The sequence below is a fragment of the Pelobates fuscus genome, chromosome 4, assembly GCF_036172605.1.
Source record: "Pelobates fuscus isolate aPelFus1 chromosome 4, aPelFus1.pri, whole genome shotgun sequence".
NCBI classification, from domain to species: Eukaryota; Metazoa; Chordata; class Amphibia; order Anura; family Pelobatidae; genus Pelobates; species Pelobates fuscus.
In genome coordinates, this window is record NC_086320.1 from 18108 (window position 1) to 503220 (window position 485113).

At 46.3% G+C, this 485113-nt stretch overlaps 1 protein-coding gene across 1 annotated transcript; it reads right to left on the reverse strand.

The window, feature by feature from the left end:
• Nucleotides 1-20485: 20485 nt before the first annotated feature.
• On the reverse strand, nt 20486-298644 carry LOC134608229 (deleted in malignant brain tumors 1 protein-like). The gene is made up of 7 exons (XM_063450892.1): nt 298538-298644; nt 294057-294602; nt 185786-186106; nt 106618-106935; nt 25645-25959; nt 21930-22244; nt 20486-20737 (listed from the first exon to the last, which is right to left on the reverse strand). Exons 1-7 carry the CDS (start codon nt 298620-298622, stop codon nt 20715-20717), a joined length of 1923 nt encoding a protein of 640 aa, XP_063306962.1. The 5' UTR covers nt 298623-298644; the 3' UTR covers nt 20486-20714.
• Between the last annotated feature and the right edge of the window lie 186469 nt (nt 298645-485113).

The following is a 485113-nucleotide window of genomic DNA, read 5'->3' on the forward strand; positions in this document are numbered from 1 at the left end:
GAAAGTGCCTGAAATGTTACTTAATTACGGCAAGTCGGAAAGGATGCAGCAGTTCCAAAATCAATTAAAAAGTATGCTTTACACAGCGTATAAGGGTGATGTCACAGCACAACGGGAATCTAACAGGGGAAGAGGTGAAAGTAATCCTCCTCCTCCCACGACCACGCCGGCAAGGACAGGATGCTTTACAGACGTGTTGTTGATGGAGGACATGCGGAGCTTTTTAAGTCCTACGTATTGCCACAGCCCTTCGGGGTCCACCCTCAGAGAACGACTCGACCGACAGGTAGCAGACTACCTCGCCTTAACTGCAGATATCGACACTCTGAGGAGTGATGAACCCCTTGACTACTGGGTGTGCAGGCTTGACCTGTGGCCTGAGCTATCCCAATTTCCAATAGTGTCCTGTCAGAAAGGACCTTCAGTGCAGCAGGAGGTATTGTCACTGAGAAGAGAAGTCGCCTAGGTCAAAAAAAGTCTAGATTACCTCACCTTTATTAAGATGAATGAGGGATGGATCCCGAAGGGACTGACAGTGGGCAATACATTCGACTAAAAAAGGCCTGATGAGGGGGACTACTTAACACACCACTACTATCTGGTGGCACATTAGATTGCACGTGCAGTGCCCCAAATTTGAAGTAGGAGGACCGACCAAGCATCTTTTTCCATCTCCCGCTTCCTAAAATCGATGCCTTATATACATGTCCCCTGATAGAGGACGTAACAGGGATTAAACTGATAGGAATAGTACTACTTAACACACCACTACTATCTGGTGGCACATTAGATTGCACGCGCAGTGCCCCAAATTTGAAGTAGGAGGACCGACCAAGCATCTTTTTCCATCTCCCGCTTCCTAAAATCGATGCCTTATATACACGTCCCCTGATAGGGAAGGTAACAGGGATTAAACTGATTGGAATAGTACTACTTAGCACACCACTCCTATCTGGTGGCACACTAGATTGCACGCGCAGTGCCCCAAATTTGAAGTAGGAGGACCGACCAAGCATCTTTTTCCATCTCCCGCTTTCTGGGTGGAGGAAGAGAGACCTTCAATGACATCAGTGAGGACAAGGAACGGGACATGGCTAGCTTGGTATCCAACCTTGTGCAAATGGGGAGTTTGCGGTTGTGAAAATGGACTGTTTGCGGTTGTTTGCGGTGCGTTAAACGGGGAGTTTGGTCTGTCACTGTGAAGCGGGCTTAACCCTTACACTACCTGATCGATACAACATCATACCTGATGTTTTAAAGCACGTTATTCCAAACAATTTAGGAATGTTAGGTGATTTATGCCCTTAATGGATTAAAACCAGACTCTGCATCAACTATGTAATTTTCCATGGGAGTTTTGCCATGGATCCCCCTCCGGCATGCCACAGTCCAGGTGTTAGTCCCCTTGAAACAACCTTTCCATCACTATTGTGGCCAGAAAGAGTCCCTGTGGGTTTTAAAATTCGCCTGCCCATTGAAGTCTATAGCGGTTCGCCCGGTTTGCCCGTTCGCGAACATTTGCGGAAGTTCGCGTTCGCCGTTCGCGAACCGAAAAGTTTATGTTCGCGACATCACTGGTGTTTATTTTAGATAGGGTAAAAAGAGCACGGATAGTGAGTGTTTAGGTTAGAGATTGGTAAAATACAGCGTTGATAATGAGTGTTTAGGGTAAATTGATTAACCCCTGCAGGACCGGACTGTTTTGGCCATGTTGTATGTTAAGGACCAGAGCTGTTTTAACACTTTTGTGGTGTTTGTGTTTAGCTGTAATTTTCCTTGCTCCCATTTACGGATACCATACAAATTATATATTGTTTTTTTCAGGACAAAAGGGGCTTTCTTTATATACCATTATTTGTATATAAAAAAAATATAAATTATGGTGAAAAATGTTAAAAAATACATGTTTTTTGACTTGAAAAATCTTTTACTTACCTACGAAAGCTAATGAAAAAAACTGCTAAATAGCTTCAAAATATTGTCCTGAGTTTAAAAACACCCAGTGTTTACGTGCTTTTTTGCTTTTTTTTTTGCACGTTATAGGTCTATAAGTACAAGTAGGAAATTGCTGTTTCAAAATATTTATTTTTAAAATGTATCAATAGTGACATTGTAACACTGTTATATGTCATAAATCTCTGAATCACACCTCACATGTACATATTTTTTTAACGTAGACAACCCAGGGTATTCAATATGGAGTATTTCAAATCTTTTTTAGTAGCCACTTAGTCCCAAACACTGGCCAAAGTTAGCATTTATATTTGTTAGTGTGTGAAAATTGCAAAAAACTAAATCGAACGCTAACTCTGGCTAGTGTTTGTGACTAAGTGGCTACTAAAAAAGACTGAACATACCCCATTTGCAATACCTTGGGTTGTCTTCTTTTGCAAATGGTATGCCATCATGGGTGTAATTCTCATTCCTGGGCTACCATACGCTCTCAAAGGCAACGTAACCAACCTGGCAATTTTTCAATGTAAAAATATTTGACCCTCATATTTGACCCTGTAACTTTCAAAAACACTATACAACATGTACATGGGGGTACTGTTATACTCAGGAGACTTAGCTGAACACAAAGATAACAGTAAAATGTATCACAACAATTATATCATCAGTGAAAGTGCCGTTTATGTGAGAAAAATGCAAAATAAAATCACTTTCACTGTCAATATCATCGCTGTGATATGTGTTACTGTGTTGAAACACTAATATTTGTGTTCAGCGAAGTCTCCCGAGTAAAACAGTACCCCCCATGTACAGGGTTCAGGGTGCCATACACAGGTACAGGGTTAAATAAAGTCCTAGCAAATTAAATTCTCTGGACTTTCGGCCTAGGTTGTCAGGCAGGTCCCTCAAATTGCAATCAATAAAATTACTTAATTATGTAAAAATATTACATATTATATACGATAGACGGACCCCCCAGTTCTTGGCGTGTGCCGCCACTTAACCCCGGCAACCTCTGGAAGTACCGAATGGCCGACCACCCGGCTGGGGAAGTGTGCCGCCAATTGATCACCCAGGGAGTTGCGGTTTGCGGTTAACCGCAAGCTAATTGACGACTCTCGACAAGGCCCGTTCGTGTCGGATCTCCCGATATGGAAACTACCAAGCAGGACACGAACGGGGACCACCTACGACCAGGCGTGTGGCCTCAATCAGTAGGTGGAATGCTGTGGTTAACCGCAGACTAAGTGCCCCTTCATGGCGGTCCCCATTCGTTTACCGAACAGTGATAACACCCAGACAGAGAGCGGGGATTCGCATATCACCTTAGCCGGGGAGAGTTCCATAAGATCACGCCGAGGTACCGCTGCCTATTGTCACCGCTAAAAACATGGCCGCCACCTCGTGTTCGGGACAAAGAACACACAAAAGACTTTGACTATGTTATTCGTGAGGTCTGAGCGCTATTCACCCGGATGATGCACTCAGACCTGAGCTATATAATGATGGGTAGCATGTGAAGGACTCCTGGTAAAATGTTATAATTATATATTTTCTACTGTTTTCCCGTATGGATATTCCACGTGGGATTTTGGGCCCTTCGGGGATAATCGAGACACACTAGCCGTTGGATTCATTATCCCCAAGGAGGGAGGGGACTTATTTCAAAAGATACAGTCTATTGTAATTGGTTGATTGTATGTTTTGTCCCGACATGCCACCCGGTCCAGAGGGGGCTGTCCCTGGACCGGGAACGTTTGCATAAATAACGCTGTCCTGTGTCAGTAAAGCCAGTTCTTATTTTGACCCTCAAATCGCAGCCTCGACTCGTTTTGTGGGGAAAGGGTATCCTAGCTGAGCTATAGCTAGTGGGAGATTCTACATTTGCAGGTCTCTACCGATTACAGCTCCGTTCGACACTTCGTGTTCGGGAACCAGGACATCCAAACGATCCAACCTCCTGCTAGACCGGAGGCAATCGTAACAGTCCCAAAAGTACCCCAAAACACATGATATCCCCACAAATGTTACATTCCCTGATAGCACTGATCTGGGTGACCAACATATCCAAAATACATCTGTATATATCTGTTTTGGTCCTATGCCCAAAACAATTCCATGAAATCAGTGCTAGCGGTCGGTCAAGTTTGGTAGTCTTTTACAGGTTTCCCTGCAGGGCCCATAGTCTGTGGGCAGGAGGCTGGCAAGCAGGCTACTCCAGGAGCTCGTAGCAACTTCACTTGGAGAGGGGAGTTTGTCACATACCTCTTCACATGTCATATGATTGTTCCATAAATCTGCTACCCAGCGCTATGCCACCCAAGGGAGCAGTGTATGCCTTATGGCCACAGAAGAGTAGAATAATGGTAGAATACATCAAAGACTCCCTAAGTAAGGACCACATACGTTAATCATCCTTGCCTGCTAGTGCAGGCTTCTTTTTTGTAGAAAAAAAAGCTGGAGAGTTATGTTCATGCATTGTCTACAGGGCATTAAATAAGATCACCGTTTAAAATGCCTATTCCATTCCCCTAATTTCTGAATTGTTTGACAGACTCCAGGGTGCTAAAATCTTTACTAAACTTGACCTCAGGAGTGCATACAATTTGGTAAGGATTAAAGAAAATCATGAGTGGAAAACGGCATTTAACACTCGAAGTGGGCACTATGAGTACCTTGTTATGCCCTTCGGGTTATGCAATTCGCCAGCCGTATTCCAGGACTTTATTAATGATGTACTCAGGGACTATATTTATTCATTTGTCCTAGTTTATCTGGATGATATCCTTATTTATTCACCTGGCCTTCAGACTCACCACAAACAGGTCAAACAAGTATTGCAAACTTTACTTAATAATCAACTTTATTGCAAACTGGAAAAATTTATCTTTGACCAGACTAAAGTACAGTTTTGGGGGTATAACATTTCTGCCTCTGGTTTTCAGATGGACCATCATAAACTAGAGGCTGTTCTACATTGGCCATTGCCCAATGGATTAAAAGCCATCCAACGGTTTATTGGGTTTGCTAAATTTTACAGAAGATTTATCAAGGGATTCTCTTCTGTGATAGCCCCCATCACCAATATGACACACAAGGGGGCTAGCAGTACGATATGGTCTAAGGAAGCTAGAGAAGCTTTTAAACTTCTCAAACAAAGGTTTGCTTCTGCTGACATATTGATACATCCCGACACCAGCAAACCTTTCATACTGGAGGTTGATGCCTCCGAAACTGGGGCTGGGGCTGTTCTCTCTCAGAGAGAGAGTGAGGATACCCCTTTGCATCCATGTGGGTACTTTTCTACAAAGTTGTCTCCTGCTGAGCCTAATTATGATATTGGTAATAGAGAATTGTTGGCCATTATACTTGCACTTAAAGAGTAGCAACATCTTTTGGAGTGTTCCAAGGACCCCCTTTTTTTTTTTCAGTTTGACATTTGCAATAGCGTAGCAATTGACATTCGCATGTACGTTGGTCAAGTTGTGATATGGATAGATTATGCATATTTCATATATTAACAGACTTGTTGTTTACATTCGTTCATTTGTTCAGCCGAGCAATGTCAATTTTTCACATATCATAACATCAAAAAATCATAAACATAACATTAACGCAAGATTAACAAGGGTACTAATACCTAGATTAATGTCCCTTTGTCTGTTGGTGCTTATGGATTGGGCAACTATGCGGTTATAGCCTGCCTCGACAGGGTAGGCTTACATAGGAGTGTTCATATGATGTATACTCTTTAGCTTCCCGTCAGTGTTGAGTATCTGTAGCTGATTGGTTTGGGTACTACCTCCTTTGCGGTGGCATGGTGTGTTTTATCCCTGTTATCGAGGGAGGGGTCATATTCTGCGCCGCCGGGCGCATGGACATGGTTGCCTTGCTTACCAACGTGTTGGGTTTGGTGGGGGCAGTGGGGGTGGGGCGGGGTGGGGTGGCAGGAGGGGAGAGCAGAGTAAACCGCTGGGATGGGGGAAAGGGCGGGGGGCGCGCTGCGGGATCAGTCCCTGTCAGTTCTTTTGGTCTCGGCCTTGTGTGTTTGTGTACGTTTCAGCCATTCAGGTAGTCTTCCCAGGGTTGCCAGATTTTTTAAAATGATTTTTCGGTGTTCCTGATTTGGGCCGTGAGTTTATCCATTAAGTATGTGTCTTTAATCTTTATTATAATGTCATTGTCGGTGGGGACTGTAGGTGCCAGCCATACTTGGGCTAGCGCCCTTCTGGCGGCCAGTGTGAGTTTGTTGAGGAGTTGTTGGTTTTTCCTTGGGAGGCCGTCAGTGGGTCTCGACAACAGGACGGACCACGGGTCCAGGTCTATGTGTCTCCCCAAGACGTTTGTCAGTAAGGTCTGTACTTGTTTCTAGTATCCTTCTACAACCGGACAGTCCCACCACATGTGTACGAATGTCCCATCACCACAGCCCTTCCAGCACGTGTCTGTCGTGGTTTTTCCCATCTTGTGTAGTTGGACTGGTGTGGTGTACCACCTCAGCAGCATTTTATAGGATTGCTCCTGGTGTAGCACACATATCGAAGTCTTGTCCGTCGCCTCCCATATGTCTACCCAGTCCTCTCCCTCAAGCTCACCTCCCAGGTCCCTCTCCCATCGGCTAATGTATTTGGGGTCTTTGGTGTTTTTGTCTGGTGCACTCAGTTGTGCATATATGGTTGTGATCAGTCCTTTCTGGTCAGATTCTGCGTTACACATTCGTTCAAAAAATGTCATTGGGGCCTGTGCTGCTCTCTTGACCTCTGGTCGGTTTGCAAAATCTTTAAGTTGTATGTATCTGAATACGTCTTTTGTGGTTAATGGAGCTAGGGTTTTGAGGTGTTCGAACGTTTTGAAGGTCCCCTTGTCGTATAGGTGGGCATATCTCTGTATCCCAGTGCTCTCTATACCCTGAAAGTCTCTTTCGCTCAGCCCCGGCTCGAATGCTCCATTGTGTAGGTATGGGGTCATTGGCGATGGTGTGTGTTTTAGAACGTGTTTGTCAGCTACTAGGTCCCATATCCGTATCGAGTTGAGAATTGCTGGGCATGAGGTGCGAAGGGGTGGCCTGTCCTGTCTGGGCACCCAGATCCAGAACTGCGGCAGATCAGTGCTCATCAGTCGTGTTTCGAGCTCCACCCAGTAGTGCCAGGCCACTACTTGGGCAAGCTGGGCCGCTAGGTAGTAATGGTATAGATTCCCCCTTTAGTCTTAGGCCGGTACAGTACCTGCCTGGCCACGCGGTGGCGCTTTTGTGCCCATATGAAGTTGTCGATGGTTCATTGTAGGGGCGTGAGGTCTTGTTTGGTTACTCTTACAGGTAGTGCCTGAAAGAGAAACAGCAGCCGTGGGAGCAGTGTAATTTTTATGGCGTGTAGTCTGCCTATCCAGGAAATTTCTTGCCACTTATCTATGTCTCTGCACAGTGATTGTATGCTTGGCGTGTAGTTGTTGGTGAATAATTTGTCTGGGTCTGCGGTGAGCCTGACGCCCAAGTATTTAATGTTAGATTTTACTATTGTGAATGTGTGGTCCGATCTTATTCGCTCTATTTCTCGTGTGTCCATTCCTACGGGCATGGCTACCGATTTGCCCATGTTAATTTTGTATCCGGAGACATATGCGTATTCCTCTAACAGGGACAGGAGCCTGGGGAGCGAGTGCTGTGGATTGGTTATCGTGATCATAACGTCATCTGCATAAGCGAAGACTTTGTACTCTTCATCCCCGGCCCTTATTCCCTCAATGCCCTCCCGTATTCTGTGCAGTAGTGGCTCCAAGGCCAGGACAAACAGTAGGGGGAACAGGGGGCATCCCTGCCTGGTTCCGTTGTGGGGCTTAAAGGGCGTCGGGGTTGCCCCCGGTACCATTGTCTGTGCTCTAGGGTCGGCATACAAGGCCCCTATCCCCTTCACAAAGGGCTCTGGCATGTGTAGGTGCTTTAATAGTGTGAACAGGTAGTGCCAGAGTACCCTGTCGAACGCCTTCTCCGCATCCAGCGATAGGACCAGAGAAGGCGTCCGGGCCCTTGTCGCCCACCAGATGAGATCCACGCCACGCCTCGTATTTTCATACAGCTGCCTCGTCGGGACAAAGCCCACTTGATCCGCATGGATCATGGTCGTCAAGAGGGGGTTGAGCCGCGTCGCCATTAGTTTTGCAAACACCTTCACATCAAAGTTGATCAGGGAGATGGGTCTTTCCCTGGCTTGGGGATGAGCGTTATGTCCGCAGTGAGTGTCTCTGAGTTTGGGTGCCTGCCTTCCATCCACTCCCTGTATACATGCACTAGCCGGGGTGTAAGTGTTTCTCTTAGTATTTTGTAATAGGTGCCTCTGAAGCCGTCCGGCCCCGGGGCCTTGTTGCCTTTTAGGGCTGATATTGCCTTGTCTACCTCTTCTTCCTCAATGGGCATGCCCAGTGTCAGCATGACCTCTGGGCTAGGTGTGGGCAAGTTGGTCTTAGGAAGTCCCTGATCGCCTGGTCGTACATCTTATTGTCTCCGTTGAGCTCTGGGGAGTGATTATAAATCTTGGAAAAGAGCTCCGTGAATATCTGATTAATCTCTAATGGGTTATGTGTTATATGTCCTCTAGTGTCTTTGAGCGCGGCTATATTGTGGTGTTTCGGTTTCGGATTCAGTGCTCTAGCTAGCAGGGTGTCCATTTTGTTGGAGCGTTCATAGTAGAGGCGTTTTTTACTGACCAGTTCCCTTCCCAGTTCATCTATTGCTGTGGCTCTTATTTTGGGCCGCAGGTCCCTAAGTACCTGGAGGCCCAGGGCCGATGGTGCCTGTTTATGTTTGGTTTCCGCCCGCCTCAGTTCCTTCTGGAGCCCAAACAGGATCTCCGCCCTCTGTTTTTTACGACTAGTCGCAATTTTAATAAGCCTTATGGGCAGCCCATATTGTCGTATGTGACATTTCTGGTGTGTCGTTAGTGGCGAAGTAGGCCGCTAATTCGTCCTGTATTTGTTTTGTGACCTCAGGGTTTTTAATAAGTGTGTCCCTTTGTCTCCATTTCCAGGGGGGTTTAGGTCCTGGGAGTCTCAGTGTGAGTTCCACGTCCGCGTGGTCGGACCATGTGATGAGGTTGATTCGCGTGGATTGGATCCATGGGATCCCTCTTTGGTTTACTAGGAACAAGTCGATTCGGGAGTATGTCGAGTGGGCCGCCGAGTAAAATGTGTAGTCCCTGTGGCCAGGGTGTTGCAGTCTCCATGGGTCGAGTAGTTTTGTTTGTTGTATAAATGTGGCCAATAACTTGTCTTGGCTCCCTCCCCCCTGTGTTCTGCGCTCCCCTAGTGATGCACTGCGATCTATTGCTGGGCATGGAGTGGATTTATCGCCCCCCCGCTATTAAAACCCCGAACGGTAGTGTTTGTATTAGCCTGCTTAACTGTTCCCAGAAGTCTGGGTCGGGTTGGTTGGGAGCGTATATGTTTACCAGGTGGTATGTGGTGTTGTATAGAGTCCCCGTAAGGATAATGTATCTGCCTGCATCATCTGTCTGCGAGTTTTGTGTTACAAATGGGCATCGTTTATGTATTAGTATGTCTACCCCGTTCTTCTTCGACGTTCCCCTTGAGGAGTATGATCTGGTGTATAGGTGGTCTGTGAGCTGTATTCGGGCCGAGCGCAAGAGATGTGTCTCCTGTATAAAGGCTATGTCCGGTTTTTGGTGTTTTAATTCCCTCATTAATAGTCTCCTTTTGGTTGGGGTATTCAACCCGTTTACATTGAGGGAGGTGAGCTTGAGTAAGGCCATGAAGTCCGTCCGGGCCCTATAGGGTGTTCCCCTGTTTGTGGTCAGTAGGTGTTCCGGTCTGGTCCGTCCCGCAGCGCGCTCCCAGAGGGAGTATAAGATCTGGCAGGGTGGGTAGAATATCCGCAGGTTCCGGGATATAATCTCCCTTACACTTCTGCGTGCAAAGGGCGATTGGGTGGGTGACAGGTGGGGAGGGGGTGAGGGCTCGCCGGGCCGCCTCAGTTGGTTGCCCGGGGGGAGGGGGAGGAGGGGTCATGTCTCCTGCCTGGGGGGTGAGGTGGTATGGGGGTGGGTGTGTACCTGGTCTTATATGTGCCTGGTCTGTCTGGGGGTGGCGGTTCCCTCCGCTAGTGGGATGTAGTACGCGGGGTGGGAGTACGGTCGCCTGTTTGCCTAGCCCCCCGTGTCCGATCTCTGTCGTTAGGGTGTGTCGATATATCGCTGGTGTGTAAGCAGTGGTGGATCAGTGGACCACCTGCGTGTGCTCTCAATTATCTTGTTTCCGCTACATATCTTTTGGCATAAGCAACGTCAACTACATAACATTTCCATGTAACATAAAAGAAAAAACATGTGTAAAGACAATTATATATACATTCCGTTGCCCCCCACAGCAACATTTGGATCTCATGAGCAGGGTGGAGTGTCTAGTCTCTCAATAGTCGGCCCTATCAGTCAGGAGGGGGGTCCATGGAGAGTCTCCCCTTCGTCCTTGAAAGGTCCAGCGTTTTTTCCTTTTCTCCCCTTTTCATTCCCCCCCACCCCCCCCCCACCCCAGAGTCCAGTGTTCATGTTTATAGTTCCCTGGGAATAGGGGGAAAGGGTATACACTTGCGTGGTCGGTCGTGCAGGCCGTTGTTGGTAGTACTCGTGTCGCAGTCCCGCAGTTGTCGGAGTTGTATCTGGTAGGTGTTTTCCTCCATGTTCAAGCGTTCTGCCTTTGGTGGTGAGTGCTTCATGGCTCTGTCTGGTCCCTTTCTTTTTGGTGCCATGCCTGTTCGTTGCTGGTAGTCTGTGAGACCGACAGGTGTGCAGCTACGTAGCCTCCGTTAAGTCTTTGTGTGGTGTTGTATGTCTCCGTGGCTTGTAGGTTTTCGTATGCGGTTGTGACTGTTGTATCTGTTGGAAGGCTTGGGGTGTGCTTCCCCGCAAGGGAACTCATGGGCGGTTTTGGGTTCTCGTATGCTGAAGATCTCCCCAATGGGGACGTCCCCTTGAGTAGTTTTGTTAGGGTTTTATTTATTTTTTTGTATTTTTTGTATTTTTTGTATTTTTTTGTATTTTTTTTTTTTTTCCCTCTCCCGTTCCCTCTCCCTGTTTATGGGTATGGTTTATGGGTTTTTTGTTGAAAATATTATTGATTGTTTTTTTTTTTTCCCCATTCCCCTCCCCCTTTGTTTCTTTCTGTTTCCTCTCCTCCCTTTTCTCTGCGTGGGTCTGTTTAGAATTTGATATGTCGTATCTGTGGCGTTCTTTCTTTACCGGGTGTTGTACTTCCTCTTCTTCTTTGTTGTCTGTGTGGCCTCCCCCCTCTTCCCCCTTCGGTTGTCCCTCCCCCCTTCCGTTTTTCTACTTCTTTTTGGTTTTATGGTTGTTTTTTGCTTCTTTTCTCCCCCTTTGTCATTTGTGTCGTTTTTACTTCCATTCTGTTGTTTTTGTCCTTTTTATAGTTCGTCTTTCTTGTTTTTCGTCGTCCTTGGAGCCATACATTTGTTTTTTCTGGGTTTTTTTTTGGTCTTTTTTTGGTCTTTTTTTCTTTGTTATGTGTGTTGTTTCTATCGTGTTTGTCTATATGTCGTCGCTTCATGGTGATCTAACCTGCATTTCACTGCTTTGTGTTACGTGGGGGTCAGTTCTTTGTGGCGTATTAGGAAGCGTTACTGTTGCGTGCCTCCCCTTCCATCAGTATTTGCCCCAGTGCCCGGGCCCCCCTGTCAGGTATGCGGAAGTCGGCCGGTACCTCTATACCGATGTCTCGGAGGAATCTTCTGGGGTCCATTGCCGGTAGTAGGACCGCTGGCCGTGGGCCGTTGAAGACCATCATTTTGAACGGGTGAATTTCAGACCCTTGGCCCTTATCAGGTCGGCTATTGGCTTCCAGTCTCGTCTTCTCGCCAGCGTGGCGGGTGAGATATCTTGGTAGAGGTGTATAGGGGAGCCATCATAGTTGTAGTTGTGGTTTCTGGTGCTCTTGATAATGGCTTCCTTTGTGGCAAAATAATGCCATCTCATTATCACGTCTCTCGGGGCTATCAGGGGGGCCCCTTGCTCTGAGCGCCCTGTGGACCCTATCTACTGCCCACAGGTGCTCAGGGATGTCAGGGAGGCGGGCACGGAACAACCTCATGAGTACCTTGTGCAGTTCAGTGTCTTTAACTTTTTCAGTGAGGCCTTTTATTCGAAGGTTGCTTCACCTTGATCTGTTATATGCATGCTCCACCTCAGTCTCCAATTCGGTCACCCTGGCTAGCAGGTTGTTGGTTACTGTGGCAGCTTCGTTGTGGGCCTCTGTGCGCTGGCCCACAGCTTGTATTTCAGCTTTGACTGTTTTGGTGGAATTTTCAATTTCTGCTGCTAGAAAGTGCCTGACCTCCGCCAGGGATTGAAGTATTTCACTATTTGTTGCTTGGTTTGGTGCCTGGTGTGGATGGTTGTCTGTGTTTTCTGCCTCCTGTGTACTCAGGGGATCCGTGTCCGTAGGGCCGGCGCCATCTTTGGTAGTGTGCAGCCTGTGCGTGTGTAGCAGGTCCGCCACTGACGGGGTGCCGTCCCGCGGCTTCTTACCGCTTGTTTTGTACACGGTCGCGGCCATTGTCCTCCTCTCTCGTCTGGGGTCGGTTGTAGCTTTTTTGCGATATGTGGCTGATTACTACGTGGTGGAGATCGATCGGGGAGCAGAGCTCGGAGCTTAAGCAGCCATCTCCGTCGGCGTCAAGCCACGCCCCCCAGCCAAGGACCCCTTTTTGATCATTACTGACCACAAGAATTTGGCTTATATAGGGGATGCTAATGACTGTCTTCTAGACAGGCTAGATGGTCTTTGTTTCAATCTCGCTTTAACTTTCTTATAACTTACAGACCTAGTCAAAAAAATTTGAAGGTTGGACGCCTAATCTAGACAGTTTGATACTGAATCAGTACAGGAACAAGATACATCCCTGTAACGGAACCGTCCGTTAATGGACACTTCCTAGCTTGCGCCGAGGACCACAAGCACCGCACTAGACACCACAACCACTGCAGACTCCACAACCTCCGTAGCTTAACTGGAACCTCGCCGTCTTCCATCCACCCCGGATCAGCTTCTGTCCTCCAGGACCGTGTGAGGAAGACCTTTCCTCCAGGAGAGCGTATCAGGAACAAGCTCTTAAAAGAGCTAAGTGATTCAAGCTCAGGGGAGTATGCAGAGCATAGCAATCCCCAGTGTGATAGAGCAGCTCCCTCCAATAACGAGACAAGGCTACGTATTGAGGGTCAAACAGGATCTCCTTTACTTGTCACCAAAGGGCCTTCTTTTATGCAGGTTTTCCCTACATAGGACCACCCACAGGGTTTTACAGAACAACCAATAACATACATTACATAAAACACTCCCAGCAATTATACACAAAATCCTCCCCCTCTGCCTGTGGGTTAACATAATTATCACAAGCAGGAAAAATACAGTTTTCATACATGTACTATAACTTTAAAACCACACATCCAATCTTCATACCACATATTATTAATCAGCATACTTGAAATATGAACATACCGTATATACTCGAGTATAAGCCGAGTTTTTCAGCCCATTTTTTGGGCTGAAAAACCCCAACTCGGCTTATACTCGAGTCAAGGTCTGTATTATGGCAATTTGCATTGCCATAATACAGACTGGGGGAGAGGGGGGCTGGCAGAGCTGTACTTACCTGTTCTGCAGCTCCTGTCAGCTCTCTCCTCCTCTGCGCCGTCCGGTCAGTACCTTGGTCAGCTCCCAGTGTAAATCTCGCGAGAGCCGCGGCTCTCGCGAGACTTACAGTGTAAGCTGACAGAAGAGCAGAACGGACGGCGCAGAGGAGGAAAGAGCTGACAGGAGCTGCAGAACAGGTAAGTACAGCTCTGCCAGCCCCCCTCTCCCCCCCACTGCCACTGCCACTGGACCACCAGGGAAGGAGAGCCCCCCTCCCTGCCATATATCAAGCAGGGAGGGGGGACGAAAAAAATATATATAAATAAAATAAGAAATAATAATAAAAAAATAATAATAATAAAAAAAAATTAATAATAACAAAAAAAGGGGTATAAGGACCACTATGGGAGGGGGGGGTATAAGGACCACTATGGGAGGGAGGGGGTGGGTTAAGGACCACTATGGGAGGGAGGGGGGTATAAGGACCGCTATGGGAGGGAGGGGGGTATAAGGACCACTATGGGAGGGAGGGGGGTATAAGGACCACTAAGGGAGGGGGGTATAAGGACCACTATGGGAGGGAGGGGGGGGGGGATAAGGACCACTATGGGAGGGAGGGGGGGATAAGGACCACTATGGGAGGGAGGGGGGGGATAAGGACCACTATTGGAGGGAGGGGGGTATAAGGACCACTATGGAAGGGAGGGGGGGTATAAGGACCACTATGGGAGGGAGGGGGGGTATAAGGACCACTATGGGAGGGGGGGGTATATGGACCACTATGGGAGGGATGGGGGGGATAAGGAACACTATGGGAGGGAGAAGGGGGATAAGGACCACTATGAGAGGGAGGGGGTGGGATAAGGACCACTAGGGGAGGGGAGGGTAAGGACCACTAGGGGAGGGGTGAAGGAACACGGGAGTGGGGAGGTAAGGACCACTGAGGGAGGAGGAGGGGAAGTCAGGACATATGGGGGGGGAGGGGGCGGCAAAATGTTTTTTGCCTACGGCGGCAAATATCCTTGCACCGGCCCTGCACACACTGCATTCACACACTGCATTCATACACACACACACTGCACTCATACACACGCTGCACTCATACACACACGCTGCACTCATACACACACACATACGCACACACTGCATTCATTATACACACACTGTAAATAAATATTCAATTAATATATTTTTTTTAGGATCTAATTTTATTTAGAAATTTACCAGTAGCTGCTGCATTTCCCACCCTAGTCTTATACTCGAGTCAATAAGTTTTCCCAGTTTTTTGGGATAAAATTAGGGGCCTCGGCTTATATTCGGGTCGGCTTATACTCGAGTATATCCGGTACTCAAAAATCATGCAAATCCTTCCATTAGTTCAAATGTTAGTCGGAAGTCCTTTGTGACCGACCGCAGGCACATTTCCTGCCCAAAACAGTTCCATAGATTTGGGCTGTGCGGTCAGTCAATTTCACACTGAAAAAATTACCAAGTCCCATTCGAACATGCGTTCGAAGTACTTTGTGACCGACGGTTCTTAAAGGGCCATACACAGTCCAATAAAAAGTCCATAAGCCCAAATGCTGATTTAAGAGGGTACAATCTCCCCGGGGCCATAGTCGCAGGGGAGGAGGCAGGCAAGAAGGCCTCTCCAGGACAAAGTGGCGAAGGGCACTTCGTCACACATCTCCCCTTTGGGGGAAGACAAACCAGGCACCTGACATTCTGTCGGTCAGTGCCTAAGTTGCTCGATCCGCCCACCCACAATAAACAAATGCCAGAGCAATCCACCAACAATAAACAGTTACTGCACCTGGGTATCCCTCTGGGGTGATGGGGCAATACTCTGTGGGGACTTGAGGGGCAGAGGCCAGCAGCGCTCTGCCCTGATGCCAGCGCTTCTGCTGGGATGAGGGGGGTGCAGGCCAGTCCTGTAACAAGGGGGTCAGTAGGGCATCAGGGTTTCCCCTCTGCTTGGGAGATAATTGAGTTTCTTACTTGATCTACTCAATTATCTCCAAGCTGAAAAATCATACTTTTTATACATTTTTATAACTCCCTGATTTTACATCAAATACGAATAAAACGTATATTTCTGTGATCAGCATAACATGGGGAGCAACCAGGGACATTTAAGCCACGAGGCAAACAAGGCATTTGCCTTGGGCGGCATTTTCTAGGGGGCGGCACAAAACCAGGATACACCACTGGGAGCAACAAAACCAGGATACACCACTGGGAGCAACATATGTAAAAATCACATGAATCCGCCCAGGGGTTAAAAAGTTAGGTTGAGGTCCCTTTCTTATCACTTGCAAGCATGGCTTTTCCTGCCCAAACCAGCTCCCACTAGTCTGGCAGTGTCCCTGGGGAGGGGAAGATCCTCACTTTCCCAGGGATTCAAAGGGGAAGAAAAAGTGTCCAAAAAGTTTCCATGTGTCCATACACTGTTTTCCAAAGGGCCAGCACTGTACAATAAAAGTCCATAAGCCCAAATCAGTTCTTAAAGGGCAATACATCCAAGGGCCATAGTTGCAGGGCAGGAGGCTGTCACATCGTGCCATGTTCTGCGGAGATGTCTGGCTTTGGCTTCTGGTATCCAGTACTCTGTTTAGTATTTCTTGGTTTTTGGCTTTCTATTCTGTGTCTGGTTTTCTTTATGCTGGGATTTCTGGGTTCATTCCTATAGTTCGTCCCTGGATTTCCCAGTCTCCAGGTTTCCTTTAAATGTTTGTTTTATTTGCCACACCCTTATGTTTCCAGCTTTCATTATGTGTTGGAGTTCCTGCAGGCAGAGGCTCAAAGCTTCTGCCCTTTCTTGCAGGTAAGTGCTATATATGTGTTCTTAATCTCTGGTTGTTTTAGCATACATTAGGCAGTGTAGGACCTGCCAGATATGGGGTACATTGGCGTTGTTGGCAGGCTTATGCAATGTATGATCATATAGTGTGACTAAACCCCCATGATTTCCATATGTAGTACTTAGTTATTTCTCATCTTGTTTTGCCTATGTTGTCTTGTTTTAGTTTGTATCCCCAGTCCATGTATAGTCCTGTCTAGTCATGCCCATGTTATGTTCATGTTTTCCTCATGTCTTGTGTATATGTTCTGGGTTTAGCTTACTATCCTTCTCTGGTTCTGGGTTCTACTAGTTCTGTCTTGTTTTCATGTTTGGTGCCTATCTCTAGTCTTGCCTTGTTTCAAGTACTGGATACAATCTTGCTGCAGAGCCTCCCTATTAAGCTCCAGGGAGGTCTGCTTAATTGTCATATTACCTAGTTCCTGGGATCCGCTGTAGCTGCTTCAGGGTCTTGGTATGTGGCTGCACAAACGCTGGTGCTCAACACCAGGGGGCGTGCGGTTACCCTGCACCAGGCCCTGATAGTCCATTTCCACGCTGAAGACACCCAATTATAATCAGGCATTCAGGGGTCCCGGTCCTCGCACCGCCACCCGTGACAGAGGCTAGCAATCAGTTCTCTCCAATGCCTAGTGGCAAATGGCAGTTTGTCACATGGGACAAGAAGGAGAAGCAATTATTTGGAATGTTATATCTTCTTTGTGTAAGGCACCAATGGAAATGTTAATGGGAAAAAGGTTTTGTGGGTAATTAACTGTTGAGAGAGCGAGGTCTCCCATCAATAGCCTCAACGGCCAGAAGTTATAATCTCTCCTTGATAGGTATGGAATGTTTTTTGACAAAATGTATATCAATGAAAGTTCATCAGGGCTTTGAATGAAAAGTTATTCTTGTCACATATCAAGGAGGAATCTATTTTTGTTATTCCCAGAGCATGTATCCATCACACCTAAGACCAGTCCCCTTAGGGTTCTTGGGTGCGGAAGTTTTCCGGACGTATGGGACAAGCACTCCTCATATGTCCTTTTTTTTTTTTTTACCAAAGTATAGGCATAGACCCTCTTTTCTCCTATATTGTCTTTCTGCCTCTGACAGTCTAATGACCCCCAACTTCGTAAGTTAGGGCTCGGACTGTACAGGGAGGCCAGGAACAATAGGTCTAGAGAAACAAGGTGCTACTGACATAGCCATAAGTCTGATCCTATTTCTGGTAGTTTCTCTGGTTCTAAGTCTATTATCAATTTGCATGACAAATGTGATAAACTCATTTAATTTTTTAGGTAGTTCTTTGGCAGCAATCTCATCCAGAATTGCCTCGGATAATCCTTTTTTAAATGCAGAGATTAACCCACTATTAGTTCAGTCTACCTCAAAAGCCAAGGAGCGAAATTCTAAGGCATAATCTGAGATAGACCAGTTCCCTAAGCTTGTTTGATATGCATTAGGGCAGTGGAGGCATCATCCTCCCTACCCAATGTTTCAAATATTACTCTCCCATAACGGATTGGCCCAAGCTAAGGCTTTACCTTTTAGTTGGTTCATTAGGTAACCAATCTTAGCTCTATCCGAGGGAAAAGATCCCAGTGAGGCCTCAAAGTGGTACTTAATTTGATTCAGAAATCCCCGGCATTCTTGAATATTACCATGAAAATGCAGGGGAGGAGATAGGGAGATATTAGGTGCCTTATGTACTATAGGTGGAGGTACATTAAGCAGAGGTGACATAGTCAAAGAAACCTCAGGCTGAAGATGCGTTGTTCGAGTAAGAAGTGTACTGAAAGCCTTGGAAATTGATCCATACGGTGATCATTCTCCTCTAGCTTTCCTTCGCAAGCTGCTATGTGCTGACACAATTCTACAGGATATGTGGCCATGTCGTAATGCCAGGATACTAGTTTGAACCAGCATGTAGAATTATGTCACACCAGGGACTAAAGGTAACGTCGTACCAGGCCTTAGAGTGGCCGGACCTAACGTACCAAAGAATAGTCAGAATACTTGCCAAGGTCGGGGATACAGAAGGAGACACAACGATGAGGGAAAGCCAAAAGTCAAGGATACCAGAATACAGGGAAGTGAAATGAAGCCAAAGTCAAGAACCAGAAATAAACGCTCAGGAACACACTCTCGGACAACCACTAAGGGAAACCATGACAGGGCAATGAGGAAAAGGCAAAAAGAGTTTAAATAAGCCTTTCTCAGATCCAATTGGTCGTGCGTGCGTGTCCTTTATGTGACGTCACACGCATGCTGATGTCGTCCATTCCATGGGCAGATGTGGGATTACAAATTGGTGTGGATCCACAGCTGCCGGCCACCAACATGCTGCAGGAGTTAGACACATTGACGCATGGCCGCTGTATGGCACTACCGCACTTGTTAGCAAAACAATTACTGCAGATGTCGCAAGGTGAGGATGAATATGTTACACTCACGTCATCAAGCCATCACTCTATTTAACTATTACTTTTGTTCTAAGTCTCTACAAATATATCTCAGGGAAGAAACCGTAGAATAAGAATTTCTCCTGTTTACTTCTTAGGATTGCTAAACACAAGGCTAGTTTGACCTTTGTTTAGTGAAGCTAAAATAGTGTTACGTAATGTTTTTGCAAGTCTACCAGCATCCTTACTGTTCTCTGAATATTAAGAATTATTCTAAAAATCTATTTAGGCAGTAATTTAAGTTTTAAATTTTCTCAACCAGTGGCTAAAAAAACTTTGAAAGAGCAGGAATTAATATTTCCATACATGGAGACATGAATTCCAAAGGTTCATTTTGGGTGTTAACTAGAAGGCATCATGAGATCTTAAGTTTGGTCAATGGAATCCATCTTTAAATAATATGATTTTAAACTGATATACCATTTATCTTTCTGGTTATAACAAGCTTTAAACTTGCATAATATGAGCATTTGAATGACGAAATGTCATGATTTTATCATTGATACATAGATGAGTAATATCTCTCTCCTTTTTTCTAGTTTTTAATTCCTGCCTGTATTAATTTTATTCTGATTTACATGAAATTTGTAATGCTTGACTGTTTTATTCATAATTTTCACGACAAGTATAAGATTTTTGGGAAGACAATTATTTTAATTGTGTTTAGCCTTCCCAACAATGAGATCTCGAACTTCATCCATTTGGTTAGGGTGGTTCTGGCCTCGTTCAATAATTTTATATGGTTCTCACTGATTAACAAGCATCAGATTTAGTCAACCTGATATCCAAATCAGTTATGAAATCCTCTCTGCAGTCAAACGCGAACCTACTCCTAAGAGCTGACTACTGGAATTTTGCAATCCCTGATGGTAGCACCTTGATTTTACACACATTATTTTTTATAGTATGAAACGATACAGCATTTTTCCAGGGTAGAAAGTACCACTGGTAGGGATGCCATTGGGTAGCTAAGGAATAATAAGGGTGGCCCTGACAGCATGGGCCGGTTTGCCGCCTGGGCCGGGGTCGCAAGTGGTGATGGCGGTACCCGGTCGCAGGGGTACCGCCGGCTCGCACCCGCCCGCCCGCTCACCCAATCTGTCAAAAAATGTGAAAATCCCTACCGCCCCCCTTGGAATCCTGAAACGCCCACTAGTGGGCGGTAGGGACCAGGTTGACGACCCATGCTGTAGACTCTTGATTAGCTATAGTAAGGGCTCTAGAGTTAGAATAGATATCAAAGGGGACATGAGGCAACCCTGGCAGGTAGAATACTTTAAGGTATATTGATTTACATATTTTCCCTTCTTTTTTTGTATTTGTCTCCGGCAGACCTTTAGTGCATTACCTGACTCCTAATGCAATTTTTTTTCTCTTAATAATCAAATGTCTTGAGCCAGTCACATCGTTTTATTCATTTTTTGCTCTCTTACATTTATCTACTTCTACTTTGTTCTGGAATCAAGGCTATCATTCATTACAAAACCGTAATCCACTGCTGGAAATTGGTATTCCGTGACCTTGTTAATAACAAGTTCTGATCATCACAGACCATAATGACAAATCACACAGTAAATAAAGGCAAATCACATTTAATAATGAAGAAGACCAGACTGTGCTCATTCAGTTATATATTGACCCTCACTCTGTGCAGGAAATTAAGTTTCACTTAGATTTTATGAAAATGTTATGCGCAGTAACCAAAGATGTGATCTCAATCTGATAAAAAGGACACAAATAAATGATAGCCCAGCCGTCACCCAATTAGAGGTCTTTCCATTGGTCAGATTGATTTCTTTGCAATGTCAGGGTTGAAGCTCTTTTTTTCCTGTTAATTAGAAAAGTAAGAGAGAGCAGAATGAGAAGGGGCAGGACAATAAAATATTCCACTCTGTTTGCGGGAATGTAACGCTAGCAATTACGATCACTATTACATCTTCCTTATCTATCTAAGTAAAAAGGAAAACAATTTCATAATAAGAATATACCAAATTATACAAAATCAAAGATAAATTAAAAATACCATAACTGAAGACAGTTTCTGAAAATAATTCTTCTGTTAACATCAATTATATTAAAACAGTAAAATAGGTGAGAGCAAACACACAGGGAAAGTACAATACTAGCACTTTTAAATGAATGCTGGTAAATGGCAGTAGTTACTTTTCTGTAAAACAAAAAGTGCAATACATAGTGTACTTTGTATAAAACTATAACATTATTTAATATAAGTTTGATAAACTCACATATTGCTGAGCCTCTAAATAGCAGGCTCAGACTTTCAGGCTCCTCATAAAGTAACCTCCAGATTGCTGGAACTCAGATGTGCTTTTTCCCAAGGAGTAACTCTCCAAACTCGTTGTAGTGGGAAAAAGAAATGCTATTTATTAGGCATATATTGCAGAAAAAAAATCGGCAAGTAAAAATCAAAACGTTATAAAGCACCCTAACTTTATGCTTTATAACGTTTTGATTTTTACTTGCGGACTTTTTTTCTGCCATATATACCTAATAATAAATAGCATTTCTTTTTCCCACTACGAGTTTGGAGAGTTACTCCTTGGGGAAAAAGCAGATCTGAGTTCCAGCAATCTGGAGGTTACTTTATGATGAGCCTGAAAGTCTGAGCCTGCTATTTAGAGGCTCAGCAATATGTGAGTTTATCAAACTTATATTAAATATTGTTATAGTTTTATACAAAGTACACTATGTATTGCACTTTTTGTTTTACAGAAAAGTGACTACTGCCATTTACCAGCATCCATTTAAAAGTGCTAGTATTGTACTTTCCCTGTGTGTTTGCTCTCACCTATCTATTTTACTGTTTTACTATTGTTTTGTGTTGGGTAACCAACACTGGTGATTGTAGCTACACTATTTTATTCTTCATTTTAGTCACTATATTTTATTTGTGTGTATATCAATTATACTAAATTTGTTAAAAAGCATATTATTAGATTATTATTATTTTAACAGAACTCCCATTTCTTTAATTACAGGCAGCATTAAACCCTACTTACCTGTACATTTAACACCGGCATCCCGCGTATGGGCACACTGAGTCCTTCTAGTTGTCAGAAGTCCGCACTGTGACAAGACAGACTCAGAACCATTGCAAAAGACCTTGTCTAACCAAACAGGTCCAGATCCTGCTCCAAAATATGCTCCTCCAGGTGCCTCCAGAACAGTTCCACAACCAACCTGCTTGCATACCACACTGGCATCATGGAGGTCCCAATGTTGGTCGCAGACTGTACCCCACATTTCTTTGAAATAAACTTCCACTCTTCCAGAGCATGAGCTAGACCCATTCACCAACCTCACATTGGATATTACTAAAATTAGAGAAAACAGAGCGATAACTTTCAAATGATAATAAATTATACAAATGTGGGATATGCCTTTATCTGATTAAAGATTCTGACAACTTATCTGTTTATAATGTAAATCATATTATTCACAGTCATATTATTTTCTGATTAAAGGGTTACTCCAAGCACCATAGCCACTTCAGTCTGTATGAGCAGTGTAACACCATCTCCAGGGGAGCATCATTAGGGCATCATACCTCAACCCAGAACAAGATTCCCAGACTGCTAATGTCAGCCCTGGGAATATTTCCATGCACAGATTCTCGTTCATCGACATCCTGTTTCTGCAGTTCTGTAGTTAGCCTGCCTTCGTAGGAGACATGGCACTCAGCAGGAAAGAGATAAGAGGACAAACCATTGCCAAATAATTTGCTCTGTTATTGGGGACCCGGGTCAGTGTACTCCTACCATTACAACCAATACAACGGGATGTGCAGTGGGCTGTAGTGGTTATGATCCTTGGAGTAAGCCTTTAAATAATCCAACCAATATAAATATACATATATATGGATCATATCATTATCTGATTAAATAATTCGCCAATTTTTAGCTGTATACATGCATGGGTTATACCATCATTATGGGCCATGCCATCGTCTGACTAATATCACATTTTAAGCTAGATACTGTGTGTGTGTGTGTGTATATATATATATATATATACGGGCCATACCCTTATCTCAATTAGTAATTTGACAATTTTAGCTTTAAACATATATGGGCCAAGGCCATAAAAACCTTATTGGTGAAACATCCTTACTGGTGAATTACATTGTTGGATTATTTTATTATTAGTTTTTTATTGTTATTATCAATAAAGCACTGAGGTTTCTCTATTTTTGACCCTGCTAGCCATTATTGTTATTTTTATTTATTTGTATGTCTCATTGTTCTTGGCACTACCTGGAGCACATCTTCCTGGACTACTACCTTCAAATCCTTTTTACTTTATTTTATATATTCTGTAGTATCTACTTTTTGTTCACTTTCTCATCCAGTAATTTGTTTTATTAGTCTTGATTATATTGGTGCAAACGTTTGTTTGTACTGTTTAAAGAATTAGCTGAGCTGTCCCCTCTGATGGTGTGTGGCACAGAGTGGGAATATAATGCACTGCATGTCTCCAACCCCTTACACACAGCCACTTCAATGCACCAACATGATGCAGGCAGTAAGGTACAGGAAACGTGTGCAGATTGCTACCTGGCAACAGTAGTTCTGCAAGATATTGAGCCCCTTATTACAGACATTCGTTGGTGGTACAAGGAATACCAAGGAGTCCATTGAAGCTCAGCAGCAAGGAGGGCCATGGCGTCTAGACAATGCTATTGCCAGGCGGAAGTGCAATCAGTGAATTGGCATAAGCGCATACACTACAGTAAGTCAGGCAGTTATGAGTGATGTTGCTAGATGTTGCAATTGTGCATGCGTGGCAGAAACGCACATGTGCATTTCTATGCTCCACAATTTCTAGGAATAGGAAACTGATTACTGTCCTCTCTAATATAAGCATGCAACGTGCAAGCAGGTAAAGAAAGTTACATGTGAAAAAAAAAAGCATGCTACCTGTTTTTTATGCCAATATGGAATCAAGAAGAATTTTCTCACTTTTTTTGTGGCATAATTGGAAAAGGCTATTGTTACGGATATCTTACACTCCAGCTGAGTATATCCGTGCAGCATCTCCCGAAATTCAAGTAAAGCAGATGGTGTTGTGAATTATAGCTCCTAATCCCCCAAAAATGAGCTAAGACTTTGTGAAGGGGTAAAACTATCTGTTTATTGATGGCCACAGCTCGGCCTTTTATGCAGGTCCTCCAGCAAGGGTTACTCCCACAGGGATCTTGTGGAGGACTAGAACACAAAATACAGTAACCAATCATTTTACAACACAGTATCAAACAAAACCCACACAAACAGTGAAATCCATCCTCTCTATCCTGGAGATAATTGGGTTAAGTGGTCTAAGCCAATTTAATTATCTCCAGGTAGATAAAATATTTTCATTTTACACTGTAACAAAAATTACATTAAAATCAATAACTTTTATTTTACCGAACAGAACCCCCATGTCCGATAGCCTGGGTCTGAGCGCTCAATATAGCCGAACAGCGCACAGATATCACGAATACAGTCAAATCGCCATGGATTTAAAGAGTCTGTTCACCGAGTGTTCGTTAGAAATGTGTCTGAAATTAGCTCCACATATTGAGCGACCTGGGGTCGGTCTCATTCGTGCGTTGAATGTGCCGAATGGCACGGCGTTCGTGTAAATAGAAACGAACGAGGTCAAAGTTAGATAGTCCCAGCGGTATTCGTGTGGAATTGAGGCAGAAAATCGTTCCACACGGTCAACGACCAAACACCGCTGGGCGTTCGTCAGTTTAAAATGGCCTCTGCCACGTGTTTGTTCAAACGAACGGCGACCACCCATCTGTTTGTCAAATAGCTGTGGTTAACCGCAGCTTCTGGGCGGTTAATGAGCTGCACACTCCCATTGCAGGTGGTCTGGCTGTTTGGTAGTTTGTTCGGTTTTTAAGAAAAGAACGATATAGGGGAACTACACGAACAGCAGACGAAATACAAAAGTCTTGGCTTTCACAAAACCGTTTTTTTTTTACAGCTATACGTATTGTTTTTGTTTGCCTTCTTTTGGATCAACAGCCGAAAACAATGGGTTTCAGGGTAGAACTTGATGGAAGTTAGTCTTTTTTATGCGAATATGTAACTCCTGGTTAAAGACACGGTTCACAGTTAAACTCATTCATCAGCTTTAAGAACTCGATGAACTTCTGATTTAAGTCCCTGCTTTATCTCTGTCGTGTATTGAACTGAACTCTCGGTTAAAGACTAGGTTCACGGTAAACGACCCTCGTTACTTGAAAAGTCAACTCTCAGACAATCCTTCTTCATTTTAAGTATCTGCAGTGCTCACTATTAAAAGGACTACAAAAATTCTTACTGCATTGACAAATAAAGCAGAGTCTGTGAAAACTATCCTGATTCCTGTAGACTATTCTTGCTGAAAACTACACTGCATAGCCCCCCAGATGACTAAGGGAAGGCACCCAGAGGCGACAATATAATCAGGCATCTTGTGAGTGCACCTCATTTTGTGCAGTATATTGGTAAATTGTACTGTCTTACACTATGCTATTGTTTCTTTTCTTTTAGATCTACAGCTGTAGCCCCTACATTTTTTGTATTTTGGCTCATTTATAAGGGAGATATATTCTTGGAAATCTCCCGGGAAAGCAGAATTTGAAATATATCTATCAGATACGTGTATTTTATCAACATCCAGCACTCAGGGTGAGGTTGTGGGTTGTTTTGTATATGCAAACACATTTTCATGGGATATTACCTGACTGCGAGCATAGGACATTGGCTGCATCGGTGTAACACTTATAGTCATTGGATAAAACAGCCGCACATTGTGACAGATTTTGCTCATTTCCACTGCAATACAATCTCTGGATGTTAACTTTGGGCTGCTTTATGACTCTCCTGTGCTCAATGCTTTCTATAGCCGGACCACATCCGACATCCCGGCATACAACAACATCATTCAGCATGCTCCAGTCATCAGCACAGACTGCGCTAGACGTGCCATTGTGTTGAACCATCACTTTACCAGAACATGTGCTGTGGCCACCAACCAGTGTCACCTTGGAGAGACCTGAAAGAGATAACAAAATGGTTAATACAAGCAGACCAGGGCTAAAGGGTCTCCAAACCACCAAAAAAATCTAACCTGGGCCGTCCCAGTCAATCCAACCTTCCCTCCAACCTTATAATTCAGTTCCAGTAATGTGTTATCACACCAGATACCAATGAAGAAAGTAATACAGTCCTCTATGTGCTGGATTGTCTCTGCGGCCTCTTTGCACAGTGTACACCTTGGCTCCTGTCTAATGTGGTAGACAAATGCGTTTCTTAATCTAGTGCTTAGTGCCTGTTCCTGTGCTGCAAGGATTCGTGCCTTAGTGCTGTCTGTCAATCCTCCTTTTTCCAACTACCGGTGAGCCACATCTACCAACTTGTTCATCCCATGAATAGGTTTATCATACCATGGAACCTCCTCCTTTTCGGCGTCCTCTACCTATTGCTGTTTCAGGTATTCCCTTAGCAGTTTGTCTTTAGGAGCCATCTTCACAATGTACTTGTGGATGCTCTGTGTTTCATCCAGGACTGTAGCCTTGATACTCGTCAGGCCATGGCCTCCTTCCTTTGAACTAGTGTAGTCTCTGAGTGCTGGACTTATATATGCAATCTCTAGACACTGTTTTATTTCTAAAAAGTACAGAAGGTTTGGAGATGAGAGGTACTTTGGAGAGGGGTGTAGGCATCAACACAACTTTGGCAGGAATCTCTCTTATCTGGCTGACAATTGAAGTTTAAAGGGGAGATGGAAGTCATGACTTCACAGTTTGGTATTTAAATAAAACAGAAAAACAGAGACAATTCATGGTGTAGTATATGTTACAGGTGTTAGCAAGGAAAAGAAACAATGCATTTACATTCTTTTGAGCTAAATCGAGCTCTGATTTGAAGGACTGAGTGCTATAATCCCCAGTTCAGGATATTAAAAGAGGGAATAATCCTTTTTATAGGCACTCTATATTAAATAGAGTATGTAAGGCAAAAGGAGAATGGAACAATATAGTGTAGGGCATGGTATCCTCAATGTGATATGTGGCAACACAAGATATACAAAATTGTGCACACTGTGTTGAGTAGTGAATACTAATAATAAGAGATCTACTCAAATAAATCTAAACAGAGTTGCTCAATCCATAAGCACTTGGGTGGTATATTTCTCCATCAAGAACAAGAGACCTGGATACTGATGAATTAAGGTCCAGGAGGTAAAAAGAGGTATTATGTATTCTAAGGCTTTATTTAATATGTAAACCAACTAAATAATATACTAATGTGGCCACCATCTCCCCATATAGTAATAATGGGTTTTGATGTGTACATATATATATATAGTTGTCGATAGATCGGGTTTCACAATTTAAGGTCATTCAAAAACTTCAAACAGTTTTGATCATCAAAAGGCTCCAGGGGCTTAGCCCGAAAAAATGTGAAATAGAACTGGCACACCTACACAGCACCTGGGAGGAGGGGTTGTAGATTCTCCAGAAAATATGTAACATGGTTGATTTTCTAGGAGGGATAAGCCAAATGGCAAATGATTTAGATAAACTAGGAAAATGGTCAGAGTTGTGGCAACTGACATTTAATGTGGATAAGTGCAAGATAATGCATCTTGGATGTAAAAACCAAAGGGCAAAGTACAGAATATTTGATAGAGTCCTAACCTTAACATCTGAGGAAAGGGATTTAGGGGTGATTATTTCTGATGCCTTAAAGGTAGGCAGACAATGTAATAGAGCAGCAGGAAATGCTAGCAGAATGATTGGTTGTATAGGGAGAGGTATTAGCAGTAGAAAGAGGGAAGTGCTCATGCCATTGTACAGAACACTGGTAAGGCCTCATTTGGAGTATTGTGCGCAGTACTGGAGACCCTATCTTCAGAAGGATATTGATACCTTAGAGAGAGTTCAAAGAAGGGCTACTAAACTGGTTCATGGATTGCAGGATAAAACTTACCAGGAAAGGTTAAAGGATCTTAACATGTATAGCTTGGAGGAAAGACGAGACAGGGGGGATATGATATGAAACATTTAAATACATAAAGGGAATCAACACAGTAAAGGAGGAGACTATATTTAAAAGAAGAAAAACTACCACAACAAGAGAACATAGTCTTAAATTAGAGGGGCTGTGACGAAGTGCCCTTCGCCAGTTGGTCCTGGAGAGGCCTGCTTGCCCGCCTCCTGTCCTGTGACTATGGCCCCTGGGAGATTTTACCCTTTAAAACCAGCACCCTTTAAGAACTGTATTTGGGCTTATGAGACTTATTGGAACAATACCTCTTTAAGACTGTGTCCCCAGAGTCCCCAGACCTTCAAATTAACTTGTACATGGCTTTTTCCCATATGGTTCGGTAATTGGGGCTTACCCAACCCTTTATTACACAGGCGGACAACACAGAAGTGGAAGCGTGCAGCTAATTTACCTCCCAGGCTGGGAGGCTGCTGTAGGTAAATTGCCAACCGCTGGGTAGCCGCCGTTCGTACAAACAAACACGTGGTGGTGAACATCTTTGTTAGTCGAACGCGGTCAGCGGTGTGTGCAGCCAAATCCATGGAACTGAAATCGGCTACACATTTGCACGAACAATGCTGACCCTTACCTTCTCCTCCACTCCGTTTTCAGCCGCAGCGTCTAAGTCCTGTTCGGCGATTTGAACATACATATTTGCACGAATGGAGCCCGTTCGTGCATGCGAATAGGACTTAGTCATTTTTTCAGTGTAAAATTGACCGACCACACAGCCCAAATCTATGGAGCTGTTTTGGGTAGGAAAATGTGCTTGCGGTTGGTCACAAACGACTTCTGACTAACTTTTTATCTACTGGAGGGATTTCTATGATTTTTGAGAGTGTTCATATTTGAAGTATGCTGAGTAAGAATGTGTGATTTTTATGGAGATTGGATGTATAGTTTTAAAGTTACAGTACATGTGTAAAAAGTACATTTTTCCTGATAATTACATTAACCCATTGTGTACAGTAATTATATCACAGGCAGAGGGGAGGATTTTGTGGGAATGAATGGGGGTGTTTGACTGTATATTACGTGTTTTATTGGTTGTTTTACAAAACCCTGTGGGCGGTACTCTATGTGGAAACTTGCATAAAAGAAGGCCCTTTGTGGCTGATTAAAACAGATCTTCTTGACCCTCAACACGTAGTCTTGTCTTGTGAATGGAGGGGACAGCTATATTCACACTGGGGATTGCTATACTTGTATACTCCCCTGAGCTTTGATCACTTAGCTCTTTTAAGAGATGTTCCTGATATGCTCTCCTGGAGAAGAGGTCTTCACCACACAGTCCTGGAGGACAGAGGCTGGTCCAGGGTGGAAGGAAGACGGCGAGACTGTAGTTAAGCTACAGCGGTTGTGGAGTCTGCGGTGGTTGTGGTGTCCGGAGCGGTGCTTGTGGTCCTTGGCGCAAGCTAGGAAGCGTCCATCAATGGAAGGTACTCAGTCGGAGTACGGGGAGTTCCGTTACAGGGGCAAAGGTTTAAAAATAATATCAGAAAGTATAACTTTACTGAGAGGGTAGTGGATTCATGGAATAGCCTTCCAGCTGAAGTAGTAGAGGTTAACACAGTGAAGGACTTTAAGCATGCATGTGGCGGAACCAGCCTCGCCACTGGGCATTGGAGAAGACTGATTGCCAGCCTCCTGCCATGTGACTATGGCCCCTGGGATGTATTGCCTGCTCTCCTGTACTGCTGAGGTTTGCTACCAACTAGATGGATTTGGCTATGGAGCTTGTCTAGTGCCCTCTGTTGGTAGCAACAGCAATATGCACTACCTGAATAGCAAGACTGGTTAATTTGCATATTCGGGTAGAATTGCATATTGCTAATTCTGCAGGCATGTGAGATATTTTCTGTTAAATATTTTCTCCACCACCTCTTTAAAAATATGCCATTGTGTTATAATAAGTCACTGTATGTTGCCTGCTATGATTTGACTGTTTGTAATTTTATTGAGTTTTCACAGCAATGTTAATGTCATGACCATATGGGCTAGTCCCAAGGAAAATAAAGTTTTAGACAGTTCTACTTCATTCTCAATTTGGAGTCTTGTCTCTTATTTTGGGATCTTCTACAAGGGATTGCTATTCCCTGCATATTTCCTTGCTATAATCACTCCTAAGCTCTTGTAAGAGCTTGTTCCTGCTTTGTTCTAATTGAAAAGCGGTTCGGCCTGCGGTGTTTGTGGTGTCTGCTGCAGTGCTTGGAGTCCTCAGGAAGCGCTAGGAGCATTCTTCAATGGAGGTACCCAGTCGAAGTGCCAGGTGATCCGTTACAGGAACAATTTTGTAAGTGAATTCTAAGCGCTTTGGAATATATATTTCATGCACTCTTGTATTAAAGGAACACTATAGTCCCCTTAATTACTTTAGCTAAATAAAGCAGTTTTAGTGTATAGATCATTCCCCTGCAATTTCACTGCTCAATTCACTGTCATTTAGGAGTTAAATCACTTTGTTTCTGTTTATGCAGCCCTAGCCACACCTCCCCTGGCTATGATTGACAGAGCCTGCATGAAAAAAAAACTGGTTTCACTTTCAAACAGATGTAATTTACCTTAAATAATTGTATCTCAATCTCTAAATTGAACTTTAATCACATACAGGAGGCTCTTGCAGGGTCTAGGAAGCTATTAACATAGCAGGGGATAAGAAAATATTAATTAAACAGAACTTGCAATAAAGAAAGCCTAAATAGGGCTCTCTTTACAGGAAGTGTTTATGGAAGGATGTGCAAGTCACATGCAGGGAGGTGTGACTAGGGTTCATAAACAAAGGGATTTAACTCCTAAATGACAGAGGATTGAGCAGTGAGGCTGTAGGGGCATGTTCTATACACCAAAACTGCTTCATTAAGCTAAAGTTGTTCAGGTGACTATAGTGTCCCTTTAAGTTTCTTACACTTGACGCTTTATTATATATTTGTATGCACTTTACAAGGAAGTGTGGGTACACTAATGTTTTGCACTTTGATGAACTTTATTGTAACAATAGTGCACAGTGTTTTTTGCACTACCCTTTTTTCACCTTAAAGGCATACAGGGCCGGACTGGAAACTAAAAGCAGCCCTAGAAAAAAAACTCTTTACCAGCCCAATAATGTGTGGCACCAGCATAGTGTGCTGATACAGAGTTAGAAAAGAGAACTTAAAATGATAAATTATTATTCCAATTATTACTCCTGCATGTAATTAATGTTTCAGTCCAACTACCTTGACATATTAAGGAAAGCTTGGTAATGGGACTGAAATGGTGAATGTATGTAGGGCACAACTGTAAAAAATGACGTTATCTTGTTTATTTTAAAGTCCTGTGGGTGCACTCTTCACTTTAAATATGTTATTGTGCTGGAGTATGCACCTAGCAACAAGACTGGGCCAATATCTGCTCATTACATATTGTACATATTAATAAAATTTCTCTGTGTATTATGCTTATATAAATATACATTAATATATGTGTAAATATTATAGGCATAATTATATATATATAACTAATACACACATTAATATACATGTATACATGTCATATATATAAATAGATTAAATGGAAATGATTGGGGCATTCATCTTACTAGTGAACATTATATTACAAAAAATATTTTATTAGGGGAAATAAAACCAAATTTAAACAAAAAAAGTTGATGCCAACAACTATGTACTGTATAACAGTGGCCACTATACCCATGGCTTAATAACATCCCAAAATACCAATTACAAAGGATAAGAAGGAAATTCTGATGTTTATAAGGAACAGGCTCAGGTTTTATGAAGAGATTTGGAGAGAAAAATAGCCCACCAAACTTGTAACGGAGCATATTGTGACAAACGCTCTGTGACTGCACCCCGGGTATGAGTAGGGGTTAACGCCGTCAAAAGATGTTCTTCCCCCAAAGTACGAAGTCTGCTACCGAATAATCCCAAGGATTAAACAGGAACCTTGAAGAAATATCCCCCCAAGCACGAAACAAGGCTCTGTGTTAAGGGTCAAAACATGGACTGCTTTAATGAGTGCCACAGGCGGGCTTTTATGCAGGTCCTCCAGCAAGGGACATCCCACAGGGACCTTGTGGAGGACTGGAATACAGTTACAGTAGCCAATCACAAATACAGTACAATGTGAAACACTCCCACACAAACAGTAAAATCCCTCCTCTCTACGCTGTAGATAATTGGGTTAAGGGGCTGTAGTAAAGCTAATTATCTCCAGGTAGAGAGAATATTCCCAAGTTAAAATAAAAACACATTAAAATACATAACTAATATTCTTCGTAATTAAACCCCCATGTTCAACCTATCCACAGATAGCTTGGATCTGAGCGCTCAATATGTCTGAAAAGCGCTCAGATCCCACGAACACAGTCAGATCGCCATGGGGTTTAAGTATATTCACGAACCGTTTGGCATAATCTGTTCAGAATCAGTTCAATGGGTTTTAGTCCTCAGGGTCGGTCTGATTCGTGTTTTTAGAAGTAACGAACGCCGCTGCGTTCGTATGAATCCAAATGAAATTATGGAAGTCTGGAAGTCCCAGCGGTGTTCGTGTGAAACTGTGCTGAAAATAGTTCCATGCAGTCAACGACAAAACACCGCTGGGCGTGCAATGGTTTAAAATGGTTGCCGCCATGTGTTCGATCATACGAACGACGACCACCCAGCCGACCGTTCGGGAAATGGAAGTGGCTGCGGTTAACCACAGTGTTAAAGAGGTCAAGAAGGTTAACAAGCAGCACACTTCACTGCTGGGTGGCCCGCCATTTGGTAGTTAGTTCGCTTTGACAAATGAAACCAGGGAAATAGACGAACACCCTGGATCTGACGAACAAACAGACTAAACCAGTTTTTAAGTTATAATCCACGTATATTTGCCACGGACTCCTGGAGTAGTGTAGAAGCCGACTTCCTGGCCACCGACTATGAAACATAGAAACATAGAATGTGACGGCAGATAAGAACCATTCGGCCCATCTAGTCTGCCCAATTTTAAAAATATTTTCATTAGTCCCTGGCCTTATCTTATAGTTAGGATAGCCTTATGCATATCCCACGCATGCTTAAACTCCTTTACTGTGTTAACCTCGACCACTTCAGCTGGAAGGCTATTCCATGCATCCACTACCCTCTCAGTAAAGTAATACTTCCGGATATTATTTTTAAACCTTTGCCCCTCTAATTTAAGACTATGTCCTCTTGTTTTGGTAGTTTTTCTTCTTTTAAATATAGTCTCCTCCTTTACTGTGTTTATTCCCTTTATGTATTTAAATGTTTCTATCATATCCCCCCTGCCTCGTCTTTCCTCCAAGCTATACATGTTAAGTTCCTTTAACCTTTCCTTGTAAGTTTTATCCTGCAATCCATGAACCAGTTTAGTAGCCCTTCTCTGAACTCGCTCTAAAGTATCAATATCGTTCTGGAGATATGGTCTCCAGTACTGCGTACAATACTCCAAGTGAGGTCTCACCAGTGTTCTGTATGGTCCAGGTCTGGGACACCGTTTTGGAGTTACCCTGCTCAGCCGCTATTAGTAGCTTTCCCTGGGTGCCCCTGGTTCGGCACTTTCCCTTCATGCTAATAGAACTGAACATTGACTCTCTGGCGGGCGTTCACATGAACCATACCCACAAATAGTTCCAACGGTAGTTTGCCGCGACCGCTATGGAAGTAAATTCAGCATGAGCAGGAGCTCCCGAAAGTCGACCGGCAAAAGCACCAAAGGCCTGGAACTATATTGGAAATAGGACCATGTGTGCGGCCGGTCAAAACCACACAGTGGCATTTAGGGCTATTTGGGGATGTATTATTTGTGGGGTTATTTTATATTTTTTATGATGATGTGGGGTATTTTTTATGTTTTTATATTTTTGTGTTTGCCTTGTGGTGAAGACAATGGAGACCCCTACTGGGGTCTGTGTATAAAAAGGCTGCGTTGGATGCATTAAACCAATTGTACTCCCAGAACTGGGCCATGTGTCGTCTAGTTACTGGGAGGGGAAGGGCTATTTACTACTCAGCACCTTGATCGAGCTCGTGGAGGATTCAGCGGGGAAAGTCCTTGTAAGGACTAGAGCTCCCAGAACTGCGTGTCGTCCAGTCCCTGGGAGGAAAAAGAGCTAGTCCCCTATCCTGTTCCAGGACGGAGAGGCTCCAGGGGCAGAAGCGCTGAGGTTTTCCCCTGTTCCAGCTAGGAAGTGGTCCTTGGTGGAGGTACCCAGCCGGGGTACAGGGAGTCTCGCTACACATATAATGTGTTCCTTCAGCACAATCAAAGTGAACTCATTATGGTGCAAGATACTGGTGATAATGGAAAGGAAGACAGTGGACTTAAACTCTTGGTGTTTGATTTCAATAACATATCTAGAGAAGAAAGAGAGATTGTAAACAAACATTGGCACTTCTTAAAAAAAAATGAAGATTTAAAAGAAATTATATCAAATAAACCCTTTTGTTACCTTTAACCCCTTAAGGACCAAACTTCTGGAATAAAAGGGAATCATGTCCTTAAGGGTTTAAGGGTGCGCCTCATTTTACAATGATTTTTAATGCATAATCACCCCAAAATAGGAAGTAAAGAAGATTTTTTTTAATTACAGAAAAAGTTATTATTCCTGTAACAAGTGTATAGGATGCAGATACAGCAAGAATAAAACGCTAACAGGGATGAATACAAAACTAAAATAATTAGAGGGGATTTTATAGCATGACAGGAGGCTTCATATTTGCTTAAGTCTCTCTTTACTAGAACTCCACAGCAGCACATTAACATAGAGAGAAAAAAAAACAATCACAAAAAAGAAGGAAACTACATAAGGCTCCTCCCAACCAACTTGTAACAAACCCCTACCATGTTGCTTGGAAACCTCTACCTTTTGTTTGCTTTTACCATTATCCACATTGCCTGTACCTAAAAGACTATGTCTGGCCCTTTAACTATTTTTGGACAAAGGATTGGTTCATTTGATATGGCACTTCGGATACAGCCGAAGTGCCGAAGTAGTCGAAGTGGCCGCCATTAAACAGTCGAACACGTGGCAGCGGCCATTTTAATCCAGTTGAACGCGGTCAGCGGTGTGTGCCGTCAAATCCCTGGAACGGAAATCGGCCACACAATTGCACGAACACCGCTGACCTGTTCGTTCCCCTGCCCTTCGACGCTGCGGCTGGAGACTAAGTCCTGTTCGAAGATTCGAACACCCGTTCAAACGGGACTTTGTCATTTTGGCGTAAAATAGACCTACATTAGACTATCGAACACTGCTACAACGCGCCCCGGTTCCACTTCGACACTTCGACAGAAGTCTGGAACCACTGGACAGATTTTCACGAATTTTGAATATGTTGTTCCACAAGTTATGTTGTTCATAAAAAATGTAAGTTTTATTCCTGTACAATGTAAAATGGGAAAGTTATAAAAATGCATAAAAAATAGTTTTAGCTTGGAGATAATTGAGTAGATATAGTAAGAAACTCAATTATCTCCCAAGCAGAGGGGAGGGAATCTGTGGGTTGTAACCATTGTTTGATTGGTTAACGTCTAATTGGTTGTGGGCGTCTCCCTTGCATGGGAGCACTGCATAAAAGGAGAATCCCTGTCATTAAACCTCAGTTCTACTTTACCCTTCAAAACGTAGCTTTGTCTCGTTATTGAAAGGGAACCTGCTCAGCTAAATCAGTAGCTCTTTTAAGAGCTCTACCTCTCTCTCTCTACTTGGATCCAGCTGATAGAAAGAAGGCTACTCCATTACTGCACCACGCTCCCGGAAGGGTAAGGCCCCGGCAAAGCGTCACGGTTCGAGGCCGTCAGCCTCTCTGGCCAGGCGCTGCTGACTATCAGGCGCAGGGGAGGAGGTCTCCTTATCCCCCCTCCTATGGCCGTGCTGGATGACTGGCGGGTGGACCAGTTCCCCTCGGAGGAGGAAGATGCATGGGGCGACGACTGTGAGCGCCATATGGCGCTGGGAGACTGAGGAAGCATTTTTTTTTCTCTGCTGGAGGACGACACCATCCTGGATGCTACGGGCGAACCTCTGTTTGACCCTTGATCCATTCGGCACCCCAGGTCCTCTGAATGGTCTCTGCCGGACCTCTTAGCACAATTCGTGCATTACTGGATCCGCAGACCTCTTGAATGGGAGGTGCACAAGAAACTTAGAGCGGAATGCCCCAAGCCTGTGCTGCCTGATAAAGTGGCCACGACACCAGAATTTGAATCCCTGGTCAAAACATACATGACACGTATGGGCCAGGACCCCAAGAAAGGGGTTGAGCACAGTCTCCGCCTGGCACGGGATAAACTGCTGGATATGCTGGGCCCCCCGTGCAGGATGCTGAGGCTGACAGAGGAAGTATTTTCGGAGGGAGCGACCCTAAACCCAGTCACCGTGCGGGACTGAGCTTTGCACTCTATTTACCTGCTGGGCAATGCTAAAGGGCTCTCTTCACGGAACGCAGGAAGGCGGTCCTTCTACGGATGGACAACAAACTATGGGCCTTCTGTTTGGGGAACCGTTCATCAAGGAACTACATAAGCATGCAAACTTATTCACCTCCCTGGACAAGGCTCAGATCTCCATAAAGAGGGTATTTCAACCGCACGCTTCACAAGTTTTGGCAGGGCTGGGCGACTGCGAGGTCGTGTCTCCAGACGTTTCTGGTCTTTGGGCTGCAAAGATCCCGTGGATCATCCTTCTTTCTCTCCTACCAATCCCGGCCCTTCTACTCTCAGAGGTCGGATAGATGTCAAGGAAATCGTGCTAGAGGACGCACAAGATTCTCTTCAGGTGAGAGCAACTCCTGCCATTTCTCCTTTCCCCCAGTTGCATGCGGGCAGATTGTTTCACTGCAGGGGAAAGTGGCGGGAGGTCCTCCGATGCATGGGTCCTTTGGACCGTCCGGGGATATGTCATGTCATAGATTTTCATTCCCCTCCAACTCAGGTTGGTCCTCCAAGGGTCCCCATGTCCTCAAAGGAGCATAAAGTTCTAGTAGATGCAGAGATTTGGGCGCTGTTCAACAAGGACGCGGCCCAATGGGCTCCGGACACACAAGGTTTTTTCAGCTCAATCTTCTAGTAAGGAAAAAGTCCGGAGACTTCCGCCCAGTGATCAATTTGCAGAACCTGAACGCCTTCGTTGTCTATCACCACTTCAAGATGGAGGGCATCCATTTTCTACGTGATCTCCTCCTACCGGCAGACGGGTTCACGAGGTTGGACCTGGAGGACGCCTACCTCTCGGTCCTGGTGGACATCGGATGTCGCAAATTCCACCGTTTCCTCTGGAAAGGCAAACCATCTCAATTAGCTTGTGTTCCCTTCGGCCTCAGCTCAGCTCCGTGGTACTTCACCAAGCTCCTGAAGCTGGTGATCGCTCGTCTTTGATCAGAGGGCGTCCGTTGCATCGTATACCTGGACAACTTGCGGACCTTCTTCAAGGAACTCTCCAGACTGAGGTGTCAGAAACGCTCTGCGGTCTCCTTATTCGAACGCCTGGGGTTCGTGGTCAACTTGGAAAAGTCCCCCCCAATTAGTATTTAGGGCCACCACCCACCGCTCAGGGGTGGGGGCCAAGGGGGAGGACATTAGGTGGGGGTGGGGGCCAGTGGGGAGGACATTAGGTCCCCCCTTCATTCTAATTTAGGGCCCCCACCCACCACTCAGGGGTGGGGGCCAGGGGGAGGACATTATTCTGATTTAGGGCCCCCACTCGCCGTTCAGGGGTGGGGGCCAAGAGAGGACTAAAGGTCCCCCCTTTAGGTTAGGAGGGGGAGGGGGACGTGTTTTTTGTTTTATTTTGTTTTTTACAGTGAGCAGCCACAGGCTGCTCACTGTTTAATAGACATAACTCGTGGTATAGCGAGTAGGGGCATAATTTACTAATACTAAGTAATCTTTACTTAGTATTAGTAAATTTGGCTGAAAGACCAATTTAGGTCTTTCAGCCTTTTAGTAGATTGCTCCCTAATACCGTGGGAATTAGGGATTTATCTATTTATTCATCCCTGTCATTACATTGACTGGCCAAGTAACTTACATTTTATATGAATGTGTGTTACTTGATTGTTGTAAGTGTTGCAAACGCTTACAGCTGAATCCTGGCTATGTTTGTATATGTTTTATTTAAAATAGTATACAGTGTAACTTTCTTCTTCTTCCACTGGGTAAGTATATTAGTACTTAATGAAAAAACAAAGAACTGAACTGTGCAGTGACCTTAGATAAAATAAAACATAACTTTTAATGAATTCTCAATGTAATAATAAAATAAACTTTTAATGAGTTAATTTAATAAGAGCTGAACAGATATCAAGCTCTAAACGGACATAACATAAAAGGAAGAAAGAAAGAAAACGTTAATAAACGTATATGTCCCTACTAGGATGATAAGTTTCTCAGACTGCAAGTGCAGACTTATACTGAATGATTACGCTGAGAGATAATTGATCTAAATGTATCAGTGACACAGAGTCGTCAGAGCAAAGTGTCTGAGTTTAATATGTGAGACGTACAGAGTACTGGCAGTGCCTCGGGCAGGGAAGCTCCCTGGAGAGTGTCAGAATAACGTGCAACAGCCAGTACTAAGATAGTAGTAGGGGCAAAAAGAAAGAAATATATATACAGATAGATAGTCAGACAGGTAAAGCCAGAGATATAATGAGGTGAGTATTCTGTCTAAGTCCCAAAAGGGGGGTTTTAGGATATTCTGATAAATATCAAGTCTGGACCTCATGAATTGTCCAGAACAGGCAGATCATACCAATACTCTGGACTGGCCTGTACTGACTTTTTATGGTGTAACTTAGTCGGCTAGAGGTCCCTGCCTCTGCCTAACAACATCTGGTAATGTGGACAAGTAGTATAAGAGCATAGATGTCCCCAAAAAAAAAAAAAAAATACAGATAGGGAGAGCTGAGCGAAGTGTCTGTCTATGAGACTCAGTTAGTATAATACTATAATACTGACTCCTGCTAAATAGCAGGTCTGCAATAAATGAGGGTCTAAAGACTCACTAATACATGCTGAAAAGATTTCTAAGGGTTTCAACAGATATACTGAAGTTAAAATCAGATAGTCCGGCTGGCACCCCGGCAGGTCACTAAGATTCTGATCAGCTAGTTTGACTCAGTCACTATACACCGCTTGTCAGCATCTAACTGTGAAAGACCGCTAGTAAAGTGCTTAGCACGGACTAAATAACTTCAATAGATAGGAGTCAGAGGACCCGCTAGTATATACTGCAGAGATGGCTGAAAATGACTTTGGATTCATAGAGCTTTCTAAAGATCAGCTCAATTAATCTGGATCAATAGAATTAGTACGGTTAGTCAAATGTAGCTACATGAAACAAAGCTCCGCAATAAATGAGGGTCTAAAGACTCACTAGTACACACTGTAGAGATATCTATGGATTACAACAGATACCGAAATCAAGATCAAATTTGTCTGGCCAGTACTCCAACAGATAACTAAAGTTCTTGTCAGCATCTGACTGAGAGAGACCGCTAGTAAAGTTACTTGCACGGGCTAGATAACCTCACTTCAATAGATCGGAGTCCGAAGACCCGCTAGTATATACTGCAGAGATTGCTAAAAGTAACTCCAGGTTTCTAAAGATTTCCAAAGTTCAGTTCAATTAGTCTGGTTTTATAGAGTTAATACCCGCTAACCGGACCCGCTAGTATACACTGCAGAGATTGCTAGAGGTAACTCTAGACTTCCAAAAATTTCTAAAGTTCAGCTCAATTTGTCTAGCTCTATAGAATTTAAACGGCTTGTCCAAAACAGCTACACGAAACAGAACAAAAGCCCCGACGCGCGTTTCGCCTGTAAGCGGCTTTTCAAGGGGTAAGTAAAAATCTCGTGTGTCCGATTTTAAATAGGGCGCCATGCGTCCTGATTGGTTGGTGGGAGGAGCAACGAAAGTTGGGTCCGGTTAACTCCTACCATGCTGGATAGGATATAGTTGGAACCCAAACAGCTAGTATGTAGGATTCATACATTGGAGGAACCTGGATAGTGACCATATATTAATAAGGAAGTATGGTGATGTGTAGTTATACCCTATGAGACAGGGTGCAAGTTCGATGGATTACTGACCAATCACTACTTACAGGGTATGGCGGGTTGCCAAGCTGTGAACTGGACAGTAAAAGGATCATAGTAGCAAAGTTATAATTGCAACGTTGTATCAGTTGCAGAGTGGTGCGTGCTGGGGTACAGTGCTGTAAAATCACGGAGAGCCTGCTGAGTAATACCAGGCTGTATCAATGTCTGTGTACGGGGTGGAGTAGCACATACTTTTCTGCAATGTCCAGATTCATAATAAATGCTGACCATAAGGATGATAATCCGGCATGGTACAGACTGGCATAAAAGTTGGTCTTTCCAGGAATACAAGTAATTGCCCAAGCCATGTTTTATCAATCGTTAAGGTGTTCTGTACAATATATCGTTCCAGAACCCCGTATGGCAAATAAGGGAAGGTGTGAGGGTTCCACCAAGGATTGCTGAGACGTGATAGGAGTTAAAGAGAAATGGGGGGTAAAATACCCAATTGCTACAGGGTCAAATAGAATTATAGATGATAAAGGGAAATCCCTGTATAAAGAAGTGCCATCGGTGAATGAACTGACATTATTTATGAATGAAGGGGGTATAATTGTATTCTTCATTCAAGCCACAAGGGGTCAGTGTTTTGAATTTGAAGATCCATTGTGACTCCTTTTGTAATAAAAGTCGATTTAGATTCCCTTTTCTCGGGTGAGGAAGAAGCTTTTCGATTGATTGAAATTTCAAGCAATCTGCGTTGCCATGATGAAAATTCTGGATGTGTCTGGCAATTGGGGTAGGGGTAATGTTGTTTTTGATGGAACCGATGTGTTGCAGTATTCTGCGTTTAAACTGCTGGTAGGTTTTACCAATATATTGTAGCCCACAGTCACAAGTTATCAAATAGATGATATTGGTGGTGCTACAGTTTACAAGGGCATTGGTATGAACTGTGATTTTGGAGCAGTTGGACTGGGTTAATTTAGATGGTAAAATGTATTTGCACGCTTTGCAGTGACCGCACCTGTATGTCCCTTTGGTTTGAGTGAGCCAGTTTGGAGTGGCCTGAGGGGATGCCAGGTGACTGTGGACAAGCATGTCCTGTAAATTAACCGCTCTCCGGGCAGTCAGTTCTGGATGATCTGGTAGTAGTTTGTTGAGTATAGGGTTGTGGCGTAAAATTGGCCAGTTCTTGGATAGTATATTGGACATGGTAGCCCATCCGCTGTCAAACGTCGCGATGCATCTTGGAGTAGAGTCAGAGATCTTAGAGCGAGTTGACCTAAGGCTAGTCAGTCTATCAGTTTGGCTTGCACGTTGGAATGCCTTCTTCAGGACCCTATTGGGGTAACCCAATGTCTTGAAGCGTGTTCTTAATATTTGGCCTTCTTGATAGAAAGAGTTATCCTCAGAGCAGTTCCTTCTAGCACGAAGGTACTGACTATAAGGGATAGAGGCCCTCAGACTATATGGGTGATGGCTGTCCCAGTGTAGGAGGCTATTAGTTGCGGTTGATTTCCTATATAGCTCCGTTTGTATGGTTCCATCGTCAAGTAATATAATTCTCAAATCCAAAAAGATTAGTTCATGTACGTCAATGACTGAGGTAAGTTTAAGGTTGATGTCATTCGTATTGAGTGCATTAACAAAATCTTCAAAAGCCCCACAGGGGCCGGTCCAAAGGAGCAGCATGTCATCAATATATCTGTACCACTTCAAGATATATCCATGGTATGAGTGATATAGTGAGGAAAAATCACAGTTCATACCAATGCCCTTGTAAACTGTAGCACCACCAATATCATCTATTTGATAACTTGTGACTGTGGGCTACAATATATTGGTAAAACCTACCAGCAGTTTAAACGCAGAATACTGCAACACATCGGTTCCATCAAAAACAACATTACCCCTACCCCAATTGCCAGACACATCCAGAATTTTCATCATGGCAACGCAGATTGCTTGAAATTTCAATCAATCGAAAAGCTTCTTCCTCACCCGAGAAAAGGGAATCTAAATCGACTTTTATTACAAAAGGAGTCACAACGGATCTTCAAATTCAAAACACTGACCCCTTGTGGCTTGAATGAAGAATACAATTATACCCCCTTCATTCATAAATAATGTCAGTTCATTCACCGATGGCACTTCTTTATACAGGGATTTCCCTTTATCATCTATAATTCTATTTGACCCTGTAGCAATTGGGTATTTTACCCCCCATTTCTCTTTAACTCCTATCACGTCTCAGCAATCCTTGGTGGAACCCTCACACCTTCCCTTATTTGCCATACGGGGTTCTGGAACGATATATTGTACAGAACACCTTAACGATTGATAAAACATGGCTTGGGCAATTACTTGTATTCCTGGAAAGACCAACTTTGATACAACGTTGCAATTATAACTTTGCTACTATGATCCTTTTACTGTCCAGTTCACAGCTTGGCAACCCGCCATACCCTGTAAGTAGTGATTGGTCAGTAATCCATCGAACTTGCACCCTGTCTCATAGGGTATAACTACACATCACCATACTTCCTTATTAATATATGGTCACTATCCAGGTTCCTCCAATGTATGAATCCTACATACTAGCTGTTTGGGTTCCAACTATATCCTATCCAGCATGGTAGGAGTTAACCGGACCCAACTTTCGTTGCTCCTCCCACCAACCAATCAGGACGCATGGCGCCCTATTTAAAATCGGACACACGAGATTTTTACTTACCCCTTGAAAAGCCGCTTACAGGCGAAACGCGCGTCGGGGCTTTTGTTCTGTTTCGTGTAGCTGTTTTGGACAAGCCGTTTAAATTCTATAGAGCTAGACAAATTGAGCTGAACTTTAGAAATTTTTGGAAGTCTAGAGTTACCTCTAGCAATCTCTGCAGTGTATACTAGCGGGTCCGGTTAGCGGGTATTAACTCTATAAAACCAGACTAATTGAACTGAACTTTGGAAATCTTTAGAAACCTGGAGTTACTTTTAGCAATCTCTGCAGTATATACTAGCGGGTCTTCGGACTCCGATCTATTGAAGTGAGGTTATCTAGCCCGTGCAAGTAACTTTACTAGCGGTCTCTCTCAGTCAGATGCTGACAAGAACTTTAGTTATCTGTTGGAGTACTGGCCAGACAAATTTGATCTTGATTTCGGTATCTGTTTTAATCCATAGATATCTCTACAGTGTGTACTAGTGAGTCTTTAGACCCTCATTTATTGCGGAGCTTTGTTTCATGTAGCTACATTTGACTAACCGTACTAATTCTATTGATCCAGATTAATTGAGCTGATCTTTAGAAAGCTCTATGAATCCAAAGTCATTTTCAGCCATCTCTGCAGTATATACTAGCGGGTCCTCTGACTCCTATCTATTGAAGTTATTTAGTCCGTGCTAAGCACTTTACTAGCGGTCTTTCACAGTTAGATGCTGACAAGCTGTGTATAGTGACTGAGTCAAACTAGCTGATCAGAATCTTAGTGACCTGCCGGGGTGCCAGCCGGACTATCTGATTTTAACTTCAGTATATCTGTTGAAACCCTTAGAAATTTTTTCAGCATGTATTAGTGAGTCTTTAGACCCTCATTTATTGCAGACCTGCTATTTAGCAGGAGTCAGTATTATAGTATTATACTAACTGAGTCTCATAGACAGACACTTCGCTCAGCTCTCCCTATCTGTATTTTTTTTTTTTTTTGGGGACATCTATGCTCTTATACTACTTGTCCACATTACCAGATGTTGTTAGGCAGAGGCAGGGACCTCTAGCCGACTAAGTTACACCATAAAAAGTCAGTACAGGCCAGTCCAGAGTATTGGTATGATCTGCCTGTTCTGGACAATTCATGAGGTCCAGACTTGATATTTATCAGAATATCCTAAAACCCCCCTTTTGGGACTTAGACAGAATACTCACCTCATTATATCTCTGGCTTTACCTGTCTGACTATCTATCTGTATATATATTTCTTTCTTTTTGCCCCTACTACTATCTTAGTACTGGCTGTTGCACGTTATTCTGACACTCTCCAGGGAGCTTCCCTGCCCGAGGCACTGCCAGTACTCTGTACGTCTCACATATTAAACTCAGACACTTTGCTCTGACGACTCTGTGTCACTGATACATTTAGATCAGTTATTATCTCTCAGCGTAATCATTCAGTATAAGTCTGCACTTGCAGTCTGAGAAACTTATCATCCTAGTAGGGACATATACGTTTATTAACGTTTTCTTTCTTTCTTCCTTTTATGTTATGTCCGTTTAGAGCTTGATATCTGTTCAGCTCTTATTAAATTAACTCATTAAAAGTTTATTTTATTTTATTATTACATTGAGAATTCATTAAAAGTTATGTTTTATTTTATCTAAGGTCACTGGACAGTTCAGTTCTTTGTTTTTTCATTCAGTTCCATGGGTTAACCCCTTCATTCACTGTCCAGCTACTCTATTTAGCAGCTTCATCCTATCCTCTACGTATATTAGTACTTAGGCAATACTGTGCTTCGGAACTTCGGCACTTTGGAACTTCGGCAATTCGGCACTTTGGAACTTCGGCAATTCGGCACTTTGGAACTTCGGAACTTCGGCAATTCGGCACTTTGGAACTTCGGCAATTCGGCACTTTGGAACTTCGGCAATTCGGCACTTTGGAACTTCAGCACTTCAGCACTTCGGAACTTCGACACTTCGGAAATTCAGTAATTTCGGAACTTCGGGTCCTCGTAATTCGGCACTTCGGCTATTCGGACATTCGAAAGTACCCTGTGACGAGGTGCCCTTCGCCAATTGGTTATGTTCGGTCGGAGTACGGGGAGGTCCGTTACATGTCCGAATTGCCCGAAATTCGTCCAAATTCATATTCGGCCTGAAACGAATTGCACATGTTGTTACGGTTGCCTCCAGGCTGGCTGGAAATTGGACCGTAGAAAAGGATGCTCCTAGCGCTCACCAAAGGACCATCTCCCCTTTGGCAAAACAGCCCTGTCATGGGGGGCAGGACCGACCGTCCCTACCCACTGGGCTGGAAGTGCAGAGACCACGGTCCCATCTGCACAGGTGTGGGGCTTACTGTCTCCCCCTGGTATGTTAAGCTGCCGCTGGGGAGAGGGGATAACAAGCTCCTCTTCCATATATACTTCCAGCCACGGGGAGGGAGACCGACTGTCTCTGCTCCCAATACAGAGTCCTGCTGCTGGAGAAAGGAGACTGGGCTCTCTATTCCCTGCAGGATACTCTGCCGCTGGGGAATGGAGACTGGGCTCTCAATTCCCTGCTGTATCTCCCGCTGGGAAATGGAGACTGGGCTCCCAATTCCCCAAAAATGATGCTGCTGCTGGAGGGCAGGATCAACTACCTCTGCCCCCTTTAACTCAGCCTGCTGCTGGGAAGGGAGGACGCTGCTCTCCTCTCCCTGCACTTCACACTGCCTTCCCGGCATATCACTCTGCTGCTGGAGGGCAGGAACAACTACCTCTGCCCCCTGTAACTCAGCCTGCCACTGGGGTGGGAGGACGCTGCTCTCCTCTCCCTGCACTTTACACTGCTGCTGGGGATCTGGGCCGGGTACCCAGCATCCCTGGGTCCCATCTCCACCTGCCATCTGTGTGTGTCTCCAGGACAAATCTATGAGCTCCACTACCTCAGGTACTTCTGGCTGGTGGAGGAGAGGGAGGCCGGTTGCCTCCCCTCCCAGGACGCTGGTTGCTGTACGGTGGAGGGATCTACCATCACCTCCTCCCGGAACTCAGGCCGCTGCTGGGAAGGGAGGTCGCTGCTCTCCTCTCCTTGTAACTCACTCTGTCGCTGGAGACGGGGTGTCAATACCCCCAAACTCCACAGTTGGTACTCGAAGTTCCGTGCTTCTTGGTTCTCAGCACTCAACAGGCGCATCACGTGATGGACCACCTCATCTGAAGGGTTTGGGTCAAACCAGACCAGCCGCGCCTTTACTTCCTTCATGAAATCAGCACCCTCATAGTATTGTGACAGGCAGATTTGCAATTCACTGGCTGCTGTCCAGGGTCTTGCTAGCTCCATGTTGCTGCGGATAGGGACGCTGCCCGTAGCTAGCTCTATCCCTTGAGTTCCTCCGAAGCCAGGGTCGCTGCACGAGTGCTAGCGTTGCCCTCCATGCACTATATACCAGTGCTTTCCTTGAATCCTCTGTGCAGGGAAAAAGAAGGGAAAATCCCACCCCTGCCACCAGTTGTGACGGTACAATCCGTTACTCCGTAAAGCATTCCCTTCTTCCCATAAAATAACATCACCAAGTAATCCACAGAGTAATAACTTGCTGGTCTCGCCAAATAATCCACACATGAGCCAAAGCTTAATGCTGGAACAAGACTGATTTACTGGCACACAGAACTCACAATTTATGCAACACAAAACTCCTCCTCTGGGCCAGGCTAGATAATTGAGTTTTAGCAATATACATAGCTCAATTATCTGCTGGCCAGAACATTTACAGTTTAACATACTTTTTACCTAACACTCATAACTCTAAAACCATACATCACATTCACATAAAAATACATATCCACAATCAATCCATTCAGGGGAACAACATATTAAAAATTGGCATGAATCAGACCAGGGGTTCAAAAGTTAGTAAAAGTATATTTTGGGCCCTGGCTGGCAGCATGGCAAAATCTGGCTCACACAGGTTTTACAGAGGCCTCTATCCTGGAGACAATGGGGGGAAGTAATCCAATTATCCAGGGATAGAGGCAGACTCCATTGAGCACATGGTTACACAAAGACAGTAAAACACTTTAAAATACAAAAAGTTACTTTTTATACATTAAACACAGACATGTAACATATCCCCAGATAGCTCAGGTCTGAGTGCACATTATTAGGTGAATGGCACGCAGACCACACAAATACAGTTTAATTGCCATGGAGCCAAAGTCTTTCCCATAGTCTTTCATTATATGAATAGGCTCCATGGCATAGCTATCTGGGGGTATCACTGCTCACACAGGGCAAGTACCGAATGGCCCCACTGTATTTAAAGGGTCAGAATGAGTGACATGCACTCTGTTAGGGCCGAATACTGTTTTTAAAGGGCCCAATCTCCCAGGGCCATAGTCCAAAGGCAGGAGGCGGGCAGCCAGGCTTCTCCAATGCAATGTGGCGAGATTGCTCTCGTCACACATGTCTACTTGTAACCTAAGCATGCTAATCTCGAACCGTAAATCATACAGAAGTGTCAGGAGTTACCTGTCAATCCCTCTTCGGCTCCGTTCTGACACTTCTGGGTAAGCGGAACAGTCCCCGCCCCCTTCTCTGACGCAGCTTTCTCATGCCTTTATAGAGAAACCGCGCCAGTTTTAAAATTGCTTAGTGATAGTGTTAGGTTATCTCCGTGTTCCTTGTGCCGGCTAAGCTCCTCTTTGTTGATAATTGTGTACCGAACTCCTGGATTGGTAAACGGATTCCCTGCCTTCTCCACTCCTTTGATCTCGGACTGAATTTCGTTCATCCCGCTCTCTCCAACCCTCAAGAACTGGACTGCTTGAAAGTTTATGTTCCTTCCTGACTACAGTGACCCAGCCTGTGGAAGACTACTCCCATCATACTCTAAGTATAAAATACTTATAAAGGTGGAGCGCAAAGTCAGATCCACATCCCCTTAGGGTCCTTTAAGTGGCTTCAGCTCAGATGAGTATATGGAAAAAATAAAGTGCATATAATAGTGAAGCACAGTTACATTCAATTACACATATTTATTAATAGTTCACTAGACATCAAACACTCCTAGCATTGAAGAGAAATAGATCAAAGTAAATTTCAAGTAAAATACATAAATCAGACAATACACATAAGTATGAAAAACAATAAACAAACTGAATCTTAAGCCTCTTACAAGATAAAATTAAGTGAGTTTATGCAGTCCCAGCTGCTACTCACAAACTCTTTGTAATTGCCTGAGCCCAGGTACGGTGTTAAATGGCAGCCGGCTTCTCCTTTTTCCTCCACGGATGTTTTGGGGAAAGCAGACCGCTGAAAAATGCTGGGCATCAGTTAGGGTTCTCCGAGCTTCCCGGGTGCTCCGCCCCCTTTGCGTCAATACGTAACAAGCGTGCGTGGCGTGCGTCACTGCGTCGTCTACGCGTTTCGCCGAAGCTTCCTCAGGACGTAAAGCAGTGATGCCGTCTTGTCTGAATTGTCCATTATTTAAAGCAGTCCGCTCATTTCTTAATGGACTACTTCTATTAGTCTCTCATGAACATGTGTACAACAAGTTCACAATCTCTGTTTAACCCTATGGTTTGCCTGCATCTAGTACACCGCCTATTATACACATTACACATAACAATTAAATACAATTTGATACATTACTAGCAAACAATTCAGTACTCTTAGTTTTGCAACTTGATCCCTAATTTTCAAGGGAAAAAAATAAAGTGAATTAATTAATATTAGCACACAATCTCAACGTATTTTTAAACCAGACTTTAACTCTATTTGAATAAAGTGCCCCTTTTCCAAAAAACGTGCGCATATTTAAGGTGACCATTCCCCATTTTAAGGTGCTATGATCTAAGTATTCTAAAAATATTAAAAAACTATATTAAAAATATACGAAATCAGAAATAAAAAATAGTCTCTCATAAAATCCCTTAAAATATATTAATAAAAGTTACATTAATAAAAATGATAAGAAGTGGCACAACTCAAAATCATTATTTAGGCCAGATCCATCTCATTTCCATTTGGCCTAGTTTTTTAGTGCGGTCTTCACCTCTCCAATTAAAAAGTGCTTTTTGAATTCCAACAAATGATAGGCCAGAAGGGTCACTATTATGATGTTCTTTGAAATGTAAAGACACCTGGTGCAGTGCAAAACCCCTATGTATATTGTAAACATGTTCTCCTACTCTAGTATGCAGCTTGTGTGTCGTGCGCCCTATATATCTTAATCCACAAGGGCAGACAAGCATATAGATTACATTACTAGTATGACGGGTTATACAGTCCTTAATCTTATAAGTTTTAGTGGATGATATAAAATGGTCCTTAAAGGTTCTATAGGAACTTGTGACTTTACATGCATTGCATGTCCCACAGTTATAAAAACCCTTCTTTAATCCTGCAAATTTTTCTAATTTTTCTAATGACCCTGAAGTCTTGTTAGCGCCTTTATCATTTTTAAACGTCAAAATGTTCTTAACGTTTGGAACTCCTCTATGTACAATTTTCGGTTGAGCGGGTAAAAGACTATGCAGTATCGGGTCTTTCAACAAAAGATGCCAGTTATTTTTAATAATGCTTCTCAATCTGCCATTGTGTTTCCCTGCGAATTGGCAGATGAAAGGAACATAATCTAGTGTCATATTTAGATCTCTTACCTCGTAACCTCTAGCTTTGAAATCTTCTATTATCCTCTGGCCCTGATCCAAATAAGTCTCACTATCTGTACAGTTTCTTCTAATACGGATCAATTTACTTTTTGGTACGTTCTTTAGCCAGGGACTGTAATGACAACTAGACAACTCTATATAGCTGTTCACATCTACAGCTTTGAAAAACGTTCTAGTTTTGATCATTTCATCTTCCATAAAAATCGAAAGGTCAAGGAAGTCTACTTTGGATCTGCTGTAATTAAAAACTAGGGATACTCCCCAGTCATTTGAATTGACTTCTTCAATAAATAATTCTAAAAGTTCTACATCACCTTTCCATATAAAAAACAGGTTGTCTATATAGCGCTTATACAGCACCAGGTTCTTCCCCCAGCCGCCACTCATATCCACAAATTCTTTTTCCCACGCTGCCATGAACAGATTGGCGTAGCTGGGGGCAAACCTGGTGCCCATAGCCGTACCACACAGCTGCAGATAAAAGTTATCCAGATACCAAAAATAGTTGTTGTGCAAAATTAGCTCAATCGCTTCCAGGACAAAGTCTATTTGTTCTTTTGGGTATTTGGAATGGTGCTGCATAAAAATTCCACCGCCCTCAAACCCAAATCGTGTCTAATAATGGTATATAGGGAAGAGACATCAGCCGTACCCAGAACATAGTCTCTTTCCCATTTAACATTTTCCAAGATTTTTAATAGATTAGTCATATCTTTCAGATATGAAGGGCGTTCCTGTACTAGCGGCTGTAGAATTTTGTCCACATATTGGGATACCTTACTTGATATCGAGTCAATACCCGATATTATGGGTCTGCCTGGAGGTTTATCTGGATTTTTATGTACCTTCGGTAGAAAGTAGAAAATGGGTGTTCTTGGATTTAAAATCTCTAAATATTTTTTCTCATTTTTATTTAAGACTCCTGTAAGTACACCATTTCTTTTAGGGAGTTAGACGGCAGTATTTTATAAGTATTGCTGTCACCCAATAATCTTTGGGCTTCCTCTTTATAATATGTGCTACCAGGGGCGTATTAGCCGCGAGGCAAACAAGGCATTTGCCTTGGGCGGCATTTTCCAGGGGGCGGCAAAAAACGCCGCCCCCAAATGCCCGAGGCAAATGTCTTGTTAGCCTTGCGGCTAACAGACATGCTGGGCTGGTTGCTGGGCGGCCGGCGAGGGAGCTCTTCCCCTGAGCTCTCTGCTCAGCTCCTTCACGCACCGCCCGCAGAGTGAGACTGGGAGCCGGAATATGATGTCATATTCCGGCTCCGCCTCCCAGCCTCACTCTGCGGGCGGCGCGCGAGGGAGCTGAGCAGAGAGCTCAGGGGAAGAGCTCCCTCGCCGGCCGCCCAGCCTGCCCGCCAGTGCCGTCCTGCAGCCACTGGACCACCAGGGAATGGGAGAACCCCCCCACCCCCAGCATTCCCAAAGGTGGGGGGGGGGGAGGGGGGAGTAAAAAAAAAAATGTGTTAATGTGAGTGTGTGTGTCTCTGACTGTGTGTGTCTGATAGTGTGTGTGTGTCTGTTAGTGTGTGTTAGTGTGTTTGTGTGTCTGTTAGTGTGTGTGTCTGTTAGTGTGTGTGTCTGTGACTGTGTGTGTGTGTCTGTGACTGTGTGTGTGTCTGTGACTGTGTCTGTGTCTGTGTCTGTGACTGTGTGTGTTAGTGTGTGTGTCTGACTGTGTGTGTCTGACTGTGTGTGTCTGACTGTGTGTCCGACAGTGTGTCTGTTAGTGTGTGTGTCTGTTAGTGTGTGTCCGACTGTGTGTGTTTGTTAGTGTGTGTGTCTCACTGTGTGTGTCTGTTAGTGTGTGTGTCTCACTGTGTGTGTCTGTTAGTGTGTGTGTGTGTGTCCGACTGTGTGTGTTTGTTAGTGTGTGTCAGACTATGTGTGTTTGTTAGTGTGTGTGTGGCCGACTGTGTGTGTTTGTTAGTGTGTGTGTCTGACTGTGTGTGTTTGTTAGTGTGTGTGTGTCCGACTGTGTGTGTGTCCGACTGTGTGTGTTTGTTAGTGTGTGTGTGTCCGACTGTGTGTGTTTGTTAGTGTGTGTGTCTGACTGTGTGTGTTTGTTAGTGTGTGTCCGACTGTGTGTGTTTGTTAGTGTGTGTGTCCGACTGTGTGTGTTTGTTAGTGTGTGTGTCCGACTGTGTGTGTTTGTTAGTGTGTGTGTCCGACTGTGTGTGTTTGTTAGTGTGTGTGTCTCACTGTGTGTGTCTGTTAGTGTGTGTGTCCGACTGTGTGTGTTTGTTAGTGTGTGTCCGACTGTGTGTGTTTGTTAGTGTGTGTGTGTGTCCGACTGTGTGTGTCTGACTGTGTGTGTCTGTTAGCTAGTGTATGCGTATCTGTCAGTGAATGTGTGTGTATAGAAGGCGTGGCAGGGGGGAAGGGGTGGCGCGCACGCGGGGGGGTGTCTGAGTTTTGTCCTGCCTAGGGCAGCACAAAACCAAGATACACCACTGTGTGCTACTCATAATAACAATACCCCCCCCCCCCTTTATCCGCAGGTTTCACTACGATATCAGGGTCCTCTCTTAAATCTTTCAGGGCTTTCACTTCCACTATTGTCAAGTTCTGTTCAAATTTTCTCAAGGGTTTAATTTTATTAACCTCATGTTGTACCATCTGTTCGGAGGTTATCATTTCCCCTGACATCTGCCATTTAGGAAAGAATGTGGATTTATCTTTAAGATCTGTGTGAATAATATCATTTCTTATACCTGTTATATGGTCAATGGGATTCTGTACATTATCTTTCTCTTTAAAAAAAAAAAAATGTTAAGCATAATTTTCTATTAAATTTCTTTAAATCAATAAAAAATTCAAAAGCATTAAAATCCTTTGTGGGTGCATATTTAAGACCTTTATTCAGTAAGGTAATATGATCAGTGGTCAAAACCTTACTGGATAAATTAAAAATACCTATGGGTTCAATGTTCTCGTGCATTTTTCTCTTTCTCTGTATTCTCCACCCTCCCCTGTTCCCTCTGCTGGTCGTCTTCTCTTTGATTGAATTGAAAAAGGGGAGTGGTTTCGAAATCTGTCTCTCTCTAAAAAAGGGACCTCCTTATTTCTTACATTAAGAGGTTCAAAACGGTTCTGTGAATTAAAATTCCTATGTTGAGTGTCTGATTGAGATTGTCTTCTAAATGTCTTTTTAAAAGTTTTTTTGGGGAAATGCCATTAATTATTCCCATATTTATCTCCATTGTCATACTGTAGATTCTCTCGAAAATTTCTATCCTGTTCTCTCCAGTTGCTTCCAAAGTCTCTATTCTTTCTTGGACCATAATGACGTCCTTGCTGATTTCTCTTGAATCTCTGACTCTTTTGATTATCTTTCCTCACATATGCCATTTTATTCGCATAGTCGTTTAAATCTCTATGGTATTTTCTCTGTTTTGTATTAACAACATCCTATTCCAATTTTTCTAGTTTCAAACTGATTTTCTCTGAGCTCTCCAAAAACTATTTTTCTAGTTTAAACTTTTCACATTCCTCACAAATCTGTGAGATTTGTCTATCCATATACACTTGTATACACTTATAATTCTGGGAATTGCATTATTAGTGAACTTTATCCTGCTTGCTAATTATCTCCTGCTACAACTTTATTGCCACTGTATCTGCTACAATTGCTATTGCTTTTGCTTTCATCTAATTGCTTCCAACATCCAGGGATCCTTAAAGCTACAGTAATTGTTCTTACTTACAGGACGTTTTCCCTACCATTAGTTCCAAGCTATTAAAATAAAAAAAATTCTAATCTGCAGTTGTGTTCCACATCTATTCAACTTGTGACATAACAAGAAGTCATGATTTCCCTGACAGCAGTGACTAGTCTCAATCCACAACCAAGTTCTAATCTTGTTTTTTCCTCACTTCCCGACCATCCAGGAGAGCGCTCTTTGAAGGGGAGGTACAAGAGACTACCTGAGAGTCAGGGGGTGCACCCCCTGTTCAGTCCGCAGGGGCTCCCGATATTTGACCGGCAATAGCTCCATTCATTATGGAATTCTACAAAGCATGGATATTGCTAGTGGCTGGTCAAATCTTTACCCCTGTGGCAATTCTCCAATTCTGCGTAGATCAAAGCACTATTTTGCTAACTTGGGCTCTCAGATCAGAGCTATCAGGGATATATTCTATATTGGTCTTTACTGTGGTTTTGGGGATATTTTATTTTTTTTTATTTTTAATTCTTTATTTTGTTGTGCATGAAGGTATAACAGTGCATATGTGGTACCCCGACGGCATTCCACACACGTTTAAATGACAAAAATAACATTGGGGTACAGAGGCAAGTTTGCACATTTTTTTATATTATTATGAGAGGTCAGCTGTATGAGCTGTAGCTTAAGGGAGTATTCAACGCTTGAGACAAGATATAAGTAGATAAGAGTTATGTTTCAGGATTAACAGACATTAGCAAACAGTGGGTCCCTGAGACCTGTTAAGATTCTATGTACATTATTACGAACATGAACATCGTATAACGTGTTAACGATGTTGGTTACAAGGCTCAGTAGTTGGTCGGGCCATAAGTTAGAGGTGGATGGCTATGACGGCAACGTATCGTCCTGCAACCAACATAGCTAAAAAAAAAAAAAAAAAAAAGAAAAATTAGAGTCTGCCTTACTATATGCATACAAGCTGCTCACATTAAATAATGTTACTGCTACGGACGGCTAAATACAAACGGCTAGAGACAAATGCCTGTTCTGTTTTACTCTCATAGTGGGAGTGATTTATAACATTAGTATAGTAGCTCAGGCATGTTAAGCTAGGCAATCGTAGGATTCGTTTGGTCTCGTTTAAGGGGAATTATCCGCTGGGCAATAACAAAACAGTAGGTCAGATACTCTCGCTGTACACCCACTCATCATATAAGAGCACACTAGGCTATGCAAATATAACTGTCCGCTATATCAACTAAGGATAGTTCTCATTGCAGGTTGGATGGTCTAGTGAAGTAGGTTCGGTAAACAAATAGTAATTTAAAAAAAAAAAAAGTAAAACTCAGGTAAAGACATACTACTCATATTTGTGATCTATGATCCACTATGCTGAACAATCTGAACTTAAAACACATAACGCGCTCTAGGAAAGACAGGTATTATATGGGCTAGTAGATTAACGATATAAGAGGCAAAGATGAAAAGTCAAATATTACTGACAACTGGACAGCGTCCAGGTGAGTTCGGCAGGGGTTGGTCGGTGTCCTCCGGTGATAGAGGGCTTGCAGCGTGAATGACAGAGCTGCGGTAAGGTGTGTTGCCGCTGTCAGCCGATGCCTTTGTCATGGGTTGGCCTCGGGCGTGGATGTGAGGCGAGACTTAGGGAGTCCATGCAGCCCCATGATCCCCGCTGGTTGTCATCTTGTAGGGGCCTCCGTGTGAGTAGGTGGGTCCATCGCTGCGGTTGGTGCCAAATGGCTGTACCTGGCTTTGCTATGTGGGGTTCTGCTCCTTCCCAGCTCCTGCGTGGGTCTGAGTGGGGCCCGCGGCTCAGTTCATGGGCCGGGGCTAGGTTAGTAGGCCTTATTCGTGCCTGCGGGCGGCGCCATAATACGTGTCGCTTCTGCCCGGATGGTTTGGGCATCTGGGTTGAGCCTCTGCCTGACCGCCGTGTGTTGTGGTAGCGGCGGGTCTGTTTGCGAGAGCGCCCTGCTTGGGTCGTTTTAGATGCTGGGTGATGCCGCAGCCGCCTGGCTTTTTGCGATGGGTCGATGGATTGCGGTCGCTTCGGGGAAGCAGGAGGCCAGGTAGGGTTAGATTGGCCCAGTTTGTGCATCAGCTTCCTCCAGAATGTTTCGAAGTGGAGGTTAAGTCGTGTGAGGATATCAGGTTCGTCGATTGGATCGTCTGCACGTGTCAGATCCGCCATTTTAGGTGGGCCTCCGTTTGTGAACGACGTTCCCTTTCTCGGCATTTCTGGGAAGGCCCTCCCAGGGTGGACCGGGATAACCCCCGCCGGTCCGGGGGGGGGTAACAGGGTTGTTTTGTGCGGTAAGCAGCTCCAGGACGCCTCCGGGTCAGGGGAGCGGCCGCCTCTCCCGCCCAGCGCACACTAGGCCGCGATGTCGCTTTCGGATCCATCAGGCTCCCAGTTTGTAGCAGAGTGTCCCACTGTGTGCCCTTTGTCGGAGGCGACCGTAGGGCTTTCATTACTGCCGGTTGTGTCGCTTGTGTGAGTTGTTTTCGCCTTTTTTGATGGAGATTATGTCGGAGCTCATGTAAAGCACGACTCTCCGCCATGATGGTCAGGCCCCGCCCCCACTTGGGGATATTTTATGATGTACCATTTGTGTCCATGAGATAAATAGTTTAGCGAGAGATATCACTATTATCTCCCAGACACAGAAGCACCAGGGAGGGATCATTTGTTGTTGTATAGGGACCCCAAGCTTGGGGTCCGTGTTTAAATGACAGTGTTGGTGACAATAAAATTAATTCTTCTCTTAGAATTAAGTCTTAACTAATGTATGGGGGGGGAAGGCTATAACACTGCTATACACTACAGCTACAGCTGAGCTATAATCACTGGTTACTGCGCTGAATAGTATACTTTGGAGAGGAATGGAGAGCCTTGGTGGTTACACTGGGATACCCTAATGAGTGGTCTGCCACAGTAGACTCATAATACCTATTGGTCCATCAACCTATTGGTCCTGTCAAAGTTTTTAATAGTTAACCTCATTTGCTGAGATCCCCTTAAAGGGACACTATAGTCACCAGAACAACTACAACTTAATGTAGTGGTTATGGTGTCTATAGCCTGTCCTTGCAGGCTTTTTGTGGTAAGTTTCAGAGAAAAGGCAGAATTTATGTTGCTTCCTAGGAAGAACTCTAGTGGCCACTCCTCAGATGGCCACTAGAGGTGCTTCCTGGGTCAGAGCTACACAATGCGGTGCTGATCAGGGTGAAGCACTGGATTGGCTGAGATCATCAATCCAGATGATGTCTGTGACGAAAGCAACTTTGCCACTGGTTTTTGGAGAGGACTACTTGCCAGCCTTTTACCCTATGACTATGGCCCCTTTAATTTATTTTGGCTGAGAGACCCTAATTGTGCCTATTGGGACTTAGCACAATGCTCTTCAGACTTTGAAGTGGCACTTTGGATACAGTTGAAGCGGCCGCCATTTGGCATTTAAACACGTGGTGGTGGCCATCTTGTCCGCATGGACCCAAAACCGTGCATAGACTTTAGGGGGACTTAGCCGCGAATGTCCTGGAACTATTTTCAGCTAGTGATGTCGCGAACATAAAATTTTCCGTCCGCGAACGGCGAACGCGAACTTCCGCAAATGTTCGCGAACCGGGCGAACCGCCATAGACTTCAATAGGCAGGCGAATTTTAAAACCCACAGGGACTCTTTCTGGCCACAATAGTGATGGAAAGGTTGTTTCAAGGGGACTAACACCTGGACTGTGGCATGCCGGAGGGGGATCCATGGCAAAACTCCCATGGAAAATTACATAGTTGATGCAGAGTCTGGTTTTAATCCATAAAGGTCATAAATCACCTAACATTCTTAAATTGTTTGGAATAACGTGCTTTAAAACATCAGGTATGATGTTGTATCGATCAGGTAGTGTAAGGGTTACACCCGCTTCACAGTGACAGACCAAACTCCCCCGTTTAACGCACCGCAAACAACCGCAAACAGTCCATTTGCACAACCGCAAACTCCCCATTTGCACAAGGTTGGATGCCAAGCTAGCCATGTCCCGTTCCTTTTCCTCACTGATGTCATTGAAGTTCTCTTCCTCCACCCAGCCACGTACAACACCAAGGGTCCCCGAAAGGCGACAACAAGCCCCCTGTATTTTTTTTTAAATGTACACTACTGTTACACCAGATATGAGTTGCACTGGTGTGACACTGTGCCCTGGCAGGCCCTGAAACGCACACGTGTGAAGGAAACTGACTGCTATTATATTACAGTCAAAAAAGTCTTTTTTTTTTTTTTTTTAAATGCAAGCTATTGTGACACCAGATATGAGTGGTGGCACTGGGCAAGTGGGCACAGTACACGCTGTGAGCCTGACACACATGCTGGCAGGCAGGCAACTGCAATTAGATTACACAGAAAAAAAAAAAAGCAGACTGATGTTCTAGCCCTAAAAAGGGATTTTTGGGGTGCTGTCCTTATAGCAGAGATCAGATGAGTCCTTCAGGACTGTAGTGGACACTGAATACACTAGCCTAGCTATCGATTTCCCTATTAAATCAGCAGCAGCTACACTGTCGCTCCTCTCACTAAGAATGCAGATTCCGGGGGGCGGGGCCTAGCTGTCATGGAGGAAAGACGCACTTCGTGTGAGCTTCCTCAATATCTCACTTTAAGCAGCTATCAACAAGCGAATTTCACCGCAGAAGGGGATGACCCAGCAATGTTGCTCCTACCTGACCGACCCGACATGCTTAATAGCGGTCAGCAACTCGACAGAGTCTTACTTACCTCCGCGTGGCAAGTGTGGCCTGGTGCTCACCGGGCGGGAGAGGCGGCCGATCTCCCGATCCTGGGATGCCCAGGAGCAGCTACTTCCCGGCAGGAGCTCCGTTACCCCCCCTCGGACCGGTGGGGGTTATCCCAGTCCACCTCTGAGAGGCTGTCTGGAGCTAATGGACGCACAGAGCACAGAGCACAGCCGCCCAGGCTGACATACTCATCTGCGACTCTCCCAATATGGCGGCAGCCGCGTGTCCTTCTGGTACCAGCAAAGCATATGGCAGGATATTGAGTCTAAGCTGGACAGACTCTTTAATCAATTTTGGAAGCAAATAATAAGCAGGAAGCCCCAACAAGTTCCACCACAGCCCCAACAAGCTCCACCACAGCTAAGCGAAGCAGTTCCCATTAAAATCCACCAACGCAAAAGGCGTCGAAGACGGGACCAGAGGCACAAACAGAAATGCAGAGCCTGCCCCACGTCAAGCACTCGCCTCCACCTTAAGCCACTACAGTCCCGCACCGGACGTGAAGCACCACCGGGACAGATCCGACTACCCGACAAAACAAGCTTCCACCACCTCAAGCCGCGAACCCGGCACTCAGCCAGAGACTTGCCTTTGTTGTTCCAGGTTCCACCTGGCGCCCAAAAGGGATTGGATGAGCACAAGCAGTAAACAGCAGCCTGCCAAGCATGTCCCACTATAGCCGATCCTCCACACCATTAGTGATGTCCCGAACGGTTCGCAGGCGAATAGTTTCTGGCGAACATAGCATGTTCGCGTTCGCCACCGTGGGCGAACACATGCGATGTTCGGTCCGCCCCCTATTCTTTATCATTGAGTAAACTTTGACACTGTACCTCACAGTCAGCAGACACATTCCAGCCAATCAGCAGCACACCCTCCCTAGCAGACCCTCCCACCTACTGGACAACATCTATTTTAGATTCATTCGGAAGCTGCAACCATTTTTTTTTTCAATTTTATAATTTTTTTAAAGATTTTTTTTAGTGCATATAAATGTTACAAGCAGATACTCCCCCCAGACACTCTGTATTACTGCAGATACTCCCCCCAGACACTCTGTGTTACTGCAGATACTCCCCCCAGACACTCTGTGTTACTGCAGATACTCCCCCCAGACACTCTGTGTTACTGCAGATACTCCCTCCAGACACTCTGTGTTACTGCAGATACTCCCTCCAGACACTCTGTGTTACTGCAGATACTCCCTCCAGACACTCTGTGTTACTGCAGATGCTCCCTCCAGACACTCTGTGTTACTGCAGATGCTCCCTCCAGACACCCTGTGTTACTGCAGATGCTCCCTCCAGACACCCTGTGTTACTGCAGATGCTCCCTCCAGACACCCTGTGTTACTGCAGATGCTCCCTCCAGACACCCTGTGTTACTGCAGATGCTCCCTCCAGACACCCTGTGTTACTGCAGATGCTCCCTCCAGACACCCTGTGTTACTGCAGATGCTCCCTCCAGACACCCTGTGTTACTGCAGATGCTCCCTCCAGACACTCTGTGTTACTGCAGATGCTCCCTCCAGACACCCTGTGTTACTGCAGATGCTCCCTCCAGACACCCTGTGTTACTGCAGATGCTCCCTCCAGACACTCTGTGTTACTGCAGATACTCCCTCCAGACACTCTGTGTTACTGCAGATACTCCCTCCAGACACTCTGTGTTACTGCAGATACTCCCTCCAGACACTCTGTGTTACTGCAAATACTCCCTCCACACACCCTGAGAACTTTCCCACGCGGTGTAAAATGACACACAACACTCTGTTTAGATTCCAAGCCCACCAATCAGAGTGCTCTTTGTCATTTTACACAGCGTGGGAAAATTCCAAAGAACTTTCCCACGCTGTGTAAAATGACACAGAGCACTGTGATTGGTGGGCTTGGAATCTAACCAGAGTGCTCTGTGTCATTTTACACAGCGTGGGAAAGTTCTTTGGAATTTTCCCACGCTGTGTAAAATGACAAAGAGCACTCTGATTGGCTTAAACCAGCCAATCAGAGTGTTCTTAGCCTAATTGCAGGGCGTGGCAAGGCTTTAAAAGCCTTCCCCCGCCCTGCAGAGCTCAGTCTGCGCGGAGCCCTCCATGGGTGAAGATGGATTATTTTTTTTTGCGCTAGTTTTTTTCTTTTTCTTTTTTTTAAATTGCGTCGGTTCTTATGGCTTTTTATTTCGCCTTTTTGGGTCTGAAAAAAGAAGATTTTAGAAAAAAGAAGACGTAAAATGGTAAGTTGAATTTTTCTTTACAGGTTAGTATTTCCCCGTCACTATTTTTTAGGGTGAGGGGAGTAGGTAGAGGGTAACTTTTTTGGGGGTGGGGGGGTGGGTGACTAGGGACTTGGGGACCCCTAGTCACCTTTGATTGAGGGGGGGGATTTTTTTTAGGGCCCCCACCCACCACTCAGGGGTGGGGGCTGGGGGGGGGACAGTAGGTCCCCCCCTCATTATTTGTATGGCCCCCACCCACCGTGCAGGGGTGGGGGGGACAGTAGGTCCTCCCCCATTGTGATTTATGGCCCCCACCCACCGCACAGAGGTGGGGGCCGGGGGGAGGACAGTAGGTCCCCCCCTCATTATTTTTATGGCCCCCACACACCGCGCAGGGGTGGGGGCGGGGGGAGGACAGTAGGTCCTCCCCCCATTGTGATTTATGTCCCCCACCCACCGCACAGGGGTGGGGGCCGGGGGGGAGGACAGTAGATCCCCTTCATTATTTTTATGGCTCCCACCCACCACGCAGGGGTGGGGGCGGGGGGAGGACAGTAGGTCCCCCCCAGTGTGTATCAGGGTCCCTGAGGACAGGTGTCAATCCATATCTGCCAAGTGACCCTATGTAGGGGGAACAGTCCCTATTCTGCTCTGTGTCAGTGTGTATCAGGGATCCTTAGGATAGGTGTCAATCCATATCTGCCAAGTGACCCTATGTAGGGGGAACAGTCCCTATTCTGCTCTGTGTCAGTGTGTATCAGGGTCTCTGAGGACAGGTGTCAATCCATATGTCAAGGTGTCAATATGTCATATGTCAGGTGTCAATCCATATCCATTGTGATTTAGGAATGTTAGGTGACTTATGCCCTTTATGGATTAAAACCAGACTCTGCATCAACTGTGTAATTTTCCATGGGAGTTTTGCCATGGATCCCCCTCCAGCATGACACAGTCCAGGTGTTAGTCCCCTTGAAACAACTTTTCCATCACTATTGTGGCCAGAAAGAGTCCCTGTGGGTTTTAAATTTCGCCTGCCCATTGAAGTCTATGGCGGTTCGCACGGTTCGCCCGTTCGCGAACATTTGCGGAAGTACGCGTTCGCCATTCGCGAACCGAAAATTTTGTGTTCGCGACATCACTACACACCATGCCTTTGATCACATGAACTGCTCTCTGCACATTAACTAATCGTAAAGTAGCAAGCGTTTAAACATGTCATTTATTTCACCTCCTAAAGAGTTTATTGTCGCAGTTCATTACATGCCTTTACCTTAACCGTTCATGTATTATGTTATTCACTAGTCTCATCTCATGGGGCGACTCACACTTGATTTATAACTAGTGGTGGAGCTGCTGATATAAATACACAGTTCATAACGTGCAAGCTACACCCTAAACATGACAGCCATCTTTCACAACAATGTACTGCTATATACTCATACCCTCAGTGCAACTAGCCATGATATATGCACGTTCAGCCTAGCATGCTCAAATATAACACACTTCTGTCTAAAAAAAAATAAAAGAATGCAGCTTCCGAATGAATCTAAAATGGATGCTGTCCAGGAGGTGTGAGGGTCTGGGAAGGAGGGTCTGCTGCTGATTGGCTGGAATGTGTCTGCTGACTGTGAGGTACAGGGTCAAAGTTTACTCAATGATGACGAATAGGGGGCGGACCGAACATCGCATATGTCCACCATCCGTGGCGAACGCGAACAAGTTATGTTCGCCAGGAACTATTCGCCAGCGAACTATTCAGGACATCTCTAGTCAGGATAGATGCCTCTGGAATGGGAGGTACGGGTTGAGATTATACCAGTGTCTCAGGGGCCAAATAAGCATTTCTGGACAAAAGTGTCTGATGGGCCTGGGCAATCTGCTCCAGACGGTGATCCTGTGTCATGTCCTGCTCTTGTTCCTGTTATTCGGCATGCAAGAGTTCCTGTATCTGGACCAGCCTGCTGGAGATGGCTTCCTTATTTTTGTCGTGGAGGAGGTCGATCTGCTAAGCTGTACGGTGGTCGCTTCAGATGTTCTCTTGTGATGCTTGGTTCCTGTTTCGTGGCAGTGCTCCTATTCTGGAGTGGATCTCGGTCCTGGCTGGTGGTTCCTTTGCAGGAGACCTTTCCAAAGGAAGTAAAGTAGTTCGGAATGGCATTGTGAGCCGCAAACTACTTTTCTGCTTTGTCAGGGAATCCTTGCCTCCGGTAAGTCTTGAGGACTTAGTTGCTGGATCCTCGCTTCTTTCCTGGTCTCTGCCTGAGAGCTGCTTGTCGCGCCCAGAGGTCGCTCCTTAAGAGGGGAGTTATGTCACATTGTGCCATGTTCTGCGGAGATGTCTGGCTTTGGCTTCTGGTATCCAGTACTCTTTTTACAATTCTTGTTTAGTTTTCTTGGTTTTTTGGTTTTCTATTCTATGTCTGGTTTTCTTTATGCTGGGATTTCTGGGTTCATTCCTATAATCAATCCCTGGGATTCCCAGTCTCCAGGTTTCATTTAAATGTTTGTTTTATGTTGCCACACCCATTTGTTTTCCATCATTCCCTCTGTTTCAGAGTTCCTGCAGGCAGCTCCTCAAGGCTTATGCCCTTTCTTGCAGGTAAGTGCTATATATGTATTTTGGTTGTATTAGCATACATTAGGCAGTGTAGGACCTGCCAGATATGGGGTACATTGGTGTTGTTGGCAGGCTTATGCAATGTATGATCATATAGTGTGACTAAATCCCCATGATTTCCATATATAGTGCTTAATTATTTCTCCTCTTGTTTTGCCTATGTTATCTTCTCTTGTTTTAGTTGTATACCCAGTCCATGTACAGTTCTGTCCAGTCATGCCTATGTTATGTTCATGTTTTCCTCATGTCTTGTGTATATGTTCTGGGTTTAGCTTACTATCTTTCTCTGGTTCTGGGTTCTACTAGTTTGTGTCTTGTTTTCATGTTTGGTGCCTGTTCTAGTCTTGCCTTGTTTCTAGTACTGGATTCATGTCTGCTGCAGAGCCTCCCTATTCAGCTCCTGGGAGGTCTGCTTATTTCCAAGCTCCTGGTTACTGCTGCAGAGCCTCCCTATCCAGGGAGGTCTGCATATTTCCTAGTTCCTGGGATCCGCTGTAGCTGCATCAGGGTTCTGGTATGTGGCCACGCAAACGCTGGTGCTCAACACCAGAGGGCGTGTGGTTACCCTCCACCAGGCCCTGATAGTCCACTTCCACGCTGAAGACTTCCACTTATAATCAGGCACTCAGGGGTCCCGGTTTCCATACCGCAATCCTGTTCTTAAATCTTGCCTCATAGGAGGCCATTTGCTGTCCTAAACCTGCAGGGCCCATGGTCCTATCATAATGTCATGATGTAATACCCCAACACGCAGAGTTTAGGATAGCAAGGGACAAGACTAGGATATAACTTATTACCTGGACTTAGAATGGCCAGACTAAACGTCAGACAGAGATAAAGCGTAATCAGAAACGAGACGAGGTCATGGTAACAGAGAGACTACGAAAACGAGAACAAGCCAGAGTCAGGTAGATGGTAATCAGTCACACGGGCAAACAAGACAGGAAAGGGTTAAAGATAAATTCAGAGTCAAGAACAAAGCCATGGTCAATACCAAAATAAACAAAATAGATCAAGGAACGCACTAAAGGGTACTGACACAGAAACCACGATAGGACAAAGTGGATAGGGCTAGGGAAGTTTAAATATCCTTTAATATTTGATTGGCCCACGTCATGCCTACGCCCCCAAAACGTTTGTGTGTGGGGGTGCTGGAATGACGTGGGCCAATGGGAGCCTGAATCAACTTTTGGCTCCCACTGCCCCTTTAAGAGCGAGCTCGTGACTCGAGCCGTGCTCCTAGTGCCAGGCGGGCCACGTGACCGATCACTGCGGTCAGTGCACGCGGCTAAGTCAGAAGAGGAGATCAATCCGCATGCGGCTCGTGTGGAGGCAGGAGTGATCCAGCCACGCGTGGCTCAAGCTTAGGAGCCAGGTTGGTCCCAGGATAAGGTAAATACAGCCACAACCACTTATCCCAATCACACACCTTTCCTAACGTCCTATCCCATTAAAAACATATTACCGAGTATTTAATCATCCAGGTTACCGATCGATGGTTCGATATTCTGAGCCCTCTCTGATTTACTGTACACGACTATTCGATATTCCCACAAATTTGATATAGCATTTTATGTTTGTTTGAGACCACCTTAAAAATATTGGATATCGCTAAAAATCACTATGTACTTTCTCTACAAACCTCTAAAACGAACCAAACTACTCATCCATCCGCTATACCACTTTATCCCACCTAGAACTACAGGGAGTGCAGAATTATTAGGCAAATGAGTATTTTGACCACATCATCCTCTTTATGCATGTTGTCTTACTCCAAGCTGTATAGGCTCGAAAGCCTACTACCAATTAAGCATATTAGGTGATGTGCATCTCTGTAATGAGAAGGGGTGTGGTCTAATGACATCAACACCCTATATCAGGTGTGCATAATTATTAGGCAACTTCCTTTCCTTTGGCAAAATGGGTCAAAAGAAGGACTTGACAGGCTCAGAAAAGTCAAAAATAGTGAGATATCTTGCAGAGGGATGCAGCACTCTTAAAATTGCAAAGCTTCTGAAGCGTGATCATCGAACAATCAAGCATTTCATTCAAAATAGTCAACAGGGTCGCAAGAAGCGTGTGGAGAAACCAAGGCGCAAAATAACTGCCCATGAACTGAGAAAAGTCAAGCGTGCAGCTGCCAAGATGCCACTTGCCACCAGTTTGGCCATATTTCAGATCTGCAACATCACTGGAGTGCCCAAAAGCACAAGGTGTGCAATACTCAGAGACATGGCCAAGGTAAGAAAGGCTGAAAGACGACCACCACTGAACAAGACACACAAGCTGAAACGTCAAGACTGGGCCAAGAAATATCTCAAGACTGATTTTTCTAAGGTTTTATGGACTGATGAAATGAGAGTGAGCCTTGATGGGCCAGATGGATGGATTGGTAAAGGGCAGAGAGCTCCAGTCCGACTCAGACGCCAGCAAGGTGGAGGTGGAGTACTGGTTTGGGCTGGTATCATCAAAGATGAGCTTGTGGGGCTTTTTCGGGTTGAGGATGGAGTCAAGCTCAACTCCCAGTCCTACTGCCAGTTTCTGGAAGACACCTTCTTCAAGCAGTGGTACAGGAAGAAGTCTGCATCCTTCAAGAAAAACATGATTTTCATGCAGGACAATGCTCCATCACACGCGTCCAAGTACTCCACAGCGTGGCTGGCAAGAAAGGGTATAAAAGAAGAAAATCTAATGACATGGCCTCCTTGTTCACCTGATCTGAACCCCATTGAGAACCTGTGGTCCATCATCAAATGTGAGATTTACAAGGAGGGAAAACAGTACACCTCTCTGAACAGTGTCTGGGAGGCTGTGGTTGCTGCTGCACGCAATGTTGATGGTGAACAGATCAAAACACTGACAGAATCCATGGATGCCAGGCTTTTGAGTGTCCTTGCAAAGAAAGGTGGCTATATTGGTCACTGATTTGTTTTTGAATGTCAGAAATGTATATTTGTGAATGTTGAGATGTTATATTGGTTTCACTGGTAAAAATAAATAATTGAAATGGGTATATATTTGTTTTTTGTTAAGTTGCCTAATAATTATGCACAGTAATAGTCACCTGCACACACAGATATCCCCCTAAAATAGCTATAACTAAAAACAAACTAAAAACTACTTCCAAAAATATTCAGCTTTGATATTAATGAGTTTTTTGGGTTCATTGAGAGCATTGTTGTTGTTCAATAATACAATTAATCCTCAAAAATACAACTTGCCTAATAATTCTGCACTCCCTGTAGTGCCCAGTTAAAATACTTGACTCTTACTTACCCACACTCATGCCACACACATTTCACCACTACTCTCACTGAATCCCTCTGACTACGGCTAAATTCATCTTCTACATCAGAACACTACTCTTAAGATTGGGTTGTATCCATGTCTCGGGTCTTTCATTTAGAATAGGGGCAGCTTTGGTCTCCTTCAACACTGACACTCCAGTGCATATTATTAAAAGATTGGGCAGATGGAAATCCTCAGTCTACAACCGATATATTCCTCATCCCGAGAAAGAAATGAGGAAAGCTTTTAAAAGTTTGGCTTTGTAAATTTGATGCAATAAGTGTGTTTTTCTTTAATACCTTTTCACCCTCTTTGCATGAACCCGATTTACATATATTACTAATATGTTTCTGAACATATATATTATATTATTCACTCACTCACTCTCTGGGCCGGCCTAAGACATCATGCTGCCTAGGTCCAACGATAAATGACTATGGGGGATAATGTATAATAAACACAGGTTACTGGCTATGGGGGGGATAATGTATAATAAACACAGGTTACTGGCTATGGGGGGGATAATGGATAATGTATAATAAGCACAGGTTACTGGCTATGGGGGGATAATGTATAATAAACACAGGTTACTGGTTGTGGGGGGTGTAACGGACCGTTTCGCACACAAGAGGATAAAAACCATTTAGACGATAATCCCCTTTTCCATAGACCAGCAGCTACTGTAATCACCAATCTCCCGAATTCCAAACTCCTGGCAGTCAGCATACAATCCAATTCCCCCAAAGCACAAGACGACACATCGCTTTGAGGGTTAAGCAGGAAAACTCTGATTTATTCACACAACTGTCTTATAAAGGATTCTCCCATGCAAGGGAGGGATTTACAACAATTACACAATACACCAATCACACATGAGTTACCTCCCACAATGCCTCACAATCCCTCCCCTCTGGCCTGGAGATAATTGGGGAAGGAATCTAATTATCTCCAAGGACAGAGGCAAAACTCCATTACCCACATGGCAGACAAAAAGACCGTAAAACACATAAAATTACATACTGATACATTTAACACATAAAACACACATTTCTACATATCCCCAGATAGCTTAGAACTGAGCGCACATTATTAGGTGAATGGCACTCAGATCATTCAAATACAGTTTAATTGCCATGGAGCCAAAGTCTTTAATTACACGAATAGGCTCCATGGCATAGCTATCTGGGTTAAAACATATCCACATATCCCAAAGTACCGACTGAACTGGTGTTCGACACCAAGGGCACGAATAGGAACCAGGGGGCGGACGGCTCAGCTGTGTTCGCGCAAGTAAGTGTCCGTTTTCAGTTCCACAGTGTTAGTGCTGATCACCGCTGGCCTTTCGGGACTTAAAATGGTCGCTGCCACGTTTTCGGCAAACGAACAAAGGCCACCCAGCGTTCATCAATTAAGCTGCGCTTAACTGCAGTTTCTGGGCGGTCAATTGGCGGCACACTCCAGCTCCCCGGTGGTCCCCCGTTCGGTAGTTGGAATCTACCGAACACCCCGGCAGAAAGGCACGAATAAGCCTTTCTGCAGGGAAAATAAACGGCCAAAGGGAGCAGGCGAGCAACCAGGCTTCTCCAGTTCACAGTGGCGAGGTTGGTTTCGCCACACTTCTCCCCTTTACCAACTAGACTAACAGGGTATCTGACCTCCTGCCGGTCAGTGCCCTGGTTAGTCCAGCAACCCACCCACGAAACACAAACAGCAGTAGAGCCCACCCACAATAACTGGTTACTACACCTGGATAACGTAGCAACTTGTCCATGTCCAGGTGCCTCACCACAGCTGTGCGGGGGACTGGTAGACTGTCTTGGTGGGTTGCTGAGGGGGCAGAGACCAGCGGTACTCTGCCCTGGGGCCAGCGCTACCACGGAAGTAGCCTGGTTGGAGCCTGGTTGTGGGCGGGGGAGACCGACTGTCTCCCCTCTGGCTACATCGCTCTGTGGCTGAGGGACAGGACCGACTGTCCCTACCCCTTGTACTGCAAGTACAGAGACTATGGTCCCATCTGCACAGTTGTGGGGTTTAACATATCCCCTTGGTGGGTTAGGCTGCCGCTGGAGAGAGGGTGTAACAAGCTCCTCTCTCTGAACTGTAAACTGACGCTGGGGAGAGGGGGTAGCAGGCTCCTCTCCCTGACACTCTCTCTGCTGGTGGAGAGGGGGACCAACTGTCTCCCCTTTCAATATTTGGTCCTGCGGCTGGGGTGCGAGACTGGCCGTCTCTGCTTCTTGCAGGACACACTGCCGCTGGGGAGGAAGAACGGCACCTTCAGCTCCCTGGGGTACACACTGCCGTTGGGGAGGAAGGACGGCACCTTCAGCTCCCTGGGATACACACTGTCACTGGGGAGGAAGGATGGCACCTTCAGCTCCCTGGGGTGCACACTGCCGTTGGGGAGGAAGGACGGCACCTTCTGCTCCCTGGGACCTACACTGCCACTGGGGAGGAAGGACAACATCTTCAGCTCCCTGGGGTACACACTGCCGCTTTGGAGGAAGGACAACGCCTTCAGCTCCCTGGGATACACACTGTCGCTGGGGAGGAAGGACGGCACCTTCTGCTCCCTGGGACACACACTGCCGCTGGGGAGGAAGGACAACACCTTCAGCTCCCTGGGATACACACTGCCGCTGGGGAGGAAGGACGGCACCTTCTGCTCCCTGGGACACACACTGCCGCTGGGGAGGAAGGACAACACCTTCAGCTCTATGGGGTACACCCTGCCCCTGGGGAGGAAGGACGGCACCTTCAGCTCCCTGGGACACACACTGCCGCTGGGGCAGAAGGCCGGCACCTCCGGCTCTCCGGAACGCACTCTGCAGCTGGGGAGGGCGGACGATACCCCTGGCTCGGTCTGCCAGGAACTGTAGGTATTCCGCTGCCAACTTTCTCACGAACTGTACGTATTTCTCCTCTGGGTTGGGGCCAAAGTAAGCCAGCCGCATGGCAACCTCTCTGTCAAACTCATCCTGAGTGTAGTCAGACGCCATGCTTGCTCTGCCGACGTTGGCTCCTTTGTAGATAGGGGTGCTGTACGGGTACTGGCGTTGCCCTCACTTTGTAATCCAAGGAATGGTGTTGCCCTGTAGCTGTCCTTCTGGGCTGTGGAAATTATCCCGCCGCTTGCCATCAATTGTAACGGACCGTTTCGCTCACAAGAGGATGAAACCCGTTTAGGCGATAATCCCCTTTCAGATAGACCAGCAGCTACAGCAATCACCAACCTCCCTAACTCCAAACTGCACAAATCCCCCAACTCCCGAACAGGAAATACACGAACCCTGGAAGCAGCCGAACAGGAAAAGCCCTACGAACAGCTTACACTCCTGGCAATCGGCATACAGTCAAATTCCCCCCCAAGAATGAGACAACACTTCACTTTGAGGGTTAAAACAGGAACTCATTTACTCAGGGCTACCTGCCCAGTATTTATGCAGGTCTCCCACCTGGTGGACACTCCCCTAGGGGACCAAATGGAAGACTGTAACAAAGGACAGACATAAACCAATTAAAGACACACAGCAGTAAAACATTCCCACAATGCATCTTGATCTCCTCCCTCTATCCTGGAGATAATTAGAGAAGTAATTCAATTATCTCCCAGGACAGAGGCAAAACTCCATTACCCACATGGCAGACAAAAAGACAGTAAAACACATAAAATTACATACTGATACATTTAACACATAAAACACACATTTCTACATATCCCCAGATAGCTTAGAACTGAGCGCACATTATTAGGTGAATGGCACTCAGATCACACAAATACAGTTTAATTGCCATGGAGCCAAAGTCTTTAATTACACGAATAGGCTCCATGGCATAGCTATCTGGGTTAAAACATATCCACATATCCCAAAGTACCGACTGAACAGGTGTTCGACACCAAGGGCACGAATAGGAACCAGGGGGCGGACGGCTAAGCTGTGTTCGCGCAAGTAAGTGTCCGTTTTCAGTTCCACAGTGTTAGTGCTGAACACCGCTGGCCTTTCGGGACTTAAAATGGCCGCTGCCACGTGTTCGGCAAACGAACAAAGGCCACCCAGCGTTCATCAATTAAGCTGCGGTTAACCGCAGTTTCTGGGTGGTCAATTGGCGGCACACTCCAGCTCCCCGGTGGTCCCCCGTTCGGTATTTGGAATCTACCGAACACCCCGGCAGAAAGGCACGAATAAGCCTTTCTGCAGGGAAAATAAACGGCCAAAGGGAGCAGGCGAGCAACCAGGCTTCTCCAGTTCACAGTGGCGAGGTTGGTTTCGCCACAGGGGGATAATGTATAATAAGCACAGGTTACTGGCTATGGGGGGGATCATGTATAATAAGCACAGGTTACTGGCTATGGGAGGATAATGTATAATAAACACAGGTTACTGGCTATGGGAGGATAATGTATAATAAACACAGGTTACTGGCTATGGGGGATAATGTATAATAAACACAGGTTACTGGCTATGGAGGATAATGTATAATAAACACAAAAAAAAAGAAAAAAAAAAAGAATGCAGCTTCAGAATTAATCTAAACTGTATGCTGTCTAGGAGGTGGGAGGGTCTGGGAGGGAGGGTCTGCTGCTGATTGGCTGGAATGTGCCTGCTGACTGTGAGGTACAGGGTCAAAGTTTACTCAATGATGACGAATAGGGGGCGGACCGAACATCGCATATGTTCGCCATTTGTGGCGAACGCGAACAAGATATGTTCGCCAGGAACTACTCGCCAGCGAACCGTTCGGGACATCACTATTTTCAGCATGAAAACCTTGTGGTTCCGGGTCGGTCCTCCAGTGGTACTTAGTCGCGATTCTATGGAATTGTTTTGGGCATGGGACCATGCCTGCGCCTGGGCAAAAATATAACTTCCATAACATTTTTGAACCCCTTATCTGATCTGGGTAATTTTTGGATATGTTGTTCACCCAGATCAAAGCTATCAGCTGATGTAACATGGGGATATATTGTATATTGGGGTACTTATGGTACTTTATATAAATGTGTTTTTTCTGTCTGTGGATAATTAAGTTAATGCATTAACTACCTTAATTATATCACAGGCAGAGGGGAGGGATTGTTTACTGTATGTGGGAGTGTCGTACTGTTAATTACTGTTTTAACTGGTTTACGTCCATTGTGTCCCTGTCCTCCATCATGTCCAGTGGGTGTGCCATTAAACCTTCTGTTCCTGTTTGACCCTCAACACGTAGTCTTGTCTCGTGATTGGAGGGGAACTGCTATAATCACTTATCTCTTTTAAGAGCTGTTCCTGCTACCCTCTCCTGGAGGAGAGGTCTCCCCCACACGGTCTTGGATGTTGTGACAAACTGCCATTTGCCACTGGACCAAACTGTATGATTTTTGAGTATGTTTGTATTTGGAGTATGCTGATTTAGAATATGTAACTTTTATTAATATTGCATGTATACTTTTAAAGTTATAAGAATTGTGTAAAAACTGTATTTTCCTGCCTGTGATAATTACATTAGCCCATTGTGTACAGTTATTATATCACAGGCAGAGGGGAGGATTTTGCTGGAATGAATGGGAGTGTTTAACTGTATTGTACGTTGTTGATTGGCTGTTCCACAAGACCACGTGGGTGGTAACCTGGTGGAAAAAATGTTTTTTTAAACAATATAGGGTCAGGAATACACGTTTATGTTCCTGGCCTCATATCTTCCTTTAATCATATTGTAAATTACTGTGTAATCTGTTGGCACTATCTAAATGCCAATAAAAATAATAATGTGGTTTAGGAGATCTAAGCCCACGCATCACTTTGGTATATGTCACATTTGAAGTTAAATTCTGTAATTGTCCTGGAATTGGCTTCTAGAATTGTTCCCCCTTCCCATTGAGTTCTTGATTAAGGCTATTAAAGGAACACTACAGCATTATGAATCCAAAACAGTAGTACATCCCTGTCCAGAGGCGTAACCTGAAATCACTGGACCCCGGAGCGAAAATTGCCCTGGCTCCCCCCCCAGGCCCTCCATGCATCTCATACTCCCCCAGGCTCTCCATGCGGCTCATACCCCACCTCCATGTGTCTCATCCCCCCAGCCCCTCCATGCATCTCATCTCTGCAGTACCTCCATGCATCTCATCCCCCAGGCTCTCCAAGTGTGTTATTGCCTCCGTCCCAGCCTGTCCATGTGTGTCATTCTCCCCTCACTACTGAAAAGTAAGTAGTGTCTGTTTCTGTGTGTGTAAGGGATGCATTGTGTGTGTGTGTGTGTTTAGCACTGCATATTGTGTGTGTGTGTGTGTGTGTGTGTAGAGAAGCATTGTGTGTGCGTGTAGGGATGCAGTGTGTGTGTCTAGAGATGCATTGTGTGTGTGTGTGTGTGTAGGGATGCACTGTGTGTTTGTGTGTAGGGATGCATTTTCTGTGTGAGAGTGTTTGCTGGGTAGGATAGAGGCTGTGGGGGCTGAAAAAGGAGCACTTTTTTATTATTTATTTTGTTAATCTAAATAAAAAAAATGATATAGTATATCTCCCCTTCCCTGTGTCCTACCAGCATTCAGGGAGGGGGCAGCATATTCCCTGGTGGTCTGGTGGTGCTGCAGTGACTCTCTGCCTTTACCTCTGCCGGGTGAAGGCTCTTTTTGCGAGTCCCGGCACCATGTGTAATCGCGGCAATGCTTGGAAAGCCGTCACTCAGCACGGATTTGAAGGCAGATAGCCTCCTCCCCTTCCTGGTGTGCAAACTCTTGGTAGACCCGGGAGGGAGATCAAAAGATCTCTCTGACCGGGTCTGTGTGCTTGTAAGGGACCTAGGCTCACAGGGCCCTCAGGTGGCCTGGGCCCCAACTGGCCCACAGTCACAGGGATCGCACCTGCGGCTGGGCACCCTGGAGTGATGGGCCTAGTTGCAGCTGCGACCCCTGCGACCATGGTAGGTATGCCACTGTCCATAGTGTTAGGCCTGCCACCCCCACGCACACACTTGAAAGTGTTAAAAACACACTTAACATTGACCTTAATTGAGATTCCTCAGACCTGGATTGATCTCCTCCTCCAGTGGCACCACGCCAATGGAGAACCTAATCTGCATGCTCAGCGAGCGTCGTGGGCACCTTAGTGTGGTGACATTCTGTCATCAAACTAGCATGGTGACCAGGGGTCATGTGATCAAGTTCATGTAGATCTTTCTTACAGGGGGATAAGCTTTACTTTGATATGGTAATTGATATGGTAATTTACAAGTCAGGAAAGAGATAACCACTCCCCCCACTATCCTCATTCCTCTCTGTTCCTTCTTGGCTGTGCTGCAGAGCAGATGTGCAGACGCCATGTGCTAGCATGGGGAACCATGTTACACTCTGTTGCTTCCTTTTCTTCCTTGGTGGATGTGATGTTGGACTTGCAGCAGCGAGCCATTACTAGATGTGAAGGCCTAACCGTGGGTGAGATCAAACGTGTGGGGAAGGGGATTACTATATAGATAGATAGATTTAAAAAGGTTGTTGCTCCGTCGGTCTGGGCTGTGTGTTTGTGATACATTTATAGTATTGTGTTGTTGTCTTCTAAATAAATACCTTTTAATGTAGACGAACCTTGTGTAATATTTATATTAATTTGGTGATACACTACATCTGGCGACCGCAAATTTTAGACTTCTACAAAGGTTATTTATGAGGTAATAACACATTAATAGATAGTCAGATTTATTTTTGGGGGAGAAAAAAAAAAGTACTTTGTTTAATTATCCTCTGCATGGGAAATCAAGGGCTAATTGTGTTTGGAGTCTAGTTCAGGCCTCCATTTTAATGTACCAGATTAGGCATTAGGCCTCAATTTTGAATATATTAGTTTTTTTTTGTGTGTTTCAAATATTTGAGTTTGTTGTGTTTAGACTACCATAGTTCAGGCCTAGTAGTTTTTAAGGCCTTCATTATCAGAGTACATGCCTAGCCCTAAATTTTAATACACTATAGTAGGCTTCCATGCGGCTTCTTTTTGCATTTGAATGCTGATTTAATTCTTTATACAAGCTAGGGCATCAGGCCTCAATTTTCAAATATCTGAGTTGAGTTATCAGAGTACAGGCCTAGCCCTGCATTTTAACACACTATAGTAGGCTTCCATGCGGCTTCTTTTTGTATTCGAATGCTGATTTGATTATTTTGTATTCTAGTGCAGACCTCCATTTTAATATACAAGCTTGGGCATCAGGACTCAATTTTGAATATATTATTAGTTTTTTGTGTGTTTCAAATACCTGAGTTTGTTGTGTTTTGACTACCATAGTTCAGGCCTAGTAGTTTCTCAGGCCTTAATTTTTATTTTATTTAACCCCTTAAGGACGGAGGACGGTTCAGGACCGTCATCTGCATTTTTGCGTTGCCGACCGGTGACGGTCCTGAACCGTCCTAACCGTCCAATGTACTTATGTGGTGGAATCTCGGTAAAAATAAATTTAGTAGGCCGAGATTACCACGTGGCATGTGTACGTGCATATGCTGACGTATCGATCAGTTGGTTGCACGAGGCAAGATACGATCAGTAGTGTACGGAGCATGTGCAAGAATACAGGATATAGTATTCCCCTCCTCCATTGTGCTGGACAGGCCATGCGGTCAAGCAGGAAGTTAATTCTTATTTGTATTGATTGGTCAAGAGAATGTGCGGGTGGAGCTTAATATGGGAGGAGTTATGTGCCTATATAAGGAGCCTGCACTATTGTCCGGGGCTCAGAACTTGCTGTATTTTGGTGACATTAGTCCCTCTGAGTCCCGATCGGTGATCCAATAAAGAATCTCTTCCTTCCTGAAGAAACCTGTGTCCATCTCTCTGTGCTTGGCTTCCGTCAGTTTCTCCGGTATCATTTGGTGCATTGGCCGGGAAGCTCATCGTTCAACGGTAGCTGAGAGGCAGAGGCGTGAGACGGTCTATCTTTGCCCACGTTCTCTACGGCTGCACCCCTGAACTTCTGCGTGGACCTCCCTTCGTCTCGATGCCACTAGTCTGTTGTCCAGGAGATCATCGGCCTCTACGTAAGAAGTGCTGGGGTGTCCCCGTCGATGAGTGTGAACTCAGGTTCAGGAACGAGGAGGTAAGACAACTGCTGTTTTAGACGGCAGACCCACTAGGGGTATACCGATTGTGCGGTAGGCCCAAAAGGGGTTTAAATCTGTGTATGGAATCTACCCCCTCTGTCGGAGGGAAGGAGCGAAGGCGCACCGCTCAATCGAACGCTCTTTAGTAAGACCGTTTGATTTGGTTTGGAGTCAGGCGGGGTCCTGTGTAAATAGCCCTAGCCGGACACCGGTGTCTTGTCTAGACTAGCGTTCTAGGGTGTATATTACATTCGCTAGGTCGGAGGGACCGGGAGACTAAGCAGCGCCTGTGTAAATTCGGTTCGCTAGATCTCAACCTATCTTGGCTAAGTGGGAAGGCGTGTAAATTTGGAACCCACTAGATTTTTGATAGAGTAAATAGACTAAGAGGGTTCTGTTGTAAATTCCGCCCTCTAGTTCGCTATATGTGGTGCTTGGGCAGTGTGGCTAACCAAAACGGGTGTACATAGTTTTAGGTAGTCCATTCAAGGTACTGGCCAATAGTTTAGTTGGGATTGTATATGTGTTAAAGATTGTTAGTAAAGTGTATATCTTGTTAGATAGCGCAAGCTCAGCCGTCTAGCGAGAGTGTTAATAGTGTGTTGCTGTATCATAGTGCACGGTACCATAACCCTGTATATTTACTGACACTGTATATAAGTACTAATCATTGTCGTCTATTGCATGTTTAACACCATAACCACTAATAATTGTATTGTGACCTTAAATTGTGCTTTGACCTATGCTAACCGTACTGTAACCGCTGTTTGTAAAAGACGATGTTACTGGGGTGTGTTAGAGACGGGTAATTCATATATAGAGAATTATAGCGTGGGTGACAGTATAGTTTCGCCAAAGGGCATAATATTGATTATTTAGTGACTGGTGTAACAGCTGTGTGTGTACGGGAATTCCCTGAGTGTTTATTGTGTTATTGTGTACATTTCACTTGGTAACCGTACCACGTGGTGCTGTTGCCGAAGGAAACGGGTGTGACTGTTGAATAGAACGCGTGCATAGTATTCGTTGTCAACGACGTTCCATTGATAAATAAGTATGGGCACGTCGGAATCAACGATTTTGGATCCCTTAGGTTGTATGGTAAAGCATTTTAAAAAGGGATTTAAAACATGTGATTTTGGGGTTAAAATGTCTCCTGTACGTTTGATCACTTTGTGCACTAGGGAGTGGCCTATTTTGGTTGCGGCATGGCCACCACGTGGTAGTTTGGATCCAACCCTGATACAGCGTGTACACGTGGCTGTGTCAGGTAGGCCTGAACTTTACGGACAGTTTCCATATATTGATTGTTGGAGACAGGCCGTAAACGACTCACCAAAATGGATTCAGATATGCCACGAGGAGCAATGTCGCCTCATGGTGGCCAGGACTTGTTTGTCCACTAGGACTGTGGTTAGGCCCATTTTGGACACGCCCCCTGAGTCCGAGATCCCTTTGCCGCCCCCTTACTTCCCTACAGGAAGAGGTGACGCGAGTGCAGGAAGTTCTATACCCCTCCCCTCATTGCCCTCATCCACTTCCGCTTCCTCCTCCAGTACAGAATCCACCCCCCCTCGTATTAAACCTCCCCTTCCGGAACCAGAACCAACCCCCGTTAGATCTGAATATCCTGATTTGGCGCCACTTCAAACTTCCGGTCAAGCTTCTTCTAGCTCGGCTGGGAGTATTCTATTTACTAGCTTTTCCCAAAATCAAGCTCCCACATCCTCATGCCTTATTTCCCCCCGACTGGAACCCATAACTGACGCCCCTTCACGTAGCCCTATACTAACCAGACAACTGACCGGTACCCAACAACTTAAGCATTATCAGATGCCTCTTCGTCTGAATCCTGGGTCAGCCTATCTCGATGCCGCAGGTCAAATGGCACATGCTGACCCAGTCTTCGTATATGTCCCGTTCACGACTACCGATCTCTTGAATTGGAAGACCCACAATTCCTCGTACACTGAGAAACCACAAGCTATGACCGATCTGTTCACCTCGATAGCTCAGACACATAATCCGACATTGGCTGATTGCCAGCAGTTATTAATGACATTGTTTAATAATGAGGAAAGGACAAGGATTAACCAAGCGGCCATTAAAGCGCTAGAGGATAGAGCCCGTGCTTTAAATCAAGCCAATCCGGCAGCATGGGCCGCAACACATTACCCTAATACCGATCCCGATTGGAATGTTAATGGCGCAGATATGGTTCAACTCAAAGCCTATAGAGACGCTATAATTGCTGGCATGAAAGCCGGAGGAAAGAAAGCTATTAATATGTCGAAGACAGTTGAGGTGATTCAGAAAAGTGATGAAGCGCCCAGTGTCTTTTATGACCGATTATTGGAGGCATACCGCTTGTATACCCCCTTTAATCCGGAAGACGCTGATAATTCCTGAATGGTAAACTCCGCCTTTGTCAGCCAAGCTTATGGAGATATTAAGCGCAAGCTACAAAAGTTAGAAGGGTTTGCAGGAATGTCTATCACCCAACTAATGGAGGTAGCAAATAAAGTATATATGAACAGGGAAACAGAGACAAAGAAAGAGGAAGAGCGCAAGATGCGTAAAAAGGCTGATATGCTAGCGGTAGCGATCGCAGGCGTAGATAGACGGGGCCCAGATAGAGGCGATAGTAGATGGAATAGGGAGCCTTTGAGTAGGAATCAGTGCGCGTATTGCAAGGAAGAAGGGCATTGGAGAAACGAGTGTCCGCAAAGAGAGCAGTACGAGAGAGACCTACCCAGGGTAGGTTACGGAAACTTTAGAGGCAGAGCGAGAGGTAGAGGAGGCCCCGGAGGGAGCAATGGTAATAGAGGGAGTAATGGGAACAGAGGAAGTGTAAGGGAAGATAGGTACTATCCAGCAGCGCAAACGTCCCGCGATAGAGAAGGTAGGGACTTTGTAGGATTGGCTGACACGGTCATGGAGGACTATTGATACCGACCGGGTTCCATCCCCCTTGGTCGAGCGGAGCCTATGGTCGATGTATCAATAGGGGGAAAAAGGAGTGCGTTCATGATCGACACTGGTGCTGAACATTCGGTGGTGACTGACCTAGTTGCTCCTCCATCTGGAAGAACTATTACTGTAATAGGAGCAACTGGAAGAAGTGCTGCAAAACCGGTTCTTAAAAGTCGACTCTGTACATTGGGAGGCCACGTAGTAAAACATCAATTCCTTTATATGCCTGAATGTCCAGTCCAATTGCTGGGACGTGATATGCTATCTAAGTTACAAGCGCAGATTACGTTCCTACCAAATGGAACAACATCCTTAAAGTTTAATGGACCTTCAGGTATTATGACATTATCCGGACCAAAGGAAGAAGAGTGGCGACTTTATACAGCGTTGACTAGCCAAAACCCTAGGAGTGATGAGTCCTTATTCAACATACCAGGAGTTTGGGCAGAGAACAACCCACCAGGACTGGCCCGCAATATTCCACCTATTAAAATCGAACTAAAACTTGGGGTTTATCCAGTGAGCCTAAGACAATATCACATCCCGCAGAAGGCTAAGAAGAACATCCAATCTTATCTGGATAAGTTCATACGGTATGGTATCCTAAAATTCTGTACTTCCCCCTGGAACACCCCATTGCTGCCTGTTCAAAAGCCCGGTACAGATGAGTATCGACCTGTACAGGACTTGAGAGCAGTCAATGATGCGGTTGTTAGCATACATCCAGTTGTGCCCAATCCATATAACCTGCTTGCTTTAATTCCGGGCGGGGCTACTTACTTTACAGTCCTAGACCTCAAAGATGCCTTCTTTTGCCTCCGAATTGCCGCAGAAAGTCAATGTATCTTCGCTTTCCAATGGGAAAACGCTGTAACGGGCTCAAAACGCCAAATGACCTGGACAAGACTGCCCCAAGGGTTTAAAAATTCACCTACACTATTTGGTTCAGCTCTAAGTCAAGATTTATTGGATTTCGAGTCCATCCCAGGAGAGTGTGTATTGTTACAATATGTAGATGACTTGTTGATAGCAGCAGTTACAAAGGAAATATGTCAGCAAGCAACGCACGATCTACTACACATTCTCTGGAAGGCAGGATACAAGGTGTCTAGAAAGAAGGCTCAGTTGTGTTTGCCAACTGTCAAATATCTGTGATTCCATATCTCTGAAGGTCAAAGAATTATGGGGCCAGAGAGAAAAGAAGCTGTGTGCCAAATACCGATACCCAAGAATAGAAGACAAGTGCGAGAATTCTTGGGGGCAGCAGGCTTCTGTAGGATATGGATTCCCAGCTACGCGATACTGGCAAAACCTCTGTATGCAGCTATCAAAGGTACAGAGCACGACCCCTTCTTATGGACTCAAGAACAGCAAACGGCATTTGAAGATGTGAAGAAGGCTTTGATGAGTGCCCCAGCATTAGGTCTACCTGATCACACACGACCATTCTACCTGTATGTACATGAGCAAAGAAGAATGGCTGTGGGAGTATTGACACAGTACTTGGGATCATGGCAAAGACCTGTTGCCTACATGTCTAAACAACTGGATGCAGTGGCCAGCGGACTTCCACCTTGTCTAAGAGCCGTAGCTGCAGCCGCCCTGCTAGTAGCTGAAGCCGATAAACTCACTCTGGGTCAAGAACTTTATGTACGAGTCCCACATGCAGTACAGACGTTGTTGGATTACAAAGGAAATCATTGGTTTAGTAACAGCCGTATGACCAAGTATCAAGCAATGTTGTGTGAAAACCCAAGAGTGCATTTAGAGACTGTAAACACCTTAAATCCAGCTACCCTTTTGCCACAACCTACTGAAAGTCAACATGATTGTTTGGAAGTAATGGATGAAGTATTTTCAAGTAGACCAGATCTTCGTGATTTTCCCATCCAGAACCCCGATGTTCAATATTACACCAACGGCAGTAGTTATGTGAAAGAAGGGATCCGCTATGCAGGATATGCAGTAACAACGATAGACAAGGTGATAGAAGCTCGGCCACTGGCAAAAGGAACATCAGCACAAAAGGCAGAATTGATAGCACTGACACGAGCGTTACAATTGGCTGAAGGTTTAAGAGTGAACATCTACACGGACTCCAAGTATGCATTTTTAACCACTCATGCCCACGGAGCTTTGTATAAAGAAAGAGGACTATTGAATTCAGAAGGCAAGGAAATCAAGTACGCAGCTGAAATCCTACAACTATTGGAAGCAGTGTGGGAGCCGAAAGAAGTCGGTATTATACATTGTCGAGCGCATCTGAGAGGAGATGGTGATGTAACCAAAGGAAATCGGATGGCAGATAGTGCAGCTAAGCGTGCCGCTGAATCGGGAAGACAGGAGTATGTGGGGCATATAGCTGCTCTTATACCAACTCCACTGTCTCAATGGACTCCAGTTTATACAGCTCAAGAAGAGGAGTGGTTAAAGACTGAACCTGGAAAGTATTTGGAGAACAAATGGTATCAGTTAGAAGATGGAAGAATAGTCATTCCAGCATCACTAGCGGTAGAAATTGTCCAAAACTGGGACACATCACAACGGGACACATTCTGGGAGAGAGAGTACAGAAGAATCCCTCAGAAAACATTTCTACATACCAAGATTGTCCAACTTGACTCAGGCCATTGTACGAAGATGTGTAACGTGTGCTAAAAATAATGCAAGGCAAGGACCAGTAAAGCCACCAGGAGTCCAGTTTATGGGGGGACTCCCCATGTCCGATTTACAAATTGACTATACAGTAATGCCTAAATCTGGTGGACATCGCTACCTGCTGGTAGTTGTGTGTACCTATTCAGGCTGGGTAGAAGCATGTCCTACTCGTACGGAAAAAGCAGGAGAAGTTGTGAGATTCCTGCTACGAGAAATAATACCCCGATATGGACTACCCTTCTCTATAGGATCGGACAATGGTCCAGCTTTTGTTCATCAGTGCCTACAACAACTGACTCATATGCTTGGTATAAAGTGGAGGCTTCATACGGCATATAGACCCCAGAGTTCTGGTAAGGTAGAGAGAATGAATAGAACTATTAAGAATCAGTTGGCTAAAATGTGTCAGGAAACCCAACTTAAGTGGAACGTTCTCTTGCCCATAGCTCTATTGCGAATCCGCAGTACACCTACCAGAAGGATGGGCCTCTCTCCTTTTGAAATCATGTATGGGCGACCACCTCCCGTACTTGGTAACTTAAGGGGGAATTTGAGTCAGTTGGGAGAAGGAATTACCCGGCAGCAGGTTGTAGAGTTGGGTAAGACTATGGAGGAGGTACAGAAATGGGTACAAGATAGATTACCTGTGAATATTTATCCCCCAGTTCATAGTTACCACCCAGGAGACCAAGTGTGGATTAAAGAGTGGAATAATGTACCGTTAGGGCCCAAGTGGAGAGGTCCTTATGTTGTTCTTTTGTCTACCCCTACAGCGATAAAAGTAGCCGAAGTGACTCCGTGGATACATCACTCCAGGGTTAAATCAGCAGCAGTCGATTCTTGGCAAGCTACAGCAGATCCAGAGAATCCCTGCAAGATCCGGTTAAAGCGCACGACTCAGTCGGAGTGACGAGGAACCTTGTGGATTACAAATTTTATTGTTTCAGAGATTTGGTAAGTGAGTGAGAAGGCCATAATAAAGCCTGTCCGCTCACCAACGAGTGTATAAGCCAGGAAAAGTCCCGAAGGGACCCCTGTGAAGACGAGCAGAACTCCATTCCCTGCAGCCCTTACAACCTGGAAGCTGAGGTGCCTTCGCACGGACGAAGACTGAGGATGACGACGAAAGATGTATTCTTAATAATGTTTTTATATGTGTATTTTTATATTCAGGAAGGTAGAGGTACCGACACTCCTAGCTGTGAGGTATGCATTAAGACTACAAGAACAGGTAACCATATTTCCCAAACCCTAATTTGGCATTCGCAATACGAGTGTAAAGGAGATGTATCAAGATGTAGATACCTAAATATAGAATATAGTGTGTGCCATTTAGGAGTAGGAGAACCTAGGTGCTTCAGTCCAGAGTATCAACCTCGTACAATTTGGTTGACTCTCAGGAATGGAGATCCTCAGGGGACCCTAATTAATAAGACGGTATTAGAATCCGTACATTCTTCGGGTGTTCTGCTATTTGATGCGTGTAAGGCAATATCAAGTGGTAGAAAGCCGTGGAATGTATGTGGGGATCTTAGATGGGAGAGGACGTATGGGTCTAACGATAAATATATTTGTCCCAGTAGTAAAAATAAGTATGTGAGTCCTAGATGCCCAAATAGAGATTATAACTTTTGCCCATATTGGTCTTGTGTGGGGTGGGCAACTTGGGGACAGACAGTAGACAAGGACATTGTAGCGAAAGCCACTTCGCCACTGTGTTTTGGAGGGGGCTGCTTGCCCGCCTCTTACCGTGTGACTACGGTCCCTGGGCGATTTGGCCCTTTATGCACGGTATTTGGGCATACTGTGTTTTATCGTGCGGCTACTGGCCCTTTAAGCACAGTGAATGGACTTTTATTGTACTGTGCTGGCCTTTTAAAAACAGTGTATGGACATACTGAAACTTTTTGGACACTTCCTCTTCCCCTCCCCCGGATCCATTGTTCTCCAGCAGGGTGTTGTCCCAGGGACAAGGAAAAGCCATGCTTGCAAGTGAAAACAAAGGACTTCGACCTAACCGTTAAACCCCTGAACCTATTCAAGTGAATTTTGGATATGTTTGTCCCCAAGTTATACTGGTTAAAATAATATAAGTTTTATGTATGTACGGTGTTAACTCACAAAGTTATAAAAATGTATAAAAAGTGTAACTTTTCAGCTTGGAGATAATTGAGTAGATACAGTAATTGACTCAATTATCTCCTAAGCAGAGGGGAGGAATATGCTGGGTGTGTTTCTATTGTCCCATTGTGTCTGATTGGCTGCTGTACTTGCATTGTATGTGTTGTAATGTGTTTATTGGTTGTTCTGCAAAACCCTGTGAGCAGTACTAGGTTTTGTGGATTGTGAATAAAAAGGGCTGCAAGCTAGCAGCCAGAGAGTTCTATTTTTACCCTCAACTTGAGTCCTGTCTCTTATTGGGGGAATCTGCTACAAGGGATTGCTATGCTAGGCATATTCCCTTGCTATAATCACTGAGCTCTTGTAAGAGCTTGTTCCTGCTTCGTTCTGAAGGGAGATAGCTGCAGCCTGCGGTGCTTATGGTGTCTGGTGGAGTGCTTGGAGTCCTCTGGAAGCGCTAGGAGCATCTTTCAACGGAGGTACCCAGTCGGGGTGCCAGTGGATCCGTTACATTGGTGGCAGCGGTGGGATGGCGTCCTAGTGCGAGGAGAAGCAGCTCAGAGACACCGGTAACTTGTGGAGTTGTGCAGCGTCCCTATCTTCAACAACATAATGGAACCAGCAGTGGCTACAGCAAGCATGGCGTATAGCTACTCCGTACTAGAGTTTGGCACGATGGTAGGGTTGCGCCTGAAGTTTTACGGACCCAATCCAGAGGAGAAATACGTGCGGTTTGTGTGGGACATGGTGACCCGGAACCTACAACACAGGGCGTTGAGGGAAGGCCAGTGGGCACGTTGGGAGAAACTCCAGCCACAGGTAGAGTGGGACGAGGAAGAAACCGAGGTGGCCGGTGGAGATGGGACCGAGGTCTCTCTACCGGCCCTACAGGGATGCTGGGCACCCGGCCCAGATCCCCAGCGGCAGTATGTTTTACAGGGAGGGGAGACAGTCGGTCTCACTCCCCAGCGGCAGAATGTGTTATTGGAGGAAGAGACAACCGGTCTCCCTCCCCAACAGCAACCAGAGGTACCCGAGGTAGAGGACCTCATAGACTGGTCCTGGGAGGACCCCCTGCAGGCAGGTGGAGATGGGACCGAGATCTCTCCACCGGCCCTACAGGGATGCTGGGCAACCGGCCCAGATCCCCAACTAGAGCTGGAGTTACAGAAAGTGGAGAGCATCGACCTCCCCCCCCAGCAGCAGCCGGAGTACCAGGGGGAGGTAAGTGATATTTCTCCTCCCCAGTCAACTCCTTTGTTCCCTGACCCCCCAGCAGAAGAGCTGGCAACTGGGCAGAGCGCCGCTGGCCTCTGTCCTCCCTTGTTTCCTTCCCCTGAGCCTGACTTTCTACAGGCTGCCTCAGCGGAAGAGCTGGCAACTGGGCAGAGCGCCGCTGGCCTCTGTCCTTCCTTTTTTCCTTACCCTGAGACTACCCCAGCTCTGACCCCGGAGCAGAGCACATCGGGCATCTGGCCCCCAAGTACTCACAGCCATTTGCCCAGCAAGGCCGAGGGTGCCACAGTTTCACCCCACAACTTGGGACCTACAGGCCAGTATGACTTATTGTTGGGGGGCTATTCTGTGAATTCTTTATTGTGGGGGGGCTACACTGCTAAATTTGTTTTGTGGGTTAGACCCTCTGTGAACTATGTACCGTGGGTGGGCCATTCTGTGAATTCTTTATTGTGGGGGGGCTACACTGCTAAATTTGTTTTGTGGGTGGGCTACTCTGCTAATTTTGTTTTATGGGTGGGCTGCCCGACTAATCTAGGTACTGACCGGCAGAAGGTCAGGTACCTGGTTAGTCTACCCCCGAATGGGAAGATATGTAGCGAAAGCCACTTCGCCACTGTGTTTTGGAGGGGGCTGCTTGCCCGCCTCTTACCGTGTGACTACGGTCCCTGGGCGATTTGGCCCTTTATGCACGGTATTTGGGCATACTGTGTTTTATCGTGCGGCTACTGGCCCTTTAAGCACAGTGAATGGACTTTTATTGTACTGTGCTGGCCTTTTAAAAACAGTGTATGGACATACTGAAACTTTTTGGACACTTCCTCTTCCCCTCCCCCGGATCCATTGTTCTCCAGCAGGGTGTTGTCCCAGGGACAAGGAAAAGCCATGCTTGCAAGTGAAAACAAAGGACTTCGACCTAACCGTTAAACCCCTGAACCTATTCAAGTGAATTTTGGATATGTTTGTCCCCAAGTTATACTGGTTAAAATAATATAAGTTTTATGTATGTACGGTGTTAACTCACAAAGTTATAAAAATGTATAAAAAGTGTAACTTTTCAGCTTGGAGATAATTGAGTAGATACAGTAATTGACTCAATTATCTCCTAAGCAGAGGGGAGGAATATGCTGGGTGTGTTTCTATTGTCCCATTGTGTCTGATTGGCTGCTGTACTTGCATTGTATGTGTTGTAATGTGTTTATTGGTTGTTCTGCAAAACCCTGTGAGCAGTACTAGGTTTTGTGGATTGTGAATAAAAAGGGCTGCAAGCTAGCAGCCAGAGAGTTCTATTTTTACCCTCAACTTGAGTCCTGTCTCTTATTGGGGGAATCTGCTACAAGGGATTGCTATGCTAGGCATATTCCCTTGCTATAATCACTGAGCTCTTGTAAGAGCTTGTTCCTGCTTCGTTCTGAAGGGAGATAGCTGCAGCCTGCGGTGCTTATGGTGTCTGGTGGAGTGCTTGGAGTCCTCTGGAAGCGCTAGGAGCATCTTTCAACGGAGGTACCCAGTCGGGGTGCCAGTGGATCCGTTACAGACATGATTGTGACTAAGTTGCCTACCAGTCCATATTGTAAGTCTATGGAATGCAATCCAGTCCATATACTTATAAATAACCCCGACAAGTTCTTAGATAAATATGGTAATTTATTTGGGTTTCAAATATATGGGACGGGTTTAGATCCTGGGACAGTATTGTTTATAGGGATAGAGACTGATACGGTATCCTCCCAGACTCATCAAGTATACCATTCCTTTTATGAAGAGATGAGCATAGATAATAAGATCCCCCATAATGCTAAAAACCTGTTTATTGATTTAGCTGAAAGTATTGCCGGTAGTCTTAATGTTACCAACTGCTATGTGTGTGGAGGTACTAACATGGGAGACCAATGGCCTTGGGAAGCAAAGGAGGTAATGTCCGGTTCTGAGGCAGTTGACCAATTGATATCTACACAAGCCGATTATCATATGAGTGTTAGAGGTAAATCTGAGTGGAGATTAAAGACCTCCATCATAGGTTATGTTTGCATAGCAAGGAAAGGAATGATGTATAATACTTCTGTAGGAGAATTAACTTGTCTAGGGCAAAAAGCTTATGATGATGATACAAAGAATACAACTTGGTGGTCGGCTTCAAATGTCTCAGAACCATCTAACCCGTTTGCTAGATACGCCAATTTAAAGGATGTATGGTTTGATTTATCCATCACATCTAACTGGAGAGCCCCAGCAAATTTGTACTGGATCTGTGGTAAGAAAGCCTATTCAGAGTTGCCACAGGACTGGGAAGGGGCATGTGTGTTGGGTATGCTCAAACCATCCTTCTTCTTGTTACCTATCGAAACAGGTGAGACTTTAGGTGTTAAAGTGTATGATGTGAATCATAGGAAGAAAAGAGGACCCATAGAGATAGGCACCTGGGAAGATAATGAATGGCCTCCCCAGCGTATTATAGATTACTATGGGCCAGCCACGTGGGCAGAGGATGGTACCTTTGGTTATAGAACCCCAATTTACATGCTCAACCGTATTATAAGATTACAGGCAGTGGTTGAGATCATTACTAACGAGACATCACAAGCGCTCAATCTTCTAGCGAAGCACAATACCAGGATGAGGACAGCAGTATACCAAAATAGATTAGCCTTGGATTACCTTTTGGCAGTAGAGGGAGGTGTATGTGGGAAGTTTAACCTGAGCAATTGCTGTCTTCAAATAGATGACGAAGGGCAAGCAATAGCTGAGCTTACTAGCCATATGGTTAAACTAGCGCATGTGCCTACTCAGGTATGGAAAGGGTACAATCCAAGTAGTTGGTTTGGTAGCTGGTATGAGTGGTTTGGAGGGCTTAAGGCAGTGGTAGGTGGAGTCCTACTAATTTTAATGTTGTGTCTACTCCTGCCGTGTCTTATACCCTTAGTTAGGTCTGTGCAAAGCCTGATAGAAAATATAGCAGAGAGGAAGGCTGCTGCACAGATAATGGCAATTTATAAATATAAGGCTCTAGATCAGGGAGAACCAATGCAGGAAGATGAGTGTTGAAGATTCACATCATAGATAAGTCTGGTCTGGTTCATGGTAACTTGCGGTGTATGCAAACTAAGGTTAAGTGATGCCTCAAGTAATTGTGAAATATCAAGAGGCATCAAAGGGGGGAATGTGGTGGAATCTCGGTAAAAATAAATTTAGTAGGCCGAGATTACCACGTGGCATGTGTACGTGCATATGCTGACGTATCGATCAGTTGGTTGCACGAGGCAAGATACGATCAGTAGTGTACGGAGCATGTGCAAGAATACAGGATATAGTATTCCCCTCCTCCATTGTGCTGGACAGGCCATGCGGTCAAGCAGGAAGTTAATTCTTATTTGTATTGATTGGTCAAGAGAATGTGCGGGTGGAGCTTAATATGGGAGGAGTTATGTGCCTATATAAGGAGCCTGCACTATTGTCCGGGGCTCAGAACTTGCTGTATTTTGGTGACATTAGTCCCTCTGAGTCCCGATCGGTGATCCAATAAAGAATCTCTTCCTTCCTGAAGAAACCTGTGTCCATCTCTCTGTGCTTGGCTTCCGTCAGTTTCTCCGGTATCACTTACCCGATCGCCGTCGTTCTCCCGGCGGCGATCGGCGGTGCTCCCGGTGTGGGGAGACTGCCTGCAGCCCAGACAGTCTCCCCATGGCGGTGTAGGACCCCTGTGGCCATGTGATCGCCCAACAGGGCGATCACATGGTCACAATAGGTGTCCTAGTCTCTGCCTGCAGGGGGACTGTCTGTGCTGACAGGCAGTCTCCCTGCAACTGTAAAATCAAAAAAAAAATTAAAGTGAAAGTTAATAAAAAAAAAATTATTATATATGTGTATATATATGATATATAGACATATAGTATACCTATATAATATATGTCTATATATCATATATATGTCATGCTAAGTGTACTTTTATATTAATATGTACATATATTAATATAAAAATACACTTATAATTAATTTACACACGTGTATATATATATATATAATATATATAATAACTATATATAATGTGTAACGGATCGCCTGGCACCCCGACTGGGTACCTCCGTTAAAGGATGCTCCTAGCGCTTCCTGAGGACTCCAAGCACTCTGGCAGACACCACAATCACCGAATCAGAGAAGCATATGAATCCTCTCAAGCCTCTGAATGCTGTAGACAGTTGAATAGGAACCATACGACTAGGTTTGCACTCCTAGCAGTCAAACTGGAACAGCAGGCAATAAATCCTCCCCCAATAATGAGACGACACTTCACTTTGAGGGTTATACAGGAACTCTGGACTGGCACATCCAGCCTGGCTTTTATTACAAGTGTTGAGAATACAGGACCGCCCACAGGGAGGGACAAAACAACCAATAGCATAATGGTTACAACCCCCAGGTTCCCTCCCCTCAGATAACCAGTTAACATAATTATTACAGCCAGGGAAAATATAGTTTTTATACATGTGCTATAACTTTTTATACATGCGCTATAACATCCAATCTTCATAACAATTACATATTTGGAACAATTACATATTTGGAATCAGCACACTTTAAACATAAACACTTCCAAAAATCAGACAAATCCCTCCAGTGGATCAAAAGTTAGCTGGAGGTCCCTTTATGACCGACCGCAAGCACATTTTCCTGCCCAAAACAGTTCCATAGATTTGGGCTGTGCGGTCGGTCAATTTCATGCCGAAAAACGGGACTTAGTCTCTGGAGCTGAAAAACGAAGTGTAGGAGAAGGTAAGGGTCAGCGGTGTTCGGTAAAATGTGTAGCCGATTTCAGTTCCACAGAATCTTTAGCATACACCGCTGACCGCGTTCGACTGAACAAAGATGGCCGCCGCCACGTGCAATTAACCTGCAGTAACCTCACAGCCTGGGAGGTAAATTGCCTGCACACTTTAACTTCTGGGTGGTCCGCCTGTGTAATACTTGGTTCAGTAAGCCCTATTTACTGAACCAAGTGGGAGAGAGCCAGGGGCAAGTTATTTTACAGGTCTGGGGACATAGTCTTAAAGGGACATTGTTCACCAAAGTTACAAGATGTCCCCAGACGGTTCTTAAAGGGCCATACACACCGAATAAAAGTCCATTCCTTTTCAGGGGCCATAGTCTTAAAGGTTATTGTTACCCAAAGTCTCAATATGTCCCCAGACAGTTCTTAAAGGGCCAGCAGCAGTACAATAAAATACCATTCACTGTGCTTAAAGGGCCAGCAGTCGCACAATAAAATACAATATGCCCCAAATAACCCAGGGGCCATAGTCAGCAGGTAGGAGGCGGGCAAACAGGCTTCTCCAGGACCCAGTGGTGAGGTTGGTTTCGCCACATATTGTATATATATATTATTATAAAATACGAATAATAAATAATTTCAATTAAATTAAAAAAATTAAAAATAATAATAAAAATTAAAAAAAATTATATATCTATACGAAATTTTATTCTAACTGTATTTTGATATTAATATATATATATTTATATCAAAATACACTTAGAATGAAATTGTATATATATCTATGTATATATAAATAAATAAAAAGAATGCGAACTATTCATATGTCCATATACAAAATTACATAAATAATTATATAAATATACACGCAGACTTCAAATATATAAATATGCATATATATTTAAATTCTACGTGCGTATTTATGTAATATTTTTACATAATTAAGTTATTTTATTGATTGCAATTTAAGGGACCTGCCTGCCAACCCAGGCCAAAAGTCCAGAGAATTTAATTTGCTATCACTGTATTTTACCCTGTAACGTTCTACGACACCCTAAAACCTGTACATGGGGGGTACTGTTTTACTCGGGAGACTTCGCTGAACACAAATATTAGTGATTCAAAACAGTAAAACATATCACAGCGATGATATTGTCAGTGAAAGTGACTTTTGTTGCATTTTTCACACACAAACAGCACTTTTACTGATGATATAATTGTTGTGATACATTTTCCAGTTTTGAAACACTAATATTTGTGTTCAGCAAAGTCTCCTGAGTAGAACAGGACCCCCCATGTACAGGTTTTATAGCGTTTTTGAAAGTTACAGGGTCAAATATATAAGTCAAATATTTTTACATTGAAAATGGCCAGGTTGGTTACATTGCCTTTGAGAGCGTATGGTAGCCCAGGAATGAGAATTACCCCCATGATGGCATACCATTTGCAAAAGAAGACAACCCAAGGTATTGCAAATGGGTTATGTCCAGTCTTTTTTAGTAACCACTTAGTCACAAACACTGGCCAAAATTAGCGTTCAATTTAGTTTTTTACTTTTTTCACACACAAACAAATATGAACGCTAACTTTGGCCAGTGTTTGCGACTAAGTGGCTACTAAAAAGTCTGGACATACCCCATATTGAATACCCTGGGTTGTCTACTTTTAAAAAAATATGTACATGTGGGGTGTTATTTAGCAATTTATGACAGATGATAGTGTTACAATGTCACTATTGATACATTTTAAAAATGTATGTTTTGAAACCGCAATATCCTACTTGTACTTATAGCCCTATAACATGCAAAAAAATAGCAAAAAGCATGTAAACACTGGGTATTTTTGAACTCAGGACAACATTTTGAATCTATTTAGCAGTTTTTTTAATTTGCTTTTGTAGATGAGTAAAAGATTTTTCACATAAAAGTAAAAAAACGTGTATTTTTGTTCAATTTTTCATCATATTTTTTTCATTTTTTTAAAATTAAATTACATGAGATTATATAAATAATGGTATGTAAAGAAAGCCCCTTTTGTCCTGAAAAAAACAATATATAATTTGTATGGGAACAGTAAATGAGAGAGCGGAAAATTACAGCTAAATACAAACACCACAAAAGTGTCAAAAAGATGCCTGGGGGGGGCGTGGCCTGGCAGCGGAACGGAATGGCCGCATAAACCTCGAGCTCCTCCGACCAAGCCCGAAAACAGCCTAATATCTGCCGCCTCACCCCGTTATGGGAAAACACTCTAAACCAGGGAGTACCCCCAGACCCTCGGGGACCCGCCAAGCTCAGATGCATGCCTCCATGCGGCAGTTCCTGACCGCGACACCGGACCCGACCTCCCAGGCGGACTCGGAGGCCTATTCTCAGTCTGAAGCCTCTACTCCCACCTCGCACTCCCCAGAGAGAGGAGACCACATGGCAGCCCCACCACCGGACTGGCTAAGCCTCCTGAAAGAACTACCCACCCGGGCAGACCTGGCGACCGCCAACACGGCCCTTCAGGCATCCATCAGGGCAGACCTTCAACTAATGAGGGAAGACATACAAGGTATGGCGGACCGCATGGCCCGAATAGAGGCAGACCACGATAAACTGGCAGAAGCACAAACCTCCCAGATAAAGACCCAAGCTATACAATTGACCCAAATGCAGGCCATGGCACGACATATAGAGGACCTAGACAATAGGGGCCGCAGAAATAATATACGGATAAGGGGTCTACAGGAAGGGGAAGAGACCCCCGCGCAGCTAACGGGCCTGCTCACGACTATATTTAATGGCCTCCTGAACCGCCCTGAAGGGACCTCCATAACATTTGTTAGGGCACATAGGGCGCTTAGACCCAGAGGCCCACCAGAGGCCCCGCCAAGAGATGTGATCTGCTGCCTGGAAGTCTACGCCCTGAAAGAAGAGATCCTACACGAGGCCCGCAACCGAAAGGAAGTCACACACAACGGACAACAGCTTCAATTGTTTCCAGACCTCTGCCCTGCCACCTTGGGATATCGCAGAGCTCTGAAACCGCTGACCAGAGCTCTGGCCAACCAGAACGTCAGGTACAGATGGACATTCCCGACAGGCCTTATTGCCAGCACTACCGGCGGCCCTCGACAGATCCGTACTGCACAAGATCTGGAAGATCTCACAGACGAACTCCACCTGCCCCCGCTCCAGATGAACTGGCCGGACCCACTCGACTACTATAACGGCCCTCCGCCACCATCACGGGGGCAGCCACAATCACAGCGCCGACAGAGGACCCGGACGGAAACTGCGAGACCGGCCGGAGCAATCCACTAGCCGCGCCAAGAGACCACGAAGACAAAGAGGGGCCGGCGGAACACGTAACTATAACTGCATCCATCTAGGCCCTTGGCCACACAAACACACAGACAATACATAGGGACACTGTTCTTTGTATTTTTTGCTGCATTGCTGGGGTGGGGGGGTGGGGGGGGAACGGGCTGGGGACTTGATATGCACCAGGGACTCTTCTTGAAGTGGGACTACCGGGGCCTGGACTGACCAATGGGACACCTTGGCTGTTTGGGGAGGGGGATTTGGAGGGTGGACATGGAAGGGAATGTTGGTTCCCCCCCCCCCCCCCCCCCCTGAATTCGTAACCCAGAGAGGCCACCTCCATTACCTGAGCTACTGGGCCCCATTCCCCTACTCCTGCTTTTGCCCTCTTCCCCCCTTCCCCCCCCCCCCCAGGGCCTCCACTACCCGGACCCATGCCACGGTATACCTAGGGGCTCCCCACCCGAACCCCTAGACCAAAACTGCACAATTTCCAGACCCCCGGGCCAGAGTGGGGACATGCGATGAGGGACATTCGAAACTCACAGACTATCCGAGACCGCCATGGCTACGCAGAATAGGCCGGTCACCCTAGTAGTAACGGGACTCCCGAGGGAGGGGTCTCCCACACGATAATGACCGCTGAGGCTGGCAAGACAATCTCCTAGAGGGGCAAGGAAGGAGGACACAGGACAGACAGAGGTCTCCCACACATAGTCCTCTGGAAGGACACACTCAAATACCACCTAGACTTCCGACCCCCAGACAGAGACCGACCAGTGGGGAAAGGGAAGAGATAGGCCACGCTCCCATCGGACAGGGGTGTACAGTTCACGGCGGGGGGACCCGACTGGACCGACTGGTTCGGCCGAGTCGGCTCCCACCTAGCCCACACCTTTACCTTAGTAGGTTGTATAGTTAGTTAAACTGTTAATTGTTCACGGTTTTATTTTGTTGCTTTTGTGAGCGCGCAGCTCTCGTCCCGGGGACCCGAGAGAGAGAGAGGCAGCTACAGGCTAACGCTGATAGCGTACCCTTCCCGTCACCCACCCCCCCCTCATCCCCAACCACACCTACCCACCCCTTCCCACGTACAGACAATCCGGAGACGACATGACCTCGCACTCATATACCACCCACAAGAGAGCGGAGATTAACCTCCTTTCCATAAATGCAAAAGGCCTGAATGTGCCGGAAAAGCGCTCCACAGCGCTCCGACACTTTCACAGCCAAAGGGCACAGGTTGTCCTAATCCAGGAAACACATTTTAAGGAGGGACAAGCCCCTAAACTCACAGACCATAGATACACACAATGTTTCCTCAGCAACAACCCGGAAGGGAAAACTAAAGGCACGGCGATTCTAATACACAAATCCCTACATTTCGACCCCACCGACGTCCTCAGTGACACACAGGGGCGCTACGTCTGTGTCAAGGGAATGGTAGCAGACCGACCCTACACGTTCGCATGCCTCTACGCCCCCAACAGACGCCAACACCGTTTCCTAGGCTCCGTGACCAGAACTATAACAAACTTCGCCACGGGTTGTCTGGTTATAGGGGGTGACTTAAACGTAGCCCTGAATCCACACCTCGACACATCCACAGGCACCTCCTCAATACCCCGACACATACTGAAGGACATTGACAAAACCCTTCACGTACACCGACTAGTAGACTGCTGGAGAGCGACTCATCCGGGCGACCGTGACTACAGTTTCTACTCGACCCCCAATGGCACGTACTCAAGAATAGATTACTTTTTAATACCACACTACTATCTGACAGAAATCCGACGATCCACAATAGGCACGGCTACCTGGTCGGACCATGCCCCAATCCAACTGACACTGACATCCCCGCTATTCAGACCCACGTGCAATAACTGGAGACTAAACGACTACCTCCTAAACGACCCAGTAGCCCAGACAGAAGCAAAAACACGACTGACACAATACTTCGCAGAGAACGACACCCCTGACACCACTCCCTTCTGCCTGTGGGAAGCCCACAAATGCGTGATGAGGGGACATTTTATAGCTAAAGGTGCTGCCCTCAAACGAGCAAAAACCGCCAGACTCACCACCCTCCTGAATGACATTCGCAAATTAGAGGACACCCACAAGCAATCCCACCTTCCATCAGACGGGGCACAACTGACAGCCCTACGCAGGGAACTTTCCTCCCTCCTCAACACCAATTACCATAGAGCATACACTCACTCCAAGGCGTTCTTCCATACTAACGCCAACAAATGTGGAGCCCTCCTTGCCCGCATGATTGCCAAAAAGAGATCGACAGCATACATCCCCAAAATCAGGGACAAACAGGGTCACCTCCAGAACATGCCACGAGACATGGCCGACACCATACGGACCTATTACGCGGACTTATACTCACTAGAATCACACCTGACAGAGAGGGAACTAACAGACAAGAAAGCCCGCATAACACACTACCTACAATCACGTATAGGCACCAGTTTGACACAAGAGGCGAGCACGGAACTAGACGAACCCATCACACTTCAAGAACTAACAGGGGCCCTTAAACAAACCAAACAGGGCAAGAGCCCAGGCCCGGATGGACTCCCGATTAGGTACTATAAATCTTTCCCTGAACTCCTTCTCCCACGCCTTCTGGTAGCCCTCAACGCGATTCGCGACGGGACCCACATTCCGCCGCAGTCCCTGGCGGCGAACATTAGTTTAATCCCTAAGGAGGGGAAAGACCCTGAATTATGTGCCAGCTACCGACCTATATCTCTGCTCAATTGCGATATCAAACTCTTCACCAAGGTACTATCACAGAGACTGCAGGCCTACCTCCCGGACCTGATCCACGATGATCAAGTAGGTTTCACCCCACATCGGGAAGCGAGAGACAATACGACCAGGACACTGGCCCTGATCCACGCTGCTACAATCAGTGACACGGGCCTTCTTCTGCTCTCAACAGATGCAGAGAAGGCCTTCGACAGAATATCATGGGACTTTATGTTCCAAGTGCTAGAGCGGCTGGGGATGGGCCCATCCATGATGTCCTGGATTAGAGCCATCTACTCCACACCAACGGCGCGAGTATGCGTCAACGGAGCCTTCACCGACCCCTTCTCGATAATGAACGGGACTAGACAGGGCTGCCCCCTCTCACCCCTCCTATTTATACTAGCCCTGGAACCATTCTTGACCTCAATCCGCAACAACCCTCTAATACCAGGTCTAGTGGTAGGGAGGAAACGACACTCAGTAGCAGCATACGCTGATGACTTGCTATTCTTTGTCACCGAACCAGAAACCACAATGCCAGCAATACTACAGGAATTCGACACGTACGGGGTACTGTCGAATTTCAAGATCAATTACTCTAAATCTACCATACTCAATATTTCAATACCATCACACACAGCCACAACCCTGAAGCGGGAACTCCCGTTCCAGTGGTCAGGCACATCCCTGCGATACTTAGGGACGAACATCACAAGAGATCTCACCCAGCTCTACACAGCTAATTTCCAACCGCTACTCGATATCTTCCGAAAGGACTTTCGGGACTGGGAGCAGGTGCGGCTCTCATGGTTCGGGAGAATAGGGGTACTCAAGATGAACATCCTGCCACGGGTGCTGTACCTGTTCCAGGCGGTCCCATGCGCCATCCCGGAAGCCTTTTTTAATTCCCTCAGGTCCATGGCCCTTAAATTCGCCTGGCACAAACTAAAGGCAAGGATAAAACATGACACACTTACGCTACCGAAAGAGAAGGGGGGGCTAGCCTTCCCTGACTTTAAAAGATACTTTTATGCCTCGCATATTCAACGAGTAGTGGAATGGACCAAAACAGGTGTACCCAAACCCTGGAAAGACATAGAATCGGCACAGATAGGCAAACCCATCTCGATCCTCCCCTGGCTAGACCACCCACAGGGCAGACGACTGGCGGCTCCACACCCCCTAATTAAGGCCACAATGCAAGTCTGGCACAGAATAGCCATACCACTAACACTCACCACCACTCCATCCCCACTACTTCCACTGACCCACAATGAGAACTTCCCTCCGGGGATGGAACCAAAGACGCTAACTAGACTCTTGACACAGGAGACTCCGAGACTCCACCACGCGACCACCAGTGGACAACTAAAAACCCTCGAAGCAATGACAGGGAACGCACATAACTCATTTATGCTACAGTTTAGGTACCGCCAACTACACATGTTCACGCACACACTATTCCATACACATAACGCCACCAGATCATTGACGGAATTCGAAGACATCTGCATGGACCCCGATCCCCTAGCGAAGGGCATCTCCGTTCTCTATGGTATGCTTATGCAACTGAGGAGAAGGCCACCCCCAAGTTTCATGGGAAAATGGGAAGCAGCACTTAACACCACATTCACAACAGCCCAATGGGATAAGATGTGCACACTCACACTCCACTGCTCTCCGTCGAGCGGGACACAGGAGACAGCCTACAAAACATTGAGCCTATGGTACCGCACCCCGCTCCAAACACACACTTACGACCCCACAACGGACGATACATGCTGGAGGTGCACAAGCCACACAGGAACCTACATCCACATCTGGTGGGAATGTCCAATTATCCAACCCTATTGGGAACACATACACAAAATCATTCAGAGATTTACAGACACCCCACCACCGAAGGACCCTGCAGCACTCCTCCTACACCACACCAAAACCAAAGCATCCGTATACAAGAAATCCCTTACGGTCAGAATCCTCAATGTGGCTAAAAGCCTGATTCCAGTATTCTGGAAAAAACAACACGCTCCCCCGATGGCAACCTGGTTCCAACGTATGGAGGAACTCAGAACGCTTGAGGAGCTCACCCTACAGGCAGAAGGGAAATCACAGACATACCAGACCATCTGGACCCATTGGATCCTAACGACCGGTAAACCAGACTTCCAAGACTTGATACGCTAACAGTCATAGACACGGACGACATTACTGACACACACCTGGAGACACTACCCCCCCCCTCCCTCCTCCTACATACCTGACCCCCTGCCCCCCTCCTCCCCCCCCCCCCCCTCCCCCTCCCGGGAACCGGGGAGCGAAGATGCGTGCACTAACTAAGTAAAAGAAATATGCTAGGTTGCAAGGCCAGACAGGGACAAGCATAAGAAATCAGGCTCTGCAGGCAGTGGTTGACTACCAAGTGGGGAAAAGTGCTATGTACCAAATCGGTATAGGGGGAGGCGGATACACCGAAGAGATACACTAAGCCCACATAGCAGAGAGATAATGGGGAAGGGGGACTGACTGAAGTAGTGAGTCAGGGACGACATCCCGAGATACCTTTAGTCATCAGCCGAGCCCGACAAACAGAACCCCCTCGACCCCCTCTCCCTCATACCACGAAGAGAAGGGCTCCCACACATGAACCGGGAGACCCCGGCTACACACCCCTGAAACCCCCGAGTCGGCCAAAACCATAATCACGGCACATGCAAGGGGAAGCCGGAGACATGCTCAGCCCTGTACCCATGCAAACTAAAGGGACCTGAGAGTCCACTAATGTAGAGATAAGTATAGTTGATAGGGGAAATGTGTACCCCCAGCATATATATACGTTGCATATTTTTTTTTGTTTTCTTTACGGACTGGACCTGCGAGTCCAACATTGTTGAATCTTGATATCCTGATACCGGGACCTGCGTGTCCACACTGTTATTTACGTTTCATGAAACTACATGCAACCTCAATATACGAATAAAAAGATATTTACAAAAAAAAAAAAGATGCCTGGTCGCAAATGTACAACATCGCAAAAAAAGTCCGGTCCTTAAGGGGTTAAATACACTATTGTTTTTTGTGTGTTTCATATATTTGAGTTGAGTTTTGTTGTGTTTTGGCTATCATAGTACAGGCCTAAAAAAAAAAAAAAGTTTAATTTTTTTTTTTCAGGCCTGCATTTTAACCCCTTAAGGACACATGACATGTGTGACATGTCATAATTCCCTTTTATTCCAGAAGCTTGGTCCTTAAGGGGTTAATACACTATAGCCTTCCATACTTTATACTGATACCGGAGAAACTGACGGAAGCCAAGCACAGAGAGATGGACACAGGTTTCTTCAGGAAGGAAGAGATTCTTTATTCGGTTCACCGATCGGGACTCAGAGGGACTAATGTCACCAAAAACAGCAAAGATCTGAGCACTGAATACATAGAGTACATTCCTTATATAGCACTGTAGCTCCTCCCATAATTAACTACGCCCATACATACCCTTAACCTATTCAATGAATAGAGTCTAAACTCATCCATCCGGTCTAACCACGTGGCTCATCTGAAACAAAGGAGAGGGACGCGTAATTCCAGTTTCTACATTCCTGCACATGCTCAGTACAGTGATGACAGTATCTTAGCTACGTGTAACTAACTAACTGATACTACAAACACATGTACATACATATGCCTTGTGGCAATCTTAGCCTGTTAAACTTGTATTTTACTGGAATTACATCACAATACTTTTTTTGTGTGTCTTGAATCCTAGTTTAGGTATAACTCCTACCCTCCAGGCCTTGCTATTATATTTTAATATGCTAATTTAGGCTAATTTACTGGTTTTGAAGTTAATTAGCAAGTATTACCTTCACCATACTAAGGTAAATATAATTTGCATTGTGTTTACATGATAAAGGTATTGGGGCTCATACAGTGTGGTGGCTATTGTTTAGCCAGGTTAACATTTCCATTTTTACACTGGAGTGTGTTTAACCCCTTAACGCCGTTATGGCGTACCATGCCGTCACGCATTAAATGGGCTTTAAAGCCGTTGCGACGGCATGGTACGCCGTAACGGCTTAAGCCCCCAAGAAGAGAGGTGTACTTACCTCCGCCGCGATCCTCTTCTGGGGGGCTGCCTGAGAGCCCAGGCAGTCCCCTTCCGGCAAATGAGGCCCCCGGGGGCCATGTGATCGCTCTCAAAGAGCGATCACATGGCCTCCTATAGCTGGCTGTGGATCTGCCAGCAGGGGGACTGTCTGAAATATCAGACAGTCCCCCTGCTGGTAGGAGGTGTAAAAAAAATAAATTAGACATGTGTAAAAATAAAATAAATATATTTATATATATATATAATATGTATATATATTATATATATATAATATATATACAAATTATATATATGTAACGTCATACAAAGTGTATTTTAATATTAATATAAGTACATATATTAATATTAAAAAACACTTAGAATGATGTTACATATATATATATATATATTATATATGTATATATATTATATATATAATAGATGTACATATATATATTATATATAAATACGTATAATTAAAATAATAAATAAATAAAATAATAAAATAAATAAATAAAATATTGAAACAAAATTTAATATAAATTATATATGCATATGTAATTTCATTCTAACTGTATTTTGTTATTAATATATATATATCGGTAACAAAATACACTTAGAATGACATTCTATATATGTCTATCTATATATAAAATACAAAAAAACGCAAATATATATATATAGATAAATACATATAATTACATAAAAGATTACATTAGTATACGCGTAGAATTTAAATACCTATAAATGCATATATATTAAAATTCTACGTGTATATTTAAATAATCTTTTAACGTAATTATGTGATTTGATTAATTAAAATTTGATTGACATGCCTGACAACACAGGGAGAAAGTGCAGAGAATTTAATTCGCAAGCACTATATTTGACCCTGTAACTCTCCAAGACACCATAAAACCTGTACATAGGGGGTACTGTTTTACTCGGGAGACTTCGCTGAACTCAAATATTAGTGTTTCAAACTGGTAAATTGTATTACAACGATGATATTTTAAGTAAAAGTGACGTTTTTCGCATTTTTTACAAGCGAACGACACTTTTATGGTCTATATTATTGTTGTAATATGTTTTACTGTTTTAAAACACTAATATTTGTGTTTAGTGAAGTCTCCCGAGAATGACAGTACCCCCCATGTACAGGTTTTATGGTGTTTTGGAAAGCTAGAGAGTCACATATAAGGCTTGCATTTCATTTTTTTCACATTGAAATTTGCCAGATTGGTTACGTTGCCTTTGAGAGCGTATGGTAGCCCAGGAATGAGAATTACCCCCATGATGGCATACCATTTGCAAAAGTAGACAACCCGAGGTATTGCAAGTGGGGTATGTCCAGTCTTTCTTAGTAGCCACTTAGTCACAAACACTGGCCAAATATTCGTTTTTTGCTTTTTTCACACAAAAACAAATATGAACGCTAACTTTGGCCAGTGTTTGTGACTAAGTGGCTACTAAAAAAGACTAAACATACCCCACTTTCAATACCTTGGCTTGCCTACTTTTTCAAATGGTATGCCGTTATGGCGGTAATGCTCATTCCTGGCTACCACACCGTCTCAAAGGTAACATTACTAATCTGGAAAATTTCAATTTGAAAATGGAACGTTCTATATTTGACCCTGTAACTTTCCAAAACACCATAAAACCTGTTAATGGGGGGTACTGTTGTACTCGTGAGACATTGCTGATTACAAATCTGTGCATTTTTTTGCAGTAAAACCTAACAGTGTTATGACATTCACAGTTAAAATGTCAGACGGAAATGCAAATTTAAAAAAAAATCTTATTTTCTCACATTTTTTTTAATTTTATTCATAATAAATTATGTTCCATATATGAATAGTTAATGATAGATTAAAGCCCTGTTTCTCCTGAACAAAATGATATATAATAAGTGTGGGTGCATATAATTTGAAAGAGGGGAACTACGGGTGAACAGACATATAGCGCAAATTCCAGTTTTTGTTTACGTTTTGTTTTGATCAGAACGTGTACTATTGACTCCGTCCTGAAGGGGTTAATAGAAAATGAACAGTTTGTATTTGAGGTAAATATTATGAAGTAAAGGTGCTTATGTTAGATTGTTATATGGTTGGGAATTATCATTGTGAAGTTACAGTCAGGTATTTTCCAGTTCCCATATCTTCCTTTAAATCATTCTGTTTATTTGTAAATCCCTCCTCCCCCCTACTGCACTTAAACAAAGGCAAAAGGGTGGTTTTGTGTTTTGCTTTCTGTGGGCATTTGTTGTATAGGCCCTGGGGAGATAGCGCAGCTAAGCGGACAAGGGCACATGTAGGAGTGTGGGGATAGATGCATGGGATTGGTTGGGAAGAATCTGTGGGTGTGATTATGTTCTGTGTAAGACAGTGTGGGGGAGGTCTTACCTCAGTGCCACTTGGGATTCGGGCCAGCAAACAGCTTCCCTCCCGCCCACCCTATACTATATTTTGTCGCAGCTAGCCGGGGGTATGTCCTTGCCAATTGAGTTTGAGGTTACGTTTAAGTAGATGGAATGAGATGAACAAGTTTTTAAGATCTCAAACCTCCCCTGCTCTAAAGGCTTAACTTTAGGTTGCCTGAGGTCTCGTGCCCATCGAGCGTGGATAAGGTCGGCTGATGGCAGGCATTGGAAGGATTTTTATGACGAGGGGGGAGGTGAGAGGGAGTGGTGATTAGGAACCACTGTATGTTTTTATTGGCAAGGACGGTTGGGTCACTGTATAACACTATGGGTGGAGTTATATATGTATATATGTTAATTTATGCTTATTTATGTCTAATGTTTTGGTTACAGAAAAGAAGAGATTTAATAAATAAAGTTATGGATGTGTTATGCAGTAATTTAGTTGTGATAATAAATGCTGTGGCCTGTTTCATCCATACTAAGTGGTCTGTCGTTATTGGGGGGTTTAATGGGGTAGATTTTGTTCTAGGCTGCATCGCGATTCCCCACTACGTACATACATGAAACTGTGAAGTTTTTTTCTTAAAAGACAAGAGTTTGTTTGAATAGGTTAATGTAATTAATCTCTTTGGAGCCAGTTTCAGTTTTTTTTAAATAAATCCCATTGTTAAAGACTCAGGGAGAGCTCAGTTTTAAAATGTCATTTCTGGGTACTAAGTATTTTTCTGTAGAAGTACTAGAGTACTTCAAGAATGACATTGACAAACATGATGGACCATATGAGCTTCCAGAACCAGCAGGCCCCAATTGTGGAAAATATAAAGGTTTTATGGATGTTTTGACACAGATTGTTACTAATAAAAAGTGCAATATTAAGAAAAGGAAAAGCTTGGTGGCACAAGCAGTTGTTGCTGCAATAGGGGGTTTGGCAAGCATGGTACTCGAATTGCAGCAAGCTAATTTAGTAACCACTAATAAAATGGAAGATGCTCGTGATGAAAGAAATTGTTTTAAAATAGCTGCCCTAAGAACAAACAAAATGATTGAGGGGTTGGAAAATGAGTTAAGAGAAATAGAACAACAGAGAGATGCATATAGTGCTAAGATCACTGAACTCCAAGACCTAGTCATGGAATATAAAATTAAAATTAAAGAAAACACAAATAAATGGGATAAGGAGATTCCTAGAGTATGCCCAGGCCAGTCTTATTTTATTAAAGAACCAGTAGTGGGAACAAAACACAATGGAAATGTGCCAATTGTGAATTGTGTCCCACAAGCCCCTATAATAATAACTGAACATTTTAATGTAAGAGAAATGCCTGCTAGCTTCTCTAGACAGACAAGGACTATGTCAATCACAGACAAAGATAATTTCCAGAAATGGTGGGGAAGTATGCCAACTGACGACTTTAACACCTTTACACATTGGTTTATGAGGGGAGCAAATAGAGCGAAAAAAGGAGGTCTTAACTTAGAAGAATGGACAGAACTGTTAGAATATGCTATGGGTCCTTTGGCTAGCAGACTATTTGGATTTAATAACAGTGTGTCTGATCAGGCAGGAAGAATTGCTGCAACAAATTTCTATTTACTCAGCATTGAGAAAGAAATAGCTAATATTACGATGAGGCCAGCAGATGGTCCTAGAGAGGTAGCTCAAAGGATATTGTTCTGGTATACGCTACGCCAACCTCAACAGCCTCTGGTCTTGGGCTCACCAGAACACATTGCTAAAGTAATGGAAGCCCTTCCCTGGGAGTGTCAAGAATTTGTGAGGCTTTTTGATCCAACACCAGCAGACTTAGAAATGGTACTAACTAGAGCTGACAATTGGTGGATCAAGCATCCTTCCTCAGAACAGGTCTTCTCTGTTTCAGCCATAAGAACATTCAAGGTTGACTTTGGTAGAGATATAGATGGTAAATGGAGAAGCCAGAGGTGGGATGTACCCCAGAACAAGAGGGATAATGAGAACTGGAGACCAAAACAGGACTTTGACAAAAGATGGAGAGATCCACAGAGGGACCATAGGAATGGGGACAGTGCTAAAGGAAGTAATGTAATGGGAGAGAATTGGAGAAATAGATGGGAGGGGCCTAAGGTAATCAATAATAATTGGAATAATAAAAATACCTGGGAGAGGCTAAAAAGGACAGATAATCACAATTGGGGAGAAAAACGGAGAAACAACAGGAACAGTTATTGGGAGAATAATTGGAGAAGGAACCATAGATGGGATGAGCATCAGACCAATAGACGGGACTGGGATAATTGGAGGAATAAAGAAGTGAATAGAGACTACTGGGACCTAAAGAGACAGACTGAAAGATTGGAGGCAGATGTGAAAGCACTGAGGGAACAGATGAGAGAGGAGGAAAAGATTGATCAATTGGGGGGTCCCAGCAATCAATAACTCTCATAATTTTTGTATCTCTCCACATCTGTATGTATGTTTGTTTTTCTTTTGTTTTGATTCTTTCTCTGAGTTTTCCAGTCTCCCATATAGCTATACATTTCTAATGATGAGATCTAGTGTTCCCACAGAGCAAGGCAAAGCTGCATTAGGATGATGATGTGTGTCAACAGAAGATTGTGGTGGATCCTTGTTACAGGATGGATAAGTATAAGCTGTATCACAGTAGGGATGGGAGACAGGCAATGCGGGCAGAAGATACTCCAAATAAGGGAGCCAGTTTAAAAAGATTAGTCTACATTTTAATAATCCTTCTATTCTTCCAAGGTGTCCGGAACAACGGCGGCAGTGGTTTAGGCAAAGCAGGGAGTCAGGAAAAACTGGACATATTTGCAGCCCTTCTGGGAGGAGTCGGAACTGGATTAAGAATATGGAATTCCGCAAATATCACATCCAGTCCTGTACACTCTACAAACTCTGCCACTAGTACATTGCACATACATACATATTTAACACACACACACACATTCACCTAAATTTCTGTTGTTTTTTTTGTGTGACAAACTTGTATAAAATGTGAATTGACAGCCATAGGAAAGTACAGGAGAACTTATGTCGCTGAGGGAACTATTCCGGAGGGACGGTGGGTTGAATTTCTCCTGTATATCAGGTTTTTGCTCCCACTAGGTTCTCTTGTACTAGAGGGATAACTAGATAACGGAGCAACATAGATGAAGAAAAAGTGGGGGAATGTGGGGTGATGCAACCCCTATTTGACTGTTTTCTTTTACCTTACTCATCTCACTCACACTAATTCCTGTGCTCCCCTTTCCTACTTCAGATCTCATAGTTTACATAGATAAGAGGGATATATTATTATTTTTAAATGTTCTCAACATAAGAGAAGAAAAAGTGAGGGAATGTGGTGACATTCTGTTATCAAACTAGCATGGTGACCAGGGGTCATGTGATCAAGTTCATGTAGATCTTTCTTACAGGGGGATAAGCTTTACTTTGATATGGTAATTGATATGGTAATTTACAAGTCAGGAAAGAGATTACCACTCCCCCCACTATCCTCATTCCTCTCTGTTCCTTCTTGGCTGTGCTGCAGAGCAGATGTGCAGACGCCATGTGCTAGCATGGGGAACCATGTTACACTCTATTGCTTCCTTTTCTTCCTTGGTGGATGTGATGTTGGACTTGCAGCAGTGAGCCATTACTAGATGTGAAGGCCTAACCGTGGGTGAGATCAAACGTGTGGGGAAGGGGATTACTATATAGATAGATAGATTTAAAAGGGTTGTTGCTCCGTGGGTCTGGGCTGTGTGTTTGTGATACATTTATAGTATTGTGTTGTTGTCTTCTAAATAAATACCTTTTAATGTAGACGAACCTTGTGTAATATTTATATTAATTTGGTGATACACTACACTTAGAACTTAGCGTCGTGGGCACCTAGGAAAGCATGAAATCAATGCTTGAAGATGCTGGATGTGCTCATGCAAAGTGTGAGAATGTCCAACATCGTTTCATGAAGTTAAACTCTATGAGAAGCTAGGAAGCGCCTCTAGTGGTTCTTTCTCTGAAACTACAATATTTTACATTGCAGGGTTAAGAGGATAGGGACACTACACCATGACCATTCAATGAGATAAAATGGTCTAAGTGTGTCAGATCACCCTGTCCCTAAATTGTTGTGTTATATTGAATGGTACGGTGTACGTACATCACCGAACGAATTGCCCCACCTGGTTCGTATACCGAGCGGTGGGAATAAACTCCTGAATGAGGGCCACATGACTAATGTACGCACAAACTATTCCATTCATGATTTTTGTGTATTTGGAACTCCCGAAAGAGACCGTCAGCTCAGCCTGTACTTCTGGAACTCTTTTGGGCAGAACCCTCGTGTTCGGTCAGTCTAAACTGTACCCCAGTGGCGTTTAGGCTGTGTTCATGGGCTCTGAGATATGTTGGGTGCTCAGATTCAGGCTATCCAGGGATATAGAACTTGAGGGGATACTACATTGTTGAGTATGTATTTTGGGGTGTTTGTGTTATGAATGTCCTGGACCTGAGAGTTAATGTAATTATGTATGTGCTTTTTCTGCAGTCTACTCTCAGGACCAGTGGGGAATACCCCTGGAGTATGTAAGAAGAGAACCCTTGCATGGGGATTTGTATATAAGGTCAGTTGTGGCTCCCATCAAAACAGTTCAGCTTCACCCTCAACACAGAGCCTTGTCTCGTGACTGTAGGGAACCGCTATACCTGCTTTATTACCGCTTGGATTACTGCTTGGGAATACTTCAGCATTACTCACACTGGGGAGTGGCCGCAACAGAGTGCCTTTAATGTCTTGTTTATCTTGTAAAGAGCCAAGAATTCCAGTGTGGCATTGTGTCATAGGCTTTTTTGTATATATCTTTACAGCAGTCTCCATTCTTTCGACTTCCGTTCTGATAAACTGCCCACATCGGTGTTGTTGATTCCTGTTACTGTGAAGTCACAGTCACGTCTGAAGATAGCTTATTTACCAAACGTTTATATATGTATGAGAGATTCATCTTATTTCACTACTTCATCTGAACACACTAAATATGGCAATTATTAACATAGTAATATAATTACATATTTCTATGTTAATAATCAGTAACACATTATGCATGGCACTGATGCAAACTGTTATTTCTTACATTTATGTTTAATGTACCCTAACTGTGGGTAATTTCCATTCAAAGTTTTACCCTTACCCAATTCCATTTCTATTACTGACCACTGAATGCTTCAGTAAGCCATGTGTCTCCTTACCCTTTGTGGAACACACCACTCCTGCATGGACATTCAGATAACAGGTCTCTGGTCTCTGCATCTTGACATTACACTCTGAGACCTTGGACTCGACACCAGAGCACATCATCCTCTCCACCATCTGGACACTGGAGTCTACTTCCTCCTGCGTGTGCTGAGCTTGCTTCAGGGGCCCACACCCCAAATGTCGGCAGATCACTGAGGCTTCTGCCACGTCAAAGTCCCACGCACAAAGTCTTCCAGGCTGGTTAGTTACAGAAAACTCCACTATCCCATCACATTGTCCCGAGCCGTCAACCAACCTGACATTCTCAATCCCTGCAAAATATGGAAACATGGAGACCCAAGAGGTGCATTATTTCATAGTATTAGTTAAACATAATGATAGGAATTCAGAAAACCTTAACGAGGTATTTTCACATCCAAGATATTTATGCACAACCAAATAAACGCTAAATATATGTTAACAATTGTTTGTGCAAATCTATGTCTTTAAATTTGACAACATTCCTTTTAATTTTAATTTCCAAGCTGTGTTAGGTACATTGAACAAAGTATGTAAATTAGTTATCTTTCCAAGCACCATAACAGCTATTTCCTATAGTAGTTATAGTGCACCCCATTGTAAGGAGTCAAACCGATTTTAGAATGGTTTAAATTCTTACTTGGAGACTGCTAGACACAAATTCCCGCCTCCACTACTGCTAAATAAAACCCGGAATAATATTTATAGTACTTCCAATACCTAAGGGTATGCTTAATATTATTCATCTCACGATTATGAAATATCTAAATTAATTAACCCAATACTTTATCAACTGCCACACAAAACCTTATATCTTACCTGAGTTCTTTGAATTCTATGAAGAGATTTTTATAAACTATAAAATTATTCTCAATAATAAAAGACTCTGTAATAGTCATACAAATCTAGGAATCAATTATTCACAAAATCAGGTCAATTACAATCAGGCATGATTATTTTATCAAGTGACATTGGATTATGGTGAGGGCAATTAGTTGTACAATGCAGCCAAAGCAAATATCACCGTTTATATACCAGATCCAGTGCCTTAATACAACCCATGCTTCCAATAACAAGATTTCCTGTTACAGGACGCTCCCTAACTGATCACTACGCGCATGCAACCAGGAAACATAAGGTTGGTGTAACGGAGCTCCCTGTATGCTGACTGGGTACCTCCACCAAGGACCGCTTCCTAGCTGGAACAGGGGACAAATAGCAACACGTCTGCCCACAGTTGCTGTGGCTTGACTGGGGCCCTGGAACCTCTCCTTCCTGGAGCCAAATGGGGAATTAGCTCTAGTCCTTACAAGGACTTTCCCCGTTGAATCCCCTGCAAACTGGAACAGCAGACACAGGAGTAAATCTTCTTTTCCTCCAATAACAGGACGACACACAGTTTTGGAGTGTAAGCAGGAATAAGATTTTAATGGAGGTACACTGGCCTTTTATGCAAGTTTCCCAACAAGGGCGACACCCAGGTGGACCTTGTTGGGCACAGGGACACAAAGTGAACAAACCAAGAAAAACAGAGTCATACAGTGACAAACAATAGAATCCCTCCACTGTGCTTGGGAGATAATTTAATCAACTGTACTAATCTGATTCAATTATCTCCAAGCATAGAAAAAACATACAATTTTATGAAACCCCAAAAAGTACCTTAAAACACACATCTCCTGATAGCCCCGATCTGGGTGAACAACATATCCAAAAATCACCCAGATCGGTTCAGGGGTACAGGAATTTCCTGGAAGTCATAGTTTTGACCGACCGCAAGCACATGGCCCCATGCCCAAAACAGTTCCAGGGAAATCAGTGCTAACAGTCGGTCAAGTTCAGTAGCCTTTTACAGGTTTCCCTGTACGGCCCATAGTCTGTGGGCAGGAGGCTGGCAATCAGGCTCCTCCAGGAGCTCGTGGCAAACTCAGGCAAAAGGCAATACCATCAAATCTAATCTGTGATTCACTGAGGACTGATTGACTAAATGGTAGGTGGAAGACAATATATAGGTATATACTATATTTCCCTCAGTAAATAACAGTCCCAAACTGTGATTAATCTATTGGATTTGATAAGTATCAATAACCAATATATTTTTTTTTTTGTCTGTTTTTATTGAAGATTTTGTTTTAACACAGAAAATAATTGTCAGGGGTACAGAAGGCAAGAGGGAAGGGGGGGGGGGGGGGGTAAACAAACTATTGCACAGATACATATACATATTGTACATATGAAACAATTGATGCTGTGATGTTACCCAGTGGACCAGTAAGACATACAAGGCAATCCATTGCATATACATATACATTATAGGTTGTAGGTAGTGGACCTGCTACATGTTAGTGACATAATGGAAGGCTTAAAGGAAGGCTTATAGGGTTAAAGGAGGGCTTGTCGCCCACAACGTTTCCAATATATGTAGTATAGCACAATGTGTGTAACATAATATAATTTACTTCAAGTCGGTTATGGATTTAAAATTAATAAATAAAATAATAAAATAAAATAGCTTTGGTGAGATGTGTGTGAGCGTGGAAACATAGTGATCAGTACCATGTCAATTGAGCAAACACTTCTCTTCACCATAAGGATTTCACCCAATAACCGCTGAAGGCTCCCATTGACACCAATGGAGCAGGAATTTCTGTATGTTTCTATTTTTTGCCCACTCTTTTTCATAGATATATGTGGTGTTGACTCTAGTGACCACTTCAGAGATGCTGGGAATAGTATCACTTTTCCAATGGGCGGCTATGGTAGCTTTAGCAGCTAGCAATACATTAATTATTGCTGCTTTGGAAGGTATATCTCCTATGTTAGGGAGTAAATGTAAGAGATATGTAGCTGGTGACATTGGAATGTTTAGGCCTCCTATTTTGTGAATTAACAATTGTATAGCCAACCAATAAGGCTGAAGTTTCGTACATTCCCAAAATATATGTATAAGGGTACCTTTCGCTACATTACATCTCCAGCATCTTGGCGTTACATCTGGATAAATGTTGTTTAATCTATCAGGGTGTCAGGGTACCTGAAGTCTCTACCTCGGAGGAGGTTAGACTTTCCAGCAGCCGTCCTCTCAGGGGGGCTGATTCACCCAATCCTCACAGCTCTCATAGCCGTTCACACGCCGGCCGCGATAGCCCCGCTTCCTTTTATGACGCGGCGCTCAGGAGCCGACGTCATGACGGCAATCACATCCTGACCTGTCAATCTAGTTCTGAACAACGAATCAGGGTTCGGCAAGGGCGGAGTCATCAATTAAAGAACCAAGGTATAAAAGAGGGATGTGTGTAATGGTTCATTGCCCTGTCGTGGTTCTAGCTTGTCTGGTCCCTCAGTGCTCGTATTACTATTGTCTATTTGGTTTTGACTCGGCTTGTACTTTCGTTCCTGTTTATCTCTCGTGTCCTTTGACCTCGGCTCGTCTCTCGCTTACCTGTTCTCTCGTTCCCTCGACCTCGGCTTGTCTCTGACCATTCTTTGCTTTCTCCTTACGTTAGTCCGGCCATTCTAAGGTCCGGTATACGTACCTATCTCCTGTTTGTATTCTGCATGTTGGATCCCTGTCCCGATCCTGACATTACGACAGGGCCATGGATCCTGCAGGTACAAACGCTCAGATTGGTCCTCCTGACTCGAGGTTTGAAGCCATGGACCATAGAATGGACCAAATGGCTCTAGCGCTGCAAGCATTGCTATCCCATCCGAGCAATCAAGCAGAGGAGATGCGTACACCACCCATCTCTCTTGCTAACACAAGCCTAGAGGTAGCCACAGTGGGAGCCTCTTCCCGTGTTACTTCTCCTTTACGGTATGGCGGTTCTCCGGATACCTGTCGAGGTTTTCTAAACCAGATAGGGATTCATTTTGAATTACAACCCCGCGCCTACCCTACAGACAGGGCGAAGGTTGGATTCATAATCTCGCTACTCATTGACAAAGCTCTTAGATGGGCTAACCCTCTGTGGGAAAATGATAATCCAGTAGTCTATAATTATAATGCATTTGTTACTACTTTTAGGAGGACTTTTGATCCTCCAGGAAGAAAGGCCAGTGCAGCTAGATTACTATTACGTCTTAGACAGCATAGTCTAACATTTGTGGATTATGCGTTAGAGTTCAGATCCTTGGCAGCAGAGGTCAAGTGGAATGAACAAGCCTATATGGACGTATTTCTGAACGGATTATCAGATGTGATCTTAGACGAGGTTGCCACAAGAGATCTTCCTGAAAATTTGGAAGAATTAATTTCATTTATCTCTCGAATAGATGAACGCATGAGACAGAGGCAGAACACTCGTGATAGAAGTTATAGACCTTCCTTAAGACTAGCTCCCGCATTTCAGAATTCTGAATCTACTACTCTAGCTCTCCCAGAACCTATGCAGATTGGTAACACTCGTCTCTCAGAAAATGAAAGACAATATAGGAGAAGGGAGGGTCTGTGTATGTATTGTGGAATAGGAGGTCACCTACGCCTAAATTGCCCTAACCGTCCGGGAAACGCTCGCACCTAAGTTCCTCAAGAGGACAGGTCTTGGGTGTTTCTATTTTGTCCTCTACATATGATTACAAGGATCATAGGCTACTGATACCTGTTTCTTTAACTTGGGAAAAGGGAGTACTTAATGCTATGGCATTAATAGATTCCGGAGCAGCTGAAAGCTTTATTGACCAAGCCTTTGTCAAGAACCACTCTATCCCATCTCAGCTAAGGGAGACACCCTTGGCCGTTGAGGCCATAGATGGTAGACCATTATCAGATCCTGTTATTTCTCGTGAGACTATACCAGTTAAGTTGACCATTGGTATTTTTCTCTCATGCTTATCTCATCTCCTTCAGTTCCTATAGTCTTGGGGTACCCCTGGCTTAAAAAGCATAACCCTATTATTGATTGGGAACAAGGTGAGATAGTCTCCTGGGGTCAGGGTTGCCAGAAGGGTTGTGTACAGAAAATCTCACCAGTTTGCGTAGTGGACACACCTAGTAACTCTAACCAGCCCACAGATTTACGGATACCATCTCAGTACCTGGATTTAAAGGCAGTCTTTGATAAAAGGAGGGCTGATACTTTACCCCCACACAGGTCCTTTGACTGTAAGATTAAACTCCTACCTGGTACTATGCCTCTGAAGGGTAATGTATATCCTCTATCCACTAAGGAGAACTTAGTCTTAGAGGAATACATACAGGAGAATCTAGACAAAGGATTTATTAGGAGATCCTCTTCTCCAGCCGGGGCCGGTTTCTTTTTTGTAGATAAGAAGGACGGCACACTACGGCCTTGCATTGATTATCGGGGCTTGAATAAGATAACGATCAGAAATGCTTATCCTATTCCCCTGATTACTGAGCTATTTGATCGCCTGAAAGACTCCAAGATTTTTACAAAGTTAGATCTGAGGGGAGCTTATAACTTGGTGAGAATTCAGCAGGGTGATGAATGGAAAACGGCTTTCAATACCCGGTATGGCCACTATGAGTATACGGTAATGCCCTTCGGACTTTGCAATGCTCCTGCTGTATTCCAGGACTTAATTAATGAGATTCTTAGGGAATTTCAACATGAATGTGTTTATATAGTTTATTTGGATGATATACTAATACACTCTAGAGAACCTGAGATTCACCACAAACAAGTCAGAAGGGTATTGCATAAGCTTCTACAACATGGTTTGTACTGCAAATTGGAGAAGTGTAGCTTTGACCAATCTCAGATAAATTTTCTTGGTTACGTTATTTCTGGAGAGGGCTTTAAGATGGACCCGGTTAAACTCCAATCAATCTTAGATTGGCCATTGCCCAAGGGACTCAAGGCCATTCAGAGGTTTATCGGATTCTCAAATTACTATAGGCGCTTCATTAAGGGGTACTCGTCTATTATTGCTCCTATTACCAACATGACTAGACAGGGTGCTGATACTAAGACCTGGTCTCCGGAGGTGCTTGTTGCTTTCAGTACTCTCAAGGAACAGTTTGCCTCAGCACCGATATTAGTTCATCCTGACACATCTTTGCCGTTTTTACTCGAGGTAGACGCCTCAGAGACAGGTGTAGGCGCTATCCTGTCCCAAAGGCTAGGTTTGAATAAACCGCTGCACCCATGTGGTTTCTTTTCCAGGAAATTGTCTGGGCCTGAGAGCAGATATGATATTGGTGACAGGGAACTATTAGCGGTCATTATGGCTTTAAAGGAGTGGAGACATTTGTTGGAAGGGACTTTACACCCGGTTACTATTTTGACGGATCACAAGAATTTGTCATATATAGGCGAAGCCAAACGCTTATCCGCCAGGCAGGCTCGTTGGTCTTTGTTCCTTACTCATTTCAACTACGTGCTCACTTATAGACCTGGTTCTAAGAACTCTAAGGCCGATGCATTGTCCCGCCAACATGAACCTTCTACTATGTCTGATATGGTTTTTTCTTCTATAGTTCCTAAGTGTAATATTATTGCCAGCACTAGCATCAAGATTCACTCTCCATTGCTGGATGAGATCAAGAAGTTACAGCATCTGGCACCCGGACTTATTCCTGGGGATCGGTACTTCGTTCCTCCTAAACTCCAACTGGAACTAATGCAGTGTTTTCATAACAGTAAATTTGCCGGACACCCTGGCATACGCAAGTCATGTTCTCTGATTTCTAAAGATTTCTGGTGGCCTTCGTTACGTAAGGATGTAAAGGACTTCGTCGGGGCATGTGATGTCTGTATGAGGACTAAACAACCTCATACGCTTCCATGTGGGCTTTTGCACCCCCTAGAAATTCCCGAGAAACCATGGTCTTGTTTGGCTATGGACTTCATTGTTGATTTGCCTGTTTCTAAGAAACATACTGTTATCCTCACAGTGATTGACAGGTTTACTAAAATGGCTCATTTTGTACCTCTGCCTAAATTGCCCTCTTCTCCCGAATTGGCTGAGATTTTCGCGAGGGAGATTTTTCGTTTACATGGTATTCCTTCTGAAATTGTTTCTGATAGAGGGTCCCAATTTGTTTCCCGGTTTTGGAGGTCCTTCTGTTCTCAACTTGGCATCAAATTAAATTTTTCCTCTGCCTATCATCCTCAGTCCAACGGAGCTGCCGAACGCACCAACCAAAAGGTTGAACAGTTTTTGCGTTGTTTTGTTTCTGAACACCAGGACGATTGGGTCGGTCTGATTCCTTGGGCGGAGTTTGCGCACAACAACCTTGTTTGCGATTCTACTCGTTCTAGCCCCTTTTTCATGAATTATGGCTTCCATCCTTCCGTTCTTCCGTCGGTCTCCCCCTCCCAAGGGATACCGTCGGTTGATGTTCATGTTGCCAATCTGAGAAAGTTGTGGGATCAGACTCGACGAATTCTTCTTCATAATTCCACGGTGTCCAAACGACACGCTGACAAACGCAGATGGGTGGCTCCAGTGTTCTCCCCGGGTGATAAGGTATGGTTGAGTACCAGAAACATCCGCTTGAAGGTTCCTTCCATGAAATTTGCTCCTCGTTACATAGGCCCTTACAGGGTTCTGTCTCGTATAAACCCGGTTGCGTATCGTCTGGCTCTTCCACCTGCCCTGCGCATCCCGAACTCCTTTCATGTTTCCTTATTGAAACCTTTGGTGTGTAACAGATTTTCCTCCGCTGTGTCCTCCCCTCGTTCAGTCCAGGTTGAGGGTCAGGAGGAGTATGAGATCAAGTCCATTCTCGATTCTCGAATTTCTCGGGGGAGGGTGCAATATCTTGTTGACTGGAAAGGTTATGGTCCTGAGGAAAGGTCTTGGGTGGTCCAGGAAGATGTGCATGCTCCTCGCCTCCTCAGGGCTTTTCATGCTCGTTTTCCGTCTCGCCCCGGTCCCTTCCGCCCGGTGGGCGTTTCTGAGAGGGGGGGTACTGTCAGGGTACCTGAAGTCTCTACCTCGGAGGAGGTTAGACTTTCCAGCGGCCGTCCTCTCAGGGGGGCTGATTCACCCAATCCTCACAGCTCTCATAGCCGTTCACACGCCGGCCGCGATAGCCCCACTTCCTTTTATGACGCGGCGCTCAGGAGCCGACGTCATGACGGCAATCACATCCCGACCTGTCAATCTAGTTCTGAACAACGAATCAGGGTTCGGCAAGGGCGGAGTCATCAATTAAAGAACCAAGGTATAAAAGAGGGATGTGTGTAATGGTTCATTGCCCTGTCGTGGTTCTAGCTTGTCTGGTCCCTCAGTGCTCTTATTACTATTGTCTATTTGGTTTTGACTCGGCTTGTACTTTCGTTCCTGTTTATCTCTCGTGTCCTTTGACCTCGGCTCGTCTCTCGCTTACCTGTTCTCTCGTTCCCTCGACCTCGGCTTGTCTCTGACCATTCTTTGCTTTCTCCTTACGTTAGTCCGGCCATTCTAAGGTCTGGTATACGTACCTATCTCCTGTTTGTATTCTGCGTGTTGGATCCCTGTCCCGATCCTGACACAGGGGTCATATACCATCTCATCGTAATCTTAAAATATGCTTCCCAATGCGTCACACAATTGGAAGATTGTTTAGTGTGGCGAATGGCCTGTTCCCATACCAGGTCTGGAAACTTTGTGCCCAAGTCTTCCTCCCATTTTAGCATGTAAGACATCCTGGCGAGCTTATTGGGTTCTAATTGTGCTAAGTAGCAATATGTAAGGAATTTTGTAGTGGAGAGCGCTTTGGGAGGAGAGTAGCGCAAACACCCTAATTGACACAAGTTTTCTGGACATATATAATGGACATCTTTGGACTGCAATATATGTTTCACCCTTAGATAGAGGAACATATCATGTGGAGGAAGATTATATATTGTTTGGAGTTCTGGAAAGGGTAATAGTCCTGTGTCATCGTATAATAAGTAGACGTGGGTGATACCATGGGCTGTCCAGCGTTGGACTGGAAGGTTCGGAGATATGTATGAAAGAGCCGTCAAAGGTGCTATAAATAATTGTTCATTATAGGGGCATATTGATGAGCTCCAGGCCTCCCATGATTTGATGAGAAATCTCGTGTTCGGTAAGCTAATAGACATTGGGCATGAGGGAGAGGTCCAGAGCATATCTGGTAGGGAGAGAATGTTACCACAATTGGACTCAAGTTGGAGCCATACCGGTTTGGATTTGTACGTCATAATGTTTAAGCATTGTGCTAATAATGATGCCCTATAGTAGTTTTTAACATTTCGAACGCCAAGTCCTCGTTTGCTAATGGGACGCCATGCAGACAGGAATGATACCCTCTGAGGTTTTTTCTTCAAGATGTGGGCGTTAATGGCAGATTGGAATCTTTGAATGAAGGAGTTGGGAAGTGCTATGGGCAGAGTTCTAAATAAATATAAGACATTGGGCAGGATCAACATTTTAATGGAATTGATCCAGCCCAACCAGGATATGTGTGTATTAAGCCATGAGTCTGTTTTTTGAATGATCTTGGATAGAACCACTTCATGATTTTCCTTAATAATTTGCGTTCGTGAGTGTGTTATTTTGACACCCAAGAAGGAAGTAGAGGTTTTACGCCAGTCAAATGGGTGAGTGGCTTGTAGGGTTGCTAAGGTTTCTGGATTTATCTTTATCAGGAGGATTTGAGTTTTTGTTATATTGTTCCGGTAGTAAGATACTTTGCCGTAGTCCGCCAAAGTGGCTAACAGATGAGGAATACTTTCCAATGGATTTGTAAGAAAGAGCATCACATCGTCCGCGAAAAGAGAACGTTTTTTCTCTCCTGCAGGAGTATGTATTCCAGGAAGAGAGGTGTCTTGTTTTATTGTTCTAACCAGCGGCTCTAGGCATAATATGAAGACCAAGGGTGACAAAGTGTAGCATTGTCTAGTGCCGTTGGTTATTTGAAAGCTGCGTGAAAGGAAGCCTGTGTTGAAAACTTTTGCAGATGATGATGCATATAAGGCTTTTATGCTTGTGATAAATGGTTGGGAAAAGTTAAACGCTGCTAGAGTGCTGGTCATATATAGCCAATTCAAACGATCGAAGGCTTTTTCTGCGTCTAAAGCCATTAATACCCCTTTGTATCCTTTTTGATGTGCCCAGTCTATTAGGTCTAGGCAGTAACGTGTATTATTCCCAACTTGTCTACCAGGCACGAAACCTGCTTGTTCTGTGGATACTAGGTCCGGTAGTAGAGATTTTAACTTGTTGGCTAAAAGTTTTGAGTATAGTTTCACGTCAGCATTCAGTAACGATATAGGTCGCAAATTACTGCAGACTGTGGGGGGTTTGTTCGGTTTGGGCAGTGTTATGATATACGCTTCCAGCATTTCGTGAGGGAATTTACCTGTAGTCTTAATTTTGTTGAATAATTCGGTTATGTGAGGCGTGAGGTGAGGTTCTAGTTTAATATAATAATAATTTGATAGTCCATCGGGGCCTGGGGCTTTGTGTTTAGGGAGAGACATAATGGTTTGCTTTACTTCCTCTTCTGAAAATGGCTTCGTTAGCAGGACGTTTTGTTGGGGCGTGATTTGCGGGAGATCTATGTGTGATAGATAACGCAACACCTCAACTTGTGTAGGAGTATTGGTGGTATTGTTGTTTGTTAGGTTATAAAGCTCTTCATAGTAATTTGCAAGTTCATTCACTATATCGGTAGGACTATACAGTTTTGCGTTGGATTTGGAGGTAATGTATGGGATTTTAGTTTGGAGATAGTTAGATTTCAATCTATTGGCAAGCAATTTACCCGCCTTATTGCCCATTGTGTAATGATTCAGTTTTAATTTATGTGCGTATTTAGTAAATTCTTGTGTTTGCAAATGGTGGATTTGTTCACGTGTTGATGCAATCTTTTTTGATAAAGATTTGGATGGGGAAGATTTGTTTGTGTTTTCTAATTTCACAAGTTCCTGGGATAATGATGCGTAAGAAGCTTGGAATTGTTTTTTAACAGAGGAACCCAATTTAATGAAAACCCACCTAATCACTGCCTTGTGTGTCAGCCATTGGGTTTCCAATGAAGTATCTGTAGATAAATTAGTAGCAAAATAGTTGTCCACTTCTAATATTGCTGCCTTTAGGTGTGTGGGACAGTCAAGTATAGATTCATTTAACCTCCACTTGCCTCTTCCTCTTGGTGGGAAAGGTACCGCTATTATGGTTGCTACAGGAGCATGGTCAGACCATGTACCTTGTCCTATTGTTTGGCTAATTAAGTGGGGGAGTAAGGATTTGTCAATCAGGCATAAATCTATCCTCGTATAAGTTAAATGCACGGGTGAGAAAAACGTATAGTCTTTCACAAGTGGATAGAGAATTCTCCAGGAGTCATAGAGATCCTGTGAGTGGAGTAGACCGGAAAGTAGTGTTCCATTCAGAAGGGATGTTTTGCTAGGAGATTTATTGTGTATGCGTTGTGTATTTACAGAGTGTAGCGTAACCCCCGCTAAACTGTGAATTGCCCCAGTTACCCTGCAATGTATGTTACTGTAATGACATCCCTTTATTGATTTCCCCTATTCCCCTATTTCCTCTAGCTTGACCCTGTGTTTCGTTCCTTGTGTTTTGTAGGACTATAGAACTGCCTGCTCCCCGAGAGTACCGCCACAAACGGGACTCCATTCACCTCCCGAATGGGGACCACTACAAAATCTCATTTAGAATGTGGTTTTAGAACGTTCGCACCTCGTAATAAGGTGTCAAAACAATAAACCTCTGCGCGTGCCGGCTCGTTCGACGAACACCATCCAGGGGAGCATTTGCGGAATGCTTCCCACCTCGTTCAGTTCCCGAACGAGGACCTCCCTGGCACCCATTAGAATGTTCACACCAATCAATTGGAACATTGGCAACACGCAACATAGTGTGAAACCGCAAGGGAAGTAATTATTAAGTGCTGCTCTGGGTGGCCAGAAAGCATTCCCATCCCGAAAGAAACACTTCCCTTGCCGGGCTTCACACAAGGACCCTGCGAACGAAGACTGTTCATGGCAGTTACCCTTCTGGGTGTCCCTGAGATTGGTGGGGACATCCTGTAGGGACAATGGCTCTCTGTCGCTGGGAGGTAAAGAGGCGGGAAGTTATTATTATTATTATGTTATCATTTATATAACGCCAACAAATTCCGCAGCGCTTTATAGTGGGTGGATGAACAAACATGTAGTTTTAGCCAGACAAGTTGGATACACAGGAACAGAGGGGTTGAGGGCCCTGCACAATGAGCTTACATGCTAAAGGGAGTGGGGTAAAGTATCACAAAAAGTAAGGATAGTATTATACTATCAACAAGAGGACATAGTCTTAAATTAGAGGGGCAAAGGTTTAGAAATAATATCCGGAAGTTTTACTTTACTGAGAGGGTAGTGGATGCATGGAATAGCCTTCCAGCTGAAGTGGTAGAGGTTAACACAGTAAAGGAGTTTAAGCATGCATGGGATAGGCATAAGGCTATCCTAACTATAAGATAAGGCTAAGACTAATGAAAGTATTTAGAAAATTGGGCAGACTAGATGGGCCGAATGGTTCTTATCTGCCGTCACATTCTATGTTTCTATGTTTTTATGTTTTATACCAATGACAGTTTCAAGATGAATCAGTCGGGAGCTATTAACAGTTTAATTGATATTCTTTTATTAAGTTTTTTTTTTAATGATTTTTTGAAGGAATGGAGACTGGGTGAGCATCTAACGGAGGAGGGAAATGAGTTCCACAGGAACGGTGCAGCCCTTGAAGAGTCTTGAAGGCGAGCATCAGAGGTGGGAGTACGGACAGAAGATAGACGTAAGTCTTCAGCAGAGCATAAGGGCCTAGACGGGGCATACTTGTGTATTAGGGGGGATAGATAGGTGGGAGCAGCATTATGTAGAGATTTGAAAGCATGAACCAGAATTTTTAATTGCCCAATATCTTACAGGAAGCCAATGTAGGGACTGACAGAAGGGTGAGGCGTGGGAGGTGCGGGCAGACAGGAAGATGAGCCTCGCTGCCTTATTCATTATGGACTGTAACGTTGCAAGTTGGGAGCACGTAAGACCACTGAGAAGCAGATTACAGTTGTCAAGGCGAATGTGACAGACCTCTCTGTCCCTGGATTTTATATTTCTCATTATATGCCTGGATTTTATATTTCTCATTATATGTTCGTTGGTTTGTTCGGGGATGTGACAAACTGCCATTTGCCACTGGGCATTGGAGAGGACTGATTGCTAGCCCTACGACTATGGCCCTGGGATGTATTGCCCTTTAAGAACTGATTTGGGCTTATGGACTTTTATTGTACAGTGCTGGCCCTTTTAAAAACAGTGTATGGACACATGGAAACTTTTTGGACACTTTTTCTTCCCCTTTGAATCCCTGGGAAGGTGAGGCTCTTCCCCTCCCCCAGCTCCATTGTTCTCCAGCAGGACGTTGTCCCAGGGACACTGCCAGACCAGTGAGAACTGGTTTGGGCAGGAAAAGCCATGCTTGCAAGTGATAATAAAGGGACCTCAACCTAACTTTTTAACCCCTGGACGGATTCATGGGATTTTTACATATGTTGCTCCCCAAGTTATGCTGATCACAGAAATATAAGTTTTAAATCAGGGAGTTATAAAAATGTATAAAAAGTATGATTTTTCAGCTTGGAGATAATTAAGTAGATACAGTAAGAAACTCAATTATCTCCCAAGCAGAGGGGAGGAAATGTATGGGAGTGCTTGTACTGTATACTACGTGTTTATTGGTTGTTCTGTAAACCCCTGTTGGTGGTCCTGTATGTGTTAAACCTGCATAAAAGAAGGCCCTTTGGTGCCAAATAAACAGAGTTCTTCTGATCCCTCAAAACGTAGCCTTGTCTCGTTATTGGAGGGAGCAGTTAAAATCACACCTTGGATTGCTATGCTCTGCATATTCCCCTGAGCTTTAATCACTTAGCTCTTTTTAGAGCTTGCTCCTGTTACGCTCTCCTTGGAGGAGAGGTCTTCCCCCACACGGTCCTGGATGCTGGAGGTTCATACAGGTGGGAAGGAAGACGGCGCGGCTCCAGTTAAGCTACGGCGGTTGTGGAGTCTGCGGTGGTTGTGGTGTCGTCTGCAGTGCTTGGAGTCCTCAGTAAGCGCTAGGAGCATCCTTCAATGGAGGTACCCAGTCGGGGTGCCCGTCAATCCGTTACAGGGGAATTTAAAGGGACTCTCCAGTGCCAGGTAAACAAACCATTTTCCTGGCAATGCAGGTCCATTTTAGCATGTAAGACATCCTGGCGAGCATATTGGGTTCTAATTGTGCTAAGTAGAAATATGTAAGGAATTTTGTAGTGGAGAGCGCTTTGGGAGGAGAGTAGCGCAAACACCCTAATTGACACAAGTTTTCTGGACATATATAATGGACATCTTTGGACTGCAATATATGTTTCACCCTTAGATAGAGGAACATATCATGTGGAGGAAGATTATATATTGTTTGGAGTTCTGGAAAGGGTAATAGTCCTGTGTCATCGTATAATAAGTAGACGTGGGTGATACCATGGGCTGTCCAGCGTTGGACTGGAAGGTTCGGAGATATGTATGAAAGAGCCGTCAAAGGTGCTATAAATAATTGTTCATTATAGGGGCATATTGATGAGCTCCAGGCCTCCCATGATTTGATGAGAAATCTCGTGTTCGGTAAGCTAATAGACATTGGGCATGAGGGAGAGGTCCAGAGCATATCTGGTAGGGAGAGAATGTTACCACAATTGGACTCAAGTTGGAGCCATACCGGTTTGGATTTGTACGTCATAATGTTTAAGCATTGTGCTAATAATGATGCCCTATAGTAGTTTTTAACATTTCGAACGCCAAGTCCTCGTTTGCTAATGGGACGCCATGCGGACTGGAATGATACCCTCTGAGGTTTTTTCTTCCAGATGTGGGCGTTAATGGCGGATTGGAATCTTTTAATGAGGGAGTTGGGAAGTGCTATGGGCAGAGTTCTAAATAAATATAAGACATTGGGCAGGATCAACATTTTAATGGAATTGATCCTGCCCAACCAGGATATGTGTGTATTAAGCCATGAGTCTGTTTTTTGAATGATCTTGGATAGAACCACTTCATGATTTTCCTTAATAATTTGCGTTCGTGAGTGTGTTATTTTGACACCCAAGAAGGAAGTAGAGGTTTTACGCCAGTCAAATGGGTGAGTGGCTTGTAGGGTTGCTAAGGTTTCTGGATTTATCTTTATCAGGAGGATTTGAGTTTTTGTTATATTGTTCCGGTAGTAAGATACTTTGCCGTAGTCCGCCAAAGTGGCTAACAGATGAGGAATACTTTCCAATGGATTTGTAAGAAAGAGCATCACATCGTCCGCGAAAAGAGAACGTTTTTTCTCTCCTGCAGGAGTATGTATTCCAGGAAGAGAGGTGTCTTGTTTTATTGTTCTAACCAGCGGCTCTAGGCATAATATGAAGACCAAGGGTGACAAAGGGCAGCCTTGTCTAGTGCCGTTGGTTATTTGAAAGCTGCGTGAAAGGAAGCCTGTGTTGAAAACTTTTGCAGATGATAATGCATATAAGGCTTTTATGCTTGTGATAAATGGTTGGGAAAAGTTAAACGCTGCTAGAGTGCTGGTCATATATAGCCAATTCAAACGATCGAAGGCTTTTTCTGCGTCTAAAGCCATTAATACCCCTTTGTATCCTTTTTGATGTGCCCAGTCTATAAGGTCTAGGCAGTAACGTGTATTATTCCCAACTTGTCTACCAGGCACGAAACCTGCTTGTTCTGTGGATACTAGGTCCGGTAGTAGAGATTTTAACCTGTTGGCTAAAAGTTTTGAGTATAGTTTCACTTCAGCATTCAGTAACGATATAGGTCGCAAATTACTGCAGACTGTGGGGGGTTTGTTCGGTTTGGGCAGTGTTATGATATACGCTTCCAGCATTTCGTGAGGGAATTTACCTGTAGTCTTAATTTTGTTGAATAATTCGGTTATGAGGCGTGAGGTGAGGTTCTAGTTTAATATAATAATAATTTGATAGTCCATCAAGGCCAGGGGCTTTGTGTTTAGGGAGAGACATAATGGTTTGCTTTACTTCCTCTTCTGAAAATGGCTTCGTTAGCAGGACGTTTTGTTGGGGCGTGATTTGCGGGAGATCTATGTGTGATAGATAACACAACACCTCAACTTGTGTAGGAGTATTGGTGGTATTGTTGTTTGTTAGGTTATAAAGCTCTTCATAGTAATTTGCAAGTTCATTCACTATATCGGTAGGACTATACAGTTTTGCGTTGGATTTGGAGGTAATGTATGGGATTTTAGTTTGGAGATAGTTAGATTTCAATCTATTGGCAAGCAATTTACCCGCCTTATTGCCCATTGTGTAATGATTCAGTTTTAATTTATGTGCGTATTTAGTTACATAGTTACATAGTTAGATAGCTGAAAAGAGACTTGCGTCCATCAAGTTCAGCCTTCCTCACACCTGTTTTTTGCTGTTGATCCAAAAGGCAAAAAAAAAAAAAAACCCAGTTTGAAGCACAATTTTGCAACAAGCTAGGACAAAAAATTCCTTCTTGACCCCAGAATGGCAGTCAGATTTATCCTTGAATCAAGCAGTTATTACCCTACATTGAAAGATTATATCCTTGAATATTCTGTCTTTGCAAGTATGCATCTAGTAGCTGTTTGAACATCTGTATGGACTCTGATAAAACCACTTCTTCAGGCAGAGAATTCCACATCCTGATTGTTCTTACAGTAAAAAAACCTTTCCTTTGCCTTAGACGAAATCTTCTTTCTTCTAGTCTAAACGCATGACCTCGTGTCCTAAGTAAAGTCCGGTTTGTGAATAGATTTCCACACAATGGTTTGTATTGGCCTCGAATATATTTGTATAATGTTATCATATCCCCTCTCAGGCGACGTTTTTCTAAACTAAATAGGTTTAAATTTGTTAACCTTTCTTCATAGCTGATATGTTCCATTCCTTTTATTAATTTTGTAGCCCGCCTCTGCACTTTTTCTAGTGCCATGATATCCTTCTTTAGAACAGGTGCCCAAAATTGCACAGCATATTCAATATGTGGTCTTACCAGTGATTTATAGAGAGGCAAAATGATATTCTCGTCCCGAGAATGAATGCCCTTTTTCATGCATGACAATACCTTACTGGCCTTGGCCACTGCTGATTGACATTGCACATTGTTGCATAGTTTGTTGTCTATAACAATTCCCAAGTCCTTTTCGTGTGTTGTTATCCCTAATTCACTTCCATTAAGGGTATACGTTGCTTGTGTATTCTTTACGCCGAAGTGCATAACTTTGCATTTTTCAACATTACATTTCATCTGCCATTTGAGTGCCCAGTCCTCCAGTCTATCTAAATCCTTCTGCAGCAAAGTAATATCTTGCTCACATTGTATTATTTTACAAAGTTTTGTGTCATCTGCAAACACTGAAACATGACTTTCAATGCTGTCTTCAATGCTAGTAAATTCTTGTGTTTGCAAATGGTGGATTTGTTCACGTGTTGATGCAATCTTTTTTGATAAAGATTTGGATGGGGAAGATTTGTTTGTGTTTTCTAATTTCGCAAGTTCCTGGGATAATGATGCGTAAGAAGCTTGGAATTGTTTTTTAACAGAGGAACCCAATTTAATGAAAACCCCCCTAATCACTGCCTTGTGTGCCAGCCATTGGGTTTCCAATGAAGTATCTGTAGATAAATTAGTAGCAAAATAGTTGTCCACTTCTAATATTGCTGCCTTTAGGTGTGTGGGACAGTCAAGTATAGATTCATTTAACCTCCACTTGCCTCTTCCTCTTGGTGGGAAAGGTACCGCTATTATGGTTGCTACAGGAGCATGGTCAGACCATGTACCTTGTCCTATTGTTTGGCTAATTAAGTGGGGGAGTAAGGATTTGTCAATCAGGCATAAATCTATCCTCGTATAAGTTAAATGCACAGGTGAGAAAAACGTATAGTCTTTCACAAGTGGATAGAGAATTCTCCAGGAGTCATAGAGATCCTGTGAGTGGAGTAGACCGGAAAGTAGTGTTCCATTCAGAAGGGATGTTTTGCTAGGAGATTTATTGTGTATGCGTTGTGTATTTACAGAGTGTAGCGTAACCCCTGCTAAACTGTGAATTGCCCCAGTTACCCTGCAATGTATGTTACTGTAATGACATCCCTTTATTGATTTCCCCTATTCCCCTATTTCCTCTAGCTTGACCCTGTGTTTCGTTCCTTGTGTTTTGTAGGACTATAGAACTGCCTGCTCCCCGAGAGTACCGCCACAAACGGGACTCCATTCATCTCCCGAATGGGGACCACTACAAAATCTCATTTAGAATGTGGTTTTAGAACGTTCGCACCTCGTAATAAGGTGTCAAAACAATAAACCTCTGCGCGTGCCGGCTCGTTCGACGAACACCATCCAGGGGGAGCATTTGCGGAATGCTTCCCACCTCGTTCAGTTCCCGAACGAGGACCTCCCTGGCACCCATTAGAATGTTCACACCAATCAATTGGAACATTGGCAACTCGCAACATAGTCTGAAACCGCTTTTGTGTCAACATAGTGTGAAACCGCTATGTTGCAACTCGCAACATAGTGTGAAAAGCATTTTAATGAACGTGCCGGCTCGTTCGACGAACACCATCCAGGGGGAGCATTTGCGGAATGCTTCCCACCTCGTTCAGTTCCCGAACGAGGACCTCCCTGGCACCCATTAGAATGTTCACACCAATCAATTGGAACATTGGCAACTCGCAACATAGTGTGAAACCGCAAGGGAAGTAATTATTAAGTGCTGCTCTGGGTGGCCAGAAAGCATTCCCATCCCGAAAGAAACACTTCCCTTGCCGGGCTTCACACAAGGACCCTGCGAACGAAGACTGTTCATGGCAGTTACCCTTCTGGGTGTCCCTGAGATTGGTGGGGACATCCTGTAGGGACAATGGCTCTCTGTCGCTGGGAGGTAAAGAGGCGGGAAGTTATTATTATTATTATGTTATCATTTATATAACGCCAACAAATTCCGCAGCGCTTTATAGTGGGTGGATGAACAAACATGTAGTTTTAGCCAGACAAGTTGGATACACAGGAACAGAGGGGTTGAGGGCCCTGCACAATGAGCTTACATGCTAAAGGGAGTGGGGTAAAGTATCACAAAAAGTAAGGATAGTATTATACTATCAACAAGAGGACATAGTCTTAAATTAGAGGGGCAAAGGTTTAGAAATAATATCCGGAAGTTTTACTTTACTGAGAGGGTAGTGGATGCATGGAATAGCCTTCCAGCTGAAGTGGTAGAGGTTAACACAGTAAAGGAGTTTAAGCATGCATGGGATAGGCATAAGGCTATCCTAACTATAAGATAAGGCTAAGACTAATGAAAGTATTTAGAAAATTGGGCAGACTAGATGGGCCGAATGGTTCTTATCTGCCGTCACATTCTATGTTTCTATGTTTTTATGTTTTATACCAATGACAGTTTCAAGATGAATCAGTCGGGAGCTATTAACAGTTTAATTGATATTCTTTTATTAAGTTTTTTTTTTAATGATTTTTTGAAGGAATGGAGACTGGGTGAGCATCTAACGGAGGAGGGAAATGAGTTCCACAGGAACGGTGCAGCCCTTGAAGAGTCTTGAAGGCGAGCATCAGAGGTGGGAGTACGGACAGAAGATAGACGTAAGTCTTCAGCAGAGCATAAGGGCCTAGACGGGGCATACTTGTGTATTAGGGGGGATAGATAGGTGGGAGCAGCATTATGTAGAGATTTGAAAGCATGAACCAGAATTTTTAATTGCCCAATATCTTACAGGAAGCCAATGTAGGGACTGACAGAAGGGTGAGGCGTGGGAGGTGCGGGCAGACAGGAAGATGAGCCTCGCTGCCTTATTCATTATGGACTGTAACGTTGCAAGTTGGGAGCACGTAAGACCACTGAGAAGCAGATTACAGTTGTCAAGGCGAATGTGACAGACCTCTCTGTCCCTGGATTTTATATTTCTCATTATATGCCTGGATTTTATATTTCTCATTATATGTTCGTTGGTTTGTTCGGGGATGTGACAAACTGCCATTTGCCACTGGGCATTGGAGAGGACTGATTGCTAGCCCTACGACTATGGCCCTGGGATGTATTGCCCTTTAAGAACTGATTTGGGCTTATGGACTTTTATTGTACAGTGCTGGCCCTTTTAAAAACAGTGTATGGACACATGGAAACTTTTTGGACACTTTTTCTTCCCCTTTGAATCCCTGGGAAGGTGAGGCTCTTCCCCTCCCCCAGCTCCATTGTTCGCCAGCAGGACGTTGTCCCAGGGACACTGCCAGACCAGTGAGAACTGGTTTGGGCAGGAAAAGCCATACTTGCAAGTGATAATAAAGGGACCTCAACCTAACTTTTTAACCCCTGGACGGATTCATGGGATTTTTACATATGTTGCTCCCCAAGTTATGCTGATCACAGAAATATAAGTTTTAAATCAGGGAGTTATAAAAATGTATAAAAAGTATGATTTTTCAGCTTGGAGATAATTAAGTAGATACAGTAAGAAACTCAATTATCTCCCAAGCAGAGGGGAGGAAATGTATGGGAGTGCTTGTACTGTATACTACGTGTTTATTGGTTGTTCTGTAAACCCCTGTTGGTGGTCCTGTATGTGTTAAACCTGCATAAAAGAAGGCCCTTTGGTGCCAAATAAACAGAGTTCTTCTGATCCCTCAAAACGTAGCCTTGTCTCGTTATTGGAGGGAGCAGTTAAAATCACACTGGGGATTGCTATGCTCTGCATATTCCCCTGAGCTTTAATCACTTAGCTCTTTTTAGAGCTTGCTCCTGTTACGCTCTCCTTGGAGGAGAGGTCTTCCCCCACACGGTCCTGGATGCTGGAGGTTCATACAGGTGGGAAGGAAGACGGCGCGGCTCCAGTTAAGCTACGGCGGTTGTGGAGTCTGCGGTGGTTGTGGTGTCGTTTGCAGTGCTTGGAGTCCTCAGTAAGCGCTAGCAGCATCCTTCAATGGAGGTACACAGTCGGGGTGCCCGTCAATCCGTTACAGGGGAATTTAAAGGGACTCTCCAGTGCCAGGTAAACAAACCATTTTCCTGGCAATGCAGGTCCCCTCTCCCTCCCAACCCCCATCCCAAGTTGATGAAGGGGTTAAAACCCCTTCAGTGACTTACCTGTATCCAGCGCCGATGTCCCTCGGTGCTGGTTCAGGGTCCACCCACGCTCCTCTCCTGCCGACATGATGCCGCGCACGCGCATTAGAACTCCAGCATTGAAAATGCTTTCCTATGGGGATTTCAGTGACGCTGGAGGACCTCACATAGTGTGAGGACGTCCAGGAACGCTATAGCACAGAAAATCTGTGCTATAAACCAGGAAGTGCCCTCTAGTGGCTGTCTAGTAGACAACCACTAGAGGATGAGTTAACCCTTCAAGGTAAATATTGCAGTTTATGGAAACTGCAATATTTACAGTTGCAGGGTTAAGGGTAGTGGGAGATGGCACCCATACCACTCCAATGGGCAGAAGTAGTCTGGGTTCCTGGAGTGTTTTTTTTTAACATCTCCTATACCCACAGTATGATTTTGTTGAAATAACCAAATTAATTACTGAACGACCGACCACCCTACAAGTGGAGTATGCTGCTCGTTAACCTCCGATAAGCTGTGGTTAACTGCAGCTTAATTTTTTTTTTTATTTGACAATTTTTATTTTGTCGTGCTCGAAAGGGTAGGGATACAGAAAAGAAAGGGTAGTGGGTATCGAAGTTGTAACGGATCGACGGGCACCCCGACTGGGTACCTCCATGAAGGATGCTCCTAGCGCTTCCTGAGGACTCCAAGCACTGCAGCAGACACCACAACCACCGAACCGGAGAAGCATACGAATGCTCTCAAGCATATGAATGCTGTAAACAGCGGAACAGGAAAAGCATACAATCAGCTTACACTCCTGGCAATCAGCATACAATCCAATTCCCCCAATAACCTTCGTTTTAAGGTCAAGCAGAACTGGCTGTACTGGCACACACAGCCTCTTTTATTCACAATCCACAAACATAATACTGCCCACAGGGTTTTACAGAACAACCAATCAATACGTACAATACACACAGACACTCCCACACAAAATCCCCCCTCTGCCTGTGATATGATTACTGAACACAATGGGAAATATAATTATCACAGACAGAGAAATACAGTTTTATAAGACATATCACAGGGACCCCAAAACATGCAATAACCCCATATAAATGTGCCTCTGATACATGAAATGGTGGCCACCCAGTAACTCCACAGTATGTCCCCAGATGGTTCTTAAAGGGCCAGTAGCAGCATAATACAATACAACATGATCAAACCCTGTATTTAAAGGGTCAAATCTCCCAGGGGCCATAGTCAGCAGGCAGGAGGCAGGCAAACAGGCTTCTCCAATGCCCAGTGGTGAGGTTGGTTCCGCCACATTTCTCCCCTTTCCCAAAAAGACTAACAAGGTATCTGGCCTCCTGTCGGTCAGTGCAACCCACCCACAAAACATAGTCAGTAGTGCAGCCCACCCACAATGAAAAGTTACTGTACCTGGGGTAGTGGGTAGCTTGTCCATGTCCAGGGGCTCCACCACAGGTCTGGGGAGTACTAGCCCTCTGGATCGGTGGGTTGCTGTGTGGGCAGAGACCAGCGGTACTCTGCCCTGGTGCCAGCGCTACCAAGGGAGTAGCCTGGTTGGGGCTCAGCTGAGGAGAAGGGTTAGTAGGCTCCTTCCTCTGGACCTGGTGTTGCTGCTGGAGGGGAAGACAGGCTGTCTCCCCTTTGGATAAACAGCCCTGCTTCAGGGGGACAGGACCGACCGTCCCTACCCCCTGTGGTTTGGGCACAGAGACCATGGTCCCATCTGCACCGGTGTGGGGCTTATCTCCCCTTGGTGGGCTAGACTGCCGCTGGGGAGGGGGGACAAGGTTCTCCCCTCCCAGTAGACGACTCTGCCACTTGGGAGCAGGACCGACTGTCCATACTCCCTGTAGCTTGGGCGCAGAGACCATGGTCCCATCTGCGCCGGTGGGGAACTTAGTGTCTCCCCTTGGTGGGCTAAGCTGTCGCTGGGGAGAGGGGGTAACAAGCTCCTCTCCCTTACACACTTTCAGCCGCTGGGGAGGGGAGACACTGCTCTCCACTCCCTGCATTTCACACTGCCGCTGCTCTCTATTCCCTGCAAATCACACTGCCGCTGGGGATCTGAGATGACCACCCAGCATCCCTGTAGCTCACCCTGCCGCTGGGGAGGGAGGACGCTGCTCTCCTCTCCCTGCAAGGTACACTGCTGCTGGGGAGGGGAGACGATGCTCTCCACTCCCTGCACTTCACACTGCTGCTGGGGGTCTGGGCCGACTGCCCAGCATCCCTGTAGGGCCGGTAGAGAGACCGCCGTCCCATCTCCACCTGCCATCTGTAGGTCTTCCCAGGACCAGTCTGTGAGGCTGCTGCTGGGGATCTGGGCCGGCTGCCCAGCATCCCGGTGGGCCCGGTGGAGAGACCTCGGTCCCATCTCCACCTGCCTGTTGTGGACCAGTCTATGAGGACCCCTACTTCGGGTTCCTCCGGCCGACTCAGGGGAAGACGGCTAACCTCCTCGGATGCAGCCTCTACTCGGCTGCTGTGACACTCCTTCCGCTGAGCATACTCTCTGTCAGGGCCCTCTTACCGGTCGGCGAGCGGCGTCCTCTCCCCTTGACACGCCGCTCGCGTCCTCTTCTCCTCCTCCCAGCGGCAGCATGTCTAACGCTGCACGCTGGGAGCCAGCACTGATATCAGTACGCCGGGGTCGCTCACGTGACCCGGCGTTAAAGCGACAGTGCAACAATCACAGTGGGGGGGGGGTATAGATATCCCCCACGTGTGCTTGTTAATTCTGATTGGAGGTTATCCAATCAGAATTAAGGCAAGGATATATATACTTACCTTTCCTGTCTCTCAGTGCCCTGTTGTGGTCTTTGCTTTAACCCCTTCAGGTCAATAGTACACGTTCTGATCAAAACAAAACGTAAACAAAAACTGGAATTTGCGCTATATGTCTGTTCACCCGTAGTTCCCCTCTTTCATATTAAATGCACCCACACTTATTATATATCATTTTGTTCAGGAGAAACAGGGCTTAACAGGTTTTATGGTGTTTTGGAAAGTTACAGGGTCAAATATAGAACGTTCCATTTTCAAATTGAAATTTGCCAGATTAGTAATGTTACCTTTGAGACGGTGTGGTAGCCCAGGAATGAGAATTACCCCCATAATGGCATACCATTTGAAAAAGTAGACAACCCAAGGTATTGAACGTGGGGTATGTTTAGTTTTTTTTAGTAGCCACTTAGTCACAAACACTGCCCAAAGTTAGCGTTCATATTTGTTTTTGTGTGAAAAAAGCAAAAAAATAATATTTGGCCAGTGTTTGTGACTTAGTGGCTACTAAAAATGACTGGACATACCCCATTTGCAATACCTTGGGTTGTCTACTTTTGCAAATGGTATGCCATCATGGGGGTAATTCTTATTCCTGGGCTACCATACGGTCTCAAAGGCAACATAACTAATCTGGCAAATTTCAATGTCAAAAAAATGAAATGCAAGCCTTATATGTGACTCTCTAACTTTCCAAAACACCATAAAACCTGTACATGTGGGGTACTGTTATTCTCGGGAGATTTCACTAAACACAAATATTAGTGTTTTAAAACAGTAAAACATATTACAACAATAATATAGTCCATAAAAGTGCCGTTTGTTTGTAAAAAATGCAAAAAACGTCACTTTTACTTAAAATATCATCGTTGTAATACAATTTACCAGTTTTAAACACTAATATTTGAGTTCAGCGAAGTCTCCCGAGTAAAACAGTACCCCCTATGTACAGGTTTTATGGTGTCTTGGAGAGTTACAGGGTCTAATATAGTGCTTGCGAATTAAATTCTCTGCACTTTCTCCCTGTGTTGTCAAGCATGTCAATCAAATTTTAATTAATCAAATGACATAATTATGTTAAAAAATTACTTAAATATACACGTAGAATTTTAATATATATATGCATTTATAGGTATATAAATTCTACGTGTATACTAATGTAATCTTTTATGTAATTATATGTATTTATCTCTCTATATATATTTGCGGTTATTTGTATTTTATATATAGATAGATATATATAGAATGTCATTCTAAGTGTATTCTGTTTCCAATATATATATATTAATAACAAAATACAGTTAGAATGAAATTACATATGAATATATAATTTTTTTTATATTTTGTTTCAATATTTTATTTATTTATTTAATTATTTTATTTATTTATTATTGTAATTGTGCGTATATATATATAATATATATATGTAGATCTATTATATATATATAATATATATACATATTATATATATGTAACGTCATTCTAAGTGTATTTTAATATTAATATATATACTAATATTAATATTTAAATACATTAGGTATGACGTTACATATATATAATATGTATATATATTATATATATAATATATATACATATTATATATATATGAAAAGGCGTTTAATTTATTTTATAACATTTTAATATTTTTTTTTTTACACTACCTACCAGCAGGAGGACTGTCTAATATTTTAGACAGTCCCCCTGCTGGCAGATCCATAGCCAGCTATAGGGGGCCATGTGATCGCTCTTTGAGAGCGATCACATGGCCCCCGGGGGCCTCATTTGGCGGAGGGGGGCTGCCTGGGCTCTCAGACAGCCCCCCAGAAGAGGATCGCGGCGGAGGTGAGTACACCTCTGCTCCTGGGGCTGCAAGCCGTTACGGCGTTCTATGCCGCCGCAACGGCTTTAAAGCCCTTTAAAGCCGCGACGGCATAGAACGCCGTAACGGCGTTAAGGGGTTAAAGTATTGATACTGAACGTGTGCTTTCTGGTTACGTACTCTCTGGCTTGTTATACTGACTTTGTGACTTTCTCCTACCCTTTGACCTCGGCTTGTTTCTCGTTATTCTGTTTTCTGGTTCCCCTTACTCGGCTTGTCTCCTGACTATTCTGTGTGTGCTTAGCCCGGCCACTCTAAGGTCTGGTACTGCACACTTTCTGTGTGTGTGTCTGTGTGTGTGTTAGCGTGTTGGGTTCCCCGAATCGTGGCATTACAACAGGGCCATAATGGAACCTGCTGACATACCACAGCTCCTAGTTAATCAGGAGGCTAGAATGGATGGCTTGGACCACCGTATGGATCAGTTTGCTCAAGCTTTGCAGACCATACTGGCTCGTACTGCACACTTGCAGCCTGCCGTCCAGGAGGTGGCTGCTGCTGTGCCCGAACCCATTGCCACTCCAGTACCCGTTCCTGCTCATGTAGTCCATATGACACCGCCACAGCGCTATAGTGGTGACCCAGCATTGTGTTGTGGTTTCCTCAATCAAATCGACATCCATTTGGTGATGAATCCACATTCCTATCCCACCGACAGATCCAAAATTGCCTTTTTGATAAACCACCTGTCCGGGAGAGCTTTAGCATGGGCAAACCCCATGTGGGAGAATATGTCTCCTATGTCCTTTGCAGATTTTTTGTCAGCATTCAAACGCATGTTTGATCAACCCGGTAGGGTTGCCTCTGCTGGCAAAGCTCTGCTTAGGGTTCGACAGGGTAACAGATCTGTAGCGGATTATACTATCGAATTCCGCACTCTAGCAGCTGAAGTGGTTTGGAATAACGACGCCCTCGTAACAGCCTTTCAGGAGGGTTTGGCCGCTTACATACTGGATGAAATAGCATCCAGGGAACTGCCTGTCCTTGTAGATGATGTTATCGACTATGTAATCCTGATTGATTACCGCATTAGAGAGAGACATAGTCAAAGATGGCTGGATACACAGGTGTTACCTGCTCTACCCAGTACTGCATTACTAGCGTTACCCGCTCCTAGGCAACCATCCCCCGAACCCATGCAATTGGGTGCTACGGGGTTAACTGAGGCTGAAAGAACGTATCGTAGAAGGGAGGGGTTATGTCTTTATTGTGGAAAGAGGGAGCACCACTGTAATACCTGCCCTAAATTACAAGGAAACTAGAGAGGGGTCGGCCACGGGTGTTATGACTTTGTCCCCTCATGTGTCCATCTCCAGACCATTTATTACGGTTTCTCTTTTGGTCAATAAAACCACTATGAGAACCAAAGCCTTGATCGATTCAGGTGCGGCAGACAACCTTATGGATGAGAACTTTGCCAAAACCGCAGCCTTGACTTTGATCCAAAAGGCCACACCCTTGGCCGTTGAGGCCATAGATGGTAGACCACTTGAGAAACCTCTGGTGACCCATGAAACCCAAGATATAGTTATGTCTGTGGGTGCTTTACACAAGGAAAGGTTAACCTTTCAAATAATTGACTCCCCTACTGCTTCCATCGTTCTGGGTTTTCCCTGGTTAGTTAAACACAACCTGTTACAAATCGCTATTTGTAACTGGCCCTTTAAATGAAAAATTGCCCTGCTTCCCTGGATTGTGGAGAAGCCTATTTGCCAGCCTCCTTCCTTATGACTATGGCCCTGTGTGAGCGGTGATACCCCAGATAGCTATGCCATGGAGCCTATTCATATAATGAAAGACTATGGGAAAGACTTTAGCTCCATGGCAATTGAACTGTGTGAATAGGATCTGCGCGCTATTCGGTAGTTTTGTGCGCTCAGATCTCAGCTATCTGGGGATATGTGAAATGTCTGTGTGTTATGTGTAAAATGTGACTTTATGTATTTTAAAGTGTTTTATGTCGTTTTGCAACCATGTGGTTAATGGATTCTGCCTCTAGTCCTGGATAATTGAATTACTTCCCCCCATTGTCTCCAGGATAGAGGGCCCTGTAAAACCATGCTTCCAGAAGGTCAAATGCACATTTGTACTAACTTCTGAACCCCTGGTCCAATTCGTATGATTTTTGAGTATGTTGTTCCCCTGAATGGATTGATTGTGAATATGTATTTTTATGCGAATGTGATGTATATTTTGGGAGTTATGAATGGTGTGTAAAAACTGTATTTTTACTGTCTGTGATAATTATGTTAATCCCTTGTGTAGCATAATTATATCACAGACATAGGGGAGGATTTTGTGTGTAATTACTGGGAGTGGTTTTAATGATGTACGTGTATGATTGGTTGTTTTGTCCCGCCCTGTGGGTGGTCCTGTATTTACAAAATGGTAATAAAAACCAGGCTGGGTGTTCCAGCAACTCAGACCTCTGCTGACCCTCTAACTTGCAGCCTTGACTCATGTTTGTAGGGGACAGCTATAATCACTACAGGGATTGCTATGCTCTTCATACTCCCTTAGCTACTGAGCTCTTGTAAGAGCTCTTGTTCCTAATCCTGCTTCGCTCTACAGAAGGAAGAGGTACGCCTATTGGAACCTGGAGCCTGGTCGTAGGTCCAGGGCGCAGAGCAGACGGCGAGATACCAGCCCACCAGCGGTGGTTCCTGGAGTCTGCAGTGCTTATGGTGGCTGCGGTGCTGATGGTCCTTTGGTGAGCGCTAGGAGCATCCATTTCTACGGTCCAACTTCCAGCCAGCCTGGAGGCAACCGTAACACAACCCAGTGCTTGATTGGGGTTGTTTAGACATACTCTCCTGGGGGGAATCCTGTCAACGAGACTGTATGGTCCATGTACGTCCCGTTTGTTTACTCAACGTGCCCACGGCTAAACCACTTTCTGTTTCTGTCCCTTCTGTGCATGCAGACCTTGCATTGGTTTTCGAAAAAAGGGAGGCAGATAAGCTACCCCCACACCGTGAGTATGACTGTGCCTCCTAGGGGACTTTGCCTCCTAGGGGTAAGGTCTACCCTCTTTCTGAGAAAGAAAACCAGGTCATGGAGGAGTACATATGGGAAGCCTTAAGTAAAGGTTTTATTAGAAGGTCCTCCTCTCCTGCTGGTGCTGGTTTCTTTTTTGTGGCAAAGAAGGAGGGCGATTTGAGACCGTGTATAGACTACAGAGCTCTAAACAATATAACGATTAAAAATGCCTATCCGATCCCTCTCATTACTTATTTGTTTGATCGTGTCAAAGGTTCTAAATATTTTACAAAACTAGACCTCAGGGGGGCTTATAACCTTGTTCGTATCAAGGAGAACGATGAATGGAAAACGGCGTTCAATACACGTAGTGGGCATTACGAGTATCTGGTCATGCCTTTTGGATTGTGTAATGCTCCTGCCGTATTTCAGGATCTCATAAACGATGTCCTTAGAGATCTACTGCATGTCTGTGCCGTAGTCTACCTTGATGACATACTTGTATATTCTCCGGATTTGAAGACACATCATACTCATGTTAGGATGGTGCTTAAGAGGCTGTTGCAGAACGGTCTTTTGTGAATTAGAAAAATGCTTATTCGACCAAACTTCTGTACAATTCCTGGGTTATGTTATTTCTGAACAAGGATTCAGCATGGATCCTTCTAAATTGGAAGCTATACTGTCCTGGCCCCTTCCCCAAGGACTTAAGGCAATACAGCGATTTATAGGGTTTGACAATTATTATAGAAAGTTTGTTAAAAACTTCTCATCCATTATTTCCCCTATCACTAAACTGACTAAAAAAGGTTTACACCCCAGGGTTTGGAATCTTAATGCTATTGTGGCCTTCGAGACACTTAAAAAGGCATTTGCCACTGCCCCTTTGTTACACCATCCTGATCCTTCCCTTCCCTTTGTACTGGAAGTAGACGCCTCTGAATCAGGTATAGGAGCAGTGTTGTCACAAAGACAATCGTATGACGAACCCCTCCTTCCCTGTGGGTTATTTTCTAAACGCCTGTCAGAGTCTGAAAAGAATGACGACGTCGGGAACAGGGAATTATTAGCTATAGTGATGGCATTTAAAGAATGGAGGTACTTGTTAGAAGGAGCTAGACATAAGATTCTGGTTATAACCGATCATAAAAATGTATCCTATATCGCAGACGCTAAAAGGTTATCCTCTCGACAAGCTAGATGGCCTTTATTTCTCTCACGTTTTCAGTACATAATCACATATAGGCCTGGATATCTAAATGTCAAGGCTGATGCTATCTCCCGCCAGTAGGAACCTGTAGATTCTATTACCTCCACTTCTGAGCCCATTGTACCCACAACTAATATAATAGCTACTACCCGTTTGGTTATTTCGTCTCTTTTTCTTGATGGTATCAAGTCATACCAATCCCTAGCACCCCCTGAGACTCCTATTGGTAAGCTATACGTGAAAGTAAAAGACAGAAAGAAGTTGTTAACTTTATTTCACACAGCCAAAACGGCTGGTCATCCAGGGGTTACCAAGACTTACAAGGGTCTCCTCCAACAGTTTTGATGGCCCTCGCTCAAAAAAGACGTGGTAGATTATGTGCAGGAATGCCGTGTCTGCACACAGTGTAAGTCCCCTAATGTTAAACCCCTGGGACTTCTTATGCCCCTATCTGTACCCAAGAAACAGTGGACACACTTATCCATGGACTTTATTGTGGATCTTCCTTCATCTGATGGGCAGACAGTAATTTTGACTGTAACGGATAGGTTCTCCAAAATGGCGCACTTCATTCCGCTTAAGAAGCTACCTTCTGCGGTTCAGTTGGCTCAGGTGTTTGCCAAAGAGGTGTTCCGCTTGCATGGTATACCACAAGATATCGTATCTGACAGGGGCCCTCAGTTTGTCTCTTGGTTTTGGAGGGGCTTTTGTGCTGAGATGGGGGTCTCCTTATCGTTTACTTCCTCCTATCATCCGCAATCTAATGGAGCTGCCGAACGAGCAAATCAGTCTGTGGAGTTGTATTTACGCTGTTTCACGAATGCACACCAGGACAACTGGTCCCATCTCCTTCCCTGGTGTAACGAGTATATACCCCTACACGCAGGATCCAGCCTAACAGAAGACAGTACAGAGGAGAGATACGTCTACCGGACCTTAGAGTGGCCGGACTCGACGTAATAGGATAAGACAGAGTCAGGAACGATCCGAGGTCAAGGGCACAAAGAGACAGCGTAAACGAAAACTAGCCGGGGTCTGGTACACAGGAATCAGCAAGCCAGCAAACAGTACAGAATAGGATAAAGCGAAAACGAAGTCAGAATACAAAGCCAAGGTCAAATACGGAGAAACACAACTGAACACAACAAGCACTAAAGGGAACTGTAGCAGAAACCACGATAGGGCAAGGAACTAAGGGAAAAGGGTAAGTATAAGTAGCCTTCAAACTAATGTGATTGGCTCCTGTCACTTCCACTCCCCCAACAGGTAAGTGTATGGGGTGATTGGCATGACAGGAGCCAATGGGAGCCTTTTTGCAATTTAGGCTCCCACTGTCTCTTTAAGAGCGCGCCCGAGATTCGCGGCGCGCTCTTAGCTGCAGGCGGGACACGTGACCGCTTCTCGCGGTCACTGCCCGCCTTCCTGTCTGAACAGTCGGACGAGCTGCGCGCGGCTCGTGCAGCCGCGGGACCGCGCGCGGCTTGAAGAGAGGACCGCGGCCGGCCCCCGGATAAGGTAAGTACCGCTACAGTACCCCCCCCTGAGGACACGCCCTCCGGGCGGGCAGGACCAGGCCTGGCAGGAAAACGCGAATGGAAAGAACGTACAAGGCGGGGGGCATGAACAGCATCCGCAGAAATCCAACTGCGCTCCTCAGGCCCATAACCCTTCCAATGTACCAAGTACTGAAGCCGACCCCTAAGAAAACGAGAGTCAATAACAGCAGATACTTCGAACTCCTCATGACCCTCCACAGAGACAGGAGGGGGAGGGGGAGTATGCCGGGTATAGCGGTTGTGTACGTAAGGCTTCAACAAAGAGGTGTGAAATACATTGGGTATACGCAGATTCTTAGGCAGACCCAAGGCATAAGAAACGGGATTAACCTTATGTATAACGCGATAAGGACCAATGAAGCGGGGAGCCTGTAACGGACCGTTTCAGCATAAAAGGGGAAAAATGCGTTTAGGCGATAATCCCCTTTTCCATAGACCAGCAGCTACCATAAGCACCAACTTCCCGAACTCCCAAACTGCACGAATTCACCAACTCTCGAACAGCAGACACACGAACCCTGGAAGCAGCCGAACAGGAAAAGCAATATGGACAGCTTACACTCCTGGCAGTCGGCATACAGTCCCCTTCCCCCCAAGAAAGAGACACACTCCAGCTTCAGGGTTAAACAGCAACTCATTTACTCAGGGCTACCTGCCCAGTATTTATGCAGGTCTCCCACCTGGTGGACACTCCCCTAGGGGACCAAATGGAAGACTGTAACAAAGGACAGACATAAACCAATTACAGACACACAGCAGTAAACATTCCCACAATGCATCCTGGTTTCCTCCCTTCTGCCCTGGAGATAATTGTAGAGGTAATCCAATTATCTCCCAGGACAAAGACAAGACTCCATTACACATGTGGGGATCTAAATACAGTATTATGCTTTAAAATATATAAAGTCACTTTTATTCCACCCAACACAGACATGTTACATATCCCCAGATAGCTCAGGTCTGGGTGCACATTATTAGGTGAATGGCACCCAGACTACACGAATACAGTTTAATCGCCATGGAGCCAAAGTCTTTAATCACACAAATAGGCTCCATGGTATAGCTATCTGGGTTACTACAATTCCCATAGAAATACCGAATTCCAGTGTTCGGTTAACCTTGTACGATTAGGACCCAGGCGACAGACGGCTCAGCGGTGTTCGTGCAATTAAGTGTCCGTTTATAGTTCCATAGGATCCTCGCCGAACACCGCTGGTATTTCGCACGATTAAAATGGCCGCTACCTCGTGGTCGGCAAACGAACAAAGGCCACCCAGCGTTCATCAATTAAGCTGCGGTTAACCGCAGCTTCTGGGCGGTTAATTGACGGCACACTCCATCTCCTAGGTGGTCCCTCATACGGTAGTTTGTTCGGTAGCTGGAATCTACCGAACACCCCGGCTGAAAGGCACGAATATGCCTTTCTGCAGGTAAAATAAAGCTTTTTAAAGTCTGGTCCATAGTCCAAAGGAAGCAGGCGAGCAACCAGGCTTCTCCAGCTCATAGTGGCGAGGTTGGTTTCGCCACAGAGCCAATTTCATAGAAGGCACCCGGAGGCAACATAGGAAGGGGCCGCTCTGCGATGCTTGTCAGCCTGAGCCTTCTGGCGGGCAGCAGAGTCCACCAAAGAACGCTGAACCTGCTCCCAAGTATTACGCAAACCAGCCAAATGCTCATCCAGAACTGGCATGCCCTGAGAGGAGAATGCAGCCGGAAGAACAACGGGATGCTGGCCATAGACAACGTAAAAAGGGCTTTTGCCGGAAGAATCATGAGTGCCATTATTCCGAGCAAATTCAGCCCAAGGAAGCAGGTCAGACCAATTGTCCTGATGGTGAGACACAAAACAACGGAGGTACTGCTCTAGAGACTGGTTGGCACGTTCAGCAGCCCCATTAGACTGGGGATGGTAAGCGGAAGAAAACGAGAGGGAAATACCCATCTCCGAACAAAAGGCTTTCCAGAACCTGGAAATAAATTGGCTACCCCTATCGGATACAATAGATAAGGGAATACCATGTAATCGAAACACTTCTCTAGCGAAGATAAGAGCCAATTCCTTGGAAGTGGGCAACTTGCGAAGAGACACAAAGTGAGCCATTTTGGAAAACCGATCTACTATCATTAGGATGACTGTGTTACCATTCGAAGGGGGTAATTCAACAATAAAATCCATTGATAGATTAGACCAAGGTCTCTCGGGAACGGGTAACGGATGCAACAGCCCACAAGGAACTCTACGAGAGGTTTTCATACATGCACAAGTAGTACAAGCACTTATATAGTCAGTAACATCCTTACGTAAGGTATCCCACCAGAAATACCGAGAAACGGCTGACACTGTTTTGGAAATACCAGGATGTCCAGCAGTCTTAGTATCGTGATAAAGTGACAGAATATCCCTGTAACGGTATGCGGTATAACCGTCCACGACATCCGTTGGTATCTTCAGGAAATCCACAGTCAGAGTAGGAAGCAAGGCAATATTCCCAATCCTCCCAATAACCGGACGAAACACAGTTTGGGAGTCAACTAACTCGGTTTATTCACAAGCAGCGTATTTATACAGTTCCCCATGCAAGGGGTTTCCACACAGATCATCCAGGGGATTTCTCCCAACATGCATTGTGACTTTCCCAACAGGCATTGCGACACGAGAGGGATACTCCCACTAAAATGGACGATTAAGTGGATTATCCCCTCGTGTAGCAAAACCGACAATTGACTCTAAAATCCATAATTCACATAATATTCGGTACTTTGGAATAATCGAACGTTCGGTAGATAGCTGGGGTCGGAGCGCACACTTTGTGAGAATACCGCTCTGATCCCAGCTGAATTGACCGAACGCCGCACATAATACATTTAAACATGAAAGTTGGTTTAAAAGTACCGAATAAGTACGGGACATATAATGTACCGAACGCGGAACTCCCGAACGCTCTGGAAACCCAGCGGGACTCGGATCATCGAGTAGCCGTTTTCAAGTCCAGGCTCTCGACGACCGAACACCGCTGCAGAGACAAAGGATCCAAGATGGCCGACCGCCGCATGGTCGGTAGTGGATCGACGGCCACCTAAGAGAGCCCTTAATTACCGATTGCAACAATGTTGCAATCGGTTACTTGGTACCACACGACTTGGGAGTGTGTGGTCGACCTGGGGAGCCCGTATTCGTACGGCGAATGGCCAGGATAGCCGTGTTTTCGTCGTATGAATGCTGGTACGCTGGCAGCGTACGGCTGCCAGCGTGCGAACGGCCATAGCACAATACATACACATTTAACGGAACACATCATACAGTCAGCCTACGGACAACCTATACTGCATATAGTCCAGAAGTGGCTAGATTTGCCACAATGCTCCCCCAGAACCAAGCCGGCATACACAGTCTGATCCCAACGGATCGGCTTGGGGATGTCCGGGAGAGTACTCACAGATCACTTTTCGAGTTCAGTCTGTCTGGATAACCCGTCAGCGTTACCGTTTTGTTTTCCGGGCCGATAGTGAATGGTAAAGTCAAAGGGCTGCAGCGCCAAACTCCAGCGCAGCAGCCGGGCATTGTCCCCAGATACACGGTTCAGCCACACTAACGGGTTGTGATCTGTGAGTAAGGAAAAAGGTTGTCCGTACAAATATGGCTGTAACTTTTTGAGGGCCCACACCACGGCCAGGCATTCTTTCTCGATGGCAGCATAGCTCACTTCACGCGGTAGTAACTTGCGGCTTAGGTAAGCTACGGGGTGTTCTCCGCCATCGGCTCCCACTTGGCTCAGTACTGCTCCCAATCCAAACATTGAAGCGTCTGTGTGAACAAGAAATCTTTTAGTTGGATCAGGAGCAGTCAACACAGGGGCATTAGTTAGAGCCGTTTTGAGTTGCTGGAATGCCTGCTCACACTCTGGGGCCCAGACAACCTGTCGGGGAAGGTTCTTTTTAGTCAAGTCCGTCAGGGGTTTGGCCAGGGTGCTATAGTCTGGAACAAACTTCCGGTAGTAGCCGGCCGTCCCTAAAAACGCCAGCACCTGAGTCTTAGTCCTGGGGGTAGGCCACTTTGCTACGGCCTCAATCTTGGCTGGCTCGGGTCTCTGCTGCCCACACCCTACTCGGTGTCCCAGATACTGCACCTCGGCCATACCTATGTGGCACTTGCTAGGCTTTAACGTTAACCCAGCCTCCCCAATACGATCTAGGATCGCCCCTATGTGGTGTAGGTGGTCCTCCCAGGTCTGGCTAAAGATGGCTATGTCATCTAGATAGGCACAGGCATACTCTTGGAACCCGTCCAGTAACCGATCTACCATCCGCTGAAAGGTAGCCGGAGCGTTTTTCATTCCGAAGGGCATGACCTTGAAATGGTACAGGCCAAACGGAGTGACAAACGCCGACTTGGGGACGGCGTCATCGGCTAGTGGAATTTGCCAGTATCCCTTACACAAATCAATGGTAGTGAGATACTGGCCCCGTGCCATCTTATCTAACAGCTCGTCTATCCGGGGCATCGGGTAGGCATCAGACACCGTTTTGTCATTTAGCCTCCGGTAGTCGACACAGAACCGAGTGGTGCCATCCTTTTTCGGTACTAGGACTACCGGCGATGCCCAGGGGCTATCGGAGGGTTCGATAACCCCTAGCTGTAACATCTCATCTAGCTCGGCTTTCATATGGGTACGGACGGATTCCGGAACCCTATATGGAGCCTGTCTCATAGGTAGCTGTCCCAGGGTGTCTACTCGGTGAGTGGCTAGCGGAGTGTAACCAGGTAAATTGGAGAAGGTAGCCCCTTTGGCTTCGATCAGCGCTTGTACCTGGGCACGCTCATGGGCGCTTAGCCGCTCCCCCAGCTGAACTCCCTGGGAGGGCTCTATCGGTGCCTCGGGTTCTAGTAGGTCAGGTAAGGGTAGGTTCTCCTGATCCTCTAAGGAGGAGGCGCAGATGGCCGTCACATCCTCGATCCTCTCGTGGTAGGGTTTGAGCAGGTTCACGTGGAGCATGCGTCTCATCCCTACCCCTGAGCAGGGGCCGATCACATAGGTAGTGTCGCATCGCTGCTCCACTACCTGGTATGGGCCTTGCCAGATGGCCTGCAGCTTGTCTGTGCGGACAGGTTTTAAAATTAAAACCTTCTGTCCCACCTGAAAGCTGCGGTCTCGGGCTCCTCTATCGTACCAGCGTCGCTGTCGTTGCTGGGCCGCCTGGAGGTTGGTGTGTACAGCCTGAGTGAGCGCCTCCAGACGGTCCCTGAATTCCAGGACGTATGATATGATAGGGGTCTCGTTGGTAGTACTCTCTCCCTCCCAATGTTCCCTAATTAAGTTCAAGGGTCCCCGCACTCTCCTCCCAAATAGTAATTCAAACGGGGAGAATCCGGTCGACTCCTGGGGAACCTCTCTATAAGCAAAGAGTAGGTGAGGTAGAAACCTCTCCCAGTCTTTGTGGGTCTCCCCGAACGTCCGAAGCATCTGCTTCAGTGTCCCGTTGAACCTCTCACATAACCCATTGGACTGGGGGTGGTAGGCGGAATTAACTATTGGCTTAATGCCACATACCTTCCACATATGTTGAGTAACTTCGGCCGTAAACTGGGTACCTCGGTCCGAGATTATCTCTTGGGGGAACCCTACCCGGGAAAACACTTTCATTAATGCCTCCGCTACGGTCTCGGCATGTATATTAGTGAGGGCCACAGCTTCGGGGTACCTGGTGGCGTAATCCACTACAGTCAGAATGTACCTTTTGCCAGAGGGACTGGGTTTTGGCAGGGGCCCTACGATATCTACCGCTACGCGGCTGAAGGGCTCTGCGATAATGGGTAGGGGACATAGCTTGGCCTTGTGGCGATCCCCTCGTTTACCTACTCTCTGACATACGTCGCAAGAGGTGCAATACTGGCGCACATCCTGCGAGATGCCGGGCCAGAAGAAGGCATGCGTTAAGCGGTACCGGGTACGGGTCATCCCTAGGTGTCCTGACAAGGGAATGTCATGAGCAATTCTAAGCAGCTCCTGTCTATACTTTTGCGGTACCACTAGCTGCTTGTTAGTCAGGGTGACAGACCCCCCCACATCTTTAGTCGTGACACGGTATAACAACTCCTTCTCCCAGATGTACCGCTCCCCCTCTAGCCCGGTTTGGTCTGTTTGTGCCCGGTCCCTATATACTTGGAGGGTGGGATCGGTCTGGACTTCGGTCGCAAAGGTAGTCGGGGTATCCCAGGACATGGGGGTCGGTTGGGGAGCATGGTCTCTTACCTGAGCCTCAGAGTGTATCGGTGTAGCCGTGGTGCGAGCCTGTTGCCGGGTGGTTACGGGGTGTGCCTCCTGATAGGGAGTCTGGGGAATAAAAGCGGAAGTCATTTGGCCTAAGTCATTCCCCAGCACAACATCTGCAGGTAAATTTTGCATAAGTCCTACTTCCACAGTCCCCTCTCCCACACCCCAATCCAAGTGTACTTTGGCAGTCGGTAGCCGGTATACTGCTCCCCCGGCCACCCGTACTGCCACTGACCCGCCAGTGTGGGTTGCGCCCGGGACCAAATGTGGTGCAACCAAAGTCAAAGTGGCTCCCGAATCTCTGAGCCCTTGTACCTCCTTGCCCTCTAGGGTTACTAGCTGCCGATGATGTTGTCGGTTGTCGGTGGCTCGGACCGACATTACTTCGTGGAGCACCCCTAGCGGCTCCTCAACTTGAGCGCTCAGCAATTCTTGGGTGACGGGGGCTACCTGGTAATGGTGTGCAGCAGCCCTGGGTGCCAAATTTTGTCGCACCTGATTCCAAGCCTGCCGGCTCCGGTTTTGGGTGCACTCCCGAGAAATGTGTCCCCACTGCTTGCAGGTGTGACACTGAATGTTAGCCCGGCCGTTGTATCGGGAGGGGGGCGGTGGAGTATTCAGTGCTGGCCTGTGCAGGGGTACGGTGGGGCCGGCAGGAGTAAAATTATGGGGTGGCCCGGTAATCCGAGGAAGGGCCTTATTCTGTGATCCGTGATGCCTCCGGGCATCAAAATGCTGATCCGCCAATCTAGCGGCTTCGGGTAGGGTGAGGGGTTTACGGTCTCTCACCCATTCTTGTGCGTCTGGGGACAAGCCATTAAAAAACTGCTCCAGTAGCATAAGCTGTCGTAACTCCTCCATATTAGTGGCGTTGCTGGCCTGTATCCATCCTTGCGATGCTTGATCCAGCTTGTGCGCCCACTCTGCGTGAGAATCTTTCTCCGGTTTGCGCAAGCCCCTGAACTTGCGCCGGTATGCTTCTGGGGTAATAGCATACCTCTCCAAGATCGCCCTCTTTACTTTAGGGTAATCTTTGCTGTCCTCTCGAGGTACAGCACGGTAGGCTTCAGCTGCCCTACCCGATAATTTACCGGCCAGCAGCGGTACCCATACTGCGGGTTCCAGATCGTGCAAATCGCACAGCCGCTCAAAATCCTGTAAGTACCCATCGATTTCGTCCTTTTCTTCACAAAACGCTTTAAAGGCGTGATGTGGGACTTTGGGCTTTATTTGTCCATAGGTGGAGGCAGTAACAGACTCTGCCCTAGGTGGGGTTGCTGGTGGGTTGGTTGCCAGCAGATAGTCCTGTACATCCGATATCATCACGGTCAGCATTTCCAACGATACTGGTTGCGGCAGAAACTCCAACCTGGTTCGTAGCTCTTTTTGGAATGGGGTCTCTTCCTTGGCTGGTGGAGGTGTAGCGCTGCGGGCTCTGTCTCCCTCCATTAGTTCAGCGATCAGCACAGCCTTAGATTTGTTGCTGGCTATCTTGCCCCTGGCTTCCAGTAGCTCTTTTAAAGTCTGTCGTTTCAGTATGGTGTAGTCAATCTCCATACGAATTGCCCTTGCTTTCCTTGTTCGGTAGTTCCAGTTTACACGAACGCTGCTTTTTCGGCTGTAAGGTTCGGATCCCGTCGCTTGCCACCAATTGTAACGGTATGCGGTATAACCGTCCACGACATCCGTTGGTATCTTCAGGAAATCCACAGTCAGAGTAGGAAGCAAGGCAATATTCCCAATCCTCCCAATAACCGGACGAAACACAGTTTGGGAGTCAACTAACTCGGTTTATTCACAAGCAGCGTATTTATACAGTTCCCCATGCAAGGGGTTTCCACACAGATCATCCAGGGGATTTCTCCCAACATGCATTGTGACTTTCCCAACAGGCATTGCGACACGAGAGGGATACTCCCACTAAAATGGACGATTAAGTGGATTATCCCCTCGTGTAGCAAAACCGACAATTGACTCTAAAATCCATAATTCACATAATATTCGGTACTTTGGAATAATCGAACGTTCGGTAGATAGCTGGGGTCGGAGCGCACACTTTGTGAGAATACCGCTCTGATCCCAGCTGAATTGACCGAACGCCGCACATAATACATTTAAACATGAAAGTTGGTTTAAAAGTACCGAATAAGTACGGGACATATAATGTACCGAACGCGGAACTCCCGAACGCTCTGGAAACCCAGCGGGACTCGGATCATCGAGTAGCCGTTTTCAAGTCCAGGCTCTCGACGACCGAACACCGCTGCAGAGACAAAGGATCCAAGATGGCCGACCGCCGCATGGTCGGTAGTGGATCGACGGCCACCTAAGAGAGCCCTTAATTACCGATTGCAACAATGTTGCAATCGGTTACTTGGTACCACACGACTTGGGAGTGTGTGGTCGACCTGGGGAGCCCGTATTCGTACGGCGAATGGCCAGGATAGCCGTGTTTTCGTCGTATGAATGCTGGTACGCTGGCAGCGTACGGCTGCCAGCGTGCGAACGGCCATAGCACAATACATACACATTTAACGGAACACATCATACAGTCAGCCTACGGACAACCTATACTGCATATAGTCCAGAAGTGGCTAGATTTGCCACAATCCCGTCTCTCGGGAACGTCAACGAACAATTTATCATTAGGCCTCTCGCTGGGCGCCATGCTTTGTTTCGCTTGTATGGCCTGCAAGAGGGACGAGGAAATAGACAATATAGTAGTTGCTATTATCCTGTCTGGGGGAATGACAGGAGTGACATCAATCTCCTGTTTGTCAATAGTCTCGAATTGTCTGGACAGAGCGTCCGCTTTAGTGTTCCGGTCACCTGGCCTATAGGTGATTATATAATTAAAATGAGACAAGAACAGTGACCACCTAGCCTGCCTTGAAGACAATCTTTTAGCTTCGCTAAGGTAGGATAGGTTCTTATGATCTGTAAATATGAGAATAGGATCCTTAGTTCCTTCTAGCAAATGTCTCCATTCTTTGAGTGCTAAAATGATAGCAAGGAGTTCGCGATTACCCACATCATAATTCCTCTCTGCCTTGGACATTTGTTTAGAAAAGAAGCCACAAGGATGCAATGGCTTGTCAGGAGACTCTCTTTGGGATAAGACAGCACCTACCCCTATATCGGAAGCATCAACCTCAAGTATATATGGCAATGAGGGGACAGGATGCTGTAAAATAGGGGCAGAGGCGAACGTAGTTTTAAGAAAGTCAAAAGCCTGAAGTGAATCAGTAGACCAGACACGTGTATTGCCATCCTTTTTAGTCATACGAGTAATAGGTGCTACGATAGACGAAAAACCTTTGATAAAACGTCTATAATAATTAGAGAAACCCAGAAAACGCTGGATGGCTTTCAGACCTTGCGGCAGAGGCCATTCTATGACTGCAGCGAGCTTCTGGGGATCCATCCGAAAACCCTCAGCGGAAATCAAATACCCTAAAAACTGGACCTCGGACTGGTCGAATAGACATTTTTCGAATTTGCAATAAAGACCATTAGCAAGAAGGGTCTTCAGAACTGTTGTAACATGTCTGTGATGAGTGTGAATGTCTGTAGAATATATTAAAATGTCATCCAAGTACACAATAACAAATGAGTGAATAAAGTCCCTTAAGACATCATTAATAAATTCTTGAAACACTGCTGGGGCATTGCAAAGCCCAAATGGCATGACGGTATACTCATAATGACCTGACCGAGTGTTAAAGGCTGTCTTCCATTCGTGGTCCTTTTTAATACGTATCAAATTGTATGCTCCTCTAAGATCTAATTTGGTGAATACCGTAGCATGTTTGAGCCTGTCAAACAATTCTGTTATTAAAGGTATAGGGTAAGCATTTTTGATGGTGATCTTGTTAAGACCTCTATAATCAATGCAAGGTCTTAAATCACCTTCTTTCTTTGATACAAAGAAGAACCCCACTCCAGCCGGAGAAGAGGATCTTCTAATAAATCCCTTGTCTAATGACTCTTTAATGTACTCCTCCATGACACGGTTTTCTTGAACCGATAGGGGGTACACCCTGCCCTTAGGAGGTATAGTACCAGGCAACAAATCAATAGCACAATCGTAGGGTCTGTGAGGCGGTAATTTGTCAGCCTCTCTTTTATCAAAGACAGTCTTTAAAGTTAAATACTGAGAGGGTATAGCCGTAGATAAAGGAGGAACAGTAGGAACGTTAATAGAATTCACAGGCGTGACTTCAATAGTACATGACTCATGGCAGGCTTCACTCCATGATTTTATCTGCCCTGTCTCCCAGTCAAAAATGGGATTGTGGGCACGTAACCATGGATACCCTAACACCAACTGTGAAGAGGGAGAGGTGATGACCTGGAACCGAATGGTTTCATAGTGTAGAACCCCTGTGTACATGTGTAGCGGTGCAGTCTCGTGAGTAACAACAGGAGATATCAATGGTCTGCCATCTATGGCCTCAACGGCCAAGGGTATCTCCTTCTCTCTGATGGGAATATTGTTTCTCTTTACAAAACCAGAGTCTATAAAGTTCTCGGCTGCCCCAGAATCAACCAGGGCGTCTATGTTTTCAACTATACAACTCTCTCCCATATGTAAAGAAACAGGGAGAAGCAGTCGGTTAGGAGGCAATGTAGGAGACTTAGAAATCACACCCAAGGCCAGTCCCCTATAAGGTCTTAGGTGCGAGAGTTTTCCGGGAGCAGAGGACACTCCTTTACCATATGGTCTCTCTTACCACAATATAGGCAGAGTCCCTCCCTTCTCCTATGTAATTTCTCAGTATCTGAGAGTTTGGCAACCCCTAATTGCATAGGTTCCTCTTCAGATACTTTAACACTCTCCGGTATATTAACTCTGGGTTGAATAGGTGTAACAAAACGTCTATTCCTGTTCTTAGTATAGAGCCTGTCACGAATCCTATTATCTATATCGATGAGGTAGTCAATAAGGTCCTCTAAGGCAATAGGAAGCTCCTTAGCTGCTACCTCATCCAATATAGAGTCTGATAAACCTTCCATGAAGGCCGTAGTTAACCCATTATTGGTCCAATCGACCTGTGAGGCAAGGGTACGAAACTGTATAGCGTAATCAGCCACAGACCTAGAACCCTGTTTAACCCTCATTAATGCTCTAGCGGCATTCTTAGACCTTTTCATAGTATCAAAAGTTCTGCGAAAAGCTGTTAGGAAACTGTGAAAGTTATGCACCATAGGTCCATTAGCCTCCCAAATAGGGTTGGCCCATTCAAGTGCTTTGTCGGTAAGTTGGTGCATAAAGAACCCAACTTTAGACCTCTCTGTGGGAAATGAACGTGGATACATTTCAAAATGAAACTCTATTTGGTTAATGAACCCTCTGCATGTCTTAGAATCCCCTCCATACCTAGGAGGAGGCGTTAAATGTGCTGTAGCGTTAGGCATAGTCGATACTTCTGGAAGCAGGGGTGTAGGAGGATTAGGTGCGGTTGCTGGAATGGTTCTAGCTAAGAGCGTCTGGAGAGCCTGAGCTATTTGATCCATACGGTGATCCTGCTCTACAAATCTAGCCTCATGGGTCGCCATCTGTTGAGCTAAATCTGCGGGGTCCATGGCCCTATCGTAATGTAACAAGTATATACCCCTACACGCAGGATCCAGCCTAACAGAAGACAGTACAGAGGAGAGATACGTCTACCGGACCTTAGAGTGGCCGGACTCGACGTAATAGGATAAGACAGAGTCAGGAACGATCCGAGGTCAAGGGCACAAAGAGACAGCGTAAACGAAAACTAGCCGGGGTCTGGTACACAGGAATCAGCAAGCCGGCAAACAGTACAGAATAGGATAAAGCGAAAACGAAGTCAGAATACAAAGCCAAGGTCAAATACGGAGAAACACAACTGAACACAACAAGCACTAAAGGGAACTGTAGCAGAAACCACGATAGGGCAAGGAACTAAGGGAAAAGGGTAAGTATAAGTAGCCTTCAAACTAATGTGATTGGCTCCTGTCACTTCCACTCCCCCAACAGGTAAGTGTATGGGGTGATTGGCATGACAGGAGCCAATGGGAGCCTTTTAGCAATTTAGGCTCCCACTGTCTCTTTAAGAGCGCGCCCGAGATTCGCGGCGCGCTCTTAGCTGCAGGCGGGACACGTGACCGCTTCTCGTGGTCACTGCCCGCCTTCCTGTCTGAACAGTCGGACGAGCCGCGCGCGGCTCGTGCAGCCGCGGGACCGCGCGCGGCTTGAAGAGAGGACCGCGGCCGGCCCCCGGATAAGGTAAGTACCGCTACACCTGGGCTGAATTTGCCAGGAACACTGTGTCTCATTCTTCTACTGGCGTAAGTCCTTTTATGGTGGCTTATGGATTCCAACCCGCTGTCCTTCCTGGTGTGTTCTCCGACAAGGGAATGCCCGCTTTGGACGAGCACCTCGCCTCCTTACGGAAGATGTGGGATCAGGTCCATGCTGCTCTTTGTCGTGCTGCTGCTACTCAAAAGAGATTTGCTGATCGTCGTAGGTGTGCGGCTCCTTCTTATGCTCCGGGTGATAGGGTTTGGTTGTCCTCTAGGAATCTCCGCCTTAGGGTTCCCTCGATGAAGTTTGCGCCCAAGTTCCTTGGTCCCTATAAGGTGTTAAGTAGGGTGAATCCTGTGTCCTACTCCCTGGCCTTGCCTCCTTCCATGCGGATCCCTAACACCTTTCACACCTCCCTTTTGAAGCCCTTGCTCTGTAATCGGTTCTCTGGGTCTCTCAGGCGTTCCGATGCCCTCCGCACGGTCTCTAGTGACGAATATGAGGTGGCTGCTCTCCTTGATTCTCGTTTCTCTTGAGGTCGGTTGCAGTATCTGGTTGATTGGAAGGGTTACGGCCCTGAGGAGCGGTCGTGGGTTTCTGTCTCTGACTTGGATGCACCCTCTTTGATCCGCTCCTTTCATGCGCGGTTTCCTTTGAAGCCTTCGGCTTCCCGCCCTCCGGGCGGTCCTCGAGGGGGGGTTATGTCAGGGCTCCGCCCTCCTCTTACCGGTCGGCGAGCGGCGTCCTCTCCCCTTGACACGCCGCTCGCGTCCTCTTCTCCTCCTCCCAGCGGCAGCATGTCTAACGCTGCACGCTGGTAGCCGGCTCTGATATCAATACGCCGGGGTCGCTCACGTGACCCGGCGTTAAAGCGACAGTGCAACAATCACAGTGGGGGGTATAGATATCCCCCACGTGTGTTTGTTAATTCTGACTGGAGGTTATCCAATCAGAATTAAGGCAAGGATATATATACACTTACCTTTCCTGTCTCTCAGTGCCCTGTTGTGGTCTTTGCTTTATAGTATTGATACTGAACGTGTGCTTTCTGGTTACGTACTCTCTGGCTTGTTATACTGACTTTGTGACTTTCTCCTACCCTTTGACCTCGGCTTGTTTCTCGTTATTCTGTTTTCTGGTTCCCCTTACTCGGCTTGTCTCCTGTCTATTCTGTGTGTGCTTAGCCCGGCCACTCTAAGGTCCGGTACTGCACACTTTCTGTGTGTGTGTCTGTGTGTGTGTTAGCGTGTTGGGTTCCCGAATCGTGACACTCTCTCTCTTTCCCCAGCCGGAATTCTCGGTCCAGCCGTGTTTCGCTCGGCCGTGAATTGGTTCCAGATCACCCGGCGTATCTCCATTGGTACATCCCCATACTGGGCCACTTGCCTCGGCCAGCCAATCATCTTCAGAGCCAGAGCCTTCCATACCTGTCTGCTCCAAGTCGCTGGATACCTCTGCTCCCAGGGGCGCTGCACGAGTGCTAGCCTTGCCCTCAATTTGTGACTCCAAACATTACCAGTGTCTCTGAGCGGCTTCTCCTCGCACTAGGACGCCATCCAACCACTTGCCATCAATGTAACGGATCGACGGGCACCCCGACTGGGTACCTCCGTTGAAGGATGCTCCTAGCGCTTCCTGAGGACTCCAAGCAGACACCACAACCACCGAACCGGAGAAGCATATGAATGCTCTCAAGCATATGAATGCTGTAAACAGCAGAACAGGAAAAGCATACAATCAGCTTACACTCCTGGCAATCAGCATACAATCCAATTCCCCCAATAACGAGACGACACTTCATTTTAAGGTCAAGCAGAACTGGCTGTACTGGCACACACACAGCCTCTTTTATTCACAATCCACAAACCTAGTACTGCCCACAGGGTTTTACAGAGCAACCAATCAATACGTACAATACACACAGACACTCCCACACAAAATCCTCCCCTCTGCCTGTGATATGATTACTGAACACAATGTGAAATATAATTATCACAGACAGAGAAATACAGTTGTATAAGACATATCACAGGGACCCCAAAACTTGCAATAACCCCATATAAAGTATATCCTCAGAACCGGGGGATCTGGGTGAACCACATATCCAAAATTCACCCATATCCGTTCAGTAGTTTTGAAGATACAGTTTAATGCAGATTCCGCAGAACATATACAGATTATATAAAAAATAATTACTGTATAATGTGTCCCCTGTTGTATAGTTTAAAACTACTGTACGGTGTCTTTGTGCACCAAATACCGGCGAGATGGCACCGTGTAGAAAAGTCACAACAATGTCTGTGAGTTAAAATGGCCGCCATCCATTGTTCTCACCATGTGCTTCATCCATTGTTCTCACCATGTGCCTCTGATACATGAAATGGTGGCCACCCAGTAACTCCACAGTATGTCCCCAGATGGTTCTTAAAGGGCCAGTAGCAGCATAATACAATACAACATGATCAAACCCTGTATTTAAAGGGTCAAATCTCCCAGGGGCCATAGTCAGCAGGCAGAAGGCAGGCAAACAGGCTTCTCCAATGCCCAGTGGTGAGGTTGGTTCCGCCACAGAAGTCATGTCACATTACATACGTGCAACAGTGTCACATGTCAGACAGGTCAAATTGGTAAAATAGCCCATGTTACAGTGATGGTTGACTAAAAAGGTTACATTTCACGCTTAGTAACAAAGTAACATAATATGAGTTGTTAATGAAACATTTGCACATTGCTACACTGTTGCTTTCGGAGTCCCCGCAACCACATTCTATGTGTCATTTAACTGGTCCATGTAGCAATGTGTGTGGTTGCGGATTTAAGGTGGGGGGAGTGCCGGGGTGGGCGTACCAGACGGCCTGTGTCACATCCTGTTCCTGGCTGCGGATCATTTCTGGCTATGGCTTCTGGTATCCAGTACTTTTTTTTACAATTCTTGTTTAGTTTTTCTTGTTTTTTCTGGTTTTCTATTCCATGTCTGGTTTTCTTTATGCTGGGTTTTCTGGGTTCATTCCTGTATTCCGTTCCTGGAATTCCCAGTCTCTTGGATTCCTTTAAATGCTTGTTTTATGTTGCCACACCCGTTCCTTTCCCATTAATCCTTCTGTTTCAGTTGGTTCCTGCAGGCAGTTGCTACAAGTCCTCTGCAGAGTTGAGCGAACCCGAACTTACGATTTTTGACCCCGAACCCCGACATTTCGGTGTTCGGCGATTTAATGGCGTGTTTTGAAATGCTGCAGGGCAGCCAATAAACAAGCGTTTGACTCGTGTGCCCTTAGAAGGCATGGCTGTGATTGGCCAGTGCAGCATGTGACCCAGCCTCTATATAAGCTGGAGTCACGTAGCGCCGCACGTCACATGAGCTATTATTAGTGTAGGGCGAAGATGCTGCAGCTGTGAGGGACAGATTAGGAAAGAATTCTGGTGTTGAATCTGCAAAATACAGCGATTATTTTTGTGGGTGCTATACTACATTTTTGTACCCTGCCCTGAGCCCAGTGCCACAGAGAAATAAGCAATCAGTCTGTTTGTTAGGTGGGCACTTGCAACTGCATGTGTGCCAGGCACATTACTTTAATCCTGTTCTGGTAGCTCAGTGGGCAACATCTAGGCATTTTTAAATACTGCTGTGACATTGCAGTTTGACCAATTCACATTTTTTTGGTGCTAAATAGTAAATTTGGGGTGTGCACTTCATATCTGAGAGTCAAATTGAACCGTCAAATACTGTGGTTACATCGCACTTTGAAAAATTCAAATTTTTTGGGTGCAAAATAGTACATTTGCGGCCTGCGGTGCATTTCTTGCAGTCCAATAAAACCCTTAAATACTACAGTTACATTGTTGTTTGACAAATTCACATTTTATGAGACAGTGAAGTAACTGTATTAATTACGCCTGTCACACTGTGACCTCTAGAATTTTTTTCTCTTTAGGACACTGGCACTGCCTTACTGTCAGTGAACTTAATTGTTGACTATTAATGGTTACATTGTCGCCTGACATAAACCATCTGTTAGTTTGGTGGGTGAACGCAAAGAATGAGGAGAGCGTCAAATAAGGGACGTGGCCCTGGTCGTGGTGCTGCTGGTGTTGGTGGAGCTCCTGTTGCAGGGAGAGGACGTGGTTGATCTGTGCCAGCTACACGCACAAGTTAAACACCTTCCTCAGGTGCGAGTAGGTTACAGAACATTCAGCATTATTTGGTAGGCCCGAATGCCACTCTACGAATGGTGAGGCCAGAACAAGTACAGGCGATAGTAGATTGGGTGGCTGACAGTGCCTCCAGTTCCTTCACATTGTCTCCCACCCGGTCCCCTGCTGAAAGCTCAGAGTTGGCACCTGCAGCCCATGGTCTTTCACCTCACCCCTTGCAAGTCAGCCAAGAAATCTGAGCCACAAGTCATGCAGCAGTCTCTTATGCTTGTTGATGACTCTGCTGGTGGGGTTTCCGTGGGCCATCCACCTAGCCCTGCCCCAAAAGTGGAAGAGATTAAGTGCACTGATGCACAACCACTGTTTCAGGATGTGGATATGCGAGGACCACCGCAGGACGTCTCTGATGATGATGAAACACAGGTGCTGTGGCTTTCTGCAGTGTGCAGACTGTCAAGGAGAGCAGGGTTGAAGAGTGGGTGGAAGATGATGTGGAGGATGATGATAAATGATAAATGATAAATTGCCCTGCTTCCCTGGATTGTGGAGGAGCCTATTTGCCAGCCTCCTTCCTCATGACTATGGCACCTGGGAGATTGTGCCCCATAAAACTTATGGACTTTTATTGGGTGTGTATGGCCCTTTAAGAACTGTCTGGGGACATATTGTGACTTTGGTGAACAATGCCCCTTTAAGACGGTGTCCCCAGACATGTAAAATAACTTGTCCCTGGCTTTCTCCTACTTGGTTCAGTAAATAGGGCTTACTGAACCAAGTACCACACAGGTGGACCACCCAGAAATGGAAGTGTGCAGGCAATTTACCTCCCAGCCTGGGAGGTTACTGCAGGTTAATTGCCGACCGCTGGGTGGCCACTGTTCGTGCAAACGAACACGTGGCGGCGGCCATCTTTGCTCATTCGAACAAGGTCAGCGGTATGTGTAACCAAATTCATGGAACGAAAATCGGCTACACATTTCGGCCAACACCGCTGACCGTTACCTTCTCCCATACTGAACTTTCAGCTGCAGAGACTAAGTCCCGTTCGAAGAGTCGAACGCCCGTTCGAATGGGACTTAGTCGTTTTTCTGCATGAAATTGACCGACCGCACAGCCCAAATCTATGGAACTGTTTTGGGCAGGAAAATGTGCTTGCGGTCGGTCATAAAGGACTTCCGTCTATCTTTTTATCCACTGGATGGATTTGTGTGATTTTTGGTTATGTATATATTTAAAGGTTCTTTTGGTGCCAATAAAACAGAATGACTTGACCCTCTAACCTGCAGCCTTGACTCATGTTTGTAGGGGACAGCTATAATCACTACAGGGATTGCTATGCTCTTCATACTCCCTTAGCTACTGAGCTCCTGCTTCGCTCTACAGAAGGAAGAGGTGTCTACGGTGCTGATGGTCCTTTGGTGAGTGATAGGAGCATCCTTTTCTACGGTCCAACTTCCAGACAGCCTGGAGGCAACCGTAACATCGTCTATCTGCGCTGCAGCGTAACTTCTGCCTTTGCGCTCACCGCCTCATATGCGACGTGCCCACAAGGTGGAACTCCACCTTGCACATGCTGGAGACACTGTGCGAGCAGCAGCAGGCGATAGTGGAGTTTCAGCTGCAGCACGCACGGGTTAGTCGCTCTGCGAAACAGCACCACTTCACAACCAATGAGTGGGCCTCCATGCGAGACCTGTGTGCCATGTTGCGCGGTTTCGAGTACTCCACCAACATGGCCAGTGCCGATGACGCCGTTCTCAGCCTTACTATCCCGCTTCTATGTCTGCTTGAAAAAACGCTTTGGGCGATGATGGAAGAGGATGTTGATTGTGTATATGTGCTGCGTTCTGCTTTCTGTCCTTCTCCGGTTCTGGGTTCTTCTAGTCTTGTCTTGCTATCTTCTTTGGTGCCTGTTCTAGTCTTACCTTGTTTCTGTACTGGATACATATCTGCTGAAGAGCCTCCCTATTCAGATCCTGGGAGGTCTGCATATTGTAATCTGGCACCTGGGTCCTGGTATGTGGCTGCACAAAAGCTGGTGCTCAACATCAGGGGGCGTGCGGTTACCCTGCACCAGGCCCTGATAATCCATTTCCACTCAGTGACTCCTACTATCAAGATCAGGCATTCTGGTCCTGGTCACCGGACTGCCACCCCTGACAGGCTGTCTGCCAGTGTGGTGGGGATTCCAGAGGTTCGTTTCGTGCGGGGTGGCGTCCGCCTGCTTCCCATATAATCTGTGACTCTGTCATGGGGTCTACCAGGAAACGTTCCCATCTTTGGCTATCTCAGAGTGGCCGTGGTTCACCCTCCTGGTCTTCCCTCTCAGTGCCAGGGTGGGGGTTGAAACATATAAGTGGGGGGGGGGGGGACAACATATATACATGTGGGTACTGGTATGTAGTGGTCATGTCATCTCTTTGGGTCATCATCTATCTGATGGGGGGGGGTATCACGCTTGGCAGGAGCCGTATCGGGTGGAGGAGTTTTATTGTGTTGCGGGGTTCTCTCTTCCCAGCATTCACTCATTCCCAGGTCTGCCATGCAGATAACAATGTGGTATATTGGTACTCCCTGCTCGTCCCTGTTGCATCCGTGTGGGACCTTCTGATAATTAAGTGACCATGCATTCTCCACCTCACTGTGTCTCACTCATCCCCCACTGTCTGATTTCCCATGGCTTGCCAGTATGTTTTCCATAATTGTCCATCCTCAGCTGTTGTCCCTCTCTTCCTAATCTGCTGGTCGGCCATTAGCTCGTACTCCGAATAAGTCTGGATTTGTTGCGCCAGCATGTGTTTTGTGGGGGTGTCTTGTGATTTCCATGCCCTGGCTATCAGGGAGCATGCATCTATCAATGTGTGGAATAGTAGTTTAGGGTCGACCTTCGTTAGGTTTTCAGGCCATATGTACAGAAGGCATACCTCAGGAGTTAGCTCTAACGGCAGAGGCAGCAAGTGGGTGAGAATTTCACTCACCATGGACTAGTAGGAGCGGATAAGTTTGCATGTCCACCATATGTGGTACAGCGAACCTGTTCCAGACTTGCACCGCCAACACTGAGTGGAGGTGCTGGGAAATATGTGTGCAAGTCTCATTGGGACTAGGTACCATCTGTATTGTAATTTTCGAATCTGCTCAAAGTGTGTGATGCACGCTGTGTTCCATTTGTGAATTGTGAACGCTTGGGTCCACTGGTCAGTGTAGATTTAGTCGCTGTTACTGAGACATGGTATAATGAGAAAAATGACTGGGACATAGCAATACCAGGGTACTCTTTATATAGAAAAGACAAGGAAGGCAAGAAAGGGGGAGGGGTGGCCCTGTATATGAAGGATAGCATAAAATGCTATCCTTCATATAAAATGCTAATAGCCTGTCACTAAAAAAGTGACGGGCAACAGAGGGTTGTAGTCAATGGAGTATATTCGAAGCTTGGGCTTGTCACCAGTGGGGTACCTCGGGGATCTGTACTTGGACCCATTCTCTTTAATATTTTTATTAGTGATATTGCAGAAGGTTTTTTTTTTTACGATAATTTATTTTATTTTAATTTGACACATATACAAAACATTTTCCGTCCACAGTGAAAATCACCATTTTCTTCATAATGCATAACATATATAAATACTGTATTGCAAGATTCTCAATAACAAATATTCCAACTCATTTCACTTTTAAACAGAAATGTTATCACAAAGATTTATCCCATGTAACATGATAACGTCATTGCCAAACAGGCTTATATTTTATTTAACCCTTCTCTTTTAAATCCAAGTGCAATATGCACAATTATGTATAAACAGCCTTGTTTCTTATTTGCACATAAAACACTTCAATGTTGGCTAATTTGTCATCATATACCTTCACTACTATACTAGACATAACTCACATTGCGTTGCATAATCTCCTTGGGGGATTACAGTGGACCCTCTATTATATTGCTTCTTAGTATAATGAACCAAAAAAAAAAAAAAATAATCTAAACACTCTGTCCAGGGGTTTATGTATCTAAACTCTCCATTCTTTTTCTCCAAAAAATACTGATATCTCTAATTTTATTTGTCTGGTATCCTAAGGCCTCCATAGTTAATTAATATTGAACTTGTGAGTACAGTTGGACCTGTGTAAAATTCACTCTACTCTTCCAACTCCTAGCAATTATTTTTACCGCTGCCACAAAGTGGACATATATAAATCTTTCTCTAAAATGAAGTGATTGTAGATTTAGATGGAACAAACCATTATGGGGACCCCTAGGAATATTTCACTCAATTATGTATTCCAATGCCTCAAAGGCCATGTACAACAACCTTTTCACCTTACTACATTCCCTCCAAATATGGCCAAAAGTCCCTTCCGTCTCATTACATCTCCAACACGTTGGAGAATTGTAGGTATACATTTTAGTCAATCTGGTGGGAACTAAATACCAGCGATTCATCAATTTGAATAGTACCTCGAGAATACTCAAACAGTGGACTACTTTACTAGTTTGTATTAACACTTGATCCCATTCAGTCTTAAAAGTCTGTATATTTAGCTCTTTTACGTTCGTCATTGTTTACGTTCGTCATTGGTGCTTCAATATGAAGAAGAGCGCTTCTTGCTTTTGAGGCTATTTGAGATACTTTCTCATTATTTAATAAAGCGGTCAGTTTTTCTAAACTCTCTATAGGTCGAGCTAACAAAAATTGTTTGATGAAACCTCTAATCCTTAAGTAATTATACCACTCCTTCCAAGGTAACGAAAATTCTTGTATCAGCCACTCAAACGACTTAATCTTGTCTCCTAATATAATTTGATTTATATAATTTATACCTCTCCTTGACCACTCATTTGTATTTATATCCTTCATCCTTACTTGTATAATACTAAAATTGAAGTTTCCCAATATTTTGTTACCTATTCCGCTGCTGATCCTCAGCCTTTCCCATTCCAACAAGATTCAAACAATTATTTAAAGAACAGACTTTCTTAATTCTCTCATCTCGATTAGTTATCCATATCAATTGATGCAATGTATCAATTTCTGACATCTCCATTTCTAGTTGATACCAGCCCTCTTCCTCAGAACGTATGAGTTGCGTCTTATAGATATGGAACATCATATTAGCTAAATAGGTAAAATTCACATTTGGAAGATTTATACCTCCATTCCTACTCTTCTGCATCAGAAGTTTTTTATTCATGCTTGGCCTTTTTCCTTTCCATATAAAATTATTTATATCTCGTTGTATCATAGCTAACCATGGTTGGGGCATTCTTAAGGGGATCATGCGAAAAAGGTAAGACCATTTGGGGAGTAAATACGAATTAATCAGGTTAATTCTTCCCCACCAGGATAATTCAACCTGTCTCCATTTTTTTAATGACTCGTGGGTTGATCTAAATGTTTGCATCGTTTCCTTTAAATCATCAGTAAGTATTATTCCCAGATATGACAATTGATTTTTATCCCAGTTAAAGTTATAGCGTTCCTTTATGTGGAGTCTGCATTCCCTTGAATGTTGATAGCTAAGAAGGTTGATTTAGTTACGTTAATTTTGTAATTTGAGATTGAACTATATTTATTTATAGATTCGACAGGGTCGGTTAGGGTCATAAATCATCTGCATATAAATTAAGTTTGAATTCTTTATCTCTGTACCTGAAACCTTTTATTCGGGAATTGTTTCTAATATTAATAGCGAGGATCTCCATTGTCATAATATACAAAGTAGGCGACAAAGGACAGCCTTGCCTTGTTCCATTATTTAATGTAAACCATTCTGCGCATATGTTCGGAGCCACTGTTGGACCCGCATATAACGCAAGAATTGCATTAAGCATCCATCCCCGTATACCAAATTTTTCCAAGGTTTTCCTTAAAAAAATCCAACCGACCGAAAGCCTTCTCAGCATCAACTGCCAATTGGAATAAAGGCTTTTTATTTCTTCGAGCAGCATCTATTAAATCTAACAATCTTCTGGAGTTATCTACCGAATCCCTCCCCTGTACGAACTTAATTTGATCATTTTTTATGATGTTAACCATGACTCCCTTTAGTCTGTGGGCCAAAACTGATGAAAAAATCTTAACATCTGTGTTGATTAACGAAATGGGTCTATAATTTTCCACCTTTAAGGGGTCTTTATTTGGCTTAAGGATTGGGAGGATATTTGCTCTCAGCATTTCGGTAACAAATTTACCTACTGACACTATTTCATTAAACATGTTAGTTAAGTGCAAGGCTATACGATTTTTGAAAGATTTATAAAATACATTTGAAAAACCATCTGTACCTGGGGTCTTATCTGATTTTAAATGACCTATTACCTCCTCCACTTATTGAACTGTGATGGGGGCATTTAAATAATTTCTGCAGAAGGTTAACCCCAGAGGTCAGCTGTATGTGTAGCCAAATCCATGGAACTAAAATCGACTACACATTTCAACGAACACCGCTGACCCTTACCTTCTCCTACACTACGTTTTCAGCTGCAGAGACTAAGTCCCGTTCGGCAGTTTGAACTCACTGCTATACTAAGCTAAATGCACGAACGGCCCCGTTCCTGCATTCGAATGGGACTTAGTCATTTTTCTGTGTAAAATAGACCGACTGCACAGCCCAAATCTATGGAACTGTTTTGGGCAGGAAAATGTGCTTGTGGTCAGTCATAAAGGACTCCCAGCCAACTTTTTATCTACTGGATGGATTTGTCTGATTTTTAAGAGTGTTTATGTTTAAAGTGTGCTGATTCTGAATATGTAATTTTTGAAGATTGGACGTATCATTTTAAAGTTATAGTACATGTATACAAATTTTATTTTTTCTGCTTGTGATATTATGTTAACCATTGTGTACCATAATTATATCACAGGCTGAGGGGAGGATTTTGTGTATAATTGCTGGGAGTGTTTTCTGTAATGTACGTGTGTTATTGGTTGTTCTGTAAAACCCTGTGGGTGGTCCTATGTAGGGAAAACCTGCATAAAAGAAGGCCCTTTGGTGCCAAGTAAGTACAGATCTTCTTGACCCTCAACACGTAGTCTTGTCTCGTGATTGGAGGGGACAGCTATACTCACACTGGGGATTGCTATGCTCTGCATACTCCCTTGGGCTCTAATCACTTAGCTATTTTAAGAGCTTGTTCCTGATACGCTCTCCTGGAGGTGAGGTCTTCCCCTGGAGGACAGAAGCTGATCCAGGGTGGAAGGAAGATGGCAAGACACCAGTCAAGCTACGGCAGTTGTAGAGTCTGCGGTGGTTGTGGTCCTCGGCGCAAGCTAGGAAGCGTCCATCAACGGAAGGTACATGTAACGGATCACCTGGCACCCCGACTGGGTACCTCCATTATTGGATGCTCCTAGCACTTCCTGAGGGCTCCAAGCACTCCAGCCAACACCATAACCACCGTAGACTCCTTCCGAGAGCAAGACAGGAACAAGCTCTTACAAGAGCTTAGAAGTGATTATCCAAGGGAGCATGCAGAGCATAGCAATCCCTTGTAGTGATATAGCAATACCCCCAATAAGAGACAGGACTCTAGATTGAGGGTGAAGAAGAACTGTCTAAAACTTTATTTTCCTTGGGACTAGCCCATATGGTCATTACATTAACATTGCTGTGAAAACTCAATAAAATTACAAACAGTCAAATCATAGCAGGCAACATACACAATGGCATATTTTTAAAGAGGTGGGGGAGACAATAATTAACAGAAAATATCTCACGTGCCTGCAGAATTAGCAATATGCGAATGAACCAGTCTTGCTATTCAGGTAGTGCATATTGCTGTTGCTACCAAAAGCTAGACAAGCTCCATAGCCAAATCCACCTAGTTGGTAGCAAACCTCAGCAGTACAGGAGAGCAGGCAATACATCCCAGGGGCCATAGTCACATGGCAGGAGCCTGGCAATCAGTCTTCTCCAATGCCCAGTGGTGAGGCTAGTTCCGCCACAGTACACGGTCGGAGTACGGGGAGTTCCGTTACATTGAGGGTCAAGCAGGACCTTTTATGCAGGTCTTCCAGCAAGGGACACTCCCATAAGGACCTTGTGGAAGACTGAGACAGTTTTTACAGTAACCAATCATGAACAATCATGCAAACACTCCAACACAAACACAAACAGTACAACTCCTCCTCTCTACCCTGGAGATAATTTGGTTAAGTGCTTGAAGTAACTCAATTACCTCCAGGCATAGAGAATATCCCCATTTTACAGTAATGGTAAAAACACATTAAAATACATATTTCCCAATATACCGAATGGAACCCCTACATTTAACGTATCCCCAGATAGCTTAGATCTGAGCACTCAATATAACCGAACAGCGCTCAGATCCCATACATGTAGTTAAATTGCATGGAGTTAAAGTCTTGTACATTGTGCGTTCGATGAAACGAGTGAGCTCTATGGGTCTACTATCTGGTACAGTTCCATTCGTGGATTGTCAGTTTACCGAATGGTGCGCCGTTCGTATGAATTTGGAACAAAGCGATGGATGGTCGGTGATTACAGCTGTCTTCGTGGGAAGCAGTGTCCGAAATCAGTTCCATGTGTTTGTCGACGAACACTGCTGGGCATTCGACTGTCCAAGATGGCCGCTGCCACATGTTCGTTCATACGAACGATGACCACCCAGCCGACCGTTCGGGAGTTGGAAGTGTCTGCGGTTAACCACAATGTTAATGAGGACAGAAAGGTTAAGGAGCAGCACACTTCCCTGCTGTGTGGCCTGCCATTCGGTAGTTTGTTTGTCTTTTGATGAATGCAAGCAGGAAACATAAGAACAACTGGCAACCGCCTAACAAACAGACTAAATAGATTTTAAATAGTAATCCAGTGGCAGAGAGGTCTGCCACACCACGCTTGTATGAATTTGTCAGTGGGAGCTGATGTTGCGTATATCATTGAGAGAAGTTTTTTGTGCAGCATTCCTCTGAGACACCAAGTGTCAAATTTGGAAAGGGTGGGCGCCTGGAGGTGGCTCGTGGTCGACTGTCGGAGGGACTTGAGTTATAAATATGAGAAAATTGCCCTGCTTGGGAGGTTCAACTGAGTTTGCAGGTCTGGGCATTTTTTCAGAGTGGTCCCTGCGTATAGATATTGTACGTGTGTGCATCCTGCCTTTGTCCATGTGTTGTGATCAAAGGTCTGGTTTCTCAGGTGTGTACTGTACATTGGCGTGGCTAGTGATATTGCCAAGGGGCCACTTTAGTGTTCCCGGTATGTGTCCCACGTGTTCAACAACAGTGTGGTTGGCACCAATATGTGTGGCATCGCAGGTCTCTGTGTCTTTGGTACCCAGAATAAATGGTGTAGACCGGCCTTGCATAACCAGTGGGACTCAATGGCTACCCATTGTGGTGTTGTGTTCTTTATATGTGTGCTTGCCACTGGGGAAAGGAGTGCAACTTTGTATTACAATTTTATGTCTGGGAAGTTCAACCCCCCTTTTGTAATAGTTTATTGAGTGTGTTTATTGCAACCCTGGATCTTTTGTTCGCCCAGATAAATTCTGTGATGTTTTTAATGCCATCATTGGGATTGGGATCTGAAGTGTCCATAGCAAAAATAGTAGTTTTGGGAGTAGCAACATTTTAATTGCTGCCACTCGCCTGTACCAGGACAGAAATTCACTGCCCCATAATTGGAGCATTTACGTTATCTCTTGACATAGCTACTCATAATTATATTTGTTTAGTAGGTGTGTCGTTCTGGATAGTCTGATCCCCAAAAGGCAATGTAATCTTTCCTCCAGTCGAAATTAAAGGATGCTTTCAGGGCCTCTAAAAGGAGTCCAGGGAGGTCAAGTCCCATCGCCTGTGTTTTAGTTACGTTGAGTTTGTAGTAGACCAAGTTATAGTCCTGTATGTTGTGCAGTAAGTTAGGGAATGAGATGTGTGGCTGCGTCAAAGTCAGTAGGATGTCGTCTGCAAAGAGGTTTAGAGTGTATGTTTTGTCGCCCACATGTACTCCATGGATGGATGGGTTTGCCCGTATCGTTGAAGCCAGGGGTTCTAGTGCCAGCACAAAAAGTAGGGGCGACAGGAGGCAACCCTGTCTAGTTCCGTTGGTGATTTTGAGTTTGTCGGACACAAATCCGGCGTTTAAAACCCGTGCCGTTGGTGCTGAGTACAGGGTCCTGACCGCCGAGATGAAGTCCCTAGGAAGCCCAAACTTGTGGAGGACTGCCTCCAGGATCCCCCATCCCAGCCTTTTCCTCATCCAGGGATAGCAGTAGCCCTCCCTCCTTCGATGCTTTGAGGCACCAGGACCTTTCTAGTGTTGTCTGCTCCCTGTCACCCCGTCACAAACCCCACCTGGTCATGGGTCCGAGTCTCAGTGCGTAGAGTTTGGCTAGGAGTGTTAAGGAGCAAGATTGGTCTGAAGTTTTGCGAGCACGTCGGTGGTTTGCCTGGTTTGGGGAGAGTGATAATATGTGCTAATTGCATTTCCTCAGGGAGTTATTCCTGCTTGTATGGCTTCATTGAAGAACTCTGCTTGGCGAGGTGCCAATACTTCCCGGAATTTACTATAATACGAGTTGGCAAAGCCATCCGGGCCTGGGGCTTTGCCTTTCGGTAGGGTTTTTATCGTGGCGATAACCTCTTCCGGGGTGATGCGCTGGGACAGCGCGTCCCGCTGGAGGGCTGTCAGGGTGGGTAAAGTGATTTTGTCTAAGTATGCCGCTATGTCCGAGTCCGAAGGAGTGTGGGTGGTAGGGTAGTGACTGAGGTTCTAAAGTTAGGAGTAGTAGTTTGTGAACTCATTGCTAATGTCAGTTGGCGTCATTACTTTCCCTCCCGCCCTAGAGTTCAAGTTTGCTATCTTCTGTGCCTGCTGCTGTTTTTTTTAGCTGTAGTGCCAGCAGCTTACCTGCTCTATTCCCCTGGGAGTAGTGGGCCGCCTTAAGTCTCCCCAAGTGGTACCCTACTTTGTGATGCGCATGTTGGCGGATTTGTGCGCAAAAGATTTGTTTCCGCATTTGTGGGATCGGGTGGACCTGGTTTTGGGTTGTCAGGGTGCAAAGCTCTTTCTGCCAGTCCAACAGTTGGGTTTGTGTCTTACGTTTGAGACACGAAGCCCATTTTATGAGGATTCCCCGTGCAACAGCTTTATGGGACTGCCAAATGGTGTGGTGTGGTAGTGTGGGGCTAGCATTGTCTGTGAAGTACTGGTAAAGGGAGTCAGATAGATCATCCGTAAAGGTCGAATCAGACAGGAGGGTCTCGTTGAGTCGCCTAGGGCTCATGTGTTTTTAATCCTTGGAGCCTTGAGGACCAATTCCACAGGTGCGTGGTCTGAGCACACGGTTTGTCCTACCCTGCAGTTGACTATCTGTCTTAGTGCTGTGCCCCCCAACAGGAGCCCATCAATCCTAGAGTAGGTGTTATGGACTGTCGAGTGGTAGGTATAGTCCCTATCTTCCGTGTGTGTGACCCTCCAGGCGTCATAGTAATGGTGTAACGCTAATAGTTTCACTAGGGCTGTACATGGCATTTAAGTGGTTTGTATCTAGGGCTATTGTGAGAAAGTGTGGTATCCAAAGTGGGGTTTAGGACATGATTCAGGTCCCAACAGATTATAGTTGTGCCCTGTTGAATGCTTGAGACCTTGTGTATGATCATGTGCAGGAAGTTTCTCTGGTTTGTGTTGGTTGCGTATATAGGACATTGTTTATGCATCCCACCAAGATGACATATCTGCCTTCCTGGATCAGTTAAAATGCCACCTTCTGGCTTATGAGAGTGGAGACCCCTTTAGATTTGGTTTGTGATGTAGAGTGACATTGATGGGGGGAAAGTAGCGGACAAGATGCATGGGTGGGCTGTCCCCCTGAAGTGTGTCTCCTGCAAGCACACAATGTCGGCATCGCTATGCCGTATGTCTCTCCCCAGGAGGTGTCTCTAACGGGAGATTCAGTCCCCTCACATTATGGCTATAGATCCTTATGGTGTCATGTATGGGAAGTACCTATATAATACCAGTTGAAATAATTCTATTCGGAGGTGCTGCCCTTCCCTCCTTGCGTGCCCCTCAGAAACGTGCTTGTGTATCCCGGGCATCCCACCCCGGTGTGGGGGTCCCATCTGGCGCGGCATAATAGATGATGTTAGGTGTAGGTGGGCTACCCACTAGGCCCATGTGTAGGGGGGGACTAGGTAGGGATGTGCAGCAGTAGGAAAACAGAACTCATAACAAATTGCAAAATAAAAATCAAACAAACTAGTATAACCATAAGAGCCAAAAGTGTGGCTAGGCACCTATAGGAGGTGCCGTGGGAGTCGGAGCAGAGAACTTCATTCCTGGTTGGTTTTGCTACCGCGAGGTTGTCCCTTGCTAAATATGGTAAATGGATAAGCTGACCCTAATTTATGCATTCTATATTTCCGTATTTCGTGTAGCCCTATGGTTAAGGGCCCCCCGGAGGGCTTTTTAAGGTAATATGACCGTCCTGATCACATGTTTGTTATGTAAACATATCCCATGTCTAAATGCCGTGAGAAGGGTAAGTAGTTGGCTAGTGTCAATTTTATACGTGAGCGGCCGCCTTGTAAGTGTGTGCGGCTAGGGGCTCTCCAGGAACCTATAAGTATCTCGGTTTTGCTACACGCCTGTGCCATGGCTAAGTGCCTGGTAAGGCTATTCTAAAAGCCTCTGTCTCTTCTCTTAAAGGTATGCAATATTATGGCTATGAGTTATGCATAAGTATACAGAAACATCACATTATACTTGCAAGCTCAGAAAAAGTCTTTGACTAGTTTGCGCCATGCAGCATGCCGGCTATTTGCGTGCTTTCTTCCATACAGGAGGTAGGCGCCCGTTGAATGGGGCCTCTGGCAGGTGCGCCGGTGCAATAAGTCCCCAATCTTTCAACTTCTGCAAACCGTCCTCGGGGGTATACTTGCGGTTCGTAGGGGTCAGCTTGGTGTGTTCTCTGTCTCTGGTCTCGATAGTTCGGGAGGGCAATGTGCAATTAGTTCATGGGTGGGGTGAGGTGGGATCCCGGGATGGTAGGTGGGCGATGCACAGTCCCCTACATGTTGGCGCCCGTAGGGCGCGTGGTCAGCTGTCTCGTTCTTCTCGGTCTGGTGGGCTGTTGCATTTGGCGGTTTGCTTCAGGTGAAAACTCGTAGAAGGTCATCGGGTCCGGCCATGTCAGCTGCACGTGCGGTAGTTGTAGTTCCCGTGTAATGTCCCTCAGGTCGCCGTCGTTCTTCACCGTGAAGGAGCCAGTGCTCGTGGTAATTTGTATGCCAGTGGGGAAGCTCCAACGATATCTGATCTTGTTGGATTGTAGTATGCATGTGAGAGGGCGCATGGCCCGGCGATACGCCAGCGTCGCTGGAGATAAGTCCGGATATAGTTGTATTTCTGCGCCGTGGTGGAGGATTTGTTTTTTATCTCTTGCGCTTTTGGATGTCTTCCTTTACTTGAAAGTGTAATAAACAGCACACCACGTCCCGTGGAGGGGACTCCGGTGGGCCTTTGGGTCTGAGGGCCCTGTGTGCCCTAACAAAGTCAATAGGTGTTGTGTTCGGCCGCTGTAGGAGGGAATTGAAAATTTCGGTGAGTGAATCACGTATTGGGGTGGTCTGGTCCAGCTCCTCTGGCAGACCCCGTATTCTGATATTCTGTCGCCTCCCTCTGTTGTCTAGGTCTTCCATATGGAGGGCCATTTGGCGTAGTTGTGTAGCCTGCCGCTGTATTACACTTGTGGTGGCATTTTGCGCCGATGTCACATGGTCACAGTCTGCCTCTAGTTGTGCCAGCTTGTGGTGAATCCCCTGTATGTCCTCCCTTAATGCATGGAGTTCCCCTGCTATGGACTTGTGGAGGGCGGCATTTGCCTCCTTAAGGTCAGCTTTCGTGGGTAGGTTGCTGAGCAGGGATGCCCAGTCCAGCTGGGATGGGGGTAGATCGGGTGTGGGTGGTACCTGCTCGTGTTGTCTGCCGCGTGGTGAGGCCGGGCGGGCCAGGCCCGAAGCCTCCGAGTCACTGGAGGCCTGGGAAGCGTGGTCCGCCTGAGTCAGGAGGAATTGTCTCATGCCCGATGTTTGGGACCCCCTCGGGGTGTTGGCGGTCGTTGCCGCTTGCTGTGGCTTGTTGGATTTGCCCATATTGTGCTGTGTGGGGCTGGTGTTGAGCCTGCAGGGAGCTTCTGGTTCACGCCGCCATTCCGTCCGGCGTCCAAGCCACGCCCCCCTAAAACATACTTTTTACCCAACTTTCATAACTCTAAAACCATACATCCAATATTAATAAAAGATAATAAAACATACCCAAAAATCATACGAATCCGTTCAGCCATTCGGGAGATAGGTATAAGTCACTTTTGACCGACCGCAAGCACATTTTCATGCCCAAAACAGTTCCATGGATTTGGGCTGTGCGGTCGGTCTATTTTACACCAAGAAAACGAGCGTTCGAATCTTCAAACGGGACTTAGCCTCCATCCGCAGTGTCGAAGAAGGTACGGGTCAGCGGTGTTCGTGCAATTGGGTAGCCGAAAACAGTTCCATAGATTTGGCTGCACACACCGCTGACCGCGTTTGAATAAGTTAAAATGGCCGCCGCCACGTGTTCGTTTGTCGAATGGCGGCCACTTCGACAACTTTGGCACTTCGACGACTTCGGCACTTCGACTGCAACCGAAGTGCCAGTTTAAAAGTTGCAACACTGCTCCAAAGTAATTAAAGGGCCAGGAACAGCATTATAAAAATCCATTATGCCCAAATACATAGCTTGCAGGCCGTCTGTGGTAAGTATGAGGCCCGGGGGTTCTGGGTTTATCGCCTGTTCGCCGTCTGTGTTGGGGCCATCTTGGGAGTCCTCCATCAGCGGAGCTCCCTTTGTGTGCCCCTGTTTGGCACCCAAAAAGTGCAGCTTGTCCTGCTTTTCGGATGCCCTTTTGCCCTTGTGGTGGGACATGATCGGAGGGGTCTTTTGTTGCAGTCTTTTCTGATTTCTGGGTCTTGGAAGCTGTGTGAGGGACTAATCACCGCGGAGCTCACCAAGCATGCAAACGCTCGCGTTCAGTTCCAGGCCACGCCCCCCTAACTGCAGCTTAATTGACGAACGGCTGGGTGGTCGTCGTTCGTATGCACGAACACGTGGCAGCAGTCATGTTAAACTGTCGAACGGTCAGCAGTGTTTTGGGACACCCTATCTAAACACTTTTTAGAATGACATGATAGTAATCCTAACACCCTAAAGTATTGTGCGTACAATTAATTAAATTACCCTGGAGAGGGGGCGACTTAACGAACATTTTGACCAAACAAGAGACTTTCTGGACTTTTAACCTTAAAACTCTAGTCCTGTTTGGTCTAAACGCAGAACTAGAATTAAGTATGAGTCATTTTAGGTAGGTTATAATTAGATTATTGTTAAGAAAGTCCTTTTTTGAAATAATAAATCAATATTTTTTTGTATATATATATATATATTTATAAATATATAACTATAATAAATACATCATATATTCTTTATTTTTCTCTCTATCCTTCTTTTTATAGTTTTATTAGAGACTTTTTAGTTCTCAATTTACAAAATCTTTGTAACGGATCGCCTGGCACCCCGACTGGGTACCTCTGTTAAAGGATGCTCCTAGCGTTTCCTGAGGACTCCAAGCACTCTGGCAGACACCACAATCACCGATTCTGAGAAGCATATAAATCCTCTCAAGCCTCTGAATGCTGTAGACAGATGAATAGGAACCATACAAATAGGTTTTCACTCCTAGCAGTCAAACTGGAACAGCATACAATAAATCCTCCCCCAAGAATGAGACGACACTTCACTTTGAGGGTTAAAACAGGAACTCCCTGTACTGGCCCATACAGCCTCTTTTATTTCCAATCCCCAAACACATTACAGCCCACAGGGTTTTGCAGAACTACCAATAAACACATTACAACTCATACAATGCAAGTACAGCGGCCAATCAGACACAATGGGACAATAGAAACATGTAACGGATCCACTGGCACCCCGACTGGGTACCTCCGTTGAAAGATGCTCCTAGCGCTTCCAGAGGACTCCAAGCACTCCACCAGACACCGTAAGCACCGCAGGCTGCAGCTATCTCCCTTCAGAACGAAGCAGGAACAAGCTCTTACAAGAGCTCAGTGATTATAGCAAGGGAATATGCCTAGCATAGCAATCCCTTGTAGCAGATTCCCCCAATAAGAGACAGGACTCAAGTTGGGGGTAAAAATAGAACTCCCTGGCTGCTAGCTTGCAGCCCTTTTTATTAGGTGCTCCCATGAAGGGGAGGGACACACACAGTAACGTACATTAACCAATCACACAATAGTTACATCCCACACATAGCCCTCCCCTCTACCTGTAAACTAATTATCTGTACACACAGGAAAATACAATTATCATAGGTAGGGAAAATACAGTTTTTACACAACATTCATAACTCCCAAAATATACATCACATTCGCATAAAAAAAATACATATTCACAATCAATCCATTCAGGGGAACAACATACTCAAAAATCATACGAATTGGACCAGGGGTTCAAAAGTTAGTACAAATGTGCATTTGACCTTCTGGAAGCATGGTTTTACAGGGCCCTCTATCCTGGAGACAATGGGGGGAAGTAATCTAATTATCCAGGACTAGAGGCAGACTCCATTAACCACATGGTTGCAAAACGACAAAAAACACTTTAAAATACATAAAGTCACATTTTACACATAACACACAGACATTTCACATATCCCCAGATAGCTCAGGTCTGAGTGCACATTATTAGGGTAATGGCACTCAGACCAACCGAATACAGTTTAATCGCCATGGAGCCAAAGTCTTTAATCACACGAATAGGCTCCATGGCATAGCTATCTGGGTTACCACAGCTCACACAGGGCAAGTACCAAATGACCCCACTGTATTTAAAGGGCCAGAATGAGTGACATACACTCTGGTATGGCCGAATACTGTTTTTAAAGGGCCCAATCTCCCAGGGCCATAGTCCAAAGGCAGCAGGCGGGCAGCCAGGCTTCTCCAATGCAATGGGGCGAGATTGCTCTCGTCACAAAACACACCCAGCATATTCCTCCCCTCTGCTTAGGAGATAATTGAGTTAATTACTGTATCTACTCAATTGTCTTCAAGCTGAAAAGTTACACTTGTTATACATTTTTATAACTTTGTGAGTTAACATCGTACATACATAAAACTTATATTATTTTAACCAGTATAACTTGGGGACAAACATATCCAAAATTCACTTGAATAGGTTCAGGGGTTAAACAGTTAGGGTGAAGGCCTTTGTTTTCACTTGCAAGCATGGCTTTTCATTTTCAAACCAGTTCCCACTGGTTTGGCAGTGTCCCTGGGACAACACCCTGCTGGAGAACAATGGATCCGGGGGAGGGGAAGAGGAAGTGTCCAAAAAGTTTCAGTATTTCCCTTCACTGTTGTTAAAAGTACAATAAAGTACAATAGTACTTTACATATTGTACAATAAAGTACAATATGTCCAAATGCGGTTATTTAAAGGGTCCCATCTTCCCGGGACCATAATCACTGGGCAGGAGGCGAGCAAGCAGTCCCCTCCAGGAAACTGGGGCAGACTCTGGTGCAGGGTCCAGTCCGCTACAATCTTCCTCTTTTTTTTTTTTAATTCTTTATTTATTTCAAGGCAAACACCAGAAAAATACAAACATTGTAATGCAGGAAGACACAAATAGCATAATATAGAAAAATATTAGAAAAACGAGCATAGTATACAAAGTTATTCTCCAAGTGCATGCGTCTATCGTGTACAAACTGCCATAACCCATGCTCTTTAGGTGCCCCGCCAGGGTTTTAGATAAAAGGGATAAGATAAAAATGGAAATAATCGAGATCTGACCAGCCAACAAGTTTGGTATCCTCTCACACCGCGTCTACATGTAGCGACCCATATAAAGTACAGGCGGGGGCAGAGTGTTTGAGAAAGCCTAGATCTCTTGCAGAGCCGTCAGCATAGAGCCCCTAGTGTCACGCTAGTACCGCCCGCGACTCTACACATGCGAAGCTGTGCCCACCTACTCGGTGATATAAAGACGCCATTACCGGTCAGAACCGAGAAGAAAGTGATGTGAAGAAACATGGAAGTATACAAAACTTCTACGAAGGAAAGAGAGAGGGGAGAGAGGGTGGAGGAAGGAATGGGAGTGTAGGAAGGGAAAGAGAGGGACAGGAAGGTGTGGAACAGGGAACCGATCGCTGCGACCTCGACAGGGCTACGCGGCCCAGTCCCAGAATGGAACCTTAATTATTAGCAACAGCACGACGGTGACAAAGAAGACCATCACGCACGGATAGTCTGCCTGTGTCATTCGTCTCTTCGTGGGAGCGCAGGGTGGGCGATTCAAGGGCCGGAGCAAGCCGGCCAGCAGGAGACATAGGGGGCCGCCAACTCCACTCTCCATCCACGGGCCCCAGACCTTTTCAAAATTTAGACAAAGTACCCCTGACCTGCGCTGTTAGTTTGTCCATCAGGAAATTATATCTAATCTTTTGGATAACCAGGTCTAGCGAAGGGATCCTCATCTGCAGCCAGACCTGTGCTAGAGCCCTCTGACCAGCCAAGTTCACCTTAAGTATTAATTTCTGTTCAGTCCTAGTCCAATTATCCATGGACCTGGCCAGGAGGAAGACCCAGGGGTCCAATCGGACCTCTCTATCAAAAATATCCCGTAGCAGGTCTGCAATCAGTGTCCAATATTTTTGTGCCTCCGGGCAATCCCACCACATGTGATAATAAGTCCCCTTCTGGCCACAGCCTCTCCAGCACAGATCAGTGGGTACCCTATTCATCCTGCAAAGCTTTACCGGAGTGGTGTACCATCTGAACATAGTCTTATAAGCCTGTGTTAGGAGTAGTGTGTTAAGTAGTGTGTTAAGTAGTACTATTCTTATCAGTTTAATCCCTGTTACGTCCCCTATCAGGGGACGTGTATATAAGGCATCGATTTTAGGAAGCGGGAGATGGAAAAAGATGCTTGGCCGGTCCTCCTACTTCAAATTTGGGGCACTGAGCGTGCAATCTAATGTGCCACCAGATAGGAGTGGTGTGTTAAGTAGTCCCCCTCATCAGGCTTTTTTTAGTCGAATGTATTGCCCACTGTCAGTTCCTTCGGGATCCATCCCTCATTCATCTTAATAAAGGTGAGGTAATCTAGACTTTGTTGACCTAGGCGACTTCTCTGCTGCACTGAAGGTCCTTTCTGACAGGACACTTGAAGCGGGGCAGGCCAGAAGTTCTATCGCAAATTGGGATAGCTCAGGCCACAGGTCAAGCCTGCACACCCAGTAGTCAAGGGGTACATCGCTCCTCAGAGTGTCGATATCTGCAGTTAAGGCGAGGTAGTCTGCTACCTGTCGGTCGAGTCGTTCTCTGAGGGTGGACCCCGAAGGGCTGTGGCGATGCGTAGGACTTAAAAAGCTCCGCATGTCCTCCATCAACAACACGTCTGTAAAGCGTCCTCTCCTTGCAGGCGTGGTCGTGGGAGGAGGAGGATTACTTTCACCTCTTCCCCTGTTAGATTCCCGTTGTGCTGTGACATCACCCTTATACGCTGTGTAAAGTATACTTTTTAATTGATTTTGGAACTACTGCATCCTTTCCGACTTGCCGTAATTCGGTAACATTTCAGGCATTTACTGCTTATACCGGGGGTCTAGTAGCGTGGACACCCAGTACAGGTTGTTCTCCTTCAGCCTTTTTATACGAGGGTCCCTCAACAGGCACGACAGCATGAAAGACCCCATTTACACAAGGTTGGATGCCGAGCTACTCATGTCCTGTTCCTCATCCTCAGTGATCTCTCTGAAGGTATGTTCTTCCCCCCAGCCACGTACAACACCACGGGTACCAGATAGGTGACAACGAGCACCCTGGGATGCCTGTTGTGGTTGGTCTTCCTCCTCCTCCTCAAAGCCACATTCCTCCTCTGACTCCTCTTCTTCACAATCCTCTTACAGCATTGCCGCAGATCCAGCAAGCGATGCTGATAAGACTGTTTATGGTGGTGATGGTGACCACAACTCTTCCTCTTCACGCTCATCTACGGCCTGATCCAGCACTCTTCGCAGGGCACGCTCCAGGAAGAAAACAAATGGTATGATGTCGCTGATGGTGCCTTCAGTGCGACTGACTAGGTTTGTCACCTCTCAAAAGGACGCATGAGCCTACAGGCATTGCGCATGAGCGTCCAGTAACGTGGCAAAAAAATTCCCAGCTCCGCAGAGGCTGTCCTAGCACCCCGGTCATACAAATACTCGTTAACGGCTTTTTCTTGTTGGAGCAGGTGGTCGAACATTAGGAGTGTTGAATTCCAATGTGTCGGGCTGTCGCAAATCAAGCGCCTCACTGGCATGTTGTTTCGCCGCCGATATCGGAAAAGTGCACCATGGAAGTGTAGGAACGCCTGAAATGGCCACACACCTTCCTGGCCTGCTTAAAGACGTCCTGTAAGCCTGAGTACTTATGCACAAAGCGTTGTATGATCAGATTACACACATGTGCCATGCACGGCACATGTGTCAACTTGCCCAAATGCAATGCCGCCAACAAATTTCATCCGTTGTCACAAACCACTTTGCCGATCTCCAGTTGGTACGGAGTCAGCCACTGATCCACCTGTGCGTTTAGGGCGGACAGGAGTGCTGGTCCGGTGTGACTCTCTGCTTTCAGGCAAGTCAACCCCAAGACGGCGTGACACTGCCGTATCCGGGATGTGGAACAGTACCTGGGGAGCTGGGGGGAGTGCCGTTGATGTGGAGCAAGACGCAGCAGCAGAAGAGGACTCAGCCGAGGAGGTTATGGAAGAGGATGGAGTAGGAGGAGTAGAGGAGGTGGCAGCAGGCCTGCCTGCAAGTCGTGGCAGTGTCACCAACTCCTCTGCAGAGCCACGCATTCCATGCTTGGCAGCCGTCAGCAGGTTTACCCAATGCGCAGTGTAGGTGATATACCTGCCCTGACCATACTTTGCAGACCAGGTATCAGTGGTCAGATGGACCCTTGCCCCAACACTGTGTGCCAAACATGCATTACTTCCTTTTGCACAATCGAGTACAGGTTGGGGATTGCCTTTTGTGCAAAGAAATTTCAGCCGGGTACCTTCCACTGCGGTGTCCCAATAGCTACAAATTTTTTGAATGCCTCAGACTCCACCAGCTTGTATGGTAAAAGCTGGCGGGCTAAGAGTTCAGTCAAGCCAGCTGTCAGACGCCGGGCAAGGGGGTGACTTTGTGACATTAGCTTCTTACGCTCAAACATGTCCTTGACAGACACCTGACTGTGGGCAGATGAGCAGGAACTGCTCAAGGCGAGAGACGAAGGGGCGGATGGTTGAGAGGGGGCAAGGAGGACAGCAGTGGATAACGTGGCTGAAGATGCTGGACCAGGAGGAGGATGGTGGCTTTGAGTTTGTGTGCTGCTTGTACTCATGTGTTGATCCCATAGGCGTTTGTGATGTGCGATCATGTGCCTTCGCAAAGCAGTTGTACCTAGGTGGGTGTTGGACTTCCCACAACTCAGTTTCTTTTGGTACAGGTTGCAAATGGCATCGCTGTTGTCAGAGACACACAAAAAAAATGCCACACTGCTGAGCTCTGCAATGACGGCATTCTGGTGGTGGCAAAAGCATGTGTTGATTGGCGTGCTGTCTGGCTGACCCCGGGTGCCGATGCATGCTGTCTGACTGTGCCACTAGCTCCTTGCGACGACCTCCCCCTGCTTCCAACTCGTCTCCTCCTCCTCCTCTCTGTCTCCCCATCTGAACTTTCCCCCTGTTCTTCTTCTCTTCTAGCGGGCACCCACATGACATCCACGGACGCATCGTCATCATCAACCGCTTCACTTGTATCTGACAACTCAGCAAAGGAAGCAGCAGCGGGTACAACATCATCATCATCACACCGTACGTGTGTAATGCTGCCTGACTGAGAAATATCCCTGTTATCTACATCCTCTGGCAATAATGGTTGCGCATCACTCATTTCTTCCAACTGATGTGTAAATAACTCCTCTGACAGATCAAGTGAAGCGGCTGTGGTGCTAGTGTTGGTGGTGGCGGCAGGCGGACGAGTGTTAACTTGAGAGGTGCCCGAAGCTAAGCTGGAGGAGGATGGTGCGTCAAGGTTCCGAGCGGAAGCTGTAGAAGATTGGGTGTCCTGTGTTAGCCAGTCAACTATGTCCTCAGAACTTTTCAAGTTCAGGGTACGTGGCCTCTGAACACTGGGCATTATTCTAGGGCCAAAGGGAATCACAGCACCACAACCACGACGACCCCTGCGGGGTGGCTTGCCTCTGCCTGTCATTTTTGTGACAACAGATATGAGTTGCACTGGTGTGACACTGTGCCCTGGCAGTCCCTGAAACGCACACTCGTGAAGGAAACTGACTGCTATTATATTACAGTCCAAAAAGTTTTTTTTTTGTTAAATGCAAGCTATTGTGACACCAGTGAGTGAGTGGTGGCACTGGGCAAGTGGGCACAGTATATGCTGTGAGCCTGACACACAGGCTGGCAGGCAGGCAACTGCAATTACATTACACAGAAAAAAAAAAGCAGACTGATGTTCTAGCCCTAAAAAGGGCTTTTTGGGGTGCTGTCCTTACAGCAAAGATCAGATGAGTCCTTCAGGACTGTAGTGGACACTGAATACACTAGCCTAGCTATCAATTTCCCTATCAAATCAGCAGCAGCTACACTGTCCCTACTCTCACTAAGTATGCAGCTTCACAATGAATGTAAAATGGATGCTGTCCAGGAGGTGGGAGGGTCTGGGAGGGAGGGTCTGCTGCTGATTGGCTGGAATGTGTCTGCTGACTGTGAGGTACAGGCAGGGTCAAAGTTTACTCAATGATGACGAATTGGGGGCGGACCGAACAGCGCATGTGTTCGCCATCCGTGGCGAGCGCGAACAAGCGATGTTCGCCAGGAACTATTCGCCAGCGAACAGTTCGGGACATCACTAGTGGACAACCATTGATGAGGATATTGCCAATTATGTTTTAAGTTGCACTGGTTGTGCACAAGCACAGCGTGACTTCCCACATGGTGCAGTACAACCTTGGACCTAGCCTCTATCACCGTGGCAGAGAATTCACATAGACTTTGCTGGACCAGTGGAAAATAAAATGTATCTGATTGTGGTAGAAGCACATTCTAAATGGCCAGACGTTCTATTCATGTCGCCGACTACTGCAGAAGCTACTGTTAAAGCATTACAGAAACTATTTGCAACATTTGGATTGCCCAGAGTGCTTGTTTCAGATAATGGACCGCAGTTTGTTTCTGGACAATTTCAGACTCTTCTCAAGGAAAACAGTATTCGGCATCATCGAACAGCACCGTATTATCCTGCTACTAATGGTGAAGCAGAACGTTTTGTTCAAACGTTAAAGGGTTTTCTGAGAAGTCTGAAAGCCGAAGAAAAGAGACCTGAACAACATTTGTCTGAGATCCTTCTACAGTTTCGAAATACACCTCATCCAACCACTGGACAACCTCCAGCATGCCTTATGTTAGGCTGAGAACTCAGGACAAAGTTGGATCTGTTAAAACCAGAGATTCAACAAAGGGTCATCCAGCAGCAATCCAAAAATGCAAGTCAGAAGAGCAGGCCATTGTTACTAGACAGGGGATTCTGTTTGGATGCGTGTATATCATCAGGAGAATTGTTGGAAAGAAGCGGTGATAAAGGTTCTGGGCCTGGCACACTATAAAGTTTAAACCTCTGATGAATGTTGCAAATGGAGACATACAAATCAACTTCGACCACGTATAACAGACAACCTATCAAAGTGGGTAGGGCCACTCATGCAACCAGACACTGATATCTGACATGGAGTCTGGCATGATGATGTTTCTGAAGTCTGCAATACACCTGGTTCAGAGGCTCAAGACAAAGATAATCATCATGATGTAATAGGGGATGATTTGGAGGAGATACCCCACGAAACTCAGGAACAAGAACTGCCAAGCCACAGTACAAGTAACCATGTTACTGTACACAAAAATACTGGCCATTCAACAAGAGAAAGAAGGGCCACAAACCGCTGGCAACCACAAGATCCATTAAGGGACTATAGTCGGAGAAGCTCCACAGAGAGAAGGCGTAAATGGTATCCTAGTAGGAGTAGTATAAGCTATCCTGAAACAAAAATTGTAGATCTGGAAGATGATGGACAAAATGATGCAGATTAAGAAAACATTTTTAAATTGTTAATTTATTATTGTTGACTTTTTACTATTTTTTTTTTATTTTTTTTGTTGACAAAGGAAGGAGATGTGATGTATGGGCTGTGTATGAGTTTGTGTATTGTGATGTATGGGTGAATGGGCTGTTGTTGGCTGTGAATGATGCACTTCCTTACTTTTGGTTCTTTACTCCCTGTTCCTGTTGGCTGAATGTACCAGGGATTTGAAATGGCGGCTGCAGAAACCCTGTGTAACAAGGCAGCAATATGAATATCCTGTAATATATGTATTAATAAAGTGAGTACTTTGTTATACAGGAATAATTGACTGATTTATACAAAACATCACAACCTGTACCTCACAGATGCGGTGTTATAACTTGTACCTGTCACGGCCCCCGGCTCGCCATGAGCTGTGGTCGCATCCGACCGGTGCGACTGTGACGACGAACTGAGCTTAACTGGGTTCTCCTGGCCACCTGCTCGGATTAAAGATGGCGCCAACCATACGGTCGCAGCCATATATAGTCACGACGTCGACGCACACACATGTTCTAGGGTCAGAGGTCACCCTCTGACCAATCAGTCAAAGGAGGGATATTTAAATCCCTGAAGTTCCCTAGTTCATTGCCCTATCGTGGTTTCCATTCCTGGTTCCCGAGAGTGCATTTTCTTGTCCTGTTTTTGATATTCCTGGTATTTTGACCGTGGCTATTCCTGACTATTCTGAATTCTGGTTTCCCTGACTTGGGTTGTTAAACAGTATTGTATATTTTCTGGCTTTCTTGACCTCTGCTATCCCTTGACCATTCTCTGTCTTTAACGTATGCGTTGTTATAATCTGTACCCAACAGATGTGGTGTTATAACTTTTACCTCATAGGTGCGGTTTTATAACCTCTACGCCACAGCCGCAGCGTTATAACCTGTACCCCACAGCCGCAGCGTTATAACCTCTACCCCACAGCTGCAGCGTTATAACCTCTACCCCACAGCCGCAGCGTTATAACCTGTACCCCACAGCCGCAGCGTTATAACCTCTACCCCACAGCCGCAGCGTTATAACCTGTACCCCACAGCCGCAGCGTTATAACCTCTACCCCACAGCCGCAGCGTTATAACCTCTACCCCACAGCCGCAGCGTTATAACCTGTACCCCACAGCCGCAGCGTTATAACCTCTACCCCACAGCCGCAGCGTTATAACCTGTACCCCACAGCCGCAGCGTTATAACCTGTACCCCACAGCCGCAGCGTTATAACCTGTACCCCACAGCCGCAGCGTTATAACCTGTACCCCACAGCCGCAGCGTTATAACCTCTACCCCACAGCCGCAGCGTTATAACCTGTACCCCACAGCCGCAGCGTTATAACCTGTACCCCACAGCCGCAGCGTTATAACCTCTACCCCACAGCCGCAGTGTTATAACCTCTACCCCACAGCCGCAGCGTTATAACCTCTACCCCACAGCCGCAGCGTTATAACCTGTACCCCACAGCCGCAGCGTTATAACCTCTACCCCATAGCCGCAGTGTTATAACCTGTACCCCACAGCCGCAGCGTTATAACCTGTACCCCACAGCTGCAGCGTTATAACCTGTACCCCACAGCTGCAGCGTTATAACCTCTACCCCACAGCCGCAGCGTTATAACCTGTACCCCACAGCCGCAGCTTTATAACCTGTACCCCACAGCCGCAGCGTTATAACCTCTACCCCACAGCCGCAGCGTTATAACCTCTACCCCACAGCCGCAGCGTTATAACCTGTACCCCACAGCCGCAGCGTTATAACCTCTACCCCACAGCCGCAGCGTTATAACCTGTACCCCACAGCCGCAGCGTTATAACCTCTACCCCACAGCCGCAGCGTTATAACCTCTACCCCACAGCCGCAGCGTTATAACCTGTACCCCACAGCCGCAGCGTTATAACCTCTACCCCACAGCCGCAGCGTTATAACCTGTACCCCACAGCCGCAGCGTTATAACCTGTACCCCACAGCTGCAGCGTTATAACCTGTACCCCACAGCTGCAGCGTTATAACCTGTACCCCACAGCCGCAGCGTTATAACCTGTACCCCACAGCCGCAGCGTTATAACCTCTACCCCACAGCCGCAGCGTTATAACCTGTACCCCACAGCCGCAGCGTTATAACCTCTACCCCACAGCTGCAGCGTTATAACCTCTACCCCACAGCCGCAGCGTTATAACCTGTACCCCACAGCTGCAGCGTTATAACCTGTACCCCACAGCCGCAGCGTTATAACCTCTACCCCACAGCTGCAGCATTATAACCTGTACCCCACAGCCGCAGCGTTATAACCTCTACCCCACAGCCGCAGCGTTATAACCTGTACCCCACAGCCGCAGCGTTATAACCTCTACCCCACAGCCGCAGCGTTATAACCTGTACCCCACAGCCGCAGCGTTATAACCTGTACCCCACAGCTGCAGCGCTATAACCTGTACCCCACAGGCGATGTTTTAACCTCCACCCCACAGACGGTGTTATATCATACCACATACACCATAAGCATGGTGTTATAACCTGATATAGGTTAATGACCACTTTTCCCCCTTATATCCTGTGTCACACTACACAATTGATTGAGTAATGTCAGGATGCTCTATTATAACAGCTGGCCTTTGATCCTGATTTGTATCTTCTTCTTGTTTCCCCCCCTGCACTCCATATCCTGTTAACACCTTGTCTTTATGACTGTTGGAAGGTTTAATCAAGTAACATATTTTGACCAGCTAATGCCAAATGTGCTTTAAGTTCTTTGAAGATGCATTTCACTGCACATGACTATATGTATGTAAAATCTATTGTATTGTGTGAAAACAACCCCTTTTTGCATATGTACAGAATTGGATATAAGCTCTGTCAGAGGCGTACATACGACCCATTGGGCCCGGGTGCGAAAATAGATCTGTGGGCCCCTGCTTACTCTGCACGGGCCGGGGGCCGCAACACATGGCAGCGGGCACCTGGTCACAGGGCTGCGACCCCTGCAACCACGGTATGTACGCCAGTGCATGCAGATACACATACACTTAAAGGACCACTATAGACACCCAGATCACTTCAGCTCAATGAAGTGGTCTGGATGCCAGGTCCCTCTAGTTTTAACCCTGCAGCTGAAAACATAGCAGTTTCAGAGAAACTGCTAAGGTTCACTGAGGGTTACATAGTTACATAGCTGAAAAGAGACTTGCGTCCATCAAGTTCAGCCTTCCTCACATTTGTATTTAACTGTTGAATAAAAAGAAGGCAAAAAAACCCAGTTTGAAGCACAATTTTGCAACAAGCTAGGAAAAAAAATCCTTCTTGACCCCAGAATTGCCGTCAGATTTAGGGGTCAAGCCGCTAGAGGCGCTTCCGCAATTCTCACTGTGAAAATCACAGTGAGAAGAAGCTGGACGTCCATAGGAAAGCATTGAGTAATGCTTTCCTATGGGCGGTTTAAATGCGCGGGCAGGTCTTGCCGCGTATGCGGAGCTGAGAGGCGCATCGGGGCAGAGGGATCCCCAGCGCCAAGGGAGTCCGGCGCTGGAGAAAGGTAAGCGCTGAAGGGGTTTTAAACACACACACTCTCACGAACAGACGCATACACACTAGCTAACAGACACACACATTTACTGACAGAGACATACATACACACTCACTGACAGACAGACACACATACACACTCGCTTACAAAACATACAATCTCACTGACAAACACACACTCACTAACAGACACCAAACAGACACACACTAACAGACACACACAAACTAACAAACTCACTGACACACACACAAACTAACTCACACTCAATAGCAGACACACACTCAATAGCAGACACACACTCAATAACAGACACACACAAACTAACACAAGACAAACACACACAGTAACACACACACAAAAAACTAACACACTCACTGACACTCCCTAGCAGACACACACAGTAACACACACACTGACACACAAACTAACACTAACACACACACACACACTCTAACACTAACACCCATACATACACACACACATGTTTTTTTTAAATTTTATCCCCCAGCCTCCCTTTGGGAGAGCTGAGGGGATTCCCTGTGGTCCAGTGGTGCTTCTGGGCGGCCGTTCCTGTGAGCGGCGAGGGAGCACAGATGCTCCTGCTCAACTCCCTCGCGCGCCGCGTACTGATGCCGGAGCCGGAATGACGTCATATTCCGGCTCCGGCATCAGTGCGGTGCACGCGAGGGAGCTGGGCAGAGAGCGCTCAGGGGAGAATGCTCCCTCGCGCTCGGTGACACCAGGGCCAGCCTCGGGGGGGCCCTGAGGTTGCCAGCTCCTGGGCCCCCCAGGAGAAGAGGCTGGCAAACTGGCGTACATACTGGGTCGCAGGGCAGCCGGGTCCGCTGGTGGGCCGGGCCTGGTCGCAGCTGAGACCCCTGATTCCGCGGTATGTGCGCCAGTGCTCTGTGTCTTCTTTCATTAAATTAGGAGTAGTATTCTGCCATACATACGAGCTCGTATTTCTGATGTGTCCATTCCTTGTCTTCATACCTGAGAAAACATTGCTGTCTGCTGAATTTAAACCACAACATAACCTGTACCCCACAGGAGCAGTGTTATATCCTGTACCTCACAGGCAATGTTATAACCTCTACCCTACAGGCGGTGTAATAACCTGTACCACACAGACGCGGTTTTAAAACCTTAAACACTCCCTAACCATAAACATTCCCTAACCATAAACACGCCCTAACCATCAAAACCATCTTACCCTAAACACTCACTAACCATAAACACTCACTAACCATAAACATGCCCTAACCATAAACACTCCCTAACCCTATACACTTCCTAACCCTATACACTTCCTAACCCTATACACTCCCTAACCCTATACACTCCCTAACCCTATACACTCCCTAACCATTAACACTCAATAACCATAAACACTCCCTAACCATTAACACTCAATAACCATAAACACGCCCTAACCATAAACACGCCCTAACCATCAAAACCATCTTACCCTAAACACTCACTAACCATAAACACTCCCTAACCCTATACACTCCCTAACCCTATACACTCCCTAACCCTATACACTCCCTAACCCTATACACTCCCTAACCATTAACACTCAATAACCATTAACACTCCCTAGCCATTAGCACTCAATAACCATAAACACTCCCTAACGCTAAACACGCCCTAACCATAAACACGCTCTAACCATCAAAACCATCTTACCCTAAACACTCACTAACCATAAACACTCACTAACCATAAACACTCCCTAACCCTAAATACTCCATAACCATAAACATTCCCTAACCATAAACATTCCCTAACCATAAACACGCCCTAACCATAAACACGCCCTAACCATCAAAACCATCTTACCCTAAACACTCACTAACCATAAACACTCACTAACCATAAACATGCCCTAACCATAAACACTCCCTAACCCTATACACTTCCTAACCCTATACACTTCCTAACCCTATACACTCCCTAACCCTATACACTCCCTAACCCTATACACTCCCTAACCATTAACACTCAATAACCATAAACACTCCCTAACCATTAACACTCAATAACCATAAACACGCCCTAACCATAAACACGCCCTAACCATCAAAACCATCTTACCCTAAACACTCACTAACCATAAACACTCCCTAACCCTATACACTCCCTAACCCTATACACTCCCTAACCCTATACACTCCCTAACCATTAACACTCAATAACCATTAACACTCCCTAGCCATTAGCACTCAATAACCATAAACACTCCCTAACCCTAAACACGCCCTAACCATAAACACGCTCTAACCATCAAAACCATCTTACCCTAAACACTCACTAACCATAAACACTCACTAACCATAAACACTCCCTAACCCTAAATACTCCATAACCATAAACATTCCCTAACCATAAACATTCCCTAACCATAAACACGCCCTAACCATAAACACGCCCTAACCATCAAAACCATCTTACCCTAAACACTCCCTAACCCTAAACACTCCCTAACCATAAACAATCCCTAACCATTAACACTCCCTAACCCTAAACACTCCCTAACCCTAAACACTCCCTAACCATAAACACTCCCTAACCCTAAACACTCCCTAACCCTAGACCAGGCATAGGCAACCTTCGGCACTCCAGACATTTTGGACTACACGTCCCATGATGCTTTGCCAGTTATGGGAGATGTAGTCCACAACATCTGGAGTGCCGAAGGTTGCCTATCCCTGGACAGTCCGAACTCTAAAAAACATCAAAGTCCCCAATTCCACATACCCCTCACACTAGGCCCCCTAAGTCTAACTTTCCCCTTACATTGACCTTCTTTGCTTTAACGCCTTCCTTTTCCCGAATTTTAACACCTAGTTTTGGCTGCAACAGTTTAAAAGCAAACCTTTATGCTCTAGGAGTTTCTGTCAGGTTTCGCTTAACACGGCACAGAATCAGGCTTTTTCAGACGCACCTAAACACAAACCCAGAGCATTATGACATTGTGGATGGTCCATGTACACACAGTATGGGATGTGTGTGTAACCAAAGGTTCTGCCTGGCTGTGTAAACATGACCTTTCACATCCACCATGTTGTTATCATTGTGGGTGAATAGATCAACTGCCATTTATTTAGTAACCCTGAAATATTTTATGTTGGAATAAGCGACACATTGCATTGAGACTGCACATTGGCACGACTTTCTACAAACTCACCTGCAGTCAAGCAGCTCACTCCTGCACTTTGATGATTGCTTTTTGAATCCTCTTCAGTCCACATGCCCAGCAAACAATGAGCAAGGTCATCCTCAGTCCCTGTACAGACCGCTTTCTGCAGAAATGGGCCAGAGCCAGGGCCAAATGGATCACCTTTCAGGATTTCCAAGACAGGTCCACAGTTCAGTTGTCTGCAGAGGACTGAGGCACTCGTCCTGTCCCACAATTCGTCACTCAGCCAGCCCCACGTATCTTTGTAAAACACCTCGATTCTTCCCTTGCAGGTCCCTCCGCCATCCACCAACCTAAACTGGGAGAAAACTAAGGGAGACATACTGTCAGACGCAGTTACAGTTATAATCACAAATTTCGTACCTGTTACACACTGTTACAGTTATAATCACAAACTCCGTACATGTTACACGCGGTTACAGATAAAATCACATACATATTATAGATATAATCTCACATTGTGTAAACATTAAAGAAGATTACAGTTGTAGTGGGACCTGGGTAACCTGGCTGGGTATCCCTTTGGTTAGAGTAGGTCAGACCCATTTCCCCAGTAACAGGACAGGACACAGTTCCAGGATACAACATTTGACAATGTTTATTGGGCACACAGCTTTTTATGCACAGACCCCCGCAGGGGGTCTCCATCCAGCACAGCACACAATCACATACAGGAGGGGGGTTGGGGAACTGATAACCATCTCCCGCTCTGGGAGATACTAACAGGACACAGGGACACGCATGAGTACACTTCACATACAGGGGGTTGAACTTTGGGGCTCGGTGCCCCGGGATGGGAAGGGGGTACAGGGTTACATTTTATATGAGGGAATAGCCCTGGGTTCGATCTGGGACCCCTGCAAAAAGTGGGGTGATCAGATGTACAGAGCCGGAGATATCAGCGTCGGAAGTCTGGGGCTCAAGGCTCTGTACATCCCCGGAATCCGTTCCATGGTGTTGTTTGGTTTAGTCCGGTGAATTCAAACTTTACGCCTAAACCAAGCAACGACCAATCAGCCGAACTCGCGCGAACCAAATCACGCCAATCAGCGTTAAGGGGAGGAAGGAGTTTCGCCGCCCAATCTGAAGAGAGGGAGCGAAATTTGGCTGCACCAATCGTGCTTGAATATGATGGGGGTTTCGCGGCCCATTCAGAAGATAGGGCGCGAAACCCGATGTCACCAATCTGCTGAAAGGCGCGAAATGTATTTGCCCCATTAAGCGTCGCCGCCCAATCAGATGGAAGGGCGTGAAACCCCGTTTGAATGAGCACTCCTACTCGTATTGGTTGCTCGCTCCCTGCTCCCTGCGGCGACCAATCAGCGCTTTGTTTGTGCCGGCCAACCAGGAGAGTGATGTGAACCTAGTTTGAATGGGTGCTCCCTCTCCCATTGGTTGGCACTGACTTCCATGCGGCCAGCGGGAGCCCTGCGGTCGCGGGGCTGACTCGCAGCCCCAGGGACCTGCTTGGTTGATGCGTAACCTCGTGGCTCCCAGGTGAGGGACCGGAATGAGGGACTCCCGGCAGCCACCCAGGGGAGGCATGCGCCGCTCGTTCCCCTGCGGTTTTCACACCTCGTTAGTGAGGTGTGAACAAACTAATTTGAGTATCATTGTGGTCTGGCACTGTTCGAGAGACGAATGCCCCCCCTAGTGGGCGTTCAGTAATACGAACCGGCGGCCACCCAGGGGAGGCACGTGCCGCTCGTTCCCCTGCGGTCTGCAGTTTTCACACCTCATTAGTGAGGTGTGAACATTCTAAGTAAATGGTCTAACTGAGGTGCCGGAGCGCCCCTGGTCGGTCAAAAGGTGTAGTGCAGGATTTTATAGTCAAACTTCTAGAAAAAGGAATAGGAAAGAGGGGAAACACACATTCTAGTAGGCACATCCACACGTAAAAGAAACAAGGCAATTCACAGTTTAGGCAATCCCGCCACAACAGGTATGACCACACACTGCAAGCATGTCACATGTTAGTTTTATTCTCAAACTATCTACATGTGACACAATACTACAAATAATATCTCACACGGCATTCATGTAACATATATAATCACACACTGCGTACATGTTACAAGCAGTTACAGATAATATATCTTACCGTGCACGTGTTACCGTGGTTACAGTTATAATCACACACTCCACACATGTTATACGAGGTTACAGCTGTAATCACACACTCCGTACATGTTACACACGGTTACAGTTATAATCACACACTGCATACATGTTACACGCTGTTGCAGTTATAATCAATCACACTGTATACATGTTGCATGCGGTTACAGTTATAATCACACATTCCGTAGATGTTACACGCGATTACAGTTATTATCACACACTGTATACATGTTACACACGGTTACAGTTGTAATCACACACTCCGTACATGTTACACGCAGTTACAGTTATAATCAATCACACTGTATACATGTTACATGCAGTTAAAGTTATAATCACACACGCTGTAGATGTTACACGCAGTTACAGTTATAATCACACACTCCGTACATGTTACACTTGGTTAGAGTTATCACACCCTGTATACATGTCACACGTGGTTACAGTTATAATCACACACTCCATACATGTTACACACGGTTATAGTTATAATCGATCACACACTCCTTACATGTTACACGCAGGTAAGCAGAGGTAGCATTTCTGGATGATCATTTTCCACCCACCCTCCCCAGGGTTCTCATTACATTTATACATAGCTTATATTACCTGGCTTACCTGACAAACCAATCATATCCACCAACCTCTCAACACCTAAAATAGCTGAATTCACACAATGAATACTGTGACAGAGCACCTGGCACACCGACCGGCTACCTCAATCAAACGCTGCTTTCTAGTACTTGTGAGAACCATAAGCACTGTACTGGAACACCATAACCACCCCACGAACTGCAGCAGCTTGGTTGGGGTCTCGCTGTCCTCCACCCACCCTGGATCCAAGACCAGAATCCAGCTTCCACTGGGTAGACCTCTCCTAGTCCAGAGAGCGTAGCAGGAACAACTCTTATAAAAGCTAGTGATTATACTCAGGGGAGTGTAGTGATTATAGCAATCCCCAGAGTAAATGTAGTTCTCCAATCCCCCAAACATGAGCCAAGACTTCATGAATGGGTAAATTAATCTCACTTTAATGGGAGCCACACTTGGCCTTTTATGACAATCCCCATGCAAGGGGTACGCCCACGTGGACCTTGTTGGGGACTCCAACACAAAGACACAGACCAATAAGAACAGTGATTACATGCACAACACTCCCATAACAAACATACAATCCCTCCTCTTTGCCTGGGAGCTAATTGAGTCAGATACTGTATCAATTCAATTATCTCCAGGCAGAAAAAAACACATATTTCAAAAAAAATCCCAAAAGTACCCCAAACACACATAATATCACCACAAATGTTACATCCCTTGATAGCCCTGATCTGGGTGACCAACATATCCAAAAATCACCCAGATCAGTTCAGGGTTTCCGAAATTCTATGGAAGTCATTTATTTGACTGACCGCAGGCATGGTCCCATAGCCAAAAATAGTTCCATAGAATCGCGGCTTAGTGCCGCTGGAGGAACAACCGGGATACGCAAAGACTTCAGGCTGAAAATAGTTCCATAGAATTGCGGCTAAGTGCCGCAGGGGAACTAACCGGGAACCGCAAGGTTTTCATCCCAAAAATAGTTCCAGGGCATTCGCGGCTAAGTCCCCCTAAAGTCTATTTGCGGTTTTGGTCCATGCCAACAGGATGGCCACCACCTCACCTCCAGTTACGCTACTTTTCCACCTTGTTTGGTGGCTGTCTCCCTTGCTGCCCTGTTGTGTATTTGTACCCCACCTCATCTAGCCTGTAAGCTCATTTGAGCAGGGCCCTCATCTACCTATTTTTCCTGTGTCACTGTGAAATTGTCTTATTTATTGTACATTTTCCCCCTTATATATATAATATTGTAAAGCACTGTGGAATTTTATAGCATGACAGGAGGCTTCATATTTGCTTAAGTCTCTCTTTACTAGAACTCCACATTAACTCCGCAGCACATTAACATAGAGAGAAAAAAACAATCACAAAAAAGTAAGGAAACCATAAAAGGCCCCTCCCAACTGATACCGGAGAAACTGACGGAAGCCAAGCACAGAGAGATGGACACAGGTTTCTTCAGGAAGGAAGAGATTCTTTATTCGATTCACCGAACGGGACTCAGAGGGACTAATGTCACCAAAATACAACAAGATCTGAGCCCCGGACAATAGTGTAGGCTCCTTATATAGGCATGTAACTCCTCCCATAATAAGCTCCACCCACACATACTCTTACCCAATCAATCGAACAAGTACTAACTTCCTGTTTGACCGCATGGCTTGCCCAGCACAATGGAGGAGGGGAATACTACATCCGGTATTCTCGCACATGCTCCGTACACTACTGATTGTATCTTTGCCACGTGCAACCAACCGACCGATACACCAGTATATGTACGTACACATGCCACGTGGTAATCTCGGCCTACTAAATTTATTTTTACCGAGATTCCACCACATTCCCCCCTTTGATGCCTCTGATATTTTCACAATTCCGGAGGCATCACTTAACCATAGTTTGCATATACCTCAGGATGCCATGAACCAGACCAGACTTTGCGACTAATGACATGAATCCCTCAACATTCCTCTTCCTGCACTGGTTCTCCCTGATTTAGCGCCTCATATCTATATATGGCCATTATCTGTGCAGCAGCCTTTCTCTCTGCTATATTTTCTATAATGCCCTGCACAGACCTAACTACCAAAGGAACAAGACATGGTAGAAGAAGACACAGCATTAAGATTAGCATGACTCCACCTACCAATGCCTTAAGTCCTCCAAACTGCTCATACCAATTACCAAACCAACTACTTCGATTATACCCTTTCCATACCTGAGTAGGCACATGCGCTAGTTTAACCATATGGCTAGTAAGCTCAGCTATTGCTTGCCCTTGCTTAGGTTAAACTTCCCACATACACCTCCCTCTACTGCCAATAGGTAATCCAAAGCTAATCTATTTTGGTAAACGGCTGTACTCATCCTAGTATTATGCTTCGCTAGGAGATTGAGCGCTTGTGATGTCTCATAGGTAATTATCTCAACCACTGCCTGTAACCTTATAATACGGTTGAGCATATATATTGGGGTTCTATAACCAAAAGTACCATCCTCTGCCCATGTAGCTGGCCCATAATAATCTATAATACGCTGGGGAGGCCATTCATTATCTTCCCAGGTACCTATCTCTAGGGGGCCCCTTTTCTTCCTATGATTCACATCATATACTTTAACTCCCAAAGTCTCTCCTGTTTCAATAGGCAACAAGAAGAAGGATGGTTTGAGCATACCTAACACACATGCCCCTTCCCAGTCCTGTGGTAACTCCGAATAGGCTTTCTTACCACAGATCCAGTACAAATTTGCCGGGGCTTTCCAACTAGATGTGATAGATAGATCAAACCACACGTCCTTTAAATTGGCATAACTTGCAAACGGGTTAGGTGGTTCTGAGAAATTTGAAGCCGACCACCAGGTTGTATTCTTTGTATTATCATCATAAGCTTTTTGCCCTAGACAAGTTAATTCTCCTACAGATGTATTAAACATTATTCCTTTCCTTGCTATGCAAACATAACCTATAATGGAGGTCTTTAATCGCCACTCAGATTTACCTCTAACACTCATTTGATAATCGGCTTGAGAAGATATTATTTGTTCAATTGTCTCATAACCAGAATACATTACCTCCTTTGCTTCCCAGGGCCATTGGTCTCCCATGTTAGTACCTCCACACACATAGCAGTTGGTCACATTAAGACTACCAGCAATACTCTCAGCTAGATCAATAAACAGGTTTTTAGCGTTATGGGGGATCTTATTTTCTACACTCATCTCTTCATAAAAAGAATGGAAAACCTGATGAGTTTGGGATGCTACGGTCAGGGCCGGATTAAGAGCACACTGAGCCTGGTGCTGACAATTATGATGGGCCTAATTACGGAATCTTATCAATCAAAAACACTAAAACAGTCATACCTCCCAAGCGTCATGTATCTGATAGAGATGGTGCTGGAGGGAAACTCATAGGATGCGGCTATAAGAAAACACATACTCTATGCTAATCTCTCTCTAACTTATGCTTTCATCTTTCAAGTAATTCCATACCCCTAACAGCAGTGTCCAGTGAAGCAGGAAGGCAATGGGCGGGGTAAAAGGGTGTGCCACTGGTGCAAATCACGTGACCAGACCTGCCAAAAGGGGAGAACATGCTCAAAAAGGGGGCATGTCTGTCCAAAGAATTTGAAGGACAGCCTGGCATGAATGCATGTCAGGCTGCCCGCCAATCCTGCAGGCTGTCCAACTGAGGGCATACTATGCAGGCTGCACCCTAAGCTTGACATAAATGCGTCTAATATTGCGCTCACTCCATGCTTTCTAAGGACTGTCCCCTAGCACTCGCATGTCCACTTTTCTCATTATTGTCTTATAAGCCGGCAGAAGTCCCTGGTATATAGTCTGAGACAGAGAAAAGGTGTATGTAGTGAGTGTAGAAGAAAGGGGACATGCCACAGTGTTAGAGAGACCAACGTCTGCATTACCTAAACTAATTTTATTGTCAGCCAGTCCACACAAGTTTTGTTCCCATACATCCCACTTAAGCTTTCAAACTTAAAGGAACACTATAGTCACCATAACAACTACAGCTTATTGTATTTGTTCTGGTAAGTATAATCATTCCATTCAGGCCTTTTGCAGTAAACACTGTCTTTTCAGAGAAAATAACTCCACTGGCCACTCCTTAGATGGCTGCTAGAGGTGCTTCCTGGGGCAGTACTGCCTAGTGTGAAGCACTGCCATTCAGTGTCTCCACCCTCTGCATGCAGACACTGAACTTTCCTCATACAGATGCATTGATTCAATTTATCTTTATGAGGAGATGCTGATTGGAATTGTGCTGGCTCTGCCCCTGATCTGCCTAGTTGACAGTCTCAGCCAATCCTATGGGGAAGTATTGTAATTTGCTCAGACCACCACTTCTGATGATGTCAGCAGACAGTCCGTTCAGAGGCAGAGCCAGCAGCTGCAGACTTGAATACAAGTTATATTTTACTATACTTAGGGAGGCAAGAAGGGGCCAACGTGGTGGTTTTAACATAATAGGGTCAGAAATACATGATTGTGTTCCTGACCCTATAGTGCTCCTTTAAGCAAGAGTATGTGAAGAGTAGTTAAGGTTTCTTGGAAAAAAATACCAGTCTTAATCATTTGTTTAATCACAAGGAGTGACATTGATACCGGAGAAACTGACGGAAGCGAAGCACAGAGAGATGGACACAGGTTTCTTCAGGAAGGAAGAGATTCTTTATTGGATCACCGATCGGGACTCAGAGGGACTAGCGTCACCAAAATACCACAAGTTCTGAGCCCCGGACAATAGTGCAGGCTCCTTATATAGGCACATAACTCCTCCCATATTAAGCTCCACCCGCACATTCTCTTGACCAATCAATACAAATAAGAATTAACTTCCTGCTTGACCGCATGGCTTGTCCAGCACAATGGAGGAGGGGAATACTACATCCTGTATTCTTGCACATGCTCCGTACACTACTGATCGTATCTTGCCTCGTGCAACCAACTGATCGATACGTCAGCATATGCACGTACACATGCCACGTGGTAATCTCGGCCTACTAAATTTATTTTTACCGAGATTCCACCACATTCCCCCCTTTGATGCCTCTTGATATTTCACAATTACTTGAGGCATCACTTAACCTTGGTTTGCATACACCGCAAGTTACCTTGAACCAGACCAGACTTATCTTATGATGTGAATCTTCAACACTCATCTTCCTGCATTGGTTCTCCCTGATCTAGAGTCTTGTACTTATAAATCGCCATTATCTGTGCAGCAGCCTTCCTCTCTGCTATATTTTCTATCAGGCTTTGCACAGACCTAACTACTAAGGGTATAAGACACGGCAGGAGTAGACACAACATTAAAATCAGTAGGACTCCACCTACCACTGCCTTAAGCCCTCCAAACCACTCATACCAGCTACCAAACCAACTACTTGGATTATACCCTTTCCATACCTGAGTAGGCACATGCGCTAGTTTAACCATATGGCTAGTAAGCTCAGCTATTGCTTGCCCTTCGTCATCTATTTGAAGACAGCAATTGCTCAGGTTAAACTTCCCACATACACCTCCCTCTACTGCCAAAAGGTAATCCAAGGCTAATCTATTTTGGTAAACTGCCGTCCTCATCCTGGTGTTATGCTTCGCTAGAAGATTGAGCGCTTGTGATGTTTCGTTAGTAATAATCTCAACCACCGCCTGTAATCTTATAATACGGTTGAGCATATAAATAGGGGTTCTGTAACCAAAGGTACCATCCTCTGCCCACGTGGCTGGCCCATAATAATCTATGATACGCTGGGGAGGCCATTCATCATCTTCCCAGGCGCCTATCTCTATGGGTCCCCTTTTCTTCCTTTGATTCACATCATACACTTTAACACCTAAAGTCTCACCTGTTTCAATCGGTAACAAGAAGAAGGATGGTTTGAGCATACCCAACACACATGCCCCTTCCCAGTCCTGTGGCAACTCCGAATAGGCTTTCTTACCACAGATCCAGTACAAATTTGCTGGGGCTCTCCAGGTAGATGTGATGGATAAATCAAACCACACATCCTTTAAATTGGCGTATCTAGCAAACGGGTTAGGTGGTTCTGAGACATTTGAAGCCGACCACCAAGTTGTATTCTTTGTATCATCATCATAAGCTTTTTACCCTAGACAAGTTAATTCTCCTACAGAAGTATTATACATTATTCCTTTCCTTGCTATGCAAACATAACCTATGATGGAGGTCTTTAATCTCCACTCAGATTTACCTCTAACACTCATATGATAATCGGCTTGTGTAGATATTAGTTGGTCAACTGCCTCAGAACCGGACATTACCTCCTTTGCTTCCCAAGGCCATTGGTCTCCCATGTTAGTACCTCCACACACATAGCAGTTGGTAACATTAAGACTACCGGCAATACTTTCGGCTAAATCAATAAACAGGTTTTTAGCATTATGGGGGATCTTATTATCTATGCTCATCTCTTCATAAAAGGAATGGTATACTTGATGAGTTTGGGAGGATACCGTATCAGTCTCTATCCCTATAAACAATACTGTCCCAGGATCTAAACCCGTCCCGTATATCTGAAACCCAAATAAATTGCCATATTTGTCTAAGAACTTATCGGAGTTATTTATAAGTATATGGATGGGATTACATTCCATAGACTTACAATATGGGCTGGTAGGCAACTTAGTCACTATCATGTCTTTGTCTACTGTCTGTCCCCAAGTCGCCCACCCCACACAAGACCAATATGGGCAAAAGTTATAGTCTTTATTTGGGCATCTAGGAATCACATATTTATTTTTACTACTGGGACAAATATATTTATCATTAGACCCATACGTCCTCTCCCATCTAAGATCCCCACGTACATTCCACGGCTTTCTACCACTTGATATCGCCTTACACGCATCAAATAGCAGAACACCCGAAGAATGTACGGATTCTAACACCGTCTTATTAATTAGGGTCCCCTGAGGATCTCCATTCCTGAGAGTCAACCAAATTGTACGGGGTTGATACTCCGGACTGAAGCACTTAGGTTCTCCTACTCCTAAATGGCACACACTATAGTCTATATTTAGGTATCTACATCTCGATACATCTCCTTTACACTCGTATTGTGAATGCCAAATTAGGGTTTGGGAAATATGGTTACCTGTTCTTGTAGTCTTAATGCATACCTCACAGCTAGGAGTGTCGGTACCTCTACCTTCCTGAATATAAAAACACACATAAATAAACACTATCATCAACACATCTTTCGCCGTCATCCTCAGTCTTCGTCCGTGCGAAGGCACCTCAGCTTCCAGGATGTAAGGGCTGCAGGGAATGGAGTTCTGCTCGTCTTCACAGGAGTCCCTTCGAGACTTTCCCTGGCTTATAAACTATATGTCGGTGAGCGGACAGGCTTTATTATGGCCGTCTAAAAACACTCACTTCACCAAATCCCTGTAACAATAAAATTTGTAATCCACAATAGTTCCTCGTTACTCCGACTGAGTCGTGCGTTTTAACCGGATCTTGCAGGGATTCTCTGGATCTGCTGTAACTTGCCAAGAATCGACTGCTGCTGGTTTAACCCTGGAGTGATGTATCCACGGAGTCACTTCGGCTACTTTTATCGCTGTAGGGGTAGACAAAAGAACAACATAAGGACCTCTCCACTTGGGCCCTAACGGTACATTATTCCACTCTTTAATCCACACTTGATCTCCTGGATGATAACTATGAACAGGGGGATAAATATTCACAGGTAATCTATCTTGTACCCATTTCTGTACCTCCTCCATAGTCTTACCCAACTCTACAACCTGCTGCCGGGTAATTCCTTCTCCCAACTGACTCAAGTCCCCCCTTAAGTTACCAAGTACGGGAGGTGGTCGCCCATACATGATTTCAAAAGGAGAGAGGCCCATCCTTCTGGTAGGGGTACTGCGGATTCGCAATAGAGCTATGGGTAAGAGAACGTTCCACTTAAGTTGGGTTTCCTGACACATTTTAGCCAACTGATTCTTAATAGTTCTATTCATTCTCTCTACCTTACCAGAACTCTGGGGTCTATATGCTGTATGAAGTCTCCACTTTATACCAAGCATATGAGTCAGTTGTTGTAGGCACTGATGAACAAAAGCTGGACCATTGTCCGATCCTATAGAACAGGGTAGTCCATATCGGGGTATTATTTCTCGTAGCAGGAATCTCACAACTTCTCCTGCTTTCTCTGTACGAGTAGGATATGCTTCTACCCAGCCTGAATAGGTGCACACAATTACCAGCAGGTAACGATGTCCACCCGATTTAGGCATCACTGTAAAGTCAATTTGTAAATCGGACATGGGGAGTCCCCCCATAAACTGGACTCCTGGTGGCTTTACTGGTCCTTGTCTTGCATTATTTTTAGCACACGTTACACATCTTCGTACAATGGCCTGAGTCAAGTTGGACAATCTTGGTATGTAGAAATGTTTTCTGAGAGATTCTTCAGTACTGTCTCTCCCAGAATGTGTCCCGTTGTGATAATTTTGGACAATTTCTACCGCTAGTGATGCTGGTATGACTGTTCTTCCATCTTCTAGCTGATACCACTTGTTCTCCAAATACTTTCCTGGTTCAGTCTTTAACCACTCCTCTTCTTGAGCTGTATAAACTGGAGTCCATTGGGACAGTGGAGTTGGTATAAGAGCAGCTATATGCCCCACATACTCCTGTCTTCCTGATTCAGCAGCACGCTTGGCTGCACTATCTGCCATCCGATTTCCCTTGGTTACATCACCATCTCCTCTCAGATGCGCTCGACAATGTATGATACCGACTTCTTTCGGCTCCCACACTGCTTCCAATAGTTGTAGGATTTCAGCTGCGTATTTGATTTCTTTGCCTTCTGAATTCAGTAGTCCTCTTTCTTTATACAAAGCTCCGTGGGCATGAGTGGTTAAAAACGCATATTTGGAGTCCGTGTAGATGTTCACTCTTAAACCTTCAGCCAATTGTAACGCTCGTGTCAGTGCTATCAATTCTGCCTTTTGTGCTGATGTTCCTTTCGCCAGTGGCCGAGCTTCTATCACCTTGTCTATTGTTGTTACTGCATATCCTGCATAGCGGATCCCTTCTTTCACATAACTACTGCCGTCGGTATAATATTGAACATCGGGATTCTGGATGGGAAAATCACGAAAATCTGGTCTACTTGAGAATACTTCATCCATTACTTCCAAACAATCATGTTGACTTTCAGTAGGTTGTGGCAAAAGGGTAGCTGGATTTAAGGTGTTTACAGTCTCTAAATGCACTCTGGGGTTTTCACACAACATTGCTTGATACTTGGTCATACGGCTGTTACTAAACCAATGATTTCCTTTGTAATCCAACAACGTCTGTACTGCATGTGGGACTCGTACATAAAGTTCTTGACCCAGAGTGAGTTTATCGGCTTCAGCTACTAGCAGGGCGGCTGCAGCTACGGCTCTTAGACAAGGTGGAAGTCCGCTGGCCACTGCATCCAATTGCTTAGACATGTAGGCAACAGGTCTTTGCCATGATCCCAAGTACTGTGTCAATACTCCCACAGCCATTCTTCTTTGCTCGTGTACATATAAGTAGAATGGTCGTGTGTGATCAGGTAGACCTAATGCTGGGGCACTCATCAAAGCCTTCTTCACATCTTCAAATGCCGTTTGCTGTTCTTGGGTCCATAAGAAGGGGTCGTGCTCTGTACCTTTGATAGCTGCGTACAGAGGTTTTGCCAGTATCGCATAGCTGGGAATCCATATCCTACAGAAGCCTGCTGCCCCCAAGAATTCTCGCACTTGTCTTCTATTCTTGGGTATCGGTATTTGGCACACAGCTTCTTTTTTCTCTGGCCCTATAATTCTTTGACCTTCAGAGATATGGAATCCCAGATATTTGACAGTTGGCAAACACAACTGAGCCTTCTTTCTAGACACCTTGTATCCTGCCTTCCAGAGAATGTGTAGTAGATCGTGCGTTGCTTGCTGACAGATTTCTTTTGTAACTGCTGCTATCAACAAGTCATCTACATATTGTAACAATACACACTCTCCTGGGATGGACTCGAAATCCAGTAGATCTTGACTTAGGGCTGAACCAAATAGGGTAGGTGAATTTTTAAACCCTTGGGGCAGTCTTGTCCAAGTCATTTGGCGTTTTGAGCCCGTTACAGCGTTCTCCCATTGGAAAGCGAAAATACATTGACTTTCTGCGGCAATTCGGAGGCAAAAGAAGGCATCTTTGAGGTCTAAGACTGTAAAGTAAGTAGCCCCGCCCGGAATTAAAGCAAGCAGGTTATATGGATTGGGTACAACTGGATGTATACTAACAACCGCATCATTGACTGCTCTCAAGTCCTGCACAGGTCGATACTCATCTGTACCGGGCTTTTGAACAGGCAGCAATGGGGTGTTCCAGGGGGAAGTACAGAATTTTAGGATACCATACCGTATGAACTTATCCAGATAGGATTGGATGTTCTTCTTAGCCTTCTGCGGGATGTGGTATTGTCTTAGGCTCACTGGATAAACTCCAAGTTTTAGTTCAATTTTTATAGGTGGAATATTGCGGGCCAGTCCTGGTGGGTTGTTCTCTGCCCAAACTCCTGGTATGTTGAATAATGACTCATCACTCCTAGGGTTTTGGCTAGTCAACGCTGTATAAAGTCGCCACTCTTCTTCCTTTGGTACGGATAATGTCATGATACCTGAAGGTCCATTAAACTTTAAGGATGTTGTTCCATTTGGTAGGAACGTAATCTGCGCTTGTAATTTTGATAGCATATCACGTCCCAGCAATTGGACTGGACATTCAGGCATATAAAGGAATTGATGTTTTACTACGTGGCCTCCCAATGTACAGAGTCGACTTTTAAGAACCGGTTTTTCAGCACTTCTTCCAGTTGCTCCTATTACAGTAATAGTCCTTCCAGATGGAGGAGCAACTAGATTAGTCACCACTGAATGTTCAGCACCAGTGTCGATCATGAACGCACTCCTTTTTCCCCCTATTGATACATCGACCATAGGCTCCGCTCGACCAAGGGGGATGGAGCCCGGTCGGTATCAATAGTCCTCCATGACCGTGTCAGCCAATCCTACAAAGTCCCTGCCTTCTCTATCGCGGGACCTTTGCGCTGCTGAAATATATCTATCTTCCCTAACACTTCCTCTGTTCCCATTGCTCCCTCTATTACCATTATTCCCTCCGGGGCCTCCTCTACCTCTCGCTCTGCCTCTAAAGTTTCCATAACCTATCCTAGGTCTGTCTCTCTCACACTGTTCTCTTCGAGGACACTCATTTCTCCAATGCCCTTCTTCCCTACAGTATGCGCACTGATTTCTACTTAGAGGTTCCTCATTCCATCTACTATCGCCTCTATCTGGGCCCCGTCTATCTACGCCTGCGATCGCTACCGCTAGCATGTCTGCCTTTCTACGCATCTTGCGCTCTTCCTCTTTCTTACTTTTCTACTTTCTGGAATTGTCTGCGTCTTCCGGATTAAAGGGGGTATACAAGCGGTATGCCTCCAATAATCGGTCATAAAAGACACTGGGCGCTTCATCGCTTTTCTGAATCACCTCAACTGTCTTCGACATGTTAATGGCTTTCTTTCCTCCGGCTTTCATGCCAGCAATTATAGCGTCTCTGTAGGCTCTGAGTTGAACCATATCAGCACCATTTACATTCCAATCGGGATCGGTGTTGGGATAATGTGTTGCGGCCCATGCTGATGGATTGGCTTGGTTTAAAGTACGGGCTTTATCCTCTAGTGCTTTAATGGCCGCTTGATTAATTCTTGTCCTTTCCTCATTGTTGAATAAAGTCATTAATAACTGCTGGCAATCAGCCCATGTCGGGTTATGTGTCTGTACTATTGAGGTGAACAGATCAGTCATAGCTTGTGGTTTCTCAGTATACGAGGAATTGTGGGTCTTCCAATTTAAGAGATCGGTTGTTGTGAATGGGACATATACAAAGACTGGGTCAGCATGTGCCATTTGGCCTGCGGCATCGATATAGGCTGGCCCAGGATTCAGACGAAGAGGCATCTGATAGTGTTTTAATTGTTGGGCACCGGTCAGCTGTCGGGTCTGTATGGGGCTACGTGGAGGGGCGTCAGTCATAGGTTCCAGTCGGGGAGAAATAGGGTATGGGGATGTGGGAGCTTGGTTTTGGGAAAAGGTTGTAAATAAAACACTTCGAGCCGAGCTAGATGAAGCTTGACCGGAAGTCTGAAGTGGCGCCAAATCAGGATATTCGTTTTTAATGGGGGTTGGTTCTGATTCCGGAAGGGGAGATTTAGTACGAGGGGGGGTGGATCCTGTACTGGAGGAGGAAGCGGAAGTGGATGGGGGTAATGAGGGGAGGGTTGCAGGACTTCCTGCATTTGCGTCACTTCCTCTTAACGGAAAGTAAGGGGGCGGCAAAGGGATCTCGGACTCAGGGGGCGTGTCCAAAATGGGCCTAACACCAGTCCTAGTGGACAAACAAGTCCTAGCTACCATGAGGCGACATTGCTCCTCGTGGCATGTCTGGAGCCATTTTGGCGAGTCATTTACGGCCTGTCTCCAACAATCAATATAAGGAAACTGGCCGTAAAGTTCAGGCCTACCCGATACAGCCACGTGTAAGCGCTGTACCAGAGTTGGATCCAAACTGCCACGTGGCGGCCATGCCGCAACCAAAGTAGGCCACTCCCTAGTACACAAAGTGACCAAACGTACAGGAGACATTTTAACCCCAAAATCACATGTCTTGAATCCCTTTTTAAAATTCTTCACCATACAACCTAAGGGATCCGGAATCGTTGACTGCGACGCACCCATACTTAACAATGGAACGTCGTCGACAACGAATACTATACACGCGTACTATTCAACAGTCACACCCGTTTCCTCTGGCAACAGCACCACGTGGTACAGTTACCAAGTGAAACGTATACAATAACACAATAAACACTCAGGGAATTCCCGTACACACACAGCTGTTACACCAGTCACTAGATAATCAATATTATGCCCTTTGGCGTAACTATACAGTCACCCACACTATAATTCTCTATATATGAATTACCCGTCTATAACACACCCCAGTAACATCGTCTTTTACAAATAGCGGTTACAGTACGGTTAGCATAGGTCAAAACACAAGTTAAGGTCACAATACAATTATTAGTGGTTATGGTGTTAAACATGCAATGGACGACAATGATTAGTACTTATATACAGTGTCAGTAAATATACAGGGTTATGGTACCGTGCACTATAATACAGCAACACACTATTAACACTCTCGCTAGACGGCTGAGCTCGCGCTATCTAACAAGATATACACTTTACTAAACAATCGTTAACACATTTACAATTCCCAACTAAACTATTGGCCAGTACCTTGATGGACTACCTAAAAACAATCTGCAGACGTTTTGGTTAGCCACATTGCCCAAGCACCACATATAGCGAGCTAGAGGACCGAATTTACACAGACGCCTCTTAGTCGATAACTATCAAAAGTCTAGTGGGTTCCAAATTTACACGCCTTCCCACTTAGCCCAGATAGGATGAGAGCTAGCGAACCGAATTTACACAGACGCCGCTTAGTCTCCCGGTCCCTCCGACCTAGCGAACAAAATATACACCCTAGAACGCTAGTCTAGACAAGACACCGGTGTCCGGCTAGGGCTATTTACACCAGAGCCCCGCCTGACTAACAAAATCAAACGGTCTGACTAAAGAGCGTTCGATCGAGCGGTGCGCCTTCGCTCCTTCCCTCCGACAGAGGGGGCAGATACACAGATTTAAACCCCTTTGGGCCTACCGCACAATCGGTATACCCCTAGTGGGTTACATAGTTAGATAGCTGTCTAAAACAGCAGTTGTCTTACCTCCTCGTTCCTGAACCTGAGTTCACACTCATCGACGGGGACACCCCAGCACTTCTCACGTAGAGGCCGATGATCTCCTGGACAACAGACCAGTGGCGCCGAGACGAAGGGAGGTCCACGCAGAAGTTCAGGGGTGCAGCCGTAGAGAACGTGGGCAAAGATAGACCGTCTCACGCCTCTGCCTCTCAGCTACCGTTGAACAATGAGCTTCCCGGCCAATGCACCAAATGATACCGGAGAAACTGACGGAAGCGAAGCACAGAGAGATGGACACAGGTTTCTTCAGGAAGGAAGAGATTCTTTATTGGATCACCGATCGGGACTCAGAGGGACTAGCGTCACCAAAATACCACAAGTTCTGAGCCCCGGACAATAGTGCAGGCTCCTTATATAGGCACATAACTCCTCCCATATTAAGCTCCACCCGCACATTCTCTTGACCAATCAATACAAATAAGAATTAACTTCCTGCTTGACCGCATGGCTTGTCCAGCACAATGGAGGAGGGGAATACTACATCCTGTATTCTTGCACATGCTCCGTACACTACTGATCGTATCTTGCCTCGTGCAACCAACTGATCGATACGTCAGCATATGCACGTACACATGCCACGTGGTAATCTCGGCCTACTAAATTTATTTTTACCGAGATTCCACCACAACATCAGAGAAAATTCTGTAAAATCACCAACAAACTACTCACAGTTTGATTCTGCTGTATAGATGGATTGCTCCCAGTGTCTCAGTCTCGCAAGTCACCCAGTGTCTCACTGTCCCTATGTATAACAGTGTCAGTGTCCCCATGTCACCCAGTCCCCTAGTCTCTCAGTGTCCCCATTTCTCCCAGTGTCCCAATGTCTCAGTGTGTCCCCATGTCACTAGGATACTGGGGACACTAAGAGACATGGGGACACTGAGAGACATGGGGACACTGAGAGACATGGGGACACTGAGAGACCCGGGGACACAGAGACATGGGGACACTGAAACATTTAGGGAAACTGGGAGAAATGGGGACACTGAGACACTAGGGACACAGACACTGGGAGACATGGGGACACTGAAACATTTGGAGACACTAAGACACTAGGGACACAGAGACATGGGATCACAGACACTGGGAGACTAGGGGACACTGGGAGACTAGGGGACACTGGGAGACTAGGGGACACTGGGAGACTAGGGGACACTGGGGACACTGGGAGACCTGGGGACACTGGGACATATAGGGACACTGGGAGACATGGGGACACTAGGCACACTGAGACACTAGGAACACAGACACTGGGAGACATGGGGACACTGAAACATTTAGGGACACTAAGACACTAGGGACAAAGTGACATAGGGACACTGGGAGACTATGGGACACTAGGAGACTAGGGGGACACTGGCTGGGAGACAGACACTTGGGGACACTGGGAGACATGGGGACAGTTGTGGACATAGACATGGGGACACTGGGACATAAAGGGACACTGGGACACATGGGGACACTAGGCACACTGAGAGACATGGATGGGGGACATGGGGACACTGGGAGAAATGGGGACATAGTGTCTCCGTGTCCCAATGTCTCAGTGTCTCCCAATGTCCCTATGTTTCACAGCATCCCCATGTGTCCCCTAGTGTCTCAGTGTCCCCATGTTTTCCAGTGTCCCCAAGTGTCTCAGTGTTTCCAGGTCTCCCAGTGTCTGTGTCCCCATGTGTCCTAGTGTCAGTGTCCCCTAGTGTCTGTGTCCCCATTTGTCCCCTAGTGTCTGTGTCCCCTAGTGTCTCAGTGTCCCATAGTGTATCAGTGTCCCCATGTGTCCCTGCTGCCTTTCCCCCATCCCTCTCTTACCTGAGCTGTAGAGCTGCTGTCTGGACTCTGCTGTGTTGCTGCTCCCTCACGGGCCAGTAAGTAGTAGAGAGAGGCAGGGATATGCTGTAACTTCCTATCCCTGCCTCTCTCCACACACAGTGACCCCTACTGGCCGGTGCTGGTATTGCAGAGTAATCTCCATTTATTCTGAGAAAAATACCTGCATTTGTATTGCCGGTATTACTGCAATACTGGCACGACCAGGCAGCCTCAAATACCAGTGAGGTGGCAAACCAGTAAAATACCAGTCAGGTGGCAAACCTAAGAGTAGTGTGTGTAAAAAAAAAAAAAAAAAAAAATTTTTAAAATGGGCCTATTTCATGGGCCTGGGCCTGGAGCTGCAGCTCCATCAGCCCCTATGTTAATCCGGCCCTGGCTACGGTATCGGTCTCTATCCCTATAAATAATATTGTCCCAGGATCCAAACCCATCCCATATATCTGAAATCCAAATAAGTTTCCGAACCTATCTATAAATTGTTCAGGATTATTAATAAGTATATGGACTGGGTTACACTCCATAGACTTACAATATGGTTTGGTAGGCAACTTAGTAACAATCATATCCCTATCTACTGTCTGTCCCCAAGTTGCCCACCCCACACAAGACCAATATGGACAATAATTATAATCCCTATCTGGGCATTTTGGATTTACGTACTTGTTTTTACTACTGGGACAAATATACTTATCAATAGACCCATACGTTCTCTCCCACTTAAGATCCCCGCATACATTCCACGGTTTTCTACCACTTGATATCGCCTTACATGCATCAAATAGCAGAACACCCGAAGAATGTACGGTTTCTAATACTGTTTTATTTATTAGGGTCCCCTGTGGGTCTCCATTCCGGAGGGTCAACCAAATTGTACGGGGTTGATACTCTGGATTGAAGCACTTAGGTTCTCCTACTCCTAAATGGCATACACTATAATCTATACCTAAGTATCTACACCTAGATACATATCCTTTACACTCATATTGTGAATGCCAAATAAGGGTCTGGGAAATATGATTACCTGTTTTAGTAGTCTTAATGCAAACCTCACAGCTAGGTGTGTCGGTACCTCTACCTTCCTGAATAATTAAAATCACAAAAATATACATTATCAAAAGCATTTCTTTCAACGTTTTCATCCTCAGTCTTCGTCCGTGCGATGGCACCTCAGCTTCCAGGATGTAAGGGCTGCAAGGAATGGAGTTCTGCAGGTCCTCTCTTCCCTTCACAGAGGTCCCTTCAAGACACCCTGGCTATGACACATGGGTAAGTGGTCAGGCTTTATTATGGCCGTCAAAACACTCACTTGCTGATCTCTTTAAACACACTTGAAATCCCGATATCTCCTCGTCACTCCGACTGAGTCGTGCGCTTTAACCGGATCTTGCAGGGATTCTCTGGATCTGGTGTAGCTTGCCAAGAATCTACTGCTGCTGGTTTAACCCTGGAGTGATGAATCCACGGAGTCACTTCAGCCACCTTTACGTATAGCTGTAGGGGTAGACAAAAGAACAACATAAGGACCCCTCCACTTAGGCCCTAACGGTACACTGTTCCACTCTTTAATCCATACTTGATCTCCTGGATGATAACTATGAACAGGGGGATAAATATTCACAGGTAATCTATCTTGTACCCATTTCTGTAGCTCCTCCATAGTTTTACCCAACTCTACAACCTGCTGCCGGGTAATTCCTTCTCCCAACTGACTCAAATCCCCCCTTAAGTTACCAAGTACGGGAGGTGGACGCCCATACATGATTTCAAAAGGTGAGAGACCCATCCTTCTGGTAGGTGTACTACGAATACGCAACAGAGCTATGGGCAAAAGAAAATTCCACTTAAGCTGAGTCTCTTGACACATCTTTGCCAATTGGTTCTTAATAGTTCTGTTCATCCTTTCTACTTTACCAGAGCTCTGAGGTCTATATGCTGTATGAAGCTTCCACTTAATACCAAGCATATGAGTCAGTTGTTGTAGGCACTGGTGAACAAAGGCTGGACCATTATCCGATCCTATAGAACATGGTAGTCCATATCGGGGTATTATTTCTCGCAACAGGAATCGTACAACTTCTCCTGCTTTCTCTGTACGAGTAGGACATGCTTCTACCCAACCTGAATAGGTACACACAACTACTAGTAGGTAGCGATGTCCACCGGATTTAGGCATTACAGTATAGTCTATTTGAAGAGCGGACATAGGGAGTCCCCCCATATACTGGACTCCCGGTGGTTTCACTGGTCCTTGCCTTGCATTATTCTTGGCACATATCACACATCTTCGTACAATGGCTTGAGTCAAGTTGGACAATCTTGGTATATAGAAATGTTTCCTGAGAGATTCTTCCATACTATCTCTTCCAGAATGTGTCCCGTTGTGATAGTTCTGGACAATTTCTACAGCTAGTGATGCTGGAATAACTATTCTTCCATCTTCTAACTGAAACCATTTGTTCTCCAGGTATTTCCCAGTTTCAGTCTTTAACCACTCTTCTTCTTGAGCTGTATAAACTGGAGTCCATTGAGACAGTGGAGTCGGTATAAGAGCAGCTATATGTTCCACATACTCCTGTCTTCCTGATTCAGCGGCACGCTTAGCTGCATTATCTGCCATCCAATTTCCTTTGGTTACATCACCATCTCCTTTCAGATGCGCCCGACAATGTATGATACCAACTTCTTTCGGTTCCCACACTTCCAGTACTTGTAATATCTCAGCTGCGTACTTGATTTCTTTACCCTCTGAATTCAATAATCCTCTTTCTTTATACAAAGCTCCATGGGCATGAGTGGTTAAAAATGCATACTTGGGGGGGCGGGGCCTGACAGCAAAGAGGGCCAGTCGCACTTGATCAGAGCTCCTGCGACTACGGACGAACTTATGAGGTTACCGACTGACAAAGTGGCATTAACGGCACACGGAGACCGGGATCAAACGTAGTAAAGCATTCTGAACACACCGGTACCACTCCTCCACCGATGCGCCATGGAAAACCTCCAAACGATCATGAGGCCTAACTCTGAGCTGAGCCTGCGGACTGGGGGAGGCGGCCGATTCCCCGGTACGGGACGTGCTCCTGAGCAGAAGCCTACCGCAGCCCTGCTACCCCCCCCTGTGGACCGGCGGTGGTCATCCCGGTCCCCGCTGGGGACGGTTACCCCCACACTAATATCCGTACAAGCGGCGAAATTAACAGCCATGCGGAGCTCACGAAAATCAGCCAAGATGGCGGCGCAACCACGGCCTACGATTAAACAACCACGCCTCACACCACCCAAGCATATAGGGGACTTCGTGGACCTGCTGCGCACCCATCTATGGGCAAAACTTAAGGCCCGGAGACAATCTTACCGGATGCCGATGAAAAAGGTGGCGGCGTGGATCCGTCCGACCACTCGGCGCACCCTACTATTGTGCCCCCCTCATAACTTCAGAGTAACCTTTAAACCAAGCAGGACCCGAAGCATCACCACGCGGGAAACCGCTAAAACTTATGCTGCAACGCCTGCGGAATCTTGCGACCCCGCGCCACTGAGGGCGCCAATTCCTCGCTCAGCGATCCCGGAAACCGGCAACAAGCAAAGCATGAAACCCCACGCTGACGACCACAAAGCCCAATGTGAAGCAGAACCAGTTGCAGCGAAGCTGAATCTGGAGAATCCAAGCTGTCGGGAAGCCCACACACGGCCCACTGGGGAGGAAACCCAGAAGGGAAATCGGAGTATACTACAGCCCTCAACGGCCTACACATGGATCTTATCCACACACCGAGAGATTGACCCTCCCTGTGGCGGGCAGGCAGGCCTACACAACGACACAAGGGGTGATAACCATATACCAGCAGCTGGCGTTGGTTAAGTGACTTTACTGATCGTTACATTAACTGCCTTTATTATGCCGACCTACTCATTATTAGTCAGCTTAGCCTAAATGTGTTCCCTGGCACTCCTTTAGGATGTTTCTTGTAATGTGATACAAACCTTAGTACCAAAATGATTTATCTTGCCGTAAATATTAATATGCCTACAACTGTTTACTCTTATATGTATAGTTTTAAGTATCAAAGTAGTCAGGAAGCTGCAGTCAAATCCACTCTTAATCTGATTGTTACTGCATAAGACATATCAACTTTACCTTTAAAAATGTGCATGTTTTCTCAAGGCCACGGTTTGACTTATTTATGTTCCCATATTGATAAACGCTGTTGTGGCGCAAGTTTATATTCTGTAACCACCTGCACTACAAAAATAAAGAATTAGGGGGGCGTGGCCTGACTGTGGAGCTGAACAGTCGCACATGCTTCGAGCTCCTAGGCCCTGGTCTAAATACCGGCTGAAATCGGGGGCTATCTGCCTAATCTTGAACCCCTACTCACCCCAATTTGCTCCGCAGCAACCGGCGACCCGAGGGACACCCTTCGACGCCCAACTTACCCGCCGGAATGACCGAGCCGAGGTCTGGAGCATATGCCAAGCAGGGCAAGGGAGAGGCGGCCGCTCTCCCAGCCCGCAACTACGAGCAACACCCGCAGCACACGGTTGCTTCCCCCCCCCCCAGGACCGGTGGGGGTTATCCCGGTCCACACACTCTCGACTAGCACACCTCTGTGGCCCTTCAACGCTGACTACAGCACAAATCATGTACCAGATATGCAGGCAGCTCGCCACGCTAAAATGGCGGATGTACAGCCATGCGGAGGAGACTTGCCGCTGAAATGCAACCCCCAACCAAGCGTTTCACTCACCACCCGCCTGAACGCGCTGTTTAACACCTTCTGGGCACGAATTGAGGCCCGACAAGCAGCAAAGCAGCAACTACAACAGGAGAACGGGAGCGGAGGGGATCAATGTGGCGGTGTCGGCCGGAGCAGGCCTGGGCTACCCTTGGGCACAGCCTTGATACAGCAGCACACACCTCACCACGCTAGCCCATCTGGGCCGCAGGCCACCAGGGGCCCAACCCTGGCGCATCAACCACACAGGCGGAGGCCGGCCCGCCGAAGGCGGCGCTACACCACCATACAGGCCTCCAGGCCTATCCCGACAGGGAAGGATCCGGCCCCCCAGAGGTACCCGAATCCGTGGACGCAAGATGCCGGCCATGCTACAGGCCCGGAGCTGGAGGGCGCAACCGGCTAACTCCTGGCTGAATGCCTACCACCATGAACCCCCACTGCTGCAGACACGGTTCCCACCTGAAGGAATGGGGTGATTATCCAGCAAGAGGACGGCTCCCCCCACGATTACTATTGAACGCTGCCCAAACGCTCACGGACACTGACTGTACACACCAGGGTTTCTGATACATGTATGTTGGTGGCTGTGTTTACGCCATATCTCTCTCTCACACAATGCCACAGAAACGCATTCAACACTTATTACTTATTGCAAATATCCATGACACTCATATACCTATTCCAGCTTACACTCGCGCATGTTTCAACCATAAGCTGTTACTTGAACTATGTTCCCTGTTATATGCCCTCTGCTTTAAGCCTTTAACACATTGTTCACACTAGCATTGGGCAGAGACAAGAGGGGCCTTCAGACTTAGTCTGCCAATCCATGTGTAATCAAGATTGCTAGACATGCCTATTGTTTATACCATGTGCAACACTATTGCCATTCATGCTATATCTGTGCCTAATCGTGAAACTATATTGCCTTATTGCCTTATTCTCTCATGCTATCTGTTGAACGTTACACTGCAGCAATCTGCTTCCTCTCACTGAGAATTTAACTACGACCTCTCTAAGCACAGATCTATGATCCAACTCACTGTTATTATGCGGATCTTATGTGATAAGTTTATGTTTTCAGCCTGTTCCCTTAGCATGTTACCCTATTTCATCATAAAAATGTGCAACTGTATACCTTGTAAGCATTACCCCACCTGTGCCTGCTGTTGTGGCACCACAGGAATGTATGTTCATCCTATTTGCACCAAAAATAAAGAATTTAAAAATAAAGAATTAAAAAAAAAAAAAATGCATACTTGGAGTCCGTGTAGATGTTCACTCTTAAACCTTCAGCCAATTGTAACGCTCGTGTGAGTGCAATTAGTTCTGCCTTCTGTGCCGATGTTCCTTTTGACAATGGCCGAGCTTCTATCACCTTGTCTATGGTTGTTACTGCATATCCTGCATAGCGAATCCCTTCTTTCACATAACTACTGCCGTCCGTATAGTACTGGACATCAGGGTTCTGGATGGGAAAGTCACGAAGATCTGGTCTACTTGAAAATACTTCATCCATCACCTCCAGGCAATCATGTTGACTCTCAGTAGGTTGTGGCAAAAGGGTAGCTGGATTTAAGGTGTTAACAGTCTCTAAATGCACTCTTGGGTTTTCACACAACATAGCTTGATACTTAGTCATGCGGCTGTTACTAAACCAATGATTGCCTTTATAGTCTAGCAACGTTTGTACTGCGTGCGGGACTCGCACATAGAGTTCTTGACCCAGAGTGAGTTTATCAGCTTCGGCTACCAGCAGGGCAGCGGCAGCTACGGCTCTTAGACAAGGTGGAAGACCACTGGCCACTGCATCCAGCTGTTTGGACATATATGCAACAGGTCGTTGCCATGATCCCAAGTACTGTGTCAATACTCCCACAGCCATTCTTCTTTGCTCGTGTACATATAAGTAGAATGGGCGTGTATGATCAGGTAGACCTAATGCTGGGGCACTCATCAAAGCCTTCTTCACATCTTCAAATGCCTTTTGCTGTTCAGGGGTCCACAGGAAGGGATCGTGTTCTGTACCTTTTATAGCTGCATAAAGAGGTTTCGCCAATATCGCATAACTGGGAATCCATATCCTACAGAAGCCTGCTGCCCCCAAGAATTCCCGCACTTGTCTTCTATTCTTGGGTATTGGTATTTGGCATACAGCTTCTTTTCTCTCTGGCCCCATTATTCTTTGACCTTCAGAGATATGGAATCCCAGATAATTGACAGTTGGCTGACACAACTGAGCTTTCTTCCTGGACACCTTGTATCCTGCCTTCCAGAGAATGTGTAGTAAATCATGTGTTGCTTGCTGACAAATTTCTCTAGTAACTGCCACTATCAACAAATCATCTACGTATTGCAATAGTACACACTCTCCTGGGATGGACTTGAAATCCAGTAGATCTTGACTTAAAGCTGATCCAAATAGGGTAGGTGAATTTTTAAACCCTTGGGGCAGTCTTGTCCAAGTCATCTGGCGTTTCGAGCCCGTTACAGCATTTTCCCATTGGAATGCGAAGATACACTGGCTTTCCGCTGCAATTCGAAGGCAAAAGAAGGCATCTTTGAGATCTAAGACAGTAAAATAGGTAGCCCCGCCCGGAATTAAAGCAAGCAGGTTATATAGATTGGGCACGACTGGGTGTATACTTACGACCGCATCATTGACTGCTCTCAAGTCCTGCACAGGGCGATACTCATCTGTACCGGGCTTTTGAACAGGCAACAATGGGGTGTTCCAGGGGGAAGTACAGAATTTTAGGATACCATACCGTATGAACTTATCCAAATATGATTGTATGTTCTTCTTGGCCTTTTGTGGGATGTGGTATTGTCTTAAGCTCACTGGATAAACCCCAAGTTTCAGTTCGATTCGAATTGGTGGAATATTGCGAGCAAGTCCTGGTGGGTTGTTCTCTGCCCACACTCCTGGTATATTGAACAAGGATTCATCACTCTTAGGGTTTTGGCTAATCAACACTGTATAAAGTCGCCACTCTTCTTCCTTTGGTACAGATAGTGTCATTATACCTGAAGGTCCATTGAACTTTAAAGATGTTGTTCCATTAGGTAGAAACGTTATCTGCGCTTGTAATTTTGACAACAAATCACGTCCTAGCAGTTGGACTGGACATTCAGGCATATAAAGGAATTGATGTTTCACTACGTGGCCTCCCAATGTACAGAGTCGACTTTTAAGAACCGGTTTAGCAGCACTCCTTCCAGTTGCTCCTATTATGGTGATAGTTCTTCCAGATGGAGGAGCAACTAGGTCAGTCACCACCGAATGTTCAGCACCAGTATCGATCATGAACGCACTCCTTTTTCCCCCTATTGCTACATCGACCATAGGCTCCGCTCGGCCAAGGGGGATGGAGCCCAGTCGGTATCAATAGTCCTCCATGACTGTGTCAGCCAACCCTACAAAGTCCCTATCTTCTTTATCGCGGGGTCTCTACGCTGCTGGATAGTACCTGTCTCCACTAACACTTCCTCTATTGTTACCACTATTCTCTCCAGGACCTCCTCTACCTCTCGCTCTGCCTCTATAATTACCATATCCTGCCCTAGGTCTGTCTCTCTCATACTGTTCCCTTTGTGGACACTCACTTCTCCAATGCCCTTCTTCCCTACAGTACGCGCATTGATTCCTACTCAGGGGTCCCCTATTCTATTTACTCTCGCCTTTATCCGTTCCCCTATACACTTCCTTTTCCCTTCTATCTACGCCTGCGATCGCTACCGCTAGCATATCTGCCTTTCTACGCATCTTGCGCTCTTCCTCCTTCTTTGTCTCGGTTTCCCTATTCATATATACCTTGTTTGCTACCTCCATTAGTTGGGTTATGGACATCCCTACAAACCCTTCTAACTTTTGTAGCTTGCGCTTTATATCTCCATAGGCTTGGTTGACATCCGGGAATTCTCAGGAGCCTCCGGATTAAAGGGGGTATACAAACGGTATGCCTCCAATAATCGGTCATAAAAGACACTGGGCGATTCATCACATTTCTGTAATACCTCAGCCGTCTTAGATATGTTAATCGCCTTCTTTCCTCCAGCTTTCATGCCAGCAATAATACCGTCCCTGTAAGCTTTTAAATGGACCATGTCTGCGCCATTGACATTCCAATTTGGATCGTTGTTTGGCTGCGGCCCATGCTGCTGGGTTGGCCTGATTTTGTGTACGGGCCTCTTCTTCCAGCGCTTTAATTGCCGCTTGATTTATCCTAGTCCTTTCCTCGTTATTAAACAATGTCATTAATAATTGCTGGCAATCAGCCCAAGTGGGATTGTTTGTCTGGACTATTGAGGTAAACAAATCCGTCATGGCTTGAGGCTTTTCGGTGTAAGAGGAGTTATGGGTCTTCCAATTAAAGAGATTGGTGGTTGTAAAAGGGACATAGACGTAGACTGGATCAGCATATTGTATCTGGCCGTCATCGTTAATGTGTGTCGGGCCAGGAGTCAATCGAAGAGGCATTTGATATGGTCGGGGTTGGAGGGTACCGGTCAGTTGTCGGGTTAGTATGGGGCTTCGTTGAGATGCGTCAGTTAGGGGTTCCGGTCGAGGGGTAGTAAGACAAGGGGATGGGGAAGCTTTACTAAGGGGAAGGTTGGTGAGTAGAATATTCCGGGCCGGGCTAGGAAGAGCCTGACCGGAAACTAGATATGGCGCCAAATCTGGGTATGTGGAGTTAACGGAGGTAGGTACCGGAAGGGGAGGGTTTGAAACAAGGGGGCTGGACTCTGAGCTAGAGGAGGGAGTAGGTGGGGACAATGGGGCAAGGGGAGGAGCGTTTCCAACAGCACCTCCTCTTCCTCTTCCGGTGGAGGAGGAGTAAGGGGGCGGCATGGGGATCTCAGACTCAGGGGGCGTGTCCAAAATGGGCGTGATTACGGCCTTAGTGGACAAGCGAGTCCTGGCCACCATGAGGCGACATTGCTCCTCGTGTCATACTCGGATCCATTTTGGCGAGTCATTTACGGCCTGCCTCCAACAATCAATATATGGAAACTGGCCGTAAAGTTCAGGCCTACCTGATACAGCCACGTGTACACGGTGTACCAGATTAGGATCCAAACTGCCACGTGGTGGCCATGCGGCAACCAAAGTAGGCCATTCCCTACTACATAAAGTAGTCAGGCATGCTGGAGACATCTTTACCCCAAAATCACATACTGTATATCCCTTTTTAAAATTCTTTATCATACATCCTAAGGGATCCAAAATCGTCGAATCTGACGCGCCCATACTTAACAATGGAGCGTCGTTTCCAACAGAAACTATACAAACACTCTACCAACGGTCACACCCGTTCCCTCGGCAACAGCACCACGTGGTACAGTTACTAAGTGAAACGCACACAACAAAACACTCAGGGAATTCCCGTACACACACAGCTGTTACACCAGTCACTAAGTAACTAATACTGTGCCCTTTGGCGAAACTATACGGTCACCCACGCTATAATTCCCTATATTTGAATTACCCATCTATAACATACCCCAGTAACATCGTCTTTACAAACAGTAGTTACAGTACGGTTAGCATAGGTTAAAGTACAATTTAAAGTCACAGTAAAATTAGTAGTGGTTATGGTGTTAAAACATGCAACATAGACGACAATTATTAGTACTTATTTACAGTATCAGTAATTATACATGGTTATGGTACCGTGCGCTATAATACAGTTACACACTATTCACACTCTCGCTAGACGGCAGAGCTCACGCTATCTAGCAAGATATACACGCTACTACAACAATCTTTAACACATTTACAATTCCCAACTAATCTATTGGACTACCTAAAACTATCTACATACGTTTTGGTTAGCCACACTGCCCAAGCACCACATATAGCGAACTAGAGGGCGGAATTTACAACAGCACCCTTTTAGTCTATTTACTCTATCAAAAATCTAGTGGGTTCCAAATTTACACGCCTTCCCACTTAGCCAAGATAGGTTGAGATCTAGCGGACCGAATTTACACAGACGCCACTTAGTCTCCCGGTCCCTCCGACCTAGCGAACAAAATATACACCCTAGAACGCTAGTCTAGACCGGCTAGGGCTATTTACACCAGAACCCCGCCTGACTCCAAACCAAAATTAAACGGGCTTACTAAAGGGCGTTTAATTGAGCGGTGCGCCTTCGCTCCTTCCCTCCATTGGAGGGGGCAGATTCCAAATAACCCCTTATGGGCCTACCGCACAATCGGTATCCAATACCCCTAGTGGGTCCGCTGTCTAAAACAGCGGTCATCTTACCTTCTCGTTCCTGAACCTGGGTTCACACTCATCGACGGGGGCACCCCAGCACTTACTGCTTCTCAGCTACCGTTGAACGATGAGCTTCCCGGCCCAATGCACCAAATGATACCGGAGAAACTGACGGAAGCCAAGCACAGAGAGATGGACACAGGTTTCTTCAGGAAGGAAGAGATTCTTTATTCAATTCACCGACCGGGACTCAGAGGGACTAATGTCACCAAAAAACAGCAAAGTCTGAGTCCTGATCATACAGTGTAGGTCCCTTATATAGGCATGTAGCTCCTCCCATAATCAGTTCAACCTACACATACTCTTATCTAATCAACCGAATAGAGACTAAAATCCTGTTTGACCACATGGCTTGCCCAGCACAATGGAGGAGGGGAAATACTCGTATATCCTGTATTCCTATTTATGCTCCTTACACTACTGATTGTATCTTAGCTACGTGTAACTGACTTAACTGGTACATCAACATATGCAAATGCACATACCACGTGGCAATCTTGTCCTAGTAAATTTATTTTTACTGAGATTCCACCACAACAGGAGGGGCCTCGCACCCGGCGGCATTGTGGGCACGCCGCCGGGCCCCCTCCTGTGTCGGTTCGAGGACCTGACATGTCAGTCTGCCCAGAGGCAGTGCAGCACGGAGGTGTGATTAGGGTGTGCCCAGGCACACCCGGCACACCCCGAGCGCACGCCTATGGCTTTAGTGTAACTATAATCTTAATTTTATTAATGACAGGAGGCGAAAATTTCCCACCCAGTTTCTCCCTCCCCTTGTTCTTTGTTTTGGTTGACCTACTTTTAGTTTTGCCTGTTCTCCTGGGCTATGGTAGATATGCCTGGTAATTGTGTTTCTAAGGGGAGTAGGGTGTTTATATGGGATGTTGTTCTGTCAGTATTTCATGATGGGTATTCATGTTTTTACAGTACATTTCTTTCACTAATCTGAGTTTATCTTGTTTCAGTTTAATGGTTCGACTACGGTTCTTAGATCCGGATATTCTTCAGGATAAAGGTCAAGATTCCAGCCTTTGGTTCCACGTTACAATTTCGGATGGCAGTCATCATCTTATTACGTTTGATTTCTTCTGTTATTATTATTAAGTTGTGTATTGTTTAGGTACTCAATTTTGTCGCAGCTTGAAAGAGGAAATAGTTGGTTGGGAGGGGCCTTTTATGGTTTCCTTACTTTTTTGTGATTGTTTTTTCTCTCTCTCTATGTTAATGTGCTGCTGTGGAGTTCTAGTAAAGAGAGACTTAAGCCAATATTCGCCTCCTGTCATTAATAAAATTAATATTATAGTATAATCTACAATTAGTTGGCGATGTATAAATACCAGATATAAAATATAGACAAAAAAGCGCAAACAATTATTAGAAAACATTCCCAATATGTGGTACAAATCAATGCTGCTCGACACATGAAAGGTGCTTCCTATTTCACCTTGAAAAAACAAGATTGGAGTAGAAAGTGTCAGCGCTTCATAAAAATCTATCCTTAATAATTGATGTGGCGGAACCAGCCCCGCCACTTGTGCCTGGAGAGGACTGCTTGCCAGCCTCTTGCCCTGCGACTATGGCCCTGGGATGTATTGCCCTTCTAGGAACTGATTTGGGAATATTGTATTTTATTATGGTGCAGCTGCTGGCCCTTTAAGAACCATCTGGGGACATACTGTGGAGTTACTGGGTGGCCACCATTTCATGTATCAGAGGCACATGGTGAGAACAATGGATGAAGCACATGGTGAGAACAATGGATGGCGGCCATTTTAACTCACAGACACTGTTTGGACTTTTCTACACAGTGTCATCTCGCCGGTATTTGGTGCACAAAGACATTTTAAACTATACAACATTATACAGTAATTATTTTTCATATAGCCTGTATATGTTCTGCGGAATCTGCATTAAACTGTATCTTCCAAACTACTGAACGGATCTGGGTGAATTTTGGATATGTGGTTCACCCAGGTCCCCCAGTTCTGAGGATATATATATATATATATATATATATATATATATATATATATATATATATATATATATATATATTGTTATGGAGTTATTGCATGTTGTGGGGTCCCTGTGATATGTTTTATAAAACTGTATTTCTCTGCCTGTGATAATTATATTACCCATTGTGTTCAGTAATCATATCACAGGCAGAGGGGAGGATTTTGTGTCTGTCTGTGTCTGTGTGTATTGTACGGATTGATTGGTTGTATTTCAAAACCCTGTGGGCAGTACTATGTTTGTAGATTGTGAATAAAAGAGGCTGTATGTGCCAGTACAGTCAGTTCTGCTTGACCTCAAAACGAAGTGTCTTCTCATTATTGGGGGAATTGGATTGTATGCTGATTGCCAGGAGTGTAAGCTGATTGTATGCTTTTCCTGTTCCGCTGTTTACAGCATTCATATGCTTGAGAGCATTCGTATGCTTCTCCGGTTCGGTGGTTGTGGTGTCTGCTGCAGTGCTTGGAGTCCTCAGGAAGCGCTAGGAGCATCCTTCAACGGAGGTACCCAGTCAGGGTGCCAGGTGATCCGTTACAATTGAAAAAAAAGGCAAATTTTATAAAATAAAGCCACAGGTTCTTGTGGGTATAGTGCAGATGAACCTACACACTGATGAGTATGTTGTAGTGGAATTAATTCACCGGATACTTGATGTTCTCGTAGATGATAAAGTGGTATTGTGGTAAAGCTTAGTATTGCAATTGTGATATAGCAAAAAACATAGTTGTAAGCGGGATATCATCACACAGTTTATTTTTACAAATGAAAGAACGTCTTGGTAAAAAAATATAAAAGCAAAAAGTAAAGGAATATAGTATTTAAAAAAGTGGTATAAACGTGACCACTAAAATAGTCCAGTAATAAACAGTTAAGCAGTTGAGTTACCCTTCCGTTGAAGCAGCTGTAGTGATAGCAAATTCTTTCTTGGAGCTGTACATAGAATAATGAAACGGGGGGGCGGGGCCGGACCAGCATGGCAGACGGTCGCAACTTGCAGGAGCTCCACAGCACACTACCTGCCTGAGCGACAAATCGAAACTCCTGCCGCTCACTACTGGACCGACCCCAAAAGAGACTTACCTAACACAGACAACGGCCCGAGTGTTCCGGTCCCAAAAAACGGGATGCCGGCTGCCAGGGTCCTTGCCGAGCAGTTGCGGCCTTGCGGGGACTACGGGCGGGTGAGGTGACCGATCACCCGTCCCGGATCTTCTCGCCCAGCGGGACCACACAGAGCTTCACTTCCCTCCCCTCTGGACCGGGGGGTGATATCCCGGTCCGTGCTCCACTATATACAGAGCGGATGGCCCCCAGCGGACGACGCAACAGAGCCACGGAATATACTCAGACGCACAAAATGGCGGATTCGCACACCTGTCACAACCAAACACAGAGACTAACAACTCAAGGCAGGCAGGTGCCCCAGGGGAGCCTAGAGGCTAAGCTTGAAGCCATCTTGGAAGCCTTCTGGGCGAAATTGGCAGAAAAAAAAGCGAAAGGTCCCCAACGAGACCCCCCTGCAACAGTCCAGTGGAGAGCAGCCCAAAATGGCCACGGAACACATAGCGGCATCCCACGGTGCCCAGCACCTGCCATGAGCGGCAACCACCCCCATGGGCCGGGAGCCACAAAGAGAACGGCTCCCCAAAAGCGACCAGGCAAATGGAACAAACCACCCACACCTACCAGCCGCAATCTGGGGAGACCAGCGCTGACAGCGGGGAGGCCTACACAGTGGCGCTCAAGCAGACTACGGGACACAGCAAAATGCAGACCGAAACAGAGGAACGTACCGATCATGACCAACATTGGACCCCCTGTGACCACTCGGTCCCACTGGCCCCCACCTGTGTTCAAGACCCTGAGGGACTGCCCAACAGATCACCAACGTCTCCCGGTGTCAGGAGTTGAACTGAACATACAGTCCGTGCCTAAGCTGCCAGACCCGATATATACTAATAGCAGTCACCTTACCTGACTGTGCAAACTGTTATGTGTTTAACCCATGGTTTAACTTATTCATTTACAAGCACAGATGTCCTAGCTAGAGACTTCTATGTTACACTATCTATCCCTCTGCAGAGAATTTATCCATAGTCAATTATGAAGTCAATGTTAATCACTCTTGTTTATTACATCTAAGGATGTGTGCAATTGAAAAAAGTCTGCATTGTGATCAGGGCCGGCGCATCCATAAGGCGGCACAGGCTGCCGCCTTAGGGCGCACAGGCCCGGGGGCGCAAATGTCCGGGTGACCGGCAGGAGGGAAGCGCACAGCTCCCCTCTCCTGCCGGTCACTTCTTGTAGCGTGGCCGAGCGCCAAGCTGCAGTGCCGCGGACTATGTGGAGGGGGCGGGAATATGAACACGTCATATCCCTGCTCCCTCTGTAGCACACAGCGTGGCAGGTGCCCAGCAGGGGCGGAGCTACCGCCGGCCCCCTCACGTCAGCCTGGGAGGACTTCCTCCCAAGAAGACAGCAGAGGGCAGAGAGGAGAGGGGCTGGGCAGGACCAGCTCCAACTCCCAACTACCTCAGGCAGCACTCTGGATCCCAGGTAAGCCACCCTCCTGAACCTGTCTGTCAGTGTGTGTGTGTGTGTCTGTCTGTCTGTGTGCATGTCTGTCTGTCAGTGTGTGTGTGTCTGTCAGTCTGTGTATGTCTGTCAGTGTGCGTGTGTGTCAGTGTGCGTGTGTGTGTGTGTATGTCTGTCTGTCAGTGTGTGTGTGTATGTCTCTGTCAGTGTGTGTGTGTGTATGTCTCTGTCAGTGTGTGTGTGTATATGTCTGTGTGTGTGTGTGTGTGTATGTCTCTGTCAGTGTGTGTGTGTATATGTCTGTCTGTCAGTGTGTGTGTATGTCTGTCAGTCTGTGTGTGTGTATGTCTGTCTGTCAGTGTGTGTGTGTATGTCTGTCAGTGTGTGTGTGTGTGTGTGTGTGTGTGTGTATATATGTCTGTCTGTCAGTGTGTGTGTGTGTGTGTATGTCTGTCAGTGTGTGTGTATGTCTGTCAGTGTGTGTGTGTGTGTATGTGTCTGTCAGTGTTTGTGTATGTATGTGTCTGTCAGTGTGTGTGTGTGTGTATATGTCTGTCTGTCAGTGTGTGTGTGTGTATGAATGTCAGTGTGTGTGTGTATGTCTGTCTGTATCATTGTGTATGTATGTCTCTATATGCCTCTCTGTTTCTTTATGTCTGTGTCTGTATTTCTGTGTGTGCCTGTGTCTGTATGAATGTATGTCTGTGTTTGTGCGACAATGTACCTGTATGTGTAGATTGTATGACTGTGTTTGTTTATTTGTGTGCCTGTATATCTTTGTGACTGCGTGCCTGAATAATTATATCTGTGTGCTTGTATGGTTGTGTGTCTGTATGTTTGTGTATTTGTGCATGTATGTATTTTTGCCTGTATCTATGTCTATGTGGGAGAAAAAGAGAGATAGTTAGGGGCTGGGGGGAAGAAAGAGACAGAAAGGGGCTGGCGGGAAGTAAGAAATACATAAGAGGGGTTGTAGGAGACACAAAGGGCACAAAGGGGTAAGACATTCAAGAGGTTGGATATGCAACACTAATGGGGGTAAGAAATTCAAAAGGGGGCTACGAGACACAAAGGTGAAGATGCATTGTTTATTTTTATTTTTTTTGGGGGGGGGAGGGCGTCAAAATGCATCTTCGCCTGTGTAGTCAAAAATCCTAGCACCGGCCCTGATTGTGATATAGTTGGTGATTAGAGTTCTCTTTCTTTCTGCTTAAAGTAATTAAAATGTCTGAGCTAGCATGTAGGTCCGACTCTCTGCTGCCCCCTGGTGGTTAACCTTAATTAAGCTTATAGAAATCTGTTCTTGACGATGACCTTAGCTCCTGTTTTAACGGCAAAAATAAGCTCACTGTTTTGTTTCTCACACATATGCATCAAGCAAGTTAAGCATCAATTATCTTGCTGTATTTTATTTAACTTCACGCTAACGATACAACAGTTTAGCCTAGCTTGCTAGAAATATAAAAATGTGCAGACTCTCATGCCACTGTTTAACCAATGTATATCTTGCAATACGCTGTTGTGGCGTCTGTTGATTCCTTGTACCCACCTGCACAGCAAAAATAAAGAATTTAAAAATAAAAATGTAATTAAAAATAAAAAAGAATAATGAAACCGGAGGGACGTAGAAATCTCAAACCGCTGGATAATACTGCTGATTCTGGAAAAATGCAAGATAAATGAAGAAATAGATCCTCTGCTCATCAACGCGTTTCACCAGTACTTGGCGGGCTTTTTTAAGATAAAGGAGGATCCTGTAGTAAAGTCTTTATACCCTCTGAGGTCGTGGTGCTTATCGACATTTCTTAAAGGGACATATATTGTTCTATGGCAGAACTTTTCATGTCCCCATCATCATAGCATATTAATAGTACAATGGTTTTCTCAGTGGTTATATCAATTAAGGTATACAGACATAGGTATAATAGAACAACTCATAAAGTTATACAGTATGTTAAAAAGTCTAATAACGATAATATATTCAAGAACTTTTAATAAGTAGATCAATGTAAAGTGGAATGTCGGTCAATATAATTTAGAGTTTCTCTTAAAACGACATAATAAAAATACAGGTGCAAATTCATCGGATAGGCGGACCTGGAAGTCATCACGTGAGCGGGACATGTGAAACCTGGTAGTGATCGTGACTGTGGAATTTTAACTTGTTGTATACATGCTTTTATGTGGGGAGCTTTATTAGCTGGACCCACCATTTATTCAGTAAGAGTTTTTAACCACTGTTATACCAATAAATATTGAAGATACTATTTAATTAGGGGTCTTTTTTGCCTTTCTATCCTATACCACACAGAATCAGTTTGGCCATAGAGAATCCTGCTAACAGCTTCCAGTGGGACTATCCATTTCCCCTCTCCAGTGGAGTCTTGCAAACCCAGAGCCAGGGGGATAGGGCTCTGGTCCATGTGAGTTCTTTCCCCCCACCCCTCCATATATACTGTGTGTTGTACTAGCCTGCACTATATTTTTCTTTGCTTAATTACAGATTAACCATCTCCAGTACTAGCTCTCTTTTTTTGGTAATATTGTTTATTTATGTGTATACTGTTGTGTATCACTGGGGCACAGTGAAGTTGTGCTGAGTAATAGCATACTTTCTTAGCGCTTACTCATTATTGAATTCTTCATATATACAAGAAGTTAATATTTCAAGAGATCAATAAAAACAATATACTTGATGATTATTATACCTGCGTAAAATGTACATAGTATTCCCTATAGACATTTCCTATTCAATTTATATAGAGAGAAAAGTCATGACAATTGTAGATTATGCTAGCTTTAGTGTACCTATAATCTTAATTTTATTAATGACAGGAGGCGAGTATTTGCTTAACCCCTTAAGGACCAAACTTCTGGAATAAAAGGGAATCATGACATGTCACACATGTCATGTGTCCTTAAGGGGTTAAGTCTCTCTTTACTAGAACTCCACAGCAGCACAGAAAAACAACCAATCAGAAAAAAATAAGGTACTATAAAACTCCCCTCCACATGCATCATTTCCTCTTTCAAGCTACGACAAAAAACAGAATAAAAGGCAGAAAACATAATGTGGAAGAAACGAAGTCCTAGATATAATGAATACAACAATGTCCACCATCCGAGCAGGGCCGTCTTTAACGCGGGGCAAACGGGGCAGCTGCCCCGGGCCCAGTTGCTCCTGGGGGTCCAGAGCAGCTGCCCTGTGGGCCCCGCGATTTGCGCAGCCCCCCTTGGACCCGGCGGTGCGGCTGCACAGAGCCGCACCGGCCCGCACGCTGAGGAGGCTCCCCGGGTGGCTCATGCACTAAGGGCCACCCGGAGAGCATGTGTGAGCAGGGGCCCGTCTGGCGCTGTGACACTTAAACAGTGCGACCGGGCCCCTTCCTGTACCGGCTGGGAGGAAGTGACACTTCCTCCCGACGGAGAACACAGCCGCGAGGGAGGAGAATGGCAGGGAGGGGAGTTCCAGAGGAAAACTCCCATCTGCCTCAGCCTGCCACTGGACCCCAGGGAAACCACCCTCCAGGTAACCTGCTTAGAGTGACATGTGATGCAGTCTTCAATATTGTACGTTTTATTGGTTTTCTTTGATTTGAAACTAGTGATTTTTTCATAAGGTGGCCCTGTAGTTTTACAGATATTGCACTGACCACATTTAAAATAAAAACCTTTGTTGTCATTTAAAAAATGTTTTTTTGATCTCAGGAGCTTGAAAACTGTGTACTATTTTTTGTTTAATGGTTGGTGCTCCTCTAAAGACTATTCTCGGTTTTGGAGGTAGAATTGTGCCTAAGATGGGGTCCTGAAGTAAAAAGTGCCAGTTTTTATGAATTATGTGTAACAACTGCTAGTATTGTCCAACACGCAGAAACTATGTAAACATATACACAGAAAAAGAAAGGAAAAATAAAAGGACAGAGCGTAAACCGGTCCTTAGAATGGCCGGACTAATACGCTAGAGACAGAGTATGGTCAAAGGGAAAGCCGAGGTCAGGGAAGCCAGAAATACTCAAATACAGTTTAAACAAGCCAAAGTCAGGGGAACCAGAAATTGGAATAACCAGGAAAAGCCAAGATCAGAATACCAGGAAATCAGAATCACAAGGATAAACGCACTCTCGGGAACCAGGAACAAGAAACCATGACAGGGCAAGGAACTGGAGTGAATTAGGGATTTAAATAACCCTCTCTGGGCTCTGATTGGTCAGAGGATGACCTCTGACCCCAGAACGTGCATGTGCGTTGACGTTATGACGTCACGCGCACGTCTGTATAATTTTTAGGGATGGAGCTTGTGATGTGCGCAACCACGTGGTTAGCGCCATCTTTGATTTGGGCACACTGCCCAGAAGACGCGGAGGAGCAGTTCCCGGCTCGCCGGCTCGCAGGTAAGTTCGCTATATCGGCGAGGTCGTGCCGGTCGGGCACGGATGCGCCATGCGGCGGGCCGAGAGCTGCAACATTATGTTTCTTAAAATTGCAGATTGTGAACTGTAATTAAAAATGAGGGGACAATTCCTAACTTTTTGTATTGAGTTCTTAAGTAATTCTACACTGTAATTTTTATCCTCGAATTGTTTTTAATTATTTCTGTTTGTTGTTGACAGACTAATTCATCCGTACAATTCTTTTTGATTTTACAAAATTGGCCCAAGGGGACATTGTTGATCCACGGTGGATAGTGACAACTAGAATTGAGAGTAAAACTATTGACATCCACACTCTTAAAAAAGGTCTTAGTTTTGAGGACACTTTGTTCTACATAGAGCACTAGGTCTAAAAAGTCTATTTCAGAGCGGTGATATTTGTAAGTAAAAGATAATGTGAGGTTTCAAAACTGACATGTAAGACTTTTTCATTTATTACTGGTCCTTTAAGTGAACTTCATGATTTTCTCCTCTAGTGGCCTCCCTAACCACTAATCTATTCACTCACCTTAATAACCTCACGTGGATTAACTAATTAGGAGGCTTGATAAGTGTACTCCTGGCACACAACAGGGCCTGGACATTGAAGTCTGTGCTCTGATAAAGAATCTGTTCCTGGTAATATCCTATATTGTATCTACATTATTTCATTCTGTAGAGAACTTACCTGCAGTGCCTCATCCTGTACTCATCTGCATTTCCTCATACTGAAAGGCACTAACCTGCATTACTTAATCCTGAACTTGCCAGAATTACATCTTACCAAAACACTTTCCTTATCAGCTTCCAAGAATCCTGATTTGTGACGTAAACAAAATTGCGTAAACAAAATCGCCTAAACCCTGTTTTTTATCACAAAGTATCCTGTTTGTGGCAGACTGCCCTTCATTCTTTATTTTCAGTAAATGTATTATGCCTAATACGACAAATAAAGTTTTAACCAATAACCCTTGCAATCGTCTCCTCTCTGACCTGCTCAGGACCATGACAGATAAATTAAAATCATTGGTGTTAATATACCTTAAAAATTTTAACATAAGTTCTTCTTCTCCTTCACAGATAAAAAACAGTCATCTAAGTACCGTCTATAGAGGACTAGATTCGCCACCCAGGGATGACTTTCCAAATAAATAGATGTTCCCAGAAGGTCATAAAGATGTTTTCGTAGCTGGGTGCGAATCTGGTCCCCATAGCCGTACCAGTGACTTGCAGGTATATATCTTGATTGTGCCAAAAGTAATTATTGGTTAGTATAAAATTAATACATTCTATAAAAAATTCAATCTGCTCTAAATGCATGTCCTGCATTTTTCCAGCATCAGCAGTATTATCCAGCGGTTTGAGATTTCTACGTCCCTCCGGTTTCATTATTCTTTGTGCAGCTCGAAGAAAGAATTTGCTATCACTACAGCTGCTTCAACGGAAGGGTAACTCAACTGCTTAACTGTTTTTTACTGGACTATTTTAGTGGTCACGTTTATACCACTTTTTTAAATACTATATTCCTTTACTTTGTGCTTTTATATTTTTTTTTACCAAGACTAAGATGTTTGTAAAAATAAGCTGTGTTTGATGATATCCCACTTACAACTACGTTTTTTGCCTTATCACAATTGCAATACTAAGATGTGGATTATTGTAAGGGCACCCCCAGGCATAAAAGGGGTTAACAGCCCTTCCAGATACACAGGCAGCTACCAAAGACACCAATCTGCCGAACAGGAAACCATATGAATGCCGTAAACAGCCGAACCAGAACCATACGAATGCTGTAAACAGCCGAACAGGAAAAACCATATGAATAGGTTTACACTCCTAGCAGTCAAACTGGAACAGCATACAAAAAATCCCCCCAAGAACGAGACAAGGCTCCTTTTTGAGGGTCAAGCAGGAACAGACAGAGCTGTGAGTTTATTGTTCTTATATACACATTTTACAGACAAAGTCCCACCCACAGGGTTTTGTGGAACATCCAGTCAAAACATACAACACAGATAAACACTCCCACAATGACATCACAATCCCTGCTCTCTATCCTGGAGATAATTGGGAATTTACATTTGTAAAGGATCACCTGGCACCCCAACTGGGTACCACCGTTATTGGATGATCCTAGCGCTTCCTGAGGGCTCCAAGCACTCCAGCCGACACCATAACCACCATAGACTCCTTCCGAGAGCAAGACAGGAACAAGCTCTTAAAAGAGCTTAGAAGTGATTATCCAAGGGAGTATGCAGAGCATAGCAATCCCTTGTAGTGATATAGCAATACCCGCAATAAGAAACTGGACTCTAGGTTGAGGGTGAAGAAGAACTGTCTAAAACTTTATTTTCCTTGGGACTAGCCCATATGGTCATTACATTAACATTGCTGTGAAAACTCAATAAAATTACAAACAGTCAAATCATAGCAGGCAACATACAGTGACTTATTACAACACAATGGCATATTTTTAAAGAGGTGGGGGAGACAATAATTAACAGAAAATATCTCACGTGCCTGCAGAATTAGCAATATGCAAATCTACCCGAATATGCAAATGAGCCAGTCTTGCTATGTAGGTAGTACATATTGCTGTTGCTACCAACAGAGGGCACTAGACAAGCTCCATATCCAAATCCACCTAGTTGGTAGCCAACCTCAGCAGTACAGGAGAGCAGGCAATGGGTGACTTTAATCTTCCTGATGTGAATTGGAAAACAAAAATAGCTGCTTGTGCCAGGAGCACACATATTCTAAACTCCCTACTGGGATTGAACAACAGGGAGTAACGAAAGAGCCACAGGGGAAGTACACTTTTTAGAGAACGGGGGGTAACCCCAAAAGTAACATAGCAAAAGGAGAGGGCAAAAGTGTACCTATGTATATTGAGTAGTTGCTCAAAGATACGTAAATGCAGAGAAGACTAAGGTGAGCTATACAGACTATTCAACTGTAGGACAACGTCTACCTTAGGTAAAATGCTCGGCAAATTAAAGCAAAGAAAAACAAATACATTTTAATCAAAAATGTTAAAACCACAACGTGCTAGTGTACAAAAGTGTAAACCTAAATTAGTGATAACCTGAAATACCAACATAGGTGTAATAAGTAAAATAAATGAATAGAAGAAAACAGTCTCTTCCAGGACCTATATATCTATATAGTGGAGAATATCAGGACTGTTGAGTTATCCCCAGGCCGCTGGGTAGGTGTGTGAAAAACCTCAAACCCTTCTTGCGGTAACACAGGGAAAAATACGTATATTGTAGGCCAATATGATAAGGCTCCGTCCTGAATTGGGAATATATAGGTAGGGATAGACAGAGGAAACAGGCGCTTTCTCACCGTACCAATGGGAAGATAGTGACGGTCACGATTGTATAAACTGCCACAGTGTAGCTGGATTAGTAACTTATTAATGGTCTAGTTGTTAGATAGTTTGTGACCTCCTGTTTTGAGCGTATATTATAACAGTGGCAGTGGTAGAACTGTCCATATGATAACAGCAGCCTAAAGTCATAGGTAGTCAGATATAGCATAAATTGTCAGCTATTTGTACCATAGCGGACTCCTCAAATGAACACTTGTTTAGTGCGGTAAACAGAGCAGTGGTTTTAAGGAAGAAAAGAGGTTCCTCCCCGTGCCTACATGGGCACCTAGCGATACTTCCACTTAACAAACAGAATATCTTGAAGTATTCTTAAGTGTATAATAACTTAGTGCAAAAACCAAGCCATGTTAATAAACGGTCTAGAGAAAGGAACAGCCAATCCCCGTGCCTTCAAGGGCACCTAACACCCAACCCGCTCGAACAAACAGAGTATTAAAGTATACTTTGATATATATTTGCTATATATGGTAAATAAAGCGGAGTTGGTTAGTTGTCTTATTAAGAGAGGAAATTGCTAGTCCCCGTGCCTTCATGGGCACCTAACAGTAATCCCACTTGGTCGCTAAGAGTATTTTGGATGTACCAAAACAGATAGTAAATATCGGAGGTCGTTATCGCTAGGTAAAAAGCAGGACTGCTTCTGTAACAGAGTCACTCTGCCGTTACGCTGGAAAACTGTGCCTTCGAGGGCACCTCAAAACTAACACCACCTGGAAGAGATGTCTATCCTCAGAGTAGCGAGGAACTAATAGAGGATTCTAACTACTGGTGCGCTGCAGAATAGCTCAAATAGGCACACTCCAAGCCTCCGAATACAGGCGAAATTAAATATAGTTAGAAAATAGCGTGGTCGCTAGTTACAGTGCTTCCCACTAAATCATAGGAGAAGTACTGAAGGACACCCTGACGCGCGCATTTCGCCCGACCTGGCTCGTCAGAGGGGAACCGGCCGGTACACTGCGTCTGGTTTAAATCTGGAGGTAAGAATTCCTATTGGATGAGAAGGACCATCGTCTGATAGGTGAATGCTCATTCCGTCATTGATGACGGAGAGAGTAGGCGGGGCTTATTCGCAGAGGTTGATTAACCCCTTCTGTGCTGGATATGATGACAGGAACACGAGTTACAAATGTATAGTATTGGAAATACCAATACTTGGAGCAGGCAGGTTAATAAATGCCTATACTTAGTTGTAGCTCACTATTAATGGGGCTACAGCATAATTATGGTATTCTATCTACAGAGTTATGTCTCTGAGATGATGCTAGGCAGAAGTCTGTATTATTTCTGGTTTATATGTGGACCGTCCAGATTATATTATATATTCTCTCCAGTTGTGGTGAACTAGACCCCCAATGTGTGGTGACCGAATATTGCAGAGTGTTATGTTATATACTTAAAGCATCGGTATTCTTGCAGTTTGTTCATTGGTGTATGAAAGGAGTGAAATTGAACTCTTCGTTCAGACCGTCCGGTGTTAGTGTTTTTAGGGCATAAATCCATCTGGACTCTTTCATCAGGAGAATTTTGTTAAAGTTCCCTTTCCTGGAGTTTAAAGTTAGTCTCTCCAGTGCCTGAAATGTAAGGTGTGTTGGGTCACCCTGATGGTAGTTGCGGACATGGTTCGATACTGGAGTGGAGATGTTTGGGTTAGTAATGGAGCAGATGTGCTGTAGTATCCTGCGTTTCAGTTGTTGGTAGGTTTTTCCCACGTGTTGGATATTACAACTGCATGTAATCAAATACACTACCCTAGTGGAGCTACAATTGATAAACTCCTTAATTTTATATTCTTTTTTTGTTATGGAGCTTGTAACGATTTTAGTGGGTTTAATGTATTTGCATGCTTTGCAGTGTCCGCAGCGATAGATTCCAGTAGTCTGCGTTAGCCATGTAGATTGCAATGGTTTGGTTGGTTCAGTATGGCTATGGACCAGAACGTCTCTCAGGTTTTTGGCCCTGCGTGCAGTAATCTGAGGGTAGCTGCCAATGTTTTCACCAAGGTCTATGTCATGTTGGAGTATCGGCCAGTTGCGTGCCATTATGCTTTTTACTTGGTCCCAATATAGGTCATAGGTGCCTATGCAACGAGTAATTTTTGTTTCAAGCTTTGGTTTGTTGGTTCTTATGCTTTCGCTTCTGTCTGTTGATAGTGCTCGTTGAAAGGCGCGTTTTAAGATTCTATTTGGATACCCTTTCTGCTTAAACATAGTTCTCAGTTTGCTCGCTTCCAGTAGGAAGGTTGTTTCGGTCGAGCAATTTCGCCTTGCGCGCAGATACTGGCCAAAAGGTATGCCTGACTTCAGCTTTATTGGATGATAGCTTCTCCAGTGGAGCAAGCTATTAGTTGCTGTGTCTTTTCTAAAGAGTTCAGTTTCTACTTTCCCATCTTCTAGGATTTTTATGTTAAGGTCTAGGAATACCAGATGTTCAGAGTCAATCACGTGAGTGAGTTGGAGGCCTATGGTATTGTTATTCAGGTCTCTTACCAGATTGAGAAATTCTTCCACAGATCCTAACCAAAAGACCAGTATGTCGTCAATGTATCTATGCCAGCTGTAGATACATGTGTCATACTGGTCTTTGGTGACAGTGGGCAAGATGGTTTCCTCCCACCACCCTAAGTATAGGTTGGCGTAGCTGGGAGCACACGCCGTCCCCATAGCAGTCCCCTTAAGTTGCAGATAGTGTTGACCATTGAAAACAAAAAAGTTGTGCATCAGTACAAATTCCAGTAATTTAATGATGAAATCGCTTTGTGCCGATGTAAACCCTGGCGTTTTCTTTAGGAAGTAGGACGTGGCTAATATGCCAACGTTGTGTGGGATATTGTTGTACAGGGCTACCACGTCCAGGCTACCCAACATACAGTAAGGGGGGACTTCTAGATCTTCGAGTAGTAGCAGTGTTTGTTTGGTATCTTTCAGGTGTGATTTTAGTGTGATAACCAAGGGATGTAATAATTTTTCTAGGAATTGACTACTTCTCTCAGTGAGAGAGCCGTTGCCAGAAATGATTGGCCTGCCAGGGGGGTTATTCGGGTTCTTATGGATCTTGGGGAGACAGTAGAAGGTGGCAATTGTTGGGGTCATATTGGGGATGATGAATCTGTATTCATCCTTACTAATGATGCCATCCGATTCTGCTGCATCCAAGATATTTTTAAGTTCAGTAAGATATTCTGTGGTGGGGTCATTTGGAAGATGGCTGTAGTGCTGTGTATCCTGAAGATGTTCCATGCAAATCTTTATATATCTACTCTTATCTAGCAGGACGATATTCCCACCCTTGTCAGAGGCCTTGATGACCAGATTTGAATCGTGGCTTAGTTCAAACAGGGCCCTTCTCTCTGCTGTAGTGACTGGTGGGGGTCTGTAAGGACTCAATTTCGTTGGTGGTCATTTTAATGAAGAGGTCTACGCTGGACAATTCCTTAAGGTTGGGGGTGAACCAACTTTCAGGCTTCAGACTGGTGAGTGGTTGGATAGGATCTTGCTCATCTAGTAAGGATAGAAGTGTTTGGTAGTGCTGGTAGTCAGTGTTAGAGAGGCCAGCCTCTTTGGCTAGTTTTTGGTTTTTTCTTTTGTGGACTACATTTAAGGCCAGTTTTCTGCCAAACAGATTGGTATCTTTAACCCAGTCGAATTTTTTTGAGGTTGGTGTGGGTACAAAAGATAGACCTTTGTTGAGGAGTGAAAGGTGGTGTTTTTCAAGTTTAAAAGTTGATAAATTAATTACTTGATTATCATCATTCACTCTTGGGTCGAATTGGTTCTTTTGTCCGATTTGTACCCCCATTTTTTCCGGTCCCTTAGTCTGCCCCCTAGTGGAAGTGGCCAATCGTCCTCTAAAAAAGGAAGTGAGGATGGTTTTGTCGTCCTGTCTATTTGGTTGGTGGAATCTTGGTTCTCTGCTCTAGGATTACCTGGAAAGGTTACTACTCTCGTGGGCTTTTTTAGAATGCTTCTGCCTCTATTTTGATTAGGGTAGTCTCTGTTCCTTTGGTTACTGTTTGATCTGGATGAGCCTGAATCAGAATCAGTCCAGTCAGTGTTGCCAGATGTGGAGCTGTTTCTACTGAAAGAGCGTGTTCGAAATTTTCTTTTTGGGCGAAAGATGTTCCCCGCTTGGAAATCTTTATGATCTCTGACAAATTTCAAATGTTTTTTCTCTTTGATATGTTTCTTGAACGACTCTAAGTTATTTTGGAGTTTGTTTTCCATAAGAGGAAACTCCGATTGGTCCTTGAACGTTCTTACGTTTAATAGTTCTTTTTCTAAATTTTGATTAGTGGTCTCTAGATTTTGTGACTCGAGTTTGATTAAAAATTGCATTAGTTTTGCTGAGCATTCTAGTAGAATGTTATTCCATTCTTGAGTCTGCTCTTCGGTAGTGACTTTGTCAGGGAGTGGGATCTCGGGTCTGAGGCCCCTTGGTACCAGTCTCTGGTCTATATACTGTTTAAGACTCACTAGTTCCCAATAACCTTTTATCTGTTGTTGGTACAGTTTTTGAATTAAGAAGAATGTTTCACTAATATCGTTACTGGGTATTGTGTTAAGTGGGTTTAGTGAGAAGACATTATTTACATCAGTGGTTCCAGGGTCAGGGTTCACCACACTTGTTAGAAAAGTTGACATAGTCTATAGTCGACTTGTCTAGGCTCAATAGTGGTATTAAAACCAAAAATGAAAAGAACAACAGGGAGTAACGGAAGAGCCACAGGGGAAGTACACTTTTTAGAGAACGGGGGGTAACCCCAAAAGTAACATAGCAAAAGGAGAGGGCAAAAGTGTACCTATGTATATTGAGTAGTTGCTCAAAGATACGTAAATGCAGAGAAGACTAAGGTGAGCTATACAGACTATAGTAGAAATTCCACCTATGAAAACAATCCAAACAGTATGGATGGATTCACTGGTGGAGAAACACCTAATAGGACACTCCAGTGGTGTCCTGGGGCTTAACCCCTATAGCTTTTTGAACAGACGAAATCAGAGACTCAACCGCTGGAGTGATCCAGGCTGGTCGAGTGTACAACTGGATATAGCAAACAAATTGATAATAAATCGACCAATAAAGTAAAGTAAATATAATCTAGTGAAAACACCAGTAAATAGTAGTGAAGAACTAGCCTAAATGGCTCACCTCTATGTACATAATTAGTATAAAACCTATGTGCCTACCGAGCTCCCAAATGCTACCTGGCTAGTGACTTTATTAAGTATAAACAAATGGTCAAGTCCAGAGCTAGGGGCCCATAAAGTAGGTATAAATCAAATGACTAGCATAGGTCTCTGGGGTGCAGTCATGTGCAGATAGCCACGGTACTACGCCGTTAAACTGCAAGGGGGTCTATACTACTTAGTAGACTATAAGTATGCAGTATTGGTTCTGCAGAGTACTAAGTGATAGTCCAACTGGCATAGGGGGTGTCATGTATGGGTAGAAGGATACCTAACATAAATGACATTAGTAATCTAAAGTATAGGGGATAGGCATATCCCTACTATCGTCCCCCTAAATGATACAGAGATGCCAGATAAACTGTAACGCTAAACAAATAATGGTTACAGTAGGGACTTGAAGGAACCCCAAAGAAAACGTATCTGTGAGTGTGCTCAACAGGTACTAAAGGTGACAGAACCCCAGGTACAATAGGAGGTGAAAAAATAGAGATTAGGGTGACTTCATGTGCATAACCATACTTAGAGTGTTGGTTGCCTGCACATGTTGATAGATTCCCTAAGTGAAATAAAGTGAAAGGAACAAAGAGCCCTTAGAGCCCGACGCGCGTTTCGGTGCTCTCTTAGATGCACCTTCGTCAGGGGCTAATTTGAGACTAGTCAGAAGTCTCTTTTTGTATGTATTCAGGTCCCAGCTTCTAGCTAGCTGACCAATAAGATCGCCTCTATCCGGCGCCAAAAACTCCCACGTGGGCATATGCAAATGCCCTGGGTAAACAAGCCAATCAAAACAGACTTTCAATCTGACGTCATTTGACGTTTTTTCCCATTTTTATTGTACCAAAGCGTTAACCCGATATGTGCCTAGTGGAGTTGGTCCTGGCTGTCTATTCTGTAGCAGGACACTTTCGGAACTGTAACAGCGACTCTTAGATACATTTCTCTCGTACAGTGTTATTGCCCTTTGAATACTGTTGCGGATTTCGTTGTATTTGAAACGGAGTGTCCGTCTGGTGTATTGTCATATGTTAAACAACAATCCTGTTTTAAAGCCAACATAGGGCTGAATGCCCCCACATCACTCCGTCCGTGTTTAACCCTTTGAGGGCCACAAACGGATCGGGTGATTATGGTCTATTGGGCTCCTAGTGCTATAGGGGCTAGAAAACTACGATGTTCGCAGAGCAAAGTGCGGGTGTACTGCACCAGAAAGATGTTTGCCGGTTCAGGAGCTGTTTGGGGGGGGGGGGGGGGGGGACAATGGTCGTGTGGACCTTAGGGGTATACTGTCCATCTCTGAGTAGCTATATGTAAATTCTCAAATTACTATTTGAAAGTGAGATGAGTATGTCAATAGCTCTTCTCATCATGAGTATGAACAGCGTCCCTCTGTTGCAGAATCACTTTGTGGTGCTGCATATCCGCCGAGTCTGTGCCAGAGTACCTGGTTAATACACTCTGCCGTATTGCTGATGGTTCACGGGTGTTTAACCCATTGGGTGCCGTGAGGCATCCATAGGACAGAGCTTTATGTGTTATGGGTGACGACTACGACTCCTGCTCCCGTTGCTTGTTCAACCATAGTGCTTATATGTGGTACACATACTGCATGTTCCGCGGTAGGGCTAATGTATATAGCACCATGAAGTTAGCAGATGATCCATTCATATGTCCATATAGGCTGTTAGATTAGTCTATCCGGTCGGTGACCGGCTTAATGTTCAGTCCTTTACTCCGGCTATGTACTGTGTTAGGGATCAAGAGGGGATCAAGTAGTCCCTGTATATGGCACATTGAGGATCACTTTAGGCTGAAACGCTTTTGGCTAACCATTAGCTTATGTCGTCATAGTGTGACCTACTTCATAAAAATCCAGACGGTATTTGATACCATGCCTCTTCCTAAAAAGTATAATCATAGAGGCTATTGTGTGACCGTCTATAATATGTAGTATGTAGGTACCAGACTATTAAGCGGCAGGTATATGGTCATGGGACCTGGAATACAATACTTATAACCATAAAGGTAATAATAATTCTTAAATCTAGATATTTACAGTATTTACAGTATATACATATATATTACAATTTAGAAATAATAAAAAATAATAAATATTAGCAAAGCGTACTTCAAAGCTGGATATGTACAGCCGCTTTAAGGGAGTGGTACGGATAATAATAGTTTTAGTGTTTTGGAATGAACTCTCTTCCCTTAGTTGGTATAGAGACTACTCATATAAAGGGGGTGTAGGAAAAACCCTCATTCAATCCATTTGGGGATAGGGTTTTTAGTGTAAAAATCCAGAAACTCTCTCTTTGGAGAAGTTTAGTGTCAATGTCTCCTTTTCTGGGACCTAGCTTTATCTTTTCAATTCCATTAAAACGTAGGCCATGTGCTGAGCCTCCGTGTTTTAGTTTAAGGTGTCTAGAGATGACAGTATCAACCTGTCTCGTAGGATTCACAGAGTTCACATGTTCGAGAATCCTGAGTTTGAATGGTCTAAAGGTCTTCCCTACATATTTCAGACCACAGCTACATGTTAGACGATAAATCAGGCCTGCAGTCTGGCAGTTAAAAAAGGTCTTAACTGCATGTGTCTGGGTGTTCGTAGAGTTCGAGAAAGTCTTAGAATTTCTACGAATGAACTTACAAGCCTTACAACGGCCGCATTGGAAGGTGCCTTCCGCTGGAGTTTTCAGCCATGTGCCCTCCAATTTCGGTGGTGCAAGGTGGCTGGGTACCAAAAGGTCCTTGAGATTGCGTCCTCTTCTGGCTGTAAGTGATGCATACGGGGTTAGAACCTCTTTGAGGTGTTGGTCTTGGTATATGAGGGGCCAGTATCTCCCTAGGATCTGTTTTACTGGATCCCAGCCAGAGTCAAATGTGCCAATACACCTGATTATGTTACGAGGTTTTTCATTCTTATGCTTATCTACCAGGAGTGTTTCGCGTTCCGTCATTATTGCTCTCTTATAGGCGGATTTAAGACACCTATTCGAATAGCCCTTGGTTTTGAACTGAGATCTTAAAATCTTGGCTTTACATTTGAATTCTTCGAGAGTAGAGCAGTTGCGTCTAACGCGCAGGTATTGTCCTATCGGTATACCCTTTTTAAGAGTGCTAGGGTGATGGCTTTGCCAGTTCAGGAAATTGTTGGTGGCTGTGGGTTTCCTGAAAAGGGTAGTGGAGATATGCTGTTCGTTTTCTGTGGTTTGTAGTGTCAGATCCAAGAAATTTATCTGTTTACCACCCATCTCATGTGTGAACTTTAGGTTTAAATTGTTTACATTGAGTGCCTTCACGAACTCTTCAAAGTATTCATTAGTTCCTGTCCAAACAATCAGTATGTCATCTATATACCGTTTCCACATCTTAATGTGGTCATGGTAGTCTATGAATTCATGACCAAAAACTACGTTGTGTTCCCACCACCCCAGGTGGAGGTTTGCATAGGCGGGGGCACAAGTTGTCCCCATAGCAGTCCCTCTCACCTGGTGGTAGTACGTCCCATCAAAGAGAAAGTAGTTGTGCATTAGAATAAACTGAAGAAGTTGCAGCACAAATAGGTTATGGTCTTGTAGAGATGGCTTCCGTGTCTGGAGGAACCATTGCGTATTGTTAAGGCCTATCTTATGGGGGATAGAGCTATAGAGCCCTTCTACATCAAGACTACACAGTTTCGCCTCAGGTGGTAATGTCAGGTCATGCAGTACTTTTAAAGTTTGTTTAGTATCCCTCAGGTAGGATGGGAGGGTTTCAACTAATTCACTCAATATACGCTCCACGTACACACTGCAGTTTTGGGTAAGATTGTTATTACCCGACACTATGGGTCTACCCGTTAGTATTTTTTGCTGTTTATGTATCTTGGGCAGTGAGTAAAAAGTGGCTATGGTGGGTTTTTTATTCAGCATGAATTTATGCTCATCCACACTTATTAGTTCACTCTGGAGGGCTTGATCAAGGATGTTCTTTAGTTCAGCATAGAATCTTTTTGTAGGGTCAGCAAAAACGGCGTAGTACCGTGGCTATCTGCACATGACTGCACCCCAGAGACCTATGCTAGTCATTTGATTTATACCTACTTTATGGGCCCCTAGCTCTGGACTTGACCATTTGTTTATACTTAATAAAGTCACTAGCCAGGTAGCATTTGGGAGCTCGGTAGGCACATAGGTTTTATACTAATTATGTACATAGAGGTGAGCCATTTAGGCTAGTTCTTCACTACTATTTACTGGTGTTTTCACTAGATTATATTTACTTTACTTTATTGGTCGATTTATTATCAATTTGTTTGCTGAGCTATACAGACTATTCAACTGTAGGACAACGTCTACCTTAGGTAAAATGCTCGGCAAATTAAAGCAAAGAAAAACAAATAAATTTTAATCAAAAATGTTAAAACCACAACGTGCTAGTGTACAAAAGTGTAAACCTAAATTAGTGATAACCTGAAATACCAACATAGGTGTAATAAGTAAAAGAAATGAATAGAAGAAAACAGTCTCTTCCAGGACCTATATATCTATATAGTGGAGAATATCAGGACTGTTGAGTTATCCCCAGGCCGCTGGGTAGGTGTGTGAAAAACCTCAAACCCTTCTTGCGGTAACACAGGGAAAAATACGTATATTGTAGGCCAATATGATAAGGCTCCGTCCTGAATTGGGAATATATAGGTAGGGATAGACAGAGGAAACAGGCGCTTTCTCACCGTACCAACGGGAAGATAGTGACGGTCACGATTGTATAAACTGCCACAGTGTAGCTGGATTAGTAACTTATTAATGGTCTAGTTGTTAGATAGTTTGTGACCTCCTGTTTTGAGCGTATATTATAACAGTGGCAGTGGTAGAACTGTCCATATGATAACAGCAGCCTAAAGTCATAGGTAGTCAGATATAGCATAAATTGTCGGCTATTTGTACCATAGCGGACTCCTCAAATGAACACTTGTTTAGTGCGGTAAACAGAGCAGTGGTTTTAAGGAAGAAAAGAGGTTCCTCCCCGTGCCTACATGGGCACCTAGCGATACTTCCACTTAACAAACAGAATATCTTGAAGTATTCTTAAGTGTATAATAACTTAGTGCAAAAACCAAGCCATGTTAATAAACGGTCTAGAGAAAGGAACAGCCAATCCCCGTGCCTTCAAGGGCACCTAACACCCAACCCGCTCGAACAAACAGAGTATTAAAGTATACTTTGATATATATTTGCTATATATGGTAAATAAAGCGGAGTTGGTTAGTTGTCTTATTAAGAGAGGAAATTGCTAGTCCCCGTGCCTTCATGGGCACCTAACAGTAATCCCACTTGGTCGCTAAGAGTATTTTGGATGTACCAAAACAGATAGTAAATATCGGAGGTCGTTATCGCTAGGTAAAAAGCAGGACTGCTTATGTAACAGAGTCACTCTGCCGTTACGCTGGAAAACTGTGCCTTCGAGGGCACCTCAAAACTAACACCACCTGGAAGAGATGTCTATCCTCAGAGTAGCGAGGAACTAATAGAGGATTCTAACTACTGGTGCGCTGCAGAATAGCTCAAATAGGCACACTCCAAGCCTCCGAATACAGGCGAAATTAAATATAGTTAGAAAATAGCGTGGTCGCTAGTTACAGTGCTTCCCACTAAATCATAGGAGAAGTACTGAAGGACACCCTGAAGCGCGCATTTCGCCCGACCTGGCTCGTCAGAGGGGAACCGGCCGGTACACTGCGTCTGGTTTAAATCTGGAGGTAAGAATTCCTATTGGATGAGAAGGACCATCGTCTGATAGGTGAATGCTCATTCCGTCATTGATGACGGAGAGAGTAGGCGGGGCTTATTCGCAGAGGTTGATTAACCCCTTCTGTGCTGGATATGATGACAGGAACACGAGTTACAAATGTATAGTATTGGAAATACCAATACTTGGAGCAGGCAGGTTAATAAATGCCTATACTTAGTTGTAGCTCACTATTAATGGGGCTACAGCATAATTATGGTATTCTATCTACAGAGTTATGTCTCTGAGATGATGCTAGGCAGAAGTCTGTATTATTTCTGGTTTATATGTGGACCGTCCAGATTATATTATGTATTCTCTCCAGTTGTGGTGAACTAGACCCCCAATGTGTGGTGACCGAATATTGCAGAGTGTTATGTTACATACTTAAAGCATCGGTATTCTTGCAGTTTGTTCATTGGTGTATGAAAGGAGTGAAATTGAACTCTTCGTTCAGACCGTCCGGTGTTAGTGTTTTTAGAGCATAAATCCATCTGGACTCTTTCATCAGGAGAATTTTGTTAAAGTTCCCTTTCCTGGAGTTTAAAGTTAGTCTCTCCAGTGCCTGAAATGTAAGGTGTGTTGGGTCACCCTGATGGTAGTTGCGGACATGGTTCGATACTGGAGTGGAGATGTTTGGGTTAGTAATGGAGCAGATGTGCTGTAGTATCCTGCGTTTCAGTTGTTGGTAGGTTTTTCCCACGTGTTGGATATTACAACTGCATGTAATCAAATACACTACTCTAGTGGAGCTACAATTGATAAACTCCTTAATTTTATATTCTTTTTTTGTTATGGAGCTTGTAACGATTTTAGTGGGTTTAATGTATTTGCATGCTTTGCAGTGTCCGCAGCGATAGATTCCAGTAGTCTGCGTTAGCCATGTAGATTGCAATGGTTTGGTTGGTTCAGTATGGCTATGGACCAGAACGTCTCTCAGGTTTTTGGCCCTGCGTGCAGTAATCTGAGGGTAGCTGCCAATGTTTTCACCAAGGTCTATGTCATGTTGGAGTATCGGCCAGTTGCGTGCCATTATGCTTTTTACTTGGTCCCAATATAGGTCATAGGTGCCTATGCAACGAGTAATTTTTGTTTCAAGCTTTGGTTTGTTGGTTCTTATGCTTTCGCTTCTGTCTGTTGATAGTGCTCGTTGAAAGGCGCGTTTTAAGATTCTATTTGGATACCCTTTCTGCTTAAACATAGTTCTCAGTTTGCTCGCTTCCAGTAGGAAGGTTGTTTCGGTCGAGCAATTTCGCCTTGCGCGCAGATACTGGCCAAAAGGTATGCCTGACTTCAGCTTTATTGGATGATAGCTTCTCCAGTGGAGCAAGCTATTAGTTGCTGTGTCTTTTCTAAAGAGTTCAGTTTCTACTTTCCCATCTTCTAGGATTTTTATGTTAAGGTCTAGGAATACCAGATGTTCAGAGTCAATCACGTGAGTGAGTTGGAGGCCTATGGTATTGTTATTCAGGTCTCTTACCAGATTGAGAAATTCTTCCACAGATCCTAACCAAAAGACCAGTATGTCGTCAATGTATCTATGCCAGCTGTAGATACATGTGTCATACTGGTCTTTGGTGACAGTGGGCAAGATGGTTTCCTCCCACCACCCTAAGTATAGGTTGGCGTAGCTGGGAGCACACGCCGTCCCCATAGCAGTCCCCTTAAGTTGCAGATAGTGTTGACCATTGAAAACAAAAAAGTTGTGCATCAGTACAAATTCCAGTAATTTAATGATGAAATCGCTTTGTGCCGATGTAAACCCTGGCGTTTTCTTTAGGAAGTAGGACGTGGCTAATATGCCAACGTTGTGTGGGATATTGTTGTACAGGGCTACCACGTCCAGGCTACCCAACATACAGTAAGGGGGGACTTCTAGATCTTCGAGTAGTAGCAGTGTTTGTTTGGTATCTTTCAGGTGTGATTTTAGTGTGATAACCATGGGATGTAATAATTTTTCTAGGAATTGACTACTTCTCTCAGTGAGAGAGCCGTTGCCAGAAATGATTGGCCTGCCAGGGGGGTTATTCGGGTTCTTATGGATCTTGGGGAGACAGTAGAAGGTGGCAATTGTTGGGGTCATATTGGGGATGATGAATCTGTATTCATCCTTACTAATGATGCCATCCGATTCTGCTGCATCCAAGATATTTTTAAGTTCAGTAAGATATTCTGTGGTGGGGTCATTTGGAAGATGGCTGTAGTGCTGTGTATCCTGAAGATGTTCCATGCAAATCTTTATATATCTACTCTTATCTAGCAGGACGATATTCCCACCCTTGTCAGAGGCCTTGATGACCAGATTTGAATCGTGGCTTAGTTCAAACAGGGCCCTTCTCTCTGCTGTAGTGACTGGTGGGGGTCTGTAAGGACTCAATTTCGTTGGTGGTCATTTTAATGAAGAGGTCTACGCTGGACACTTCCTTAAGGTTGGGGGTGAACCAACTTTCAGGCTTCAGACTGGTGAGTGGTTGGATAGGATCTTGCTCATCTAGTAAGGATAGAAGTGTTTGGTAGTGCTGGTAGTCAGTGTTAGAGAGGCCAGCCTCTTTGGCTAGTTTTTGGTTTTTTCTTTTGTGGACTACATTTAAGGCCAGTTTTCTGCCAAACAGATTGGTATCTTTAACCCAGTCGAATTTTTTTGAGGTTGGTGTGGGTACAAAAGATAGACCTTTGTTGAGGAGTGAAAGGTGGTGTTTTTCAAGTTTAAAAGTTGATAAATTAATTACTTGATTATCATCATTCACTCTTGGGTCGAATTGGTTCTTTTGTCCGATTTGTACCCCCATTTTTTCCGGTCCCTTAGTCTGCCCCCTAGTGGAAGTGGCCAATCGTCCTCTAAAAAAGGAAGTGAGGATGGTTTTGTCGTCCTGTCTATTTGGTTGGTGGAATCTTGGTTCTCTGCTCTAGGATTACCTGGAAAGGTTACTACTCTCGTGGGCTTTTTTAGAATGCTTCTGCCTCTATTTTGATTAGGGTAGTCTCTGTTCCTTTGGTTACTGTTTGATCTGGATGAGCCTGAATCAGAATCAGTCCAGTCAGTGTTGCCAGATGTGGAGCTGTTTCTACTGAAAGAGCGTGTTCGAAATTTTCTTTTTGGGCGAAAGATGTTCCCCGCTTGGAAATCTTTATGATCTCTGACAAATTTCAAATGTTTTTTCTCTTTGATATGTTTCTTGAACGACTCTAAGTTATTTTGGAGTTTGTTTTCCATAAGAGGAAACTCCGATTGGTCCTTGAACGTTCTTACGTTTAATAGTTCTTTTTCTAAATTTTGATTAGTGGTCTCTAGATTTTGTGACTCGAGTTTGATTAAAAATTGCATTAGTTTTGCTGAGCATTCTAGTAGAATGTTATTCCATTCTTGAGTCTGCTCTTCGGTAGTGACTTTGACTGTCTCGTCCGCCATCTTGTGTGCCTGAACGCACTGCTCGAGAGGCCGCAAACATATCGGTCACCGTAGCACTCGTTTCAGTCACTCTTTTCGCTTGTTTTCTCAGGGCTCTCTTATCCATCTTGCTTCCCCCACCTAAATCAGAGGTTCTTAGGGATTTGTCTCCGCTTTTGTAGGCTGTTGGCACCGCGGTCGAAGCAGAGCTTTACCCGGACACGTCCAGCTCGCTCGACCGCAAACCACACCCCCCCTGGATCCTAAACTTTCACCTACAGTAATATCGGATACCAAATTTCCATTTGTTAACAGTAAATCTAGTATGGCCGCTTTACAAGTTGGCTCCTCAACGACTTGTTTTAGAGACAATCCCAGTAGGGTAGCAAAAGGAGAGGGCAAAAGTGTACCTATGTATATTGAGTAGTTGCTCAAAGATACGTAAATACAGAGAAGACTAAGGTGAGCTATACAGAGTATTCAACTGTAGGACAACGTCTACCTTAGGTAAAATGCTCGGCAAATTAAAGCAAAGAAAAACAAATAAATTTTAATCAAAAATGTTAAAACCACAACGTGCTAGTGTACAAAAGTGTAAACCTAAATTAGTGATAACCTGAAATACCAACATAGGTGTAATAAGTAAAAGAAATGAATAGAAGAAAACAGTCTCTTCCAGGACCTATATATCTATATAGTGGAGAATATCAGGACTGTTGAGTTATCCCCAGGCCGCTGGGTAGGTGTGTGATAAACCTCAAACCCTTCTTGCGGTAACACAGGGAAAAATACGTATATTGTAGGCCAATATGATAAGGCTCCGTCCTGAATTGGGAATATATAGGTAGGGATAGACAGAGGAAACAGGCGCTTTCTCACTGTACCAACGGGAAGATAGTGACGGTCACGATTGTATAAACTGCCACAGTGTAGCTGGATTAGTAACTTATTAATGGTCTAGTTGTTAGATAGTTTGTGACCTCCTGTTTTGAGCGTATATTATAACAGTGGCAGTGGTAGAACTGTCCATATGATAACAGCAGCCTAAAGTCATAGGTAGTCAGATATAGCATAAATTGTCGGCTATTTGTACCATAGCGGACTCCTCAAATGAACACTTGTTTAGTGCGGTAAACAGAGCAGTGGTTTTAAGGAAGAAAAGAGGTTCCTCCCCGTGCCTACATGGGCACCTAGCGATACTTCCACTTAACAAACAGAATATCTTGAAGTATTCTTAAGTGTATAATAACTTAGTGCAAAAACCAAGCCATGTTAATAAACGGTCTAGAGAAAGGAACAGCCAATCCCCGTGCCTTCAAGGGCACCTAACACCCAACCCGCTCGAACAAACAGAGTATTAAAGTATACTTTGATATATATTTGCTATATATGGTAAATAAAGCGGAGTTGGTTAGTTGTCTTATTAAGAGAGGAAATTGCTAGTCCCCGTGCCTTCATGGGCACCTAACAGTAATCCCACTTGGTCGCTAAGAGTATCTTGGATGTACCAAAACAGATAGTAAATATCGGAGGTCGTTATCGCTAGGTAAAAAGCAGGACTGCTTCTGTAACAGAGTCACTCTGCCGTTACGCTGAAAAACTGTGCCTTCGAGGGCACCTCAAAACTAACACCACCTGGAAGAGATGTCTATCCTCAGAGTAGCGAGGAACTAATAGAGGATTCTAACTACTGGTGCGCTGCAGAATAGCTCAAATAGGCACACTCCAAGCCTCCGAATACAGGCGAAATTAAATATAGTTAGAAAATAGCGTGGTCGCTAGTTACAGTGCTTCCCACTAAATCATAGGAGAAGTACTGAAGGACACCCTGACGCGCGCGTTTCGCCCGACCTGGCTCGTCAGAGGGGAACCGGCCGGTACACTGCGTCTGGTTTAAATCTGGAGGTAAGAATTCCTATTGGATGAGAAGGACCATCATCTGATAGGTGAATGCTCATTCCGTTGACTTTAGGCTGCTGTTATCATATGGACAGTTCTACCACTGCCACTGTTATAATATACGCTCAAAACAGGAGGTCACAAACTATCTAACAACTAGACCATTAATAAGTTACTAATCCAGCTACACTGTGGCAGTTTATACAATCGTGACCGTCACTATATTCCCGTTGGTACGGTGAGAAAGCGCCTGTTTCCTCTGTCTATCCCTACCTATATATTCCCAATTCAGGACGGAGCCTTATCATATTGGCCTACAATATACATATTTTTCCCTGTGTTACCGCAAGAAGGGTTTGAGGTTTTTCACACACCTACCCAGCGGCCTGGGGATAACTCAACAGTCCTGATATTCTCCACTATATAGATATATAGGTCCTGGAAGAGACTGTTTTCTTCTATTCATTTATTTTACTTATTACACCTACGTTGGTATTTCAGGTTATCACTAATTTAGGTTTACACTTTTGTACACTAGCACGTTGTGGTTTTAACATTTTTGATTAAAATTTATTTGTTTTTCTTTGCTTTAATTTGCCGAGCATTTTACCTAAGGTAGACGTTGTCCTACAGTTGAATACTCTGTATAGCTCACCTTAGTCTTCTCTGCATTTACGTATCTTTGAGCAACTACTCAATATACATAGGTACACTTTTGCCCTCTCCTTTTGCTACCCTACTGGGATTGTCTCTAAAACAAGTCGTTGAGGAGCCAACTTGTAAAGCGGCCATACTAGATTTACTGTTAACAAATGGAAATTTGGTATCCGATATTACTGTAGGTGAAAGTTTAGGATCCAGGGGGGGTGTGGTTTGCGGTCGAGCGAGCTGGACGTGTCCGGGTAAAGCTCTGCTTCGACCGCGGTGCCAACAGCCTACAAAAGCGGAGACAAATCCCTAAGAACCTCTGATTTAGGTGGGGGAAGCAAGATGGATAAGAGAGCCCTGAGAAAACAAGCGAAAAGAGTGACTGAAACGAGTGCTACGGTGACCGATATGTTTGCGGCCTCTCGAGCAGTGCGTTCAGGCACACAAGATGGCGGACGAGACAGTCAAGGTACGCCCCGTTCACCCTCGAGCCCAGCGAGCGGCATGGCCATGGGTTCTTCGAATTCCAATACCGGCCAGATCCTGGCTAAATTAGCGGAAGTCCGTGAGTACCTGGCCACTGAGATTGCCCGCAACATGGCAGAAGTGAAGGCCGAAATTCAGGCCTTGGGGGTACGGACAGCGGCGCTCGAGCACCGGGTGGAATCCACGGTCGTGGCCCACAATGCTGCCGCCACCCAAATCAATCATCTAACCTCCCAACTACTCACCGCAGAATCGGCAATTGATGACCTTGGTAATAGATTGCGACAAAATAACGTAGCAGGAGGGGGAAGGGTCCCTGGGAGAAGTCGTCCTGGGGATTTTTAAACCGCTGCTCCCCGACATCCCGGATCATCTGTGGCATATCGAACGGGCGCATAGGGCACTCTGGGCTAGGAGGGCGGATGACCGGCGTCCCAGGGACGTGATAATTAAATTCCTTTCTTACCAAACGAAGGAGGCCCTGATGAAGTATGGCAGAGACCGCCCGATCGTTCACAAGGGGGTAAGCCTCGCTCTTTTCCAGGACCTGACCCCGCTGACCTTGCAGAGGCGGCGTGACTGGCGCCCGATTACGGAACTTTTGCAGCACCATTCCATAAGGTATGCCTGGGGGCACCCCTTTCGGCTGATGGCCTTTAAAGATGGCCGCACGAAACTTCTCTTTCCAGATGGCGACCCGACAAAATTTCTTAGCGAATTTGGGATCCAAACTCCAGATGATTTTGCGGTTCCGAGGGCGTCGGCGGAGGTCCTCGCTGCTCTCCCCCGCGAGTGGTATGCGGCTGATGATTGAGAAGGGCGGATCTCCCATTGAAATTCCAGGCTGGCTGGCTGTTGTACCGGCTGGTAAGGTCTCGCGGGTGGGATAAAATTGTTTGGGAGGGTGGTGCTGGAGCCCCGCTTCCTGTGTTTTCTTTTTTGGGGCCCAGTATGTCGGGATCCTTAATGAAGCTTCTGTGGGTCAGCGGGTTTCCGGTCTCGATGGTGGGTTCGACTCTCCTGGGGTGGGTTAGGGTTGCTTACTGTCCCTAGGCCTCGCCTTGGCTCCCGCGCTAGTTTTCTAGTGCTGACCCTCATCCGCAGACTTCCTGGACTGTTGGCTTGCTATGCCCCATACCCTTTTGTTTATAATTTTAATGTTAGGTCCCTCGAGGTTGGGGGCTAATGTACCTTTTGATTTTGTTTTTGCTGGGCTAGGTTTCAGGCAGCCACCAGACGCCCTCAGATTGCAAATTGCAAATATATTTATACCGGGTACCGATTGTGTTTTATGTTCACTACTTTGCGGAGGGGTGCTTCACTAGGAGGGGTTGGGGCCCGGGGCGGTGGGGGATCTTATATGGGAAAATGTGCATACTGTGTACTCCTGACCGTTCTTTAATGCGGGGTCCACGTCTGGGCTTGCGAGGAGGGAAGCCGTTTATGCTCCTACCTCCCCTACATGATGGCTTCCCAGCTGACATGTATTGCTGCATGAAGGGTTTATTGGGGGGCAGACAGATCCCCAGGGGTTCCGGGTTGGCCTTATGCTTCTTCATAACGCTAGGGGCCCTCCTCCTCCCCCTCTACCCCCTGTATCTCTACCGGTGTGCTTAAGAATGCGCTCAGCGGCCACAAGACAATATGCAACAGGTGATACGGGTTTAAACTAGACTAGCTGTATCAGTTTGTGTACTTAACGTATGTAGCCATTCTTATTATTAATGGTAATATTGACGTTTGACATATTTGGCTCAGGTCATGTTATCGCGCTATGTGGCTCTTTAATTATAACCCGTTTATTCACCGGCTGTGCCCTCTTGCATCTGTGCCTACTATGGTAGCCTTAATCTTTGGCATCCTATGTTACTTACCTTCTCTGTTGAGGTCTTGTAGTTTTACCATAAAGATACCTCGTCCATTAGCTCGCTATCGTGAGCCGGGGGAGCAAGATACGAGTTTCTCAGAGTCCCCTTCCCTGCGGCCCGACCGACTTTATGGGGATTTTTGTGCCCCTTCATTCGATTTTTGTCTCGAATATGGGTTCGCTTGGCACCCTGGGGGTGCTTTGCTTAGTTGGTCTATGTTCAGGCAGTTCCGGCGCCCTTTTGGCGCTCTGGAAAAGCTTCAACATATACCCCGTCCTGTCCTGGCGATAGGTAAGACCAGGCAATTGTTATTTATATTATTCTATTTTTCTCTTCTTCTTTTTTCCCTCTATTCTACCTTCCCCTGTCTTCCCCCTTCCTCTCCCCCCTACCATGCTCACATCCCTTTGGGAGGGGTTGTCACTGTGCCTCGTATGCTTTATAGGGGTCGACCCCTGGCGGGTCTGACTGGGAAGACAAGCTTGCCTTCTAATCCACTGTCATGCCGTTGAAGCTACTATCTTTGAATGTTAAGGGCCTTAATGCCCCGAGAAAAAGGCGCCTTATGTTTCGGGAACTTAAACGCATGAACCCGGACATAGCGTTCCTGCAGGAGACACATGTGCCAGCACCAGCGAAGTTTGCTTTGAGGGATCATACGTTCAGGACTGTATTTGAGGCGAGAGCTCTAAACAAAAAGAATGGAGTAGCTGTTCTTATTCACCATAGATGCCCTTTTCGAATAGGAAATGTGATAACGGATCCGGCTGGACGCTTTTTACTGCTTTCAGGGAGTTTGTATTCCCACACGATCCACTTTCTAAATATTTATGCCCACAATGACCCTTCCGCTGAATTTTGGGACAATATGGCCCAAATAGTTAATGGTTTACCACATGGCATGATTGTCGTAGGAGGGGACCTTAATGCTGCTCCGTGTCCAGCTGTTGACCGGAGCCATAGAGGCGGGATACCAAGGTCACACAGTAGGGGGGGCCAAGACAAGCTGCTCCGCACGTTTATTCAGCGCACGGGCCTCTTGGACGTTTGGAGGGCTCACCATCCTGATGACCGTGACTATACTTACTATTCTGCGCCCCACGGCACCTACTCCAGGATCTACCTGTTCTTGGTGAACTCTCATTCGGTGTCCAGGGTTTCGGACTCCGCGATTGGATCCATCACTTGGTCGGACCACGCTGAAGTCACGTTGACAATAGACAACTTGTGTTCAGTGTCTCCGTGGTCATGGAAACTGAATACTTCATTGCTACAAGATCCGGTCATAGTGGAGACAGTCCGCAAGGAACTGTCTGAGTACTTCGTTCGGAAAACGGTGTCCGACCTCCGCCCGGCTACGATATGGGCCGCTCATAAAGCGGTCATCCGGGGCATACTTATCCGTGAAGCTACATTAAAGAAGAAACGCAAAATGCAATTATTGTCATCCCTCCTAGAGGCTTTGGGAAAGGCTGAGGAGAAACATAAAGCTGCCCCGTCCACCAGTACGCTGGCGGACGTGCAGAAACTATGCACGTCCGTACGTGAGATACTTATAGATGATACGGCTAGGGCAGTGGTTTGGTCTAAGAGGACGTACTATGAAAAGTCCAATAAGATGGATACGTTGCTAGCTAGATCTCTTTGCCCGAGACAGGGTCACTCCCATATCACACGGATTAAAGACGCCACAGGTACGTATCGCACAGACCCCACCGATATCGCAAAGGTTTTTACAGAGTATTATTCTAAATTATATAACCACTCTGACGGCGGTGACGGCAATCAACAACAACGCGAGATTGAGGAAACGAGAGTTTTCTTGAATCGCTTGGCTATGCCGAAGCTGGGGGGCGGAGACATTGCTGTCCTGGGAGTGCGGATCACAGTCGACGAAATAGACGCGGCAATTACAACGTTGAAAGGCAATAAAGCCCCAGGCCCGGATGGCTTTGAAGGCGGCTACTATAAGGTTTTTCGTGAAGAGCTTACACCACATCTGGAGACGTTGTTTAACGATCTCATGGAGGGGGGCGTACCGGACAGGGACATGTCGCTGGCCGACGTGGTTCTTCTGCCAAAACCGGGCAGGGACGATTCGTTTCCTGAGAACTTCCGTCCGATATCGCTGATAAACCATGACTCTAAGATTTTGGCCAAGATCCTGGCGACTCGCCTAAACCCCTTCTTAACACATTTAATTCATCCGGACCAAGTGGGATTTATACCCGGCAGACAGTTATACGAGAATACTAGACGTATTCCAACGTTGATCCTATCGCTTGATGCAGAAAAGGCCTTCGATAGAGTTAAGTGGCCCTATCTATTCGAGGTTCTTCGGCAATTTGGCCTCCCCGTCACTTATATCACTGCGATTAAGGCAATGTACACAGGTGTTCAGGCACGGGTCCGCATAGCAGGTTCGAACGCGTTACCCTTTACCTTGGGCAATGGAACCAGACAGGGCTGCCCTCTGTCACCTCTGCTTTTTGCCATATCGCTGGAACCCCTGTTACAAACAGTGCGCTGTACCCAGAAGATTCGGGGGATCTCGATAGGAGACTAGCGGTATGTGGTGTCCGCATTTGCGGACAACGTATTGTTGACTCTGACGGAACCGACGGAATCAATGAATGCGTTGGCAACGGTGCTGGAGTCTTATGGAGCTTTGGCCGGCTATAAGGTGAACCTACCCAAATCTAGCGCACTCCCTGTTTGTATGCACGACTCGGATATTGCCCACGTGGGGTCTGTACACAATATTCGAATTTCGAGAAGCCATATTAAATATCTGGGAGTTTACTTGACGGCGGACCCCGCCCGGGTTTTCCAACATAATTATACCCCCTTGATTCGCACTCTTATTCCAGATATGGAGCACTCGCAGGACAAACCGATCTCATGGATTGGTAGAATCCACTCGGTAAAAATGAATGTGCTCCCCCGGATTTTATTCCTATTTCAGGCACTCCCGGTTCGACTCACTAGGTCGGACCTGGGTGCGCTCCAGCAGGCAGTTGGGAAGTTCATCTGGCAGAACAGAAAACACAGGGTCTCTCGCAACATTCTGTACAGGGCAAAGTCGAGGGGGGGACTGGGATTACCAAACTTTAATTTTTATTACCTAGCGGCCCAGCTCACACAAATAGCGTTCTGGCACTCTCCTCCGGAAGAAAGGAGGTGGGTTGACTTGGAGGCATCTCTTATGGGTCCGGATATTCCCCAGTTCTTCATGTGGGTCCCTCGGGAACACAGACCGACGACGCATATAGAATGTCCGGCTATAGCAAACTCGATGAAATTATGGGACACTGCATCACTTAAATATGGGTTGCCCTCCCGGGCGTCTCCACTAACTCCCTTTTTGAGGAACAAGGCTTTTACCCCAGGAATGGACGCTAGAGAATTCAAGGGGCTGGAAGGTACGGGCGTTCAACGCCTTTGCCAACTATATGAAGGCGGCTCACTCCTTCGGTTTGAGGACTTGAAGGCTAGGGCTGCTCTACGCCCTTTTGACTTCTTTCGATTCCTCCAACTTAGGGATTACGCACAGACCCCGGCTAATAAAGCCTCCGCGCTGCAGCCACTCACCTTCTTCGAAACCATGTGCCTAAAGGAGCAATTTACAAGAGGCCTCATAACAACTTTATACGCACATTTAAGCACATCCACGGCAGAATGGGGGGAACTTACTTACATAGCACAATGGGAGGCTGATCTTGGAGAGGAGCTGGAGGGGGTGGATTGGCAGGAGATCTGGGAGGCTGTGGCTACATCCTCCATATGTGTCTCCATGCAGGAACAAGCTTATAAAACCATGTTCAGGTGGTACACCACCCCGGTGAAGATGTGTAGAATGCATATGTTGTCTACGGATGTATGCTGGAGAGGTTGCGGTCACAAGGGTACATATTTGCACATGTGGTGGGAGTGCCCTGAGGTCCAGAAATTTTGGAAACGGGTGGCAGACTTGCTGAAGGATATCTTCGGCAGGGAGATTAAGCTGGACCCATGGGTGTTCCTTCTGGCCAGGCCTCTAGAGGAATGGACCAGAACTGAGCAGAAACTGGTACACAAAGTTAATCTGGCAGCAAGCCCCCCCCCCCGCTTCAGGTAGTGCTACAGAAGATTAAAGATACATTCCTTATGGATAAACTCACGGCAAAGGTCAGGGGCACAACTGCTAAATTTGATAAGGTTTGGGCACCTTGGATAGACAGTGGTATGAGTGATTAGGGCACACGGGTCCTAGGCGTAGGCCTCCAGACCCCTCCCTCTATGATTGGGTGCAAGACGGATGTATGCATGGTTTACCTCCCTTTAGAGGGCATATTGAGTCTCCCATTAGGCGGCCTCCGGGATGCGGCAAGCTTTTTGGGGGCAGTGAGATTCTGGGCTAAGTACGGCGCGGTAAAGTTGAGGTTATTGGCACTACTTCACGAGCTGCAGGCGGGGGACACGTGACTACTATCCCCCCTTTTACCTACCCTCCCTTCCCCCCCCCCCTTTTTGTTTTCCCCTCCTGGCCCTTCATTCTATACTCTTTCCTGTTCCCGCTTTTCTATGTCTTTCCTGTCTTTCCTTCCTTTTCCCTTTCTCTATTTCGTCTGAATGGCTTCATATTCTTTTCCTCCTCAATCTTGGCTTAGACCTTGTCCTGTCTGGACAGGGACGCTACTACATGGAGCTTTTCTTAGAAATGTACGATCGCACCATTAGGCGTCCCATTAGGCGAGGCTGGACAAGGTTTTTTCTATAGCCCGAAGGATATGTGACTACATATGTATAATATTCAATGACATGTATATCATATGCTATAGCCATTCTAGTTCTTTTTGAGTTTTATGTATACGAAAATGGAGGGACACCACGCTCTCATATGCAAGCCTCGCTACCAACCTGCCAACGACATTGATGAAGCTGCAAGAGACTTATAATGTGCCTTATACAATGTGCCTTATGTTCCTCTTGGCTCCTGCATATATTCAGGTGGCGTTATATGTATCGATATTTCTTGTACATGTGGTGTTCAACCGTGTTATAAATAAAGAATTAAAAAAAAAAAAAGTTTAGGATCCAGTGATCATCAGTCAGTGTGGTTTAATATAAGAACAGTGACTGAGTCACACCACACAAAAAAAAAGTTTTAGACTTTAGAAAAACAGACTTTTCTAAAATTAGAATATGTGTAAAGGAGTCATTATCAGACTGGAGCAATTTAAATGGCGTCCAAGAGAAATGGGATTATTTAAAAGTTGCACTACTGAAGGCAACAGAAAATTGCATTAGGCTTGTCAGTAAAAGCAAAAAATTCAAGAAACCATTGTGGTACTCCGCAGATGTGGCCAAAATAGTAAAAAACTAAAAGTTAGCATTCAGTAATTATAAAAAAAAAAACAGAGTGAGGAAGACAGAATGATCTATAAGATTAGGCAGAAAGAGGCTAAGCAAGTTATAAGAGCTTCCAAATCACACACAGAAGAGAAAATAGCACAGTCAGTAAAAAAGTGGGACAAAACTTTTTTTAGATACATAAATGAGAAAAGAAAAGTAAAACAAGGATTAATAAGATTAAAAACAAAAGAAGGAAGGTATGTAGAAGAGGATAAAGGTCTAGCTGACTGCCTCAATGAATATTTTTGTTCAGTATTTACAGATGAAAATGAAGGAGAGGGACCTCAGTTAAGAAAAAGGATAAATTAGTTATTTATTACACGTGAGTTTACAGAGGAAGAGGCTCTATTTCAACTGTCAAAAGTAAAGACAAATAAGTCAATGGGACCTGATGGAATACAACCAAAGCTATTAAAAGAGCTTAGTGGTGTACTAGCAAAACCATTAACAGATTTATTTAACCAATCATTGATAACAGGAGTAGTCCCAGAAGATTGGAAGTTGGCGAATGTTGTGCCCATTCACAAGAAAGGTAGTAGGAGGAGTCGGGCAACTATAGGCCAGTAAGCCTTACTTCAGTAGTGGGGAAAGTGATGGAAACCATGTTAAAGGATAGGATTGTTGAACATCTAAAAACACATGGATTTCAAGATCAGAGACAACATGGGTTTATTTCAGGGAGATCATGCCAAACTATAATAATCAGCCTTTTTTTTTTTTTTTTTAAATCACTTCACTATTTGATTTAAGCACTTTGTTTCTTTTGTGGTGTTTATTTATTTCTTTCTTTAATGGGGAATCTTAGCAATTATTTCTAAGCTATTTAGCTAGGGATGTAGCCTGCTCAAAGAGCTCTTAAGAGATCTATCAGATTAGCTATGGTTAGCTCTTTATCTATGGATGTTACAGGATAATAGGGACTTGTGTCCTGTCAGCTGTGCATTAGTACCTATTGCTATTTTTTACTCTGCTAACTCTTGAGCTTGATCATAATTGAATAGGAATTAGAGGTTCTATATATTCTAATCATATTACTCTAATGCAGAAATGGGTTTATGTAAGGTTCTAGTTTATTAAGGAGATCTATTTATAGGTCGTTTAGACTTTAGATCTGCCTTTTATGCTCTATTTCCATATTATATAAAAGAGTTAATTACCTCTTCTTCCTCTTTCCTCCTATATACTTTGGCTCTCCCTTTCCAATTATTGAGCTTTATTTTCTTTCCCCTTTTTGGGAATTTGGATGTGTGTGTTTTTTTATAATTTTTTCATGTCTATGATGTTTCAATAAAATTATGGTTTTTATTAGTAACTACTAACTCTGATATATCCAATTGGTGTATCCTGGACACTGTGTCTTAGGATCTCCTTCCCTTCTTTCTTTTTTTCTTTTTCAAGTATATATTGTAACGGCTACCCAGGTAGTGAGAGGGTATCAGCCGTTGGAGACGTCCTTCAGGTTCAGCTGTAAAAAGAGCAGAGTAATATTCCCAAATAATCCCCTTCCAAGAACGAGACGAGGCTACGTTTTGAAGGGTCAAGAAGAACTGAGGACTGGGTACCCAGCCTGCTTTTTATTACAGTCAGGTACAAATAGAACACACCCAGGGGGAGGTTGAAAATAACCAATTACATACAAGGTTCAACCCACACATCCCCTCCCCTCAGATAAACAGTTAACATAATTATACTGTACACATTTTTACCCAAGTTCTGGATGTACCCCAAAAACAGGGGTAAATCCAACACCGTTTGATAGCTCTTATTCAGGGGGCCAACATATCCAAAAATCAGTTCATTCGGATAAACGGTTCGGGAGTTATAGGGTTCCAAAGATTTGACCGACCGCATAGACCAACTAGCCGAAAACAGTTCCATAAGTTTTGGCCTTGCGGTCGGTCCCCGTTCGTACGGTGAAAGGATATGAAATTCGTGCCATCCAGTCGAATCTCGGTGGTCGCTAGAATCCCCATAGTCTATTAAGACTTTCTACCGAACGGCGGAACGTTCGGTAGTTTCAGTAAGAATTTACAGAGGTCTGGAGGACTCAGCGGTGTTCGCCTGTTTGCATATCCATTTTTAGTTCCACGCGACCAGAGGCAAACACCGCTGTTCGTGCGCAAGATGGCCGCGAACACGTGGAAAGTCCCGAAATGGTGGCCACCCAGACACTGAGACAAAGGGAATGTTAAAAGACACGAACGGTTTTTAATACCGAATCTCAGCAAGGCAGTTACACATTTTCCAGGTGTCCATAGTCTCTGTACAGCCCCATTAAAGAGCCAGATACAGCATAGTAAAAATCCATTAAGCCCAGATATAGTTTTTAAACTATGTCCCGGGACCATAGTCGCAGGGCAGGAGGTTAGCGATAAGCCCTCTCCAATATCCAGTGGCAAAAGGCAGTTTGTCACATATATAGGGTATACTGGATATTTTCAGGACACACTCTATAGCCCTGACCTTTCAGGGCTATCTTTGTCTTTAATCAATTGACAGGTTCCATGGCATAGCTATCTGGGTTAAATGAGTTCATTCAGTAAATCCGAGAATCTACCGAACGCCAGGGCAGAAATACATGAATAGACCTTTCTGCATAGGAAAATAAAGTATTTCAATGCCGGTCCATAGTCAAAAGGCAGCAGGCAGGCAACCAGGCTCCACAGTGGCGAGATTGTTCTCGTCACGATTGTCAACACCACTTTATCATCTACGAGAATATCAAGTATCCGGTAAATTAATTCCACTACAACATACTCATCACTGTGTAGGTTCATCTGCACGATACCCACAAGAACCTGTGACTTTATTTTATTAATTTTTCATTTTTTCAATTATTAAGGATAGATTTTTATGAAGCGCTGACACTTTCTACTCCAATCACGATGTATAAATACCAATAATAATAATATTCACACTCTGTATAGATGTTACAGATCTATTCACACACTCTATACATGTTACATGTGGTTACAGTTATAAGCACACACTGCGTACATGTTACACGCAGTTACAGTTATAAGCACACACTGCATACATGTTAAACACAGTTACATGTATGTACATAGTGGGAAATCATGATGCAGCATAATAACATCAACTAACCCAAATTCACCCCCAAATAATGATAGACAACGTAGTATGGATGAAACAGACCATAGCATTTATTATAACATATGATAATTACAGTATAACACATCCATAATTTATTTTAATATTCTCTTTTCTTTGCTAAAACCAAAACGTCAAAACATAAATAACCATAACTTAACATATAACTTAACGCATAGTGTCATACAGTGTAACTCAACCGTCCTTGACAATAAACTGACCATGTGCCTATGTACCACTTCCTCTCACCTCCCCCCTTGGCATAAATTCCTTTTCCTCCAATGCTTACCACCAGCCAACCTTTTCCTCGCTAGGTGGGCATGTCATAACAGGTAACCTAATGTTAACCTTTTTTGAGCAGGGGAGGATAGGACCTGAAACTTGATCACCTCATTCCACATATTAACCTAACCACCTCAAACTTAATTGGCAAGGACATACCCCCAGCCACAACCCCGCTGTTTTACATCTAAAATCACCAGGGGACCCCATCAAGACCACCCTGGCCTGTTCCACCGCTTCCTGCAAAGCGAGATTAAAGAGGTTGAGCCCGACCTCCGTCAAGTGTGCCCCATCCCCCCGAAATAGATTGGCCGCATCCCGCTCAAAGACTCTATGGTGAACCGGAATCCCCCAAACCCTCAAGACAAACCTAGAAACCCTCCTATTCAATTTTAGACAGCAGAGCTCCATCACACTCTGATTCCGAGCACGCTGACAGAAATTACGTGTGATAACCTTGGACCAAACCAGGCATACATCAGGAAATAAAACAAAAATGCGTGCCATGTCCCATTTAATGGCCGACCAAATTCCATATGGGCACGGAACCCAGGTCATTCCCCCCCCAGATAGATCACCAGGACAATCCTGAGGGGTACCGGATCTGCGGAGAGAAATCAAATCCGGAGACCAGCCGGGCGAACATAAAAAAATATAACACGCCGACTCCCACCTCCCGATTCTTTGGACTACCTGCGCCGGCATGCCAAGCCTAGAGTCCTCAGTAGCCGCCCCTATACGGAATGAGTGCCCCTCGAACTCCCTGCCATCAATACCCAGAAATTCGAGCCCCAAGCGGAACACCCTAATGAATTGGAAGTGGGAGAGAAAGTCCTCATGCACCAAAAGGGGGAGAGCTGGAGAAGCCGAGCATAAGGAACAGTATTTACTGAAGGGAAAAATGGGACAAATGCCAGAACCCTGCACAGTCGGATCCCCTTACCCCTCCCAAAGACATCAGTCTTCGAGCGGCAAATCCTGAAGGAAATACGGTTGGCTGCGCAAGTAACATCCCTGTAACAGAACCTTACCTTTGCCTGGGAACATTTATTGCTAAACTGGCCCTTTTACCACTAACCAGGTACATGCACATTAACAGAGACTATAACCACAATGGAATGTACTTACCTGGTTCATATGGATTACTTTTAACACAGTTTGGGACCTTTAACCACTTCGTCTATTTTATGCAATCCGTACGGTAGAGATTCAGCATGTATAAGAATGAACACAAACTACCGAACACCGGACCACCCTGCTATTCAATTAAGTGGTATTTTACCTCCCAGGTCGGCACTTACCATCCGTATGAAACGCACAAACTTTTTGTTCCAGTTACTAGGTGGCCGCCATTTCGGTACTTTTACACCTGTTCGCTGCTATGTTTGTTTTATGAACAGCAGTGATTTGCCGTCGAGTGTCTGGAACCAAAATCGGACACTCGAGTAGGCGAACACCGCTGAGACCTCCATAGCACCGTAAATTTGTGCTGGAACTACCGACCGTGCTGCCGTTCGGTAGAGAGACTATACCACATACAGGGATTGTAGCGACCATCAGGAAACTCTGGGAAGAGTGCCTTTTCACCGCACGAACGAGGACCGACCGCAAGGCCAAAACTTATGGAACTATTTTCGGCTAGTGTGCCTGTGCGGTCGGTCAAAACTTTAAAGTCCCATAACTCCCGAACCCCTTAACCGAATGGGATGATTTTTAAGTATGTTGTTCTCCCAGATTGGGGCTATCTGGGGATACTGGTATTTGGGGTACATCCAAAACTGGGGTAAAAATGTGTGTGTGATAATTATGTTAACTGTTTATCTGAAGGGAGGAAATGTGTGGGATGTAACATGTTTGTTGTGACAGACCCATCCGTATGGACTAAAAATACTGTGTTCGTCTGTTTTGCCGTTTGCCTGGATTAAGGGAATGCATTTGTTTGCCGACCGCAACTACCGAACGGACGGCCACCCAGGAGAGAAGTGTGCTGCTCGTTAACTTATTGATCCCAATTAGAACGTTGAGGTTAACCGCAGCCACTTCTCAATTAAGACAGAAGACAGGGTCGTCGTCGTTTGTATGTCGACCACGAGGCGGCGGCCATTTTAACTATGCAAAAGCCCAGCGGTGTTCGATGATTATTTCATGGAACTCAAAACGGACACTTTTTCAACCGAACACCGCTGAAGCCATCGACCTCCCCTTCTCAATCGACAGAGGTATACGAACACCGGCCGTTCGGGAGATTTAACAACACAAATGGACTTAACCCAGATAGCCGTCCCATGGAGTCGATCGCATACCGAAGAGCTATAACCGACTTTGACTCCATGGCGATTGAACTATGCGTATGGGATCTGAGTTAGAAAGTTATAGATTTTAATGTATTTTATAACTTTGAGTTAAAATGGCGATGTGCCTCTGCTCGGGGAGATAATTGAATTACTTCCCAATTATCTCCCGAGCAGAGGGGAGGAAACTGTGATGCATGCTGGGAATATTGTGGGGATGTATGTCTGAAATGTCCCCATGTCCTTCTGTTATTCCAGTCTCCCATTTGGTCCCGTAGGGGAGTGACCACCAAGTGGGAGGCCTGCATAAATACGGGCAGGTAGCCCACAGTAAACTCAGTTCGTGTTTTACCCTCAAAGCGGAGCTTGGTCTCGTTATTGGGGGGATTTTATTACCGGCGACTAGAGACTGCTTATTGGGATTATGTGCCGCTTGCAACCTATTGCCGTTCGGCTGTAAGTGGCGATTCGTATGGTTGGAGCTCAAGAAGGGAGAGAGCCGTACAGGTACCGTTCGGGAGTTTGGAGTGTTCCCTAGCTGGCGGTTCGCATGGTTATACTGTATACGCTACCATACCACAATATTGTGACCGGGGATCATTCACTTAACGGCGGTTTGTGCATTTATTACTGGAGGTACCGTAACATTTGTAATTGGTTACTGTCCTAATTATGTCTCCCTTTCATGGGTAGAATGGCATAAAAGGAGAAGCCCTGTCATTAAAATTTAGTTCTTCTTGACCCTTCAAAACGTAGCCTCGTCTCGTTCTTGGAAGGGGATTTTTACTGCATTATTACTTTACTTTTTAACAGCTGAACCTGACTCTTCTCTTGGATCTTGTGGATGGGAATAACCAACTTCATTACTATACAGCAACTTGCCGGGAAAAAGGACGTCTCCAACGGCTGATACCCTCTCACTACCTGGGTAGCCGTTACATTGGTGGCAGCGGTGGGATGGTCCTTTTATTCACAGAGCAAGTGCTGAATGGAGTCTCAGTACACCATACTAAAGAGACCCACACTGAAGGATCTATTGGAGAGTCGTGGAAGGAGTGCCAGTAACAGACCACGGAGAGAGCTGATAGCTAACCTGCTGGAGCTGGACGAAATGGATAGGTCCATGGAAGTAACCGAGCCTCTTGCGCCTGTCAGCGAGGAGGATGAAGTTACCAGCATTGTACAGCGGAGATTAACCATGTACCCAGCAACATCAGTGGAACTGATTGAACGTCTGTTCCTTGAAGTGAGAGCAGAAATTCGGGAGAAGAGGGGACACGAAATTGAACTGGTAAGAGCAAAACAGCCCATTACACAGACAGTTCATACTCCCCCTCCAACTAACGCAGCAAAGAAAGTACCCTTTACTGCATTTAAAGCATTTGTGGAGAACGAAGAAGAAATTGATGGATATTTGGCAGATTTTGAGAGACAGTGCTCGCTACATCAAGTACCCCCAGAGCAATGGGTCACTATTTTGTCCGGGAAATTGTCTGGCAAAGCAAACAAGGCTTTTCGGGCTCTCACCCAAGAGGATATTTTACAATATCAGCGAGTCAAAGAGGCGCTGCTAACCAGATATGCAGTAACCCCAGAAACCTACCGCCGCCGCTTCCGGGAGTCCAAAAAAAAGGCTGTGAAAAAGAGTGACATCACACTGGGTGAAAGGGTGCAAACACCGGGGAAGAAGTGCTGCAGTTATTTCTACTAGAACATTTTTTCCAAGATTTATCTGCCGACTTACAGGACTGGGTAAGAGACCGGCGCCCCAACAACCTCAACGAGGCGGCTCGGCTGGCAGATGAATACGCCGAAACTAGGAAAGTGAGCCAGGGTACCGCACGACCAGCTAACAAAGTGGAACCTCATACCCCAGCCATCACCCCTCGCCCGGAGTTCCGCGCTCCCATACCCCCAGGGCCACCTCGCCCTCAGGGGTCTAACAACTACCCCAGGGACTTGTCTAGAACGACTTTCCATCGGTGCAGCTACACTGGACATATTGCCCGTTACTGCCCTTTGGGATCAGCAGCTTAAAACTGGAGGCGCACTTCCTCTAACTCAGAGAACCACACACCTCGTACCTCTGCTGCCCACTGCCTGGAGACCGAGATGGGCCCAGAGGAATGCCTGGGAATCATATCTGAGGCGGACCCGATACAAGCTGCATCCCCAGATAACCGTCAGCATCATTGTCAGGAGGTACGCGTAAATGGACAGGTAGCTTGAGAGACACTGGTGATACCATCACACTGATGCAAAGGCATTTGGTGAAACCAGAGCATCTGTCAAATCGCACAGTTGCTGTACGTGTAGCAGGGGGGGCTGTGTTTCGTTTACCCACGGCCTGGGTATACCTGGACTGGGGGGTCAGGAAAAACTACTGTGGGCATCATGGACAACCTGCCTTCTTCAGCCTACTTACCCACAACTGCTGCTGCTTGCCCCGTGACCACCCGTTCACAGACCCGTATCGCAGACGATCCTACAACAGGACAGGAGACCCAGGTAAGCAAAGAACCGCCCCTTAGACCCACTACAGTAGAAAGACCTCTAGCTTGGGATACCCCAGAGGAGTTTGGGAGGGAAACCAGAGAGGACCCAACCCTCCAAAACTACCGTGAACTAGCTGACAGTGGGGGGGATGAGCGTGAACATTTTGTATGGGATAACGACAGGTTGTACAGATTGACCGAAGGTAGGAAGAGAGGCTGTGTCCCTTCGCAGAAGCGCCAATTAAAGGTACCCAGAAAGTACCGATTGGAACTTTTCGGAATTGGCCATGATATTCCCTTAGCAGGGCATTTAGGGGGTAACCGCACCACCTACAGGATCACCCAGACCTTTTTTTGGCCGGGGATCTCGAAGGATGTGCGGCGCTACTGCAGTACGTGTGACGTCTGCCAACAAGTAGGGAAGAGAGGGGATCATCCTAAGGCTCGACTGTCACCTATGCCTGTAATCGAGGAACCATTTAGCAGGGTGGCATTCGACTTGGTAGGACCCTTACCTAACCCCAGTCCCTCCGGTAAGAAATATATTCTTACCGTGGTGGACTACGCTACCCGCTACCCGGAAGCCGTCGTTCTGACGAATATCCAGGCGGACACTGTCGCCAGTGCTCTAGTCGGGATATTCACCAGAGTGGAGTTCCCTCAAGAAATACTGTCTGACAGAGGGACCCAGTTTACCGCTGACCTAACCCAACAGTTATGTAAGGTCTGCGGTATTAAGACCCTCCTCAGCTCACCATACTACCCCCAGACTAACGGTCTCTGTGAACACTTTAATGGTACCCTGAAGCAGTTACTGCAGACCTTTACAGTGGAATACAGAGATTCTTACCGCACCTCTTGTTTGCATATCGAACCACAGGAATCAACTGGGTTCTCTCCGTTCAAACTGCTCTATGAAAGGAGAGTTCGAGGCCCTCTCGACCTCATCCGGGATCACTGGGAAGGAGAGATGGAACACGAGGGGGTCCCCATTGTGCCATATGTTCTGGAGATGCGGGACCGCATGGAGCATTTAGCTCGGATGGCACAGGACCATCTCCATGCGGCCCAGGGTCGACAGAAACGTTGGTACGATTGGGGCGCCCGGCAAAGAACATTCCAGGTGGGACAGAAGGTTCTGGTACTTAGACCCGTTAAAGGGAATAAACTCCAGACCTCCTGGCAAGGCCCTTACAAAGTAGTAGCGCAAGTCTGCGACACTACTTATGTGATTGGCAGCAGCAAGGATGAAAGTATTCAGAAATCCTTCCATGTTAATCTGTTGAAAGAATACCAAGAGAGGCCAGAGGATGTTGCAGCCATATGTATTCCTGCTAATGAGGACCCCGATAGCCTACCTATCCCAGATCTGTTAGCACGCACAGAACCCAATAGCTTGCTTAGTACGATGCAACTAGGGGAGCGCTTAAACCCAGCAGAAAAGGGTCAGTTCAGACAGTTATTAACTGAAAAGGGATTCATGTTTTCCCAAGAACCAGGATACACCCCGCTATCGACTCACTACGTAGAAACCCCAGGACAAACCCCTCTTGGACAGACCCCCTAGAGAATCCCTGAGGCAGTGAAGGAGGAAATGAAAAAGGAAATCCAGGAGATGTTGAGACTAGGAGTCATAGAGCCATCCGACAGCCCCTGGGCCTCACTCGTGGTACTAGTGCCCAAAAAGGACAGAACTTCCAGGTTCTGTGTGGACTATAGACGCCTCAATGACCGTACAGTGATGGATGCTTACCCAATGCCCAGAGTAGACGATCGCATTGCCAGGGGGCGATATCTGACCACCATTGATCTGTGCAAGGGATACTGGCAGATTCCCCTGGCCAAGGAAGCTATCCCCAAGTCGGCGTTCGTCACCCTGTTTGGCCTGTACCAATTTAAGGTCATGCCATTCGGGATGAAGAACGCCCCAGCTACATTTCAGCGCTTGGTGAATAGACTCCTTGTTGGCTTCCAGGACTTCGCTTGCGCGTACCTGGATGACATTGCGATCTATAGCGAAACTTGGGGAGAACACTTGAGACATGTAGAGGCCGTACTGGATCAGATTCGGGCAGCAGGCCTAACGCTGAAGCCAGAAAAGTGTCACTTCGGTATGGCCGAAGTACAGTACTTAGGACACAGGGTAGGGTGTGGGAAACAGCGACCAGAACCAGCTAAAGTTGAGGCTGTGGCCAACTGGCCCACACCCCACACCAAAACTTAAGTAATGGCGTTCCTAGGGAAAGCCGGTTACTACAGGAAATTTGTCCCTGACTACAGCGCCATCGCTAAACCCCTGACAGACCTAACTAAAAAGAACCTGCCTAAAATAGTCCTGTGGTCTCCCGCCTGTGAAACAGCCTTTCAAGCCTTAAAGAAAGCTCTGATCAACGCACCTGTTTTATCTGCCCCATCCCTAACAAAAGATTTGTCGTCCATACAGATGCGTCCATGTACGGACTGGGGGCAGTTCTAAGCCAGATCGGGGAAGAACACCCTGGAGGGGAACACCCTGTCGCGTACCTGAGTAGAAAATTGTTACCCAGGGAAGTGAGCTACACGGCAGTGGAGAAGGAGTGTTTGGCCCTGATCTGGGCTTTAAAGAAACTTACACCATATCTGTATGGTCAGGAATTTACCCTTATTACAGATCATAATCCCCTGGTATGGTTAAACAGGGTGGCTGGAGATAATGGACGCTTGCTGAGGTGGAGCTTAGCGTTACAACCATACAATTTTTCCATACAATACCGCCCTGGCAAGTTTAATGGGAATGCGGATGGACTGTCCAGACAAACAGAACTCCTACCCTGACAGCCGGCCGGACAGCCCCAAGTTGACCCGAAAAGGATCAATCCGGGTCTGCCGGAGTGTTCCACAAAAGGGGAGCAGTGTAACAGAACCTTACCTTTGCCTGGGAACATATATTGCTAAACCGGCCCTTTAACCACTAACCAGGTACATGCACATTAACAGAGACTATAACCACAATGGAATGTACTTACCTGGTTCATGTGGATTACTTTTAACACAGTTCGGGACATTTAACCACTTTGTCTATTTTATGCAATCCGTACGGTAGAGATTCAGCATGTATAAGAATGAACACAAACTACCGAACACCGGACCACCCTGCTATTCAATTATGTGGTATTTTACCTCCCAGGTCGGCACTTACCATCCGTATGAAACGCACCAACTCTTTTTTCCAGTTACTAGGTGGCCGCCATTTCGGGACTTTTATGCGTGTTCGCGGCCATCTTAGTTCACGAACAGCGGTGATTTGCTGTCGAGTGTCTGGAACCAAAATCGGACACTCGAGTAGGCGAACACCGCTGAGACCTCCATAGCACCGTAAATTTGTGCTGGAACTACCGACCGTGCTGCCGTTCGGTAGAGAGACTATATCACATACAGGGTGTGACGAAGTGCCCTTCACCACTTTGTCCTGGAGAGGCCTGCTTGCCGGCCTCCTCCCCTGTGACTATGGCCCTGGAAGATTGGGCCCTTTAAAAACAGTATTCGGCCCTAACAGAGTGCATGTCACTCATTCTGGCCCTTTAAATACAGTGGGGTCATTCGGTACTTGCCCTGTGTGAGCGGTGATACCCCAGATAGCTATGCCATGGAGCCTATTCATATAATGAAAGACTATGGGAAAGACTTTAGATCCTTGCAATTGAACTGTATGAATAGGATCTGCGCGCTATTCGGTAGTTTTGTGCGCTCAGATCCCAGCTATCTGGGGATATGTGAAATGTCTGTGTGTTATGTGTAAAAGGGGACTTTATGTATTTTAAAGTGTTTTATGTCTTTTTGCAACCATGTGCTCAATGGAGTCTGTCTCTGCCCAGGGAGGTAATTGGATTACTTCTCCAGGAGAGAGGGATCTGTAAAACCGGTCTGAGCTGCAAAGCCATGCTTCATTTAGTCACAAAGGACTTTCCCTTAACTTTTGAACCCCTGGTCTGATTTGTGCCATTTTTTAATATGTTGTTCCCCTGAATGGATTGATTATAAAAATGTAAGTTTTATTCATGTACTATGTAAAATCATAAAGTTATAAAAATGTATAAAAATGTGTAAGTTTTAGCTTGGAGATAATTGAGTAGATATAGTAGGAAACTCAATTATCTCCCAAGCAGAGGGGAGGGAAACTGTGGGCTGTGCTATTGGTTGTTTTATACCTCCCCCTGGGTGTGTTCTGTTTGTACCTGACTGTAATAAAAAACAGGCTGGGTGTGCCAGCACCTCAGTTCTTCTTGACCCTTCAAACCGTAGCCTCGTCTCGTTATTGGAGGGAATTGCTGTATCACACTGGGGATTGCTATGCTCTGCATATTCCCCTGAGCTTTAATCACTTAGCTCTTTTAAGAGCTTTTTCCGGATACACTCTCCTGGAGGAGAGGTCTTCCCCACACGGTCCTGGAGGACAGAAACTGATCCAGGGTGGAAGGAAGACGGCGCGGCTCCAGTTAAGCTACGGCGGTTGTGGAGTGTGCGGTAGTTGTGGTGTCCAGTGCGGTGCTTGTGGTCCTCGGCGCAAGCTAGGAAGCGTCCATCAACGGAGGGTACTCGGTCGGAGTACACGGAGCTCCGTTACACAGGGATTGTAGCGACCATCAGGAAACTCACGGATGGCAGGATTTTCCTGCCTTTTCACCACACGAACGAGGACCGACCGCAAGGCCAAAACTTATGGAACTATTTTCAGGTAGTGTGCCTGTGCGGTCGGTCAAAACTTTAAAGTCCCATAACTCCCGAACCCCTTAACCGAATGGGATGATTTTTAAGTATGTTGTTCCCCCAGATTGGGGCTATCTGGGGAACAACATTTGGGGTACATCCAAAACTCGGGTAAAAATGTGTGTGTGATAATGTTAACTGTTTATCTGAGGGGAGGAAATGTGTGGGATGTAACATGTTTGTAATTGGTTACTGTCCTAATTATGTAGGTGTCTCCTTTTCATGGGCAGAATGGCATAAAAGGAGAATCCCTGTCACTAAAATTTAGTTCTTCTTGACCCTTCAAAACGTAGCCTCGTCTCGTTCTTGGAAGGGGATTTTTACTGCATTATTACTTTACTTTTTAACAGCTGAACCTGACTCTCCTCTTGGATCTTGTGGATGGGAATAACCAGCTTCATTACTATACAGCAACTTGCCGGGAAAAGGACGTCTCCAACGGCTGATACCCTCTCACTACCTGGGTAGCCGTTACAATTCCCAAACAGCACCTCCTCACCTGCTGACGACTAGGACACACCAGCTCCCCAATCCGCATGGCCCCAAAGAAAGCCAGGGAAAAAGCCAGCCGAAATAGACGGGCCTCAAATGCAGAATGAGTTTGCCACAAGTTCTTGGAGGGGCCTGCTTGCCAGCCTCTTGCCCACAGACTATGCATCCTGTAAACTGTGATATAAACGTCTGTAACGGAGCTCCGTGTACTCCGACCGAGTACCCTCCGTTGATGGATGCTCCTAGCGCTCTCAGAGGACTCCAAGCACTGCAGACGACACCACAACCACCGCAGGCTCCACAACCGCCGTAGCTTAACTGGAGCCGCGCCGTCTTCCTTCCACCCTGGATCGGCTTCTGTCCTCCAGGACCGTGTGGGGAAGACCTCTCCTCCAGGAGAGCGTAACAGGAACAAGCTCTTGAAAGAGCTAAGTGATTGAAAGCTCAGGGGAATATGCAGAGCATAGCAATCCCCAGTGTGATATAGCAGTTCCCTCCAATAACGAGACAAGGCTACGTATTGAGGGTCAGAAGAGGTCTGAGGACTGGAACACCCAGCCTGCTTTTTATTAGGATAAGGTACACACAGGACACTCCCAGGGGGAGGATGAAATTAACCAATAACAGCATAGTACAGCCCACAGGTTCCCTCCCCTCAGATAAACAGTTAAACCAATTATTACATACAATAAAAATACAGTTTTCACATACACACTGTAACTTTAAAACCATACATTCAATTTCAATAAAAGTTGCATATTCAGACTCAGCATACATCAAACATAAACACTTTCAAAAATCAGCCAAATCCCTCCAGTGGATCAAAAGTTAGCTGGAAGTCCCTTTATGACCGACCACAAGCACAATTTCCTGCCCAAAACAGTTCCATAGATTTGGGCTGTGCGGTCGGTCAATTTCATGCGAAAAAACGACATTTCGAACGGGACTTAGTCTCTGGAGCTGCAAGTTCAGTATGGAAGAAGGTAAGGATCAGCGGTGTTCGGCAGAATGTGTAGCCGATTTTAGTTCCACAGAATCTTTAGCATACACCGCTGACCGCATTCGAATGACTAAAATGGCTGCCGCCACGTGTTCGGCTGCCGAATGGCGGCCACCCAGCGCTCGGCAATTAACCTGCAGTAACCTCACAGCCTGGGAGGTAAATTGCCTGCATACTTTAACTTCTGGGTGGTCCGCCTGTGTGGTACTTGGTTCAGTAAGCCCTATTTACTGAACCAAGTGGGAGAGAGCCAGGGGCAAGTTATTTTACAGGTCTGGGGACATAGTCTTAAAGGGGTATTGTTCAGCAAAGTCACAATATGTCCCCAGACGGTTCTTAAAGGGCCATACACACCCAATAAAAGTTAATACATTATCAGGGGCACAATCTTCCAGGGGCCATAGTCATGAGGAAGGAGGCTGGCAAATAGGCTTCTCCACAATCCAGGGAAGCAGGGCAATTTTCCATTTAAAGGGCCAGTTACAAATAGCGATTTGTCACAACGTCCATTTGCCTATTTGAATTATATAGTTTGGTAACTGAGCAGTTGCACAAACCTGAGACCACTCTGGAGCTTGTTAAGCTTAATTGATACATTGTTGCAATTTCCACCGCAGTGGTCTAAGTGTTCGTCTGGGTGGCCGCAATTCCTATGGACGACTACGAGGTGGCGGTAATCTTGTTCGCATGGACAAAAACCGCGAATAGACTTTAGGGGGACTTAGCCGCGAATGCCCTGGAACTATTTTCATCATGAAAACTTTGCGGTTCCCGGTCGGTTCCCCAGCGGCACTTAGCCGAGATTCTATGGAACAATTTTTGGCTATGGGACCATGTCTGCGGTTGGTCAAAAAAATTACTTCTAGGAAATTCCTGAACCCCTGAACTGATCTGGGTGATTTTTGGATATGTTGGTCACCCAGACCAGGGCTATCAGGGGATGTTACTTTTGTGGGGATGTTATGTGTTTTAAGGTATTTGTGGGGTTTTGTAAAAATGTGTGTTTTTTGTGTTTGGAGATAATTGAGTTTAGTATAGTGCTTGACTCAATTATATCCTAAGTAAAGGGGAAGGCTTATTGTATTGTGTATGGGAGTGTCATGCATTGTAACACTGTTATTATTGGTCTGTGACTTTGTAAAGGAGACCCCAACAAGGTCCATATGGGTGTACCCCTTGCATGGGGATTGTCATATGAGGCCAAGTGTGGCACCATCAAAATGAGTTCCTCTTCACCCTCAACATAGAGTCTCGTCTTATGTGTGGAGGGGACAGCTACATTTACCCTGGGGATTGCTATATCACTATACTACCCTGGGATTATAATCACTAGCTCTTATAAGAGCTGTTCCTGCTAGACTCTCTGAAATAGGAGAGGTTCACCCACTGGCAGCTGGATCCTGGTCTTGGGACAAGGGTGGGGTCGAGGACGGCGAGATCTCCAACCCAGCTGCGGCGGTTTGTGTGGAGTTTACAGTGCTGATGGTGTCAGGTGGAGTGCTTGGAGTCCTTGGTGAGCACTAGGAGCATCGATTGATGGAGGTCGCCGGTCGGGGTACACAGAGCACCAAAGAGACATGACACCTCGAGTCCCGCGAGGACACCACCCGCTCCAACCCCGCAACCTGAACATGAAGCTGAGCCCCGCAAAGCGCAAAGAAATCGCAGAGGGGGACAACCCCGCAGCCTCCCACGTCCCTAAGAGATGTTCCAGACCCTGCAGGTGAGTGGGCAAGTCTTGAAAACCCCATGGGACTGCTCCTACCGGTCCCATTCACTCCACACCTCCACGCCGCAGAGACCAACCCATGGACCAACTCCATCAGTCTGCCAGACCTAGCGACTACATCTCCACTGGGCATGGGACGCCCTCCACTTCGACTTGCGGAGTCTCTGCCCGAAACACATCCCACTGTGAACGAGAGAGAGCATCGGTGATTACATTGCAATCCCCCAGGATATGTTCAGCCCTACAAGACACATTAAGCCCCAAACAGAGCAGGACCAAGCACCGCAGCAAGCGTACCACTGGGGGAGAAGAAGCGGTCAATTGAATAATAGCCTGCACCACCCCAAAATTGTCGCAATGGAAGACCACCCGCCTGTCCGCGAGTTGGGGACCCCATACCTCCAATGCCACCAGAATGGGGAAGATCTCCAGAAAAGCCAAGACGAGTGAACCCTGCCGCATGCCAATCATCCAGCCATTATTCAGCACACCATTTCAAGCCCATGATGGCCCCAAAACCCACCGAGCTAGCTGCATTGATAAACAGGTGGAGGTCAGTATTAGAGACCTCCGGGGCCTGCCAGTAAGTCTTACCATTATAGGAGGCCAAGAAGGAATCCCAGACAGTCAAGTCATCTCGCAATGGCCGCATAAGCCAAATAAAGTTGTTACGGTATAACCAGGGTATCGGGGGCTAATACCGAATGAGGGATTCACCTTGATACAGGAATAGCAACTCACGAACGCTTCAATTCACCGAACTTGAAAAATACACAAAATCCTTCTCCCCTTGATACGGGACCAGCAACTCGCGAATACTCCAATTTCCCGAACGGAGAATCATACGAAATCCTTCTCTCCTGGAACAGGCAAAAGAATAATCCAAAGTAGCAATCCCCCCAAACACGAGACCAAGCTCTGTCTTGAGGGTAAAACAGGAATCTGGTTTATTGAGGTCTACATGCCCAGTATTTATGCAAGTCTCCCTATGGGACCAGATGGAACACTGGGACAAGTATGGTACAGTAGCCAATCACAGTGGCTCAGGAATAAACACTCCCCTTGGTACAAGCACACCCCTCCTCTCTATCCTGGAGATAATTGGGAAGAAATCAAATTATCTCCATGGATAGAGGCAAACCGCCATTTTACATGATACAATAAAAATACATAAAATTCAATTACTATAAAACTACCGAATGTATTCAGTGCACTTAACCTATCCCCAGACAGCCTAGATCTGAGCGCACATTATTACCGAATGGCGCTCAGATCCAATACACACAGTTCAATCGCCATGGAGTCAAAGTCTTTCACACTGTTCTTTCGGTATACGAATACCTCCATGGGATGGCTATCTGGGTTAAGTCCATTCGTGAAATAAAAGTCCCAAATGGACCGGCGTCCGTATGCCGGATGACAAAGAAGGGAGGTCGGCGGTTTCAGCGGTGTTTGGGAGAAAAAGTGTCCGTTTTGGGTTCCATAAGATTGTCGACGAACACCGCTGTTCATTTGTGCGTCTAAGATGGCCGCCGCCTCATGGTCGGCATACGAACGACACTTCCCCAAGAACCTGTAGCAGCAGAGCGCAGACATGCGACTCAGCCGGCCCCACACACAAGAAGTTGTCCACTTAGAGCAGGAAGGAGTTGACCCCACTGTAACGGAACTCCCCGTACTCCGACCGAGTACCTTCCGTTGATGGACGCTTCCTAGCCTGCGCCGAGGACCTCAAGCACCGCACCGCACCAGGCACCACAACCACCGCAAACTCCACAACCGCCGTAGCTTAACTGGAGTCTCGCCGTCTTCTGTCCACCCTGCATCAGCTTCTGTCCTCCAGGACCGTGTGGGGAAGACCTCTCCTCCAGGAGAGCGTATCAGGAACAAGCTCTTAAAAGAGCTAAGTGATTAAAGCTCAGGGGAGTATGCAGAGCATAGCAATCCCCAGTGTGAGTATAGCTGTCCCCTCCAATCACGAGAAAAGACTAAGTTTTGAGGGTCAAAAAGAACTGACTGTACTGGCACATACAGCCTCTTTTATTCATATTCTACAAACATAGTACTGCCCACAGGGTTTTGAAGAACAACCAATCAACACATTACAACACAGCTAACACATTCATTACATCAGAAATCCTCCCCCCTGCCTGTGATAAAAATATCTCAACACAATAGACTAACTTAATTATCACAGGCAGGAAAATACAGTATTATAAAACATATCACAGGGACCCCAAAACATGCAATAACCCCATAAAAATATATATCTGGGTGAACCACATATCCAAAATTCACCCAGATCCGTTCAGTAGTTTGGAAGATACGGTTTAATGCAGATTCCGCAGAACATATACAGGCTTTATGAAAAATAATTACTGTTAAATGTGTCCCCTGTTCTGTAGTATAAAACTACTGAACGATGTCTTTGTGCACCAAATACCGTCGAGATGGCACCGTGTAGAAAAGTCAAAACAGTGTCTGTGAGTTAAAATGGCCCCCATCCATTGTTCTCACCATGGGTTTCATCCATTGTTCTCACCATGTGCCTCTGATACATGAAATGGTGGCCACCCAGTAACTCCACAGTTTGTCTGGTAGTCTATCCAGCCGAACTAACAGATAAAACACATGGGGAACAGTGCAACAAACGAAGGGAATCATAAAAAATATGGACAATAGTCATATTTGTGCACAATCTCCAGCTTTGTTACAGTGCACAAATAGTGTTTTCAAATGCCATATGTGACGAGACCAATCTCGCCACATTGCATTGGAGGAGCCTGGTTGCCCGCCTGCTGCCTTTGGATTATGGACCGGCAGCTAAAGGGTTAATTTTACTGTGCAGAAAGATTTATTTCTCCCTTTCTGCACAGCCGTTCGGTAGATGCTATCTACCGAACAAACAGACGTTTTTCAGCCTCCCCAGAGCCGTGGGAAGCCGGCCGGCGCTGTTAATTGGCCACCCAGAAGCTGGAGTGTGCCCTCCATTTACCTCCCTGAAGCTGCGGTTAACCGCAGCTTAATTGATTGTTACTGGGTGGCCGCGGTTACACTTAGCGGCCGCTAGATGGCGGTTGTGACGAAGTGCCCTTCGACACTTGGGCCTGGAGAGGACTGCTTGCCAGCCTCTTGCCATGTGATTATGGTCCCTGGGAGATTGGGCCCTTTTAAAAAAACGTATTCGGCCCTAACAGAGTGCATGTCACTCATTCTGGCCCTTTAAACACAGTGGGGCCATTCGGTACTTGCCCTGTGTGAGCGGTGATACCCCCAGATAGCAATGCCATGGAGCCTATTCATATAATGAAAGACTATGGGAAAGACTTTAGCTCCATGGCAATTGAACTGTGTGAATAGGATCTGCGCGCTATTCGGTAGTTTTGTGCGTTCAGATCCCAGCTATCTGGGGATATGTTACATATCTGTGTGTTATGGATAAAAAGTAACTTTATGTATTTTAAAGTGTTTTACTGTCTTTGTGTAACCATGTGCTCAATGGAGTCTGCCTCTATCCCTGGATAATTGGATTACTTCCCCCCATTGTCTCCAGGATAGAGGTCTCTGTAAAACCTGTGTGAGCCAGATTTTGCCATGCTGACAGGGGTTTTAAAAGATACTTTACTAACTTTTGAACCCCTGGTCTGATTCATGCCATTTTTTAATATGTTGTTCCCCTGAATGGATTGATTGTGGATATGTAATTTTATGTGAATGTGATGTATGGTTTTAAAGTTACCGAGTATGTGTGGAAACTGTATTTTTACTGTATGTAGTAATTATGTTAATTGCTTATCTGAGGGGAGGGGATGTGTGGGTTGTACTGTTGCTTGATTGGTTGTTTTATGCCTCCCCCTGGGTGTGTCCTGTATGTGCACAACTGTAATAAAAAGCAGGCTGGGTGTTCCAGACCCGAGATTCTGCTTGACCCTCAAACCGATGTGTCGTCTCGTTTTTGGGGGAATTGGATTGTATGCTGACTGCCAGGAGTGTAAGCGGATTATATGCTTTTCCTGTTCAGCTACTCCAGGGTTCGTGTGTTTCCAGTTCGGGAGTTTCCAGAATTTGTACAGTTTGCAGTCCGGGAGATTGGTGCTTGCAGTAGCTGCTAGTCTATGGAAAAGGGGGATATCGCCTAAACTGGGTTTTATCCTCTTGTAAGTGAAACGGTCCATTACAATTGGTGGCAAGCGGCGGGATCGTTCCTACAGCCAGAAGGACAGCTACAGGAAACACCATTTCTTTGGATTTACAAGTGGGGGCATAGCATGTCCCAGTACAGCGACTATAAAAGCAACATAATGGAACCAGCAGTGTTATACGAAGAGGAGGACCTGGATCGCCGGGATGCATTAAGGAAAAGCATCTGGTACCAGGCCCTGGATGTACAATACCAGCGGGGTGAGAGTCTCCCCAGTGAAGAGCAGCGGTTGCAGAAGCAAGTGGCCCTGTGGATGCCCTTCCTGGGAGAGCAGCCCCTGGAGGAATGGGTGAAGGAATTGGAGCTCCGAGTATGGCAGGAGATTTGGCTGGAAGATGCCTACCAGGCACTCTGGTGGTATATGGCACAGTATATACCCTGGACAGCCGAGCATGACAAGCCAGAGGGAGAGGAGTTTGATGGTCCTGGCTTGTTATGGGAGTCCTTTGCAGAGACGGACTTCGGGAGCCCTGCGCAGACCAGACTTCAGGATATTTTCTACACAAGGGAGGCTAGGCATGACTGGGATGACCCCCATGAGGTAGGGCAAGACCTGCTTCACCTAGCAACCATGGAGTGGGAACTGGAGCAGGACTACCGAGGTCTCTTCCACTCCATTGAGAAGATTCAGCAGGACAGCAAGGTGACAGATCCAGTTCCAGACCCATTCAGCAGGGAAGATATTGTTGAGATTTACTGGGAGGAACCCCAGGCGGCAGATGGAGATGGGACCAAGGTCTCTCCACCGGTATTGCAGGGAATTTGGAGCCCAAGCTCCATTCCCCAGCGGCAGGCTGAGTTACAGGGGGCAGAGACAAGTGGTCCTGTCCCCCAGCAGCAGTGTACCTTGCAGGGAGAGGAGAGCAGCGTCCTCCCTTCCCAGCGGCAAGGTGAGCTACAGGGATGCTGGGCGGTCGGCTCAGATCCCCAGCGGCAGTGTGATATACAGGGAATTGGGAGCCCAGTCTCCATTCCCCAGCGGCAGAGTGTCCTACCGGGAATAGAGAGCCCAGTCTCCTTTCCCCAGCAGCAGGACTCTGTATTGGGAGCAGAGACAGTCGGTCTCCCTCCCCTGCGGCTGGAAGTATGTATGGGAGAGGAGCTGGTTACCCCCTTTCCCCAGCGGCAGCTTAATGTACCAGGGGGAGACAGTAAGCCCCACAACTGTGCAGATGGGACCGTGGTCTCTGCACATACAGCACAGGGGGTAGGGATGGTCGGTCCTGCCCCCCAGCGACCGGGCTGTTTAGCCAAAGAGGAGACAACCGGTCTCTCTTCCCAGCGGCAGCCTGATTTCCAGGAGGAGGTGATGGTGGATCCCTCCACCTTACAGCAACCAGCGTCCTGGGGAATGGCAGCAACCGGCCCTCCTCTCCTCGACCAGCCAGAGGTACCTGAGGTAGTGGACCTCATAGATTTGTCCTGGAGACACACACAGATGGCAGGTGGAGATGGGACCGAGGTCTCTCCACCGGCCCTACAGGTATGCTGGGTACCCGGCCCAGATCCCCAGCGGCAGTGCATCTCACAGGTAGAGGAGACAACCGGTCTCTCTTCCCAGCGGCAGCCTGAGTTCCAGGAGGAGGTGATGGTGGATACCTCCACCTTACAGCAACCAGCGTCCTGGGGAGTGGGGGCAGCCGGCCTCCCCCTCCCATCGCAGCAGGAGATACCGGGTGAGGGGGAAAACAACCCTAACCACACTGGCACAGATGGGACCGCAGTCTCTGTGCCAGTCCTACAGGGATGCTCGACGGGCGGTTCAGATCCCCAACCTTCCCCGCAGGGATACCAGGAGGAGGTAAGCAAGCCTTCCCCTCCCCTGCTACATCCCGACCGGGTCCTGGGGGCAGTGGATGAGCCTACGATACCCACTGACCCCCTTCCAGCTGAAGAGCTGGCATCCGGGCAGAGTGTTGCTAGCCTCTGCCCTCCCTTTTTCCCTGGTCCAGAGCCTGATTTACCGCAGGCTAACCCAGCGGAAGAGCTGGCAGCAGAGCAGAGCACCGCTGGCCTCTGCCCCCCAAGTAACCCCAGCTGTCTGCCTAGCTGCGCCAGGGAGACCGAGGAGGCTGAACTGTCCCACTACAACCTGGAACCTACAGGCCAGTACCATTTATTGTGGGGGGGGTTACTCTGTGAACTGTTTACTGTGGGTGGGCTGCCCGACTAACCTAGGTACTGACCGGCAGAAGGTCAGGTACCTGTTTAGTCTTCCCCCCAAAGGGAAGATGTGTGACTAAGTGCCCTTCGGGCAGAGTGTTGCTAGCCTCTGCCCTCCCTTTTTCCCTGGTCCAGAGCCTGATTTACCGCAGGCTAACCCAGCGGAAGAGCTGGCAGCAGAGCAGAGCGCCGCTGGCCTCTGCCACCCAAGTAACCCCAGCTGTCTGCCTAGCTGCGCCAGGGAGACCGAGGAGGCTGAACTGTCCCACTACAACCTGGAACCTACAGGCCAGTACCATTTATTGTGGGGGGGTTACTCTGTGAACTGTTTACTGTGGGTGGGCTGCCCGACTAACCTAGGTACTGACCGGCAGAAGGTCAGGTACCTGTTTAGTCTTCCCCCCAAAGGGAAGATGTGTGACGAAGTGCCCTTCGCCACTTGGGACTGGAGAGGACTGCTTGCCAGCCTCTTGCCATGTGATTATGGTCCCTGGGAGATTGGGCCCTTTTAAAAAACGTATTCGGCCCTAACAGAGTGCATGTCACTCATTCTGGCCCTTTAAACACAGTGGGGCCATTCGGTACTTGCCCTGTGTGAGCGGTGATACCCCCAGATAGCTATGCCATGGAGCCTATTCATATAATGAAAGACTATGGGAAAGACTTTAGCTCCATGGCAATTGAACTGTGTGAATAGGATCTGCGCGCTATTCGGTAGTTTTGTGCGTTCAGATCCCAGCTATCTGGGGATATGTTACATGTCTGTGTGTTATGGATAAAAATTAACTTTATGTATTTTTTTTTTTTTTTTAATTCTTTATTTTTGTTGTGCATTCTGTGTGATACATAGGTGATTTCATTGCCACATCAGCAATAGCGCAATAACATCTAATAAGAGATTGGTACATGGCAAGCGGTAGTACTGCACATTTTTGGTATGAGAACATAACAGGTTAATTAAACATTTCAGATCAAGAAACGGTGAAAAATATTGTAAGCTAACAATATAGGATGGGTTAGTCGGTAGAGCAAAAATGAATGCAGCAACATCCTATACCAATGAGAAGAGTGCTCAAGCGGCATTAGAAAATAAAAACATATAACAAAACATGAAACGTGCGATAATAATTGCAGCATCATCGTGTCACTATGTAAGCGTTGCCCCATACTATCTAGTGCTTTAAGGGTAGGCTTAAGTTGATCGCTTAGTGCGATGTGCGCCTTAGGATGGGCTAGTGTAAGAGCCCATTGGGGTGGACTAATGCTAGGGTGCTTTACTGAGATTGGGGTCCCATTATCTGGCCCGGAGGTGACCCATGGCAAATCGCCCCAGAGGTCTGCTCACTGTCCGTCATGAGCTTAATAGCTGTGTGAGGTTTACAGTAAGTGTATATGCCTGGGTATGTCCCCTGTGTGGTATTGTATTGCCCTGGTGGCGTATAGTCAGGGGCAATATAGAGGCAGACCGACTTGGACTGTAAGTGGGGGATCCCCTTCATACGATAGTTGTTTGGTGGGGACGAGGGGGGGTGTATCTCAGTGTTCAGGTGTGTGGCTCGGGGGAAACTTGTCTATCATACTGTAGTGACTGCGTCTATAGTACTAAGTGTAATGTGTTCCTTTAGTTGTGTGCTCAGGAAGACATGCAATAGGTCGTGTCTTTTGGGATTAGTCCAGCGGTTAGGTTGTGGCTAGGACGTATGAGTCCGGAGTGGATGTCCTCGGGACAAATGTGGGGGCTCCTGCCGGGTTCCATGCGTGCCTTTTCCTGGGCTCTATGCCCTGTTCTCCTTGGGTCAGTGCTGCAGCTTGGATTCCTAGTTTCTGAAGGAGAGTCTCGCTGTCATGCGGATCGTTGATCGTGAGCGTCTCGTCTCCGTGTGGGACAGATAAAGCACGGGAGGGTCGCCACCTGTATTGAATATCGTGTTGTTGCAAGAGAGTGGTAAGTGGACGGAAGGTGCGTCTCCATGCTAGGGTGTGTGCCGATAGATCTGTGAAGAGTGTCAAGTCCATCCCTTCAAAATGATATGGGGTCTGTCCTTTCGCGGCGGCCAGCACCGCTGTTTTGTCTTTGCCATGTTGGAATTGGAGGATAACATCCCTGGAGGCAGTGGTTGGTGCTCTGGTTGGCCGGGGTACTCTGAACAGGTTTGTGAGTATTATTGTTTTGGCGGTTTTCGGCGACATCAGGGTTGAGAGTAAACGCCTCGCGAAGTGCGGCAATTCGGTTTCAGGTAGGTTGTCTGAAACTCCTCGTATTTTAATATTATTTCGGCGCTTGGCATCTTCTAGGGCAGCGAAGCGGTGTTCATGATTCAGGTTCTGTTGTTGCAGCACCTTGACTGTGTGCTGTAGTGATTCAATCTGCTGAGTGCCTTTGGTGGATGTGGTTTCTAATTTGCTTATCCTGCCTGTTAAGCCTTGCAGGTCTCCCCTGAGTGCTGTCATGTCTGCCGAGATCTTTCTATGCAGGTCTGCCAGCAGGTCTTTTAGGACTGCAGTGGTGACTGGGGCAGTGTCTGCAGCTGTACCTGTTTGTGAGGTCAGTGTGTGGGGCTGTGGCCGCTGGATTGGAGGAGGGAGAGTGCTCTCTACCTGTTCGTATAGCAGGTCTTCAGAGAAGTCGGAGCTCTCATCCCCAAGGGACGCCATTTTAGGTCCGCGTGTATCTTGGGCCTGCCGCCACAAATCTCCTATCGTCGCCCCGAACCGGGGCTTGTCAGGTTTGGTTTTTCTTGCTTTCTTTCCCATCGGGTCCGCGGGAGCTGGGGGGGGTCCTGGGTACCGTTTTTGACGGGTTTCGAGGTGGGTAACAGGCTTAGAAGGATTTTATTATCCGGAGCTCCGGAGATATGCGACCGCTCGCTGTTGCTGCTAGGCTCCGCCCCCAACTTTATGTATTCTAAAGTGTTTTACTGTCTTTGTGTAACCATGTGCTCAATGGAGTCTGCCTCTATCCCTGGATAATTGGATTACTTCCCCCCATTGTCTCCAGGATAGAGGTCTCTGTAAAACCTGTGTGAGCCAGATTTTGCCATGCTGACAGGGGTTTTAAAAGATACTTTACTAACTTTTGAACCCCTGGTCTGATTCATGTCATTTTTTAATATGTTGTTCCCCTGAATGGATTGATTGTGGATATGTAATTTTATGTGAATGTGATGTATGGTTTTAAAGTTACCGAGTATGTGTGGAAACTGTATTTTTACTGTATGTAGTAATTATGTTAATTGCTTATCTGAGGGGAAGGGATGTGTGGGTTGTACTGTTGCTTGAATGGTTGTTTTATGCCTCCCCCTGGGTGTGTCCTGTATGTGCACAACTGTAATAAAAAGCAGGCTGGGTGTTCCAGACCTGAGATTCTGCTTGACCCTCAAACCGATGTGTCGTCTCGTTTTTGGGGGAATTGGATTGTATGCTGACTGCCAGGAGTGTAAGCGGATTATATGCTTTTCCTGTTCAGCTACTCCAAGGTTCGTGTGTTTCCAGTTCGGGAGTTTCCAGAATTTGTACAGTTTGCAGTCCGGGAGATTGGTGCTTGCAGTAGCTGCTAGTCTATGGAAAAGGGGGATATCGCCTAAACTGGGTTTTATCCTCTTGTAAGTGAAACGGTCCGTTACAGCGCTGTTCTGGAGCTCCACGGGCAGCCAGCGCTTTTCTGCCCGGCTTTCATGCACCAAACCCGGACACTTTTACGTGCAGGCACCGCTGAACCTCCAGCCCCTGGTTCTAATTCGTACGGATTTAATGAATGCATGTAAATTCGGTAGTTTATTTCATGTGAATGTTGTAACCCAGATAGCTATGCCATGGAGCATATTAGTGTAATTAAAGACATTGGCTCCATGGCAATTAAACTGTATTCATGTGGTATGAGTGCCATTCACCTAATAATGTGCACTCAGACCTGAGCTATCTGGGGATATGTTACATGTCCGTGTTTTATGTATAAAATGTGTCAGTATGTATTTTAAAGTGATAGTCTGTCTTTGTGTCCCCACGTGTGTAATGGAGTTTTTCCTTTGTCCTGGGAGATAATTGAACTACTTCTCCAGGGCAGAGGGGAGGAAGCAAGGATGCATTGTGGGGGTGTTTTACTTCTGTATGTCTGTAATTGGTACTTGTCTGTCCGTTGTTACAGTCTTCCATCTGGTACCCTAGGGGTGTGTCCACCAGGTCGAGACCTGCATAAATACAGGGGCAGGTAGCCCTCAATAAACAGACCACTGCTTGACCCTCAACACGGAGCCTTGTCTCGTTCTTGGGGGGATTCACTGTATGCTGATAGGGACTGACTGCCAGGAGTGTAAGCCGCTTGGGAGCTTTTCCTGTTCGTCTGCTAGCAGCTATTTGTGAGGTTCCAGTTCGGGAGTTTGGAGTGCTACCTTATTCTCTTGTATGCAGTTCGGGAGTTTGGTGCATTCACTTATATCTAATTCGTGAGTTTTGGTGATTTTACAGTAGCTGTGACTGTCTGTGTGTTACGGTACCACCTTCCGAGCTCCAGACACAGTCGTTAGTCACTTGTATTCCCGGTTCCCCCAATAACGAGACCAAGCTCCATTATGAGGGTAAAACATGAACTGAGGACTGGATCAGCCAGCCTGCCTTTTATTTGCATTTCACACACACAGGCCACACCCAAGGGGAGGCATAAAATGACCACTGGCATCGATGTTACATCCCACACATTCCCTCCCCTTGGTGTGACACATAATCCTATTATTCATACAGTTTGAAATATACTTTTATATAACTTTCATAACTTCAAATCCATCCATCATGTTCACATAAGAGACACATATTCAGATTCAGCATACTGAAAACATAACCATTCTCAAAAATCACATCAATCCCTTCAGTGAATAAAAAGTTACGCGAAAGTCCGTTTATGACCGACCGCAGGTACCTTTTCTTGCCCAAAATAGTTCCCTGGATTCGGGCTGTGCGGTCGGTCACTTGCTGGCCTAAAAATGGCTAAGTCCCGTTCGAGGTGGGTCGGTACTTCGACTTTCGTTGAACTGTCGAAGTATCGTCGATAGTACGGGTCGGCGGGTTCGAAGTTAAAATGGCCGCCGCCACGTGGTCCTTTGTCCGATGTCGGCCACCTCGAGGACTTTGGTAGCTTGGGCGTTTCATTAGTTTCCGCTGTACTTGAAATGTCTTTTATACAAAGTCACAACCCTTCGCATAATCTCTCAGGGACCATAAGTACTGGGCAAATCAGACGAACCCAAATAGGTTTAGTCCCGACGGATGGGTCTGTCACATGGCTCCCTCCTTGTGGAACACTCCGGCAGACCCGGTTTGACCCTGTGGCGGGTCAACTTGGGGATGACCGGACTTAGGGAGAATAGGGACGTCTGTTTGCCGGGATAACCCATCCGCATTCCCATTCTGCTTACCGGGCCGGTAGCTGATAGTGAAATTGTAAGGCTGCAATGCCAAACTCCACCTCAGCAGTCTGCCATTGTCCCCAGAGACCCGGTTAAGCCAGACAAGGGGGTTGTGGTCTGTTACGAGAGAAAATTCTTGTCCGTATAGGTAAGGGCTCAGTTTCTTCAGTGCCCAGACCAGGGCTAAACACTCTTTCTCTACTGCCGCATAACTCACTTCTCGAGGTAGTAACTTTCTGCTGAGATATGCGACAGGGTGCTCTCCTCCATCCTCCCCGACCTGGCTCAGCACAGCCCCCAGTCCATACATGGAAGCGTCTGTGTGGACAAGAAAACGTTTGTTAGGGACTGGGGCAGCCAGGACAGGGGCATTCACAAGAGCCTGCTTCAGGGCCCGAAACGCGGCTTCACAAGCTGGAGACCACAGGACCTGCCTAGGTAAGTTCTTTTTAGTCAGGTCAGTCAGGGGCTTGGCAATCGCGCTATAGTCGGGGACAAAACGTCGATAATACCCTGCTGTCCCTAGGAAAGCAAGCACTTGGGTCTTGGTGATAGGTGTGGGCCAGTTAGCTACCGCTTCCACCTTAGCAGGTTCGGGCCTCTGGCTCCCACAACCCACCCGGTGACCCAAGTACTGTACTTCTGCCATGCCTAAATGGCACTTGTCTGGTTTCAAAGTCAGGCCGGCGGCCCGAATCTTGTCCAGCACTACCCCTACGTGTACTAGGTGGTCTTCCCAAGACTCACTGTAGACCGCGATGTCGTCCAGGTAGGCACATGCAAATCCCTGGAAGCCATCGAGGAGCCTATCCACCATACGCTGGAAGGTAGCCGGAGCATTCTTCATCCCGAATGGCATAACCTTAAACTGGTATAGGCCAAACGGGGTGACGAATGCCGACTTGGGGATAGCATCCTCGGCCAGGGGGATCTGCCAGTACCCTTTACATAGGTCAATGGTGGTCAGATAGCGCCCCCTGGCAATGCGGTCTAGTAACTCGTCTATCCGGGGCATCGGGTAGGCGTCAGTGGTAGTCCGCTCGTTGAGCCGCCTGTAATCCACACAAAACCGGGTGGTCCCATCCTTCTTGGGTACTAGGACTACGGGCGACGCCCACGGACTATCTGAGTGCTCAATAACCCCCAGCCGGGTCATCTCCTGTATCTCCTTCCGCATTCCTTCTCGGACTGCTTCCGGGATACGGTATGGGGGTTGTCGTAGGGGATTCTGTCCGGGTGTCTCGACTTTGTGTATAGCTAGGTTGGTGTACCCGGGTTCTTGGGAGAACGTCGCCTGCTTCTCCCACAGAAGCTGTCTGGCCTGGGTTTTCTCGGCCGGGCTTAGTCGGTCACCTAACTGTACGAGGCTAGTAAGGTCGGTCTGGGGATCCCTTTCTAACAGGTCAGGTAAGGGTAAGTTCTCTGGGTCGTCAGTAGCTGGGGCACAAACTGCTGCAACATCCTCGGGTCGTTCCTGATACTCCTTGAGCATGTTCACATGAAAGGATCGTTGTACCCTTTCATCCGAACAGCTGGCTATAAGATAGGTAGTATCGCATACCTGAGCTAACACCTTGTACGGGCCCTGCCAAGATGCTTGCATCTTGTTTGCCTTCACAGGTTTGAGCACTAGGACCTTCTGCCCAACCTGGAAGACCCGCTGTCGAGCGCCCCGATCGTACCATCGCTTCTGTCTCCCCTGGGCCGCCCGGAGATTTTCCCTTACCATCAGGGATAGTTTCTCCATGCGGTCCCGGAGTTCCAGAACATATGGCACTATGGGGGTCCCTTCTTGCTCCGTCTCCCCCTCCCAGTGTCCTCTAATGAGATCTAGGGGTCCACGAACCCTTCTCCCATAGAGTAACTCAAAGGGGGAGAACCCAGTTGATTCCTGGGGCACCTCTCTGTATGCAAATAGCAGATGAGGCAGGAATCGCTCCCAGTCTCTGCAAGAGTCAGTAAAGGTCCTCAGCATCTGTTTGAGGGTACCATTAAATCGCTCGCAGAGACCGTTAGTCTGTGGATGATAGGGTGAACTAAGTAGCGGGTTGATGCCGCACACCTTCCACAGCTGCTGGGTGAGCACAGCGGTAAATTGGGTTCCCTGATCAGAGAGGATCTCCTGAGGGAACCCGACCCTAGTAAAGACTTTAACCAGGGCATCAGCAACCGTCTCTGCCTCTATATTAGACAGCGCTACTGCTTCTGGGTAACGGGTGGCGTAGTCTACCACAGTAAGAATATATTTCTTACCGGATGGACTAGCCCTGGCCAGTGGACCCACAATGTCAACGGCTATGCGGGAAAAGGGCTCTCCAATGATAGGCATCGGCTGTAGCCTAGCTTTTGGATGATCTCCCCGCTTACCTACCCGTTGACAAGTGTCACACGTGCTACAATACATCCGCACATCTCGGTTAAAATTGGGCCAGAAAAAGTTTTGGGTGATTCTATGAGCTGTGCGGTGGGAACCTAGATGACCTGCTAACGGCACGTCATGCCCAATCCGCAGAATCTCCTGCCGATACTTTGCAGGTACTACTAGTTGTCGTTTCTGCGGAGGGGCATTCGGTTTCGGGGAAGGTTTCGGGATCCTGTACAGCCTATCCCCCACCCACTCGTAGTGTTCTCCACCTACTCCTTCTTCCCCAGCGTCGGCCCTGGCTCTGTACTTGGCTAACGTCGGGTCCTCCCTAGTTTCCTTCCCGTACATTTCTGGGGTATCCCAGCCGAACGGGGCCTGGTCTAAGGTACAAGTCGGGGTAGAGAGTCTTACCTGGGTCTCAACAGCAGGTGGGCCGGCCTCAGTGGCACGGGTCTGGGCACGGGTCGTAACAGCGTCCACTGCAGCGGGGCCCATGGGAGCAAAGGCCGAAACCAGGGGGGCCAAGTCGTTGCCAAGAAGAACATCAGCGGGTAAATCCTTAATGACCCCCACATTCACGTGTCTAGCGCCCACTCCCCAATCCAAATGTACCCGGGCCACGGGTAGACGAAATACTGCACCCCCGGCTACTCGTACTGCCACGGTATCCCCGGTATGTTGAGCTTCGGACACTAGGTGCTTTTGGAGCAAAGTCAGGGTTGCACCAGTGTCTCGTAGCCCACTGGCTTCCTTCCCGTTGACCTTTACACTCTGTCTGTGGTGTTGTCGATTGTCCTGGTGGGCAGCCTGAACAGGGTCCGCCTCATGTAATATGCCCCAGCATTCCTCTTCCTCTACACAGTGGACTGCTGGGAGAGGTGCTGGGGAAGGGGCCCCCGTGGGTTTCCTCCAGGACTGGTTCCTGTTGGCACGGTTCATCGGGCACTCCTGTCGCCGGTGCCCTAGCTGATTGCACAGGAAGCACCGAAGGGGTTCAGAGTATTCTCGGGCGTTAAACCGGGGTGGACGTTGGTATTGGGCAGCTGGAGGGGGTGCGGATGGTCTGTTTATGGGAGGCTGATACGTGGCAGCGGCTGGTTGGTATTCCGCTCGGGCTGTGGCCTTGGTGATGGAATTGTCCAGTCTGCGAGCGTCAGTGTACTCATCGGCCAAGCGAGCCGCCTCGTGTAGAGTGGAAGGCTTACGGTCTCGTACCCACTCTCTGACCCCTGTCGGCAATTTGTCGAAACAATGTTCCAATAGAAACATCTGCAGCACCTCTTCTCCCGACACCGCCTGGCATCCTGCCATCCAGTGGGCGGCTGTGCGATGTACCTTGCAGGCCCATTCCACGTATGAGTCCCCAGTGGTCTTTGCAGTGTCCCGGAACCTCCTCCGGTATGCCTCGGGTGTAACGGCATACCGGGCAAGTAAAGCTTCCCTGACGGTAACATAATCCCCGATCTCCTCATCCGGAATAGCCCGAAAAGCGTCGTTGGCCCGGCCGGATAACTTGCCGGACAGTATAGCAACCCAGTCTGCCGGGGGTACCTTGTGCAGGGCACATTGCCGCTCAAAATCCGCAAGGTACCCGTCAATCTCTCCTTCGGTCTCACTGAAGGCTTTTAAGGCCGCAAATGGCACTTTCTGTTTGTCCCCCGGGTTTGCTGTGACTGGGGCCGCTGCAGTACCGTTTTGGCGTAGCAGGCTGGCCTCCACAGCGGCTTGAACCTGGGTGATGATCTCTGCGGAGGGGTTGGGGCCATAATGGGCCAGCCGAATTCTTACCGCCCGGTCAAATCTTGCCTCCTCGGGGGTTCTGTCGTCGGGGCTGGGTCCATTGGCTCCCTCTGCCGCTGGTACTCCATCCATTTCCAGCAATAAAGCAATAATGTCCCTCTTCTTGAGGTTACTGGCCTGTCCGCCCCTTTGTTCCAATAAGTCTTTTAAGGTAGCTCTTCTCAGGTTTTGGTATTGTAGTTCCATTTTATTCTTGGTCGTAGCGGTTTCTTTGGGCGTTGAAGATCATCCCGTCGCTTGCCACCAGTTGTTACGGTACCACCTTCCGAGCTCCAGACACAGTCGTTAGTCACTTGTATTCCCGGTTCCCCCAATAACGAGACCAAGCTCCATTATGAGGGTAAAACATGAACTGAGGACTGGATCAGCCAGCCTGCCTTTTATTTGCATTTCACACACACAGGCCACACCCAAGGGGAGGCATAAAATGACCACTGGCATCGATGTTACATCCCACACATTCCCTCCCCTTGGTGTGACACATAATCCTATTATTCATACAGTTTGAAATATACTTTTATATAACTTTCATAACTTCAAATCCATCCATCATGTTCACATAAGAGACACATATTCAGATTCAGCATACTGAAAACATAACCATTCTCAAAAATCACATCAATCCCTTCAGTGAATAAAAAGTTACGCGAAAGTCCGTTTATGACCGACCGCAGGTACCTTTTCTTGCCCAAAATAGTTCCCTGGATTCGGGCTGTGCGGTCGGTCACTTGCTGGCCTAAAAATGGCTAAGTCCCGTTCGAGGTGGGTCGGTACTTCGACTTTCGTTGAACTGTCGAAGTATCGTCGATAGTACGGGTCGGCGGGTTCGAAGTTAAAATGGCCGCCGCCACGTGGTCCTTTGTCCGATGTCGGCCACCTCGAGGACTTTGGTAGCTTGGGCGTTTCATTAGTTTCCGCTGTACTTGAAATGTCTTTTATACAAAGTCACAACCCTTCGCATAATCTCTCAGGGACCATAAGTACTGGGCAAATCAGACGAACCCAAATAGGTTTAGTCCCGACGGATGGGTCTGTCACACTGTGTAAAGGGGATTATCGCCTAAACGATTTTAACCCCTTGTCTGCTGAAACGGTCCGTTACAATTGGTGGCAAGCGGTGGGATCATTCCTACAGCCAGAAGGACAGCTACAGGAGACACCATTGCTTTGGATTTTACAATTTGAGGGCAACGCATGTCCCTGACATGTCCCTGACAGCACAAGCATGGAACCAGCAGTGGAGCATGATGAGGGTGACATGGATGACCGAGATGCAGTCCGCAAAGGCATCTGGTACCAGGCACTGGGTATTGTGGAATACTAGCAGGATGGGAGATTCCCCAAGGAAGACCAGCGGTAGCAGAAGCGAGTAGCCCTGCGGATGCCCTTCCTGGGAGAGCAGCCCCTGGAGGAATGGGTGAGGAAATTGGAACACCTAGTATGGCAAGAGATGTGGCTAGAAGATGCCTACCAGGCGCTCTGGTGGTATGTTGCACAGTACCTGCCCTGGACAGCCGAGCATGACAAGCCAGAGGGAGAGGAGTTTGATGCAGTTTTATGGCAGTCGTTTTCAGAGCCCGAGTTTGGGAGCTCTACACAAGCCCGGTTCAGTGATCTCTTTGAGTGGAGGGAGAGCAGGTATGACTGGGACGACACTCAGGAGACCTGGTCCACTTAGTGACCCGAGAGATGGAGCTGGAACAGGGCTACCTGGTCCACTTAGTGACCCGCAAGACCTGCTTAGTGACCAGCAAGACCTGGTCCACTTAGTGACCCGAGAGATGGAGCTGGAACAGGGCTACTAACATCTGTTCCACTTCAGTGAGAAGGCTCAGCAGGAAAGCAGAGACCCAGATCCAGACCCATTCAGCTGGGCAAATATTGAGGAGAACCCCAGGTGGCCGGTGGAGATGGGACCAAGATCTCTCCACCGGTCCTGCAGGGAATTGGGAGCCCAGTCTCCATTCCCCAGCAGCAGTGTGACATGCAGGGGGCAGAGGTAGTTGTTCCTGCCCCCCAGCAGCAGAGTGATATGCTGGGAAGGCAGTATGAAGTGCAGGGAGAGGAGAGCAGCGTCCTCCCTCCCCAGCGGCAGGCTGAGTTACAGGGGGCAGAGGTAGTTTTTCCTGCCCCCCAGCAGCAGAGTGATATGCAGGGAAGGCAGTGTGAAGTGCAGGGAGAAGAGAGCAGCGTCCTCCCTCCCCAGCGGCAGGCTGAGTTACAGGGGGCAGAGGTAGTTTTTCCTGCCCCCCAGCAGCAGAGTAATATGCCGGGAAGGCAGTGTGAAGTCCAGGGAGAGGAGAGCAGTGTCCTCCCTCCCCAGCGGCAGCGTGATTTTTCGAGAATTGGGAGCCCAGTCTCCATTCCCCAGCGGCAGTGTGATGTGCCGGGAATTGGGAGCCCAGTCTCCATTCTCCAGTGGCAGTGTGATGTGCCGGGAATTGGGAGCCCAGTCTCCAGTCCCCAGCGGCAGAGTATCCAGCAGGGAATAGAGAGCCCAGTCTCCTTTCCCCAACAGCAGGACTCTGTGTTGGGAGGAGAGACAGTCGGTCTCCCTCCGCAGAGACTGGAAGTATGTATGGGAGAGGAGCTTGTTACCACCTCTCCCCAGCGGCAGCTTAATGTACCAGGGGGAGACTGTAAGCCCTACAGCTGTGCAGATGGGACACTTACCCCCCCACAACAGGGCTGTTTAGCCAAAGGGGAGACAGGCGGTCTCCCCCTCCGGTAGCAGAGCCGTGCACCTAAAGGGGAGACAGTCAGTCTCCAGCAACCAGGCTCCAACCAGACTACTCCGATGGTAGTACTGGCACCAGGACAGAGTACTGCTGGTCTCTGCCCACTCAGCAACCCACCAAGGCAGCCTACCAGTCCCCCACACAGCCGTGATGAGGCACCTGGACATGGACAAGTTTCTCCTCTACCCAGGTGTAGTAACCATTTATTGTGGGTGGGCTGTACTGTTTTTTCTGCTTTGTGGGTGGGCTGCTGGACTAACAAGGGCACTGACCGGCAGGAGGTCAGGTACCCTGTTAGTCTGTTTGGAAAAGGTGAGAGATGTGACGAGACCAATCTCGCCACATTGCATTGGAGGAGCCTGTTGCCCGCCTGCTGCCTTTGGATTATGGACCGGCAGCTAAAGGGTTAATTTTACTGTGCAGAAATATTTATTTCTCCCTTTCTGCACAGCCATTCAGTAGATTCTATCTACCAAACAAACAGCCTGTTTGCAACCTCCCCAGAGCCGTGGGAAGCCAGCCGGCGCTGTTAATGGGCCACCCAGAAGCTGGAGTGCGCCCTCCATTTACCTCCCTGAAGCTGTTAACCGCAGCTTAAATGATTGTTACTGGGTGGCCGCGGTTACACTTAGCGGCCGCTAGATGGCGGTGTTCTGGAGCTCCCCGGACAGCCAGCGCTTTTCTGCCCGGCTTTCATGCACCAAACCCGGACACTTTTACGTGCAGGCACCGCTGAACCTCCAGCCCCTGGTTCTAATTCGTACGGATTTAACGAATGCATGTAAATTCGGTAGTTTATTTCATGTGAATGTTGTAACCCAGATAGCTATGCCAAGGAGCATATTAGTGTAATTAAAGACATTGGCTCCATGGCAATTAAACTGTATTCGTGTGGTATGAGTGCCATTCACCTAATAATGTGCACTCAGACCTGAGCTATCTGGGGGATATGTTACATGTCTGTGTTTTATGTATTTTAAAGTGATAGTCTGTCTTTGTGTCCCCACGTGTGTAATGGAGTTTTTCCTTTGTCCTGGGAGATAATTGAATTACTTCTCCAGGGCAGAGGGGAGGAAGCCAGGATGCATTGTGGGGATGTTTTACTTCTGTATGTCTGTAATTGGTACTTGCCTGTCCGTTGTTACAGTCTTCCATCTGGTCCCCTAGGGGAGTGTCCACCAGGTGGGAGACCTGCAGGTAGCCCTCAATAAACAGACCACTGCTTGACCCTCAACACGGAGCCTTGTCTCGTTCTTGGGGGGATTCACTGTATGCTGATAGAGACTGACTGCCAGGAGTGTAAGCCGCTTGGGAGCTTTTCCTGTTCGTCTGCTAGCAGCTATTCGTGAGGTTCCAGTTGTAACGGAGCTCCGTGTACTCCGACAGAGTACCCTCCGTTGATGGATGCTCCTAGCGCTCTCAGAGGACTCCAAGCACTGCAGACGACACCACAACCACCGCAGGCTCCACAACCGCCGTAGCTTAACTGGAGCCGCGCCGTCTTTCTTCCACCCTGGAATGAACCTCCAGCATTCAGGACCGTGTGGGGAAGACCTCTCCTCCAGGAGAGCGTATCCGGAACAAGCTCTTAAAAGAGCTAAGTGATTAAGCTCAGGGGAATATGCAGAGCATAGCAATCCCCAGTGTGATACAGCAATTCCCTCCAATAACGAGACAAGGCTACGTTTTGAAGGGTCAAGAAGAACTGAGGACTGGGACACCCAGCCTGCTTTTTATTACAAAAAGGTACATACAGGACACTCCCAGGGGGAGGATGTAATTAACCAATCACATACAAAGCAGAGACCCAGATCCAGACCCATTCAGCTGGGCAAATATTGAGGAGAACCCCAGGTGGCCGGTGGAGATGGGACCAAGATCTCTCCACCGGTCCTGCAGGGAATTGGGAGCCCAGTCTCCTCCCCTCAGATAAACACATAACATAATTATAGCATACAGTAAAAATACAGTTTTCACACATACACTGTAGCTTTAAAACTATACATTCCATAAAAATTACATTTGAACTCAGCACACTTCAAACATAAACACTTCCAAAAATCAGCCAAATCCCTCCAGTGGATCAAAAGTTAGCTGGAGGTCCCTTTATGACCGACCGCAAGCACAATTTCCTGCCCAAAACAGTTCCATAGATTTGGGCTCTGCGGTCGGTCAATTTCATGCCGAAAAACGACTAAGTCCCATTTCGAACGGGACTTAGTCTCTGGAGCTGAAAAACGAAGTGTAGGAAAAGGTAAGGGTCAGCGGTGTTCGGTAAAATGTGTAGCCGATTTCAGTTCCATGAATTTGGCTACACATACCGCTGACCTCGTTCGAATGAACAAAGATGGCCGCCGCCACGTGTTCGTTTGTCGAATGGCGGCCACTTCGAATACTTCGGCACTTCGGCTGCATCCGAAGTGCCCATTTAAAGCTGCAGCACTGTTCCAAATTATTTAAAGGGACAGTCTTATAAAATCCAATCTGCTAAAAGAGTCTTTAACCCCTTAAGGACCAAACTTCTGGAATAAAAGGGAATCATGCCATGTCCCACATGTCATGTGTCCTTAAGGGGTTAACAGGTAATACCTTCCAGGGGCCATAGTCTTAAAGGGTATTGTTACCAAAGTCTCAATATGGCCCCAGACAGTTCTTAAAGGGCCAGCAGCAGCCCAATATAGGTTACTAAGTTTTCTGGGGCACAATCTTCCAGGGGGCATAGTCATGAGGAAGGAGGCTGGCAAATAGGCTTCTCCACAATCCAGGGAAGCAGGGCAATTTTCCATTTAAAGGGCCAGTTACAAATAGCGATTTGTAACACTAGTTCGGGAGTTTGGAGTGCTACCTTATTCCCTTGTATGCAGTTCGGGAGTTTGGTGCATTCACTTATATCCAATTCGTGAGTTTTGGTGATTTTACAGTAGCTGTGCCTGTCTGTGTAAAGGGGATTATCGCCTAAACGATTTTAACTCCTTGTCTGCTGAAACGGTCCGTTACACCATATATCCCAGGGCACGTGGCGAGGTCTGCCCCACCACACCCACTTCCCTCCACACCAACCACTCCAGGAAAGTGCGAAAGCACTCAAAATAAAAACAGAATAGAGAGCAACCCATAGGGATGCACATATCCACAAAAAAATGACCGTCAAAGGTACAGTCTAGGAGATGATGACAATCCGTGTGCACCGGAAACAGCCAGAAAGCCGATTCCACGTCCGCCTTCGCCAGCAAGACCCCTGGGCCCGCAACCCGCACCATGCGAACCGCCGCATCGAAGTACACTTAGGAAACTCAGCAGAGTTCGGCAGAAATGTCATCATTCACCGAACCCCTAGAAGGGTATGACAAATAATAAATCAGGCGATATTTACCGCGTTCCTTCTTAGGCAGCACGCCTAAAGGGGAAACCCGCAAATTAGACATAGTGGGAATAGAAAAGGGGCCATCCGGCCCAAGTAGACTTCTTTATCTAGCTTCTCCTGAACCACCTGAGGGAATTCTCAGGTGGCCCTGGACCCAGCCCCGCTGTCCCGTCAGCCGCGGGGAGACCTGGAAGGCCGCTGGGCGGCCGCACACCACCACCCCTGGCCGGTGATCCATTGCCGGAGGCTGGGGCAGGCCGTGTAGCTGTCCATCAGCCTGCCAGGTAGTCCTGGTGATGCCTCTGGCCCGGGCTCGTATTCCTCAACCGGGCCCGAGGAGTGGTGTCAGGGGACAATCCAACCAGTGGGAAAAAACGCAGTCCGGTGCTAGTGCGGCCCCCAGGAGCAGGGGCCGCAGGGGAGGCCCCTGAATGAGGCAGGCTGCAAAGAGGGGGGCCCACACCGGCAGCAATCTAGTGCAGCAGCAGCTCTGAGGGACGCCAGAATAGTCTCCACATCCATCTCTCAAGCAGATTGACTACAGGCCCAGGACAAACAGGAGCAGGAGGACGGGAAGCTGTTTGCTGGCCCGAATCCCAATTGGCACTGAGGTAAGACCACCCCCTACCAAACCCACACACCACATAATCCCACCCACACATTCATACCCAAATAATCACACGCATCTATCCCCAAACTCATACATGTGCCCTTGTCCGCTTAGCTACGCTTGTTAAGACACTCACCGCTGAAATAGATGAAGCCGCCACTTAGGCGATAATCCCCCTTTACAGGAATGCAGGCTCTGCACGGCCAACCGCCAAACTCCCGAACAGAGTTTAAGGGAACGCGGTAACTCACGAACATCCAAACAGCCGAACTCCTTCCACGGCTAGAATAAACGAAATACACTTTCCCAGTAGCAACTCCCCCCACAAACGAGACCAAGCTCCGTCTTGAGGGTAAAACAGGATTCTGTTTAATGGGGGCTACTTGCCCGGTATTTATGCAGGTCTCCCACCTGGTGGACACTCCCCTAGGGGACCATATGGAAGACTGGGACATATATTGGACAGTAGCCAATCGCAGTGGCTTAGGTGCAAGCCCTCCCCTTTACACACATAAATCCCTCCTCTCTATCTTGGGAAGAAACCTAATTATCTCCAGGGATAGAGGCAAATCGCCATTTTAAACATAATAATAAAAATACAATAAAATACATAATTCTGAAAATACCAAATGCATGTGCTTCGTGTAACGTATCCCCAGATAGCCTGGATCTGAGGGCATATTTCTACCGAATAGCGCTCAGATCCAATGCGTACAGTTCAATCGCCATGGAGTCAAAGTCTTTCATATGTCTTTCGGTATACGATTGACTCCATGGGATGGCTATCTGGGCTAAGTCCATGCGTACGTTACAAACTCTCGAACGGACCTGTGTTCGTATGCCTCGACGAAATAGAAGGGTAATCGGTAGTTTTCAGCGGTGTTAGGTAGATAAAGTGTCCGTTTTTAGTTCCATAGAATCCTCGCCGAACACCGCTGTTCCTTCGCGTGTTCCAGAATGGCCGCCGCCTCGTGGTCGGCATACGAACGACGACCACCCATACGGATAGAATGGAGAGGTGTCTGTGGTTAACCACGACGTTCTAATTGGGGCCAAGAGGTTAACCAGCAGCACACTCCTCTCCTGGGTGGCCGTCCGTTCGGTAGTTTTAATCGGTACATCCTAAAACACACGAACAGGGGTATACGGACAGGCAATTAAACGAAATGAAGGCAAACAGACGAACCAGCAATTTTAGTCTATACAGATGGATCTGTCACAACGCTATCTCCCCAGGGTTTTATCTATTCACACACTGTATACATGTTACATGCAGTTACAGATCTTTTCACACACTGTATACATGTTACACGCGGTTACAGTTATAATCACACACATGTTTCACACAGGGCCAGATTAAGACAATTATGATGGGGCCTAATTACAGAATCTTATTGACCAAAAACACTAAAACAGTCATAACTCCCAAGCGTCATGTATCTGATGGAGTTGGTGTTGGAGGGAAACTCAAAGGATGCAGCTATAAGAAAACACATACTCTATGCTAATCTCTTTATCTAATTTATGCTTTCATCTTTCAAGTAAATCCAGCAGTGTCCCGTGAAGCAGGAAGTCAATGAACGTGACCAGAACTGCCAAAAGGGGCGAACATGCCCAAAAAGGGGGCATGTCTGTCCAAAGAATTGGAAGGCAAGCCTGGCATCAGTGTCCCTATGTATCACAGTGTCAGTGTCCCCATGTAGCCCAGTCCCCTAGTCTCCCAGTGTCTGTGTCCCCATTTCTCGCAGTGTCCCCATGCCTCAGTGTGTCCCTTGTCACTAGGATACTAGGGGAGACTGAGAGGCATGGGGACACAGTGAGACATGGGGGCACTTGTGGATACAGACATGGAGACACTGGAAGACATGGGGACACAGACATTTGGGGACACTGGGAGAAATGGGGTCACAGACACTAGGTACACAGAGACATTGGGGACACAGAGAATGGGAGACATGGGGACACAGACATTTGGGGAAACCAAGACACCAGGGACACTGAGAGACATGGGAACACATACACTGGGAGACTAATGGACACTGTGATACATAGGGACACTGAAACACTAGGGACACTGGCTGGAAGGCATGGGGACACATACACTTGGGGACACTGGAATACATGGGGGCACTTGTGGACATAGACATGGGGACACAGACATTTGGGGACACTGGGAGACATGGGGACACTAGGGACACAGAGACATGGGGACTTAGAAATTTGGGGACACTGGGACACAGACACTGGGAGACTAGGGTACACTGGAAGACTAGGGGACACTGGGAGCCATGGGACACTGAGACACTAGGGACACTGGCTGGGAGACATGGGGACACTGGGAGACATAGAGACACTGTGTCCCTAGTGTCTCTATGTCTCACAGCATCCCCATGTGTTTCAGCGTTCCCATGTGTCACAGTGTCCCCTAGTGTCTCAGTGTGCCCATGTTTCACAGTGTCCCCCCATCTCCCAGTGTCCCCATGTCTACCTGCTGCCTTTCCCCCCATCCTTCACATACCTGAGCTGTAGTCTGTCTCTGCAGGCTGGGAGCAGCTGTCTGGACTAGCTGCTCCCCCGCAGATCAGTGAGTAGAGAGAGGCAGTAACTTCCTATCCCTGCCTCTCTCCATACACTGGCCGGTGCTGGTATTGCAGAGTAATCTCTGTTTATACTGAGAAAAATATTTGCATCTGTATTGCCGGTATTTCTGCAATACTGTCATGGCCAGGCAGCCTCAAATACCGGCTGTGCCAGTGAAATAGCAGTCAGGTGGCCAACCTAAGAGTAGTGTGTAAAACATTTTTATTTTTTGGGGGCCTATTCCATGGGCCTGGGCCTGGAGCTTGCAGCTCTATCAGCCCCTATGTTAATCCGGCCCTGGTTACACACAGTTACAGTTATAATCATACACTGCACACATGTTACACATGGTTACAGATCTAATCACAGACTGTGCACGTTATTACACCGGTTCAGTTGTCGCCATGTTTCTACTTACACTCTCTCTTTGTAATCAGGTCATGGTTTTGGATGCTGACACACACGGATTGAGCTAATTCGGCTTGTATTGTGTCCAGTTCCTCAAATTTCAGACTTCTGTATATGTGCTGTTCTTTAGGGGAGGAAGCTATTCGATGTAGATCATAGTTTACTCTTCCATAATGCAGAATAAAGATTTCCACTCCAGCTTTCTTCAGCTGTTCTAAGGATTCTTCCATTGAATGAGTGACAAAAAGCTCGCTCATAACTATTAAGATTTTAGATGTTTTGTTTTGAGATTTGTGAAAGAAATGCCATAAATCAGTTCTTGCTGCTTCCGGCACAAACTTCTTTGTTAAAGTATAATTAACATTGAACTGGTCCCTCTTTTTTTTAAGTTCCGATTCCAGGAATATGGTGATGAAGACGTGGACGTCGTTACTCAGAGTCGCCAAGTTATTCACCAGATTGTCTAGAGGTTTTAGTTCATGTAAATACAGAATCAGAGAAAAACGGTCGCTTATTACAGCAATTTGTGAGGAACTGGGATCCACATAGGGGCAGACTGGGAAGAAAAAGAGGATTTATGTGTATATATATATATATTTATTTTAACAGTTCTTATTTATGATATCTTATTTGAAACACAAACTGCATTTTAAAATCAAGAGAGAACATAGATTATTATTTATTTTTTGTAAATTAAGTTTTTACTGACTTTATTGAACATTATTAATTTGATTTAATATTTTTGGATAAGCTTTCCAGATGATTTAATATTGCCGGATAAACCTTTACAATTATTTAAAATCACAAAAAAATTACACTTTGTAATAGTTTTTTTATATTTTCAGATTTTGAGCTTCAGGTTCCTGGAATATTCATTAAATGTTATGCCAGAAGTGTTTGTGTGTTTGAATGTAAGCAAGTGTTTATATTGAGTATGTTTATGTGAATGTAGGGGTGTGTTTGTACATGGTTGTGATGGTCTCACCATCTTGCATACCCTTTCCCATAAAATAATACACCAATAATCCACAGGTTCCAATATTGTTGGTGTCGCATTATAACCAGGGCCGGATTAACATAAGGGCTGATTTAGCCGAAGCACCAGGCCCGTGAAATAGGCCCATTTAAAAAAAGAAAAGCAAAAAAAAAAAATTTTTTTTACCTTTTTTGTTTTTTGCACACTACTCTTAGATTTACCACCTGACTGGTATTTTACCAGCACAGACAGTATTTGAGGCTAGCTGGCCTTGCCGGTATTGCAGCAATACCGGCAATACAAATGCAGATATTTTTCTCACTATAAACGGAGATTACTCCGCAATACCAGCACCGGCCAGTAGTAAGGAGAGAGGCAGGAATAGGAAGTTACAGCATATCCCTCCCTGCCTCTGTCTACTCACTGATGCGCAGGGGAGCAGCTACACAGCCCAGAGAGTTCAGACAGCAGCTCCCAGCCTGCAGAAACAGCCTACAGCTCAGGGACGTGAAGGATGAGGGGAAATGCAGCAGGGAGACATACGGACACTGAGACACTAGGGGACACTATGAGACATGGGAATGCTGAGACACATTGGGACGCTGTGAGACATAGGGACATTGGGAGAGAAGAAAAACTCACAGGCACTCCAAATTCCAAGCCGCAGGCAGTTTAAGTGTAGCAGAATGCAATGCAGCGTTTCGACCGGAAAGGTCTTTTTCAAGCGTTCATAAACGTTGCGTTGCATTCTGCTACAATAAAACTGCCTGCGGCTTGAATTTGGAGTGCCTGTGAGTTTTTCTTCTCTGCTATTGTTCTGGGATTGCTGGTCCTGCTCTGGAGCACCCTTGGCCGATGGGAATGAGTGCGGTTCTCACCATTTACTCTGCATAGGGACATTGGGAGACACATTGGGACACAGAGACACTAGGAACACAGACAGTGTCCCCATGTTTATCTGTGTTCCCATGGCTCCCAGTGTCCCCAAATGTCTGTTTCCCCATGTCTTCCAGTGTCCACATGTCTCCCAGCTAGTGTCTTAGTGTCCCTTTGTCTTCCAGCCAGTGTCCCTGGTGTCTCAGTGTCCCCATGGCTCCCACTGTCTGTGTCCCCATGTTTCTCAGTGTCCCCATGGCTCCCAGTTTTCCCAAATGTCTGTGTCCCCATGTTTTCCAGTGTCCACATGTCTCCCAGCCAGTGTCTCAGTGTCCCTATGTCTCCCAGCCAGTGTCCCTAGTATCTCAGTGTCCCCATGTCTCTCAGTGTCCCTAGTGTCCCCATGTCTCCCAGTGTCCCCAAATTTTTCAGTGTCCCCATGTCTATGTCCACAAGTGCCCCCATGTCTCCCAGTGACCCCATGCCTCCCAGCCAGTGTCCCCAGTGTCTCAGTGTCCCCATGTTTCCCAGTGTCCCCTAGTCTCCAAGTGTCTGTGTCCCCATGTCTCTGTGTCCCTAGTGTCTGTGTCCCCATTTTTCCCAGTGTTCCCATTTCTCCCAGTGTCCCCATGTTTCCCAGGGTCCCCATGTCTCCATGTCTCCCTGTGTCCCCAAGTCTCAGAGCCCCCATGTCTCTCTGTGTCCATGGGTCTCTGTGTGTGCCCAGAGACATGGGGACACGGTGAGAAATGAGGACACAGATACTGGGAGACTAGGGGACTGGGCGACATGGGGACACTGACGCTGTGATACATAGGGAAACTGATGCCAGGCAATTTTTTGGGCATGTTCGCCCCTTTTGGCAGTTCTGGTCACGTGATTCGCATCAGTGGCCCACCCTTTTACCCTGCCCATTGACTTCCTGCTTCACTGGACACTGTTGTTAGAGGTGTGGCGAAAGTGACCTCGCCGCTGGTTTTTGGCGGGGCCTGTTTGCCAGTCTCCTGCCCTGCGACTATGGCCCTGGGATGTATTGCCCTTCTAGGAACTGATTTGGGCATAATGGATTTTTATATTGCTGTTCCTGGCCCCTTAAATACTTTGGAGCAGTGTTACAACTTTAAATTGGCACTTCGGATACAGCCGAAGTGCCGAAGTAGTCGAAGTGGCCGCCATTCGACAAACGAACACGTGGCGGCGGCCATTTTAACTCATTCGAACGCGGTCAGCGGTGTGCAGCCAAATCTATGAAACTGTTTTCGGCTACCCAATTGCACGAACAAAGCTGACCCGTACTTTCTATTCCACTTCGACACTGCGGCTGGAGACTAAGTCCCGTTCGAAGATTCGAACGCTCGTTCGAATGGGACTTAGTCATTTTCTCAGTGTAAAATAGACCGACCGCACAGCCCAAATCCATGGAACTGTTTTGGGCATGAAAACCTAACTTTTTAACCCCTGGATGGATTCATGTGATTTTTACATATGTTGTTCCCCAAGTTATGCTGATGTAAAATCAGGGAGTTATAAAAATGTATAAAACGTATGATTTTTCAGCTTGGAGATAATTAAGTAGATACAGTAAGAAACTCAATTATCTCCCAAGCAGAGGGGAGGGAATCTGTGGGTTGTACCCATTGTTTGATTGGCTAATGTATAATTATCTGTGGGTGTCTCCCTTGCATGGGAGCACTGCATAAAAGGAGAGTGTCTGATTAAAAGCTACAGTTCTTCTTCACCCTCAATCTAGAGTCCTGTCTCTTATTGGGGGAATTGCTATATCACTACAAGGGATTGCCATGCTCTGCATGCTCCCTTTAATAATCACTTCTAAGCTCTTTTAAGAGCTTGTTCCTGTCTTGCTCTCGGAAGGAGTCTACAGTGGTTATGGTGTCGGCTGGAGTGCTTGGAGCCCTCAGAAAGCACTAGGAGCATCCTTCAACGGAGGTACCCAGTCTGGGTGCCAGGTGATCCGTTACAAGGGGGTTTGGATTTACTTGAAAGATGAAAGCATAAATTAAAGAGAGATTAGCGTAGAGTATGGGTTTTCTTATAGCTGCATCCTTTGCATCTCCATCAGATATATGACACTTGGTAGGTATGACTGTTTTAGTGTTTTTGGTCAATAAGATTCTGTAATTAGGCCCATCGTAATTGTCAGCACCAGGCCCACTGGGCTCTTAATCTGGCCCTGCTAGGCGGACCGGATACGTTCAAACCGCATTAACTAACTCTTCATCAATCCACATAAATCTCTATATCTATATTTTACTTCCTTATTAATTATGCCCACTTCCTCTATATTGTGCAATGTTTGTACCAGGTCATTCTTCTCACCTCTGCTTAAAACAATGTCCTCTAAAACCCTCCTGAGAGATCAACTGAAATATCTGGGTACAAAGAACTGGCAAATGTACCTGTCCAAATAAACCAGACTGGCAGAAAGAGAGGTACCTATTACTATTATCGCCCACTCCCACGAAACACGGTCACTCTAGGTGAGTTTAGCACAGACACCAGCTACGCTCTTTAGAAGATTTTGATGGACACCTATGTCACTGGTTTTTGGCAGACTGGATAATACAATATTGTTAGAGTCACCCTATACACGGCTATATAAACACATTTTAGATACTGACCTTGATACTGAGCTGTAACCCATGGGAGCCCCACCAACAAGACAAAGAGACCCTTCATTGCTGGATTCTGACACAGTGACACCATCCTCCCAGCGGCAGCCTGGCTGTTTATAAGACAGATCCTCCCATCAAGGACAGAAGGAATCAATAAATAAAAAACCTGTTACAAAATCTGAACAACAGGCAGAATTTGGCTTTTACAAACATTTAATGTAATCAGTAACTACAGGTCAACAGACCTGTCTATGTGACCCCTCGGACATCCATTAAAACAGCAATTACAAGATTTACAGACCATATTAGATATTATTTCACTCTATTTTTGACTACTTATGTCCCTGACATTGTTACTACTTGTGTGATTCTTGAGTATGTCACTATGAGTTTGTTATAGTTTTGAAAAATCATTATGCTTTAATTCCCTTGTCATAAAAATGTTTATGCATAGACCCCCAACTTTAGAAATATGTTTAGGCATATTATTATAAATTTTAATGCGCCAACAAGTTCCATAGATCTTTACAATGGGTGAACTAACTGACGAGTATTTGCAACAAGACAAGTTGGAAAAACAGGAACAAAGGGTGTTGAGGGCCCTGTTCATACCAGCTGCTTGTGACTGCTTGTGTAGGCCCACCAATGCTGGATGCTTGTGTAGGCCCACCAATGCTGGATGCTTGTGTAGGCCCACCAATGCTGGATGCTTGTGTAGGCCCACCAATGCTGGATGCTTGTGTACGCCCACCAATGCTGGATGCTTGTGTACGCCCACCAATGCTGGATGCTTGTGTACGCCCACCAATGCTGGATGCTGGTGTACACCCACCAATGCTGGATGCTTGTGTAGGCCCACCAATGCTGGATGCTGGTGTACACCCACCAATGCTGGATGCTTGTGTAGGCCCACCAATGCTGGATGCTTGTGTATGCCTGTGACGGCCACCCAGATAGGAACAAGGGTTTTGCCGCCAGAGATGTTCTTTTCCTCCTAGTGTGAGTTATGCTGTAGCAATCCCAAGCAGAGTTTTCCAATAATAATAATCCAAAGCAGGTAAAGTAGTGATATAGCAGGTATAGCTTTCCCCGCACAGAAATTAGTCAAGACTGAATGTTGGGGTGAGCTGGTTTATTGGAGGCCACACACTGCCTTTAATGCAACAACCCCTGCAATGGGTTTTCAACATTACAAGATAATCCCCCCATGTTTTTCTCTGTACCTGAGAGAGAACTGCTTGAAAACAAACATCTAAATTAAATTGACTCTCAGGTACAGAACATGCACAACTGTTACACTCCAAAATACATACAATACAATCAGGCACCCCCTCAAGTCCTATGTCCTCAAATAGCCTGGATCAGAGCACCCAACATATCCAAAAAGTGCTCACATCTCACAAACTCAGCCGAAACGTATCGAACGTAGTTCCATCCTTCTTTGATACGAGGACTACAGACGAAGCCCACGGGGCTGTCAGAGGATTCAATAACTTCTCAGCGCAACATGTATTGGATTTCCTTCCGCATTCCCTCTCAAACTGCTTCAGGTATATGGTAGGGAGCTGTTTGAGTCATGCTGGGTCGTTAACCGGTACCCTTGTTTCACCTGACTGATGAGATCGGTTTGGGGTTCCCTTTCCAATAGATCGGGTAGGGGGAGGCTGTCTGGGACATCCGCAGCTGGGGCACACACTGTGGCTATATCTTCCTGCCTTTCCTGGTACTCTTTTACCATACTAATATAAAAGGACTTCGGTGACAAACTCCCCTTTTCAAGTGAGTTTGCCACGAGTTCCTGGAGAAGCCTGCTTGGCAGCCTCCTGCCCACAGACTATGGGCCCTGCAGGGAAACCTGTAAAAGACTACCAAACTTGACCGACTGTTAGCACTGATTTCCCTGGAACTGTTTTGGGCATGGGGCCATGCTTGCGGTTGGTGAAACTATGACTTCCAGGAAATTCCTGAACCCCTTAACCGATCTGGGTGATTTTTGGATATGTTGTTCACCAAGATCAGAGCTATCAGGGGATGGGGGTTTGTGTGTGTTTTAAGGTACTTTTTGGGGTTTCATAAAATGGTATGTTTTTTCTGTGCTTGGAGATAATTGGGTTAGATTAGTACAGTTCCTGATTTAATTATCTCCCAAGCACAGAGGAGGGATTCTATTGTTTGTGTATGGGAGTGTCTCACTGTATGACTCTGTTTTTATTGGTTTGTTCACTTTGTGTCCCTGTGCCCAACAACCTGGGTGTCACCCTTGTTGGGAAACTTGCATAAAAGGCCAGTGTGCCTCCATTAAAATTCTATTCCAGCTTACACTCCAAAACTGTGTGTCGTCCTGTTATTGGTGGGAAAGAAGATCTGCTCCTGTGTCTGCTGTTCCAGCTTGCAGGAGATTCAACGGGGAAAGTCCTTGTAAGGACTAGAGCTCTTAGAACTGGGGATGTCTAGAGCTAATTCCCCATTCAGCTCCCGGAAGGAGTGCTTTGTCCCCTGTTCCAGCTAGGAAGCGGTCCTTGGCGGAGGTACCCAGTCGGGGTGCCAGGTGATCGGTTACAACTTCTGTATCCTCTCATCGGCACAGCTGGCGACTACTACCTTATAGGTAAGGACCCTATAAGGTAGCAGAGTTGCTCTACTACCTTATAGGGTCCTTACCATGCTGCCTGCAATTTGTCCTGTCTGACTGGTTTTAATACAAGCACCTGTTGTCGCACCCAGAACGTACACTGACGGGCACTCCTATCATACCAGACCTTATGTCTCCCCTGTGCTGCCTGGAGGTTTTTTTTTCTTTACCATCCTGGCCAACTGCTCCATGTGGTCTCGGAGTTCCAGCACATACGGTACGATGGTAGTTCCCTCATGTTCCGTTTCCCCTTCCCAGTGTTCCCTATTGAGATCAAGGAGACCTCGTACCCTTCTCCCATAGAGTAACTCGAAAGGGAAAAACCCAGTCTCTGGGTTAGGTCAGCCGTGAATTGGGTTCCTTGGTCCGAAAGGATTTACTTGGGAGAACCTACCCTGGCGAATATCCGAACCAAAGCATCTGCAACATTCTCTTCATGGATATTTGTGAGGGCGACTGCTTCTGGGTAGCGTGTAGCATAGTCCACCATGGTAAGTATATACGTCTTACCAGATGGACTAGGTCTAGCTGGGGGCCCTACTAGATCGACTGATATCTGGCTAAAGGGCTCCTCAATAATGGGCATGGATAGCAGCCGGGCTTTGGGGTGATCTCCACTCTTCCCCACTCACTGACATATGTCTCAAATTTTGCTGTATCGCCACACATCCTTAGAGATTCCCGGCCAAAATAAGTTCTGGGTCACCCTATGAGACGTGTAGCGTACACCCAGATGCCCTGCTAAGGGTACATCATGCCCAATCTGGAGACGTTCCATCTGGCATTTCCTGGGAACTACCAGTTGATGCTTCTGGGATGGGGCTGTTCCTTTACTGTGGGTTTCGGTCAGTCTATACAACCAATCCTGCTCCCAAATAAATCTTTCCCCCTCTAATCCTCCTTGCTCTGTATCTGCCTTGGCCCAGTATTTGTGCAGCGTAGGATATCCCTCCCAAACTCCTCTGGGGTATCCCAGCCTAACGCTGTTGGGTCTAAAGTCACAGTCAGGGGTTGGTCTCTTACCTGGGTCTCCTCGGCATGTGGACCAACATCCGCAGTTCGGGCTTGTAGGCGAGTGGTTACGGGCTGGGCTTCGGCAGGTTCCCTTGGGATGTATGCAGAAGTTAGGGGATCCAAATAATTTCCAAGTAAAAGCTCGGCTGGTAAATCTTTCATGATTCCCTTTTTCACCATGCCGGATCTGGCTTCCTAATCCAGGTGAACATGGGCAGTGGTTAAATGATATATAGCACCCCCAGCTACCCTGACAGCCACTGATTCTCCTGTGTGCTCATTGTCTCGTACCAAGTGGCATTGCACCAAAGTCAGGGTAACTCCGGTATCATTCAAACAGACTGTCCTTTTACCAGTACTATTTGCCTGTGTTGTTGCCGGTTGTCCTGGGTGGCTGCTTGAACAGGGTCGGTCTCGTGGAGTACTCTACAGTACTCATCCGGGTTCCTGCCGGTCACCTGGACATTTGTGCCCCCGGGCCGGTGCGCCCTAAGGCGGCCGCCTGTGCCGCCTTATGGACGCGCCGGCCCTGGTTTGGAGCTATTAAGTTTAATTGATACGCTTTTATAAAGAAGTGGGTTTTTAATGATTTTTTGAAGGAGTGGAGACTGGGTGAGCATCTAACGGAGGAGGGAAGCGAGTTCCATAGGAACGGTGAAGCCCTCGAGAAGTCTTGAAGGCGAGCATCAGAGGTGGGAGTACGGACAGAAGATAGATGTAAGTCTTCAGCAGATCGTAAGGGCCTAGACGGGACATACTTGTGTATAAGGGAGGATAGATAGGTGGGAGCAGCATTATGTAGACATTTGAAAGCAAGAACCAGAATTTTAAATTGAGCTCTATATTTTATAGGAAGCCAATGTAGGGACTGACAGGCATGGGTGGTGCGGGCGGACAGGAAGATGAGCCTCGCCGCCACATTCATTATGGACTGTAACGGCGCAAGTTGGGAGCACGTAAGACCACTGAGAAGCGGATTACAGTAATCAAGGCGAGAAAGTACAGTGGAATGGACCAACACCTTAGTCGCATCTGGCGTTAAGTAGGGGCGGATGCGCGCTATGTTTTTGAGATGGAAATGACAGGATTTGGCGATAGAGTGAACATGAGGCTTGAAGGAGAGGTCGGAGTCAAAGAGAACACCTAGGCAACGAGCCTGCGTGGTGGAGCTGATGGGAGCACCATTGACTTGGAGGGAGACAGACACAGGAGTAACAACACTTGAGGGAGGAAAGACCAGAATTTCTCAGCATCCAGTAGTGATCCAAGTGAAGAAGCTCTTACAAGAGCTAGTGTGATAGCTGTATAGCTGTTACCCCCAATAAGAGACAAGACTCTAGGTTGAGGGTGAAGAAGAACTGAAGGTTTAATGGCAGGTACTCTCTTTTTATGCAGTTCTCCCATGCAAGGGAGACACCCACAAACAATTATACATTAGCCAATCAAACAATGGTTACAACGCACATATTCCCTCCCCTCTGCTTGGGAGATAATTTAGTTACTTACTGTATCTTTTTATAAATTTTTATAACCCTACGATTTTACATCCAATATGAATAAATATTATATTTTTATAACCAGCATAACTTGGGGACAAACATATTCAAAATTCACATAAATCCATTCAGGGGTTCGGGAGATAGTCGAAAGTCTCTTTGGACTGACCGCATGCCTGTTGACATGCCCAAAACAGTTCCACATATTCAGGCTGTGCGGTCGGTCTCTCTCTCTTCATTCGAATAAAGTTCAAATTGCATGAACGGATCGGTTCGTGCTTACTATCTTTAGATGCGGCTTGTTCGTGAGTTTATTCTTGAGAAATAGGGCTCTGTTCGCATAAGTATAGCCGAACGCACAGAAGGTAGAAGTTTTAGCGGTGTTTGTGGAAAAAGCAGCCGAAAATAGTTCCATGCGTTCGACGACCAAACACAGCTGAGTGCGTTCGGCTAAACAAAATGGCCGCCGCCACGTGTTCGTGCAGACGAACGCCGACCACCCTGTATAGCAATTAAACCGATGAAGTGTTCGTGGTTTTCGAGGTGTTACTTGAGTCAGGGAGGTTAATGACACTTCTGTTCTGGGTGGTTGGGTGTTCGGTGGAAAGTTCGTTATTCGAACAGCCCTTACTATAACATCCAATACAGTCAATTAAACAAATGGTTTAAACGAACCGCTTGGTCACAAAAACAACAGGGGGATCTGTTACATGGTTCCCTCTTTGCAGACCCGGTTTGATCCTCTTCAGGTCAACTGGAAGCTGCCTGGATGACAGATTAAGGACTGAGTTCAGTCTGGCGGGACAGCCCATCAGCGTTACCGTTCTGTTTCCCGGGGTGGTAATGGATGTTAAAGTCATATGGCTGTAGTGCTAGGCTCCATCTCAATAATCGTCTGTTGTCTCCGGCCACCCTGTTTAACCAAACCAAGGGGTTGTGGTCCGTGACTAACGTGAATTCTCGCCCATACAAGTAGGGGTGAGTTTCTTCAGCGCCCACACCAAAGCCAAACACTCCTTTTCAACTGCCACATAGCTCACTTCCAGGGGCAATAGTTTGCGGCTGAAGTAAGCGACCGGGTGCTCTCCTCCGTCCTCTCCTACTTGGCTTAGTACTGCCCCCAGTCCAAACATGGAAGCGTCTGTGTGGACGATAAAACGTTTGTTAGGGACTGGGGTAGCCAGACAGGAGCATGTACAAGAGCATCTTTCAAATCTTGAAAAGCAGTTTCACAAGCGGGAGACCACAGGACCTGTCTGGGAAGGTTCTTTTTCGTGAGGTCAGTCAGGGACTTAGCTAGGGCGCTGTAGTCTGGTACAAACCATCTGTAATACCCTGCTGTCCCCAGGAAGGCCAGGACCTGGGTCTTGGTCCGGGTGTGGGCCAGTTAGCGACAGTTTCTATCTTGGCAGGCTCTGGTCGCTGCCGCCCACACCCGACCCGGTGGCCCAAATACTGGACTTCCGCCATGCCTATATGACATTTGTCTGGTTTCAGAGTCAGGCCAGCCACCCGAATCTGTTCCAGGACTGCTCCCACATGCCTCAAGTGTTCCTCCCAGGACTCGCTATAGATCGCAATGTCATCCAGGTATGCACAAGTGAACTCCTGGAAGCCATCAAGGAATCTATCCACCAATCGTTGGAGCATTGCTGGGGCGTTCTTCATCCCGAATGGCTTGACCCTTAATTGGTACTCGGCCAGGGGAATCTGCCAGTACCCCTTACAGAGGTCAATAGGGGCTCCCTCTTGTTCGGTGGTTCCCTCCCAGTTCTCCCTGATGAGGTCCAGGGAGCCTCGCACCCTTTGCCCATAAGTAGCTCAAAAGGAGAGAACCCTGTGGATTCCTGTGGCACCTCTCTGTACACAAACAGGAGGTGAGGTAGGAACCGTTCCCAGTCACGGTATTTCTCTGTGATAATTTTCAACGTGAGGGTTCCGTTGAAATGCTCACAGAGGCCGTTGGTCTGGGGTGGTACGGGGAGCTAAGTAGGGACTTGATTTTGCAGACTTTCCACAATTGGTGAGTCAGTACAGCGGTGAACTGGCTCCCTTGGTCGGAGAGGATCTCCCTAGGGAAACCAACCCTAGCGAATATCCCGACCAAGGCATTGGCAACGGTGTCTGCCTGAATATTCGATAAAGCAATGGCTTCGGGTTAGCGGGTGGCATAGTCCACCGCAGTAAGGATAAGTCATTTACCGGATGGACTAGGCCGTTTGAGGGGCCCTATCAGGTCGACTGCTATCCGGCTGAAGTGCTCTTCTATGATGGGCATGGATAGCAGCTTCGCTTGGGGTGATCCCCCCTTTTCCCAACCCGCTGGCAAACATCGCAGGTCCGGCAATAATCTTGCACATCTGTGGAGATACCCGCCCAAAAGAAATTCCTGATATCTGCCAGAAGGGCAGCCTGCCTGCGATCCGTGCCTGAGGGTAACATTTGCCAAGTCTAGCAGGCAAAATAGGGCGCAGGGCCCAGTCCCTAAGGGAAGCTGGGTCCAGAGTAGACCCTTCCAAATAGGCTTCATTCGCAAGCCTGAGTATCCCGTTAAGGGTCCAGCATGTCCACCCGCTTGTCCTTGTCCACCCGCAGCAGGATAATCAGGGCAGCACCCCATATAATGGCAGAGGCAATGTGGGCAGCGCCTGCCAGGCACAAGCGTCGGTATGTAGCAGTTGGCTTGGCGTTCAGAGGTAATGGCACAGACAGCGCCGGCCAAATCAAGGGGCACAGACAAAGCAGGCCAATCAGTGGGGCACAGACAAAGCAGGCCAATCAGTGGGGCACAGACAAAGCAGGCCAATCAGTGGGGCACATTCAAAGCAGGCCATTCAGTGAGGCACCACCAAAGCAGGCCAGTCAGTGTGGCACAGCCAAAGCAGGCTTTTAAGGTTACCTCCAGGCTAGCTGGAAGCTGGACAGCTTGGATAGTCTGGTGTAGAGAGAGAGAGAAGAGCCACTCCAGTCAGTATACCACAAGAATCCTGTAAATGTAGAAGAATCCCACTAGCTATGGTACAGCTAGGATACCCTTTTACCCACAAAACGAGACGAGGCTGCGATTTGAGTGTCAAGAAAGAACTGGCTTTAATGGCACACAGGCATCACTATTTATGAGAATCCTCAGGTCCAGGGACAGCCCCCTCTGGACCTGATGGGATACAGGGACAATGCAAGCAGTTAACCAATAGAAACACAATGTATCTTTTGAAATTGTTACCGCCCAGCATGGAGATAATGAATCCAACGGTTATGACAATGTAATTATCTCCAAGTGCCCAAAATCCCACGTTTTCTTGCAACATACAAAACAGTATAAAAATACATAACTTAAGCATTTTAATAGACAATTTGTGCATTCTACCGTTCATTATGTAGCCCAGATCTTAGCGCAGCAGATAGTCGAATAGCGCTCAGAACTCAGAACGGTATGGCTAGTTTCATCAATATAAAGTCTGTTTGTGTCTTTTGTCCCGAACCTGAGACAGCAGCCATGTTTTCAGGTGAGTTAATGGGCAGCGGGACCTCGACCCCAAACTCATGGAACGAGTAACGGCCAGGGGTTTACACGAATCCCCGCTCTCATGATGGTTGCCCCAGCCAATCGGGAAACGAACAGAGACTGCCGGGAAGGGGTACTTAACCTGCGGTTAACTGCAAAACCAACATTCTAATTGAGGCCATATGCCAGGATGTAGGTGGTCCTCGTTCGTGAGTCTTTCGGTAGTTTTAGTTTGGGAAATGGTGCACGAACGGGAATGCCCTGTGTAACGGACCATTTCAGCACACAAGGGGTTAAAATCGTTTAGGCGATAATCCCCTTTTCAGAGACAGGCACAGCTACTGCAGAACACCAAACTCCCGAACTGGATACAAAATAGCACTCCAAATTCCCGAACCGGAACCTCGCGAATAGCTGCTAGCAGACAAACAGGAAAAGCATACAATCAGCTTACACTCCTGGCAATCAGTCTCTAACAGCATACAGTGAATCCCCCCAATAACGAGACACGGCTCCGTGTTGAGGGTCAAGCAGTGGTCTCAACTGTAATGGCCACACACTGGCTTTTATGCAAGTCCCCATGCAAGGGGACATCCCACAGGGTGGGACACAGTACAACCAATCATTTACAGGAGAACCGTAAAACACACCCAGCACAAACATACAATCCCTCCCCTCTGGCCTGGAGATAATTGGGAAGGAATCAAATTATCTCCAAGGACAGAGGCAAAACTCCATTACACACATGGCAGACAAAGGACAATAAAATACATAAAAATACATACTGTTACATTTAGTACATAAAACATATACATTCCACATATCCCCAGATAGCTTAGATCTGAGAGCACATTATCACCGAATGGCGCTCAGATCACATACATACAGTTCAATCGCCATGGAGCCAAAGTCTTTCATACAGTCTTTCAGTATACGGCTGGGCTCCATGGCATAGCTATCTGGGGTAGCATGGCTTTAACAGTCCACAGAAAGGCACAAATAAACCTTTCTTCAGGTAAAATAAAAGTTTAAAATGCAGGACCATAGTCTAAAGGGAGCAGGCGGGCAACCAGGCTTCTCCAATGCAATGTGGCGAGATTGCTCTCGTCACATCTCTCCCCTTTTCCAAACAGACTCCTCCTGCCGGTCAGTGCCCTGGTTAGTCCAGCAGCCCACGCACAAAACAGAAACAGCAATACAGCCCACCCACAATAAATGGTTACTACACCTGGGTAGAGGAGAAACTTGTCCATGTCCAAATGCCTCACCACGGCTGTGTGGGGGACTGGTAGGCTGCCTTGGTGGGTTGCTGCATGGGCAGAGACCAGCAGTACTCTGCCCTGGTGCCAGCCCTACCGTGGAAGTAGCCTGGTTGGAGCCTGGTTGCTGGAGGGGGAGACCGACTGTCTCCCCTTTGGACACACAGCTCTGCTGCCGGAGGGGGAGACCAACTGTCTCCCCTTTGGATACACAGCTCCGCTGTTGGAGGGGGAGACCGACTGTCTCCCCTTTGGCTAAACAGCTCTGTTGCTGGGGGACAGGACTGACTGTCCTTACACCCTGTGCTCTAGGTGCAGAGACCACTGTCCCATCTGCACAGTTGTGGGGCTTACAGTCTCTCCTCCCACTGGGGTGGGAGGAGTTTCGCTACTGCTGCTGGGGAGTGGAGCTGTGCTTGCCTGCTCTGGGTGTTCCCAGGAACTCTGAGTGTGTTTGTATCCGTTTTTTGAGCTCAATTACTGGGCTAAGGACTACTGCAGCAGGGGGCTCTGCCTGGGCCTAGGCAGCATGGCCCTCGGGCCTTCCTCCCCAGCCTGGGGATGGAAGGTCAGGCTGGACGAGCTGCAGGCTGAGCTGGCCTTTGGGGAAGGTAAGGCAGATACCAGGGGCCTGTCCTGGACTGAACACCAGGCCCTCTCCCGGCAAGTCCGGAACCAGGTCTCCCTGTTGGAGGAACTGGCGGGGGGGATGTCCAGGAAGCTTGGTGCATGGAAAAGGGGAGTGGGGGTCCCCCAGGGAGCCACGGCCCACACCAGGGCTGATATCCAGCTGCTCTCTGGGCTGCTGGCTGAGTGCCGTGAACTTGCCAGCAGTGGCCTCCACTTCCTAGAGCAGCCCCCCCCGTCCCTGGAGGTGGGAGAGGGTACCGAGGAGAATGTAGTCCCTGAGACCCCCCCTGAGGTGGCTAGTACCAGCAAGGCCCCTCAGGCCTCCCTCACCTATGCTGAGGCTGCAAAGGGTGAGGGGGTTGAGGCTAGGGTCTTTTCGGGGCTACCTTCTGACAGGCTCCGGGGTCTGCTTGTGTCCCTGAAGGCCCAGCATGCCGAGGCAGACTCGGGCCTAGCTGGGGTCCAGGCAGAGCTAAGGGAGCAGAGGGAAATATCAAACAGGACCTCTAATTTGAGGGCCGCTATAGCTGAGAAAAAATTAGTGGAGCAGCATCTATCCTACACCCTGCTCCAGACTGAAAAGAAAATAGCAGACATCCAGGCCATCCTGCAACAGAGAGCCAAGGACGCTGCGAGGTCCAGGAGGCAGAGGGCTATGGAGGGCAGGAGGGACATGTCCCCAGGTGAGGAGTCCAGCAAGGACTTGGATTCCAACTCCCATCACTCACCTGGGGAGCCATGTACCTCTGTCCTTGCTACTCCAGGGGGCGCTGCTGAGACGGAGAGGAGGGCCAGGGAGAAGGACAGTGAAGAGGAGTGGGACGGAGAGAAAGGTGAAGAGTGGCAGCTGAAAGTGCAGGACAGAGGTCGAGGGCTGATTAAGGAGTCTCTCCTCAAGTTTGGAAACGAACTTGGGGAGGGCTCCGTAAAGGACAAAAAGAAGAAAAAGAAGAATAAGAAACAGCCATTATGGCTCCCCCTAGGCCCCCTCCCCCTAGGCCCCCCCCCTCCTAAACTCTCCACGGTGAAGGTTACCCCCACTGAGAAGTCCCCAGATGCACGTTCCTTAGATGCACAGTCCCTTGAGTGGAGCACGGTGAAAGGTAAGAAACCCCCCCCCTCCAAGACCTCGACGCTGCCCTCACCCCGGAAGACCGCCATACCCCCTGCGGCGAAACCCCCGAAAAGGGGAGACGCCACTTATAAGGGTGGTGTGGCAAGGGCGTCATCCTCCTCTTCGGGCTTGCAGGAGGCCCCGGTGCCCGTATCTAACAGGTACGAGGCACTGTCCTCCAGCTGGGCCGACTGTGAGTTCGAGGAGGAGATGGCGAACCTCCCCGAGGTGGTGGCAGAGGTTGAGGTGGGACAGGAGGTGCTTCTGAGAGACGACGGGCCACTATATCCCGGAGTCTCAGTGAAGAGGTTCCTCGGTTCTGACACGGAGGAGGAGGGGTATCGCAGAAGGAAAGGAAAGTCTCCTTATACTTAATGCCCTTATGGCGACTTTTCCTGTACTCTCTGTGGCTACGGTGAATGTAAACAGCATTAAGTCCAGCAGGGCCCGCTTTTTGGTTTACGACCACCTCAGCCGGGCTCCGTACAATGTCATCTTGGTACAGGACACCCGGCTGGAAACCCTCGTGGCCCTGCACGCTGCAAAGCGGGACTGGAGATGGGGGCCCTCCTACTTCTCTATAGCCACAGAGAGATATGGGGGAATCGCCATCCTATTTAAGGACGTTGATGTTAGCATCAACAGGGTTATTGAGTTGCAAAAAGGAAGGTGTGTGGTTTTAGATGTCTCACTGGGCAGGCAACCTTTCAGGATAATTAACATCTATGGCCCCCAATCTAAGTGGGAGAGGAAGCGCCTGTTTATTGAGATAGAGCCTTACCTTTATACATCCCAGCAAATCCTGTTTGGCGGTGACTTTAACACCATAACTAGGCCTCAAGACAGGAGAGACGCCACTCAGAGGCTGGGGTATGACTCCTATTTTTTAAATAAGATGGTTAGTCAGGCTGGATTGGTCGATGTGTACCTTCATCACACTCCCAATCCCACGGGTGGGTACACTTATCACAGAGGTAGCTGTCAGAGTAGGATAGATAGGTTTTTCTTTAAGGAGAATTTCCTGGTGGCGGCACCCGTGCTTACACCGGTGGAGTTCTCCGATCATCACATTTTGTCTTGCGAGTTGAACGTCCATAGTACCCCACCTAAGGGTAGGGGGATCTGGCGGCTAAATTCAGACCTCCTGGTGGAACAGAGAGTTCAGCAAGCCTTCATGGAATTCTTTCACGATCAGATGACATTGGCCGACTTAGGCCAAACGAAGTCTGAGTGGTGGGTAATGGTGAAGGCCAGAGCTCAACGGCTGTTTCGCAATCTCGCCCGAAACATGCAGTCCTCCAGGTACAAGATGTATCTGGGCCTGCTTGGGAGGTTAGACATCCTGATCTCGCAGGGAGGTGACCCCGAGGACATTGCGGCGGTTAAAGACCTGATGAGGAGTTATCAGTATGACAGGTACGCCTCCCTTGTAAAAGAGAGGGATCATGGGCCGTACCGCTCGCCCGATCCTTATCTTAGCTGCAAGCGGAAGGAAGGTACCAAGTCCATCCCTAGTCTGCGGGGCACCGACGGGACCCTCGAGGAGTCTCCTCGTGGGATTCTGAAGGTGGTCCGCGACTACTATATTGAGCTCCTTGGAAAGGGCAGCCCCCAATGTAGCGAGGCAGGAACCTCCCACGGGAGAAGGGTGGATGACTTCTTAAGCGAGCTCACGCTCCCTGAGCATAGCGACCTCTCTTTTGACGAGTTGGTCAGCGAGATCACCATAGAAGAGGTCACAGAGAGTATCCAACAGCAGAACAAGTGTAAGTCGCCAGGTCCTGATGGTCTGACGGCTGAGTTTTACCAACAGTTCTGCGACCTCTTGGCCCCTCATCTGACCGAGGTGTTTAATGAGAGCTTGGCTCAAGGATTATTGCCACCCTCGATGAGGACTTCTGCCCTGATCTTGCTGTCCAAGCCGAACGTGCTCGACACAGCGGATGTGGGGAACTGGAGCCCCATATCCCTGTTAAATGTCGACAGGAAGGTCCTGGCAAAGATTTTGATGAAACGAGTGCAGGGCCTAGCGAGGCATGTCCTATCCACCTCCCAGTACTGTTCAATCGGGGGCAGAACTGTCTTTGATGCCGTTTTCGAAGTCAGGGAAGCCCTCGAGAAGTGCAGGGCCGGAGAAAGGGGGATATACCTTCTGGCACTTGATCAGTCCAAAGCTTTTAATCGGGTAGATCACCGTTATCTGTGGTCAGTCTTGCGGAAGTATGGCTTGCCGGGAAAATTCATCAATTGGATAATCACCTTGTACAGAGGGGCCGAAAGCTTCGCTCTTGTGAACGGGTGGAGGGGCAGGACGTTTAGGATCCGATCCGGGGTCCGGCAAGGCTGTCCTCTCAGCCCACTCTTGTACGTGTTTGCAGTCGATCCCTTCATCCGAAGGGTCGAGGCGAGCACGTTACAGGGAGTGGCTAGGGCTCCGGAGAGGCCTTTGCGGGTTGTTGCCTACGCTGATGACATCTCCATAGTGGTCTCCGATACTCGGGAGGCCACGGAGGTGGATGATTTAATCCTAGCGTATTCTGCCGCTTCAGCCTCTCGTGTCAACAGGGACAAGAGCGTAGTTTTCTGGTGCGGGAAGGAGGGGGACCAGTTCCCTCTTCCAGACGGTTTCCCGAGGGCCCAGCCTGAAATTAAGATCTTGGGGGTGGTGTTCGGACCAGGGGATCTGGCTCTCAGGAACTGGACCGAACGGCTTGCCATAGCGTCCAGCAAGGTGGAGGAGAGCCACAGGTGGAAACTGACGTTCAGAGAACGGGTGAACTTGATCAAAACCTATGTTCTGACCGTATTCGGCTACGTCAGTAACATCTTCCTTTTGCCCAGGTCCCTCCACGCTCGGATGTTTGCGCTGTTCTTCCGCATGTTGTGGGGGAACAGGCTGAACCTCATCAAAAGAGAGGTCACTTACCTGGCCAGAAAAGACGGGGGTCTGGCCATGGTCAACCCCATCGTCTTTTTAACTAACAACTTCCTGAAAAGGAACTTTGGGGCTCTCCTGAAGGATGAGCAGCCTGGCTGGGTATGTATATTCAGGGAGTGGGTCACACCTTTCCTGGTAGACTGGTTTCAGGGTGGGAGGGTGAAGAGCATGAGAGTTCGGCATTCTAGCTATCTTCCGACTTCGGTCATCGAGGGAGTGGGAATTCTGCGCAGGTGGAACGTCACGGTGGAGGAGGTTCGGGACACTCCCAAGAAGCTTCTCGACGGGAGGGTCCTGGCCACCCACTTTGGCATTCAGCTTGCTTTGAAGGACTGCCCGCCAAGTACTCTCGCCTCGGGGTTGAAAAACGTCAACTCCAGGCGCCTTCCGGAGAAATACCGAGACGTGGCGTTTCTCTCCTTCCACGGTAGACTTTACGTTCGAGGGAACTTGAAGTACAGGAACATAACGGATCGCGGTTGTCCTCGGGTGGAATGTTCCGGGGAGGTGGAGTCCATGGACCACTTCCTCCTCGAGTGCCCCTTTAACGTACAGGTCTACAAAGAGGTCTCAGCCGCCTTGGGCATCCCCTGCTTATCCCGCTGGACTTACGCGGAGTGGGCGTATGGGACGTCCAACTCAGGGAGGAGGGCTTTTGATTTGAGCACTCTTTATGTAGTCAGTTCAGTGGTTAAGTATTTCACTTGGATGGCACGGTGTCAGGTTTCCCTTCAACGTAAAGACCTTTCCTGTCAGGTGGTGGAAGCAGACATTCTGAGGGCGGTTTGTGGGATCTATACCACCGAAAGGGCCTCTATGGATTCGTCCATTTGGCAGCGTTTGTGGCGAAATCTCAAGGTCCACCCGCCTTGAACCGCTCCATGGGCGCCCTTGTCTTGGTAAGGGGAATTCCGAATCTGTTTTCACCTTTCCCCCTTAGATTTTGAACTGTTTTTTTTCCTTTTCATGGAAGGCTACCACACTTTAGCAGACGAGTACCTTCCTCTGCGTATAGGTAGGGTAGTGTAGGGTAGTTAGGTTATGGTAATGGTTTTGCACGGTTTTTGGTACTGTTTGGGTTAGGGTGGGTTTTGTGTGTGATTTTGTAATATGGACAATTGAACATTTTGCTTTTGGGTGGGGGGTAAAACACTAAGGGTGTCTTATGGACGGAGGGATGGACTCCTTGAGGGTGGTGGGTTTGAACAAAATGGTTTTCATGTGGGTGGTGGGTTTATGGACAAGAATTTTCATGCGAGTGGTGGGTTTTGTGTGTTTTGAACTGAGAAATGGACTCCTTGCGGGTGGTGGGTTTATGGACTTGATTTCATGTGGGTGGTGGGTTATGGGTGATGGGTTTATGGACAAGAATTTTCATGTGGGTGGTGGGTTTATGTGGTTTGAACAGAAAAATGAACTCCTTTTGGGTGGTGGGTTATGGACTTGTTTTCAGGTGGGTGGTGGGTTGTGTGGTTTTGAACTGTTTTGAACTGAGAAATGGACTCCATGTGGGTGGTGGGTTATGGTGATGGACAGAGAAATGGACTCCAAGTGGGTGGTGGGTTTTACTAGGTTTATTATTATGTCTATTATTATTATTATGTTTTGGTATGTGGTTATGTTTAGCTGGCTGTGGACTTGAGGTCAATTGGGTCCTGTCCCCCCCTTGTCCCCTTGTTATGTAGACCCCCTTAGAGAAATTTTCAGCCTTTCTCCTCCCCTCCCCAGTGCTCCATGATGTAATGGAGCACCCCGCCTTTTAAATTTCTCCCCTTATGATTTAGTCCCCCCCCCCCTTTATGTTAATCCCTCTCCCTGTTATTTCCCAGTTATTTAATTTTGGTATGGGTTTACTCCCCTAATAGTGCGCGTTCCAGAGTTTATTTCAGTATTTATGTTTAATTTTTGGGTATTTATGTTTCATTTGGTATTATGTTTGAGTTGGTTGCTATTGTTATTTTGTTATTTATTTTGTTATTCTGTTTAATTTTGGAAGCATTTTACAAAACTAAATAAAATATCTACAGTCTCTCCTCCCACTGGGGTGGGAGGAGTTTCGCTACTGCTGCTGGGGAGTGGAACTGTGCTTGCCTGCTCTGGGTGTTCCCAGGAACTCTGAGTGTGTTTGTATCCGTTTTTTGAGCTCAATTACTGGGCTAAGGACTACTGCAGCAGGGGGCTCTGCCTGGGCCTAGGCAGCATGGCCCTCGGGCCTTCCTCCCCAGCCTGGGGATGGAAGGTCAGGCTGGACGAGCTGCAGGCTGAGCTGGCCTTTGGGGAAGGTAAGGCAGATACCAGGGGCCTGTCCTGGACTGAACACCAGGCCCTCTCCCGGCAAGTCCGGAACCAGGTCTCCCTGTTGGAGGAACTGGCGGGGGGATGTCCAGGAAGCTTGGTGCATGGAAAAGGGGAGTGGGGGTCCCCCAGGGAGCCACGGCCCACACCAGGGCCAATATCCAGCTGCTCTCTGGGCTGCTGGCTGAGTGCCGTGAACTTGCCAGCAGTGGCCTCCACTTCCTAGAGCAGCCCCCCCTGTCCCTGGAGGTGGGAGAGGGTACCGAGGAGGAGGTAGTCCCTGAGACCCCCCCTGAGGTGGCTAGTACCAGCAAGGCCCCTCAGGCCTCCCTCACCTATGCTGAGGCTGCAAAGGGTTGAGGCTATGGTCTTTACGGGGCTACCTTCTGACAGGCTCTGGGGTCTGCTTGTGTCCCTGAAGGCCCAGCATGCCGAGGCAGACTCGGGCCTAGCTGGGGTCCAGGCAGAGCTAAGGGAGCAGAGGGAAAAATCAAACAGGACCTCTAATTACAAAAGAGGTCCTTTGAGGGCCGCTATAGCTGAGAAAAAATTAGTGGAGCAGCATCTATCCTACACCCTGCTCTAGACTGAAAAGAAAATAGCAGACATCCAGGCCATCCTGCAACAGAGAGCCAAGGACACTGCGAGGTCCAGGAGGCAGAGGGCTATGGAGGGCAGGAGGGACATGTCCCCAGGTGAGGAGTCCAGCAAGGACTTGGATTCCAACTCCCATCACTCACCTGGGGAGCCATGTACCTCAGCCCTTGCTACTCCTGGGGGCGCTGCTGAGACGGAGAGGAGGGCCAGAGAGAAGGACAGTGAAGAGGAGTGGGACAGAGAGAAAGTGGCAGCTGAAAGTGCAGGACAGAGGTCGAGGGCTGATTAAGGAGTCTCTCCTCAAGTTTGGAAACGAACTTGGGGAGGGCTCTGTAAAGGACAAAAAGAAGAAAAAGAAGAAAAAGAAAAACATTGCGCGGCGTCAGCCTGAGACCTCTGTCAGGGGGTCTGGAGATTCCACAGAGGAGGGTGAGTGCTCAAATACTGAGTATATGTACAATGATGATGTTCAGGCCTTGCAGAAGCCTGGGGCCAGGGATACTAACCCTACAGGTGGCAACACCTGTATGCCCCAGAAACCTGCACAACCTGCTTCTGTGGAAGTATCATGGTGACAGGGAGACCATCCCCGCCGGTACTATGGCGTGTACCGGTGATCCCATGGAGGGGCCCTTCCCTTACTTCCTTCCCACTCCCTCCCTTACCTGCCTTCCCTCTGACCTTCCTCTCCGTGTGGTTGCGTCCCCTGGGGTGGCTGGTACCTCTGCCTCCTGTCCTCAGGCGGCTGCTGGGCAGGATGGCACTGGATGGAGCAGTCTGGAGCAGGGTGTAGATGAAAGGTGCTGCTGCAGTTCCCGGCGCTGTGCGGCCTGTTGGGGGGAAAGACGGTGTCCCGGGACCCTCCATAGTGGTTGCCCCTGAAGCGGGGCGTCCCTGTGGGGGGAATAGCGGTACTGTTGGACCTTCTGATACCGGAGAAACTGACGGAAGCCAAGCACAGAGAGATGGACACAGGTTTCTTCAGGAAGGAAGAGATTCTTTATTGGATCACCGATCGGGACTCAGAGGGACTAGCGTCACCAAAATACCACAAGTTCTGAGCCCCGGACAATAGTGCAGGCTCCTTATATAGGCACATAACTCCTCCCATATTAAGCTCCACCCGCACATTCTCTTAACCAATCAACACAAATAAGAATTAACTTCCTGTTTGACCGCATGGCTTGTCCAGCACAATGGAGGAGGGGGAATACTACATCCTGTATTCTTGCACATGCTCCGTACACTACTGATCGTATCTTGCCTCGTGCAACCAACTGATCGATACGTCAGCATATGCACATACACATGCCACGTGGTAATCTCGGCCTACTAAATTTATTTTTACCGAGATTCCACCACATTCCCCCCTTTGATGCCTCTTGATATTTCACAATTACTTGAGGCATCACTTAACCTTGGTTTGCATACACCGCAAGTTACCTTGAACCAGACCAGACTTATCTTATGATGTGAATCTTTTAACACTCATCTTCCTGCATTGGTTCTCCCTGATCTAGAGCCTTATACTTATAAATCGCCATTATCTGTGCAGCAGCCTTCCTCTCTGCTATATTTTCTATCAGGCTTTGCACAGACCTAACTACTAAGGGTATAAGACAAGGCAGGAGTAGACACAACATTAAAATCAGTAGGACTCCACCTACCACTGCCTTAAGCCCTCCAAACCACTCATACCAGCTACCAAACCAACTACTTGGATTATACCCTTTCCATACCTGAGTAGGCACATGCGCTAGTTTAACCATATGGCTAGTAAGCTCAGCTATTGCTTGCCCTTCGTCATCGATTTGAAGACAGCAATTGCTCAGGTTAAACTTCCCACATACACCTCCCTCTACTGCCAAAAGGTAATCCAAGGCTAATCTATTTTGGTAGACTGCCGTCCTCATCCTGGTGTTATGCTTCGCTAGAAGATTGAGCGCTTGTGATGTTTCGTTAGTGATAATCTCAACCACCGCCTGTAATCTTATAATTCGGTTGAGCATATAAATAGGGGTTCTGTAACCAAAGGTACCATCCTCAGCCCACGTGGCTGGCCCATAATAATCTATGATACGCTGGGGAGGCCATTCATCATCTTCCCAGGCGCCTATCTCTATGGGTCCCCTTTTCTTCCTATGATTCACATCATACACTTTAACACCTAAAGTCTCACCTGTTTCAATTGGTAACAAGAAGAAGGATGGTTTGAGCATACCCAACACACATGCCCCTTCCCAGTCCTGTGGCAACTCCGAATAGGCTTTCTTACCACAGATCCAGTACAAATTTGCTGGGGCTCTCCGGGTAGATGTGATGGATAAATCAAACCACACATCCTTTAAATTGGCGTATCTAGCAAACGGGTTAGATGGTTCTGAGACATTTGAAGCCGACCACCAAGTTGTATTCTTTGTATCATCATCATAAGCTTTTTGCCCTAGACAAGTTAATTCTCCTACAGAAGTGTTATACATTATTCCTTTCCTTGCTATGCAAACATAACCTATGATGGAGGTCTTTAATCTCCACTCAGATTTACCTCTAACACTCATATGATAATCGGCTTGTGTAGATATTAATTGGTCAACTGCCTCAGAACCGGACATTACCTCCTTTGCTTCCCAAGGCCATTGGTCTCCCATGTTAGTACCTCCACACACATAGCAGTTGGTAACATTAAGACTACCGGCAATACTTTCGGCTAAATCAATAAACAGGTTTTTAGCATTATGGGGGATCTTATTATCTATGCTCATCTCTTCATAAAAGGAATGGTATACTTGATGAGTTTGGGAGGATACCGTATCAGTCTCTATCCCTATAAACAATAATGTCCCAGGATCTAAACCCGTCCCGTATATCTGAAACCCAAATAAATTGCCATATTTGTCTAAGAACTTATCGGGGTTATTTATAAGTATATGGATGGGATTACATTCCATAGACTTACAATATGGGCTAGTCGGCAACTTAGTCACTATCATGTCTTTGTCTACTGTCTGTCCCCAAGTCGCCCACCCCACACAAGACCAATATGGGCAAAAGTTATAGTCTTTATTTGGGCATCTAGGACTCACATATTTATTTTTACTACTGGGACAAATATATTTATCATTAGACCCATACGTCCTCTCCCATCTAAGATCCCCACATACATTCCACGGCTTTCTACCACTCGATATCGCTTTACACGCATCAAATAGCAGAACACCCGAAGAATGTACGGATTCTAACACCGTCTTATTAATTAGGGTCCCCTGAGGATCTCCATTCCTGAGAGTCAACCAGATTGTACGAGGTTGATACTCTGGACTGAAGCACTTAGGTTCTCCTACTCCTAAATGGCACACACTATAGTCTATATTTAAGTATCTACATCTCGATACATCTCCTTTACACTCGTATTGTGAATGCCAGATTAGGGTTTGGGAAATATGGTTACCTGTTCTCGTAGTCTTAATGCATACCTCACAGCTAGGAGTGTCGGTACCTCTACCTTCCTGAATATAAAAACACATATAAATAAACACTATCAAAAGCACATCTTTCGCCGTCATCCTCAGTCTTCGTCCGTGCGAAGGCGCCTCAGCTTCCAGGATGTGAGGGCTGCAGGGAATGGAGTCCTGCTCGTCTTCACAGGTGTCCCTTCGAGACTTTCCTGGCTTATATACTATGTGTTGGTAAGCGGACAGGCTTTATTATGGCCTTCTCACTCACGCACCAAATCCCTGTAACAATAAAATTTGTAATCCACACGATTCCTCGTTACTCCGACTGAGTAGTGCGTTTTAACCGGATCTTGCAGGGATTCTCTGGATCTGCTGTAACTTGCCAAGAATCGACTGCTGCTGGTTTAACCCTGGAGTGATGTATCCACGGAGTCACTTCGGCTACTTTTGTCGCTGTAGGGGTAGACAAAAGAACAACATAAGGACCTCTCCACTTAGGCCCTAACGGTACATTATTCCACTCTTTAATCCACACTTGATCTCCTGGATGATAACTATGAACAGGGGGATAAATATTCACAGGTAATCTATCTTGTACCCATTTCTGTACCTCCTCCATAGTCTTACCCAACTCTACAACCTGCTGCCGGGTAATTCCTTCTCCCAACTGACTCAAATCCCCCCTTAAGTTACCAAGTACGGGAGGTGGTCGCCCATACATGATTTCAAAAGGAGAGAGGCCCATCCTTCTGGTAGGGGTACTGCGGATTCGCAATAGAGCTATGGGTAAGAGAACGTTCCACTTAAGTTGGGTTTCCTGACACATTTTAGCCAACTGGTTCTTAATAGTTCTATTCATTCTCTCTACCTTACCAGAACTCTGGGGTCTATATGCAGTATGAAGCCTCCACTTTATACCAAGCATATGAGTCAGTTGTTGTAGGCACTGATGAACAAAAGCTGGATCATTGTCCGATCCTATAGAACAGGGTAGTCCATATCGGGGTATTATTTCTCGTAGCAGGAATCTTACAACTTCTCCTGCTTTCTCTGTACGAGTAGGACATGCTTCTACCCAGCCTGAATAGGTGCACACAATTACCAGCAGGTAACGATGTCCACCCGATTTAGGCATCACTGTAAAGTCTATTTGTAGATCGGACATGGGGAGTCCCCCCATAAACTGGACTCCTGGTGGTTTTACTGGTCCTTGTCTTGCATTATTTTTAGCACACGTTACACATCTTCGTACAATGGCCTGAGTCAAGTTGGACAATCTTGGTATGTAGAAATGCTTTCTGAGAGATTCTTCAGTACTGTCTCTCCCAGAATGTGTCCCGTTATGATAATTTTGGACAATTTCTACCGCTAGTGATGCTGGTATGACTATTCTTCCATCTTCTAGCTGATACCACTTGTTCTCCAAATACTTTCCTGGTTCAGTCTTTAACCACTCCTCTTCTTGAGCTGTATAAACTGGAGTCCATTGGGACAGTGGAGTTGGTATAAGAGCAGCTATATGCCCCACATACTCCTGTCTTCCTGATTCAGCAGCACGCTTAGCTGCACTATCTGCCATCCGATTTCCCTTGGTTACATCACCATCTCCTCTCAGATGCGCTCGACAATGTATGATACCGACTTCTTTCGGCTCCCACACTGCTTCCAATAGTTGTAGGATTTCAGCTGCGTATTTGATTTCTTTGCCTTCTGAATTCAGTAGTCCTCTTTCTTTATACAAAGCTCCGTGGGCATGAGTGGTTAAAAACGCATATTTGGAGTCCGTATAGATGTTCACTCTTAAACCTTCAGCCAATTGTAACGCTCGTGTTAGTGCTATTAATTCTGCCTTTTGTGCTGATGTTCCTTTCGTCAGTGGCCGAGCTTCTATCACCTTGTCTATTGTTGTTACTGCATATCCTGCATAGCGGATCCCTTCTTTCACACAACTACTGCCGTCGGTATAATATTGAACATCGGGGTTCTGGATGGGAAAATCACGAAGATCTGGTCTACTTGAGAATACTTCATCCATTACTTCCAAACAATCATGTTGACTTTCAGTAGGTTGTGGCAAAAGGGTAGCTGGATTTAAGGTGTTTACAGTCTCTAAATGCACTCTTGGGTTTTCACACAACATTGCTTGATACTTGGTCATACGGCTGTTACTAAACCAATGATTTCCTTTGTAATCCAACAACGTCTGTACTGCATGTGGGACTCGTACATAAAGTTCTTGACCCAGAGTGAGTTTATCGGCTTCAGCTACTAGCAGGGCGGCTGCAGCTACGGCTCTTAGACAAGGTGGAAGTCCGCTGGCCACTGCATCCAATTGCTTAGACATGTAGGCAACAGGTCTTTGCCATGATCCCAAGTACTGTGTCAATACTCCCACAGCCATTCTTCTTTGCTCGTGTACATATAAGTAGAATGGTCGTGTGTGATCAGGTAGACCTAATGCTGGGGCACTCATCAAAGCCTTCTTCACATCTTCAAATGCCGTTTGCTGTTCTTGGGTCCATAAGAAGGGGTCGTGCTCTGTACCTTTGATAGCTGCGTACAGAGGTTTTGCCAGTATCGCATAGCTGGGGATCCATATCCTACAGAAGCCTGCTGCCCCCAAGAATTCTCGCACTTGTCTTCTATTCTTGGGTATTGGTATTTGGCAGACAGCTTCTTTTCTCTCTGGCCCCATAATTCTTTGACCTTCAGAGATATGGAATCCCAGATATTTGACAGTTGGCAAGCACAACTGAGCCTTCTTTCTAGACACCTTGTATCCTGCCTTCCAGAGAATGTGTAGTAGATCGTGCGTTGCTTGCTGACAGATCTCTTTTGTAACTGCTGCTATCAACAAGTCATCTACATATTGTAACAATACACACTCTCCTGGGATGGACTCGAAATCCAGTAGATCTTGACTTAGGGCTGAACCAAATAGGGTAGGTGAATTTTTAAACCCTTGGGGCAGTCTTGTCCAAGTCATTTGGCGTTTTGAGCCCGTTACAGCGTTCTCCCATTGGAAAGCGAAAATACATTGACTTTCTGCGGCAATTCGGAGGCAAAAGAAGGCATCTTTGAGGTCTAAGACTGTAAAGTAAGTAGCCCCGCCCGGAATTAAAGCAAGCAGGTTATATGGATTGGGTACAACTGGATGTATACTAACAACCGCATCATTGACTGCTCTCAAGTCCTGCACAGGTCGATACTCATCTGTACCGGGCTTTTGAACAGGCAGCAATGGGGTGTTCCAGGGGGAAGTACAGAATTTTAGGATACCATACCGTATGAACTTATCCAGATAGGATTGGATGTTCTTCTTAGCCTTCTGCGGGATGTGGTATTGTCTTAGGCTCACTGGATAAACCCCAAGTTTTAGTTCAATTTTTATAGGTGGAATATTGCGGGCCAGTCCTGGTGGGTTGTTCTCTGCCCAAACTCCTGGTATATTAAATAATGTCTCATCACTCCTAGGGTTTTGGCTAGTCAACGCTGTATAAAGTCGCCACTCTTCTTCCTTTGGTACGGATAATGTCATGATACCTGAAGGTCCATTAAACTTTAAGGATGTTGTTCCATTTGGTAGGAACGTAATCTGCGCTTGTAATTTTGATAGCATATCACGTCCCAGCAATTGGACTGGACATTCAGGCATATAAAGGAATTGATGTTTTACTACGTGGCCTCCCAATGTACAGAGTCGACTTTTAAGAACCGGTTTTTCAGCACTTCTTCCAGTTGCTCCTATCACAGTAATAGTCCTTCCAGATGGAGGAGCAACTAGATTAGTCACCACTGAATGTTCAGCACCAGTGTCGATCATGAACGCACTCCTTTTCCCCCCTATTGATACATCGACCATAGGCTCCGCTCGACCAAGGGGGATGGAGCCCGGTTGGTATCAATAGTCCTCCATGACCGTGTCAGCCAATCCTACGAAGTCCCTGCCTTCTCTATCGCGGGACCTTTGCGCTGCTGGAATATACCTGTCTTCCCTAACACTTCCTCTGTTCCCATTACTCCCTCTATAACCATTACTCCCTCCGGGGCCTCCTCTACCTCTCGCTCTGCCTCTAAAGTTTCCATAACCTATCCTAGGTCTGTCTTTCTCACACTGTTCTCTTCGAGGACACTCATTTCTCCAATGCCCTTCTTCCCTACAGTATGCGCACTGATTTCTACTTAGAGGTTCCTCATTCCATCTACTATCGCCTCTATCTGGGCCCCGTCTATCTACGCCTGCGATCGCTACCGCTAGCATATCAGCCTTTTTACGCATCTTGCGCTCTTCCTCTTTCTTACTTTCTGTTTCCCTATTCATATAAACTTTATTCGCTACCTCCATTAGTTGGGTGATTGACATACCTGCAAACCCTTCTAACTTTTGTAGCTTGCGCTTAATATCTCCGTAAGCTTGGCTGACAAAGGCGGAGTTCACCATTCGGGAATTATCTGCGTCTTCCGGATTAAAGGGGGTATACAAGCGGTATGCCTCCAATAATCGGTCATAAAAGACACTGGGCGCTTCATCGCTTTTCTGAATCACCTCAACTGTCTTCGACATGTTAATAGCTTTCTTTCCTCCGGCTTTCATGCCAGCAATTATAGCGTCTCTATAGGCTCTGAGTTGGACCATATCAGCACCATTTACGTTCCAATCGGGATCGGTGTTGGGATAATGTGTTGCGGCCCATGCTGCTGGATTAGCTTGGTTCAAAGCACGGGCTCTATCCTCTAGTGCTTTAATGGCTGCTTGGTTAATTCTTGTCCTTTCCTCATTGTTAAACAAAGTCATTAATAACTGCTGGCAATCAGCCCATGTCGGGTTATGTGTCTGTACTATTGAGGTGAACAGATCAGTCATAGCTTGTGGTTTCTCAGTATACGAGGAATTGTGGGTCTTCTAGTTTAAAAGATCGGTTGTCGTGAATGGGACATATACAAAAACTGGGTCAGCATGTGCCATTTGGCCTGCGGCATCGATATAGGCTGACCCAGGATTCAGACGAAGAGGCATCTGATAGTGTCTTAATTGTTGGGCACTGGTCAACTGTCGGGTCTGTATGGGGCTACGTGGAGGGGCGTCAGTCATAGGTTCCAGTCGGGGAGAAATAGGGTATGGGGATGTGGGAGCTTGGTTTTGGGAAAAGGTTGTAAATAAAACACTTCGAGCCGAGCTAGATGAAGCTTGACCGGAAGTCTGAAGTGGCGCCAAATCAGGATATTCGTTTTTAATGGGGGTTGGTTCTGATTCCGGAAGGGGAGATTTAGTACGAGGGGGGGTGGATCCTGTACTGGAGGAGGAAGCGGAAGTGGATGAGGGTAATGAGGGGAGGGTTGCAGGACTTCCTGCGTTTGCGTCACTTCCTCTTAACGGAAAGTAAGGGGGCGGCAAAGGGATCTCGGACTCAGGGGGCGTGTCCAAAATGGGCCTAACACCAGTCCTAGTGGACGAACAAGTCCTAGCTACCATGAGGCGACATTGCTCCTCGTGGCATGTCCGGAGCCATTTTGGCGAGTCATTCACGGCCTGTCTCCAACAATCAATATAAGGAAACTGGCCGTAAAGTTCAGGCCTACCTGATACAGCCACGTGTAAGCGCTGTACCAGAGTTGGATCCAAACTGCCACGTGGCGGCCATGCCGCAACCAAAGTAGGCCACTCCCTAGTACACAAAGTGACCAAACGTACAGGAGACATTTTAACCCCAAAATCACAAGTTTTGAATCCCTTTTTAAAATTCTTCACCATACAACCTAAGGGATCCGGAATCGTTGACTGCGACGCACCCATACTTAACAATGGAACGTCGTCGACAACGAATACTATACACGCGTACTATTCAACAGTCACACCCGTTTCCTCTGGCAACAGCACCACGTGGTACGGTTACCAAGTGAAACGTACACAATAACAATAAACACTCAGGGAATTCCCGTACACACACAGCTGTTACACCAGTCACTATATAATCAATATTATGCCCTTTGGCGTAACTATACAGTCACCCACGCTATAATTCTCTATATACGAATTACCCGTCTATAACACACCCCAGTAACATCGTCTTTTACAAATAGCGGTTACAGTACGGTTAGCATAGGTCAAAGCACAAGTTAAGGTCACAATACAATTATTAGTGGTTATGGTGTTAAACATGCAATAGACGACAATGATTAGTACTTATATACAGTGTCAGTAAATATACAGGGTTATGGTACCGTGCACTATGATACAGCAACACACTATTAACACTCTCGCTAGACGGCTGAGCTCGCGCTATCTAACAAGATATACACTTTACTAACAATCTTTAACACATTTACAATTCCCAACTAAACTATTGGCCAGTACCTTGAATGGACTACCTAAAAACAATCTACATACGTTTTGGTTAGCCACACTGCCCAATCACCACATATATAGCGAGCTAGAGGACCGAATTTACACAGACGCCTCTTAGTCGCACTATCAAAAGTCTAGTGGGTTCCAAATTTACACGCCTTCCCACTTAGCCCAGATAGGATGAGAGCTAGCGAACCGAATTTACACAGACGCCGCTTAGTCTCCCGGTCCCTCCGACCTAGCGAACAAAATATACACCCTAGAACGCTAGTCTAGACAAGACACCGGTGTCCGGCTAGGGCTATTTACACCAGAGCCTCGCCTGACTAACAAAATCAAACGGTCTGACTAAAGAGCGTTCGATCGAGCGGTGCGCCTTCACTCCTTCCCTCCGACAGAGGGGGCAGATACACAGATTCAAAACCCCTTTGGGCCTACCGCACAATCGGTATACCCCTAGTGGGTCCTGCCGTCTAAAACAGCAGTTGTCTTACCTCCTCGTTCCTGAACCTGAGTTCACACTCATCGACTGGGACACCCCAGCACTTCTCACGTAGAGGCCGATGATCTCCTGGACAACAGACCAGTGGCGCCGAGACGAAGGGAGGTCCACGCAGAAGTTCAGGGGTGCAGCCGTAGAGAACGTGGGCAAAGATAGACCGTCTCACGCCTCTGCCTCTCAGCTACCGTTGAACGATGAGCTTCCCGGCCAATGCACCAAATGATACCGGAGAAACTGACGGAAGCCAAGCACAGAGAGATGGACACAGGTTTCTTCAGGAAGGAAGAGATTCTTTATTGGATCACCGATCGGGACTCAGAGGGACTAGCGTCACCAAAATACCACAAGTTCTGAGCCCCGGACAATAGTGCAGGCTACTTATATAGGCACATAACTCCTCCCATATTAAGCTCCACCCGCACATTCTCTTAACCAATCAACACAAATAAGAATTAACTTCCTGTTTGACCGCATGGCTTGTCCAGCACAATGGAGGAGGGGGAATACTACATCCTGTATTCTTGCACATGCTCCGTACACTACTGATCGTATCTTGCCTCGTGCAACCAACTGATCGATACGTCAGCATATGCACGTACACATGCCACGTGGTAATCTCGGCCTACTAAATTTATTTTTACCGAGATTCCACCACACTTCCATGAAGGTTGCTGCAGCTGCTGGGGGCTGTGCAGCACCAAACATTTCTGAGTAGTGGCCCTCCTTTTCCCTCTGCTCCCTTGGAGCAAGCTCCACTGCTCTCCCCTGCCAGCAAGTCTCCTCCCCTGTTTGTCTTCCAGTCTGTTCCCCCTGCTTCCCTATGTGTTCCCCTTATGTCTGCATGTGTAACCGGTCCCCCTGGTGCCCCTGTTGCCGCGGGTGCCCGGGGTGCCGCGGGTGCCGGTTTCACGGGTGCCGCTGGCGCTATGGAAGACAGGACTGCAGGAAACTCCCATCATCCTCAGCCAGCAGTCCATACTGAGGAAACCGCCAGTGGAGGTAAGAAAAGTATGACTAACATTGTGTTTGACCCCACTGGTGGTTTGGGGATGGCTGAGGATGATGGGAGTATGGATGTAACTGTAAATGTAATGAAGGGACCCATTGACCTTAGTAAAAAGGTCCACAGCCAGCCTGTTTGTATTAATGATGTTGCCCCTGCCCCTGGTTATGTTGCCCCTGCCCCTGGTGTTGTTGCCCCTGCCCCTGGTGTTGTTGCCCCGGCCCCTGGTGTTGTTGCCCCTGCCCCCGGTACTATTGCCCATGGTGTTGTTGCCCCTGCCCCTGGTGTTGTTGCCCCCGCCCCCAGTACTATTGCCCCTGGTATTGTTTCCCCTGCACCTGGTTATGTTGCCCCCGCCTCAGGTTATGTTGCCCCTGCCCCATGTTCACTGGAGTTAGTTGGTACACAGGTGGCGGGCACGAGCACGGGCACAGGCACCCTGACAAAGGGTGCCGCGGTTATAAATAGTTTAGACGCACAAGCAGGTACACGGGTTCCCATTAGGCACTCCCAGGTTGTCACTCAGGGTTCTGGTGTGACCGAGGCCTCTGGTTCAGCGAGGGGAGTCCGCCCGAATCATTCCCAGACGGCGGGTCCCGGTGCGCCCAATGCTTGGGCATCTGGGCCCCCTCGCCTATCTGCGACGGGCCTGCTACGCGTCCTCAGGTTTCCTTTGGGAACAGGAGGAACATGGTACGGCTCGTCTGTGAGGGTGAGAACCAGGTGCCTGACAGACGGTGGCTGGTGACCCGGCTAAAGGATATGGGATTTGCGCCCGTGGACCTGTACGCGCTCATCCATGCCTCGGGCACCCGGGAGTTCGACGTCTCCTTTATGACGTCGCAGCTCCTGGATCGCTTCTGGGCTGGGTGGGAAGCGGCCAGGTCTGCACAAGGTACAAAGTGGGCAGGATTCACCGCTGTGGCCATTTCTCGCCAGGGTCTTAAGAAGGTCACCTTCCTGGTGAGAAATGAATCCATCCCCATAGCAGAAATCCTTGTTTGGACTAAGAGGTTTGGGGATGTTAAACCCTCACCAGTTAAGATTTTAGATGAGGATGGGATTTGGACAGGCGGATGGACTGTTTCAGTGTTGCTGCGAGAGATTCGAGGTGTCACACAGCATATGCCTAATAGTTTTTTTATCGGGGCTGACCGGGTATCCTGTTTTTACCCTGGTCAGCCCAGGGTATGCCACAAGTGTGGATCGTACAGGCATTACAGCAATGCCTGTAGGTCCTCAAATGCACTATGTGCGGCGCTGTGGGGCACCTCCGGGACAGCTGCAGGGAGATCCGGTGTCATCTATGTTCAGAGATGGGTCACATGTACCGCACCTGCCCCGAAGCCCAGCACAATATCGAGTCCATCTGGAGTCAGGAGCCGGTGGAGATGGACTCTGCTGGGTTAGGGGTTCAGGTAGCGAGTTCAACTACAGTGCCCATCTTTGGCACAGGGGTTTCCCTGCCCCAGCAACAGCCCATCCTCCCCTCGGTCTCTGCACCATCTCAGGACCCTGGGAAGGCAGCAAGTTCACGTCCCCTCACGAAAAGTATACGTAGAGAAAGCACTACCTCCACAGCCATTATGGCTCCCCCTAGGCCCCCTACCCCTAGGCCCCCCCTCCTAAACTCTCCACGGTAAAGCATACCCCCTGCGGCGAAACCCCCAAAAGGGGGAGACGCCACTTATAAAGGTGGTGTGGCAAGGGCGTCATCCTCCTCTTCGGGCTTGCAGGAGGCCCCGGTGCCCGTATCTAACAGGTACGAGGCACTGTCCTCCAGCTGGGCCGACTGTGAGTTCGAGGAGGAGATGGCGAACCTCCCCGAGGTGGTGGCAGAGGTTGAGGTGGGACAGGAGGTGCTTCTGAGAGACGACGGGCCACTGTATCCCGGAGTCTCAGTGAAGAGGTTCCTCGGTTCTGACACGGAGGAGGAAGGGTATCGCAGAAGGAAGGGAAAGTCTCCTTATACTTAATGCCCTTATGGCGACGTTTCCTGTACTCTCTGTGGCTATGGTGAATGTAAACAGCATTAAGTCCAGCAGGGCCCGCTTTTTGGTTTACGACCACCTCAGCCGGGCTCCGTACAATGTCATCTTGGTACAGGAGACCCGGCTGGAAACCCTCGCGGCCCTGCACGCTGCAAAGCGGGATTGGAGATGGGGGCCCTCCTACTTCTCTCTAGCCACAGAGAGATATGGGGGAATCGCCATCCTATTTAAGGACGTTGATGTTAGCATCAACAGGGTTATTGAGTTGCAAAAAGGAAGGTGTGTGGTTTTAGATGTCTCACTGGGCAGGCAACCTTTCAGGTCTATGGCCCCCAATCTAAGTGGGAGAGGAAGCGCCTGTTTATTGAGATAGAGCCTTACCTTTATACATCCCAGCAAATCCTGTTTGGCGGTGACTTTAACACCATAACTAGGCCTCAAGACAGGAGAGACGCCACTCAGAGGCTGGGGTATGACTCCTATTTTTTAAATAAGATGGTTAGTCAGGCTGGATTGGTCGATGTGTACCTTCATCACACTCCCAATCCCACGGGTGGGTACACTTATCACAGAGGTAGCTGTCAGAGTAGGATAGATAGGTTTTTCTTTAAGGAGAATTTCCTGGTGGCGGCACCCGTGCTTACACCGGTGGAGTTCTCCGATCATCACATTTTGTCTTGCGAGTTGAACGTCCATAGTACCCCACCTAAGGGTAGAGGGATCTGGCGGCTAAATTCAGACCTCCTGGTGGAACAGAGAGTTCAGCAAGCCTTCATGGAATTCTTTCACGATCAGATGACATTGGCCGACTTAGGTCTGAGTGGTGGGAGATGGTGAAGGCCAGAACTCAACGGCTGTTTCGCAATCTCGCCCGAAACATGCAGTCCTCCAGGTACAAGATGTATCTGGGCCTGCTTGGGAGGTTAGACATCCTGATCTCGCAGGGAGGTGACCCCGAGGACATTGCGGCGGTTAAAGACCTGATGAGGAGTTATCAGTATGACAGGTACGCCTCCCTTGTAAAAGAGAGGGATCATGGGCCGTACCGCTCGCCCGATCCTTATCTTAGCTGCAAGCGGAAGGAAGGTACCAAGTCCATCCCTAGTCTGCGGGGCACCGACGGGACCCTCGAGGAGTCTCCTCGCGGGATTCTGAAGGTGGTCCGCGACTACTATATTGAGCTCCTCGGAAAGGGCAGCCCCCAATGTAGCGAGGCGGGAACCTCCCACGGGAGAAGGGTGGATGACTTCTTAAGCGAGCTCACGCTCCCTGAGCATTGCAACCTCTCTTTTGACGAGTTGGTCAGCGAGATCACCATAGAAGAGGTCACAGAGAGTATCCAACAGCAGAACAAGTGTAAGTCGCCAGGTCCTGATGGTCTGACGGCTGAGTTTTACCAACAGTTCTGCGACCTCTTGGCCCCTCATCTGACCGAGGTGTTTAATGAGAGCTTGGCTCAAGGATTATTGCCACCCTCGATGAGGACTTCTGCCCTGATCTTGCTGTCCAAGCCGAACGTGCTCGACACAGCGGATGTGGGGAACTGGCGCCCCATATCCCTGTTAAATGTCGACAGGAAGGTCCTGGCAAAGATTTTGATGAAACGAGTACAGGGCCTAGCGAGGCGTGCCCTATCAACCTCCCAGTACTGTTCAATCGGGGGCAGAACTGTCTTTGATGCCGTTTTCGAAGTCAGGGAAGCCCTCGAGAAGTGCAGGGCCGGAGAAAGGGGGATATACCTTCTGGCACTTGATCAGTCCAAAGCTTTTGATCGGGTAGATCACCGTTATCTGTGGTCAGTCTTGCGGAAGTATGGCATGCTGGGAAAATTCATCAATTGGATAATCACCTTGTACAGAGGGGCCGAAAGCTTCGCTCTTGTGAACAGGTGGAGGGGCAGGATGTTTAGGATCCGATCCGGGGTCCGGCAAGGCTGCCCTCTCAGCCCACTCTTGTACGTATTTGCAGTCGATCCCTTCATCCGAAGGGTCGAGACGAGCACGTTACAGGGAGTGGCCAGGGCTCCGGAGAGGCCTTTACGGGTTGTTGCCTACGCTGATGACATCTCCATAGTGGTCTCCGATACTCGGGAGGCCACGGAGGTGGATGATTTAATCCTAGCGTATTCTGCCGCTTCAGCCTCTCGTGTCAACAGGGACAAGAGCATAGTTTTCTGGTGCGGGAAGGAGGGGGACCAGTTCCCTCTTCCAGACGGTTTCCCGAGGGCCCAGCCTGAAATTAAGATCTTGGGGGTGGTGTTCGGACCAGGGGATCTGGCTCTCAGGAACTGGACCGAACGGCTTGCCATAGCTTCCAGCAGGTGGAGGAGAGCCACAGGTGGAAACTGACGTTCAGAGAACGGGTGAACTTGATCAAAACCTATGTTCTGACCGTATTCGGCTACGTCAGTAACATCTTCCTTTTGCCCAGGTCCCTCCACGCTCGGATGTTTGCGCTGTTCTTCCGCATGTTGTGGGGGAACAGGCTGAACCTCATCAAAAGAGAGGTCACTTACCTGGCCAGAAAAGACGGGGGTCTGGCCAGTGGTGTATCTTGGTTTTGTGCTGCCCTAGGCAGGACAAAACTCAGACACCCCCCCCCCCGCACGCCATCCCCACCCAACCCTTCCCCCCTGCCCCGCCTTCAAAATACACACACATTCACTGACAGATACACATACACTAGCTAACAGACACACACAGTCAGACACACACAGTCGGACACACACACTAACAAACACACACACACTAACAGACACACACAGTCGGACACACACACTAACAAACACACACAGTCGGACACACACACTAACAAACACACACAGTCGGACACACACACACTAACAGACACACACAGTGAGACACACACACACAGTCTGACACACACACTAACAAACACACACAGTCGGACACACACACACACTAACAGACACACACAGTGAGACACACACACTAACAAACACACACAGTCGGACACACACACAGTCGGACACACACACTAACAGACACACACACTAACAGACACACACTGTCGGACACACACTGTCGGACACACTGTCGGACACACACAGTCAAACACACACAGTCAGACACACACACAGTCAGACACACACACAGTCAGACACACACACAGTCAGACACACACACACACACTAACACTAACACACAGTCAGACACACACACAGTCAGACACACACACACACACTAACACACAGTCACAGACACACACTAACAGACACACACACACACACACACACTAACAGACACACACACACACACTAACAGACACACACACACACACACACACACTAACAGACACACACACACACACTAACAGACACACACACACACTATCAGACACACACAGTCAGAGACACACACACACACTCACATTAACACTTTTTTTTAATTTACTCCCCCCCCCCCTACCTTTGGGAATGCTGGGGGTTGGGGGGGGTTCTCCCATTCCCTGGTGGTCCAGTGGCTGCAGGACGGCACTGGCGGGCAGGCTGGGCGGCCGTCGAGGGAGCTCTTCGCCTGAGCTCTCTGCTCAGTTCCCTCGCGCGCCGCCCGCAGAGTGAGGCTGGGAGGCGGAGCCGGAATATGACGTCATATTCCGGCTCCCAGTCTCACTCTGCGGGCGGCGCGCGAGGGAGCTGAGCAGAGAGCTCAGGGGAAGAGCTCCCTCGCCGGCCGCCCAGCAACCAGCCCAGCATGTCTGTTAGCTGCAAGGCTAACAAGACATTTGCCTTTGGCATTTGGGTGCGGCGTTTTTTGCCGCCCCCTGGAAAATGCCGCCCAAGGCAAATGCCTTGTTTGCCTCGCGGCTAATACGCCCCTGGGTCTGGCCATGGTCAACCCCATCGTCTTTTTAACTAACAACTTCCTGAAAAGGAACTTTGGGGCTCTCCTGAAGGATGAGCAGCCTGGCTGGGTATGTATATTCAGGGAGAGGGTCACACCTTTCCTGGTAGACTGGTTTCAGGGTGGGAGGGTGAAGAGCATGAGAGTTCGGCATTCTAGCTATCTTCCGACTTCGGTCATCGAGGGAGTGGGAATTCTGCGCAGGTGGAACTACAGTGGAGGAGGTTCGGGACACTCCCAAGAAGCTTCTCGACGGGAGTGTCCTGGCCACCCACTTTGGCATTCAGCTTGCTTTGAAGGACTGCCCGCCAAGTACTCTCGCCTCGGGGTTGAAAAACATCAACTCCAGGCGCCTTCCGGAGAAATACCGAGACGTGGCGTTTCTCTCCTTCCACGGTAGACTTTACGTTCGAGGGAACTTGAAGTACAGGAACATAACGGATCGCGGTTGTCCTCGGGTGAAATGTTCCGGGGAGGTGGAGTCCTCCTCGAGTGCCCCTTTAACGTACAGGTCTACAAAGAGGTCTCAGCCGCCTTGGGCATCCCCTGCTTATCCCGCTGGACTTACGCGGAGTGGGCGTACGGGACGTCCAACTCACGGAGGAGGGCTTTTGATTTGGGCACTCTTTATGTAGTCAGTTCAGTGGTTAAGTATTTCACTTGGATGGCACGGTGTCAAGTTTCCCTTCAACGTAAAAACCTTTCCTGTCAGGTGGTGGTAGCAGACATTCTGAGGGCGGTTCGTGGGATCTATACCACCAAAAGGGCCTCTATGGATTCGTCCATTTGGCAGCGTTTGTGGCGAAATCTCAAGGTCCACCCACCTTGAACCGCTCCATGGGCGCCCTTGTCTTGGTAAAGGGAATTCCAAATCTGTTTTCACCTTTCCCCCTTAGATTTTGAACTGTTTTTCCTTTTCATGGAAGGCTACCACACTTTAGCAGACGAGTACCTTCCTCTGCGTATAGGTAGGGTAGTGTAGGCTAGTTAGGTTATGGTAATGGTTTTGCACGGTTTTTGGTACTGTTTGGGTTAGGGTGGGTTTTGTGTGTGATTTTGTAATATGGACAATTGAACATTCTGCTTTTGGGTGGGGGGTAAAACACTAAGGGTGTCTTATGGACGGAGGGATGGACTCCTTGAGGGTGGTGGGTTTGAACAAAATGGTTTTCATGTGGGTGGTGGGTTTATGGACAAGAATTTTCATGCGGGTGGTGGGTTTTGTGTGTTTTGAACTGAGAAATGGACTCCTTGCGGGTGGTGCGTTTATGGACTTGATTTCATGTGGGTGGTGGGTTATGGGTGATGGGTTTATGGACAAGAATTTTCATGTCGGTGGTGGGTTTATGTGGTTTGAACAGAAAAATGAACTCCTTTTGGGTGGTGGGTTATGGACTTGTTTTCAGGTGGGTGGTGGGTTGTGTGGTTTTGAACTGTTTTGAACTGAGAAATGGACTCCAAGTGGGTGGTGGGTTTTACTAGGTTTATTATTATGTCTATTATTATTATTATGTTTTGGTATGTGGTTATGTTTAGCTGGCTGTGGATGTGAGGTCAATTGGGTCCTGTCCCCCCCTTGTCCCCTTGTTATGTAGACCCCCTTAGAGAAATTTTCAGCCTTTCTCCTCCCCTCCCCAGTGCTCCATGATGTAATGGAGCCCCCCGCCTTTTAAATTTCTCCCCTTATGATTTAGTCCCCCCCCCCCTTTATGTTAATCCCTCTCCCTGTTATTTCCCAGTTATTTAATTTTGGTATGGGGTTACTCCCCTAAAAGTGCCCCTTCCAGAGTTTATTTCAGTATTTATGTTTAATTTTTGGGTATTTATGTTTCATTTGGTATTATGTTTGAGTTGGTTGCTATTGTTATTTTGTTATTTATTTTGTTATTCTGTTTAATTTTGGAAGCATTTTACAAAACTAAATAAAATATCTACAGTCTCCTCCTGGTACACTAAGCTGTCACTGGGGAGAGGGGTAACAGGCTCCTCTCCCGATAGAACACTTTGCCACTGGAGACTGGGCTCCCAATTCCCTGCTGTATCTGCCGCTGGGGAATGGAGACTGGGCTCCCAATTCCCTGCTGTATCTGCCGCTGGGGAATGGAGACTGTGAAGGGATAGAGAGAGTCAATAAATGGTTAATGAATCTCATCTTATAAATTCAGCTAATATATTCTCTTTATAATGATTTACTCAATAGCTAAATACCAGACTAACCGCAGGATTATTTTGAGCTTGGACTGTCCTTGGACTTCTGTGTTTTGATATGTTTTGATATTAAACTTCTGCTTTCGATAACAAACATGCATCCGCAACCTAAAATAAATCTGATGGTTACGTGAAATAAATCACATGCTTGATCACAAGGGATTTTGTGCGAAATCAGCTATATCCGCTTGTTGCAAAAAACATGTATCCTGTGTAACCATTTATTGCATTTTATGTAAGTCAAAGTTCATATCCGATACTGTCTAAATATAACTGTCTATCCCTAATACATTTGAAGTACGTTGGAAAGCAACTGTGTGCGTGTCATTATTGCTCCATCGTTCTTCCCTGAAATTCAGCCGGCAACGGAGACCAGAGAACGACTAAGTGGGACCGAGTCACTTAGGATAGAAGTTGCCTTTCAGCTTGATGGCAGCGGTGGGATGTAGCCAAACCATTACGGGTGAGTAGTAATTCCTTGTGTCTATTATTGACGCCCTGAATCTATGATCCCCGTGGTTTTGTAAGACTACATCCATTTAGGAAAGGCTATTTAGTATTGTATTGTATATTGTATTGTGACTCAGTTTACATAAAGGTCCAAATCTAGTAAGGGAACTAGACTGTGGTAATTCAAGGTGCCTATAAAGAGATATAGGTGATTTCATAGTATATAAGTGAATATACAAGAGTTAGAGATAAGTGTACACAAGTAATATCACTTGCCTTCTCTGGTCCCTAGTTGTCATTTTTCAAAAGTTTATTTTATTTGTTGTGGTAAATTGTGTAGGACAGAGATTTTGTGAGTAGATATCTGTCCTATAACCTTGGTCCTAGAATGGGAAATAACCAGTCCATTTGCTACCCTCCACCACACCCTGGGGAGTCATGTATAAAATATGTGTCCAAAGTCAGTCCCACTGGTGGCTTCTATACCATGCCATTCGTGGCCAACCTTGCAGGTTGGACCGAGGCTATGGAATCCGCCAATCCCTTCCCCAGATTAGGAGCTAATGATGAATATCACATGAACATGATCAAAGGATTATGTCTTGGTGATTAAAAGTCTTGGCCATGGTATTAGCCCCACATTGGTATCCTACTAACCCTGATGGTAAAGTATTAAAAGGGAAAAGAAAGAAGGAAGCTTCAAGTTTAGGCACAGGTACACCTATTACATCCCCTACAGCAAACAAAATCCCTACAGCAAACCAGATCCCTAGTGCACCTCCACCGCCCTATGCATCAACCATTCCTGCCTCTACTGGCACATATCCATCCCTCAAAGGTATTACAGGACCTACCAATACTAATGATGATGATGAGTATGATGAGCCGGCAACGGAGACCAGAGAACGACGGAGACCAGAGAACGACTAAGTGGGACCGAGTCACTTAGGATAGAAGTTGCCTTTCAGACTGGGCTCCCAATTCCCTGCTATATCTGCCGCTGGGGAATGGAGACTGGGCTCCCAATTCCCTGCTGTATCTGCCGCTGGGGAATGGAGACTGGGCTCCCAATTCCATGCTGTATCTGCCGCTGGGGAGGGAGGACGCTGCTCTCCACTCCCTGTACTTCACACTGCCTTCTTGGCATACCACTCTGCTGCTGGAGGGCAGGAACAACTACCTCTGCCCCCTGTAACTCAGCCTGCCGCTGGGGAGGGAGGACGCTGCTCTCCTCTCCCTGCACTTCCCACTGCCTTCCTGGCATATCACTCTGCTGCTGGGGGGCAGGAACAACTACCTCTGCCCCCTGTAACTCAGCCTGCCGCTGGGGAGGGAGGACGCTACTCTCCTCTCCCTGCATTTCACACTGCCGCTGGGGAATGGAGACTGTGCTCCCAATTCTTGGCATATCACACTGCCGCTGGGGAATGGAGACTGGGCTCCCAATTCCCTGCAGGACCGGTGGAGAGAACTCGGTCCCATCTCCACCGGCCACCTGGGGTTCTTCCCAGTAAAACTTTACTCTCTCGTCCCAGCTGAATGGGTCTGGCTCTGGGTCTGTCACTCTCCTCTCCTGCTGAGCCTTCTCACTGTATTGGAACAGCTGCTGGTAGCCCTGTTCTAGCTCCATCTCCCAGGTCACCAGGTGGACCAGGTCTTGCTCCATCTCATGAGTGTCGTCCCAGTCATACCTGCTCTCTCTCCACTCCAAGAGAACACTGAACCAGGCTTGTGTAGGGCTCCCAAAATCAAGCTCTGAAAAAGACTCCCATAACAAGCCAGGACCATGAAACTCCTCTCCCTCTGGCTTGTCATGTTCGGCTGTCCAGGGCAGGTGCTGTGCCCCATACCACCGGAGCGCCTGGTAGGCATCTTCCAGCCACATCTCCTGCCATACCCGGAGCTCTAATTCCTTCACCCATTCCTCCAGGGGCTGCTCTCCCAGGAAGGGCATCCGCAGGGCTAGTCGCTTCTGCAATCGCTGGTCTTCCTTGGGGAGTTTCTCGCCCCGCTGGTACTCCACAATTCCCAGTGCCTGGTACCAGATGCTTTTAAGGACTGCATCTCGGTCATCCATGACACCCTCATCGTACTCCACTGCTTGTTCCATCCTGGTGCTGTCAGGGTCGCTGTACTGAGACATGCGTTGCCCTCAAATTGTAAAATCCAAAGAAATGGTGTCTCCTGTAGCTGTCCTTCTGGCTGTAGGAACGATCCCGCCGCTTGCCACCAATTGTAATGGACCGTTTCAGCACACAAGGGGTTAAAATTGTTTAGGCGATAATCCCCTTTTCAGAGACAGGCACAGCTACTGCAGAACACCAAACTCCCGAACTGGATACAAAACCTCACGAATAGCTGCTAGCAGACGAACAGGAAAAGCATACAATCAGCTTACACTCCTGGCAATCAGTCTCTAACAGCATACAGTAAATCCCCCCAATAACGAGACAAGGCTCCGTGTTGAGGGTCAAGCAGTGGTCTCAACTGTAATGGCCACACACTGGCTTTTCTGCAAGTCCCCATGCAAGGGGACATCCCACAGGGTGGGACACAGTACAACCAATCATTTACAGGAGAACCGTAAAACACACCCAGCACAAACATACAATCCCTCCCCTCTGGCCTGGAGATAATTGGGAAGGAATCAAATTATCTCAAAGGACAGAGGCAAAACTCCATTACACACATGGCAGACAAAGGAAAATAAAAGACATAAAAATACATACTGTTACATTTAGTACATAAAACATATACATTCCACATATCCTCAGATAGCTTAGATCTGAGAGCACATTATCACCGAATGGCGCTGTTACGACACTCACCGCCAGGTAGATGAAGCCACCGTTTAGTAAATAATCCCCTTCTGCAGAAATGCAGATTTCATCCAGCCGATCGTCAAACTCCCGAACGGAGCATACGAACGCGGCAACTCCCGATCAGCAAATCAGTCGAACTCCTTCCACAGCTAGAAATAACGAAAGCGCTGTCCCAATAATAATTCCCCCACAAACGAGACAAAGCTCCGTCTTGAGGGTCAAACAGGAATGTGTTTGTTACAAACTGCTATTGGTAACTGGCCCTTTAAATGGAAAATTGCCCTGCTTCCCTGGATTGTGGAGAAGCCTATTTGCCAGCCTCCTCCCTCATGACTATGGCCCCTGGAAGATTGTGCCCCTGAAAAGGTATTAACTTTTTTTTTTTTTGTAATTTGTATTTTATTGTTTTTTCCAACCAAATGGGATGGGGGAGGGTACAGAAGGGAAGAGGGGGGGGGAGGGGGATGATACAACACAATACAGTGGTTTATACCTTTATCATAACATATACATAGTTCGTACATACTGAGGAGTTGAGAACTTCGGTGCTACCTTGTACATATTCTACACAGTCTACCCGCAGGGGCCTGTCTACCCATTCATCGCAACCTGCTGGTATCCCCCTGCCTTTCTTTGTCTCACTTCTATTCTCTTGGGAAGTACTCCACTCTCCCTACAAAAATTTCGCCTATTGGTTTGTTTTGGTGAGTGTAGCGCACTGGTTCAGTGCTTCTGCGTTTAGGTGTCTTGTGTCTCGTCTTAGACTACGTCTAACGTAGTACTTCCCTGTTTGGATGAGCTAACCCCTCTCCATTTGCGCCATTTTTCCCATGTCCCTTGGACATGACGTGAATGGGGAGAAAGTTTACCAAACTGTGTTTCGTAGGACATCTGTTTGTCTAGTTCTTGGACGAGGTGTGGAATCAAAGGGGGTGTGGTAGGTTTCCATGATCTAGCTATTAGTTTTTGTGCAGTCAGTAGTATGTGGTATATCAGCTTCTTTGTTGTGGGGGGTAGAGTTTCGGGGAAATCTAGTAACAGGCAGGTTGCGGGTTCAAAGTCGATGACTACGGCCGTGACCTCTGCTATAAGTTTATGAACTTCTTTCCAGAACCTGGCTAACCGTGTGCATCTCCACCAGATGTGCAAGACCGTGCCCTGTTCTCGGTCACATCGCCAACATGATTGGGTTGTGTTCGGGTATATTTTATGTAACCGTGTCGGGACCATGTACCACCTTATAATGTTTTCTGGTGTTGTTCTAATAGTGGGGCGGATTTAATCAATTTCCTCACCGACGAGGTGATGTGACGCCATCTGCTATCAGGGATGTTTAGATTTAGGTCCGATTCCCATTGAAGGTATTAACTTTTATTGGGTGTGTATGGCCCTTTTAAGAACCGTCTGGGGACATATTGTGACTTTGCTGAACAATGCCCCTTTAAGACTATGTCCCCAGACCTGTAAAATAACGTGTTCCTGGCTTTCCCCCACTTGGTTCAGTAAATAGGGCTTACTGAACCAAGTACCAAACAGGCGGACCACCCAGAAGTTAAAGTATGCAGTCAATTTACCTCCCAGGCTGTGAGGTTACTGCCAGTTAATTGTCGAGCGCTGGGTGGCCGCCATTCGACAGCCGAACACGTGGCGGCGGCCATTTTAGTCATTCGAACGCGGTCAGCGGTGTATGCTAAAGATTCTGTGGAACTAAAATCGGCTACACATTTTACCGAACACCGCTGACCCTTACCTTCTCCCATACTGAACTTGTAGCTCCAGAGACTAAGTCCCGTTCGAAATGAAATTGACCGACCGCACAGCCCAAATCTATGGAACTGTTTTGGGCAGGAAATTGTGCTTGCGGTCGGTCATAAAGGACTTCCAGCTAACTTTTGATCCACTGGAGGGATTTGCCTGATTTTTGGAAGTGTTTATGTTTGATGTATGCTGAGTCTGAATATGTAACTTACGGAACATTGAATGGAAATTGAATGTATGGTTTTAAAGTTACAGTGTGTGTGTAAAAACTGTATTTTTATTGTATGTAATAATTGGTTTAACTGTTTATCTGAGGGGAGGGAATGTGTGGGCTGCACCAGATGTGTGATTGGTGATTTTATGCCTCCCCCTGTGAGTGTCCTGTTTGCATGTAACCTCAATAAAAGCCAGGCTGGGTGTTCCAGCATCTCAGACCTCTTCTGACCCTCTAACTTGTAGCCGTGACTCATGTTTGTAGGGGACAGCTATAATCACTACAGGGATTGCTATGCTCGTCATACTCCCTTAGCTACTGAGCTCTTGTAAGAGCTCTTGTTCCTGATCCTGCTTCGCTCTACAGAAGGGAGAGGTTCACCTATTGGAACCTGGAGCCTGGTCGTAGGTCCAGGGCGCAGAGCAGACGGCGAGATACCAGCCCAGCAGCGGTGGTTCGTGGAGCCTGCAGTGCTTATGGTGGCTACGATGCTGATGGTCCTTTGGTGAGCGCTAGGAGCATCCTTTTCTACGGTCCAACTTCCAGCCAGCCTGGAGGCAACCGTAACAGTGTTTAATGGGGGCTACCTGCCCGGTATTTATGCAGGTCTCCACAAGGTGGACACTCCCCTAGAGGACCTTGTGGAAGACTGTAAAACATTTTGGACAGTAGCCAATCGCAGTGGCTTCAGTATACGTCCTTCCCATATTACCCATAAATCCTTATTCTCTATCCCGGAGATAATTGGGAAGAAACCTAATTATCTCCCAGGATAGAGACAATCGCCATTTTAAAATACAGTAAGAAAAATACAGTAAAATACATAAATGAAGAAATACTGAATAAATATGGTTTGTGTAACGTATCCCCAGATAGCCTGGATCTGAGTGCAGATTTCTACCGAATAGCGCTCAGATCCGATGTACCTAGTTCAATCGCCATGGAGTCAAAGTCTTTCACAAGTCCTTCGGTATATGAATGACTCCATGGGACGGCTATCTGGGTAAAGTCCATACGAATGTTAAAAACTCCCGAACTGACCGGTGTTCGTACGCCTCGACGAAATAGAAGGCAGGCGGCAACTTCCAGCGGTGTTCAGTAGATAAAGTGTCCGTTTTTAGTTCCATAGGATTTGCACCGAACACCGCTGATATTCCTCGTGTCCCAAAATGGCCGCCGCCTCGTGGTCGGCATACGAACGACGACCACCCGTACGAATGGAATGGAGAGGTGTCTGCGGTTAACCACAATGTTCTAATTGGGGCCAAGAGGTTATCCAGCAGCACACTCCTCTCCTGGGTGGCCGTCTGTTCAGTAGTTTTAATCGGTACATCCTAAAACACACGAACAGGGGTATACGGACAGGCAATTAAACGAAATGAAGGCAAACAGACGAACCAGCAATTTTAGTCTATACAGATGGATCTGTCACAACGCTATCTCCCCAGGGTTTTATCTATTCACACACTGTATACATGTTACATGCAGTTACAGATCTTTTCACACACTGTATACATGTTACACGCGGTTACAGTTATAATCACACACATGTTTCACACAGGGCCAGATTAAGACCATTATGATGGGGCCTAATTACAGAATCTTATTGACCAAAAACACTAAAACAGTCATAACTCCCAAGCGTCATGTATCTGATGGAGTTGGTGTTGGAGGGAAACTCAAAGGATGCAGCTATAAGAAAACACATACTCTATGCTAATCTCTTTATCTAATTTATGCTTTCATCTTTCAAGTAAATCCAGCAGTGTCCCGTGAAGCAGGAAGTCAATGAACGTGACCAGAACTGCCAAAAGGGGCGAACATGCCCAAAAAGGGGGCATGTCTGTCCAAAGAATTGGAAGGCAAGCCTGGCATCAGTGTCCCTATGTATCACAGTGTCAGTGCCCCCATGTAGCCCAGTCCCCTAGTCTCCCAGTGTCTGTGTCCCCATTTCTCGCAGTGTCCCCATGCCTCAGTGTGTCCCTTGTCACTAGGATACTAGGGGAGACTGAGAGGCATGGGGACACAGTGAGACATGGGGGCACTTGTGGATACAGACATGGAGACACTGGAAGACATGGGGACACAGACATTTGGGGACACTGGGAGAAATGGGGTCACAGACACTAGGTACACAGAGACATTGGGGACACAGAGAATGGGAGACATGGGGACACAGACATTTGGGGAAACCAAGACACCAGGGACACTGAGAGACATGGGAACACATACACTGGGAGACTAATGGACACTGGGATACATAGGGACACTGAAACACTAGGGACACTGGCTGGAAGGCATGGGGACACATACAGTTGGGGACACTGGAATACATGGGGGCACTTGTGGACATAGACATGGGGACACAGACATTTGGGGACACTGGGAGACATGGGGACACTAGGGACACAGAGACATGGGGACTTAGAAATTTGGGGACACTGGGACACAGACACTGGGAGACTAGGGTACACTGGAAGACTAGGGGACACTGGGAGCCATGGGACACTGAGACACTAGGGACACTGGCTGGGAGACATGGGGACACTGGGAGACATAGAGACACTGTGTCCCTAGTGTCTCTATGTCTCACAGCATCCCCATGTGTTTCAGCGTTCCCATGTGTCACAGTGTCCCCTAGTGTCTCAGTGTGCCCATGTTTCCCAGTGTCCCCCCATCTCCCAGTGTCCCCATGTCTACCTGCTGCCTTTTCCCCCCATCCTTCACATACCTGAGCTGTAGTCTGTCTCTGCAGGCTGGGAGCAGCTGTCTGGACTAGCTGCTCCCCCGCAGATCAGTGAGTAGAGAGAGGCAGTAACTTCCTATCCCTGCCTCTCTCCATACACTGGCCGGTGCTGGTATTGCAGAGTAATCTCTGTTTATACTGAGAAAAATATTTGCATCTGTATTGCCGGTATTTCTGCAATACTGTCATGGCCAGGCAGCCTCAAATACCGGCTGTGCCAGTGAAATAGCAGTCAGGTGGCCAACCTAAGAGTAGTGTGTAAAACATTTTTATTTTTTGGGGGGCCTATTCCATGGGCCTGGGCCTGGAGCTTGCAGCTCTATCAGCCCCTATGTTAATCCGGCCCTGGTTACACACAGTTACAGTTATAATCATACACTGCACACATGTTACACATGGTTACAGATCTAATCACAGACTGTGCACGTTATTACACCGGTTCAGTTGTCGCCATGTTTCTACTTACACTCTCTCTTTGTAATCAGGTCATGGTTTTGGATGCTGACACACACGGATTGAGCTAATTCGGCTTGTATTGTGTCCAGTTCCTCAAATTTCAGACTTCTGTATATGTGCTGATCTTTAGGGGAGGAAGCTATTCGATGTAGATCATAGTTTACTCTTCCATAATGCAGAATAAAGATTTCCAAGCGGTGTTCGGTAGATAAAGTGTCCGTTTTTAGTTCCATAGGATTTGCACCGAACACCGCTGATTTTCCTCGTGTCCCAAAATGTCCGACCACCCGTACGAATGGAATGGAGAGGTGTCTGCGGTTAACCACAACGTTCTAATTGGGGCCAAGAGGTTAACCAGCAGCACACTCCTCTCCTGGGTGGCCGTTTGTTCGGTAGTTTCAATCGGTATTCCAGAATCACACGAACAGGGGCATACGGACAGGAAATCCAGCGAAAATAAAGGCAAACAGACGAACCAGCAATACTAGTCTATACAGATGGATCTGTCACAGGCGCTCAGATCACATACATACAGTTCAATCGCCATGGAGCCAAAGTCTTTCATACAGTCTTTCAGTATACGGCTGGGCCCCATGGCATAGCTATCTGGGGTAGCATGTCTTTAACAGTCCACAGAAAGGCACAAATAAACCTTTCTTCAGGTAAAATAAAAGTTTAAAATGCAGGACCATAGTTTAAAGGGTGCAGGCGGCAACCAGGCTTCTCCAATGCAATGTGGCGAGATTTCTCTCGTCACACCCTGGGATCGTCAATTAGGCTGTGGTTTACCGCAGACCGCAGCTCTCTTGGCGATTAATTAGAGGCATGCTCCGCTCGTAGGGTGGTCGGCTGTTCGGGTATTGGAAAGGTGACAAGGGTTAAGTGGCAGCACACGCCAGGGGCCGGGTGGTCCGTTGTTTGTAAGCACGAATGGGTAACGGGAAATCGGTTCGGGGATTAGGTTACACAGTTAAAATACCGAAACAAGGTTCTATGTGGAAACAGAAAAGAGCAATATTGTAACAGTCTGTAGAGCTTGTAACGGAGCTCCGTGTACTCCGACCGAGTACCCTCCGTTGATGGACGCTTCCTAGCTTGCGCCGAGGACCACAAGCACCGCACTGGACACCACAACCACCGCAGACTCCACAACCGCCGTAGCTTAACTGGAGCCGCGCCGTCTTCCTTCCACCCTGGATCGGCTTCTGTCCTCCAGGACCGTGTGGGGAAGACCTCTCCTCCAGGACAGCGTATCCGGAACAAGCTCTTAAAAGAGCTAAGTGATTAAGCTCAGGGGAATATGCAGAGCATAGCAATCCCCAGTATGATACAACAATTCCCTAAAATAACGAGACAAGGCTACGTTTTGAAGGGTCAAGAAGAACTGAGGACTGGGACACCCAGCCTGCTTTTTATTACAAAAAGGTACACACAGGACACACCCAGGGGGAGGTTGAAATTAACCAATCACATACATGGTACCACCCCCACGTCTCCTCCCCTCAGATAAACATATAACATAATTATAGCATACAGTAAAAATACAGTTTTCACACATACACTGTAACTTTAAAACTATACATTCGATCTCCATAACAATTACATATTTGAACTCAGCAAAAATCAGCCAAATCCCTCCAGTGGATCAAAAGTTAGCTGGAGGTCCCTTTATGACCGACCGCAAGCACATTTTCCTGCCCAAAACAGTTCCATAGATTTGGGCTGTGCGGTCGGTCAATTTCATGCCGAAAAACGACTAAGTCCCATTTCAACTGGAGCTGAAAAACGAAGTGTAGGAGAAGGTAAGGGTCAGCGGTGTTCGGTAAAATGTGTAGCCGATATCAGTTTCACAGAATCTTTAGCATACACCGCTGACCGCATTCGAATGAACAAAGATGGCCGCCGCCACGTGTTCGTTTGCACGAACTGCGGCCACCCAGTGGTCGGCAATTAACCTGCAGTAACCTCACAGCCTGGGAGGTAAATTGTAGATTATGCTAGCTTTAGTGTACCTATAATCTTAATTTTATTAATGACAGGAGGCGAATATTTGCTTAAGTCTCTCTTTACTAGAACTCCACAGCAGCAAAAAAACACAGAGAGTTAAACAACCAATCAGAAAATAGTAAGGAGACCATATAACTCCCTTCCCAGCATTCCATTTCCTCTTTCGAGCTGCGACAACAAACACAGTCAGGAAAACATAACACAATATAACAGAAAGGTCCATCTTGACATAGATAACGATTCACGCAGAAACTGTTCAACCGAATCGAAGACTTGAACTTGACCTCATCTTGAGAACTTTACACTGAAACGAGAGAAAACAGTCGAAAAAAGTGATTAGCCAATGAAATGTACGTCTAAAATCATGTAGCCACCCAACACAATTTGTAAGGAGCAAACCACCAAGTCTATCGGGCCCGCCCCAGGAATAGAAAATACCGAAATAAACACCAGAGAAACTGATCAGTAGAGTAATTCTTTATTCAACAAACGTACAATAACAAAGAAAAAACCAAGGGTCGGGAAACGAAAAGGGTGGGAAATATTCGCCTCCTGTCATTAATAAAATTAAGATTATAGCTACACTAAAGCTAGCATAATCTACAATTTTATAACATGACAGGAGGCTTCATATTTGCTGTTTCAACGCTCATTCAGGAGAACCAACGATGCATGTTCCGCCGGTCTGAAGTAGAATCTCCGGAAGGTGTCCTCTCGAGAATATCGGAAAGAGAAGCACCTGCCATCAGTGCTCCAGAGGCTGCCGCACCCCTGAGTGAGCACCGAACGATGAATCCACGCCGGCCAACGACAGTAGCCATCTGATCCAGCGAGCCAGGGTAACGGTCGAAACCGGTTTATGTGGGCGTACGTAGGAAATCAACAGCTGTCCTGATTGAGAGGGTCGAAGCGGCTTGGTGATAGCCACATAACGAGACAGGGTAGAAACTACACAGAGTCTAGGTGCTTCTCGAAAAAAGGGGTAGAAGAGTCAGATTTGGTACGCCTTGTAACCGAAAAGGTCACCCCGTCAGGAGAAAAGGAGAAGGCGTTAACATCGAAGGCCCTAACGTCGGAGACCCGACGAAATGACACCAAACATAACAGAAGCGCAAATTTGGCTGACAGTTGTCGTAGAGAGAGATCCTGATTTTCCGGCCAAGACTGAATGAAATCCAAGACCCGGTGTACGTCCCAGAGCGATGTATATTTAGGAGCCGGGGGGGTGACAGTCTGATCCCTCTCAACAGTCTACAAACCAAGGGATCCTGTCCAATCGGCGTCCCTAGAAGAGGGACATGAGCCGCCGAAATGGCCGACCTGGCCACGTTCACTGAGCGATATGATTTACCTTGGACAAACAGGTGTGAAAGGAAATTCAGAACGCTGGAGACAGGTGCTGTAAAGGGATCGACACTCCGTTCCACGCACCAACGACGCCAAACGTTCCAGGCGGATAGATAACATTTCCTCGTGCCTGGGGCCCACGAGTCCCATAGGAGGTCTCTAGCCGATTCCGATAGGTCATCGACCCTCCAGGAGCCCCGGAAAGAGTCCAAGCCACCAAACGGAGATGGCCCTCCAGGACGAGGGGGTGATGGTTGCCTCGAGTGTCCGACAGGAGCGTCGGTAGGGACGGGAGCAGGAGCGGATCCTGACAAGACAGCTCCAGTAGTTCCGGAAACCAGGCTTGGCCCTGCCACAGAGGTGTCAGCAATACTAACGACACTTGTTGACGTCGTAACTGTAGTAGGACCCTGGGTATCATAGTGAAAGGCGGAAAAGCATAGGCTCCCTGTGACGGCCAGTCTTGAAGGAAAGCGTCCACCGCCGTGCACGTTGGGTCCGGGAGCCAGCTGAAGTAATTCGGGACCTGGAAGTTCGTTCTGGATGCGAACAGGTCCACCGTGAAAGGGCCCTCCGTCGTGCCACCTCGAGGAAGACTTGCCGATGCAGTCGCCAGTCGCTGGCATCTCTCCAGTGTCTGGAGAACCAGTCTGCCGTCAGGTTCGATACTCCTGGAAGATACTCTGCCTGGAGAGTGATATTGCGTTGAAGGCAAAAGTTGTGACCTTCGTGACTTCCGTCAGAGCTTGAGAACGGGCCCCCCCCAGGCGGTTGATATACTGCACCGCCGAGATATTGTCCATCCTCAGGAGGATGCAGCAATCCGACAGGTGGCCCACAAGGCTGCGTATAGCGAACGACCCCGCAATCAGCTCCAGGCAGTTGATGTGGTATCCTGCCTCCGTGTTCGACCAGGGGCCTCCTGTGGAGGCAGTCGTGCAAGTCGCACCCCAGCCCCACAAGCTCGCGTCCGACTCTAGGACAAAGTCTGGGGTCGGCCCGAAAATCGCCTTGCCGTTCCAGGCTGACATGTGTAACAGCCACCATCGGAGCTCGGTCTTGACTTCCTGAGTGAGGGTAATTCGCTGGTCGTAAGAGGGCGTCCGGCGCAGGAAGCGTGCTTTCAGGTGCTGCATGGCCCTGTAGTGAAGGGGGCCAGGGTAGATGGCTTGCATAGAAGCGGACAGGAGACCCACTATCCGCGCCAAAACCCTGAGAGGAATCGTGACCTGGCGTAGAATTCTTCGAATCTCTTTCCGAATGGCCGTGATCTTCGTCTGGGGAAGTCGTAGGATGCACTGAACCGCATCGATCTCGAAACCCAGAAACTGAACCACCTGCGTCGGCTTCAGGGCCGACTTCTCCTGGTTGACCACAAATCCCAGGGATTCGAACAAGGAGACCGCGAAGGCCGTCTGAGATTTCAGCCTGGAGGCGTCCTCGCAGAAGAGAAGCAAATCGTCCAGGTATATCAGGCATCGAATGCCTCTGGAACGCAAGCATGCGGTCACCGGTTTCAGTAGCTTGGTGAAACACCACGGAGCCGAGCTGAGGCCGAAGGGGAGGCAGGTGAATTGGCATGGCCTTCCTTCCCAAACGAATCGTAGAAAACGACGATACTCTGGCGCCACCGGAACAGACAGGTATGCGTCCTTCAGATCCAGGCGAGTGAACCAATCCCCTTGATGTAAGAGGTCCCGTAGTAGATGGATGCCTTCCTTCTTGAAGTGGTGGTAAGAAACAAAGGCGTTCAGACTCCTCAGGTTTATAACCGGTCGGAATTCTCCAGACTTTTTCTTGACTAGAAATATCGAGCTGAAGAAACCGCCGTCGTCCGGAGCCCACTGAACTGCCCCTTTGTCGAAGAGGGTTCGTATCTCGGCGTCCACCAGGGCCTTTGATTCCTTCGACGATACCGGAGTCCGGGGGCGAGATTCCTGAACAGGAGGGGAATGGAAGTCTATGACGTAACCCCGGACCGTTTGGAGGATCCATGCGTCCGAAGAGATGTCTTTCCACCTGTCGAGACAAAAACGTAAACGGCCGGCATGCAAATACCTTTGATAAACATGTGGTGTCATGTGTCTCACCTGGTGGCAGTCTGCCTCGACCACAGGCGCGGTTACCTCTGCCGCGGTCCGACCTCCAGGAAGCGAAGGACCCCGGGTGGTAGCTGGGGAAGAAAGATGGAGAACGGGATCCTCTTTGGCCCGAAGGCCAGAAGCGGCTGGAGGCACGACCCCGCTGCCTACCAGCCCTGCCAAAAACACGTGCAGAGTCGGAACGAAACACCCTTTTTATCGAAGCCTGCGCCTTATTCAGGGTGGTGTAGAGGTTAACATGCCTCTGGAGCTCTTTGATGAAGTGTTCCCCAAATAACAGGCCCTCCAACTCCTTGGAACCCAGCTCCGACAACTTGCCGTCCATGCGCATGAGGACTGCTCTTCTCCGTTCCGTGCACAGGGCCGAGTTGGAGTTGCCCAGCAGGCAAACGGAGCGCAATGCCCAATCCCTGATGGCAGCAGCGTCCAGGGGTGAGCCCTGTGTGACAGCTTCGTCCGCCATGGCTAGGATCCGTGACAGCGGTCCCAGTACGTCCAGCACCTTATCCTGTGCGAGGCGGAGGTTGCGCTCGACCCCTTTCTTGGGGTCGCGACCAGTCCGGGTCAAGTAGGTGGAGACCATCGGATCAAATTCGGGTGTCACAGCGACCTTGTCAGGCAAGGTGGGTCTGGGGCATTCTGCCCTCAGCCTCTTTCGAACTGCCCAGTCGAGGGGTCTGCGGACCCAATAGTGAACAAACTGGGCCAGGTGTTCAGGCAGAGACCACTCGGGAGACCGGGGATGCCGGATGTTGCGCGGATCAAAGAGGGGTACGCCTGTGGCGTCCAGGAACACGTCCTCCCCCAGAGGGGCGCGAAGGTTCTCCGAGGTGGTCTCATCGGCATCCTGATGGTATGCCTCTTCCTCCGAATCTTCCCCACCCCACCCGCCCTTGTCCTCCGAGGGGGACTGGTCCGCCCGCCATTCATCCAGGACAGATAGAGGCGCGGGAAGGGTGAAATCTTCCTCCTCTTCGGGGAAGTATCTCGGGCGTGCTGGAGAGGAAGCGGACGCCCGCTTAGGTCGCTTAGCAGGAGCCTTGCCCTTCCGGGCAGTATGCTCAGGGCCTGCACCCTTCCAATAGCGCTTAGGTGCGCGTGCCTGGCTCCTGTCTGGAGAGTCGGGGTCGGACTCAATCAGCATGCGCTGAGCCTCCGATACCTCCCTCTCTTGGGATGGCTGGGGCATAGCGCGTGTGAGCGCTTTTCCCACTGAAGCGACAACGGCCGCATTGATCATAGCCTGCAAGTTCTCTTGGGTCGAAGCGTCCATCTCTGAGCAGCAGCGTGACCCTGGAGTAAAAATGACAGGTGAGACCCGGTTAATATGAGAGCAATGTATGTGTGTCAACAGTATGGCCCCAGAGGACCCCCGCATAAACTCCCCACTGAATAGTATAGGCCAGCAGCTGATGGGGGTTAGGCACGGTCAGAGCCGGCTTCGTAATAGGGTACTGGCAGGGTGGTCCGAGCGTAAATATAGGCAGGGCAGGCCGGTAAAGGCGCAGGCCCAGCAGGCAATCTTACGGCACAGACAAGGCAGGCCAATCTTATGGACACAGACAAAGCAGGCCAATCTTATGGGCACAGACAAAGCAGGCCAATCTTATGGGCACAGACACAGCAGGCCAATCTTATGGGCACAGACACAGCAGGCCAGTATAATGGGCACAGACACAGCAGGCCAGTATATGGGCACAGACACAGCAGGCCAGTATTATGGGCACAGGGTCAGCAGGCCAATAATGTATGTACAGTCACATATGTACTAGATGCAATCTGGTAATGTGCTCTCAAAGTGTAATGCAGGATGAAATATTCTGAGGGCCAACACGGGTAAAAGGACCCCAATATACCAGTGTAGACGAAATTGGAGCATACACCTTTAAGGTACACAGGAAAGGAATGCATGCATATACAGTAAAGTGCTAACTGCATCCCAATGCTCCATGTGCAGGGCCCTGAAAAAGGGTCCCTGCATAAATACACATGGAACGAAAAATAACCAAGGAGGGGAAGAGAGGGGGTTCCCAGACCCCACACAGGCCTGCGGCCGCGGTCTGTGTGAGTGGGAGCCCCCGCGCCGGCAGAGCAGCAGGGAGCCCGGTGCCAAGAAGTTAAACGGGCGGGGGAGGGGGCGAGAGCAAGAGCTCCCTTCTCCGCCCGGCGGACACACGCGGATCGGGGCGGCCGCGAGGTGCGGCCACGTGGGGAAAATCCGGTCGGCGGCAGAGCGCTCAGAAACGAGCGCCCCACGACCGGAGCCGAGAAAAAAGCTCACGGACCGCTGGAGACGTACTCCGCGGTCCCGGTGCTCGGGGGGGTCGGAGGATGCAGAACGGGCCAGCCTCCAGAAACCCCCGAGCAGGGAAATAAAGTGGGAAAGCCGAAAGGCAAAAAGGGGACAGTGAAAAACGGGGAAGTGAGATCCCCAGAGGGTAGAATACAGGATATAAATCGGAAGTCCCCAGATCACAACAAGACAGAATAAGTAAAATGCATAAAACCAAATATATAATATATATTAAAGCACATAAACCCAAAGCCACCAACTAATAAAAGCAGGAGGCAGTGGTACTCTGACCTGTTACTGATGCGGAGCAGCAAAGAAAGAGGGAATGGAATGCTGGGAAGGGAGTTATATGGTCTCCTTACTATTTTCTGATTGGTTGTTTAACTCTCTGTGTTTTTTTTGCTGCTGTGGAGTTCTAGTAAAGAGAGACTTAAGCAAATATGAAGCCTCCTGTCATGTTATAAAATTGCCTGCACACTTTAACTGGGTGGTCCGCCTGTGTGGTACTTGGTTCAGTAAGCCCTATTTACTGAACCAAGTGGGAGAGAGCCTGGGGCAAGTTATTTTACAGGTCTGGGGACATAGTCTTAAAGGGGCATTGTTCAGCAAAGTCACAATATGTCCCCAGACGGTTCTTAAAGGGCCACACACACCCAATAAAAGTTCATCAGTTTTCAGGGGCACAATCTTCCAGGGGCCATAGTCATGAGGAAGGAGGCTGGCAAACATGCTTCTCCACAATCCAGGGAAGCAGGGCAATTTCTCATTTAAAGGGCCAGTTACAAATAGCAATTTGTAACAGAGCTTTTGTAACACAGGCCAATCAGTGTGGCACAGCCCAAGCCGGCCAAACAGAGTTTGCAGGTAATCATGCTGGAGGGTAGTCCTGTAGCCATGAAGGAATGGAGAAACAAATAATCCACATTAATTGCAGGGTACCATGATGGTATAGACTGGCAGGCCAAGCAAGGCCTAAATAGTAGTGGGAACGAACACCCCTAGATGGGCTCTCCACTATCTGCCATATAGGCCCCCAGAAATGATAATAATTCTAAACAGGTACTATACCGACGTGTGCTTGCAGTAACAAGTGCGTCATGCAAATCCTATCCGGTAAACATATAATGTACCAGCGTGAAGAAATGAACATCTATAGAGAACTAAAAGTGTCAACTTCTTCAAGAAAGTTGATGACAATACTTAAATTATAAAACTAAAAAAGCGCGCTGTCTCTTTAAAACCTAAATACTGAAAGGGCAAGTGCAATAAATATCTTCCTGCAAAATACAGTGCAGCAATCTAAAACAAACCAAATTGCCTTGTGGAAAGTCAGTGCCACAGGAGGCAGTGCACAAGTGCCAAAAGGAGAAAATATTTTGATAAACACAGTAATAAATATATACTCCCTATCTGCAACCCCAAACAAGGTGTGCTCCAACCAAGGAGCAGAGCTAAGCAAGGGTGTGTTCCTACACAGGACTAATGTCCCCCAAGTGCACACACGGAAAAAACGGAGGGGGGACACAGGGAGGCCGGGAGCCGTCTCTCCCATATGCATAGAACAGCTCTCGCTAGAATGTCTCCCCCGCGTGTGCCCAGACAGCGGGGCCATGCGGCACAGGGAAGACAGAAAACGAGGCCAGCCGACCGATTTCCGTCGCCCACGCTACCCGTGGCCGCAAGCAAAACGAGCGCTCCAGCGGTAAAGGGGAGCGTGGACGAGAGGGAGATGGGCGGAGTAGCTCCCATGCACCGGGGAAATTGGCGCACGAGAGCCACATGTGGAAACGCCAGAGTCTTAATCCGCGGTCAAGGCAGAATGGCAGGCGGTTCACTGAACCGCTCCCTGCCGACCGCAATAAAGACAAAGATAAACAGAGGCTGTAGAGGCAGCAAAGGGAGGAAAGGAGATAGCCGAAGAGGGTGGGAGAGAAAAAAAAACCCTTGCAGGCCCCACAAGAAGGGGGAAAACAGAACATAGAGATAGTAGGAGCAAAGCAGAATTATAATTACAACAGAAAAATTTGCGGTAATAAATACAAGTAATAACTACCAGTAAACAACCCAAGTAGTACATGCAAGTAATGAATACAAGTAATATATATTGTGGCGGAACAGAACTCGCCACGTGTTCTTGGAGGGGGCTGCTTGCCCGCCTCCTACCTTATGACTATGGCCCTGGGATATATGCATTTGAAAACACTATTTGTGCCCTGTGACAAAACTGGAGATTGTGCACAAATGTGACTATTGTCTATATTTTTTATGATTCCCTTCGTTTGTTGCACTGTTCCCCATGTGTTTCATCTGTTGGTTCGGCTGGATAGACTACCAGACAAACTGTGGAGTTACTGGGTGGCCACCATTTCATGTATCAGAGGCACATGGTGAGAACAATGGATGAAACCCATGGTGAGAACAATGGATGGGGGCCATTTTAACTCACAGACACTGTTTTGACTTTTCTATACGGTGCCATCTCGCCGGTATTTGGTGCACAAAGACATTGTGCAGTAGTTTTAAAGTACAGAACAGGGGACACATTTAACAGTAATTATTTTTCATATAGCCTGTATATGTTTTGCGGAATCTGCATTAAACCGTATCTTCCAAACTACTGAGAGGATCTGGGTGAATTTTGGATATGTGGTTCACCCAGATCCCCCGGTTCCGACAATATATTTTATGGGGTTATTGCATGTTTTGGGGTCCCTGTGATATGTTTTATAATACTGTATTTTCCTGCCTGTGATAATTAAGTTAGTCTATTGTGTTGAGATAATTGTATCACAGGCAGAGGGGAGGATTTCTAATGTAATGAATGGGAGTGTTAGCTGTGTTGTAATGTGTTGATTGGTTGTTCTTCAAAACCCTGTGGGCAGTACTATGTTTGTAGAATGTGAATAAAAGAGGCTGTATGTGCCAGTACCGACAGTTCTTCTTGACCCTCAACACGTAGTCTTGTCTCGTGATTGGAGGGGACAGCTATACTCACACTGGGGATTGCTATGCTCTGCATACTCCCCTGAGCTTTAATCACCTAGCTTTTTTGAGAGCTTGTTCCTGATACGCTCTCCTAGAGGAGAGGTCTTCCCCACACGGTCCTGGAGGACAGGGGCTGATCCAGGGTGGACAGAAGACGACGAGACTCCAGTTAAGCTACGGCGGTTGTGGAGTCTGCGGTGGTTGTGGTGTCCGGTGCGGTGCTTGTGGTCCTCGGCGCAGGCTAGGAAGCGTCCATCAATGGAAGGTACTCGGTCGGAGTATGGGGAGTTCCGTTACAGATATAAGTAATGTTACGAAATCGCTACAGACAGTTATAACGTTGCTCTTTCCTATGTTTCACCCAGAACCTTGCTTCGGTACTATAATTTTGTACCCAACTCCCGAACTGATTGCCTGATACTCATTCATTATATGAACAACGGACCACCCGGCCCCTGGCGTGTGCTGGCACTTAACCCCGGTCACCTTTCTAATAACCGAACGGCCGACCACCCTACGAGCGGAGCGTGTCTCCAATTGATCGCCCAGAGAGTTGCGGTCTGCGGTTAACTGCAACCTAATTGACGGCCTCAGGGCATTTACGTTCGTGACCCATCTCCTGATACTCAAACTACCGAAAGGTTCACGAACAAGGACCACCTACAGCCTGGCGTGTGGCCTCATTTAGAACGTTGTTTTTTGCGGTTAACCGCAGGTTAAGTACCCCTTCCCGGCGGTCTTCGTTCGTCTCCCGAACAGCTGGGACACCCAGCAAACAGAGCGGGGATTCATTTAAACCCCTAGCCATTACTCATTCCACGAGTTTGAGGTCGAGGTCCCGCTGCCTATTAACACACTTAAAAACATGGCCGCCATCTCAAGCCCGGGACCAAAGACACGAACAGACTTTATAACGAGGAAACTAAGCGTACAGTTCGTGGGTTCTGGGCGCTCTTCGGTTAACTGTTTCGCCCAGACTGGGGCTACATAATGAATGGTAGAATGCACGAATTATATATGAAACTGTTAAAGTTTTGTATTTTTATCCTGTTTTGTATGTGGCAAGAAAACGTGGTATTTTGGGCGCTTGGAGATAATTGTATTGTCATAACCATCGGATTCCTTATCTCCAAGCTGGGCGGTAACAATTTCAAAAGATACATTGTGTTCTTATTGGTTAACCACTTGGATTGTCCCTGTATCCAATCAGGTCCAGAGGGGGCTGTCCCTGGACCTGAGATTTTGCATAAATACTGGTGCCATTAAAGCCAGTTCTTGCTTGACCTGCCAAATCGCAGCCTCGACTCGTTTTGTGGGCAAAAGGGTATCCTAGCTGTACCATAGCTAGTGGGATTGTTCTACACTTACAGGATTCCTATGGTCTACTAGCTGAAGCGGCTCTTCTCTCTCTCTACATCGGGATCCAGACTATCCAAGCGGTCCAGCTTCCAGCTAGCCTGGGAGTAACCGTAACAAGTAATAAATGCAAGTTATAAATACAAGTAATAACTACAAGAATAACCACAAGTAATATAGTAGACACAAGTAATAAATACAAGTAATAAATACAAGTAAGCTATGAGCAAAAACCAACCCACAAACCCCTATAGCAATAAGAGGCAGTGGTACTCTGACATGTGCTTGGCATGGAGCAGTAAAGAAAGAGGAAATAGTTGGTTGGGAGTGGACCTTTATTGTATCTAATTGGTTGTTTTTCTCTGTGTTAATGTGCGGCAGTGGAGTTCTAGTAAAGAGAGACTTAAGCAAATATGAAGCCTCCTGTCATAATATAAAATCGTCGAATGCTGTTTCGACTCCCGTCGAAGAGTCAAAGTTCTGGAGAAGGTAAAGTTCAGCGGTGTTCGGGCCGTCGCGTGTCCGATTTGAGTTCCATGAACTCGTTCGACTAAACAAGATGGCCACCGCCACGTGTTTGACTATATGAATGGCGGACACTTCGACGACTTCGACACATCGGCTGTTTCCGAAATGCCACTTTGAAAGTGCAAATCCTTTCCAATAGACTTTAACCCCTTAAGGACCAAACTTCTGGAATAAAAGGGAATCATGACATGTCAGACATGTCATGTGTCCTTAAGGGGTTAAAGGGACAGAACAGTATCTTAAAATCCAATATGCACAAATAGAGTTTTTAAACGGCAATACACCCCAGGGACCATAGTCACAGGGCAAGAGGCTGGCAAGCAGGCCTCTCTAAAAGCCAGTGTCGAAGTTGCTTTCGTCACAACTCTCTTTATAGTTTTTTCCTGACTTTATATTTGTCCTCGGTTCGTTTATCTGGCCTTGGTGTTAGTAGGTTTGGTTCTGCATGAAATGCTAAGCCTGGCCACAATAAGGTCCACTGATTTCCACTGTGTCCTTTGTTACGTGTTGGCTTATGTCTTGTTAGGGATCCTCTCAGCAAGATATTGGTGACTTCTGTAGATACATAATTTGAAAAGTTTTTTTTAACAGTTTATGATCATTTGAAAACATAGAAACATAGAATGTGACGGCAGATAAGAACCATTCGGTCCATCTAGTTTGCCCAATTTTCTAAATACTCTCATTAGTCCCTGGCCTTATCTTGTAGCTAGCATAGCTAGGAAAAGCTCATCCAAGAATATTAAATCAAGCTCTTGGTGTGGTATCAATTTCTTTAGGAGGCAATTCATCTCCTTGGTAGTTCCAGTAATAAAAAAATAATTTTGCATTAGTCCCCAAATCTACATAGCCAAGAAGGATGGTCTGGTCCATTGTAGAACATGTACTAATGTACCAGCAAATAATATTATAATCACATTTAGAAATGAAACATCACAAAACATGATTGTCATTAAGTAATTGCAGCACATCTCTTATACAACAACCCGGTCACATAGGAGAAAAAATCTGGAAACATAGTCAAATGAATCTTAGACATGGGTTTCAATAAATTATAACAAAATAATATTAATAATAACTGAATAATAAGATGGTAATGGAAATTCTGAACTTTGAACATCCATTCCGTGGGTGCAAAGAACAGATGATAGCAAAGCACAGCGATCATGTGATACTGGCGACGCATTTCACAGTGACAGCAGAAATCTAATACCTCCCAGGAACAGCATTTGGATCTTTCAGTGCAGCAGTAAATTAAAACAATGATTAAACAATGGTCTGGTGATCACCTGTGATTCTCAACTCGGAAAATGAAAAACATGAAATAAACACTAGAAAAACAATAAACAAGAAAAGTGAAATGGTTATATATGACACCATCAGTGCACGTTGCCCTGCAGTGCTGAGTTATAGAAGTCATATCTGATCCCTCTTGTTCTTTCTTTTTCTTGAAGATTTTATTACAAGGTTCACATGCATTCAAAGGCTGTTTTAGCACGATTTCAAGATAACAGACATTTACAATGTGGATAACTTTTTTTGGACTTTGCCATGTAATAAAGTTTATAGAGCAATCTAGATATATATCTTGGCTGGGTCATTGGAAGCTTATTGCTTTATCCTTGTAGTTGCTGCATTCTCCAGTGGGTTGTAAACCTGCACTATAAACTGCTCTAAGCAAATCACAATCTCCCTGTATATAGTCACAGGTATTACATAAATATTGGGCTTCAATGTTCTTTGCATCATAGAACATTGTTACCCCAAAACCTAGGCTAAGCCACAAGTCCCACTGAATCTGGGCTAAGCCACAAGTACCACTGAACCTGGGCTATGCCAGAAGTTCCACTGAACCTGGGCTAAGCCACAAGTTCCTCTGAACCTCGGCTAAGCCACAAGTCCCAATGAACCAAGGCTAAGCCACACCTCTCACTGATCCTAGACTCAGCCACAAGTCCCACTAAACCTGGGATACGCCACATGCCACCCTAAACCTGAGCTAATCCACAAGTTCCACTGAACCTGAGCTAAGCCACAAGTCCCACTGAACCTGAACTAATCCACACGTCCCACTGAACCTGAACTAAGCCACACGTCTCACTGATCCTAGACTCAGCCACAAGTCCCACTGAACCTGGGCTAAGCCGCAAGTCTCACAAGACCCTCTGACCCTGGGCTCAGTCACAAGACCCTCTGCTCTTTGGCTAAACTACAGTATTAAATGAAGGCTTTAGTTAGGGAGTATAACACATTTATCATACCTTACTGTGCAACAGGGCCATTGATTATACTGGGGAATATATGCAACTCACAGTTCAAAAGTAGAGGGGGGGGGGGGAAATAATATAAGGGTATGTCTCACATATTCCCACATGGCCGCTAAGATAGGACTCCTTACATTTTGCTGTCTTTTGGATCTGCACTAAGTAAAACATACATACCCAGAAACACAGTAACCCCTTATAGACCATTGATAGTCTTAGCTTCATTAAGTTATCTTATAATAAAATGGAATGGCCCACTTAAATCATGATAGCAGCCCTGAATATAAGTCCTGGCTGGGACAGAAGATTGCCACATTTACATTATTATTATTTTATTATTATTTTATTATTTATATAGCGGCAGGAAATTCCATAGCGATGTACAATGGGTGGACTTACAGACACGTAATTGTAACCAGACAAATGGATGCACAGAAACAAAGGGGTTGAGGGCCCTGCTCAATGTAGGGGTAATGAAATAGGTTGCTAGTAGAGTATTCACTGAGAACTTTGACGGTTGCAGGACAGCAGTCATGGGTAGGGGGATGAAAATTCACTAACAGTTTATATTATATGCTTTCCTGAAGAAGTGTGTTTTCGAAAAAATTTTAAGAAGTGGAGACTGGGTGAAAGTCTAATGGAGAAGGCAGGGGAGTTCCACAGAAAAGGTGCAGCCACGGAGAAGTCTTGGAGGCGAGAATCAGTGGTGGGAGTACGGACAGAGGTTAGGCGTAGGTCTTTGGCAGCGCGCAGGGTCCTCGACGGGACATACTTGTGTATTAGGGGGGATAGGTAGGTTGAAGCAGTATTATGTACCAGAATCTTAAATTGAGCCCTATATCTAACCTGAAGCTAATGTAGGGACTGACAGATGGGGGAGGCGTGGGAGGTGCAGGCGGACAGGAAAATGAGCCTTGCTACCACACATTCATTATAGATTGCAGTGGTGTAATCTGGGAGCACATAAGACCACTGAGAAGGGGATTGCAGTAGTCAAGGTGAGAAAGAACAACGGCATGGACCAGCACCTTAGCTGATGTTAAATATGGGAGGATGCGAGCTATGTTTTTGAGATGGAAGCTGCAGGATTTGGCGATCAACTGGACATGTTGGGTGAAGGAGAGGTCGGAGTCAAAGAGAACACCTAGGCAGCGAGCTTGCGAGGTAGAGGAGATGGTGGCGCCATTGACTTGGAGGGAGGGAGACACAGGAGTAGCAACACTTGAGGGTGGAAAAGACCAAAAATTCTGTTTTGGACAGGTTGAGTTTAAGAAGTGAGCAGCCATCCAGTTGGAAATTGCGGAGAGGCAGTCAGAGACATGAGTCAAGATGGGTGGAGAGATATCAGGAGAGGACAGGTAGATTTGTGTGTCATCTGCATATAAATGATAATGAAAGCCAAAGGAGGTGATGAGTTTATCAAGGGAGGCAGTATAGATAGAGAACAGTAGGGGACCAAGGATAGAACCTTGGGGAACGCCAACAGAGAGGGGTTGGGAAGAAGAGGCAGAGCCAGAGAAAGAAACACTGAAAACGTGGAAGGAGGAGCACCAGGAGACAGCAGTATCCTGTAGACTGATGTGACAGATCCATCTGTATAGACTAGTGTAACGGACCGTTTCAGCAGACAAGGGGTTTATGTCAGGGGTCCGCGGGTGGCTAGGAGGGGAGGCTGCTCGCAACTTGCAGCACTCACCCTCAGTCCATCGCCGCCCGTGGTCTCCCCTCCTCCTACCTGTCGGCGAGCGGCGTCTCCTCTCCGCCGCTCGCATCCTTCACGCCTCCCAGCGGCAGCATGTATAACGCTGCACGCTGGGAGGTCGTTAATTTATGCAAACGCCGGGGTCACGTGAGTGACCCGGCGTTAAAGCAACAGTACCCCCATCACAGTGGGAGGCTTAGATATCTTCCACGTGTGATTGTTAATTCTGATTGGAAGTTATCCAATCAGAATTAAACCTAGGGTATTTATACTTACCTTTCCTGTTCCTCCCTGCCCTGTTGTGGTCTTTGCTTTATAGTATTGATTCTGAACTTGTGATTTCTGGTTACGTACTCTCTGACTTGTTAAACTGACTTTGTGACTTTCTCCTACCCTTTGACCTCGGCTTGTTTATCGTTATCCTGTCTTCTGGTTCCCCTGACCCGGCTTGTCTCCTGACTATTCTGTGTGTGCTTAGCCCGGCCACTCTAAGGTCCGGTACGGCACCTTTTCTGTGTGTGTGTGTGTCTGTTAGCGTGTTGGGTTCCTGGAATGGTGACATTACAACAGGGCCATTATGGAACCTGCTGACATTCCACAGCTCCTAGTTAATCAGGAGGCTAGAATGGATGGTTTAGACCATCGTATGGATCAGTTTGCCCAGGCTTTACAAACCATACTGGCTCGTACTGCCCACTTGCAACGTGCCGTTCCAGAAGTTGTTGCTGCTGGGCCAGAACCCAGTCCTGATCCAGCAACCGCTCCTGCTCACGTGGTTCACATGACGCCACCTCAGCGCTATAGCGGTGATCCAGCATCGTGCCGTGGTTTCCTCAACCAAATTGATATTCATTTGGTGATGAATCCGCGCTCCTACCCCACTGACAGAACCAAAATTGCTTTTCTGATCAACCATTTGTCAGGGAAAGCTCTAGCATGGGCCAACCCCATGTGGGAGAACACGTCCCCAATGTCCTTTGCAGACTTTCTAACAGCTTTCAAACGTACGTTTGATCAGCCCGGCCGGGTTGCTTCTGCTGGCAAAGCTCTGCTTAGGATCCGACAGGGCAGTAGATCAGTAGCGGATTATACCATTGAATTCCGCACTCTGGCAGCTGAAGTGGTTTGGAATAACGACTCTCTCGTAACAGCTTTTCAGGAGGGTTTGGCCGCTTACATATTAGACGAAATAGCATCCAGGGAATTGCCTGTTCTTCTGGATGATGTAATAGATTATATCATTCTAATTGACGACCGTATAAGAGAGAGGCGTAGTCAAAGAAGGATGAATACACAGGGGTTACCTGCTTTACCCAGTACTGCACTACTAGCATTACCTCCCCCTAATCAACCACCTCCCGAACCCATGCAATTAGGTGCTGTAGGCTTATCTGAAGCTGAAAGAACGTACCGCAGAAGGGAGGGCTTGTGCCTTTATTGTGGTAAGAGGGGGCATCTCCGAAGTAACTGTCCTAGTTTACAGGGAAACTACAGCACCTAAGGCCTAGAGAGGGGTCGGCCTCGGGTGTTATGGTTTTTCCTCTCATGTGTCCATCTCCAGACCATTCATTACAGTTACTCTTTTGGTCAATCAAACCACGGTTACAACTAAAGCCTTGATCGATTCAGGTGCTGCAGATAACTTTATCGATGAGAACTTTGCTAAAACCGCAGCCTTGAATCTGATCCAAAAGGCCACACCCTTGGCCGTTGAGGCCATAGATGGTAGACAACTTGAGAAACCTCTGGTGACCCATGAGACCCAAGAAATGGTTATGGCCGTTGGTGCCTTACACAAAGAAAGGATAACCTTCCAAATAATTGACTCCCCTACAGCTTCCATCATACTGGGCTTCCCCTGGTTAGTTAAGCATAACCCGGTACTTGATTGGGGTTGTTTGGATATACTCTCCTGGGGGGAATCCTGTCAACAAGATTGTATGGTCCATTTACGTCCTGTTTGTTTACTCAATGCGCCTATAGCTAAACCACTTTCTGTTTCTGTTCCTCCTGTGTATGCAGACCTCGCATTGGTCTTTGAAAAAAGGGAAGCTGATAGACTACCCCCACACCGGGATTATGATTGTGCCATAAACTTGCCTGGAACGATGCCTCCTAGGGGCAAGGTCTACCCGCTTTCTGAGAAAGAAAACCAGGTCATGGAGGAGTACATACAATAATCCTTACGTAAAGGTTTTATCAGAAGGTCCTCCTCTCCGGCTGGTGCTGGTTTCTTTTTTGTTGCCAAGAAAGAGGGCGATTTAAGGCCATGTATAGACTATAGATTCCTGAATAATATAACAGTCAAAAATGCTTATCCTATCCCTCTCATTACTGAGTTGTTTGACCGTGTCAAAGGTTCTAGATTTTTTACCAAACTAGACCTCAGGGGGGCTTATAACTTGGTTCGTATAAAAGAAAACGATGAATGGAAGACAGCGTTCAATACACGCAGTGGGCATTACGAGTATCTAGTTATGCCTTTCGGACTGTGTAATGCTCCTGCTGTCTTCCAGGACCTCATAAATGATGTCCTGAGAGATTTACTACACGTCTGTGCCGTGGTCTATCTCGATGATATCCTTGTATTTTCTCCTGATCTGGAGTCTCATCATGCTCATGTGAGGAAGGTACTTAAGAGATTGCTACAAAATGGTCTTTATTGTAAATTGGAGAAATGTTTATTCGACCAAAAATCAGCACAATTCCTAGGGTACATCATTTCTGAACAGGGGTTCAGCATGGATCCTTCAAAATTAGAAGCCATGTTGTCTTGCCCTCTTCCTCAAGGCCTTAAGGCGATACAGCGATTTATAGGCTTTGCCAATTATTATCGCAGGTTTATTAAAAACTTTTCATGAGTCATTTCTCCTATCACTAAACTGACTAAAAAGGGTTTGCACCCCAGGGTTTGGACTCCTGAAGCCATTAAAGCCTTTGAGACTCTCAAAAAGGCATTTGCCACTGCCCCTGTGCTACACCATCCCGATCCTTCCCTTCCCTTTGTAATGGAAGTAGACGCTTCAGAATCAGGTGTGGGAGCTGTATTATCACAAAGACTATCCTATAACGAACCCCTCCATCCCTGTTGTTACTTTTCTAAAAAATTATCTGATTCGGAAAAGAATTACGACGTCGGGAACAGGGAACTATTAGCTATTGTGATGGCTTTTAAAGAGTGGAGATACTTATTAGAAGGAGCCAGACACGAAATCCTGGTTATAACTGATCATAAGAATCTCTCCTATATAGCTGATGCTAAAAGGTTGTCCTCTCGTCAAGCCAGATGGCCCTTATTTCTTTCACGCTTTCAGTTCATTATTTGGGTACCGTAATGTCAAGGCTGATGCTATCTCCCGACAATACAAACCTTTGGAGTCTATTGCCCCCGCTCCTGAACCCATTGTACCCACGTCTAAGATAATAGCCGCTACCCGTTTGGTTATTTCGTCCCTTTTCCTGGATGGTATCAAGGCATACCAAACCCAAGCACCCTTTGAGACACCTGTTGATAGATTATACGTGAAAGAAAAAGATAGAAAGAAATTGTTAGTTTTATTTCACACCGCCAAAACGGCTGGTCACACAGGGGTTACCAAAACATGCAAGGGCCTCCTTCAACAATTTTGGTGGCCTTCACTTAAGCAAGACGTAGTGGATTATGTGCAGGCTTGTCGTGTTTGTGCACAGTGTAAGTCCCCTACTGTTAAACCCCCGGGCCTCCTGATGCCTCTATCCGTACCCGAGAAACCATGGACCAACTTATCCATGGACTTTATTGTGGATCTTCCTTCATCCGATGGAATGACAGTAATTTTGACTGTGACTGATAGGTTCTCTTAGATGGCACACTTTATTCCACTCAAAAAAACTACCTTCTGCGGTTCAGTTGGCTCGGGTGTTTGCCAACGAGGTTTTCCGCTTGCATGGTATACCACAGGATATCGTATCTGACTGGGGTCCTCAATTTGTCTCTCGGTTTTGGAGGGGCTTTTGTGCTGAGATGGGGATTTCCTTGTCATTTACCTCCTCCTATCATCCACAAGCCAATGGAGCTGCCGAACGGGCGAATCAATCTGTGGAGTTGTATTTACGCTGCTTCACGAATGCACACCAGGACAACTGGTCTCACCTCCTTCCCTGGGCTGTATTCGCCAGAAACACTGTGACTCATTCGTCCACTGGCTTAAGTCCTTTTTTGGTTGCTTATGGGTTCCAACCCTCTGTCCTTCCCGGCGTATTCTCCGACAAGGGAATACCCGCTTTGGACGAGCACCTAACCTCCTTATGGAAGATGTGGGATCAGGTCCATGCTACTCTTTCTCGAGTGGCTGTTACTCAGAAGAGATTTGCTGATCGTCGTAGAGGTGCTGCTCCTTCTTATGTTCCGGGTGATAGGGTTTGGTTGTCCTCTAAGAATCTCGGCCTCAGGGTCCCCTCGATGAAATTCGTGCCCAGGTTCCTTGGCCCCTACAAGGTATTGCGTAGGGTCAATCCTGTGTCCTACTCCCTGGCCTTACCTCCTTCCATGCGTATTCCTAACACTTTTCACACCTCCCTTTTGAAGCCCCTGCTCTGTAATCGAGCCCCTGCTCTCCATCCTCTCAGGCATCCGGATTCCCTCCGCGCTGTCTCTAGTGACATGTACGAAGTGGCTGCCTGAGGAGCGGTCCTGGGTTTCTGCCTCTGACGTGAACGCGCCCTCTTTGGTCCGCTCCTTTCATGCGCGGTTTCCTTTGAAGCCTTCGGCTTCCCGCCCGTTGGGCGGTCCTCGAGGGGGTGGTTATGTCAGGGGTCCGCGGGCGGCTAGGAGGGGAGGCTGCTCGCAACTTGCAGCACTCACCCTCAGTCCATCGCCGCCCGTGGTCTCCCCTCCTCCTACCTGTCGGCGAGCGGCGTCTCCTCTCCGCCGCTCGCATCCTTCACGCCTCCCAGTGGCAGCATGTATAACGCTGCACGCTGGGAGGTCGTTAATTTATGCAAACGCCGGGGTCACGTGAGTGACCCAGCGTTAAAGCAACAGTACCACAATCACAGTGGGAGGCTTAGATATCTCCCACGTGTGATTGTTAATTCTGATTGGAAGTTATCCAATCAGAATTAAACCTAGGGTATTTATACTTACCTTTCCTGTTCCTCCCTGCTCTGTTGTGGTCTTTGCTTTATAGTATTGATTCTGAACTTGTGATTTCTGGTTACGTACTCTCTGGCTTGTTAAACTGACTTTGTGACTTTCTCCTACCCTTTGACCTCGGCTTGTTTATCATTATCCTGTCTTCTGGTTCCCCTGGCTCGGCTTGTCTCCTGACTATTCTGTGTGTGCTTAGCCCGGCCACTCTAAGGTCCGGTACGGCACCTTTTGTGTGTGTGTGTCTGTTAGCGTGTTGGGTTCCCGGAATCGTGACAGTTAAAAACCGTTTACGCGATAATCCCCTTTCCCATAGACCCACAGCTACTGCAAGCACTAATTTCTCGAACTGCAAACTGTACGAATCTTCCAACTCCCGAACTGGAAACACACGAACCCTGGAATAGCTGAACAGGAAAAGCATACAATCCGCTTACACTCCTGGCAGTCAGCATACAATCCAATTCCCCCAATAACGAGACGACACTTCGTTTTGAGGGTCAAGCAGAATCTGAGGTGCTGGCACACCCAGCCTGGTTTTTATTACAGTTGTTGCAAATACCGGTCCGCCCACAGGAAGGGATAAAACAACCAATCACATCACAGTTATATCCCACATATTCCCTCCCCCTTTCCTGAGAGGAAACTCAATTACACATACAGTTAAAACATACTTTCTACCCAACTTTCATAACTCTAAAACCATACATCACATTCACATAAAAATCACATATTCACAATCAATCCATTCAGGGGAACAACGTATTAAAAAATGGCATGAATCAGACCAGGGGTTCAAAAGTTAGTAAAATATCTTTTGGGCCCTTGCTGGCACATGGCTATCTGGCTCAGACCGGTTTTACAGAGCCCTCTCTTCTGGAGACAATGGGGAAGTAATCAAATTACCTCCCATGACAGAGACCAGACTCCATTATGCACATGGGGACACAAAGACAGTAAAACACTTTAAAATACATAAAGTCACCTTTTACACATAACACACAGACATTTCACATATCCCCAGATAGGTGGGATCTGAGCGCACAAAACTACCGAATAGCACTCAGATTTTACACAGTTCAATTGCCATTGGGTGTAAGTCTTTCCCATAGTCTTTCATTATATGAATGGGCTCCATGGCATAGCTATCTGGGGTATCACCGCTAACACAGGGCAAGTACCGAATGACCCCACTGTATTTAAAGGGCCAGAATGAGTGACATGCACTCTGTTAGGGCCGAATACTTTTTTTTAAAGGGCCCAATCTCCCAGGGCTATAGTCCAAAGGCAGCAGGCGGGTAACCAGGCTTCTCCAGTTCATAGTGGCCAGGTTGGTTTCGCCACAACTAGTAATGCTGGTTCGTCTGTTTGCCTTTATTTCGTTGGATTTCCTTTCCGTATACCCTGTTCGTGTGGTTCTGGAATACCGATTGAAACTACCGAACAGACGGCCACCCAGGAGAGGAGTGTGCTGCTGGTTAACCTCTTGGCCCCAATTAGAACGTTGTGGTTAACCGCAGACACCTCTCCATTCCATTCGTACGGGTGGTCGTCGTTCGTATGCCGACCATGAGGCGGCGGGCATTTTGGGACACGAGGAAGATCAGCGGTGTTTGGTGTCGATCCTATGGAACTACAAACGGACACTTTTATCTACAGAACACCGCTGGAATCTGCCGCCCGCCTTCTATTTCGTCGAGGCATACGAACACCGGTCAGTTCGGGGGTTTTGTAACGTACGTATGGACTTCGCCCAGATAGCCGTCCCATGGAGTCAATCGTATACCGAAAAGACTTGTGAGAGACTTTGACTCCATGGCGATTGAACTGTGTACATTGGATCTGTCAGGATCGGGACAGGGATCCAACACGCAGAGTACAAACAGTAGCCAGATACGTATACCGGACCTTAGAATGGCCGGACTAACGTAAGTAGTACAGTATAGAATGGTCAAAGATAAGCCGAGGTCGAGGGTAACAGAAGACAGGTAAGCGAGAGACAAGCCGAATCAAGGGTAACAGAGATAAGCAGAGTAAGGTAAACAAGCCGGGTCAAAACCAAAAGGGATAATAGAATACACAAGCACTGAGTGACTAGAACAAGCTAGAACCACGACAGGGCAATGAGCTAATGAAAGAAGCTCTGTTAAATACCCTGTTCAGAGCAGTAACCACGCCTCCAAGGCGTCCTGATTGGTCCTGCAGCAATTGAGTGACAGGTCGTTCCGGAGGAGTGTCCTGATGACAACTTCCTGCCTAGATGCTGTAAAAGGCAGTCACTCCCTGCCGGCCTTGCATGACCGGATAGACCGTGGGGAAGGGAGCCATCAGGCCGTCTGGATGGAGGAACAGCTAAGTCTCTACCTCTTTCGGAGGTAGAGACCACAGGTACCCTGACAGTACCCCCCCTCTCAGATACGCCCACCGGGCGGAATACACCAGGGCGAGAAGGGAATCTAGAGTGAAACGCCCTGCGGAGACGGGGAGCATGCACCTCCTCCTGAGGTACCCAACTTCTCTCCTCAGGACCATAACCCTTCCAATCGACCAGATATTGCAGTCTCCCCCGGGAGATTCGAGAATCAACGATGGAATTGACCTCATACTCCTCCTGACCCTCCACCTGAACTGAGCGGGGAGGGGCGATCGTGGAGGAGAACCTGTTACATATTAATGGTTTTAGCAGGGAAACATGAAATGATTTAGGAATGCGTAAGGCATTAGGCAACGCTAAACGATACGCAACTGGGTTAATTTGAGACAGTACCCTGTAAGGTCCAATATATCGAGGAGCAAACTTCATAGACGGCACTTTTAACCGAATGTTTCTAGTACTTAACCATACTCTATCGCCTGGAACAAACACCGGTGCTGCCCTTCTACGTTTGTCAGCGTGTCTTTTAACCAGCGTAGAATTGTGCAGAAGGATTTGTCGAGTTTGATCCCACAACTTTCTTAAATTGGCAACATGAACATCCACCGACGGTATCCCTTGAGAAGAAGACTCCGAAGGAAGGATGGAAGGATGAAAGCCATAATTCAAGAAAAAAAGGGCTAGAATGCGTAGAATCACAAATGAGATTGTTATGTGCAAACTCCGCCCAAGGAATCAAACCGACCCAATCGTCCTGGTTTTCTGAAACGAAACAACGTAAATATTGTTCAACTTTTTGGTTAGTGCGTTCAGCAGCTCCATTGGACTGAGGATGATAGGCAGAGGAGAAATTCAATTTGATGCCTAGTTGGGAGCAGAATGATCTCCAAAAACGGGAAACAAATTGGGAGCCTCTGTCAGAGACAATTTGGGAAGGTATCCCATGCAAACGGAAAATCTCCCTGGCGAATATCTCCGCTAATTCGGGCAAAGATGGGAGTTTAGGTAAGGGAATGAAGTGAGCCATTTTAGTAAATCTGTCTACCACAGTGAGGATGACAGTCTGCTTTTTAGAAATAGGCAAATCAACAATGAAGTCCATTGCCAGGCAGGACCAAGGCTTTTCAGGAACCTCTAAAGGGTGCAGAAATCCACATGGATGCGAATGGGGTAGCTTGGTCTTGGTACAAACTTCACATGCCCCGATGAATTCTTTAATATCCTTGCGTAAGTCAGGCCACCAAAAATCTTTAGAGACCAGCGCATAAGTCTTGCGGATGCCAGGATGCCCAGCCACCTTGCTGTTATGGAGACAGCGTAGCACCTCCAGTTGGAGAGCGGCAGGAACGAAGTGTCGATCCCCAGGAGTCTGTTTGGGTGCCAAATGCTGAAACTTCATGATCTCAGAAAGCAATGGAGAGTGAATCCTGAGATTTGTGTTCGCGATGATATTCCCCTTAGGAACTATGGAGGACAGAAGTGGTTCAGTTATAGTGGATGGTTCATATTGACGAGACAAAGCATCGGCTTTAGAGTTCTTAGAACCAGGTCTATACGTAAGAACATAATTAAAGTGAGTGAGGAACAAAGCCCAGCGAGCCTGCCTGGCGGACAAGCGCTTAGCCTCCCCAATATAAGACAAGTTCTTATGATCCGTTAGAATAGTAACAAGGTGTAGTGTCCCTTCCAGTAAATGTCTCCACTCCTTTAAAGCCTTAATGACCGCTAACAGTTCCCTCTCCCCGATGTCATATCTGCTCTCAGGCCCAGAAAATTTTTTAGAGAAGAAACCACAAGGGTGTAACGGTTTATCCACCCCTAACCTTTGAGACAGAACAGCCCCAACTCCTGTCTCAGAAGCATCGACCTCGAGCAAGAAAGGCAGAGTCGTATCAGGATGAACTAGAATGGGAGCTGAGGCAAAAAGTTCCTTGAGAGTCTTAAAAGCAACAAGAGCTTCCTCAGACCAGAACTTAGTATCAGCCCCTTGTTTGGTCATATTGGTAATAGGCGCAATGATAGAGGAGTAACCCTTAATGAAGCGCCTATAGTAGTTGGAAAAAACAATAAAACTTTGGATAGCCTTGAGTCCTTTGGGCAAAGGCCAGTCTAAAATAGATTGGAGTTTACCAGGATCCATTTTAAAACCTTCCCCAGAAATCACGTACCCAAGAAAGTCTACCTGAGACTGATCAAAACTGCACTTCTCCAATTTGCAGTATAGACCATGTTGCAGAAGTTTGTGTAACACCTTTCTGACCTGTCTATGGTGAGTCTCAATCTCCTTAGAGTGTATTAGTATGTCGTCCAGGTAAACAATAACACAATCATGCTGAAACTCCCTAAGTACCTCATTAATCAACTCTTGAAATACTGCAGGAGCATTGCATAGTCCAAATGGCATAACAGTGTATTCGTAATGGCCATACCGGGTATTGAATGCCGTCATCCACTCGTGACCTTGCTGGATTCTCACCAAATTGTAAGCCCCTCTGAGATCTAACTTGGTGAAGATTTTGGAGCCCTTAAGACAATCAAATAACTCGGTAATCAGTGGGATAGGATAGGCATTTCTGACAGTTATTTTATTCAAGCCTCGGTAATCGATACACTGTCTCAGCGTACCATCCTTCTTCTTAATGAAAAAGAACCCCGCCCCAGCCGGAGAAGAAGACCTCCTGATGAATCCCTTTTCTAAATTCTCCTGAATATACTCCTCTAGAACCGAGTTTTCCTGAACAGACAAAGGATATACATGGCCCCTCGGAGGCATAGTCCCGGGTAGAAGCTTAATTTTACAGTCAAATGACCTGTGTGGCGGCAAAGAATCGGCATTCTTCTTGTCAAACACTGCCCTTAAGTCTAGGTAAAGGTCTGGTATTTGTCTTTCTGTGGCCTGAGTAGGGTTCTCCTGTATGTTAATATTAGCTAATGGAGAAACCTTGCACAAACACCGATCCTGGCAGCCCTGGCCCCACGAGAGTATCTCCCCTAATTCCCAATCGATAATAGGGTTATGTTCTTTCAACCATGGGTACCCCAGAACTATGGGAACGGAAGGAGACGAAATGAGCAGAAGAGATAAATTCTCCACGTGTAGGATACCAACATTTAACTCAATGGGTATGGTCTCACGAAAGATAACAGGGTCTAGTAGTGGTCTACCATCTATGGCCTCAACGGCCAAGGGTGTCTCCCTTAGCTGGGATGGGAAATTGTTTTTACTGGCAAAGGCTTGGTCGATAAAATTCTCAGCAGCACCAGAATCTATCAAAGCCATAGCCCTTACTACTTCCCCCCCGCAAGTTAAGGAAACTGGTAGCAGAAGCCTGTGATCTTTATAATTAGGAGTAGAGGACAAAATAGAAACACCCAAGGCCTGTCCTCTAGAGAGACTTAGGTGCGAGCGTTTCCCGGGCGGTTAGAACAGTTCGAGAGTAAATGACCCTTAGCTCCACAATACATACACAAACCCTCTCTTCTCCTGTACTGTTTTTCCTCCTCAGAGAGGCGGGTATACCCTATCTGCATAGGTTCAGGAAGCAAAGATACCGTGGAGTCAGGACTTGGAAAAGCGGGAGCTAACCTAAAAGAAGGTCTCCGGTTCCTCTCTCGAGTGTTCTGTCTCTCTCTTAAACGTTCATCTATACGAGAGATGAACGAAATTAAATCCTCTAAATTCTCAGGGAGTTCTCTGGTAGCAACCTCATCAAGGATTACTTCAGATAAGCCATTAAAAAATACATCCATATACGCCTGCTCATTCCACTTGACCTCTGACGCCAGAGACCTGAACTCTAGTGCATAATCCACCAGTGTTTGGTTCTCCTGTCTCAGACGCAACAGTAATCTGGCTGCATTAACCTTTCTACCTGGAGGGTCAAATGTTCTTCTAAAAGCAGCTACAAAGGCGTTATAGTTATAAACTAATGGGTTATCGTTCTCCCATAATGGGTTGGCCCATCTCAGAGCTTTCTCAATAAGTAGGGTGATAATAAATCCTACCTTTGCCCTATCTGTAGGATAAGAGCGAGGTTGCAATTCAAAGTGGATACTAATTTGGTTTAAGAAACCACGACACTTCTCAGGAGACCCACCATAGCGTACTGGGGGGGTAATGCGAGAAGAAGCACCCACTGTGGCTACCTCTAGACCTGAACCGACAGGAGAAACAGGGGTATTACGTATCTCCTCTGGTGGGTTATTGGCACGAGATAATAGAGCCTGTAGCGCAAGCGCCATCTGATCCATTCTGTGATCCATGGCTTCAAACCTAGGATCAGGAGAAGCCAGCTGACTGTTTGTACTTGCAGGATCCATTGGCCCTCTCGTAATGTCAGGATCGGGACAGGGATCCAACACGCAGAGTACAAACAGTAGCCAGATATGTATACCGGACCTTAGAATGGCCGGACTAACGTAAGTAGTACAGTATAGAATGGTCAAAGACAAGCCGAGGTCGAGGGTAACAGAAGACAGGTAAGCGAGAGACAAGCCGAATCAAGGGTAACAGAGATAAGCAGAGTAAGGTAAACAAGCCGGGTCAAAACCAAAAGGGATAATAGAATACACAAGCACTGAGTGACTAGAACAAGCTAGAACCACGACAGGGCAATGAGCTAATGAAAGAAGCTCTGTTAAATACCCTGTTCAGAGCAGTAACCACGCCTCCAAGGCGTCCTGATTGGTCCTGCAGCAATTGAGTGACAGGTCGTTCCGGAGGAGTGTCCTGATGACAACTTCCTGCCTAGATGCTGTAAAAGGCAGTCACTCCCTCGCGGCCGGCCTTGCATGACCGGATGGACCGTGGGGAAGGGAGCCATCAGGCCGTCTGGATGGAGGAACAGCTAAGTCTCTACCTCTTTCGGAGGTAGAGACCACAGGTACCCTGACAGGATCTGAGCGCTATTCGGTAGGAATGTGCACTCAGATCCAGGCTATCTGCAGATACGTTACACGAACCACATACATTCGGTATTTTCACATTTATGTATTCTAATGTAATTTTATTACTGCATCTAAAATGGCGAGTTGTCTCTATCCTTGGAGATAATTAGATTTCTTCCCAATTATCTCCGGGATAGAGAAGAAGGATTTATGGGTAATATGGGAAGGACTTATACTGAAGCCACTGCGATTGGCTACTGTCCAATATGTGTTACAGTCTTCCACAAGGTCCCCTAGGGGAGTTTCCACCTTGTGGGAGACCTGCATAAATACCGGGCAGGTAGCCCCTATTAAACACATTGCTGTTTGACCTTCAAGACGGAGCTTGGTCTCGTTTGTGGGGGGAATTATTACTGGGACAACGCTTTCGTTATTTCTAGCTGTGAAAGGAGTTCGGCTGATTTGATGGTCGGGAGTTGCCGCGTTCGCCTATCTCCCATTCGGGAGTTTGACGGTCGTGTGTACAGAACCTGCATTTCTGGAGAAGGGGATTATTTACTAGACGGCGGCTTCATCTATCTGGCGTTGAGTGTCGTAACAATTGGTGGCAAGCGACGGGATGAATCCCACCGCCCAAAAGGCCAGCTACACATCCCAGTTTGGAAATGCAGTATGAAGAATTAAGGCGTGCTACCCTTAAAGATATATTGGAACCCAGAGGATGATCAGCGAGTAATCTCAAGAAAAGAGAAATTATTGCCATATTATTGGAAATGGATGCAGCACAGGGAATGGAGAGAGCTAATGTGCCTGGCATACTGGATTTAACACCCGATACAATTTAACCGGGCAGTCCAGATAAGGCTGGCACATTTGGGCCCCAACCCTGCAGCAGATATTGTGGTGCAAGTGCAAGCAGCAGTAGCAGCACAACAGGCGCTCCAGGGAAGAGGAGCTGCAGCAGCAGAGGTACCCAATAACAATGTTGGAAGGAGAAAGGTACCGTTTGCTGCATTTAAAAATTTTGTTGAATCAGAGGGAGAGATTGACGGGTTTCTGGCTGACTTTGAAAGGCAGTGTGCCCTACACCAGGTACCCACAGAGGAATCAGTCACCATCCTCTCTGGGAAGTTATCCGGCCGGGCCAGTGAGGCGTTTCGGGCCATCCCAGAGGAGGAAATTACAAGCTACCGGGCAGTAAAAGATGCCCTTTTGGCCAGATACGCTGTGACCCCCGAGGCGTACCGGCGGCGATTCCGGGACACCAACAAACAAGCTGGATTTAACACCCGATACAATTTAAGCGGGCAGTCCAGATAAGGCTGGCACATTTGGGCCTCAACCCTGCAGCAGATATTGTGGTGCAAGTGCAAGCAGCAGTAGCAGCACAACAGGCGCTCCAGGGAAGAGGAGCTGCAGCAGCAGAGCTACCCAATAACAATGTTGGAAGGAGAAAGGTACCGTTTGCTGCATTTAAAAATTTTGTTGAATCAGAGGGAGAGATTGACGGGTTTCTGGCTGACTTTGAAAGGCAGTGTGCCCTACACCAGGTACCCACAGAGGAATCAGTCACCATCCTCTCTGGGAAGTTATCCGGCCGGGCCAGTGAGGCGTTTCGGGCCATCCCAGAGGAGGAAATTACAAGCTACCGGGCAGTAAAAGATGCCCTTTTGGCCAGATACGCTGTGACCCCCGAGGCGTACCGGCGGCGATTCCGGGACACCAACAAACAAGCTGGCGATTCCTATGTGGAGTGGGCATGCAGAGTACACCGCACAGCAGCTCACTGGATGGCAGAGTGCCAAGCGGTAACTGGGGAAGAGGTGCTGCAAGTGTTTTTGTTGGAGCACTGTTTTGATCGGTTACCTGCAGGAGTCAGAGAGTGGGTTAGGGACCGCAAACCCTCTACTTTACCCGAAGCTGCTCGTCTGGCTGATGAGTACACCGACGCACGGAAGTTGGACCAGACAGCAACCAAGGTCCCTACCCAAGTGGAGTACAAACCGGCAGCACCTCCAACCACTACTCTGTATCACCCCCCAGCACCACGCACCCTCATGACACCACCAGCGAATAACTATGTTCAGCCAGCCCGGGATTACTCACAGCCTATTCGGTGCTTTGGGTGCAAACAGTTGGGGCACAAGAGACCGGAGTGCCCACTGAGCAATTCTAACCAAGCCCAGTTGTGGAGAAGACCAGCCGGCGGAAATCAGCATCCACCCCAGCCTGCCGCTCACTGTCTTGAGCAGGTGGAATTTTGGGGTATACTACATGAGGCTGATCCAGTACAAGTAGCCCAGCAGGACAACCGTCAACAGCACAGGCAGACCGTTAAACTGAATGGCAGAGTGGTCACTGGTTTGAGAGACACCGGAGCCACTATGACCCTGCTTCAAAAGAACCTTGTTTCGGAACACCAACACACTGGAAACACTGTGGCAGTGAGGGTAGCAGGAGGCGCTGTGTTCCGTCTACCTGTTGCTCGGGTTCATTTGGATTGGGGAGTGGGCTCTGGACATGTGGATGTGGGGGTCATGAAAGACTTGCCTGCCGATGTTTTGCTTGGGAATGAGACCCCTTTGTTTTCCGCTTCTGCTCCAATGGGACCTGCTGATGTTAACCCAGTGACTACCCGTGCTACTGGAACCAGTCCGCCTGCTGCTGAGACCCAGGTAAGACCCGATTCCCTGACTGGTACCCTAGATCAGACCATTATTAGCTGGGATTCCCCGGAGGAGTTTGGGAGGGAAACCCGGGCAGACCCAAATCTCCAGAAGTACAGGCATAGGGAAGTACTGGAGAGGAAGGAGTAGATGGAGAACGGTATGAGTGGGTGGGGGACAGGTTGTATAGGATCCCTAAGCCTTCCCAGAAAAGTGTTGCCCCTCCGCCGAATCGACAGCTGGTGGTGCCCGCGAAATACCGGCAGGAGATTCTGCGGATAGGGCATGATGTCCCATTAGCTGGACATCTAGGGTCCCGCTGCACAGCCTATAGGATCACGCAGAATTTATTTTGGCCAAATTTTAATCAGGCTGTGCGGATATATTGTAGTACGTGTGACACTTGTCAACGGGTAGGAAACCGGGGGGATCACCCAAAAGCTAGGCTTATGTCTATGCCGATTATTGGGGAGCCCTTTGCCCGCATAGCCGTTGACATTGTGGGTCCACTGGCCAGGGCTAGTCCATCCGGTAAGAAGTATATTCTCACCGTGGTGGACTATGCCACTCGCTACCCAGAGGCTGTAGCGCTGTCTAATATTGAGGCAGAGACGGTTGCTGATGCCCTGGTTAGGATTTTTACCAGGGTCGGGTTCCCTAAGAAGATTCTCTCTGACCAGGGAACCCAATTTACCGCTGTGCTCACCCAGCAGCTGTGGAAGGTGTGCGGCATTAAACCGCTGCTTAGCTCACCGTATCATCCACAGACTAACGGTCTCTGCGAGCGATTTAATGGTACCCTCAAACAGATGTTGAGGACCTTTACTGACACTTGCAGAGACTGGGAGCGATTCCTGCCTCATATGTTGTTTTCCTACAGAGAGGTGCCCCAGGAATCTACTGGGTTCTCCCCCTTTGAGTTGCTTTATGGGAGAAGGGTCCGGGGACCCCTAGATCTCATTAGAGGCCACTGGGAGGGGGAGACAGAGCAGGAAGGGACCCCCATAGTACCGTATGTCCTGGAACTCCGGGACCGCATGGAGAAACTGTGACGAGACCAATATTGCCACATTGCATTGGAGGAGCCTGGTTGCCCGCCTGCTGCCTTTGGTTTATGGACCGGCAGTTAAAGGGTTCATTTTACTGTGCAGAAAGATTTATTTCTCCCTTTCTGCACAGCCGTTCGGTAGATTCTATCTACTGAACAAACAGCCGTTTTTCAACCTCCCCAGAGCCGTGGGAAGCCGGCCGGCGCCGATAATTGGCCACCCAGAATCTGGCGTGTGCCCTCCATCTACCTCCCTGAAGCCGCTGCTTAACTGATTGTTACTGGGTGGTCGCAGTTACACCTAGCCGCCACACGATGGCGGTGTTCTGGAGCTCCCCGGGCAGCCAGCGTTTTTCTGCCCGGCTTTCATGCACCAAACCTGGACACTTTTACGTGCAGGCACCGCTGAACCTCCAGCCCCTGGTTCTAATTCGTACTGATTTAACGAATGCATGTGCACCTAAAGGGGAGACAGTCGGTCTCCACCTCCGGCAGCAGAGCTGTGTATCCAAAGGGGAGACAGTCGGTCTCCCCCTCCGGCAGCAGAGCTGTGTATCCAAAGGGGAGACAGTTGGTCTCCCCCTCCGGCAGCAGAGTAGTACACCTAAAGGGGAGACAGTCAGTCTCCAGCAACCAGGCTCCAACCAGACTACTCCCGTGGTAGTGCTGGCACCAGGACAGAGTACCGCTGGTCTCTGCCCACTCAGCAACCCACCAAGGCAGCCTACCAGTCCCCCACACAGCCGTGATGAGGCACCTGAACATGGACAAGATTCTCCCTTACCCAGGTGTAGTAACCAGTTATTGTGGGTGGGCTGTACTGCTTTTTCTGTTTTGTGGGTGGGCTGCTGGACTAACAAGGGCACTGACCGGTCAGGTACCCTGTTAGTCTGTTTGGAAAAGGGGAGAGATGTGACGAGACCAATCTCGCCACATTGCATTGGAGGAGCCTGGTTGCCCGCCTGCTGCCTTTGGATTATGGACCGGCAGTTAAAGGGTTAATTTTACTGTTCTACCGAACAAACAGCCGTTTTTCAACCTCCCCAGAGCCGTGGGAAGCCGTCCGGCGCCGTTAATTGACCACCCAGAAGCTGGCGCGTGCCCTCCATCTACCTCCCTGAAGCCGCAGTTAACTGCGGCTTAACAAGCGTGTGCCGGCAATTGACCACCCAGTAGCTGCGGTTAACCGCAGCTTAATTGATTGTTACTGGGTGGTCGCGGTTACACCTAGCCGCCACACGATGGCGGTGTTCTGGAGCTCCCCAGGCAGCCAACGTTTTTCTGCCCGGCTTTCATGCACCAAACCCGGACACTTTTATGTGCAGGCACCGCTGAACCTCCAGCCCCTGGTTCTAATTCGTACTGATTTAACGAATGCATGTACATTCGGTATTTTATGTTGGAGGAATGTTTTAACCCAGATAGCCATGCCATGGAGCATATTAGTGTAATTACAGACTTTGGCTCCATGGCAATTAAACTGTATTCGTGTGGTCTGAGTGCCATTCACCTAATAATGTGCACTCAGACCTGAGCTATCTGGGGATATGTTACATGTATATATTTACTGTACCATTTGTTCCGTTATGTATTTTAAAGTGATAGTCTGTCTTTGTGTCCCCACGTGTGTAATGGAGTTTTGCCTTTGTCCTGGGAGATAATTGAATTACTTCTCAATTATCTCCAGGGCAGAGGGGAGGAAGCCAGGATGCATTGTGGGGATGTTTTACTTCTGTATGTCCTGAAATGCTGCTTGTCTGTCCGTTGTTACAGTCTTCCATCTGGTCCCCTACGGGAGTGTCCACCAGGTGGGAGACCTGCATAAATACAGGGGCAGGTAGCCCTCAATAAAGAGACCACTGCTTGACCCTCAACACGGAGCCTTGTCTCGTTATTGGGGGGATTCACTATATGCTGATAGAGACTGATTGCCAGGAGTGTAAGCTGATTGTATGCTTTTCCTGTTCGTCTGCTAGCAGCTATTCGTGAGGTTCCAGTTCGGGAGTTGGAGTGCTATTTTGTATCCAGTTTGGGAGTTTGGGGTCCTGCAGTAGCTGTGCCTGTCTCAGAAAAGGGGCATATCGCCTAAACGGATTTTAACCCCTTGTCTGCTGAAACGGTCCGTTACAGAAACTGTCTCTGATGGTAAAAGAGAATCTCCAGGTGGCCCAGGGGAGACAGAGGAGATGGTACGATTGGGGTGCTCGGCAGCGGGTCTTCCAGGTTGGGCAGAAAGTGTTAGTGCTCAAACCTGTGAAGACGAACAAGATGCAAGCATCTTGGCATGGCCCGTATAAGGTGTTAGCTCAGGTGTGTGATACTACCTATCTTATAGCCAGCTGTTCAGATGAAAGGATCCAGCGATCCTTTCACGTGAACATGCTAAAGGAGTATCAGGAGAGACCGGAGGATGTCGCTGTAGTGTGTGCCCCGGCTGCCGACGACCCAGAGAACTTACCCCTTCCCGATTTGTTAGAGAGGGACTCCCAGACTGACCTTACTAGCCTTGTACAGCTAGGGGACAGGTTGAGCCCCACAGAGAAGGGACAGGCAAGACAGCTTCTGTGGGAGAAGCAGGCGACGTTCTCCCAAGAGCCCAGCTACACTACCCCAGCTGTACATAAGGTAGAGATCCCTGGACAGAACCCTCTGCGACAGCCCCCTTACCGTATCCCTGAAGCAGTCCGTGAAGGAATGAGGAAGGAGATACAGGAGATGACCCAGATTGCGCATACCTGGATGACATTGCGATCTACAGTGGGTCCTGGGAGGAACATCTGGTGCATGTAGGGGTAGTACTGGACAAACTTCGGGCCGCTGGCCTGACATTGAAGCCAGAGAAGTGCCATCTAGGCATGGCTGAAGTGAAACACCTGGGTCACAGAGTGGGGTGTGGGAGCCAGAGACCGGAGCCAGCCAAGATAGAGTCAGTAGTTAACTGGCCCACACCTATCACTAAGACCCAGGTGTTAGCCTTCCTAAGGACAGCAGGGTACTATAGACGCTTTGTCCCCGACTACAGCACTATTGCTAAACCCCTGACGAAGAAGAATCTCCCTAAGCAGGTCCTGTGGTCTCCTGCTTGTGAAGCTGCGTTTCAAGCACTTAAACAGGCTCTTGTGAATGCCCCTGTCCTGGCTGCCCCAGTCCCTAACAAATGTTTTCTCGTCCACACAGATGCTTCCATGTATGGACTGGGGGCTGTGCTGAGCCAGGTCGGGGAAGATGGAGGAGAGCACCCTGTCGCATATCTCAGTAGAAAGCTGTTGCCCCGAGAAGTGAGTTATGTGGCAGTGGAGAAGGAGTGCCTGGCCCTGGTCTGGGCATTGAAAAAGTTAAGCCCCTATTTGTATGGACAGGAATTTTAGCAGAATAGGGACTGTTCCCCCTACATAGGGTCACTTGGCAGATATGGATTGACACCTGTCCTCAGGGACCCTGATACACACTGACACAGAGCAGAATAGGGACTGTTCCCCCTACATAGGGTCACTTGGCAGATATGGATTGACACCTGTCCTCAGGGACCCTGATACACACTGACACAGAGCAGAATAGGGACTGTTCCCCCTACATAGGGTCACTTGGCAGATATGGATTGACACCTGTCCTCAGGGACCCTGATACACACTGACACAGAGCAGAATAGGGACTGTTCCCCCTACATAGGGTCACTTGGCAGATATGGATTGACACCTATCCTAAGGATCCCTGATACACACTGACACAGAGCAGAATAGGGACTGTTCCCCCTACATAGGGTCACTTGGCAGATATGGATTGACACCTGTCCTCAGGGACCCTGATACACACTGACACAGAGCAGAATAGGGACTGTTCCCCCTACATAGGGTCACTTGGCAGATATGGATTGACACCTATCCTAAGGATCCCTGATACACACTGACACAGAGCAGAATAGGGACTGTTCCCCCTACATAGGGTCACTTGGCAGATATGGATTGACACCTGTCCTCAGGGACCCTGATACACACTGACACAGAGCAGAATAGGGACTGTTCCCCCGGCATAGGGTCACTTGGCAGATATGGATTGACACCTGTCCTCAGGGACCCTGATACACACTGACACAGAGCAGAATAGGGACTGTTCCCCCTACATAGGGTCACTTGGCAGATATGGATTGACACCTATCCTAAGGATCCCTGATACACACTGACACAGAGCAGAATAGGGACTGTTCCCCCTACATAGGGTCACTTGGCAGATATTGATTGACACCTGTCCTCAGGGACCCTGATACACACTGACACAGAGCAGAATAGGGACTGTTCCCCCTACATAGGGTCACTTGGCAGATATGGATTGACACCTATCCTAAGGATCCCTGATACACACTGACACAGAGCAGAATAGGGACTGTTCCCCCTACATAGGGTCACTTGGCAGATATGGATTGACACCTGTCCTCAGGGACCCTGATACACACTGACACAGAGCAGAATAGGGACTGTTCCCCCTACATAGCGTCACTTGGCAGATATGGATTGACACCTGTCCTCAGGGACCCTGATACACACTGACACAGAGCAGAATAGGGACTGTTCCCCCTACATAGGGTCACTTGGCAGATATGGATTGACACCTATCCTAAGGATCCCTGATACACACTGACACAGAGCAGAATAGGGACTGTTCCCCCTACATAGGGTCACTTGGCAGATATGGATTGACACCTGTCCTCAGGGACCCTGATACACACTGACACAGAGCAGAATAGGGACTGTTCCCCCTACATAGGGTCACTTGGCAGATGTGGATTGACACCTGTCCTCGGGGACCCTGATACACACTGACACAGAGCAGAATAGGGACTGTTCCTCCTACATAGGGTCACTTGGCAGATATGGATTGACACCTGTCCTCAGGGACCCTGATACACACTGACACAGAGCAGAATAGGGACTGTTCCCCCTACATAGGGTCACTTGGCAGATATGGATTGACACCTGTCCTCAGAGAACCTGATACACACTGACACAGAGCAGAATAGGGACTGTTCCTCCTAAATAGGGTCACTTGGCAGATATGGATTGACACCTGTCTCCAGGGACCCTGATACACACTGACACAAAGCAGAATAGGGACTTTTCCCCCTACATAGGGTCACTTGGCAGATATGGATTGACAGCTGTCATCAGAGACCCTGATACACACTGACACAGAGAAGAATAGCGACTGTTCCCCCTACATAGGGTCACTTGGCAGATATGGATTAACACCTGTCCTCAGAGACCATGATACACGCTGACACAGAGCAGAATAGGGATGTGGAATAGCACCTGGGGAGCTGGGGGGGTGCCATTGATTTGGAGCAAGATGCAGCAGCAGAAGAGGACTCAGCCGAGGAGGTTATGGAAGAGGATGGAGTAGGATGAGTAGAGGAGGTGGCAGCAGGCCTGCCTGCAAGTCGTGGCGGTGTCACCAACTCCTCTGCAGAGCCACGCATTCCATGCTTGGCAGCCGTCTGCAGGTTTACCCAATGCGCAGTGTAGGTGATATACCTGCCCTGACCATGCTTTGCAGACCAGGTATCAGTGGTCAGATGGACCCTTGCCCCAACACTGTGTGCCAGACATGCCATTACTTCCTTTTGCACAATCGAGTACAGGTTGGGGATTGCCTTTTTTGCAGACAACTAACTGCTATTAGCTTACAGTGAAAAACTTTTTTTCTTTGTAAAGGCACGCTATAGAGACACTAGATATGAGTGGCAAAGTGGACTGGCTGAGTTTGGCAGAGTACACGCTGAAGACCTGACACCCAGACGCTTGCAGACAACTAACTGCTATTAGCTTACAGTGAAAATCTTTTTTTCTTTTCAAAGGCACGCTATTGTCACACCAGATATGAGTGGCAAAGTGGACTGGCTGAGTTTGGCGGAGTACACGCTGAATGCCTGTCACCCGCTTGAAGGACACTGACTGCTATTAGCTTACAGTGAAAAACTTTTTTTGTAAAGGCACACTATAGAGACACCAGATATGAGTCGCAAAGTACACTTTGGTTGGCAGAGTACACGCTGAAGGCCTGACACCCAGACGCTTGCAGACAACTAACTGCTATTCAATCTATTACAGTGAAATTTTTTTTTTCTTTTTAAATGTCAAGCTTAAGCTATTGTGACACCAGATATGAGTGGTGGCACTGGGCAAATGGGCACAGTATCCACTGTGAGCCTGACACAGAAGCTGGCAGGCAACTAACTGCTATTCAATCTATTACAGTGAAAAAAAAATGTATTTTTAAATTTCAAGCTTAAGCTATTGTGACACCAGATATGAGTGGTGGCACTGGGCAAATGGGCACAGTATCCACTGTGAGCCTGACACAGAAGCTGGCAGGCAGGCAACTGCAATTACATTACACAAAAAAAAGCAGACTGATGTTCTAGCCCTAAAAAGGGCTTTTTGGGGTGCTGTCCTTACAGCAGAGATCAGATGAGTCCTTCAGGACTGTAGTGGACACTGAATACCCTAGCCTAGCTATCAATTTCCCTATCTAATGAGCAGCAGCTACACTTTCTCTCCTCTCTCTAAGAATGCAGCTTCAGAATGAATCTAAAATGGATGCTGGGAGGGAGGTGGGAGGGTCTGGAAGGGAGGGTCTGCTGCTAATTTGCTTGAATGTGTCTGCTGACCGTGAGGCACAGGGTCAAAGTTTGCTCAATGATGATGAATAGGGGGCGGATCGAACCGAGCATGTGTTCGCCCGCGGTGGCAAACGCGAACACGCTATGTTCGCCGGGAACTATTCGCCAGCGAACAGTTCGGTACATCACTAACTATACGCAATCTCAGACCTGTGTGTGCTAAATTATTGATGTATTTTATACTTTGTTCTCTCTAAATATAAGATATATATGGTACATATGCCTTGTATGTACATAGTGGGAAATCGCGATGCAGCCTAGAACAAAATCTAACCCCGTTCAACCCCCCAGTAACGACAGACCACTTAGTATGGATGAAACAGGCCACAGCATTTATTATCACAAACTAAATTACTGCATAACACATCTATAACTTTATTCATTAAATCTCTTCTTTTCTGTAACCAAAACGTTAGACATAAATAAGCATAAATTAACATATATACATTGTGACGAGAGCAATCTCGCCACATTGCATTGGAGAAGCCTGGCTGCCCGCCTGCTGCCTTTGGACTATGGCCCTGGGAGATTGGGCCCTTTAAAAACAGTATTCGGCCATACCAGAGTGTATGTCACTCATTCTGGCCCTTTAAATACAGTGGGGTCATTTGGTACTTGCCCTGTGTGAGCTGTGGTAAGCCAGATAGCTATGCCATGGAGCCTATTAGTGTGATTAAAGACTTTGGCTCTATGGCGATTAAACTGTATTCGGTTGGTCTGAGTGCCATTCACCTAATAATGTGCACTCAGACCTGAGCTATCTGGGGATATGTGAAATGTCTGTGTGTTATGTGTAAAATGTGACTTTATGTATTTTAAAGTGTTTTATGTCGTTTTGCAACCATGTGGTTAATGGAGTCTGCCTCTAGTCCTGGATAATTGGATTACTTCTCCAATTATCTCCAGGGCAGAAGGGAGGAAACCAGGATGCATTGTGGGGATGTTTTTTCTGCCAGCCAGGGGGAACAAAAGATACTTTTACTAACTTTTGAACCCCTGGTCTGATTCATGCCATTTTTTAATATGTTGTTCCCCTGAATGGATTGATTGAGGATATGTATTTTTATGTGAATGTGATGTATGGTTTTAAAGTTACAGAGTATGTGTGGAAACTGTATTTTTACTGTATGTATAATGGGATTATGTGTCACACTAAGGGGAGGGGATGTGTGGGTTGCACCCGTGATACTATTGGTTATTTTATGCCTCCCCCTGGGTGTGGCCTGTATGTGTACTCATGTAATAAAAACCAGGCTGGGTGCCCCAGCACCTCAGACCACTGCTTGACCTTCAACACGGAGCCTTGTCTCGTTCTTGGGGGGATTCACTGTATGCTGTTGGAGATTGACTGCTAGGAGTGTAAGCTGATGTCTGCTTTTCCTATTCATCTGCTAGCAGCTATTCGTGAGGTTCAAGCTTGGAGTGCTATCTTATTCCCTGGTATGCAGTTCGGGAGTTTAATGCATTCACCTATATCCAATTCGTGAGTTTTGATGTTCTGCAGTAGCTGTGCCTTTCTGAGAAAAGGGGATTATCGCCTAAACAGATTTTAACCCCTCATATGCTGAAACGGTCCGTTACATACATATATAACTCCACACATAGTGTTATACAGTGACCCAACCGTCCTTGCCAATAAACATAGAGTGGTTCCTAATCACCACTCCCTCTCACCTCCCCCCTCGTCATAAAAATCATATATTTCCAATGCCTGCCATCAGCCGACCTTATCCACGCTAGATGGGCACGAGATCTCAGGCAACCTAAAGTTTAACCTTTGGAGCAGGGGAGGTTTGAGACCTTAAAAAACTTGTTCATCTCATTCCATATACTTAATTGTAACCGCAAACTCAATTGGCAAGGACATACCCCCGCCACAACCCCGCTGTTTTACGCCTAAAATCAGCGGGGGACCCCACCACAACCAGCCATGGCCTGTTTCACCACTCCTTGCAGCGCTAGATTAACAGAGGCCAAGTCAGACCTCCAGCAAGGGCACCCCTCCCTTCGAGATAACTAGGCCACATTTGGTCAAACCCAAAAGGCGAACTGGAAGTGTTTTTTTTTTTTTTTTTTATAATTTATGACCACGACAAACCTAGAAACCCATCTAGACCGATGTCCGACGGCAGCGCACCAGGGCACTCACACTGCGGAGCGCACTGCCAACAAGAAAGGGAGATAGCCTCAGCCTAGCCCGTGAGAACCACAGGGAAGAAACAGAAAGCGTAACATGTCCAGAATGAAGAGCACCCAAGTCCTAAACCGTCACCGACCCATGACATTCCACCCAGGGATGACAAAAACCCCTGGTACCCCCCATGAGGTGGGACCGCCGACCCCGTATGAGGAGGAGCCACACCCCTTCCATGTATCCGGTGCCAGACCACCGAACCTCTGCTCCCGAAGTTGTAAGATCCAACCACTCGCCCCTGCCTCCTGGCCCAAATTACATACGAAAATCCCACCCTCCCCAGTCCGGGGGGGGAGGGGGACCTTACCGTGGAGATAAGCCCAGTCGGAGACCAGCAGGGCGAACCCAAAGAACCCACCACCCTGACTCCCACCAATCGAGCCTTCTGAACCAGTGGCGCAGGCACGCCAAGCCTGCGGCGTCCGTAGCCGCCCCCAACCAGAATAAAGGCCCCTTGAATTCCCCACCATACTTATCTGGAATTCGAGCCCCCAAGCGGAATACCTCAACTAAATGGACGCGGGGGCGAAAACCCGTCTTCGAGAACACCAAGGGGTGAGGAGGCCGAATAATCCAGTGGATGAAGACCACTCACCCAAGGAAAACAGGACAAATGACGGAACCCAGCACCACCCCTGATCGGAATAATCTAAACTATCCCGGGAACCTAGTACATCATGTCAGGAGCCCAACTATTACCCTGTGCAGACCATCTACCCCAAGAGAATGCGGATGGGCAAGGTTATGTCAAACCCGCAACATCCAATAAATGAACAGATTCCATTGAGGAATTAGCCAACCGCTACCAACTGACCCTTCCCAAAGTCAACAGCCGTCGAGCGGTGAAAACCGAAGGAAGTCCATACCAACGCCCACTCAACACACCAAAAACACCCGCCCACCTGCAGACGACCGAACATGACTGGCAGCCGAGCCCTGCAAATCGAAGAATTCACGAAGAACACACCCCAGCCCCCAACGCCCTGATGGGACGGAACAAAACAGGTAGACGAGCAGTCCAATCCTGGAGCCCCAAGAAAATGCTCCCATCTGGCCCCAGCACTCACACCTTACTGTAGCGGGCCCCACGCCGCCTCAGAGACCGACCCACGGACCAGCTTCATCAGTCCGCTAGACCAAGCAACCACATCTCCACTGCCCCCACCCGAAGTATGTCCCACAGCGACCAATATAGAGCATCGGACAGTACATTGTGAAACCCCCGGGATAACACCGCCCAACCTGACACTTCCCAAACTCCACCTGCACCACCCCAAGATTGTCGCAACGGAAGAACTACCCACCTGTTCACGAGTAGGGAATCCCACGCCAACCACCCCACACCTAACCCCCTGTAGGGAACGACAAATAAGGAAACAAGGAAGCAGGTGAACTCGCCCCCCACCCCTCCATCGGCCCCATGTCCCAAAGGGGTGGGAGGGGGGGGAGCGGACTTCGGAGACACACTAAAAAATGAGCGGGAGGTAAGCATATCAAGTTACTCGGTAAGTCGCACCTAAACCCCCCGCTGGAATTCTCACATGGACCGAAAATCCTGCCCGGAGAGCACCCATGTCCCCTATCCCGACAGAGTGCCCGCATGAAACCGTGGGAGATGGGATGGGCCCTCCTCCAACCTGAGCCCTCGTGCTGGAACGGCATGAGGACCCCACTTACCGCGACCGACCGCAAATTTTCCACCACCGTCTAGCCTCCTGCCGGGGGGCTAGTAAGGAGGAGGGTGTTCCCCCACCCTTCCCCCCCAAAAAAAATGATGAAAATGCGCCGTGTTGAGGCGCCGGGTGAGACATAAAGGGAAACCAGAGGCCTAAGTCCATCCGGTCTCAGGCCAGAAGGGTCGCACGCCAAAACGAAACGTGCAAGACGTACCTCCACCAAACCCAGCACACCCAAGGGACGACACGCATCCCAGAGAGCGTCCTGACAGGAGAACAGCGTGAGACAATGCTATCCATAACCTTCGACGCCCGGACACAATTCCTGCGCGTCATGGGGGCGTATCCGAGTACTGTAGTTTTTGTTTCTTTTTACTTCACGTCCCTCAATCAAGGGACCCCCAGAGGCAGGGGGGAACCCCTCTCCAATTAACTGTCCCCAATCTGCTCCCTAGCATATCGCGACAAGCGCCAGCCAAGCGGGCTATACTAGCGCACAGCAGACAGCGCCCCGAGCCACATGAAATGCCCGCCTCCTGGGAGGCATTGCCAGCGCTATTAGCTGCAAAGGACACTGCAGGAAACTGTACTAAAGCATGTGATAAATATTGAGAAATGGGGGGGGGAAATAACCATAGTGGACCCCCCTTTCTTTCTTTTTTTTCTTTTTTTTTTTTTGATGGACCACGCCTCCAGAGGAGGACTGCGACCTGAACGCATCGCCTTAGACCGCTTGGCCATCCTGACACCTTTTTAAGCAGTGTCCACGTACTGTTTTCTTTTTTGTTTTGTTTTGTTTTTTTGTTTGTTTTTATTTTATTTTTTTGTTATTAATTTCCATTTTATTTATTTATTTCATGTTATTCATTTTGTTTTTTTGTGTTTTTTATATATTTTTTATTTTCCATTTATTCATTTATTATTTCCTTCTTATTTTTTATTTTTTTTTACTTTTTGTTTATTTAATGAATTACGAAACTAACAGGGAAAAAAACACTTACCCGTGAAAAGCCTGGAAATGGAAAGAGCCGGAGGGGGCCCCCACTGACACCAGGGAAACCGTAAGCAACAGAGGGTGGGGGGGGGACAGGGGAGAGATATGCAGGGGAGCCTACCTCACCGGCAGAGGAGGCTCCCGGACCACTGAGGACCCCCCTGTTCACGAACGGCGGGGCAACGGGGTACCCGCGCTGCCCAGCCAGGCCTCCTTACCTTCGGGGCCCTTCACACAGCCCCGACGTCCCACCAGCCGCGGGGGGGGGGGGATCAGAAACGGCTGCCAGCTGCCAGGAACGTGGAGCTCGCCTCCCATTGCTTCCCACGCGGCACATGAAGGCCGCGGATCCTGAGGAAAAGTCGCAGGCCGCGCGTCTGGAGCCCCCAGACATGCGGGCCTGGTGATGCCTCGGGCCCAGGCTCCCACACCACAACTGGGCCCGAGGAGGAATGACAGGGTAACCCCCCGGGGTGGCAGGGTACCCCCCTGGGGTGGCAGGGTACCCCCAGCAGTGGCATGGTACCCCCCTGTGGTGGCAGGGTACCCCGAGCAGTGGCAGGGTACACCCTTAAAGCGACAGGGTACTCCCCTGGGGTGGCATGGTACCCCCTGAAAGGGACAGGGCACCCCCAGGAGCAGGGGTGACAGGGAAGGCCCCAGAGAGAGACAGGCCACGGGGGGGAACCCACGCCGGCAGCCATAGCTGGGGAGAGGATATCACCTGGATCATGGAGTCGCCGGCCACCATCCACGCTGCAGCAGCCCTGAGGGAAGCCAGAAAGCCTCAACCATCAAGCTGTGTAAACCTGCAGGCCCAGGCAAACAGGAGCAGGAGGACAGGAAGCTGTTTGCTGGCCCGAATCCCAAGTGGCACTGAGGTAAGACCTCCCCCACACTAACTTACACAGAACATAACCCCACCCACAGACTCTTTCCCTACCAATCCCATGCATCTATCACCACACTCCTACATGTGCCCTTGTCCGCTTAGCTGCGCTATCTCCCCAGGGCCTTATCTATATTTATGTTCTCTTTAATAATGAGACAACTTTGAATAAGACTGTTTATTTATCTACTGTTTGAGGTTTAATATTTAGCCTAAACGAAGGTAGCTTTATATTTTTATATATATTATTTATATTTTGATTCTTCATTACTATTCCAAACATCTTGTCCAACTGGTGACACGGTCCAAATGAACCGCAAGTTGGAACGCATGACGTATCGGCATATTCCCACGTGACTGGAAGTGATGGCAAAATCAAGAAAATACATCGAAAATGAGGCTTGAAACGCAGGGCGTCACCGTTTCCATGGTGAACGCCCGCAAATTCACAAGCCGGATACACATTATGGATTTGTGAAGGGACATAAAAGCAGGAACTGGTCCTAGGAAGAACATGAAGACTTTTCCATTTTACACATCCAGTTGAGGAAGCTGATAGAGCGAAACGCGTCCTGGGAACTTGGAGAATATCTGTCTTCACGAAATTTGACTTTTTTAATGCCTAGCTGGTGTTTTTATAATGTTATATATTTTTATGTAAAATAAAGTATTTATATATTTTTTTAACACTACTGGCATTGTTCCTGCTATTTTTATAAATAAGGATTGTGGTCCTTAACCACATACACTCTTGATCAGAGCCGATGTGGATGGCTCTGGGTTTGTAAGTACCACTTTTGCTTTTTCCCTTTTATATTTATAATATCAATGGTACTGCACCATATATACCTTTTCTGACTTTAGAGATCAAGAAAGAGTAAGAACACCCACCATAGGAAGGGATAGGATCGCCTCTACGGATCCTACAAGCCATTTTATTGAGCTATATTATTTTAGCTCTGTAAAGTGTGAGTTGGAAATGTATTTCACTCTGTATCTATATATTTATATCACAGGATACACTATGCTTGGTTTTATTTGTTTTTGTTTTTAAGGTATTACATGCCACGTATGGACTTTTGTGTATAATATCAAGGTATTATCCATTTTTTTCTTATATTCACATTGTCTAAGATATACAGCACTTCACCTTCATTTCACTATTTCACTATTGTTTAACCCCTTAAGGATCGGCCTGTTTTTGCGATGTTTGTACGTTAAGGACCAGAGCAGTTTTAACACTTTTGTGGTGTTGTGTTTAGCTAAAATTTTCCGCTCTCTCATTTACGGTTCCCATACAAGTTATATATTGTTTTTTTCAGGACAAAAGGGGCTTTCTTTACATACCATTATTTGTATTATGTCATATATTGTATTTAAAAAAAATAATAAAATATGGTGAAAAATTAAAAAAAAAAAAACGTTTTTGGACTTTTACTTGAAAAATCTTTTACTTATCTACAAAAGCTAATGAAAAAAACTGCTAAATAGATTCAAAATTTTGTCCCGAGTTTAAAAACACCCAGTGTTTACATGCTTTATTGCTTTTTTTTGCAAGTTATAGGCCTATAAATACAAGTAGGAAATTGCTGTTTCAATATATATATATTTTAAATGTATCAATAGTGACCTTGTAACACCGTTATCTGTCATAAATCCCCGAAACACACCTAACATGTACATATTTTTTTAAAGTAGACAACCCAGGGTATTCAAAATTGGGTATGTCCAGTTTTTTTTAGTAGCCACCTAGTCACAAACACTGGCCAAAGTTAGCATTTATATTTGTTTGTGTGTTAAAAATGCAAGAAACGCTAACTTTGGCCGGTGTTTGTGACTAAGTGGCTACTAAAAAAGGCTGAACATACCCCATTTGCAATACCTTGGGTTGTCTTCTTTTGCAAATGGTATGCCATCATGGGGCTAATTCTCATTCCTTGGCTACCATACGCTCTCAAAGGCAACCTAACCAATCCGACAAATTTCAATAAAAAAAAAAGTAAAATCAAGCCTTATATTTGACCCTGTAACTTTCACAAACACTATAAAACCTCTACATGTGGGGTACTGTTATACTCAGGAGACTTCGCTGAACACAAATATTAGTGTATCAGAACAGTAAAATGTATCACAGCAATAATATCCTCAGTGAAAGTGCTGTTTGTGTGTGAAAAATGCCAAAAACTTCAGTTTCACTGACAATATCATCGCTGTGATATGTTTTACTGTTTTGAAACACTAATATTTGTGTTCAGCGAAGTCTCCCGAGTAAAACAGTACCCCCATGTACAGGTTTTAGGGTGTCATAGAAAGTTACAGGGTTAAACACAGTGCTAGCAAATTAAATTATCTGGACTTTCGGCCTGGGTTGGCAGGCAGGTCCCTCAAATTGCAATCATTAAAATTACTTAATTAGGTAAAAATATTACATAAATACACATGTAGAATTTTAATATATATACATATTTATATATTTGACGTCTACGTGTATATTTATGAAATTATTTATGTAATTATGTATATGGACATATGTATATTTCGTATTGTTTTTATTTATTTATTTATACATAGATATATATATCATTACATTCTAAGTGTATTTTGATATAATATATATATATATATATATATATATATCAAAATACTGTTAGAATAAAATTGCATATATAAATATTTTTTTTATAATTATTAAAAATTATTTTTATTTTTGTTATTTTTATTAACATATTATTTGTATTTTATAATAATATATATATACCATATATATAGCAATTATATATATTGTATATATTCGTGTGTAATTTAAATATAAGGGTACTTTTATATTAATATACGTATATATAAATATAAAAATACACTTAATATGACATTATATATATGATACATATACATATATTATATATAGATATAATACATGTATATATATCATATATATATATATATACACATATTATTATTATTTTTTTACACTGATTTTACACTGATTTTACACTGTTTTTTTTTTTACTTTATTTTTTTGATTTTTCACTTGCAGGGAGACTGCCTGTCAGCACAGACAGTCCCCCTGCAGGCAGATACACAGACACCTATTGCGGTCATGTGATCGAGTGATCACATGGCCGTGGGGTCCTGATCTGCCGAGGGGGGACTGCCCGGGCAGACAGGCAACCCCCCTGGACCGGGTGGAGCACTGATCGCCGCCGTGGGACCGACGGCGATCAGGTAAGTAGCCCCAGACCGTTATGATGGTTCAGGACCGTCAGCGGTCCAAACGCACGTTTTACCGCTGACGGTCCTGAACCGTCAGTGGTCCTGAAGGGGTTAAAGATAAGAATTTGGTGTTATAGCTGCTGACTCACTTTCATCACATCCATATAATTAGCGCTAGTACTACACCTTTCTTTTGAAACACACACACAATGCTCAGTGCTAAATACATAAAAAAATACACAAATACACAAACACTGCTCAGTGCTAAATACATTGTAAAATACACAAAAACACAAACACTGACCCATGCTAAATACATTCACAAACGCACAAACAGTGCTGAGTGCTAAATACATTAAACTATTGCCAGGGTGTTTTTTTACATTTTAAAGTTGGGTTGGGGAGGTGCCAAATATAGGATCCGCCTCGGGTGCCATCACACTAGATACACCCTTAATAAGTGGGTCAGCCAGTTCTTAACGAAAGATGAAACCAGCTCGGCGGCATTCTGTTCTGGGTGATCAGACGGATACGGATACTATTCTGGGGATTTCCAAAACATTTTTACACATTTTACAGCAAAAACACGTGAGAAAGGCTGAACTTGATGTCTGCAAGTTGCTTTCCAGCTATGTACCTATGTACATCTACCGAGACCTGGGCAATGGGCATTGCCAGCAGAGTTCAGTTTCATTACAGCAACATTAAAGCTGATGTATATTTTGTGTCTAATGTTCTGGGCTTTCGATAAGGGCAGGTAGGTAGCCTTGACAGTTACAGTGAGGGAAAAAAGTATTTGATCGTCTGCTGATTTTGAACTTTTGCCCACTGACAAAGAAAAGATTAGTCTATAATGTTAATTGTAGGTGTATTTTAACAGTAAGAGACAGAATAACAAAAAAAATCCAGAGAAATGCATGTCAAAAAAGTAATACATTTATTTGCATGTCAATGAGTGAGATGAGTATTCGATCCCCTATCAATCAGCAAGATTTCTGACTCCCATACTTATATACAGGTAACGAGCTGAGATTAGGAACACTCTCTTAACTTTCAGCTCGTTACCTGTATATAAACACACTAAGAGAACGCAACTATATTAAAAATACACAATAATAAAAAGTAAAAAATCATAATAAAACAGCTGCTAGCCACATAAAAAAAAATCTTCCTTCATTTTTATTTAACATCTAATATTGTTATAAAAGTAAGTGAAAGCGCTATAGTTTGAAAACCCATAATTGGTAATCAATATATATAATATGAAATACAGACACCTCTATATGCAATGTTATAATGCTGAATAAAATCACTTATTTACGTAATCAACCGCATATAAAATCATTGGGTGTGCAATTTTATATAACTGTTAAAATGCTGCAGAGTCCAAAAGAGTCTTTGGGGAGTGATCCTATTAGGGTTGATTCTGTTTTTCTGCAATGGTCTTTATATACACTGTGTAACACTGTGTCTGTTTGTACCTTAAAAGGATACAAGAAAGCACTTCATAGCGTAAAATCTTAATTTAATAAATAAATAAACGTAAAAAACCCTCTCCCCCCAAAAGGAACCCTTATATGTGTAATAGTGATGTCGCGAACACAAAATTTTCGGTTCGCGAACGGTGAACGGGAACTTCCGCAAACGTCCGCGAATCGGCGAACCGCCATTGACTTCAATAGGCAGGCGATTTTTAAAACCCACAGGGACTCTTTCTGGCCACACAAGTGATGGAAAAGTTGTTTCAAGGGGACTAACACCTGGACTGTGGCATGCCGGAGGGGGATCCATGGCAAAACTCCCATGGAAAATTACACAGTTGATGCAGAGTCTGGTTTTAATCCATAAAGGGCATAAATCACCTAACATTCCTAAATTGTTTGGAATAACGTGCTTTAAAACATCAGGTATGATGTTGTATCGATCAGGTAGTGTAAGGGTTACGCCCGCTTCACAGTGACAGACCAAACGTTTAACGCACCGCAAACAGTCCATTTGCACAACCGCAAACTCCCCATTTGCACATGTTTTAGTGCAAACTAGTCTAACTACTAATATAGTTGAAACATGCTACTTTTACTCATGCCAGACAACCATGCAGGCCAGACTAACAAACATGCCAGGGCCAATCATAGTTAACCACCTCAGATAGTAACATGGCTCCCTCTATATACAGAGTAAACATGGCTCCCTCTATATACAGAGTAAACATGGCTCCCTCTATATACAGAGTAACATGGCTCCCTCTATATACAGTGTAACATGGCTCCCCTCTATATACAGAGTAACATGGCTCCCCTCTATATACAGTGTAAACATGGCTCCTCTCTATATACATAGTAACATGGCTCCCTCTATATACAGTGTAAACATGGCTCCTCTCTATATACAGAGTAACATGGCTTCCCTCTATATACCGTGTAAACATGGCTCCCTCTATATACAGAGTAACATGGCTCCCTCTATATACAGAGTAACATGGCTCCCCTCTATATACAGAGTAAACATGGCTCCCTCTATATACAGAGTAACATGGCTCCCTCTATATACAGAGTAACATGGCTCCCCTCTATATACAGTGTAAACATGGCTCCTCACTATATACAGAGTAACATGGCTTCCCTCTATATACCGTGTAAACATGGCTCCCTCTATATACAGAGTAACATGGCTCCCTCTATATACAGTGTAAACATGGCTCCCTCTATATACAGAGTAACATGGCTCCCCTCTATATACAGTGTAACATGGCTAATCTCTATATACAGAGTAACATGGCTCCCTCTATATACAGTGTAACATGGCTCCTCTCTATATAAAGAGTAACATGGCTCCTGTCTATATACAGAGTAACATGGCTCCTCTCTATATACAGAGTAACATGGCTTCCCTCTATATACCGTGTAAAGATGGCTCCCTCTATATACAGAATAACATGGCTCCCTCTATATACCATGTAAACATGGCTCCCTCTATATACAGAATAACATGGCTCCCTCTATATACAGAGTAACATGGCTCCCCTATATATACAGTGTAAACCTGGCTCCTCTCTATATACAGAGTAACATGGCTCCCTCTATATACAGTGTAAACATGGCTCCTCTCTATACAGGGAGTGCAGAATTATTAGGCAAATGAGTATTTTGACCACATCATCCTCTTTATGCATGTTGTCTTACTCCAAGCTGTATAGGCTCGAAAGCCTACTACCAATTAAGCATATTAGGTGATGTGCATCTCTGTAATGAGAAGCGGTGTGGTCTAATGACATCAACACCCTATATCAGGTGTGCATAATTATTAGGCAACTTCCTTCCTTTGGCAAAATGGGTCAAAAGAAGGACTTGACAGGCTCAGAAAAGTCAAAAATAGTGAGATATCTTGCAGAGGGATGCAGCACTCTTAAAATTGCAAAGCTTCTGAAGCGTGATCATCGAACAATCAAGCGTTTCATTCAAAATAGTCAACAGGGTCGCAAGAAGCGTGTGGAGAAACCAAGGGGCAAAATAACTGCCCATGAACTGAGAAAAGTCAAGCGTGCAGCTGCCAAGATGCCACTTGCCACCAGTTTGGCCATATTTCGGAGCTGCAACATCACTGGAGTGCCCAAAAGCACAAGGTGTGCAATACTCAGAGACATGGCCGAGGTAATGCTTTCCTATGGACGTTCAGCATCTTCTCACTGTGATTTTCACAGTGACAATCGGGGAAGCTCCTCTAGCGGCTGTCAATGAGACAGTCACTAGAGGCTGGATTAACCCTCAGTGAAACATAGCAGTTTCTATGAAACTGCTATGTTTTCAGCTGCAGGGTTAAAACTAGAGGGACCTGGCACCCAGACCACTTCATTGAGCTGATGTGATCTGGGTGTTTGTAGTGGTCCTTTAAGTGTATGTGTACCTGCATGCACTGGCGTACATACCGCGATCGCTGGGGTCGCAGCTGCGACCAGGTGCCCGCCACCATGTGTTGCGACCCTGGCCCGCACAGAGTAAGCGCGGGGGGGGGCTCACGGATCAATTTTTGCACCGGGGCCCCATGGGTTGTGTGTACGCCACTGTACGTGACCCATAGGTTGAGGAGGCGGTGACCGTGGCGGTGTACGTGGAAGAGGCGGTGGAGGAGGAGGAGGTAGCCAACACTGTTTTTTAGAACGGAAAAGAGGATGATAGGCGCTAACTATAGTAGATGGTGAACAGGCAGCAGTATACAATACAAAGATTCCCAAACCTTGTGAATAGTCTACAAGAAAAAAAGAGAAGGTGTATACCGCGCCTAATAATTTATATATGCAAAATATAAATGTTACACTGTTACTGTTTATAACACTGCTACAACTAACGTTATGCTGGATACTTGACAAAGAACTGTTGTCACACTGGAAATACAAAACTCACGAATGGATTTATACCGAGGTTCGGCAAACGATCGACGGACCCCCCAGTTCTTGGCGTGTGCCGCCACTTAACCCCGGCCACCTCTGGAAGTACCAAACGGCCGACCACCCGGCTGGGGAAGTGTGCCGCCAATTAATCACCCAGGGAGTTGTGGTTTGCGGTTAACCGCAAGCTAATTGACGACTCTCGACGAGGCCCGTTCGTGTCGGATCTCCCGATATGGAAACTACCGAGCAGGACACGAATGGGGACCACCTACGACCAGGCGTGTGGCCTCAATCAGTAGGTGGAATGTTACGTTTAACCACAGACTAAGTGACCCTTCATGGCGGTCCCCATTCGTTTACCGAACAGTGATAACACCCAGACAGAGAGCGGGGATTCGTATATCACCTTAGCCGGGGAGAGGTCCATAAGATCACGCCGAGGTACCGCTGCCTATTGTCACAGCTAAAAACATGTCCGCCACCTCGTGTTCAGGACAAAGAACACACAAAAGACTTTGTATCCAAGAGACTGACTATGTTTTTCGTGAGGTCTGAGCGCTATTCACCAGGATGATGTACTCAGACCTGAGCTATATAATGATGGGTAGCATGTGAAGGATTCCTGGTAAAATGTTGTGATTATATATTTTCTACTGTTTTCCCGTATGGATATTCCACGTGGGATTTTGGGCCCTTGGGGATAATCGAGGCACACTAGCCGTTGGATTCATTATCCCCAAGGATGGAGGGGACTTATTTAAAAAGATACAGTGTATTGTAATTGGTTGATTGTATGTTTTGTCCCGACATGCCACCCGGTCCAGAGGGGGCTGTCCCTGGACCGGGAACGTTTGCATAAATAACGCGGTCCTGTGTCAGTAAAGCCAGTTCTTATTTTGACCCTCTAATCGCAGCCTCGACTCGTTTTGTGGGGAAAGGGTATCCTAGCTGAGCTATAGCTAGTGGGAGATTCTACACTTGCAGGTCTCTACCGATTACAGCTCCGTTCGACTCTTCGTGTTCGGGAACCAGGACATCCAAACGATCCAACCTCCTGCTAGACCGGAGGCAATCATAACAATACATACATATATTCTCAAGTGTATCCAGAAAATCAGAACCTCGGAATAAAACAAAGAATAAAAATAATAGTGCAATACAGTTAGTTAATTTCTAACAGTGGTGAATATAGCTATACACAATCCACTCAGATTTATATGAGCTATAACAGAGCTCAGCTGTGATGCGCTTGGACGGTACAATCCCCGTCTTAGGATATGTTGTTGTAGTAAGTGCAGATGCTTCCATAGTGCAATATGCGTGGTATATGCAAGAAAAGGAAATAGCAGCCAATGGTGAAGTAAGTACTAATAATAAAATAAATAGTGAATAGTATTGTACTTACAATTGCTAGAGCATATAACTTGCTCTAGTATAATCAGCTTAGGTGGTATAATCCCCACCAAGGATATACAGGATCCAGGAGGTATAAAAAAGGATGAGTATAAAAAGTAACTAAAAAAGTATACTTTAATAGCTTTAATAAGCTATTATTTAATACTTTAATAACTTTAATAACATATACAAAACCATAAAAGGTTTAAAAATAATTTCCCACTTAACGCGTTTCGCCTGATAAGGCTTCTTCAGAAGTGTGGTGTAACCTCCTCTCAGATCCGTTTATATGTGCTTGTAGATTGGTAAGTTCCCTCCTGGCGTGTCTTCTTCCTGGTTCCAGTGGAACGCATGCGTCATACCGGAAGTGACGCGGTACTCACGTCATACCGGAAAGGGCATGCCAGCGGTGAATGTTAATGTTGCACCGGAACGCACGCAACGCTCATAGAGCAGCGTACGTTGCGTTCCGAGCGCTCCCTATCCGTCATTGGCTTAACTTCAGTGAAGGAGGAGTATAGAGAGTGGGCACATCTCACATCTCTATACTGGTAATGATGACACGGCGCCATATTGGTTAAGGGCATGGAAAGTAAAATAAAAACATTGGATGTTAATATCACCTATTAGATCACAATAATAAATCTAATACTATATAGTATAATGAACATAACTAATTAGTAAGTACCCATGAAGATACATAATACAATATGTGACAAAATGCCTTTTGTCACTGGGTTTATTGGTGACAAGCTGCCCTTTACCCATGGCTGTTGGAGGAGCCTGATTGCCAGCCTCTTACCTGTTGACTATGGTCCCTGGGAGATTTGGCCCTTCAGGTGCAACATTTGGGCATATTGTATTTTATTGTGAGACTACTGGCCCTTTAAGCACAGTAAATGGTATGTTATTGTACGGCTGCTGGCCCTTTAAGAACTGTCTGGGGACATATTGAGACTTTGGGTAACAATACCCTTTAAGACTATGGCCCCTGGAAGGTATTACCTGTTAAAGACTCTTAGCAGATTGTATTTTATAAGTCTGTCCCTTTAAATAATATGGAACAATTCTGCAGCTTTAAATTGGCACTTCGGATGCAGCCGAAGTGCCGAAGTAGTCGAAGTGGCCGCCATTCGACAAACGAACACGTGGCGGCGGCCATCTTTGTTCCTTCGAACGAGGTCAGCGGTGTGTGTAGCCAAATCCATGGAACTGAAATCGGCTACACATTTTACCGAACACCAATGACCCTTACCTTCTCCTACACTTCGTTTTTCAGCTTCAGAGACTAAGTCCCGTTCGAATATTCGAACGCCCGTTCGAATGGGACTTAGTCGTTTTTCTGCATAAAATTGACCGACCGCACAGCCCAAATCTATGGAACTGTTTTGGGCAGGAAATTGTGCTTGCGGTCGGTCATAAAGGACTTCCACCTAACTTTTGATCCACTGGAGGGATTGGTCTGATTTTTGGAAGGGTTTATGTTTAAAGTGTGCTGATTCTAAATATGTAGTGTAAAATATGTAAAATATTTTATGAAGATTAGATGTACGGTTTTAAAGTTATAGCACATGTATAAAAACTGTAGTTTTCCTGGCTGTAATAATTATGTTAACTGGTTATCTGAGGGGAGGGAACCTGTGGGTTGCAACCGTTATGCTATTGGCTATTTTACCCCTCCCCTGTGGGCCTTCTTATATGTGTAAGATGGAAATAAAAGCAGACTGGGTGTGCTAGCACCTCAGGTCATCTTGTACCTTCATGAAGTTTCGGCTCATGTTTGGGGGATTGGAGAACTACACTCTGGGGATTGCTATAATCACTATACTCCCCATGGTATAATCGCTGAGCTCTGCTAAGAGCTTGTTCCTGTTCCTGCTCTCTGGAATTCGGAGAGGTCCACCTACTGGAAGCTGGACCCTGGTCTTGGGTCCAGAGTGGGTGGAGTTGGCGAGACCCCAACCAAGCTGCGGCGGTTTGTGGGGTCTGCAGTGGTTATGGTGTCAGGCAGAGTGCTTGGAGACCTCGGAAAGCACTAGGAGCATCCGTCAGCGGAGGGTACCCGGTCGGGGTGCCAGTGGTTCCGTTACACAATATAATAAGAATGTATATGAGTATATATATAGCAGGCTTAATAATATTATTCAGTATGATTATAATATATCATAAGTAAACCCTGGCATGCATATAGAGTAATTTAATATAAGAGTACATTAGTATAATATATATAAAGAATAGTCATAGAGACATACGGTACATATAAAAACAAAGCAAGAATTGTAATAAAAAGATTGGTGGGGATGTTGCAGATAAAAATGACATTAATAATAATATATATAATAGCAATAATAAAAAAAAAATTACTGGCTGCACGCTAAAAGGTACCCGGGGTCTGGAGGGGCACCTGGACGGAGTACGGGTCACACCCCCACGCATGACCTCCGAACTGAAAGGGACAATTCCTAATAACCTCGACTAGTGGGCTGGGAGCCAAGTGAGCAGGGTGACATACACCACGGTTGACCCCTGAACGGACGATTCACGTACCCCCAGTGACTGACTCGCACTGTGTAAATACTCGGAAGCTACTCTGGTGACACACCCCGAGGGGACTAGACACCGGGGGGCGACGGACTCCGAGGCGAGTACTTGTTACCTACCACACAGACTGACACCCCCCCCTTGACACCGAACCGACCACACCCCCCTTCCCCCCCCATATCCTACCCCCCTGACGTACCCAACCCCTCACGCAGACAGTGATGGGTTCCAAATACGAACCGGCGCCACTCAATATATGGTCAAACAACGTTAGAGGCTTGAACGTGCCCGAGAAACGATCCCAAATACTCCGAACCCTATGGGCGGAGCGTGTCTCGGTCGCGTTTCTGCAGGAAACGCATCTTAGGGGAGCGGAGGCTCCCACCCTAAAGAACGGGAGGTACCCCACGGGATACTATGCAAACCACCCAGACGACAAAAAAGCTGGTGTGGCGATCCTATTCGCACATACTGTCCCTTTTATATGCACTGAGCAGCGCCCCGACCCGGGGGGTAGATACCTGTTCCTCAAAGGGACAATAGCGCAACACCCTTACACATTCGCATGCCTGTATGCCCCTAACCGCAACCAACACGTCTTTCTGACTAAAACGCTTGCAAAGCTAGATAAGTTTAGGGAGGGACTTTTAATTCTGGCAGGGGATCTCAACACTCCGCTAGACACTAGACTAGACACCTCTAGAGGGGAAAGCTCGATACCAGGTCATTGCATACGCGCCGCAGGGAAAGCTCTGACAAGGAGTGGGCTAGTGGACTGCTGGAGGGCGGCAAACCCAGATGGTAGGGACTATTCTTACTACTCGGCGGTGCACCGGCGATATAGCCGGATCGACTATATCTTTATGGCACAGGAAGCCCTGCCACTGCTACGCAAGGCAAGCATAGGCCTGATAGCAGGGTCGGATCACGCCCCGATCACGGTTCAGATCCAATCCCCATTATACAAACCAGCAGAGAGGCAATGGAAGCTAAATGAGAACATGCTCCTACACCTGGGGGACACAGACCCGGTCAGACAAACACTGACACAATATTTCGACACCAACACGACCCCAGACGTACAACCGCTGACAGTATGGGAAGCACACAAATGTGTCGTACGGGGACATTACATTAAGGTCTGCACACAGCGGAAAAAAGACAACGCACGACAACTTACCACGCTGAACGGACAAATTGCTAACCTGGAGCAAACACACAAGCAGGATCAGGACGAGGACACGTTCCTCCGACTGACTGCACTCCGAAGACAGAGAAGGGACATACTAGCCCAGGGACTCTTGCGCACAATTAGAAAATCGGCCCGGTTCTTTTTTGAACACTCTAATAAGAACGGGAGGCTACTGGCTCGACAGCTTCGAGACCGGAGGATGGCGAGCCACATTCATAAAATTAAACCCAGGAACGGGGCTGAAGCCCGTCTGCCTGACGGGATTCAGCGAGCGTTCGTAGACTACTATACGGAATTGTACAATATCCCCCAAACCACCTCAGACGCGGCACGAGCGCGGCGCTCCCGGCAGATCACTGAGTTCTTAGAACGGAACATAGATAAAAAGCTAACCGCTGACATGCGAGATGATCTGGAACGACCCCTCACAACGGAGGAGCTGGCAGCGGCCTTAAAACTCTCCAAAGCCCATAAAGCCCCAGGCCCAGATGGCCTACCTCTGCTGTACCTATGTACATTCAGGGAAATCTTGCTTCCGCATCTTCTACGTGGCCTCAACTCCATATTGGAGGGGGGCCGTTTCCCCACTGACACTTTAGCGGCCATAGTTACCGTGATACCTAAAGAGGGAAAGGACCCGGCGAACTGCGCGAGCTATCGCCCCATATCGCTCCTGAATGCAGACTTGAAGTTGTTTGCAAAAGCCATAGCTCTGAGAATTGCAAGACACCTCCCCTACCTCATACACTCAGACCAGGTTGGGTTCATTCCGGGCAGGGAAGGGAGGGACAACACGATTAAGGCACTGAACATTCTACACCTAGCTCGGACACACCGCAGGGAACTCCTACTACTATCGACAGACGCTGAAAAGGCCTTTGACCGGGTGGACTGGTCGTACCTGGGGAGCACCCTCACACATATGGGGTTTGGCCCCAACATGCTGTCCTGGATGCTCTCCCTGTACACTAGTCCCACGGCGAGGATCCGCATTAACGGGGCTCTGTCCGCCCCTTTCCAAATCAGAAATGGCACCCGACAGGGATGCCCGCTATCCCCCCTCCTGTTTGCCCTCTCCCTGGAACCATTCCTGGGGGCGGTCAGACGGAACGGGGGAATCTCCGGCTTTCTCCATGGTCACCATGAATACAGAGTAGCGGCATATGCAGATGATATGCTGTTTTTTCTCACTCAACCACTGGTCTCACTACCAAATCTTCTCACAGCGTTTCAGGAGTTCGGAGCGCTTTCAAACCTTAAGCTCAATACGGACAAATCAGAGGCCCTCCACCTCCCCCCCCCAACCGGCCCCCCACCCCATCTATACTCCCAATACCGATTCAAATGGTGCGACACCAAACTGAAATACTTGGGAATCTGGCTGCCCAAAGACCCTTCCCAACTATACCTTCATAACTACCACCCACTACTACACTCACTGTTAGCAGACTTAAAGAAATGGTCCCCGTACTATATATCCTGGTTTGGGCGAATCAATGCGGTCAAAATGAACGTGTTGCCCAGGCTACTTTACCTATTCCAAACAGTACCGATCACCGTACCCAGGGCCTTTATTAGCTCCGTATCGACCGCTATACGCCAATTCGTTTGGAAATCCCGCCAAACCCGGACAAAAAAATCCACCCTGGAACTGCCAAAGCGGATGGGAGGCACAGGTTTGCCCTCCATAGAGACATACTACCGCGCCTCACATCTACACAGACTGACGGACTGGCACGTACAACACCCCTCAAAGCAATGGGTGGTGCTAGAGCTGGGACAAACGGACAGGAGAATTCCCTCCAGGCTATGGTTGCACACCTCCACATATTCAGACCTACACACCAACAACCCTCTAATCGACGCTTCGATCAGAGTGTGGACAGCTGTGCGATACAAACTTAGGCTCACCACCTCTCCTAGCCCTTTAATCCCCATCACTCACAACCCAGACCTGGCGGGCGCCTTATCCCAACGGGACATGGCTGGTCTCCGACAGGCAGACTGGATGTACCTACACCAATGGATCGGCACGAGAGGACTTAAACCACTCGCTGAGATATGCCCCGATAGACCACCAACGATACTCGAACGATTCAGATATCACCAAATAAAGTCATACTTTCTTTCTTTGCCGGGCCGAGGGCATCTACTCAGACCCCTAACCAGCTTTGAACACCTATGCGCACACAGAATACAGGTACACAGGGGTATCTCTAACATATACACCATACTCATGGCCCAGACCAGTGGAGACATAGTGCTCAAATTTAAGGAACGCTGGGAGACAGATACGGGGGAAGCTCTCTCCCCACAGGACTGGGACAAAATCTACACCCTCACTCATAAATGCTCCATCAGCTCAAAGTACCAAGAGCTAAACTACAAAATTTTAACCCGCTGGTATAGAACCCCGGACATATTACATCGCATGAACGACAACATCCCGGACACCTGTTGGAGATGCGGCACACATAGAGGCACCTTCATTCACATATGGTGGACATGTCCAAAGATAGCCACATATTGGGAGAGAGTCAAGGTAGAAATAAACAGAATCACAGGGGAAGGGATTCTCCTAGACCCCCTAACGATGCTGTTACACCACACTCCCACACCCATTAAGGTTTATAAGAAATCCTTAACGTTGCCACTACTTAACGCAGCTAAGGCCCTTATCCCAGCATTGTGGAAACAGAGGGGGGCGCCTACTCTCTAGCAGTGGGTGACAAAGGTAGAAGAAATCCACTCAATGGAATCTCTAACGGCGGACCTCTATGGTAGACAAGAGCAGTGTGCACTGACCTGGTATCCATGGGTGGCATATCTAACTAACGGGACCACCAATCCCCAAGGGACTCCTCAGAGGGCCATAGCGAGCCACCACGTACAAAGCTAAACTAGCTGGATACCCCCCACCCCAACACCTCCCATCCCACACCCCCCCCCCCAAGACTGGACGACGGACGATACCCCCCCAATGACTGACTCGGACAGACCCGTAATAGGGACATATTGACCTGTACACATTTAAGACGTAAAAGACCAGATAGGGCAATGAGATCAGAAGACATCAGGACACCTGTATAGCACAGCACCACCTGACTACCTGGACCGGTAACCAACGGGTACACACCTCAGTCTGACAGAATGATATGACAGGCAAACAGATCCCCAGTTATATGCTCACCCACAGTACTTATTGACAGTGCAGGCATTAGCACACCGGGCTCTTACCTGCGTAAACAGGCGGCCTGCCTAAAAAAGAACTATGGACCAACATTAACCCTACTTACCCGAGAAGTGTTCCCAGCAATGGCTGCTAAGATAAGTGCTCGATAATATTCAGGTTGAGGGTTACACGGATGATAAGGAAAATCCAGCAATCATCTAGGGTAAACAGGGAGCCAATACACGACAAAATAAGACTACACGCAGAAGTGTATACACACACATATGGGACTCTAAGCTGCCTGAAAACCGTTAGATATCCCCGATTGGGACCCGGCAGGTTCATGCAGGTGAAGAGACACATTCATGCACTGCCTATCACAGCAATATATACTGTTTTACCTCCAAGAATCGTTGACTCTGTTTGAATCCACATGTTTATTATTGCTAACCAAAATGACAAGCAGTCTGTTTATAACCAATTGTTTATTGATAACTGAGTTCTACATTTGTAAGCATGCTTACCGACTTTGCTGTTCTGTACACAGCTATTGTTCACATGTATTAACATGAAAAATAAAAATAAAGATTGTCTAAAAAAAAAAAAAAAAAAAAAAAATTAAAAATTGTAATACATTTTTTTAAAAGTTTTTTTTATTTTTATTTAAAAATTGTAAAAAATTGTATAAATCGAAGTCAGCATTTAACCCATTTGGGTATAGGGTATCTAACTGATACACCCATTGCATCTCTGTTTGACCAATCTTTTTCACAACATCTCCTCCTCTCCAATGATTCTTAACAATTGCAATCCCAATAAATGAAATGGGCTGGTACTGAATAGTTTTTTAAACCTTTTTCTACATTCCTCCAGTGCTTTGCTATTCTCGATTTTAGTGGTCTAATAGTTCTACCCACATATTGGAAGCCACATGGGAACTCCAACAAATAAATTAAATTTTTGCTATTACATGTAATAACCTCTTTTATGTTATATATTTTGCCAGTATTATTTGACTTAAAGTCAGTGATGGTTCTTTTTGTTGTTTTTGTTTTTTTACATGCCATACAGCAATTACATTTATAAAAAACCTCTTTTGTTCATAAAATTATTAGTTTTATTTGGGCTGATCTTAGTAAAATTCTTTGTTAAATGCATCTTAAGATTCGGTGCTCCGCTAAAAATTATTTTTGGTTTGTCAGGGATTATTTTTCTTAGGATCTCATCCTCTTTCAATAAGTGCCAATGTTTTATTAACATTTTCTTCAATTGTTTATTTTTATTATTATAGTCCAATACAATTGGTAGAGTAAAATCAGGATTGCTTTGATTCACTTGAGTTTTTATTTTATGTATAAGTTGATTCCTATTTATTTTAGCTGTTTGATTGATTGTTGACTCAATATTATTAGCATTATATCCTTTTGTATGAAGCTCTCTTTTATTGTATTAGCTTGTTTAAAAAATGTAGATGTGTCTGAACAGTTTCTTTTAAGGCGCATTATTCGACTTTTTGGTATGCTGTCTAGCCATATTTTGTTATGACTGCTGTCGGTACTTATATAGTTATTTACATTTACATCCTTAAAGTGCATTTTTGTTTGTATTTTATTGTCTTTAATGTAGATATTTAAATCCAAATAGGTCACCATAGTATTGATAAAATCCGCAGTTAAAAGTATACCTTCTTCATTATTATTTTAAAAAGAGATAAAATCTTTAGCTGAACTAATAGACCGCCTCCAGACAAAAAGGTCATCTATGTATCGAGAGTAGGATACCAGGTTTTTCACCCAGCCATGCCCACTCCAAATGGACTGGTCTTCCCACTCTGCCATGTAGAGGTTGGCATAGCTGGGTGCAATGGGTACTGTTTTTTAGAACTCTGTTCCGCAGAGCTACTGACCCGTGCGTGCTGCAGCTGAAACTCCACTATCGCCTGCTTCTGCTCGCACAGTCTCATGAGGCAGTGAGCGTGAAGGCCGAAGTTACGCTGCAGCACAGACAGGCAAGCAGCAGCAGGAGATGAGGAGGAAGTGTGCAAGGAGGTGTAACGGCGCCTGGCATATTACCGAGAGCCACGCTCAGAGGAGATTGTCAGCAGGACCTTTTTGGAGGTGCAAGCCTACGTCCTTGCCAATAGACAGAGGGTGACCTCCATGAACCCAGATGAAGGAAGAAGGGAGCAGAGGGCGCTGGGAAGCACAACCACCCTGGCCCACAAGCTACCATACAATGCCTTCAAAGACTTCAAGGAAGCAGAAAAAGGCATTGATTACTTTTTACAAGACTTTGAGCGTCAGTGCCTACTCCAAGACGTGGACCCCAGCGACTGGGTCACCATCCTGGCCAGCAAACTAGTGGTGAAGGCAGCGGATATTTACTGGGCTGTACCAGAAGAGCACTTCAGAGACTATCCCTTTATTACCCAAATCCTCCTGGACCAGTATGCGGTCACCCCTGAGCAACACCGCCGAAAGTTTAGGGAGACACGGAAAGGGGAGAAGGACTCCCATGCGGAGTGGGCATGCCGCATCACAAGGGCCACCCAGAACTGGCTCAACTCCCATCAAGCCAAGTTCCCGGAGGAGATCACCCAGCTCGTCACACTAGAGCACTTTTTCAATGGGCTCCCCAACGACACGGCTGGTGAGAGACCGCCAGCCCCAGACCCAAGAAGTATTGGTAAGAGCTGCTGAAGCTAGCTCACGATATCCTATGGCAGGGCATTTGGGCAGGAGCCGGACATGGTCTGGGCTCACCCACAGCTTCTTCTGGCCAGGCATCTCTCAGGATCTGAGGCAGTACTGCCAGATGTCTTCCAGAGAGTGGGGAAGAAAAGGGACCGGCACAGGGCCCCCCTCCATCTCCTACCTATTAGTGAAGATCCGTTCGGCAGAGTAGCTGTCGACATTATAGTTGGGCAGGCACTTTGTTGACTCTAGAGAACCTCGGGCCAATCGCACGTCCCCGTGATGGCGACTTTGCATACGGATGTCATCTATATCAACTTTCGATGCCAGTTTCTGCGCCTACCATGGTGACCACAGGTTACGGGGAATCAGGGTTGGATTACGGAGAGGGAATCTGAGAAACGGCTACCACATCCAAGGAAGGCAGCAGGCGCGCAAATTACCCACTCCCGACGTGGGGAGGTAGTGACAACAAATAACAATACAATACTCTTTAGAGGCCCTGTAATTGTAATGAGTCCACTTGAAATCATTTAACTCTGATCAATTGGAGGGCAAGTCTGGTGCAGAGCGACTGACCCGTGCGTGCTGCAGCTGTAACTCCACTATCGCCTGCTGCTGCTCGCACAGTCTCTCCAGCATGCGCAAGGTAGAGTTCCACCTTGTGGGCACGTCGCATATGAGGTGGTGAGCGGGAAGGCCAAAGTTACGCTACAGTGAATGTCACATCCTGTTCCAAGTTGCGGCTCAGTCTGGTGATGGCTTCTGGTATCCAGTACTCTTTTTACTGAAGCTGTATCAGCGTCCTGGTATGTGGCCGCACAAACGCTGGTGCTCAACACCAGGGGGCGTGCGGTTACCCTGCACCAGACCCTGCTAATCCATTCCACACTGTGACTCCTAACTTCAACATCAGGCACATTGGGTCCCAGTCGTCCAACCGCCGCCCAGACAGTGTCTGGGTCCCGGTCACCGGACTGCCCTCCTGACTGTAAAACTGTGAATGGCTCGTTAAATCTGTTATGGTTCATTTTATCGCTCCATCTGTTACTAAGATAACTGTGGGAAATCGAAAGATAATACATGCCGACGAGTGCTAGTGGATGGCCGCTCCGCTTTTGCACCCTGCTCCCTCTTTTGCTGTGCTGGTGCCTCTGTGCGACCAGCGCCTCTTCCTCCAAACTGCACACGTCACTCGCATGACCTTCATTCCATGTGGGGTCTAGGACCTCATCATCCTCCACATCATCTTCCACCCACTCCTCAACCCTGCTCTCCTTGCCAGTCTGCACACTGCAGAAAGCCACAGCAGTTGGCAACTGTGTTTCGTCATCATCAGAAATGTGCTGCGGTGGTTGTGCATCAGTGCACTCAATCTCTTCCACTTCTAGGGCAGGGTTAGGTGGATGGCCCACGGAAACCCCGCCAGCAGAGTCATCAAAAAACATAAGAGACTGCTGCATGACTTGTGGCTCAGACTGCCAACTCTGAGCTTTCATCAGGGGACCGGGTGAGAGACAATGTGAAGGAACGGGAGGCACTGTCAGCCACCCAATCTACTATCGCCTGTACTTGTTCTGGCCTCACCATTAGTAGAGCGGCATTCGGGCCTACCAAATAACGCTGAAGGTTCTGTTGCCCACTCGCACCTGAGGAAGGTGTTTCACTTGTGCGTGTAGCTGGCACAGATCGACCACGTCCTCTCCCTGCAACAGGAGCTCCACCAACACCAGCAGCACCACGACCAGGGCCACGTCCCTTATTTGACGCTCTTCTCATTCTTTGCGTTCGCCCAACAAACTAACAGGTGGTTTATGTCAGGCGACAATGTAATTGCCAATAGTCAACAATTAAGTTCACTGACAGTAAGGCAGTGCCAGTGTCCTAAAGAGAAAAAAATTCTAGAGGTCACACAACAGTGTGACAGGCGTAATTAATACAGTTACTTCACCGTCTCAAAAAAGTGTGATTTTTTTTAAACCAACAATGTAACAGTAGTATTTAAGGGTTTTATTGGACTGCAAGAAATGCACCGCAGGCCGCAAATGTTTTAATTAGGGCCCCCACCCGCCGCTCAGGGGTGGGGGCCAGGGAGGAGGACATTAGGTCCCCCCTTATTATAATTTAGGGCCCCCACCCACTGCTCAGGGGTGGGGGTCAGGGGGAGGACATTAGGTCCCCCCCTTAATCTGATTTAGGGCCCCCACCCGCTGCTCAGGGGTGGGGGCCGGGGAGATGACAATAGGTTCCCCCCCATTATTTTACCTCTCAGGGGTTAGGGCTGGGGAGGCAATAGGGAGGGGGACCTTTTTTTTTTTTTTTTAACAGTGAGCAGCCACATCTGCCTGATCTTCTCGCTCTAATAAATCAGGTAGCGGAAGATTCTCCTGATCCTCAGAGGCTGATGCGCATATAGCTGCCATGTCCTCTATCCTCTCATGGTAGGGTTTGAGCATATTCACGTGGAGCAGGGGCCAATTGCATAGGTGGTGTCACATCTCTGTTCCACCACCTGGTATGGGCCTTGCCAGACGGCCTGCAGCTTGTCATTGCGGACAGGTTTTAAAATCAAAACTTTCTGCCCCACTTGAAAGCTGCGGTCCCTGGTGTTCTTGAGCCGCCTGGAGGTTTACACGTACGGTCTGGGTTAGTGCCTCCAGGCCGTCCCTGAACCCCAGCACATATGGTACATCTGCACTGCTTTCCCCTTCCCAATGCTCTCTAATTAAATCTAGGGGTCCTCTCACCCTTCTCCCAAACAGTAATTCAAAGGGGGAAAACCCGGTAGACTCTTGCGGTATCTCTCTGTAGGCGAACAGTAGATGGGGTAGGAATCGCTCCCAGTCCTTATGGGCCTCTCCAAATGTACGGAGCATCTGCTTTAAAGTTCCATTGAACCTTTCACATAACCCATTAGACTGAGGGTGGTACTCCGAATTCACGATAGGCTTAATGCCACATATTTTCCATAGTTGGTGGCTTACTTCGGCCACGAATTGTGTACCCCTATTTGAGATGATCTCCTGGGGGAACCCCACTCGGGAGAAGACTTTCATTAAGGCTTCGGCCACTGTCTCGGCATGGATATTAGAGAGGGCTACTGCCTCGGGGTACCTGGTGGCGTAATCTACCACGGTCAAGATGCATCTCTTGTCAAGGGACTGGGTTTGGGTAAGGGTCCTACTATGTCTACAGCCACCCTACTAAACAGTTCTTCTATGATGGGCAGCGGGCATAATTTGGCCTTGTGTCAGTCACCCCTTTTGCCTACTCTCTGACAGATGTCGCACATCTGGCAGTATTGCCTCACATCTTTGGATATACCTGGCCAGAAGAATGCATGGGTGAGTCGCTATCTAGTTCAGGTCATACCAAGATGCCCAGACAACGGAATGTCATGAGCGATCCTAAGGAGTTCCTGTCGCTATTTCTGGGGTACTACCAGCTGTCTAGTAGTCACATTTACAGATCCCCCCACTACCCTTTTAGCAATACAGTACAATAACCCCTTTTCCCAAGCATACCACTCCCCCTCTAATCCTGCCTGATCCGAGGTCACCCTATCTCTATACACTTTCAACGTAGGGTCTACCTTAACCTCTGCCCCAAATTCAGTCGGGGTATCCCAGGGAACACGAGTCATAGGGGTAACAGTGTCTCTTACCTGAGCCTCAGAGTGTGGGGATGAAGCCGTGGTGCGAGCCCGTTGCCTTGTGGTTACCAGGTGCGCCTCTTGGAGTGGGGTTTGAGGTACAAAAGCGGAAGTCATTCTGCCCAGGTCGTTTCCCAATACGACATCTGCTGGCAGTTTTTGCATCAGGCCCACCTCCACCATCCCTTCCCCCACACCCCAATTCAAGTGTACTTTTGTGGTTGGCAATCGGTACACTGCTCCCCCTGCTACTCGTACTGCCACGGATCCACCGGTGTGCGTCGAGCCCGGAACCAAATGAGGTGCTACCAGAGTCAGAGTAGCCCCTGAATCTCAGAGCCCTTGAACTTCTTTCCCCTCCAAGGTTACCATCTGGCGATGATGGTGCCTATTGTCTGTGGCTTGTACAGACATCACATCATGTAGTATTCCCAGGGGCTCTTCTGTGTGGTTAAACAGTAGCTCCTGGGTTGCTGGCTCTGCTTGTTAGTGGTGCGCGGCTGCTCGTGATGTTGGGTTCGGTCGTACTTGGCTCCATGCTTGAAGGCTCCGGTTCTGTGTACATTCTCTCGCCGATACAATGGCCGATCTAACATCGGCCATTGCTTGCAGGTATGGCACTGGATGTTAGATTGGCCATTGTATCGGGAGGGTGGAGTTTGCCCCCCAGTTGCTGGCCGGAATGGGGTTGCTGTGGGTGCGGTAGTGGTAGCTGTAGGAGGTTGGGTTGCAAATCGAGGATACCCTCGATTTAGGTTACCATGATGTCTCCTGGCGTCATAGTGCTGGTCCGCCAGTCGTACAGTTTCTGTTAGGGTGAGGGGTTTTCTGTATCTCACCCATTCTTGTGCCTCTGGTGTCAGGCCATTTTAAAATAGCAATTGACGTTACTCCTCCATGGTGGTAGCTTGGTATCCACCCCTGGGAGGCTTGATCCAGTTTGTGCGCCCACTCTGCGTGAGAGTCTTTATCCGGTTTGAGCAACCCTCGAAACTTGTGCCTCCGGGGTAATGGCATATCTCTCTAGTATAGCCTGTTTTACCCTGGCATAATTTTTGCTGTCCTCCCTGGGCACGGCCCGATATGCTTTGGCTGCCCGACCTGATAATTTGCCTGCCAGTAAAGGTACCCACACTGCCTGCTCCAGATCATGCAGGCCACATAGTCTCTCAAAATCCTGTAGATACCTATCAATCTCATCTTCACAAAACATTTTAAAATGTGGTTGTAACGGATCACCTGGCACCCCGACTGAATACCTCCGTTAAAGGATGCTCCTAGCATTTCCTGAGGACTCCAAGCACTCTGGCAGACACCACAATCACCGAATCTGAGAAGCATATAAATCCTCTCAAGCCTCTGAATGCTGTAGACAGTTGAATAGGAACCATACGAATAGGTTTTCAATCCTAGCAGTCAAACTGGAACAGCATACAAAAAATCCTCCCCCAATAATGAGACAACACTTCACTTTGAGGGTAAAACAGGAACTCTGGACTGGCTCATCCAGCCTGGCTTTTATTTCCATCTCACACATACAGGCCACACCCAGGGGGAGGCATAAAATAACCAATCCGAGATATGGTACAACCCACACATCCCCTCCCCTTAGCCTGAGAGATAATCCACTTATTATACAGTTTAAAACATAACTTTTACACAATATCTGTAACTTCAAAACCATACATCACATTCACATAAAAATACATATCCACAATCAATCCATTCAGGGGAACAACATATTAAAAAAATGGCATGGATCAGACCAGGGGTTCAAAAGTTAGTAAAGTATTTTTTAAAACCCCTAGCTTTCCAGCTCAGACCGGTTTTACAGAGCCTTCTCTGTGCTGGAGAAGTAATCCAATTATCTCCAGCACAGAGACAGACTCCATTGAGCACATGGTAGCACAAAGACAGTAAAACACTTTAAAATACATAAATTTACTTTTTATCCATAACACACAGACATTTCACATATCCCCAGATAGCTGGGATCTGAGCGCACAAAACTACCGAATAGCGCGCAGATCCTATTCACACAGTTCAATTGCCATGGAGCTAAAGTCTTTCCCATAGTCTTTCATTATATGAATAGGCTCCATGGCATAGCTATCTGGGTTAACACATTCACATAAAGTCTGGTCCATAGTCCAAAGGCAAGAGGCGGGCAAGCAGCCCCCTCCAAGGACACGTGGCGAGGTCGGTTTCGCCACAGTGGTATCTTGGGCTTTACCTGGCTGATGATTGAAGCAGCAGTAGATTCTGCTCTGGAGGTAGAGTCCTGCGGTCTGTGTGCCATCACATACTCCTGCACATCCGCCATCAGTACCGTCAGCATTTCCAGCGGTACTGGCTGGGGTAGGAATTCCATCCTGGTTCTCATTTCTTTCTGGAATGGGGTCTCTTCCATGGCTGGTGGGGGTGTAACGCTGCGAGCTCTGTCTCCCTCCGTCAATTCGGCAATAAGCACAGCTTTTGACTTATTGCTGGCTATCTTACCCCTGGCTTCCAATAGTTCCTTCAACGTCTGCCGTTTCAATGCAGTGTAACCTGTCTCCATTCACCTCTTTGTTTGGTTCTTTGTTGCATATGAATTGCCATTCACTTTCCTGTTCGGCAGTTTCAATTACCCGAACACCGCTTTTCGTCTGTAAGGTTGGATCCCGTCGCTTGCCACCAATTGTAGCAGAGCTGCAATATTAAATCCCAATATCTCCGCTGGTACAGAAAATAATCCAAATGAAGCGCTGGAAATGAAGGCAATATCCCCAATTCCCCAGTAACTGGACGAAACACAGTTCTGGGAGACAACTGACGATTTTATTCACAGCTCCAGTATTTATGTGGTTCCCCATACAAGGGGTTTCCTTAATCACTTTACAGGGGTTATACAGAAGAGGACTACATGGGGAACTGAATATACAGGACATTTCTCCCACCATGCACTGCTGTACGAGAGGGATACTCCCACTAGCATATCCTGTTAAGTGGATTATCCCTCCGTACAGCAGAACTGGCTTTTTACACAAAAATCCATAACTTTAACATTATTCCTGCTATTATACCGAATGACCATTCGGTAGATAGCTGGGGTCTGAGCGCACACTTTAGGAAAGTACCGCTCAGATCCCAGCATAAATAACCGAACGCCGCACGAAACACACTTTAATATACATTCATCTTAAAAGCACCGAAGCACAGAACAAAATACCGAAAGACCGGCGCTCCCGAACGGCCTGGAAGATCAGCGGTGTTCGCGCCGTCGAGTAGCTGATTTTAGTTCCAGGCACTCGACGGCCAAACACCGCTGGGCAAAAGGAAGATCCAAGATGGCCACCGCCTTGTTGTTGGTAGCCGAATGATGGCCACCCAGGAAATAAATTAACCGCCGATTGCTACAATGTTGCAATCGGTTAATGGGATCCACACGACCCCCTGTGTGTGGGCTCCCATTCGGTACTTTATTTGTTTCACGAACAGTGTGGAAAGTCACTGTTCGTGAAACTACCATATGAATGCTAGCGGCTTTCATACATGGATACATACATTAACAGAATAGAACCAGCTTTTCTAAGACAACCTTTAGACCTATGACAATACAATCTAAAGTGACTATGTTTGCCACAGGTAGGGACCCCTATCTACCTCATGTGGCATTTCATTAATTTGAGCTCTCACCCAGTGTGTGGGCTGTGGGAAACACTATGTCCTCCCCCTTGAATATTATAACTAGGCCCCCACCAATTGCCCATGAGTGGCAGCTGGGGGGAGGACATAATGTCCTCTGACTTTAATATTAAAGCAGCACTGCCATGCCGAACTTATCTTTTCCCAATTGCTTCCTCTTCTCTCAGAATCTGTTCTTCTTTTTTTACATTTTTGATCTGATTTTCTTTAAAACATAAGTTAAAATAGGGACTACTGTAACGGATCGACTGGCACCCCGACTGGGTACCTCCATTGAAGGATGCTCCTAGCGCTTCCTGAGGACTCCAAGCACTGCAGCAGACACCACAGCCACGGAACTGGAGAAGCATACGAATGCTCTCAAGCATATGAATGCTGTAAACAGCTGAACAGGAAAAGCATACAATCAGCTTACACTCCTGGCAATCAGCATACAATCCAATTCCCCCAATAACGAGACGACACTTCGTTTTGAGGGTTAAGCATTGACTGTACTGGCACATACAGCCTCTTTTATTCCCAATCCACAAACATAGTACTGCCCACAGGGTTTTACAGAACAACCAATAACACACGTACAGTACAGAAAACACTCCCAGCAATTATACACAAAATCCTCCCCTCTGCCTGTGATATAATTGTAGATTATGCTAGCGCAGTGTACCTATAATCTTAATTTTATTAAGGACAGGAGGCTTCATATTTTGCATAATCTTTCTTTACTAAAACTCCAGCAGCACAGGTTTAACAATAAAGTTTAGTGAAAAAAACATTGCCATAGGGTATAAAAGGCCCTTCCTCTTGCATCATTTCCTCTTTCTTTGGTGCGAGATAATCATAAACATATCCTGCTATTACAATAAATAATGATAACGACGAAGAATCAGACTGTAAATGATCCAAATCCCGACTGGAAGATTGTCGTAGAGTGCGAAGACGATCCCATGTATTGATCCATGAAGAAGAATCAAACTGAAAAGAAACAAAAGACGTGAAAGGGATTTGGAAATGGACTGTTGTCCTCATTATTAGCATAATCAATATTACTGTTTATAAAACGCCAGTTTATTCCGTAGTACTTTACGTAAAAGGAATTTATCAGATGAGACAAGAATAATTTAATAGAAATAGGTAGCTATGATAGAGACATTAATATAGACAAATTGTATGTATTAGGAAATCATAACAGATAGCAGTCGTAATTTCAAGATGTGATATGAAATAAACCACGTAATAAAGAGATAACCACACCCCCTGAATTCAAATCTTTTATTGAAGTACAACCCAAGGAATGATAATTAGGGAGGGAAAAAGCAGGGTGGGAAAATACTCGCCTCCTGTCCTTAATAAAATTAAGATTATAGGTACACTGCGCTAGCATAATCTACAATTTTATAACAGGACAGGAGGCTTCATATTTTGCATTTTTAACGCTATGGAACAACACAGGATGTGTGAAGAGTCCGAGGAAGTAGAACACCCTGAAATTCTCTTCTCTTGACCCGGCCAATGAACATCGGCGAAGGAAGATGCGTCGTGGATGTCTAAGACGCATCCATGACCCGAATGACTGATAACCAATCGATCACCGCAACCATATGAGCAATGGTCAACATGCCCACTCGGAAAGGTGGTGGCCATAACTGGTGTGAAAGGTATAGTATACAAAGGGAGAGAGAGAGGCTGTCTCGATTGTGAGATTCCTCGAGGGTTAGTTGGAGTGAGTATCCAAATCCATAGGACAAACCCATAGGAATAGAGAGAACCACAACTAAGACCCATAACCGAGTGTATTCCGACACTGGTTCTGGAGCGTATGACGCCTCGCAGCATACGAAAAGTCCTGTCGTGGAACATGAGCCGCCAAAGTCTCTGATGGTATATTGTGGGTTGTCCGTAAAATGGGAGACAGTGGAAGGGCAGTGGATAGCCCAGAATGGAGTCAATAGGATCGGGAGCCCCTTCGATTCTGCTGTAGTGGCGAGGTGCGTGTCACCCAGATCTCCGTGATGCGATGGTGATCAAGGAGTCCCGTTGTCAGTTGTGGTCACGAAACCCAGTTCATGATATAGGTAATCTTCTGAGGGGACCCTAGTCGTAGGGTAACCTTGCGTGTAATTTAGAAATGGTAAATGTCCTCCGATATTATTAGAGTCCGATACCAGACTCCGTCCAGGTGTTTTGTGTAATGGGTTGCCGAGATATTGTCCAAATGTAGGAGAATACAACTATCGGATCTGTCCCAGGCTATCTGTAGGTTGTCGGTAATCTCGACGCCGGACGTCTCTTCTCCAGATCATGGTTCTCTGGTAGGGGTATGTGCAGCGAGCCTTCCAGCCCTAGAGACTGATTGTCGATTACGTGTGTAGTAAGTAACGTCTTGTAGTCTAGATAGGTGAGGTAGTGGATTCCCTTGTGGCAAAGGGCGCCATGACCGGTTATAAAAGTTTCTTGGGTACCATGGGTCGTACCTTAATGATAGACATGTGAATTGATTTGTTTGGTTCCGTCGATAAAAAAACAAAATGGACAAATGGGTCCCTGGTGTGACTATCATGGACGGTATGTGTCCGTCCAATCCTAATGATTGAACCCACCTAGGTTTGGGGAAGCTGTAGGATGGTGCCAGAATGGTAGTCTCCCGACTACTGTGAGCATAAAATTATCCCCGAGTTAATCAGTGATGTCTGGAGCGAATGCCCAGCGCTTCTTGGAAATAAGTAAGTTTCCTCATATGTGAGATTTGTGGTCCTCCAGTACCCGTAGAGGGGTGGTACTGGAACATGTGGACTTCGACCCCCGTAGGTCGACCAGGTATCCAGATTAAGCATTAGTTCATGGAGCTAAGTTACCCTACTGGGTCGTTCAGCCCAGGTGTATAGAGGAATCCTATGTCCTATCCTTCGGCCATCCGGAGTATTCTAGCCTCCCTACTCGAGTAGAGGTAGCTTCCTTATTTCATAACAAGGTAGACCGCTGCCCATGGTTACACCATGAGAGCGTTGAAACCGGAGAAATGTAAGAGTATAGCTGTTTCTTAGTAATGTTCTGTTGTTGGGGTGAAGTGAGTGAGGGCGTGCGACCCAGAGTCGAACACACAGTCTCCTTGTCCTAGGTTTTGTGGCTACAATTGTATGGATCGTGGATGAAGGCCTGGCAACCCCCATTTCGTCGATCTCTGTGTGTTGTGTGACCGTGCAGCGGTCAAATCCGTGGAGTCTCCGGAGATTTCCTTAATATGTTGTTTGGATAACTTTCCGGCACATCGAGGTTTTGTTCCCAGGCTTGATGTAATTATTTGGAGGGTCCGTAATGGAATACTTGCACTTGTCCTTTGTATATGGGTGCTTGGCCCCGGGCCTAGTAGCTCATGAATTCATAGGCAGATGGGGTACCATGGTTCACAGTCTCTGCAAGACCCTGACCCAGCCTATTGGGGATTGTTGTCTGCATTGAGGTTGCCACTGCAATTAACCTAGGCTGAAAGTCTTGAGTGAGAGGTCGTCTGTTGACCTTTCCGTCTCTTGAGTATATATATCTATATATATGGACTAGGTACATGTGTAAATGTGTTAGGACACCTAGAGCACCTCTGGCCATAGTTCCATGTGGAATGCGCATCTGCGAGTGGGGGAATAACCCCAGTAGTAAAGGGGTTCATCCCAATAATAAAGTGCACAGAAGTCCGCAGACGAGTGTTGGAGCCTGATTACTGCAAATTTTTTCCCCTTCCTCAGTGAGGAGTATGTGGATCACCCTAGTCGTATTGTGGGTACCATGCATAGAGTCATATATACATATGATATAGCAGGGGGTGAGCCTGCGTGCACTGCGACTCTTAATGATATAGCAGGGGATGAGCCTGCTTGCACTGTGACTCTTAATGATATAGCAGGGGATGAGCCTGCTTGTACTGTGAGTCTTAATTGTATAGCAGGGGATGAGCCTGCTTGCACTGTCACTCTTAATAATGTAGCAGGGGATGAGCCTGCTTGTACTGTGACTCTTAATGATATAGCAGGGGATGAGCCTGCTTGTACTGTGACTCTTAATTGTATAGCAGGGGATGAGCCTGCTTGCACTGTGACTCTTAATGATGTAGCAGGGGATGAGCCTGCTTGTACTGTGACTCTTAATTGTATAGCAGGGGATGAGCCTGCTTGCACTGTGACACTTGAGCCTGTGGGGGTCGCCTCCTATAAAGGGGTCACCCCAATAAAAAAGTGCACAGTAATCCATTGGTGAATGCACATCTTTGAGTGTGGGGGTCACCCCAGTAGTAAGGGGGGTCGCCCCAATAATAAAGTGCACAGAAAATAACGTTTGGATAGTTTTATTCTGGGGACTTCTCTAAGGAAGTCAGTGTCTTCCGTTTCAGTGGCCGTTGTGGGGGATCTGCACCAGTGGCAATAGCCTTCTCCACTGAGGCAGCCACCGCCGAGTTTATCATTGACTGGAAGTCAGATGGTGGTGATTGTGGTGAGTCACTCAACATGAAGTAGTGGAGTATTCCTCTCTGTGAAATACAGGAGAATGTCAGGTACTGAAGTACGTGAGTATTAGTACAGTCGGCTTCCACTAATGACTGGGGGTCACCCAGTGTTATCTGACCTGAGACCCTCAGGTCGCAAGGGGTCGAGTGGCCTGAAGAGGGGGTCACCCTCTGTGCGACCGGGATGAGCGGTCGTATAAGTGGGCCGCACCCGTCAAGGGTGGAGGGCCTGTTTGGTTTGGGGTTCACCCAGCAATATATGAATTGTGGAGCCTGTACATTTGCAATTTCCTCACTCCTTGGTAAGGAGGTGCGTGGATCACCCCAGTCGTAGTGTGGGTGTCCGATATTCACTGCATAGAGTCATCTTGTTAGTGTATGGCAGGATGTTGAACCTGCGTGCACTGTGTCTGTTTGAGCCTGTGGGGGGTCACCCCGTCTGAAAGGGGGGTCACCCCTGAATAAATCCTGCACCGGGTGCTGTATGGCTCCGCTTGGGGGTCACCCAGCATAGGGGGTCACTCCTGTTATGGTATTGGCAGGAGCGTGAGTGGGGTTCACCCCCAACTGAGAGGGGTCACCTCTGTATAGACACTCTGCAGCAGTGTAATGGCTAATGTACAGTGCAGTTTGTTATCAGCAATGTTCCACAGTGAATTATTGTTTAATGGAAATACTTAACTATACTGTGAGTCATAACCGCTAGGGGCGCAAATGGCAGTCGTGGGTCTCGCAGGTGCGAGATCTAAGATGGCCGCCGTTCGCGCCAAAACGACAGCGCGGCTAGCAGTTGCGGCCCGCCAGCATGGATACGAAAAATACACAGAAATTAATAGATCACAAGATATAAAATTGTGAACACATTCTCTGGTTACCCAAATAGGTGATTCCTATTTTATCTACTTCAGTGGGGATAGAACCTGTGAACCATAAGATATGGACAGTGTACTGCTAGTGTATTAGCCCATTGAGCTAACCTAATGCATGAAATACATTGTGAAACATCTATATATACACACATATATATATATATATATATACACATACATACATACATACATACATACATACATACATACATACATACATACATACATACATACATACATGCATACATACATATATATATATATACACACACACACACACACACACACACATATACACATGGTGCTATGTATATCACAGCTCCTGACAGGCATTGAAAAACCCTGTAGGAGAAATGAGAGCATTCCAGATCGTGTGAAGGTGGCTGGCCGCCCTGGATCTCGCGTTCTGCGATACCCAAAATGGCCGCCGTTCGCGTGCAAATCTTAATGCCGGTGTTAAGACCTGCAGGGGAGATGTTGCTGCGGTCCCTTGTTCCTTTTCCAGCTGCTGAGTATAAGTGATCATAGCTCCAGCAGGGGGTAGAGATGAATACAGTTTCACGACAATCCTTCCCAGTAGTTAGAGTATCCTTTCCCCAAACATGAGCCAAGACTTCATGAAGGGTGTAACAGAACTAAAGCTTTATTGAAACAGGCTGGCTTTTATGGGGATCCTCATGCAAGAGGACCTCCCAAAACAAACAAACATATCACCAATCACTGTACAGTATTTTCCTACTACACGCCCCTTCCTCTGCCTGGAAGATAGTGAGATAAGTTAAAGGTTAAATCAATTATCTCCAGGCAGAGGGCACACATTTTACCCAAACATTGGAACACCCCTTTCCCCACAAGGTATCCCCACAAAATACATATCCCCCGATAGCCCCGATCTGGGAGGCAAACATATCCAAATTTCACCCAGATCGGTTCAGGGGTTCTTAAAAAGTGTGGAAGTCTTAGTTTACCGACCACACACGAGGCTCCTGCCCAAAACAGTTCCACGAATTCCGTGTGTGGGGTCGGTCAATTGGGGAAAAAGGCGAAAGCGGTCAAAAGTACCGAAAATACCCTCCTGGCTCATAGGAGCGATTGTTCCCCTGGTTCATACGGATATAACTACCGAATGCCGCTCTTCTGGGTGTTCGGCAAGTGGGAGAACCGGCCGTCCGGTAGTTTTCAGCGGTACTTCGCACGGTCGAGTGTCCGATTTTAGTTCCAGACACTCGACGACCAAGTCCCGCTGACTCGCCTCGTGCGAACAAGATGGCCGCCGTTTTCTTTTCCTCGTGGCGTGCGGCTATACAAACAACGGCCACCCAGGGGACACTTAATTGTCGGTGCTTCAGATCACAACAAGCAAGGAGGGAGGTCGTGGTTCGGTAGATGCAAACTGCCGAACGGATAAACTGCTATAGGCAGAAAAGGGAAATTAAATACACAAACATAGAAGAAAAGGTTAGTTGAGGTCTCTTTTCTTCACATTACTCCCCCTTAGTTCCATGGGTCGGCATACCCGCCTAGACCCTGCCGGGTTGGCTAGGGGATGTCCGGGTGGTAGCATTAAGAGTCCAAGTCCGTCTGACGGGAAAGTCCATCCGCATTACCGTTCTGTTTGCCCGGACGGTACTGCAGTGTAAAATTGTATGGTTGCAACGCTAAACTCCAGCGTAACAACCGGGGATTGTCTCCAGAGACTCGGTTGAGCCAAATGAGAGGGTTGTGATCAGTTAGTAACGTAAAAGCTCGGCCGTAGAGGTAGGGTTGAAGCTTCTTTAAGGCCCATACCAACGCCAAGCATTCCTTTTCTACGGTGGCATAGTTGACCTCCCGAGGTAGTAACTTCCGACTGAGGTATGCCACCGGGTGTTCCATGCCATCTTCCCCCACCTGGCTCAGCACGGCTCCCAGCCCAAACATAGAGGCATCTGTGTGAACGAGAAATGTCTTATTAGGGTCTGGGGCCGCCAATACTGGAGCTTTGCTCAGAGCTGTTTTAAGACTTTGAAACGCTGCTGCACACTCCGGGGACCACAGTACCTGCTTGGGTAGGGCTTTTTTGGTTAGATCGGTGAGGGGCTTGGCTAGAGTGCTATACTCGGGGACAAACTTGCGATAGTACCCTGCTGTGCCTAAGAAAGCTAGGACCTGAGTCTTAGTGCGGGGTTGGGGCCAATTTGCTATGGCCTCTATTTTGGCGGGCTCGGGCCGCTGTTTACCCGAACCTACCCGATGCCCCAAATACTGGACTTCTGCCATGCCCACATGGCACTTCTCGGGTTTCAGGGTAAGGCCGGCTTCCTGTAATTTGTGAAATACCAAAGCCAAGTGGCCCAGGTGAGCTTCCCATGTGCCGCTGTAGATGGCGATGTCATCCAAGTAAGCACATGCGAAGTCCTGCATTCCTTCCAGAAGTCGGTCCGCCATCCGTTGAAATGTAGCCGGGGCATTCTTCATCCCAAACGGCATAACCTTAAATTGGTATAGCCCGAATGGGGTGACGAAGGCTGACTTAGGGATGGCAGTCGGGTCTAGTGGAATTTGCCAATAGCCTTTACACAGATCTAGGGTAGTCAGGAAGTGTCCACTAGCCATGCGATCGAGCAATTCGTCGATCCGCGGCATAGGGTAGGCATCCGTGATTGTCCTGTCATTTAGTTTCCGGTAGTCAATACAGAACCGAGTGGTGCCGTCTCGCTTTGGTACTAACACTACCAGAGACGCCCAGGGACTTTGGGAAGCCTCAATAACCCCTAGTTCGAGCATTTCCTGGAGTTCCTTCCACATGCTCGTGCGTACTGCTGCTGGTATACGATAGGGTTGTTGTCTCAAGGGGTTTTCCCCCTGGGTCTCTACCCGGTGTACTGCGGCGGACGTGTATCCGGGTAGAGAGGAGAACAGCCCACCGTACTCCTGGAGCAGGTGCTTAGCGTCTGCCTGCTGAGGGGGGTCTAGCTTGTCTCCTAACCCAACTTGTTCTACCGTCCCGGGGTTAGCCGCTAGTAGGTCTGGTAAGGGGAGTCCCTCACTGTCGTCCGTGGATGGGGCGCATATGGCAGCCACATCTTCCGAGCGTCCGTGATAGGGCTTCAACATGTTGACATGAAAGGCCCGTCTTACTCTTTCATCCGAACATTTGGCCACGATATACGTGGTGTCACTAATTTTCTCTACTATTTTAAATAGCCCCTGCCAGGCTGCCTGGAGCTTGTTCTTTTTGGATGGTCTGAGGGCTAACACCCTTTGCCCTATTTCCAGGTTCCTATCTCTTGCCCCGTGGTCATACCATTGTTTCTGGCGCTTCTGGGCCGCCCGCAAGTTCTCCCGAACGGACTCGGTGAGAGCTTGCAGGCGGTCCCGAAATTCCAGCACGTATGGCAGGACTGGGACTCCCTCCTCTCCTGTGTTGCCCTCCCAGTGCTCTCGTATGAGGTCCAGGGGTCCCCGAACTTTTCTCCCGTAGAGGAGTTCGAAGGGGGAGAACCCAGTGGACGCCTGAGGCACTTCCCGGTAGGCAAACAGGAGGTGAGGTAGAAACTTCTCCCATTGACCGTAGGACTCCGTGAACGCTGTGAGCATTTGCTTAAGCGTGCCGTTAAATCGTTCACAGAGACCATTGGTCTGTGGGTGATAGGGGGAGCTGAATAAGGGTTTAACCCCGCAGCTCTGCCACAACTGTTGCGTTACAATTGCCGTGAACTGGGTCCCTTGGTCGGAAAGTATTTCCCGGGGGAACCCTACTCGGGAAAAGATCTTAACTAGGGCCTCTGCCACCGTCTCTGCCTCAATGTTGGAGAGCGCCACCGCCTCAGGGTATCTGGTGGCATAGTCCACCACCGTGAGTATGTAGCGCTTTCCGGAGGAGCTGGGTTTGCTGAGAGGCCCCACCAGGTCTACTGCTACCCGGTAGAATGGCTCGTCAATTATAGGTAGGGGTCTTAATTTGGCCCTAGGGTGATCCCCCCTTTTCCCTATTCGTTGACAGGTATCACAGGTTCTACAGTAAGACTGCACATCGGTGGATATTCCTGGCCAGAAGAACGTCTGGGTAAGGCGGTCCTTAGTTTTCTTGATACCCAGATGTCCGGCTAGCGGGATATCATGGCAGAGCCTTAGAAGCTCCGCCCTGTATTTCCGGGGTACTACCAGCTGCCTTTTTATCACTTGTGCTGCCCCCCTCCCCACTCCCCCGGTAACCCTATACAGCAACCCCTTATCCCATTGGAATCCCTCGTGGTTATTCCCTTCTCTGGGTGTCCCTACTGCCTTCCTGTAACCGGCTAAGGTGGGGTCTGTTTGTTGGGTTTGGCCAAAATCTTGGGGGGTACCCCAGAATGGGATAGGGTTAGGGGCGACTACGGGGTTTTCAGTTCCTACCTGTGGTTCCTCGGAACCACAGTGGTCACTGCGCAGTGCACTAGTGGTCACTGCGCAGGCTCCAGCAGGTTCGGATTGTACCAGCTTTGAAGTTAGGCACCCTAAATCATTCCCCAACAAAACGTCTGCTGGTAGTCCCGCCATAATGCCTACTTCCATCGGCCTGTCACCATGGCCCCAATTCAGCTGTACCCGAGCAGTGGGTATCTTGTGGATGGCACCCCCGGCCACTCGTACTGCTACAGTCTTGTTGGTGCGGGCCTTGGCAGCTACGGTATGTGGTTGTACCAGTGTAAGGGTGGCGCCCGTGTCTCGGAGCCCCTCTGCTTCTTGACCGTCCACGGTGACCAACTGTCGGTGGTGGACTCGATTGTCTATTTCAGCTTGGGCTAGGTCTACCTCATGTAGGACAGCCCACTGTTCGGAGTCGGGTGCTGGCTCGCCCACCTGGGTGTGCTGATAGTGGTGAGCGGCCGCCCTTGGGGTTTGTGGGGGCCGTTCCCAGCTGGTTCGGCTTCGCTGAGGGCAATGGATCTTGAAGTGCCCGGGCTGATTGCACTGGTGACATACCGGTGGAGGTTTCCGGACAAAACCAGGTTGGGGCGTGGGTGGTCTGGGGTTGGTCACAGGTCCTGGTGGTGGAGCACTGGACCTTACCAGAGGACGGTTCCCACCAGCTTCCCCCTTTCGGCCTTCATGATGCTCGTCCGCCAGCTTGGCTGCGGCTTCGATGGTAGCCGGCTTTCGGTCTCTGACCCAATCCCTGGTGTCGGTCGGGGTGTGCTCAAAAAAATGTTCAAGTAAGAAGAGCTGTAGTACCTCTTCCAACGTGGTGGCTAGGCAGCCTTGTATCCAGTTTTGGGCTGCTCGATACAGCCTAAAAGCCCACTCAGTGTAGGAGTCTCGGCCCCCTTTCCGTAAGGCCCGAAATTTCTTTCTGTAAGTCTCTGGGGTCACGGCATATCTAGCTAGCAGAATTTCCTTTACCTTGGCATAGTCATGTATGGCTGTGTCAGGAACTGCTCTGTAGGCCTCGGCTGCACGGCCCGTGAGCTTGCTGCTTAAGATCGATGCCCATTGCTCTGATTCCAGACCCTCCAAAGCGCATTGACGTTCGAAATCCTGTAGATATGCGTCAATCTCTGTTTCTCCGTCCGCAAAGCTTTTAAATGCAGCATAGTTAATTTTTCTCCGCTGTCCTCCATTTATAGATCCTGTTAGTGATGCATTGTCTGCTTGGTTCAAGCTGGCCTGTAGGGCACTGCGTTCTGCATTCACTTGTGCCAGGATTTGCGTTATCGCCTCCGGTGGTGGGTTCGGCCCATATAAATTTAGCCTCCACATCACCTTCCGCTGGAACTCTGCTTCCTCTCGGCTGACGTCCGTCACGCTGCTGGTTTGGTCGCCCTCCATTAGTTCTGCTATGAGGGTAGCTTTTCTCTTGTTGCTTGCCACCTGGCCTCGGGCTTCCAGTAGATCTTGTAGCGTCGTCTTTTTTTAGTTTCTCGTACTGCTGGGCCATTCATCAGTTGTCTTTCTGCGTTCCATTCAATCGCGTCACTTGCCACCAGTTGTTAAGACCTGCAGGGGAGATGTTGCTGCGGTCCCTTGTTCCTTTTCCAGCTGCTGAGTATAAGTGATCATAGCTCCAGCAGGGGGTAGAGATGAATACAGTTTCACGACAATCCTTCCCAGTAGTTAGAGTATCCTTTCCCCAAACATGAGCCAAGACTTCATGAAGGGTGTAACAGAACTAAAGCTTTATTGAAACAGGCTGGCTTTTATGGGGATCCTCATGCAAGAGGACCTCCCAAAACAAACAAACATATCACCAATCACTGTACAGTATTTTCCTACTACACGCCCCTTCCTCTGCCTGGAAGATAGTGAGATAAGTTAAAGGTTAAATCAATTATCTCCAGGCAGAGGGCACACATTTTACCCAAACATTGGAACACCCCTTTCCCCACAAGGTATCCCCACAAAATACATATCCCCCGATAGACCCGATCTGGGAGGCAAACATATCCAAATTTCACCCAGATCGGTTCAGGGGTTCTTAAAAAGTGTGGAAGTCTTAGTTTACCGACCACACACGAGGCTCCTGCCCAAAACAGTTCCACGAATTCCGTGTGTGGGGTCGGTCAATTGGGGAAAAAGGCAAAAGCGGTCAAAAGTACCGAAAATACCCTCCTGGCTCATAGGAGCGATTGTTCCCCTGGTTCATACGGATATAACTACCGAATGCCGCTCTTCTGGGTGTTCGGCAAGTGGGAGAACCGGCCGTCCGGTAGTTTTCAGCGGTACTTCGCACGGTCGAGTGTCCGATTTTAGTTCCAGACACTCGACGACCAAGTCCCGCTGACTCGCCTCGTGCGAACAAGATGGCCGCCGTTTTCTTTTCCTCGTGGCGTGCGGCTATACAAACAACGGCCACCCAGGGGACACTTAATTGTCGGTGCTTCAGATCACAACAAGCAAGGAGGGAGGTCGTGGTTCGGTAGATGCAAACTGCCGAACGGATAAACTGCTATAGGCAGAAAAGGGAAATTAAATACACAAACATAGAAGAAAAGGTTAGTTGAGGTCTCTTTTCTTCACAGCCGGTAACGCGGATTCCTACACTCCCCCTCCCGCTGACCCTAACCAATGCCCCAGTCCCTGGTTTGATAAGCGCGATCGTGGTAACTTGCCGCGATCGCGAAATGAATGACAGGGAGATAGTGAGAGGGAAGCAAAGGTAGTACAGGTGGGGATATAGGGGAGAAAGGGAAAAAATTAAGAAAATAAATAGTGATAATCAAATATAGAGACAATCCATCAAACCCAGTGTGAATGTAAAACCATAGTAAGAATGGGCAGAGAATACAAGATTCTGACAGAGTAAATGTAAATTCAATAGTAAGTATGAGCAGAGAAAGGAAGCTCTGACAGAGTAAATGTAAATTCCATAGTAAGAATGAGCAGAGAAAGGAAACTCTGACAGTGTAAATGTAAATTCCATAGTAAGTATGAGCAGAGAAAGGAAGCTCTGACAGAGTAAATGTAAATTCCATAGTAAGTATGAGCAGAGTAAGGAAGCTCTGACAGTGTAAATGTAAATTCCATAGTAAGTATGAGCAGAGAAAGGAAGCTCTGACAGAGTAAATGTAAATTCCATAGTAAGTATGAGCAGAGAAAGGAAGCTCTGACAGTGTAAATGTAAATTCCATAGTAAGTATGAGCAGAGAAAGGAAGCTCTGACAGTGTAAATGTAAATTCCATAGTAAGAATGAGCAGAGAAAGGAAGCTCTGACAGTGTAAATGTAAATTCCATAGTAAGAATGGGCAGAGAATACAAGATTCTGACAGTGTAAATGTAAATTCCATAGTAAGTATGAGCAGAGAAAGGAAACTCTGACAGAGTAAATGTAAATTCCATAGTAAGTATGAGCAGAGTAAGGAAGCTCTGACAGTGTAAATGTAAATTCAGTAGTAAGAATGAGCAGAGAAAAGAAGCTCTGACAGAGTAAATGTAAATTCCATAGTAAGTATGAGCAGAGAAAGGAAGCTCTGACAGTGTAAATGTAAATTCCATTGTAAGTATCAGCAGAGAAAGGAAGCTCTGACAGAGTAAATGTAAATTCCATAGTAAGTATGAGCAGAGAAAGGAAGCTCTGACAGTGTAAATGTAAATTCAACAGTAAGTATGAGCAGAGAAAGGAAACTCTGACAGTGTAAATGTAAATTCCATAGTAAGTATGAGCAGAGTAAGGAAGCTCTGACAGTGTAAATGTAAATTCCATAGTAAGTATGAGCAGAGAAAGGAAGCTCTGACAGTGTAAATGTAAATTCCATAGTAAGTATGAGCAGAGAAAGGAAACTCTGACAGTGTAAATGTAAATTCCATAGTAAGTATGAGCAGAGAAAGGAAACTCTGACAGAGTAAATGTAAATTCCATAGTAAGTATGAGCAGAGAAAGGAAGCTCTGACAGTGTAAATGTAAATTCCATAGTAAGTATGAGCAGAGAAAGGAAGCTCTGACAGAGTAAATGTAAATTCAGTAGGAAATATGAGCAGAGAAAGGCAGCTCTGACAGTGTAAATGTAAATTCAGTAGTAAGTATGAGCAGAGAAAGGAAGCTCTGACAGTGTAAATGTAAATTCCATAGTAAGAATGGGCAGAGAATACAAGATTCTGACAGAGTAAATGTAAATTCCATAGTAAGAATGAGCAGAGAAAGGAAGCTCTGACAGTGTAAATGTAAATTCCATAGTAAGAATGGGCAGAGAATACAAGATTCTGACAGAGTAAATGTAAATTCCATAGTAAGTATGAGCAGAGTAAGGAAGCTCTGACAGTGTAAATGTAAATTCCATAGTAAGTATGAGCAGAGAAAGGAAGCTCTGACAGTGTAAATGTAAATTCCATAGTAAGAATGGGCAGAGAATACAAGATTCTGACAGAGTAAATGTAAATTCCATAGTAAGTATGAGCAGAGAAAGGAAGCTCTGACAGTGTAAATGTAAATTCCATAGTAAGTATGAGCAGAGAAAGGAAGCTCTGACAGTGTAAATGTAAATTCCATAGTAAGTATGAGCAGAGAAAGGAAGCTCTGACAGAGTAAATGTAAATTCCATAGTAAGAATGGGCAGAGAATACAAGATTCTGACAGAGTAAATGTAAATTCCATAGTAAGTATGAGCAGAGAAAGGAAGCTCTGACAGTGTAAATGTAAATTCCATAGTAAGAATGGGCAGAGAATACAAGATTCTGACAGAGTAAATGTAAATTCCATAGTAAGTATGAGCAGAGAAAGGAAGCTCTGACAGTGTAAATGTAAATTCCATAGTAAGTATGAGCAGAGTAAGGAAGCTCTGACAGTGTAAATGTAAATTCAGTAGTAAGTATGAGCAGAGAAAGGAAGCTCTGACAGTGTAAATGTAAATTCCATAGTAAGAATGAGGAGAGAAAGGAAGCTCTGACAGAGTAAATGTAAATTCAGTAGTAAGTATGAGCAGAGAAAGGAAGCTCTGACAGTGTAAATGTAAATTCAGTAGTAAGTATGAGCAGAGAAAGGAAGCTCTGACAGTGTAAATGTAAATTCCATAGTAAGTATCAGCAGAGAAAGGAAGCTCTGACAGTGTAAATGTAAATTCCATAGTAAGTATGAGCAGAGAAAGGAAGCTCTGACAGTATAAATGTAAATTCCATAGTAAGAATCAGCAGAGAAAGGAAGCTCTGACAGAGTAAATGTAAATTCCATAGTAAGTATGAGCAGAGAAAGGACACTGACAGAGTAAATGTAAATTCAGTAGTAAGAATGAGCAGAGAAAAGAAGCTCTGACAGAGTAAATGTAAATTCAATAGCAGAGAATAAAATACTCTGACCTGTCTGACTGGAGCAGCAAAGAAAGAGGAAATGATGCAAGAGGAAGGGCCTGTGCTGCTGGAGTTTTAGTAAAGAAAGATTATGCAAAATATGAAGCCTCCTGTCCTGTTATAAAATTATGGTACACAATGGGTTAACATAATTATCACAAGCAGGAAAAATACAGTTTTTATACATGTACTATAACTTTAAAAATATACATCCAATCTTCATAAAAATCACATATTCAGAATCAGCACACTAAATATAAACATAACCAAAAATCACACAAATCCCTCCAGTAGATAAAAAGTTAGCTTTATGACCTTTATGACCATTTTCCTGCCCAAAACTGTTCCATAGATTTGGGCTGTGCGGTCGGTCTATTTTACACAGAAAAATGACTAAGCCCCATTCAAATGCACTAACGGGGCCGTTCGTGCATTTAGCTTAGTATAGCAGTAAGTTCAAACTGCCGAACGGGACTTAGTCTCTGCAGCTGAAAGCGGAGTGTAGGAGAAGGTAAGGGTCAGCGGTGTTCGTTGAAATGTGTAGCTGATTTCAGTTCCATGGATTTGGCTACACATACCGGTGACCTCGTTCGAATGAACAAAGATGGCCACCGCCACGTGTTCGTTTGTCGAATGGCGGCCACTTCGACTACTTCGGCTGCATCCGAATTGCCAATTTAAAGCTGCAGAACTGCTCCAATACAATTTAAAGGGGCAGCAAGTCTTTTAAAATCCAATCTGCTAAAATAGTCTTTAACAGGCAATATCTTCCAGGGGCCATAGTCTTAAAGGGGCATTGTACCCAAAAGTCACAGCATGTCCCCAGATGGTTCTTAAAGGGCCAGCAGCATAATACAATACAATATGCCCAAATACTGTATTTAAAGAGCCATATCTCCCAGGGGCCATAGTCAGCAGGCAGGAGGCGGGCAAACAGGCTTCTCCAATGCCCAGTGGCGAGGTTGGTTTCGCCACAACTACTTTCTCTTATATATTTTTCCTACTCATGAAATTCTCTGACACAAAGAGGAGCCTGCTCAATTTTCCATATCAAAGAAAGTTTCCCCATAATACTCACCTTCCTCCGTGCTCTCATGTTGCTTCCTTTCACCATTCTCGAACGTCCTCTCTTGTAGACTAGGATGCTGTCAAAATGACCACATTTTGTCTGTGCAGACTGTCAACAGTCTGTCCATTCGTGTTCGAACAAAATTATTTTCAGTTCAGAAATGTATTAAGTCAACCAATCAGAGCACTCGGAGTCAAATTGCATTGTATGAGAAGGCTTTATAAGCCTCTCCCCGCCATGCACAGCTCAGTCTGCACAGAGCCCTCGCTGGGTGAATTTGGATTATTTTTTTATCATCAGGATTTATTTGTTTTTTTGGTGTGTTATTTTTTGGGAAATTGGGTCTTTTTTATTAGTTTGACTGACTTTATGGAATTTTATTTGGTCTTTTTTGAAGCTGAAAGACATCCAATAGTAACTATTTGTCATGATCGCCACCGTGACATCCCAACTGCCAGACGTGGTCACCCCAGAAGCAGCCAACAGGGGATTTGAACCGTGGTTATTCTGGACTGTATCCTTCTATGTTACCTCTGAGCCATTTCAGGACTTTGGATAACTCCTGTTTATTCTTGAATTGCCTGCAGCACTAGGGGGCTAGACTTCACAATGCTCAGACCTGTCAGTAACTCTCCAGCTGAATCTGATACCTAATTAACAAGGTATAAGACACTGCCCCTCCCTAAGGGCAGTGTCAGTTCATTGACTCTGGTTCGAGTATTGCTGTTCCGTGTTCCAGTGTTCTCCTGACCTTGGATTGTATTTCGTTGTACCCTGACTTCTGGCATCCTCTGACCTCGGCTCTCTACTCGCTTATCCTGATTTCTGGCACCCACTGACCCCTGGCTTACCCACGACGATTCTCCTGCTCTAGTCCTTGTCTGTACTTCGACCTGGTTATCCTGAACAGCCCCCGTGCACAGACTCACAGGCCAGGTGAGTTCTTCCCTGACCACCTTGGCCTGTGTTTAAATGCAAGGGTGAGCATATCTCTGCATACTGGACTCCCACCAAGGTAAGCCGTGACACTATTATTTTTTATTTTTTTTTACAAATAAAAACAGGCAGCCCTCTACACTGAAATCGGTAGTACAGTCCATAGATCTAATGTAAGGGTTCTCTCCCCTTGCCCAGTCGTTGTGAAGCATAGTCTCCCTTGCATACCGGCGAGGTACTATACCCCTATACCAGAGCTGAAGCGTCAGCGGTAAACTCGGTATGTGGTATGCATCTCCATATTGAAATTGAATGCTGGAGGGACGCCTCTCTATGTAGTCATCGTTGTCCTGTACAGGTACAAGCCTGTGTGACGAAACAAAGGAACGGCATCGCAGTGCGTTGAGTGTATGAGTGAACCGCACTCTCTAATAATGTAACCGAACTCCGTGTCCGGGTCTTTCTATGAGAGTGGGTCACACTCAAAACCTGTCCTCTGTATCCATCTCAGTATCGTTCTGAAGTTGATAGGGCCGCGCCCTCTAATATGGAGTCAGTGTCCGGTTTAGTAAATGAGAGGTATCGCTCTCTACTCGTGTAAAAAAATAACAGCCTTGGCCGAGGTGATGGAGGGCCGCACCCTCTTGTAATACAAACTAGAGTCAATATCGAACTCGGGCTGGGCGAATTCGGGGTACCCCTTTAATAATATCAGCGTAGGACTGAGGTCCTAAGGAGGGTCCCTCTCTGACCCGAGTCACTCCCTGAGGGGTGGGATCAAATAGGAATATACCAGACCGATGGTAAACGGCGTAGTATTTAACCTTGGGCCATGCTCATCTGCAATGACTGAAAAAGGGATGCTGAGAGAGAATGTAACCTCTGGAAAGAAAAAACGGCATCTACCAACGGGCCGCCCAGATCCCGCGCATGCGGGATCCCGTATGCCCGCCGGTAGTTTGGGGAAACGCTGGAGACGTTCTCTGCGATCCACAAAAGCCCGGGAAGTCGAGGAGCCAAGTCAGGCCTCTCGATGGCCCGAGTGATAGGAGATGAGAAGACATGAAAACAGAGAAACGACAAACCAAAGGATACGAAACAAGAAATACGTACCTTGGGAAAAAAACAACGGACAGGAAAGTAAACAACCGGCAAACCGGGGGACAAGGACCAAGCATGACGTAGAAATAACTATCTAGACCCAAATTGGACACCGGATATGCAGCTAAAGATTAGTTGCTAAAGGCAAGGGATTACCATGATCCCCTGTTGGCGTCTGAGCCCTGGTCCTTGTATGTGCAACAGAGCGGAATTGGAGATGTGCTACCTCGGGGTTGGAGCCAACTGAGGTAGTCCATCCGGTAACTTGGTAGAAGCCTTGCCCCTCAGGACGTGATGTTTAGGGCCTTCACCCTTCCAAAACATATAAATGTGCATGTATACCGGTCTCACCTCCGTAAATATGGCAGCTGTGTCAATAGTGGGTACTGGGCTTTCCATCATTAATATTCCACCAGGACTGCAGCCAAAGGGGGGTTCGGGCACAGGCTAACTTCAGCCTATCATTAGGGCACAGATGGAGTTGGCCAAACAAATGGGCACAGACAGAGCTGGCTAAACAAATGGGCACAGACAGAGCAGGCCAATCCAATGGGACACAGGCATAGCAGGCCAGTCACTGAGGCACAGGCATAGCAGGCCAGTCACTGAGGCACAGGCATAGCAGGCCAGTCACTGAGGCACAGGCATAGCAGGCCAGTCACTGAGGCACAGGCATAGCAGGCCAGTCACTGAGGCACAGACATTGCAGGCCAATCACTGAGGCACAGACATTGCAGGCCAATCACTGAGGCACAGACATTGCAGGCCAATCACTGAGGCACAGACATTGCAGGCCAATCACTGAGGCACAGACATTGCAGGCCAATCACTGAGGCACAGACATTGCAGGCCAATCACTGAGGCACAGACATTGCAGGCCAATCACTGAGGCACAGACATAGCAGGCCAATCACTGAGGCACAGACATAGCAGGCCAATCACTGAGGCACAGACATAGCAGGCCAATCACTGAGGCACAGACATAGCAGGCCAATCACTGAGGCACAGACATAGCAGGCCAATCACTGAGGCACAGACATAGCAGGCCAATCACTGAGGCACAGACATAGCAGGCCAATCACTGAGGCACAGGCATAGCAGGCCAATCACTGAGGCACAGGCATAGCAGGCCAATCACTGAGGCACAGGCATAGCAGGCCAATCACTGAGGCACAGACATAGCAGGCCAATCACTGAGGCACAGACATAGCAGGCCAATCACTGAGGCACAGACATAGCAGGCCAATCACTGAGGCACAGACATAGCAGGCCAATCACTGAGGCACAGACATAGCAGGCCAATCACTGAGGCACAGACATAGCAGGCCAATCAATGAGGCACAGACATAGCAGGCCAATCAATGAGGCACAGACATAGCAGGCCAATCAATGAGGCATAGACATAGCAGGCCAATTAATGGGGCACGGACACAGCCGCCCACTCGCAGGAGTTGTGTTCTGCCAGCAGCAGGGGAAAAATCTGCGTGGGTAGAGCCCCTTTTATTTATATATATATATATATATATCTTGGGGGTAATTGTGTGTACTAAGCTTTACTTACTGTAGGTACAAACAAAGTACGAATGCCTTTTTAGGCAGGATAGAACACAAAGTCAGGTAGTAGCCTGACTCCCATCAGGGTAACAAACCCGTAAGCAGATCTCCATAGAGGCATGCACAGCCGGGGGAGGGGTCGCGATCAAAGCGCCCCCTCCTCCACCCGGTCAGACACACGCGGTCCAGAGACGCACGCGGCCAAGTGAGGAAGAAGATCCGTCCGTCGGGTACTCGTGCTCGATCAGGAGTACCCCAGGGACCGGCAGGAAAAGCACGGGACCGCCGGAGGTGACTCCGCGGTCTCGGAGCCCAGGGGGTCAGAGGCGGCATGCTGACTGTCAGCCGCCAGCCGACCCCGGCGGAACACACACAGCCCGTCATCTAAGGACAAAGGTAGCCTTAAAACGGAGAATACATATCTGAGGGAAGGCAAAGCCCGGGAGGTCGGAGGGGGTGAGACAGTCAGCCTCCAGCCAACCCCGGGGGGAACATATACAGCGGGGCAGAGGCAACAGGAAACACAGAAATATAGTATCTGGGGAATAGCAGAGGGGGTAGAAAACACGGGTACAGTAAGGGCGGAAAAAGCCTACCAAGACCCCCCGAATCCATGCACAAACATATACAAGACATATAAGTCATACACAGCTGACATCTGATTTTGCATATAAGAATATGAGGCCTTCCTTCCAAATCCGCTTCTTGATGAGGTAAATTAAATGTAAGTTTGCTGGGAATTATAGTGGCTACACCTCTCTTTTTTTTTTTTTTTTATTACGGTGTAGGGTTAGAGGATTTGGAAACATGGGAAAAATCCCTAGAACGGATTCACTCCTTATCCGTGGACAACCGGTGTGTTTCTGGTATTCCGCAAACGTGTATCATATCCTTTTTCATAAAATTTGAAAATATAAAACATCTTTTGTGGGGAGTTCAGTCAACTGACGTTTAAAGATGCAAGTTTAATCATAATAGCCGTTCAAGGTGCCCCTTCCCTACCGGTATCTCCCCTGCAAGCTATACATGAAAAAACAATGCACACAAACATTTAGTAAAAAAATAAAATAAATGTCTCTTTAGACCCGAGGTAGAAAGAAAATCTCCCCTTCAGCAGGTAAAAAATCCTTCAAATAGGTATTTACCAGTCTAAGAAAAAAAATGTAACACTTAACCACACTCCACAGTGATGCAGAAAAAAATAAATAAAAACCCGGAGCCAGCAAAAAAAATACATGAAAAATAGAACACAAGCTGTGTATATAAATGCCCCCCAACATTTGGAGGAAAAAAACCAAATGTAAATAACAGGCACAGAAGAACCTTTGCATGTGTATATACCCACTTAAGAGGATCACCCCGTATTTAAAGACAAAAGGAGTAATATGAAAGATTCTAAAACAGCATAGCTCTATGCAGCTTGTTTCATAAACTGCAATAATTACCTTGCAGGCAGGGCCGCCATCAGGGGGTGACAACCATAACGGTTGTCACGGGCTGGGGGGCCCGGCTGCCTGGGCCCCACGTGTAGCGCACGCTGATGGGGCCCATCGGGTGGCCCACTCACTTAGGGCGCGATAGCGCGACCGGGCCCCTTTAAAAAAAAAATCCCAACCGCAAAGTACTGCTGGGAGGAAGTGGGCGTCACTTCCTCCCAGCTCCCTCCCCTCAGCGCCGCGCGGGAGGCAAGAAAGACAGGCCGCAGCCCGCAGGAGCCACGCCGACTCCCATCAGCCACAGCCTTCCACCTGCAAAAAAAGGTAAGAAAAATTAGCTGTTTTTGTGTATGTATGTCTGTGTGTATGTCAGAATGTATGTATGTCTGTATCTATGTCAGTATGTATGTTAGAATGTCTGTGTATATGTTAGAATGTCTGTATGTTAGAATGTCTGTGTGTATGTCAGAATGTCTGTGTGTATGTCAGTATGTCTGTGTGTATGTCAGTATGTCTGTGTGTATGTCAGTATGTCTGTACGTATGTCAGTATGTCTCTGTGTATGTCAGAATGTCTGTGACTGTCTGTGTGTGTATGTCAGTATGTCTGTATGTATATATGTATGAATTAATGTATGTATGTAATGTCGGTGTATGTATGTGTAAGTCCTCATGCATGTGTGTCTGTATGAATGTTAGTATGTGTCTATCTGTCACTATGTATGCCTGTGTGTATGTCTCAGTATGTGTGTGTCAGTACGTATGCCTATATGCATGTATTTCTGTTTCAGTATGTGTGTCTGTTAGTATGTATTTTTGTGTGTGTGTGTGTCTGTGTCTGTGTCCTTTTGTATCAGCGTGTGTTTTTGTGTCTGTGTGTATTCCTGTGGGCGGGATTTGGAGGCGGACCCTGTGGGCGGGATTGGAGGCGGGCCCCAGGGGGTCCAGACCCTGAGCTGAGTTAGGGGCCCCAAAATTTCTGGTGGCGGCCCTGCTTGCAGGGTTAAAGGGACACTGTAGGCACCCAGACCGCTTCTGCCCATTGGAGGGGTCTGGGTGCCAACTCCCACTACTCTTAACCCTGCAAATGTAATTATTGCAGTTTTTTTATAAACTGCATTAATTACCTTGCAGGGTTAAGTCCTCCCCTAGTGGCTGTCTATTAGAGGGCACTTCCGGCTCTATAACACAGATTATGAGGACCTGAGTATGAGGACCTCCAGCGTCACTCAAATCCCCATAGGAAAGCATTGAAAATCGTTTTCAATGCTTTCTTATGGGGTGTGCTAATGCGCATGCGCGGCATTGCCACGCATGCGCATTAGGTCTCCTCGGGCGGCGGGCTGGATCCGTCTCGCCCACCGGCCAACGGAGGCAGAAGGTGGAGCGGCGGGGGAGGAGCAGGCAGCAAAGTGGGACATGTCGCTGCCTCTGGTAAGTCACTGAAGGAGTTTTCACCCCTTCAGCAACTGGGGATTGTGGGGTGGGAGGGAGAGGAATCCTGCAGTGCCAGGAAAACGGATTGTTTTCCTGGCACTGGAGATTCCCTTTAAGTCATCCTCTAGTGGCTGGGACTTCCATGTTCTTATAACACGAAAAGTGTAAGGTAAGAAGTCAAACTGCTCTAATACGGTTTGACTACTTACATGGGGGGCGGTGTCAGACCACTATGCTATGTAGTGGTAATGGTTCATAAAAAATGTCTCTTTAATGAAATGTACAATTTGAACTATGCTTTATCAGGTTCATTTATAAAAGTGTTTTTGGGAATCAAAGTGAACGTAACAGTAGCCAAATGAGGGGAGGGGGGGGGGGGGGGGGGAGAGGAGAAATGGGGATATTGGGGAACTGTAACATAGTGATGGATATCGCCATATCGTGTAACTGAATCCCATTTTTTTTTTTTGCTAGTAGAGGTGATTTTAAGTAGCTTCATAAAATTTAAAACTGGATTTATTTTGTGCACTGTTCCCTAATCTGTATTTTGAGGCTGAAACATTGTCACTTCAGTAGCGTGCCAACAAGGGGCGATAGGAATAGTTCAACCTGCGTGATGAGAAGGAGGGGGTACACAGAGTAACTCCCCATTACATTTTGTTGCATGGACCCAGATAGAAGATTGAATTACTTTGTATGTGACTTTGTAATGTGACTGACCATGTATGACTGTAGGTGAATGTTTGTGACTGTGTGTAATTATGTTGTGACGCTGTATGATTGTGTGTCTGTGCATGGGGGGTGCTAGCTCTCACTTGCCCTCTCCATTTTTAATTCTTCATGTTTACATCAACTGCTCTCATACATGCAAAACTTAGTCTTACATACAGGGAGTGCAGAATTATTAGGCAAGTTGTATTTTTGAGGATTAATTTTATTATTGAACAACAACCATGTTCTCAATGAACCCAAAAAACTCATTAATATCAAAGCAGAATATTTTTGGAAGTAGTTTTTAGTTTGTTTTTAGTTTTAGCTATTTTAGGAGGATATCTGTGTGTGCAGGTGACTATTACTGTGCATAATTATTAAGCAACTTAACAAAAAACAAATATATACCCATTTCAATTATTTATTTTTACCAGTGAAACCAATATAACATCTCAACATTCACAAATATACATTTCTGACATTCAAAAACATAACAAAAACAAATCAGTGACCAATATAGCCACCTTTCTTTGCAAGGACACTCAAAAGCCTGCCATCCATGGATTCTGTCATTGTTTTGATCTGTTCACAATCAACATTGCGTGCAGCAGCAACCACAGCCTCCCAGACACTTGACATGCGCACAGTCGATTATTCGGCAGGTGCGCTGTGTACCCCAACCCCCCAATAACTTACAGACACCGTATTTCTGTTGGAATAAAAAAGTCCACAGCTTTATTTATTATTATAAACAAGGTAACAAATTGGGGTCATTGCCACAATTGTAAATTTACCTCCACCCCCCACCATACATAAATTACCCCCGGCAATGACCCCGCCCAATAACAATAAATAACATTATAAATAACAAATAACACATAACACATGGCCTACCAAAGAGGCCCCATATCCATAACTTTTTTAACTGTAGGGGTGTACCGAGACCCCCCTACACCACCTGGTTCGGAGCCACCGACGAGCTCGAACCCACAAACCATTTCACACTCCAGTCTAATCCAGCCTAACCAATTTATACTCCTCCTACCTTCCAATTACCCAAGCCCTATCCCGCCGCTGTGACCAAACGGGAACTACAAAACAACAGGGAGGGTGGGAGGGACAATTACCAGGTAAGTGTCAGTTTAGTTAAAATGTCCCTTACTCATAAAATGGCCGCTTAATATACTCCTATTATCCAGCCCCCATTTACCAATAACCACGCCCCTTTAACTGGTTACTCCCCTGCCTACTCCTGGCTCTGTCAAGGCCCACTCCCCTGACTGCGCTGTTCCATGGGCTTCAGTTCAGAGAGGTGTACTGTTTTCCCTCCTTGTAAATCTCACATTTGATGATGGACCACAGGTTCTCAATGGGGTTCAGATCAGGTGAACAAGGAGGCCATGTCATTAGATTTTCTTCTTTTATACCCTTTCTTGCGAGCCACGCTGTGGAGTACTTGGACGCGTGTGATGGAGCATTGTCCTGCATGAAAATCATGTTTTTCTTGAAGGATGCAGACTTCTTCCTGTACCACTGCTTGAAGAAGGTGTCTTCCAGAAACTGGGAGTTGAGCTTGACTCCATCCTCAACCCGAAAAGGCCCCACAAGTTCATCTTTGATGATACCAGCCCAAACCAGTACTCCACCTCCACCTTGCTGGCATCTGAGTCAGACTGGAGCTCTCTGCCCTTTACCAATCCATCCATCTGGCCCATCAAGACTCACTCTCATTTCATCAGTCCATAAAAGCTTAGAAAAATCAGTCTTGAGATATTTCTTGGCCCAGTCTTGACGTTTCAGCTTGTGTGTCTTGTTCAGTGGTGGTCGTCTTTCAGCCTTTCTTACCTTGGCCATGTCTCTGAGTATTGCACACCTTGTGCTTTCGGGCACTCCAGTGATGTTGCAGCTCTGAAATATGGCCAGACTGGTGGCAAGTGGCATCTTGGCAGCTGCACGCTTGACTTTTCTCAGTTCATGGGCAGTTATTTTGCGCCTTGGTTTCTCCACACGCTTCTTGCGACCCTGTTGACTATTTTGAATGAAACGCTTGATTGTTCGATGATCACGCTTCAGAAGCTTTGCAATTTTAAGAGTGCTGCATCCCTCTGCAAGATATCTCACTATTTTTGACTTTTCTGAGCCTGTCAAGTCCTTCTTTTGACCCATTTTGCCAAAGGAAAGGAAGTTGCCTAATAATTATGCACACCTGATATAGGGTGTTGATGTCATTAGACCACACCCCTTCTCATTACAGAGATGCACATCACCTAATATGCTTAATTGGTAGAAGGCTTTCGAGCCTATACAGCTTGGAGTAAGACAACATGCATAAAGAGGATGATGTGGTCAAAATGCTCATTTGCCTAATAATTCTGCACGCAGTGTACACATATATTTTTGCGTCTTTCACACTCACACACACGTGCGCACATATGTACAGTAGGTTTCTAAATGATTTTCAGTTATTATTGTGGTTTAATGATCATCAAAGAGAATATTAATTGAATATTAATAATTTTTGATGTACGTTTATTCTACAATAGTTATTTTGATAATTGAACAAGATGTCTGCACCACGAAAGAAATTGTCTGGTGTTGCTTTTCGAAAGAAAAGAAGGCTCCAAGAGGAAGACACTTCTAAGATGGCTGGATCATTAAATAGGTTCTTTAAACCTGATCCAGTACTAAAAGCTGTAAGCGAGATGGAGTGCAAAACTAAAGCGCATCGTGAAGCTGTAGATGTTGAACCACACCCTTCTACTTCAACTGTGGGCGAACATTCTTTGGGCATAGAAAGTGATACAAACACCGAGGAAGAGAGTTCACAGAAATCAGCATCATCATCAGAAGATGAAAATGGAAAAAGCACGCTGGTAGACTTATTTGATCCAGCTGACTGGCCTGATACGCTTACTAGCTCACTAAAAGAAACCATCGTTATGAAGGGTCCAGCAAAGCCAAAAGAGCACTTTGCATTTCCTAAAGATGCATCCAAGAGACGGTTTACATCAACCCACTATAGACGGCTCCTTGGAAATGGGGAAGTGCATGCTAGAAAGTGGCTTAGTTATTCTCCTAGACTGGACAAAATATTTAGCTTTTGTTGTAAACTCTTTACAACTACGAAAATGAGCCTAACAACGGGAGGCTACAATGATTGGAAAAATTTGTCCCAGTGTCTGGCTACACATGAAGTGTCTCCATCTCACCTCACTGCTATGGGAGACTGGACAGAACTGTTAACAAGGCTTGGGTCAGGAAGTACTATTGACCATTCATACCAAAGATTATTGGCAACTGAAACGCAGCACTGGCAGAATGTTCTACAGCGGCTTGTAGCCATTGTTCAATACCTTGGGAAGCAGTGCTTGGCCTTCAGGTGCAGCAGTGACACGTTGTACTCTGAAAATAATGGAAATTACTTGAAACTTGTAGAAATGTTGGCAACATTTGATACTGTGATGCAAAGCCACTTGAAAAAGATACAGAATTCATCAGCATTATTTAGGAAAAGACATCCAAAATGAACTAATTGGTTTAATTTCAAAAGAAATACGGAGACGCATTCTACTGTTGCTTAAGGATGCCAAGTACTATTCCATTATACTTGACTGCACCCCTGACATCACTCTTGTTGAACAGATGACTATGGTTTTCAGGTTTGTATCTGTTAAGCAAGGAGACTCGCCAACTGCAAATCCAGAAATACACATTGAGGAAAGATTTCTTGGTTTCCTGCCAGTTCACAACTCATCTGGAGAAGGATTAACAGAGGCAATTTTGAATGAGCTTGAAATGCTGAAGATACCTCTCAGTGATATGAGAGGTCAAGGGTATGATAATGGCTCCAACATGAAGGGAAAGCACTCAGGAGTACAAAAAAGAATCATGGACCTGAACTCACGTGCTTTCTATGTCCCCTGCAGTGCTCATTCCTTAAATCTTGTAGTAAATGATGCTGCTATGTGCTGTAGGGATGCCAGTACATTTTTTGGCATTCTTCAGAAAATATGTTTTTTTATCAGGTTCAACAAATCGATGGGATGTTCTAAAAAAGCATGTGAGTAAGCTGACAGTTAAGCCGCTATCCAATACTAGATGGTCAAGCAGAATTGATGCTATTCGGCCATTTAGGTTCCATGTTGGAGAAGTGTATGACACCTTAATTGAAATCGGAGGTGATATGAAGTTTGCTGCTCTTGCAAGAATCGAGGCTTCATCCTTGCAAAGGAGTTAAACAAGTTTAAATTCTTGTGTTTTATCATCCTTTGGTTTAACATACTAAGTCGAATTAATTCTGTCAGCAAAGTTCTTCAAAGCCCGTCAATTTACTTGCCAGATGTTGTGGAACTTTTGGAATCCATCAAGACAATTTTTCAATCTTATCGGACAGATAATGGTTTTGAGGATTTACTTAAAGAAGCAGGAGAGCTAGCCGTAGAAATGCAAATAGACCCAGTGTTCCCCCCTCAAGTGCATCAGACGAGGGAAAAAAAAAGGTTGTTTTTGTATGAGGCTCCAGATGAACCCATCTTAGATCCTAAAAATAAATTTAAAGTGGAATGTTTCTTCGCAATATTAGACACAACAATAAAATCTGTACATGAAAGATATGAACAGCTGAAATTTCATTCCACGCATTTTCAATTTTTGTATGACATCCACAAGCTAAAAGATGTGCAAAAAGAAGAACTTCTGCAGTTCTGCATGGAATTGCAGAATGTCTTAACCGATGCAAAATCAAAGGAGTCTGATGTCGATGGAAGGCAACTGTGTGAAGAACTTGCTGTGTTGGCTCCTGTTATAAAACCTACGATGACACCTGTTGATATTTTGGCCTACGCAGTGAGGAATGGATTTGCTCCAAATGTGGCAATTGCACTTCGAATAATGTTGACCTTACCAATCACTGTTGCCACAGGTGAGCAAAGCTTTTCGAAGCTGAAAATTATAAAAAATTATCTTCGTTCTTCAATGTCCCAAGAACGGCTTGTGGGACTTGCCATGATATCAATAGAGAATCGGACGGCACAGGAGATTGACTTTGAAACATTACTGAAGGACTTTGCAAATGCCAAAGCAAGAAAAGTTAAATTTATTTAGATAGAATAACTGTTAGAAAGTATTTAAGCTGTTTACGAAGTTGTTGAAGCTGTTTACAAAGTTGTTTAGCACTTAAATTGTATGCTGCATTTGCTATGTGTTTGGGGTTCTTTGAATGACCATACCATTTCTATTGTTGCACTTATATTATGCAAGTATGCCACTATAATATAAATGTGGGCATGTGTTTTTCTCTTAACAACTGTATGTTGTATTGCACTTTCAGAATGTTAATGTATGAAACGATTTATATTCGCACTTTATTTTACATTGTGGCCTTTTGTGCAATTTGTTAGTGTCTTGAACCAAAAGCTACAGGGTTATTCACTAAAATGAGAATTTAAAGTTAATTCTAAATTTTAAGGTTTGTGATGCCACATCGTGGGCCGGGTATATGGGGGGGGGGGGGGGGTGCGGCAATTTCTATTTTGCCTAGGGCGCCAAAAATCCTTGCACCGGCCCTGGATAACCACAGCGTCTCTGCACATTTAAAAAAATATCAGAACAAGGATTCAAAGGGCCTTGCATTCTTGGGAATAGAGGTAGCAAAGAAATCTTGGCGAGGAGGGAATCACATAATTGACATAGGGAAAAGAGAGATGCAGTGGGTGCACAGATTAAAAACCTTGGAACCTAGGGGAGTAAATATTGAGTTTGATCTATTCAACTTTCTAGGCTAATTGAAGATGTAGTATATCTTTTAGGGTTCCATGTTTAAGTATTTTTAGTTTTTTTAGTAATTCATTTTTGGTAAGGTTATAAGTATTTTCGGATTTCTATTTATAATTGTTTTATTTAATTTTTTTTATAATATGCTGCTATATAGAAAGTGTTGGACTTATTGTATATACTAGATGTAACTATTTTCTTCTCTCTTCTTTTAAAGCAGCTGTTTAGTTTTTGAACCTAGGTGTAGGTCATAGGATGTTATAATGAGATCACTGTCTCTTAAAATAAGTGTGTTTTAAGTTTTTTACTATCAATGGATGGTTTTTAACTAAAAGTTTACTGTCTCTTTATAAGAGTGTGTTTATGTCTTTTAATATAAACAGATTGCTTTTTATTATTTGAAGGTTTGCTATTAAAGTATAAAGGTGTTTTTAACAGTTATAAGTTTTTATATTGTAGTTTTGAATAAAATTTTTAAAGACTCTTTAACATATTTGTGTACTAATGGACTATTTGCTGAATGATATAGACTGAATATATCAGCAATTTACACACGGCTACAGGGTGTGTATATAAGACTGATGTAATCAGGAAGCGGACAGATCTGATGAAGCCGGAAGTACGGCGAAACGCGTCATCACGTTTATCACGCACAACGCATGTTTTGGTGACCCCTCCCAACCCGGAAGTGTATGTTCGCGGATTTAGAGCAGCAGTATTGGAGTATTGGCGGCAATATTGGAGGAATACGAAGGGACTGGTTGACACCCCTGAGTGGTAAGGAGCCTTCTGAATTGGGACATATGGGAATAAGGAAGAAGGGTTACCTGTACCTGTGTTGGATTGTGCAATAAATTTGTGAGGAGGATCATTGTCATCCGCGCAGTTATTACCCAAGAAGGGAATATCTTGAAGAGGCTGTTACAGTTAGAGCAGGCTTCAATCTGCTCTACCTTTGTGAGTGCACCCCCCCCTTTTTTTTTTATTTGATATAGTTTTTTAACGGATTTACACTATTATTGTTTTTTCTTGTGTTTTTCCCTTACATGTATGGTTTGTTATTTGGAAAAGACCCTCAGATGTATGTATGAAATATTTTCTTGTGACTTTTTCACTATACACAAAGTGCACTTTATATTATATTATCATGCACTTTATCATATTTAGCACTTTTTGATTTTTTTTTCTTTAAGACACAGTGCACCTTATTTGTAGTTTTATATTGTGCAAGTGGTTTCTGGAGCTTTTCACTTTTTTTGGTGCAGCTTTTTGTGTTATAATTTCTGGCATATTATTTTTAGACTTTTTATTACTAGCGCCTTTATTCTACTTGTTTCTTTGTACACGTATGACAAGGAAGCCAAATTGAAGTCTTTAACAAAATGGTGACACAAGACTTAGAGAAACTAACCAGTAACAAAGAACATTGCAATAATATGACCAGAGAGGAAATGTAAACCCTTAACCAACTGAAAAAAAGAGAAGATATAGTTATTCAAATTCAGATAAAGGGGGTGGCATAGTGGTCATGTCCGTAGACTTCTATTTGGAGAAATCTTTCCACACACCTTACACCCAGTCTATTTCAACATAAAAATTCTATCACAACTAATAGCACAAGAAGGGGATTTTATACCTGTGGGAAATGGAAAGCTTGTATATGTATACCTCCCCACACCCACACTTTGTCCAGCACAAATACAGGAGAAAAATGTAAGATTCAGGGAGGGGTTACTTGCTCCTCCATTAATGTAGTGTATCTTCTGATGTGCGTGTGTGGTGCACAGTACGTGGGGAGGACAGGACGAAAAGCCCAAGTGCATTTTTTTGGAACATCTAAATAATATTAGAAAAGGGATTCAAAGTCATTCAGTTCCCACACATTGCAACAAATGCCCCATGTTCAGAACACAAAGTTTGTCTTGGATAATTATCGAACAGGTCAACTTGGATGTAAGAGGGGGTGATATTGTCACAAAACTTAGACAGAGGGAGGGATTTTGGATACATAGACTTAAATACATCAACCACTAGGGTTGAATGTGGACTTTGATTTAATTTGTTTTTAAGTGTTCTTGCATAGCAAGACCACTTAATGTTATCTCACATATATATTATTATTATTATAGCAAAATTTGCCACCCTAACTCCTCCCACAGTTTTTACACTACATAGACAAAAATATACCAAAACGTGCAGATTGTTCCCGGATTGCTATTACTTTGTGGAACGTTTCGCCAAATGGTTCACGGAATATCGTCGTTCTTGTGGCGAAATTTGTCCCATAGGAATGAATGGCAAAGCTAGAGTGGGAGCTGGCAAAAGCTGAAAAATCAGGACATGATTTCTAAACTGCCACCACTCCCTCATTTTCAGGCCCACCTACACAAATCTTATATCAAAACGTTCAGCTATCCCTGCTGCCACTAAAAATGTCCACGGCTAAGCCATAGTCCTTATAGTTTTCACAATATGACCATTTGTTTGCAACTCACGCAGTCCATTGACATTCATTGAAACTCCACTCTGCAAAGCTCACATTTGAAGGGCAATTTCTAAACTGCGACTGTGCCTTCATTGTTAATATCTCAGAGACATACTATACATCAAAATGTAGGTCTGGGTCTTGTGATTCTCACAATATAAAGATCTTCACTGTAGGATTTATAGTTTTTAAAATACGACCGTTTGAAGATGGCAACCGCAAAAATACTCTGACCTGTGCAAGGCTGCAGCAGCAAGTGATGTCATAGACAGGGCCTTTTGCACCTGCTAATGGTTTGTATAACTGTATGTTTTAATGTAACTGTGAAGCACTTTGGGCAACAACGTTGCAATTAAATGTGCTATATAAATAAATAATAACAGTTACTCCGCCCACTCCAGTTGTAGACTACTGGTGGAGGCAAGAACACTTCACACAATTTCCCCAGAAATTGTAGCTTTTCTAGTTTATGATTATTATTTTATAACTCCCTTTTTCATTATCCCCCATTTTTTTTTAAGTGTTCTTGCATAGCAAGACCACTTAATGTTATTTCACATATATATTATTATAGCCAAATTTGCCACCCTAACTCCTCCCACAGTTTTTACACTACATAGACAAAAAACTACCAAAACGTGCAGATTGTTCCCGATCGGATTGCTATTACTTTGTGGAACGTTTCGCCGAATGGTTCACGGAATATCATCGTTCTTGTGGCAAAATTTGTCCCATAGGAATGAATGGCAAAGCTAGAGTGGGAGCTTGCAAAAGTTGAAAAATCAGGACATGATTTCTAAACTGCCACCGCTCCCTCATTTTCAGGCCCACCTACACAAATCTTATATCAAAACGTTCAGCTATCCCTGCTGCCACTAAAAATGTCCACAGCTAAGCCATAGCACTGATCGTTTTCACAATATGACCATTTCTTTGCAACTCACGCAGTCCATTGACGTTCATTGAAACTCCACTCTGCAAAGCTCACATTTGAAGGGCATTTTCTAAACTGCGACTGTGCCTTCATTGTTAATATCTCAGAGACATACTATGCATCAAAATGTAGGTCTGGGTCTTGTGATTCTCACAATATAAAGCTCTTCGCTGTAGGATTCATAGTTTTTAAAATATGACAGTTTGAAGATGGCAACCGCCAAAATACTCTCACCTTTACCAGGCTGGAGCAGCACGTGATGTCATAGACAGGGCCTTTTGTACACCTGCTAATGTTTTTATCAATGAATGTTTTAATGTAACTGTGAAGCACTTTGGGCAACAAAGTTGCAATTAAATGTGCTATATAAATAAATACTAACAGTTACTCCGCCCACTCCAGTTGTAGACTACTGGTGGAGGCAAGAACACGTCACACAATTTCCCCAGAAATTGTAGCTTTTCTAGTTTTTATTAATATCCTATAGTCTAGTGTATCCAGGGCCCCTCCCTTATTTCCATCGTTCACCCCTCAATTTTCACCATTTCTCTTTCATGCTGTATATTACATTATTATTTTTCATTAAGAATGATGCTTGATTTTATTTATTGCTTAAACAACTTTGTGTATTTGCATTACATCGATATATGAATAATGCTGTAACATTTATATACCACTAATGTATTATAATATAATTTCTGTTTCATGCCGCAAATCCATGTGAGGACTCATTTCCATCAGCTGTATTAAGACGAGGTGGAACGCATATGCATTCCTGCTACAAACTATTTCCACATTGTCCTCCTAAATACGAATAAGAGAGAACACTTCCAGATCGGTGGAACGCATATGCGTTCCACTGACGTCAGCCGGAACACCATATAAGAAATAAAGAGAATAAATGACTGAAGGTGAACTAATTGAAAGCTGTTGATTGGACGAACGGATCAGAAAACCGTTGGGAAGGACCTTTAAAAACAGCTGTGAGCCTCACAAGATTTGAAGCACTTTACATGAACGCTATTACTACTCCTGAGGAAGTCTGATACGTCAGACGAAATGCGTAGAGTTTGTTTTTAATTGCTTTTGTTATTTTATATACCTGATTCTTCTGCCTACTACCTCTGTGAAGCCTGTTCCATTCCACGCTGATCGAACACACAGAATTGTATTGATGGGCCTCTTTATCTCTTTTACACTGTAAGTGCAACCATTAAAGATACTTTTAATTTGTAAGCAGCACTGTACTATGTTGCTTTTTTATTATTTACATGCATCATTCATTATACGAAACATGAGGAATGTGTGAACTTCTACATAATTGATGAGCCTGAAAAACTCTACAATTTTGTGAGTGTAACATTGAAAAAAGGGGCTATTTGTGATTTGACAATATTTCCCTATGAGCCTTTCTCTTTTTTGTTTGTACGTTGAGGTATATTCTATTTTTCATATATGTATTGAGGATTGAGAGGAGTCCATTGCTATACCCTAACTAAAGGGAAGTAACTATCCTTTTTGTTTATTATATTCTGCACCTGGGTGGTCTAATTCTATATATTTGTACGGTATACATTTAATCCCTCCCCCTGAGAGATAATTGAGTCAGGAACTGTACTAAACTCAATTATCTCCAGGGACTAAAAACATACATTTTAACAACCTCCCGAAAGTACCCCTAAAAACACATGGAAACCCTACAAATGTCACATCCCCTGATAGCCCCGATCTGGGGAACCAACCTATCCAAAAATCACCCAGATCGGTTCAGGGGTTTGGGATTTCCAGGAGGTAACAATATAACAGAAATACGAATGCAACCAGTTCGTATGTGACTATTGTTTGGGAGTGTGTTTACACCAAACACGGCTCTTCTCAAGTGAATCCAGTCGAACATACAAAGAGATGGAAGTCCCAGCGGTGTTCACGCCATCGAGTGTCCGATTATAGTTCCATGCACTTGACGACCAAACACCGCTGTATGTGTTTGTGGCTAAAGATGGCCGCCACCACATGTTCGTCCACACGAACGGCGGCCACCCAGCCGACCATTTAGAATATTGCAGTTAGAGCTTGTTAACAAGGTCAATAGGGTTAACAAGCGACACTCCACTTCCAGGTGGTACAACTGTTCGGTAGTTGGTTCGGCATACGAACAGCATAAGTATAATCAATTTGGTAAATCCTATATATCGAACCAGACAAGGTAAAAGGCACGAACAAAGCCTTTCCATAGTCCTGAACCAAAGTCTAACACATGGGCCATAGTCCTGAGGTAAGAGGCTGGCCAGCAGACCCCTCCAAGAAACCATGACGAGTGACGAGGTTCAATTCGTCACACTTATTTTCTAATTAAGCCCTTCAGGACTGGCTTGTTTTGGCCATAGTGTACGTTAAGGACCAGGGCTCTTTTAGCACTTTTGTGGTGTTTGTGTTTAGCTGTAATTTTCCTCTCATTTACTGTTCCCATAGAAGTTATACATAGTTTTTTTTCAGGACAAAAAGGGCTTTCTTTACTTACCATTATTTGTATCATGTCATATAATTTACTTTAAAAAAAAAAAATATGGTGAAATTGAAAAAAATACATGTTTTTTGACACTTGCTTGAAAAAGTCTTTTACTTACCTACGAAAGCTAATGAAAAAAACTGCTAAATAGATTAAAAATTTTGTCCTGAGTTTAAAAACACCCAGTGATTACGTGATTTTTGCATTTTTTTGCAAGTTATAGGGCTAAGTAAAAATAGGAAATTGCTGTTTCAAAATATATAGTTTTAAAATGTATCAATAGTGACATTGTAACACTATTATCTGTCATAAATCTCTGAATCACACCCCACATGTACATATTTTTTTTTTCTTCAAATTTATATTTTATTGTTTTCCAGCAAGCATAATATGGGATACAGAATGAAGAAAGGGAAGGTAAACGGGGGGTTACATAGATTTACAGCTCTTTTATGAACAGATTAGCATTGTCATTGGAACAAAGGTGGACACTTAGAGGTAGTTACTACATTGATACATCATATTTTAGCAGGTCCATTGTTCATGTGACTACATCACAGTTCTGCGTTTGCGTGCCATCGCTTTGTGGAGTAAGCGAGTTATAGCTGAAATATGAGTCAGGGTAGGGGGTGTAGAAGGGGTGGGGAGGGTGGGGGAGATTGGGGAGGATAGCAGGTTATCGGAGGGGGGGGGTTGAGAGTACGTAAAGAATACCTTGTGCTTAGTTTTCTATGCGTTGCGCGACTACCATTCTTCAGTTAGCATGGTCTCACGTTACCTGGGGCGTGCTGGAGAACCTGGGGAGATGGTTGGTTGTGCCTCTGCGTGAATGTCATCACGGGTATCGGGTTCAGAGATCCCACTCGTGTCGTTTGGCTCCCCTTCCCATTGACCCCATCCCGTGTCAAATGCCAATTTCTTTTGTGGAGACATAATTGCCATTCTCTCGTATGTCTTGTATTGGGAGAGTCTATTCTGGAGTTGGGCCAAAGATGGGCAGGTCTGGGATTTTCAGTTTTGCGTCAGCAGATTTCTCGCTGCCAATATAGTGAGGGCTGTGATTTGTTTTTGTGTGATGGAGAGGTTGTCAGGGAGTATTAGCAGGAGACAGGAGATTTTTGTCAGGTGGAATTTGGGGATCTGCAGTTGATCTAGTGTTGTTGATACCGCGGTCCAAAGAGGCCGGATATCACTACATGACCACCACAGGTGCTCCAGAGTACCCACAGTGTCATTGCACCTCCAGCAAGTGTGTGATGTGTTGGGGTATATGCGATGAAGCCTCTGAGGGGTCATGTACCAGCGGTATAGGAGTTTTCTGTGGGCTTCAATGTGCGTATAGCACTTTGTCCATTTGGAGAGGCCATTGAGGGCTCGGAGCCAATCTTGGTCTGTCAGTGTTATCCCACAGTCCATCTCCCAGTGGTTTTTGTAGGGATGAGATGCGGTAGGGTAGAGTTCTTGCCAAGCTTTGTAGCTCAGTGTGAGTGTTTTGGGTTTCGTGGGTGCCGTCCAACACCTACTCAGAAGTATGGAAGGGATAATTTTGGTTGTGCTTGGCGCGGTATGTAGTGGGAGCGTGTGTGCTTGTAGTGCACTTTTGATTTGTAAATAGGAGAATATTGCTTTGTTCGGGAGTTGCCACTGTTGCTGGAGGGTTGGAAACGGGATAATGCCCTTAGTGTCCAAAAGCTGTGACAGTGTTGTGATTCCTGCTGTGTTCCATATTTTTAGGGGGATGCTGAGCACTATAGCTCGTAAGACGGAGAGTGGGGATTTGGGATGTAATGTGTCCCTGTAGCCCACCTTGTCCATAAATGCATCCCATGTGGATACTGTAATTTGCGTGGTCGGGAACAGGTCAGTGCGCTTGGCCCTAAATTTCCTCGGTGTCCATAGGTGTTCTATTAGGGATGCATCTGTGAATTGTGCCCTCTCCATGTCCACCCATTGGAGCGCACCTGGGTGCGCATGTAAGAGCACGCCTGCAGAAAGCATTGCGGCTTTATGGTATAATTGGAGGTTTGGGAGTCCCACTCCTCCAAGTCGTGGTGCTGTTTGGAGAAGCCCCAATGATACCCTTGGTTTTTTCCCGTTCCATATGTAGGTGCCACATAATTTTTGTAGGGCTTTACAGAATTGGGGGGTAATCCATAGTGGTATCATACGAAAGATGTACAGGATACGTGGGAGGATCATCATCTTGTACGTGTTAATTCTCCCTAACCATGAGATATTAGTGTGCTTCCATCTGCCCATTTCTACCTTACATAATGTCAGTAGGGGTCTATAATTCAAATGTGAGGTAGTAGAGATTGAGGCGGCTATTTTGACTCCTAAGTACGTGATTGAAGTTGACTTCCAATCAAACTGGTGGGAAATTTGGAGCGAGGTTAGCAGAGGTTTGGGTAGGTTTATCGGTAAGGCTTGGGTCTTGTCCTGGTTGAGGCGGTAGTAGGATATGTCTCCAAAGTGATGTAGGAGGTCTAGCAATGGGGTGAGGGAGCGGTTTGGGTCCGACAGTGCTATAAATATGTCGTCGGCAAACAGGGCTAAGCTGTACGGTTTATTGTGGATATCGACTCCTATTATTTCGGGGTGAGACCGGATCTTCTGGGCTAGGGGCTCTAGTGCGAGTATGTATAGAAGGGGAGACAGAGGACAACCTTGTCGAGTACCATTTGTGATGGGGAAAGCAGTGGATAGGAATCCCCCGTGAGAGACTTTCGCTGCCGGGCGGTGGTATAGGGCCATAATGCTAGTGACAATGGGCGCTGGGAAGTTAAAGTGTGTTAGGACTTTGGCCATGTAGGTCCAGTTGAGGCGGTCAAAGGCCTTCTCCGCGTCTAATGCGAGAAGGAGACCTGGTGATTTTCTGGACTCTAACGTCGAGATCATATTCAGAATTTTTCTGGTATTGTCTGAGCCCTGTCGGCCCTGGATGAACCCTGACTGGTCATTATGGATTATTTTATGGAGGAGGGGGGCTAGTCGGTTGCTGATCAGTTTTGCATATAATTTGGCATCCCCATTGAGGAGGGAGATGGGTTGGTAGTTTTTGCAATGTGTGGGAGGTTTGCCGGGTTTGGGGAGAGTGGAGATATGTGCCATTTCGTCAGGGAGCGCTCCTTTAGTGGCGCATTCATTGACTAATTGGAGGAGCAGTGGTGCTATGGTGGGAGAAAATGTCTTATAATATTCGTTCGTGAGGCCATCTGGGCCTGGTGATTTATGTGCTGGGAGTCGGGAAATCGCTTTTGTGAGTTCGTCCAAGGAGAAGGGTCGTGTTAGGGGTATAAGGTCTTCTTCTGTCAGTTTAGGTAGGTGGAGTGAGGATAAGAAACCGTCTATCGTATCTTGTGTCGGCTTAGTGACGTTGGGGTCATGTTTCAAGTTATATAATTCACTATAGTATTTGGCGAACTGATCTACGATAGTCTGGGGGTTTGTTACTTTCATGCCCTTAGAATCATGGAGGAAGGCGATCCTGGAGGCGACAGTTCTTTTCCTTAGCTGCGACGCTAAAATAGCCCCAGCTTTGTTGCCACTCATAAAAAAAATTGTGTTTAAGCTTCCTAAGTGTGTATGTTGTTTTGGCCAGTTCGATGGTGTTTAGCTTGTTATGAAGGGCCAGAAGTTCTGATTTAGTGGCGGGGTTTGGGTCCCTTTTGTTATGGTGAGTTAGGGTGCGGATATTTTCTAAGAAATTGGTGTATTCTGCCATTCTCAGTTTTTTAGCATGGCTAGCATGTTTTATGAAACTGCCTCTTATGACCGCTTTATGTGCTAACCAGATATTTTCAATTGAGGATTCATCGGTTTTGTTTTCTGTGATATAGTATTGTAAATCTTGTATTATTTGGGACACCACTGATGGGTCTGTTAAGAGGGACTCATTGAGTCTCCAGGAGCCTGAGCCTCTGTTGGAGAACGTCTCGCTAATGCTGAGTGTGATGGGGGCATGATCCGACCATGTCATTACTCCAATTGTGGCTCCCTCTATCCGGGCCATTGATATAGAGGAAATAAGGAATCTGTCTATCCGGGAATAGCTGTTGTGGGCTGCCGTGTAGCAAGTGTGGTCCATATCTGTTGGGTGTAGAATGCGCCACGGGTCTACCATGCGTGCTGCGGCTAGTGTGGAACATATCTTTGTTGTAAGTGCGTGCCTGTGTTTGAGTGTGCAACTTTTGACTTGGGCTGTCGATGAGGAATCCAGGGTACTATCTAATAAAAAATTTGTGTCGCCTCCAATGATCACCTCCCCGTGTTTATACATATCAGTCAGCGCTAAAATTCGTAGCAAAAATTAATTTTGGTTACCGTTGGGGCTATACACATTAATGAGAGTATAGGGAGCATTGTTCAACATACACTGTATAATTAGATAACGACCTTTCTTGTCACTAATCTTTCTAACTAAGGAGAACACCACATCTTTGCCAATCACTATGGAGACTCCCCTTTTTTTGGCCGAGTAGCATGAGTGGAAATCGTGTGGGTACCATTTGGAGGTGAATTTGGGTCTAGAGCCCCATTTAAAATGGGTCTCTTGGAAAAATGCTACTTGGGCTCCACTTCTCCTTGCCTCTTGAATGGCCAGGCGCCGTTTATTCGGGGAGTTAAGCCCTTTAGCATTGAGGGACATAATTTTAATCACCATCTAACCATTGTTTGGCGTGCTGCGCCGGTGGTTCGTAAGGTTTAGCCAAGTCTGTCGACCTCTCGTTCAGGCCATACTGAGGGGTATTCGCGTTTTTTGTAACCTTGATAGGTCTGGGCGGTTTGTAATAATGTGCAGGAGTTAGATTATGTCTGCACGATACTCTCATCGGGGGGGTGGGATAGGGATGGAAAGCAGAACAGGGGGTTAAACTATATACATAATTCCGAAAGTCACATTCTGGTGACATGTGGTTGCCTAAGGCAACGGAGATGAAAGGCTACTAAGGCCTCGGGGGTGTACCACACGAGGTGTAACACTAGGGTCTCGGTGCGCGTGAGATCTATAAGAACGTAGAGCATGGTGCATCCGGGTGTTACTCACCCGTAGCGGCTAGGCTTATGGCCTACAGTTAAACCCTGGTAGGGTGACATAGGTGAACAATATTATAACATAAACAAAACACATGAACGGTATAAACCTGTATTCAAAGTCCTTAATAAGGGGCGACCTGGCAGTAGTCGGGTAGTCTCAGGTCGGTGCCTCTCCAGGATCTGTGCGTGCTTGGGAGGCTCTAGACACTCGCGACCAGTCCTTCTGCAGTGCCTTAGGTGTTTGGGCTGGGGCTTGTTTCTTCTTAGGGCTGGTGGATAGGAAGGGTACGTCCCAATCTTGCAGTGCCTTTGTGCCGTCTTCAGGAGTCATGATGGGTCTGTCGATGCCATTCCTTTTAACAAGCAGTTTTGTGGGGAAGCCCCATTTGTAAGGAATATTTGCGCTCCTCAGCGCTTCTGTTATTGGCGCAAACGTGCGCCTTTTGGTCATAGTCGCTGCAGAGAGATCCGTAAATAATTTAATGTCTCTGTACTGTTCCGGCCACTTGTTCGCGATCCTAGAGGTCTGCATGATCCTGTCTTTGACAGTGAAGTGATGCACTCTAGTAATTGTGTCTCTAGCAGTTTCGGGTGGGAGATGTTTAGGCTTGGGGAGTCTGTGAGTTCTGTCGAGTATGAGGTCAAACTCCGACAGCGATGGGATCAGGATTTTAAACAGGTCTTTAACATACCTGGATAGGTCTTGTTGCGTTACGGTCTCAGGTATACCCCTTATACGGATGTTATTCCGCCTGCTTCTGTCTTCTTGGTCGGCCATTTTGTCTTCCAGAAACTTAAGCTTGCGTTCGAGTTCCGTGTAGGCCTCAGCCATCACATTGTGTGCGTCCACCAATTCTTCTGTCCTGTCCTCCAGGGAGGCAGTGCGTTCCCCTATACTGTGGATGTCAGCTTTGATGTCCGCAGTAATTTTTTGAATGTCAGCCTTGAATGAAGTTTGCAGCTCCTGCATGATTAGCCTGATTGAGGCATTAGTCGCTGGGCTGTCAGGCGCAGGTTGATATTCTCTTGTGTCAGAGCCCTGGGTAGGAGAGTGCCGACCGTCGGCGCCATCTTGGATTTTCGGCTCCGCGGTTTGGGGCCGTTCCAGGTGTAAATTTAAGGTTTTCTGCTTAAATTTTTTTGATGCCATTTGTGCTGGGTGTTCACCTATGGCTGGGTGTTTCTGTTTGCTCGTTTTCTCGGGTTCAACTTGCTGTTAAAGTCGGTTTATTGCCGCGGATCGGGAGAGCTCCGTTTCTGCACGTCCGCTCACATGTGCAGTCAGGCCACGCCCCCCATGTACATATTTTTTGAAAGCAGACAACCCAGGGTATTCAATATGGGGTATGTCCAGTCTTTTTTAGTAGCCACTTAGTCACAAACACTGGCCAAAGTTAGCGTTCATATATGTTTGTGTGTGAAAAAAGTAAAAAACTAGATTGCACGCTAATTTTGGCCAGTGTTTGTGACTTAGTGGCTACTAAAAAGACTGGACATACCCCATTTGAAATACCTTGGGTTGTCTTCTTTTGCAAATGGTATGCCATCATGGGGGTAATTCTCATTCCTGGGCTACCATACATTCTCAAAGGCATCATAACCAACATGGAAATTTTAAATGTAAAATATTTGACCCTTATATTTGACCCTGTAACTTTCAAAAACGCTATAAAACCTGTACATGGGGGGTACTGTTATACTCGGGAGACTTTGTTGAACACAAATATTAGTGTTTTAAAACAGTAAAACGTATCACAACAATTATATCATCATGAAAGTGCCGTTTGTGTGTGAAAAATGCAAAAAAAATGTCACTTTCACTGACAATATCATCGCTGTGATATGTTTTACTGTGTTGAATCACTAATATTTGTATTTAGTGAAGTCTCTCGAGTAAAACAGTACCCCCCATGTACAGGTTTTAGGGTGTCATAGAAAGTTACATGCTTAAATACAGTGCTAGCAAATTAAATTCTCTGGACTTTCGGCCTGGGTTGTCAGGCAGGTCCCTCAAATTGCAATCAATAAAATTACTTAATTATGCAAAAATATTACATAAATACACACGTTTAAATATATATGTATATTTATATATTTGAAGTGTACGTGTATATTTATGAAATTATTTATGTAATTTTGTATATGGATATATATATATATATTTCGTATTATTTTGATTTATTTATATATACATAGATGTTTATATAATTTCATTCTAAGTGTATTTTGATATATATATATTAAAATCAAAATACAGTTAGAATAAAATTTCATATAGATATATAATTTAAAAGAAAAATATTATTATTTTTGTTTTTTATTTATTTTTCTTTACTTATTATTTGTTTTTTCTAATAATATATTAATATATATACATACAATATATAAAGTTATTATATATAATATATATATATGTGTGTGTAATTTAATTATAAGTGTATTTTTTAATTATTTATATATATATATATATATATATAAATATATGTACATATTAATATAAAAATACACTTAGTGTGACATTATATATATGATATATATATGTCTATATATCATATATATATATATATATATATATACACACATAAATAATTATATTTTTTATAAACATTAACATTTTTAATTTTTTTATTTTACACATTCAGTGTGCAGGCAGACACTTGGACACCTATTGTGGCTATGTGACCGCTCCGTTGAGCGATCATGTGGCCATGAGGTCCTAATTGCCGCGGGGAGACTGCCTGGGCTGTAAGACAGTTTCCCCACACCGGGAGCAACGCAGATCGCCACCGGGGGAATGACGGCGATCGGGTAAGTACATATTACCATTATGACGGTTCAGGACACTCACCGGTCCTCAAGGGGATTTTTCTGATGACGGTTCTGAACCGTCATCGGTCTTGAAGGGGTTAAAGGAGTACAAAATATCAGAAAAATATTACGTTTTTTACGAGTTTTTAACTACAGTGATATATCTTTAGAAAAAATAGGTTAAATTCTTGTGCAGTATCAATGCCAATAAGGAAACAAAATAATAGCCTTAACTATAAAACCAACGTGAACAATTTAAAATAAAATGTTTTAACGGTGACTAATATATATATTAAAAAAAAACTTAATTTCCTTGTGTATATACTCATTTGAGAGGATCACCTCATATTTAAAGGCATAAGAAATCTCATAAAAATGTTACATTGAAGATTGATTCTAAAGGAACCTAGCTCTCCACATCTTATTAGTGTAAAGTACTAGGAAGCTTTAGCCTTTTAAGAAGATTTTTTTTACTGCACCAAAATATCTTCATAAAATGAAGGAAGAACGTTTTTTTTTTTGTCACACCACTTGCACTTTTCCCCTATTCCTGTTAGTGCAATTTTCCATCACTACTTCATTATTATTATTATTATTATTTTTCTATTATTTATATAGCGCCATCACATTCAGTAGCGCTGTACAATGGGTGGACTAACAGACATGTAATTTTTACCAGACAGTTGGAGAGGGAGTGGGGTATAGTGACACAAAGGGTAAAAGTAGGGATACGAAGTAGGTTGTTAGAAAAGTATTTATTGATGGACTAGTAGGTAATTTTTGACAGTTGCAGGAAAGGAGTCCTGGGGGATGGGGGATAAAAACCTGCTAACAGTTTAATTGATATGCTTTCTTGAAGAAGTGAGTTTTCAAAGATTTTTTGAATGAGTGGAGACTGGGTGAAAGTCTTACGGAGCAGGGAAGGGAGTTCCACAGAAAAGGTGCAGCCCTGGAGAAATCTTGGAGGCGAGCATTAGAGGTGGGAGTATGGACAGAGGATAGACGTAGGTCTTTGGCAGAGCGTAGGGGCCTCGACGGGACATACTTGTGTATTAGGGAGGATATGTAGGTTGGAGCAGCATTATATAGGGACTTGTAAGCAAGCACCAGAATTTTAAATTGAGCCCTATATCTAATTGGAAGCCAATGCAGAGACTGACAGAGCAGGGAGGCGTGGGAGGTGCGAGCGGACAGGAAAATATGCATAAAAGGAGGAGTGGGGGAACGCGTAACAGAATAGGAAACAGAATAGGAAGGAAAAAATAAAACATAATTGTGTACCAGGATAGAAAGGTGAAGGTGGGAGGGAAGGTGAGGAGGAGAAGAATTTAGGGAGCAAGAAACACAAGACACAAAAGGGTGCTATACTGTGGTGGAATCTCGGTAAAAATAAATTTAGTAGGCCGAGATTGCCACGTGGTGTGTGTACATGCATATACTGATGTATCGGTCGGTTGGTTGCACGTGGCAAAGATACAACGGAGCAAAGATACAACGGAGCATGTGCAAGAATACAGGATATAGTATTCCCCTCCTCCATTGTGCTGGACAAGCCATGTTGTCAAACAGGAAGTTAGTCTTTGTTCGGTTGATTGGGTAAGAGTATGTGTGGGTGGAGCTTATTATGGGTGGAGTTATATGCCTATATAAGTGACCTACACTGTATGTTCGGAGCTCAGATCTTGTTGTATTTTGGTGACATTAGTCCCTCTGAGTCCCGGTCGGTGAATCGAATAAAGATCTCTTCCTTCCTGAAGAAACCTGTGTCCATCTCTCTCTGCTCGGCTTCCGTCAGTTTCTCCGGTATCATTTGGTGCATTGGCCGGGAAGCTCATCGTTCAACGGTAGCTGAGAAGCAGAGGTGTGAGACGGTCTATCTTTGCCCACGCTCTCTACGGCTGCACCCCTGAACTTCTGCGTGGACCTCCTTTCGTCTCGGCGCCACTGATCTGTTGTCCAGGAGATCATCGGCCTCTACGTAGTAAGTGCTGGGGTGTCCCCGTTGATGAGTGTGAACTCAGGTTCAGGAACGAGGAGGTAAGACGACTACTGTTTTAGACGGTGGACCCACTAGGGGTATTGGATACTGATTGTGCGGTAGGCCCATAAGGGGTTATTTGTGTATGGAATTGGCCCCCTCCAGTGGAGGGAAGGAGCGAAGGCGCACCGCTCGTAATTAAACGCCCTGTAGTCAGCCCGTTTAATTTTGGTATTGGAGTCAGGCTGGGTCCTGTGTAAATAGACCAAGCCGGACACCAGTGTCTTGTCTAGACTAGCGTTCTAGGGTGTATATTACGTTCGCTAGGTCGGAGGGACCGGGAGACTAAGCAGACTCTGGTGTACATTATCGTTTGCTAGCTCTCAACCTATCTTGGCTAAGTGGGAAGGCGTGTAAACTTGGAACCCACTAGACTTTTGATAGAGTAGATAGACTAAGAGGGTACTGTTGTAATTTCCGCCCTCTAGTTCGCTATATGTGGTGCTTGGGCAGCGTGGCTAACCAAAACGGATGTAAATAGTTTTAGGTAGTCCATCGAGGTACTGGCCAATAGATTAGTTGGGAATTGTAAATGTGTTAAAGATTGTTGTAGTAGAGTGTATATCTCGCTAGATAGCGTGAGCTCTGCCGTCTAGCGAGAGTGTGAATAGTGTGTAACTGTATTATAGCGCACGGTACCATAACCATGTATAATAACTACTGATACTGTAAATAACCACTAATAACTGTTGTCTATGTTGTATGTTTAACACCATAACCACTACTGATTGAACTGTGACTTTAAATTGTACTCTAACCAATGCTAACCGTACTATAACTACTGTTTGTAAAGACGATGTTACTGGGGTGTGTTATAGACGGGTAATTCAATACTGAGAATTATAACGTAGGGGATTATACAGTTTCGCCAAAAAGCATAGTAATAGTTATTTAGTGACTGATGTAACAGCTGTGTGTGTACGGGAATTCCCTGAGTGTTTTGTTGTGTGCGTTTCGCCTAGTAACCGTACCACGTGGTGCTGTTGCCAAGGGAACGGGTGTGACCGTTGGAAGTGTGTTTGTTTTGTTTCTGTTGGAGACGACGCTTCATTGTTAAGTATGGGTACGTCAGATTCAACGGTTATGGATCCCTTAGGATGTATGTTGAAAAACTTTAAAAAGGGATATAATGTATGTGATTTTGGGGTAAAGATGTCTCCCACAGGCCTGACTACTTTATTGAGTAGGGAATGGCCTACTTTGGTGGCTGCATGGCCACCACGTGGCAGTTTGCATTCTAATCTGGTGCAGCGTGTACACGTGGCTGTATCAGGTAGGCCTGAACTTTACGGCCAGTTTCCGTATATTGACTGTTGGAAGCAGGCCGTAAATGACTTGCCAAAATGGATCCGGGTATGCCACGAGGAACAATGTCGCCTCATGGTGGCCAGAACTCGCTTGTCCACTAAGACCGTAATTACGCCCATTTTGGACACGCCTCCTGAGTCAGAGATCCCCATGCCGCCCCCTTACTCCTCCTCTACAGGAAGAGGAGGTGCTGTTGGTAATGCTACTCCCCTTGCCCCGTTGTCCCCTCCTACTCCCTCTTCTAGCTCAGAGTCCAGCCCTCTTGTTCTAAACCCTCCCCTTCCGGTACCTACCTCTGTTAACCCTACCTATCCAGATTTGATGTCATTTCTAGTTCCTGGTCAGGCTCCTCCCAGCCCGGCCCGGAATATTTTACTTACTGACCTCCCCCTCAGTAAAGAAAAAGCGTCCCCTTCCCCTCGTCTTACTACCCCTCGACCGGAACCCCTAACTGACATTTCTAAACGAAGCCCCATACTAACCCGACAACTGACCGGTACCCTCCAACCCCGACATTATCAAATGCCTCTCCGACTGACACCAGGCCCGACACATATTAACATTGAGGGCCAGTTACAACACGCTGATCCTGTATTCGTTTATGTTCCCTTCACTACAACTGATCTATTTAACTGGAAGACCCATAACTCCTCATACACCGATAAACCTCAAGCCATGACGGATTTGTTTACCACCATAGTCTAGACACATAATCCCACTTGGGCTGATTGCCAGCAATTGCTTATGACATTGTTTAATAACGAGGAAAGGACACGGATAAATCAAGCGGCAATTAAAGCGCTGGAAGAAGTGGCCCGTACACAAAATCAGGCCAACCCGGCAGCATGGGCCGCAGCCCATTATCCAAATACTGATCCGGAGTGGAATGTCAATGGCGCAGATATGGCCCATTTAAAAGCATACAGGGACGCTATTATTGTTGGCATGAAAGCCGGAGGGAAAAAGGCGATTAATATGTCTAAGACGGCTGAGGTATTACAGAAATGTGATGAATCGCCCAGTGCCTTTTATGATCGATTACTGGAGGCATACCGGTTGTATACCCCCTTTAATCCAGAGGCTCCTGAGAATTCCCGGATGGTTAACTCTGCCTTTGTCAGCCAGGCCTACGGAGATATAAAGCGCAAGCTACAGAAGTTAGAAGGGTTTGTAGGAATGTCTATAACCCAACTAATGGAGATAGCAAATACGGTCTATATGAATAGGGAGACAGAGACGAAAAAGGAGGAAGAGCGAAAGATGCGAAGGAAAGCAGATATGCTAGCGGTAGCTATCGCAGGCATAGATAGAAGGGAAAAGGAAGTATATAGGGGAACGGAAAAAGGAGAGAATAAGTGGAATAGGGAGCCATTAAGTAGGAACCAATGCGCGTATTGTAAGGAAGAAGGGCATTGGAGAAGTGAGTGTCCACAGAGGGACAATATATAACAATAATTATAGAGGCAGAGCGAGAGGAAGAGGAGGCCCTGGAGGAAATAGTGGGAATAATAGAGGTAGCATTAGTGGAGATAGGTATTACCCAGCAGCGCAGAGACTCCGAGAGAGAGAGGATAGGGACTTTGTGGGTTTGGCTGACACTGTCATGGAAGACTATTGATACCGACCGGGCTCCATCCCCCTTGGCCGACCGGAGCCTATGGTCGATGTAGCAATAGGGGGAAAAAGGAGTTCTTTCATGATTGACACTGGTGCTGAACATTCGGTGGTGACTGACCTAGTCGCTCCTCCTTCAGGAAGAACTATCAACGTAATAGGAGCAACTGGAAGGAGTGCCGCTAAACCGGTTCTTAAAAGTCGACTCTGTACATTGGGAGGCCACGTAGTGAAACACCAGTTCCTTTACATGCCTGAATGTCCAGTCCAATTGCTAGGACGTGATTTGTTGTCGAAATTACAAGCACAGATAACATTTCTACCTAACGGAACAACATCTTTGAAGTTCGATGGACCCTCAGGCATAATGACGATATCAGTACCAAAGGAAGAAGAGTGGCGACTTTATACAGTGTTGACCAGCCAAAACCCTGTGTTTAACCCCTTAAGGACACATGACATGTGTGACATGTCATGATTCCCTTTTATTCCAGAAGTTTGGTCCTTAAGGGGTTAATGTACCAGGAGTATGGGCAGAGAATAACTCACCAGGACTTGCTTGTAATATCCCACCTATTCGTATTGAACTAAAGCTTGGGGTTTATCCAGTGAGCCTGAGACAATATCATATTCCACAAAAGGCCAAGAAGAACATACAATCTTATTTGGATAAGTTCATAAGGTATGGTATCCTAAAATTCTGTACTTCCCCCTGGAACACCCCATTGTTGCCTGTTCAAAAGCCCGGGACAGATGAGTATTGCCCTGTGCAGGACTTGAGAGCAGTCAATGATGCGGTAGTAAGTATACATCTAGTTGTACCCAATCCATATAACCTGCTTGCTTTAATTCCGGGTGGGGCTACCTACTTCACAGTTTTGGACCTCAAAGATGCCTTCTTTTGCCTACGAATTGCTGCGGAAAGCCAGTGTATCTTTGCATTCCAATGGGAAAATGCTGTAACGGGCTCGAAACGCCAGATGACTTGGACAAGACTGCCCCAAGGGTTTAAAAATTCACCTACCCTATTTGGATCAGCTTTAAGTCAAGACTTACTGGATTTCAAGTCCATCCCAGGAGAATGTGTATTATTACAATACGTAGATGATTTGTTGATAGCCGCAGTCACAAGAGAAATATGTCAGCAAGCAACACATGATTTACTGCACATTCTTTGGAAGGCAGGATACAAGGTGTCCAGGAAGAAAGCCCAGTTGTGTCAGCCAACTGTCAAGTATCTGGGATTCCATATCTCTTCTTCTGTAGGATATGGATTCCCAGTTATGCGATATTGGCGAAACCTCTTTATGCAGCTATAAAAGGTACAGAACACGATCCCTTTCTGTGGACCATCGAAGAGCAGAAGGCTTTTGAAGATGTTAAGAAGGCATTGATGAGTGCCCCAGCATTAGGTCTACCTGATCATACACGTCCATTCTACTTATATGTACACGAGCAAAGAAGAATGGCTGTGGAAGTATTGACACAATACTTGGGATCATGGCAACGACCTGTTGCATATATGTCCAAACAATTGGATGCAGTGGCCAGTGGTCTTCCACCTTGTCTAAGAGCCGTAGCTGCCGCCGCCCTGCTGGTAGCCGAAGCTGATAAGCTCACTCTGGGTCAGGAACTCTACGTGCGAGTCCCGCACGCAGTACAGACGTTGCTAGACTATAAAGGCAATCATTGGTTTAGTAATAGCCGCATGACTAAGTATCAAGCTATGTTATGTGAAAACCCAAGATTGCATCTTGAGACTGTCAATACCTTGAATCCAGCTACCCTTTTGCCACAACCTACTGAGAGTCAACATGATTGCCTGGAGGTGATGGATGAAGTGTTCTCGTGATTTTCCCATCCAGAACCCTGATGTCCAGTATTATACGGACGGCAGTAGTTATGTGAAAGAAGGGATTCGCTATGCAGGATATGCAGTGACAACCATAGACAAGGTGATAGAAGCTCGGCCATTGTCAAAAGAAACATTGGCACAGAAGGCAGAACTAATCGCACTCACACGAGCGTTACAATTGGCTGAAGGATTGAGAGTGAACATCTATACGGACTCAAAGTATGCGTTTTTAACCACTCATGCCCATGGAGCTTTGTATAAAGAAAGAGGACTACTGAACTCAGAGGGTAAAGAAATCAAGTACGCAGCTGAGATACTACAACTATTGGAAGCCGTGTGGGAACCGAAAGAAGTTGGTATCATACATTGTCGAGCGCATCTGAAAGGTGATGGTGATGTAGTAAAAGGAAATCGGATGGCAGATAATGCAGCCAAGCGTGCCGCTGAATCAGGACAACAGGAGTATGTGGAGCATATAGCTGCTCTCATACCGACCCCTCTGTCTCAATGGACTCCAGTTTATACAGCTCAAGAAGAGTGGTTAAAGACTGAAGCTGGGAAGTACCTGGAGAATAATTGGTATCAGTTAGAAGATGGAAGACTAGTTATTCCAGCATCGCTAGCTGTAGAAATTGTCCAGAATTATCACAATGGGACACATTCCGGGAGAGATAGTATGGAAGAATCTCTTAGGAAGCATTTCTACATACCAAGATTGTCCAACTTGACTCAAGCCATTGTACAAAGATGTGTGATATGTGCTAAGAACAACGCAAGGCAAGGTCCAGTGAAACCACCGGGAGTCCAGTATATGGGGGGACTCCCTATGTCCGATCTCCAAATAAACTATACGGTAATGCCTAAATCCAGCGGACATCGCTACCTACTAGTAGTTGTGCGTACCTACTCAGGTTGGGTAGAAGCATGTCCCACTCGTACAGAGAAAGCAGGAGAAGTTGTGCGATTTCTGTTGCGAGAAATAATACCCCGATATGGACTACCATGTTCTATAGGATCGGATAATGGTCCAGCCTTTGTTCACCAGTGCCTACAACAACTGACTCATATGCTTGGTATTAAGTGGAAACTTCATACGGCATATAGGCCTCAGAGTTCTGGGAAAGTGGAAAGGATGAACAGAACTATTAAGAACCAACTGGCGCCCTGGAGCCCCTATTACACCTCATACGCACAAACCCGGAGGTTCGGGGAGTGCGGGTGGCCACCGAAGAATTTAAAATATCGGCTTATGCCGACGACATCTTGCTCACTGTCACAAGCCCTCGAACCACCATCCCCCACGTACTAGGGATCCTAGACAGTTATCACCAGGTATCTGGATACAAAATCAATATTGACAAATCCGTCGGCATGCCGATAGGGCTGACCGAGGCGGACATTCAATGGCTGCAGCAGAAGACAGCCCTGAAGATTAGCACACAACCCATTAAATACCTGGGGGTTAGGCTAACGCCAACCTACGAGGACCTGTATAAGGAAAATCACCAGAGGATGATCGCGGCGCTACGGCGGGACTTGGATAGATGGCATTATAGGCCCATCTCATGGCTGGGTAGGCTGCATGCCGTAAAAATGAATCTCCTCCCACGCCTCCTTTTCATCTTCCAGGCATTGCCGGTCGCCGTGACTAAATCTGACCTTTCACCCCTACAAACCGCAATAGACAACTTCATCTGGGCTGGAAAGAGACACAGAGTAGCACGACACACACTATACACCCCGAAGAGCAGGGGGGGGACTGGGGCTCCCACACCTCCACCTATACTACTTGGCAGCCCACTTAGCGCAAATTATAGAATGGCACTCACCACCTGACACACATCGATGGGTTGACCTAGAAACGCACCTCATGAGTACTGATCTCCCACAGTTTTGGATGTGGGTCACGAAGCCCGACCGCCCGGAAATCCGCACCTCCTGCCCCGCCATCCTTAACTCGATTCGGATCTGGAATGCAACCGCACACAAATATGCACTCACGCACTCTCTCGCCATTGACACCCTATCTCCGCAACAAAGCGTTTCCACCAGGTATTACCCCTAGAGACTTTCGAGGCCTTGAGAATACGGGAGTACAGCGCTACTGTCATTTGTTCCGTGACGGTTCCTTTCACACCTTTGATAACCTCAAAACGAGGGCCCCACTAACCAATAAAGACTATTTCCGCTATCTCCAACTCAGGGACTTTGCCAAGAAACCTGAAATAGCGATAGCGGCCAAGGCAAAGCCCACATTCTATGAGGCATTATGTATGTCTGACGGACCACGTGACAGCCTCATCACCCGCCTCTACGAGCAATTAAGTGCACCCACAAAAGACTCCCACACACCCTCCTATATACTACAATGGGAGGCTGAACTCCAACAAACCCTTGACAGTGGGGACTGGCAAGATATCTGGGAGGCAGCGGCCAAATCCTCAATCTGTGTCATTCACCAGGAACAGTGCTATAAAACACTGATGAGGTGGTACACCACCCCAGTGAAGCTACACAGAATGGGGAAAACGCCCTTAGATGTCTGCTGGAGAGGCTGTGGAGCCAAGGGTACTTACCTCCACATGTGGTGGACGTGCCCTAAGGCTTCCCTATACTGGGAACAAGTAACTAAACTCCTGACTGACGTACTCCACCAACCGATTAGACCGGACCCCTGGACGTGTCTCCTAGCCAAACCCATTGACAATCTCCCACCCAGGGAACAGAAGCTAGTAAACCAAATCAACTTGGTGGCCAGGCGCGCTTTGGCGCAAACGTGGCTCCAGGTAGACACGCCACCACTGGACAGAGTTATAGGTAACATCAAGGAAGCATTTCTCATGGACAAGCTCACTGCGCAGGTGAGAGACACATACACGCAATTTCTTAGGGTCTGGGAGGCATACATAGACCCGTGAGCCTACACTCCACATCCCCGCTTGGGGACGGAGACTACCCCCCCTTTTCTCTTTTCCTGCTGCCCCCCCCCTTCCCTTCTTCCCCTCTTCCCCTCCCCCTCCTCCCTCCCCCCCCCATCCGGGGCCACTGCCCCCTCCCTTATTGGTGGGTCTCGGCCTGTAGGCCGTACCGGCTGCAACTCCCGACAGAAGTACCCCACCGAGGAAGAGGTTGACCGAACTGATACGCACGGGGTAACTGAGTGTATAAGCAGGCTGAGCCGGGGGCTCAAGGGCCATGGTTGAGGCCCTAGTAAGAACCTCACTACCAACTAGCGCGGCCCCTTACTTTGTCTGGAGCTGAATAGGAGGAGACTGGCACAGGCATCTACCTGGCCCCCTTTTCCCCACACTCCCTCCCCTTCCCTCTCCTCCGCATTTCAGGTTAGGTGTTTCAACTTCTCCACACAGTTTTGCAGTTTTTAAAGTATTAAAATCTAACAGTGACCGTACAGTATGTTGCAGTGAACACTGGAAACACCACAGAAACCCTATGTACCATGAGGTCAGTGGCATACGTCATAACCGAATCCATATGCAGTGCAGGGGTGTGGGAATGGGGCAGCGGGCTTCCGCACAGGCCCTCACGGGGCTGCCGACCGGGATGCCTTCGGGTGTCACGGCCGACACAGCCGTCCCCCCCCTTTTTGACACACAGAGCGAACCAAGTATGCACCCATAACGATGACAGAATAAGCCTGGTCAACTGTGTACACGTTTTGGCTTCTGCGTAAGCCATGTTGTAAAATACCTGACAACCTGTATTCTTTTTGTTTCCTTTGCTACTGGGGGCTTCTGCGTAAGCCGTGTCACTGTAACGTCTAATGATCGTTTTTCTGCAGGTCACGACCAAAAATAAAGAATTAAAAAAAAAAAAAAAAAAAAGAACCAACTGGCAAAGATGTGTCAAGAAACTCAACTCAAGTGGAATGTTCTTTTGCCAATAGCTCTGTTGCGCATTCGTAGTACACCCACCAGAAGGATGGGTCTCTCACCTTTTGAAATTATGTATGGGCGTCCACCTCCTGTACTTGGTAACTTAAGGGGGGATTGGAGTCAGTTGGGAGAAGGAATTACCCGGCAGCAGGTTGTAGAGTTGGGTAAAACTATAGAGGAGGTACAGAAATGGGTACAAGATAGATTACCTGTGAATATTTATCCACCTTTCCATTGTTATCATCCAGGAGATCAAGTTTGGATAAAGGAGTGGAACATTGTACCGTTGGGGCCAAAGTGGAGGTGTCCTTATGTTGTTCTTTTGTCTACCCCAACAGCTATAAAGGTGGCCGAAGTGACTCCGTGGATTCATCACTCCAGGGTTAAACCAGCAGCAGTAAATTCTTGGCAAGCTACACCAGATCCAGAGAATCCCTGCAAGATCCGGTTGAAGCGTGCAACTCAGTCGGAGTGAGTGACAAGGAGATATTGGGACTTCAAGAGTAATCAAAGAGATCAGCAAGTAGGTGTTTTGACGGCCATAATAAAGCCTGACCACCTACCTACGTTACATAGTCAGAGTGTCTTGAAGGGACCTCTGTGAAGGGAAGTGAGGACTTGAAGGACTCCATTCCCTGCAGCCCTTACATCCTGGAAGCTGAGGTGCCATTGCACGGACGAAGAATTAGGACAAAAATGTCAGGAGAAATGTATTTGATAATGTGTATATTAGTGTTTTTAATTATTCAGGAAGGTAGAGGTACCGACACACCAGGCTGTGAGGTTTGCATTAAGACTACAAAAACAGGTAATCATATTTCCCAGACCCTTATTTGGCATTCACAATATGAATGTAAAGGACATGTATCTAAGTGTAGATACTTAGGTATAGATTATAGTGTGTGCCATTTAGGAGCAGGAGAACCTAAGTGTTTTAGCCCAGAGTATCAACCCCGTACAATTTGGTTGACCCTTCGGAATGGAGACTCACAGGGGATCCTGATAAATAAGACAATACTAGAAACCGTACATTCTTCAGGTGTTCTGCTATTTGATGCATGTAAGGCGATATCAGGTGGTAGAAAACCGTGGAATGTATGTGGGGATCTTAAATGGGAAAGAACGTATGGGTCTAATGATAAGTATATTTGCCCCAGTAGTAAGAACAAGTATATAGATCCAAAATGCCCAAATAAAGATTATAATTATTGTCCATATTGGTCCTGTGTAGGGTGGGCAACTGTCATGGCCGTTACCAGTAATTCCTGTCTCTTCCGGGTTGACGGACTGTAGCCACACCCCCTCTCTGACGCGGTCTCATTACGCTACATAATGCGACCGCGCCAGACAACAGACGCTGGATTAATGAACAGCGTACCGCGGAATTAAACCGGCTACCACTCTTCTCTACAATTTTCCTGTGTACCGAACCGGACTTGTACTCGACTGACCTCCTTCTCCTTCCCTCGATCACGGCTAGTACTTTGACTCCTCTCGACCTCTCTCCAACGGAACCTCCCCGGTGGGGACTCCGGGACCAACTCAAAGCCTCTGGAAGCTAAGTTACTTTACTTGTGTTATACGAACTTTTCCCACTGACTTCTGAGCACTCAAGCTTTAGCCTGCTCGCACGTTCTCCTATCGTTATAGGAGTAATTCCTATTCATTAACCCTTCAGTCTCCAGCTGATATGTTTTCTACCAATTAAGCTAAAACAAATCTCTGCAAGTTAATCTCCATTACCTTCCCTTCATTGAATTATTGCTGCAATTCAATTGTATAAGATAGTCTAAGAATCCACTCACCTATACTGAAGTAATTAAAGATACAGTACCTATGTTTTCTTCAATCAAAATATTAAAGACACAGTATCAGTGAATTCTCAAGTGAACTGTCATCTCTTTATTTTCCTCAATATATCACATTCGCATCTAATTAAACTGAAATCTGCATTTGAGCTCCATCTTACTCTATGTGAACGTGACAAATTAATCCAGCCTTGTAATGGATCCAGCAGATTTCGATTCAAAATTTACTATGCTGAATCAAAGAGTCGATACACTTGCTCAAGGCATGCAAGATCTCCAGGTTACAAATGAACGGATTCTTACTTATGTCAGAGACTTACAAACCCACACTCCTCATACCGTTATGCACTCAGCCAGTGACCCTGCTGTCTGTAATCCCGAGAAGTTTTCTGGAGATAGATCTAAATACAGGGAGTTCCTTAATTCCTGCAAATTATTGATTGCTCTAAAACCTCGATCTTATCCCACTGAAAGATCTAAGGTTTGTTCTGTTATCTCCTTCCTAAGAGGTGACCTATGGCCTGGGCCAACTCCTTCTTGGAAAATGATGATCCCATCTTAGACTCATTGGACGAGTTCTTTGAAGCTATGTCTCTCCTTTACGAAGATCCTAATAAACAGTCTACAGCTGATCTAACCATCCGAACCCTCCAGCAAAAACATAGACCTGTCGAAGATTACATAGCTGAGTTTAAGAGATGGGCAATAGAAACTCAATGGAACGATATAACCTGCGCAACTAATTTCGAATTGGGTTATCCGAAGGAGTAAAGGATGAACTTTCTAGAACTGAACTTCCTGCTACATTAAAAGCTCTTATTCAACTATCAATCAGTATTGACAGACAGCTTAGGGAAAGAAAGGCCGAAAAAGCTCTCTCAGGTTCATCATTTAGGAAACCAGCTGCTCCTCCAAAACCAGCTGAAAAACCTTCATCACCTAACGAACCTATGGAAATTGGCACTATAAGAAGTCCTCTCACACTAGAAGAAAAAACTAGAAGACGACTACTTAACCTTTGTATGTACTGTGCCTCACAAAATCACTTAATCCCGGACTGCCTTCTATTGAAACGACCACGGAGTGGTAAGCATGCTCATACCACTTCTATACTGAGTGCACTCCCTTCTAAATCAACCACTCAATTTTTCTCCATTTCTCTCATATTACAGTGGGACAAAGAAAGAATAACGACTGAAGCCATCATTGACTCTGGGGCTAACGGGGTGTTCATCGATTCATCCTTTGTAATCAAAAATAAAATTCCTTGTGTCCGTAAAAGCACTTCTGTTTCTGTCAGAGTAATTGAATAAGGACCAGACCATCCATCCCATCATAGATTACAGAGCTTTAAATAAAATAACAGTGAAAAAACGCTATCCTCTTCTCAGAGTACACGCTGAAGGCCTGACACCCGCTTTAAGGACACTGACTGCTATTAGCTTACAGTGAAAATCTTTTTTTCTTTATAAAAGCACGCTACAGAGACACCAGATATGAGTGGCAACTGTCAAAGTACACTGGCAGGGGTCTGCAGGGCACACGCTGAAGGCCTGAAACACCCGCTTTAAGGACACTGACTGCTATTAGCTTACACTGGAAAACTTTTTTTCATTGTAAAAGCACGCTACAGAGACATCAGATATGAGTGGCAACTGTCAAAGTACACTGGCAGGGCACACGCTGAAGGAAGGCCTGAAACACCGGCTTTAAGGACACTGACTGCTATTAGCTTAACACTGGAAAACTTTTTTGCTTAGTAAAAGCACGCTACAGAGACACCAGATAAGAGAGGCAGCTGTCAAAGTACACTGGCAGGGGTCTGCAGGGCACACGCTGAAGGCCTGAAACACCCGCTTTAAGGACACTGACTGCTATTAGCTTACACTGGAAAACTTTTTTTCTTTGTAAAAGCACGCTACAGAGACACCAGATAAGAGTAGCAGCTGTCAAAGTACACTGGCAGGGGTCTGCAGGGCACACGCTGAAGGCCTGAAACACCCGCTTTAAGGACACTGACTGCTATTAGCTTACACTGGAAAACTTTTCTTCTTTGTAAAAGCACGCTACAGAGACACCAGATATGAGTGGCAACTGTCAAAGTACACTGGCAGGGCACACGTTGAAGGAAGGCCTGAAACACCCGCTTTAAGGACACTGACTGCTATTAGCTTACACTGGAAAACTTTTTTGCTTAGTAAAAGCACGCTACAGAGACACCAGATAAGAGAGGCAGCTGTCAAAGTACACTGGCAGGGGTCTGCAGGGCACACGCTGAAGGCCTGAAACACCCGCTTTAAGGACACTGACTGCTATTAGCTTACACTGGAAAACTTTTTTCTTTGTAAAAGCACGCTACAGAGACACCAGATAAGAGTGGCAGCTGTCAAAGTACACTGGCAGGGGTCTGCAGGGCACACGCTGAAGGCCTGAAACACCCGCTTTAAGGACACTGACTGCTATTAGCTTACACTGGAAAACTTTTCTTCTTTGTAAAAGCACGCTACAGAGACACCAGATATGAGTGGCAACTGTCAAAGTACACTGGCAGGGCACACGTTGAAGGAAGGCCTGAAACACCCGCTTTAAGGACACTGACTGCTATTAGCTTACACTGGAAAACTTTTTTGCTTAGTAAAAGCACGCTACAGAGACACCAGATAAGAGAGGCAGCTGTCAAAGTACACTGGCAGGGGTCTGCAGGGCACACGCTGAAGGCCTGAAACACCCGCTTTAAGGACACTGACTGCTATTAGCTTACACTGGAAAACTTTTTTTCTTTGTAAAAGCACGCTACAGAGACACCAGATATGAGTGGCAACTGTCAAAGTACACTGGCAGGGCACACGCTGAAGGAAGGCCAGAAACACCCGCTTTAAGGACACTGACTGCTATTAGCTTACACTGGAAAACTTTTTTGCTTAGTAAAAGCCCGCTACAGAGACACCAGATAAGAGTGGCAGCTGTCAAAGTACACTGGCAGGGGTCTGCAGGGCACACGCTGAAGGCCTGAAATACCCACTTTAAGGACACTGACTGCTATTAGCTTACACTGGAAAATTTTTCTTCTTTGTAAAAGCACGCTACAGAGACACCAGATATGAGTGGCAACTGTCAAAGTACACTGGCAGGGGTCTGCAGGGCACACGCTGAAGGCCTGAAACACCCGCTTTAAGGACACTGACTGCTATTAGCTTACACTGGAAAACTTTTTTTCTTTGTAAAAGCACGCTACAGAGACACCAGATATGAGTGGCAACTGTCAAAGTACACTGGCAGGGTACACGCTGAAGGAAGGCCTGAAACACCCGCCTTAAGGACACTGACTGCTATTAGCTTACACTGGAAAATTTTTTGCTTAGTAAAAGCACGCTACAGAGACACCAGATAAGAGTGGCAGCTGTCAAAGTACACTGGCAGGGGTCTGCAGGGCACACGCTGAAGGCCTGAAACACCCGCTTTAAGGACACTGACTGCTATTAGCTTACACTGGAAAACTTTTTTTTCTTTGTAAAAGCACGCTACAGAGACACCAGATATGAGTGGCAACTGTCAAAGTACACTGGCAGGGCACACGCTGAAGGAAGGCCAGAAACACCCGCTTTAAGGACACTGACTGCTATTAGCTTACACTGGAAAACTTTTTTGCTTAGTAAAAGCCCGCTACAGAGACACCAGATAAGAGTGGCAGCTGTCAAAGTACACTGGCAGGGGTCTGCAGGGCACACGCTGAAGGCCTGAAATACCCACTTTAAGGACACTGACTGCTATTAGCTTACACTGGAAAATTTTTCTTCTTTGTAAAAGCACGCTACAGAGACACCAGATATGAGTGGCAACTGTCAAAGTACACTGGCAGGGGTCTGCAGGGCACACGCTGAAGGCCTGAAACACCCGCTTTAAGGACACTGACTGCTATTAGCTTACACTGGAAAACTTTTTTCTTTTTAAAAGCACGCTAGAGACACCAGATATGAGTGGCAACTGTCAAAGTACACTGGCAGGGCACACGCTGAAGGAAGGCCTGAAACACCGGCTTTAAGGACACTGACTGCTATTAGCTTACACTGGAAAACTTTTTTGCTTAGTAAAAGCACGCTACAGAGACACCAGGTAAGAGAGGCAGCTGTCAAAGTACACTGGCAGGGGTCTGCAGGGCACACGCTGAAGGCCTGAAACACCCGCTTTAAGGACACTGACTGCTATTAGCTTACACTGGAAAACTTTTTTCTTTGTAAAAGCACGCTTCAGAGACACCAGATAAGAGTAGCAGCTGTCAAAGTACACTGGCAGGGGTCTGCAGGGCACACGCTGAAGGCCTGAAACACCCGCTTTAAGGACACTGACTGCTATTAGCTTACACTGGAAAACTTTTTTTCTTTGTAAAAGCACGCTTCAGAGACACCAGATATGAGTGGCAACTGTCAAAGTACACTGGCAGGGCACACGCTGAAGGAAGGCCTGAAACACCCGCTTTAAGGACACTGACTGCTATTAGCTTACACTGGAAAACTTTTTTGCTTAGTAAAAGCACGCTACAGAGACACCAGATAAGAGAGGCAGCTGTCAAAGTACACTGGCAGGGGTCTGCAGGGCACACGCTGAAGGCCTGGAACACCCGCTTTAAGGACACTGACTGCTATTAGCTTACACTGGAAAACTTTTTTCTTTGTAAAAGCACGCTACAGAGACACCAGATAAGAGTGGCAGCTGTCAAAGTACACTGGCAGGGGTCTGCAGGGCACACGCTGAAGGCCTGAAACACCCGCTTTAAGGACACTGACTGCTATTAGCTTACACTGGAAAACTTTTTTGCTTAGTAAAAGCCCGCTACAGAGACACCAGATAAGAGTGGCAGCTGTCAAAGTACACTGGCAGGGGTCTGCAGGGCACACGCTGAAGGCCTGAAATACCCACTTTAAGGACACTGACTGCTATTAGCTTACACTGGAAAAATGTTCTTCTTTGTAAAAGCACGCTACAGAGACACCAGATATGAGTGGCAACTGTCAAAGTACACTGGCAGGGGTCTGCAGGGCACACGCTGAAGGCCTGAAACACCCGCTTTAAGGACACTGACCGCTATTAGCTTACACTGGAAAACTTTTTTTCTTTGTAAAAGCACGCTACAGAGACACCAGATATGAGTGGCAACTGTCAAAGTACACTGGCAGGGTACACGCTGAAGGAAGGCCTGAAACACCCGCTTTAAGGACACTGACTGCTATTAGCTTACACTGGAAAATTTTTTGCTTAGTAAAAGCACGCTACAGAGACACCAGATAAGAGTGGCAGCTGTCAAAGTACACTGGCAGGGGTCTGCAGGGCACACGCTGAAGGCCTGAAACACCCGCTTTAAGGACACTGACTGCTATTAGCTTACACTGGAAAACTTTTTTTTCTTTGTAAAAGCACGCTACAGAGACACCAGATATGAGTGGCAACTGTCAAAGTACACTGGCAGGGCACACGCTGAAGGAAGGCCAGAAACACCCGCTTTAAGGACACTGACTGCTATTAGCTTACACTGGAAAACTTTTTTGCTTAGTAAAAGCCCGCTACAGAGACACCAGATAAGAGTGGCAGCTGTCAAAGTACACTGGCAGGGGTCTGCAGGGCACACGCTGAAGGCCTGAAATACCCACTTTAAGGACACTGACTGCTATTAGCTTACACTGGAAAAATTTTCTTCTTTGTAAAAGCATGCTACAGAGACACCAGATATGAGTGGCAACTGTCAAAGTACACTGGCAGGGGTCTGCAGGGCACACGCTGAAGGCCTGAAACACCCGCTTTAAGGACACTGACTGCTATTAGCTTACACTGGAAAACTTTTTTTCTTTGTAAAAGCACGCTACAGAGACACCAGATATGAGTGGCAACTGTCAAAGTACACTGGCAGGGTACACGCTGAAGGAAGGCCTGAAACACCCGCTTTAAGGACACTGACTGCTATTAGCTTACACTGGAAAATTTTTTGCTTAGTAAAAGCACGCTACAGAGACACCAGATAAGAGTGGCAGCTGTCAAAGTACACTGTCAGGGGTCTGCAGGGCACACGCTGAAGGCCTGAAACACCCGCTTTAAGGACACTGACTGCTATTAGCTTACACTGGAAAACTTTTTTCTTTGTAAAAGCACGCTAGAGACACCAGATATGAGTGGCAACTGTCAAAGTACACTGGCAGGGCACACGCTGAAGAAAGGCCTGAAACACCCGCTTTAAGGACACTGACTGCTATTAGCTTACACTGGAAAACTTTTATGCTTAGTAAAAGCACGCTACAGAGACACCAGATATGAGTGTCAACTGTCAAAGTACACTGGCAGGGGTCTGCAGGGCACACGCTAAAGGCCTGAAATACCCACTTTAAGGACACTGACTGCTATTAGCTTACACTGGAAAACTTTTTTGCTTTGTAAAAGCACGCTACAGAGACACCAGATATGAGTGTCAACTGTCAAAGTACACTGGCAGGGGTCTGCAGGGCACACGCTGAAGGAAGGCCTGACACACCCGCTTTAAGGACACTGACTGCTATTAGCTTACACTGGAAAACTTTTTTTCTTTGTAAAAGCGCGCTATAGAGACACCAGAAATGAGTGGCAACTGTCAAAGTACACTGGCAGGGGTCTGCAGGGCACACGCTGAAGGCCTGAAACACCCGCTTTAAGGACACTGACTGCTATTAGCTTACACTGGAAAACTTTTTTTCTTTGTAAAAGCACGCTACAGAGACACCAGATAAGAGTAGCAGCTGTCAAAGTACACTGGCAGGGGTCTGCAGGGCACACGCTGAAGGCCTGAAACACCCGCTTTAAGGACACTGACTGCTATTAGCTTACACTGGAAAACTTTTTTTCTTTGTAAAAGCATGCTACAGAGACACCAGATATGAGTGGCAACTGTCAAAGTACACTGGAAGGGGTCTGCAGGGCACACGCTGAAGGAAGGCCTGACACACCCGCTTTAAGGACACTCACTGCTATTAGCTTACACTGGAAAACTTTTTTTCTTTGTAAAAGCACGCTACAGAGACACCAGATCAAAGTGGCAGCTGTCAAAGTACACTGGCAGGGGTCTGCAGGGCACACGCTGAAGGCCTGAAACACCCGCTTTAAGGACACTGACTGCTATTAGCTGACACTGGAAAATTTTTTGCTTAGTAAAAGCACGCTAGAGACACCAGATAAGAGTGGCAGCTGTCAAAGTACACTGGCAGGGGTCTGCAGGGCACACGCTGAAGGCCTGAAACACCCGCTTTAAGGACACTGACTGCTATTAGCTTACACTGGAAAACTTTTTTCTTTGTAAAAGCACCCTAGAGACACCAGATATGAGTGGCAACTGTCAAAGTACACTGGCAGGGCACACGCTGAAGGAAGGCATGAAACACCCGCTTTAAGGACACTGACTGCTATTAGCTTACACTGGAAAACTTTTTTGCTTAGTAAAAGCACGCTACAGAGACACCAGATAAGAGTGGCAGCTGTCAAAGTACACTGGCAGGGGTCTGCAGGGCACACGCTGAAGGCCTGAAATACCCACTTTAAGGACACTGACTGCTATTAGCTTACACTGGAAAAAAAATTTTCTTTGTAAAAGCACGCTACAGAGACACCAGATATGAGTGGCAACTGTCAAAGTACACTGGCAGGGGTCTGCAGGGCACACGCTGAAGGAAGGCCTGACACACCCGCTTTAAGGACACTTAATGCTCTTAGCTTACACTGGAAAACTTTTTTTCTTTGTAAAAGCACGCTATAGAGACACCAGATATGAGTGGCAACTGTCAAAGTACACTGGCAGGGCACACGCTGAAGGAAGGCCTGAAACACCCGTTTTCAGGACACTGACTGCTATTAGCTTACACTGGAAAACTTTTTTTCTTTGTAAAAGCACGCTACAGAGACACCAGATATGAGTGGAAACTGTCAAAGTACACTGGCAGGGGGTCTGCAGGGCACACGCTGAAGGAAGGCCTGACACACCCGTTTTCAGGACACTGACTGCTATTAGCTTACACTGGAAAACTTTTTTTCTTTGTAAAAGCACGCTACAGAGACACCAGATATGAGTGGAAACTGTCAAAGTACACTGGCAGGGGTCTGCAGGGCAAACGCTGAAGGCCTGAAACACCCGCTTTATGGACACTGACTACTGTTATTAGCTTACACTGGAAAACTTTTTTGCTTTGTAAAAGCACGCTACAGAGACACCAGATATGAGTGGCAACTGTCAAAGTACACTGGCAGGGCACACGCTGAAGGAAGGCCTGAAACACCCGCTTTAAGGACACTGACTGCTATTAGCTTACACTGGAAAACTTTTTTGCTTAGTAAAAGCACGCTACAGAGACACCAGATAAGAGTGGCAGCTGTCAAAGTACACTGGCAGGGGTCTGCAGGGCACACGCTGAAGGCCTGAAATACCCACTTTAAGGACACTGACTACTATTAGCTTACACTGGAAATTTTTTTTCTTTTTAAAAGCACGCTACAGAGACACCAGATATGAGTGGCAACTGTCAAAGTACACTGGCAGGGGTCTGCAGGGCACACGCCGAAGGCCTGAAACACACGCTTTAAGGACACTGACTGCTATTAGCTTACACTGGAAAACTTTTTTTCTTTGTAAAAGCACGCTATAGAGACACCAGATATGAGTGGCAACTGTCAAAGTACACTGGCAGGGGTCTGCAGGGCACACGCTGAAGGAAGGCCTGACACACCCGCTTTAAGGACACTGACTGCTATTAGCTTACACTGGAAAACTTTTTTTCCTTTGTAAAAGCACGCTACAGAGACACCAGATAAGAGTGGCAGCTGTCAAAGTACACTGGCAGGGGTCTGCAGGGCACACGCTGAAGGCCTGAAACACCCGCTTTAAGGACACTGACTGCTATTAGCTTACACTGGAAAACTTTTTTTCTTTGTAAAAGCACGCTACAGAGACACCAGATATGAGTGGCAACTGTCAAAGTACACTGGCAGGGGTCTGCAGGGCACACGCTGAAGGCCTGAAACACCCGATTTAAGGACACTTGCTGCTATTAGCTTACACTGGAAAACTTTTTTTCTTTGTAAAAGCACGCTACAGAGACACCAGATATGAGTGGTGGCACTGACTGTGCAAATGGGCACAGTATCCACTGTGAGCCTGACACAGAAGCAGGCAGACAACTAACTGCTCTTCTTCAATCTATTACAGTGAAAAAATATGTTTTATTTTTAAATGTCAAGCTTAAGCTATTGTGACACCAGCAGTGAGTGAGTGGTAGCACTGGGCAAATGGGCACAGTATGCACTGTGAGACTGACACAGAAGCTGGCAGGCAGGCAACTGCAATTACATTACACAAAAAAAAGCAGACTGATGTTCTAGCCCTAAAAAGGGCTTTTTGGAGTGCTGTTCTTACAGCAGAGATCAGATGAGTCCTTCAGGATTGTAGTGGACACTGAATACCCTAGCCTAGCTATTAATTTCCCTATCTAATCAGCAGCAGCTACACTTTCCCGCCTCTCACTAAGCATGCAGCTTCAGAATGAATCTAAAATGGATGCTGGGAGGGAGGTGGGAGGGTGTGGAAGGGAGGGTCTGCTGGTGATTTTCTCGATTGTGTCTGCTGACCGTGAGGCACAGGGTCAAAGTTTGCTCAATGATGATGAATAGGGGGCGGATCGAACCGCCCATGTGTTCGCCCTCGGTGGCGAACGCGAACACACGCTATGTTCGCCGGGAACTATTCGCCAGCGATCAGTTCGGTACATCACTAATTGGGACACCAGTGAGTGAGTGGTGGCACTGAGCAAGTGGGCACAGTATACGCTGTGAGCCTGACACACACGCTGGCAGACAACTGCTATTCAATCTATTACAGTCAAAATTGTATTTTTTTTTTCAAATGTACACTACTGTTACACCAGATATGAGTTGCACTTGTGTGACACTGCTCCCTGGCAGGCCCTGAAATGCACACTCGTGAAGGAAACTGTCTGCTATTATATTACAGTCCAAAAAGTTTTGGTTTTTTTAAATGCAAGCTATTGGGACACCAGATATGAGTGAGTGGTGGCACTGGGTAGGCCCTGAAACGCACACTAGTGAAGGAAACTAACTGCTATTATGTTACAGTCCAAAAAGTTTTTTTTTGTTAAATGCAAGCTATTGTGACACCAGATATGAGTGGTGGCACTGGGCAAGTGGGCACAGTATACGCTGTGAGCCTGACACACACGCTGGCAGACAACTAACTGCTATTCAATCTATTACAGTCAAATTTTATTTATTTTTTTAAATGTACACTACTGTTACACCAGATATGAGTTGCACTGGTGTGACACTGTGCCCTGGCAGGCCCTGAAACGCACACTCGTGAAGGAAACTGACTGCTATTATATTACAGTCCAAAAAGTTTTTTTTTTGTTAAATGCAAGCTATTGTGACACCAGTGAGTGAGTGGTGGCACTGGGAAGGCCCTGAAATGCACACTAGTGAAGGAAACTGACTGCTATTATTTTACAGTCAAAAAAGTTTAGTTTTTTGTTAAATGCAAGCTATTGTGACACTAGTGAGTGAGTGGTGGCACTGGGCAAGTGGGCACAGTATAGGCTGTGAGCATGACACACACGCTGGCAGACAACTAACTGCTATTCAATCTATTAAAGTCAAAATTGTATTTTTTTTTATTTTTTTTTAATGTATACTACTGTTACACCAGATATGAGTTACACTGGTGTGACACTGTGCCCTGGCAGGCCCTGAAAAGCACACGTGTGAAGGAAACTGACTGCTATTATATTACAGTCAAAAAAGTTTTGTTTTTTTTAAATGCAAGCTATTGTGACACCAGTGAGTGAGTTGTGGCACTGGGCAAGTGGGCACAGTATATGCTGTGAGCCTGACACACAGGCTGGCAGACAGGCAACTGCAATTACATTACACAGAAAAAAAAAGCAGACTGATGTTCTAGCCCTTTTTGGGGTGCTATCCTTACAGCAGAGATCGGATGAGTCCTTCAGAACTGTAGTGGACACTGAATATCAATTTCCCTATCAAATCAGCAGCAACTACACTGTCCCTACTCTCACTAAGAATGCAGCTTCACAATGAATGTAAAATGGATGCTGTCCAGGAGGTGGGAGGGTCTGGGAGGGATGGTTTGCTGCTGATTTGTTGGAATATGTCTGCTGACTGTGAGGTACAGGCAGGGTCAAAGTTTACTCAATGATGACGAATAGGGGGTGGACCGAACAGTGCATGTGTTCGCCATCCGTGGCGAACGCGAACAAGCGATGTTCGCCAAGAACTATTTGCTGGCGAACAGTTCGGGACATCACTAATGATCGGTCAATGTAACATTTTGTCACAGTTTTCCACCAGGTCCCCTATGGGAGTGTCCACCTGGTGGGAGACCTGCATAAAAGGCGGGCAGGTAGCCCAGATTAAACAGATTCCTGCTTGACCCGCTATACAGAGCCTCGTCTCGTACTTGGGGGGATTATTCGTGTGTTTTCCTGTTCGGCTGTTTGGAGTGTTCAGTAGTTGCCTTTATATATGGGAAGGGAACATCTTTGACGTCGTTAACCCCTTCTATACCCGGGGTGCCGTTACAATTGGTGGCAAGTGGCGGGATGATTCCCACAGCCCAGAGGGACAGCTACAAGGTGACACTAGCCAATGGAAGCACATTATGAGAAACTAAAGCGCTCTACCCTTTAGGACTTACTGGAGAACCGGGGCCGATCGGCTAGCAACCGTAAGAAGAGGGACATCATTGCAGAGCTGCTGGAAATGGATGAAGCCGAAAGACCCAGCGTATCAGACAGAACCTGAAGAGGCTAGTTTTGATTGGGCTGTTGCAATCAGACTGGCACATTATGGACCTAACCCTACAGTGGATATTATAGAGTTACTTATAGCAGCCGTGGATGTTAACCGGCTGCACCTTCAGCAAAGAGGTGCTGCCGCAGCAGAAGTAATAACAGTGCCAACAGAAAGAGAGGTACATTTCACTGCTTTTAAAAATTTCCTTGAAACAGATGGAGAGATTGATGGGTACCTTGCCGATTTTGAATGGCAATGTGCCCTACACCGGGTGCCCACGGATGAGTGGGTTACAATTTTGTCCCGAAAATTGTCCGGCCTGGCCAGTGAAGGGCCATTCCAGATGAGGACATCACAGAGTATGTGCTAGTGAAAGAAGCCCTATTGGCCAGGTATGCCGGTATGCTGGACACTAACAAGCAGAGTGGAGACTCTTACACAGAGTGGGCATGCCGCCTACACCGCACGGCATCCCACTGGGTCACTGGATGCCAAGCGGTATCCGGGGAAGAGGTGCTGCAGCTGTTCCTGCTAGAGCACTTCTATGACAAACTGACCCCAGGAGTCAGGGAGTGGGTCCGGGACTGAAAACCTCTCACCCTGCCTGAAGCAGCTCGCCTGCCAGACGAATACACGGATGCCCGCAAGCTAGACGCCCCTGTGAGTAAGACAGCAGCCCGTGTGGATAACCGACCAACAGCACCCCCTCCAGCTGCCGCCTACCAACTGCAGTCCTACCGTTCAGCCCCACCTCCAGCTGCCACTTACCCACAGCAGCCCAGGTTCAACTCGTAGGACTACTCTCAACCCATTAGGTGTTTTGGGTGCAAGCAGATTGGGCACAAAAGCCATACTGCCCTCTGAATCCAGCCAGGCAGTCCCAGTCCTGGAGAAAGCCAGCAGTGGGGAACCCCCGAACACCAATGTCTGCTGCCCACTGCATCGAAGTGGGGGACACAGAGGAGGAACACTGGAGAACCCTGCACGAAGCTGACCCTGTCCAAGCAGCCAACCGGGACAATCGACAGTAGCATAGGCAGACCGTTCGGGTCAATGGAAAGATAGCCAGTGGGCTACGAGATACCACCCTAACCCTGCTGCAAAAGAACCTCATCCCAGAGAGTCACCATACCGCGGAGACCGTAGCTGTAAGAGTAGCCGGAGGCACCATTTACCGGCTACGCACTGCCCGTGTTCACCTGGATTGGGGAGTTGGTTCGGGACATGTGAATGTGGGGGTGATAAAAGATTTGCCCGCAGATGTACTCCTTGGGAATGACATGGCCCCCTTTGTTTCAGCTTACGCCCCGATTGGCCCCGCAGAGGCCAACCCAGTGACTACTCATGCCCAGACCCGTGCTGCTGGAACCGGACCGCCTGCTGCTGAGACCCAGGTAAGACCATCTACCCCGACGTGTACCTTAGATCAGGCCCCGTAGGCTGGGATACCCCAGAGGCATTCGGGAGGTAAACCCGGGAGGATCCGACCTTACACAAGTATAGGGCTAAGGCAGATACCCAGGAAAGGGGAGTAGATGGGGAGCTATATGAGTGGGTGGGGGATAGGTTGTATAGGATCCTTAAGCCATCCCCGAGAAGTAAAGCCCCTTCGCAGAAAAGACAGCTGGTAGTACCTAAGAAATACCAGCTGGAGATTCTGCGAATCGGGCATGATGTCCCCTTAGCAGGACATCTAGGGTCCCGTCGCACAGCCTATAGAATTACACAGAATTTCTTCTGGCCCAGTTTTAATCAGGATGTGCGACAATACTATAAAACTTGTGACACATGTTAACAGGTAGGAAAGCGGGGGGACCACCCTAAGGCCAGACTTATGTCCATGCCTATTATTGGGTCCCTTTTTCCACATAGCCTTTGACATTGTGGGTCCCTTGGCCAGGACTAGTCCATCCGGGAATAAGTATATTCTCACCGTGGTGGACTATGCCACCCGTTACCCAGAGGCAGTAGCTATGTCCAATATTGAAGTGGAGACAGTAGCTGATGCCCTGGTTAAATATTCACTAGAGTGGGATTCCCTAAGGAGATCCTCTCCGACCAGGGAACCCAATTTACCACTGTGCTCACCCAGCAGTTGTGGAAGGTGTGCCAAATTAAGCCTTTGCTGAGCTCACCTTACCACCCCCAGACTAATGGTCTCTGCAAGCGCTTTAATGGGACCCTCAAGCAAATGCTGAGGACCTTTACTGATGCCTGCAGAGACTGGGAGTGATTCCTGCCTCACCTGTTGTTTGCTTACAGAGTGGTACCCCAGGAATCTACTGGGTTCTCTCAGTTTGAGTTACTCTATGGGAGAAGGGTCCGCAGACCCCTGGATCTCATTAGAGGACACTGGGAGGGAGAGACAGAGCAGGAGGGGACCCCCATAGTGCCATATGTCCTGGAACTGCGGGACCGCATGGAGCAGCTGTCTCTGATGGTAAGAGAGAACCTCTAGGCAGCCCAGGGGAGACAGAAAAGATGGTACGATCGGGGTGCCCGGCAGCGTATCTTCCAGGTTGGGCAGAAGGTCCTAGTGCTCAAGCCTGTGAAGACCGACAAGATGCAGGCATCTTGGCAGGGCCCGTATAAGGTAGTAGCCCAGCTCTGTGACACTACCTACATTATTGCCAGCTGTTCAGATGAAAGGATCCAACGATCCTTTCATGTGAAGATGCTGAAGGAGTACCAGGAAAGGCAGAAGGATGTTGCTGCAGTATGAGCCCCTGCTGCAGACGACTCTGAGACTTTACCCCTTCCTGACTTATTAGAGAGAGACCCCCAGACTGACCTTACTAGCCTTGTACAGCAAGGGGACCAGTTAAGACCCACGGTGATGGAACAGGCTTGGCGGCATCTGTGGGAGAAACAGGCGACTTTCTCCCAAGAACAGGGCTACACGACCCTGGCTGTACATAAAGTACAGACCCCTGGACAAGCACCCCTCTGACAGACTCCCAGTCCCTACCGTATCCCTGAAGCAGTCCGAGAAGGAATGCGGAAGGAGATACAGGAG

Bases quoted from the DNA above. Each gene is read 5' to 3' on its own strand.
- LOC134608229 (XM_063450892.1), bottom strand. From the start codon at position 298,622: ATGGTGTCACTGTGTCAGAATCCAGCAATGAAGGGTCTCTTTGTCTTG. The intron at 106,936-185,785 runs GTGAGTTTGTAG...CATATTTTGCAG, and splicing joins AGTGAGCTGCTTGACTGCAG to GGATTGAGAATGTCAGGTTG. The intron at 20,738-21,929 runs GTAAGTAGGGTT...TCTAATTAACAG, and splicing joins TGCCGGTGTTAAATGTACAG to GAAAAAAAGAGCTTCAACCC.